At 40.0% G+C, this 564,327-nt stretch overlaps 46 protein-coding genes, 1 long non-coding RNA gene and 2 pseudogenes across 64 annotated transcripts; 24 read left to right on the forward strand and 25 right to left on the reverse strand.

Annotated features, from left to right (window-relative positions):
- Nucleotides 1-606: 606 nt before the first annotated feature.
- ccdc78 (coiled-coil domain containing 78) lies at nt 607-6,672 on the reverse strand. Its single transcript, XM_053341098.1, has 14 exons — nt 6,595-6,672; nt 6,346-6,477; nt 6,150-6,236; nt 4,866-5,222; nt 3,943-3,993; nt 3,716-3,804; nt 3,367-3,445; nt 3,096-3,221; nt 2,804-3,000; nt 1,918-2,092; nt 1,171-1,214; nt 1,003-1,084; nt 774-874; nt 607-691 (listed from the first exon to the last, which is right to left on the reverse strand). The coding sequence occupies exons 1-14, from the start codon at nt 6,670-6,672 to the stop codon at nt 607-609; spliced, it is 1,683 nt and encodes a 560-aa protein (XP_053197073.1).
- A 943-nt stretch (nt 6,673-7,615) lies between these two features.
- ift140 (intraflagellar transport 140 homolog (Chlamydomonas)) lies at nt 7,616-31,100 on the reverse strand. 3 transcript variants are annotated; one of them, XM_053341955.1, is made up of 30 exons: nt 30,954-31,100; nt 30,609-30,830; nt 30,250-30,371; nt 29,979-30,109; nt 29,306-29,481; nt 28,860-28,951; nt 28,673-28,779; nt 28,330-28,469; nt 28,039-28,242; nt 27,850-27,922; nt 27,654-27,745; nt 27,308-27,435; nt 27,067-27,184; nt 26,583-26,704; nt 26,382-26,489; nt 26,068-26,230; nt 25,829-25,864; nt 25,247-25,488; nt 12,441-12,618; nt 11,880-12,070; nt 11,679-11,774; nt 11,443-11,575; nt 11,050-11,193; nt 10,757-10,885; nt 10,333-10,515; nt 9,939-10,142; nt 9,536-9,748; nt 9,099-9,265; nt 8,807-8,948; nt 7,616-8,617 (listed from the first exon to the last, which is right to left on the reverse strand). In XM_053341955.1, the coding sequence occupies exons 1-30, from the start codon at nt 31,098-31,100 to the stop codon at nt 8,438-8,440; spliced, it is 4,383 nt and encodes a 1,460-aa protein (XP_053197930.1). In that variant the 3' UTR covers nt 7,616-8,437. The 3 variants fall into 3 exon arrangements, with proteins under 3 accessions (XP_053197930.1, XP_053197931.1, XP_053197929.1); XM_053341956.1 differs by having other exon boundaries at nt 26,068-26,199; nt 26,354-26,489; XM_053341954.1 differs by lacking the exon at nt 25,829-25,864 and having other exon boundaries at nt 26,068-26,199; nt 26,354-26,489.
- tmem204 (transmembrane protein 204) lies at nt 13,616-22,453 on the forward strand. The gene is made up of 3 exons (XM_053341965.1): nt 13,616-14,876; nt 15,824-15,979; nt 20,716-22,453. Exons 1-3 carry the CDS (start codon nt 14,597-14,599, stop codon nt 20,958-20,960), a joined length of 681 nt encoding a protein of 226 aa, XP_053197940.1. The 5' UTR covers nt 13,616-14,596; the 3' UTR covers nt 20,961-22,453.
- A 2,113-nt stretch (nt 31,101-33,213) lies between the features above and the next one.
- On the reverse strand, nt 33,214-41,004 carry telo2 (TEL2, telomere maintenance 2, homolog (S. cerevisiae)). 2 transcript variants are annotated; one of them, XM_053341958.1, is made up of 21 exons: nt 40,922-41,004; nt 40,115-40,489; nt 39,763-40,040; nt 39,584-39,652; nt 38,321-38,468; nt 38,104-38,206; nt 37,958-38,026; nt 37,735-37,876; nt 37,494-37,630; nt 37,280-37,365; nt 36,713-36,826; nt 36,515-36,603; nt 36,309-36,400; nt 35,875-35,991; nt 35,695-35,766; nt 35,428-35,598; nt 35,244-35,335; nt 35,041-35,140; nt 34,680-34,744; nt 34,286-34,401; nt 33,214-33,649 (listed from the first exon to the last, which is right to left on the reverse strand). In XM_053341958.1, exons 2-21 carry the CDS (start codon nt 40,453-40,455, stop codon nt 33,528-33,530), a joined length of 2,523 nt encoding a protein of 840 aa, XP_053197933.1. In that variant the 5' UTR covers nt 40,456-40,489; nt 40,922-41,004; the 3' UTR covers nt 33,214-33,527. The 2 variants fall into 2 exon arrangements, with proteins under 2 accessions (XP_053197933.1, XP_053197932.1); XM_053341957.1 differs by having other exon boundaries at nt 40,844-40,990.
- Nucleotides 41,005-42,774: 1,770 nt separating this feature from the next.
- On the reverse strand, nt 42,775-71,474 carry rab11fip3 (RAB11 family interacting protein 3 (class II)). 3 transcript variants are annotated; one of them, XM_053341959.1, is made up of 14 exons: nt 71,327-71,474; nt 64,654-64,747; nt 60,833-60,909; nt 57,762-57,934; nt 52,968-53,168; nt 49,401-49,436; nt 49,153-49,246; nt 48,738-48,982; nt 48,400-48,481; nt 48,146-48,283; nt 47,786-47,941; nt 47,506-47,646; nt 46,624-46,728; nt 42,775-44,741 (listed from the first exon to the last, which is right to left on the reverse strand). In XM_053341959.1, exons 1-14 carry the CDS (start codon nt 71,462-71,464, stop codon nt 44,706-44,708), a joined length of 1,716 nt encoding a protein of 571 aa, XP_053197934.1. In that variant the 5' UTR covers nt 71,465-71,474; the 3' UTR covers nt 42,775-44,705. The 3 variants fall into 3 exon arrangements, with proteins under 3 accessions (XP_053197934.1, XP_053197936.1, XP_053197935.1); XM_053341960.1 differs by lacking the exon at nt 42,775-44,741 and having other exon boundaries at nt 46,040-46,728; XM_053341961.1 differs by lacking the exons at nt 60,833-60,909; nt 64,654-64,747; nt 71,327-71,474 and adding an exon at nt 58,615-58,773.
- Nucleotides 71,475-75,262: 3,788 nt separating this feature from the next.
- On the reverse strand, nt 75,263-79,973 carry decr2 (2,4-dienoyl CoA reductase 2, peroxisomal). Of its 2 annotated transcripts, none has more exons than XM_053341962.1 (10): nt 79,828-79,973; nt 78,957-79,058; nt 78,799-78,867; nt 77,899-77,950; nt 77,669-77,804; nt 77,068-77,192; nt 76,363-76,456; nt 76,177-76,281; nt 75,867-76,055; nt 75,263-75,604 (listed from the first exon to the last, which is right to left on the reverse strand). In XM_053341962.1, the coding sequence occupies exons 2-10, from the start codon at nt 79,055-79,057 to the stop codon at nt 75,570-75,572; spliced, it is 906 nt and encodes a 301-aa protein (XP_053197937.1). In that variant the 5' UTR covers nt 79,058; nt 79,828-79,973; the 3' UTR covers nt 75,263-75,569. The 2 variants fall into 2 exon arrangements, with proteins under 2 accessions (XP_053197937.1, XP_053197938.1); XM_053341963.1 differs by having other exon boundaries at nt 75,806-76,055.
- Nucleotides 79,974-82,082: 2,109 nt separating this feature from the next.
- LOC128380963 (retinol dehydrogenase 13-like) lies at nt 82,083-86,924 on the reverse strand. The gene is made up of 7 exons (XM_053340864.1): nt 86,766-86,924; nt 84,744-84,862; nt 84,473-84,628; nt 84,252-84,353; nt 83,927-84,139; nt 83,576-83,677; nt 82,083-82,646 (listed from the first exon to the last, which is right to left on the reverse strand). Exons 1-7 carry the CDS (start codon nt 86,828-86,830, stop codon nt 82,354-82,356), a joined length of 1,050 nt encoding a protein of 349 aa, XP_053196839.1. The 5' UTR covers nt 86,831-86,924; the 3' UTR covers nt 82,083-82,353.
- A 3,347-nt stretch (nt 86,925-90,271) lies between these two features.
- On the forward strand, nt 90,272-100,623 carry sbk1 (SH3 domain binding kinase 1). Its single transcript, XM_053341601.1, has 4 exons — nt 90,272-90,309; nt 98,172-98,413; nt 99,092-99,294; nt 99,796-100,623. Exons 1-4 carry the CDS (start codon nt 90,272-90,274, stop codon nt 100,621-100,623), a joined length of 1,311 nt encoding a protein of 436 aa, XP_053197576.1.
- Nucleotides 100,624-149,120: 48,497 nt separating this feature from the next.
- Nucleotides 149,121-157,126, forward strand: si:ch211-183d21.1 (uncharacterized). Its single transcript, XM_053341520.1, has 7 exons — nt 149,121-149,252; nt 149,397-149,592; nt 151,627-151,811; nt 151,992-152,087; nt 152,583-152,747; nt 154,547-154,640; nt 155,637-157,126. The coding sequence occupies exons 1-7, from the start codon at nt 149,123-149,125 to the stop codon at nt 155,698-155,700; spliced, it is 930 nt and encodes a 309-aa protein (XP_053197495.1). The 5' UTR covers nt 149,121-149,122; the 3' UTR covers nt 155,701-157,126.
- Nucleotides 157,127-158,922: 1,796 nt separating this feature from the next.
- On the forward strand, nt 158,923-172,506 carry nlrc3 (NLR family, CARD domain containing 3). The gene is made up of 19 exons (XM_053340981.1): nt 158,923-159,131; nt 160,514-160,681; nt 163,578-163,841; nt 164,107-165,853; nt 165,942-166,028; nt 166,313-166,396; nt 166,706-166,789; nt 166,888-166,971; nt 167,084-167,167; nt 167,377-167,460; nt 167,627-167,710; nt 168,292-168,375; nt 168,704-168,787; nt 169,862-169,945; nt 170,119-170,202; nt 170,545-170,628; nt 171,334-171,417; nt 171,794-171,877; nt 171,993-172,506. Exons 2-19 carry the CDS (start codon nt 160,558-160,560, stop codon nt 172,081-172,083), a joined length of 3,405 nt encoding a protein of 1,134 aa, XP_053196956.1. The 5' UTR covers nt 158,923-159,131; nt 160,514-160,557; the 3' UTR covers nt 172,084-172,506.
- A 7,585-nt stretch (nt 172,507-180,091) lies between these two features.
- Nucleotides 180,092-186,054, forward strand: LOC128381149 (glucagon receptor-like). Its single transcript, XM_053341099.1, has 13 exons — nt 180,092-180,133; nt 180,685-180,787; nt 180,979-181,089; nt 181,308-181,429; nt 182,694-182,800; nt 183,533-183,689; nt 183,839-183,998; nt 184,611-184,671; nt 184,790-184,859; nt 184,945-185,036; nt 185,240-185,378; nt 185,500-185,541; nt 185,983-186,054. Exons 1-13 carry the CDS (start codon nt 180,092-180,094, stop codon nt 186,052-186,054), a joined length of 1,278 nt encoding a protein of 425 aa, XP_053197074.1.
- Nucleotides 186,055-186,820: 766 nt separating this feature from the next.
- Nucleotides 186,821-208,324, forward strand: wdr90 (WD repeat domain 90). Its single transcript, XM_053341101.1, has 43 exons — nt 186,821-187,099; nt 187,238-187,329; nt 187,652-187,828; nt 188,290-188,428; nt 188,597-188,767; nt 189,152-189,278; nt 189,711-189,778; nt 190,024-190,136; nt 190,234-190,473; nt 190,653-190,715; nt 190,803-190,871; nt 190,978-191,088; nt 191,284-191,429; nt 191,541-191,598; nt 191,893-192,011; nt 192,864-193,025; nt 193,131-193,261; nt 193,394-193,510; nt 193,768-194,003; nt 194,290-194,426; nt 194,952-195,082; nt 195,347-195,477; nt 195,788-195,949; nt 197,753-197,881; nt 198,152-198,294; nt 198,396-198,436; nt 198,550-198,675; nt 199,097-199,261; nt 199,363-199,445; nt 199,521-199,623; nt 199,993-200,114; nt 201,171-201,327; nt 201,535-201,725; nt 202,331-202,499; nt 202,644-202,767; nt 203,591-203,762; nt 205,082-205,204; nt 205,845-206,013; nt 206,140-206,270; nt 207,000-207,143; nt 207,700-207,816; nt 207,942-208,026; nt 208,166-208,324. Exons 1-43 carry the CDS (start codon nt 187,087-187,089, stop codon nt 208,321-208,323), a joined length of 5,565 nt encoding a protein of 1,854 aa, XP_053197076.1. The 5' UTR covers nt 186,821-187,086; the 3' UTR covers nt 208,324.
- A 2,356-nt stretch (nt 208,325-210,680) lies between these two features.
- On the forward strand, nt 210,681-220,569 carry rhot2 (ras homolog family member T2). Its single transcript, XM_053341324.1, has 19 exons — nt 210,681-210,825; nt 211,640-211,698; nt 212,453-212,534; nt 212,729-212,772; nt 213,296-213,349; nt 213,496-213,548; nt 213,875-213,983; nt 214,143-214,244; nt 214,369-214,467; nt 214,611-214,719; nt 214,817-214,937; nt 215,148-215,232; nt 215,470-215,615; nt 215,714-215,814; nt 217,089-217,219; nt 217,376-217,456; nt 217,548-217,670; nt 218,530-218,732; nt 218,918-220,569. Exons 1-19 carry the CDS (start codon nt 210,789-210,791, stop codon nt 219,033-219,035), a joined length of 1,857 nt encoding a protein of 618 aa, XP_053197299.1. The 5' UTR covers nt 210,681-210,788; the 3' UTR covers nt 219,036-220,569.
- A 1,099-nt stretch (nt 220,570-221,668) lies between these two features.
- LOC128381547 (histone H1.0-B) lies at nt 221,669-223,030 on the reverse strand. The gene has a single exon (XM_053341579.1). The coding sequence runs from the start codon at nt 222,771-222,773 to the stop codon at nt 222,186-222,188; it is 588 nt and encodes a 195-aa protein (XP_053197554.1). The 5' UTR covers nt 222,774-223,030; the 3' UTR covers nt 221,669-222,185.
- A 17,645-nt stretch (nt 223,031-240,675) lies between these two features.
- rhbdl1 (rhomboid, veinlet-like 1 (Drosophila)) lies at nt 240,676-274,412 on the forward strand. The gene is made up of 9 exons (XM_053341102.1): nt 240,676-240,738; nt 241,954-242,042; nt 243,191-243,365; nt 250,602-250,826; nt 251,756-251,904; nt 252,066-252,178; nt 267,609-267,709; nt 271,839-271,899; nt 274,141-274,412. The coding sequence occupies exons 1-9, from the start codon at nt 240,676-240,678 to the stop codon at nt 274,410-274,412; spliced, it is 1,248 nt and encodes a 415-aa protein (XP_053197077.1).
- A 5,771-nt stretch (nt 274,413-280,183) lies between these two features.
- zgc:112496 (uncharacterized protein LOC541336 homolog) lies at nt 280,184-283,033 on the reverse strand. Its single transcript, XM_053341715.1, has 6 exons — nt 282,931-283,033; nt 282,655-282,827; nt 281,738-281,831; nt 281,418-281,577; nt 280,516-280,668; nt 280,184-280,384 (listed from the first exon to the last, which is right to left on the reverse strand). The coding sequence occupies exons 2-6, from the start codon at nt 282,780-282,782 to the stop codon at nt 280,209-280,211; spliced, it is 711 nt and encodes a 236-aa protein (XP_053197690.1). The 5' UTR covers nt 282,783-282,827; nt 282,931-283,033; the 3' UTR covers nt 280,184-280,208.
- A 59-nt stretch (nt 283,034-283,092) lies between these two features.
- wdr24 (WD repeat domain 24) lies at nt 283,093-289,679 on the forward strand. Its single transcript, XM_053341274.1, has 11 exons — nt 283,093-283,118; nt 284,446-284,524; nt 284,866-285,350; nt 285,629-285,806; nt 285,986-286,658; nt 287,149-287,261; nt 287,337-287,464; nt 287,579-287,683; nt 287,802-288,139; nt 288,455-288,639; nt 289,005-289,679. The coding sequence occupies exons 3-11, from the start codon at nt 284,870-284,872 to the stop codon at nt 289,171-289,173; spliced, it is 2,370 nt and encodes a 789-aa protein (XP_053197249.1). The 5' UTR covers nt 283,093-283,118; nt 284,446-284,524; nt 284,866-284,869; the 3' UTR covers nt 289,174-289,679.
- A 1,867-nt stretch (nt 289,680-291,546) lies between these two features.
- anks3 (ankyrin repeat and sterile alpha motif domain containing 3) lies at nt 291,547-297,152 on the reverse strand. Of its 2 annotated transcripts, none has more exons than XM_053341193.1 (16): nt 297,100-297,152; nt 296,617-296,798; nt 295,824-296,022; nt 295,362-295,483; nt 295,197-295,278; nt 294,938-295,055; nt 294,693-294,842; nt 294,333-294,458; nt 294,041-294,156; nt 293,786-293,950; nt 293,515-293,639; nt 293,259-293,400; nt 292,879-293,152; nt 292,722-292,793; nt 292,522-292,613; nt 291,547-292,433 (listed from the first exon to the last, which is right to left on the reverse strand). In XM_053341193.1, the coding sequence occupies exons 2-15, from the start codon at nt 296,781-296,783 to the stop codon at nt 292,531-292,533; spliced, it is 1,941 nt and encodes a 646-aa protein (XP_053197168.1). In that variant the 5' UTR covers nt 296,784-296,798; nt 297,100-297,152; the 3' UTR covers nt 291,547-292,433; nt 292,522-292,530. The 2 variants fall into 2 exon arrangements, with proteins under 2 accessions (XP_053197168.1, XP_053197167.1); XM_053341192.1 differs by having other exon boundaries at nt 296,617-296,814.
- A 778-nt stretch (nt 297,153-297,930) lies between these two features.
- Nucleotides 297,931-299,903, reverse strand: c20h8orf33 (chromosome 20 C8orf33 homolog). The gene is made up of 5 exons (XM_053341576.1): nt 299,712-299,903; nt 299,035-299,474; nt 298,855-298,945; nt 298,439-298,585; nt 297,931-298,357 (listed from the first exon to the last, which is right to left on the reverse strand). Exons 1-5 carry the CDS (start codon nt 299,737-299,739, stop codon nt 298,149-298,151), a joined length of 915 nt encoding a protein of 304 aa, XP_053197551.1. The 5' UTR covers nt 299,740-299,903; the 3' UTR covers nt 297,931-298,148.
- Nucleotides 299,904-300,821: 918 nt separating this feature from the next.
- On the forward strand, nt 300,822-302,679 carry h3f3d (H3 histone, family 3D). The gene is made up of 4 exons (XM_053341336.1): nt 300,822-300,871; nt 301,656-301,798; nt 301,956-302,109; nt 302,221-302,679. The coding sequence occupies exons 2-4, from the start codon at nt 301,671-301,673 to the stop codon at nt 302,347-302,349; spliced, it is 411 nt and encodes a 136-aa protein (XP_053197311.1). The 5' UTR covers nt 300,822-300,871; nt 301,656-301,670; the 3' UTR covers nt 302,350-302,679.
- A 510-nt stretch (nt 302,680-303,189) lies between these two features.
- Nucleotides 303,190-305,144, reverse strand: LOC128381360 (protein CCSMST1). Of its 2 annotated transcripts, none has more exons than XM_053341363.1 (2): nt 304,944-305,144; nt 303,190-303,769 (listed from the first exon to the last, which is right to left on the reverse strand). In XM_053341363.1, exons 1-2 carry the CDS (start codon nt 305,030-305,032, stop codon nt 303,430-303,432), a joined length of 429 nt encoding a protein of 142 aa, XP_053197338.1. In that variant the 5' UTR covers nt 305,033-305,144; the 3' UTR covers nt 303,190-303,429. The 2 variants fall into 2 exon arrangements, with proteins under 2 accessions (XP_053197338.1, XP_053197339.1); XM_053341364.1 differs by having other exon boundaries at nt 303,190-303,766; nt 304,944-305,139.
- Nucleotides 305,145-306,868: 1,724 nt separating this feature from the next.
- Nucleotides 306,869-316,147, forward strand: LOC128381702 (uncharacterized protein C7orf50 homolog). The gene is made up of 6 exons (XM_053341744.1): nt 306,869-306,914; nt 307,229-307,375; nt 307,483-307,584; nt 313,831-314,051; nt 314,964-315,045; nt 315,447-316,147. Exons 2-6 carry the CDS (start codon nt 307,244-307,246, stop codon nt 315,624-315,626), a joined length of 717 nt encoding a protein of 238 aa, XP_053197719.1. The 5' UTR covers nt 306,869-306,914; nt 307,229-307,243; the 3' UTR covers nt 315,627-316,147.
- Nucleotides 307,979-309,061, reverse strand: LOC128381781 (G-protein coupled estrogen receptor 1-like; annotated as a pseudogene).
- Nucleotides 311,066-313,067, reverse strand: LOC128381696 (uncharacterized). The gene is made up of 2 exons (XM_053341737.1): nt 312,662-313,067; nt 311,066-312,321 (listed from the first exon to the last, which is right to left on the reverse strand). The coding sequence occupies exons 1-2, from the start codon at nt 312,827-312,829 to the stop codon at nt 311,242-311,244; spliced, it is 1,248 nt and encodes a 415-aa protein (XP_053197712.1). The 5' UTR covers nt 312,830-313,067; the 3' UTR covers nt 311,066-311,241.
- A 120-nt stretch (nt 316,148-316,267) lies between the features above and the next one.
- gnptg (N-acetylglucosamine-1-phosphate transferase subunit gamma) lies at nt 316,268-319,764 on the reverse strand. Its single transcript, XM_053341741.1, has 11 exons — nt 319,640-319,764; nt 319,464-319,518; nt 319,095-319,162; nt 318,886-318,940; nt 318,662-318,745; nt 318,462-318,555; nt 318,037-318,151; nt 317,864-317,946; nt 317,598-317,726; nt 317,415-317,496; nt 316,268-317,318 (listed from the first exon to the last, which is right to left on the reverse strand). Exons 1-11 carry the CDS (start codon nt 319,704-319,706, stop codon nt 317,239-317,241), a joined length of 912 nt encoding a protein of 303 aa, XP_053197716.1. The 5' UTR covers nt 319,707-319,764; the 3' UTR covers nt 316,268-317,238.
- A 67-nt stretch (nt 319,765-319,831) lies between these two features.
- Nucleotides 319,832-322,641, forward strand: tsr3 (TSR3 ribosome maturation factor). Of its 2 annotated transcripts, XM_053341742.1 has the most exons (6): nt 319,832-320,242; nt 320,619-320,829; nt 321,114-321,307; nt 321,402-321,569; nt 321,973-322,027; nt 322,344-322,636. In XM_053341742.1, the coding sequence occupies exons 1-6, from the start codon at nt 320,122-320,124 to the stop codon at nt 322,471-322,473; spliced, it is 879 nt and encodes a 292-aa protein (XP_053197717.1). In that variant the 5' UTR covers nt 319,832-320,121; the 3' UTR covers nt 322,474-322,636. The 2 variants fall into 2 exon arrangements, with proteins under 2 accessions (XP_053197717.1, XP_053197718.1); XM_053341743.1 differs by lacking the exon at nt 321,402-321,569 and having other exon boundaries at nt 322,344-322,641.
- A 1,781-nt stretch (nt 322,642-324,422) lies between these two features.
- pdpk1b (3-phosphoinositide dependent protein kinase 1b) lies at nt 324,423-332,633 on the forward strand. Its single transcript, XM_053341734.1, has 14 exons — nt 324,423-324,538; nt 326,476-326,757; nt 326,899-326,941; nt 327,067-327,204; nt 327,315-327,459; nt 327,575-327,672; nt 327,979-328,054; nt 328,176-328,244; nt 328,624-328,720; nt 328,867-329,040; nt 329,172-329,389; nt 329,611-329,668; nt 329,965-330,117; nt 330,269-332,633. Exons 1-14 carry the CDS (start codon nt 324,515-324,517, stop codon nt 330,380-330,382), a joined length of 1,689 nt encoding a protein of 562 aa, XP_053197709.1. The 5' UTR covers nt 324,423-324,514; the 3' UTR covers nt 330,383-332,633.
- Nucleotides 332,634-332,887: 254 nt separating this feature from the next.
- Nucleotides 332,888-351,006, forward strand: kctd5b (potassium channel tetramerization domain containing 5b). The gene is made up of 6 exons (XM_053341745.1): nt 332,888-333,224; nt 340,526-340,634; nt 340,918-341,009; nt 341,117-341,212; nt 343,940-344,065; nt 347,877-351,006. Exons 1-6 carry the CDS (start codon nt 333,003-333,005, stop codon nt 347,904-347,906), a joined length of 675 nt encoding a protein of 224 aa, XP_053197720.1. The 5' UTR covers nt 332,888-333,002; the 3' UTR covers nt 347,907-351,006.
- Nucleotides 351,007-351,854: 848 nt separating this feature from the next.
- On the forward strand, nt 351,855-357,924 carry ube2ib (ubiquitin-conjugating enzyme E2Ib). Its single transcript, XM_053341746.1, has 7 exons — nt 351,855-351,987; nt 353,462-353,540; nt 353,669-353,752; nt 354,096-354,168; nt 355,077-355,186; nt 355,548-355,627; nt 357,134-357,924. Exons 2-7 carry the CDS (start codon nt 353,475-353,477, stop codon nt 357,195-357,197), a joined length of 477 nt encoding a protein of 158 aa, XP_053197721.1. The 5' UTR covers nt 351,855-351,987; nt 353,462-353,474; the 3' UTR covers nt 357,198-357,924.
- Nucleotides 357,925-357,959: 35 nt separating this feature from the next.
- Nucleotides 357,960-363,533, reverse strand: LOC128381695 (interleukin-21 receptor). Of its 2 annotated transcripts, none has more exons than XM_053341736.1 (8): nt 363,430-363,533; nt 360,468-360,600; nt 360,157-360,371; nt 359,905-360,062; nt 359,158-359,332; nt 358,955-359,060; nt 358,775-358,853; nt 357,960-358,700 (listed from the first exon to the last, which is right to left on the reverse strand). In XM_053341736.1, the coding sequence occupies exons 1-8, from the start codon at nt 363,518-363,520 to the stop codon at nt 358,266-358,268; spliced, it is 1,392 nt and encodes a 463-aa protein (XP_053197711.1). In that variant the 5' UTR covers nt 363,521-363,533; the 3' UTR covers nt 357,960-358,265. The 2 variants fall into 2 exon arrangements, with proteins under 2 accessions (XP_053197711.1, XP_053197710.1); XM_053341735.1 differs by lacking the exons at nt 359,905-360,062; nt 360,157-360,371; nt 360,468-360,600 and adding exons at nt 361,584-361,741; nt 361,833-362,047; nt 362,144-362,276.
- A 3,767-nt stretch (nt 363,534-367,300) lies between these two features.
- Nucleotides 367,301-371,891, reverse strand: si:dkey-220f10.4 (tubby protein homolog). The gene is made up of 10 exons (XM_053341739.1): nt 371,850-371,891; nt 370,922-371,081; nt 370,600-370,827; nt 369,686-369,846; nt 368,992-369,153; nt 368,747-368,859; nt 367,984-368,098; nt 367,797-367,895; nt 367,526-367,697; nt 367,301-367,434 (listed from the first exon to the last, which is right to left on the reverse strand). Exons 1-10 carry the CDS (start codon nt 371,889-371,891, stop codon nt 367,301-367,303), a joined length of 1,386 nt encoding a protein of 461 aa, XP_053197714.1.
- Nucleotides 371,892-372,542: 651 nt separating this feature from the next.
- On the forward strand, nt 372,543-375,655 carry cfap119 (cilia and flagella associated protein 119). The gene is made up of 8 exons (XM_053341103.1): nt 372,543-372,593; nt 373,776-373,810; nt 373,908-373,973; nt 374,084-374,247; nt 374,429-374,499; nt 374,593-374,709; nt 374,834-374,903; nt 375,501-375,655. Exons 1-8 carry the CDS (start codon nt 372,543-372,545, stop codon nt 375,653-375,655), a joined length of 729 nt encoding a protein of 242 aa, XP_053197078.1.
- Nucleotides 375,656-375,699: 44 nt separating this feature from the next.
- Nucleotides 375,700-379,545, reverse strand: phkg2 (phosphorylase kinase, gamma 2 (testis)). Its single transcript, XM_053341740.1, has 10 exons — nt 379,353-379,545; nt 378,944-379,055; nt 378,683-378,858; nt 378,525-378,579; nt 378,338-378,403; nt 377,550-377,713; nt 377,370-377,460; nt 377,115-377,268; nt 376,821-376,946; nt 375,700-376,663 (listed from the first exon to the last, which is right to left on the reverse strand). The coding sequence occupies exons 2-10, from the start codon at nt 379,036-379,038 to the stop codon at nt 376,418-376,420; spliced, it is 1,173 nt and encodes a 390-aa protein (XP_053197715.1). The 5' UTR covers nt 379,039-379,055; nt 379,353-379,545; the 3' UTR covers nt 375,700-376,417.
- Nucleotides 379,546-379,963: 418 nt separating this feature from the next.
- rnf40 (ring finger protein 40) lies at nt 379,964-395,603 on the forward strand. 2 transcript variants are annotated; one of them, XM_053341732.1, is made up of 20 exons: nt 379,964-380,001; nt 380,470-380,618; nt 380,729-380,896; nt 381,238-381,550; nt 383,536-383,736; nt 383,892-384,013; nt 384,655-384,801; nt 385,154-385,228; nt 385,381-385,500; nt 385,644-385,823; nt 386,027-386,162; nt 386,441-386,562; nt 386,734-386,999; nt 388,780-388,897; nt 388,992-389,141; nt 391,547-391,759; nt 391,858-391,983; nt 393,423-393,563; nt 393,683-393,784; nt 394,181-395,603. In XM_053341732.1, exons 2-20 carry the CDS (start codon nt 380,481-380,483, stop codon nt 394,355-394,357), a joined length of 3,015 nt encoding a protein of 1,004 aa, XP_053197707.1. In that variant the 5' UTR covers nt 379,964-380,001; nt 380,470-380,480; the 3' UTR covers nt 394,358-395,603. The 2 variants fall into 2 exon arrangements, with proteins under 2 accessions (XP_053197707.1, XP_053197708.1); XM_053341733.1 differs by having other exon boundaries at nt 391,550-391,759.
- Nucleotides 395,604-396,096: 493 nt separating this feature from the next.
- On the forward strand, nt 396,097-403,988 carry LOC128381705 (tumor necrosis factor receptor superfamily member 12A). Its single transcript, XM_053341747.1, has 5 exons — nt 396,097-396,645; nt 400,554-400,652; nt 400,774-400,917; nt 401,407-401,455; nt 401,909-403,988. The coding sequence occupies exons 1-4, from the start codon at nt 396,564-396,566 to the stop codon at nt 401,445-401,447; spliced, it is 366 nt and encodes a 121-aa protein (XP_053197722.1). The 5' UTR covers nt 396,097-396,563; the 3' UTR covers nt 401,448-401,455; nt 401,909-403,988.
- A 1,306-nt stretch (nt 403,989-405,294) lies between these two features.
- Nucleotides 405,295-413,902, reverse strand: znf646 (zinc finger protein 646). The gene is made up of 3 exons (XM_053341545.1): nt 411,241-413,902; nt 409,962-411,041; nt 405,295-408,962 (listed from the first exon to the last, which is right to left on the reverse strand). The coding sequence occupies exons 1-3, from the start codon at nt 413,844-413,846 to the stop codon at nt 408,071-408,073; spliced, it is 4,578 nt and encodes a 1,525-aa protein (XP_053197520.1). The 5' UTR covers nt 413,847-413,902; the 3' UTR covers nt 405,295-408,070.
- Nucleotides 413,903-413,947: 45 nt separating this feature from the next.
- On the reverse strand, nt 413,948-414,998 carry LOC128381656 (uncharacterized). Its single transcript, XR_008323566.1, has 2 exons — nt 414,855-414,998; nt 413,948-414,052 (listed from the first exon to the last, which is right to left on the reverse strand). It is a non-coding gene; the product is annotated as an uncharacterized LOC128381656 (long non-coding RNA).
- Nucleotides 414,999-415,405: 407 nt separating this feature from the next.
- On the forward strand, nt 415,406-418,628 carry znf668 (zinc finger protein 668). The gene is made up of 2 exons (XM_053341699.1): nt 415,406-415,507; nt 416,077-418,628. The coding sequence occupies exon 2, from the start codon at nt 416,085-416,087 to the stop codon at nt 418,086-418,088; it is 2,004 nt and encodes a 667-aa protein (XP_053197674.1). The 5' UTR covers nt 415,406-415,507; nt 416,077-416,084; the 3' UTR covers nt 418,089-418,628.
- gjz1 (gap junction protein zeta 1) lies at nt 418,626-420,264 on the forward strand. The gene is given in 5 exon segments (XM_053341700.1): nt 418,626-419,510; nt 419,513-419,689; nt 419,692-419,749; nt 419,751-419,921; nt 419,923-420,264. Coding segments are annotated over 5 exon segments (666 nt in total). The 5' UTR covers nt 418,626-419,494; the 3' UTR covers nt 420,167-420,264.
- A 213-nt stretch (nt 420,265-420,477) lies between these two features.
- On the reverse strand, nt 420,478-431,876 carry LOC128381653 (circularly permutated Ras protein 1-like). 2 transcript variants are annotated; one of them, XM_053341697.1, is made up of 21 exons: nt 431,751-431,876; nt 431,377-431,482; nt 430,279-430,548; nt 428,538-428,768; nt 428,294-428,428; nt 428,091-428,165; nt 427,913-427,986; nt 427,456-427,641; nt 427,313-427,354; nt 427,055-427,144; nt 426,255-426,409; nt 426,078-426,159; nt 425,446-425,576; nt 425,192-425,276; nt 424,993-425,099; nt 424,786-424,898; nt 422,076-422,193; nt 421,377-421,517; nt 420,855-420,951; nt 420,740-420,766; nt 420,478-420,614 (listed from the first exon to the last, which is right to left on the reverse strand). In XM_053341697.1, exons 2-21 carry the CDS (start codon nt 431,465-431,467, stop codon nt 420,525-420,527), a joined length of 2,340 nt encoding a protein of 779 aa, XP_053197672.1. In that variant the 5' UTR covers nt 431,468-431,482; nt 431,751-431,876; the 3' UTR covers nt 420,478-420,524. The 2 variants fall into 2 exon arrangements, with proteins under 2 accessions (XP_053197672.1, XP_053197673.1); XM_053341698.1 differs by lacking the exons at nt 430,279-430,548; nt 431,377-431,482; nt 431,751-431,876 and adding an exon at nt 429,209-429,999.
- A 541-nt stretch (nt 431,877-432,417) lies between these two features.
- Nucleotides 432,418-441,760, reverse strand: LOC128381375 (protein kinase C and casein kinase substrate in neurons protein 2-like; annotated as a pseudogene).
- Nucleotides 441,761-445,828: 4,068 nt separating this feature from the next.
- LOC128381216 (SH3 and multiple ankyrin repeat domains protein 1-like) lies at nt 445,829-474,368 on the reverse strand. Its single transcript, XM_053341166.1, has 27 exons — nt 473,880-474,368; nt 469,529-469,732; nt 467,344-467,415; nt 467,141-467,249; nt 466,796-466,947; nt 466,407-466,574; nt 466,073-466,114; nt 465,256-465,372; nt 465,072-465,149; nt 464,830-464,896; nt 464,394-464,569; nt 464,148-464,278; nt 462,685-462,824; nt 460,949-461,053; nt 460,212-460,290; nt 454,272-454,354; nt 453,986-454,110; nt 452,790-452,925; nt 452,530-452,610; nt 452,105-452,113; nt 451,886-451,912; nt 451,737-451,793; nt 451,443-451,564; nt 450,719-450,845; nt 447,396-450,624; nt 446,399-447,295; nt 445,829-446,102 (listed from the first exon to the last, which is right to left on the reverse strand). The coding sequence occupies exons 1-27, from the start codon at nt 474,366-474,368 to the stop codon at nt 446,051-446,053; spliced, it is 7,074 nt and encodes a 2,357-aa protein (XP_053197141.1). The 3' UTR covers nt 445,829-446,050.
- Nucleotides 474,369-490,604: 16,236 nt separating this feature from the next.
- LOC128381153 (uncharacterized) lies at nt 490,605-496,377 on the forward strand. The gene is made up of 8 exons (XM_053341104.1): nt 490,605-490,707; nt 493,297-493,335; nt 493,555-493,776; nt 493,933-494,214; nt 494,411-494,692; nt 494,802-494,999; nt 495,521-495,646; nt 495,737-496,377. The coding sequence occupies exons 1-8, from the start codon at nt 490,674-490,676 to the stop codon at nt 496,375-496,377; spliced, it is 1,824 nt and encodes a 607-aa protein (XP_053197079.1). The 5' UTR covers nt 490,605-490,673.
- Nucleotides 496,378-505,412: 9,035 nt separating this feature from the next.
- LOC128381308 (vesicular glutamate transporter 1-like) lies at nt 505,413-515,422 on the reverse strand. The gene is made up of 13 exons (XM_053341295.1): nt 515,361-515,422; nt 509,931-510,183; nt 509,614-509,732; nt 509,407-509,521; nt 509,218-509,305; nt 509,024-509,110; nt 508,341-508,477; nt 507,689-507,838; nt 507,378-507,510; nt 506,764-506,874; nt 506,477-506,604; nt 505,986-506,055; nt 505,413-505,788 (listed from the first exon to the last, which is right to left on the reverse strand). The coding sequence occupies exons 1-13, from the start codon at nt 515,420-515,422 to the stop codon at nt 505,508-505,510; spliced, it is 1,734 nt and encodes a 577-aa protein (XP_053197270.1). The 3' UTR covers nt 505,413-505,507.
- Nucleotides 515,423-524,480: 9,058 nt separating this feature from the next.
- On the reverse strand, nt 524,481-534,617 carry LOC128381041 (sodium-dependent neutral amino acid transporter B(0)AT2-like). The gene is made up of 12 exons (XM_053340979.1): nt 534,559-534,617; nt 531,256-531,475; nt 530,477-530,634; nt 529,660-529,780; nt 529,381-529,556; nt 527,759-527,869; nt 527,431-527,672; nt 526,676-526,856; nt 526,384-526,585; nt 525,643-525,802; nt 525,377-525,539; nt 524,481-524,995 (listed from the first exon to the last, which is right to left on the reverse strand). The coding sequence occupies exons 2-12, from the start codon at nt 531,473-531,475 to the stop codon at nt 524,747-524,749; spliced, it is 1,983 nt and encodes a 660-aa protein (XP_053196954.1). The 5' UTR covers nt 534,559-534,617; the 3' UTR covers nt 524,481-524,746.
- Nucleotides 534,618-536,458: 1,841 nt separating this feature from the next.
- Nucleotides 536,459-545,178, forward strand: LOC128381523 (epidermal growth factor receptor kinase substrate 8-like protein 1). The gene is made up of 18 exons (XM_053341549.1): nt 536,459-536,488; nt 536,578-536,736; nt 536,864-537,013; nt 537,102-537,184; nt 538,401-538,513; nt 538,831-538,886; nt 538,996-539,125; nt 539,220-539,308; nt 539,396-539,470; nt 540,996-541,144; nt 541,653-541,797; nt 542,234-542,316; nt 542,403-542,511; nt 543,348-543,473; nt 543,596-543,740; nt 544,439-544,604; nt 544,856-544,988; nt 545,092-545,178. Exons 1-18 carry the CDS (start codon nt 536,459-536,461, stop codon nt 545,176-545,178), a joined length of 2,028 nt encoding a protein of 675 aa, XP_053197524.1.
- A 1,180-nt stretch (nt 545,179-546,358) lies between these two features.
- luc7l (LUC7-like (S. cerevisiae)) lies at nt 546,359-552,491 on the reverse strand. 6 transcript variants are annotated; one of them, XM_053341328.1, is made up of 11 exons: nt 552,302-552,439; nt 550,762-550,832; nt 549,604-550,400; nt 549,298-549,396; nt 548,774-548,884; nt 548,455-548,598; nt 548,149-548,325; nt 547,915-548,003; nt 547,764-547,793; nt 547,493-547,654; nt 546,359-546,884 (listed from the first exon to the last, which is right to left on the reverse strand). In XM_053341328.1, exons 3-11 carry the CDS (start codon nt 549,778-549,780, stop codon nt 546,758-546,760), a joined length of 1,116 nt encoding a protein of 371 aa, XP_053197303.1. In that variant the 5' UTR covers nt 549,781-550,400; nt 550,762-550,832; nt 552,302-552,439; the 3' UTR covers nt 546,359-546,757. The 6 variants fall into 6 exon arrangements, with proteins under 6 accessions (XP_053197303.1, XP_053197302.1, XP_053197304.1 ...); XM_053341327.1 differs by having other exon boundaries at nt 549,604-550,441; XM_053341329.1 differs by lacking the exon at nt 550,762-550,832 and having other exon boundaries at nt 549,604-549,698; nt 552,302-552,491.
- Nucleotides 552,492-553,443: 952 nt separating this feature from the next.
- fam234a (family with sequence similarity 234 member A) lies at nt 553,444-558,402 on the forward strand. Its single transcript, XM_053341181.1, has 12 exons — nt 553,444-553,885; nt 553,993-554,294; nt 554,371-554,481; nt 554,573-554,755; nt 554,867-554,991; nt 555,154-555,286; nt 556,018-556,144; nt 556,245-556,388; nt 556,857-556,938; nt 557,051-557,206; nt 557,331-557,433; nt 557,556-558,402. The coding sequence occupies exons 2-12, from the start codon at nt 554,024-554,026 to the stop codon at nt 557,759-557,761; spliced, it is 1,641 nt and encodes a 546-aa protein (XP_053197156.1). The 5' UTR covers nt 553,444-553,885; nt 553,993-554,023; the 3' UTR covers nt 557,762-558,402.
- Nucleotides 558,403-560,675: 2,273 nt separating this feature from the next.
- On the forward strand, nt 560,676-563,043 carry LOC128381301 (cytochrome c oxidase subunit 6B1). Its single transcript, XM_053341280.1, has 4 exons — nt 560,676-560,795; nt 561,580-561,693; nt 561,968-562,068; nt 562,776-563,043. The coding sequence occupies exons 2-4, from the start codon at nt 561,588-561,590 to the stop codon at nt 562,827-562,829; spliced, it is 261 nt and encodes an 86-aa protein (XP_053197255.1). The 5' UTR covers nt 560,676-560,795; nt 561,580-561,587; the 3' UTR covers nt 562,830-563,043.
- The last annotated feature ends 1,284 nt before the right edge of the window (nt 563,044-564,327 follow it).

Genomic DNA, 564,327 nt, shown 5'->3' on the forward strand with positions numbered 1-564,327 from the left:
TCAATTAATTAGACTTTTTAAATGATCATCCACTTTTAAAGTTGTGTCAGCTGTGAGCTATGGCATCCAATAGCCACCAAACACACCAGGGGGAAAAAATGCAGACTCTTTCACTGTTAAAGGGATTTAAAGGGAGTGGATACCTATTCACAGCAACATTGAGGTTATAAATATATAGAAACCCTCTCTCTGGAAAAGGCTGGCTTGTCTGCACCACAGTTCACAGCACAGCATTGAGGGGAAAGTATTCACGGGTTTGTACGTGTCTGGGTAACATGTAATGACATTATTCTCACCACGGTGACCCCTCATTGTCACCATGCTTTCTTCTCCCAGGCTCGTGAAATTGACATAAGCTTTACAAACATTCCAGGCATTTTTTTCTCAAGGCCAGATTTCTTTGGGGGCCTTTCATAGAGAAAAAAAACACTAGTATGAGCAGCACCACCTAGTGATGGGACAAAAGAATCCATTTAAAAACGATAAAAAGCTTACACTTACCATTTTGGTTTGTAAAAGTATGATTTTGCAGAAACAAATGTTTAAGAATATGTGTTTTCATTTTCAGTGTAAGGTTTTTATTTTACGACTATAGAGTTTTCTTTTTTAGAGTGATGGATGAGCACTCTGGGAGCGCTCAGCCTCCTCTATCCCATGCTGTCTGTGGAGATTTGTGATCTCTTGTTTATACCTGCAGGTAAGGGTAAAGCTCGATGTAACAACTCCTCTGAAAGTGAACATTATATGACTCACACATCAGGCGACTTCCTCACCTGCTCAAGTGGTTGTCAATATACTCCTGCAACTCCGACACCTGTGCCTCTGCAACTGTCGCTCTGGTGATGAGGAGAGCACGCTCCTTCTCAAAGCTCCCCTGTTGGAAACACAGGAAATCTTTAAACCACCTTTATGGAAGGAAACTGTCTAGTTCATCAAACAAAAGCCTTTTAATGTGAGGTTGTAAAATTGGAAGATTTTAAGGGGTGAGAGTGTTTTCTTTACCAGTGTAGAGTCTGTGATCTCCTTCAGCTGTTTCTGTATGTCCAGCCAGGATTCCTCGCTTATCTGCTCCAGTTTTGCGGGCCTGATGAAGACACATTTTTCATAAATTTCTATGTCAGCCACAGCTGACCACTTTTGTCAGTTATTAAAATAAAAAATGACACTCACTCCTGATGAACTGGAGTTTGAACTGGCATTTTGAAGACAGCCACCTGGAACAGAGGAGACAGAGTGAAGGTCTTGAATTACCATCAACACATCCATGTAAACCAATGTAGCAATAGAAGACTTTAAGTATGTGACATTTTGCCTCTAAAAATGTAAAAAGTTATCTCTTTTGTTTATTTTAAGTTCAGGATTTCACTGAAATTAAGTTGTCAGATTGTTTTCCTGTATGAACTTTATTAGTGGAGGCAATTTAACACACACACCTAAACAAAATACAATGATCCATATATACATATATGTGTAATAATCTCTTCTTTCATCCATCCTCTCCTAAGTCTTTGTAATGCTCATGCATGAATTTAAACAGCCAATTAGGAACCTAGTGTACCGGCATGCATAGCCAGGATATCATCCAGGGGAAATGTAACTGGTGAAATCATAAACTCACTGAGTGACAGCAAGTTAACATTTATAAGCAACAGATCTCACGTCCGTCAGTGTTGCTGTTACATGAACAGCTCTGCAGCAGGAATGCTTCTTTTTTTTTGGTCACTTTAGGACATAAACTTTGAAGTCATTTTTTCCCAGTTCAGCACTCACATTCACTCAAAACAAATGCTCCTATACTTCATAAGAGGGGAAGTATGGACACAAAGAAGCATCCCCGTAGACCAAATACAAGCATTCACGAGACAAAACAAAAGCAGATCAGTCCACTACAAAGCGACCATCTTTCTTTTGTGTTACCTGCTCCCAGGCTGCCTGCAGCTGACCCTCCAGTCTCGCCTTGTCCTGCCGAAGGTGCTGGAGCTCCTTCTCAGTTTCATCTTTCAGCTCACTGGAATTCAGGCTGAAGTGGGCTTCTGGAGGTCCAGAGTCCAGACCGCTCTCTGGTTTGGCCAAAATCTGTTCCCTCTGAACTCTAATATCATGATGTATACAGTGAGACATGGATGCAGATATATTGTTGTGTAGACTGTCCATCCCTTAGAATGAACAGTTTCTATTTGCAGTGTGAGTGGTTTTCAAAATGTTGATATCCTAGTTAGCAAAACTGATATACAGTACAGTTTTCTTTTATTTGTCAAAACAGCAGACACCCTTTTGTACACTAAAATTATAATAACAAAATCCTATCACATTTTTGAGTGGGTTTTTTTTATGATCAAGTGATTTTTAAATAGAACCTTTTTGTTTGTTCTATTCATCTGACAACTATTTCCTTGATTAATTGTTTAGTCTACAAAATGTAAGATAATCATGTCTGTTATAATTTCCCATAGCCCAAGGTGACTTCTGCAAATATCTTGTTTTGTACAAAAAACAGCTAAGAAAACAAAGATATTCCTTGTACAACTATATAAAACAAAGACAAGCAGCAAATCATCATATTTGAGAAACTTAAACAATGAATCGAGGATCAAAATGGATTAATCATTTGATGTCTTATATATGTGATTGAAGTTAACTTTAATTACACTGTGTCAATTAGGCGAGTCAGTGCAATTTGCAAAGATAGCTTAATATGTGTAGCAAGACATTTATGGCTTGGTGTATATAATCTGAAAATTAGGACAAGCAAACACATGTCCAAAGCAAATAATAGCAGAGCACTTCATGTACAAACTGTCACCTGTATGCAATAAGTAGGGCATGATGGGCCTTGGTGATCGTCTGTAGTCTCTTCTTATAGGAGCGAGCAGCAGAGGCGAGCTGTTCCTCCCTGACCCTGTAAGATGAACGAACATCTCGAAACATATCGTCCACAAACACCTTCATCTTACTTCCCTCTGAAGGGCTTTTAGTATCTCCCATTGCATCGATGTACTCCTAAATGAAAAACACATGCAGATGAATGTTACAGTGGGGGCGGATGTTGTGCTGAAGGACTTTATAGACATATGAGTGTTTGTTCAGCTACTCACAGCTAAGTCCTGTAAATAACACACAAGCCTTGTGCGGTATTCCTCATTAAGCTCTTTGACTTGCAGCTGCAGCTTTGAGTTCTCTCCTTCTAACTCCTTCACTTGGCTCTGAGAGCACATCAGGGCCTTGAAATGAACACAAATACAAAACATGCCCCCCATGTAAAATGTTCTTTAACATTCATTCAGGGGCTGCAAGACAGTGATGACATCTTTAATCATTTAAGGAATGTTATATAAAGTATCAGTGGCTGGGATGCTTCATGCTCACCGCACTCTGCTCTGATAGTTTCTGCTGGCCATCATGGATTGCTCTCTTGTTCTCCTGATGCTCTTTACCCATGGCCTCCCTGTTGACCAAACACAGGCTCAACCACAGGAGACTAGTGACGGAAATCCACAGAGACAGCCACATCACAGGAGGAGGCAAAGAGACCACATCACACACACAGCAAATAAAGCTGCAGCTTAGAACTAAAATCAAAGAGGGGACCACAGAGCAGATGTGATGAACAGCAGGACATACATCCTGAAATGAGTATGTTCAGTGATTGGAAATAGAAAGATAATGACACTCTGTCTTGTGCACGAGTAAATGACAAACATCCACAGGCCCTCACACTTTCTCTTCCAGTTTCTTCTGTTGTTCCTTGTAGCTGTTCTTCATTTTCTCCAGCATGTCTTTGATCTCATCTTGGTTTCCAAGTAGCTATGTGAGAAAAGATGACAGAAATGGCATACAAGAAGCTTTGTAAATGCCAGTTACATAGTTTTCTTACTGTAAAACACACGGGCGGGTCACTATTCCAACATGGAGATATAATGTATTATGTACAGAGATACTCACAGTTTTTTCCATAGTTTTTTGCTCCTTGTCCAAAGCTGCCAGATCCTCAGGCTGTCAATATAGTGTAAAAGTTGGGAGTGAAAGTGTAATATATGAAATTTAATATTTAGTTTACCATAAAATTAAAAAGCTTATTACAGTATATATACACACTATTTTACAATCCTAAAAAACATTTAATTTTGTGTAGACAAGGCTTTCTCAATGAGTAAAACACAAGATGGGGAAATATTAGTCTGTTGCACCCAGAGGACATCATTGACGCTCCAATACAAGCAGAACATGTTCCTCACATTTCAGCTCTGCTTATATTGGAGCGTCAATAAGAATTTTCTTTTGGATATCTGACGTGAGAACAACATGATTTGTGTCAGTTTATTTAAAAAATGATTCAATCTGTAAGTCCCCCTCCACATAAAAAATGTTTTTCTTCTCATTCTTACAGTTGGATGTTTGAACATCACTGTGCAGAGTTTTACATTAGGAGGCTGTTTGACACATTCATGCTTAAAGTGGAAAGCTTCTCTGTGCTCAATGAAAATCAGATTTTAAGGGAAGGGCCTACAAGCATGATTTGTGCCATCACAACTAGCTTGGAGCCCGTCTTGATCCAATATTCAACTTGCACAAGTGTGATGTGGAAACTTGAGGCCAGCGATGCACAAACACTGAAAATGGACTTGATAGTGAAGTAGAAGACATCTTGTGCCCAGCAATTAAACCTTGAAAATTAAATGTATTTGCATATTCATAGTATCTGGAATTTAAAATTTTTTAAAGATTTTAATATTGTATTTATGTATTTATACTTTTTTGTGACACACATTTTGGCTCCAGACAAAGTAATTTTAAATGCTTTGACACATCTGGAGGGCATATTTAAACCTCCTTTAAAGTACCACTATTACTACACACTGCCTCACCTTGACTCTGTTATGTGACATACGGCTGATCAAGGCCTGCACTCTGTCCAGTTCCCTGTGAAGGCCCTGGGCAGTATCCTTAACACTCTGCTGCTGCTCCCCCAGCTGTCTGCGGAGGGCGTCCTGAGCCTGGGCCAAGGCCAGTAACTCAGCACTCAGCTCCTCGCTTTGGGCCAACTCTTTGTCATGGGCCTTAACCAGAGCCAGGTAGTTCTTCTTGAGTGTGGTGTACTCCTCTGTCAGGTCTTGGCCGCTCTTCTCTCCCACTTTCAGCCGAGCCTCAGCTGACTGGAGTTCCCTAAGTAACTTGTCTCGTTGCATCTCGAGCTCTGTTATCACACCGTTTAGGTTCAGGATCTAAGCAGGGGAAATAAAGTGCAGCACAGATAGCCTCACTGTTTCAGGATTATACTTTGAGCAAGGATGAAGAGGAGGGCAAACTTTAACCCTCAGAATGTGAATGAATTCTCCGTCTAGCCAGCTGTCTGCCCTTCTCCGGGTCAGGCCAACTTCTCTTCATGGTCATTCTCATGGGAACTTGAGCTTTTGTAAATTATGTTATCACTCAAGTCAAGGCTGTCTGCTAAACCAACGATTCTCAAAGTAGGGTCCGAGGGAACCACAGGGGTCTTTGAAGGGGTTCCAAAGGGTCCTCAGCAAAAAAAGAGAATAATTCATTTTCACTATAATGCCATCCACAACTATAACATAATAACAGATTGTATGGGGTCATGGGTTTCATACACTTTTTGTAATAAAACATCTCAAAGCAGAAATCTAATCAGATGGAGGTCCATGGTCTAATTTGTGTCAGTTTAGGGAACCTTGACATGAAAAAGCTTGAGACCTCTGTGCTAAACTAATGCCTATGTGGACTTTAAGTTTTTCTCACATCTCTGCTTTCAGACTTTGGGTAGCAGCTCATGGAGTCAACTCTGTATACTAAGACTATATCCAAAAGCCTCCTTAATTGAATGAATGTCAATAAATTCTTTTGTTTAAGACATCCAAGGTTTCCTGGAACTTCCTGAAATACAGCCCCAAGTTTCCGTCACAGAGAATAGCTTTCTCAAACAGTTTTAGGCTGATTAAATCTTTATTGTCCTCAGATCCTTTTATTGTAAGACAAAGAAACTACAGATTAGTGATATACACAGGTTATTTTTTCTATTCTTGTGATTTCAGTGAAAGCACGCTCAGTTGAAATGAGTATCTGTGATAATCAGCAAATAAAGGAATGACTGCTTTTATTTATCACTTGAATCACTTCAGGTAAACTCTCACCCTGATTTTTAGCTCAAACATCTCTTCTTCAAACTGCTCTCTCATCTTGTTTGTCTGAATTTTCTCCTCCACAAGCTCCTTGGATATCTGAAAGATGACAAGAGAAAAAAAGAAATGTATCCAGCTATAGGGCTATATATAATGAACATATACAGTACATCATACTTATAGTTAATGTGTGCTTGGCATACTGTACCTTCAATCTCTCCTCTTCACTCTGGACCAGCCTGCAGGATAGATCTGTGTTGGAGCTGGCCAGATGACCCAGTCTACTCTCCAGGTAGCCCACTTTGGTAAAAAGTTGTTCATTTTTGTCACGTAGCTGTGACTAAAGTGAGGTGAAAAGAAACAGATTTATAGTCAGCCCAAATCACTGTGTTACAAATAAAAACAACAATACAATATTCATATGAAGGCTGATGAGCAAGATTAATCATTTACTTACATTTTGTCCTGTCAGAGCATGAAGTTGCTCCTGTAGGTCAACTGAAGACGGCTGGTGGTCCTGTGTGTCTATCTCCATCTTATTCAGAGTCTACGGCTTCGTGATTTGACCCTCACTGTATCTACCAACAGTATGTTGCCATGGCCCGATAGCACAAATATAACCGGTCTGAGCAGTTTTTCCATACTTCATTTTACGCAGACGATTACTGTGTATTCATGTGTTTAAAAGAACAGTACAAATGTTATTGTAAATGTAATTAAGTCAGAAAAAGACTCATCTCAACAGTCATGGATGTAGCTATTTATGGTGTCTTTGACTTTCACCACTAAGTTGAAACTGATTCTGTAAGGTTTTAAAGTATTTACAGGAAGTTTAATTTTTGTATTTTCTTTTTCTTTCTTAATTTTACTTTAATGTATGTATTCTACCTGGGTGTGTACCCTTATTATAAAATGTGACCTGTACCTGTTTGTGTTGTGTGGTTTTCTAATGGACTCTGAATTGTATGATAAAGTTGAATTGAACTGATAATACAAGAAAGAGACTGCATAGGAACCTCTGGGCTTAATTGTTGCTTAGAAATGATTTGGCCATTTATTTTCAGCTTGAAGAACCTCAGGCCTTGGTCAATTCAGTATTTAGGTTGGTAATGTCGTTGACAACAGCGCCCTCATGTGACTACAGTTGGGACAACTGCTGTCCTGTGACAATATGTTCTCTGATTTTTTTTTTTTTTTTTTTCTTTTGGAAATTGCCAACTTTATATCAGTATTCAGAAAAACATGTTATGGTCAATGAATGACCTGGTGTGTGTGTGAGTGATTGAGTGACAGGCTTTACGTGTTTGAAGAACACTTAACATTTGCATCAGTGTTTTACATCCATTAAAGTACAGCCTACCATTTCCAACACAGGTCATACATTGCAATTAAAAAAAAGGTTTTTTTTATAGGAAGTTTACAATATATAGCAACAGAAGAATGTAATGTCAAATACAATTCATAATCTCAGATGCTACGTAGAAATTGGCTCCCAGTTTATCAAAAATAGCTGGAAATATATGCTTTGACATTGAGAGGATATTTACAAATACAACAGTTGAATAAAAAATCAATTGTATCAAATTTATGAAATCCACATCACCACATCTGTGGATAAATCTCTAATAAACAGTGTATTCAGAACTCAAACTCAAAATAGAAATTTCAGTTTGTAGAAGGCATTAATATGTGTTCATCATTTGTCACGAGGTGATTATTTTGCTGTTATTGCCCTTTGGGAGCCACCTTTTTCCTGACATTGCTTTTGGGAAATACAAACCTGTGTTCATCAGTCTGTAGCGGTCTGCATAAATAAGCAGCTATAAAAATAATGAACCCAGAATTTAAGGTATTTAAGGAAAAGAAGACCTGCATGAGAGTATAAAATAATTATTTTGTGGATGATACAGGTTCAATATTTTTGGAAAACAGGGTGACAATTTAGTAGAATTGTATCTAATATAGACTTTGTGTATAACTGAATACACTACCCCTGCATTAGATTGAAAGACTGTTCAAAATCTCTCTTCATGTCTTTTCTCCACATTGCCTTTCCATTGTGTGATTATTAAGTGCCCTCTACTTACACATTACAACCAATTACTGTGCTGATTTTACCAATGTGACTTTAGTTGGTGTTTTCTTCACAAGCAATGGCACAGTCATTCCCGGTAAACAAAAAGTGCAGATTTGTGCATATTCATCCATGTGAAAATGCAGGGTCTTGGTGTGCATGAGTAAGGAAGCTAAATATTTATAAAAGAGTAGTGTCTAACAAGATTGAAATCAGAAGTGAGATGTTAAGTCATATTTATGTCCTCCTCCACTTCATCCTCCTCCTTCATGCTGAGTCTGCTGTCACCACGATCCATGGGCACACCCATCTCTTTTCGCAGGGCCTCTACGCTGGACTGGCTAATGTAGTACTGAGCATTCCGCGATGGCAGCAGCCTCTGGAGCTCCTCAAGCTTGCGGTAGGCCTGGAGAAGACAAATGGAAAAAGACAGAAAGATGAGTGTTTGATCAAGGACGAGGCTTTAAAGATGTAGATCTGGAGAAACAGATTTAAAATGATGATGCTTTTACATTCAACACTTTCTTTAACTTAATGAAGATGTTTTGTTTTGTCATTTAACTATTAATAATGAAAGGGGAAAAAAGACAATCACCACTTGGATATTGCCCTGCTGACAGTAATGATCAACCAGGAAGCCATATGCATCCCCAATCCTAACAGCAGGGTCCAACTCTGGCTCCTCCAGCAAGGCTTCACATAACCGGGCAGCCTCCCCAGCATCCTCCGCATACAACCTACAGACAGAAGACAAAAGCATAGTTTCAGATGAAGATCACAGCTACTGTAGATAGAAACAGAGCCCTCTACAGCACAAACAAGTAGTGAATACTGATGGTATGACAGAGAACTAGAGGGAGTAGTTAGGATGACAATCATACTCTGACCTGCGTGCGTGGACGAACTTCTTAATTAGGGTGATTTTATGCTGCAGGTCAGCCAGTCGTACTTCCTGCTGTCCAGCTGTAGAGTCCTTTGTTTTTGAGAGGCACTTCAAAGCCTCAGTCAAAGCATCTAGAGCCTTCTCATAGTTCTGGTAATCATCAATTTCCACCTTTATGATGATAACAAGAGAAAACGTTTTATTCAATATTTCAAATATTACCACAGTAAACATACAGTACATTGTTATTTAGAGAATGTATTTTGCCTAGTTTATCCAGAAGTTGCAACTATTACAAATTTTGTATCAGCACTTAAAATTTGTACTGTCCAAAAATTAACAAAACTTCTTCCAAAATGCTTATTGACACTTCATAACCACACAAGTATCAATCATGACTTCAATGAAACTGACTGATATTTCTATTATGTAATGCTCTACCTGAGCACAAGCCTCATAGAAGCCAGCAAGCAGGTTCGGTGCCCTCCCTTTAGTGTAGAAACCAATAATTGTCTTCAAGATCTCCGGATTCTTTCGCCAGTCTAGAGACTGAAGATAGTTGGCAGCCATGATGAAGAGCTCTTTCTGACGACAAACATTGGCAAAAAATACGATTTTCTCCGTGTCGCCCGACTTGAGGAGTGCTCTCATAGCCTGTTTTAAAAAAAGATGCAATAAAACATGGTTTAGGTATCACACACGTGTTTGCATGTGCATGTGTTAATGTCTATATATATGTTGCTCATACCACATAACATTATATCAGACTGAGTATTTAATGAAAAACAGATGGTTTTATCCCTTCTTATCGCACAGATGCATGTGAGATGTTTTGTATTATTACCTTGAGCTTATTTCCTGCCTGCGTGTATTTCTTGGTGGCCAGGTGGTAATTTCCCTGACGCATGCAGCAGTCAGCTATCCTCTCCAGCAGTTCCTTGCGAGCCTCCTCGGACAATTCTTTTAAATCTGTTACAGTCATTCTCTCTGCAAGTTCCTCTGTGATGGTCAAGTTCTGGGTCACACACAGCTCCAGGGCTTGATGGTACTGGGCACATGGACACACAAAAACAATAAATACACATAAGCAAACACATATGAACTCATTAGTTAATGTGTAAGTGCAGCATGTCTTCTCACACACACACACACACACACACACACAAACACACACACACACACACACACACACACACACACACACACACACACACACACACACACAAACACACAGATACCTTCTTGGCTGCTACCAGTAACTCCACAGACTTCTCAAACTGGGAATGTTTAATAAAGAAGTCAGAGCAGCGTGCCAGGATGGCGGGGTCCGAGGTCTCATTCAGATCCTCAGCAATCATCTGAAGTGCAGAGAACTGCTCGGTGCCAAAGGCCAACTCCAAAGCTTTGGAGACATAACCAGCCTGCAACAGAGAAAAGGAGAAAAAGACATTCTGGTTCATATTTGGTGGAAATAAAAACTGGAAAAACAGAACTCACATTCATTTGATGAAGTGAATGTATGTTCATTGTAAAATGTGCCTCTTGTCTACCATCAGTATGAATATCTGTTGCACTATTGCCCTCTAGTGGAAATATTTAGAATTTATTCTCAAAATGAATGTGGAGTGTTTCAGGAAAAAAAATCACACAGTTGTGACAGACCTTGTGATAGAGTGAGACAGCTCGGTCCATATGGCTGGCTTTCTCCTCATAGTAACAGGCAGCCTCCATCATGTCCTCTGGATTACTGAGCAGAGCCAGGTTCATCAGCTGGTCATCGAGACCATTCTCCTATTCAGACACAACACATACAAGTCAACAAACCACTAGAAAACAAAAGAAGTAAAGCACACCAAAAACAGGGAATGAAAAAAAGTATGTTTTAGTTTTCCTGCCAATAAATTACTGTATGTATATATACTAACTGTGCTGCTGGCACATTATAGAGGATTTACCTTACAAAGTCGTATGGCGTTGTTGTAGGCCTGAGCTCGAGTGTAGAAGTGAACAGCCTGTTTGATGTCATCATGAGCCTCATAGTGTCTAGCCAGGTGGTATGATGCCGCTCTGTCTCCTGTATCATTGGCTATCTCAGATGCCTGGTAAATAAATAAGTCCATTATCACATTTTTGGACTATATTTTGTGCTAATACTCATCTAACAAAGACCTTTTGGTTGTCAGTGGGGCAACTAAAAGGCCTTTTTATAGTTTGTACCAAATTGCTCCATCTTTTCTTTAAAAAACAGGAAATAACGATACATCCTAAAAGGACCTGTAAAATAAAGCATTACCTAATTATTTTCAGTAAAACCTTATAAATGATCCTCCAGATAGAAATTGAGGCACCTTCTGAATGTTCCCCATGTAGCAGTGAACGCGAACAAGAGAGAGGTAATCCTGAGCACATTCATAGAAACGTAGGGCTGAATCCATGTCGGACTGGCTCTCCAGGTACTGGGCCCACCACTTATAGATGTTCCTGGATTGATAAAATGATTGGACTTACATCAATACCCCCCGTGGGACTTAGATTACATAAACAGTATATGGGTGTTTTTGTGTAGACTTTAATCACAACTTACTTGTCTTTCATTTTGTTGACATAGTTCTCTAAAGATAATGTGTCGTCCTGGAGCATTCTGGGCACCTCTACTCGGTGGGTGTCTGAATTCTCATAACTGACACAAAAAGGGAGGCAGTCACAGTTTGTTTACAGAACAACACAATGAGTAAAACTCTGTCCACTTTATCATTAATAAAAAAGTGCACTGCATTTGTCTTACTATGAGAGGGCCAGGGTTTTATTGCCTGTGGACTCCAGGTATTTGGCATAATTGTAGTAGGTAGTGCGCAGATGGATGCGATCGTGGTGCTCTGCTGTCTCCAAAGCCTGCTGCCATTGGCCAGATGCCTGGTAGAAATTGTTCAGCAGGTCATAGCGTTGACAGGACTTGTACAACTTCTCTGCATCTTCCTGTTGGAAGACAGGAAAACATGATGGAAAGATAGATGCTTTTGGTCCGGAAAGTCCCGTGATCTGTGTGTGGTGAAATGCTTAGACCTAAAACAAGGACTTTGTAACTATTGGATGTGGTATTATACTGGACAGAAAAAAAAGATTAAACATTTTTGAATGGATTCTATGAATTGTAGTTTGGGGGCATCTTATGCTTTTGTTATATGTTGTGTTTTTCCCATGGCATTATCTATCTTGTATATTATTCTGCTTTTACCAGTATATTGTTTTTATCTTTATAAAAACAGACAGAAACAGAAAACAAAAAAATCACGGGTAATCAATCAAAATGGACACAAGACACTCTTCTAACACTTGAACATCTTACCAGCATGCCAAGCTGAATTGCCAACATCGCCACCTGGGCTTCTAGGTCAGGCTCAGCCTCCGCCTCCTTCAGTGCTTTTGCTGCCCTGGCATTTCCCATATTCCCAAGGCACACTCGTGCCACATCCAGCCGCCGAGTTTTCACACACATCCGTGCCATGTTTTCCCATACCGCTTTGCTACAGAGAAAAGAGACAGGGCTCGTTTGTAAGCGGAATGTTTAGTCACTGAATTGGTATTTTATTATTCAGCAGTGAAAACACTTTACTACTTTACGCACAGCTGATATGAAATTTCCTGTTTGAACAAAATACAATGCTGTTGTTATTTCATTTGTCCAGTTATTTACGGTTTAGTGCATATTTTAGACCCACATCCCTAGTATGCCTGTAACAAAACTGACCTAAATATGTAAATGCACTTGGGTCTCACTGGCCAGACCTCCAGTACTCTAATATTATTTCAACACTGATCATGATTACAAAAAATCCACCCAATAACATCCTGCACACTAACAGCACTACAAGCATAACCATGCAAGTATGTGTGCAGGACTCAGAGGGAGGGACCCAGTTCTCTCTCTCTGTCTTTCCTTTTTATCTTTTTTTTACTTGCTGACGTAAATCAACCCCTCAGCCTCCTTTTTCTGTTGCTTCATTTCCAAATTTAAGATTCCTCAGCCATCTGGTCTCTATTTGTGTCCCCTCCCTCCTCCTTGCTTTAGCTGATACAGATGTGGGCTGTTTATTAAAGTTAGGCAACAGGAAATACCCCAAATCTTTAGGGGCCCTGGTATAAAAGGGGCAATGGAATCTAAGTGAAGAAAAAATATAGAAAGAGCATGAGAACTAAAGAATCATAAGTTTATATAGTAACTGTTGCTCTATACGGTCAAAGAAAAGTAAGTGAGTAAGTAAGTGAGTCAGATACTTTAAAATGCTGAAAAAAGGATAGCACACAGAGCGGCAAGATCTAGGGAGCCAGAAAAGGAAAGACAAGAGAAGGAACAGGTCTACATTTGGCCCCTCTTCCCAGCCCTCTTTTCCTCTCAGGAAACACATCCTGTTGCTGGCTGACTGTGGTGGCCAATATGTTTGTTGCACACGAGAGAGAGGACTTTAGCGAACGCCCCCTGGGCTCCAGACAAAAGAATACACAACAGTGACGTCTAAGAGGGGCTCTTTGGACATTCTCACACAAACACGCTAGCATACACATACACATTTAAAGTGAACATGAAGGAGGGAGCTGCCTGTTTAAAACTTGCTGCAGTTGTGAACTGATGTCTCGGAGTATGACGAACAGTGACTCCTCCACATTTCAACTCTGACCTGAAGGATTTGCAGAGAAACCGCAAGTGAAAAAGAGAGAGGGAAAGACAAAAAGAAGAAGCAGAGGGAGGTGGGCTAGAGGACTTCTTGTTCCAGTCAGGCAGTGGGGGCTCTTGTAGTTGAGAGGCAGTCTTGGAAAGCCTCAGCACAGCCACCAACAAGTCAGCTCCTAGCAACACTGTCCAGAAAATCTACACTTCTTTCGCAATTGCACTCCTCCGAAGGCACCGTGGAGTGGCTTAAGAGAAGAGAAAAAGAAAGAAGAAAAAACACACTCCTGTCTACACAGAGAAGCCAGCTGCACAAACAGAAGTCAAAGCAGTGCAACAAGCAGAGCAGAAGAAAGGAAAAGTAGACGATAAAGCACATTGGGGAAAAATAGGGAGAAAACTAAGCAAGGGGCGAGTTCCAAGAGTCAAGCTGCAGCCAGTTGGAGCCAGTGGAATGGACCTCGGTGCCTGTTGGATTAATCCCTGCGTACCCACAGTGCTGTCAGAGGAGGAGGGCTGATGATCTGCTGCTACGACAACCAACACCTGAATGAGGATGAATGGAGATGTTCTTTAGCTAAGCCTCAAGACAACACTCTTGCCAATTCCACCTCCGCGTGAGCTGGGACAGCACGAGCTATCAGCTGGAGGAGGAGGTGGTGGTGGTGGTGGTGGAGGTGGCGGAGGAGGAGGTGGAGAGGAGCCACGGGGCCCAGGTTACTGCTGGTGCTACTGCCCTGGAGGAGAGGCCAGGGAGCGGGCAGGACAGAGAGGAAGAGCAGGGCTTGGAGGAGGGACACGAGGGAGGGGGAGAGGTGGCGGGCGTTGGGCATCGCATGGCCGTGCAGAGGCTAGTGGCGGCGGCGGTGGCGGTAGCCCTGCTGTCCCTGGTCCTAAACAATGTTGCAGCTTTCACCCCCAGCTGGGTCCTGCAGGCCTTGGAGGACGGACGCAAGAGGAGTGTGGGACTATGGAAGATGTGCCCTGTGGGAGGGGAACGGGTCCGTGATGACCTCCAGCCTGAGCGAAGGGGGCAGGGGACACAGAGGCAGTGTGAAGACCTTGGATGGGGCTCAGAGTATGCAGGCTACCAAGAATCCCGCAGCACTGTCAAATGTAAGTTTTTATGCAAGTTTTGATTTTGTGTAACATACCTAGAACACTGTATATTAATCAATAAGATGTCAAGTATATAATATCTTGGAACGATGACACTATCTGGAATAATGCAATCGCACTCAAGAGCACACTCAGGGTGTTTCTGTGTCATGCTATAGTATTTTTTTTGTTTGCATTTCTGAAATAAAACATACTGCAGAGGAATTTTAGTGCGAGTCAGTAAAGAAAAACAAACTTATTTACAGGGGCCTCCGACTGGGGGGCTAAAATGACTGACTGTAAATCAGAGCTCAAAACCAAAACATTCAAATCACTGGACTAACAAAAACACCTGGTCTGCCTGATATGTAGATCTGTAAATGAATTCTAAGTGCTTTATTTTTATGTGCGTTAATGGAAGTCTAATGTGATGGTGTAAACATCAGCAGATGGCAACTGGCCAAGAATGTACAGTATGTAGTGAATTTAAAAGCCAGAGTGCATCATTTTGTTGTTGACATGGTTTGAGAAAGAACTTTGTCTGGATAAGCTTTTAAATGTTGAGTGCTTTGCTAATTAAAAGTCCATTGACAAATTTCCATTCAAGAGCAAGTATAGGAAATGGTGAATGTCCACTGGCCAACTTATCTGGGCACAATGGGCAGCAGTGCCAGACAAAGACACTCCACACCATTCATGATAACTAGTAGTAACATAGTAACTGTGTCAGTTTTATATGTCATATTGCTACAAATACAGCACCAGTATGCTTTATTCCCCCCAAATTTCCAGTTGCATTACAGCATTCAAACATACAAGATAACTGTTGCTAAGCTATGCTAAGCTATTATTATCCTTCACTGATTTTCACTTTAGGCTTAACCAAACTTATAAAGTGTTGAAAAGAAATGTATTTAAATCACAGCGCGGGAAATTTAACACAACTCTTCTTCTGGTCCCTCAAGTGCAGTTTGACATGATGCGGGCCTGTAACCTGATGGCTACGGTGGCCCTGACTGTCGGTCAGCTAATCTTCCTCCTGGGCTTGATGGAGCTGCCCTTTATCACACAAGAATCACAGTGGTGGGAGGAGGCCATTGCTGCACTTTTCCAGCTAGCCAGTGAGTACTACTATTCCTGCAATTTGTTTGTTTAAGAGGCACCTTTCTGATGAGAATCCAACAAACTACACACACATTATATGAGTCTGGCACAGAAAGATAGATATCCAGATACAGCAGTGCAAAGTTCACCTACTATATGGAAGCGTGCCAGAAAAAGGGGGATACAATTACAGAAGTAGACAGACTGCCTGACTCTCAAAGTTAGGGGAATAATATAGCTGAAAGACACTGTGAGAATGTTCTAATACAAACAAAAGACAAAGACTATCTACTGTCATTTTTAAGGCAAAAATACTCCTATCATTCAGATCCAAAATCTGACAATACATAGTTTGAGCCTTTGCATACTTCACTTTTGTTCATTTTAAAATGGTGAGCTGAAACCACTTTGCTTTTGATAAAGTAACAGATCAACCAAACTGGCATGGAAGAAAATCAGGAAATCTACATTAAGAAACCAGTGAACAGAAAGAGGGCCTTCATTAGAGTTCATTAGTGTGTGATATGACTTAGAGCAGTCATGGTAACACAAAGCCCTTCTTCCACAACCAGCACCCATCCATCCCACTGTCCCCACTGTGCCGCATTTAATTGGCTGGCATGGCTTTTCCCAGTGCCCCTGCTGAGGAAGTCTGTTGTGTTATGTACAGTGGTCCCTCAGCTGCTTGGTCCTGTATCGCTATGGTAGAGCGGCATCATGGGGGTCTGTTCTGGGTTCTAAATTTAGTCCTAGCCCAGAATCCATGGGCCAGAGCTGCAGCGAGCGACTGTCAGGCGCCAGGATATCCCTGCTCAGGACGAGGAAATGTCTGTGACTACCTGTTATGCAAACCCCTGAGCTGAAGAAGGAAAAAGACGGAGGGGTGGTAGGGGGGGAGTGGGGGTGACAGGGACTGTGTGTCTGTGTGTGTGTGTGTACTGGCAGGAGGGATTATGTGCATGCATGTTTGGGTCTGCCAATGTGTGTGTTGATATTGTGTGTTTATAGTGTGTTTTGGTAAAGAAATGTCCTGTGGTACACACACACACACACACACACACACACACACACAGCAGCAGCAGGGTGGGAGTAGCTGCTGTCTAGATAAGCTGGCCCTAACTTTTATGTCTGTGTTTACAAAATTTACAAGAGCAGCAGCGAATCTCCTTTTTATCATTGGCGTCTTCGGCATGCATTGTAGCAAGGATGAAGTCTTTTATCTGAAGACCTTGATGGGAGGACTGAGACCCACCCAACATTACAGCATTTTCCAACATTATATAACACAATCAGCCAAACCTCAGTGACCATAAAATTGTCTCACTAAGGAATGATTAATAAAGACAATAGCAAAGTAAACTGATTCCAGATAAATTATCTCCAACAGGAGCTGAGGACATTTATAGCTCTTTTCATAATATGGTCAATGACAAATTAGGATGTTACTAATAATAGTGACAAACTTTAAAAAGAACTAAACAGTGCGCACCTATTTCCCTGACATCTAAACAGTGACGCCTTCAGGAAAAATGGCTTCTTCCAATTTTACTCTTTTACCATATATGGTCAACAAAGCCACTGAACAAGAAGATGAAATGTATCCTCGCAGATTAGATGTTTCCAACCAAAAACAGAACACCCAAGAGAATATTAATCAAAAGGACATGACAGACACCATTTATATTAGGTCTTATGGGGGAAATCTGAGTCCCATGAGAGAAATAAAATGTCCATTACAATTTCATGCTTGTTTGACTAATATCTTAAACTGTCCGTTCTATTGAGATATCAACCCAAGAATAGTTTCCACTTCAAGATCAACTTACTGGCATTTTTTCAGGGCTTTCACAAAGTCTATAAGTGCAAAAAACTTAAATGTCATGGACATAGTAGTTAGTAAGTAGTTAGTATAGTAATTATAGTAAAGTCAAATATTAGATCAATAGTATGATGCTTACCTGGACATGGTGTGTGAATTAAATCATAACAGCTAATGAACATGTATGTAAAGAGTTCCATTGCTATGACAACTGAGCAAACTCCATGGTCTCATATCAATCATGGGAAAGCTCCAGAAAAAGTTAGTTAGTGACTAGTTAGCTAGTTAAACTATGAATTGGGAATTATTTTGTCAAATGAATTTCCAAGTTTAAGAATGAACTTTCCACAAAAGATACAGGACTAACAAAATCTTGAGAGTAAAATCTAAGTATAGATAGTTTGTATAGGCCTCTACCACCTCTACCATTCAATAATCCATTCCCTATTGCTCCCCTGTTAGACCTTCCCCACTGAGTCAGTGAATGGGCTTCAGCTCTGAATGAATGGAGATATTTTTACCCTCTCCCACTCTTTCTCAGGAATGTTTTCATTTTTGGACGTGCCAAAATGCTATTGCTATTGCAAGCAGACCGTGGAATAACAATATCCAGTTCCATTCAGTGATATCTTAGTGGTGTTGGCGGGTCCAGGCTGAAAGAACAATATTGTCCATTTCATTCCTGAAGACAACTGTGGAATGTGTTTTTCTGAATGGACACTGCTCCAATGTGTCAAAAGTCAAGACTGCAGGTCATTTCTCCCCCACGTTATCACTCATTTAGACGTGAAATTCTTAAGATATTTGTTGTGTGCAGCTGCTATGTGCTCCTTGGGGGCCTTTGGTGTTTCTGTTCATAATAAGACCACCAGAAAAATGCAGGGAATGTGAAATTTAAGAATGGCTGTCAATCACTCCAAGTAAATTTATAGAATTGCAACTGCAGGACTGAATTCAGATCTGTGAAATTTGGCTCACCAAAGAGGGACATTTTTCCCAGATGTATGTGATTTCCTGGTAATAAAGGAGTGATAACATTTTGTGAAATCGAGGTAGACTGGTCATTCTAATCAATCCTGTATCTTTCAAGAATGAACCAAGACACCACTGACTGGAAGGAAAACAGACCAGCCAAATGAATTTCTAAGACCTAGCCTCAAGATAAGCTTTGTTTAGATTTTCCCTTCTGACAGATCATGTCAAAAGTCCAGCAAATATATTAACCTCGAAGCTTGGGGCGTGGAGAGGTGGGAAGGAAGGAAGGATGGAAAGAGGAAGAAGGGGAAGGAAGCTTGATAGATAAGTCTGTGCCAAAAAAGAGGTTCACACAGCCCACCCTGCCTGGAACCTGGGCAGGAGATTATTCATTTTCTTGGATAAGGAGCCAGGCAGATTAAACATGAGCCTATTGAGCAAACAGTTGCATTCTTATGCGTACACATAGTGGTAGACACGCAATGATATACAGACACAATTATTCACATCCTCACCTAAAACAATGAAAGCCATCTTACTGCAGAGGTAGGGAAAGAAATATAAATGTCTTCCCCCCCTTGGTGCCACTGACTGCTTCAGGAAACGGACTGATTCATATCCTAAAGCACCAACATCCCTATTTCCAGTGATTATTTTTGGTCTCTGTATTTATACCATTGTGGATGGGGTTTTCAGACATGAACTACTGAATGACTCCAGACCATACTTGAATGAGGGAATGACTAAGAATAAGTCTATGTTGGCTTTCATAGAGACTTCTTGAAGTAAAGAATGAGGAAAGGTGTGGGCTATGGAGACACTCAACAATTTTCTTCTGCTGATAATGTCAATAAAACAAAGATCAGAGAAACAGCGTGAAATTTAAGAACGCATGGCTTTCTACCTTCTTATGCAAACAGGAGTTCCTCGTTACGTGAGTTCAACGGTCGTGAATCAAAGAAATCAGGGAGGTAAAACATCTCAAAGGCTTTTCCCGAGCAGATATTCATGCTCTGATATTTTTACACTATCGAGAACTTTGATCTTGAGATCTCAGAAGCTCTTCCTAGGAGGAAACAGGTTTTCTGAATTCAAAGGCCCCACACAGAGTTCCCGCTGAACAGTGAAATACATGGGATGGAAATCTAAATCGGAACATGTGAGATTTTAAATTTAGTCATTTGGCAGATGTGTGACCAAAATGGCGTATAAATGAGGCCTTGTCAAAAACCCTCAAAGACATATTAGGTCCACCTGCCACACCTCTTTTTACATAACTGTACATTTAAACTGTGGTTTTCCAAATATCCAAGAAATGTTGAGCTGTACATGGACAGTTTTTCCATCATCAAGAGCACTTTAATGTTTTCTGGACTTAAATGAAACTAAGGCTGCAACTAATTATTATTTACATTACTGATTAATCTGTCGATTATTCATCTATTTGTTGTTTAGGATGAAAAATGTCCAACACAGTTTTCCAGAGTGCTACTTCAAATGTCTTGTTCACAACTCAAAGATATTCAGTTTACTATAATAGAAGAAACCAGAAAAAACATTTGAGAAGCTAGAACGAAAGAATTTTTCCGTTTTCCTCTTAAAAATGACCTTTTCAACAATTCATCAGTTATCTTTATAGTTAGCGAATAATTTTCTGTCTACTGACTAATGGATTAATTGACTTATCTTTGCAGCTCTACACTGTCTGAAACTGGCTGAGCACTTGGCTTCGGCATTATTTTTATGTACATACATCTTGTTATCACGTCAGTGGGACTGAAATGAGACCACATGAATATTTCTTCAATAGTCAACAGCAGCATGCTGTACTTGTACTTGGCATTCCCAGTAACTGTTGTAATATGAAACATGACACTGCCTATTTGTCTAAATGTGAAACATGAGGCTAACCATGCATTTTCACTGATTGAATCCTTTTGTCTCTTTGCTTCTGTGCAGGTTTTGTGCTGGTGATTGGACTTGTGACCTTCTACAGGATCGGGCCCTACACACACCTGTCCTACTCCTGCTACTTAAACATAGCTGCTTGCTTGCTGGCCACCATGGCCGCAGCCATGCTCATCTGGAACATTTTACACCGCCGCGACGACTGCCTCGCGCCCCGGGTTATAATCATCAGTCGCTCACTGGCGTCACCTTTCCACCCACGCTTGGACAATGACTATGTGGAGTCGCCATGTTGAATGATGGGAAAATAGGAGTAAAGACCCCACTGACAAGACTGTGCTCTAACTCTGTATTAATCCAGCTATAGGTTCCTCAAATGTGAATCTCATGAGAAGAGGACATTCCCATGGCTCTGCAATAGCTGGACTAACATGTACCTGCAATTGTTTAGTTCTATATTTCTCAACTCCTCCCATCATTAACAAAAATGTCAGAATTATATTGCTGCTTGGTCTACATAAGTCTCAAATTTAAAAGGTGCAGTGTGTAGAATTTGGTGGCGTTTAGTGTAATGTACTGAAAAGGAAAATAGTATTCATAAGTATGTTTCAGTTCTTGTACAATCGCCTGAAAATAAGAATTGTTGTGTAACCTTAGAATTAGCTCTTTACTTTTAGCGGGTTCCCTTCCATGGAGCCCACAATGTTTTTACAGTAGCCCAGACTGGACAAACCAAACACCGGTTTTAGAGTGGGTCTTTTGCATTTTTCACAGGTGTTACAGCCACCTTAGGTTCTCCTATACACTTGGAAAGGGAGGTTGAGGAGAGCAGTATTGAGTTGGTTGCGATCTGCAACCTCACTGCTTGATGCCACTAAATCCTACACACTGGTCCTTTAAGTAAAATTTAAGTATCAAGCAACTGCAACTACCAAACATATTCAAATTATGATGTTTCATTTATTCATGCTTAGGTGAGCTTATTGGTAGCTAAATATGGAATTTGGACTATGATGGTCTTATATGAAACAACCTGCTTTGGAAAAGATCAAGCTGGAACTTGACCTATAATGTTATATGTGCACTTATTAAATTTCCACCTGCATAATTATGAATTGGAAATTCTGAAAGATGTTGAAAATATAATACCAGAATACCTCATATTTGTTTTCATCCTTTTAAAGCTTATTAAAATGTTAAAATACCTTAATATCAATGATATATCTTACAAGTTAGTAGGTAAACTAATAAGGTGAAAATGTAATAGTCAGTTGACCTTGTTATTGATTGAGTTTACCCAAATTTGTAACAATATTTAATTGGAAAAAGGTGACATTTTGAGGGACAACTGTTGAGCTGTGTCATTACCACATGAATATGCTTCCTCTAGAATAAAAGAGGCAACAACCATCCAAAACATATGACCTATCAATTAATGTGTGTAAATTAATTTGAATTGTTTTAAAGCAATATATGTTAAATTAAAGGTAACAGCTGTTTTGGCGATGCACTGCATTTTGAAATGACACACACATTTCAATACTTACGTTAAGTTTTCATGATGCTTTCCGTATGAAACTCTGCTCGCTTGTGGTACATACTGTATACTTAAATTAATATTATATAGTTTTATAAAGAATAGTGCTATCATTAATAGAAGTATTAATTGGATCATATCCCACTTTTGCAAAGACCCCCAGACTCCATCTATAGGTCTTTCACATTGCCAGACATAAAGGCACATGAAAATATTAAAATATCATATAAATACAATAAATTTATTGAGAAATATTCAGTCACAGTTGTGTTTGTTATTGTTCTTGTTGTTGCTTTAAGGTCCACAGCATTGCACCTAGCAGGCGAACAATACAAAACTCCATTAAATAGTTTAAATTCTGAACTAGAAAAACAACTAGAAGGCATGGGGCAAAGTTTAACTCACAGCACTTACTACCTCTTCTGGGAGGATATCTGCTTAGAGACAGCCTGATGACTTTGATACTTTCCCTTTCGATGTTTGGACCAGTTTTGGTCTGTTGTTGGCAGACAAGTTATGCTGTCTGTTTCCAGCACTCTTAACTATGATCTCTCCACTATATATACCTGATATCATGTGATTGAAGTTCATAGATCTGCGCAAATTCCATTAGCTGAACAAGGCTATGGTCAAAACCTCAACAAAAAAAAGCAAAAACTGAAAAAAAAAACCCAGTAAAAACTGATGTTGGAATATTTGATCAAAAACGCACTCGAGAATGAACCTCCATGTTCAACCTTCAAGATTTGTTAAGAAACCAAATGGATTGTCATTTGACCTGCTAGTTTAGAGTTATAACGTCAGTAGCAGTTATGCAGTAAGAATGGGCTTTGAGAGACGGCAGCAAACATGTGATATATATCTCGACCTCAAATCACACAGGGATAGAAAACAAGAGTAAGAAAAACTGCCACACATATATTTGCTTTGGGTTATGTGTGCCTCAGCTATCGTACCCAAAGAAACAAGAAAAATGTTCAGTGTGATACATTTTAGAAGTTATATCTCAACATTGCACGGTAGCTATAACACAACAGACGCACTCTTACACTTATAATACCAAACATGTTATATAATGGTTAAAGATTATACAAATATTCTCAAGTATGTCCGGGAGATACATTTAAAAATCCACATTCTGTATGATCAAACTTTAATGTTTGAGACTGGGAGGAACTGTAATGGTTTCGTGTGAATATCATACTTTCCAGTGACAAATGGCATAAGCTGAGTGCACCCGGAGGGGTTCATATGAACTACAGCCAGTTATGATGACTACATCATACATCAGTCTCAGCTTCACCTCTGGACACTTCCTTGGGAGTTTTTGTTCCTAATGGAAAGAGGGGAGTTTTGCTTTTAAATAGCCACTGCAATGGCAAAAAGACAGTAAAGAGAAGGCTTGCATTCATACGCGTAGATAACCCAACAGCATGTCAAGGACGACATGAATGAGAGGAAGTTGCGAGGTCTAGACTGAATAAAGACATTCCAACCTGTATCTGACACGCTGCTTCAGGAGGCAGAGAGGGAGAGACATTCATATTTAGGACATTTGTTTTAAAGCACTGTGAAAGCGCAGTACGTGATGTATAACTTTCACAATTTTCTCAACCTGATTCTCAGCTGATAAAAGCCTTGTTTATACACACCAATAGGGCTCTAATACCTCATCAGATATAGAATTCCCAAAACTGAAATGTTAAATTATTAGACTGAGATAGTGGATTTTGTTTATCTGTGTCTGGGTGAAGTTAAATGTATGTATTATCTCTCGTGTTTCCTACTGATATTTTATTATATGACCTCTAATACATGTATTAGATGAACTACACTTTACCTTTGGATCGCCAGCCAGTCTCTGACTTAAGTATGAGAACCTTTGTCAATTCAAAGATCTGAATCATTGAGACAAGTCCCAGAAGATACAGGTTACTGCTGCAGGAAATGCACATTCCTGTGGGTGGAGATATGCGGGAATCGAACACAATACTGATCTTTTGAAAAAAAAGAAGCAGCAGTAAAAATAGCCATCAATGAGGAACTTAGTAAAGCTGTCATCAAACCTATTAAACTCTTTGGAATATCCGGGCCGGTGGGATATTTTTTTCTCTCATTTGTTTGTTTTAATGCTATTTTCCCATTTACGCAATGTTTGTACGTGCGAAAGTACAGCAGTCAGATTCAGACTGACTGAGTGCCCCGAATCACGTAGCTCTCCTCCTTAAAATCAGATCTTCGATGGAATCGCATATACGTTTCCCAAAGACACACAGGAACGGACACCCACATCCTTTTAGTGACCTGATTCAAAGTTCGCAAGAATGGAAAAGGGGCACTCCTTTTGCGGCAAACTGGCGGGGGGACCTGTGTATGTGTGTGTGTGTGTGTGTGTGTGTGTGTGTGTGTGTGTGTGTGTGTGAGTCACAGTGTGTTTAGAAAAGTACATCCCCTCTGAACACACCCGCACACTAACAGAAACATTCACATATACACACATTGAAGAGTTCCTTCCCACAGAGCAGACAGTAAAAGCCCTTAATCATGTTCTTGTATACATAAATCAAAGTTTTGCTTTTATATCTTAATTTTATGTATTTTTTTTCTTTCTAAAGATAAATACATTGGTGTACATTACACCATTACAATGACATTAGAAACACCTGCTTTAAAGTTATTTTATCTGAGAGATGAGACAAGACAGGCTATGTTCAATGTCTCCTCTACACTGACATTCAATGTAAAAGCTTCTGCATAAAATGAAGGATGAAGAAAAACAAGTGGCAACAATTCCCATTCCCATTCCCAACATCAGTCAAAAGCAATTTGCTACAGCTCTCCCACTGCAGACTATTGTGGAGATTTCTGAGAAGAGTCAAGGCTGCAGTAACAATGCAATCCCTGTGGCCTGTGCTTAGCCTTTGAACTAGAGCCCCCGTTGCAATGACTGGTGGGGAATGTGATGACAGCTTACCTGCCAACCTGCACGTCTCCTCTCTTTACAAACGTCACAGAGCAGACACATGAATATGATGGACATCTTACCTCTTGATGAGCTTGATAGACTTGAAGGCTTCGTCCATGTCACCGATGGTCAGGTAGAAGCTGAAGTTTAGCATGGCGTCACGAGTGGCCTTCTCACAGTTCTCCAGGCCCACAAAGTCTCTCAGAGCTCGCCTGGATACCATACGAGGGAACTGGGCCGTTGAACCTCTTGGCGGCTGGGTCTGGTTCGGAGGTGCTGACGCAGCTGAAACCTCTGCTAACCCTGGATCTCCCTCACCGGGCTGAGAGAGGGTGAAGCAAGGTATTGAGACATGATGTTAAGATGTGATTCCATGTGATTTACAGTCAGTAATGAATTAATGTTGTGAATTAAGATTATGTTAGACCTAAAATACAATATCCTGGGGAAAACATAGGCTTTGGGAATAGGTAGGAGTCAGAACAAACCAAACAACAACAAAGGATTACAGAACAAATCTATCCATCAAGACAAGGCGCATGGACACTGGACAAAGCATAGTGAGGTCTACATATTTCACTTCACCACATTCACAGATGCTGGAAGTTGGGAATGAAGAATACTGAAGCTTTCTGAGTTATCTGTAGGGGGCACACACTTACTTCCGGTTGAAAGACACCACCCCTCCGAAATAATAGCTGGGGTGTGTTTGACCAAACACATAAGTGATTGGTGGGAACAGTGATTGGTACGAACAAAAATACAACAAATATGTTAATGCAAACTCAAGATTTGTAATAGCCAACTTAAAGTTTTCCAGAGAGCAACCCTGCATGCTCTATGAGAAATCCCCAAATAAGGAGGCAACACACAAGCAGAACATGTGAGTGTCTGTCCTCACCTTGCAGCTGAAATAATAGTAGGGGACATCCAGAGCGAGGAGGGACTGCAAGCCTGCAGGTTTGGGGTAGCAGTCCTGCAGGAGGAGCCCATGTTCCTGGGTACAGAAGAAGGTCACCACTGACACTTCCACCTGGGCAGAAGGAAGGAAACAAAATGACAAGCTATGAGCATGAGTGGATAATTTCTTTTGCACATGCAGTCACAGTAGAGGTCATATTCCTCAGGAGTGATAATGTCATGCTTTCTCATAGAGCTGTATCTCAGTGTTAAACAGCAGTCTTTACCACATCCGAGTAACTCGTTGATGACGACTCAGAACTGACTGGCACTGTCTCACAAACTAAAAGACGAGGTTCACTCTCATCCCAGAAGTGAGACACGGGGCATCGTCCACTGAGCTCTGTCCCTTGAAACTGCTGCCTGAAATACAGAGCATGTACGCTATAAGACAAGCTGAGGAGAGAAACCCTACATGAACGGAAGACCAACACGAACCAAAGCAGCTCGGGTTACCTTTCGCTGTCTTCAGGCTGTGAGATACCACTGGACGGTCTGCCAATGAAGAAGTCAAAGTGTGTCACAGTGTCCATCTCGACATCATAAAAGTATACTTTGTGATCAGGTCGTCCGTTCAGCTGAGAGAGGAGAAAAACATTATTGCTTTTAGTTAAAAAGGTATTCCATTTCTGGTATGAAATAAGAGAAAGCAACAAAACATCACATTTGAAAAACAACAATTAATAAATAATAAAATCCATATTTATATTTCATAAATGACATTAAACAGCTAAAAGACTATCAAAAAAGACTATCAACCTATGAACAAATTTCATCAATATATAGGTTTTATTGGAGATAGAAAAGATTAATATGCTGAATATATGCAAGTGAATTGCACTGATTATATCTGTGTTGTTGTCCTTATCCTTGTCATATTTATATATTGGTACTGGTGCATTCAAAAACAAAAAAACTCTAATGAGTGTTGCCCATTCACCTGAGAGATTATGATGCTGATTTGACTGCCATTGGCGTTACACTTGACTGACCTCAGGGCTCCCAGATTGGCAATTTGGTCAGCCAGGTTCTTAGCACTGCAGTGAGCTTTGGCATCTCTACAAACACATACAGTAAAGACATGCACATGATGGACAAGAAATGTGTGAAATGTAGCTGCCATTCTTCTCAATATGTTTTAATAGAAGGAAATGAGAACAACTTCCACAATAACACTATACCTTCTACTGAGGTCAAAGACTCTAATGTGTGCTGTGTCTGTGCCCACAACCAGGTAAGACTGGCACACACTGAGTAGCACAGGGTTGCCCTCTGCCTTGGAAAAAGTCAATAGTTGCTTCACTGTGCCCTAAAGAGATGAAATGATTAAGCAATAAACCAAATTCATGATGACAAATAGCACTTTTCTGCAAGATCATACTAATCTATAAATCAATTCCATCTCAGCAGTGAAAAAACAGCAGTTTGCCTTTTGAGATGCCTTTTGAAAATGCTCATTCAAACATCTGTCACATTGCTGTGTTTAAGTGAACACAGAGTTATAGGTTTCAAGATGGGAGAACAGACCTGTGGTGTGCGGATCTGGACCCTGTTAGGTTCAACGGTGTAGAGGTTCTCGCCATGTACAGCTACTACATGGGAGTCACAAGCAAATGAGCCTGAGAAATTTGTGAAAAAATGGAAGTGGAGAAAAAAAAGAAAAGTTTAGTCTATGAAGTGCCACATCCTTGAAATCATGTTTTGACTGTTGGGTGAGTTGTACCTGTATTGCGTAGAACTGTCCCTGAAAGCTCATATACAGTGATCTGCTTGCCACTCCAGACTGTCACTGAATCCTGTTGGTATGGCAACACAGATACAGACCATATTAACTTTGTAGAGGCAATCATTATGCTTTAAAGTTCAAAGAAACACAAATTCTACACTTTCCCCTCTATAACTTTACAGTTACCTTGGTAACGCAGACTCCCTTGATGTGCATGTCAGACTGCAGGGCAAGGTGCACTCCTGTGTTATAGTGAGTGATGCTGAGCTGGGTCGGGGTAAGCTGCACTGCTGCCACCTGCTGGCTAAAGTCAGCTGACATCACATGCTCACACAGAATCAGTACTGTGTTAGAATTGTTGGCTGCCAACAGATTTAGGCTGGAGCCCCACTGAAATGAAAGAGTATGTGATGGATAATTCATTCATGAATAATAGAAGAGTGGTGTGCATTGACTAAATGTTGGTCCAGTCAGTACCTGTATCTGAGTGACATTTCCCTCTGTTTCAGTTGGTGTCTGTAGCTTCCACAGTGTTTTGTTGTCCCCTCTGTTGTTGTCTGGCTGCACCATCCTCCACATTGCTATGCGTCCATGGCTGGTGCCAGCTGCCAGGATTTCTGGAGACACCGCAATGTTACACAAAAATGATGAAACAGGTAGGTTTGAAGCAAATCTACTTGAGTTTGGGTGGGTTGAATGTGGTGGAATAAAATATCCAAAACCAGATGTACAGCAATGTGAATTCAAGCAATGTAGTTTGCTGTCAGATTTGCAATACTTTCTTTTTTGCACTATTGGGACAAATTCACTTCACACTTACCTTTCCCTGCACAGTATGAAACACAGTTGATCATCTCTCCTTTCTCAAACCCCACAGTCTCGTCAAGAGACAAAACGTAGTTGTCATCTCGCTCTAGATCCCACAGTCTACAAAACAAAAAGGACAGAACATTATTCAAGTTTCCAGTGGGTGTGTATGTCTGTACATTCGGTAGGTGTACACTGACCTGATGAGCTGTTCCCCTGTTGCAGTGATGAGGAGACTGTTCTCTGTCCACACAATGTCCGTGTTTTGTCCACTTTTGCTACTCAGCTTAACCTGTCATGAAAAAAACATCCACAAATCAAATTGTGTGTTAGTTCAGAATGACCTTTAGACCTTTAGATCTGTAACTTTACAAAATGGACAATGAGCAAAATTACATATGTAGTATGAATTAGAAATAAATGAATTAATAACACAGAGCTGATTTTATTGATTGATTTCTTCATAATCAACAGCAACAAATACATTTTAACAACAGTCCCTATGAATCTTCAATTAGCTTCCAATAGTGATTATGTTAATATTTATAAACAACACTTTACCTGCAGTGTATGATTCATTTCATTGGGATCTTTACTGTAATCTATTAAGAAAACAATCAACAGTAAATACCATGGTTTAGTATACCTTCATGAATTCCTGTGCTCCTCCCTCCGGTCCCAGAGTGTACTGCGACAGCATCAGGGTATCTGTGATCACAGCTAGTGCCTCTCTCTTCTCAAGGTAAAACAGTTTCTTGATGGCTCCCTCCACACTGAGAAGTGTGCTTGTTTTACCATGCTCATCCACACAGTGGACCTTACCTATACAGAAGGGTTAAAAATATATAAGATTAAAAAAATTGCCTCATGGCACAAAAGTATCATATTTTGCAGGCCTCTGAATGATACTCAGTAATGGATTTGTGCGTTTTTGGATAAAGGGAGGGGACAAAATCCCTTTTGATGTGTTTTAGATTTTTCTGACTAATAAAAATTATTGGAAAACTGCCAAAGTAGGGGTATATATTCCTCTTAAATTAAAAACTTTGACTTGAATGGTGAGCTAACATGGATTAATCATCTATATTTAAATGAGAATTACATCATTTTTTTCAAGTGATAATCTCAAGCCACAAAACATTTTGATATTATCACAAGTCATTATGAGCTCTCGCATAGCACATTGTCATTGCTGAAAATTGTCACTCATAAAGACATTGAGAAAGTAATGAGCACACAATGTGCTTTAAGAAAATATATCCAATACACTGAAAGACAGATGTATGTTTAAAATACTGAGCAAAATGACAAACTCTAACCATCTGCAGTGCTGACATAGAATGCAAGTCCCTCCTGTGGGCCCATCTTGAGAGGTGCTCCCTTCCAGCTGAACATGTCCAGAGCACTCTCATCTCCACTCACCGATGCCCGGGCTAGCATTGCCACATCACTGTAACAAGAGATAGGTCCTAACTATCAGCTATACAACATTCAGACCAAAAGAGCATAGTCACGTCACTAGGTTTTCAATATAATCTTACTGTTATGGAATTTTTTTTAAACTCTACACAGAGCATCACTTTTACTTACTCCCCAGGTGAGGCAGGTCTGAAGATGCAGCAGGTTAGGTGTGCATTGTATTCATGCTTCACCAGATGGTTTCCTTGAAGTCTCCCTCTGGCATCTACCTTCCATACTGTTAAAGCTCCCACCTATCAAAGAATAATCACACTTTGTTTATGTGGCTCAACAAGAACAAATGGGAAGTTTAACCTGTTTGCAACCACAGACACAATTAATCCGTTTCATGCCTATATTACTGCTATAATGACAATCCAGCCATGGTTTAAGCATTCCCAGAAAAAAACCCTCTTGTGTATCATGTGTAGTAACAAGGCCTATCATCATATAAAAACACTATGTGTATACAGTCATTGAAAAACACTCACCTGATCCCCAATTACCAAGCGGCCACCTGAGCTACTCCACTCCAGCAATGTGATGCAGGCTGTATGTGTACTAGGCAGAACTGTTTGATCTCCAGAGGGGTGTGTCAGCACCATTACCTCTCCATTCTCCCAGCCTAGTGCCAACACTGGCTTTGTGGGATGCCAGCGAAGCACTTTGGACTGGTAAGGACGCTCTATGTGGCAGCTCTCCACATACTCACCCTGCAAATGGATAGGAATGATTTTGAGTATACAGTGTATTACAGTGTGCTCTAATAGATATCATGTGTACACTGTGAATATAATAAAGGCTTCTTCTGTATCAGTGCAAAGCCCACTGTTTACCTGCTGTAGGTAGAGGTCTACATTGCCTCCAATGGTGGAGTTGCTTGAAGCCACAGCCAGTACAGGCAGAGCCGGGTGCCATGCCAGCTGGGTGGGCACATCACTGCTCTCAGGGGCCTCAATACGGTGGTCAAAATACACCGTCATGTCCCCAGTGTACTTCTCTAGGTATGAAAGAAGATACACAAGATATCTAATAGTAGTTTTTAAATCAGTGCATTCTTTGATTTATATTGTTTGTTTTTATTGTGCAGCTTTATGTCCCTATGCAAGCTACTTACTGTATCTACCTGACTAATTCATGCTGTTCACGCTCGTTAATCACTAGTCTACTCAAGACCGTACCCTAAAATAGCATCCAATGTCAATGATTCAAAATGTAAAATGTCCCTTTATACTGCATGTGGATCACTTGGTCTAACGCAAGTTCACTTACTGATACAAATAAACAATGTAGCCTTAGACATTAGAATCACCATAATAGTTCGCACTATCAACAAACATTAGTAGCGTTAGCTTATATGACAGATGGTTTAAGGTAAATTAGCTTTAGCTCTTAACATTAGCTAGGCTAGATAAGCTAGCCAAAGTTAGCATTCATTTGGTGGCCCTCGCAAGTGTAGAGCGAGGTTAACCCTTCTGATAAAGTATCTCAATGCCTACCTCACAGTCTCTTTTCTAAGGTTAACGCCAACTTAGCTGTTAAAACTCAAAACAGCTTAAAGCGTCGACCGTAACTTCAAGTGTTGATGTGTAGCCTCCTGTGTGAGCATAAGAGCGTCTCTGCTAGTTGCCCCTGACAACCCCGAGGACTGGACTGGGGGAGGAGTTACGGGAAAGAACGAACAACATCCGAGTTGCCGAAGGTAGTGAGAAGTTGATAACCTTACCATCAGAACACCATAATATTTTGCTAATGCATTAGCACACACAAGTTCTTTTTTAGTTGTTTATGTAGAATTAAATTACATTTAGACTGACATTATTTCCTACAGCAAAATTATTTTTGGCCTGTTTGATCATTGGGAAAAGGCTGCACATCAAAGTAATAGTAATAAAGTTACAGTCTCCCATAACTCAAAAATATGTTCTTGTTCCTATATAGCCTATGGTTGTTTGAGCTTCACAGTGCAGAGTGATAAATCTGCAGTTTGACAGTAGAAGGCTGTTTTCACATTCATCTTTTTAAGCCAGGAAGTTTCTCTGAGCTCATTGAAAATCCAATTTTAAGAAGTGGGTCCACCAGCATGATTTGTGACATCAGTTAGTTTGGAGCCCATCTTGGTCCAGTTATTCAGCTCACACAAGTGTGATGTGGAAACTTGAAGCCTCCACTGCACATACACTGAGAATGGACTTCAATGTAAAGATAAAGATAAAATATATTTACATATTTATAGAGTCTGGAATGTTTAAAAGGAAGAGGGAGTAGTTATAATTTCTGAAGAAAAAATACACATCAAAGTCTGTTTGTAGGTCTTGATAGATGTAGGGAATCTGGAGGGAATCTAAGTAAACTTGTAAAGGAAGTGCTTGAAAGATTTTGATTGAACATCATTTTCACATTTGTTCTATTTGTGTACATGTGCAGTTTTTAGTAAGAACATTGGATGCTGTAGATTGTGTATTTGATGTTGTGAAGTGGCTATATCTGATACAATTCAACTGTTAATTTCTCTGTGTAAATTTCAAAGTTTTAGATTAATTTGTTTTAACCTGAACTTTGTTCTCTGTTCAGTTAATTCATTTTGGAATACAATTGTTTGTATGTTTCTTGTGTTTTTGTGTGCCTGCTGAGAATAATCCTTTGAAAGATTTTCCTGTCCTAGTTACATCCTTACCTAGTCTTGACTTTATTCACTCCAAGACAAGAACCTCTGCCTGAAAACATGAACAAATCTTACTAAATAAACCAAAGTCATCCTCAAATAAAGACCATAACTGATGAGGAATCATATTTATTATATATATTATATTATAATATGTTATTGTTTTGGAACATACAGATGCACACATGTTCCATTTATGTCACCAGAGGAAGTAGTAGTAGTATTTTTGTTATTTTTGTATGCATGTACGCATGTGAATATTCACAGGATGTCCTTTGCAAACAAACGACCACAGCACCGAGAGATCTGCTTGTACAGGAAAGAGGATGAAAAGGATATCCTCATAACATTTTATTTGCAGAAAAAAGGTATCCCATTCTCCACTCTATCAATATTTTATCAGTTTTACAAATCACACACAATATGTTCAGTTATACAGAAAAGAAAAGCACAGGTGTGAGAAGATGTGTGCCTTCGTTTTCCTCAAACTGGCGGTGTGTTCCAGGATATGAGAAAAAATCTGCAGCACCTGCAGCAAACAGCCAAAAAGGACATTCGTCAGTATCCGGGATCATCCATCTCCTCCTGGCCAGCCCCTCTACCAGCAAATATCCGGAACATCATTTCCATCAGCCTCAATACTCAAGTCTCCAAGCTCTGCGAGGAGCAGGCGGTGATACAGTTAAGCACACCCCCAAATTTAGAGAAACATACAGTTTATCACTGTTTACAGTTGATGCTGTGATCAAGACTCCAGATTCAGTGCTTGTGAATCTTGTAGTTGTTTCTTTAGGCTCTTATCCAGCAGCACCAGACTCTGCACAGCCAGATTCCGGCAATCTGCATCCGGGTCCCCTTCAGCCACATCTGTAGACAGTAAACAACACAAACTGGATAATTAGTGTATATAACCACAAAAGGCAAAACTAAATTAAACTGTACATTTAATCCTAGCATTTTCTTTGCGCATGTTGCACATCTGACATTTGAGGAAAAAATGTGTCCTTTGCAGCTCTACATTTCTGCAATGTGAAACTACTTTTATCCTCAGAGGGATAAAAAAAATTCCAACTGTTGATGAGCCAGTCACGTCGTAGACAGTTTGTGTTGTACAGGACATCCTGGTTCCTCAGCCCCTTCCCAGAAATGCCCAGTCCAGCTGTGCATGTGTGTACTGAATGCATTTGTGTGTCCATGGATATGCTTCACTGCGGGGACATCCCTGACAGAATTACATTATACAGGTGCAGCTTCAGACTTGTATGTACTCTTCCATGAATCATGCATTTTTTGGTAAATCTTTTTTTGTAATGTTTACAAGATATATCGCTTCACTCTTGTGTTATTTCTGCCCAAAAAATGCCTGACTCTTGGAACATAAGAAAAGGGTTTCATCAAATGTGTTCATACCCCTTAAAATTGGAATATTTCTATCGTGTTTATATGATTAAGAGGACCAATTTCTCATTTCACCCTTATAACCAGCAGTTATTTTTTTTTTACCTGCAAGCCAAGTTCTGGTCTCAAACAGTTGATCACTGAGGTCCACCAGCAGGTTTTGGCTGGGCATGCTCAGAAACACAGAGCAGACAGCGAAGAGGACGCCTCGTCTCACCATCCTTCAACCAAACATATTTCAGGTTACAGTGCAGACTGAGATTAGATGATTAAGCATCCTGTCCAGACTATATGTAATTCATGCCTACTGTTATTTTTGTCTGACTATTTCAGGAGTAGTCAAGTGAAAAAAAAACTGTTGCTGGGAACAGGCTGCATGTTGATTATAAAACACTTGGTTAGTAGAGAGAATATTTCTACAGCACTAATTACATCCACAAATATCTGCACGGACATTTATTTACACCTAAAACACTAATATACAGTACATCATACTTACTGGTCAACATGGTAGCGCACTGCCCACACAAAGTCCAGCAGAGCACGACCCATCTGTGCTGCTACCTGCAAGAAAAAAAAACATGAGCGCCCCATAGGGGTAGAATTGGAAAATGCTATAATATTGTTATTTTGATATAAAGGTTAATTTCATTGCAATATTGTGATATACTATAGTGTCACTGTAATCTCTGACTGACCTTGAAGGCTACACGTTTTAGAGCCAGAGCTATTCTAGCAGAGGAAAATGAACAGTGGATGCCTCTAAATGATTGGCTATTGATTATACTGTATATCTTGTACAACTGCATGGAGGTCATTTTTATCAAGTTACACTAGCACAAACAGCTGGATAGAACTACCGGTGCGTTGACTGCCAGATGCATGAAGAGCCCAAGGGTGTGGATCAATCTGCCAAGAACCAGGTGGTCAGTGCCCAGCAGGTCAAAGGTCATTTGAGGCCTGGCAGACAAAGTTGTTGCATTTAATTTTGGAAACAGGGTGCTGTAAACTGGAGAATTAAAAAATGTTGAGCCATACATTTGCATGACAAAAACATACTCACTTGTCATAATTCCTGAGCAGAGGAAAAAAGAAGTGTCCGGCGACAGGTGCGTAACGGTTAGGGGTGGCCTTCGCTGGAGGTTGTGTGGGCCCCTGCAGCAACAAGAGACATCTCGTTAGATTTTAGGCGTAAACCTTCATTAACAGATCGTTCATTTACAGAAATGTATGTCAACTTTGAGTACCTTACTGAGACGCTTGGTCTTGCTTTGAATCCGCTTCTCAACGACTTGTCGCCAGTGGACAGGGTTGTCACCTGGGTATGGAGTCACATCAGTGGTGGCAGCTACACCCAGGGAAGAATCTCTATTGACAGTGATTGGCTTAGAGAGTTCCTGCGCTGCCAGAGCAAGGACCTAGCACATCAAAACAAGAACAATCTCATAACTGCCCCATCTGTGGTAATAATCAAATCAAGAAACTGGTGTGATTGGAAAAGCTGTTGATTTCACCTCTAAGATATCTAGCCGCTGTCGAAGACTGTAGTTCAAAGAGTAAAACTCGGTGGTCAAATAATGAGTCACCTGAAAAAAACAACATTAAGAGACTGATTTTAAAAAGACAGGCAATGTGTGATAAAGCTACATGGTTATTAACCTGAAATAAGTTGAAAGTGAAGTGTAAAATCATACAGGGATACAGTCGGTGACAGCGAGCGCAACCATGGTTGCCTGTCTCAAAGTCAGGAAGCCAGTTATGTTGTATTTATCCTCCATGTGAAGAAACACTTTGGTTAGCTGGATACTGATCTGTAAAAGGCATTTCAAACAAGCATGAAGTGGAATGTCAAGGGGAATCAGTCAGTATTCATTTTAAAGAACACAATCATGTACTGGCAGTGATGTGCAACGCCACTTAACAGCACTAGAACCAGTATCAAGAGGCAATATATTCTGGCCCTGTATCAGTTTGTACCAGTATGATTGTATGTTCTAAAAAAACAAAAGAATAGCTTTTGGTAAGTGAATCTGAAGCACTGGAAGAGTAATCCCCTGATAAAGAATAACTACATGTGTAATGCTTATTAAATAACAATGTATAGTTCTGCTGTGTGTTGCCGTCTTACCTCTCTAGTTGCAAAGACGTTCTTTCTCACCAAACCCTCAGCAACCCTCAAACTGAGCTCCACACGCACTGCGTCCTCAGAGGAAATTAAAGCTGGATGGTTTAACAGATAAGAAAATATCAAGCAGGAACAAATACGACAACACTGGAACAGAAATGCAACAGGTGATGAGTGAGGTCAAAGAGATTAGATCTGTTGAGCCATACCTTCCAGACAGTCTCGTAGGTAACGAGGAGGAGATGCTTCATTTATTTTCTGATCACCAGACATATCGTACGGTGTGAGTTCATCATCGCTGTATAAAAAGAAACACTTATATAATCTCCTTTAATACATACAACTCCCCCGAAAATACATTTAAAAGGTATTAGCAATAATGAATGCATGACAGAGTGAATACTCACCTATCCAGGTCAGAGTCTGGGTCAGTTTTTGATGATGGAGTTCCAGACTTATTTTGGGATGACGTATTCTGAGTAGATGGATTCACTCCACTGATGTCTTGAGGAGAGCTGACTCTGCAGATAACAAACGTAGTATTAAATAAAATTGATGCCCATAGGCTGCGTTCACACTGCAGGCAATCTAGATTGGCTTGCAGTGTGAACGCAGCCTTAGAAGTTCTATGGGAATTTTGACCCATCATTCAACATTTGTAAAAGGAATAGTTGAATTTAAATGGAATGTAGCAGATGTGACACATTTCTTTTTGGGACAATTTCAGGCAACAAAATAGTTGTAATAACATAGTTATTTTTAGCTATACACATTTTCCAGTAGTACATGACATTGTTATTTTATGTAAATCCTACACAAAGTCAAACTTAAGCATATCACTTAAGATTCCTCAGAATATAGAGATGATGCAATTACTAATTTTCCAAATTTAAAGACAATACCTTAATACTGTACAGATTAACAAATCTTCATCAAATCTTGAAGTAACAGTTACAGTGATGTTTAACTCTTACCCGTTTACAGATTCTGGCTCTGATTCATCACCAGTGAAAGGAGTCATCAGAGAAAGCAGCTCTTTGGTTTCCTCATCCTGCTCATACTGTAACACACAGAGCAGAACCATACAAACTCAGACACAAGTACCAAAATGGCATTTCAATTAGTCATGGGCAAAAACTGCGCTTGAAGCAACATCACTGTATCCTTTAAATTACACATCGACTCTACCTCAAATTTGAGTTTGGTTCCATTGATATCCATGCGGGAGCTAAGGCACTCTCCCACCACCATCCCCATATGCCTGATACGCACCACGCTGCTGTCCAGGTGGCTCTGCATGCCGCCCAGCATACACTGAAGCAGCTCTGAGAAAAGAGGCAACAGATGGATAAGAGCTGAAAGCAACTATCTATATTATTCAGTGTCTTTCATTGTGTGTCTACTGCTGCCACTGTTGTGAGAATCGTACCTGAGCGTAACTCCTGCAGCTCAGAGTCTTTCAGCAGACTCACACACAGCAGTAAAGCCTTGCTGACATACAGTTGCTGCTCTAGAGGTGTGTGTTTCACTGCGCTGGGATTAGCCCAGGCCTGGGACACTGACCGTAACACCTGAGAACACAAACACATACAGCACATGTCAAAATCACATAGTATGATATCATTAGACTGTAAAATATTCAATGCACTCACCTGGAGTAGCAGCGGCCTTCGTTCCCTGTCCGATGCGAGGTAGCCCAGGACAATTCTCAAGACTTGAGTCTAGGGGAAAAACATATGCTTCATGTGGTATTTATTAGAAATTTGATTTACTGTCTGGCTGAAAGTTACAGTCTTACCTCATACTTATACTGTAGTAAAAGCAGTTTATGAGTGAGGACAAACTGGGCCTTTTTATTTGTTAACACTAGATTCCCTATGATCCTGCCCAGAGCATCATGCCTGAAAAAGGAAACAGACTGGTGTCATTAAAGACAGGCAGAAATCTGACAGCAGGACACCAGATAAACTGCAAGCTGTTTAAGTGCATGTGACTGGAACTGTAATCATCCTTACCCACTGATAGCCTGTACCAGCCCAGTGAGCACGCTCTCCATCCATCGCTGTGGCACGTTCTCCAGCAACTTCCAACAAACCCTCTGCAACACCATGTCTGAGCGTGTGCAGACAGACAGCCGAGGAGCCATCACTGCCAGTACCAAACCTGCAGAGAGGGGAAGAAGGAGGATATAAGGGAGTCGATAAATGAACAGGAGTCCATTCATTTCCTGTGAAGTTTGGTGAACAGAGAAACATCAAGTATGATTGGCTGAAAATTTGTAAAGTAAAGACATGCTTGCATTTCACCATTATCAGCTGTCAACCAACCATTTACAGATTCTCAGTTCTCTGTATTTATTGAAATGTCAAAAATATTTGGACTTGCATTCATAATTTGTCCTGTTAGTAGAATTCAAAGTTATGTTTTTAAATGTATTTCATTTGTTTTTCTGATGTCTTATTACCACTGAAGTGCCTCAACAGTTGAAACCGCACTTAAGTGCTGAATTACTCTGTTCGCTGTGGATTCTCTCTGCACTTCTGTGCTCCTTACTTATTACTTGATTCATGTTCAGACTTGAATACTTTAATGCTTTTTTTCAGGCCTGCTGCATGCAAACACAGCAGGTCTTCTAACAGCTCAAATTACTGTAGTTAGAATTTTAAAACTCAAATAGAAAATTTGACCACATTACACCAATCTTAACTTGCCTTCATTGACTCCCTGTCACGTCAGAGTTGACATTAAGATGCCTCTGATGACTTATAAAACTCTAAATAGGCATTCTTCTTCATATCTGTCTCATCTCCTTCAATCTTAGGTTACATCCAAACTGTGTGCCTATCTCCATCTCTCTCCCCAGTCATTGGAATTCAAACTGCTCCCATCCGGACGTAGATTTTGTTTGCCCAGATGTTGGACAGGCAGATTCAAAAAGTCCTGGGTTCCAGCGGCCATTGGCCTTTTAAATAACGCATGATTCTTAGCCTTTTTAAAGGCATTTTAAGGTGGACTGCACGCACTGTGGTCACTTTAACTTTTTTGCTTTTACTAGTTGTTATTCTCTATTGTACTTTTGTGGATTGTTTATTTTTAATTGTAACTGTAATTGTTATTGTCATTTCTATTGTTTTGCTGCTGGCTGCACCACAAATTGCCCCTCGGGGACAATAAAGATATTTTGAACTTGAACTCCTATGGGAGGAGACACAATGTTGAAAAGACTATTTTCAGCTCAAAGATTTTTGTGCAGCTTCATAAAATGTAAATAAACTCACCACTATGCCCTTGGATACACAGTTTTCCAAGTGTCTGAGCCACAAACATTAAGGAACAGTCTGTGCCATCTGTTAAAAGACATCATGAGGAATAGAGCATAAAAAAAAAACTTTAAAATTAGCAACATGTATCTGAAAGACTGACATTATTATTAAAAGTCTAACTGATGATCAATCACCTTTGAGCGCCTTGCAGGTCCTCTCCAGGGCAGTGAGCATCTCTTTGGCCAGCAGAGGGTAGTATTGCTGAGGGAGAAACAGAGGCCTATTGTTGGGATGTAACCTGTTGGCAGTGAGGTCTGGCAACGCCACTATCCGTCCCAGCAGTGTCTCTCGGAGCTGCGGGGAGTCAGAGGCACCTGTCTCCAGACAGTAGGACCACAGCAGTTCAGCGAGTCGCCCACTCTGAAGGAACCTCTCAGTGATGCTCACCAGGTGGTTCAGATTCATGCTGGGTCTGTAGAGGACAGAGAAATTAGTGAACAAACACACGATGAACATGTTTCACACCCTTCTTCTGCCATCACCCACCTCAGCTCTCCTATTCCGTCCATCAGCACCAGCAGAGCCTGCTCCGGAGGGCCTCGGAGGAACAGTCCATCCCATAACTCTGTGCGTTGTGATGCGGTGAGGCTGTGCAGCCAGTCAGCTTGGATGTTGCTAACAAGAAATTGAAGGGTACGAGTGAAGTGAGCTCTCCTGAACTCTGCTCGCTGAACTGGAGTGGTTTTACTCTCTGGTCCTTCATCCAAGTGAGAGCTGAGTGTTTGAAGAGCGGCAATAACGTCTTTGTTATCCGTGGATGTAGAAAGAGTGTGGAAACACTGTGCCACTGTTTGACGAACCTCAATATTTGGGGCAAGGGACTCCATCTTTGGAATGGTGAGTATAAGCTAGTCATGCATCCTGCACAAGAACATTAAAGGAACATATCACTCAAAACAATCTATTGAGCACACCAACTTTTCACAACAAAGAGTGAACATATTTTCAAATGTTATTGTATTGGATTTGGCTACAACTGATATCACAACCAAACTATCTGGTACACTCATAATAAAAAGGTAAAAGTGTTTGTATAGTTTTTAAATAAACTCTCCTGGAGCTAACAGTAATTGAGCAAAGTAGCTTTAACGTTAGCTATTCGTATATCTAACTAATGTTTATAACATATATATATTATTTTCTAATACCACGTAAACACACATCTCTGTGAATTAGCTCTAATGCTAACTGTTAGCCTGTGAAGTTCATACGCACCTCTGTATCTTCTTTTAAGAAATTAACAGAGATGTACGAGGCCGCTATGGAAGTGTCTTTTATACAGATGGTATTTACAGTTTCCAGAGTAGCTTCATGTTTTGACAGAAGGAAACGTCCCGCCGTGTCGCCGTGTCGCCATGGTGCCGATTGGTGCTCCGTGTGCTCCATCAAAACAGGTTCGTGGTAGGTAAGGAAGACGAGAAAGGTTCCGGTGAACAGTCAACCCTGGCCAGTGCTGCATTCAAGAAACCAACGCGTCTTCAGTAACACTTGAACTCATTGTATCGATTAATAATAAGTTGATATTTGTATTAATGAATTAGCCAATTAACAAAATTACCTTAATAGGTGGATTAATCAGTTTGAGGTCCCAGAGGTAACAGGATTACCTCCTGAAGATACCAAATTAATTGTATATCTTTCTTTTTTTCATCATCTTCATACGGAGCCCACAAGGGGACAGAAACTTAAAATAGCCTGAAAAACGAAATGACCATAGCCCAACTTACCAGGTGGATTTATTTACTTTCTTAAAATGAATAACTATCTAAGCATAAATAAAAGTATAAAAGAAACATTAGATGCAAAATAATTAAGTTTAAAAAACTAAGCACTTTCAGCCCCACCTCTTGGAAAACAATAGAAAAATCAGTGTTTCATTATTTATTATTGCACATCTCTTGATTATTGATTTCCATTTGAATATGGATTAATCCTTTAAGGACCCCAAACGTTTTATGAAACAAGTTAAAGGTTGGGGGGAAAATCTCATTGCAAACCTGAATTGCTGGTGCACCAGTAGCTAGATCAGCTTCAGATCAGCTTCATCCCTTCCTTCAAAGGAAAGGTTTTACAATTGTTCCATGCCTGCTATGTAAGCAAACCTCTGCCATAAAGATTTAAATTATATCAGCAACTGAATACCACACACACACACACACACACACACATATTTATTTATTTATTTTTGTTGCACTGAAATATTTGACATATATTTGATATATATTTGTTGCACTGAAATATTTGACTTTGAAAACTATCTTTCTGAATTGATATGGTCCGAATTTCACTTTGTAGTTTTTCAATTTCAAAAACTTTATTTTCAGTACATATTTATTTTAGGGTTCTCAAAGTCAGTTAGAAAATGTATGTTCACAATATTCAAAAGCCATATTCAATTTGATCGATGTCAATAAGCGTTTCAAATCTAAAAAACAAAAAACAAACTGCTTAAATTCACTTGGTCAAATTCAGATGTTAAAATTCAGATCTGAACACAGACGAGTCAGGAAAATGAACAATAAAATCAGAAAGCCAAACATTTCAGTGCAATAAATCCTGAAATTAAATTAAAATTAAAAAGTAGTGATAAAAAGTCCAAATTTGGCATTTAGTTGCTGATATAATTCAATACGAGTGATTAACTTCCATAGTCCTTAAACAACAGCCTACTTTTAAATGTAAACCTATCCTGGGACTCAATATAATGTTGATGATTATCACCAGTTTAGTTGGAGACAGCAGACAGCAGGTTCCAGGTGTGCTTGAGGTCCCATGCAGTATGTGGCCACATCCTGCAGGTGGGGCTGGTAGGTTGGAATCAGCATCCAGTTTCTGGTGATGGACAGGTGTTCACCAACCAACACAGGCAACTATAGAAGAACACCTGCAGGTTCTATACCTGTCTGAAAATATCTCACTGGGCTTCATGCAACTGGATCTGCCTTGACACTGATGAATAATAACTATAACCATCACAGTGAGGGACATGTACCAGTTTTCTTGAACTGAACAGTACTAAGAGTAAAAACAGAAAGCTTGGAGAACCTCTTTCCAAATACATGTACAATAAATGTTAAACATATGCAACAATGTGAAAACTTGCAATAAATGAGGCAAACAAACACAGGGTCATTTTATTCCATTTATTTTCCTAATCTCACTGCTTACCTTTATATTTTCTCTTTTTACAATGACTGAAATTATATTTCCCCAGTAACAATTAGGATAAGATCATGTGGGGATCTTCAAAAATAATATACAGCTGTAACCAATACTGTTATAATTTATACATTTATCTTTGAAAATAGGCATAAATTTAAGTTTTACAATTTCTGTTTTCTACAATATTCTCTTTTTATCTTCCCATGTCACATAATGGCAAGCCATGCACTACACCGGTAGTGATGTTCGTGCCTTGAGCAAACTTTCTTTGGACACTGGAAGTGAGCGTGAGAGAGAAAAAGAAAAATCACAAAAAAAATGACAATTTATATTTACAGTTTTAGGTTTCATTGTTATAATTTAACAAACTGACAGTCATGTGGTCAGTGCTTTTCCCAAGGGCTCATCATCAGGTTAGTTTAGAGGCAAAGTTTGAGACACAGAGGCACAGTGTTTAGACTAGCAGGCCAGTTTTTCGTTTTCTTTCAGGACAAAACCGAGTCTTTTGATTTAGGATGAATTAGCTCAGGGAAAAAAAAACTAAATAAAACCCCCCAAAAAACAGAAGTGTTGTGGACCCTGATATATGATTAGTTGAAGCTCAAACATCTGTCTTTGGTCGTTTTGAAAAGTTAAAAATGGAGAAACTGGGTCTGGTTAAAGTGCGATCGCCTTCAGCTGTGCTAAAAGGGAATGTTTTGTCGGCTCTGTGGTCTCACCTGTTGTCTAGTTTCTGTTGCCTGTCAAGTTAAATCCTCTAACCGTCTGTCAGAACCAGACATAAAAAATGTGAAGCAGGGAGAGAGTTGAGTGTAGTCGAGCTTGCTGTGTTCAGGTGTCACAGGGTTTCCTCTCTGTGATGCATAACGTTGCTATAAGGGTGGGGGGGGTGGGGGGCTTCCAGTCACACTTAAAGGCAGGAAGCTGAACTCAGAAAGCCTGAAAATGAGCTCTAAGGTGGTGGCATGATGGATGTTATAGCATATGATATTTGTCAGTCAAAAACATAAGTATGAATCAGAGATATACAATAAAAATCAGTGTTTCCATGCAGTACCTGACTCCATCTGATCTGGGAAGACAACAGCAGAAACTGCAGACTCTGCCGTACAGTATATCTAAAATTACAACTCTGAAGAGGTCACAGCAACGTCAACATAATGGAAGACCGCAGTGACCTCGACAGGCGACCACTCTGAGCAAGGTGACATTCGAGCTTCTGCACCTCGATGGCGACTCATCCACAGACAACGCGACTTTTGCTTTAAAACATTTCTCTCATTTCAAGAAAATTCTCCCTCCTCAAGACTGTGAATTCGTCTTCCCCTTGTGAATTCATAAACATGCTCAGCGATCTGTTCTGCTGAGTCATCGTGTCAAACGATGAATAAATATATCTGCGTTTGATTTGAAACGAAAAAGAAAAAAAAAAAAAAATCCAACAAATACTGTACACGCTACATGCTAGAGAAGAATACAGGCAGCTGTTTCTCAGCATAAGACGAGAAAAAGAAACGTTCTCTCTCTTTTTTTTTTTTCTCCCCCTCGGACTATAAAAATACCTAGAATCTAGAATGAGTGTAGAAAAAACTTTACATGTACAAGTCATTTACATCCAAGGCCATTTTCCATGGGGTGGCAGGTGAAGAAGAGCAGTGAGATCGACTTAAACAGGTGAGCAGGGTGAAAAATAGGAATTCTCTTGAGCGCATTGTTTTTTTGTTTTTTTGTTGTTGTGTTGGTGCAGAATGCCAAGCTGTTTGGACAAAAAACAGGACGACTACCTTTCCACTATAAATCCGTCAAGACGTCTGGTGCAGTAGGTTAATCCGACACGAAAGTCCGGTTTCCGAGTCGGAAAGGTATGTTCCTCAAAGTGTTGACAGATGGCTGCACAGTACCCGTGAGCACAGCATCAGTCCTCCGTCTCTCCTTGCATCTTTTCGCGATACTAAAGTGAAAAAGCAGATGTTGCTTCAGCAGAGGAAATAAAGAGCAGCTTTGTTTAACCTGCTCTCCATCAATGTCCACTTCCTTTCCCAGCATTATTGCTACCAAAGTCTGCCAAGCCTCCTCTATTATTTATCTGCAGATCATGTCATCTTGAGACATGGCTGCAGAACTCTTTATAGTATTCTTGAATATTTCCAATTAAATATGGCATTACGGTTAGTGTGAAAAAAAAAAAAAAAAATCATGAGTAGGTGGTCTGCAGCTTGTTCCCACACCAGCTCCCACCTTTGCTGGTACAGTTAGTCTGCAGAAACAAATCCCACACACACACACACACACACACACATATACTTCTTATATTCATAAACAGGTTTCATAAACACCTTCGTTTATGATTTGATCCCTTCTAAATTAACTCTTTTTTTCTTCCTTTCAACAAAACAATATCAGAACAAAACTTAGTGCAAAGTACAACCATTTGATTCTTCACATATAACCTGTCATACGTCAGCAGTTTTCAGTCTTAGTAACATTTTTACTGACGATATTTCACTTGTGCGAAAAAAGAATAAAGTAACCTGGATCAGCTTGCTCCCTGTCACTTTCACTCAGCAAGAGAACACTGGGATCAGGTGGGCTGTTAAAAAAAAAAAAAAAAAAAAAACCCTCTACACTACAATTCCTAGGATCACTCGATAGTTTCCCTTCATGCTTAATGTTTAGAGAGCTTAAAGTGAACTTGTCAGTATGAGCAGGTTGTCAGTTACAGTACCAAATCTACATTTAAGAGATAAGTGTCAGTTATCTATCGTTTGTGCCAGAGGTGTTAAGGGAGTGATGGGAAATGTAGTGCTTTCCCATATGTGAGGTTTCCAGCCCACCTGAGCTCCGGGGACCCTGTTTCATTGTAAAAATAAATGAGATGAAGCAAATTACAAACCACTTCCTTTCGTGTGGGACACTGCAAGAATAACTGTGTCATTCTTGTTACTCATTCTAGTGTCACCAAACTTTCCGTTACAAAAACAACACATCATACACACACACACACACACACACAAAAAACACCCCCTCCAGGCATTTCTCATCCTCGATGATGCCCTGGAAATATCCCTCACTTGGGTTCACTGGAAAGACAGTGGAACTTGGTTAAAGGACACAACATGCTGATTTAGGTAGTGGTAGGCAGCGGGGCAACATATTAGAGACAAATCAATTCAAAAGAGAAACTGCTGCTCCTCATCTCCTGACCAGTGCTTCATGTCGCCTGTGATTTAAAAACACAATTCAGCTTGGTTCAGGAGTACACAGCCCACATACCACACATTCCAGTAATACTTTACTGACAGAACTGAGGCATGAATACTTAGATAACCTTTGATTTAAGGCTTTAAGGTATAATTGTCTGATCTTTTTTTTTTTTTTTTAAGCTCAATCAAATATTGACACTTTTTAAAAAGGAGAGGGATGGGAAGATTTCTAATCCTCACTGATCTCTTACACACATTGACACATTCATTCACTCAACAGGGGAGACTCAGGTCCCTCTAGCCAAATACATGGACGTCACCAGAACCCAAGTGTATCTAAGAGGGCTGACACAGACACTCACAAATAAGCACAGTCAAGGGAACTAAAAATAGCTTATTTTTCACTGACAGCCATGGACTTCTTCTTAAATTCCTCTTTTTGGGGTTCGGGGGTGGGAGGGTAGAGAGGGAGTTGGATGAGTTGAGTGCGTTGTTGTTTTTCTACCAAGATTACGTCAGAATATTTTTACATCTTCTCTTGGTAGTTTGCTTTAAGTAAAGTCTCCAATATTTTAACAGCATGTGGAGTCACTGTAAGTGGCCCTTTAGTCGAGGTGGTGTCTATTTTACCTCCAGAATGGAGGGGTTGGACTCCATGATGGCCACGATGATTTTGTCAATGTAGTCCTGGAGTCTGTAGTTGATCTCCTCCTGTTTGTGGATGGCCTCCATCAACTGCAAGCAGAAGACACACAAGTCAGTGAAGTAACACTAAAGGCCCTTTCACACCTTTCTGACTTTTCTGGTCTGAATAGCCGAACCTTGGTCTGACAGAAAGAGGTGGCCTTGGTCTGAATCACACTGAACCAATGTTTGGGTTTGTTTCCAGTGTGAAAACTTTCAGATGGTTTAGACTGTGAGCTATTGCAGAAAGTTCCAGTAGGCTATCACCACAACTGGAAAAAGGAAAAATTAGCTGTGGTAGCACATGGGGGGAGGGGGAGACCACATTTGTATTTGAAATATGCTCTGAGGGACATTATGAAAAGTCAACTGAGAAAAAAAACTAATAAAATGCCAACACTTCCCAGGTATTTGGTATTCCATGAGAAGATGACAGAGCAATGCTGCCCGAGGATAACAAAACTGCAGCAGTAGTATACAAAGGTGCTTGATGCCAATAGAAAAAGCAGTGCATCAGTCAATGACAAGGAAACATTTCATCTTTATGACATAAAAACATAATATTACAGTGGCAACAAATTGAATCTGTGAATTGACAGCACGCCTATGTCAGACAAACCAATCAATGTCAAGTATAGGGAGATGCAGCACACACAGGTCATGATGACAGGCGTAGTTATGCCATGTAAAGGTCTTTAGTGTGCTCTAATAATTTATCACGAACCTTTGTTCAGGCCTTGGATGAGACATTCAGGTGTGAAAAGCCCCTAAAAATAGAATCGCATAAAATTTGAACTGAGAATGTTTCCTCCTGCTCTCGAAACCTACCTCACCACGAGACACAGAGTTGATCTCAGCTGCCAGGGAGTCGGAAAAGGAAGCCGACATCAGGTTCTTTGCTCCCTGGATGCTCAGGTTGATGATCTGTCCGTTCAACTCGTCATTCTGCTCCTTCAGGCTGCGGTTGTCCTACAGAGAAGACGCATATAACATGTATGTCTGATCTGAAACCATGCCTCCATTTCAAAGCAGTGTAATTAGAGCGACACATGAGAAACAACAGCAAATAAAAACAGAGGTGAGGAAACTCTAAATATATGTGTGTTACCTGTTTGAGCCGTTTGATCTCTTGCTCCAGTTCTGCTTCACGGGTGCGTGTCTGATATTCCTGCAGCCCTGCTCCAGGTGAACGGCCTCTCTTTGCTTCAGCCTCCAACTTGTATAACTGTAGGTGCTCAAGCTGTTTGCGCAAGTCTTCAATAAGCTGTGGTACAAACAGAAAAAGGGAAATCGGTAAGTGAGATGCCTATAAAGTCAGCGGTAAAGTGCAGACAGTATATTTGGGGATCACACTTGATTCTTTGAGGCAATAGCATGTCATTTTATTTGACTGATAACAGACAATGTGTGTAGTGATATCATAAACACAGAGTACTGCTTGTGCTGCACATAAAGAAAGCAGTCGCACCTCTTGCGTACACTCCTTCTCTTTTTGGCCCTGGTGGCGCTCATGGCTCAGCTTATCACCCATCTTCCTGCGAGTCTCCGTCTCCTCTGTCAACCTGTCGGTCATGACTTCTGTCTCATCCTGCAGTTTCCTCTTCTCCTGGAAAATTAAAAAGACAAACGAACAATGAATACGAGGATGAAGAAGAGCTTTAAAACTGGTGAATGGTAAAAATTGAAGAATAGAGACAGGGAGAAAAACAGGTGATCTCTCACCTCCTCTAATCTCTCGATGTTGGCTCGTAAGCAGGGAACACAAGACCTCAGCTCACTGTTCTCCTCATCCAGCTGCTGCAGTCTGTGAAACAAACACAAATCTTTTTAGACACACACAGCAGCAACCACAGCACAAATAATATATACCACAGAGAAACAACTTTTGCTCGAGGTGGGTGAGTGCCAGATGGTGGCAGTATTGAGCCACTATTGCTCCAACAAATGTGTCAACGCTGGCATCAGAATCAACAAACCGGTCCCCTTTTTCTGGTTTGCCTTATGTGGTTTTTATGTATTAGTAAAATCTAATACGTCAAAAAAATTGGCATAAAACATACCTAGACTGTAGGTTTTCAAGCTCCAGCCCCCTCTCCCTTTCCAGCTTGTTCAGTGCCTCCTTGTGACGACGGGTGTCCTGCTGTAGTTGCTCGTCCGCCTGCAGCTCCTGCTCCTTCAGTTGCTCCTCGAAGGCGTTGGCCCGGTGTACCAGCTGAAGGTTTTCCTGGCGCAGCCGTGCGTGCTGCTCTCCCGATGCCTCCGATTCCTTCTCCAGCTCCGCCACTCGACGCTCAAGGAGGAGCACCTGCAGAGAGTTCAAGTGTTATGGTTAACAGAGCAGGATTTTCAATGAAGTGTGAAAAACTGTCAGCTTACAGGTTGTGAAAGTGTGTAACCAAGCAGGGTAAGGCAGGTGTTTATGAAAAAAGAAAAAAAGAAAATATCAATTAACTCCCTAGATCATTGAACGCTCACCTTATCTGTGATGTCGTTGTCAGCGAGCTCCAGGATGTCCCGCGTCAGGTCGCTCATTGTGTCCAGAGTCATTGAGCTGTTCTGGAGGAGATGTCTACATGTGGAGAGGGAACACTTCACTCAACAGCGTCTGGATCCACTTCACATTTTATACACAGTCGTTTCCTGATGCCAAGCTTAACTATCTATTACATTCAAAAACAAATGAACCATTACCTACTGACATAAGAGCAACTATCTTTGCTTACCTTGCTACTTTCTTGCTGGACAGCCTCTTGCCTGCGCTGGATGGGGAGATAAAACAACAGGAAAATGGTCAGGAAGAGAAAAAGGATAGAGGAAAGAGACACCATCTCCTGGTATTCCTCTTATCCAAACCCCAGCCCTCTCTGTGCTAGCAGAGGACCCCCACTGAAAAAAATGGGGGCATGATGAGATAGTCCTTTAAAAACAAATCACTAGATTTTTTGTTGAAAGCCCAACTGCAAATTATTCACAGCAAACAAACACAAACACAGCAGCATACTTTTATAGAGCAACTAACTAATGTTGATCTAGGATCTGTTTTCTTTACAGAAAATCAGAGTCGCCTGTAGCTGCACAACAAACACTTATAAACTTAAGTGTAAAATAGAATAGATTTCTAAATTTTTCTTAAATTATAAAAAGGTCTGAAGCCCCCAAATTTACAGATCAAATGGGATTTCAGGGTTACTAAGTTTCTGTAATACAGCTACTGGCCAGTAATCCTGGATCAGCAAGTCTGTTCTGATAAAAAAGCAAGTCCTTTGAAAAGCTTTACTCCACTACTACCAGTCATTCTGCAACAACACAAATAAAGCATGAATGCGATGACATGAAAAATTACAATAAAAACAAAAACAAATAGAAACCTCTTACCTGCGGTCATCGTTTTATATTCCTACAGCCTCTTTCAATTTAACGCAGTGATAAAACAACTACACAATGAAATGTAGCCATGGAAATGCTGTAAGTGAGGTTTTCCAAGTAAGAAGCTAAAAAATGCTCACACACAAAAAGAAGGTGCAGATGAAAAATAACTAAAGAACCACTTGAGGTAAAATAGACCCTGCAAATGTACCATAATGTATGAATGCATGTACAGTCCGTAACATAGCGCACACCATGTTGTTGCAAGTCCAACACAGCATGCACACTTGATGAGAACACACGTGATAGCTGTATCTAATCAACACTGCAAACACATTCACACAGCGTATGATCGGAGTGAGTTGTGAATGATGTGTTACCTAGTCATCTCAAGGAAATTGAGACGAGTGGAGAGGTCCTCGAGACGACTTATTTGTTTGTGACACTGGCTACAGAAAAAGTCCAGCGCCTCCTCCCTGAGGAAGCTCTGAAAGCAGTCAGGGAGAGGAGCAGGTGCACTGGAAAGAGGAAACAGGGAGGAAGAGGAGGAAGTGGTGAGTGACAGACAAGAAGGGGTGCACTGAGGTAGGACAGGGCACCTCTGTAGAGGGAGGGTTCAGGGGGGGGGTGTTAGTGAACTTCACAGAAGAGTTTGAAAGAATAAAAAGTGTGAGGGTTACAGTGGGAAGGAGACGTGAAACAGACCGTGTGGTGAGGCTGTGATTTATTCTTCGGGGGAAAGTGTCAGGAAACAAAACATTCTCAGGAGAAAGAATGTGTTGATCTTTCTTTGGAGCTGATAAAATTTTATTTTCTCTTCCCTGCGGCCAAACATTCTTGTCTTTTCAACCTTGGCATCTTTGTAGCGTGCTCAGACAACTTACAAAAAAAAAAAAACTACTATTAAGTTTACTAGATCAAAATAACATAGGCTCGGAAGTAAAGAAAAATAAGTATGGAAGCCTGTACCCTCTCCTCACATCACCTCTACCAGCTGATTGTTCATTCAGGGAGTCAGGTCTGCATTATGTAACAAACTGGCACAGGTTCCTGTTTATGTAGGCAGAAAGGCAGCGTGACATGACAAGACTGAGTGTCACTTGATGGTCATATGCGCTGCTGTGCTGAGCCGCTTTCTTCCGATGTTGTGAAGGATGACTTTGTTAAATAATGTTTGTTTTGTGTAGAACAGCAATGGCCAAACAGTGTGTGCGTGTAGTCAGGGTTCTGTAATATGTAAATAGATAACTGTGGGGGTGTGTGTGTGTAGGCTGTTACATGTGCCAACAGTGAGCATGATTGGCTCAAAACACAGTGACGCATTCACACTGAGTGGGTGAAGTTTGTGGGATGCATTGTGTGTGTGTGTGTGTGTGTGTGTGTGTGTGTGTGTGTGTGTGTGTGTTTCCAGCCTAAGCACTGAGCAGATTTCTGCACTTGCAATTGAAGTAATCTTTTACATATATCATATATTATATGTATATAATATATGATGTATATCATCAATATTGGTGATATTATGATATTATGATTCCCAACAATCACAAATTGTGTCCTTTTCACTACTTTCTCTTAAAATACCAAAATATACACACATATCATAAAGTTTATATCTAAACTTCATATTCAGTTATCTAACCTTCCTTTAACTTAGAGCTGCAACGATTGGATGATTAATTAAAGTCGATTGCCAGAAAATGAATATGCAACTTCTGATCGCCAATTACTCACTTTAGTCATTTTAAAGAAAAAAGTGAAAAATTGCTGGTTGTAGCTTCATGAATGAGTACTTAAAGTTTTTCTGTGTCATAAATGATAGTCAACTTATTGATCAGAAAAAAACAAGACATTTGATGTCACCATGAACTTCAAGAAATAGATAAAATGATCAACTGAATAATCAAGAAAATAACTTGCAGATTAATCAATGAAAATAATTATCAGCTCTCCTATAAATTGCAGCTCTACTTTTTAGAAAAATGACTGTGATTCCATGAAGCCCTAAATAGTGATAAATGTAACATTGCTATTAGTTACACCAGCTTATTTTACATATTGTCAATGTGTTATAAAAATAGCCTTCCTGGTGAGGCAAATGATGGAAATATCACCCAAGCGGGAATTATGCATTATCCGGTTTTGAGTCTCTGACAACAGCAGAGCAGGAGGGAGATAAAAGATGACTGGGAAAACACTACAGTAGGTGCCTCAACACAAATAAATGGTGCCAAAGAGAGGAATGTCCGTATGTCTTTGGTTGTATTTTGGTGTTTGTCAGATGTCTCACACTGCTAGAGTCGATCTGTATCTCTATCTGGCTGCCCAACAGAGAAGCTTGTTAAGATACTCTGTATGAACTCAATCCAAAAAAACATCCACCTTCTGTGTGTCCCAGAAGACCTGGCAACCGACGCCATCTTTCTGATTCAAAGTCAAAGAGTGTGAAACATTCGCTCTGGGTCATCTGACAGCAGCTAATGACAGTTTTGAAACAGAGTATAGCTCAGTATCCACATTTTCAATAACTTTGCAACAGTGAGAGTGAGACTGATAGGAAGGAACTTTGTATTCTCTGCATTATCTTGCCCTTTGCCAGAGAAAGGAGGCAGATAGGCATGGGAAGGACGTCTCCAGATAGCTCTTATCACTGTTTGACCTCAGTGTCTTTACTGAAAGAAAAAACATTCCCTCTGAAGAATGTAAATCAGAGCCAGAATAATACAGCTGACAATCTAACACCAGAGATGATAAAAAAGAAAGCTGTGATTTAACAGCCTGGCGCAACTTATATTTATTTTTCCCATCAATTAAATATCCTTCCCGGGTATCTACATTTCAAAATGGCTTTGTCCATATAAGAGATTAGACTAAATGGAATTAAAGGTTCTGGCACATTTAGTTGTGTAGGGAAGACAGGCTCGTACCTGGGAGAGAGGAGCGAGGAGCCATTGACCTGCTCCGGGGGTTGTGTGAGAGGAGAGTCACATTCCCCACACGTTCCCTCCACGCTGCTCTCCAGTAGCAGCTCTGATGTATTACTCTCCCCGAAATCTTCAAAGTGCTCCTCCTCTCCACCGATGACCGTCACCAGGGAGTGGTTATGGTGCTCTGAGTTCAAGGAAAACCTGGAGGGGCATACAAGAAAGGTTTACTCTGTTACTGTGTGTTCACTTGTGTATACAAACAACAGCGCAGTTAACTTTAGCTCCCAGACAAAAATAGAGGGAAATGTTTCAGGTTTAGACAGGATAAAAATGGACATCCGTTTATCTACGCTGGGTTCAAAAACAGTGACAAAACCGTCCACTTAAAAAAAAAAAGAGTCCAACCCAAAACAATGTCCGTGTTCTACCTCTTTTATTCAAAGAAAAACAATCATTCTCTAGTACTCTGCACACAGAAGCCTGAAAATGACCAACAGCTACTGTAAATCCCAAAGCACAATTAATCTTCCCCGAGGAAGAGCGGCAATCTGGACAAGTTCGACAATCACTTGTCTTCAAAGGTAATCTGTTAATTCACATTAATCCTGAAGGCTGCTTTGGCTGAAACAAAACGTCTTGTGACTTGCTGGTGCAAAACCATGATGGCAACACTTGAGACATGAGGAGCCATGGTGTGGGTCAAGCTTGAGAGAAGAACTAGGTCACATATGCAATAGAAATGTACAATTATTTTTGAAATTGGTGCCCTATGACTAAAGGAAACTGAGGAAAAGGCTGTAGATTCTCCACACTGCTCTTAAGGGGGAAACAACTAGAATGTATCGCACACACCCGTCCAATTAGACTTACTGATGCTGCCGACGTTGTGTTTATGGCCAACAAAGCGCCTATTTAGCAAACACTGAGCTGGGTCATATCTCTTTGCCGAGGTTTATTTTTATTTACAAAACGTTCTTCCTCATTCAGTCTGGATATATTTGTGCTGGAGTCAGTTACATTCATCATTGCAAACTTATCAAGAGCTGCTTGGCTGCACACATGCCAAAGCTACTGATGGACTGTTTAAACACCTTTGAGTCTGATGTCTCTATTAAAGCTTGAGATTGTGGATGAAGGGGTGCAAGACTGCGATAGAATACTGCTTCTTTTACCTATATTTACAACAACGATCCTCACCAGTCAAAGCTAACTTGGCTATAGCGCCTGTCTTTTGGCGGCCACTATAAGACAGTTCTGGTGGCCTCTTCAACACTGATATTCAACCTTGCATCATAAAACTAGTTTTCTTCCAAATATGCTGATACTTTAAAGTATTTAGTAGTATGATATTTTAGTGTCTGCTTTTCCCTATCGCTTGTGTAACATGGTAGGCGTGGTGTTTTGGGAGACCCATATTTGTCGGTCCTTGAAGGCACCACTTCATAAAATGAGGAAGCGTGTTTTGTAGTCCCAGGCAGGTCTCCAAGGTCCACAAGGTGATTCAAAACACTAGCAAATGAGTGGGAAGCTCTGGGTGCAGGCAACATGGAAGGAAGTTAAGCATTGTTCATTTGCATACACTACCCACGTTGTAATTAGACAATGCTGGTTGAAAATCTGTCAATAAAAAGTGACACAGCTATGACTTTGGCTTTCATAATTGGCCATTTCACACAACTCAACAGGAATCTATTTGTTGGATCTGAAGGTTTTTGCTGTGAGTTTCAGTTAATAAAACTCCTTGATCTTTATTTAACAGGAAGGCTGGAAAGTTGGCCTTTCCTGTAGTCAAACAGGATATGTTAGATGTCTTAAGCAAACACAGGACGAGGATGTCCAAATCAGCAGTAACGCTTGGTTTCTCAGCATACAATGACACAGACCATTTTACTTGTACGCCATTCAGCTCTCCATTTCAAGGCTATTATTTCAAGGATATTTAAAGTTGCCAAAATCATCTACTGTTACATAAAAAGCATTCAGACTTTCAAACAGTCTTTTAAACCATACAACAATGCAGTTTCAGCTGCAGTAATGCCCTGAACATTAGGCTCAACTGGTTAAATAGTAACAAGATCAATTTTGAAGTCACTTACCCTTTACTCAGGTTGTTGTTACTTGGCCCCATATTAAGGTCCCTCACATTGAGGGACGGTGAGGAAAGGGAACGCATCTTTATACGCCTCCCGCTGCCCTGGCGTGAAAGCCGAGGAGCAACTGGAGTTAAAACCCCAGACAACCAGAGTGGAATCCTGAAGTTTCACGGTTACACCAAATCAAAACAAAACCCCAACTCTCCAATGTGGACGACACAAAGGGTTGGGTGTTTGAAAGCAGCCAACTCTGTGGTCCTAATGGGTTACCAATCTACAGTGCCCGGTTACTGTTTGTGCATCATCTATGCCACCCAGTAGACTTGACGCTGTACCAGAAAGGGTTGACTGTGAGTGGGTTAATCAGATTTGAGACTAAGCAACGGTCAACAGACAGTCCTGCTGACTGTCCAAGGGCCAAATGTGTGTGGGGACACAGGGGTAGGACAGAGGAGGGTGGGGGAGGCTAATCCTGTTAGATTCTTAATCCTCAGTCCAGCGCATACACTCCTACATACGTCTTTGGCTGCACACTCTAGAGCTAGCTAGGCTAACCAGGCTGCATGGCACCACCTCAGTTTAGTTACTGATAGCCTCCCCCCATCTTCCATTAGTCAATGTTGAATCCCTTCAAGAAGCAGATTGTTTTTGATTTGGAAGCACCTTTAAAAATAGGGTTAGAAAGGCTTTGTTTTGTATGCACATGAGTTGGATATGACAAACCTGCCCACATTTTTAAACAGGAACCAGACTCGATGATGATGAAGTCACTGATGAATCAACAGGGAGCACTTTTTCATTCTGGCAAGCTCGTGAGCAATGAGTGGTAACTAGAGAACATAAAGGTCGTAGCGTATTACTGTAGTAGTGTTCCAGTCAGAAAAACACTTGACGCTTGTGACGGTGTAAGTGAGTGGGGGAGAGTCGGATTATTCCATGCCAAGGAAAGAAAAAAAGCTGGGAAAACAACAATAAAAGAGCTAACTCAACACTTCCTGGAATTCAGGGTCAATGATGGAATGGGAAGTCCAAACATATCCCTGTCAGGCAGACCACTCCAATCCGTCATCAAGCCGGACAGACAGGTCACACAGTCAGCAGTTAAGGCCTCAGCACTCTGCACTTCCTCCTCTGTCTTTGCCCTAAATACTATATCAACAAGAACTCATGTACAGACATATACCTACCCTGCAGAAGTTAACCCACAGCTTTTCTTAACATGCAAAAAAAAAATCAAATCAGGATAAAAGTAGCAGAATTATTCAACCAATCAAAATGAGAGAAATTGGGTCACACGCTCAAGTTTTGTTCTTATCTTTAAAACAGTGACACCATAAAAGATTTAACATGTCCTACGCATCCTACATGCAAATAATGGGTGACAGAGTTACAATCAGTTAATCACTCTCATTCTGGTTCAACATGACTCACTACTGTCCTCCTCGGTTTACTCTGGTGCTACTTTGTCTTGTAAAATGAAATTAACTTTCCCCAAAGACGACAAAGCTCATAATCAAAACCAATCCATTACCAAACCTACTGAAGGTTATTCAGTCTGATTGATGCCAGTGTTATTTGACTCAGTAAGAATTACATTTTGAACACTCTACCAGCTGTGTGTCATTAGTGTAACATTAGCCCATTTGCAAGAGATTGGAGATGCAGTTTATTAGCCCAGCAGTCAGTATAGAGGATGACCTTTTTTTTTCAAACAGGCAGTGCTGCCCCTGAAGGAGATATCTGGACATTTTCCAGCTGATCATATTAGCCTCCAGTGAACATTATAATAAGCAAAATAAAACAATCAAACTCCAATCCCAAGCAAATGTACACCAAAGGAGACAAAAGTAAAAGGGATAAAATTAAATATTTCACTTACTGTCATCACTAACATTCTACGCCATAATCAGACAATTTATAAAAGATGAGCAGATCTCAGTCTCTTTACAGCCAATAAAAACGATGATCCACTTAGACACACTGACTTGAGTAAAGCATGGTGGAAGGGCCTTGCTGTGTACAAGGTCCCTGGTGCTTACACTGTCCACATATCAAGTTATCTCTGGATGAGCTTTCCTGTTCAGCTGCACTGAGAAAACATCAACAGGCAACGTTTCAGCTGAATGTGTGAAATGCTGCTTGCAATGATACATGGTGCACAAGTGCATCAGGAGCTGCAATTCACTGGCATTTAGGGAAAAAGTTGCAGAACCCACATGGAGAACAATATTAAGATACGTTTGACTGATTTTCTACCCACTGATGTGTTCAGGGAGATTTAAGGCGTAAGGTCAATAAAGTGGTCGCTGTCTATTTATTACCTCTGTTTAATCTGCCTGTCTGGTGACCCAAATAGAACCTGAGCAGTCACTGATCCACCATTGGGCATGCAAAGACTCTTGAATCATGTGATCAGTGTAAAGGGTTAGTCCAGGGCTCCTCCAAGGCTAACCCTTAGCTGGAGATCTGACACACATTACATACAGCGACCTCTGCATTCGCCAGCTGCGATTATGCCCGGCATTATGATGACAACGTAGATCTGGTTCACTTGACAAATGGATTACGATAGGTGATGTATCACGGAAGTCATTCAGGGTCGAAGCTAGTGTTTCCCCACAGCTGAGGATGACCAGAAAATATAAGCAAAATAGCCAAAATTGACAGTGTGCATATGACTGAGGTTCCAGTCTATACTGACCTATTTCCTCCATCTTCGGGGTCGTGCAGCGTTGCCTCAATTCCGCTGTCTGTCTCCACATCTTCATGCATCTCAGGGGGTACGAGGGCTCCTGTGTCCTCATCGGTGAAGGTCTCGCACTCGCTGTAAGTGCTCTCCGAGCCCAGGTACGCGCTGTCCGTCACCTCATTTTGCTGCAGAAACAAAACCACAAACAACATCACAACATGCCAATCACACAGAAAACATACAACTTCACAATTAACCTAAATGATTTACAAAAATATCAACAGGGGTCATTTGTGGAATAAACTTCAATATCATAATTATAGCTTTCTATAGTATGATAATCAAAATAATAACATGGCTCAACAAGCTGTTACCACCATTACAGATATTAACAAGATGATGAACAATGTCATCAGGTGTATTTTAAATTAGGATGATTTTTGAATTTGTGTGAGGGAAAAGGTAGACAATAAACCTATAGGTTGATCAAAGAGTATGAAAAACACAGCTTTTTAAAGATAATCTATAATATAATATAATATAATCTATCTTCATGTCTAGCCAGTAAGTGCCGATGCCAATTACGCCAACGACCAAGCAAATCACACAGCATGAACAGACTTCAGAGGCATTCTGCTGCATGTCAGATGGCTGTTCCAAGAAAAACCTGCTGCATCAACACCTCTAAGCAAAAAAAAAAAAGAGCAAGTTTAAGGCTTTCCAAACAACAAATGCCAAATGCTCAACACTAAACTTGTAGACTGATATAACTGATGCATCAGCAACAAAAACAAACTAAATGGTATCAGAGCTGTAAAGAAAGTGAAGTCAAGACAGGTGAGTCAAGCTGGAACATGTAACATACCAGTATGTATGAAGCACCCGGAGGAGCTGGGCCAAGAGGGTTATTCACCATGCCCAAAACTATCCTCTGCCCTGTGTCACCAAGAGGAAAGCTGGCCTGCCATCAGAGCCTTCTAATCACTCCTACTAACGCTTCCTTACCTTCACTCTCAGAGAGAGAGAGAGTGTCTGAAAAAATGGGAAAGAAGGTAACACCTCATTCAACTCCACTGGGTGGCCAGAGGGGTGGAGACAGAGACAAAGTCCAAAGACTATCAGTAGTCAGCTGTAATGCTCAGACAGCCAGCTTTCTCCCTGTCAGCCCAGAGTTAAAACACCACACTGCCACTGTTTAATCTTTCCTAGATCCCAGGAGCTTCACTTCCTGGCTCAGAGTGACAGAATAAATCATTAAGCCATATTCTACAGGTCTGTGGCTGCACAGTGAATGAGGACTATACATCACAATAACCTGCCATAACTGTCTGCCTCTCAAGCTCTGCAGCATGGTAGTGTTTTGTTGGCACACAGTCAAATTGAGTGATTAGTTTTAGCAGCAAAAAAAAAGTCGTAGCACATTATAGGCCCCACCATTACTGTTGTTACAGATGAATTAAATATGAGATGGAAATGTAAAAGTTGGTGGAGAAAATTTAGTTAAAAAAAAGGAAAAAAACAGGGTGGATGGGGCGTTGCGTTTCTCTTATGCCAGGCCTCAGGCTCACCTTGACTGTTTTGAAAGCAAACAGGGCAAGAACAGCACGGCCATTGAGAGAGAGGAACCCTTTTCTGCCAGGAAACCCGAGGGAAAAACAAGGCCACGGACACAGGTGTGGCGTCTACTTTAAAACATGCACAAAACTCTGCTTACGGGTTCCAGTAAACAGTCGCCACAGCAACCCGACTATTTAATGCAGAAAATATTTTATAAATCCACAAACCCATTACACTAGTAGTTCAGAGTCTAATTTTCTGGTTTAGAACACATCCATCTTTGTTTGTGGCACTATTTTTTCATCCATTTATTTTTAGCTGCGCTGCATTTGAAACACCGAGTGTCCACTGCTAAATACACCTAATATTACAAGAAGAAATGTAAGAAATAATAACAATACCAACTAAAAAACAGTTTAGCAGTTAATAAAAATGATGTTAAGTAACCATAGATTCTGTCTCTATTCAAGACACCTAAAGCAACATAACTGGGTACATCAAGCATTTGAGCCACATCACAACTCATTCGGGTGCTATTATGAACCACACGAGAGGAGTTCAATCTATTCTTCATGAACCAATTAGGACACATGCTATTTGACATTACTTAATGTCTAATGCCAAAAATCTCCAATTCCCCATGGTCCACTCAGTGATACTTTATCAATTATAATATATGAAAGATCTCTACTTTTTTTGCAACATTTGTAGCAGGGCCTCCATTGTGTTGTGGAGCCTTGGAGCAATGAATGAATCCAATGGGACTCCACAATACATCAGACATTGTATTAGTGTCTCTTGTAATAGATATACTAGTCTTACCAAAATGGGATGCAATGTTTGTAAGTGGTTTTCTACCAAAGTGTTTCTGATGAATGCCTGATTCAATTATACTATTATACAATTATCAACTGAATTGGACTGAGAAGGAGATAATCAATTTGCACTCTTGACTTTAGTACACAGGCCTGCACTTCTAACCCTTACCAAGTGAGGGTGCTGATACTACATAGTGTTTTAGCCTCAAAAACAATCTGCAGTTATAGTTCCATGTTGCACAAAAGGCACACAATAGCAGAAAGAAACATTTCAATTTTGCAGAGGCCAGCAACCATGATGGTCAAATATACAAGTTTCATGCATAAGAGGAGAAAAGGAATTCCAGATATGCTGACCACAACTGTAAAAACATAAGTCCACACACACACACACACACACACACGCATGTAAAAACTCTGGCACATTCCACCTAATTCAATATTTGTCAAAGAATACTAAACAGCATAGCCTGCCAGATGCTATTTAGTGTCAGCCAAACCAGGGTGTTCAGTCTGTGGAATATTCACAGAGTGGTAATGATAGCTCTGCAAGCCACTCTGTGAATTACAGTGGGAAGAGCGAGAGTGCACAGGGAGTTCAGCCTGTGACCTTCACACTGAGCTGCTGTGTGCACCAATGGGGAACTGAAGGCAAAAACAACTGGACCACATACTAGAATGAGGCTAATCTCTTGTACGGCGCCTCACCTCATCGTATTCCTCTGGACAGCCCACAGCTCCATCCCCTGGACTGTAATTTACATTGTAGAGCTGCGGCTCTGGACCTGTAGATAAGAGAGGAACAAGACAGGTCTGATGTGTGCATAATAAACACAGAAAGTCAACAAGCAATGGAGGCTCAACAAACACATGACTGGTGTGTATAATAGCAATATCCATGTACAAACAGACATTATGAAGACAGAAGAGAAGGAAGGTGTCACAGCAGGTAACATGGAACAACAGCAGTGATTAGGGACATCCACAAATGTAAATATTTTTTTTAAAAAAAGGTAATAATTCACGTGTTGATAGGAAAAATTAAAATCCTCTCTTACGCTGATTAATTTTCTACTTCTTTATGCAATATGCAACTAATAATCAACAATGTCATGGATGGAAATTCATATGGATTCTCATTATATATGCATTTGCATTGTGTACATGTGTATAACATCGATAGATATTTACAGAAATCAGTGTCCATTTTCTCCTGAAACACTTAAAATGATAATGACATAGCAACCATAGATATTACATTATTTATTCTCACGCTTTCTGGCTCAAATTATTAAAACACTGATTCACAAATCTGACAGATTCTTAAAGATCTATGATGTGACAGAGATAACCTTATGTAAAAGCCTCTAAACCCTACCTTTAGTTGAGAACAAATGTAAAGTGGATTACGTAACAGGATTATTTCATTTAAAATTCAAATCTGGCTTAAATAAGGAAGTAAGTCGTTTGGGGGATTGTGTTTTTTTTTTCATTTTCTCAGACACAATGACGCCACATCACTTTTTAGGTTTTCTATTTCTCCTTATTTTGCAAAGGAATAAAAAGGTGACTCCACTGTTATTAGGATGTTAGACAAACTGACATTTCTGCCTCTGATTGTGTTTGCTCAAGTCTGCAATCAGCACATTCAAGAGTTTGTGCCCTAGCTGCCCTACTTTGGCATATTTACAGTCAGCAATCTAAACTTGATGTGACTGTAAAGGTTATGTAACTTTTACGCTCATATTTCAAGGGCTGTAGAACGTCATGTGATAAGTGTATGGGCAAAATAAAACAATAAAAAAAGGGGGAAAGGTGTAATCCATATCCAATTCAAATTTGTCAATACAGGCCTCTGTTGAAAACACCTGCAGACAAGCAGTGTAACCTGAGACGGAGTCCCATCAGCCACTCCTGTATCTAGTAAACAGAGCTGTGAATAGCCCTACTGACAGAATAAAACACAAACAGTGTTCTCAAACACAGCCAGCAGACCCACAGGTTTTTGTGCCCCCTGGTCTTATGTAACCCGTTGCTCTTTGAGACACATTGCAGGTCATTTAAGTGAAATCTGTCTGCAGTGAGAGGAGCTGTGTAAGAGAACCTGGCTCCTGTTTGAGCTCAACACCTGCAGTCTGATGGCTTACTGTCAAAATATCAGAGAACATGGATATTTCCATGACAAACTGCTTTTGTTTCAGACATGCCATAGCCACAACAAGCAGACGAGGTATTTCCGTAGCCTGTGGGTCTGTCTTTATTAAAAAGGTATCCCTGCCAGTAACAAGTGGTTCAGAAATGAAATAAATAAAGATAAAGATGGAGTGCATTGCAGTTTGTTTTGAGACTGGACAGCCGTTTGGGAGCTGAAAGAGCAGGTTTTTCTATCTGATTGGAGCAGAGGTTGTGACAACAATGGTAGAGAATACAATACGGACCTAAAAATCAATAGCTGAGCAAACAGGGGTCTAGAAAAAGTGTATGCTGCCTTTACAGGCCCGCTGGAATTTTGACAGCGGTGTGTTACTGACTTAGGAAGTTACAGTAAAGGTCCAATCCTCACACACTAATGAGAAAATGTCTTACAGCTGGAAATATATGATTCACATTGCTTACTGATTAGAAAATACTGAAAAAACAGGACAATATGTGACAGAATTATAAATTCTTTTTAGTACTGAGAGCGAAAGTAAACAAAAGCTAAACAAAAGCTGAATTGAATCACGGAAGTTGTGGTTATGCTGGGTCTTTACCAGCAGACTACAGCGGTGACTCAACACGTGACAATCATCCCCAGCTGGTTTCAGACCCATGAGAAATGATGTTCACAAGATATGTGTGAAAGCCACCAAAACACAGCAAATCAATGTTCACATTTAAGATACAACAGATATGTGTCCACTGTTCATCAAGCTTAGTATTTAAAATAGCTTATATGGTAAATAAAGCTTAAAAACGACCACCACCACCCCCGCCCCACCCCCAACCAATTTGATAACTGATTACCTGTTAGGAGTCATGCTTTATGAAAGAAAAAACCCAAAATAATCTCATTCCAGCTTCTCAAATGTTATTCAAATTGAATATCTGTACATTGTGGGTTGATGGTTATGATAATAGAAGATATTTGAGTCATCTTGGTTTTTCAGTGAAACCAAAAAATAATCAACAGATGAATCAATCAGTTGTAAAATAGCAAGCACACACAAAAGATGTTCTGACAAGTTTGCCAATACGGTCCTAGACAGTGTCCCCAATTGTCTGCGATTACTTTTAATTACTACTGTTTACTTGACCAACAGGAGAAAAAACAGAGGGAGAAACAGAGAGGACGGCACAGAGAGAACAGTAAATTATTTAGGTGAATAGGACTCTCTGCCCAAACCCCTTCTCTGTCCCGCTCGGGCTCTGAAACCTCGCCAATCAGCCCATGTGGCGGTGTATCTCATGCTTTCCAATGCATTACTTATTGATGTTCTGAGTAACCGGAGCTATGCAACCCAGAAAGCTTTGAGAAAGAATTCTACATTATCAAAAGGCCGAGCGAATTGTGGAAAGCAGCGCAACACTATTGCAGTGACGTCACCAAAGGGTGTGCGGCGTGTCAACAGAGACGCTGTGTCCTGCTGCAGAAACTCTTTACAATGATGTCACTTTGGGGTGTCTCGTAAAAATAAAATCCATTGCACATACTTCACTTGCTGGTGTGATCAGAAGTGATGTCAATGTATTAATGCCATTTGGTGTAGCAGGAGAAAAAGTCTCAAATGTCTTCTTAGTAGAAAATTCTTGTATTAAAGAGATGATGTGAAGCCTGAAAAATCTGGCGGAGGCATCAACCCAGCCTTACTATACACATTGTTCCCATTTAAAAGAGGAAATATTTGAGCCTTTACAACTTACAGCGGTTTTTAATAGCTTAAAAAAATGCACCAGGAGGGCAGCAAAAATGGTTAAAGGAAGAATAAGAGCATTTTGAGTCCAGTAACAAGGTATTTGGGTCAGTGTTCTGCTTTTCCTCTGAAAAAAAAAAATAAAAAATCTTCTCACCTCAGCTGAAAGATAGATGTGAACATACTGTGTTGACAACAATAATCTGGCGCCATGGGGAATGCAGAAAGATGGAGCCAGATGCTGGAGACTAAATGTAGGTGTGTGAATTTGCTGCTGAGACATTCTTTACACCAGAATTAGTTTAACGGCAGGTTAGCCAGAAAAAAAAAAAAAAAGTTGAGTTAAACTGAAAAGATGACATGTTCTTACAAAATGAATACAATAGTAAAAGCTGGTATTTAAACATGGATTCTTCACGCACTGCATTTATTACACATGGCACAAGCGAGACCTTTTTATGTCAGAATATTTTTAGTAGGTAGGTTTTATTAAAATGTGGAATCTCCAGAGTCGTAGACAACGGGCTGATTGATTCCACAAAAAGGGGACACTAGGTCAAACACAGAGAGGTTTACTGACTACAGGAGACACACCAGGTCTGGGGAAATATAAGACTATATGGCTATATGACTCACCTCCATTGCTAATAGCAGTGATTCCACGGTGGAAGTCTTCAAAGCTGATCACTCCGAGGCCACTGGGGTCCAAAAACTTAGTCAGATCCTTTACCTGAAAGATAAAAAATAACAAAACATTTCAAATTGATTTCATCATCATAACAGTAAAAGAAAAATTCATTCTCCTGAAACCTAGTCATTTGACTGCCTAGATGGTTTAAAATGATGTCATAAATGATGTAAGGGCAAGTTTTCTGCACAAGAGCCAATGCATGCTGATTTCAATGTAAAAACCATATGCCGAATCAGCCATGCGATATATATAAAAAAAAACCTGCAAAAACTCACATGACGGTTTTACTGCAGAGTCCAGATTATGTGAACTCCAATAATATTTTGATTACAATGGCAAAAAAAAAAAAACACTGATATAAAACTTCTGACCTCCAGAGACAGATCTACATTGCAGACGTCATGTATTTTTGGTTTTATTGGATTGAGGGCAATGTTGAGTTTACAGGGATTTTTAATGTGTACAAAGGGCACTGTCTTAAAAGAAAGAAATGAGGCCGACAAATGTTACTGAAGCTTTTACACGTGTTGAATCTTTCCTTGACATTAAATGATGTGTTACAAGGAGGTTACATAAGTGCTCCTACATACTGTATATTCCTACAGTCCGTAACCTGGCAACAAGGGGATGTGAGCTTCAGTAAGTAGAGAACTTCAAAGCATATAAAAAAACCTAGGATCAACATTTTTTTTTTAAGGTTAAAACTGACTCCAAGTGTATGAAATGAAATCTAAATCAGATCCGTGTTGAGAAATTCTGTCATCTGGTTATCTGACACAAAAAGATCTAACCTGGGAACAAGACTCTCTATCTGCAGAATAATCGGTGGCGCCGAGCAATCGAAATCTATTGACACAAATAATAGACTAAGCCAAATGCCATCCATCGCAAAAATTACACTAACCCTTTATTACAGTATAATTTCAGGCGTGTATCACTGACAAAATTAGCTGGGAGGGAGCCTGAGAGTATGTCGGGTGAGGTTTCTGTGGTTTTCGTCTTGGGAAAGTAGGCACACAATGTGAACGTGGTCATTTCACTAAGACTTTCATTCTACTGTGCGGCCTCTCTTGTAGTACACTTTTTTAAGATCGGTTACACATAAAAAACAAGCAAGAAGCTGATCTGCTTAGCTGAGCTGATCTCTGACTCAGGAGGCTGAGAAGGCTGATACTCCTAATAAACCCAATCCAACAAACCGTGTGGCTTATGATCTGGGTTTTTCTGAATTAAACCCAGCTGTATTTAGGGAGAGGAGAGGAGTGGTTGGTCTCTCACTGAATGGTGGAACGCTGCGATGTTAAGTTTAGCATGTTGAAATGGAGGCTCATCCGGCTCCATCTCTGCTATGATAAAACCTTTCCATACAGTAGACAGGTTTGCTATACGCCGGAGAGACGGTTGGTGGAGAAAGAGGGTCTTGAGAGGTTTAAACTCGTAAAAAAAAAAAGAAACCTGTGGCTGAGGTCAGCGGTAGGCGTTTGAACACAGCTTTTTCCTCATCCGTTTCACAATGAAGCATCACGGTTCACAGGAAATCATTTTGTTCCATGCGGCTATTCAGAAACACTTATGCAGGGCAAGGTGAAAGAACTGAGGTGTGATTACAGAATACTATGTTTTAGTTTTGTTTATACTAAACAGTGAACTAGTTTCCTTCACTGCAGTCTGCAGTAAGAGACCGGGGCAGCATAAGAAACCGCCACTAAAGCTATATAAACCACTGTGAAGCCAGAAGCAAACCACAGTAGTTTAAAGTTGCCATACTATGGAAGTTATCCATGGCCTACATCAGAGTTATTACATGTGTACAGTTGTGCCAGGCCCCTTAGGTCTTTTCACAGAGCCTATTGGCTATTTCTAGATCTAACCTATAAACTAAAAGGTAACTGTGATGTCAGTGTTGTGGCCTTAAGCCGCAGGAAAGACCTTTTCATAATTGCCAGGCTGGCCCTTTTAACAGTATGCTCAAGAGCTGATCCGGCTTAGCATTTTCTTTATGTCATGTTGTTGATAGCATAGCCTGTGTTATACAATTATAGAGTTTACCTGTAGTGCGACCTTTCAAATTTAAATTTTCATTTAATGCAAAATTTAACATTTTAAGCCTTTGTTGTTGATTATTTACTTCATAATATAACTATGATATAATATACAGTATACATAACTACACCTAACAAGAGATATTGATAAGTGATTTTTTTTTTAAAGTGAACTCCGAGGCAACTCTGTCAGTTACCCTGCTTTGCGGAGCAGTGAAGGCTCTGTGGTTTTTCTATTTCCTCTATTTGTGTCTAATCAGTGCTGGGGCACGCCTGACCGCCTCCACACAGACCGCTGTTGTGCATAACCCCGTGGAGAAGAATACCCTTTGGTGAGAGGCTTTCCTGGAGGGGGTTTTACAATAGTTCCTAAACAAAAGACTGATAACCATGATCGTTAGTGGAAAAAAAAAGAAAAGGAAAAATCAAATCTTGGTATATAAAACATCACTGCACAAAGTGAAATCAAGAGAGAGGACGTTTCAGGGCATGGGACATTCCATTGTGGATTAGTGGGGCAGTACATAAAAGCAGCGGGTGAGGGGAGGGAGGCTGGCTAAAGTAGGGTTGGGAGTGTCGACTGACAGAACGCTGCCACCACAATGCAGTTCAGTATGGCTTTTGTGCAGAATGAGGGTCAAAACCAGTGAGTGAAACCACTGAGTGGTGGTTAGAAAGATCTTTTCAATAGCTGAACTCTCGTGCCTGCAGAACATTTTTTTCTGTTGTTCCTCAAAATGTTCTCCAGCAGATCAGCTTTTACCAAACACAAGAGAGAAACAGCACTAAACTAAATCAGATGGTTGACTAACTGTGTAAACCAGTGGTGGGAGAAAACATATATCCTGTTTACAAAATGGTTGCCCTGGAGATGCCTCACACTGAGACTGGTAAGGACAGCACTTGCAAATCAAAATTATGAAAGAGCAAGTGATGGGTGTTCATTGGGGAATTCGCTGGATTCATCTCAAATGAGCGAGCACCAGTCTCGTTTCTCCAACAATGCAATATGTCCCACAGTAGACATATCATGGACTATAAATTTGGTTTTCTACTTTAAGATCATATGATGCTCATATTCAAACCACACACACAATGCAGTATGTGTGTGTATACACGTGGTCACTATCATATCCTGGAATAATTCTGGAGGAAACATTTGCATGCTTAGCACACAAGCCCTGACTGAACATGCATGCAAATACCTAATGAATACTTTCCTGCTGTCTCTGACATGTTGCTGGGATATTTGCAAAGAGACACAGGAGAAAACAAATGTGAGGCCTGTAGTACTCCCAGCTTGACTTTAACTGTATGATTAATAAGAATACATATTATGACTGATGACTTCTTGTTGTATAGGCTTAGTAAAAAAAAATACACCAAAAAAGGAAAATAGACTGATTGGCTGTACTGATGGTGTGAAGTAAAAAAAAAAAAAAACACTCACATACTCAAATAATTCCTGCTCATAAACCTCTCTATGGCACCCAGACCTAACCCAAACCACACCTCCACTTGGCATACATCCCTACTGGCAGTTCAAACTTTATATTTGTGTCCAAGTGTTATTTATGGAGGTCCTGAGGAATTAGTAAAAATTATAGCTCTGCGGCTTTTTCAACCGCAATGTTGAGAAATACTTGTGTTACCACCATGGTCAACAGTAAAATTTCACTAATCGGAGCTGCTCAGGCGTGGAGGTTATTCAAACCAATTTTTATCTCCAGGTGATTGAAAACACAAGGACATATCAGGGCAAAGCTTATTCAAATATGAAAAGCACATTCACATGCAGTATAAACTGATATGAACCATTTGCTAAGTCAGCAAAGAAACAATCAGCACTCGACTTCGGGGAGCTGCACGCAGGCCTTGTTAGATCAGACCCAACTTTCCCACTGATCCTTCAGTTCACCTAATGAATGCCAAATCCACTTGAAGGTTACGTGCATTATATAACATTCCACAAATTCTGAAGATAAGTCTGTCTCCTGCATGCTTACTTATTGTAAATGGAAAAGGCAAACACGCCAAAGGCTCTGTGTCTCACTGGTCACGAAAGGATAGAAATGTGAGAGGAGGACCAGATATCTGATAGCTAAACACAAAGAAAGACACACAAGTCATCAATCTGCACAATCTGGCCGGCAGTCCAAGGAAAACCTTTAACAAGATCCAAGGATCCAAAGGAATCAGCTGGAATCTGGATATTTGGGAGGTGCGGGAGGAAAAACTCCACCAGAAACCAAACAGTCTGGAATAACAGTAAAACAAACCACACCTACGAAATAAAGGGAACTTCCAGTGTCATGCAAATTTAGCAGCTTTAGCCTTCCCTGACATAACAACAGGTGGAATCAATATACATTTGACTAACATGACAAAAGCCCCTCAAATAAGGCAGAGGGGCAGTCGGTGGACAGCACCCAAACCATGAAGTCCCTCTGACTCAGGAAAATACATTTTACTCTTTAATCCTTCACAATTCCCTGCCTCTACCTACGACTAGACATGGGACAGATCAGGGGCAAAAGAGGCGCTTTGAACTGGGAGAGAAGGGATTAAAAAGCATTAGTGAGAGCCAGCATCACACTTTGTATGTGGGGTACTCTCCAAAAAGGCCTTGTTCAAAGTTCAGCCAAAAGTGTTCAACTGATACTGGTTATATTCCATTTCCTCAATCATACTCGTATCTAAACCAACATATTAAAACTAGGAAGGGGATTTTTTATAATAAACTATAAGCAGTGTCAGTGACAAGATTATTCTTATCACTTCATCAACAAGTAGGGACCATTGAACGAGTTAAAAAAACATTGTTATACGTGCTCATCGGGGCATAATAGTGTTTGTTTCTGTTACCAGGTAGACTACATCAACATTTGCATCCATCCTTTTACTGTTATTTGCAAATGGTGTGATCGCTTGCTAGAGATCGGTCTGATTCTTCTAAACATTTGGATAGGCATACGGAAAAGAGTGTCCGGAAAGAAACTGACCTCATTTTTACCCTGGAGCTTTGTGTGTGCCCCCTAGTTACATGTTAATACTCTGAATCAAAGTTACAGGTGAAGACAGGATTGACATCTCATTGTTGAAATTTAAAAGATGAATTCAGAGAGAGAGAGAGAGCAGCTGTCTTTATCGCAATAACCAGGATAACATTTGCAAACACGTCTCAGAGCTTGTCAGGCTGAGAGATAGCCGTAATGAACATCAGCTATCATACTTGTACATACTGTCTCATATGTCAATGAGCATTTCGTCACCCTCGGAGACCAACAGCTGTCTTTTAATTAATACACAGTTGTCCTTTTGTTCATTCATAACTCTGTCCGTTCCTTCCCTGGAGAGGGTGGGGAGAGGGGGGTTCTTCCTCTGCCTCTATCTGCTGAGAATTAAAAGTTAAAGGCCAAATCACACAGCTTTGCTTTTCATAACTTACCCACACCTGCTGCGAACTGGCAGTTGAACACTTTCTCACGCAAGGATTAAACAAAAGGAAAAAGTGCCACTCTGTGCACATATAGTATAAAATGAGACGGAACATAAAAAATTACTATACTTAAACCACCCATGTTCACAGCATCTAGCAAACTATTTAGTCAATGACTTTACACTGGGGACTGATGAAAAAGTGATCAGGATCCTCAGATATAGAAACACTGATGAAGCTAGACTGACACCTTTTAATTAGGCTTCATTTCTTATGAATTGTTATTTTTTTATCTCTTGACTCACTTGTAACTAAAACTTCATTTTTACAAAGTAATATAGAAAGCTTAGTACAAAGAGCGGGCAGGGGGGGGGGGTCATGGGTGGAGTGTGATGCATCAACCATTACACAGGAGATTATCCCCAAAGCACAGGCTATGCATATGGGAAGATGAGTGTTTGTCATTTGACATATGGAGGAGCGCCAAGCTTGACAGAATTCATTTCAGCCAATATGCTTTGACAGACTTATCTGGATGATAACCCAAATCCCGGCTCTTGAACACTCACCAAATACATGACAAACTAATCCAGGAATGGTTTTAATAATACGCGGCTGTATTAGACAAACCTATTACACTTAAGTTCGAGAGCTGCTTCAAAGGAGACACAGGAGAAGAATTGGAGAGGGTAAATATACAAACCTGACACAGTAAACAAATAAATAGGCTTGAAGTGTATTGCTTTCTCCTGCCTATTTAACACTAGTGGGGTCCATGTTAGCTCTAATTTATAATGTGTAAGGTCAACATGAGCATATTTAATGAATGCAAATGTATAATTCAAAATGATCAAACTTAATATACTCATTTTTCTTCCAACTGTATTAAGTTTCAAAATACATTAGGATCCTAAAGAAAAAAAAAACGGAGTACAAAGTGGCATCAGCCGGATGGATTTCAATCGATGTAGTTACGCTGGCTTTTTGCAGGAAGCCCTCTGAGGTTAAGCAGAAAATCAATGATAAATCATTTATGTATATGGAGCTTTATATGGTTTTACATGGAACTACACTCAGCGTGCATTACCCAATAAACTCCCGGCTCAAAAAGGAGAAAGCAACAGAAAAACGTCTCACCTGATCAGCTCCATAGGCGGCAGCAAACTCCATAAACTCCTCGATGCGGACGAAGCCATCTCCATCTTGGTCTAAAGCGTCGAACACAGCTTTTAGTGGGGAGACATCTTCCTCCCTCTTGTTCACAGCTGAAACCATTGGCAGTGAGTCATCTACCACCATCTTAGAGAGGGAGATTGTCTCCACAGTTTGCTCACTAGTCCATCCAGCCTGAGGAGAAGAGCTGCTCAACTCCTGGACTGAAAAATCGAAAGGAGCCACTTCATGACAGTCTGCTCCTTGGAGCTGGTTAATGTCCGTCAACCTCTTCTCTTCCCTCTGCTCAGCTGTCGAATCGGGAACGCTTTCATTCTGTACATGCTCCGGTGGTTTCAAGTCCCAAGTTTCCTCATCAGTGGCTAAACACAGATCCAAAGCCATTTCCTCATTCCCCTGATTTTTGGCTTCAGAGCTAATTTTATCTTCCATCAAATCCTCAGACTCATTCTCCACAGAGTTGCTCTCACTGGTGAAATCACCCTGGTTGCAGACATCTTCAGTCAGAGGCTCTGTCAGCACTGAAGGTTCAGCTGACAAACTGAGAGCAAGTGAGTCATTCTCACCTTGTTGCTCTGAAGTCAGATTTCTAATTACAGTGGCTCCTGCATGTTCCACCTCCGACTCCTCTGTTGATAAATCTATTGGCGCACTTGTGCAGATAACAGAGGCAGGACCAGCAGGACACAGGCTCAGACTGCTATCACAATCAGGAACCTCTAAATCCAACAAAGGCACAAATCCTTCAATACACTCCAGTGGCGTGCTGATGTGGTTATGTGGGAGGCAGCTCTCAGGTAAACCTTGCAGGGTAGAGCTACCGGTTAAAGGTAGAGCAGTCACTTGATCAGGGAATAAACCTTTGTCTCCAGTTTCAGGTGACAAAGTCTCCCTGCTCTGCGCGGGAGGGGGACCTGCCTGCTCCTCCTGTGACAGGTCTACCAGCTCCTCACTGACACCCTGTGGGTTCAACTCACATGATGACTCTGAGGTGGGACAAGATGGTTCACTTGAGAGGAGATCTACCAATAAAAATGGATCCCCAGGGTTTGTCTCTGAATTCCTCTCGGGGATCTTTGATGGAGAAGACGTTTCACTGAGGCTGATTAGCTCAGCCTCACCACTGAGGGCATTTGAGCCCTCAGGAGAGGCCTCTTGTGTCAGACTCAGTTCCTCAAAGGCAAAGTTTTTCCCAACCACATCAGTAAGGTTAGGAGAAAATAACCATGACAGAGTAAAGTCACTGATTTCATCAAGTCCCTCATTTTTTTCTGTGATAGACACGTCCTCTATATGTGTACTATGGAGAGAAGCTTGTGGATTAGTGGACTGATCTTCCTCAAACAGCACATCTCCACAAGAAAAATCACAGATATTTAAAAGGTTGTCCAACTCTACCGACTTGTCCTGGAAAACATCTCCCTCATCAGTATGTTGGGATGTGTGATCGCGGTCACTGTTTCTAAAATCCAAACCCGTCTGACCAGTTTTGTTTTGACACAGCACACCTCCATTGTCTGAATCCAGTGTGAGAAATCCCAGAGGAAATGGCTGTTCTGACTCCCACTGAGTGTGCCCCAAAGGGCCAGACAGTACCGTCGGCTCCATTTATATCGGCTATTCCCCTTTGCAAACTCGAAAGTCTTATCTCACTGCTGCTGTCAAGATCCAACTCTTCAATTTTAATGTCATGTTTTTAAATGACACTAAACATCTCTACTGAAATCTTGAAATGAATGTGTGTGACTCCTACAAGCATTGTCTATCTCTAAGATTTAAAAGATGCAGGCAGGCAAATTTTATGAATGTTAGGTTAAGTTGTAGAAGGGGTAGTTTTCAGAAGTTTAGAAACAACCTAGTGGTACAGCGGATGAAGAAACAGTGCGCAGTATACGTGTTGGTTGTTTTCACTTCAATTGTTGTCATCCACATCTCGACAAAAAAATGTTACCTAAATTCTAAATTCATATTAATTTCTTAGTCTCATTGAAAATCCTACTGATGTATATCGGGTTTTGACTCACTATGTCCCTTTCAGTCATGGCAGGTCCACTCCTGGTTGTTGCCAAACGTTTCAGCTTCAGCACATCCAGCGTCAACATGCTTTCACTCCGGCCTGAACGCTGGCCACCGAGCGACATAACATCTCAGGACTGAAGCGACAAACACGACCGACAGCATCTCTGCTCGGGGAGTCAGTTTGAAACGATACGAAATCTACGCGTTCGAGTCGCCAGTGTTTGTCAACATTAGCTTTCTTAGCCGATTAACTCATCCTGACCATCGTTAAGCTAATTTGCCGAGCTGCGAGGAAAAACAGCCGAGAGCAGCGGCGTCACACGAACCTCAGCTCTCCTAAAATTGTAACGCTGAACCTGTCATTAAAAGGAAGCTCATTACCTCAATATAACACACGGACTGTAACGGGTCTATCCTCAAATGAATTTATGCTAGCGACTAACATTAACTCCTCCTTCGAGCATCCCACTTCTTTCCTGCCATTGGCCAGGGAAGCTGCTAACCGACTAGCTAGCCAAATTAGCCTATTAGCTAGCTAACACGCCAAACAGTCCGCCGTTTGCCCTTTTCAATTAAATTAAACCCGGTGTTAGCGTCTATATTCCACGGCTTAAAAGGTCATTGCGGATATTTCTCGCCTCTGCAATAGTCAAGGTTTTATATCTGCATTTGCGGTTTTTCCAGCGGCAATCCACCTGTGTCAGTCACAAGACAGGCCAGACGAGTGACGAGACGAAAACCTTTTATTCCTCTTCAAAATCTTCACTTATTCTCTTCTCATAAAACACACACACACCAGCTGCCTCTGCGGCCCTCGTCGGGAGCCTCGCCGAAACGAAAAAAGGTGTTAAACGAGGCGAAAAAGTTCCATCATTTGGCAGTCACTCCACCGATGTTGATCACAGACACCGAAAGCTCTCGCATCAGCATCAGCAGTGTCCCATCCTCCTCCTCCCCCTGCTTCTCATCCTCCTCCTCCTCCTCCTTCCAGCCGCATACACACCACTGACGTTTCACGCAAGCGTACAAAACACCCCGCAGTATCATTGGCTTTATTACTGCTCTCAGTCGATATTTGTGCACAAAAAAACATAAAATGTGCTATTATAAGCAAAACTGATTTGCACTTATATGTTGGGGAATGACAGTATTATATATTTAAAGTTCATCACATCCACAGAGGTTAAAGTTCAGGGTGAGGTATAGAGACTCTGAGCTGACAGGTGGAGGTGTCTTGCTCAGTGACACTTCAGCAGGGTGGATGCTGAAATCCAACAAATGCAGGGCTCAACAGTTTGGTATAAAATAACTTAGCCAATAAAACAATAATAAACAACATGGTGTGACATTTATCATTTTGAGAAAATAGTAATTGTTTAAATGGATGTAGTTGAGATGTTTTGGCACCCACCCTCCTCAGTTTGATTTACAGTGATAGTGATCTTCATCATGTTTGCATGTTGCAAACTTTTTGGGATGTTACACTTCAGGATATATCATTGTCTATTGTAACCAGTGTGTGGCCTCTGTGTGGATGTGAGTTGCAATTTTTTCTTCACCAATTGTTTCATTTGTAGCATTTTCTGATGCCTGGAAATTTAATGTGTCCAATATTTCACAAGAAAAATGAAAAACAATTGAAGAAAAACAGAAAAATTACATTAAGAGTAATAATAAAAACATGGATACTTATAGATTTAATCCATCTGTTTTACATTCAAAACAGTCTTCTCCATTTTATAGGTGCAATCCAACCTTCAGCAATCAAGGAAATGCTGTTGTATCATTGCATATACCGTAGATCATTCTACCAGTCAAACAGCTGTTCAGGTAAAAGCAAATAACAAATCACTTTTGAAAGTAAAAAAAAAACAGTCACCATTAACTGTAATTATAAAAGTTTTATTAATAGGTAGGTAATGAAAAATCACACAAAATGACACATGAAATGCATGATGACAGTTAACAGCGCTGTAAGGGGTGAAAAGTCCCTGATTTCTTATATAATTTGATCCATTACTAAAATACATATAACATTTTAGATTTTTTGTACAGTAAGTATAAGGTGTTAGTGTTCAGATCCTCCACTCAGTCTTAAACATTAGGCAGCAGTGGTTGAGACAAACCACAAATACTGTGCATGCAGCATCAGTGCTACAGATGGCTTGTAAATTATTCTTTTCAGCGTTTACTTGTCTCTTTTCTTTTCTGATGACCAATAACCTGAAAGAAAATAAGAGAAAGTTAATTAATATGGATCATGCTGCTTTCCTGTCATGTAAACAATCTCTTTACCACTCTACTGAGGCACAGTTAATCAAGTATAATTCAGTCTCATTACAATATCAATAGGGATGACAAAACTTAATTTTCAGTCACACTTTGGTTCCACACGGCCCTCAAGCTGCACCTCCTCCTACACACCTGTGTCAGGAGGAGGACAGGAGAGCTCTTGTTCAGAGTTTAGCTGATTTAGAGGCTATACCCAACAGCATGGAGACGTCATTAGCTGATGTCAGCCATGCCCCGCCGTCCGCAACCAAGATAGCTCCAGTCACGTAGGAGGAGACCCGGCTTGCCAAGAAAAGAGTGCAGTGAGCCATCTCCGTCTTGTTGCCTGCTCGCTGCAAAGGAATGGACTGGAACGCACCAGCAGCCTCCCCTCTCGGGCCACCTGAGAGATTTAAAAAAGGGAAAACTCAATGCTGAGATACCCCAAACACTTTTATACTTTACCTATTTAAATCATCATCATTTTAAAGAGTGGCAATGTGTAAGAGTTCCGATATCTTTACCTAGTCTACGGTAGCCCTCTGTGCCAGAGATAGGACCTGGAGCCACAGTATTGACTCTCACCCCACTGGGCCCCCATTCCACAGCCAGGTGCTTGGTCATTGCATCTGGGAAAAGGACAGGGAGCATAGAGTCATAAGATTCCTGTGTTGTTAGCAAAAAAAAAAACACACTAAAAATGCTCTTACCATTTGCAGCCTTTGCAGACCCAGCATGCACCTGGAGGGCCTGTCCCTTGTATCCAAGTGTTGCAGAGATGTTCACAATGTTGCCACCATGATCCTTCGCACAAAAATGATACAAGACTCAAAATAAAGCCAATAAGTGAATGGTTAAATCAGCTTCAGACAGCAGTTTAAATATGTGATGTTTGCTGCCCTCTTTTGGTGACCAGAGTGTATTGCAAAGAGTAAAATGAGTGCTGGCGTTAAAGCAGAGATCCAAGAGGAGCTTCCTGTTGAGCTGTAATCCATCACAATACAAACCATTATATTATACTACATACTGTTATACTACTATCTTGATATTTGTTTTTTGTTTTTTGGGGGCATATGTGCATGTTATCTTTATTCCCTTGAAGGTCTTATACTGACCTTTAAAACCTCTATTAAGCCGATCAAAATACAAACAGAGACAGATGTAGTTTAATAGTGTCTGAAGTTATAATTCTAAGTGGTTTTGTTTGAAAATATAATAAGAGCAAAATAAGTCCGAATATTTGAACACCCAGTGAATCACCGAGTCATCAGTCGTGATTAATAACCTCATTATTTCCCAGCAGATTCACTATTCTCATTTTTTCAGCATGACGTAATAAACAATTTAATTATAGCTTTTTACCATGGATGTAAGGGCTATCCCATCAGAAAAGGCAGACAGAAAAGGAACTATACCTTGAACCACTTGTCATAAACCACTTTGCTGGTGTTGAATGTGCCCATAGTGTCAATCTCCATAACTGTCTTGAAGGCATTGAAGGAAAGTGCGCTAGCCGGGCAGAGGAAGTTTCCAGCAGCATCTATCAAACACAGTATAGTGAAAGTTCTGAGACACATACGCCAGAACAAAAAGGCAAAAGTGTTGGAATACTGATCATTAATGTTTTATAAATGCTTTAGTAAAGCTATGAATGCATTCATTATGCAGTGCATTGATGAAGTGCAAATCCCCTTACGTTGTTGATCTGTATCTGATATGATAAAACTAATAGGCCTGGGGACTTGGAGTGTAAAGATAGAAGATTAAGATAGATGCTGCACCAGAAAAGTTGATGATTAAGCCAAAACCTTTCACACTTGACCGTTGTTCAAAGTACATATGCACACATTCATCCTACAGAAAGCTTAAAATGTACTCTAGTATGACTTTTTCCTGGCAGGATATAATATATAATGGGAAAGACTGAGTGAGTGAGTGCATCGCTGCTCCCAACACAAACTCACTGAGCTTCAGCACATAATCTTTTTTCAGGCTTGTGCAGAAGAGGTCACATACTGTTAATAAGGATGTCTATGCGGCCAAACTCTTTCAGAGTCTCATCCACAGCAGCTGCGATGCTCTCAGGTTGCCTCACATCTAAACACAAAGGGAGACAGCGGCGTCCTGAAACAGCAGACAGCTTTTTAGCCACCTGGGGAGACACAAAATCATATTACATGAGAACCACAAATTGACATTCAGTTATCTTTAAAGACTATGGACACATTATGCAAAAGGAATATAACCTCTTTCAGCTTATCCAAGTTCCTGCTGGCAATCACTGTGTCGCAGCCATGCCTGAAGAAGAGAGAAAAGAAAGACATATAACAATGTGGAGAGTAAAATAAATAAACAGTAAGAGCAGGTGCTGCAATGGGTTGATAAGCGCATGAGTATGTAATTCCTGCATATGATGAGGCACATGCATTTATGATGCAAAAAGGTGAGAGACAGGAGGAACCTAATGCAAGGTCAAAAATGTGATGCATTTGGTGCATTTAATTAAAATGAATGCAAAGTCATTAAAGAGAAGGTAAAAGGTCACAGACACATAGTGAGAGAGATACAGTTACAAGGTGTGGCGCTGATTTTAATCAAAGTTGGACTAATTCTGTCACATGGGTAAATTATTGAACTATTTCAACTTTGTCACACAAACACAAGCAAATGATGTAAGTCTGACTGTCAGATAACACAACTACAAAGTTTAAAGTGCACCTGTATGCTAGCTCTGTCACACATGTTACCGATTTAGACAACAGAAGGCCAATAATATCACACCACTGTCACATCCTGAGACACCTGAACATGCCAAGTTGTGACAACGACATTGCATTTGCCAATCTTATCTGCAAGTACATGCTCCTCAGGCATTTTGCAAAAAGAATACATCCTTTGGTTAGGCATCCTTTTCTATGAAGGGAGCTAGCACAATGTGAATGTGCTGTCTACTGAACTCAAAACTGACCAAAATTGTCAATATTTAAAAGTAAATTCAGTCAGTCAATCAAGTGCCCATGTGTAAGGATGGAGAAAAGTTAGTTATGCATCTATGTCTGTGAAAGGAATGAAATGTAACTAGAAATTAAAACTTCTGCAACATCTGGATCTATTACGGAGAAACAAGAATGCAATCTCTCCCTCACCTCATGAAGATTTCAGCTATCCTGAGTCCAATTCCAGATCCACCACCTGTGATTAATGCAACCTGATCTCTGAAAAATAAAGTGCAAATCCTCATAGGTCACTTCATATAGTTGCTACATTGCATTTACAAAAAAAAAGAAAGAAAGAGTGCGCTTACTTGAGTAAATCTGGACTGTAGATGTGTGTGTATGAAGTCAAGCAGTCATCAGTACCGACGTCTTCGGGCATCAGCTCTCCCTTTCTCTGCGGCTCTGCCATGCTGATAAATAATGCATATAATCAAATACCAAAAAGGAGTTAGTGAGTGGCCTTTAAACGCAGGGTTTGCTGAATAATAACAGCACTGCAAGGAAAATACAACTGCCCTTTACAGCATTTAGATTTTATTAAGATGATGATTGTTCTTAGAGTTGCAAAGAGAAAAAAAAATATCAGTAACAATTTTGAAAACTGATCACTTAGCATATTTCAGACCCTAAAATGTGATTTCTTAGTTATAAATATTGGTAAACTCTTGAGATTTTTGAGTTGTGGACTATTGATCACATAAAACAAGACATCTCAGGAAGGTCACCCCTGACTCTGGCAACGTTTAACTTCTAGATAATGATCAGTAAAAGAAAATAATTATTCGATTTAGCCCATTATCAGATCTGTGTACACATGCTCTCATGATTTTTGACCTATCCTCTATCACATTAGAGTTAGCTGTTACAATATAACAGCAACAGTGTATCATCAAAGTGAATGTTAATTAGCACTAATTACATGTCAGCTGTATCAGATGTGGCTGAAAGAGACTCTGATTTAGATATTTGCTTGACAACACAGTAAATTACGGCCTTAAAACTTCAACACTTGTCAGGGCTTATGTGGGCTGTCTCCTTTTTTTATTTGGTCTATCCCAGTTAACACACTCAAAGTTTGTCTTCAGCAAATAGTCAGTAGCATTTAGCTGTCAGGACTATGCAGTGAAGTTCAGTTGACATGTAACCTTGTTAGTTAGCTAGTTGTTTCTGTCGAGTTACCTGTTGAAGAAAACACGTCCTACTCCTTTAATGGTGGAAAACGACCGGCAGACAAAGCACTCTACTAACACTAAACATGCAGTTTGACGTTTATTCCTCACTAGCTGCTTCTATCAGTAGGAACTATTTGTACCTTGGACGCTTGGTTTTCCTTCTTTTTAGTGGTGCATTGTGGGCAATGAAGTCCGTTCGGTGTGCGTTCAAGAGCACACAGGCTTGTCGTTTGTCTCTTAAATGTGTGCTCTCCTGAACACATTTATGGTTTGATGAAGACACAACACTACTACTACCTTTACTAGGCTACTACTAATGATGATAATAATAATAAGACAAGGACAAGAACACACAAGTAAAAAAGTTAGATTCAGAATATTGCACTAACTTTAGAGGTCAAGGTTTCTTCAAAGCATGCCAGAAAAACAAACCATATCAGACAATAGAAAGCTTTAGGGACTGTCAGGTCTTTGTTAGTCTTGGGAGCAAAGGAAAACCCAGTGATTATCATCTCCAATAACCTTTAGCTTCTAAGATGGCACCAGCAAGGCTCCCCCGCTCGTAAACCAACTCTGAATTAAACAATCCAGGGTGTTCCGTTTCAGGGTCGATGCTGATCAGTGTGCATTAGTGCACAGAGTGGTATTATTGATCTGTACTTGGGATTTACTGTTGGAAAAAAGCCCTGTGAAATGGATCCCTTCAAATACTTTTGGGATGGATCTTCTCCTCTGCACTTAGGCTGCATGTCTGCAGATACATGTCCCAGAAGAGCAGAAATGTAAAATGAGAGCTTTTGTAACTTAATTAGTTTTTCAAGAGGCATGAGTAGCCTAAACAAGGGCAAAAACAGAAGTGCACATGAAAAAAGCATTAAAATAACTGGTAATGGATGCTAATGGAAAACATTTTTGGCACAGTGTTGCTGAGTTTTTCAAAGCATAGTCTTCCTTTTAAACTTTGTTCAGTGTGTTTTTCCTACATTCTTTCAATTAATTTTTTATTACATTAGTATAACATTGTGTGGAAAAACATTTTAACCCTCCTGTTGTCCTTGAGTCAAGGAAGGAAGGGAGGGAGGAAGGAAAGGAGGGAAGGAGGAGGGAGGGAGGAAAGAAGGAGGGAAGGAAAGGAGGGAGGAAAGAAGAAAGGAGGGAGGAAGGAATGAAGGAAGGAAAGGAGGGAAGGAAAGGAGGGAGGAAGGAAAGGAGAGAGGAAAGAAGAAAGGAGGGAGGAAAGAAAGAGAGAAGGAGGGAATTAAGGAAAGGAGGGAAGGAGGAAGGAAGGAGGGAGGAAGGAAGGAGGGAATTAAGGAAAGGATGGAGGAAGGAAGTAGGGAGGAAGGAAAGAGAAGGAGGAAAGAAGGAAGGAAAGGAGGGAGGGAGGAAAGAAGGAAGGAGGGAGGAAAAAAGAGAGAAGGAGGGAAAGAGGAAGGAAGGGAGGAAAGAAGGAACAGTTAAAACGGACGGGGTCAATTTGACCCGGGAGGACAACACGAGGGTTAAGCATCTACTTTAATGTTTCTAAAATTATAATATCCACGATAAAGCACTTGTAAATTCAGATTGATATGCATTGCTCCATACAGTGAAGTGTGGTTTGCATCAGATTACCATGCAACACAGGTCTCTTAGAAAAAGATGATTCTTCTGGGATGGATGACCTAAATCCAGGAAGTTCTAAATTTCTACAAATCAATGTTCAGACCACGAAAACAAACAAAGGCAATGGGAAGATGGGAAAACACATAAAAAATGTAAAAAATAAATGCACATGCAGTTAAAAAGTGTGTGAAAGTGCAGTAAAAAGTGCAGTAATGTTTACACGATCTGTACGAAAAAATGCTTAACTATTGATGTTTTCATGCTTTGCTCCAATGTACCTTTAATGTAACTTTTAACTTCAGTTTGGCAGCCAGATGGCGCTATCTGCCTTTCATTAGATAAAACCACTTGCAGTAGTCTCAATGTGAACTAGCTGTACCTCATCTTCCTGCTGTTTCTGTGTGAGAGAAAGCAGACTAAATACTGTCTGTCTGTGCTTATGTGTAATGTAATTTTAGGGGTGAAAGCTTCCAGCAGGGATGATTACCAAAAGTTAGCAATACTGCATGGAAGAACATTTTGACTCCATAAGAAAAGGTTAAAATATTTGTGCAATGGTGGAGATTTTTTTTTTCAGCTGTTGTGATTTCAGTTTTTTCTACTTTCAGATAAGATGGTGCCACACACAGATTTTAATACATTTCAATCTTTGCCTGCACTTTATTTTTTCAGTTCATTCAAATTTTCATTTATGTTCGTGCCAGTGCACATAACTTAAAAAAAGACACCACTGTCAAAGGTGGCAGTTATCCTGATTCAGGAACATAAAGGCATGTACAAAAGACTGCTATTATACAGTAAACCAGAATCACAGACTCAGACAGTTGATTGTTCTTATGAGGCTGGCACAGTTCAAGCAATAAAGGTTTATCATCTCCTGCTGACCCAGAGGCCGGACCTACAGCCCTAAATCTCTGTCAGCTGCTCCTCAGCTCTGTCTGTGTGTCTGTGCAGATTGTGTCTGTGCAGCTTTGCTCTGGTCTTCTGCTGGTGGGTTTGACTTGCTGGACTGTGCCTCCTCCTCCAGACCCACCAGCCTGCTGCTAATGTCCCAGAGCCTGCGAGCCGCCTCGTCATCCAGAGCCTGGGGTGCTGGCTCCTTTTCTGTCAACACATCATAGTACCGTCCCGTCACCCCCTCCATCTCCTCAGCCACGGCCAGATAGACGATTGGCTGAGCCCCCAGCTCTGGGCTCTTCACCAACAGGGAGAAAAAGGGACCTGTAGTGGGGTGGTGGAGGCCACAGTAAGGTTTGATGGTTTTAAACTCAGCTGGGATACCACAGTTTGATCTATTTTATGAAGCCAATCAGAATGCCAAGTATTTCATTGAATAAATTAGAGGATGTCAACAAGCAATCCAAATATTAATGGGATTCATGCTGTTTTCTGTGGATTACAACAAAATGAAATGCTTACATGAATGAGTGCGTCAGTTACATTCATTCATATCCAAATCTGGCACAAGCTGCATTGTGGATTTCTATTATCTTCTTCATTGATTGTAAATTATCTCAATACCAAATACTTTTCTTCATAGAGGAAGTTGTTTATTACCCAAGAGTGCATGTAATTGAAAATATTCACTGCAGATTAAAAACAAAACAGAAACAAATTCATCAACTGATAGCAGCTGATAGCTGATAGCTGCTAGCACAGTACAGAGAGGCTGCATCAGCAGCATCACTGGAATCTGTGCTGTGATGTACTTTCAGTTCAGATTTCAGAGGTTTTATTTGAACTGTAATATATATTTTTAAAGGGGGGATTGAGGTGATGTGGAACCTTGTAACTCTGCAGGTAACCTTGTTACTTTGATTTTCTTTTAACCTCAGTTTAAATATTGCATGCTACCACTCTGGTGGACAAAAATCGCTGAGAATCTTTTAATTAAAGAAGCCTAAAACCAAGAGGCTTACCTAAGATCAGAAATTGGTTACAGAGCTAGATTCAATGCATTTTTCACTCAGTTGTAGAAGTAGAAAGCTGAAATATTTGTAGGGGTCATTTATATTTAATTCATGATATTTATACACTACAGAACAAGTAGATAAGTGTAGACAATTCACTTAGCAGACTTATGCCACATAACAGAGCTCATACAGAGGTAATTGCTGCATATGCACAGAGTAAGGAAGCAGGATACTCACTGAGCATAGTGCTTGAGAACCTTGATTGGTGCATACCAGTGTGCCTCCCAAGCTCCGTGGCAACAACACCTGGGTGCAATGCATTTGCTGTGACTCCTGTGCCTGTAACACACACACACACACACACACACACACAGACACACACAGACACACACAGACAGAGAGAGAGAGAGAGAGAGAGAGAGAGAGAGAGAGAGAGAGAGAGAGAGAGAGAGAGAGAGAGAGAGAGAGAGAGAGAGAGAGAGAGGCAGCATTGTTAAAAATATACATCCACTGGCCAGTTACAAAAAAGAACATAGGCCGTACTCCCTCCTACACATGCCCACATATGCAACAGCCACTAGGACTTGCCTTGTAATCGCTTGGCGAGCTCTCTGGTGAACAGAACATTGGCAAGCTTGCTCTGACAGTACGCCTGCTTGGTATCAAACTTCTTCTTCTCCCAGTTCAAGTCCTCGAAGTCAATCTTTCCAACGATGTGGGCGAGTGAGGCCAGGCTGATCACTCTGCTGGGGGCGGACTCTTTCAACTTATCCAGCAGAAGATTTGTCAACAAGAAGTGGCCTGGAGGTAGACAGAAACTGTTGAAATCAGGTAGTGATGGAACAAGGGAAAGTTCACTTAAATGTGAGAGTTTTGTTGTTTTTTTTCTTTCGCAGAGTTCAGGAAAAAATACCTAAGTGGTTAACTCCAAACTGCATGTCGAAGCCATCTTCTGTTTTCCATGCTGGACATCTCATGACCCCTGCATTGTTTATGAGTATGTCCACATGCTCCTCTGCAATAAGCACATAGCAAGCAATAAATAATATACAAGAAACTGTTGCAGAGCGTGCAAAACACAGGACTGTAGACGCAACATTAATGTCAGCAGGTGATATGTTTTCATTTTCTCACCTTGTTTGATTCTCTCTGCAAACTCTCGGATGGATTTCACAGAGGCCAGGTCCAGCTGGAGTGCATAAACGTGGGGGTTCAGGGTATTCCCACGGATTTCCTTTGCAGCCGCCTCACACTTCTCCATGTCCCGACATCCCATAATGATCCGACCCCCTGACGATGTGAGGAAGAGAAAAGCAGTGTGAAAAAAACACAACTGTTCTTATAAGATCTTATACATAATTACTTTTAGAGTATCTTCAAAGAGTGATGTCATTTCTTTTCACACCTCTCTTGGCCAGTTCTAGGGCTGTCCCTTTGCCGATGCCTGTGTTGGCTCCTGTTATAACCACAGTCTTCCCTTTAATGTTAGCCTTACTAGGACACCGACCTCCAGTTATATGGTTCCTGTGACAGGGAAAAGATTTGATTTAGTTTTCCTTTGCTGAAAGACCTGATAGCTTGCCTGATAGTTAGACTTTTTGGTTTATTTTCTACCGTACCTGGTATCTAAACACCAGTCCTCAAACCTCAATTGCCAATGCATCAGTAAATGCTTTTATTCTGGAAGATGTTACAGAGCTCCTGTTACACAACACTGTTTATCCTAAAGACACACACACACACACACACACACACACACACACACACACACACACACACACACACACACACACACACACACACACACACACACACACACACACACACACACACACACACACACACACACACACACACACACACACACACACACTTCTTGTCCAGGTTCTGAGTTCAAAACAATTGTACTGTGATCTCTGCTTCCAAAGGCTTAGCAACAATGTAAAAGTCTCACATTATTTCATTTATTTTTTATTTTTTTGGCTTGTTATTACATTGTGAAAAAGTTCAATGTTTAAAGACAAATGTGGCTCTTTATCAGGTACAGACGTTTCTCTCATTGAGAAGCAGCCATCAGATATTCCATCAAAGGAATACTGTACACGCATTGTACAAAGAGTGAAAGGAACGAGGGGTTAATAGACACTAAGCAGCACATTTTCTCAGGTTAATAGGAGGTTAACAGACCCTTTTCACAGAGGACATTTTGATTTGTCAAAGCAGGAAAAGATAATGATCCATTTAGGTGAGCTAATTCCAAGTTCTGGTAATGTGAATGCTCAATCGCTAACAAGGCTTACTAGGATAATTAGGCTAATGCAATGCAGCCATCATTAATGGTATTTTTTGCACCTGTGCTTTTTGCTGCTTTGACAAGTCAAATTGTCTGCTGTGAAAAGTGTCGATTCAGACAGACTCCAGTTTCATGAAAGAATTTTAAGAACATTTGCTCCTGTATAGTCTTGACTTGATCCCAATCTTTAGGACCTATTGTGCACCAAAGTACATTTGGTCCTGGACTTGACTTGAAGTTAACTCTCACACAAATCCCTCAAATTCACAGTCACTTTTGATACTTTTACTACTAGACATGTTTTATGTGTTTTATTATCATGCTTTTATATGCATTTCTTTTTGTTTAACATTATTATTATTATTATTATTATTATTAAGAAATATGGTGCATGAGAGGAAAAAACAATGTCAGTTTAACAATGAGAATCACTGTAAAAACATAATAATGCTATAATCAACGTGCTGTGAATCTCAATGGATCAAAGGAATAACAACAAATACTTTCTGCCATTTGAATGTATTTTTATACTTTTCAAAGTCCAGGAGCCCAAATAATAAGTCAATACATTAGTTTTATATGTGTTTTAAATGATGTTTGAATTTCTATCATGCTTTTTACATAGTTTTAATATTCAGTTTTACATGTTTTTAATTGATTTTAATTTGATTGTTTAATTGTTATTATCTTTACATTTTTGTTTTTATTTAATAACTTAATTTTCTTGCTGCATTGTTCTTTTCATTTCCTGTAAAACACTGGTCTGGTCTAGTCTGGCTCTGGTTTGGTGCCATGACTTCTTATGGAAGTATAATTTTTGAGGTGAGCAGTATGATACAATCCAGCACATGAATAGTAAAGTTTTGAACACTTGTTGGACACAATGTAATAAATAAATAAATAAATTGAACAGTGTGTGTGCAGGACCATTAGAGATAGTATAAATGACATAATGACACAGTACAGATACATTAGAGACATATTGTGTCCAAGTCTGAATTTCATAGAATAGGCTATTCATTCATTTATTACAGAATATTCAGCATAGGCATACACTGTAAACTATACAGTTATATCACCTGTACAGTTATATCACCATATCATATGTCACAATATATAAAGAGAGTGACTCACTTGAGTAAAACAGCGCCTCCAAAGACTGTTCCAAAAAAAGACACTGGTAAGATGTATCTACTCATTTCTGCAGAAAAACGCTGATGACAAAACAGATCATTTAAAATGTTTGAATACAGTCTGTACAGCTGAGATAGACTACACTCCAGCACAAGGTTACCGTCGCTCGTTGTTTTGCGTCATCAATGAGTTCTGACCTATCACGGTGAGCCAAACGTCAAATGGCATTGTGGGAAATGCAGTCCCTAATTGCTATTTCCCTCCAAACGATATCCCAACATAAATTAGATATGTGCTATAGTTATTAGAGTGAGTGTTGACTCTTCTACAAATCCCTGCATGAACTAGTTTAAGTGTTTTTCCTTTTCATTGATAACATTAGCTTTTGTTAATGATTTAGCTATATGGACGTGTTGTTGCAGTAGGCTAGTTCAGGGTATACCGTAGCCTATTATTACTTGTTACTTGTATTACATAATAGTTCTGGAACAGTCAGAGTAAACATTAAAATGCCAGGAGGAGAAAACAAAAAATTAGGATCCAAGGAGGAGATGGGGTTTTTTTTTTAAAGAGGGAATACAGAAAGAAAGGGCTGTAAAGAGTGATATGATTGTGAGTTACTTTATCTGTTTTGAGATGTTAAAAAAAGATGTGAAATTACTTCTGTTGTTATTGCAGTCGGAAATGCCATCAGGTAAGACTGGAGAAGTGAAAGCAGCAGAAAGAGAGAATTAAAGTAAGAGATAGACACATGGCTTGTGTACAGAGTCAGACTCAGAGCTTTATACACCTGCATGCAAGACAACACTTGTGTCATATCACAATATTATGATATTCAAAATCGAAGATGATGAGTCTCATATCAGGATGATATAATATCAATATATTGCAAAGTCCCAGCTAGAAGGTGAAGCAAGCACTGTTAAAACCACATTTTAGATTTTAAACCGTTTTGAAAAGAAAACAATGTTGACAGGGAAAGATTTTCAGGCTAGATAGTGTTAACATGAGACACTGCTGAGGATTCTGGGTCCCAGCTGCAAGATATGATTCTAATCCGCTCCACTTGTCTCGCTAGGTTAAAAAGAAACACTCACAAGTAAGACTGGGTGATATATACATTTTATATTAATACTGTGATATGAGAGTAGATATTGTCTGAGATTTTGGATATCCTGATATAGGTTAGGTGTTGTCTTTTCCTGGTTTAAAATGATGCATGACAGTAAAGCGATGTCATTTTCTGAAATTAGATTATTATTATTATTATTATTCACCTTTACCCATTTAGTCATTTAGTCTTGTTATATGTAACAAGTCCATTTGCTTTTGATTCAAAGAGAAAACTATGACCTGGATGAATGAGAACATTCACAGACAAATAACACATTAAACACCACATTTTCACAAGTCGCCATGAGAGGGAACATTGATTTTTGTATGCATAGGAAGGAAATGCTCCATGAAAATGTTCATTCTGTGTATTCCATTTATAATAATTGCAGTATCATATTTCTTGGTGGTGTTGTATTTTATCCATACTCTGTTCAAATACCAGAGCAGGGTGGTATAAAAGTGTAATCTAATTGTGGTCCATGAAGGGCATTTTAGTTAAAAAACTGGGCTCTGTGTGGATATTTCCCCACCATGACATTGCAGTATGTAGGGCAGCTAGGGCACACAGAGTAAACTCTGCAGGAAGATACAGTACGTTTGAGTACAGAGAGAAAAACAAGGCCACCCCTTTGCAACTCAGAGGTGGAAAACTTGAGGTGACACACAAAAAGTAAAAACTAGGACATGAGTCTGTTTCTGAAAAGGGAAGAGAGGAGGGTATGAGATGGGGCGGAGGAGCAGCCCTGCTCTATTTGTTCACAGCTCAGAGGTGTGTCCCCCTGGTGTGCTTGACCCCCAGCGCTCTCTGCTGTCAGCGCACAGTGCTTGACCTTCAGTATGATTTATGACAGCTACGTTCCCACGATAACCCTTGAGGAAACTCTTTGCCTCGCTGACTGTTGGCCTGACTCTGCGGTGTGAGACACCTGGGTGTGAAGATGGTGCTGAAGCTGCATCTACTTAATATGAACCAGTTTCCTCAACAAGGATAAAAGTCAGGGTGAAATGATTTTGTTTCAGGAAAACAGGAAGATGATATTCCCATGTGCAGACGTTTTCCCCTAGGCTTCATTCCTCCTCCCTTGCTGATACTGAACTGCTTTTAAAAAGATTATATTTCACTCTCTCAGCCCAGATATGAGCATGGCCTCCATCTCTTCAGTGGAAATATTTGCTGTGAGAAAAGAGAAAGTGTTTAAAGAAAAGATAAATACAGGAATGAAAAACACCAATTAATAGACAAAGAAGTTGGTCATTGATATTTTTATCGTGTGGCATTTGGGGTAGGATGACAGAAGGTAAGTACAAAAATATTTATAAAGGCACAAACCCATCAAGCCATCTTATTAGTGATCTTTGATGATGATGCACTAAGGTTATCCCCGTTATGTCAATGCTGTTTTCTCAGTCCAATCTGTTCAGGCTGGCAAACATGCCTGGCAGGAGGCCTGCTGTTAAACATGTACAGTAAAGGGGCGCTGCCAGGGCAGTGAATTAATTGAATGTCTTGCCTTGTTGTTACCTAATAAGGACAGTTGGCAAAGTCACCATGTGAAGTACTTGAGGCTATAAGCTGTTGAATTATGCAAGAGTGGGGCAGCTTGTTCCTTCAGAGGATGAATCAAAAACTAAAAGCTTTTATGGACGCATTGAGGTTGGATGGTTTTGGGTGGAGGAGCAAGCCAGGCGCTAGGACCCGGGACACGTGAGCGTATTGATTTGCCAGAGGGTGGAGACGGTGAACAATGAAGGAGCTGACTGGTAGGACCAGCAGAGGAGCAACATCTGAGACCAAACCCCCCCTCCCCCCATGAACCCACCCCCCTCCCCTCATCCCAGGAATCCCGCTGGACCGACGGACAAAACACACTGATCGCCCAGCAGTGACTGCAACACCGAGCTGCATGAGCTGAGAGGGAGGATTTGCCCATGCAGGCTGCAGAGAGTGGAGGTTTTCTCAAACCCCGAATTAATGAGTTCTCCTCAGTGTGTATGTGTGTGCCGTGCTGAAGTGGGTCATGCAGACCACTGGAGGAGCGAAAGATAAACACACATCCTCTCCTCCCGGTGCTCGGCAGGTTGAGATGGTGGGCGCACAGAGGAGGGATCCCAGCCCGTGTCCTCAGCTCAGCATCCAGCATCAGATGATGCTTTGATTTTAATCCGCCTCCAAAGAAGTCTCCAACTGAAGACCATCTCCAGAAACAGAGTCATCCTTTAGGCTTGCAGCGAGCGAAGCACAACGACGGACCTCATCCCTTTTCTTATCAGCTTTGAAACTGCGAGGTTTTTGAAGGACCAGATATTACGATCGAGAACTTCCTTCAGTTTCCTGCAGAGCCGAGCGGATCAGTGCTGAGCGGAGCGCAGCAGCTCTGCTCGCCGAGCGGATGCAGGACCATGGAGGAGATAGACAGGTCGCCAGCAGGTGAGTCAATAACAGCTAGATACACCCTAGGGTGCCTCAAACCTGGTGTCTACAGGATATAATTATATACAAAGAAAAAAGACGAAAGAAAACCAACACAAAAATAATAATTAGAAAACTCGTTTAATTAAAAGTCCTGCTTTTATTTTATTTTTTCATTTTGTCCAGTTGTTGGATTGTTTCTGATCCTTCCTGAGTAACTTTGTGTTGTCTGAACTTTGACCCACTTCTCATATAATACATTTGAGAGCAGTGTCAACAGTTAATGTACAGCAACATACTATTAAGCAGTGATTAACTCTAATAGTGTTAATGGTTTGGCTGCGACTTAATTCGTATTTTCACCCTCATTATCCCTGATACCCCGCTGCTGTTTGTTTCCCCCAATCTGCATTTGTGATTCAGTCTGTGCTAGATGGATGCGAGGGCATCCGGGGCACTTCACTTTTAATGGCCCTTTTATACTTAGTCCAGTGCAGACAGGTGATATCTCTTCGTTAATGCATGTCTAATGCATTTAAATGAGCAGCTGACTTGATAGACTGAACCCTGTAAAAAGCAAAGCCTGGAGGCTGGTAATGGACTCCAAATGAAACACACACACACACACACACACACACACACTCTCTCTCTCTCTCTCTCTCTCTCTCTCTCTCTCTCTCTCTCACACACACACACACACACACACACACACACACACACATGCACACAGCAGTAGCAGCAGCTGGTGGGGTTGGACAAAATTGTTCCTTTAAAGGAGGATTCATTCGAAAATAAAATAAAATAGAGTCAAGGTTGCTCTACCTGCAGCAGGTGATGTGCAGTATGTGACTGAACAGGGTAAAAACTTACAGACATTGCTGTCATTGTTTGATGCTATATGAACAGTAGTCATGATAAGCATTCAGTTGTATCCCGAGGAAACGTGGTGATCAACAACAAACAATCTACAAATTCTCCTTACTGACATATGCATACAAGAATGTGAGTTTTAATGAGGCCCTGCTTCTTAAATTCATAAACAAGACCACCTCTTACCTTGAATTCAGTACAAACATCATGGGTCCACAGAAATGTCCCCAAAATGCCCTGCAGAACTACAAAAATATCAAACTCATACTGCAAACACATACAAGATCTGCAATATAAAGATTTTGTATGAAGGCAACAGAATCCAGATGGCCCTGTCCAACAGCTGCCACACAAACACCAGCTAAACCAGTCTCAGCCGCTCACATCGTCATAAATTCCAAAGAAACTGACATCAAGAAATAAACACTTCTAGCATGAGAATGATAAGATTGAAACAAGAAATGGCAGTCTTACTAAACTTTGATCTTTTCAAGAAAAAGGAAAAACAGGCAGAAACACCATCTGGCTGCCCATAAGAACAGAAAGGATGCAAAACATTGTCAAAGATAGGACACACAGAGGACACTCTCCTGTCTCTTCAAAATCTGCATACATAACAGAGATGGTTTTAAAATGCTAATATGTCTGTGAATGACACTGTGGAGAGTGAGTCTGTGTCGTGTTGGGTGAAAATAAAGAAAATGCAGATTACATTACTAACCTGCTATCATCTCAGAGAGGAAAACAGCTAATGATAGCTCTGTCAATCAAATACACATAATAGACTAATGTGTGTGTATTGATACCATCAGTATGAGTGTAGACTGTATGTAAATTGCATTGATCTATTTAAACATTGTATGTGATTTATATATTTGACCGGTCACAGCTAATCAGTTTATTATTGATTAATTAATGTTTGGCTTACTTATTGTTTTTAAGTGTGTCCTATTTTAATTGTGTCCTATAGTTGCTATATAGGTGCTTTTTCAGCAATGGCTAATACCCTGTAGTACAATTGAAGCCAAGTCGAATTTGAATTTGAGAGAAAATGAGCAAGAGAGAGAGTGATAGAGAGAGAGAGAGGGGGGGGTGGGGGTGGGGGTGGGGGGTGTTGAATGCAGCTTCAGCAATCAACATTACTGCATCGATTGTACTTAGAGGTTATTGTGTATGAACAGATGAGCAGCATTACAAATCACCATATACTGTTAGTTTGCCTTGACGTGGAGGGCGAAATGGCCCAGAAAGAAGAAAAAAACAAAAACAGCAGTGTCCTCCTTAGCAGTACAGTTACATCATTTAGCCACACCCCCATTTAGACCCCATTTTCTGAGCTCTTACAAGAGTCACATGTCCCCTTGTATTTGACATCAGAGAGGTGCAGTCTACTGTATAGCATGTGGTACAAAAAGGGGATGCTTCAGTTCCATCTCATTGGATTTCCCCAATCCTACTCTCTCTCTCTCTCTCTCTCTCTCTCTCTCTCTCTCTCTCTCTCTCTCTCTCTCTCTCTCTCTCTCTCTCTCTCTCTCTCTCTCTCTCTCTCTCTCTCTCTCTCTCTCTCTCTCTCTCATACACACACACACACACGCAAAAAAGCTTCCCTATTGGAACTTGAGGCTACTGGATTGTGATAGAGTGGGGGGTTGGGTACAGTATGTACCCTGGGTATTGCAATGATGTTTCACTGCTGAATGATTTTTGCAGGACATGATTACAATGAGGTTGATGATGACATTGATTATGATTGCCATTTACAGCCAGATGCTCTGTAGGTTCTAATCCCATAACCTTAATCCCAAATCACAATGTTGATGGATTCTGCAGTGGCATGATTTGTGACACGTCATTGTCTTTGCTGATCATTGTTTTGTCTCTTTGATGGTAAACATACAGTACTTGAGCATAGTGTCCTGATCACATCATCACCCATTATTAATCTCCACTCTCAGTCATTGTTTGGATCCATTTAACCTTGGTTTTATCCCTCGCAGGTCTTGGGTCATAGCAGCAGGGGGGCGATGGCTACCAGCATTTCCGACAGGGCTTTTCAGCAGGCGGTATCTCCATGGGGTGTATGAGAGGGTTGTAGAGAGAGAGAGGGATGATGGGAAGTAGAGTCGAGGTGAGACAAGTCAGGGACGGGTTACGCAGCACTCAGTCCCAGCGGGGCTCCTCCATATGGGCAGCGAGGCACAGCTGAAAGTGAGTGATTTGTCAAAGTGTGTCCGTGGCCTGGGCTGCCGGCTCACCTATCACAGCACAGTGGGAGGTTTCTTCAGCAGTGTGTAGATGGAGGTGCCAACCCTACCAACTCACTGGCCCTGATATTCTGTGCTGCTAAAGAAGGCAATGCAGTTTTTATACACCTTAGTAGGGAACAAAGTGTCCTGACTGCAACTGGCTATCACAAGAAAGCCATTTAGCTTGTGATTGAGTGATAGATTTTTTTTTGTTGTGTTTTGTTTATATTCCTCCTGTCCACACTGAGACATATAGACAGATTGATAAAAATGCATACTGTCAAGATGTGTATGCATGCCTGCAACTGTTTTATTTTGACATGGACAGTGAGAGAAAGCACATCAGTCACATCGCATTTCAGCCGCTGTTTTCAGTCTGACCCGGAGGCAAGGCACGTTGGGCATTTTGACAGTAAATTGGACACAGGAGATCAGTCTTCACCCGTAATGACTCTTCTGCCAAGAGCAAAGCAACTAGTCCATTAGTAATGGAGAGAGGTAGAGACGCGAAGCAGGCTCTGCAGTCTATTTCTTTCATTATTCCCTTGTTTACATTTTCAGGAACAGACAAGAGGGAAAGAGGAGAGGAAACGTGAGGGATGGACTAAGAAAGGGCAAATACCGTGTGTAAAGCGGATCTTATCTCCTCTGCCACTTTAGATATGCTTTCTGAGCATTAAAGGTTTACAGTTTTAAAACAACTCAGCTGCCCAAAGTAGGTTCCTCTGGCCATAATCATTCCTCCTGTCCATACTGCATTATGAAGATCCCTTCATAATGCACTTACAATGCAAATGATGGGGGCCAAAATCACAAGTCTTAATCAGACTGCTGATGCCTCATATAAGTTTCAGAAAAATACATTTTTGCACAAAATGACTGTGTGGGCACACTGTGGATTTTGGCCCCCATCACTTACATTGAAAGCACATTTGAAGGGGATCTTTTAATAGCCAGTATGAACAGAAGGAATTATTACAGTGAGGAAAAACCTCTTTCAGTGCTCATACCTGACTGTTGTTTCAAGACATGGTTAAAAATTGTGAACCTATTCTTTAAATGTGTTTCACATGAAGGTGCAACAATAGCTATAATATGCAGTTTTTCATCTTTTCCACAATTACAATTGAACTAATTTGCTTTACTTTAAAACTGTATTCATGTTTGAATGTCTTCTCTGTAACGTCTTTATCAAGTTATCAGTGTCATGTCACAATTCATTCCAACTGTCCGACTCACATACGTAGTTTGTGCTCGGAGAAGGAATAGAATACATAATTATGAGAGTTAATTGACAATTTTGCCACCTGCCCACTGCCTTTTCTATGGTGATTAAATTTTGATGTTGTACAGTAAGTCTTTGGGGAGCAAATAACATTGTTATCGAAGCCAACCTTGAAATATTGTTGACAGCCATGCTAGTGTTTTAGTGTCAGCATGATAACGTGCTCATTTTTATATATAGGATGTTTACCATTGTCGTTTAGGATGTTAGCATTCTAGCATTTGCTAATTAGCATTAAACCTGACGTGCAGTTGAAGCTTTTGGGATTAATTCATTTAAAGTATTTAGTCAAAGTACCAGTGGAGAGACAGACATGTTGACCTGATGATGGTGCCAGAGAAGGGGGGGCACCACCACGAGTTTAGCTTGAAGGGAACATGAATATATGTTTCAAATTTTATGGCCATCCATTTAATAATTGTTGCGAGATTTCAGTCAAAACCACAAATTTGATCCTGTCCCCAGTCCACAGTGAGACGAACTCAAAAATGAGACCCTCATTTCGTCATTTTGGGGCTGTGAACACACTGAAGAGGACACATGTCAAGAGCACAACCTGAGGCTGCAAAGAGACAGTCTGTCTGTGACAAGGGTAACGCTTGCCAGTAGCATCACAGGGTTCATTTCTGTTTTCATCTCAGAGTGTTATAGAAGAAAAGGTCAACTGTTTCTGCTGTGTAATCTCACGTGAGAACATGTGGAGTCAACCACGGCAGGTTTCCTGGACCATCGCTGTGTTAAACAAAAGGAGGTAAAACTGGATGTTTTGCCTTTTATTCTGGGAGCAGACTAGTTTTTAACATGGTAACACTGCAAATGCACTTGTCTCTGAGTAAAGCTGAATGTAGCAAGATTGTCAGTTTATATTTGAAGGGAAATTAGTGGCTGAAAAAAACAATTGTTGCTGCTGAGTGGAAACCTCATATCTCCACTTTTCAGGAATTCGGAAATGGCCTTGTTTTTACACAGATGTCTTTGCTTTCAGTTGACTTGAGTTTATTTATTGAGATTCTCACTGGATTTCTGTGCAAGTTTCAGATACTCTGAGGGTTTTTCATCACAATAAAAAAATAAAAATCACCAATATTGAAGCTATGAGGTCCTCCCACGACAACAGTGAGAGGAACAATACAGTAATAAGCAGGCAGCACAGGATTCCTTTTTTTAAAAGAAAAGCTTACTGATGATTTCGAATGAGTGGGACTGGCTTAAAAACCCACAGACATTAAAATGTGTCTCAAGCCAAATCCTCATCTGCATGTGCAATGTGCTCCTGTTACCTTGTCTTTAGCCGCCTGAGAGGACAGGAAAGAAGCAGAGGGCAGCATGGGGGATCAGTGGGGCATGAGGCTGTGGTCGAGCACAAATGCTGAGACTCACAGCTGCTCCCTCTCAGAAGTAGGAACACAAAGGACCCCACCACCACCCTCCCATACACTCACACCCATTCATCTCAGAATCCACATAACTTCATCCCCACACCTCCATGGCACCACAATACACATTCTGGTTCATATTTACAGTGTCATTGCAGCAGTGGATAGAGTGCCGTCTCTCAACCACTCATCATATTTCAGGAGTCTTAATCCAGTTCTGCAAAGGAAATGAGCGCAAAGCATCCTGTGCTGTTGGATTGGGGCGGGGGGCTTTTGTCTTTGTGGGAGCTGAGTAATGTGATTAAGATCCATGCTGGAGTGCTGCACATTCTACCCGTGGAGCTGACTGGAAGGATTGCCAGTAAACAAGCGCTCCCTTTGCTCTGCTGGTGGAGGCTATGGGCCCATGCATGGTGGGCAATCAGAGGAAATGCTTCCAGTCTGTCTGTCCTGTTTAAATATTTAATCACCAAACCTGGACATACAGACTGGTCTGGATAGCGATCAACTTTTGTGTTGACTTGCTGAAGGCTATATACAGTGGGCACACTGAGTATGAGTAGGCTACAATATTCATAGTCTCTTATGTAACTACCTCCATGCTTATGATAAAAATCAAGAAACAAGTGTGATCTGCAGAAATACATATGGTACACTCTTTCTATTTGCAGTGCTGTTTTTTTTCTTGACAAAGAGTGATGAGCCAAGTACACAGGGCTGCAAATGGTTGCATCCTATTTTGGGTTTAGCTGTCTAATAGCTATATTTATCAAGCTCTTCCCACAAGATAGCTGAGGAACCTCGACACCTTCAGATTGTCTGAAGAAAAACAGAACAACACTTCCTGTGCCATGTTTGGAATTGTGCATGCATTTCTACCAAAATTAACCTTACAGCTGACAAAACATACATTTGTGATGATGATCTTCCATTGTTTTGAACCTGGTAGTGCTGAGAAATTGTCTTCAGGAAGAAAAGAACAAAGAGTGAAGTGGTTGGCTTTGAATGATGGATGAAAAAGGCCATTAGCAAGATTGTTTGTGCTGATTTGGTGTCTATTAGAGTGTATATATATATATGTGTGTGTGTGTGTGTGTGTGTTTGCCTGCTGTGCATGATTGGATGATTTAATTTGATTGTGTGTGTAGAGAGGTGGTTGAAGAGAGGCAGAGACAATGGATAAGATAATTATTGTGATACACTTCATTTCATCAGACGGCCCATTTTGAGTTGTTTATTACAGTTTTATTATTCTTCCATATTACTTACCGTTTGCTCAAACACTGTAACAGAACCTCACATGCACAGTCACTCATCTCTGATTTCACTTTGTTGTCAGTCAGTATGCCTGACTCCATCTGAGCTTGCAATTAAAACCGCTATATTTTTTTCCTCCCAGGATCAGTTTGACCTATTTCAAACTTGGCACTTCGGAAAATCAGCAATTACTTCTCTGTTGCAGTTTCCTTTTTTTTCAGCTTCAGCAGTTCGACTGAAATAATCAGAGCAACGGCTGTGCAAACCAAATGTGTTTTCCAAGTAAAATTTAGTAACCCATTTTCTTACAGCCATGCTATTGATTGTACTGCTGCAATACGCTGGTTGTGTGTGTATAGGAAATGCATATGCACATTACTTAGAGTGGTCACAGATAATGTGTGGCATGCCTCACCAGCATGTATACACCTTGAAACTATTAATGCTCTCCATATGTTTCCATTTGATAGTCCTTCTACCTGGCCATATTGATTTTCCCATATCTGTCTGCCAGTAAGTGCTGTCTGAGACCAGCCGTATCTGAAAGCTCGCCAAAGTGATCTAGAGGGATAGCAGGAAGTCCAATACATTTACTGAAAGCACTTCCCCTGTTGATGCCTTCCCTGAATTGATTGTATGGAAATTAATGTCTCTTAAAGCCTTCCTGATTTAACCATCCATGGGGACAAGCTGTACAGACAAGAATATATTGATATGTGCCAACAAACATAAAGATACTTACGAGCACTCAGTCATAAACACATGGATGCATAACATTTATACTGCCTGCCCATCATCACAGCAGAACAAAACCTGACTCTAAGATGTGTTTTCCTTTCCCCACAGTCTGCCTCACAGCGTCAAGGCGAGCCTGTCTCTTTCTCCATCTGGGCCGGGACGGGTGGGCAGTGGTGGGGGCTCCCCTACATCCAAGATGGGCTACTGTGGAGGGGTGCCTGTGGAGGACATGCAGGCCTTGGCTATCACCTCTTTGTCAGCAGCAGATGTAGCCAAACAGTATGAGCACATCCGCGAGCTGGGGAAGGGCACATACGGCAAGGTGGATCTGGTGGCACACAGAACCCAAGGTGAGCATGTCATCTTTGGGCTCCAAATGTGGATAGATCTATATTCTTTCACCCCGTTTTACAAGTATCTCTTGACTGATAATTAAAGCATCTAATAAGGTGCACATGCAGAGAAGAATGGTCATAGAGAGTAGTAAAATCAGATTGTTCTGCGTGCCTCACAGTTGAGGATAACCAGTTAAGGCTGATCAGCAAGTCTGAAGGCTCTGTGCTGAGAAATTAATTTTAGTACAGTTAAAAGGGTTTGTTAAGGATTAAACAGTAGACCAAGGTCTACTATTTAATCCCTGGTCGTAAGAGAATCAAGGTTAGAGAGCCGGCTCAGCATAACTGAGCATTGTAAAGTAGTACAGAGTGAGGCTGAGAGGGCATTGGAGATTAAAAGTGCTGTATGTGCACTCTAAAGAGCTTCTCCATGTTTGCAGCTGTGATTGCAAACAGCTGGTAGTGTGTGTTTAATAGGGAGTGGAGGTGAGATTCCTTCACTCATACATACTGTTCATGTTTATATTAATAAACGTAGCAGCTGTTACAAAGACAGGGTTGGTTACTCAATGATCTCCCCACTCCCCAGAGTATCATTTTCCTTCTAAATTTGTGCTATTTTAATAACAACTGCAATATTTGTAGGATCTATCGAATATACATGCTGTACATGTTTATATCTGATTTTTGTAGGTACCAAAATGGCACTGAAGTTTGTTACCAAGAACAAGACGAAACTCAAGAGTTTCCTGCGGGAGTACAGTCTAACAGGCTCACTTAGCTGCAGCCCTTTCATCATCAGAGTCCTGGATGTCCTTTTTGAGACAGAGGACAGCTATGTGTTTGGACAAGAATATGCCCCCGCCGGGGACCTTTTCGACATCATTCCCCCACAGGTAAAGCTATCATCCTTCTTTCCACCAATCACCATCTTCACTCAGCTAGAGCTGCTCCAATCATTCGCCATGTTCAGACACGGCGGTTTTAACAAGCTCTCCTGGGATTGGAGCCTTGTCTTCGTCCCGGTTTTCTCTCTGCGCAGAGCTCTCACTTTGCTTTAGTGCTATTCCAGTTGATGTGCTGAGAGCTCATGACTTCAAGGTTCTTCTAAAGACTCATTAAAAATGTTTGCAGCAGAACTTTTGTTTCAGTTTTTCTTTTTGGATCATATCACTTTTCAGCCTGTACTTGCATTCCTCCTCTCAATATAACCATCACCTATTCTTTTTAACAGTAAAGTAACCTACTCACCATGCAGCTCTTTTCTTGTTTCACCTCCCATAGTCTCACCTCCTACACAATGTACTATTCTTTCTGTTGGACTGAATTAATTCCAATCTTTTCTCTTTTTCTCTCTCCCAACACTTTCTGTTGCTTTCACTCTTTCTTCCTTGTAGGTGGGTCTGCCAGAGGAGATGGTAAAGCGCTGCATGCAACAACTGGGTTTGGCCCTGGACTTTATGCACAGTAAAAGTCTGGTACATCGGGATGTCAAACCAGAGAATGTGCTTCTTTTTGACCGTGAGTGCCGCCGCATCAAGCTGGCTGACTTTGGCATGACCCGACGAGTGGGCTGCCGTGTGAAACGGGTGAGTGGCACTATCCCCTACACAGCACCAGAGGTGTGCCGCGCCAGCCGTGCTGAGGGTTTCCTGGTGACCACCAGTCTGGATGTGTGGGCATTCGGCGTACTGGTCTTCTGTATGCTAACAGGCAATTTCCCCTGGGAGGCAGCGCTACCTGCTGATGCATTCTATGAGGAGTTTCGACGCTGGCAGAAAGCAGGGTGTCCTGTAGGAACATACCCATCCCAGTGGCGCCGCTTCACTGATGATGCCTTGCGCATGTTTCAGAGGCTGTTAGCTTCTGAGCCAGAAAAACGTTGTGGAGTCAAGGATGTCTTCTGCTTTGTCAAGTATGAGTTGGTCAGCGAGCTCAGGCGCAGAGCATCTTGCCGAGCCAAGAGAGGTGAGAGGTCAAGCTCAGGAGTGTGCACTGGCAGTTGCAATTCTTCCTCGTCATCATCATCATCACGTCCCTCCCACAGACACCCTGAGCCTTCCACTCCTCCAGGAACATCATGTCTTCGCCCCGCACCACTCAAACGTAGTGTCCTATCTGACCCATTGTCTCCCAGAGAGGAGTCTGGACAGCACCAGTCTCCAGGCCGAGACAAGAACAAAAGTCAGATGGTGATGGCAACTGCCATCGAAATCTGTGTGTGACCACACTAATGTTAGCAGTGGAAACTGGATGGCTTTTCACAGTTCTAACAAACTGTGAAGAGGTGTTCATGACCACCACAGAGACTCCACTGAAAAAGGAGAAATACTTAAACCATGAAATGGAAGCTCAGGATCAAATCCCCGGGTCTGGAAATGGACAACATTAATCAGCGGTACACATTTGGACAGCCGATCACTGACACATGCCTGTTAGGTTCTGATTTGTGACCAAAGACTGCTTCCCAAGCTGAGAGGCCACGTAGGCAGCGTCTAACAGTCCACTGATGTTGCTTCTCTCAGCAGCTCATTCTGCCATTTGTGTTTTCTGTCCATACACTGTGGTGGTGCTAATGATTCTATAATTAGAGACTCCATGAAAATAATTCTGTGTTTTCTCCCTCATCATTCTTCGTTTCTTTACTTTAGCGTCTCTTTATCTTAGAATAAGCTCCGGGGAGGCCAAATCTTCATCTGATCAGGTGATGCTGTTCAGTTGGAAGCCAGTGATCTGAGGGCAACCTACGTAACTACATTTGACTGCCATTTCTCAGACTTTCATTCAACTTCTGATGCATAACTTAAGTCATCGGCTTTTTTTTAAAGAGAACATGTTATAAAGGAAAAAAGAAAAAAGGAAACCTCAATGTAGCAGTTTGTCTGAAACATGCTTTCCTATGTGTCTAGACTGAGAGACAGATTCTCAGTAATAGGCATCACCTCAGGACACTTCAGAGGGTCATTCTTGTTTTATTATGAATGGAAATCCATGGACTGGCTGGAAGACACATCTTCTACAACTGCTTTCAATGAGTTTCATTTCCAGTGTAACACAGAAATACAGGGACTGTACATTTTCTGGGTGAAATGGTGGTGAACAAAGAGGAGAAGAAATGTCTTTTTATTGTTTCTTTTCTACCTGCTGTGTGTGTTTGGACGTGTATGTGGATGTTTCAAATGCTAAAGCACAAGATTTTTGTAAAGGAGGAGAAATCTTAGAGAAAACTATGACTCTGTATTGTATATAATTTGATATTTCTAGGAGTACACCGTAATATCAGGTAGTTCAACTATGTAGCTGTACTAATTTTCTACAACAGGGAAAGGGGTTTTGGGGTTTTACAGTTACTGTTGGGGCAATGCATTGTATGTAGCAACAAAATATGACAGAATGTACAGTATATTACAATGAAGAAATTATATAGAAATATGATCTAGAGCCTATCACAATGTACAACATGGTAGCAGCTGCTGTTCTCTTTTTTTCTTTTGGATTTCATCTGAACTTGACCCAGATATGACACACAAATTGGTGAATAGACATCGTTCATTCCTGCATTTTCTTGTCACCATTAACATGAGCAACATCCGTTTCCTGTGTACAATCATTGGTGCTTCCTGGTTGTCAATGAGTACAGCCCATTCTGTCTTCATTCAATCCATCATAACTACTGAAAGCTGCTTTGCAGGTCGAAACCTTACAAATGAGTTACCCAGCATCACAAAAGGTGTTCCAACATTTGATTATCAAGATGCTACATGCAATTCAATATGTTGTTTCTCACCCCCGTGCTCACTTTTAATTTGATCTTCCTGTCTCTCTCACTCTCCCTCCCTCTGGGAATTCATCCAAATGTACCTCTTGAATAGCAGAGCCCAGGTGTTTATAGTCTGAAGGGATGACCTCTGTGTCAGCCACTGCTGCTCTGCGAGCTGATGATAGATCTAGTATCAGCTAAGGCTTTGGCGTCCAAGGAGTTACAGCTAATTATGAAAGCATCTAAAAGTCTGAATTCTTCAGTGAGTGCTCATTATCTTCATTTTTTGCTTGAAATTTGTTAGTTATTTCAGTCAGGTGTGCATGTCAATGTTTGTTTGTGCAAATGGTGTGTGTGTGCTTGCCTTTCCTTTCCTTATTTCCTCCACCACTCCTATGACAGCCCATCAACTCAGTCGCTATAGTGACAGCGCCGGTGCTCCTCTTGGTTTAGCTTCTTCCCTCTTCTTTAACATCAAGTCTAATTGAGCCCAAATGAAACATCTGGTCACTAACTCCTCTTTCAGTCATCCACAGTCTCTAAAGACAGATGCCTAGTTTATTATAGTGGATGAGACATTTCTGCAGACATTTCATTACATTCTAGTATTTTCTGGGCCAGATCACAGACCCAAGGCTTCATCCAGTTTCATCAGGCATAATCAAAGCTCTTGATGGTCACAATCATTTTTCCTGTCTCTTTCCATCCTCACTCTTGACTCTGCATAGGTGGCCTGATTGAGACGGAATCCTTATCAGAGAGATGTACTGTATGCTGTGATGCTGTCCATCTCATTGGATCTCAGAAAATATAATCGTCAGAGGGTTATAGTGAATGTGAATTAGCTTTGCTATTCTACCTGCACGGTAATGCACAATCTACTTATAGAAAGAAAGGGTTAGACTAGATTGATCTTCAGTGATAGTCAGAGGGTGTTTGTAACTCAACATAATATAATATAACATCACATAACACAACATAAGACAACATAACACAACACAATGCAACATAACATTACATAGCATGACATGACAAGACATGACATAACACAAAGCAACATCACATAACAACGTAATGTAACATGACATAATGCAACATACTTAATATAAAGCAACATAATGCAATGCTACATAACATGACGTAACATGGCATGAAATAAATTATGTATACATGTAGCCCCAACTCCTCACTTTGTTATAAGTCATACCCATTAGCGTCATTTGACCGCTATCAGTTGTTGCAATGACCAATGTTGTTTCTCATGGACTCTTACGACAGGAATAGTCAAGTTGAATGATAAGGTGTCAAATTATATCAAGTTTTATTGAAGCTCTAGAGAGTAGCCTTTCACTTGCCCGGTTTAACCTAATCCAATAATCAAACAGTTTTTCTGCCAGCAAATGTTGTAGAATTTTCTGTAAATACGTATTGTGTCTTTAATAAAAAACAGAAAAAGAATAAACAAAATGTTAATATATGTTGAAATAAATTCATGCACCACATCTTATGGCTCCTGGGTGTTTCTGTGAGTATAAATACTGCAATGGTATTTTTTTTTTCTGCAAGTGTAGGCAAAGCTAATTCAGCCCAGCTTTGTATAGTCCCTAGACCGCACATTAGATGAAGGTCAACTTGAATCACATGTGATTTCCCGAGGCTTTGGTCTGGTATGCTGGCGATCCCCTAGACTACTTTAATATGCTGACTTCTTTCTGAAAGCCCAATTAACACATCTGTAGATAGGAGTTATCTGCTGCTCTCAAAGAGCAAATGAGTTCAAGGGCAGCTAGAATATAGCACTGAAGATGAAAACAGTTATCAGCCACCACCCCTTCATGCTGTGCCTCATCTGTTGTGTCAGAGTGGAAGAGTTTTCTCAAGTTGTTATCAGACTAGAGTTTAGACAGTGGCTGTAAGCTGTGGTGTATCTGCCACTGAGGAAAGCTAATCAGGTCAGACAGTGCAAAAGAAAGGAAAGGTCAACCATGACATGCAGGGCTTGTGTAGTGAGTCGAAGCTTGTCCTTTGTGATAGCCTGTTCTTTGCCCTTAAAGGGCTTCAGCAGCCCGGTGGCAGTGTAATAGTTCTAATTGTGTAAGGTCCTATGCACATCTGAGAAGATGGAAAATGCTGAACTCAGGAAGGAGCCAAAAAGTGGAGGCAATAATGTAGGGGTTTGGGTTTAAATGGTCAAATAATGCAAATCTCAATAAATAAACACACATTTGCCTATTTGTCTATATCGTTATCTACTATTTTCATTGCATTTGACATACTCAAAAGCAACTTGTCTTTGTAGAAACAATGTCAAGATAAACCACAGATATTTTGCTTCCTATTTCCACATCTGCTTGGCCAGGTACCACTGGGGCTGAGCAGAAAAATATGTCCTTTTGCGATTTGGGTGAAGAAAACTCTTTATAGGTTCAGAAATGCAGGATAATGCCTTAGCTGCAGCTTTTAAAAGCCCCACCGGTTATCCAAATTGATTCAGGGGACTGGAGGAAGCAGGATGTTAAGCCTTCAGTAGGTGATCCAGGAGCATGGACGAGTAGGAAAAGTGATCTCCCTAGATGCAGCTGTCTCCATGAGATCAAGTGTTAAATCCTCCTCACTTATGCTGTCTCAGCCAGGCAGCAGGGACTAATGTCGGTAACACGAGGTGACTGTGTGACTGACGAGGAGACTATTCACCGATTCTTGATTCATGTCACTATACCCCAACTGTCAATTATCAGTTTTTCACCATGATCTCTGCTATGTACCACTTGGACAAATATAACAAAATATCAAGTTTTCTTCAAGTGCCAGCAGAACAAAAAAATCTTTGATGTTATCACAGCATGAATTGTTTGGCAGAAAAAATAGGCTGTCAAATCCATTTTGCTTCACCAGGTTATATGAATGAAAGTGAACTGGAGTAAAAATGAATGTCTGTGCAGCACATACTGAGCCACACTGATTGTAGCCAAATAGCTGAATAATAAATATCATATAATTTTATCGTTTTTTTTGTTTTTTTTTAAATTGACATTTTCAGTTCAAACATTTGGTTTTACGTGAAGTTCACAGTCTCTAGATTTTGCATACCAGAAATACTCTCCAGATTTATTGCACCAATGAAGATGAGGACAAATTTGTGCAAACAGAGATCGAAGGCATGTAATTACTAAACATTTCTGTCTTTCTGGTGAGCAATAAAATGATGCAGCTGTTGTGTCTTTACAGAAACTACGTCCTGTGGTTTTCTTCAGTGAAAATTCAGCTGTGTAAGTGGGCAAACAATTATAGGCAAAGCGTTCTTCTGGAGGTTGAATGCATAGTAAACAAAGAAACAAGATTATAATGACTATTTTTAAGTTTTCTAAGTGACAGCCTGCAGAGTAATATTATTTTCTGCCCATTTTAACACCACAGGGAACATACTGTACAGTATTAAACCTCCTGCGTCATGTAAGCTTCCTGCCTCTGCACCTACAGATGAATCACACTCAAACCATCGGATGCACCATGAACTGTTCTTCTGTCCCTGATGTATTTTGCAAAACAGCTGCAGGCGTGATGCTGAGAATGCAGTCGAAGATTCAAAAGTCGGAAACTCGGGGAGTGATAGTGATCTCAGTAAGGGCTTACTGTTAGGGGATGTTCTCAACTCCCTCAAATCTACACTCAGACATCATGTGTGAAATAGTGTCTGATCACAGCTGGAGAACTGGGAAGAGAAAAGAAAAGAGAGAGGAAAAGAATGTCAGCGCAGAAAGAGAGAGAGAGAGCGAGAGAAAGAGAGAGTGGTACGAGCAGGAAGGGAGGTGTCAAGTGGGACTAATGTGTTTGTGTGTGTGTGTTGGAGACAGAGTCACACAAGGACAATGTTAAGCACCAAATAATGCAATTCAATGCAGCATAGTAATTACAAAATAACCTTGTTTATCCAAAACCGACTGTTTTTAGGTCACTGCAAACCTGTTCTCTACCACAAACCTATGTTGTTGCCTGAGGTATGCCACTAAATTTTGTCAGTGCCAGACATAAACTCTCAGACAGTGTGTGGTCGTCTGCCACCATTGCTATAGCAACTGAGACGATCCCAGTTTAGAAGAGCTCTGAAATTTTTGTCTCCTTTTAGAAACCAGCACCACATTCCTTGCCGTGGAGCTAATACTGTATAAGCACACTCTCTAAGTATTTGATTGTGCATTTTAGCTTATAATCCTGAGACATTTTGTTCTTTATGTTGATGAGTGTGTGTTCTGTCTCCGGCATGGATGGGTCATTAAGCTGGAGGATGTCTGTTTGTGCTGCATTTTACCATCTCTCTACCTTAACACATGACTGTCTATTTCTGTGCAGACAATCATCCAGTGCAGTCTGTGCTGCAGGCTGCAGTATACAGTCTGGGCATATTGTGTACTGTTAAGCCAATGTCTTGCAATTTTTATTTTATTTTATTTTTTTACTACTGAGCAGATTGCCACATGAAAGTTGCTCTCGCCCCAAGCTTGTGACACTTAATGAATGTGTTGACCCTTTAACCTTCCCTTGTGGTGGACATTCATGCTCCATATAGAGAATGAATCACAACCCTTTTGAAACCTCCTGGTCTTTCCCCAAGTGACACAATCAGGCCAAAAAACATAAAAACTAGTCCAAATCTAACAGGACAATTGCCATAGAATTTACTGATGTCCATGCTTTACCAAAGCTAAAAACTCATAGCAGTTATAACCTTCTATGAACTTTCCTCTTGAGCCACCCTCAGGCCAAAATCAAGTCATTTAAGCACACAAGATATCATAATTTAATTGGCAGATATCATATTGTGCATGTTAAATGGATTTTAGATGCACCATGGAAGCATACTGTAATGTGTGTCATTAAAGAGATCCTGTAAAGCACAACTAATTTCTTTTTAAATAAATCTGTGTACTGAAATCAGGACCCCAGATGTCCAGTGTGCACAAAAACTATGTCTGAATACTCTTTTACTGCTTCTATTCACATCTGAATCCTGCCAATCATGAAGGAGTCCTGTTGTTCACACTGTGGAGCTTGTTATGTATCAGAGTGAATCATGAGCCCAGGAAGCTTCACTTTTTCATTCATATTCATGGTATCACTGTCACCCGTCAGGGCAGAGATTCTCCCTTCATTATTCTGCAGGCTGCATGCACACTGCCAACTGCCACGAGACCTACGTGTGCCACCCACCAACATCTGTCATCTTTCATGCTTCAATGCTTCTAGATTACAGGACAAATCCAGCACCTTGTTGAGTTATATCACCAGTCTGTAATGTTCTGCTGCCACCATTTAGGAAGAAGGATGCTTTTTTAATATACCGTAATTGCAAAGGTTAAATTGCAACTAGAACAAAAAAATTAAAATGAACAAAGGTAATAGTGCGTATATGTGTAAAAACAACCTGTACATCTGTTATCTTCGCTGTATACTCTTTTTGCATCATCTTTCTCCTCTTGAAAGCCTCAAACCAACTTGAAATAGATTTGAATTAAGTGTTTTGTCAATAATAATAATCTCCCAACAATAATTCTAATCTTTGGCTGTCAGTTGGATGAAAATGAGCAAATTAAACTGGATTTGTTTGTACGACAAATCAGTAATGCAAAAAAGTAATCAGTAATTCAAAATAGGTAAAAAATAAGAAAATAGGGAGCGCAGGTGGTTGAGTTGTTAGAGCGCATGCCACATATGCAACTGACCCAGTTCCAATCCTGGCCAGAGGTCCTTTTTTGCATGTCACACCCCCCCCTCTCTCTCCCATGTTTCCTGTCTGTCTACTGCTTAATAAAGGCGTCTATGCCGGAAAATAGGGAGATTATTTGTATAATAATATGCATTAAGTACACTTTACTCATGTAATTAATAGGTAATACATGCACTGATGCAGATTTTCAGACAGAATAATTAAGATGTTGAGGGTGAGAGCTGTAGAAATCTCAGCACAGCTGTGCAAGAGTTGTGCTCCTTTCTCAAAATGTTGCTTGTTTTGGCAAACTTGTGTTATGATTCACTGAGGTGGAAGAAAAAGAAAAAAAAAAGAAATGCCAGCTTCTTGAACAACATTCTCACTGATTGTTGAACATTTGACTCTATAGTGAAACAATGCAGTTTGATTCTGAGGGTCTGACACCAATTCAAAAATAATAACAAAAAAATGTCCAGCCTTTTTGCTAAGCTAAACAAAGCAGCTGCCGGCCACAGCTGTAAATGATCGAGACACATCTGTGTGAGATGTGTCCCACTTCAGGCCCAATCTTGGTGGTCAGATTGGTGAAATTTGAACAGACATGTTGAGACAACATACTAATTAATCAGAATCCAAAACTGTTGTTTGGTTACTTTTGCCTGTAAACAGCAAAACTCCCTTTTGGGTTGTGGTAAACAATAGCATCGTCCACACATCATTGCCAACTTGTAAATTGCACAGACCCCTGGGATGCTGCTCAAGCTCTCCTCATAATCAGCGTTGTTACTTTCAATTATCTACTAATGAGTTTCGGTAACGAGTGGAAACAAGAGGTGCAGCTGTGACAGAAGAATTACTGCTAGCGGCTCGGCAGAGATGATTCATGTCCACCACAATTCCCTGATAGCAGATAGGCAGCATCATCTCCGGCTGGACATGGGAGATGATTTCCTGCATTGTCTTGACTGGATGATGTAAATGGCTTCATATTTGGCTGAGAGAAGCACAGATTTATCATTCGCCCTGATTCCCAACAGACCTGAGCAAGATTTACTGTCTTTAAGGAAGTCCATTCTTGAGCTGCCCACCTCAATAACTGTGACAACATTGGAAACACTTTCCTTACGCTGTCTTTCACAGTCTCATTCACTGACTGAGCTTCACTGTGCAGAGTCATTCATGTGCAGAGTCTGTCACTGGAAATCTAGTTTCACTTTTATCTGTTGAAAGGGGAAAGTTCTCTGTGCTCAACTTACATCTGAGCCTGAGGCATGTACCTACAAGCATGATTCGTGACATCTCAACTACTAAGGGGGCCAAATATGGTCCAGAATGCCAATTTTGATACATTCTTGATTTCTTAAAGAGAGAGAAGAAGCCATTTTAAGGATTTTTAAGATAATCGAATACATTTAACGCAGAGCATTTTTATATGTCTGATATGTTTATATATGTCTTCTGCCTTTTTTGGACAAATCAACTCATCAGCAAATGAGAATGGATAATCAAACCACAACCACATAAGAGGCTTTTAAAACAAAATAATACCATAGAATAAAAAACATGATCTCTACCATCAGACCTTCACACTACTGGGATAGCTTCTACTGTTGTCCATAGTTGTAAATGTACAAGGTGTGTTATATTCAACTCACTTTGCAAAAGCCTCAGTTTAAAAGTTTTTGTGTGCTTGCGTTTAACTCGTAGACTACTCACTAAAGCCAATTAGGTTAGGGCCAACTCACAAGAATGGATAAAATGACACACTTTGTATCACCGCATGAAACTACTAAGTGGTCAAAAACTACAGGGGACTGATGAATGACACATTGAGTTAAATATGGGAGCAGACATGATTATCTCACCATTAAAATACTTAGATACTGTGTCCAGTCAACTACTTATCTCCATTTGACTGTTCTCCCACTATGATCACACAATATGACTTCCTCATGAGTGCTCACAATTACTCATGTGCCCAAGTCATGTAATCACGTATGACCTTGAGGGCATATTAAATGTGTCTTATTTGATTCTGAGCCCTGTGAAATACACTCAAACATTACCTGACTTGATTTTTAAAGCTTTTGAAACACAACTTGTCCAATCTGCATCTCTGTGTTTGTTTGTGCAGGATTTTTATGAAGGCATCATATATGAAAATGTTCCTAGTTTCATATATGTGCAATGTATGAAATGCTCCTTAGACAAGCAGACAGTGTGGGACAGACAGCTGTCTTCTTCCCCTGGCTTTATGATTGTTGCCATAGAGACAGCATTGAAGTAAACAATCTTATAGCGATGTTGTGACAGGGGACAAGATGGCCTGGGTGCTGCCTGAATAACTGAGAGGTTCAGCTCTTTTCCTTCAGATTTGGCTGTGGCATTTCACTGGGTCTCCACCAGCACTTTGAATTGTAACTGCTATCTCCTTGGTCCATCAAATCGGTGTTTGTCAATATATCTTCTTGTATAACACATCCATTCCTCCGGAGTTTCTAAAGTGACAAGCTCAAACAGCATTTGTCAGGTAGTCAGTGCTCTCAATGTGAGTACTTTTTTTTCTGTCTGGCATCTTTTTCTTGCCCTGCATCAAATAACTGACTACTGCAGCATGTCCTCTCCCTGCAATTTTTTGAACATTAGTGGCTGGTTGATGAATCGCGGCTCCCTGCTGTACTGGCAGCCGATGAAGAAGCTTTGATGTCACACACTAGACTTACTCACCTTAGCACCCGTGGCACCATCATCAGCCATGGATGAAACACTGGAAATATACACTGTCTGTAACAGAAAATTCAACCAGTGGTGACCCAGCACAGCAAGCAAGTGAAAGAATTAACTATTTCAGTTACTGTGCGACAAACTTATACAAAGAGATGAGTGCCAGCAATGGCAATGGAATTTCATGAATTTGTCACACTCATATTGAGTGGTTGAATTTTCAAAAATGAATAGTTGAGATGAATTTTAACACTCACTTTATGAGGTCTAACTTGAAATTAGTATGCAAAGGCTTCAACTGAACGTTAAGCTGCAAGTTCAAACTCACATTTCCTCAAGTCCGTGCTCTTTCTGTACGTACACACATTCAGTAGTGGAACGCATATTATTCAAGTTATGTACAGCTGTGAGGAATTTCTACTTTACTTGAATATTTTGTCACTATTTTAATTATTTCCAAATAATTTCCCATGGCAAGTTTACTGGAGAGAAATATGCTGTTAAATACAGAGAAAATATAAACAGTGTTTAATTGATACTCCTCCAATTAATTTCTTCCAACTGATTGCTAGAGGCTTTTAGTCAATGCACAGTGGGTGATGTGAGCATGCTAAATGAGACAGTTTTCTACAAGCAAGCCTAGAATTAAACATATATGAAGAAGCTAAATATATTCTTGAATTATCAGTATAAACAAATGATTAACAAACTTTACTTTGGTGGAATTAGGTTATTTTAGAGAAACTCCTCTGGAAAATTCTTATAAAATATAGTGTATTGTTGTAGATGTAACACCAATGGTGTAATAAAGTAGATAAAATTAGCTCCACTGTCTGAGGTGCTTACACTTCCAGGCATCAGGAATGATGTCATACATGCAGTATTAATAAACTAACTATCACCTCTTCCACCATTGCACAGTTCTATGCAGATAGAGAGTCAATATACAGGCAGATTCAGACGCTCGTGGATAAAAATAGAAAAGAACAAGAAAAGTAAAACATATGTTTATGTGCTGAGAGTCGAAACCTGTGTGAGTCATACTGTACACCTCGGTGAATGAACTGAAGAAGTGAGTCACACCGGCTGATTTCACTACCGACAGCTTCACACTTCTCTTCATTGCTTGTCACAACCTGTGAGCTCGGTGTCATTTTCTGGGATGCGGGGACAAAGTTTGATTGGGGTGACAACAAACACTGCTGGCTTCCAAGTAGTGATTAAAACATGTCTCATGCAGTCTGAAGTGGTTGCTTTGCATCTGATGTAAACACGCCCGGATATGTTGCCAAGGTAATCTCAATTCATCGGCTATGACTGGATGCTTGTTGTTTGTCATTAAAATGGGTGAAGACAGAAAGGCTTATACGAACCAAACATAAATCTTACTGAGAGAGTCATTCATGCCCTGTAAAAGATAATACATCATAAAAAAAAGATGAGATGCTTTGGAGAACCAGCAGCCTACAGGATTGCTTTTGAGTGTTTTCTGTTAATAAGAGAAAAAAAAGACTTGGCAACTCACTCTTCTCACAGCAACAGAGGAAAGAAACAATAGCTCTATCTCATTAACTGCATTAACACTAAAAATACATGGCAACATAAAAAAACCTCATTAATTATCCCATTGTATATAAAGGCAATTCTGCTCCTCATTAAACTGAGGCGAGGGTCTTCTGGTGTACTGCAGGAGTGCTCAACTGATGAGGTCACCAAACAACTGAAGGTCAAGATCACAAGAAACTCGATTTCAGAGCAGGAACTTCATCAGAAACAAAATCATCTGTTGTGGCAAAGAAAGAAACTCACCACTGTCCACCAAGAGACAGATTGATTATGTGAGCTAGACAAATGTTCCTCATATCTGTGGTATTCAGACCAAAACAGAAGGAAATATCTTTTTCGTATGTTTGTCATCACATCGGCGCTCAATCTTGATTCGCACCTGATTCAGAAATACATAAATAATTCCAGTAGGTGTGAAGTGAGGCCTCTGTTCAAAAGAACCTGTGCTTCTAATAAGAAGGGAACATGGAGTTCAGCGAATGTGAGTAAATCTATATTCAAATAAATGTATTTTTTGGAGGCCTGATGCCAAATTTAAATTCATGGTACAACTTTACAATAAGAAGTAAATTTAAGGGGATTTGTCATTTGTTGCTGTATAATTAATGAATAATATATCAGTGCTTCACAGTAGTGAGGTCTTAGAATTACAATGCAGGTTGTAAGCCACTTTCATGTGAAGCTGCACTGCAGTGTTAAAAAGTCAGTTATACTTCCTGTCTTCCCTGTGTTTTTCCATTGTTTCCCCTTCTTAGTGTTTCATGTTTGTCCTCAGTGTGTCTCCCTGACCCTGTTCACACCTGGCATTAACATGCGTCTCGGTTGATCTGATCAGAAGTGGACAGCCGAGACACATTGCTGTTCACACCTGTCTCTATTATGCGTCTAGAGCTAGAGCTGACCGCTTGTATCCAGATTTTGTTGCTGCCTATGTCACTCCTGCTAGAGGGTCAAAGGGCCCCAATCACAATAATTATATCAGTCAGACAAGCGCCAGATTTGATTTTAGGATCGGCTTCAAAGCAAATTAAATGTTTCAAAAATGTATGTGCTATTCCAACCACATACATCTGTGCTCCTCTCCATTTTTTCAACCTTTGTTGTGCTTTTACCAAAACAACTACCACATCCTGCACTGATGACATATTTTCCTGTTACGTGCTTGCCAGGGACACATGAGGACATACTAGTGTTTACACAGGGAACCTCTGGCCATTCTTACTGTATAATAACCATCTAGATTTCTCCTCCCCTTCCTCTCTCGTATTCTGTGCCCCACCCCTACACCCCATTTTTCTCTTCCCTTTTCTTCCGCTCCTTCATAGGGTAGGGCAGACTTCCTACAAGCCTCCCCAAAACACAAATGTGTCCCATACCACCTCAGCAAGTGATTCGAATGATTGAATCACAATGTGTCTTGCTGATCGTTTACACTTGTATTTTGTGCTATCCACTTGTGATCCGACCAACCAAGACACATGTTAATGCTAGGTGTTAACAGGGTCTTTCTGTGTTTGTGTGTGTGTGTGCTGAGTTGGCCTCGTGGTTTTCTCCTTGCGCCTTTCAACTTGAGCACCTGCGGCTGATCTACTAATCAACTCCAAAGCTCCAGTTCATCTCTCAAGACTCTGCCAAATCGTTCAGTCATCTATTCGGTACAGATGCTGTAAGAGCCTAAATGTAATTTGAGTTAATATTTGGATAATAATTTAAGTTCATAGGTTTAATGGTGATTTATGTTTATGCTGATAAAAATAGCTATTTACAGTAAGTAATAAGTTAATAGGTTAATTCATTGCACTTAAAATATGTGTGTGGATAATTTTTGTGATATTTAAGAGTACATTGTGGCTTTCTAATCATTTGCATATTTCGTGGACTTTGTTTTTTACGTAAGTATCTGTGTGGGTGGGGTTACTTGTGGAGTCATTCAGTCAGGCAAGCATGAAGTGGAGCCACACAGTTTTTTGACCTCGCTACCTTCTTCTCTCTCTCTTTTTTTTATTTTCTTATCTTGGATCAATGTTTGTACCGCTGTTTCATTTTTGAAGTAAACAGTTGAACCGAATCAAGAGGATCTGTGGAGTTTTTATTATCGTTGGTGTGGATTACAAGGAGAGGATGATTAGAGCGTCAAGCTAAGGCTTCATTAATTAGGAACCTACAGATGCTATGGCCAAGTTCATTGAAACCTATTAAGTTTTTTGTCTGATCTCCTGAACTCTACTACTGTAACCTTGTTCTCTACTTTGCCTCAGGTTGATTATGTCTACCGACCTGCCACATCAGCATTGTCCTCGTCTGGTTTTTGCCAGTTTGGATCACTGACAACTTCCCAGCCCCCTTGTGTCATATCCTAACCCAAGAATTCAGCTAAGCCATCTTTACACAGTCCAAGCTACAATAAACTGCCCATAACTATCCCTTTGTCTCCTGGTCTGTATTTGCATTTGGGTCCTAAATTAAACTGGTACAACATGCAGAGCATTAGAGCCAGGGGCAAAAAAGTACATTCATGATTTACGGTACTAATAATTATAACTGCAGGCTTATTGTCTTGTCGTCAAGTGAGACGAAAAGGGAATAACTGATAAAGGATTTTTTTACTCACACATTGACTCTAGTACATACAGCAAATGTGGTTCCACTAAAAATGTAAACTGTCTGATCATGTGCTCAATTAGGACATACATCTTTCTTGTTCAACTTACTTTTTTCTACATAACTGTACGGTTTTCTTGCATGGCCCTTCCTTCCTATCTATGTATACTTATTTCTTTCTTTGTGGTCTTTAGATATTTTGTCTAAAAGGATGTAATGACATACAGTAATATTTCTGTGATATTTTGATGTTCCCCTTTCATTGTTTAAGACTTATTTATATATAATTGGATGTGGTAACCAGAAATGAACATTTAAATCAGTGTAAAGATGTTTCTTTAGAAGACAATGGAAGTGGATTTATTTTAGTTGACTCTAATTATCTACTGTATGTATTTGAAGGTTCATTTATCTGCTGCAAATTATTCTGTCACATAATTAGTGACAAGTTATTAACCCATAAAATGTGTCATTGTGCATAAATATTATATAATGTACTCTCTTCCCTTCAAAGTTGAAGAACAATGAAACTATAGTCTTCACCTATTGATTATGTAAGTTTCACCCACCTGAATTCACATGAGAATCTCTCTGTCTAAAGTCCTGACAGTTACATCAGAAACAATTCTGGAAAAAGATGCAGCTCCACCTACAGCAATCAGACCAGAGCTGTGGGATAATCAGAGCTCACGAAGAGACGAGTGAACCTGAGAATAAGCACAGTCATTACAATAAAAATAAAAGCATTAACATCACCTGATTAAGTGTCAAATGACCCATTATGTCCTCTGTAGCTGTATCAGGTCCCCCAGATATAATTACAGTATGGTCTGAGGTTCTGGTGTAAGCTTATTATGCAACACCCTCAGTGGTTGATTAAATTTTGTCATATTACGTAAGCTTTTCTTGAAAGCTGGGTTGCCGGGTTCTGTACAATGGTGTGCAACAGGAAAAGAGTTTAAAATTTAATCGTTCTTAGAGTAGTTTGGCTTGTCTGACTGAATTTGCCCCTAATTGAAACAGATGGAGCAATGCTGGAGAGCAACTTAGAAGTTAAGAGCAGGCTCAACTGTAAACATTTGTGGCATTCCTCATTTGAAAACTGTTTGGACGGATGGTGCTTTTGAGGCAATACGTAAGAGTGTGTTTGCACGTTATGAAACTCTAAGACAGGAAGGCTGACTTAAAGTGTAGTAAAAGGGATAAACACGCAGGCAACCACCATGCACCAATCAATGAGCTGAAAGTTGAAGTTGCCTAGCAGCAAATAAAAGGTAGCCTATAAGTGTCTTCTCTGTTCTTCACAGCAAACCTTCTGTGCTGCTACTGTGGGCATCATTCTTTTGGATAAATGAGTGTGATGAATGGAATCAAAAGTATTGTCCGCAATGAACGTTTTTCTTTTTTTGTCCCGCACAACATCTTTTCATTCCATTGTGGTGATAATAATCCATAGAGCAATTTTGACTCTGATTAAAAGGCTTTGATGATACCTCTCATCACAATCACAGAAGTACATCTTGGTATTACAGCTTTTATATAATAGTTTGCTTCACTAAAGTTTACTTTTCTAGCTTGTAAGGGAAAAGACGGTTATGTAACTTAGTATGGCGTTACCAAAAGGGTCTGCAAAAAACTCCTTTTTTGGCTTTTTGAATAATCTCTGTCTAATCTGATTCCTTTTTTGTGAGATACATTTGAGTTTTACTGTTTTGTTTGCAATCCTAAGACTCAGCCAATAAAATCATGCCCACAGTTACGAATCAGCACTGTTCTTACCCAGAGACTTTAATTTGCATTTTGCATTAGTCATTGTAATGAACTGCATTGTTCATGCATTATTTCACCATACAGCACCTGTGCCTTTAAATGAATAGATGCTGCTTTCTCTTTTGCCCTGAGTGGCTGAACTGTAGTTTCTTAGCTGGTTTTTAATTTTCTTCCTTTTTTTCCCAGACAAGTCAAGCAGTGAATACAGACACTAGAGAACTTAGTAGGAAGTATGCCAAAGCAGCAAGATCACAGTTAGTATCCTCTGTGTCCCCTTCTTCATGAATTTTTCCTTATCTCCTTCCTTTGCATGTATAAGGGTTTTTATCCCCAGTGGTCTCTCTAAAATGCCATAACATTAGTGAATAATGTGTGGCATGTAGGGTGCTTGTTCAAATCCTTTGTCATTTCATACTTGACTGATTAGCTCAGGACAGTCAGAACACTCCTGAAATACGATAATTGTGTTTTTATGCCGCCTTGGTGAGAGCCTGCCATACTCATGTTCAGGAGGGAGCGAAGCTCAGCCAAGCTTTGTACCGTTTTGCAATCATATTCCTCCTCATCAGCTAAATCATTACTTAGCGTTCCCGTCACCAAAGAGGAAAAACAACAGCTATGCAGACACAATGACTTTGTTCTAAGTATTCCAGACAGTAGCTCATATCTGGGTTTGGGTTATATTCTGGATGAGCTGCTTAAGCTTTATTCTCTGGTAAAGAACTTTTCAGATAGAGATCTGAGATGTTAATTCATCAAAGTGTGATGTTTATTTGGAAGTGCTTGGATTGAGAGCAGCAAGGTCACATAAATAGGTGAAGAGATGTATATGTGGGTAAACTACAAGGGATTAAACTTTTGCTACCCTCATCATAAATATTCAACTGCAGTATATATTAATTATAAATATCACTGTGCAAATGAACAGAATATTTTGAATATCATCACAAAAAAGCAGCTTCAAAAGACAAAAAGCAATGTATAAATAGCTATGTCAGTAGTTTAAGGTTATTATAGCACCATAAATACGCTACTTTACTCCTATTATATGATGATATTAAACATGAGGAAAATAGTGTATAAATGCATGTACTTCTTAGTATCCAATTTAACACTATACTAAGTTTGAAAAAGATTGTAAACGGTAATTTCCTCTACACTGTCTGACAGTATGACCATGTTATGTATGTTTGTTCCAGATCTTAAGTGCAGCTATATGATGTTTACAGTGAATAAAATTCAATTCAAGTAAAATTTAATTCAATTAAATTCAAATCCAAGAACCAGTGTTCAGCATTGTTATACCAAATGTAAATATCCCAGGACTTGTGCATCAACTTGATATATTTTGTATCTTTGGGTACTTGGAAAATCCACTGGAAATTTTAGCTAAAGTTAATATAGTTGAAAAATGTTAGTTTGGACAACCCTTGATTGGTGAGGTCAAATATTCTAAAATCTTATTTTGAGCTGTCCTGGATGTTTGGACATATGAACATATTGTCTAATGAAAACCAACAGTGTGGAGCCTTATGTGGGGCAGAATTTATCCATTCACGTACTTTACCATTAACTATAGAGACCAGCATGTTTACTGGTGTCTCTGAAGAGAAAATACTTTCTTTGCTGTGTGATTTAGGTGATTTTAGTCAAATAATGTTTTACCATGTTTTGTTCTTGTGTCTGTGTTTGAATAATGTTTCATCACTGCCACTGTATTTTAATGTCTTTTAAGTCCTAAAACAACCAATCAACCACCCACCCACCCACCCAACCAACCAACCAACCAACCAACCAACACACCAACCAACCAACCAACCAACCAACCAACCAACAAACCAACACACCAATCAACCAACCAACAAACCAACCAACACACCAACCAACCAACCAACCAACCAACCAACACACCAACCAACCAACCACCCACCCACCCAACCAACCAACCACCACACCAACCAACCAACACACCAATCAACCAACCAATCAACCAACAAACCAACAAACCAACCAACCAACCAACCAACCAATACCAAGCCTACAGCTTGCTGCTACGTCCTGATTCCATATTTCTGTCACTTCATATATAACTGAAATTGATTTACCATGAAAACATGCTGTACCTCCAGGATTTGTAATTAATCTATCTGGAGAATGACCTATCTTTCAGTTAGTTCTACAAATATGGCAAAAAAACCCCAAACAAAACATTTATAAGAGTGAAACCATGGATGTAGATCTCTATCTAATCACGTGTTATTTAGATCAAAGTGAATCTGTTTACCAGGTTTTATGGAAATCCAATTATATCCTTCTCTGATATCCTGCTGGCAGATAACAAACTGTACCTAGTTGAGGTAAAAATTAGGGCAAAAACACAGTATAACGCATATTCACACACACAAAACAACACTCAGAGAATCTGCATGATTACCATCAATCCAGGACCACAATCCTGTGGTATTTTTAAATAAGGGAATAATGCAGGTCTGTAATGCAATGTAGTGTCTTCCTTAATTTCTTCAAAGGGTTTGTGAGGTGAATCATCTGCGGAGACCTCAAGCGCCTGCAGCATGTATGAGATTCCTATTCATCTCCTGGAGTTGAGTTCTAGCCAAGTGTAAGTGTAACTCTGCTGATACATGAGCTTGTTAATATCATTTTTGATACAGTGCAATGCACAGCGCTTTGGCAATGTGCAAATAGTCACTCTCCGGTAATGGTTAAATAATTTGTTGGGTTTATTTTGGTGTCTCTCCATCTCAGGGGGGATTTGAAGATGAAAACAAGAGGGAGCTTTGAATGCTAGTGGATGCCCCTTCGGCCTCTTTTTCTACATCACTTCAATTTGACACACTTGATTGGTGTATTAAATTGGCATTTGCCTTGCCATGGCATGCACAAACATTCATTCATCAATTTGCCCACTCTCACATTCCCCCTCTTCATCTGTCTCCCTCAGTCGCCTCCCTTCAACTCCTATTTCCTTGTCTGCTTTAATTTCTCACTCTTCTCCCTGCCTTTCTTGCTCAGTCCCCTGTTTCCCTTTGCCACTTCCCCCCTCTTGTCGGTTTCTCTCCTGAGGACTACACCACCTACTCTCATGAATATATCTGCGTCATTCATCCTGTGCAACCACGTCAGACCTACTTTAGGATCCTGGGGGGGAAGAATGGTTTTTGTAATGCACCCCCCTTCATAAAGACAAGTATGTGAAGTATAGAGGGTAGAAATAGGGATGGATGAGGCTAAAGTGCTAGGAGAAATATAGAGAGAAGAGTTTATTGAGGGGAGAGATGGGCGACAGTGAGAAAGAGAGCAGGAAGGGAATGTAAAAGTAAAAATGGGTGGGCTCTCCTACTTGAACATGTCGCATGATACAAATGTGTGCACTCTGAAGATTTGATACACAGTATGATACAGTAGATGATTTGCTTGTATCTGTTTCCTAACCGTGACATCTGCTCATCTGTGCAACAGCACTAAAAAGAATTAAAGTTGTCCTGATCCCAGCCTGAATATTGCAAATACCAATCCAATATTTCCCTTAAAATCCTGAGAGGCACCAATTTTTAATAGAGCATACTGGGATGTTTTTTGATAGATTGTGCACTCAGAGCAAACAAAGAAAGGATCAGAACTATTTTGTATTGTTACACTCCATTATACAAATATAAGAGAGTAAAATTCTTGGACTTTGGCTCCTCAACATTGCAGCAACATAGCAATAAAATAAAAAAATAGCAGTAAGAAAAATACTAGATAAATAAATAAATAAATAATATATAATATAAATAATTTGTATGTATATCCATCCATCCATCCATCCATTTTCTCCCGCTTATGTGAATACATTTCTTTAGTGTGTGTGTGTGTGTGTGTGTGTGTGTGTGAGTGTGTGTGTGTGTGTGTGTGTGTGTGTGTGTGTGTGTGTGTGTGTGTGTGTGTGTGTGTGTGTGTGTGTGTGTGTGTGTGTGTGTGTGTGTGTGTGTGTGTGTGTGTTTTACAGACAGAAAGAGTGTTGATTATTCATCAGCCTGGTTGCTCGGTGGAAAAAACGTACCCTGAGCCTGAGCCTGCTGGTCCCAGCCTTGGGGCTGCAGTACCACTTGCCAGACGGTAGCAGCTGAAACAGTCCATGGTTGGGATGGCTGGGGTCTTTGATAATCCTGCGTGCTTTACTGACACATCATCCGTTATAAATGTTCTGGATGGAAGAAAGCTCACATCCACTGATGCTCTGAGCTGTCTACAAGACCTTCTGCAGTGCTTTGTGGTTGAAGGAAGTGCAGTCTCTATAGCAGGTAATGCATCCCACCAGGATGCTCTTGACACAAGCAAGGGCGCTTTCAGTAGAAAACTTTTTTAGCCATATGAAGTGGAAGAGGGAGTCCTGTGCCTTTTTCACCACATGGCCGGTGTGCTTGTCCCATGTGATATGAACATTAATGAACTTGAAGCTGCTGGTTCTCTCTACAGACGATTAGGTCCAGCCTTCCTCCTCTCCTCCTGTAGTCCACGATCAGCCCCTAGGTCTAATCGACGTTGAGCGTGAGACTTTTTCTCCTGACAACACTCTGTCAGATTATTGGCCTCTCCCCTGTCGGCCATCTCATCATAATCTGTTATCAGGCCTACCACTTTCATGTTGTTGGCAAACTTGATTACCAAGTTAGAGCTGTGTCGTGGGTTTAGGAATAGGGAATAGGGGAAGGACTTCAAGACACAGCCCTGAGGTGTTCCTGTGTTGAGGGTTAGGGTAGCAAAGGTGCTGGAGCCCATCTTCACTGCCTGGTGTCAACCTGACAGGAAGTCCAGCATGCAGCTGCACAGGTTGGATCCTCGGTCCCTGAATTTGGTGTAAAATCTGGAGGGGACTATGGTGTTCAGTGTTTAAGTATAGTCTACAAAGAACAGCATCCTCACATATGAATTCCTCTCCTCCAGGTGGGTGAGGGCAGTGTGGAGTGTTGTGGCTATGGCATCGTTCATGGGTCTGTTTTGTTGGTAAGCCAGTTGGTGGGGATTCAGGGTGGGTGGTAACAAGCTACAGATTAGGTCTTTAAGATGATTCTCAAAGCATTTGCTTTTCATAGGTGTGGAGGCAACAGGACACCAGTCATGTAAGCATGTTACGGTTTTTTTGTTTTTGTGTAAATTCTTGGATTGGGTGCATGTTGGCATGCATGCACATGAACATCTTTGTGCATTTGCACAAGACAAACAAAACAGATAAAACTGCTCCACGGAGCCTCTGGGAGGTCACAAACTCCACAGAGAACATTAAAGTCTGCAATGTAGCAAAGGCAAAGCCGTCTTTGTTGTTACTAGGGTTAAGGATGGACCAGGAATATACTATTTGTGTTTTGTTTATTTCCATTTCATTAGTTTTTTTTCTATCTCATGTCCAGGTCCCATGGTGGACTGAATCTCTGGTTTTCTGCTTTCCTTTGCTTGTTTTGTTATTACTTAAACTAAGTGTGTTATGTATATGTGTTGTACAGTCAAATCAGATTTCTAAATCTAGAGCTAAAGCAAAAGATGCTCTTTGACACGACATTCAGCATGACAGCCTATAATCAAAATTCCTTTTTCGAAAATATAATTCTTTCTTATAGCTCTTGCTACATCTTTATTATTCCATCCAAATCCTCTTCATGGGCCTTTAATGTGATTTGATCCAATAGGCTGCCAAACATTACAAAAATCCTGGATGTTGATGACATCCGAAGGACATCAAATAAGCAGCATTTTCGGTAGCAGCAGACTAGGGCAGATGGGAAGCTCCTGACTGACACCAGAGGCTGGTCTGACATTATTGCTCTGGGACTTATTGCTCATTAATCGCCTCTCTCTCTTATCTTCAAAGGACAACGAGCTTTCAGAAATAGATGTAGTGAAGAAAGCAGGGAAGCTGTAGCCACGAAATGTTGAGATATTTTAACATGATGCACATATCTAATGGAAGAGATACTGTTTAGATTTTTTGTAATTAAGAAGTTAATAATATAAGCGTTTCATAAGCGGATTTTCCTTCAAAAGAATGTAGACTCATGCAAAACTAATACCTCTCAGTCATCACTTATGGAATATATCCCTGGCATTGGTTTTTATCGGCAGACACTCTGCGCTCCGCCTGCATTTTCTTCTTTTCTTATTATTTTGCTGTGTTCAGGATGCTTTTGGGCTTCAGCATTTGGGCAGTGGGTGTGTAGCCCCCAGCCAATTACAGTTTATAGAGGTTGTGTGTAGAGGTCAAGACTCATAGCATAGCGACCCAGTTACAATGCTGTCTCCATTTCTCTCCTCTGCTCTGCTCTCTGTCTCTGTGTCATTGATGTATAAAGAGCAGCAGGTCTGTGTGCCTGTTTGACTGAGGTTGGGGCTGAGCTATAGACACACATAGAAGAGACGCCACAGAGGACAGGATGAAGTTCTGAAATCATTCTGCAGGGTTGAGAAGAGGTGTGGGCATGTTTATTTGTTGTTTAGAAAGGAACCACCATTAAACAGTTCATTTTATTTATCTGATTTATGGCTTTTTTCTCGCCAGTGCCGCTCTCTATTCACTCTCTAACTCTCTGAGCCAGGGAGGGAGGGGCCAACTTTGAATGCTGTGTATTTACAAACATCACCCAACAAATCCTACATAGTATACCTTTAAATAAAGTTTTGTACTTGCGTCCCTGTCTTGCAGAACTGCCAAAATGACGGGTCCCTTAGAGTCACAGCTCACTGAAGCTCTTACGTCACCATCAGCGTCAGAGATGCCTCAATCTGTGAAGCTAAAGATGGATCCCATCTAAACTGGTAGTTATTAAAAGATGACCAAAAATAATCTACCTTGCAAAATTGCCAGGAAATCTCAACACAGGACAGGAAATTCAGCTAATAGTGGTTAAAAAAGGACTCAGTGAGGTGAATTTGTCAGTAAATATGACCTTCAGAGCTTCAGATGACTCTACCCTCTGCAGAAATATTTTTTCCTCTTCAGCCTTACATTATTCTGATTTGTTTGATTCCATTTGCCGAATATATTCTCTTTATCTTGATCTTTTTTTTTCTCAGCTGCGTCTCTTTCTCTCAGTCTTAATGCCACACTTATTGAAAAGCTGTGGCTTATAGAGGAAGTGCCATCTGTTCTTGGCAGACTCAATCCTGGCGCCAATTCTGACGAGCTACTATAAATATAATCAGGACATATGTGATGGAAACACATACGTCTGTGAAGATTAAATAGGCTGACGGGATTGTGATATGTATCATTAATGTGATAATGTCAACAGCCTATTTACTGTATATTTGAGGCTCCATGTGCAGATGCAGCTGGTGTGCATTTTGAAAAACTGAATTAATGAATTTAATTGATTTTGTCAGTTTATGTGACAAAAGAGGCTGATGATTAAGAGATAATCCTAAAGGTGAGCAAGCAATAACAGACACGGCTTCTTGGCAAGATAGAGCTGTGTAAAAATTAAATGCATTGTCCCAACACAGCCCTCCTCCCTCAGGATCATCAGATCTTCATTGGCAGCTCAGCGTTATTCTTCTGGACGATTGATTTCCCTAATGCACTGAACTGCCTCCTCCCTCAGCACAGCAGTGCATCTGTGTGTGTCTGTATCTGCATGTTGGAGCAGCAAACAGCTGTGTGTTTCCAGGTCTGTCCCTCATCACTATCACTGCCCCATTTTCCTCAGCCAAGTGAGGCCGATGGGACAACAGAGAGACCACATGTGATGAGGTGGATATGATCATTCTCGATGAGGATGGAAAGGGAAACAGTTGACCACAAATGTACCTTAAAAATAATAATAGTAATAATAAATAATAAACAATGGGGGTGGGCTCAACCATCACCAAGGTGGATACTACACCTTGGTGATGGTTGAGCCCATTAGGGCTGGGCAATATATCGATATTATATCGATATGATATGAGACTAGATATCGTCTTAGAATTTGGAAATCCTAACATTGTGATATAGCATTGTAATATTGTTATGTGGCATAAGAGGTAATCTTCTGAATTTACCAGATTGTCCTAGCAGTTGTATTATTTGCCCTTTACCCACTTTGTCATTACACCCACATTACTGATTATTATTTATCAGAAATCACATTGTGTAAATATTTTGTGAAGGCACCGATATTCATCCCCACAATATCGTTGCAATATCGATTTCGAGGTATTCCGTCAAAAATATAGTGATATTTGATTTTATCCATATCGCCCAGTCCTATGATGCATAGTAGTCATTTTGTGCCAAATCGCCCACCATAGATCAGGTGAAAAGGGAGGGAATCATTGGGCCAATTACACTGGGGGATGATTAGGTGGCCAGATGGAGAGACCCAGGTTGGGACATTTGCCAGGACACCAGGGAACCCCTCTACTCTTTGCAATAAGTGCCAAGGGCTTTTTAATGACAACAGTGAGTCAGGCCCTCAGTTAAACGTCTCATCCAAAAGGCAGCAACTGTTACAGCACAGTGTGTCCATCATTGCAAAGGGGCATTGGGATTTATTAGGACCAGAGGGTAGACTTTTTTTTTTTAATCTCTGGCATCAGGGTACAGTAATGAGCCAATAAGATCTTGATGCACCAGAACACCACACTCAAATACTTGAGGTTTGATGATACTCTGATAGCTTGCCACCAATGAAGGTAATATTTACATGCTTTTTCTTTTCCATTATGAACCTGCCTCCTGACAGGACAGGACTACATTTCCCCATAACATCCTTCTCTGCAAACACACAGTTATGCATCTTTGGAGAACCAGCCTCAGGAGGGTATGGCAGGATATTGTCAAGGCTGTTTTTAGAAAGGGCCCAGTTACACCAGAAACTGGCAGAGCAGAATTTTCTCACAAGTTTTCAAAATTAGTAATGCTATACCAGTAGCTACCTATTAAACCGCAGTGGACCACCTTTTAGCTTTTATATCTTCTTTACTTTTTAAAGCACTAGACTCTGACAAGTGGCTCCTTCTACTGTTTGTGATAAGCAGGAAGGATATAAAAATGAAGCCCAGACCTGAGTGCCTTGTTTGACATTGGGATGGTATCTCTTTTATTCTTTGTTCTTTTTTTTCTATGGGACCATGGTGGTGAAGAGGGAGCATGAGCTACAAATAAACTTAATCTATGGGCACAATCTTGTAAAACTGAAAGTGATCTTTCTTTGAAAGCACTGGTGCAGACAGTTGGAAGGACAACTTGGCATAATTTAGGTTCTCCTAGGAGGAGCTTAATGGAATTTCTGGGGGAAAGGACATCAGATCAGTGGTGAGGGAATGGATGAATGTGCAAATGGATGGGTTAGTATAAGTGGAAAGTTTTAGTGTCCAAGACTTTTCCACCCAAACAAACCAATTCAGTGCTTGAGAAGAAAAAAATAATGCAACAAAATATTGACATTTGGTGAATTCAATGCAGAAAATATCAATTTCACTGCTGGCATTGGTATTCAAAAATGCATATTTGTCAAAGTACATTACCTCTTATAGGACACCAGCACTTACTCATGTAAGCACTTATGCAAACATGCGGACACATGCATAGCAAGAAGCCTGTACTCGCTGAGGAACTTTGTCTTTTTAGCAAGCCCTTAAATAAATAAACAGCCCAAACATGAAGCAAGATGTGTTAGAATAGACAAAACATGAACTGCATAAAAGCAATTAAGCAACCTAATGAAGATTACTGTGCTGAATTTATTTTAAGACACATATATAGTTAAAAAAAACTAATTATGCAGAAACAACTTATTCTGCAGGCAATGATATGAACTCATGCAGCTATGGTGTTAGTTCCTTTCTACAGCGCGTCTTGAAATAAACATCTGCATAGCAAAAAAACAACATAAAAGTGGTCGTCACAGTCACTAAAAGGGCTACACAGAGAACAATAAATTTGGTTAAAAGATAAGTGTGACTAACAATTTTTCAAACACAATTATCCAAAGCCTTTGTGTATCCAAGTGATTAACAACACCACATACACTGAGAACATGGAGAACACAAATCATTATCAGTTTTCGAAGTTGGGTTATGTAGTTTTGTGTCATGTGTCTTCATACAGACTTGTGCAGTTGACAGCGGAGAAATGAGCCCCTGTCGTTCTTGCACTCTAATGAGGACCTGGTGGCAAACTAAACAACCTTCTACATAATTAAATTTGTACAACTCATTAGGCAGCAATGATTGAATGTGCAGATGTTTAAACGGTGAGGCTTACAAGCCTGTGACCTTGCAGACTAGGAACAGACCGTGACTCCATGCACAGAAACACCTTTTAACATTCTTAAATCTGCTGTGATCATTCTCAGCATAGCCGGCGGCAGCCAATCCCAACTGCAGTGGCGAGCAATATTCCCAGGGCGGTGACCAATCAGGACTCCTGTCATCAGAGCAGCAGTTAGACTTAACAATCAATTCATTTCTGCTGACAGCCTGAGGCCTGGGGCAAGAGCCTCGTTAGAGCAACAGCGGTGTATGTAACCTTCAGGTTTCATGCATAAAAGATACTTTGTGGTCATGAGTGATTGAAAATACAAAAATAGAAATGTATCTTTGCAGCTTATGATCATTACGAGTCACATGTGAAATGCAGCTTGTCAGAGAACATTAAGAGACTGTTGTACTCTCTCCAACAGTAAATCAATGAATAATTACTTGATAATACTTAGTATTCTCCACAGCACTGAACACGTGAAGGTAGCATTCATAGGGGCAATAACATACAAAGGAAAGGACATGTATTATAAGAATGCCATAAGAATTTCATATCTTTACAAATGTTTTAAAAGGCAGGGGTGTGCAGGACTGTATGTGCTGTTGGTAAAAGGGTTGAGCTACTGTACAGTAGGTGCTGTGAAACAAAACTGGCGTCTTCCTTTTCATGAAGTAATTATGGCAGGAGGCAAGAGGAGTCCAACAGGATCATTCCATAACAAATGGTGGCATGCATAAAAGCTTGACTAAAAAGTACTATATATTCTTTCTGTAGCAGTCTACATGCAAATGCTTAAGTAATTATGTGTCTGTGCATTATGGTTATGTTTGCACTAAAATAAAATCCTCTATTTAGGCATGCAGAAACATAATCCAAGCCAATTATATCTATTGATCACATTGTACTTTCAAGTGAAATGGCATATCTGCTCGACTGTCAAGACATCTCTGGCTGAAAACAGTGACAACTGTGGGAAAAATAATGTCACAATGCATGGAGGAAAACCTATGGAAGGAGGCACTCCATTGTGATTAGTCTGGGTGCAAGTCAACCAGTTCACCCTCCACTCAAAGAAAAAACACTTAAGATTGAGAACAAAGAAGATCGTCTTCATTTGTTTTTCTTTCCCAAGGTATTCATCACTACTGAAGGAGTCAAAAATAGCTTGCTCATGTTGCACAATGGAGAGATGAAAGAGTGAAAAAAGGCACTTCTGGGAGAGAGAATGCTTTCCAGGCTAATTGTGGTAGCTTCTCATACATAGTGAATAAGCACACACAGTGTTGTGTCTTTAGACTTTGTGCCAGCAGGAACAGTCTCCTGTGTGCAGCTGTGAGGACATGAACTATTTCTAAAGTGAAAACATATTCTTGCACAAAACCATCCACAAACTCAAATGAAGATTGCCTGAAGGCAAAACATCCAACCAAACTGACCATGTGATCATCAGTGTCAAATGGCGAAGATCCCCTCAAAATACTCAAGTTTTTTGCAGTGTTGACATCTTCAGTGATCACCACCTAGTTTGAACAATCATCCAGCTGAAGCTGTGCAAGTTATCCAAGACCAGCTAGAAAGGTTACCCGGAATTAAGAAATAATTATTCAACCATGGCTGACTCACTAGAAAATGTGACATAAACACCCAGTGGAACCCACTTAAAACAGCTTATGTTGAGTCAGCAACCAAAGTGACAGAAAAGCAGAAACACCTAAAAGCCAAGATGATGAGTGCAAGAGTCTATAGCCAGATCCAAAAAGCCTACACGGACAAATACAAGAAGATAAAAAAGGAGTGCCAGAAGGGACAAACAAGCTCTCATGGATTAATTTGTGAAAGAGGTAGAAAATGTCTCAACAAGGGGAAATCTAAGTACCCTTTATATGATCACCGAGCTCCTGAGTGGAAACAACACCAATCCCTCAGCTCCTGTATTGAATAAGTCTGGCAGAGAAATAACAACAGAATACCAGGAAGCAGCATGCTGGGTCAAGCATTTCTGAGATGTGCTTAATCAGCCTGATGAATCGGGCAACCCCTCCCCTGCAGCTGATATCCTGAACATTGATGTTGATGCCCCAACTTCAGAGGATGTAAAAAAAAAAAAAGAAAAGAAAAAGACCATCAAAGCCATGAAAATTGACAAAGCTGCAGGTATAGACTCCATTCCTAACCTTTTAACATCTAAAAGGGCCTTGACTATCTCATTCAGGAACATCTGAAATGGACAAAATAGTGATTGTACCAAGGACCTAATTGACCTAAAAATAAACGTAAAGGATCTGCTATGGACAACAACTTCCATGAAGAAAAGGCTGGATTTCTGATGGGCAGATGTTGCATGGATCAAATGTTTGCTCTTCAAAACATCATAGAGCAACATACTGAGTAGAGTGTTTCCATCTCTGAGTGGTTCCCTATACAATCTAGAGTATGCAGAGACCGCATTCTCTCCCCCATTCTTTTCATGACCGTGATGAATTGCATTATGCGGAAAATAACTGCTGACAAACACTGAGGCATCCAGCAGTGGACCCTCTCTAGCCCACTTTGCTGATGATTTTGCTGTCCTTTCCACAAATGTAAAACATGTGCAAGAAAAAACTGATTGATTCACTGAGTATGCTCAACAAATAGGCCTCATCACCAACCACACCAAAACTTAAGTGATGTCCATTAACACCAACACACGTGTATCCATCACGATAACTATGACTAACTGTATATGAGTCCCTTTAAGTCGCTGATTGACTTTGTGTATCTGGGAAGTCTAATTAACCAGGACAATAACACCACCAAAGATAGGCAGTAAAGACTTGGGAGAATTTGCAGCACTTACAAAAGACTCCATAGCATTTGGAAGTCAACACCTACAGTCCCAAAACTAAGACCTGCTTCTATAACATCTTGGTCAAGCCAGTTCTACTATATGGGGATGAGTGCTAGTGCTATCGAAATACCAAATGTGATGTGAACAAAGTCAGCTGTGGAAAGTGGCTGTGAAAGACCTGCTTTTTGTTCTAACCCAATATGACAATAATGAATAATAAATAACTCTACTTAAAGACCACCACCATTGTCTAAGATGGCTGACAAGATAGATCCCCCAAATGGCCCTCAAATGGACACTGCCATGAAATAAGAAACAAGGCCATCCAAAGACATGGTGAAGAATGGTAGAGGCTGAGCTGCTGGAGATGGCTCTCTCATGGAGTGAGGCACAACTAGTTGCAAAATACTGTGACAGGTAGAGGAACATTATCAATGCCTTATGCCCTACAATGGGTAAAGAGCATAAGTAAGTAAGTGAAATTTACCTGCAAGTTATACGCCACTTGTGTATATGGAGCAAGATGTAAAAGTGGGCTCTCTGACAAAGCGACACCTAATATTGTTTGTGCTGTGTGACGTCTAAAGTGTGATGTATTATCTTACGTAATTTTCCCCATTCCCATTCTGGAAAACCATTAAAAATTAATGAACCCCCAGAAATGGTTGCTCTCCAGACTATAAATTCCATTTTCAATTATTATGATGCATTCAGGCAGAAAGATTCCCAGGACTGCATACAGCTGAACTGCACAAGATATGAAACCAGCTCCTGGAAGAAGACAGCAAAGGTGAAGATGAGAAAATTCAGCCAAGTAATGCTTGTTTATTGCTGCTCAAGCTAGGGAGAAAAAAAAAAGTACTGTACAGTTTTTCAGGATTTTAGATATCCATGTTTCGGTTACCAGCAAGAATGTCAGGGTTGAGAGAAATGTTATTTGACGGATGGTCTGAATTTGCAGGATAAATGACACAGTGTCCACCCAAAAAACGGTACTATGTTCATGCATATGCAAGACATTTAAGCCTCTATTCTGTAAACAAAATGCAGTTTCTGTGTAAAAAAAACACACCTTTTTGATATGACTTGCTGTGGAAATAGAAAACACGTTTCACCTGTCTTGTACACTTGGTTCTCCGTAGCATACTCCGCTTTTACATAACTGAATCTGACAAGACCATTTCCCTTTGCTGTCCCAAAGTGCACTTTCATCTCCACTCTGACTTTTCCGTCTCACAGCAACACATTTTGCACAGAACTAGGCAGCAGTTTTGCAATATATGATCATGTGACTGCTACACAAATGGCCTTGGTTTTCTCACAAATCTCTGACTAGACACAATCATTAGACAGGTTTATTCTCCTGGCCTAATTCTCAGCACAACAGCTGCTAATAGAAGATGATCTCAGTCCTGTATTTTCATGTATTTTATCCCCAGAGACATGAACTGAGCTTGCTCTTTCACACTTTTTAATGAATAGAAATGAGAGAGGAAAGAGGTCTCAGAAAACTTAAGATGATTATTGTGTCAGAGTGATAAAGTGTAGAGAACAGATTGTTTTCAAGGGAATGTGTCATACATTGCATATTCTAGTCACAACGTGGCCTTTAGCCCTATAATGACAAGGCTTTGACAAGGCACCTGGTATTACTGAAGCCCTTCTTTATTGATAAGTTCTATGAATAATTTTTGTCGGCTAGGAGGAATGTTGGATCAAGATATGAAAAACAGAGAAATGTATGTAAATCATGGATTGTGCTGCAATCTCTGCTTCATGCCAACATTCAAATTATTTTATTGTCTACTACAATATGTAATGTAAACAGTGAAATTGTAATCATCAAGTAATAGTTTGACTTTGAGAAATATGCTTATTAATTTACTTGCCGAGAGTTAGATGAGAAGATCAATTCCACTCTCATGTCCGCAGGGTGGTATTGATCTTCTCTTCTAACTTTAGGCAAGAAAGTGAATCAGCATATTTCCTTTTCCTTTAAATTGGTTTCACAGGAAGAAAAAAGTGTTACAATAAATATTTCAAATTAATCTTCTTTTATAAAATAAAATATTCTGTTTTTTTAATGTCATATGTGTTACTTATTCAACTAATTGTTCAACCTGTGTGCAGAAGTAAAAAAAAAGTCTTTGTAGTTTTACAATGAGGGACAGTATTTAAAACATTACTGACTTTGCTGTCAGAAAGTTCACTTGGTGGCACTGCTGTAATTGGGATAAAATCTCACTTTTAGCTAACACATTTCATTTAGGTGCACCTCTATGCTGCTTTTTTGACCCACTTTCCTCCATTTTGTGGATATATTCGTCTGGGTGAAAAGTGGGCCAGAACCTTCCCATGAGCCTCCACATGTAGACAGGAATTGGATTTATTACCCAGAATGCCCCACAGGGGAACACTGTCCCCTGACCTGTCTAGGCAGAATCGATGAAACATGGAGGGGAGAGGAGCGGTGTGGAAAAGAGCAAGATGAAGAGGAGAAGTAACAGCTATTTTGGATCCCAGTGCACCCAGGAGAGAGAGAGAACATCTTGTAAAGAAAAGGAAATGAGGAGAAAAAGAGAAAGGGGGGAAACAAGAAGGCAGGACATGAAGTACAGATAAGATTGGTGCAAGAGGTGTCATAGCAGTTGTTTTCAGCCTTTTTGACTTGTTGTTAGCACAGAAGTGATGCCAACTCATCCTCAACTCTTAAGATGCACATGCTGAGTGACAGCTCAACCAAAGAAGGACTGCTCTATTTAAAGTGGCTATATGATCAATATTTTTATACTAACAATGGATCAAGTGACTACTTCTGTCTTGCAATTGTACAGTTTTGGTTCACTCTCACCACTCTGGTTTTCAGCTCCAAAAGTCCTGTGTGCACTACTTGCCCAGCACCAAACAGCATACAAGCAAACTTAACATTAGCTGGTTAACCCTCCTGTTGTCCTCGAGTGAAGGAAGGAAGGAAGGGATGAAGAAGGAAGGGAGGGAGGAAGGAAGGAAGGAAGGAAGGAAGGAAGGAAAGGAGGAAGGAGGGAGGGAGAAAGGAGGAAAGAAGGAAGGAAGGAAGGAAAAAAGGAAGGAAGGAGGGAAGGAGGGAGGAGGGAAGGAAGGAAGAAGGAAGGAAAGAATTAAGGAAGGAAGGAGGGAAGGAAAGGAGGAAGGAGGGAGGGAGAAAGGAGGAAAGAAGGAAGGAAGGAAGGAAAAAAGGAAGGAAGGAGGGAAGGAGGGAGGGAGAAAGGAAAAGAGGAAGGGAGGAAGGAAGGAAAGAAGGACAGAGGAAAGAAGGAAGGAAGGAAGGAAGGGAGGAAAGAAGGAACAGTCAAAACAGACGGGGTCAATTTGACCCAGTAGGACGACAGGAAGGTTAAAATAGCATCTTAGAGTGGCTGTATCAACACCTTTCATAATATGATGTGATAATGTATCAAATAACAATGTGTAATGTCAGAGGTGTCGCTCATAGTGATTAATCAACAGAGAATTATGACCAGAAAACCACATGTTTGACATCCAAATGAATGTGAATGTTTCTGTGTTTGTTTTGGAAGTGTAAATAAACAATTATTTGGTAGAATAAGTAGTTTGCTATATCAATTTAAAGGACGAGAATATGTCTGCTGCCCCCAAGTGGCCAAAAACTCTTTTGAACTATTCAGTGTGTATGTAGTGCTTCACCATGTCTTGTTATTTATCTTTCCTTTTAAAGTGTATCCATCTTCCTTTCAAACACCTTTAAATCCTTTATCTAATTCTTATGTTATTTGGTAACACAGACCCATAGTATAAACATGTGAAGTGTCATATAAGATGGACAAGTACATTATAACATATGCTACATCACGATATATGTAGCTACTGTATGGATACTCAATTGTTGTCAACATATCATGTCTGCCGTATCACACAGCCCCATTCGGCCATGAAATCCTGACACTTAAACTTGTGCTCAGCTTCACTTTAAAGTCCGTCCTCTTATTCATCAGTTATTGATAACCTAACAGCAGACTCCACTTTGTAATTTACTGAACTGGATTCTGTGTAAGTGATGGATGGTGTCAGAAAAAACAATGTAGACTCAACAGATGCATCTTGTGACAAAAGACAAACACTATACATCTCTATTAAAGCATCAAAATAGGCTTAAAGGGTGCAGTAGACTATATGGATTTTTTTAAACAATATATTTCTGATCTACATTCAAGTTTACCAAGAATAAAAAGTTTGGGCAGTAAAAGTTATTCACAAAAAATAGGCTGTGTGAAATATAATGATATAGCAGTATAATAGGATAATGATGTTTATTTTGATACTAACCATTTGTGTCACTTTTAAATTGGAGGTATTGGCATCTCTCACAAATTATATGTCAACATATTCATAATGATATCCTCATTCGTTTACAGTGCCTATTGTAAACACAAAAGAGCTGCTTGTCTCAATGTGACTTGCAGCCATTGTTGACGCAACGCATTGACAGCTTCTCAAAAATGGTGAAAGCAGCTTCTGGCTTCTCTGTTTGTTCTAGTAATCTCTCATAGACTCATTTGACAGTCACTCAAAGTCCCCACGAGCCGATGGACAAAGCAACAGTAACAGATGGTTAGCGTGTGTTTGTGTACATACAGCACATATGTAGGTCAGGTACACCACAGTCGCCGGTTACCATGGGAACTGGGTATCAAACATGACTGCAATCTCTCAGAGAAATCGACTTGTGGCCAAGCTACTACTCTCGCACCCTCTCATCCCCTCTCAGCGGTTAACCCTTTCGGATTAACCCCTCAGATTATGTGGGAATATTCAATGGCGAAAGTTAAAACAAGCTCAGAGTGAATCTGCCAGGCTCTGCTGGTGATGAGAGGGAAGATGAAGCATCACTTGAGATCAATAATCCAAAAATCCAAGACACATGTGGTCAGCCAGAAGCACACTGGTGCTGCCATTAACCCAAATGTACTGTAAAAATAAATAAATAAATACATTTTTATATAAATAAATAAATAAAAAATCCTAATCCCTCACACTTGCTGCCTGTCTCAGATCTGATCACAACACTCTGTAGATGACCTTGGGGATTCACAGGGAACACAAAGGGATTCTCCCTGCCTGTCTCTGCTTGTCTCCCTCCATCAAACACACACACACACACACACACACACACACACACACACACACACACACACACACACGCACACACGCACATTCATTTAACACACACAAGCATGCACTCTGTATGGTAAGCGCACGTGATTGGATGCGGTGAGCTGGTGATGCACGTAGAATGCTGATGAGGGTCTTTGGGTGCCTTGGTGGAAAAAAAAGAGAAAGAAAAAGGAGAAGCAGTAGAAAGCTTCCTCTATGCCTGCAAGACAGAGAGGAAGGAAAGGAGAGAAATAGAGAGAGAGGGTCGGGGGAAAGAAAAAACAGACCTCCCCACATTATTCATCAATGTCAAACACTGCCTTCACCTCCTGGTTAGACCGTACACATGCACCCAATCACACACACACACACGCCAGTATCGACACACATAGGTGGAAATACTTTCACACATGCATGTGACTCTCTGTGATGTATTGCTGTCCTTTCTTATCACATAATTCATTGTCAGTTCAAATACTCCAGTTAGCATGGCTTCACTCTCTGCTGCATTGTTCCTTGCTCTCCTTCTCTGGATCTATACACAAACCTTCTTTGTGCTCGCAGCGTCCCAGTTTTTATGTCTGTCCAGGCTAATGAGGTGAAAAATTAGCTTGAGGCACACCAGGGAAGCTTTTAGGGTCAACAGCATGCAAGTGATTTTTGGTGTGAGATAGTTGCAGATAGAGTATTACGTATTTATCAACGACAGGCTTCTTGAAGATCGGTGGTGGTCATGTCAGGCCTGGTCGTCGAGGTCTAGGTCGTCCAAAGAGGACCAAAGACTAAAACCAACAATCAACTGATCCTACTACTAAATATTCCCTGTGTAGCCAAAGCCTGACATTATGTTAATCACTGACACTGTAGTCAATTCTGAGTTGATCCCACATACAACATCCTGCTGCTGGAGATACTCAATAGAGCAGTGAATATATTAATCTGTTGCTTAAAATAGTCCCTAACAAATGCGCTATTTGCTCATGTTTGAGGATAACAACTACATATCCCTGGGCTTACATTTTAAAAGGGTATTCTTGTAAAATGCTGGGAGTCTGGCATGTTTTGATATGCAGAAAAACAAATTCAAACAAATCAAATTCAAAGCAGCAGAGGCAGAGATATCGTGGCTTGTAGTTCTTCACCTGCATCATCTTCATAATAAGGTTGCAGGTCTACAAGTCCGTGCTGCAATAACCCTGATGACATCACTACGACATCATTAGAAGGACATAAAACAAGTGGTGCTCCCCATGAATGTAGGTGTAAAATCGATGTCCTCATTTAAACTAGCTGGTGTGGGAGTTATGAATTTGAACTTTGAACTTGAACTTGAGAGGTCTAAAAGGATTTCACGAGGAAAATACATTTCTCCTCAAAGAACCTCTATAAGAAATGTATGGCATCAGTGATTTGTATTCTTTATTTGTAGCACGGATATACTGTATGAAAAAGACAAAATTCCCTGGGGTCAGTCAATCTATATACCGCAAGATATTTCAGTGTGAGTGGAGACATTTTAACATTTAAATTTTCTCAGATTTTAGACTGTAGATGGTCTTCAATATGAACTCTGGAGTCAAGCTGTTCTGTGGTTTTATTTAACCATTCCTGCTCCAGTATTTGAGTTGGTACCATACTCCCCATGGGGGGGATATATATCCTCTCCTGCTGCTTCTGAAATCCATCTGATGATTCAGTCAGGGGACGATGCTGGCTGTCTTCTCTTCCAACAAAATGACTCAACACTTGCATCCAATAGCTGTCACACTCTCCGCTGCGATCAAATAAATGACATGACAGCACATTCGTCAGAAACAACGTGTATTCTGCTTTATTATGCTGAGTTGGGCCCCTTTTTGCATTGCTGGCGTGCAGAGCAGCTTTGTCTTTTCCTGAAATATGAGGAATAATAAGTGCAGGGTCTATAAAGGTGTTTAGCTGTTCATTTGTCATGAACTAGGTAACCAACTACTTTGAGATAGAATACTTAAGAGGCAAAAAACCTGACAGAATTCACTTAATTTGATGAATTACACTGAAATGCCATAATAAAGCTATGTCACTGTTGATTAATAGTCTGTCAGCTGAGGTTGGGGTCAATTCCCCTTCTCCTCAGTTACTTTTCCAAGTATTAAATGAAACTGCAATTCACTTACTAATGATTCTGGTGGACAGATGGGCCTATATTAAATCTTCAAGTTAATTAAGTTGACCTTACTCTGAGCGTTCCATTTTTCCATATTATCTGCAGGGGGGAGTATTTTCCACTATGGCAGTCTGGGACCAGTGATGAATCAGAAGCAACGACAGTGAAGTAGTGAGTCATCAAAATCAAACAAGCCAAACGAATTAGATGCACCTTGTCATCGAGTTGTTGACTCTTGAAAAGCAAGCAGCGTTCGGACAGGAATCCAATTGAAATGTTCAAATGCCCACTTGTGCCACAGTGCTAACGTCATAAACACACCATAAACAAAATGCGTACATCATTACCATTTCAGTTTGACCTTTTTTCTCAAAATATAACCAGCCCTATCCAATATAGCACCAAAAATAAGCAGCATACACCACACAGGATATCAGAGACAGGCCTTTTCTGCACAGACTTGCATCAGAATCTCCTACAGTACAAACAGTTCCACCTCAAGGACACTCACTTATTACATGCATCTTTGTTTATTTTCCCCAGTTTAATTTTGTCTCCAGGCCCACAATACATCAGCTCAAACACACTCCAATGCTTATAGAGCCATCTTGTGGTGCTAAGATGCATTGAAGGCTTTGTCACACAGCATTTGATAAAAGACCCTCTTTGTTTTATTACCAAGGTTAGAAAAACCCAACTAGATTCTATGAGTGGCAAAATAACAGAGATGCCTGTTTTCAGCTGCTGAAAGCTGAAATCTGATAAGCTTTCAAAAGTTGACTCATTCACACCCCAGCTTCCACTGTCTTCACTTCCCTTTATCAAGTACATATTGAAAGTTAAAGTTGTGAACTTTTTCTGACCATAAAAAAACGTTCCTGTGCTATAGAGAAGCTAATCTCATGTGAAGATCTGCATGATGACCTCAGTGTAAAAGGACTATAAATATGGGCTATTTTTAAATATATTCTCATCATCTACATGGCGGTATATAAAGTGGTGGTATTTAAAGACTGTAAATATGAATTGAAATATGAATCTGCATTTTATTTCAAGTCCTAAAATTAAAATAAATATCTAATATTCCTGTTCAGAGCATGTACTGTATGTAGTTAATCATCCAATCACTATAGAGCTCTTAAAGATTACTCCCACACTCCACTGTAAATAGGAGTAAGTTGCTTGATAAAGTTATCTTTTTCTTCAAATTCAGTAATGAACTGCTTCAGTCATAAATTATCTCTCTAGAGAATTCTTAATATGCGTTCGAGTTCTTATCTGAGATCAAAAACTCACAGAAATATCCAATTAGAAATCAATCTTGGACTTTTATGATTGAAAAAAAGTAAAAATCCATTTACAAAACCAACAGGTTATCCTTATAAAGATGCAATAGTGAACATGTACACTATGAAGTGTTCTAAATTATTTTACAGACTTTTCCCGTGTTTTATAAAACAATGAAATGCCTGCGAATTTACAGCTTTATTACAGTAATGTAAAGATTTACCTTTAAAATAGTATGTTTGTTTTATAATACCAATTTATTGTATTAGCATGGATTCAAATATAATTTTACATAATATGTGAGGTAATGTCTTATAGAATTTGACCTGTTCATGAGAATGAAGAAATGCATGTAAATTAGCACAAAGGCCAGTCTGTTTTCCAATGTTTTAATCCACATTTATCAACAACAATAATCATTTTCATGCATACCTGTTGACTGTAATTTGACTGAACTTGTCTAGAAACTTTGCTGCCAGAATTTTACTACCATAACCACAGACCTCTGACACTGACTAGAAAGCTCATTCATGTCAAGTACAACATTTTCAGTTCCTTTCATGTACTACGTCACATCTCTTTTTTCTGATGTATTCTAAACAATAGAGGAACTGTGTCTATCATACTTTTTCATTTTAGTTTCTATATATATTAATGTTGATATCTACATAACTTGCTAGATGCCACAAATGGACCATTGAACATATTTGCCTATACTTGATGTAAGGGCACAGACTCTGGACTTCAGAAAACGCTTTTAGTTGAATAGTTGTCATTGGTCACTTGCGATACATACTGTATACTATAAATAACAGTATATATAGTATGATCATGTATTTCTGTATGATGTTAGGATATGATATGTATGATGATATGGTCAAACTTTACTTTTATGCTAATGTTAATGTTTTTTTGTTTTTAAATTACAAAGCATTGAAACAAATACACAAATACTTTCATATTTCCTTCCTTAAATGTTAAATATAATGAAATCTGATTCATAAGTTCCACAGAGACCAGAAATGAAACTTAGGCATAGCAACTAAGCAATACTGTACAACATGTCCCTGAAACCGCCTTTGTTGTGGTCAATTTAATCCATGTTTTAATGTATTAAAGGATTCTACTATGTTTTCACTGGAAGTGTGAGTTATGTGGTATTTCTGAACAAAAGAAAAAGGTTTCGCAGTAACCTTTTTTAGGCTCATTCATGTCTGGCAACATATTGAAACGTTTGTTACACATTCTTCTCATTCTCCAGAGAGGCATAAATCCCTCCAGATAAGAGCCGTCTTCCAGGAAATGTGTAAGCGAATGAGGAAAAAGTAAATAAATTGTAATTAGTGAATGTATTGAGTTGATATACTTTTAAATACATTTTTGCACAGTGCTAGGATTTTGTCCCCCATCCAGTATGAAGGGGATTAATGATTATGACAAAGAAAAACTGTTTCAATGTTGATTTTTGTCCTTTACCCAATATTACTTTTATCTTGGTTATCATTGTATTAAATTATATAAACACTAAATGTGTAAAATAAAGGTGCTGTGGTTCTGGGGTGAGTTTCTAATCATTAACTTTTTGTTCATGGCATTTCACACAGTTATTCTTATAGGTAGTTTTGCTCTGAAAAGTACATAAAATACAGGAGTTTGGGGTAAATTTTAGGGCTATATTTATAGAAAGTCGGGTAAGAGGAACCTTGAAATATCTGTGGAAGAGGAAAAGTAACCTATCTGACCTGAAAGCTGCTATAAGACAGAAGCTGAACTGATGTTAAGTGCTCTCCCCTATTTTACAAAGTGGGGTCAGGGGCCCCCTTCAGGTCTTTGCGAGTCTTCTTGGAATGAATTAAACGACTAGCCACTATTTTCATGACCAAATAATTATCAATGAACGCATTTTAACAGTTAAAAAAAAATACATTTTCTGCAAAGTAGGATACGGTGACCACAGTTTTAAATGCATTACGCCTTTTAAGCATTACGTTTGCGTTGGATCTTCAGCTGTGGATGGCTGAATGGTTCACTAAGCCGTAGGAAGAAGAAAAAAAGAAAAGAAGAAGAAGAAAAAAAAAAAAAAAGGAAAAGCGCTTCCCTGGCAAGGCATCATCCCCCTCAGTCAGTCTGACCGCCCACAGTCCGGGGGGAGAAAGTGCTGCTTTGTGAATGAAGGGAGCGGCGGAGGGACAGAAAACAAACTTTACCGATATTATCTGCGACGCTTTTTAAAAAAAAAAAAAAAAAATCAACGGATAGCTTTCGGCGGTGCAACAAGCGACACCTGGCCGACAAGCAGCGAGAAAACACGGTAAGTCACGACGTGTTTTAGGACCTTGTGTGGCACTGAGAGAAACTAGATTGACAGGCTTTTTTTTTTTCTCGACGGAAAGATGCATGCATAGCAGTTCAACCGTGACTGGAATAACTGTCGTGAGATGGGAGATAATTTCAGGCCAGAGCTGAACTCTCTTTATCTTTTAAAAACGCCTTTTCTTTCCCCAACATGTTTTTCCCACAGTGTCGTGCAAACTAATGTAGCCTCTTTAAGAAACATTTTATAGCTGTCCTTTAAGCTATGAATAGAGTAGGATACTAGAAAAGAAAAGAATACAAAACCACATATCCAATTGCTCAATATAAGTGCATTCATTCCCATAGTAGCTATACCTATATATACAGCGTACCATAGCCTATTTAAGTTTATTGTTTGTTGTTTGTTGACCACATTAATTGCAATTGTGATAGAATGTGATTTAGGGATGAAATAGGAAAAGCAAATTGCATCATATGTTTAATGTAATTCCTTCGAGGGGGAAAAAAACTATATCTGACCTGTTTTAGATTATCTGTCCATTTCGTGAGAATTGGTTTCTTTTTGTCCACAGCTGAAGCATCTCACCGTTTTCATGCAAAGTTTCCGTCTGCTTGCCAGTGTGTTTCGCAATGTTACATGACTCATGCAGAAGACGTGCATTCCCAATGTCACCATGAACAAAAAATAGACTCATAGAAGACTCATTCATGATATTACGAGGTTTTGCCTCTAGGGAGTCTGGTCTGTAAGTGTAAGCATACGGTTTGATCAGAGTGCTGTGACACTGAACACACAGTAGTTTTCTGTGGTTTAGTCTCTAGATATTGTTCTTTTCAATGAAATCACTGTTTTTCCTCCTCCTTTGCTTACAGTGGCTGAGTTGAGTAAACAGGATTACTGTAGGCGGTTACTAATGAGAAATGCAACTGGTGGTCTTTTTTTCTTTTCTTTTTTTTACAGAAGCTGCACAGACATTTTGGAGAGGCTATAAATCATGGTGGTCAGTTTGGTCTATTTGGCGTGCCTCTGCCTGGTGGTGGTGGTAGTTAGCGGTGAACCCTGTCTCATCATCAGCGAGATCAATGCTGACAACCCCAGACTGGACACCACTGAGTTTGTGGAGCTGTATCACACCAGTGGACAACGGGCCTCGCTGGAAGGCTACACCCTCGTGTTCTACAATGGAAATGGAAATATAGCCTACAAGGTGTTGGACCTCAAAGGTCACAGCACAGATGACCGAGGTTTCTTCTTGGTGGGCTCGATGGACATGCTGCCCAAACCGGCTATCCTTCTGCCTCCAAACACAGTCCAAAACGGCCCAGATGCTGTTGTCCTCTACCACACATCTGCTGCCCGCTACAGCGAGAGAATGAACGTCACGGCTCTTGGGCTGGTGGACGCTGTCGTTTACATGACTCGCCGCACTGCGGGTGCAGAGTTCCTCGCTGAGACTTTGACACCTGGAGAGCCAGCCTTTCTCGAAGATGAAACTGCACATGAGGGGGATGAGTCAATTGAGAGGTGCTTGCTTTCCGAAGATCGCTGGGGCTTTCAGGTGTCCTCACCCTCTCCGGGCCAGAGGAACAACTGCACCACGCCTACTGCTCCAGCGACCATCCCTGTCATTACTGAGCTGAAGCTGGGAGGAGGGCAGGTGGACGGGTTTGTGGAGCTAACTGAAGCCCCAGCTGCAGGTCCGCTGGTGCTGGTGGTGCTGGATGGGAAAACAGACATGGTCAGTGTGAGTTTGGATGTGAATGCGGAGTCCAGGAATGGCTTGATCTCCATTAATGTTGAGAAGAGCTTTATGAAAGGTCAGTGTGATGTGGGTTGACATGGTCTTACCCAGACTACTCAAGTTAATATGATTCAGATTTTCAATTCTCCTTCGTTTTAATTGTGAATTCTTTGTTTTGATTTCTTTTCAGGAGATGAGTCAGGGGCAGTAGCCATTTACAGCGGCAGAACTACGGACTTTCCAGTGGGCAGTCAGCTGAGCCAGATACAACCTCTAGATGCGTTTGTGTTTGCTGGACCTGGAAACAAGCCTAGTGCCAACCTCACAGAGACTCTCATCCCGGGCAGACAGCCCTACCAACTTAGCAACAGGCAAGAAACTATCATAGTTTAAATTTGACTGCAGTATACTTAAGCGGTAAAAAGATTCAAAGCCAGTTCATCTTGTCCTGTTTTTTTTCAATGGTGTCAGTGACATTCTATGATTACAGTTTCAAGCATTGTGCAACACACTCAGTAAAGTGTGTTGCACTGGGTGGGGGAGACGGTCAACTTGTGACCATAGTTCCTCTTTGCTGAAGTGCTTTTTACTTTGCGTGTTGCATGTGTCATTTCAGTATTCACAAGTATGCTCTCAATCACACTGGCTCAAACACACTTTTTCGCAACAGCACTCAAAATTGACCTTAAGGTTGAATTAAAACCTCTCTGACAACAATTGAGCATTAACGACACAGCGGTCTCAAATGTAGTATGAATTTCAAGGAAATTCAACATAATTTTGTTTCTCCACTGTGCAAAATATGAGTGTGTCTCCGAACATTAACAAATTGTAATATTGTAACCCATCAAAAGTGTAAATTACTTTACACAGGTTTATTTCCTAATGCTGTCTCTAAATCTCTTTGTTCTGTCAGTTTGAGAGAGGGAGGCTTCTACCTCAGTCGTTGTGGCGTGGCCACCTGGACCAGAGATCCTGGTGTCTTCTGGGAGGCCCCACAAACTCCTTGGCAGCCCAACCAGTGTCCCTGGCCAAAGATTTGCCCTCACAGCATTGGTGAGTGTTCTAACAGTCTCCATGACTCTTGAGTTTATATGTGGTGTTCAGTTAGGGCTGGATGATTATGGCAAAAATCATAATCACGATTATTTTGATCAATATTGAAATCACGATTATAAAACACGATTATTCATAGATTTGTAAACATAAGCATTTATTGAACCACCAGAACTCAACTTGAAATATATTTGAACAGCACAACCAGAAATAAATAAAAATCAAGTAGAAAAAAAAAGATAAATGGAAATAATAATAGCAATATGTAAAAACAAGAAATAAAAATAGCCTACCAAAACAAAAATCCCCTGGCTGCCGAGCTTTTTTTGTTGTTGCTGGAAAAGACGGGGGTGTTGGATTTATGTCACAGGTGTGCCATGCCGGGGCGGAGCAATAATCATTTTAAGTCGATTATTACGTTTTTATAATCGTGGGGGGCCAAAATTGATATCGCGATTTAAAATTCAATTCATCATCCAGCTCTATGTTCAGTATTACTATAATCTGTATGTCTGACACAGTTTAGGAGATTCTGTCAAGACTGCACAACCTCGCCAGCTCAAGTCAGTTGTTACTAGCATGTGTTCTCTCTGGAGTTCACAGGTAGAATGGAAGAGTATTGGACATGCATGTGTGTTGGACAGATTTTTACTGGAAAGCAAACACTGCAATACACATGTTAAATGACTCATTTATGTTCAAGCCACATTATAAAACATGTCAATTTATACCTACAATTGCTTTAAGTTTGCACAAGCTGTCCAAACTTACATTATTCATGGCATATTTCACTTTTTAAAGATATTTTTAAAGGATAGTTACCCATTTTTACAAGTTTTTTTTTTACATGCTGCATGTACACTTACTGCTGCTTAACTAAGTACTGTACATTTTATATTTAATACAACAAGCGAGATTTCAAACAGCATGCACAACAAACAGTATGGAGATCCTGTGATGAAACAAAATGTATTTCTTGGCTATAATTTAACAATGTGCGGGAACAGGATCTTTAAATCTTAAGTGTGAGAGAGAGAGGTAATTTGTGGCTGTGGGTAAATAAGTAAGTCTGCACGTAGAAGCTGTTGTTTGTGTGTTAAATACTTGCCGCATGTGTCATAAGGAGCTACGTGTATATGCTTGCAAAAATGGAATAAGAATCAGCGACATGCTAAGGTCACTTGAGATAAACCATGGAATAAATGTCACTCTCAATTTGGCTGCCCAGAATGCACACAATTAAACACACCCAGTACAATGTCCTCGAAGGAAGTTATAGATTTCATCATTTACCAGCCAAGGAAGTTGGGAATGAATCTACGTCACTGGGAGGAAGCACTGCAAATAATACGAACTGAAAGTAGATGGTTTAAGAAGAAATAGTGCTTTTAAGAGAAACGAAAGATAAGGATCTGTTTGTTGGAGAAATCGCTCCATGCTTTCAGGATATTGAGCCGATGGCTTATCGAGATGACGTTTCTTTTTTTTTTAAAGATGATTTTATCAGTTTGAAAAGCCTGTTGAAACATGCCATGATGGGAAACAAACAGGTTTCTCCCTAACTATACACTTTTAGTTATCCATCAAATGTAATTATGAATGAGAGCAACAGAAGTGTTTAGGGTTTGCTTAGATTTGGAGGTGAAAAAATAAGCTGCATTTATGAGGTTACATGTTTTATTTATCCAGCAACAAAGTAAGATCCTTACTCAGATTAAAATTAATAATTCTTAGAAGATCATGTTGTTAAAAGCTCCAGTACATCTATAAAATGAACTTTGTGACAGTTTCGTTTTTTTATAACTGCTGTTTCTACAGTCAGTGATTAACTTTCAAGACTGATAGGACAACAACCGTCTAGGGGATTTCCTGATAGTCTTATGGCACCAGTCCCAATCCAATTCAAGTCCTTTAATAGTGCCTGCTGATACAATGTCTGATACTTTACTAACCTACTGTAAATATTGATTGAATATGTATCACTGACACACTGAAATAAAAGGCTGAATTTGACACACATTATTTCTCTTGAACCTGAAGTTTTTATCTTAAATTATGATATGATACAGATTAAACATTAACTAGGAGGACTCTTCAAGTTGACTATTGGCTGGATTGTTTAAGAAGTATCACTCTGCTGTTGTGGAAACAACAAAAAGACAGTGCTATAGGGTTACAGAGTGGAGGTTCTTACCTCACATATGATCTCTTTTTAAGTACAGAGCACATAAACCTCACAACAGCTCAGTTTCATTTTGTCCTTGTCATCAAGTTACTTTCAGTATTCACATGGATGTGACTCAGAGTCACTCGCACTGCTGCGCCCAAATAATCTTTCATATTCATTCACTGTAATTTCCCCTCACATTTGCAATAAAATGATTGCGCTGCAGGCTGTGGTAAAGGAGTGCTACTGCAGCACTAGAGCAGGCTGAGGTGGACAAAACTACAACGCAGTAAAGATAGGATCAGCAGTTATAAGACTTTCATTTATTTTAATTCTATTTTTTCTTCTATATATCTTACAGTGCAAGTTAGGCCTGCATTAAATGTAATGAAGAAGTTTAGATAGATTGCACAGCTGAATAGCTCTGCATGAAGAAAAAGCATTGTTGCCTATAATGAATTTTACAATGTCCATAGAAAGTAGCTGTCAATGAGGGTCTGAACAATGTTAAATAGGCACTCTTCAACCTCAGAATGAACAAAGTACTAAAGTTTACATCCTTTTAGTTTGATTTCAGGTTGCAGATCTTTTGACTATCTTTTGCTAACCCTACTGACTAGGGGAGACCAGGTACGGTTGTAACACTTTTAGCAATTTTCCCAATAAATCAGAAACTGTTTACACTGGAACAGCCAATTTGCTATATAAAAAACTTAAATGTGTCAACCACAGAAACAATGTATGAAAGTGCTTTTAAGAAATATATTCAGGTTGCAAAATGCATCTAAAGACAGTGACTCCAATGTTACAACCGTCCCAGTGTACAGAGACAGTTGTAACACATGCCAGGGACGGTTGTGACATGTCTACAAGGCTACATAATTAAGAAATAAATAATTAATCAACAATATCCAAAAGGGTAAATATTACTGGTATTGTTAATTAGTTAAAATTAAGATAATGGTTACCTCTTTCATATTACATTTAAAAAAAACTCAAATTGTAAAGCAAGAACTGTCTATATTTCATATAACATGCTTTCTCAAAAAAGTTCAAACATGCGAGGGGTGATCATTCCTTTTCATTTAATTTAACATGACTCAGAACAAGATCACATAGATAACGGCTTATGGAGCACAAACATAACATATAATTAGAACAGAATACCTGTAACAGCACACGGCATGGCTGAAATACAACAAACAACAAAAGGGTAAGGGGGATTGGGGTGGGGGGCTTGGTAGTCCACATTAGACCACATTTGCATTTCACTACACATTCTTTGTGTTTGACAAACATGAACAGAACATGTCCTGAAAAAATGTTAACCAGCCAACAGAACATGGGTGGGGAGACTTTGTGGTCTGTCTGTCTTCCTCTTTCTGATATTTGGCATGCTGTAAGCAAACAAGTGTTTACACTGACTATTATCATGCAACTTATTATCATCTCTATAATTAAAACAAGCATATAATCTAGTTTATATGGGCATTTAGGTTTTTAAAGATATATATTCAACTAAAAGAAATGTTTGACATTTCAAACATGGCTTGTGAGGGCATTCATACTACCGGCTGCAAGGCTGCAATTCATTGTCAAAGGAAGCCAGCAACATGGAGTTATGCTTCTGACATCTGACACTTGTCACTGCGTGTGTACAAATAAGCCAGCCTAAGCTAGTAATAATAAGTATTAAGACACAGTGAAGCATCAACCAATCACATTTCACCATTCCCGTTTGGCTAGCTGTGGTGATGTTATTTGGTTAGCTGATGTTATGCTAGTCAAGGTTAGCTTTTGTGCATCATAAAGTGAGAACACTGCATGACACAGGGACAGTTGTGACAAGGCGTTGTCCCTGTGTCACCGGTCATGTTTCTCCTTCATGCTATAGAGCTTGACTGCTGACTAGACACGTTAACCATTTCTATTTTTAGCTTACAAAACAGCGAATTCAGTAATTTAAGTAATTCTTAGATATTTGATCTCATGACAGTATCCAAAAAAAGATAGAAAAATCCAAATTTTTACCTCAAAAACACACTTTTGTAGATACATTTTCCTGAGTGCTGCAGATTTGGCTCCTTTTTTGAGGGCAAGAAGACAATCTAACTGAGCATGTGCACAGTGAGTGTCATCATTAGCACTACCCCAGGACTTGAGTTTAGAACACACCCGAGCACATAGCCTAATATCCCAGTTACAGTATGTGTTGTATCTATGTGTAGATCATATTATGATGGTTACATGTGATATATGTAATATTTGTATTCATTTATGATTCTTACGCACAAATGAACTGCAGGGTCCCAAAATATGTGTCAACCTCCCAATAGTTTTCCTCTACAGTCTGTCTGGTGTAATCCAGTGTCACTGGATAGCAGACAGACCTTTCAAAGTAGATTTGGGCATCTGAAATGAATGACAAAATATTTCTTCATCTTTGTTGATGACTCTCCACCAGGTGGCTCCCAAGGAGGATGACGTAAATTATTTTAAATTAGCATAAAGATTAGAGTCAAGGGGAACATCTATCTTAGGTCTGTTCAAAAGTAACAAAATCTGCCTATCAGTGCCTGCAAAGCTCACCAACAAGTTATATGTCATTTGTTAAATCCACAGAACATTTGAGGTGTACAAATGAAAAGTTGAACAAATCGTTTAACAACCCCTAATAAATATCTTCCTTTTATGTTTCAGTTAACCCAGGAGGTACAGATGCTCCGCCACATCTCCCACCCTGGGGGAACAGCGACTTCCTGATCAATGAGCTGAACACTGACACACCTGGCGCAGCTGAGGACGGTGAATACATTGAGCTGTGGCACCCATCAGGACGCCGTGTCTCCCTGCAGGGCATATGGATCTTGCTGTTCAGTGCACACAACAACAAACCCTACAGGGAGATCAGCCTTAGCGGACACTTCACCACTTCCAAAGGCTACTTTCTTCTGGGCAGTGATCGGTTGGTGCCAGCTCCGTCACTTCGCCTTCCTCCCAACACCATCCAGAATGGACCGGACGCTGTAGCTCTGTATCGCAGCCCCTTCGGTCCACCATCAGCTGCACAAAGAGGGATCCCCACTAGAGGCCTGCTGGATGCAGTCGTGTACCGTCAGAGAGGATCAGATAAGGAGGCGCAGGAGCTGAGTAAAGCTCTGACACCAGGACAGCTGCCTCTGCTGGAGGATCCAGAGGTTCTGCCGGGTGATGAGTCCCTCAGTCGCTGTAGAGGACTTTACCCACAGGACCTGTCTGCTTTCTCAGTGAGTACAAAGGGTTCAGGGGGCAAACAGAAATTCAACAGAAATGTATGGTTTATTAGCTCAGAAAAATGACAGAATTACACCATTGTGGAAAACAAAGGGCACAAATGCTGACCCAAACTTCAATGTATAATGAATACAAATAACTTTAATCAAATGTTCGGTAAGGTGCTTTGGTCAACCGATTAACCAAATGCAGCTTGTGATGTACTCCTATACCAAAGATCATTTTAAACATGCATCAATAACTACAGGTGTCTCCACCCACCCCTCTGAGGGAGAACAGCTGTCCCCGACCTCCTCCAGCCCCTGAGGGTGTGGTCATCAGTGAGGTGGCTAGTGCCCACTGGACCAATCACAGCCAGCAGAGGGCCTTTGTGGAGCTACAAGGACCCCCCATGACGGCTCTGCAGGGCCTGGTGCTCACTGTGTTTCAGCAGGAGCGCAGTGGAACCGTCATCGCGCTTCCTTTGACCGGATCTATTGATCAGGATGGATTTTACATCGTTGGAAATGTTACTGGAGCAGGTGAGGGCAGTGGGGGAACTTGTTGTCAGAGGGAGGACTACTGTTAACAATAAAACGAAAGATTTCCTATCATCTCTTTCATATTTTGTACCCACTCTCTCCATCTTCCTCTATGTTGCTTCACCTCTTCTCTCTACTGCATAGATCAGACTTTCCCCGAGGGCTCCACAGTGCCAGTACGAGGAGCAGTAGTTCTGTGCTATGACCTGTTCAGTGTCTGTAGAGCCGGCACTGCTCTGACCAACTCCAGTCTCAGAGACGTACTGGTGTTTAGTGACAACCAACAGCTGCTGTCCTCTCTGTCCACCACCAGAGGGAGACAAGTGATTCCAGCTCTCAGGTACACAACAGCATGAATCACAGAAAACTTTTATATGTTTGAATGTTGTTATCTAATGTTAACTGGGGCAAAGCTACAAACTAAGAACTTTTGTTTCATGCTCAGGTTTTTCATTTTTATCATACTTAGCTCACTTTAACACAATGTTTAGACAGAATTAGCAGCATGCTACGTTATAAGAGCCTCTAACAGTAGAGCAGGTAGTTGAAATGAACACAGTTATTGACAGTGTGTCACATGTTAAGAGGTCTTTTTCACAACTAAATGGAATACAGCTGAGCTTTCCCTGCAGTAATAAAGGCATATTACACTGGAATCTTTTCATAGGATTTTAGGATATCTCTCAGGTCAGCTGCCTCCATGGAAAACATAAGAAATCAACACTTGAATTACATAAGACTGTAGAAACCTTCATGAAAAAAATAGCAAGTTCACTCACCATATCTCACATATTTAATGAGTCAGGACCTATTAGACCCAACTCAGCAGATGACAGTGATTGATCAGGTTTACACATTGCATAATGTGTGCTTAGCGATAATGAATGAATGCAGCGTGAATCAGTGTCAAAACAGGTGTAGCCTATTTACAGCAGCTCATATTCCATCACTCTAGCTCGGGGCAGCACAAGGCAGTTTTCTGAACATGTATTTCTTTATAGAGTCAACAGGATGATGATTGCAGAAATTTAAATGAGCACATATATCAGAATATAGGTCTATAGCTGCATAGTGAGAAGTAGCACCTTGGAAATGATAGGTTCAGCAAGGTGTTCCTTCCCAGCTTCAGAAAATATCAGTTACAGGCCCAAATTATAGGTTTGTCTTGCTTTCATGGACTATCTATGGAACACCAATCACCTTACTACTGCAGTGTATAATGTAAAAGCCCCCTAACCAGTTCAGCAATGGAAATTTGATACCTCAATACTTGAAGATAAAGAATTGGAATCTAAAACGCGAGTGTAGATTTCAAATTATTTAAAGGAAAACAATGAGCCCACAAAAGCCACTGTAAGAGAATTCATTATTTAATTATTTTATTATATAATTTAAATCAACAAAGAAAGTGATGCAAAGACAAGAACTTGAGAGAGAAAAGTAGAAAGATGTGAATCATTTCAGGCTTGCTTTTATCCAGAGCAAAACTAAACGTTTCCAATTAAATCACGCAAAAATCGACCATATCAGACAATTTGGTAATAAACCTTATAAATGACACGTTTTCCCTAATTTAATCCTGTGTCCCTGTGTTCATTTATCTCTTGTTGAATTCCAAATATATGCCAAAAAATCAGTATGAGACTGTTTTTACATCAAAATCCCCGACTTCTCTTTTCCTCTAAACCGGTTTCAAATGTTCGATGATTCATCCTGCATTAGTGGTGTTTACCAAAATTCATCCAGGCACACCCGTCATATAAAACTGCACTTCATCATTGGTGAGTCATAGTAGCTAACAGAGTAATGTTGAGAGGAATAGGAAGAGATGTGTGTTTGGATATCAGTGTGCAAAAACTTTGTGTCTTGTCAAAACAATGTGTCTAGGGATTATTCATCTCTCCCTCTCCCTTCCCTTGATCTAACAGATGAGGGAGCCAACAGTCATTTGTAGCTGATTCAACTATTTAAGCCTCGCCCACTATTTTAGTGGTCCAATCAAATGTGAAGGATTTGATTTAAATCCCTCTTGCAAATATGCACTAGTCAAATATTCTGTTTCACTGGGATCTGTCACAGTACAGAAATTAAAGACACTCTAACTTCTGCTTCTTCAGACAGAGTTTATGATACAGGCCCCAAATGTTCTGTTTACATAAAGCATTGCAGCATTGAATAATGTGATAGAGTTACAAGACAGATATTTAAAGGAAATCAAGTAAATCACTTTTTACGAGAGCAAGACTTTAATCATAAACCAGTGATGTAATGTTACAACTAAACTATTGCAGTTAAACTGATTGGTAGATGTGTGTTTTTTTAAAACCATATCTTCCTTAGTACTACTGTATACCTGTAATTGTTAAATGTGCAGGTCGGTGGAAGATGGTCCTGTCTCACTCAGCCGTTGTTCATGCTGTGAAGTGAGGAGCCCCTCCTCCTGGACAAGCTCTTCCCCTACGCCCCACAGCACCAACGTCTGCCCGAGCTCCGCCTTCTCAAGTCAAATTGACCTGTGCCTCGGACCCCTATCCAATGACTGGCAGGAGGGGTCAGCAGGTAAGTCTAAAATGTACAGAGCTAAATTAATTTATGATGAAACTGAATAAAATGCGGCTCTTATACATAAAGCCACTATGTGTACAACAAAAACATTTCTAACTTTGCATGTCAATTCCTGTCAAGCTGTAGTGGTCATATTTTAGGGTCTGCTCATAGCTTCATCTCCCTTTGCTTCAGACTGCAGTGGTCTAATCCAGGGGAAAAGGGTCGCTGACGTGGCCAACTACCTGGAGCAGAAGTGTCACTGTGGTATATCTGCCTTATATCTCCAAGGTGAGATAGATTCACCCACTATGAACTGAACTCAGAGATGATTGCCTCATAGCTGAGCCTAGAAAAGAGTGTTTGTTCAGTCATAGTATTTCAGAGAAACAGTCAGAGGGTCTGGACTCCTGATAATCAATACAGCGACACAGGTCACTGTTACCATGGAGTTGTAGTGAGGTAGGGAAAAGGAACAGTGTTTCTGAGACACGCCATTACATCTAAGTGCAAGTTTATTGTTACTGGGAGTGTAGTGGTGTTGGAAGGTGTATCTTATTTATGAAAACAAACCTCATTATAGCAGGCTGATTATAGAGCAGCACTTCACTAGAGCAATAATGTAGTGATTCAGGAAGTGAGAAATACAGCACCTGCAACCATTTCCACCTGTTCACGTAAGGAAATCAGTAAGCGATAGACTCCTGTAAATAAACATAATTCATACAGCCAACTCCTATTTCCTGTTTTCAGCAATAGTCTAATTGAAATCTGTTCGTGTTCAAGGGGCTAACTTCTCTTGCGTGTCCGGGTGGCTGCGAGTGTGGGGGAACATCCAGGCACTGTCGGACCATCAGAAGGCCCTCATCATCCAGACATCCCACATGAACACTCCACCTGCTCAGGGAGACGTCTGCTCCGCTCCTACCACTGACCGTTACACCAGCACAGGTTAGCAAACAGTCCTTTGACTCTTAAAATGCAGCACCTGGCTGTCACAGCATATTTTTTTATCACTTTAAAGGGAAAATAGATTAAAAAAACCTTTGGTAATGAGTTTTCTCCAAGATGTGTCAAATGATGTCAGAGAGTATACAGCAGGTCTAAAAATTGTATCTAGATATGTTGTCTGGATAAATAGATAAGGAATTGGATTTTGATCAGAGTGGCATATTATCATCATTACCATCGTATCCCAAGTCTGTGTAGTTAGAACGTGTGTGCGCCCCAGGTAGAGACATCATCACTGTGTATCTCCAGGTATAGGTGATAAGATGCTTCAACAAGGTAGAGCAAACTACAGGTTGTACAATAACATCATTATACGTATATAATACAACATAATACAACAAAACATACACAATAGTCTCTCAAAATTTATTTGAATAGATTAATTTGTTCTTAAACAAGTATCCTATTTTGTTATCTGATTATTAGGCTTTAACTAATGTATTTTATAGTGTATAGTATTTTTTCATATTTACATGTATATGTATATGTACATTTTGCATATTTAACATGTATGCTAACATGTATTTGTAGCATTTATGTCAACTTCAAAACATTTTTAAGGGCAATCAAATAGGAACAAAATTATATTTCTATCAAATCTATTTTCAAAAATAGTAGTTATCACAAAGATGTCATTTCTTAGAGAAAAAAGTCTTTTTAGTCCTTTCATCAAAACATCAAAGAGCAGAAAAAATGTCAATATAAAAAAGAATTCCATAGTTCAAAGACCAGTGTCCTACGTTGAAACAGATTATTTTATGACTCCAGCCGTCATTCATCACATTGAAGCACTAAATAATAATGAATTATTTGAGAGCTGGTAGCTCTCGATTTGTCAGATATAATTACCATAAATAAAACCTCCAAAAATTCCACCTTAACTACTGAGCAGTGGCATGAAAAATGTTCAATGGGGAGAAAACAAAATGTACATGTAGACATGACTAAAAACTGAGCTGCTTTCTACTCACTGTTGTTAGTCTGCAACAGAGTGAAAATAACCTGGAAGGACTTGAGTCACAATCCATTCATTCTACATGAAATGTACTGACTTATTTATGGTGAATAGCCATTACATTCTGTAATGATCTCTATATGTAGTGTTTCTTAAGTATGGCACCTCTTGTATTAAACCACACGAGCTGTTACCATGGTAACCACTGGCTTTGCCCAATCAAACAGAACTGATTTCTCAAGGAGTAGTAGGTACTCCTGTGGCTTCAATGTATAAATAACAAGTATAGTTTTAAATAATGCATCTGGAATTATATCCTGAGTTAACAAGCTTAATTAAAATTGTTAAATGATTAACTGATTAGTTGGGTCTCAAAAGGCCAGCATGCACAATCACATGAGATGATAGTAGAATATTATTACTGTTTTGAGGTGAAACATGTAACAAATGAGTCAAAGTGAAAATGAAATGTGGCCATATTTTTGCACATGCATATCATTTGTAATTTAAGCCTTTAGATGAACAACTCAGAATTTTCCCTATATGCAAGTTATCTGTAGAGTCCCTCCTTTTCGTTGGAGTCCTGCATCCTGTCAAGATCATTTTTAAAAAACCTTTTTCAAACAACAAGGCTGTTAATGTAATGTCTATAAGGGCTTCAAGAATCCAAAGGACAAACAATCTGTTTCAATTTCAAACTTTCATCAGGGTGTTAGGGCTGCTGGGGTATTCTTCAACTGATTTACTTGTTCAATAAATGTAACTGAGATTTTATCTCTCCTAGCATCTGCCCTGGGGCTACAGATAGGTCTCATAGTAGCAGTGTTGCTGCTGCTGGGACTAGGAGCTGCTCTGTTCACATATTTCTACAGGAGGAGGTAAGGACTCTTGTTTTTATTTTCCCTTCATCTCTATTACGTGCTAGATGCTTGCACTGATATTTTAAACTCCCTCTTCACATAACAACAGAAAACCCTTACAAAGCCAGATCATTATCATTTGTTTAATCTTTTGACTTGTAATTCTTTTTTCTGATTACACAGTGACTGTGCAAATAGGATTTACATAAAAATAATGTTTGTAATTGAGAGTTGACAATGCTCATTTAGCTCCATTGTTAGGAATCTTGTTTCTTTGGTCATGAGATATTGACATGTCTAATCTCTAACCATGTCTAATTATATATGATGAGGTTGTTATCATACAGGCAGTGGATTTGCCTGTTTACTGTAGCTGAGACACTCCTAAGACTGCTTATTATTAATCTATGGTGGGAGAGCAAGAGAGTGTGTTGATAAGATAAGATTCGAACAGCTTCTACTTTTACTTCTAGTAAGAAGACTTTTGAACAATTTCATTTTTTACAACTTTAACCATGTTTAACATAAACATCTGACATTGTAACAGTATGTAAGTGACAGAAAATCATTAAAGAAAACAAAAATAATGGTTTAAATGGTCACACTGTACCCAGGAATCCATGATAAAACTGTGGAAACAGGCTTTCCAAGCAGGTCGGTGACAATACTCTACTGACCACTTATTGCCTGTATTCATGCTCATGTTGAGCAAATTACATTATTCCTCTTTTGCATCTGACAGTTTCCTTCCTTTTTTTTCACAGCGCTATTAAATAGCATTGAATATGACATATTATTTAATTGAGTGAAATTGACATTAGAGGCAGATTTGGAGGGAAACAGTCTCTGTTACTTGGTTTTACAGCAGAGGCCCAAGAACAGATTTGAAGCTGGACTCTTAATGGAAAAGCAATCATTCAGGAACACACCTGCTCTCCTTACATTAGGAGCGGTAGATTTCCAGGAAAAAAAACTGCTTGAGTGTTTAGTTAATGCTGTTGTTTCTATTCTTAGGCGTCCTCTGGACTATTACACCATGGAGCTGAGTGAACACGCGGAGGGACTGTCAGATCTATAATCCAGGCTTCAAATTACTATGTTTGCATCTGTAAGTGCTCGTGTGCGTGGGAGGACTTCAGCAGAGAGAGAGAAAGAGAGACGGGGGTAATCAGAGGTTAATTTGACCTGTACTTCACTGATTATGTGGTTGCTTTGAAATGAATGTCACCACAAGTGTCCTTCTTCGTGTCTTCAAAAGATCACTGATGAAAATGAGTCGTAGTTGTCTGTTAACAGTGCTGTTGCATCTGGCTTGTGAGATTACATGGCCCCAATGACACTTGAAGACATGAAATCAGGCAGCCTGTGAGGGGATGTGAAATTTCACATCCAGGTAAAATCATATTTTTCTAAAGGTCGTACAACCTTTGCCTGTGAACAGTGCTGGTTACTACTTTTTAAAGGAAAAGGAACATGAAAGGGACGATTTTTATAATACTTGACATAAAAGTAAAGTCCTAAACAGAATTTTTGTTGACTTGCTTATGTAACTGTGGGAAAAGCCTTTTTAAATTTGAAAAGAAAAATGTTTTTTTCATTTATGCAGGAATTTATCTCAATTTAATGACATTTGCTTCATCACATTCTCAACTGGCACTGCAGTGTTTTAATAACAGGCTTTATAATCAAGATAATATTTGTCAAGCTTACATTTATTCATCAAAATGGTCAACTTCCTGCTTTGTTTTCCTGCTACTTGCTGTAATAGTCAAGTTTAGACTCTAGTCACTCAAAGGGCTTGATTGATTTTTTTTTTTTTTTTTTTTTTTTTTTTAAATGTGAATGTCTTTAGCTAACTTGTGATGAGCGTCTGTAACCACTTTTGTATGCTTACTGTACGTAAAGCAAACTGTTTACATTTTCCTGATTGAAATGTAGAAAAAGATGTGAGAGACTGATGTTGAAGACAAAGTCATTCTTAAATGAAGAGTATTTGTTTCTAGAAATGAGAGGTCGCTTAATGTTGATACTGTTTTATGTTTCATTTGTGTTTTTTTTTAGTGGCTCTGAAACTTCTGCTGTGCCTTGACGTATGTGTGCGTGTTTTCTTGGTCAGCTGATTCCTCGTTTGTTAGAGGGAAAGTACAGCCATGTCCGCTGCAGCCATAAGTGTAAATACTATGAATATGATGTTGGTTTTCTCAGGGGAGGGGGCATTTATCACCAATCCGAAGTGATAACTTATTGTAGAAACACAGAAACTAGGTGGGTTCAAAGCAAAAATGAAGATAGTTTCTAAATTGAAGTGTAATTTAAAGTAAATCATGAATTTGCCAACACAAAAGTGCCATGAAATAAGCATATACGTATACTTGGATATGCTCCCTGTAATATAAGCTTACTCATCTAATGAGGTGCACAGAGTTCAGTTTGTTTGCTTTAATTACCTTGATAATCCTCTGATCTAATTTCACAGTAGCCTATTGCCATTTCTTAAGACATCATCTCTGTCATGCAAAATGAATTCCATGAAATCATATTTATTTTATAGCACATTACTGCTTTTATAGTTCAACTATTGAGTAAAGATGAAAAACAGACTCAATGAAAATCAAGGCTTTTTTAGCTTTCAAAGTGAGCAGATGTGATGTTTTTCCCCTTGAATTTATGTTATGTAATGTCCATGTACAGTATATCTGGATTTTCATTGTAAAGTTCTATATCTTTTTAGGGTTTTTTTGTAAAATGGTACGTTTTCTTCAAAAAAAAGAAGGAGAAGGCAATTGCAATATTGACAAGCACGAGTTCTATCTGCCCTGAAGAAGCAACACAATACTGAGCTCACATTATGAACAATTGTTTAGATGAGAAGTTCTTCAAGTTTTTCACAGACTTAAAACAACAGCCATATGAGCACTGAAACAGGTTTTGCTCATTATTTCTGTTGATACTCGTCATTAAAAGATGAAAACGCACTTACAATGGGAGACAAACTCTACAGTCCTCCATCTGTGCAAAAATGGATTTAAAAGGTTTCACTGGTCTGAGTCAAATCAAGTGAATATCTTCCAAACAGGATTATAACAGAAAGGGAAATTGAAAGATGTTCACTTGATTTCACTCATTTGGACAGCTGAAGCTTCATATTAGTTTCAAATCAACTGAGCACATCTTCACATCACATTCAAAGTGCATTATGAAGGGATCTTTTAATGGTTAGTATGAACAAGAGGAATGATTACAGCAAGGGAAAACAATCATAAAAAGAGGAAAATCATGATATGGCTAAATTTGAATTGGGAAGAACTTTTTTTCTTTTTCTCAGTTGTATACTTCACAGATTTAGAAATGGTGTTATGTTCTGTAAGAAAAAAACAGAAACTCACAAATCTTATTACTGGGGACTAAAAGTATGTACAATCAGTGAAATATTCATCTCGTCTACAGCTGAGTACTTACACACTGAACAACATGAAAACACTGGAAAGACAGCTCTCCATGTCTTCTGCATTCAAAGCAGGATTAAAGAGCTTTCTTTAAAGTGTTTGACTTCAAGTTTTCTTCCTTGTTTCCATTCCAATGTCATGCTCATGTAGCAGGTTTAAAATAAAAGAAAAACTTCCACAGATGTGCAAAGAAGTTTCACAGTTCTTTTTCAAATTGATGTGTGTCCCTCTGTCTCACCACTCTGTCTGATATCTTCCATTTTCATAGTCCATAAATGATCATAATCTTCTGTCAGTCACCCCCATAGTGTGCTTTTCTATTCATTTGACCGTGGCTGTATATGAAGAGGGCAGATTTGTGATTAATTTAGATATTTAAGAGTCAGAGTGATGTGCAGTATCTACAATCATATGTTCAGGGTGTGTACTTACAGTATTACAGCACGGCTTCCTGTCAGTGTCACCTTAGAGAATGTTTGCTCTTTTTCTCACCTGTCTGCAGTGTTCCTTACATTTATATGCAATGTGAGTCTCAGAGTGCTTTCCTTTTACAAGCAGTAACACCAGAGCAAGCAGTAACACCAGAACATCACGTAGTTTCTTTTATCTCAGCACTCGTGTGTGTGTGGTTCAACACCGGATAGTATAGTTGAATAGCTGTCTAAATGAGATTGAAGTGTGGTTTAAGTTTCAGGTCGTGGACAGCATTGAGTGCAAAGCATAAGCTTTTTTTTCTTCTTTCTTTGCACTGTTAAAACCTGCTAACCACAAGACAGGAAGTGAATTAGACAGGAAGGAGATGCAGCATGAGACGGTGTTTCCAGCAGCAGCAGTAGCAGCAGCACTGACTGGTGATGACTAGCTGCTGTGTGTTTGTGTCTCCTTTCATTTGCTCAGTGGTCTTCATCTAGATTTCAGTCCCACATAGAATCTTCAAATTCACTTCTGAAATTGTTCTACATCTGCATTCATGAGAATTGTGGCATTAGCATATGAAACAGATGTGTGGGCAGTATTTTCCATCCTTTGACAGCGACCAGCCACCAACTTCAACAAACACATGGTGAGTTTTGTGCGCTGCACGCCACATCTTATATCTTTTAAGCCTTGACAGCCATAGAAGCTTTCTTAAACTGATCCAGCCATACATTTTAACTTTCCAGTGTGGCCTTGACTCTGCTCTGCTCCATAATGATAAAAAATTTAATAAATTCAATGTGCAATATATACATACAGTATATATGTGTGTTTCTCACATATGCTGGCACCTTGTAATTTATAAAATGTTTAATTTGTAACTGGTCTGTCCTTGCACAGTATAAAGCGTGTCTACTTGTATCATGCAAAGTGTGGTTGTGGTATGTGTTTGTGTCTTTTTGTTGCTATGACATCGCTGTCATTTTACAGACTTGTGTTTGTGCACTTAATAAGTATTTGCAACTTTTAATGTAGTTGCAGCTGTCAGACACTCTCCCTTTCATACATCTACAGTAACATTAGTTTATTAAAAAGTGGTATTGATAATTAAACCTATCTGTAAATGTAACAGCAGAAGTCTGAATTGAGTACATTTGATGTCTGTGCTTCCTGTGTGAGATGTTACGTGATCTAGCAGCAAACCACACAGGAAAGCATTTGCCATTTCCCGTTTGAGTGAAGTCTCCAAGCGTTTAGATACATTTAAATGCAAATGTTTGCATTACTTTCACTGCAATTTTGCTGATGCACACTGGCATCAACCCATAATAATAAACTGTATGTATTCCACATTTCATAGAGATAGATGTGATACAATGCACTTTGCAAAAGATTTTTTTTAAAAACCAATAAAAAAACGAGAGGATGCAAAAAAGGTGTGAAGTGTGAGGAACTCAGCGGTTGAATTTTAAACAAAGCTGTGAAATAATTTGAAAACAATGAGAACTTAAACCTTAAAGTTGTCTCTATGGCTTGTGCCTTGTAGCCAATGAAGAGATTTTTTTTTTTTTAATTTACAGTTTTTAGGATGTAAACAGTGCATTACAGTCTGATGAAAGCCTGGCAAAAGACTGAAAACATATGTTTAAAGATCCTAATCATTAATGAAAATGTTCCCAGATTCCAAGCAACAGATCTAGTCTTTGAAAACAGGCTGTAAGACTCAAAATGAGGGTTGCTCTTCTGGCCTGTTTTTCAATTATAATATCACTTTTGAAGTCAGATTAAAAATAGATGGTAACATTTCAGTGAAAGAAATCTTTGGAACTAATTATTCTCTTCCCTGCCATCTAATTTTGAAGTATATTTGTTGCTTTTCAACATGTGTATACAGAATCAGCAATGCATGACTGTACAACAGGGGAAGGTTTTTGTTTAATATTAAGGCTTTAGTTAGTTTTCTTGACCCCTGTCGTGCTCAGTATGATGTTGCACATTGTGTGATTAATGTTGTTTCATATTGTACAGACACAAACAGGAGCATCTGGGGCCAGAAAATATCATACTTTCTCATGGAGAGGAAGACGCATTACGATTCGATCCTGGACCGAAGCAAACGCATTACGTGGCAGGACGACTGCTATGTGGATCTTCAGTCTATGTCGTGCTTGGCCTCTTCACAAGCAGAGATGGAGGGTAAGGGTTTTCTCTTCTGCAGAAAGATTCGTTACATCTCTCGCACACTGCTGCTGGTGTTGGTGTGGTCATAAAACTATAACTACTAAAAAAGTTACTCTGTTTCCCCAAACTCTCCTTCCCCTTTCAGTCTTTATTTTTTTATTAATTTTCAACAAGAAAAAACTCATATAACGATAATAATATGATGGCCATAAAAGCATCCATAAAGGGAATTTACATGCAGTAGAAAAGACAAGTATATTCATTTACAACAGAGCACAAGAACAATCTCCAGCTGTATTGTAGTGAAGTTCATCCCTCAGTAGTGGTTCAGGGATTCTGACCTTATCATTAATCTCACCCACATCAGATTCATACTTTCTTATCATGAGTGTTAAACCACATATGTAAGATTAGAACCACATAAATATTGTAACAGGAACTATCATTCTAATAAAATGAAAGGATGGCTGATATTCATAATTACCGGCATCCAAATGTTATGAATAAAAACTTTTGCCATTACAGCTAAGCATGGCTTTAGTGAGTTTATACACCACAGGAGAGAGAGAGAGAGGCTTTGAGATAGTGTTTGTTCACTGGTGATAGTGACTGGAATATTTTGGTGACACTGAGCCTTGTTGGGGATTTGAAAGCCTGTTTGGCTGGAGCAAAATGAAAATGGCCAGCTTAGTCAAAAGACCAAAAAAAACAGGGGTAGTGGAGATCATAAAATTAAAAACTGGAAACTGATATTGTTTGAATATCAAATCAGTTAGAATATATTTTACAACTTATAATTGTTCCCTGACAAGTTTAATTTAAACTTTACAGGGGATTTTTCATGCTGACGTAGGAGTTTTATTCAGAATGTTAAAATTAGTTTTAATACGTAAAGTTTCCTTGCGGTGGTCCACACCCCCGACTTCTCCTTCTCTTTCATCATTAGAAATGTATAGACTGTAATGAAACAAACTTTTAGGGTAAAACAAGGGGAAAGGGCAGTTTTACATTTAAACAGTAAAGCTGTTGTTTGGACCGTTACCTACTTATTAATAATCACAAACTATGACATGCTGCTCAGCACGTCCGCGCTTCAGTTTCCTGGGGGAAACCCTGAGCCTGCTAAGAAGAATATAGATGAAACATATGTAAACTTAAATTACTTCAATCTGCCTCAAGAAATAACAGAGGATGCCAGAAATGCATTTGAGATTGTTTCGGCAACACTTACTTGGACATTTGCCACACCACTAGATGTCAAGAAGTGCTTTTCAATTTAATCAGACAGGATGAGGAGTCTTGCTTTGCTGGATATCCCACGGAGATGTTAAAGATACTGGTGTCACCTTAGAGAAACAAATGTTCCTGGTGGATACTCATTTTTCAGGTTTGTATGTCTTTAAATTTAAGGATCTGAAGTGAAATATTTCATTTAGTTGGATTGTACTGTTAGTAAAACATTTATCACTTTTCTATTCTTTCTAAATAGTGTTAAATCCTCCTTCTCCATTTTTGAGGAATTATTGAAGATAAACAGCATGGTCTGAAATCATGATCAGTAAATTTGTACTTAAGTGAAGTCATTTGAAAAGCTGTGGAGGGACGTGAGTACTTTTTGGGGGGTTAATGCTCTCACCACACGTTTCACAAACACAATGATAATTACTGGTTGTGGTAATTGTTGCATAAAATGTAAAGCAAGCTGGAACTGATTAACTCTCTACCAGAGAATACATTGTGTCTAGACAATTGTTGTTAATTGTTTGAAAAAGGATTGTTGGAAAATTATACCTCTAAATAGTCTATTACACAATATGTTAACTGCTTTCACCCTGAATTTTTTGTTCAGTTCAGTTATAAATAACAAAAGTACCAACGTATACTAACTACCCACACATACAAAACATGAGGGTTGGATACCTACTGCACAGATTATAGATCATAATAGTGTTTGTGTGAATGTTTTTGATTGATTGTGAGGGTGTGTGTGCCAGTTTTAGTGGAATATGAGCACTGGCATAGATTATCTATCACAAATATATTGTCAATATATCAATATAACACCTCTATTCCCTGTGTTGTGGGATCAAGAGAAGACATTCTGAATCATTTTCTCCAACAAGGTCACTGCATCTTTTGTTTCTTAGAGGAATGTATTCTCTTAGTGCATCATCATGTTGAGGCTGTGGTGTGGTAATTGAAAATCAATTTAACAGATAAAAAAAGATGAGATGGGAATGAAACAGGATGATAGGTGATGATTGACATATGCACACAAGTAAACATGTTAAGGCTTACAGAACACATGAGCAAATGAAGAAGACTGGTCACACTACATGTGAAATTCACAGTAATTACTAAGGAAGGAAAAAAGGGAAATAAAATAAGAATACATTCAAAGTACAGGTGTTGTGCAACCTCATTGCCTAACTACCTAAAATATATACATTTTAAAATTGTCTTTGAATATTTATGGATTTGTGAAGCAGTGGGGAGCAGTGGGGAGCAGTGGGGAGCAGCAAAAGCCCTCATTTTTTATTAACAGTGTACATCTTATTGAAAAATGAGTTGTCCTCTGGTGCATATAATCAGAGTGACTAGCGTGTGGCCAGAGAAGCTTTCAGTGATCGACAAATTATTTTCTTCACCTCTCTTTCTGGAAAGAAGAAGAAGAAAGACAAAAACAGAAGCGATGAAAAGCTGGTTTACTTGCACAACATCATATTTCCTACGTCATAAAGTTTTGGTTTGGGGCACCACAGTAGTCTGCTGGTTAAGATGCATGCCACATATAACCACCACGGCCACATCTCTACCCGTTTCCTGTCTCTCTGCACTTTCCACGATAGCACCAAGGCAAAATTACCACACAAAATAAAATGATTTTTCTCTGCACTCTGCATTGGTTCAGATCTTAATTGGGTCCAAAAGCATCAAGACCAGCTGCAACGCTTCAGTACAGCCTCTTTCCTAGAGGGGATGTTAGGCCACCTGCGAAAGATGGATATGCTGAGTTCAGCGGAGGAGTCCAAGATCAAGGGAGTGGGCCGGTTGCAGGACCAGGTCAACATGCTCACAACTATTGTCACTGGCAAGGACACTCAAAGCTCTGATGCCCTGCGGGGCTTCATAGAGAGTTCAGATTCTCAGGTGGCCCAGCTCATCATAAACCACGGTAAGGGGCTTGGAATGAGTGGCAGTGGCAGTTTGATTCATGAATCCTCCTAATAGCATGTCAGTGTCCATGACCAAGACATGGAGCACCAAACTGCTCCTGATGAGTCATTTAATATTGTCTAGTGTGTGTGTGTGTGTGTGTGTGTGTGTGTGTGTGTGAATGTGAGATATTGTAAATCACTTTATATTTATAATTTTGGTGTATAAAAAATCGACACTTTTGTATGACTGTCAATGACTAATGTCAATTTCCTTTTCTGTAGATTCCATGGTGAAGGAGCACAAAGAGGTGCTTTTGCAGCGATATGAGCAGCTCAGAGACAGAGATTCATGCAGCTGTCCCAAACTGAACATATCATCCAGAAACTTACTTCTGGTCGATGGACTTTCTGACCTCCAGCAGAAGGAGCATGACTTGATGCAGGTGGGGGCAACTCGTGGAGGGAAAAGAAATCATCTCAGACAGCTGGGCCTGGCCAAACTCTTGGACCCGCTCACCCGGGTCAGTATGCCTCCCAGGGTCTCCCTCACAGTTGGGGTGGCTGGTATCGGCAAGACCACCTGGGTCCGACACTTCGTCAGACAGTGGAGCCAAGGGGCCATCTGTACAGATGTGAGCTTTGTCTTGCCTTTCACCTTTTGTGAGCTGAACTCGCTGGAGAAGCTTTCAGCTGAAAAGCTGGTGAAGATGGCTTTTCCTCATTTAAAAGACCCCAATCTGGTCCTGAACAGCTCCTGTCGGACACTGCTCATCCTTGATGGTTTGGATGAATTCCGCTGCACTTTAAATTTCTCAGATGCAGTATCTTGCAATGACCCAAAGAAAGAAGTGTCCGTTGATGACTTAATTACTAACATCATCCGAGGGAATCTTCTCCCTGACGTAGCAGTGTGGGTCACTTCCAGGCCAGGAGTGGCCTCACTCATACCTGGAGGATTGGTTGACAGGGTGACTGAGATCCCTGGATTCAGTCCGAAGGACATCCACATCTTCCTAAACCACCACTTCTCCGAGAGGGATTTTGCCACTAAAATATGGGCACACCTGGAATCCCATAAGATCTTAATGGTGATGTGTTACATACCATGTTTTTGCTGGATAGTGGCTGATACATTGATGTACATCATGCAGAGTGAAACCCAAGAGACCCTTCCCAGGACTAGTACTGAGCTCTATGCCCACTTTTGTTCCATGAAGGCAGAAGTAGGTGAACCAAGAGGCAGGGAGCCTGTAAAGATGGAGCAGCTCCATGGGAGCAATCGCAAACTACTGGGGAATCTTGGCCGGCTGGCGTTTTATGGACTCCTTAAAAACAAGTACACCTTCAGTGAGCAGGACCTCCGGGCCTATGGGATAGACCTACTGTTAACTCAAAGTAGTCTTGGTGCTGGACTTCTTATTCGGGAGGAGTCAGTCATATACCCAACATTCCGGTTCACTCATTTAACTCTGCAGGAGTTTCTCGCGGCCACCTTCTACCATGTGTCTTCCAAAAGGGCCATCTTTGACTTGTTCTCAGAGAGCACCATGTCCTGGCCCAAGATTGGTTTCCAGAACCACTTCAAAAGTGCCTTTCAGCACTCACAGCAAGCTGAAGATGGTCACCTGGATGTGTTTGTGCGCTTCCTGACAGGTCTGTTGAGCCCAGTGGTATTGAAAACTCTCGCTGGGCTTTTGGCCATTGGGAAAGATGATGGCAACCAGAAGGCATGGGCAGCAGGGTTTCTACAAAGCCTATTGGTCAGCGGGGGTGCTGTGGTATCCCTACGTACAGTCAACCTGGCTTATTGTCTACAGGAGCTGCAACACACAGATCTATTGCGGAGTGTAGAGGAGGATCTACGACTTGGTAGTCTGGGTGGGAAGTTAACACGAGCTCAATGCGTTGTGCTGGGCTACCTGCTGCATGTTTCTCCAGAGTGCAGTGAACAGATCAACCTATCAGCCTCTCTGAACTACACAACAGTAAAATGCTTGCTCCCACAGCTGCTGTACTGCGGCCATCTCAGGTCAGCTCTACCAAAAGTACTGTCCCCAAATAAAACAAAACCACAGGACAAATATTGAAAAGTAAAACACGTCTAATCTCTTCCACAGGTTAGAAAATAATCACTTCAAAGATGATGTAATGGAATTGCTGGGAAGCCTCCTGAGTGCCAAAGACTGCCATATCCAGAAGATGAGGTGAGATGATACCCATGCTTTTTTTTTTTTACCATAATCTACTGAGATTAAGCATAATGGTATACTCTAATGGCTCTGAACCACTGTATCAAATTAACTTGTGTGATTGCTGACATGAATTGTAAACATTTTTAATTACAATTTAGTCTCAGACTTGTTGATTACAATGGTGAAAGAGATACTGAGTGATTATTGTTTGGTTGTCTGATTGGTGCAGCGAAGATAATAAATGTGATTATCATCAACATTTATATGATTGTAACCTTTTTTATTCACACCCTCAGTTTAGCAGATAATACTATCAGCAACAAAGGTGCCAAGGCCTTGAGTCGAGCCCTTCTGGTGAACCGGACGCTAACTTCTCTCAAGTGAGATCTACAGTATTTGTTGCCTTTTAATAATACTAAATCCATGTCAGAGACGATGTCAGTAAATTTCATGTAAATAGTACCGGCAGATTATAGAAGATAGAGGTTTCAACTGTTGTGGTAAACTATGTTAAACATACATTTGGTGAGCATTTTGATACTTCTAGCACTTTCTAGTTCATACTGACAAAACAGTTGAAGTTGTTATGGTCTTTCTTTTTATAGTTCACTGGCATATACACTTGTGTCAGGGTTTCAGTTATGATTATATGTCACTCTATATGACTTAACCACCTATTTATAATTTAGTCTCAGGAACAACAACATTGGCTCAAAAGGTGCTAAGTTTCTGGCAGAAGCTCTAAAAATGAACCAAGTGCTGGTATCAATCAAGTGAGTATAATTTCTCTAGATTTTGTTTTATACGCATAAAATGCCAGCGCAAGACACTGATGTTGTATAATTGCTCAATTTCCTTAACCACCCCTCAGCTTCCAGAACAACGCCATTGAGGAGGAAGGTGCTCAGGCCCTCGCAGAAGTCCTGCAATGCAACCGCAAACTGGTGTCTCTGAAGTGAGTTTAACTTTTGTTTGTTGGATGCTTTATGGATAGCATATGCAGTATGTGTGTATTCTTATGATAAGAAGTAATCAGTGTATTTTTTTATATGCATGTAATAATATAGTATAAGGAAGAACACGATTGGAGCTGTCGGAGCCAAACGGATTGCAGATGCGCTGAAGACAAACCGGACTCTCACAAAACTGATGTAATCCTGAAATATCATATTGAATATTTTACTTAGTGTTATTGTTTTACATTTAGATGTTGGTAATTGCTACCGAATCTTACACAATGGTCATTTAAGATTTACAATACCTCTCTAATAGAGTTCATTGTTGCTTAATTTAATAGCACGTAATATGGGTCACATGCAGTACTGTTCACCACACAACTATTTTTCATTCTTGTCTACAGTCTTTGTAGTAACCAGCTCGGGGACAAAGGAACAGTCGCTCTGGCAGAGGCTTTGACCGTCAACCACACTTTGCTCTCACTTCAGTGAGTACCTTACTTGCACAAGTCCATTTTGGCCTCCACATTAATTACTTTCAAAAGCCATTTAACATTGTGCTTTATGACAATGTGATTCACATACTGTAAGTAGTTTGTTTTGCTAGTTGGCTAGTCAGTGATTGCAGCTGCATTTGACCTTTTCTTTATGCAGACTTCAGAGTAACTCAATCAGCAACAAGGGGATGACAGCCTTAACCAAAGCACTTAGACAGAACCGGGGCCTCATCTCTTTGAAGTGAGTATTAAACCGGAAGCTTCTCTTGCTTATTTGCTTTCTTGCAGACAGTTGGAGGAGAAGAGATACCACTCTCATATCTGTACAAAGGCTACAACCAGCAGCCAGTTACCTTAGCGTAGCATAAAGTCTGCATTGGGGAAACAGCCTGGGTCTGTTCAGAGGTCACCAGCACTTGTAAACAAACACTGAAGTCTTAGTGTCACCATGACGTTGCCAGAAAACCAGCAGAGACTCCAGGAAGTCACTGCTTCCAGCCAAGAAATAGTCTGGTTCAGCCCCACATTAAACAAATGACATATGATATAATAAATAATACATTTTAGTGGTGCTGGTAGGTGTATTATAGTACCTTTGGACAGAGCTAGCCTACCTGTTTTCCCCTGTTTTCATTGTTTTTGCTGAGATATGCTAAACAGCTGCTGGTGGGAGCTTCTAGCTAATTTATAGTGTACTCAACTCAACTGGTGCATACAACATGTCAATAAATACTAGTCAAATATAATATGACATATGAATATGGGAATTAATTAGTTGCTGTTGTTTTATTTGCATTTGTCTGTATTTTTCTATCCTGTCAGTTTAAGAGAGAACTCAATTGGGGTGGAGGGAGCAAAGAACATGGCAAAGGCCCTCCATGAGAACAACTCTCTCCAGGACCTTGAGTGAGTCAGCTCTTTAATAGCTGTGCATATCACAATACCCCACAGTGGCATGGAAATATCCAACTGTTCAGTAAATGTCATTCCTCCAGACTATGGTATGTCACTTAAGGCTATTGAAAAAAAACTGCAGACCCCATGAGATCACAGTAGGAAGTGTGAAGAAATATGGTGACATTCACATTGTAACATACATAGTAGTCATCAACACTCCTTCTGATGGTAATTGCTATATAGTGAAAGTCAAGTATTTTCTATGTTCTGTCTATATCTTACTCTGTTGTGCATTTGTATGTGTGTGTGTGTGTGTGTGTTTGTGTGTATATCCCAGTCTCACAGCCAACCTGTTGCACGATGAAGGGGTTCAAGCTATAGCGGGCGCAATCAAGTGTAATCAAGGCCTCACCTCTTTGCAGTAAGTGAGGCTTGTAATTCAAATGCAAATTGCACACATAGATACACGGGATCAGCTTCACTTGCTTTGAAATTGTTCCTGATAATGACAATAATGGCACAAGAGTAGAATAAAGATGGAAAATCCACCTCAATAATAATGATCAGGATCATCTTGATTCAAGATTCTACCTTTCAATGCAAACAGTTTTTGCAATTGTAAAGTATTATTATAGATGAAGCCATTTCAAAGTTCCCGTGTTTCCTTGATGGCTCCTTGACTGGTCCTTGACCGGTCCTTGGCTGGCCGATAATGGAAGCAGGGGGGAAATGCGATCCCCCCGCGATGATGTGGTCATTGAGGCCCCGACTGGAAACGCCCCTAAGCTGCCTGAGTGAAAACCAGCTGCAATGCCTCATTTATCCACGGGGAGGAGCAGTGTGTTTAGACCGGTTTAGACCCACTGCTCATAGAAAAGACTAGGCTGTCCAACAATTAAAAAAATTAACTGGATTTATCACATTACAACCCTGTGATTAAACCTGATTAAAATACGAGGCTAAATATTATATACACTAATATTACTTGTATTTACTTCTATTCTTCTGTATAAAGTTGCCTAATGAAGGGTACAATATAGTTAATCCATTAGAAAGTACGGATGCCTTACATCTGACAGGACACCGTCCGTCACAGGAAAGATTGTACACATTTGTAAGGAAAATATCACAAATATACTATAGGAACTAAGGCCATTACTATTACTACACAAGAATAGTTAAGTAGAATTTCACCTTGACTTGCTGAAGATTACAACCAGTAAATCTAGACCATACAATCACTAGTCTTTACTGTTTGTGATTGTGACATAAAAAACAGTGATGGAGGACGTATTGAGATATTTTATTTTAGTAAAAGATTCAGTACCTCAATGTAAAGATGTTCTATCAGTTTTAAAAAAGTGTAAAGTCTCCCAACAGTCAACAATGTGTTACAGAGGAAATTGTGGTCCACTATACAAACTACATAAAATGTGGAAAAAGATATGTCACTTTTTTTCTCTGTCCTTATGTGTCTCTCTGTCTCTTTTTTCAGTCTGCAGTGGAATTTCATCAAGACCTCTGCCACTAAAGCTCTGGCACACGCACTTGTCTCCAACACCACAATGCAGCTCCTGGAGTAAGGCCAATCCTTGTTTCACTCCTGCTCCCTCACACACTTTTCTTTGTAAATAAATTCATCTCCCAGTTATGGGATTGTATTGATTGATCATGGTTGTATTGTTTGTGTGTGTGTGTGTGTGTGTGTGTGTGTGTGTGTGTGTGTGTATGTGTGTGTGTCCCTCGCTGCAGTCTGCAGGAGAATGCTATTGGGAATGAAGGTGTCATTTTTCTCGCTGAAGCCCTGAAAACCAACACATGTCTTCGTACATTATGGTTAGTATTACATTTGTCCCCAATAATTGAATATTCTCTTTTTTGTCTTTAAGCTAAAATAGATCAAAGCTGACAGCAGAAATGCACCATGCTTACACAGAATGATGGATAAATGTCAAAAAGACATTTTAGCTATAGCTACTCTTATTATTTCCCTCCCAGAGTGCTAAAATTAGAAAATGAATTCTCAGTCAAGCCAGTGAATAGAAGTTGGTACATTCCACTCACTAGTTTACATGTGTAATCTCCTGATAGGTCAGACAATGTATGAGATATGTGAGACAATTTGTTGTTTTCTATTACTTTCCTGTGTATTCAGTATTTTGTGTGCTGTCTCTTCAGTCTCCAGGGGGTCTCAGCAGGAACAAGTGGTGCGGTTGCGATAGCAGGGGCTCTAATGACCAACCAATGCCTGCAAACATTAGAGTGAGTCTGAGCTCTTATTCTTCTGTGTCACCTTGCTCCTGTTATTTGACATTTCAGCCACATAAAATAAGCAAGCAATGTAAAACCAATGGAGTTCACTCCTGTTCCCCCATGGTGTTGCTATTTTTTTACTTAGTACGTTACAGCTGATTGTAGTTACTTTGGCTCACAGGATTGAAGTAGCTCCTCTTGAGGCTCATTTCCTTCTATTAATCTGTATGTCTTTAAATCATTTAGTCTTGCATTTGTCTGCTTTATTGATCCAGTAGACTTTGATTGTTGTCTGTTTTGGATATGAATTTGTTTGTTAGAGCTTTACAATGCCAGCACCCTGTCATGTAAATGAAGAGCAGGTGGACCCAAATGCAGACTGCAGGCTGACAGAGTCTAGACAATGCACTTTATTTTCTCAAAGTTAGATTTAATTGTCTGTAGGTAATTAGACAAAGTATAAAAGAAATAAAATGCAATGACTTCAGACAGAACAGCATTAAGAACTGCAAGCTGGTAGGACAGAATTGGAGCTTCAGCTCTTCATGAATCTCCTGGTAAAGAACTCATTTTAAGATTAAAGAAGTGAAATAAACTGAAGGGAAGAATCCTCTGTATTATTCACACTTTCATATTTATCACCTCTTGTATGTTGCCAGTGTTGCAACGCACTTCTTCATATACAGTATGTGCAACAACTGTGGTGTTTTTCAGTCTGCGTGGAAATGCTGTAGGTATGGAGGGAGCGAAGGCCCTGGCGAACGCCTTGAAAAGCAACAGAAGCCTCAAGTCTTTGAAGTAAGTTGTGATGAGAGTTTAAAAGAAGAAAAATAGTATTATTTTATTTCTCACACAATGAAAAAAAATTAAAACTGAATATATTTATTGAATTTGTAATGCTTGATTTTGTCGGTTTGAAATTAAATTACCCAATTAAGTTTTTAAAATATTAAAATATAAATATATATTCTTGCCGAAGACTTGTGAAATATACATGACAAGGAACTTTATCACAGACTATAAGTCAGCAGCTTGTTCTAAGGTTGCTAGCAATGAGCTAACATTGTGTCTCAACCAGTGATCAAGCCCTATTCTTCCTGTTTTGTTGTCAAATGACTGTTAGCCTAGTTAGTTGCTGTATAGCAGAAATAATTGTTTGTCTCTGTGTCATCAGTCTGCAGGAGAACTCTCTGGGTATGGATGGAGCCATATTCATTGCAACAGCCCTGCAAGGAAACCACCAGTTGACATACATAAAGTTAGTTTTGTTTTCTTCTTCTGCACCTTTCTCTTTTGTTTGATTTTGTGTGTGTTAGTATGAGCAGGATTTCAGGAAAGAGTACTGTTACATGTTTCTGTTTGTGTTTCTGTAGCTTGCAGGGAAACGGCATTGGACAATCTGGAGCAAAAGTCATATCTGATGCCATAAGAACCAACGCTCCAGGCTGTGTGGTGGATATGTGACCAAGGACAGAGCAGCAGCCTCATAGCACAGGGTCATAGCACAGAAATAACAGTATGCTTTGTTATCAAAAGTATGTGTATAGTCTGTAATATAGTTAAACTCTTATTGTATGATGGTACCTAATATCACTATGTAACTGTTAATTTACTTGATTACTGTATTGTTAAATATTTGTATATTTATTAAGACACATTTACATTTCTTTTGAGATAGCAGTTATTCGCTGTAAAGGAAAATAAGACTCAAGCTTAAAGATATTTTTTATATGTTTATGTACTGTAAAATACACTCAGCATCCTAACTCAGTGCTGTATCACTGCTTATTTGTTTTAAATAAGATGTCTGAGCAACCTAAGATTCTGAATATTTGCTCTGTTTGCACAAATGAATCTGGGTGCATGCAAATAAAGTGGATATCACCATAGGCATAGCAATTTCTCATGTTTACACGGGGAAAGAGACAGTAAGATTCATGAAGAAATGAAGACCTTGCACCAGCTGTTTAATTTACTGTATCTGCCTAACTGCAGTCATATACCAGAAATAAAACCTTTGAGTCTATAGAATATAACTTCACCTGCTGCACTGAATATTTCATCCAAATATGGAACAAATATCTGCTACACAACTGATTCAATTACTGACCCTTATTATTTGTTTTTCTATATTTTGTCATACTTTTGGCAAAATATTAGATACTAGAAGAATCTAAGAGGAATAGGAAGGTATATTTTGAAAGAATAAAGCAGATTAGGGTTTGTCCCTGCCAAGCTGCCACCTTTGTGGTCCATTATGGAAGTTCTTTCTTTAATCTGCACCCCAATGTCACGTAGCAATTGATGTGGAATCGATCATTATGTCAACTGTGTCTTTTTGAAAAGTTGTGTACGTCACACAGGGAGATATTGCACTTGCTGATGCTGAGCTACATATACTGTACATGTAGGTACTGTATGTTCATAGCTATCTGCTCATTTTCACTACACAGGCAACATAAATATAAACACAATGACACTTCTGCACTGAGTTGAGATTATGTTATTAAGTGGCTTAATGAGCAGCAGTTAAAGCTTCAATTGATAGCCATAACAACAAGCATAATTGAGTATCTTATCAATAGAATTATATATACTTTGTTTGGGTTTCAACTGTGACACTGTTAAGAAAACTACAGGCATTTCAAACTTTCACATTTTAAACTTTTACTGAGTAAATACCACATATTGAGCAAATGGAGACAAGACTTCATTTAATGGCCTTTACTGGGTAGAAATGTGTTTTCTTTCGCACATCAACCGCCTTGGCTCACAGTAGGATAAAAACTGCAGGTGTTGTTGAGAACCAGGCCAAAGGAGCAGCTCCATTGAGATTGGCGAAAAGAATGAAACACCACTTAATCACTCTACCCAGTAGACACAGGTGCTGATGTAACTACAATGCTACTTAAGTGTACTGAAAACTAACACAGACATTATGATGTTCTGAACTTTCACTTGAGGAATTTTTAACAAAGTGGACCTCAGTGTATTTTAATTGAATACCCCCTGCCCTAGAGAAAGCACAGGTGTTGCTAAATAACATTAGCAATAGCTCTGCTTTACTCAGGTGTCTCAGTAAGCCATGACAGTGTGACAGTGAGCCAGCATGAGCCCTGAACCTGAAGTAGCTACTGAATGCATCCATTACATGTGTACTTTTTCCTACTGTGACATATAAAGAGGCCTATTCTTGGCTTGATCAAATCCTAGTCCTCATGTAGATGCTCTTGATATAACAGTATCACATGTGACAGCTAAGGGAAACCTAGGACCCTGGACCAAAACAGAATAAACATCACACAGAGACAACATCAGATTTCCAAGCAGCAGCTCATTCAGTGAACTGCTGCTTCCTTCAGTGTCTTTCTATGGTTAAGGATCACATCATTTTCAACAGTCACATGACATCTAGGAAATCTGAACTGAGAAGTTGTGTAAAGACAATTCAACTCCAGACTCCTGTTTGTTTGTGCTAGCAGGAGTCATTTGGTCATGAAATTATTTGGTGTTGATAGTTTTGGAGAGAAAGAGATAACAACCCTTTTTTAACCTTTTTATGATTTGAATTTGAATCGTTCACTATTTCTGTCCCACATTCACACATGAATTTAAAGAGGTGATGGAGAAATGGCATTCCCACTCCCCCAAAAATGTTGATGAAATCCAAAAGTGGAAAGCCTGGCCCTTTTTCAGCTTTCCAATTCATAGACACAATAAATACATTTCAACTGAGGTCAGGCACAGAGAAATAACAACATAGAAATAGCCAGCAGAATGACAGCATCAAAACTAAAATGGAAAAATAAATACACAATCAGGTTGTGCTCAGGCCGTCTTCAGCAACATTAATCTCCACTGGTCTGGCAATGAAATCATCACAGAAGCAATAAACAAAGCTAGGAAAAAGCCTACCCTTGGATTAATTATCACAGTAGATTACCTGTTCTGCTTGTTTTCATCCACATTTACTGCACAATCTTATCAATTTAACAGGCCCTACATATAAAGCTAATACTTAAGGTTGAATTGCCATAGACAAGTTCGTATGAAGTGAGATGGTGATGGGCATTTCTTCTGCACTGTTTGTCAGATTTATTGTAAGGATAATGTTACAATGTATTTCAATATCTGTGCTTTCAATATGCCAAAAATATAGAAATATCAACATCTTCCAGTGTTCAGACTTTGATGTTGCTTTACAATGACTGTCATTGAAAGATACAACCATGACGACATAATACTGTTTTCTGTAGAGTGTGTATTTGAGCTCTATAGAAAGCCCTACCCAGGCTGAAGGACACATAGAAACACTATTGGACAGAAATACTCTTCACCATCCTCCTTCAGCTGTTTCATTTCTCTTTTTTTTCCCAAGTACCTATTGCTGCATTCAGTAACGAAAGTAGACAAAGAGGTAAAGGTTTTGACCATTTGTATGTTGAGCCAATTAGTACATGATGTTCATGTACACATTTTTGGATGTGCCAGATATCAGTGAGTAAAACAGGCTTCTGCTCTGTAACCTGCTCCATCAACGGAATCAGATTGACATTTTATATTTAACTGTTGTGATAAAGCATATAGTTCCAAAATACACAATTTTACACTCATTTCATGTGTATATTAATCATAAATTGAGGGGTTTCATTATTGCTTTTCTTATTTTTCCAGCAGGTGCATCACATGTAATCTTTATTTTTCTATTAATGAATTAATTGGTAAATGTATGCTATTTTAATTTAGTGGCTGGACAGACTTGATGTCTGCTGAGTTGATGTCAGCTTGGAATATGTGCTATTGTGTTTGTATAATAATATAATATAATATAATATAATATAATATAATATAATATAATATAATATAATATAATATAATATAATATAATATAATCAGTCAGTAATAGTCCAGCTTGTTTAAAATTATTTCTCAGACAAACATCAACCTGCTTACAAAGAATACATTTCCACCAGAAAAACAACAGTGTGTGTGTAAAGAGTGAGACAAAAGTTTATGTTGTGATGTACCCTCACATCCACATGCAGGGTGAATACATTTATTTCACAGTGGCCCCTTTTACATTTTCATTTTTTGAAAACCAAAAGTTACATTTACTTTAATTCTAATATTATGTTAAAACAAATATTCTTCATTATTTTCATTCAAGAAGTTAGTCTGTCAAGCATGCAGTATGTCACACCATCTTGGCTTAGTTTTGTGTTCATAGTGTTTTTAAGCTTTTCGGGCTGTAATTACTGGGTCTAAGACGAAGGAACATGGGCTTTTTCTTTTTATGCAAATCAGAGCAGTCACTGAATCTTGCAAATCACACAGAAGATATATACGTCTATGGCGTATGACTGACGGGAGGAAACAGCTTTCTTAATGCTTCTTCAATTACAGTGATGGTGAATGAAAGAAGAGTCTCTACACATACATCATTCTGCACAGTGAAGCTCAAACATCCAACTGAAGGGACAAGATGAAACACATTTTTGATGGTATCTCACCACCCAGTCATCCCTCACAGACATTTTTTTTAATATAATGTCAAAAGTTTACCCATTCAGCACAAAATGTCTCTTGATTTACTGAAAATCTCCATTATCAGTAGGCTATATGTACACTGTAGGTTTCAAGTTCTCACTTCACACTTATGATCCAGTTTTATGACATTTTCAATGTATGCTTTGGCAAACTGGCTAAACTAATCAAACTAACAAGGCCATTACAAGTTATCTAAAGTAGGCCTATTTAGTAACACTACCCAATCACATTGTGCGACAAATATGACAGTGCCTGATGTGACATAACAAAATTCTCCAGGTGTGCAACATGAGAGGAAAGAGTCGAGTAACCCTTTTTTTCTGTTGAAAGTGATTTCTATCAAGTGACATTTCTATCAAAAATGTCGAGCAACTTACTATAAAACACCCTCAAGTGAAATGAGAGTGTTCTGAGGTAGAAATTGTTAAGCTTATAAAAAACTAATCTAAAAACAAATATTCTGTTTCATTCCAATATATTTTTGTATTTGTGTATCAAAAGTAGTAGTGAATCAATTCTGTATTTCTTTCACCTGTTTGAAAAATGTAATTTTTCAGAGTGTCCCATTTTTCTTATTGTTAAAATGGGACACTGTTCATAATCATTTTGGTAATAAAATATGTTTTCAAGGATCACGTAGTTCATGCTCTCTTGAGAGAAATCAATTTGCTGGATCAATAAACTGTCATTTTTCTTTGTCAGCTAGTTTGCTGGAGCTAAGTTTTTTTTGTTGTTGTTTTTTTTTTACCTAGCCTTCTAAAAGCTATAGCTAGCTATTCTTGCTATTTTACTTCTTCTTCTCCTAACAGGTAACATTTTAAATAAATATTATATATTAATATTTTGAAATAAATACATTTCATTTATATTTCACATAAGTAGGCTATCTCAGTTGTGTTGTTGTATTCTCATTAAATGGTTATTTGAAGGCACTCATGACACTGTTGACATTGCTAATGTAACAGTATGCCTGTGTGCATTGTTTTCCTGTTAGCTTGGTGACTTTATTGTTTTGAAAGCCCTGTTCGATTTTTTTTTAAAGGAAGAGCAATTAAAAAGCTAAATGTTTCATGTAAGTATCTTAGTTGTGTTGTATTTTCATTATATTAGGCTATTTGAAGACATTCAAATGTTGACATTTATGTTCCTTAATTTCTTTTTGTTGTTTTTTTTTAAATGAAAAGGTGTTTCACTTTGCCAGTGCCTGTAAGTGGACTCAGAGATACTGTGTTTGAGATGAGTCATAGATTCTGTGTTTGATTAGTCTATTCTTTAATTAAATTTCATTTAAGTTTTTAATGTTTACATAATAAGTTGGGCGCTATATAGGCTACGATTCAGTAGATAGTTCCTGAATGCACATTTTCATAATGTCGCATTTTATCAATAGAGAGCTACTCACCACTTTTCGATTATTGTATCGAACTAAAGCGGACTATAAATCTGTAACGAGGAGTTGCTTGCTTGTTAATTTACTCAACATTCTAAAAATAGTCATATTTAATAGCAGTGGCGATATCTGTGCATCCAGGTGCTTAGTGCATGCTCTGTAGACCAGCTACTGCTTCAGTCTGTCAGTCACACAGCCAGACTCAGGACGGAGCTCACACACCGCACCTCCGAGAGCAGCTAAACACCTCTAATCTGTAAGTGACCGCTTTTATTCTTGATTTTCTGTCGTATCCTATACTACAGCTATTTTTATGGAGAAGATGCCCCAAATCGAAGGAGTTTGCCCTAAAATACTGATTAAAAGAAATGTCAGCATCATTTTGTAAGTGAAGGAGACAAAAAAGTAATTATTAGAGGCGTGGATGCTTTCATCATCGTGTCTGCTCATAAGTGTAATTTTATAACTCGTAATGGGCATTGCAACAATGTAAATAAAAGTGTGTGTGTCTGTGTGTGTGTGTGTGTGTGTGTGTGTGTGTGTGTGTGTGTGTGTGTGTGTGTGTGTGTTTGTTTGTTTGTTTGTTTTCATCTGAAATGATGAACTGATCTGAAACTGATCATGATTGTGGGATTAAGATCAGCAAGTTCTTACAATTGATATTCAAAAGTTCAATGAAGCTTAATGTTTGCGGGGTATTTAAAAGAGGGAATGCCTAGCCCATGCCTAGCACAATATTGATTTTTATGGATCACCCCAAGTAGATGAGGATAAACTTTATCTGAGTTAATAAACCCTGAGCTAAAAAGTGGGTCCACACTTGAAATGTTATGTGTGATGTGCTTGTTAGCCACAGGTTGCATAAAGTCATCAAATTGTTCATACCAAGTGGTTTTAGACTATTTAACCACACTTCTGGCTCTGAATAATGACATATTGAGTATTTTTACTAGAATAAATCAAATTTATGCTTCCTGCCATAATATATAACAGAGTGGGGAAAGAGGAAAAGATCCACATGGGGGAGGCAGCTGGCTCTCGGTCCTATAAGAAACTAAACCCACAAGCCATGATTTGTCAAATGCTACCTACCAAGAGAGAGAAATCAAATCAGTGTGTTGGCATCATATTGACACACAGTACACTGTGGCAGACTGTGTTAAGCCTGAGGTCGGACCCCCACAGATGGCAGTGGTGACATGGGGCCCTCTGAGTCTGCTTTGCTAATAAATGCAATTCCACTATAGCTGGGCCTTAGGTTAACCTGTAGGATGTTACACAGCTCTCTGTTTGTTGTTTATGTGACAAACCAAGAAAAATATTTTGCTAGTTTGACTGACAGAAATTTGAAAGAAACACAAGAAAAAACATTTTATAGGCAAGTCAAGGCAAGGCAGCTTTATTTATATAGCACATTTCATACAAAATGACACCTCAATGTGCTTTACATAAAACAAACATTTAACAAAAAACATAGAAACATGCAATTTAAGAAATAAAAATAAAAGCCAAACAATAAAACATACACTTTCCAGCCTGTTCAACAGTATACTGTGATCCAACAGGACCAGAACTGACACCATGCCTGAGTCAGTGTTCAACCTTATGTCATTTAACACAATCACAATGTCTTTAGTGAGATTAAGATCTCATCCAACATCAATAAGAAATAATTACAATTCATATGTTTTGAGCCCTGTAATGTGCTTATCTGAACTAAGTGTATTTCAATATTTGAACATTAACTTTCACCCCAGCTGGTCTTACACAGAGTTTTACAGTGTACCATTATCTGTCTCATGCAGACAGCTGCTGCAGGAGGGATGGGGTCACAATGACACACCACAGTTACATGAAAGTATAGAACTGTTGCTTTTACATGTAGGTTGTTGTCATTTCTTCTATTGTCCAATTTAAATGACAAATAATATACTTTCTTCTGTAGATTATTACCCTCTCCTAATTATTGACTTCAAAAATTCATGTTGCTCATTAAGAGTGGATAGGTTAAAAGGAACTGGCAAGACCCCTGCTAGAACACAATCACTAATGTTGTAAACAACACAGAGAACCATACATCTATGGTGGTACATATTTTTTAAAAGAAGCCCCCCACCACCTAATAATGTGGTTTGCTTTTTCTTCACTTGGATGTTTGTCTTTTAGCATGCTATGATGTGTGTGCAGAGTTTGACACTAGAAAGTTGTTTTAACATTCACCTGCTAAAGAGGGAAAGTTTCTCTGTGCATTAAAGGCATGTCCCTGCAAGCTTGATTTTGTGACATCACAATTAGTTTTAAAGCCAGTTCGGAAATGAAACGTATTTATATATTAATATATTGGGAAAGTGATTATAAAAAAACTTAAGGAAAGAACTTGGGGCGTGGAAAAACATTTGAGATACAAATTATTAGTATTTAGAGAAGTATTTAAAGCATTTCATGTGTTTAAAATTTATTTTATTTTTCTCAAAATCATAGAAACCAAACACATTTCCAGAGTATGTGTGAGAGAGTAACTGAGAGAAATCGGAAATGAAAGCCAGTAATGAGGCTCTATTGACTCAATCCATCAAAGTGTGATACAGGAAGAAAATGTCTGGTTATAATGTGTTATTTAATCCTCCTTGGTTTAAAAAGCTTGGTGCTTGTGACAGAAAGATTGTTGAAAATGGACAGTAATTCATTTGACCTGAAATTTTGATGGCAGCACAAAAGGCGCCATTTTCTCTTTCCTTGTGACAGTTGTACATTATTTATTGTTCAAATACAGTTTAAGGTTTTATTGGTTCAAGGGTTCAGTCACTTTGAAATCCTTGTAAAAGCTAATGCTTTTTTAGTTGCTGATGATCTCTCAAATATGAATATGGCTTGCAGTTACAGTCTAAATTGTTCTTTTTCTTTCCTTGACTCAGAGTTTCTGATAAGGAAGAATGAAATCTGCAGTGACAGACAGCTAACGTAACATTATGGCTTGCATCTGTCTGCTGTTTCTCAAAATGCCATTGGTTATTGTTGGTATTAAAGTTTGACAGTGAAGGATGACTTTTAAGTATTGGAGAGTGAAGGGACATATATGTGGGAATGAAGATGCTATCTCTAATGTATTTTTTGTAATATCTTTCCAGTTTGAGATGGCCAGTGGGAAAGTCTTAGAGGAGACTTACCGGAAGTGGGTCCAGTATAAAGAAGACTGTATTAAAATGATCGGGAATGTGCCAGTCACTCAAGGTATGGAGAAATGTCATGCATCTAGTATGAATCATCATGCAAAAGGGAATATTGGAAGAGGGGGAGATGGGGGATACAAAACAAGGGAAAAGTCCAAATTATACCATTTTAAATTGCATTAAAATGTTGATGTATGGCTTTTACATTGAGGAGCAGATTTACTTTCAGTTTCTCATTGTTTCCCTTTCTAGTGGGTGTGTTCTGTAACAGGTCATTTGACAGATATGCTTGCTGGCCAGATACTCCTGCTGGCTCTATGGTCAACATCTCCTGCCCTTTCTACCTGCCCTGGTATCACAAAGGTAGATTGCACTATTAATGAGTCTAACTTTTACAAGACAATATATGATTGACTGATTATATGTCTTTGTGTCTCTTTTCCATTTATGCTGCAATGATAACCTGTCTAAGCTAGTTTCCTGTCTTCTGCTCAAGGCATGTTGTGATTGGCTTTAACGCCCCATGGCCCTAATTAGAAATGAGGAGTTAATGACTAAAGCAGTGAATGTTTCTCATCCAGTGTCACAAGGTGTTGTGCGTAGGCGGTGTGACACTGATGGCCTTTGGGAGAGAGATGACAGCGGGCAGGTGTGGAGAGACATGACACAGTGTGAAGAGGAAAAAGAAGTCACATCTCAGGAGGTACTGTAACCAAATTGTCTCCAGCTTTGGGGTTAATTTGTTGTAACCAGAAACACTCAACATTTATATGGCTTATAGCGTACTGAGGATCATAGTTTTGTTTACGGTATCAGAAACTGTTCACTGGTGACACTGAGAGCATTTTTTGTCAGTGACACGTCACCATGTAAACCTCTAATTTAAAAAGAACAAACTCTTAAAAGGACAAACCTTTTATCCCCAGACCGCAGATGTAAAATCACAACAAATACTGTTATGTGTCATTCAATCTAACGTGAGCCACCTTTGTGTGCCATGCACAAATGTGTAGCACTGGACACGAGGCCTGTACTACGAAGCAGGGTTTGTAGTTAGCAAAGTAACTTCAAGTTTAACTTTGGGTTTTCAATCTTTTGATGGTGCTTTGTTCCTTACTGGGGTACATCAACATGGTAACTTATGCCAGCTAATCTGCGCTGGAGATGGTGAAATTCAGAGGGTCAGTCACAACTTGTCAACAGCACAACCACTGGTATCACCGTTTCATCTCATGTCTTATTCAGTACTTCATTCATGGTTTTGATGATAATTTCCTCTTTCACATGAACATGCTCGTAGCTGGATAGGAACACCCAGAGTTGACTGAGCTACTTGATAGCTAGGCTTTGTGATTCTGATTATTTGGATGGCCAATGTTAGGTTCAGTGAAGTCAGTTTATGAAAAAATATCCTGGATATGTTGAATTTTCTTCATAGAACAGGCCCTAGCTGTAATCTAGATAGCAATCTGGCTGGCTGGGAACAAACTCATGAATGAGTGTCCATGCAATCTGACGAGAGATCTGATCTGAGATTCCAGCCTTTGCTGAATGTAGTCCTATAAATTCCATAACTTTGGTTTTATCAGCGTTTAAAATCAGAAAACTGAGGAAAATGTGTGATTACATGAGGTAAGTGATAGGAGTAATAAGTAATATAGGAAAGCTCTGATGGATTTATGACTTCTGGCTCTCACCACTCTTATCTCTCTCTGTCATTACAACATTTTTCAGACAAGAATCAGATTCTTTATTCAAGCATGAAACTCAGACGTCTTAATGTTATATGGGTTAGACTTTACATGTAACAACACTGTTTCAATGATCCAAAAACACTTATTTGCATATATTACACACCTGCTGGTTTTGATGCTTTCACTCTTATTCTGTCTTCAGTGTCAATATTTGTGGTTATAGGAGATTCTTGAAAGTGAATGGTGTGGATTTGTCTTTATTTTTCTTTTTAGCTGTGGTTCAAACAATTGATGGTGAGCTTCAGGATGTTGTACACTGTTGGCTATTCCTTGTCCCTCTTGGCGCTCATCATAGCTCTTATCATTCTTCTGAGCTTTAGGTAAGATGTGCAATTGTTCCTGTTGTCATACTAATGATCAGTGTTCAACAACCTCATGACGCTTCTCAGTAGATAATATTAAGGACCGCAAGTACAATAACAAGTTCCGCATTTTATCTGACAAGTGCTGTAAGACACTGCAGCATTATATTTTATACAAATCAGATCCCATGCATTTGTCAGGATCCTCTGAATTCATAACAATCAGCTACAGAAAATTGTATTACGCAAGAAAAGATGGGACCAACAGCTCTTGATTTGCTGTTACATGGGGCAAATTTTGCTACTTGTAAAATGCATAGAGATCATATATGCATAGAGACCTTTTATCAGCCTGATAACGGTCAGAAAGACTGAAACATTGCAACTCAATAACCATATACTGTAGCAGTGAGCAAGACAGTGTGTGGGAGCATTTTTTCATTTTAAGATTGCACTTTCCATCTATGCCTCTGCCACTACTCAGGTGTGCAGAGACTTCTTTCATAAATAGAAGATGGAACTGAAAAGTGAAGGTATAAAAAGGGTTATGAAACAACAACATATTTTAAAAAATCAAAGACAAGACAGGAGGAGCAAATTGTGTGCTTTTAAATGTCAGTTAATATATAATCCAAGAAAAATATAAGTAAAGCAGAAAGAGAGACATAAAACAGCCACAACAACAAAATCAAAAACAAAGATCCTCAATAAAAAGACATTTTTAGATTATATTTGTATGTTCTCTAACAGGAAACTGCATTGCACAAGGAACTACATTCACGCTAACCTCTTCATGTCCTTCATACTACGAGCCATATCTGTCATCGTTAAGGACACCATGCTTGAACACCACTGGGGAAGGGAAATCATGAAACAGACCGATGTGAGTGACATGCTCAGTCACCAGGTGGGTCTAAAAATCCTGTTCTTCCTGTTGTTTATTATTAATCACCACCAATAATTCTTAGTGCATGTATCCTAGGTGAAGCTAACACATCCAGGTACTTTAATGAAGCAAGTGTGAACATTTTGCAATATGTGTGTCCATCTCTTCAGGCTGCTCTTGGCTGCAGGATAGCACAGGTGATAATGCAGTACTGTGTGCTGGCCAATCACTACTGGTTCTTTGGAGAAGCGATTTATTTGTACTCTGTGCTTATTGCCTCCGTGTTCATCGACAACAACAAAACCTTGTCTTACATCTGTTTTGGCTGGGGTAAGTTATATGTCTTTGTTTTCATTAACACACATGGAAGAGTTTTTTTTGGACTCATTACCTTTAGTTTTGGGAAGCGATCTCTTCCCACCCTCCTGAAATCCAATTACACTTGCACACATACTGTATATGTACACACACATATAATATATATACACATAAATATGTATTCATATATTATAGGTAGGATACATGAACACTGCATCTATCGTTGTTTAAACTCTTATCTTTTACTATTGCTTTTCCTTTTTTTTTTCTTGCTGCATTTTTTAGGAGCTGACACCTAAGATTTTTACTCTCTCAATGAAATGTAACAATAAAGAACTCAAAAGCTTGAAACCACATCAAATCAGGTGTATGTGACAGCACAGCATGCCCTATGACAGTGGCAAAGCTTTTATAGTAAGATGCTATGGAAACATTCACAAAGCAACCACCTGTTATTTAATTCTTTTTTTTTTTTTTTTTTAAGATTTTGTCTGGCATAGACATCTTTATTAAGCAGTAGACAGACAGGAAACAGAGAGAGAGGGGTGTGTGACATGCAGCAAAGGACATTATTTAATTCTGATGCTTAATTTTCAAATAATCTTTATTGTCTTTGTCCTGTAGGAGCCCCCCTTCTATTCGTGGTTCCCTGGGTAGTGATGAAGGTATTGAAAGAAAACAATGAGTAAGTGTGTGTGCATATGGTGCCGCCATTATGCTTTAATATTTCATGTGTAGACCTTTGTCCCCTTTGATTCAGGTTAGACAGTTTTGAAATAATAATATCTGCATTTTCTCCCCAGGTGTTGGGCTGTTAATACAAACATGACCTACTGGTGGATCATTCGTTTCCCAATTCTTTTTGCTTCACTAGTAAGGATAACTTAACTAATTAAAGTTACATTTGACCCCTTTGTGGAAGGTGCAAATTCTTATAATTTGATTTCCTAATCAACAGATCAACTTTCTAATTTTCATGAAGATCGTGAAGGTCATCCTTTCCAAATTGCGAGCCAGCAACCAAAGTGGATACCCTGATTATAAACTTCGGCAAGTTGTGTCAGCATGCTTTTAAAGATGATAAAAATCGATTTGTTCCACTCCCCCTCAAATGTTTTAAACCATGGCCACAAGTCTGGCATCCCCAGAAAAGAAAGAGAAACAAAGACATAGCCAGAAAAATGTATGTAGACAAAAATACAATGTATACGGTGTGGTGACCAATTGCTCTGCTGTTTGACTTGTGCTGTTAGGCTTGCCAAGGCAACCCTTACCCTCATTCCTCTGTTTGGGATTCATGAGATCATATTCATCTTTGCTACAGATGAGCAGACCACAGGGGTTCTGCGCTACTTTAAAGTCTTCTTCACCCTTTTTCTTAATTCATTTCAGGTAGGTTCCCACTGCTGATACGCCTAAGATGTCTAGACATTATGTGTTCCTGACTGTAGGCTATAGCAAAAACTGTGCACTTTGCTTGAACTAAACAGGACTAAATTTGGCCTCTCTGCAGGGCTTTCTGGTGGCTGTTCTCTACTGCTACGCCAACAAAGAGGTTTGTTATTTCATCTTATATTCTCATTTCATTTTTTTGCCCTTCTTAAAAGGTAGTGAATCTAGTTAGTGTCTGAGACAAACCATACATGAAAGCTGCATGAATGTCAAAGTTTAAAATGTGCCTTAAAGTAAATTACTACATGGTAAATAATCCTAACAATAAGATTATATATATTTGTCTTCCTAAAGAACTCATTAAGGGAAAGAACTTGCAGCAGGACAAACTAAAAAGACATGAATTGCAGAATTTGTTGTTTCATTCATCCATTTTTGTCTCAGTGGTCTCAGTGGAGTTGTATTTGCTGTTGATGTTTGGGCTTTAAAGAATGACTACTTGATCAGATCAATTCCACCGTGAATGACTTTTAAGTTTTCATTCAATTCTCAATCGTTAAATGGCAAATTAACGCTGAAATGGTCATCTCCACTCTGGGTACAGGTAAGGACAGAGCTGAGAAGGAAGTTGCGCAGCTGGAGGATAGAGGCAGAGGTTGTATGCTGTGGACAGTGACTAGCCGTGCTCAACTCTCGAGTAGACACTTTATCCATCGCCACAGTGCCAGAGTGCAACAGATCCTCCGCCACCACAATGAGAGCAGTACCTGATGGTTCGCCCACTCCTGACAGTTCTCAGATTTTCAGACGTCCAGTTCAACCAACTTACCCACCACCTGGGGCCTCTTTGCTGCACTGTCCGTCAGTGGTCAGTAGAGACAACACCTTGCTGTGTGTTGACCAAGATGAGGCAGGACAAACGTCTGTGGCAATGCAGGTGTCCATGCATCTTCAAGACCCGGTGGGGTTGCTCCCACATGTTGTAAACATAGATTCAGACTGAATGCACTTTTTCATTCGTTGTACATTATAAGATTTTACGTGTTTTGTTATAGCCTATGTTACGTAAAATTGGGAATAAGTAGCCTATATAAGTAAGATGTTAAATTGTGATGTTAATAAGCTATTGTGATCATTTAAGACTTAAGACAAATAAATAAATAAATAATACGGATATAATACTATATGGAATCTTTTAATGTGTTGTGGAAGCAGTGCATAAGATGTAGGATGGGTCACCAATTAATTAACAGCCTGTTTGCTCCCACGTCGTCCCAAAATGCTAGTTTCTCCCATAGACTGTATATAAGAAAGGTTTCTTCTCATTTTGCTCCATGAACTTCATTACCCAGAAGCGCTAGCGGAACGACTCCACGACGATCTGACGCACAGGCGCGTGCTGTTGTTGGCAACGGCGGACGCTGGAGCGGGAAGCACATAACTACCACAGAGGTACATGTCACATCTGATCACTCGGTACCCGGGCCAACTAGAAAAGCTCTCGCATCTTATTATGATGTGAAGCAAAATGTTATCATCGTTTTAATCACTAGGAAACGGAGAAGGAGCTTTCCCGGTTGTATAGTCGTCTGTTTGCAAGCTAATGTCTCTAAATGTGCACTAGTTAGCTGCTCGACTTGATGAAACTTGTTGAGTTTTGCTAAGTTGCAGCAACAGGTGGATTTCCCATTTGCGATATTCGCTATCAATGGCCTCCAAAGGTAAAACGAACTTTTAAGTTGTCAATTAAAGTTGCTAATACGGGATACACTAAACTTATACAACAACAAATAACTGAGATACAGGCCATATTGTTGCTATAATCATTACTACTGGACCCTTTTTTTTTGACCTCGCAGGTTGGCAGCATCCTTATGTCAACATATTCAAACATGTCCGAGTTGAAGACTGGAAAAGGTCGTCTAAAGAGGGGGATGTGTCAACATACACGGTAATTGGGGCGGTTAAAGGAACAGTCCACACCAAATCTATCTTTTCAGTATCAAACACTCAACTTTTGTTGGAGAATAGCTATCATATCCTCCATTTTTCTAAATATTCCTGCAGCATAATCCTCTACTCTGAATCTACCCTCCTTGAATAGACTGGATGTCCCCTAAAAGGACAAATGCTAAGCAAACATTCCTCAGTGTTCAAGCACAAAGGAAGTGAGAGCTTGATTCTGAAAAGACAGATTTTGGTTGTAGTATCCCTGTTTAGTGTTCAGACCTAAGTCAGTTAACTTTGTGCCCTCTCTCCATGAAACTCCTCAGGACAAGACTCTGAAGTGTGCAGTGTTTCGGATCAGGGGTACGGTTCCTGCCAACAGCTACATCCTGGTACCGAAACGCAGCCACCAGTCTCTGGGGCTGACAGGGAGATATTTCTACCTTCTCTTCAAGCCCACCCCTGACAAATACTTTGTGGTCCACCTGGATGTTGCTGCAGAGGTATTGATCTTGATATTGTTGGATGATTATGAGCATGTATGTGATTAAATCAATTGTATGAACATGTATTCATTATCCATCTACAGCACATGATTTATTTCAGGAAGTTCTTTCATTTTTGTGTTGATAGTTGAAGTGACAGGAGTATTTTAATATCTAATCCACAGCTTTGCTTTATTAGATTTATTATTTATACATAGACTTATTATTTTCCTGTCTTTACATTTCTGGGTCTCTTCTCTCTCTCCCTTTCACACTCTATCACACCTATGTGATAAGCTCAGAGATATGCACTGTAATGTTGGCATTTTGGAACTCTTCAACAGCAACTCACCTTACTGTGGAATATTCAACCTTTATCTATTATAAATGCCACTGACACTGTGCATGTGGAGATCTCATTAATTGAAAATAAAAAAGGAAGACATTTTCTCTGCCTCTCTCTGTGTTGTGCTGCTTAGGAGGGCCAGGTGGTCCGAATCTCCTTTTCTAACATGTTCAAAGAGTTCAAGTCTACACCTACATCGCTTCAGTTTCCTTTCCTGTGTGGAGCTGCAAAGGATTCAGTCTATGAAAGCACCGCTAAGACCGCAAGACATGGTAAAAGACACACACATACACTTCTACACATTAACCTCTGTTTGTATGTTATTTTTGAATCACTTAATACGCTTACTGAAAGTTATCTGCTGCTTATTTTGTGTATAAGTAAATAATCTTGCACGTATTGACACAAATTCTGACAGTATTTATGTTTATGTGGCTCAGGTTTGGTGGGTCCAGCCCCCACTACAGTGCGTTGGACCTGTCTGATGCTGGATCTGCAGTACACGCTCTCTTTCTACCTCAACCGCTGCTACAGTTACCTGAAGAGTATCAAGCTTTGTGCCAACATGACAGTGAAAAACATGTTTACTAGTGACCTCGTTTTAGATCCTGGTAAGACTCCCATCATCAAGTGACTGAGTTTACTGTCCCTCAGCACTATGGTTAGGAACACATATCATTTATATGTACATGCGCTGTCATGTGGATAGATGAAATGCAAAGATGTACCAGTGCTCATGTCTAAATTGCACTTCAGTGGATGAAAGAGGAATAGAGGTTGGAAGTTGTTCAGCATCACATAAAATAGCTATGTGGCTTCTTAATGGAACAGACAAGAGTATTTCCTTCACATATCCATCATTCGGTGTCATTAAGGCAGCATCATCCAGACTGCATCCTTAGATTTTTGAATAATAAGTTATGTTGTGTCCTCTTTGTGCATGCATGATGAGCTTTACCTTCCTCATCTCCTTGTCTAATCCTCTCTTGCACTAGGAGTTTCATTCAGTGAAGCCAAGCTGATGGGTCTAGCCTGTTCTCAGGGTACAGGTCCCATACCCAGAGACATGGCGTTTCCTGTACCCAAGGGAAAATCCTGGCATGACCTCTATGATTCCATCAGGTAAAGTAACCTTACCTGGGACTGGGAAGTGCATGTGTATAATTGGCATTGTGCTATATTTATCCTCAACTGCTTTTCTGCATTTCAGGGCCTGTTTTGTTTGGTGGTCTAACTATTGTAACACAAAGGACATTATATAAGTTATGATTCTATCAGTGCAGCTTCATTAGAGATCTGACAACCTAAATTGTTCATAAATCTGAGGTTGTGATGTGAACCAGTTAGGATCACCAAAATGGAAAACAGAACAATCAATGATATAGTGAATAAGGGTATGTTCTGCAGTGGATAACATGCAGTAGAAGAAAATCTTAGACAAAAAAAATTGTAGATACTACTGGCAGTTATTTATGACAAATTGTATTAATTTGCTGAGAGTAGCTGTTGTGTAAAGTAATATCTAAAGTCTCTCATCTTGTCTAAACCCAATAGGTTTCCCTCAGAGGGAACAAAGTTACCCTTTGACTCCATTCAGAAAGGTAATCCCAGACAAGAGGCCAGTAAGTTTGTATTTTTTTAATATTGTTGCATGCAATACAGTTTTGTATTAGTTCTGCACAAGGAACAGAGTATGCTTATATCTTTTTTTTTTCATCCCATCCGTTATATTATTTCTATTACTTATTTATTAACATAAATGAGCTTTTGGAGCTTTCGATTAAAATTTCAAAATCACTACCACAGAACAAATTTGTGGGATCAGTGCTGTTCTGACAATCCAGTTATAGTAACCTCTCATTCCCAGGACATGTCTCCACCCATAGAAGCCCCATTAGAAAAGAGTCCCGCTGTGTCAGTCTCAGCAAACCAGTCCAGGATCGTGTGTTCCTCATCCAGCAGATCACCAGCCCAAAATCAGTAAGATTGATAACAGTTGGTAGCTTTATGCATTATGATTCAGCTCAAATGTGTCTCTAAAGGTATGGCAGATGGTTGAGCCTTCTGTCTTCCTCAGCTCCCAAGAAATCAACCCCCCATGGTGACCAGCATACCTGAGCTTGGTCTGGTCTCCACGCAACAGACGGATGACTTGCTTTGTCATAATGATGACCAGCATCAGTGGGAGTCAATCTGCTCCATTTCAAAGCAACTTTCACCTAGACCACCACCCTATGATTCTGGTGACGGCGGCATTCACGTGTTTGTACATCCTGAAGACAGTCTCAACGAACCTGGGGAGGAAAGTGAAGAGGAGGTGAAGCTTCATACCAACAAGATTGTACACTCAACCAAATTTAAAAGCAAAAAAAAACCCATTATACCACATTCTTACTGTTTCTCTCTGTATGTCATGTTCTGTACATTGCATGTCCCTGACTCCAAGATACCCTTTACACTTCTGTATAAACACTGTTGATCTTGTTATATTCCCAGCTTGTTTGCACTCCTGCTACAAATCCTTTCCATCTGTCATCATCCAAACACACTAATCAGCAGGTAAGAGCTGAGAACCATGGTGAGTGGAATGAAAACAGCTGCTGCGACATTTTTAATAAGGTGTATTTTTTCCGCTGTCGTTGTTAGAAGCTGCTTCCAGACCCAATTCTCAGGCTCAGTCGAATCATCGGCTTTGGAGGGGCCACCACCAAATATGTACGCTCAATTAGAAAGAAACCTTTATCATTCTTGCTTCACATACATTTTGACTTTGAAGGCTACAAAGACTTACACAGGTTTGCTGTACTTAATTACACTCTAGGCACTGTGGACCAAATCAGGAGATGAAGTGGTGTATCCGTGTCACGCAATTATCGTCTCTATGAAGATATCCTCTAACCAGCAGAGATTCTTCATTGGCCACACTGACAAGGTAAATGAAGTGTGATGTGTAGTGATTCCTCTGCAGCAGAATCTCTTCTAGTGTGTAGGATGGCACAGGTGGCTTTGGCATCATTCTAAATAAGGCACTTAGGTGATTCAACTAATTCCTGGCCTTTGAATGCAGCACAATGTGTTTGTGCAATTAAATTCTTGCAACATCTGTCCACGTGTGTTTTCTCTGTAGGTGTCTGCACTAGCTTTCAATGGCAACACAACAGTGCTCGCCTCAGCCCAAACAGGCAATCATAGCGTAGTTCGAGTATGGAACTACCACAAAGGAAACTGTCTGGCCATGTTCAGGATTCATGCGCATTCATTATCCTCTCTTAGGTAACCAAGTGCATGTACACACACACACACACACACACACACACACAGTTATATCTATGCTGACATAGAACACCCTTTCTCTCACTTATTTTGTCTTCTTTCATCTCAAAGCTTCTCATACAGTGGCGGCATTCTCTGCGGAGTAGGTAAAGACAGCCACAGCAAAACGGTAAGCGCCATAAGTGCAAATTTTCCCATGTGTAAATTCAAAGGATTATTTTTACATTAGTGTTTAAAGGCAAAAGGTACGAGCTGCACTCAGTCTGTAGAGAGAGCCATGGGTATCATTAGATCCAGATTAAAAATTGCTAAGCAACACCTTACATTATTTATTACAATGAACTGACTCATCCAGTTATAATTTTAAATGACATTCTTTAAATTGCTCCCCTTATTAGAGTCTGTGACTCAGCAAAGCTCTGAGCTGACTGTCTGTTTGTTGTCCTGATTCAATGTTTCATAGATGGTGGTGGTGTGGAACACTCTCAATGTTAGCAAAAGTGGAGCGGTGACCATCTTAGCCAAAGCACACACAGATGTGGACATCCACACCATGAAGGTTGCCTTCTTTGATGATACAAGGTACCTTCTCTTTTCTGGTTTTCCAGTTCTGATAACATTTTTTTTAATCCATTTGCATATTCAGGAACATTTTACATGTGCCCCTCCATCTGTTGACCTATTAAGAGTAAATGTTGATCAAACTGGAGCATCTGCTCTCTTTTATTGAATAACGTTGACAGCCAATGACCCCCATTTTGTACCTTTTGCATAAATTATATCATTTCATTATATATATATATCATTTGTCTGTGATGGAGACTTACTTCCAGACAGTAAGCCACCACCACTCATGGAAATTTGAGACAGCAATATTAAATGATTAGCAGATAGACATTGACACACAGGCAACACATTATCTCACAGGCTTATAGATATTATTTAATTAAAAAAGTGTTTACAAACCACATACACATGGAGACATGAAAAAGACAGATATTCTCTATTGGCACTTGAAGGATTTGGATGTAAATCTCACAGGTATGATGATTATACTTTGTAAGACTCATTACTTATAACAAGTTGTTGGTGAGCAACTCAGTGATCAGTAACTCTACTGATCAATATCTAAAGAGCTAAGTATGTCATTATTTTGGGTATTAAGACCTTGGAAGACTGCATTACCAATGGCTGTTTGCTGTTACAGTGAGGCAGCTGTGTGGTCTGTTGCTAGACTCCCACAGTGCTGATTAATGTCCCACATGGTGGGACATTAATTAGTAGGAGATACTGTGTTGTGTCTCCAGATTTTGGTGCACTCACACAAGGTGTGGAAGTGGGAAAGGTGAAAAGGAAGCCTCATATCAGCTTGTCTGTATACCACATCTCTAAGAGTGTGGGTTGTTCTGTGTCTGTGCTTGGTTCTGGTTTTAGGATGGTGTCGTGTGGTCGTGACAGTATCCGTCTGTGGCGAGTGCGGAATGGGACAATCCGCTCATGTCCGGTCAACCTGGGTGAATACCACTCATTAGACTTCACTGATGTGGCGTTTGAGGAGGGGAACTCTTCCTATCAGCAAGTTGATGATCGAACACTGTGAGTGAGCAAATCAGTCTGAACAGAGGATTTGGAAGAAGTATAAATATGTTCTGCATCTGACTGGAAACTTAATGACCACAAGGTCTTTTTTTTAAACAATAGATTTGCTAGCAGCCGGAGTGGCCATATCTTCGAAATCGACTACAGCAGAGTTGTTATTAAAAACGTCAGGAGGTTGTTGCCTGCACAGCAGCAGCATGCGGACCGCAGGGAAAAATGGACTTTTAACACAGGTGGGTATGAAATCAGTTGGAGAAAATAAGTGTTTGCTACTCAATGGTTCAAAGCAGGGGGTTAGGCAGAGAGAAGGAACCTGCCTGGGAGGACAAGTTGTTGTCAGCTCTGTGTGTGTGTGTGTGTCCCAGGTCCAGGCATTGCCATCAACAGCATCAGTGTGTCCTCATCCTTCTGTGCCACGGGCTCTGAAGATGGCTTCCTGCGGCTCTGGCCCCTTGATTTTTCTTCTGTCTTCCTGGAGGCTGGTGAGCACAGTGTGACATGGCGTAACATTTAACTGCAGCAAACTAATATCATCAACATAATTTCATCCCTACATATGGCAGTGATGTTAGGAATCTTTAAACATTCAAAGCTGTAAAAATACTTTATATTTAAATTCCCCTGAAATTTCCCCTGAAAATGACTTTAAGGACCAGTATTGGATTCATCTGCTGTTTCACCAACATAGACCCAAGAATCTATTCAGAGAAATACTCTAATACATGTCATTGTTTTGCAGAGCATGAGGGACCTGTGAGCCTGGTGTCAGTCTCATCAGACAGCCTTCATGTGCTGGCAGCCACCTCTACTGGTAACCTGGGCTTCCTTGATGTGAGCAGCCGTGGTTACAACACACTGATGAGGTCGCATACAGACACTGTGCTCGGCTTCAGTGTGGATGGCATTCGCAGACATCTCACAACAGCTTCCTCTGATGGCACAGTACGCATTTGGAATATGGATTCCTTGCATCAGGTCATTCAAAATCCCCCTCTCATGTTTTTTTTATAACAACCACATCCTACTATTTGTGTACTTTATTCCTAAACAGTAATAAGTCCATTTCAGCAGGACTGAAGGGTAATCAATTGAATCTTTTTCTAACCCATTTAAGAGATTCTGTCTTTCAATTTATTGAGTCAAACAAATAGCTCAGGACTATTCACAAGAAGAAACTCACAATAAAGCTAGACACAGGACTTCAGACTGTAGATATGTTTGTGCTATAACTGATATCTGTCTTGTTGTTTCCTGTGCTTAGTTGTATGACTTTGTATCAGAAGACAGCCCCTGCTCAGTGGCCTTCCATCCCAGTGAGCACGTCTTCTCTTGTGGCTTCAGCTCCGGCATCGTCAGAGTCTTTGACATCTCTAGTGCCAAGCTGTTGGCTGAACACAAGTACGTGTGAAGAAACCCGCAAACAAAAGCTGCAGTTGTTGTTTTCGATGACAAAAACTTTGCACAGGCACGGTTTCTATTTGCCATAGCACAATATGACATAATAAGCTGTGTTTAGTTACTGGAAACTAGCTAGTAACTCAATGCTTGACCTTATTTCCTCAGCGTAGCCAGTCTCAGCTGTGAGCCAGCATACCAAATTATTATGATAATTAGGTATACTGATACTCATTTACAGTACAAGGCTCAGTATTATGATGAGAAGGCATCACATGTGCAATTTCCTTTTAACAAAAGCAACATATGCAAGTTTGACTGCTCTTTCAAATGATCTATTATATCTGTTTTGAAATACTAAACCTTGTATGCTTTGTGTGTGGCCAGTTTTGAAGTGTTTTAGTTTAAACAAATGGTACCATAGTTGCTGTTTAAGCCTTTAAAGCATAGCTTCCTCAAGACAGTAATGACTGCTGTCGTGTTTTTGTCTGTGTGTTTTCTTTCTTTTTACATACATATATATTACAGGCAGCACAGAGGCGAAGTGGTGGGTCTCGCCTTTTCTCCGGATGGAGACTTCATGTACAGCGCTGGCTCCGAGGGCTTTCTAGCACTCTACAACTCATCTGAGGAAGAACACAGTGTGATCAAAGTTGTGTGTATGTGTACACATGTGCTCAACAAACATGATTTGATGTTGCACTTCTTAGTCATGTTAACGTTAATCAGCTTCATCGTAGAGTAAAATATACTTTCTATAAAATCTTAAAGTTTGAAGTCTGAGTACCTTAATTCAGTTATTAAATTAACAAGAATTCATAGTAAGTGTTCTGCCAGTGCCAGTGTACTTTCAGAAGTTTAAATAACAGACATAATCTAGCATATCAGGCAGACAATTTCACTATTGTTTGATTCACTGCTAGGTAATTTGGTGGCCCAAGGCACTGAGCGTGCTCCAGACGCTCTTACGGTGAGCAGTGACAGCCGCTGTCTGGCTTTTGTCGGTCCCTCTGAGTACATCGTCACCATCGCTGATGCACGGTCTCTGGATGAGGTATCTTTCACACAGCAGCAGCATGCCATATGTCACATTGCTCAGCTAATTTGAGATGCAATTTAAGACTTGAATATGATTAATAAGTGGAGAGGCTGCATCATCCCATGGTTATGTGGAATTCTCTTTTGACGTTTTTTCACAGAGCTATATACAAATCTAAATCCTTGTGATATTCCCATTTTCACCAATTAAAATATTTTTATCATATCATGTGAGCTTATGAGATCATGTTATATGTGTTCTTATTATTCCTACAGTATGTCTTATTGTTTGTTCACCAAGTCCACGTTGTACCATCCCTGTGTAGTTGCTCCATGTAGATGTGAGTATTTTGGACGTAGAGAGCCCCCGCCTGGATTCTGCACTGAAAGTCCGCTTCTCCCCAGCCTCCACTGAACATTTGTTAGTTGCCACATCTGCAAACAAAATCCTCTGGGTTAGCACCAAGACGGGCCGTCTGCTGCGGGAGGTAACACTACTGAACTTGAACAAATTAGCTGACTGTGTTATGCCCTACAATAGACTTGTCAAGAAGACCCAAGAGAGCATTTACTTGAGAAGTAGAAAAAGACGTAAAGAAAGGCCTCATTATCATACTGCTTCTTTATACTGTCAATCCTGTTCTCTTTTTTTAGATTACACCCTTATACTAGAAAAATAATAATAGCTCTGTTTGCTTGACAGTGATCTTATAATGTAAGAGGCAGAATAGCAATGTAGATACTAGGGATGTCCCGATCCGATATTGATATCGGAAATCAGTCCGATATCAGCCAAAAAAGTGAATATCGGATTTTATCGGACTGAATCTAAAAACTCCGATATAAACGCTCCGATATAAGCTGTCCATTTACCGCTCCAGCACTTCTATAATAATAGGTGACTCTGGTTTGATCACTCTCCAACACAGTAGGTAGCGGTTATGCCCCTTAATTAACGTTGGTGCCGGCCGCGGAAGAAGAGCGTCTCTGATCCAGCATGCACAGCCCACGTGATCACAACGACAACGTGTGTGCCTGCAGCAAGGTGTAGTGATGTCGGCTGTGTGGAAGTATTTTACTGTAAACTCGGACAAAGACGTTGCAGCTAAATGCAACATTTGTCAGGCGCACGAGTGTGGAGAGTGAAAGACTCTTCAGCACAGCGTCAATTATCATTGAGGAGCACAGGAGCAGGCTGACAGCACAGCATGCTGAAATGCTTATCTTCTTAAAAAAAAATCTCCACATTATGCTCGGACTTCTGTAAGGGTAGTCAGCACTGACTGATTATTATTTGTTTTATGCTCTTGTTATTAGAGTGATATGTTTATTGTGTTTACACTCTATTCTTCAGTGAAGACTAAGAGTAATTACTACATTGTTTTGGGCACAGTCAGTCAGTGAAACTGGAGCTGTGTGAACTCTTAACTTAGAGCAGTTAGACAGTGGACAATATTGTGTTGTTGTTGTTGTTTTTGTCCCTGCCCACAGTTGTTTCCAACATATGCTGACAGTAAAAAAAAATAACTGGAGTGAACTTGAATTGTTTGCACTTTCAAATTTAATTTATTCTATTCAATTGTATAATGATGTTGGTAACCAGTGGTTATTTTGCACTTTAAATATAACATTTTGTTTTTATTGGATTTGTTGAGGTAATACTCTTTTATTTATGTTGAAGGTTAAAATTTATGTAACCAATTGGTTAATAATAAATGGGTCAGTTTTTCCTATACCTACTGTTGCTGACTATTGTTTTCTGTTATATCACTACAACATCAGTAACAGTAACAGTAACATCACTTTATCAAGCCTTTTCTAACATTCCACACAACAAAATAAGGAATAAATATATGTATGATTCGTGCCTATATCGTATCGTATTGATATCGGTATCGGCCAATACTCAAGGCTACAATATCGGTATCGTATCGGAAGTGAAAAAGTCATATCGGGACATCCCTAGTAGATACCTTAGTGAGACCATGTTGTAGTCTATTGTAAAAGGTTACATAGTGTGATATGTTGAATTTGGAAGAACAAGCATTTTCTTCTTCGAATACAGTCAGAAAATGGTGGAGAGTTTGGCTAAAATCAGGTGCCAACACAACTAGAATTTGGCACAGCTGGTGATAACATGAAGCTGATGGCGTAGAGGAAGGTGGAAAATAGAAACAAGAGAGTTGCAGTTGAGAGTCTTGATGTGTACAATTTGTTTCTGTATAATCATTTGATCAATTTTCAAATATATGTAGGATTGTTCATTTTTGACTGGATTTGTACCCTGACAGGTGTCCAAGGTGCACAAACACCAGTGCTCATCGCTGGCTGTGAGTGAGGACAGTCGATTCCTGCTGACAGCAGGACACAATGCTGTGAAAGTGTGGGATTATAACATGCAGTTTGGTATTAACTCACAGGTAGTCAAAAGTTAAAGAATATAAATATTTTAGAGTACTACTGAATGCAATATAAACTACTGATTCTGTACTGATTTATATTTGATAAAGTCATTGCTCCTCCTGTGTTTATTTTAGTATGGATGTTAATGTTAAAAGTTATTTTACTGTTCAGTTCAATGGTTAAAACATTACCTGTCTTCATTTAATTTAGCCTCAGTATTATCAATAGTTGATACTGCAGCTTATATATTGGGTCAATAGTAACTCAGATGTGATTTTGTGTACCAGATGTTTATAGGTCACAGTCAGCCCATCCACCAGGTGAGCTTCACTCCTGACCAGCTCGGCGTCATCTCAGTGGGCGATGCCATTTTCCTGTGGGACTTCCTGGCACACCCTGCTCACCCTGTTGACTCTTTAACTAACAGCCGGTAATAAACCCTGTTGAATGTTTGAGTCTTCTTATTGATAGGTGTGTAACACTGTTGCTAAAGTTTTATCAGTAAATGTTTGAAATACTCTTTACCTGCAGTTCACCTCTTAGAGAAAGCTACATCTTCGCTGCCAAATCAGGTAAATTCTTTTTGTTTTGTTTGTCTATAGCATATTATGGTTCTACCTGTTACACATTATTTCTATAATACCAATTTCAAATGATTAGTTGATATTTTGTTTTGACTAAACAGTTCAACCAGAGGCTGAGGTAAATGGAGTTCAGTTGTCCAATGGGATGCCTCGACAGACAGCGCCCCTCCCCACCTCACCTCCACCACGACTGGATGTCAGCACCATGGACCCAGTTGAGAACGGTGGTAAGAGCTTTGTGTTCCTGCACATCATATACCGGTTATATTGTTGTTGTTTTTATACTTTTTATTTAATTACTTTATGGACAGTATGAGCAATTTGTAGCTTATAGGTTGCTTTAGTCTGTATCCCCAGATGCAGCTCAATGATGCTTCCAGCTGAATTATTTCAGATTTGACTGCATATTGATCAGAAACCTATTTTCAGCATACAAAGATTCACACTGATGTGAATAGTTTGAATAACAAATATCTCAGGTCTTAGTAACAAATTAGATTTTCACTAGTTGCTTAGCAACACCAAGAATGATGTCCAACAATTGTGTATGTGGTTGTAATGGCCAAAACAGAGGTCTGAAGTGAATGCAAAGACTTGACTTTTAAATTTGATATTAGTCATATTTTCTCTCCTGTCTCCCTCTTTTAGCTTTGGGCTCCTTGTCTTTTTGTGATGACACTCCAACCATCACAACCACGCCTGTCCCTGCCACAGGTCCAGCTTCTTCTTCTAACCCCGAACCTGCCATGTCTTTCCTTAAAGTCACAGAGGTGGTCAATGCCTCTCCCCTGAACACCAGTCATTTGGATAATGGCAAGTCCCCTGCTGCACTACTAAAGAACAGCCCTATTGTTTTTTATGACAGAGTTGGAGTATTATAAATCATTTGCTTTATGTATTTTTCCGTCATTTAGTAGAAGTTAAAGAGAAGAGGCCAGTTCGTCCAGACTGTTACAGACACTTTTTACCCCGTTTTAAGACTTCCACTCTTGATCAGGTAAGGGACTTATAGACTGTATCCATGTTGCATATATTTGTGTCTTTGCTGTTGTTAATATTTTGTCCAATCCAGGCTGCTGTGGTTCCACAACCAGGAGAAGAGGGCATTAAGCTGAAAGCAGTGATTGGCTACAATGGCAATGGGCGTGGCAACATGGTGTGGAGCCCTGACCAAGGTCATCATTAATATACCACATACTAAGTAAAAGTAAAATAAAAACTGTGTGAACATACTGTTTTACACTTTAAGTATAAAATGTTGTGCTTAGAGAAGTATAGTATGAATGCATTCATTAGACCATTTTTCATAGGTTAAAAAGTGTGCACAAAACTTACAATGATTAGCAGGAAATAATGGTTTAAACATTAGACCTGATTTCATAACTTGAGGCTCTCTTGAGAATATATGTACATTTGATCTTTTAAATCTGAACTTTAGCTATGAACAAATGATATTAACCTTCAAACTCTGAAAACTGACTAAAGTTGCACAGAAAAGGGACTGACGATTATTTTACCTATTCTGCAATCAATTTCTGTTGCAGGTTTATTTGCGTACTCATGCGGCTGCGTGGTGGTAGTGGAACATCTTCATACAGGATGTCAGAGACACCTGCAGGGCCACAGCGAGGAGATCTCTTGTCTTGCAGTCACTCATGATGCACAGGTACCTCTCTCAGCTCTAACAACTAATTAAAACACAGTATGTGGGACAGTAATGACAAAGAGCTCATGTAACTCCCTACTCAGGTTTTGTCTTCCTGACATTGCTTTGAACTTTGCAATTATTTTTCTTAAACAGTAAAAGTGCAGCTGGCGATGTAGGTAACATAAAATATTAAACTGTTAGGCTAGACCTCTAAACCCCCTAAAACTCCTAATGGGCCTAGGACACATGGCCTTAGTATTTGTAAAATCCTGTCTACAACTCTAATTGTGAACATCTGGCACCACGGGGAAGTGTCACAGCAGATGGTGAGCAAATGTATCCATATCCAAAGGGCATTAATCAAAATAGACTGAACCGGCCTCAACCGGTCAGCTCAGCAGAGGAAGGACTCAGGTATTTCTGCTGGTTGCTCAGTCTCTGTGTGGCATCAGTACCCTGGTGAGAAAATGAATTTGCCCAAGTCCCTTAATTGGCTATGCAAGAGTCACAGAAGGACACTGACATCCTGAAGTCTGTTCTCACCAGGAGAGCAGAGAAGTGCATGTCTGATCAGACAGTAGATGCACTTTTACACTTGATTGTACTGCTGGATTGGTCATGGGAGGGTGACAGCAGTCGGTCTTCTTAGAACCAAAAATTCAAGTGAGAGTTTTCAAATGCTTTAAACAGTTATCAAACTCAGCACATATATATATATATATATATATAAAAGGCTAAATGAAATTCACAAGGCTGTTTATCAAATTATGATAATGTGTTAACAAGCTATTGGATCAAATATCTGTAAGTCATTTCTAGGATCAGTTCAGACTCCAGGATCATGAATCAGGCTTTTCTGTGTCCTGTTGATGATTTCATGTGATTCAAGAAGCTGCTTGAGCATGGCTGTTTTTGTTTTGTTTGTTTTACTATAGCAATAGGTATGGATCACACGTGGATGACAAAAATCATGATGCTGCTAGTATTGAGTTGTGATACTTGGTAACTGTCAGAAATCATTGCTTTATGAACATCGATGAACAGTGCTCTATGTCTGCATTACCTCTCATCCAGACAGTGGCATCAGCAGCAGGCGGCATTAATGGCACTAGAAGCCTCATTTGCATTTGGGATGTCCAGACCAGAGCTTGTCATAAGGCCATCTCCCACCACAGAGGGGCAGTGCAGTGTCTGGCTTTCTCCAGGGATGATCGCTTCTTTATCTCTGTTGGTCAGTAAAATATCAAAAACATGTTCCCGTGTGGTTCCTGTGATGTTGTAAGCATCAGTCATTGGAATATTTTTTATTATAAGTTAAACTTGATGGTTTGGGCCACTGAACATGATCGATTAAAAATAGCAAAAGCTTCTCCTGTGCTCAATGAAATCTGCCGCTGCTGACCACGGATTTTTTTTTTTTTCTCCCAACACCCTGTAGGAGACTTCTCTAACCCAGAGGTGGCGCTGTGGAGCAGCAAGACCTTCCAGATGCTGTCCAGTGTGAATTTTTCAGGGCCGATCCATGACGCAGCCTTCAGCCCTTCAGCAGCCAGCCAGCTGGCCTGTGTTGGTAGCCAAGGGGTTTACTTCTGCCTCATGGAAAGCCACGGTCTGAATGTAGACCTTAAGGTAAATGATCAGAGAAAAACAAACTTATTATATTAGGAAGAAAATGTACATGTTATTGACAAAACAGTGGACAGATTTATTGATAATGAAAATTATTTGCTGGTTTCATTCTGAGCACCTCTAGGACTTCTTGTTTATGTTGGCTTTAAATGTATGATGTGGTTGAATGCTTCAGAACTAGTGCAGACTAGTGGATGCAATTCAGATTTAGTTTTTGACCATGATTGCAGCACAGTTCCAGGGATGGCGACGGCGGTATATGAGACCGAATACTGTAATAACTATTTTCAATCCCATCATCCTCAACTGTATTTTGTGTTCATTGCTAATTAGCAAATGTTAACATGATAAACTATGATTGTGAGCATGGTAAATATTATTAGCATGTCAGGGTTGTCACTGTGGGCATGATAGCGTGCTGCTCGAAGTACTGCTGTGCCTAAGACAGCCTCACAGAGTTGCTAGTATGACTGTAGACTTTCAGTCCAGTTGCTTTCAAGATCAAAAACAAACTTTATTTAATATTAAAAAATATTATAACAAATACCTTTTTTAGTTGTGTTTTGTTTACTAATTAAGGACTACCCGCTGCTTCACTATTGCAGGTGCAGAGGGTGAGAGCACCAGCAGAGGTGGGTGATGTGGAGCTGACGGCTCTGTGCCACCACATGGATTCTTTTCTGTTCACTGCCACCAATCGAGGACATGTTTGTGTCTGGAACATTGAGACACAGCGGTGCTTCATGACCTGGGAAGCTGATGACGGGGAGATTGGTACAGATTTTGCTTCCTATATATACTTTTTAGTGCACTTAGTAAAATAACCAAAAATATTGTTATCATTTCAGATCATGTGACTTGCATATGTTTTGGTGCAATTACAAATGGTAATAGGATTGATGTGGTTTCTTGATGTAGGAGTGCTGCTGTGTCGAGGGAACCGTCTGTTGACAGGCAGCAACACCCGCTGGCTGCGACTGTGGGAGGTCGAAGCCGTGCAGGGTTTGAAGCCTCAGGGGAAGGTCTCCAGTGTAGAAGACAGGTTTGTGGCTCGTTTCCTAAAGATCTTTCCTCTGTCTCATCTAGACAGTAACTTCATTTAAAAATATTTTTTGTGATGTATACACATGGTACTCTTAATGATTGTACACATTATATTGCATATTTCAGAACCACCTGTATTTTATACCATAGTTATCATGGGTCTGCATTGTAAGTTACACTGTGATTCCCATTCATATATGACAGTGTCCATATTGTATATTAAAGAATTGTAATAAGTACACCTTGAATGAGTCTGTATTAATAGGGTTAGAAAAGCATAAAACTGAAAAATAATTAAAATGCAACATTAAAGCCAATATCTTAAAGTAAGTTTAAATAAGTGATGTCTCTTGATTGTTTCTCTATATATTTGAACAAGATTTATTTCTTCCGGTAAATAATAATAATGGTACATTTAAAAAGGACATATGCTCTGTATGATTTTCAGCTATTTTTTTCACTGTGATGATGATGGATGTCTATGTTAAACATTGTTGAAGATCCAAAACTTGAAGTGAATGTACATAAAAATGCTGCCAAAAATCGAAGTCAGGGCCACAGTCTGCTCTAAACGATTTGTTTGCAACGTTACCTCTACTTCCTCCCCCTCGGTCCACAGGGTGCTGGCATATTTCGGATCAGATTTGCGTTTTAAAATGTACATAAATAAGGAAGCTTTGAACTGTAAATCATACAAAGATATTCTGACAGAGTCCAAGAATATGAAGATAGTTGAATGTGGTACCCTCTCATCCTAAACTGTTTGTGTCGCTGTTTAATAATGGGCTTCTTGTCTTTGGTCACCTGTGTCTCTCCTTCAGTGGGACCATGGTGGTGTTGGAGCAGGAGATAATGTTGGACGGGACAACAGTCAGTGCAGTTTTTGATAACACAATGGACATGGGTATTGTTGGCACTACAGCGGGAACCCTCTGGTACATCAACTGGTCAGACAGCAGCAGCATCAGACTGGTCAGCGGGCACAAGACCAAGGTACCAATGTGAGATTCAGGAAATGAAAAGTAACCATATTCTGTGTTTTTATCAGCTGCAGTATCATTGAGCTTAATACTCTGTGATTAATACTGTATTCATTGATTATATCAAAATTGTAAGTCATTTTTTAAATTGGGGAAACTTTGAATACACATCCTGACTGTGCTTAGCTCCCGTGGTTCGATGGCAGGTTACGCATACACGGTATATTCTTTAACATTACTTTTTCAAGGTGAAACATCTAGCCAATTGGAGAGCTTTGTCGTAAAAGGCACTGTTCACTCCAAAGATTGGCAATTTCACCTTCCATTCAACTCGCTAATCGAACCTCCCTGTGGAGGACTTGTCAAATACAAGCTTGACATATAATATTAATGATTGCTGTGTTGCTTTCATTTCTACATCATCACCATCATCATTTCCATACTTGACAGCGCTCATTAAATACTGGATATGGCCTTAGCTGTAGTGATACACAGCACATATACTGTATTTCCCTCTTGTTCCCCTGAAAGTTAATGTCAGTTTTTGTCATTTTTTTGTGCTCATGTAAAATATGTGCAGTTTGAAGGTTTATGAATGGCCTGTCAATCACATATCAAAGGCGACACCCACAGAAGAGAAACATTTTTTAGAAGCTGTTTGCCGATGTTCAAGACTGAGCATTTGAACCATTTAAAATTAAAGTAAAGAAACAGCAGGAAAGCAATTAAGTTATTAATGGCAAGGTCATCAATATAATTAACACCTACAAATTTTGGGTTAGTTACATTTGATTCTGTGGCTACTTTAATACTCAAATCAGTTAAGTGTGTTTTTGACATCTGGGCTCATTGTTTATGATTCTTATTTGTTATTTTTATATTCATTAATGCATTTTATATGCATCTATTTGACTGGCTTTATATTACAATTGTTGATCTTTATAGTGTAAATTAATGTAAGAAATATATTTTTTTAAATATTTTTTTAACCTTTTACCTGTCGGTCGGTCAATCATCATATCGATTTAAATTGCATTGATTATTGATTGGGACAAGAGATCACAGTCAAAAAAGTAAAAGAAATAGTAGGTCTGGGTGCAGCAGGAGACTGTAACAACCCATAAAAAATGGCAGATGAAAAGAATCGAAATTATCTGATGTGCCCGAGAACTTCTCAGAAGCGAGTGAGGTGCCGCTCATACTAACATGATTATTCAGATTGACAAATTACAGAACTCGGACAAAACGTGAAAGGAGAAAAATGTTGCTGTGCAGCTCAATCACAGGTCTTCACTCACACATTCTCTGTGTGTACTCCTCTCCGTTGTCCAGGTTAATGATGTGGTGTTCAGCTCTGATGAGAGCCATTTTGCCACCTGCAGCGAGGATGGCAGTGTGCGGGTGTGGTCAGCCCCCAGCAACGAACTGGTGGTGCAGTTCCAGGTTCTCAACCAGGTGAGGAAACACATTATGAAATATTTTTAAAGGAGTACGCAGGTTAGATCAATTTTCGCTCGGATTTGATTTTAAGTACCAAGTCACAACTAAAATTGACTTCTCTATGAAACATAAAAATCAATTACAGAATGTACATTGAATTTTACAGATATAGTGGACCGTATCTTACAACTTAAGCCACATAAGCTATATTTTGCATTAAGTCTTTAAAACCAGAAAAAACAAGACTTCACATCACAATGCAACAATATCCAGACTCTAAGTCGATATCTAGTCTTATAGCACGATATAATATTATAATATTGCCCAGCTCTATTTCAGCCTCTGTGTTTCCTTGCAGGCACTGATTAACACACAGGGCAAACAGATGTAAGTGATAGTACTACCAATGAAAAAAAAAGGATTGTAGGTTTTCTATTCAATGCACAATGTTCTACAAAACTCCTCCTTGGTAAACATATTGGTTTACCGAGTTTAAAATAATATAAAATTGTTTTTAGAATTATTTAAACTGAGGATCATCAGCAATCCTATGAAAATAGGAATAATAGAATATTTTTTACATCTTGAACATGACTTCAGGCTGCCAGTGTAAACCCTGTATGACCTTCAAAGTCTGTGTGTCTCTGTTGATCAGTCCTGCAGCTGTGTGTGCTGGAGCCCTGCCTCAGGTAAGGAGAGTGCATGTGTGGCTGCAGGATACAGCGATGGCACCCTGCGGATCTTCCGGCTTTCTTCATCAGAGATGGAGATGAAGCTACATCCTCATCGTGTGGCTGTGACTGCTGTCCAGTACTCTGCTGGCGGTGAGGAAGATCGATGAACTGTCCACGAAAATCATCCATCTACTGTATTCACAGTAACGATACTACTTGCATTGATGAAATGTCGTAATGAACCTTTTTTTGGGCCCCACTTTGGACCCCCTGCAGGTCATGTGATCCTTTCAGCGGGGAAGAATGGTCTGGTAGCTGTCAGCAGCCCTGTGAATGGAGCTACTATCCGTGTCATCAGAGACCACAAAGGAGCACCCATTACCACCATCCAGTGTGTGAATGAACAGGTCAGCTCACCCAATCAGACCAAGGAGCAGAGCTTCAGCAGAGCTTAACCTGCCAGCACAATAGAAACATTGAGAGAGGTTCCTGTTGATTTTGATAAGCAGCATTTAGAATGATAGACTTCAAAATGTGATCCTAAGAACACACTACTGAGGTGTTTCTGAACTGTGCCACATTTATTTCTCTCTGGTTATTGATTCTCCCTGAAGGTTGAATTTCAGTAGCTGTTGTTCTTTTCTGTGTATGCTACTGCTTGAATTAACTCTAATGTTTATGCTGTTATGCTGCCACACAAACACTAAACATGTCACCAGTTTCCCAGAAGACTTACATTTCACTGAAAATGTACACTAGGTCAGGAACTAGCTGTATACAGTAGTGTGTAATCACTTTTATGTTACACAATATCAACCAGTAATAGAAAGTAACCGCTGAATGCATTTCAGGTCGTGTCTTTCTTCCTTCCTTTCCAAGCATTTTCATATATTCACTTCACATATGTACTTCATTTATGCAACGCCTCATCACCACATAATATTACTTGGAAAATGTAAAAAAAAAAGTTTCTCCAGCACAAGTGCTCTCGATAGGTATTGTTTTTTTTCCCCTCGTACAAATCAATTACACAAATTTCCTTATTGGCTCTCCACAGCTACCGCAAACAAGGTTATGATTCTTATGCAATGCTATTAAAGCTTTAATGTAAACTTTTATTATCCTCTAATCCCCAGTGTAAGAATTTTGGATTGGAGGGAAACGAGATGTGGTTGGCTGCCAGCGCTGACAGACGTGTCAGTGTGTGGGCGGCCGATTGGTTGAAGGAGAAGTGTGATCTGCTTGACTGGCTGACTTTTCCTGCTCCGGCCTATTTTGAGGTACCATCTACATTTTAAGTAGTAGTAGTACATGGTAATGACTTGAAATGTCACTCCAAATGTTTGTCCCACCGATACTGTGTCCCTTCAGTAAAGACTTAATAACTATTGGGCTGATACTTAAACCCTAACCTGTTACCCATAATATACACATGTTTCCAGTCATTTCACAGTATAACATGACTGTCCAGCTGATGTACAAAAATTCTCTTCAGGTATCAAATAACCCAAGTTAAATTCCACTTGGGTTGCAAATTTCCAAGAGCACATCTGCTAACTAAATTGATCAGTTCTTCACTTAGTAGGGGCCAGCTTGGATTCCTGTTTTTGAAGTTGTTTTGTTTGTTTTTTGTATACTACAGTGCTAATTTTCAGATTTACATATATTACTTTCCCTTAGCCAATTTTATCCCAAATTTAAACTATTTGTATCTTGGGTTTTTGTTGTTGTTTTTAAAGTTCCCAGCATATTGTTGGATTGTTTTGTAAGTTCTTAGAGGGAATCAAGCTCAGTCCATGTTTGATGTTATATTTTTGTCTACTTTCTGTCCTGCAGGACGACACCCCGCCTCCAACCCTGGCTGCCTTCTGCCCATCAGACCCCAGCCAGGTGGTCTACACTGGCTATGGAGTAGAGAAAGAGCTGTCTTTCTACAGCTTGACTAAAAAACAGGTGCCACAGCTCATTTCTTCTACCACTGTGTAGTGATTTCTCATTCCTGTACAGAGCAGATGTTGCCAACATTCTAGATGCTGCAAACATAATCTTATTTAATATGTTGTTCTCTTTAACTCCAGATAATAAAAAAGATTGCTCTGCCTCACTGGGCCACATGCTTTAGCATCTCCTCTAAGAGTCAGCTCATAGCTGTGGGATCCAAAGGTAAATTCTGATCTTGACATGAAATGCAAGCTTTTTTTTATTATGCATTTCCTTATGGTTCCAGTAAAGTAATTTGATTTCAGCTATGTAAATTTGGAACATGTTTCTAATTATTTTTCTACGTTTGATGTCTTATCAGAGCGAGTGTTGAAGTTGATCAAGTCGACTAGCGGCAGGTTCCAGGACTTCCTGCAGCACAGTGATTCCCTGCAGACGTGTCACTTCTCTCCCTCAGGGTCTCTTCTTTTCACTGTGGCTTATAATGAGATCCTGCTGTGGGAGGTGCAGGGCCTCTGAAGGCCTCTGAGGGCTTCAGCCCTGTTTTTGAACCTTGAACTTTCCATATGTGCCTAGTTTGTGTATTTGATTCAGTCATTTTAATGGTTACGGAAATGTTTTTTATATTTTATATTTTGATGGAAGTATCCATACTTTTTGCCACTTTTTCTAATTTTGTTTCTCATGTATGTTTTTAAAATACAGCCATTTTAATTGAATCTATTGGGTTTTTTTGTCTAGTCACTTCTGATATTTCACTATTTATTTTAGTAGTTCTTACTGCGAGTTAGACTGAGTATGACAATTGATCAGAGATGAGCTGCTGCCATTCCTCCTGTTTTTCAGTGGCAGATAAAAATCATGCTTTGTGGGCTCCTCTGCAGTTGGGACAGAGCTTAAATAAAAAGCAGCATGTGAAATTGAATGACTCCCTACAATGCTAGGCTGATATATACACACACACACGAAATGAGTCTTCACTTGCTCCTTCCACAAGAGCACTATAACCCACAACAGTTTACATGAATCTTCATGAGTTTCAGTTTTTGTTAAAAGAGACCCTGACAAAACTTTCTTTCTGTCAGAACGACTTTCAGTTTGAATGACAGTCTCGGGTCACTCTTCTGTCTGGGGTTTAGATCCACCTCAAATATTCAGAAATATTGCATACAAGCTTGACACAGCTCTTCCCTGTTGAGAAACAAAGACACCTGGAGCTTTATACGCAGCTGCCTTTTCTCGTTTAAATTATGCTTCAGAAATGTATCTGTGGTACCATGATAATCTTCACATATTTTAAATATTTTTTGTATTTTAAATACTCACATACTGGCCACCAAAAATAACACTACCAGTGTTTATGCCATCGTGTCTGCAAGTTAATTTCATTTAATAAATCAACTTGGAGTAAAAAAATAAGATTGCCAGATTAAAGGCAGATTAAATCACAGCAAAAAAGCCATTATTGAACATTATGGACTTGTTTAATACCGAAATATGTGAGAAGGTGATGAACGTGGGTCTGTAATAAACACCAGCAGATCCAATACCACATTGTTGAGAGCTCAAACTACCTTCATTTCTTCTCATTTTTTCTTAGAACATTGTCACACTTATATTACACATCACTCCTTTTGATCTTCCCATGTAATGGACTCAACATCAAAACTCCAATTTTGACTAACTGTTCTTAAGGCAGGAGTGAAGGTTTGAATGAATAAAGATGGTGATCCAGGTGTTGAAAACTACCTCAAACAATTCACAGTGATTTTCCAAATGATGCATTCATCATCCGTTCCCCTGTGCACCAGATAATGCAATTATCTCGGGCAAAAAATAATTTGTGTGTGTGTCTTTGTGTTTTTAGTGGCAGCCTCTGTCTTTCTGGCAGTATCAAGAGAATCTGAAAAATTAGTTTTACTGCAGTTTTGGGAAGATTAAATATGTACCTCTACATTTGTGCTAGATTCATCTTTGCACAAGTTTCAAATGGTTCATTTCTAGAAAACGTTTTCTTTTTACTCCATGTATGCTTAAATGGATTCAACAGGCTTCAATGAGGACTAAGATCTACACAGGGAAACATCATTTCGATCACTAAACAGCATATTACATGATGCTGCATGTATTGTCAGAGGACATTTTAGCCTGTGAGCAGTGGTGGAAGGTCACTGAGTACAGTTATGAAGTACTTTGTTTATTTTTAATGCTACTTTGTACTTATAGTCAGAGGCAAATATTGCACTTTTTACTCCACTACATTTATTTGACTGTAGTTTCTAATTGCTTTGCAAATAAATTAATGAAGACCTATGTTGTTGCATTGTTATAAATACACCTACTCAGCAATATATAACATAGTGACGCATGAATGTAATAGTAATAAAAAGATCACCTATATTTTATAGATATTCATAGATTTTGCTGATAATATTATTCATATTTACTGAAGTATCACCCTCTCACTGAGAATAAGCCATGTATCTCTCTTGTCTGCCTCTTCCTCCTAATTGGTTTTATTAGAATTAAAGTCATTTTTCTGTCAAACTGAACTAAAGATGTTACTGTTAATAGTTTAAGATGATTTTGGACAGAGTTGTAAAAAGTACACATTTAAGAAGAGAAAGTTTGATTCATGCACAGCTTTTGAGGTCATCACATTGCAACGCTGTTTTAATAGAAATTGTGGCACTGTATTTCAGAATGAAATATTTTTATCTTTTTACTCATAAGTGGCTGCTCTGTGATTTACAGGCAGAATTTGATGCAGTACAGTGTGCAGTAATATACATGTCCGACAGGTGGCGTGTTTTCACCGTCTCCTTTGTGTGAACCGGAACGATATGCTTTGCTTTCACCTTGGGTCCGTATCGCATTGGAGAGGCACACATTTGGTTGGAGCTGGAAATTTGACATTCAAATGAAAGATAAATGTCACTGTAGCATTGCGGCGCGTCTGACTGTTCTTCAAACAGAAAGGAAATATGAAGCAAGACGTGAGGATACTTTTATTGGGGGAACGTAAGTTAAGTCATTGGCACTGACAGCTAACAACAAGCTAGTTTACTAGCAACCATTAGCTGTTGCAGCCAACTTACTAATTGAATTTCCCCTCTGCTACTTCTGCTGACATGGCAGCGACAGTCTAGTTAATTGTATTAAAATGTATGGTCTCTACATCTACAATGTCATATACGATCAAAAATATATATTTTCTACCAAGGGGCCGCTTTCAAAATCAAATTTCCGCTATGCTAACTTAGTTAGCTTAGAGTAACTTTGCTGTTAACTTGTGAACGGTTATTTATTAGTTTGCTAGTTAGCTGCCGTGGAGTAGTTGATAAGCTTAACAGCTGCTGTACACTGAAAGCTACATTACACAGGTGTGTTTTAGTTGTCTGATATTTTAAAAGTTCTTAATTTGACAGAAGTTCATGCTAATGTTTGGCAGTTATGAGCTAAGGTTTGTAAACGTTAAAACTGTTCATGCTAACGGCCAACTGCTTAAATTAGCTAGAAAAGTAATCTGTCTAGAGATCCAAGTGGCATATTTGTCCTTATATGGTCTGTTTAAACCAGGAGCTAAAACCCTGGCGCACAACTGCAACACAGGGATAGAAATAGTGTGTGTCCATCATGTTGACTAACAGTGACAGTAGTTGACTTCAGTACATGTAAAATGTCCCCTTGCAACAAAGTGGTCTGCACTACACATGCCAACACCTGTAGTATAAGTGTAAAATAGATATTTAACTGAGTATCACAGATATTTGGTCACAGAATCTCTCTCTGTGTACAGCTTTTCTCATCTTCTTCTTATTGTCTTTTCTAACAGCCAAGGTGGGGAAGACGTCACTCATCATGTCCTTGGTTGGAGAAGAGTTTCCAGAAGAGGTAAGTGTCAGTGTAACTCTGCTTTACAACCCCTGAAAGCTGCTGGTGTTTACTGTTAATTATGGAAACAGTTAGTTAGTTAAAAGTAGTCATTACTCAGCCTCATACTTAGGTTGTGCACACTTAAGAAACCACAATGTAGCTCTTTGTTCAATCCGTCACTGCTTGTTGGAGTGTAAAGCAGAAGGTGATATCATTTTCCTTGGCAGTTTACTTTGCATATATATACACACACAACTCTTTCTGTTCTGCTGCTGCAAAAATGACTTTTCACAGGATGAGATCTGTAGTTTAACCTATTATTGTCTCAGTAATGGGTATTTTATGATAATATTGGGGGGAAAATGTTTCTTTTTATTTGACTGAAATTGAATTGTTTCATGCTGTTATAGCAGGTATGTAGGTAGGCTGATCTAGCGATTCAAGTACACAGTATGTTGGTTAAGGAACTAACAAGGTGTTCCTTGTGTGTAGACACTGCACACACTGCTCTGCCACAGTATATACAATTTTTTGTGCGTGTGTGTATTTTTTTTAATTACAGTAAAGCTTATTTTTCATTGTGGCCTATATTAGTTTCCATGCAATTGCTGGCAAATGTGCATGTACTGTATGTGGTCCATTGATACGACTGAAAATGCCTTAGAGAAATGTCTGTATTTTTTATATTATGCGAAATAGAAAACGTGGTTTGAGGCTGCAGTTTGATTAGGTGATGACTGAGGGTTGGTCTGTGACTTTCAATCTTTGACAGGTTCCATCTAGAGCTGAAGAGATCACCATCCCTGCTGATGTAACTCCAGAGAAGGTGCCCACACACATAGTGGACTACTCAGGTAACATGGCTTAACATATGACACATACCACAGTCATAATTCAATTCCCTCATTGGTCGCAATGCTTGTTGCACAATAACACACCCGCTGTAAAAGAATTTAGTGCATGTTGGCTGTTGAAGCCAGAGATGATGCATGTGGGTGTGAATGGTATTACTTTCAGGCTTGTTTATATTTGTCCCTAACCCCAACAGAAAAAGAGCAGAGTCATGAAGTCCTCAAAAATGAGATCATCAAGGTGAGTACACCATGCAACACAAATGGACATAATGAAAATCACAATTTTTAAGAGTTGAACATCTTTGTAAATGTGGTCAGAAATCAAATTTGGAATCATGAGAAAAACTGGGATTGGATGATTTTTGAATCACACACCCCTTTCATGAAAGTAAGACATTTTGAGCCATTTAATTCTGTAATTGTCAGAGGTCAGTCTGCAACCCATCAATGTTGCTACAATTTTCCTCAGACCAAAAGCACATTTTCTGAGATCCAGCAGTCGCCTCGATTACAATATACTTGACGAAGAAATTTCTATTCTTAGTATTTAGGCTAAACACCCAAAACAACAACTTCCTGGGCCTGATCTTTGTCATTTCTCTGGCTTCAGTTATTACTTTACATGCATAAATATGGACATGTAAATGGGTGCATGTGATTACTCTGTGCATCAGTGTTCAGTGTCATTGATAGAAAATATAGGGCACATCTTGGATTTATTTAAAAGTGGCTGAAATAACTGTTGACTCTGTTTTTGGCAGGCTAATGTGGTGTGTGTAGTGTATGATGTCACCAATGAGGACACGATAGAAAAGGTAATGACTTACTTACACATTGCTTTTCATTGTCTTACACATACATTTCACATACTATGGGATGTTAACCACATTTAGTTAATATATTTATAACATAATGTTACATACAATATACAACTTTCATTAAGCTGCCTCTTGTTTTTCAGATCAGAACTAAATGGATACCTTTAGTAAACGGAGACGCGGAGAAAGGGAACAAGTATGTATCAGTATGTAATGGGTGTGATACTGTACTGCAGCTGTGCAGTTGAACTTTGCATTCCTTTCTTCTGTTTGCTTGTAATGTTTGCAAACTTGGCAATCTTTGGAATAAAACTTGTGCTAGTGTAAGACTAGTCTAAAGTTACCCTGGATTTGACCTTAGAGCATAATTATAATTGCTTAAATGTGAGTGTGTGAGTGCAGCAGCATACAATATTTAAATCCCAAATGTGATATGCAATATATCTTGTATCACAGAATCACCAGTCTTACACAGTGAATGGTGTCATATTGTGAGATACACTCCTTCCTTATGTTTATCAGAATTCCCATCATCCTTGTGGGAAACAAGTCTGATCTGCGCTGTGGGAGCTCCATGGAAACAATTCTTCCCATCATGAATCAATTCTCTGAAATCGAAACATGTGTTGAGGTGAGGCTGAAATATACGCACCTGTTAACTTTGCCATTGCGACACACACACACACGTTTGCCAGGTTTCACACAAATATTTACTCTTTCACACACCTAATCTGGATTTTATTTTGCAAAGATAACTGTAATATTCTCTTTGCTGTTTTTCTCTATTAAGTGTTCTGCAAAGAACCTGAAGAACATTTCAGAGCTGTTCTACTATGCACAGAAGGCAGTTCTCCACCCCACAGCCCCTCTTTATGACCCTGAGGACAAACAGGTTAGATATTTTCAGAATGGGATACAAACTGTCTGCCTGTCAGTCTGTTCCAGCTAATTTATTTACATATATGTATACAAATGATGAGCTCAAAAATGTTTTGTCTTCCTCTGTTTTTCCCCAGCTAAAACCATTGTGTGTCAGAGCCCTTAGCAGAATATTCTACATTTCTGACCAGGACAACGACCGCATCCTCAGTGATGCTGAACTCAACTGCTTTCAGGTGCCTATCGAAAATGCTCAACATCATTTTGGGGACCTTTGTTTCTTGTCTGCTTCTCCACTATCAGCTGTCAATTAAAGGCAGAAATGAACATATCTTTAAAAAATATATATATATTTTTTTATATCGATGTTTTTCACTAGAAATCTTGTTTTGGAAATCCTCTGGCACCTCAAGCTTTAGAAGATGTAAAGACGGTAGTTTGGAAGAACACCAGTGATGGAGTACAGGACAACGGCTTGACTCTAAATGGTAAAAACAGTCATGAATGACAACATGAAATTTGAATCTGTGTTGTTGCAAGGGCACACTCAACTAATGGCCAAGCATTATGTTGCTTCTTTTCCAGGTTTCTTGTTCCTTAATACATTATTTATCCAGAGGGGCAGACATGAAACCACATGGACTATCCTCAGGAAGTTTGGTTATGATGACAACCTTGAGCTGACTGATGATTATCTTTACCCTGAGTATGTCTCATGTCTGTGTCTGTCAATTAATCTGTAAAAATGTTTACATTGCTGATATAATACAGTATTCCATCAGGGTATTTTTGGTAAACCACCATTATCCATTTTAAACTTGCTATACTCCTCCTGTGTGCTCGCTTGGCTTTGTCTGTGTTATGTTTGTTTTATAGAGAATAGTCAGGTATGTTGTTCTTGTGTCTCTGTTTTCAGACTACGGGTTCCCGCTGGCTGCACCACAGAACTCAACCATTTAGGTTACCAGTTCCTCCAGCGGCTGTTTGACAAATATGATGAAGTGAGTTTTGAACTTAACTTCCTTTGGTCACAGTGTCCCACTGGCCTGTTAAGTGGTGTAGAAAATATGATGAAGTCTTACATGTATTGGTGGAATGCCAATTGGTCATCTACCCAAGTATTTGTATTGCTTTGAATTTCCAATATTAGCTTTCGGGTTTTTTTTTTTTTTTTTAAAGGACTTGTTAAATAGTGGACTGTTTCCTGGTTTTAAGACGTGGCCTTATTTCCCTCTTAGGACAAGGACTCTGCCCTGTCACCTTCAGAACTGAGGAACCTATTTTGCGTTTGTCCTTACATGCCATGGGGTACAGAGGTCTACACGACTGTCCCAATCACGGATGAGGGCTACATCTCTCATCGTGGCTACCTTTGTCAGTGGACGTAAGTCATCTCAAGTCAGTTGTTTGCTTGGTTGTGAGCGTGCACTTTAAAAAAACACTTTCATGCACTTACTAGCAAGTTTTCTTATGCACACGCAGGCTTTCTGCATATCTCGACATCCACCGTTGCCTGGAGCACCTAGGATACCTAGGTTACCCTATCCTCACTGAGCAGGAGTCACAGACTGCCGCAGTTACAGGTGTGTGTGCACGCTTGAAATTAACTACTCCTTTAACGTAGGAAAAATGCACCAACAGCATGGAACATGGACACATCCTCCTTTAAATGTTTTAACTCAGTCTCATAGTTAAGTGCTCTTATGTAGGAGGACTATTCGTTTTAATCCTGCCTACTGTCACCTACATGTACATTTGTCCTTGAGGTGTAAATTAATAGTAGAGTTTGTTAATTGCATGTATGTAGACAGATTTACGCAGGCCTGTTTGGAAATACACTGCACTCTCCACAAAGTTTTGTTCTTCTGTTTCTTGCAAGCATTAACTAAATGAAACTTGATGAATGAATAATAATAAAAAGAATACATTTCATTTGAAGTACAACAGACATAATCCAATTATACTTTATATAAGTTAGTGAATCATGTCTTATTAAGAGATAATTGGAGGAGCAGGTACTTCAGTCAGTGAAATGCCTCAACAACTGTGATAGATTGCCACAGAATTTGGCTCAGATGTTCATTGCTTCCAGAGGATGATCTCCTGACTTTTTATCTTATGCTATAACCCCAGAGGCTGACAAAGTACGGTTTAGACTGATGAATAATTGAATCACATCTGACAATATGGAGCTAAGCCAGATATTCTTCATCCTAGATGTCCTTAAATGGCCACTGTACAGTGGATGGACCTTTTTTTGTTTTGATAACAACATGCCCTTCCCTCTGGCAGTACCCTCAAGCCAAACCTTACTATTTTTGTGCTGTTAGTAGTAAGAATCCAAGATTAGTTTTTTCAGCTTATCAATAAATTGTATAATTCAACCTGTGAAGTTAAACTGGATTGGTATACTCTGCACTAATCACACCTGCTTTCAAGACTGAACCTAGTTGCTATATCATGTGTCACCAAACTGCCACTTATTCTGAGGATTAAGTTAAGAAGAATTGACTTGTTTTAAAAGGAAATCATTTTGAAGCAACAGCTCATGTGGCTGGTTAAACTTTCTCAGCAGTCTTTTTAATGATGATGTTGATTTCGCTCTAAAGGGCAATAGTAATATTTACCTGACTGGAAAATACACAGCCTACAAAGAATGTTTATTGGTCTGTGTAGTACATGTGAGCTTTCTGACTTCCTGAGCAATTGGTGAATATTGAAAAAAATTAAAGTAAAAAATCAATTTTAATTTAATTTTATCAGATAAAAAGGGGTTCATCTGCATTGTTGCTGTGGCATTCCCATGTGTTTGCACATTGTGTTCATATTTTGTCTTTCTGCTTGTTTGTATGTGCAGTGACACGAGAGAAAGAGGTGGACCTGGAGAAGCGCCAGACACAGCGGTCAGTGTTTCTCTGCAAGGTGATCGGACCGCGGGGGACGGGCAAATCAGCCTTTCTCCAAGCCTTTGTGGGCTGCAACGTTGTGGTATGGCACCATCTGCTAGTCCGAAGCTGAAAATGTCAAATGTGCATTATTAAACTATTATACTCATGCAACAGACTCCATCATGTATGCCGATGTTCCTGTGGCGTAACTGCCTTTTCTTTTTCTTTTTCTTTTTTCACATTGTGTCTTCTACAGAATAAGGGAAACTCCAGCAGTGCCTTCTCCCCCTACGCCATAAACACTGTCCAAGTCAGCAACCAAGAGAAGTACCTTATTGTAAGTAGCTCCCGTCCTGGTCTTGATGCTGACCTGTAACGTTTGACCCCGACTAAAGCCTGATGACCACACTCTTCTCTTCCCCGTGCAGCTCAATGAGGTGGATGTGGAGGCGCAGTTCCTGAAGGCATCGGATGCTTCCTGTGATGTTGCTTGTCTCATGTATGACAGTAGTGACCCACATTCCTTCGACTATTGTGCCAGTATATACAAGGTTAGTCACAGTGAGAGTTATAAGAGATTCATTCAGTTATGCCACATTAAAGAACACTGTTGATTTGATCATATTTTTGTAGTTAGTGGTAATCACATAGGTAGTCCATCTTCTTTAGAATGTGCTGGTGTTTGTATAGACGGCTTATTGGGGTTGCAATATCCAAGCTCATTCCACTAGCTTTTGGGGATAACATTTTCATAATTACATAAAGCAAATTCCCCAGATATGAAAAAATGAAGACTTAATTTGTATCCTTTCTAAATATACATTTTTTTCATGGTGCTCAATTTCGTGGTGTTCAATTTCCATGGCTGTAAGCCAATTTCTTACAAATCTAATGAATTCGAATGACAGTGCCCCTGAAAGTAATTACATGAGCACTAAATATAATGATTAGTATCCCATCAGAAAGAACAACGTGCAATACACTGAATCCAGGCCACAATGGGCAAAGAGAGAGAAAGAAACACCTTCCTCCTATTTGTGTTCTTTCTGGTTAGGCAAGATTGATCTTAAAATACTACTGTGCTATTATAACAGGTAAAGGCAAACTACCTACATAACCTGCCATGCTTAATAATATAGATGAATCCTCTAGCAACTGCCAAAGTTCACTAGTGGAAGAGAGCAGTGTTGAGTTTTAGAAGATCTATACTCTTTGCTGAGTAAATCTCTGTGTTGTTTTGTTGCATTAGAAATGTTCATCTGTCAAATGATTATAAAGCTTTTAAACCAATTCTTCCTAAATGTCTTCCTTAATGTGGTGTCTGTTTTATATGAGGAAATTTAAATGCCAGATAGTCAGCACCCACAGGATGAAGTGTTGTTTTGCTCATTTATCTGTTTCTCTTCTTAGCAACATTACATGGAGAGCAACATCCCGTGTGTGCTGGTTGCCTCCAAGCTGGACCTTCCTGAGGTCAAGCAGTTCCACGGAATGACTCCTGCAGAGTTCTGTTATAAACACCGACTGCCTCCTCCACTGCCCTTTTCCAACGTGTTCCTCGACTCCACCAACAAAACCATATACACCAAACTTGCCTGGGCAGCAATGTACCCGTACGTTCTACTTATACAAACTACTAATCTAGATAATGTGATGATCAGTCATAGGGAAACATGGAATTATCAAAATGTGAATAGAGATGTGGGACTGCTAGACATTTGTTGTGCTTTTGGTAGTAACTGTACATTTTCTGTGTGACTCACCTTTTAGTGATTTTTTTTTTCTATCCAATCTTTAGACACCTGAATGGTTCAGACATGAGCAACTCTTCTTTCTGGCTGAGAGTTGCATTGGGCTCGGCTGTGGTTGCAGTTCTGGGATTTGCTATCTACAGAGCCGTCGCTAGACTGAAATGACATACAACCAGCTGAATTGTATTTTTTTCATCAAGACCAAACCTCTGAGACCAGATCCAGAACCACCGCTGTCTGAGCTATACGCAGTTCTTTTCACCATAAAAAGCCCCCAGGACACTGCACATCTCTGTCCTTCTCCATATTGGACTTCCTCAGTTTGTCCTACTGTCAGAGGCTATTTGAACCTGGTGATCATATTATTCCCCTCTCTGCCATACCTAGCTCTTTCTGCCTCGCTTTCTCAAACTCGACTAAACAGTCTGTGCTTGATGCATTGATACATGAAGAACTGCGACTGCTGATGTCCCAACAGGTGCTTTATCGAAATGCGGGAAAACATTGCCCCCACCCACCCCCAACACACACACACATACACACTCTTATCTCTTAAGTGTTAATGGAGAGATTGGAGAGTTTTTATATACATGCAGTGTTTCCTAAGCGTAATTTAAAAATGCCAAATTGACTCGGCTGAACAGCCAAAGGGCCGCACATGAAGCATTTTTAACAGAGAAGACATTGTAAGAGGCCATGCCTGAATCTCTCACAGGAATGCCTCAAATGAAAAACATGTTTCATTTTCACCAGGCCACCACAGATCCAAGATGTTCATATCTGATTTGCCAAATAACTCCAGCATTTAGCAGCAATGAGTAGTCGTAGCATGTTATTTTCCCCTTCAGGCAAAACCAGTTTTATCTGAGAATGAAACATTTTAATGAGCTTGAATCTTATTGTTAGAATGGTTTTAGCAGTAAGGCCTCCACTGATCTGCTGTGGCAAAGAGATTTCTTTGTGCATGAAGAAAATTGCTTTAATGTGGAAGATGGCTGTTAATGCATCTGCAAAAAAAGCAATAAATATTTTCTCCTGTAAAAGGAGGCCAGGCAAACCTTAGAAATGACAAAATGTTAAAGAAAAATCTGGTTATATTTATCTCTGCTTCCACTTCGTTTGTCTCTGTTCTAATTGAAATTGAATTAATTTTAACTGAGACTGAAATGGTTTGGAAATTAGATTTTTGTTTTTTCTATACATACATCTGACACTGTGCGCACACTTTACCATGTTATGTAATCAGCCATTGTATTGTTTTCCAACACGAGACATCCATGTTAATGTCTATTTTGTTGCTTAATTTAGCTGCGGACCTGCTGTTTCTGCAGGCCACACATATGTGACTTTGAAAATATTGCTGTTTTCTTACTGAAGGTGAACTGATTTTAGATGCTTAATAAAAGACCAGACCAGACTGGGTGGGGACTTTTGCCCAAAAAGACATTATGATTGTTGGGATGAAAGACGTGTCATGAATGCTGTGCTTTAATATGTTTGCCAGTGCTTTTTTAATTTCAATCTTCAACTTCAGCCTAATTTTTATTATTTTTTCATCGCTGATTAGTCCAGAGACGCCGAATTAATTTTGTTTTTGTCTTACATTTTTGACATGTACACGTTTTAATCTCTGGTACTTTGAGTGTAAATGATTTAACATGCATACTGTTTTAAAGTGTTGCAAACAAGATCATTTTTTAATGTCTTCCAAAGTGTGTTCTGCTGTGCTGTCAAAATTAATGCTGCATTTTGTGTTCAAGTACCACCAATTACTACCCTTTTGCAAAAAAGCGTCTTTATACTGCAAGAACAGCATGACTTGACTGGTGTGTGGATGACCTGCTTTGATCATTCATCCTGAAGCTGTTTAACAAGGTTCGTTTTACAGTCTTGCACCTGTTTAAAAACATAATAATGATAGCATGCTGAGGGTAATCTGTGTGTAATCTTGACTTTCATCAGTTTGACTCCAGTGTCAGCTGCTGGCATCTCTGTAACAACTGCTGTCAAGGAGAGACGCCTGTTCCTGCAAGACGTCACTAGATGGCAGTGTTGCACGTCAGGTGAGAGGCAGGACAGTAAAGCACTGGGTGTGTCTGTAGAGCCGCCCCTCTCCTCTGCATCCGCCCTGAGGGGAGTAGATGTTAGGATTGTAGTTTCAAGTGGTACAAAAGGGTGAAAAAGTAATTGATGTAAGTTAACTGCGGTACCCTGTTCAGTTTTTACTCAACACTTAGATTTTTTTTGTCCAATAATTCAGAGATTTTCATCAATTTCAGTGAATTTGTGTTGAACTCTGATCTATTCCCTCATGCATTTCTAAGCCACAGAGGTTTTACTGCAGAACTTTCAATAATCCTATAAAGCCTTTATCTGCCCCCAAATTAGCTGCAATAGCACTTGAAATGTAATTCAATCAAGAGTGAACGAATCCAGATGTTGTAACTTGATATTTAACTTGCGTATTTCATGTGACTAATGCAGTACCTTAATCATAACTTACCTTTTAAGAATGCGACTTCTGGACGTTGAAACATTATAACTTAGTCAGTAGATATTAATTATGGTAAAACTCCACCCTTGTTTATCAGCCTGCCTGCGACAATCATTCATTTCATTGGATCCCTTATGAGTGGGCTTTGTCTGCAACATCCTGGCTCAAGACGATAGTAGCTTAAGTTTATATGTGAAGCCTATGTGTGAATAAAAAAGTCAGTGTCTTAGTCTGTTTTATAGATTCACAATAGGTGTATTAATCATAGGTTCCTCCGTCCACTTGCAGTAAATCGACCAACACGTTTTGTAAAAGATGACAAAGTTTTATTGAATTACAGTATAAACAGTCTTCAAAAGTGACTGAACACAGTGGGATGTTTGTATGAGTCTTTTTGAACGTGAGAAAATATACAGAATGGCGCTTGAATGTCAACTATAGAGCCTTTAGGAAAATCTTGCTGACGTCCACTGCCCGTACATTGTAAAGGCTCAACAAAGCTCACCATTGAAACATTTGTATTTTCAGTATGACCCCGTGCACTAACAATAACTATTCAATAGTTAAACTGTAGGCCTATATACATGTTTTTCCTTTTCAGCGAGACCCTATATGTATCCAAGGATCAGACAGAAATCAACAATATTATTAACGCCAAATAAAAACGCTCACAATGATCTCTACAGCATCTTTAGGCTATATAGTGCAATGGAGAGGAAACTACTGGTTAAAAACACCATAAGTTTGCATGAGATTTTACAAAAATAATACATATACGAAAACATGTCCTTAAGTATTTACAGTCTTTCTCATATTGTCCTTTACTTCTTTTTTGCTGTTTTGGCTGCCTTTTTGGGTGTCTTTGCCTTGGGCTTTGCTGCCTTCTTTGCTGGTTTTGCCTTGGGTTTGGCTGGCTTGGCTTTCTTTGCTGGTGCCTTTTTGGCTTTAGTTGGTGTGGCCTTTTTCACAACCTTCTTCACTTTCTTTGCAGCTGCTTTCTTAGGTTTTTCCGGCGTCTTTGACACCTTCTTGGGCTTTGCAGCCTTCTTGGGTTTTGCGGGCTTCGCCGCCTTCTTTGGTTTGGCGGACGCCACAGCCTTGGTGGACTTTTTGGAGTCTTCAGGTTTGGTCAGTCTGAAGGATCCGGACGCGCCGATGCCTTTGGTGTGGCGCAGCATCCCGGATGCCACCAACCTCTTCAGGGCCATTTTAATCTGGACATCGGCGTTGTCGCCCACCTTGTAGTTCTTCCTAACGTACTTCTGGATGGACTGACGGGAAGCTCCACTTCGGCTGGCATCGTGAACGATGGCCGCTTTAATCATGTCAGAGTACTTGGGATGAGAAGCAGGTTTCTTGGGTTTGGCTGCCTTCTTGGCTTTGGCCGGAGCTGCCGACGTCTCTGCCATGGTGACTCTTTTTAGTAAGTTGACAGAAAAAGACAAACTCCTGGAGGTGTAATTTCACCCGGTTCAGCTGGCTCACCGGAGAGTCACAAACAGTGAAATAAACGCTCGGTCAGAAATAAAAGCTTCTCCTGAGAACGTCCGAGCTGGCAGAAATATGCCACAAGTCTCTCTTTCCAAGACAAAAAGATGAGTTTTTAATTGTCCACAGCAATAGTAGTGTCGGGATACAGGATCACTTAAGTGTCTTATTCCACAGGCGCTCCAGTGAGCCTATGAAGCCTGTCTGCGGACGTGATTGAGAACACCAACTGCCAGCAGCTGATCTAGCGGACTCCATGGAACTGGCGCCGTCCCGTTTGTGTTTCTTCATCCTCCAACTCCTGACAAATTTACAAACCACGACGGAGTACTGATCCACAAAACACTATGGGCTGATAGCAGAGACATTGGGCTTCACATGGACACACTTGTTCTCCTTCGTCCGCGCCGACCAACAACTTTTATTCCAGGAAAACCAGCTGGAAGTAATACGCGCTGTGAACAATTTTGCACAATTCGCATTAAATTGACCCAAACAGACGAAACCTGTGGACAAATCTTCTAATGCATATCGAAATTGAATCTATGCTTAAACGGATGCACGTGATTCGATCAGTGCAGGAATCCATTTTTGCTTTTAATACATCGATACATTTTCCCAACTAACACACTCCGGCCATTGACTTTAAGTGACGTGGTCGAGATTATTTACTGTTAAACCTCCTATAAATGAAATGTCACCGTATGTAAGTTATGGGTGACACTTGTGATGATAATGTGAGTTTATATGCGTTGTAACGTGGTGGATGGGTTCGCTGTGTTGGCTCTTTTTTGGACAGAATTGCTTATAACTGTCACTATGGCAGTCGCCACTCGAGCTCCATTGTCAGAAAAGTTGCCAACACATCCAAAGATCAGGGTTTGTGATACCGGGTCATAAAACGGATAACCAAATTTCTGACAGGGGTATATTTGACGGCTGTGTGACCAGATGTGAGTCCAGCTGCAAGGAGGGCTGCATCCGAAAGCAAAGTCCTTCAATATAGGGCGAAGTGATGTCTTTCTTTTGTTCAGGAACTGGCGCATCAGACCACAGTCAATAACAGGTTTGACATTTGGCTCTCCTCATTTTTATGAGGGTCTGTGGTGCCTGTCCAAAACAGCAATAGTCACACCAATCACAAACTTTACTTTGATTCACCTCTATTTTTTTCTTATTTTAATACCAGGTCTGATGTCCCTCCCTGCAACGCCATTTTGATTCCTATATAAAAGTCACAGCCACTGGAGGAGTGATTCTCTTCGACTTTTGTGTCATGGTTTTCTGAATAATTTGACACATTTAAATTAAAATACAATACATATACCAAATCTGTGCCTCAGTCACATAATATGCAGTTGTCCAAAACAACACCGGACAAAACAGGCTGCTTGTTAGAAAAGTGCCCCCCTACAGTAGGATAGTCTAGCACTGTCCATTTTGATCCACTGTTGCTCAAGTAACATTTTTGCTTAATTACCTTTATGCCTCACCTGATTGTTCTGTATATTGCAGATAAATCATCTTAATAATAAAAAAAATAGTAAGTTTCATTTAGTGAGGAAAATGTCAGTGGCTCTCTCCATCTTTCACCTGTGTCCTCCTAGTGAGTGCATGACTGTTTTGATGTGTGTGTGTGTGTCTGTCTGTGTCTGTCTGTGTGTGTGTGTATGTGTGTGTGTGTGTGTGTGTGTGGAGACAAGAAGAGGGTGGGTGAGTTAGTGGGTTAGTGAGCGGGGCGGTTTTGAATGAGTGAAAACGTGGGGCGAGGGAGGGGAGTGAATGAGTGAGTGAATGAATGAGTGAGTGAGTAAATGAGTGGATGAGTGAGTGTTTTTTCAGCTGCGGCACAGCTGGGCTGAAGAGGGAGGGAGAGAATGAAAGGGTGAGTTTGTGAAGGAGTGAGTAAGGAAAGAGGGATAGGGAGAGAAGAGCTTCATATCAACCAGCATTTACAAGTGCATAAAAGAGGGGAGGGGGATAAATAGATGAAAGGGTGAATGAGTGAGAGAGGAGGGTAAAGAGAACTGTTTTGAGTGAGTAATTAAAATATTTGCATGAGTGAGTAAATGAGGGAGGAGGATCATGATTGCACTATGCAGTGTGTTGCTTACAGTAGAAATACATAGTATAGCCTAATGATAATATGAGCAGCCTATTGTTTGCGACTCATTTTGCGTTTGCGTATCCAGAATAGCTCTCAGCATGTTTTGACATATTTGGGTATTTGCTGTTTGCCCGTTATTGTTTTTGGTGATGTGTTATTGTCTTTGGCCGCGTTTAGAAAGCGGTGCTGAAAAAGCAGCAGCAGTAGCCCAACATTGACTTCTCCCCCGGTTAGACCACTCCCTTCATCTGCCGACAGAGGGACGTGCTCCACGCTGCCTGGAGCACCCGAGCCGCGCTTAACGCACAATTTCCAAGTAATTATCAAGTAATTATCAATATAATGAGATGTAACGTGATGACCAGAGCATTTAATTACACTACTTGTGTTTTAAAAGCGACTGTATAATTTACATTGATCCAATGATTGGTCTTAAATGGCCCCAGCCAGAATTACAGCCCCCCCCCCCCCATGTTTGTTTTTTTAGGCTTTGTGTCTTTGTGGTGCGGCTCATGCAGATATGAATAGTCGATTAGTCAGTGACGAAATCTTATGCAACTATTTAGACAATTATTCATTTTTTATGCCATTTTTAAGAACTAATGGAAAACATTTGATGTCACTAGCTTCTTAAATATGAGGATTTTCTCCTTTTTTAACCACATTACAGTAAAATTAATAGTTATATTTGGGTAAAATAATCCAGATTCATTGTCAGTAAAAATCATAATGAGTTGCTGCCCATTGTTGTGGATAAAATATAGGTGATTTATTATCTGCTTTCTTTACAGCTGAAGTTTCCAGTTTATTAAAGATAAAGATAAGGAGATAAAGAAGCTTTATTGTCATTGCACACAAGATACAATGAAATTTCGTTTGGCAGCAATCCTTGTAGCAGCTACAATGTAGTATAAATATAAATAAATATGTATTAAAATAAATAACGTATCTAAAAATATGTATAAAAATCAAGTAAGAACAAGAAGAAGAACAAGTTAAAGTGCAGGTAAAATGGCAGTATGTTCATGGTTCCTGCAGCAGTCTCTTCACTGCCGTGGGGAAGAAGGTGCAAATACATTTAGCTTTCATAATGCTTAACCCCATGCTGGTTTATTTTTCAGAAGTTGTAAAGAGTTGACTGGGAGTTATATTACACACACATTTACAGAAGACAGCTACACCATTGTGTTGAGAGTCTTTAACAGTTGTGCCTTTAAATTTATCTGATGCCAGTTTGTAATTTTAGCTGCCTAAAACCGTCTCAAGTCATGTCCTGCCTCTAGCCCAAAGCATTCTGGGTAACATCACCCACCATTTCACTGCTGAAGGCCTCATTGAGCCCTGTATCAGCACTGTGGATCATTTGTCAAAGGGTCCAAACTATCCTAACACATGACCACAATATGGACTGTACAGTGGTTCACTCAGGTTTTAAAATTCAGATAAGGTTGAATTAAATCAGATCTTTTTTGTTTACTCAGGCGGAAAAGAAAACAGCGTTTCAGGGCAGGTTTTTGATTAAATCTTCTTTTCTTGCTATGAATTCATTTGGTGATTCTCTACTTTTATAATTACATCCAACAGACGTTTTTTTCTGATTCTTTACACAAGGTATCCAAACAGCATCAGTGTAATTGTTTGTATTCCACTTATACATTGTACATACATGTATTTCCTGAAATAGAGACCATCCTGCACCCCATACCTCAATTAGGTGTGAGCAAAAGCATTTTTTCAATAACACATTCATTAAATACCTTCACCATTAATATGAATTAGAAGCATGCAGAATATAAATGCTCAATACCAATCCTCAAATGTAATTGCTCACAAGGTATCTTGTGTTACACATTTTAGTCCCATACATATAATGCATAGAGATAAGTCTTTAACAAACTGTATACTTTGTGTGGATCCAAGACAAGTAAATGCTACACACCTCATCAGTGTGAGGTGTGTAGCATAGACAAATACATCTGATTGAAGAGCCGTGACTGTTAACACAGTAGTTGGTAAACACTTCAAGTAAAGGCGTGGACTGCACGGTCTATGAAATAATACAAATTAATATATTTTTAGTGGACTTAAACAAACATGTACAGGCATTATCATTCATGTTACCTACTGTACAGTTGTTTACTTTGCTCAGCCTCATGAGATCATTGAATATATCATTAATATATCGCAGTTTATAGCTTTAAAAATGCCATTTGTGCACTTGAGCTGGGCATTATTTAGTTCATCATCCCATTTTCCCGTCACGAATAAATCTGTTTATGTCTTGGTGATTAGACCTACACTAAACTAACAGCGTGCCATGTTGGGACAACAGAATGTGAGAACAAGGCATTGACACACTAGCGGTTTTAATACACTTGTCCTCGGGCCAGCTGGGGTGTAAGTGTGCGCTCTGTGGAGGTAGTGTGTGTGTGCGCGTTTGGGTTTTGACAGTTGTGACAACACTTGGATGTGTGAGCAGGTGTCAACGGCCAAGTGCTCCGCTGACTGCTGCACAACCGCCAACAGAGTCCCATCAGTTTGCCTCACACCAAGGCACTCTTTGGAAACGCTACCACAGCCACTCCAAAACTCACTCCCTCATCTCAGTACTGAGTGCAGGTAACTATTTCTACAATGTCAGCTGTCAAACCACCTCTCACATGACAGCCCTCTCATTGGACGCAGTGTGTCAGAGCACCTGTGGGCTGTCTGTCAAACCACCAGAAATGACTCTAATAGAAGCTATTGTAAACCATTGTCGTTCATGGCACAAGATGACACAGCATTTTTTAACAGTTGAAAGGTGATTTTTGAATAGAACAGCTCAGCTGAAAAAAAACAAGCAGTCAACAGGCATTCTTTAATTAAAAGTAGTTTTTACATTCTAATTGATAATAAAACTTATACAGAGCTGTGAAACTACATTTCTAATACTTTCTTTCTAAGTTGTATACACACAGTTAACATGTAACATGTTGGCCACGAGCAATCAATTAACACTGATATATTGCTCTTGAAGAATGCCACATTTAGCTCTAATCCTAACTTTAACCCTTGCCCCTTTAATACTAGAGGACTTAGAAAGCTAGAGTACACAAGTGACACAAACTGCTGCAGCAGGCTCCCATGACATTGACAAGTGTAGACTTAAGCGGAAATGTTTGTCTTTAGAATTATATGTATTCATAGAAATATATAAAATTATCCTTAGTCTTTTGAAAATGAGGGACGATCACTTCATGAACATGCTTTTCTTTCTTCTAATTTGTGTTCTTTTCTAAGGTTAAGACTTAATAACAATAATTAAAAGAGTTGTTTTACCTCCTGTGGTCTCTGTATACTTTTATATGCAGTTGCCACATTTTATTTTTTATTATATAAAATAAATAAGCATTTACATATATTTGTATTCCTCTCAGTGGTGACTTGTGGTGCTTGCTGATTTGGCCAACAGAGGGCAGTGGCAGCTTAAAGACAGTTAATTAATTGAAGTATTTGTAATCTATATAATCTTTGACTAGGCATAAATAAACTGAGGATGTAAAGTTATGTCCAACATTTAAATGTGAGCTGTAACAGATGTTTATAAATGTGGAGGCTGCACTGTAAATGCAGGCAATAAAGACACCAGTTTAGGTTGTGATATATATCTTATCCTTAACTAGATGTACAACACTAGAGAGAAGAGTTATGGTTTTTTCAGGTTAACTTAGCTGAGGATGTTGTCTCTGGTTTGTCAGATACACTTTGGTTAGTTTTTGTTGATTTGAGACAGCAAGGCTGCCCTCACTTTTGTGTGCAGCCTCATGTTTAAACACCAGGGGTCTCTGCACACTTCAACCTACAACTACTGTGACTCAAACCTTCCACAGTCAAGCAAATAATGTTCTGCTGCTCAACTCATCAAGAAGTGACATATTGACACTATAATGTCAAAACGTGCAATTGATGTTTGCTAGACTCATCCGTCTCCATATGAGATGTAATATTGCAAAGGTGGAGCTGAAGGAGTGGCTCCCCTTTGAATTCTTGGCAGAGTTTATAGAATTACCAATACACCCTTTGTGTTATTAATTACCCCCTTTGGTTTCCCCTTTCTCCTCTTAATTCTCTTCCCTTTCCACCTCCTTCCTCTAACTCCCCCCTTCCCCTTCCTATACTTCTTCCATTTTATGTCCTCAAGAGATCTTCTAAGTGGAGCAGTTTGGACTAAAACTATGTCATTCAGTGACCTGATTCATTTTCCAGTCGTTTTTCATCATGTGGGTGATTCCCTCTATTGCACAATCACCATTGCTTGACGTTCAGCAGCTCCATTGTGAAGCACCATCTTTTTTAATTTATATGATTAGTTGAGGCTGACAGGTTCCAGAAATCCCAAAGAGTAATTGGTCTCCTTACTGTAATTTGTAAAAGATTAGGTCAGCTAAGGAAACAATAGACCCTGCACCTTGACAACATCCTGAGGGTTAATTGTATTACATAGACTAGGACCAGTCTTTATTAGTATTATTAGTATCATCCCTTGAACTCACAATCTTGAAGTTTTATTCTCTGCTATCTTTTGCAGTCTTGAGCTTCAAGACTGCAGCTCTCCTCTGTGTGTTTCTCTTTTTTCTCAGTTCAGTTGGTACAACTTTAAGGATGTGCAGTAAAACTTTGGTACCTGCGCAATTGTTTTCAGGTTGGTAGATGGCCAAGATGTTTCCCAACACACTGGAAAAAACAGAGGGAGACATTGAAAGGCACCTTGTCTCACTTGGATGCCCAGGTGAGCATGCAAGCTACAGTATGCACATAAACCATCTGAGAAACCTCTGTGGGTGTTTACTGCCGGTCCAACTCAACAACCAGTTTAATTTAGTTTAATTAAGATTTTATAAGGTAATTTCTGGTTATTGGTTTCTGTATCACAATTTATAAGATTCTGGCCCCAGCAGGGAGAACCCAGTGACTCAGGGTAGTAAGTTGTAGTTTACTGAAAAAACAACAAAAAAGGGACGCAAAAGCTTAACATGCTTTATTATAGCAGTGCCATTTCAATTAATCTATAATTAAATGTGCTGCAAGTATAGACCATTACATAAAAAACTGCTTGCTGTGTAATAAAAATGAAATAATTTGTACAAATTTAGGTACAGAAAAGCTTTGATAAAGTATGATAATAGAGACCTGTTTTTATGTTTTTACCGGTTTGTTGCACATGTTTGCCTTTAATATTACCACCTTGTACTCTTGCAAACTTAAGTAGTGGCCAGATTGTATTATTAAAGCCTTTACTGTGAAGCAGACATGCAACAGCTCCCAACTTGATAACTCCCAGATGGTGTAATATTGTAGTCCTGTTTAATCCTCTGTTACTAAAGAAGTTTAGAACCACTGTCAAAAATGGGGGGAAACCCTTAGATCCTTATTAGGGCTACAACTAACTTTTATTTTAATTATTGATTAGTCTGCCTACTATGTCCTCGATAAATCCATATGTAGTTGGATCTAAAAAGCGTCAGTCACTGTTTCCCAAAGCCCAGGGGTGATGTCCTCAAATTTCTTCTTTTGTGCCTACCAACAGTTCACAACCCAAAGTTTACTAAGAAAACAGTAAATAAACTGTAAAATATTCCCACTTGAGAAGCTGAAATCTTAAAAAATTATTTGAATATCAAAATATTTAGCTATAAATAAAAAGAAAGTTTTCGTGCAGTAGAAATATGATAAACAGTGACTGTATCCTGGTTTTAAGTTAATCCTGGTTGGTTCAATGCATCCTTAAACTGTAAAGCTGGGGGGATATATCAAATCCCTACTCTTAGCACACATATACAGTCTGGTAAACATAAGGCACCAGCTACATACACTAACATACATGAACCCTTCATGTGTGCATAATTAAGACGCACACTAAATTAAGACCTTTTAAGGCGTGCATTTATAGCTCCCTCTCACTCTCCGGTTCACTGACAAAAACACAGCCATTTTCACACAGACACCGATAAATAAACACCTGCTTCATGGACCTTGGGGTCATTAAGCTGGTGAGGAAAGTGCAGACTTGCGGTCTAATTAATGCGCGTTTCCGTCTCCCTGAAAGGCCTTGTTATTCTCTCCGGGCTCTCATAGAGAGGCTCGACCGGCGTTTTGTCTGATGCTCTCAGGGCTTGTTAAAGAGGAGCGGGCTGCCTGGGTTTCGTCCTGCCGCCTGCATCCATCCACCAGGGGTGAATAGAACATTGAAGGGTTTAGTCAGGCTCAAGAGAGACCATTCAACTAGGGGATGCTTCAGGCAGCAGAAACAGTATTTCACTGGAGGCTTATCTCGCTCTGTCAGTCATCTGGATAATGTCACTTGGTGGCAGTGTAATGGAAACAATGATACTGGCATGGCTCTGGTGGGGCTGTGAGCCTAGTTGGCATCTTGTTTATGTATTTGGGAATTATGTTTACCTGCTTCTAGTGCCACTCTTACTACAGCAAGGACATTTGTGCATTTTCATGTAATCTTTATAGCAGATTGTATTGTACTGATGTTATCCATACATACAGAATGACTTCATCCTCTCGTTCAGTTTTATTACAAATGGCAGAGCCTCCACGCTAGGTGTTTTTTTCTTGAGAGGGATTTTATTTTCTTACTGCACTGGGTTTTTGTAGTTCGTGGTACTTGTCTGTCATTGTTTGATAGGAGTCCTTTGAGGTTACCAAGGCAACAGTTGAATCCAGCTTCATTTTGGCTGTTCTTTCAATCAGTCTCCCTTATTGCCGTTTGCGAATCCTCCAGCAGTGACCTTATAATTAGATTCGTCTTATTCAGGCTCACGACGACGGAGTATTGGAGACAAATTCATTCCTAACATTGATTAGTAGCTGAACAAAGAACATCGCGGAGTGACTTCAGTACCTCCACACAGACAGGGAAATCCTGTGGTTGCTATAGACTTGGACGGTCATTATAAAGGTTTTGTTTAAACAAGAAAGTGTCAGATGTGCATAATGGAAGGTGACAAAGAGAAAGTCTGGGAGCTCTGCCACGGTCAAGGTAGCCGAGGCCCAGTCCATTAGAACAAAATACAGCAGGTACCACTGCCTTCATATACCGAGAAGCCTCACTTTGAGCCAATGTGGAAGACACATCCAGATGCTTAAAATATATTAATTTATGTGTAGCATTCATTTAAGTCCTCTCATGTTTAAGAAAATGAAAGCCGCAAACATCTGGTGCAATCATGATAGTTAAACAGGCAGAGGCACTGTTTGTCACGCAGCCAGAAGCTGCTGTTGAAGCTGAGAGGTGGCTGTAAATCTCGTAGGAAAAGACACACCCCTGCTTCAACAATCTCTAAGCCGAAGTCGCCCCCGAGTCAACTGTCGGCGTCTTCAGCTACAATCATCTCCAGGGCGTTTAAGGCCGTTTTATTTTTCATGAGTTAGGATTTATGTTCTCCTCACTGCACCCCCCTCTCCATCACCATTGTCCTAAGGAGGAGGGGTCACTGCGGATTTGTGAAGAGAGAAAACGGGCCACCTTTTAAGCGGGGATTTCAATAAAATCAAGCACAGCCACTGCCTGCCGCCCACATGAACACTAACAGGTTCCATTTCATTGTTGGTATGTTCTGACCCTTGTGCTCTGCTCCCTGCACGACAGTCGCTTTATTATGCTTCAGATTAACATAAAAAGAGCCTTTGTTGTGGTATTACTTATAATAAACTATTGTGCACAGGAGGATTCTGGCTATTTTCGTGGTATTCATTTTGGCGCTTTGGAGGATCAGATTCGTTTTTATGTGCATGTGTGTTGGAGGTGGGCTTGATTGTGCAGCAGTGCATACAATTTGCTAATGTGCCAGTGCTTATAATTAGCACATAGATGGAAAAGGTTGGAAGCAGCCTACAGTTTTCTTTCATCAGTATCATATTGTCTGTGTGACAGTTGTTGCTATTTAAACCATTCATCTCCTTTTGTCTTGTGTAGCCCTAAAACTAACACAATCATCAGATGGCTAGGTTTTTTTTTACCATATGCCTGTGTGTTACTAGCTTTTGTCTTGTTTACAGTGTGTGGGTTTGTGTGTGTGCATGCCTGTCAGTAACAGACCAGACGTGTGTAGGGGGAGTCTGTGCCAGTAGTAAGCGCAAAGCCGCAGTGGAGCCCATCCCCTGCTTCCTCCCTGAGACGCCTTACTTGTAGCGAGGAGAGGAGCCGCAGCCCCTGGCCACTCCTTCTCCTTCTGCAATTGGAAGAGAGAAGCCACCTCCCTCCCCTGCCTCATTGGTATGCAGGCGGTGCAGTGTGTGTGAGGAGAGGGAAGAGAGAGAGAGAGAGGTAGCAGTCAGTGCAATGGGATAGAGGAGAGCGAGGAGGAGGAGGAGGAGAGTGAATGAGAACTGCTGGATCTGCCTTGCCTGCGTGCCTGCTTGTCGTCTGCTGAAGCTGGGGTTACTGCCGCGCCACGCTGCACTGGCACAGAGCAGAGTCACGGCCCATTTGCACACCGTCCGCACACTCAGCACCAACACGGAGCCACACAGCACCGGTCCTCACCCCAGCGAGCACCACCAGCAAGGAAAATCAGGGACCGAGCTCACCAGGCTTTCTCCATCATCAAGGGGGACGCAGCAGCTACGAGGGGGCCTGACGCTACAATTTAGGCACCAGCTGCTACCTCAACCAAATCCCCCTCCACCCTATCCCATCCTTACCAACACCACCACCACTCCTCTCTTGCTCCTCCCTATGCCCTTGTCCTCGGCGGCTCCACTCACCTCCCTGGCCAGTATATGGATAGAAGCTCCCTGTTTCAGCTCATACAAGAGCAGGTAAGCGAGTGAGCAGACAAGCAGCGGCAGAGGTTTCTATGGTTACGGGCTCCTGGCCACCTCACTGTCTATCCAGGGATTGAGACGTGGAGGCTGGGGTGAGACCTGATGTTAGGACTGATAGCAGTGGCTGTTTACACGGACGGAATGAGAGTGTGAGACAACACAAGGGATGCGAGCATCATGGAACCATGTGGGCCCCGAGATTGTGAGGTCAGATCATGAGCCCCAGCAGGAGGGGGGCCATCATGTCATGCTGTATGGATGGGAGAAATGGAGAGAGGGAGGCAGATGTATCCAAATGAATGGATGGATATTTGAATGGATGTATAGATGGACTGATTGTTGCTTTCTCTATTTGGAGAATGAAGTAAAAATCACAAGATAATGGTCAATTAACAAGGGGTTGTCATATAGCTGCTGCAGGGGCATCTGCAGCTATTGTACGTGCATGGATGAGTGTATCTGTACCTGTAAATGTTATTCTTTGTGATTTTCCTTGTCTTTTCTGCACCTAACACATTGCAATTGCAAATCTAATGGTCAGGTAGATGAGGCAGCTTATGTGAGGCCCATTTTTTCTTAAAAAATAGAAGCTGCCATTTGGCTTTAAACTTTTTCATTTTTTACAGCCCTGCTGTTGTTGATGATTGCTTCGGAAAAAAGCACAATATTGGTGGCCATATTTAGGCATGTTAAAAATGTTCCTCTTGCTGTTTTAAACCGTCCATTCAGATCTGTCTTTGAATTTAGCCTTGGTCTACCATGTCCAAAATTAACACAACAAAATGGATTTGAAGGCAGATTCTACCCAGAAAGCATGTATGTATTTGTTGTATGTGTCCTGAAGACATATGTGTGTATTCTTATCTGGTATTTAAGGTTTTTTCTAGGATGTCTAATGCGTCCTCTGTTTTTGATGATGAACTGGCCTATTGGGCTTCGGACTGATTGGCAGACAGATTTGGCAATCATTCTGTCCAAGAGGGAGGGATTGATTATCTGCTGCAGGGTTTGAGGGGGTGACAAGTAGCCCATCAGCAACACATTGATCAACAGACCCAAGAGCCTCAGGGGAGTCTGTGTGTCTGTGTGTGCAAGTTGCATTTTTATGAATGTGTGTGTGTTTTTATGACAAGTGGTGGAAGCCCGTGTGGGTTGAGTAAATTCCAGTGTGGTGAGAAGATGCTCCGTGGTCACACTGGTGAGTCATATACTGTATAAGCACTTCAGTGATAATAACTACTTAGTGATACCTCAACAATACATATTCCTTCATAGATACATTTTTAATGCAGAATCAAAGAGGCTGACTCATCTATGTCAATATCCATTTTCAACGTAGCAGCTCCTTGGGCTGGAGATGAAGCCAATATTTCCACACTGTAAACGGCTGGTTGTTTTATTGATCGTGAGGTTTACTCTGCTTGTGTCAGTATGTTCATATAGACAGTTTGCAAGGCCACAGTTGAGCAGACTGCAGTCCTATTAAGCTAGAGTCTAGACCAAATCACTCACACCGGCTGACGACTTGCTTTCTCTACCTTTGGGACTCCACGCGGTGGCCTTTGATTTGGAAAAGGTCTCTCTAATTAAATTAGAATGAAGTGAAATCTGCCAACACCTCTTGGACTGGGAATAGGCGAGCTTGTTTTCAAAAAAGTCTGCTGCCTGCCTAAACACTGGCCACTGTTTTTCATCTTTTTATCCAGGAAAATATTTTGCAGAGCATGCCTGATTTGTTTTTTTTCCAGCTCTGCCCTGCTTCAGATTTATATTGTCACATGCACGCAAGGCTTCCCACAACGACCACAGTGTCCCGCCGGCCTCTCAGCAAACCCACAAGAGCAGCTGGAGGTCAAGTGCTTTGCTTAAGGGCATCTCAGGGGCAGTGAAGGGAGAGGATTACTCACTCACTCTCAATGTTCCCCATCGTCTAGGGTTTTGAACCTGCAACCTTACATTTTTTTAACATTAAGATTTCAATTACCCCCAGCCAAGTAACCAGCATATCTACACTTGAATGCTTTTAGGGTTTACTGGAGTTCTATAAAATCATTATGAGGCATTTTGCCCCAGAAAAGACTGGGTATGCCTAGTGTGTGTGTGAGCACTGCAGGTCTAAAGGAGAGGGGATATTGCAGCCCAGTTACTCTGAACCACATGAAAATGCTGCAGGGGGAGAAAAAGGGAAAGCAACAGTGGCAACATGAGTGAGTTTATTAGTCTTTGTCTGCAGGAGGTTGCAATGCTGAGCTCAGGCTATTTCTAGCCCAGCTCACACATATGCTCATGATCAGAGCACACTCACTCACAGACGCAGTTTCTCTAATAGTCTTTCTGTTGCAGTGCCGCTGATAAGGCAACTTGATGGTCGGCAGCACCACTCAACCACTAAAGTATTCTATCATTAGGTGGTGAATATCTTCATGTGTGCCGTTCAGTTCTTATCTGGCTTATTTATATCCCTCCCATAAGGACCTGGGGTTCTGAATACTATTTTGACATACTTATGTCAAGCAGAAAGAATAAGGCTCTTACATTCTGTCCCCTTTCATCATTCTCTGATGCTAATTTGCATTGAACTGTATTTGAAAAATGCCTCTGGCTGTTTGTGCTGTGTTTAAACACCAGGAAATGTAGTTAGATGATTGTTTGTGTCAAAGAAAATTCCTTGGATGTCTCTCTTCAGCAGTCTCCACTTGAGGTGACTGGTTTAGATCTTAAGGCCATCATATCACAGTACCACCGTGGTCAAGTCTGAGCATAATGATGGTAACAGCAGGGCAGAACATGCATTGTGATAATTACATAGTCAGTGGCCCAATTGTTGGTGAACACCCATGAGTCCTGCAGGCACCAGAGACAATTCAAAGGGTTTTTATCTGATGCCATGCAAATATGTTCTGCCCTGTAAATGTCATTGCTCTCTGCAGATACACACAGTCCTGTTCAAGCTTGACAGTCTTGTTCACAGAGTCCAAAGTAGTGTCTGTAGTATAAGCTCTGTGCCACCGGGTTAACGCTGGGTCACTGAGACTGGGAACAGTACCAGTGCTGGTGCTGCGTTCCAACTTGCTGATTATGTGCAGTTTATTCAACTACTAGAATGTAACGTTAACTTCTATTGTTTTTACAACTAATAAGCTATAGCTTCAACCCACAAATGTTCAGTTTGTAGAAAATCTACAAATGTTGTCTTAGTGTATTGTATAGCTTTCTACTGCACTATAATAGTAACTACCTTTCATTTGATTTGCCAAATTGTTTATGAATGATTTATTTACCAAAATACTTGAGTTTTGATTTCATTATATATCTGATCAGGTGGTAATTATATTGAGGTACATACAGACTTGGATGCCTAAAGTCAGTTGGAGCCCTTCTAGCACTATTTGAAAAAAGTAATTTAATTTGAGTAATAAAAGGTAATAAGATTTATACTTCTTACAATTAATCTAGCGATAATGTTCTCAAATAGTAAGGTGCCATCAAGGGAAAGAAAAAAAGAAAATCTCCTCATTTAAAATGCTAGAACAAGTGCTTTATAGTGTTTTTTCTATCAACTGAGTTTCAGCTCTAATAAAATTACCTTAATTAGAGGAAATACAGGAACAGCCTGATAAAACAGTACATTTTGCCATCTGGATTTGACTGACAAAGTGAACGCATGAAAATTGTAACCATGGTCACCTTTATCATTGCTACTTTCTGCCCAATCTGCAGCATGAGCTACAATTGTCTTAGCGCTCCATCCAGAGGGCCTTGTCACTGTCTGTGATGACAAAACTGGCAATGCTTCAGCTCACTGACTCTACGTCTATCATGTCTGTGGTTTTGTGGTTTGCCCCTGGGAAGGAGGAATAGTTTTTGAGCCCCTGGGGAACAGACTGATAAGTCAGTCATGGGTTGGGGTCAGTCACAGCCGCTGTGCTGAATGTAATAGAGGTCTCAGGGGTTAACGCTGAGATCATTCCCCTGCAGTCAGCATTCCATTCGTCTTTGCCCTCCTTCTCCTCCTCACATCCATGTATACATTTCTGTCCCATGTATTATCCATCTCCTCCCACTTTCTCCTCAGCCAGCCTAGTTAGGTCACTCTCTCTGCCTCAACACCTTCACCTTCATCCGTTACCTCCCACCACGCCTCATTTTACATCTAAAGCTCTTATTACCAACTTATTATTTTTTCATTGGTGTCTTTCCATCTGTTTTCTCTTTTTCCTTTCCTTGTCTGGCACCTCTATCCTTCCCTTCCTTCATTGTGTCTTTTTCTCCCTCGTCTTGTGTCTTTCCTTTGCCTCTTGAACGCCAATATGTCGGGAAGAAAGGGGGGGAAATGCAAGAAAGGGATGACACACAGGCGACTGGTAACCATGGCAACGCATGCAGCTTGTCAAAGTGTCGCCCTCACCAGTGTTGGATCGCTTCGATAACTGCTTCCCTCTGTGCTTTTTCCCTCCTCCTTTCAACCCTTTCTTCTCTCTCTCCCTCTCTCTCTCCGTATCTCCCTCCCTGGTTCATGCGCGTCACCAGCCTACCCAAGGAAAGAAAAAAAAAAACAGGGTCTTCTTGCCAACACTCATTCATCTCAGTGTACCTCATCTCACTAATTGATAACCCTAATTGGCTACAAGAACCAATCTTCCACCTCCATGTATCCTCGACAGACAGACTCCCCTGTGTAACGGTCTTCCTGAATAAGGTCAGACTATGAAGGGAATAGTATCTGTGCTGTATGACAGCTCAGCATCAACACTTGGTTTGCGTAAATGTGCACAGCCATATACAGTGTGCTTCTGTGTCTGCGCTGTGACTGCTGCTGTATGTGTAGTGATGTGCTGACATATGGAGGCTGACAGTAATCAGACGTCCCCAGTGTGGCTCTCTGTTCCCCCTGTCAGCCCGGGCTGAGCCAGGAGCACATTAGAATCTGATCTATCTCCCCTCTGTGGCAAGTGCATGCAGAGCACTGGAGTGTGTCACAGCCCTCTTATAGAATAGAGAAGAAGAGGACTCACTGCCAGAAAGCTGGGCTCGGCAGACGCAAAGAATAACAGACAGTGGCATGGCATTTTTATTCTCTGTGTGTCTCTGTTTCATTTCTGGCTCCTCTCTGGTTTACTGGTTGTCTCTTTTCTTCTCACGTCTCTTCTTGTACTCGTCTCGTTCTTCCACAATTTCTTTAATTTCATAATTGTTCATCCTTTTGATTCCATCGACCACCAAACTTCTTCTGCCCTTCTCCACTTTCTGCTGTCTTTTTTGTGCTTCCTTTCTGTCCTCTGTTCCCCACATGTCATCTTGGTGCCATACACATAAACATAAACACTGGCCATGTCTGCACCATTTTGCTCATCGTGCCTCAAGGGAATAATGGGGCCGTGTTTCAGCAAACGTCCGTGGAACCCACAGTTAAGGGGATTATCTAAAAATAGACCTGGGCTCGTTTTCTTTCCTGTCTTGGCTCATTTTCGTTCATGAATTTGGTTTTACGCGTGCGTCAGGCTGCTTTGAGATTGCAGGCTGTCAGGCTGAACCAATCAAGAACTGAATGTTAAAATGTGTGTGGGACAGTGACCAAGAGGGAGATAGTCAAGTGTTCTATGGATGTTGCCCTTCATGTATAAACAGTCCTCACTCTAGCAATGTACATGAGGTCAAGATGTTTTACATAGGTATGTTTTTACTGCAGCTGAGATTTGTGTTACAAAATCTCTGCACTATATCAACTAGCAGTGAGAAAACACTCATCCTTCAACCACCAAGAGCAAAGGATGTATTTGAAATGGACACCACAATGCTTTAAGATCTTACCTCACCACTAGGTAATCCCATCACCAAAGTCACAAACATCTCAATATCCCAGGAAAAGTTTCCAGGTGCCTGGATGTCTGCTATTGTTACGCCAATTTTCAAATCTGGGGATTCCCCTTCTTACCTATGTTACAAGGCTTTTGAAGGTCTCTTACTTCAGTTGCTTACTCTGGTTGGAGTCCTTAAGGCTTGCATTGTACCACTGCCCAAAGATCTTGACTGGCATCTCTGACACCATTGGTATGGGTGTTCTGTCAGTGTGAAATCTCTGTGCTTTGAGTTTTCCTTTGATAATAAGGAGGTCCTGGACTTGCTGGGTTTAAACTTCATCCTTGCCCTTGTTATGGTTGGAGTGGCTAGAGTGGTTATGTCAACCATGTCATCTGGACAGCAGGCGTTCTCTTCGTACGATCCATTTGGATCCTCTGACAATCAGTTCCATGACCATTGTAAAAGCTAGTGGGAATTTGGTGCATCCTGCCGTGAGGCAAAACTGCAAATCTTGAAAATAATTTCTGACCAGTTTTGCTATGGTCATTGGAACATAGATAAACTCAATGGCCATAAGATAGTATGCAGGATAGATCCAAAAGCATTGGCTAGTTCAAGGAGGTTGATTCCCTCCCTCTTCTCCATTGAATCTTTCAAGTGCTTTCTCTCCTTGACTGGGCACTTGATTTCTTGTTGCTTGTTTTGGACTTGGGTGAGGTTGTCATTGTTTTCTTCTTTGAGTCTCTTATTCCAAACCTTTCGACCACATATTCATAAATCAGGTCACTTATCCTCTCCAGCTTCTTCTTTTCTGTTCCTTTAAGTCCTTCCCGGATCTTGATCAGATCTGCACTGGCCGTTTCCCACTCTTCTTTTCTACCATTTTACATGTAGCCTGTATCTTTGCATCTTTTCTCCATCGCATGTTGGGTCTGGATTGGTTCTCGGTTCTCAGATGTTGTGGATGCATTACTGCCCTCTACAACCAGGATATTGATGTGCTCTGTAGGTTGTGTCCTTCCGCTGAGCTTCGCTTGACACTTTTCTCAGGAGATACTGGTTGATACGTGGTCCTAGTCTCACCTGCTTAAGGCATGTCACTTGGCTGTGGGGTATTCTTTGGCCTTAAGAAAGATGTTACCTTTGACCAGCCACTGGTACATATTCAGAGCTTGTGTCCAGCAGCTGTTGTTTCTGTGCCAATAGCTGCTGGACACAGCACAAATATTTGCTTAATGCTGCTTAATGTTGTTCTGTGGTGTGCTCCATCTATTATAGTCTTTTGAAGGGTACTGCGTGCATGCTTCAACTAAAGACTCTATTATGGACATTCTTACTGATACATGCAGCTGCTTCTCGACCCACTAGCATTCCCTAACCCTTCCCTTGACTGTTTGATGCTTGCTGGTGTCCTCTGCATATTCTTGCTCTCTTACTGCTGCTGTTTTGCTTTGCCTGTTTTTCTAACTGCTTGTGTATGCAGTTGTTGTATAGCCTGATGCTGCTGTCTGCTAGCTACCTGCCTGATGCTTGTGTGCTAGACTGCATGTTGTCACATTTAATGATTAGTGGGTGTGTTGGAAATGTTGGCTCTGCGCTGCTGTCCTTTAAACTTTTGACATTTATTTTTAGCCTCTACTCGCTTCCATCAAGAGGCTTCACCTTTTGCCAGGCTGCCATATAAGAATTTGTTCTTAATGACATGTCTAGTTAAATTAAGGTTAAATTAATAAATAAACTAATATTTGCTTAATGCTGGTTAATGTTGTCCTGTTGCTCACATCATTTATAATATGCTTCTTTGGTTACTGCCTGCTTGCTTTGATGTTTTTACTTAATTTTAGCTGTATTAACATTAATGCTGACATTTTCTAATGTAACATAAATTATATCAATGTTTTATCGTGAGCTGCTGCTTGCACCCTATTTCAATAATTGTATTTTATCTTTAGCTTGTTTTGTTTTAGTTTTTTTTACATTTAGAGAGTCTAAAGTAACATATTGGCCAGAGACTAAAGATGAGAACTATCCTTTTGGCAAATTCTGGCATGTTTACAACAATGTTCATTAATATGCACTGTCCCTGTAAAAATCTTGAGTCAAGCATGATCAAAACTAGCTCATTACTTCCTGCTTCCACTGCGCTCTCCCAGGTGAATAAACACATGTTCATGGGAGAGAAAAAAGCAGATTAAATGGAATTAAAGGAATGCTTGTGTTCAGCTAAATGGCTGTAAAAACTCCTGGAAAAAGTGGCTGAGGGGAATCAAATCACATACAGTAAACCTGTTGAGGATAGGACACATGCACATGCACGTACACACACGCTCTCACACCAATGGATTCTCTGATTGATCTTCTTTACTCCTTAGTTGAGCAACAGAGCTTTAAGCTTTGAGCCTTCTGCAGTAGAGACCGACACGGCGCTGCAGAATTTAATGCTGCCGTTCTCATGCAGCTGGTGAAACGCTGTTGTCTAACCATGTCAGAGCAGCCTGAGTCCAGACTAAGGGGGCCTAGATGGGATTCTTCTCTTGGACTTATGACATGGGCAGCGATGATCCAGCACAAATGACTCCACACTGACGCAACATTTGAAAGCTCACTCCTCCCTGGGGCAACAAGAGGCTGTTGGTTTACTATCTGAAACCTAATGAGGCTGTGTTAGCATTCAGGAAACAGTAAAATGAGAAGCAGCAAGGGCTCTTCCCATGTGGTCTCTTTGTACTGCTCCGGTTTGTCCTCGGGCACATTTTCACAAACACAGTCAGATGCACTAAGGAGAGCTGGCATGAGAAATTAACGCTCCATTGGAGAGCAATTGAACTGCACTTAGGTAAGGGAAGAAAATCAAGTAATAAGTAAGTGAAGCTGCTGCCCAAAAAACCCACATTACATAAACCAAGCATAGATGCACACCCTATACTTTATAAGCCATCTCTAACCGGACCCTATTTTAGACAACTACAGCCATTTTTATGACACTCTCTTGCTTAAATCAATTACGAGGAGCAGTGCTGGCATACAGGCATCAGCAGTAATAACCCATGGGGTTGTGGGCCTCAGTGAGTGAGTGGTGATTATAAAAACCACACTGACTGGGAGCTGCAAATGTGACTGAGGACAGACGCGCATAGTCAAATGAAGCATCCACTCAGAAACAAAGGCTGAAAAGTCAATCTCATTTAATGCTGAGGGATTTTTTTCAAGGAAGCTGCAGGTCACTGCATATTTGAATGACATGCCTGCCTCTGTCTTCTCTTGCAGCTCCTGACAACAACAACCATCCTGCTGTTTTCTTTGACAGACTTGCTCCTTTAATGAGTTTGAATGGGGCTGTTTCTTAAGGCAGGTCTAATTCTTTCAAAGGTTTCATAGAGGCAACACTGCTTAATTTATACTGGTGTCACTATTTGAGCTTATACCTTCAGCCCCATGGCTCTTGTTTGTGTATCTTTTGTATGTCAGCTGTCTATAAACTTTTCGCCCTCAGAGCAAATTGATAATTTATCTCTGCAGCGCTGCTTATTATTATAAAACAGAAACATCATTATTACAATTATTACAACTGTTACTGTGCTGTTGTTTCATCCAATGGTCTGAGAGTAGTCTGTTGTTTTTCCAGCTGGACCCAGAAAACACCGGTTTCATCGCAGTGGAGAACTTCACCAGCTTGGTGGAGCACCATGAGCTGCAGCTGGACCCGTCCAAGCTGGACATGCTGTTAGCCCTGGTCCAGAGCAATGAAGACGGACAGGTGTGCTACCAGGAGCTCATCGAGCTGGTAAGTGGAGCCCAGATGCATGTACACAGATAGCAATGCAGAGGGAGTCTAATATGACATTTCATGTCCTGCAGCATAAACGCAAACGTTCACACATACACACACACTTTTGTTGGATTCCAGAAAGGTTACAGAATTGATTCAGACAGAGCCAGCAGGCTTGCCGTGGCAAAAATTGACTCAGCCATTCAGGTCGTTGTCCTGCAAAAGGAGGATCAATCTTTCCAGTTAATGTGTCGGTAAATCCAGACACTTAACCTCACAAACTGCTCACAGCAAGTACTAGAAAACACCCACACCAAGCTGACAACTTTGAACCAATACATTTTATTTATCATATGTGATACTATATGCAAACACAATCATATTTCATTGTGAAGAAATTTAAGTGGTATCGGTATTGCTGTATCAAGCTCTTTTTATAGTGTACAATGCACCTCACTGGTCTACTTTAATAAAATAATTATTTGTTAACAGTAATATTCTCTATACTGTTATATTGTCTTAACTACAGCTGCAGATGTCTCGTTTTGCTGCTGCTTTGAATATAAGGCCAGGCTCTTTTAATGTGTTGCCTGCCTCTTAACCTATCTGTGTTCACAAATGTATCCTATTAGAAATTCATGTAGAGATTCATATGTGAAAGGCTGATTCTCTCTGTGCACATAGATGAGCACCTGCCTTCTGCTCCTGGCACCGTGCGGTTATAAGCACTGTGATTAATTCAACGCAATGCAATTCCTGGCATATTTTCACTTCCTTATGCTCATTTCTCCTCTCTTGCTCTCTGTCGCGCTCTCCCTCTCTGTTTATCTGTGTCCCTTTCTTTCTATCTCTTCCTCTCCTCGTGTTGTGCCACCCATGATTTGTAATGAAGGCCACACGAGGCTACTCAATTTGGAGTAGGGCCCATTTCTGAGGTCTCTGCTGGTAGAGAGAGAGAAATCACTGTTGAGGTGCTGCTCCCACAGTGTACCCCTTCTTCTTGGAAGTACACGGCTCTCTTCCTCTGCCAATCTTGAAGTGTTGTTATTTTTTTAATGCATTCTCATCTCTAGCCCTCTCCCACGCAATCCATGTAATACCCCTCACCCCCTTATTTTGAACTTGCCTCCTTGAACCCTCATATCTCATTTCCTTCCCTCTCATTCGACACTCCTTGCAAGCATATGTTCGGCGGTGAAAAAAAAAACTCTGCCTCGGCTGCGATGGCATCAGGGAGACACTTTCAAAATTGCCCATCAGCCAAATGCAAATTGCCTTCGATTAGTCCGGCATTGGTAGTAGCAGTCAGTAACCTGAGGTAATTTGAGAACACCCAGCCTCACACAGATATCGACCCTCAGGTCTGATTTTAAAGCCTTGTCTGACACACACATGTGAATGCACACAGCATACCCATACCGTTCTGTACATGCATACAATTTGCATATACAAACACTTTCAAGTATTTTATTATTAATGAATGCAGCTAGTTCTTCTCTGTCTGTCTCACTGCTCCCTCTCTCTGCCCCTCACTCTGTTACACACACACACGGTTTCAAAAGCAGACAGACTCTTATTCATACAGATGAGCACTGCCAGTACAGATTTGCTGACTAATTTAGAGACGCATTGATGTGAATCTGGCCTACCGTTGTGAAGCATGTGACGCGTGAGCTCTGCAGGTCTCTTTTCTCCGGGACAAGCTCCAGGCTGCTACGGGGAAAAGTGCCGCATGTAGCATGACATTTCCAACCAGGTCATCAGTAGCTACCTCCGGCCTTCCTCTCGCTTCCTCTCCTTCCTTTCTGCTGCTCTCTGAATTTCATGAATTCTCCCCCAAGTCTTTCCTGCTTCCTCTTCTTTTGCAGTTCTCATGTAGTGCTTAGTCCCTGTTTTTACCCTCCCCTCCCCTCTCCATCATTCACATTTCTGTATCTCAGGCAGATTTATAAGTAGTACGCCCCAGTGTGACAGATGACAGTCATATTTTGATATTGAAAGTTCATCGCTGCCATTTGTTCTCTGGTGTCCGTGAAAAATGGAACACCTCCGGCACATAATTAAAATTGACATAGCAAGGTGCTGTGTGTGTGTGTATGTGTGCGTGTGCATGCCTACTCTATGCTCTCAGCCCATAAGCTGTTGAGATTTCACTCAGTTGCGGGAGTATCCAACATTCTTCCGATTTGTTGTTCTACATTCGTTCAGTTCGTTCAGGCAGCAGTGAATCCACGTTGCCTTTCCCGACCTCAGTGGGTGTAAATGTGTTTGAATCACACCGTTAGGCAACAGCTTCTCTGGTGTGAGCATTTGAGTGTGTGCGTGCGTGTGTGTAAGTACAAGACTGTCTCTGACATCGCTCATGTTCAACTCATCTTTCAAGCAGGGTGATCTTAGCCGGAGAACTCCATCAGCTCAGCCAGAGGGGTGAATAAGTAACGCTCTGCTAAAACCTCTCTTGGGGAACAGTGTGCACACACAAACTTGTTCATACGCTTCCTCAAACATACACACTGACAAGGAGTATACGTCCCCATCGAGTACATTTGCACAATAGTCGCACACAGCAAGACAACTAGCACGCATTTTTACACACAACAACACATTTCAGCACAATTATAAACAAATATCTTGTTGACTTAGGAGTCTGAGAGAAACCTGTGGTGTCAAAGTTCACACGTGGCAGGGCTTTTGGTGGTGAAGAATTTTGCAACAGATGAGCGTCTGATTATGAACTGAGGGTAAAATCAGGCCACGCTGAAGTCGGATATATTCCTACTTGTGTGCGTGTAATTGCACGTATTGATTTCTTTAAAGAGAGTCCTCTGATGCTATCATATACCAGCTGCGTAATTGAAGAAGTGTGTCATTGTTTTTCTCCGGGTGGTAATTTGGCTAATGTTTGTCGGAGATCCAAAATGGCTGCCACGGTTAATTACACGGATAGAGGGTGCATTTTGGAGATTATGGCTAGGACTCTCTTTGTTCAGGTTGGAGGGTTTTAAGACTGTTGCTGTGTGCCTCATTTTTACCCTTTTGCCCAAATGTTGCACTTACATTTTCTGTTCCCTCAGGAGGTATAGTTAGAGAAACGCTTATGTAATATCTATTCTAATTTTCTGCTTTAAACAGTCTTTTGCTGCATTTCAAGCAATATTGTGAGAAGGCGAGCACTTACAGAAAACAGAAATGAAGTTCAGTCACAGCGCAAGTGAAGAGAGCGTCTGCAGGTAGTTGATGTACAGTACTTTAATGTTCTTAAGTCATTTAGTCATTTTAAGTGCCCACAGTGCATTTGTCTCCAGGGACACACAGATGCTACATATCAGCATCACATCCCACACCAAACTCCTCTGTCAATGCGCTTTCTCTTTTAGATGCACCGCCAACTAAAAGTAATGCACTTTGGCTAAGTGTCCTTCCGTAAAGTCTCTTTTTTTTCCTGAGTTTTAGCACCACAATGATTAAACCATGAAGGAAGACTGTGGCCACGAACTGCTGAGGGAAAAAAGGTGGACTCTCATTTTAAAAGGATTTGGGCAAGAAAGAACTAGAGTATCTAGGTCAGGGTGGAATCAGCGCAACACAGGCCTGAGATCCGCAGCGATTTAGATTCTGCTCTGAGTGTATGTGTGAGAGAGAGTGGCAGAGAGGGAGAGAGGGTCCTCTGAATGACTCAGAAATTAGATAGTAAATGGGTATAGTGACACTTTTAGCCAGGTGGTGGTGAATCACTATGTAAGCTCTGTTAATTACCACAGTCAGTAATGCAAACAATTCATCTTATACTGTATGTGTATTTCAAAGAAAGTGATTGAAAGATGTCACCTCTCACATAAACTCTATTCTTTTTTATCTGTAGTGCTTGAATGGCATCTAAACTACATTTTTTTTGTTATTACTAATTAGTATTGAGCTGTGAAGTATTGACCATGTGGTGCAGCTAATTAATCCATCAAGGACAATTGACTAGAGCTGAGAGCAGCATGTACAGTGGGCGGCATGCAGCTACTAAGAGGAGGAGGATGGACCCTTGCTGTTTCACATGCACGCACGCACATACCCACACACACACACACGCTCACGCACACACACACTGTTGTCACTTCGGCCCATTCAGCTGTCCCTAAAGGGAAATACTATCTTTATCTTTGTGCTCCTAGCCTCAGCATCAATTATTCTCTGGCAGACGAGCCTCGTCAGGGAACTTCCACCGTTACCAAAGCCCAAGTCAGGTTTACCCCATCCAACGTTTTATGTGAAATCATGTGATTTTCAGCTCTCCCTCCTCTCTCTCCGCTCCCCTCTGTATGTGAACTGAAGTTCTGACTGCTCGTGTGTGTCTTATTGTCTGTTTCCTGTCTCTCTCCTGTTGTCACTTCAAAAGGCTGCTAATGCTCAGTTTAAAAGGCGGCAGTCCTGCATGTCAGAGAAGGCGACGCAGAATGACAGCTATGCTTAGCTGTGTCTCCGGGGGACACATTTTTTTTCAGAGAGACGGTGTGAATGGGAGACGATACAGCGCAAGGTGGAGAGAGGTGGCAGGTGTTGTCACTGAGCCAAATACGGATGAAACAAATTCAGAAACAGAGAATTTATTTAGAGAAGAAAGCCAGCAGAGGGAGAAAGCACAATTACATTTATATCCCTTAAACTCTACTTCTCTTCTTTCCATAAACACACTTCATATTTTTCACTGTCAGTTCAGGAATATAAAGATATTCAAAGTATGTAAGACGTGGCCTCACTTTCACTGTCCATTGGTGGCCTCCAGAATCTGTGAATTGAGCTCACTCAGGCAGGCATCTCATTTTCCCTTCTTATTTTCCCTGCTCTGCTCTTCTAATGCCCTTCTTTTCTTCTTCTGCTTTAACTCCCACCCTCAAGTATAGCATAATTACATTTTCCAGGCCTGATTTCCATACTAAATATGGATCCCTCCATCTGCGGGAGAGCCAGAAGCCCAGCTCAACATCGTTCTGGTTATCACAGTGCAACAGGCCCTCACACCCTCAATGTACAACCACCAAGTGTCATAATTACCCACAGTTAGGGTGGTTACCACGTCCTGCTCTGCTAACTTCCAAAAGGGATTACCACTTTTTTTTCTCCTTGTTTTTTTCTGAGTGATTTCTTGAAAAGGGAAAAGGGGGGCAGCTGCAGCATTCGCGGAGCAATCGGTTCATTACTTCTTCATTATTTGCTCATTTATTTACAGTCTTTGTCCTCCAGTATGTTTAGCTCATTAGCTTTTATAGATATTGACCCACAACTTCGTTCACTGTGCCCCCCGCTGTGTCCGCACATGAGTCTACAAGCAGCAGGACCTGGCTAATGAATGACAAACGGTGTACTTTAATGGTGGGTTGTACTTCCTACAGGCACACTCTGGAGGTTACACTTCACACGAAGCTGCCACATTGTCTAAGGTTATTATTATGAGACTCTCATCACACACACAAGGTCTACTGTTGAAGATTTATGCTGTTAACAGAGCAGCTGCTGCCCACATGCCCCTCTTTCTTTTCCTTCACTGCTTTCTTAGAAACTCATTTTCATAAAGTGTCACATCAAATCACAACATGTAGTTTGATTTCGAGATAATTGCTTAGTCAGCCGGTTGTCCTCAAAGGAGTTGTGTTGTTTTAGTTACACCGCAGACTTCAGGCATCTGGCATTGCCTTTGAGTATCAGCCATTAAGTCAATTTTACCACTGAAGATGTGCATGCTTGTTGTCTGTAAGGAAATGCAGATATTGACTATAAAGGATCCCTGCTGTGGTTAGCTGGTCAAACAGTATTATCAGCGTCGGAAAAGAACTCTCCATATTGTTATCCTAAAAGTTCTTTGCCTCAGCTGTCAAAATAGTGGCATTAGGATGGTTTTCATCCTAAGCCTCTATTAAAGAACTTATTAAGAGTTGGTCCCGTCGGCCTATAGGCTGCTGCAGGGCTCCTGCACACTAAGCAGACCTGGAGTCAGTGATAACATGAACACACACACACTCACGCTTTCTCCCTTTTCATGGAATATTTCTTCTCAACAAAGATTTTCTTTTTCAAGGGCAAAATCTTTTCAGCAGCCCATTTGTTAAGATGTCTCAGCTGCAATCAACCCTGCCAGCAGTCATGCCGGTTTTACATTTTGTCAAAATCAAAAACCACTTGTGCATTATTTTAGTTTCTTATCAGTCATAAATATTCAGCAGCAGGTGTGCCAGCGCTCTTATGGCAAGATGTGTTCACTTTTTTATACTTTTTTGCCATTTTTTTTATATCAGTCGTTACATGCTATGTGGCTTTGATATTACTGTAATACTGTAGTTGATTCTGAGATAAATAAAGAAAAGTATTAATTTATAACACCAGTTAAATAAAATTGATGCTCATTGCAGATTTAAATGTCAAGTCAATGTCTGTTTTTACCTAACAATTTCTGGAGTTATTAGAATACCATCTTCAACTAACACTCATAATGTATGGAGAGGTTGTTTTTTTTTTTACCAAACATCATGTTTTCAGTAGCAACATTTCCCTTTTATCTCTGCAGATGGGACTGTAGAGACTGTCGGGAACAGTTTTAAGATACAGAGAAGCTCGTGCTTAGATTCATTTCGTAAAGAACCATTTAGCCTTCAGAACAACAGAAAAGGTCCTAAAAGAAGATAAAGAGTATCCATAGACCATTTTACATAGACCGACATGTTGCCCCATGTGAAATCAGTACTTCATGAATGTTTGCTCGGCCAATCCAGGATGATTAGTCACACTGATGAGTGTCCCTCAGATTATATGAAAAAAAGCTGTCCTGCTTTACTGATGTTTGAGCCACTTAGTGTAAAGAAAGTTATGGATATAATTGCTAAGATGAGAAATTCAGCAGCGGGAGATGATGAGATGTATTCATCCTGGTTAGGTGTGTCCTCTAGCTGCCGACAGTTATACTCAGAACAGGACTCGAGACACATTTATTGCAAAATAGACATCAAGTTGGAGAGACAAACACAGCAAATGAATGCAGATCTGTCCTCTGATGCCTAGTAGTTGCAATTAACTGGGCTGTCAGCTGAGAAAAAGTCAACATCTATCTAGGTAAAGAGAAATTGTGTTGTAATATCAATAGAAAATCGAAGAAAGGTAAAGAGTTTATTGATTGTGTTTACATACACCTTAGTATACTGGTTATGATCTACTATTCCTTCTACCAGTGTGGATTTAAACATGCTCATTGCTTTTGCACCTTTTCCTCAGATGAGCAGTAAGCGCTCCAGCAGTTTCCGACGGGCCATTGCCAATGGCCGCCGCACGCTGCAGAGGGAGATCCTGCTGGACGAGACGGGGCTGGGTCTGTACAAACGTTTTGTTCGCTATGTGGCCTACGAGATCTTGCCCTGCGAGACGGACAGACGCTGGTACTTCCATCAGAACCGCCTTTGTCCCCCACCTGTCTTTATCGCCATCGTCACCATTGTGCAGGTGAGATTCAGAAGGTGACGTTATGAGCAGTATCGTAGAATTCAGTACATCATAGACAATTGTACTGGCTCAGATATTTCTAAAACATAGGTGGAATATTTTACTTGACACTCACGCAGTTTGTGCTACTAACCCATAACACAGACTTTACTGTTCTGTTGGCTCAGTCGTTCGCCTCAGACCCACTGAAAAGATTTCCTGCCTTTGATCACACGCTTTTACTGTGAGCTCGATATGAGCTGGTAACCCATTTGGGAATCAGGGGCTTAGTGAGTGCATTTAATGCCATTCCTCCAAGCTGAAACCCTCAGTCAGCCCACATGCAGGGATTTTTTTTCCCTTTTCAGGCGATTTTGGAACTAGGAAACCACATCAGTAAGCACGCAGGCCACCACAGTGGCATTAATTGACCTATTGTGTTCATTTGGAAAAAAATAAAACCTCTCGCACGGAAGCCCTCCCGTAGTTGAATGGTTAGGGATTAAGCAGTCAAAATAACCTACAGCTTCTTAACAAAACTTCATAATTTCCCCCGAAATCATCATAATTCTGAGTAAAGAAAGCCAAGTGCTCTTATAATATCTCCAAATGTCACTGAATGGACTGTAATGACAATGAGGATGTGATAATAACAGATTCACATTCATTTTAATTCACAGAGACAATGAGTCATTATTCTATGAAAAGAAATTAATGGAACTGAACCAGATGTGCCTTTTTTTTCTGTGGACACTAATTGTCTCCATGAGACAAGCATCAGCTGATGAATACAAAAAAAGAAGGTAATGTCATAAATCACAATGGGTTTTGTTTTGCAGAGCAATTTTTACCTTTTGTAGCAAAGCAGCCGTAGTAGTCTGCGGAGAGAGCGTGTAATAGGTATGTCAACAAGAACTGACAGTTTGGTGTCTCTTTCTGTGTCATTGCAGATTATTGTGTTCATGTGCTATGGCATCATGCTAAACAAGTGGGTGCTGCAAACCTATCAGCCTGACTTCATGAAGAGCCCCCTGGTCTACCATCCCGGCCACCGTGCACAAGTGTGGCGCTTCTTCAGCTACATGTTCATGCACGTCGGGTACGTTCATTAAGCTCCACTTGCCACATGTCGATTTCTGCACAGTTGATTCAATTAAAATCTCTATTTGGTTGTTGCGGATGATGCACAGTAGTAAGAGGAAAAAAAGATCCCATGCTGTCATGTGTGTCTCATTCTCTTTCTTTGCTTTTTCTCCTTAGTTTGGAGCAGCTGGGGTTCAATGCTTTACTGCAGCTGATGATTGGTGTTCCTTTGGAGATGGTCCATGGCATCTTACGAATAAGTCTCCTTTATATGGCAGGAGTGCTGGCTGGTGAGTGTCTTTTAAAAATATGTGTATCATCATTATATAAACCATTAACATTTAACCATCATAATAAGATATACTCTACTGATACACTAAATAAACTATATACTTAATTAGAACACTTCACTTTTAAGATGAATACTTACCTGCAAGTCTTAACCGAAACATAGCCTAAAATCATGATTAGGCCTATATTATTTAATGTGTCATTATTATTATTAGTAGTAGTAGTAGTAGTAGTAGTAGTAGTAGTAGTAGTAGTACTAGTAGTAGTAGTAGTAGTATAGGAGTTGTAGTGGGAGCATATGAGTTCATATGTCGCATATTTTCCATCAGTGCTTTTTGCTGCTTTGTTAGTTTGTTAAAATAACTTTTTATAACACATATCCACAGTATATTTTTTAGCTAAAATGTTTTGCATATGTATCTGTGCTGCATGGGTGGGCTTGGGGCGGGGGTGCCATGAAAAAAGAAATCACAGTGAAGCACTGCGGTGGATTAGAAATGTTTGGGAACACAGTGGTGTAAACTGTGCAGTGATGTAACACTTACATTGAATATGGTTAGGAAGTGTTCAGTTAGTTTTAAGTTAATCTGCAGTAAAGAGGGAAGAGCCTACTTTATTTTCTGTTAGGCCCTGTGTGTGTGTAAGTGTGTGGGTGTTTGCCAGTCTGTGGTGTATCTGTACTGACTTTGTTTGTTTTTTTATTATTTGTACAGTTTACTACTAAAAAAAAGAAGCTTAGATTTTTGTTTTGTTGGTTTCATATCCATTTATCAATTGTGTTTCAGTTCTGCTATATAAAAACATTTGCTTTTAGTACCAAAAGCCAGTGCAGCGGGCCTGAATCTGTTAGCATTTTGTTTTCAGGCTGACATCTGTGAGTTTGATAGTTTTGATACACCTGACCTGGCTGGTGGCCTGGGCACCAAGCTGAATGTGGTGTGGACCGGAGTGACTCACGGTGCCCAGAAGTCAGGCTGCAGCACTCAAGGCTTTGTTGACAAGAAGCCTCATTAACTTTCATCCTCCTTCAAGCCAGTTTGGAATTGGAAAATTTTAAATCTGCGCTGATTGTGGGATGTGGTTTCTCACTGCAGTTTTGCTGTCAATGCGTATTTGCGGAGGTCATATCAACACTACTGCATAAACCTCCACTCCCTTTCATCTTCACCGGGAATAATTTGCCTTGGATCTCATAAATCTCTAACAAACCATTATTTGATTACTGTCGAGAGCAATAACCTAATTCATATTGAGTTATATTCATTCATTTTCACTAACCTGATATTTGGGCTTTTCTTTCTATGTGATTAATACTGCAAATTCTTTTCCCACTTTTCCTGTCCTCTCTCTCTGTGCATAGTAAAATAGAGTTAATGCTGCTCCAAACTCCTTCTGCTCTGTAAAAATCAGACCCTCAGTCCTCTACACACACATTCCTAACACTCATGAATTATTGGAGCTTTGATTTATTTTAGCAATGATGACAGAGAAAGAGAGAGCAAGCAAGTTGAGCATGGGACTTAGAGGAGGAAAAGTGGGAGAGTAATGCAGGGTTTTTCTCCAGGGAATTAGCCTGAGTGCAGTTTGAGATGCTGTTTGGAGATTTAAGCTGCAGCCTGAATCGAAAAAGGAGGAGAAAGCAGGAGGAGAAAGCAGCAAGAGATCGCGCGTAGTAGACATCTGTAGCACCAGTATCCCCAGAGCCTTGAGCCCGAAGCACATTCATTTGAACTTCTGTGCTCGAGTTAAACCGTAGTGATCAAAAATTTAATTTAACAAGTGGAATCTAAATCTAAAAATAATTATTCGGAATTTGACTTTCATTGCATTTAACCTTCACTACTGTGTAATCAGCATCATTTCCATCATCATCTCAATCTCAAACTGACAAATGAGGAAAAAAGGAAGAAACCAGCAAAAAAGTGAGGAGTTGAAATTGAAGGTGGCCGGGTGCAAATGTTGCAATTTGGTGGAAAGTAGTCCTTTTGAAAGAAAGGTTGGGAGGTCCACTGAACCACTTTGAGTGTGCATTACTGTTTGTTTGGAGTTGACAGCAAGAGGTGAGGGCCCTCTCCATGGTTAGCAGAAAAATGGCACTTCTGCTTTCAGGTGAGAGGCCAGATGAAGGCCACCAGCCAGGTTTTGGACACAGCAGGAAGTTTTCACAACACACTCGGCCTCTTGTCGGTTGGTGTAGTGAGGCAGACTGATGGTGAGGATGGCACTGTTGCTTATAGACATTTTCTACTGAAACACAATGGACAGTCATGAGTTGCAATCCTTCAAATTGGCTTTTATGGCAAGTTTTATAGATGTTTCAAAATAACAAATGTGTCCAGTGTGTTATTAGAACAAAGGTGAAACTATCATTCAGGGTTTGACATATTCAATTTTTTGAATTTGAGTGAGGAAGGAATAATGGGTGTCTCTTTTTCCTGTTTATGGATGAACAGACAAGTGAGGCTCCTACCTGCATTTAACATTTAACCTGGTGAAGGATGACACCTGCTGACTTTTGATGTCATCTGACTTTTCCTCTAGTGCCACCATGAGGTTGTGGTTTTTGAAATGCAATGTAACAACTGAAGTAAGGGATTGCCTTGAAATTTGGTAGTTGTGCTTCATAGGTCATATTCTTGTGTGGATTCTATAAACTTACATTTTAAAGTTTGCACATGTTTGGTTTATATCAGTTTGTTGGTTAATATATATAATACTAAAGTTGGAACAAAAAATAAAGATATCATGGATACTTGGGTAGATAGAAGATCCTTCTATTTGTTCATGTACCAACCATCCATCCTTGCTTTTGCTGATATGCTTGTGTATGATGTGTGTGTGACTTTGTGAGTTCAGATTTTGGTTCTTGTTACTACATGTGTTTCACTGCCTCACACTTATCTATTTCAGCCGGTTTCCCCTCCGTCTTTGTAAACTTATGATTGCTTGTGGATGTTTGAAATTGCCCGATGCTTTAGATCACTCAGTGAAATTCTTGATTTTCCCTCCTTCCCCATTTTGTTGCCCATGGCTGTCTCATGTTTATTCATGCAGTCTTATTCTAGCTCATGAGTTCAATCATGTCGGCTGTTGCTATCAGCTCTCGCACGCATGTTGCTTGTTATTTTTGTAGGGCAGCGGAGCTTTCAGTTTATAGTTGCACTCAGTGCATGAGTTTATGGAGCAACGTGCTGCAGGTACCGCACCGTTATGTGTGTGCCTTAACACACAGCAAGTACTTCTGCACCCCAGGGCTTCCTTTCAAAGCCAAGAAGAAAGATTTTCTTTTGGAAGGAGCCTCAAATACTGTGAAAGTGTAAATCACTTCTCGCATGCATGAAAAAACAACTTTGCATAGAGAATGATTAACATTGCAATTTAAAAAAAGGAGAACCGGTTTCACAAAGATTGTTCACAAACTGAGTACATTAAATGGTGATATGTTCTGATTTTGACTCCATCACACTGGTGCAGTACTGTAGTGCACCCTCTGTAGATAAAGTATGACTTGTACTTTTTGTCCTTGGATGTGTGCTGACAAAAAGAATCATTCTGTAATTATTTTCTGACAGAGCTGCTCAGACCCCAGTCCTTGTCCCTGCTTATTTTGCATCCACTCAGTAATCTTTCATGGCTCTGCTGCATTCAGTGGATCAAGAGCTCCACTTCAAATTCATGCTTGGAAACAGGCACAGAATGTAAAATGTTGAGTCATGTTCAACTCCATATTCAAGACAAGCAGCAGGAATTCCTTTTTTCCCTCTATCTCCTTCGTTCAGGCCAACTCCTTCAGCCTCTTGTGTGCTTCAGGACATCGACAGATGCCAGATCACTGTGTTTTTCCTCCTAGCCCTGTGTGAGTCCAGGGTGTTTACCTCCTGTAAGACCTTACACTGAAGGCAATCCAAATCATCCAGCAGCCTTTCTTAACAGCAAGCTTGAGTCTACTGTCTCCCTGTGTCCCGCTCAACTTAGATATCAAGGTGTCAGTGAAGATCTATAGTGTCAACTTACTGTACCAGATTTTTTTACTGCTCTTTGGTCCCAGCCTCGATTCTGCAAGCTTCAGTGTAACAAAAAAAGACCTGGGGTAAAACTTTTCAATGAATCATCAAGAGGAAAACCTGTTGCTGTAGAAGGAAAGAGAGCTTATAGCATCACATTTAGTTGTAAAGAAAAAAATATGCCCCAGCATGAAAGAAACATGTGTTTAGAGGGAAAAAACGTGTTGCATGTCACCCTCCTAAAAACAATTATGCTATAAAATAATCTTTTAAAAAATATATATCTTACTTAAACATCTTCATTTATTTTTAATGAGTTCAGAGACTTGCACGTAGACTATTCAGTGAGCATATAATGCCACAAATCATAGCATTTAATTTGCAATACTCATCCCCAGATTGGCTTTTATGAAAAACAAATGTGTGTATAGTGGGATGAAAAATATAATAAACATGCAATAAAATCCATACTTTATGCAAATATGCAAAACAAATAGGAAGTAAGTATAACATAAGTACCATAAAATATGATACAATTCTTAGAAAAGATGCATCATCATCATTTACTATGTACCAGATAATTCTTCATAAATGTGGATTTAAAATCATTTCTGTTGTTATTTGTTTTGACGCTGTCTGTCCAAAGGAAGTTTTTTTTTTTTACAAACGGGCATTTTAAAAAACACCCCTTCCCCGTTAGCTCCATTGAGGTACCCTTGACGCAAGGCCCTTAACCCCCAGTGGCTCCAGTGGCCAACAGTAAGAGGACTGTGGTCATATTTTCCAGCTTGCAGATGTTAATGTGAATGTGACTGTGTGGGTGTGCGCAGGGCGATAATGAGAAAGCGAGCAGCACTCAGGGATATACTGTAAGATGCACAAGAGTAACTGAACCAGAAACCCTGAGTGGTTTCACTGTCACTGAGCATCTATGGAGCCTCACTATCAGGATTTTCTCCTCGTGCCCAGAAGCCTGTTAACAGAATATACTGTTCACTGTTAAACTGACCAGGCAGTGTCAGAAAGCTCTGTGCTCACAATGCTTATTAGCATCTGTAGTCAAGAAGAGGAAAAGACATGTGGCCTGATGTCATTTGTGGTCTGTTGGGATATTATAATGGAAATGTGATAAATGGCTGCATGTCAGTATAACCTCATTGTTATAAGCTAGTAGATGCTGTCATTACTTAAAAGCTCCACACCAAGTTAGATGTAATGTTTAATCCTTCAGTGGTTGATTAATGTTGTTCTGATATCAAGCAGAACCGCAGCAGTGTCAGTTTTCCGCTGTGGACGCCAGACTCGCCGTGTTGTCAGCCTTAATTTAGCCTGATGATTGTTTCTGCATTCTATCACGCTAATAAAAGCCTTTTCACTTCCCTAAATGACTGGAAGCCTTCAGACTTCTTTTTGTCTGTTCCACTACCATTTCTAAATTTTACATTACTTATACTATGAAATGGCTACACTACCATTTCATACTTTGAGTGATTGATGTTTTTAAAAGCATGCTGAACATATTTAGACATGGTAAATATGATTATATCTGCTGCCAGTGAATAGAGAGCCTTGGTGCCGGGCCAAGAGTGACTTTGTCCGTCATCCATTTTGCTGATGTTTGATGTTTGGTAGAAACACACTACTGTGAGTTATTCTACTCTACAGGAACAAAGGCCTGAAAACTGAGTTTTGGCACAGTCTCAAAGATTACAATCAATAAATGTCATTGAGTTATAAAAACAAAAAGCTTTACTACTTAGATGCAATATTTTCAATTTGATAAAGGGTCAAGTCTTCATTTATAGGTTTAATTCACTTTTTCTATTATGTGACCATTTGTTGGTGTGATAAAGACCTACTCGAAGATTTTCTCTAGTATAGTGTTTGAAGATACATTATGAGTCAAGAGTGAAATTTCATTCAAAATCTTGGCAGTGTTATTGCGACTATAAATAAATCCTAACTACAGGTCCACTTAATAGTGCTTTTTTCCAGAGCTTTCAACAATTCCACTCTATCTCTGTCATTCTCAGTGGAAGACTCCGCAAATGCTTGTAAGTGGATGATGAGCAAAAGTTTATTTTGTCAAACAACATTATGAGTGGTTGGAAAGGGTTTCATGAAACATTATGATCAACTCTTTACAATACAGCCTAAGGAGTATAGTGGAGTGTGGAGAATAGTTTGATCCTTTAATAAACACACAAAGAGTAATGTAATCAAATAATCACATCAGAAATACAATGCATCATATCTCTGAGATAGAAGGTGAACATACCACCTAGAAATACTTTTATCTCTCTGCTGAGTTGGCAATCAGCCAGTCTTTAAATACCCCTGTACATGATCAAGAATAAATAGAACTAATCCTATAGGTCAGTGAACAACCTTCAGATAGAAACAAGGGTCAAGAGTTCATCTTGTCAAAGAGTAAGACCTCTTCTCCAGAATGCCAGAATGACAGCACACAGGTATGGATCACAGCAGTATTTGGATGAAAAGGTGACATTGTAATCTCATTGAATTGCAGAACAAACAACACTGTCCTCCAAATGCTTGTCACATCAACACGTTAAAGAGACATAGAAATTGGCATAAATATGATTTCTTCTAGCACTCGCTCAGACAAAAGTACAACAACATAAACTAACTGTTAAACAAAGCAACAACTTTATATGCTATCAACTATCTCATTTTACACAGTTCTCACATGAACTCGGAACAGAACAAACAATATCAATACAAGGACTGTATAGATCATGATTTTTGACATTTGATTGACAGTTGATCCGCAGTGGTGCTCAGTAAACTAAGTGACTGCGTGTAGACCATGCATTGTATTTCTCTGGGGAGTTTTTCTCACGGCAAAGTTCAGTCAGATAAACTGACGCTGCCACACCTGCACAACACATCAGCAGCATCAGCAACTGGTAATGAGGGGGAGGTGCAGATGAAAAGACAAGCGAGGGCAGATGCAGTAGAGTGACAGACTCACTTCAATCGCTGCTGTAGAGATATTAAGCGACGCGTTGATTGGATTGGCTGGAGATGAATCCGGTAAGGGTTGTGAAAATCAGAAGGAATTTTCATGACTGTGGAATTGTCTTTGTGTCACCATTGCGTGCTGAATACCAATTATTTCTTGCCTGCTCTCACTTTGATGGCCCATTGGTGTGTATTATTGTAAATTTGCAAGGTCAGGTTTTGGTCTTTTTATCCGATCTCAGCCACAGAAACCTTGTGTGTTCAAACCCTGGTGGTGCTATAGCACTGAAGTGTCTTGTCCTGTGTTACTGATGTACTCCCCTGATGCGGGGCTGAACTGAGCACTGAGGAGGCAGGGTGACCTTGGCGTGATGCAGAGGCTGCCAGCATGATTATGGTAATTCCCAACCCCCCCAGTCCCACCCTACAGTCAACACTTCCCAGGTGATACCAAGCTCACTTCCTCTACAGCCACCCCCTGCAGCCTTGCTGATAACAACACCGAGGATGATGAATATTTCTACTGTAATGTCGCCTCTTTGAAGGTATCCCTTTCGTGTGGAGCGAGCCGACTGTGTTCATGAGCGTCTGTTTGCATCTATTGCATGAAGTCAATCCAGGACAGCCGTGTGTGTCAGGTGGAGTTCGGGAGGAAGCTATTTCCCTGCCAAGTTTATATTCTATTTGCCTTGCTGGTTAGTTTCAAGGTTCTCCAATGAAGAAACTGCAGTCATCGCTGCGGCTTTATAACCTTGAGCACAGGAAGTTCATCAATGCCCTTTTTCACTGGGATGTGAATATGTGTAATTTCCACCCAAGGCCATGTATTGTGCTTGTTAGCTGAAAAGCAGTCTTGAGTGATAAGAACCGTGGTCGTGACAGGAATTTATTTTTTTGTATTACAGCTCCTGAAGCACAGACAACTTCATGGGTGCAATTTGACAAACACTCACTAATTCCTAAGTTTTCTCTTTTCCTCTTCCATTATAGACATGCTCATATACCCGCACACATACACAAACAGCACTACAGATGTGATTATACTTTTCCACTGACAGTTATTGCCATTTTCCTCTCAGCAGCTGTGATGTTGTGACTTGTGGAGAATATTGATTTTTCCTGATGCCCCCTGGTCTCTGGGGTAGCATAAATATTATCATATTTCCCCCCATGTGGCAAATTTGGACAGGGCAGAAAAACAGTTCAGATAAACAAAATCAATCTCCAAGGAAGGGCAAGGTATGTTTACAGTGGCCATGTTGGCACAATGTGAAATTGATGAATCGTATCCGTTCCTCCAGGCCGGAGCTTGGCAACGACAGTGCTGGCATAGTGTTGTTTTCATGTTTCTCTTTTTTTTTGTATTAGTAGACAGAGAGTTCCTTATTTATGTTGTGTTCCAACTTTGGTTTTGTGTTTCTCTCACTGATGTTGTTCCTCTAATGATCGGCTTTGACTGCAGTTGCAGCAGCACAGGTGTGTAGTGTTTTGTCGCTTTGAGGATGCTGACAGTCTGGATGCTCCTCCGCAGCTCAACACTGAAGAGAAGTAAAAGTTCTCAGACTCTGTCTTTTCCCTTCACATCATCTGAGGGTTTGTATCCCTCCCACCCACGCTTCACCGGGGCACGAGGCGATGGATGAAGATGTTAGATGGGATGAAGACTGATTGCAAGTCATTCTGCTCCACTTGAAATAAACCAGGGGTGACAGAGATGGTATTTCCCTTATCACTTTCTGTCTGAATGACACAGGTGTCCATCTCCTTCCCAGGTGCAAAATATCTTTAATGGAGCTCCCAGAGTCTCACAGCACTATTATAGTTGAATTGAAGCTTTGAAATGGACGCCGCTCTATTAAATGACATTTGAAGCCATGTGTCTTTCAAATAGTCTGTAGAGTAGACAAAAGATCATGTGACTGAGGGCTCCCTCCAGTTGAGTCACCCTGACATTTACTCATTTTTTTCTCCACTCACCTCCAAACTGTACAGAGGAAAACTAAACTAAGTTGGCTTTCAAAGTCAAATATTGTGACTTCATGATACATAAAACTAGAACTAAAATGATTAATCGATCAGTCTATTGCTACAAAATGATTAGAGCGATTGTGATCATCAAATCTTTTATCTTGTAAAAATACTAAACATTTTCCATCTTCTCAAATGTGAAGAGTGGCTGTTTTTTACTCTTTTTTTATCACTCAGCTTTTGGTTTGAGAGTGTTGCTCAGAGATTAGTAAAAATGTAGTAATTTGAAGACATGACTTTGGGCTGTATGTAATTGCAATGGGCATTAGAGCTAAACTGTTAAATTGGCTCGATGTATCAGCCGATATTAGCTTACTGCAGATACAGTCTATTAGTATTGGTGTATATTTCAGCAAATTAGTAAATGCATTAAGTAAATCCTTAATTATGTTTGAGGTCATTCAAATAGTGTTAGTATTACATAGTTTGTACAAGTTTTTCAACTTCAAAATGACACAGTTCTATATGAAAGTAAATCTACTTAATCCTTATCAAAAAATGTTTAAATTATGCATTTAGTATTTTTGGCTGATGTATCATGATCAGGTTTTTTATATCATTAAAATATAAGTATAAGTATATCAGTATTGGTTTTGGCCTCCAGTAATAATGGACCTTTGTCACTATTTTATGACTTAATGACCAAATGATTAATCAGTTAATACAAAAATAATTTTAAAGTAACTGTTAGTAGCAGCCCTACATAGTGCAACATAATTAGGATGTTATGTGTGCTTTTTACAGAACTTCATAATCTTGGGGGTTATTTTTATAAAGCATGTTGAGTAAAGTTATGAACCCTTATGTGCTTGTTCCTCTAGTTTGTTACACTTACAAAACCCAAAGCATGCAGTATGGAGAAACATTCATATTCATCTTTCCTTAACTAGAAGAACAGGAACAGCACAAACATGTCTACCAAGTTTATCTAATTTAACCAACTAAAGCCCATGATATCTTATAATTGAGCCACAAAACATTAAAAAAGAAAGAAGAAGAAAGAAAATAATAACTCAGATTGCATCCTTAGTGTGTCCTCTGTGTCACCATTTCACATGGATGCACACGTTCTCCCACTCTTTCCATCAGTCTCCCTCTCTTCTTATTTGTGCTTAGTAAATAAATCTGATCAGGCATTTCCCCCGTTTATTAGCCAACAGAGGCAGAAACAGGACTGCTGACTACAGCAGATCTCTGTGCAGGGTCACAAGATTTAATGCATACAGGATAGATCTGTCTGAGGCAAGTGTGTACAAATAGAGCTACTCGAACCTGAAAATCAACGTTCCCACAGCATCAGCTAATGGAGGTCTACCATGCTGATACTGGCCTTTGAGCTGTGGCAGAGAGCTGGTTTCAAGCTCCTCTATAATTTACAACTGTCATTTCCAAAACTGAAATCTACTGAACAGCATAGAAATGAGGCTTACATAATCTCTCTTGTCTCATATTAAAACAAAGGCACAGTGCTTGGTTGCCAGATTTCCGTTTACCCAACACTGAATAAATAAAGACTCACTGTCCTTTAATTGTCCTCTCCAGAGTGATTTATTAGCTGACCAACCAAGAAATGCAGCTCAATGCATATTAATGTTCTCAGACATCTTTTAGGTTTCCACAAAACCAATTCAGGTGTATTAACAATGGGTCAGATGACTATATGTAATCTGAAAGACGTCACTCATAGGAACAAATCCACAGATGATTATTTCTCAACTCTGCAGTTTCTCTCAGCTCTATTCAGCTTTTTATGTTTTGTATGTTGTGTTTTTGTTTTATGACCGGCAACTTAAGTGTTTGTTTCAGTCTGACTGCTCTCATCTGTTTTGTTTCCCCGAGGCAGCAGGCAGCTGTTTTCCAAAAATACCTCAAAATTCTGTACACTACCTGCCAAGTACCAAGCAGCAGACATAGTTAGCAACTAGCTGGTGAACATAGGGGAGCATTTAGCAGCTAAGAAGCCAGGACTTAGTAGAGACCAAAAACAGAGTTTAAAGGGAACTTCATATTGGACTAATAAATTCTTCAAATGCACAGAAACACAACTCCAACTGAATGCTAATTTTGCTCTGTGTCTGCTGCAGTGTCAACAGGCAGATGTCTGCTAACACATGCACCATATTAACTTAATAAACTCGTAATATGCCAACATTTCACAGCTTCTCTCCACTGCCCCCAAGTGGCCAAAAAAAAAAGTAAATGCAGGTTTTACTTTAGGACTTCTCAATAAAGTTTTATATACCAAACTTTTCTACCAAGCTTTAAATACATTATTACATGACAAATTAGCAATATAAGAAACATGCCCCTGAGAATCCATACATCCACATGAATACATAGGTTTTGGCAGAAAGCAAAGGCATCCATGTATCCAGGTTTTAGCCAAAACATCTACATCTACACTTCGACAATGATTAAACATCTATTCAGCATAATATGCTCATTAAGAAACTACATCAGCTCCATTCCTCCAGGGTCTGTGTACTCTTGATAGATAGACTGTAAATAGCCGCAGTAATCACAGTCAATAGCTATCCGCATATGCAAACTTTGGAAACCAGTGCAAATGAGAGCAAATCATCAGGTTTGTAACTGTGCAGAGGCATTCGCCATATTTTTCCTAGGATTGGATGCTTTTTTTTTTAATTGCAGCATTTACTGTGCTCTGGCTCTGTTTCCACTGGAGCCGCTATAGAGAGCTGCTGCCTCAGGCAGTGTCAGACTCTGGCCTCGGGTCAGCTTACCATCCCTTGTCTGCACCTCATCCCAGAGAGACAGAAAAATACAAAGTTGACCCATAGCTTAAGGGCATCCTGGAGTAACAGTAATGGTGTAGGAAGTTTGGTTTGACAGAAAGGCTTGGTTCTCTGAGCTGCATTGGGGATTATACTGCAGTAGATAGAGTATAGCCCTGAGTGTGTAGTTAACCTATACTCCATACCAAGTACATCATTTTTACTGTCTACACTGCAATGCACTCATGGATGTTGCAAGCTCACAAAAAGATTTGAGGATGTTGGTGATGACTTGAGGATGGCAACAATAAATAATCTGTACATGAGATGGAATGTGTCAGCTCCCCACTGAAATAATCGCACACCTCACGTCTCAGCTCCTGCTGAGTGCGAGAATCCTAAATCTTAAATCCCCCTAAGCAGGAGAGCCCACATGACAGGCCTGTTTAATATTCATACTGTATTTGGGAGCCTCTCACCAAAGCAGAATGAGCAGGAGGAGAGAGCAGTTTCTATCCTCCCTGTGGAGCCCGTCTCTTCCTCTGAGCCGGAGGTCTCGGATTGTCTCTTCTTCCTCACCCACAGATGGTGGTATCAGATCCCTGACAAGTGTCTTCTACAGAGAGATGGTGTGGGCTGGTGTTAAATATCATACAGTCATACCTCAATACTCTTCAGTGAAATTGGTAGTTTTTGTCATTGACTCATGACATTAACATGACATTTGTCCAACTGCTTTTTTTAGCTACACTCTTCTGTCAGTCAGCTGGTCCACCAATTTCTCCTTGCCTGAAATATCTCAACAACCACTGGATGAAGGACCATAAAAAAATACTTACAAAAAAAACCTCTTCTTGACTTTTTTAGCTCCACTAGCAGGTTGACATTTGTGGTTTTGAGTGAAATGTCTCGATGAATCACTCAATTTGATAGAGACATTCTTTACCCCCTTGGGATAAGTTATGATAACTTTGGTGATCCCCCTTTAGCACCATCATCAGATCAAATTGCCCAATAATTTGGTTCATGACTAGGCTTAGAGCTAATTAGCAAATGTTGGCATGCTAACACACAAAACCTGGATGGTGAACCTGCTTAAACCTGCTCAACATCAGCATGTTTGCATCATTCTGAGCATGTCAGCATGTTCACAGTAGCATTTAGATCAAACCTTTGCTGTGCCTGAATACAGCTTGAAAAATGATTGATTTTAAAATGGAAAATATATGAAGAAAATACAATATTTGTTTCCACAGTCAGCTACAAACTAGGAGAAATTGACTCATTCACTCAGTACCACAATATTGACTGTAAGATATAAACTACAAATTCAATCCAGACTTGGGGAGAGATCTGGTGTATTGCTCATGTTCATGCCACTTTGCTAAAACAGTAAAATAAGCTCACAAAATTGTATCGCTTAATTGCACTGAATTTTAAAGACCAGTAAAAGACTACATTTACCCCAAATCACAAAATTACCATAACTAATATCCCCAGATATCTCTCATGTTACTCTATCAATATTGCATCAGTTTACAGTATCTACAAGCTCCACTGCGTTAGAGTAATAAATTAACTGCAAAAACGATGTGAAGCTTCAGAAAAGACCAAAAGAGAAACTCAGATGTTGTTGCTGAAGTTGCTTCAATTTAATTTTTCCTTTACTTTGAAGAGATCAGAGACCACATACTGTATGCTACACTGTGTAATTGCAATTTTGTGGAACTGCTAAAAATGGGGCACTGTGAACCTCCGCACATTTTTAGCTGAAGCTCCAACCTTCATATGCCCCATAAATCCACATAAAATAGCCCATAGGTGTTGGAGCAAGGAGAGATGAATGACTCAGGAACGCGCTCTGATTACCATCTGTTTTTCCATGATCATCACTGCCACCACGGGCTGACAAGGCGTTCTTTAAGACGATGTTTACTCTGTGTGGTCCCACGACGCACACACAGAATATGAATGTTACAACATGCATTATAGATCTGAGATCACAACTCCAGCAAACCCAAACTGTGATTAAAAAGAGGCTGTTTTGTTTTATCAGCCCTCTCCGCTTCCCTTATCAGCTCATTTGCATAATTAACAGTGGCTGACGCTGTCTTCCTGAGCTTCTGCCGCTGTGATTTCTGCTGCTTGTGATCCTGTCCTACTTCATAGTGTCACTGCAACCTTTTTTAACGTGCAGCGGCTGGTGCACTTTACTGTATTCAGGTTTATACCCCTGTATACTTATTAACACTTTCAGCGCAATAGCTGCTGGCTATGTTAAGTCTATTTCTGTCTATGTGGTTGTTTGGTGCAATTTAGTTGTTCTGAACACTTTAAATGAATAGTTTTACATTTTGGAATATTCATGTATCCACTTTCTTGTCAAGAGGTAAATGATTAGATTGATACCACCTCTCAACTCAAGGTATCAAACTCTAACTCTTGACAAGACAGCTAAAAAGTGTATTTCCAAAAATCTCAAACTACTCCTTTAACACATCAACAATGATTATATGTTTTGATGTCATTCCATCTAAATTTAAATAGGAAGCATTCAATTGAAGAGACAATTGTTCATGATATTCAATATTAATGCATGATGAAATTGATGGAGGTGAAGGAAAATGTCCTTGAGGTCTGTTATTAATATGGTTGATATGATTGATAGATGCTTTCTTTATAATTTCTGATTTCTAATAGAAAAGCTAATGGATTTCAAGAATCAAGACAAATGTGTTTTTGCATTTTAATGTGTTCCTCATTGTTGTTTTACTCTGCTACTAGAGTATAGCTTCAGTAGCTACCTACAGAAACTTAGGCCTGACACCACCATTATAAGACTCCATCACCAAATAACTGTTAAAGAACAAAACATTGTTGCTATATAACAGTATCAGAGCATTTGTTTTTATTTTTAACAACCCATCTGTATTGCATGTAGTCATAATGTAAGCATGCAATCACTGTACAGGCCACAGTGTTGTGTATTGATAACAATTGTATCTTTCATATTACAACTAGCCCTTTATACAGCATACTTGGCTTGTGTCCATATCTACATAACCCAGATTAGATTTTGCTCATGAATATAACACAAGTCATTTTTAGAGCACACAAATAAGAAATTTTCCTCTTCAGCAAGTTTCTCTCGTGTTCTCTTGGCTTCACTTTGATCAGAGATCATCCTGAGATGGATTCATTTTAATTACAACCTCTTAAAAGAAAATCTAATTAAGAAATATTCCTTTTCAGTTCTTTAACATTTTAATGCAATTAGTCAGCTGACATTTTGGCGGACTGCTTACACACAGGAAAGGCCTACATAGTGTGTGTGTGTGTGTTTGAGTGTGTGTCATCTGTGTCGGATGTAAAGTGAAAGGGCATGTGAAGGTCAGCTGGTGTAACACAGCCCCTCTGAACCGAATTTTAGAAAAATGCTCAGAGGAAGGTGACTTGTGCTGCTGCCTGATGAGTAATCTGACTCCTTTTGTTTTTCTCCTCTGCTCTAAAATGCTGTCCTTTGCTCTCTCTCTCTCTCTATCAACACACGCACACACAAACACACACACACACACACACACAACACACACACACATTTCTCCCGGCGTTGCGTGCTCTGCTCTCTGTCTCTATCGTCTGCACTCCTAATCTGTGTGTCTCTCTGTCTCTCTCTGCAGGCTCACTGACAGTGTCCATCACCGACATGCGTGCTCCAGTGGTCGGGGGCTCCGGCGGTGTGTACGCTCTGTGCTCAGCACATCTGGCCAACGTCGTCATGGTAACTGCCATCATCATCACCACCATCATTATCATTGTTACGTCTGAAAACGGTTTTCAATGGTGACAAAATGCCAGAGCCGCCTTCTGCATGGTGTTGAACGAGAAAGACAGAGACCACCCCACACTCCCACCAACATCACTGCTGCGTGTTCAGTGCACTGTTTTCTGTTTTTTGGTTGTTGTTGTTGCCGGGGGGGGTTTTTTGCAGCAAATGAAAGTCAGAGGTTTTCCCTGCTACAGTAGGATCACATTGGCGTGATGGATGGAGCAGGAAGAGTGTTAGTGCTCTCTCTAAATGTTTCTGATTTTGCTAAACCTTTCCTTTTTTTTCCCCTCCACTGCTCTCATCATCCATATCGATGAATCTCAAGTGAACTGGCATTCAGACTCTTCCATTAATTATTAAGAGTGTGTTTGTTTGTGTCCACTGAAAAGGCAAGCAGTGAAATTCCCCTGATGCTGCTTAAGAGCTTTTTTTTTTATCTGTGTGTGTTTTCAGTCACAAGGCTCACATGTGAAATTCCCTCCACATTCTCCTGGAGTCTCAAGGCCACGTTACATCTGACGAATCACTTTAACTAATGTCGCTGTTCACCGTGGGCAGCAGAGATGCCAGAGGGAATGAAAATCAAAGTGCAGTGACGGGCCCGAATCGAAGCCTCTGTAACTGTACCGTGTGCCCACATCAGTTAACAGACCGTTTATTTGGCCTGTTACGCCTGACGCCTGTTTGTTGTTGGGGAAATCCTTTAAGCCACATCTTAGTTCTGCTCTGACATGTTTCGTCTAGTTGGTTTCTTTGAGGGAAATCTTGAAACCTTGTCCAGTCTCGACCCAGCCGATACCCGGCCATCTGCCATCAAGCATCATCATCTGTTTCGCTCAAAAAGACATTTTCAGGTTCAGTGAGGGTTCCAAGCACTGCTGTGTACGTGACTCCTTAGAAGTCATGCAGCTCTGGTGAATTCGTCAGAACAACATCTTGGAACCATGTAAAGCACAAACCCAACGTTCAACTTTACACATGTACCTTTCCAACTTAATAGTTCTTGATGTTAAAAAAAAAGAGTAGGCCTATTCATGTTTTATGTTTGTGTTTTATATTTGTGTCTTCCAAACAGCTTTCATTTGAGGACCGATCCCCGCGCACTTCACACACACGTCAGATTCTTTCAGCAGCTCTCCATTACAGTGTGATAACAAGATCTGTAATAGACAACATGAACTGGCTGTCCTTTGCCTCTCCCCCTCCTGTGAGAGTCAGTGAAGGCACATCAACAAAAATTGCCTCCCAGTTTAGTCCTCCCCTCTCTGTGGTATTAAAGGGACCATACCCCTTTTTCCACAAGTTAACACAGTTACCTGGGGTCTTAATAGAATATATCTGACATGCTTTGGTCAAAATATCACAAGGATCAAGCACCACAGCAACCTTCTCATCCTCTCTATACAGCCCCTTTCAGAACAGCTACTTTGAGTGTCTGTCCCACCCACCTCATCCCCTTTTTCTGCGGGGTGTGCTGGCTACCATGGCAACTGTTGAGCATGAACCCCGGAGTAACATGGCTGCTGGAAAAAAAAATAGTAATACAGCACCAACACACCAAATGCCTCGTGTTTCTAGCATGAATCTGCCCCAAACAGCGAGCAACAGCAGGTATTAACCAGTTCCCAACCATGATGCTACTGAATCTCAGCCTGAATGAACTCAAAATAAACTGTTGCTGTGATTTAACCGAAAGAAACAAATGGATGCTGAAATAAGAAAATCACGATGCCAATTTGCAAAAAAGTCTGAATTCCTGCTCTGCAACATTGGTCCACAAGACGACAAGCAAACAACCTTTAAAATGCTTTTCTTCTGAATGGAGTTCAGATTGATGAGAACTTTGCTAATATTGTAGCCACTCCATCCACATGCCCACATCCTTCACATCATTTATGGATGGCAAATATGGCAGCAACGTTATTGTTTATACACATAGTATGTAATAATAATAATAATGATATAATGTAATTCTATGAATGTTCTATATTTAAGTTATATTTCCTGTCATGTAGACATTATTGTAGTTGTCAAGGAGTGGTTGCCGAGCTCCAATTATATAAAATGAGACATTTTGCTCAAAGTGACGAAAAGGTGACAGTATGGGCCCAGGCTTGAGAGAGATTCGGGTCTCTGATGAGCAACGGCAAAGACTTCCAAATATGGAACTCTGGATCTATGGCCTTATTACACATGTACAATAATGTCTCAAAGACCTTGCCCCAAAATGGTCTCATACTTGGGGAAGCCCAAAAAGAGCAAAAAATAGTTTCTAGGTCTCGGTTGCATCGCTGATTGGTTGGGTGGAAATCTGGATAGAATTGGACAAGCCTGCTCCCGGGCAGATGGAGTCTGTGAAATATTTTAAATTGGATCAGACTACGGCTGACACATATGGAGGCTGTGTGGATCATTGCAGTGGACGATTTCCAGGTTTCATCTCATATGCTCTCACGAAAGTTATCTACCCATTTTGATTTGAGATGACAGTAGAACATCATAAATCTGAGATATAGAGTTGTGCTCAGTCGGACCTTCATGAATGTAGTCCTCCAGCCAGCTGGTAGGAGTTTGCAAAGGGGATGTAGTTGTTTTTTTGTTTTTTTAACAAAGTGAGATTGTGGAACACCAAATCCTCTGACTATTTGAGTGAAAGACATGAAAATATTGTCTTGGCTCAGGCCACTTCTGGACCTCTGCTGGACTGTTGTGTCCAACATTGAGGGTGTTAATTGTGTGTTATTAGGGAATAACATGTAGGAGTATGGGTCCTCCACTGTGCCCAGATTTTTAAGCAGCCTTTTTAATAACTGGATTTCCTGCAACCTTCACATTGATATGTGGTGGAGCACAAACAAAGTATCCTAAGTTTGCAGGGTCATTAAAACTCCTTTCCATGTTTGCCCACAGCAGACCGCTCTCATCCTCCAGCAGTGAAATTCATTACGAGCATTTAAGATGTTTGTTATTATTGATGACAGTAGCTGGGATGGTGTGTGACTGCGGTGTTATCTTGTCTCCATCTAGGTTGAGAAGTGAGTTTGAAGATAAATCCACTATATCCACATAATCCCAAAAGTTTAGAAAATAAACTCCTCCTGCCTCTAAACTTCTCCAGATCACAGCAGAATCAGGTGTTTATTCCTCCAGAAGATGGGACAGCAATACAGGACTACCCAGCTCTGCTCTCCGACTCTCTCCTCCAGAGCTGGCGGGTGCTCAGCAGCTGTCTGTCCCCAAGGTCCATCCCCCAGTCCAGCCATGCGATATGCACACATTTTATGCCCTTACCTCTACTTGGCTTAGCTGGGTCCCGGCATGCACTTGCAAAAAAACCCAAAAAAAACATGGCACATCTAAGACAGATCTAAGAGTACAGAGCAACCTACACCAAACTGACTGGGTTGTCTTATTTCACAGTTTGCGTGTTAAGAGACACACCAGAGACCCAAATATATACACAAAAGCACTGAATAAGTGAGTTTTTCCATAAAATGGCCCCTTTAATAATTTATTTGTAGTAATATTTGACATCTTGAAAAGGTATGGACAATCTACTTTTATCCTCTGTCTTTAATTTTGCATGGCATCTCTTTTTCTGCTGTTAGGGAGGAGGAGGAGGAGGAGGAGGAGGAGGAGGAGGGAGAAACTGTCCCTGGGTCATATTCCCGCAGTCAGGAACTTAAGAGGAGACGTGATTGGTGCAATTATTCATCCTGGGGAGTCAATTTGTTATTCTAAATCAGGATGCCATTGTTCATTTTTTTCCCCCAGACAATCACGAAGGCTATTTATTGGCCCATTCTCCCCTTCTGTTAAATTATCTAAGCCCTAATTAATAGAGTGCCACTGGGTTAGAACCAGTAAGTGGAGAGCAGCCAGGTGTATAATCGCATCTCAGTCTAAATGCTGCTGCCTTTCTCATATGGATATGGATTGTCTTTCTTTCTGATCTAAATACGTCCAGTGGAGAGAAACCGAAGTGTTTCTTGCCAAGCTGTTAATATACACACACGCGTTATGGCCTGTTTGTGTCGTGATTTGTTTTGTGCTGACGAGACACTTTCACTCTGTGTTGCAGAACTGGGCCGGGATGCGCTGTCCGTACAAGCTGCTCCGCATGATCCTGGCGCTAGTTTGCAGTAAGTTCAGATTTTCTCTCAGCCCCCTGCGCTTCTGTTCCTGCTGCTGCTGCTTTTTATGCCCAATTCATAGTTTAATCATTTATTAGGAGCCTATAGTTTTTAACATATTTAACAAGCGCACACCTGTTCACAGTTCATCATAACACCAAAGTCTTTTTTTTTGTTTGAGTGCAGCTTAAAAAGCTCTTAAATCTGAACAACAGACATGCTGCTGAAGTTATCATGGCTAATGGCTCAGAGTGAGTGGCTCCCTGATTGGACATGTTGCTTTTGTTTTTCCAAGTGTTTGAGTCATACTACTTGTCCTTTTTCTCCACACGAGGGCCAATACACTGTGACTTTCATTAGTGGGCAATATGTTCCCTCCATCTGTCCCGAGCCTGCCGCCCCCAAACCGAAAGAGCTGCTATTCTCTGCTGGAACGTTAATGATGTGACACTTTGTGTGAGACACTACGCGATGGCTGAATTAATATTTGTCCTGGTTTTATACTGTCACCATTTAGTATTTGTTCAGTTTCAGAGGAGCAGGAACAGCAAGTAATATTGGAAAGGAATTTTAAAAAATAAAGATCTATTTAAATCCTCCTGTGACCTTTCTTTGGCTACAGAAGAACACTTTGATGAAAGACTTTAGCTCATATTTATACACCTATACAAATGACTCTTTCTTAGAAGACTGATGAAAAAGCCAAATAAACTCAACTAAATGTATTCAGACCAATTGAACGAGAGAACATTTAAACTATAACAATGTACTCAAGATTTTTCATTTGAACTCTAACCTCTATTAAATGTAGTTGCATCCTGAATACAGACTGTATATGTTAATACTGAAACTCTTGAATGAGAATGAAGAGATGACATGAAGGGTTCTCCACTATGATGAATCCAGGCAGAGAATAAATATCCACTTTATTAGTAGCACTAAGTGTATAATTGACACTGTGAAAACATATGTACTGGAGGCCGTTACTAATTCGAGCACAATGTAGAACACAATAAGACAAGTAACAAAACTGAAGCACAGATAAAATGAGACCTATGTTCATATGACGTTTCTCTCAACACCTACTTCATATAAATTCAAACTTATGATGAGCACTCGGCCAAACATTTCAGTGCTGATGAAGCTTTAACTCTCTACTCATGTTTCCTTTACAAAATAATTAGTTTAATTTAGTGTTGTAGTCAAGACCGCACCGACCGAGACCAAGACATTACCGAGACCACAGAGTACCGAGATCGAGACAAGACCAAGACTTTTAGAGGTCAAGATCGAGACAAGACCAAGACCATATATATCAAAGGAAAATCATAACAAAACATCAAAATGTGAGTTTTCTTCAGTATTGGGCACGTTACTTTGAAAAAGTAATTAATTATAGTTACTCATTACTTCTCCCAAAAAGTAACTGAGTTAGTAACTGAGTTACATCAATATCAAAATAATTAATTACCAGAAAAAGTAACTATTATGTTACTTTTTAAAAAATTCTTCAAATATGTCATATTACTTACCCAATCAACGACAACTGGCCCAAATCACGTTCAAATTTAAATTATGCTTAAGAAATGTACTAAAAAGAAGTAAATAATAAAATTGTACATGTAGCAGATGTGCAGCGATTGAATTGTATTCCTCAAAAAGCAACAACAATATAAACTTCTCTTAATATAACTCTGAAAAATTGTACAGGAAATGAATAAATACATAAAAAGGGGGTGTGATCGGTGTAATAAGCAGCAACACAGAGCTATCAGGACGCTTTGCTCTCACACGCACTGCATTGATATTCACACAAACACACACACATGCGTGCACTCTTATCAGTAAGGCATGGACAAAAAGCCTATCAGCGTTGGTTTTGACCAGTCTCGTTAAAAAAAACAGTGTCCCCCCAGTCCGAGACCGAGACAAGACCAAGTAAAAATGCCCTCGATTTCCTCGACAAGACCAAGAACCTCAAAAGGGTTAGAGTTAGGGTGGGGGTTAGGGAGACCGGTCTCGAGACCAAGACCGATCTCGAGTACTACAACACTAGTTTAATTACAGAACTGTAAATACTTTTCTGGATGAGATTTACTAGGATTATTTTAGCCTGATAACAAAATGTTAGTCTGGATTATTTAAACCACGGCTGATGAAGAGAACTGTTGTCTAGACTGATTTCAAGACACTAAAGAGATGCCTCCACACTAACTCTTCTGTCTTTCTCCTCTCCGTCACCCTCCACAGTGAGTTCGGAGGTGGGCCGTGCAGTGTGGCTCCGCTTCTCACCGCCTCTGCCATCCTCGGGGCCCCAGCCCAGCTTCATGGCACACCTCTCGGGGGCCGTGGTTGGCATCAGCATGGGGCTGCTGATTTTACGCAGCTATGAGGAGAGCCTGCAGAAACAATGCTCCTGGTGGGTCATCGTCTTCTCCTTCATCACCTTCCTCCTCTTCGCCATCTTCTGGAACATCTTTGCATATGAGCTTCTGGGGGTGCAGATACCTCCACCCCCCTGATGAAGCGCCCCCTCCCCTACCCCACCCTCTCTCTTCCAGGCCCTCCTCCACATACACACTGTCTTCAACCCGGCCCTAAAAAAAATTCCCTTCAATCATAGTTAACTTCACCATTTCCTCGCAAGTTAGATCCAAATGAAATGATCAAATCATTCAAAACTAAAGTCGACCAAGAATCCTTTTTTACAGATACTTTGCAAATCAAAGAAATACGTCTCTTTTATTAAAGAGGGATTACAGTAGCAACAAGTACAGGTGAAGTTCCTCAGATCCATTTTGAGGAGCATTATATCTTTTTATATACAACACGTTTGAAAGCTCATCCGCATTACCAGCTCAAATCCTTCAGTCTCGTGCTCTTTTTTCTTTCAGAGGCTTTATGAAAAGCAGTTTCTTTCAGTGCATCTGTCATACATGCAAAGACCTCAAGTAAGAAAAATCAGAGTTCATGACACGTGCCTCTCATGAAAAAGGAAATATGGGCAGGGATAGCGAGGAGAACAGTAGCAGTGTGTGCTGTGGCCGTCACAATGCTGGCAAAATGCTCAAAAGCACAGTCGTACTATGTGATACAAAGAGAAATGTTATTTCTTTCAGAAAGGTCAGAAATCAGGATTAGCAGCAGCAGCGCCTCCTGAGCTGATAGGATTCAGTGTTTAGCTCAAAGGCACTAGAGCAGAGTGTTGGGTTTGAACTAGAGCTGCTGGTTAGAAGATGTTGAGTGTTTATTTCTTGGGGCAGGAATAAAAAGAAAAACATTTTAAAAGCATCAATGAAATATGATTCTTGATATGCCTTTCTTGTTTTCACAGCCCTGCTGTAACTCACAGGGGTCACTGTGGTTTTTTGCAAAAATTGCTGGCTCTAAATGAAAGACAAAAAACAAGTAACCGAACGTTCACTTCAACACGAGCTGGCGATTAAGACCTCCAGCCTCAGTCACAATCCATTGCCCCTAAGTGCATATGGATTAATACACCCTTTCCCTGGGCGGTTACAGGAAGAACTGAGGGAAGTTTTAAATGCAAGATTTCAGGCAAATTTCATGTAGATTCTTTTAGCTTCTGTCATCTCTAAGGTTAGAAGCATCACTGTCATTTTTACTTCACGGGGTCTTTAAGAACAGGTTTTCTACATTATTTTCATGACATTATACCTACACTGTGGATACAGACAAGAACATAGTTCACACGACAAAGACATGCAGATGGGAAATGAAAACGACCGCATCACAGGAGACAAAAGAAAAAGAAGATGAAGAAGTTTGTGAGAAAATCAAAACTGAAGCTGTTGTTTCGTGGATCCTCATCACTTCAGCTAGTGAACTCCGCCTGTTACTGTGTCAAAACGTTAACCACTGACTTGCGAGGCGCACCGTGTAAAATATGCCATGTCATGCTCTGTGGCTCTCAGCGAGACGAGGACACACATACACACACACACACACACACACACCCAAACGCACACACATGCACACACTTCTCCCCTTCGTCTCTGAGAGCAGCCACTGCCTGATTCTGTAGGTCAACGTGGACAAACTATAGTAAAGAAGATCACAAACACAAACACACTGGCCTCTGCGTGTTCTCACGCTGACAGACTGAACTGGGGAGGGCGCGGATGTGTCATCACATGACCTCTGACCTTTGTGTCCCAGAGGGCATTGGGGTCTCTCAGTCAGGCCCGGTCTATACCTCAGTTTATCATTCTTAGGGACTGTATACTTTTGTAAAGGAATGTACCTATAAAGAAAAAAAAGAGTGTTATTAAGTTGTCCCCGTTTTTCATTTGATAGTGGATGTGTATATTGTATGTTCATAACCAAGAGTATATTTATTTGTAATTTTTTTCCTCTTTGAGGGAAAAAGAGAAAAGTTTCAAATGGTGCAAAATTAATGATTGTTGTTCTTCTGATGACTCCTGTATGACTTCGATCCTCGAAAAAATAGTCTATGAGGCAAAATCCCCTGGTTTGTTAGATGACCACCAACCACTCAAGCTCACTCGATTTTATAAATCTTTAGTGCTTTACAGAATAAGCCATAGAAAGAACTAATTGGAGAGGGTAAAAGCAGAAGGGAAAAAACAGTTGTAACCTGCTGATTGGTAGCATCATTTCATCGTGTGCAATCAAAAAGTGAAATTTGTTTCTTCATTGTGAATATACAACAAATGAGGTGAAAGAAGACAAACTGTGCAAGTACATGCCTGTGAAGCCCCTGGACTGTTTGAGATATATTAGATATTTTAATGTAGCTAGACTAATTTTTACAACTAGTCCTCCAACCTGTTTGTAGTCGGTTGAGCAAGTGCACCCCCCTACACCCCACCGCCTCCCTGCAGTGTACAGATGCCTTGCTGCTGCAGCTTCTTTTGCAAATAACAAATTACGAACAGAGCTACTGTCATATATTAGCTCCAGAGCGATTCAAACTGTTCGAAAGCTGAGGCGAGGATAGCAATTACATTTACTCATGCAATGTTCCATTTTTCAGTCTTTCAATCAATAATTCATTTGAATGTCCACTGGCTGTCTGGGGAAAAAAAAGATTTTATGTATTTGCCAATCTTGATAGTTGGGTCATAAATACAGTCCTCTGCGTTCAGCTTCCACACGAAAATGTCAGTAGTAACAGAAGACTTCGTGTTAAATTGAGGGAATGAGTAGGAAATAGCCAGAATCAGCCTTTTTCAGATATTAATTATATAAAAAAAAGAAACGGAACAGCCAGTGCGTGTTAGTAATGGATCCTTGATGGAAACACTCGTGTATACTAGGAAATATTATTGCTTGGGATAGCAAAGATACATAATGAATAATGCATACATACCTTGTTAGCCTATAATGAAGACAAAGCAGATGCCTGAGAGGAGGTTAATGTGCCTCTTTAACTTAAGATTCATAGGAACCCAGTAGGGTTGTAAAAAGGGCTAGTAAATGGCTATGTTTTTGTAGAACACATTAACTGTGAATATCACCCCTCCTGGAAGTGCACGAGCGACTAAAATCAAAGACTTGTGAATTCTTGTTCTCCCCAAACCTAAAAAATAAAAAAGATTCGACTGAGTTCAGTTCACACAGCGAAATAGTCACATCTGTTTAATTTGTTATTAATGCGAGTCTCATTTGAGCAAAGCAGAGAAGTGCATGGATTCTAAATAACCAGGTGGGGGGAAAGTTTATTACTTTTCTGTTAGCCAAATCTTTTGGCACTGAGCCTGAACACCAACACACCTTCCAAAAAAATCATCTCCTGTCTGATAAAGCCTCTCCTTCTCTCAGACAGCAACACATTTAAAAGGAGAGGCTTGATTTCATCCTCTGGCTTGGCGGTGTGTCACAGTTTTGCTTTACACAGGATGGAAGGACAGCAGAAACAACCTACAACAATCTCAGCAGTCCTCACAAAAAGTGAATGCTAGGTTGGATTAGCTGAGGGGACGAACTCTCGTGAGTGCGGTTAGGGTTAGGGGCACAATGAGGAAACACAACGCGTACAAATCTCGCAAGAATTTTTGCAAAAAGTCCCTCTGGCTGATCCAATCTGGCACCAGCCCTCATAAAACCTCAGCAGGGCTGTGAATCAGCAGCGTACATGCTCTCCTTTCCTGTCATCACAACAACCCCAGTGTCAGAATGATGCATGGCTGCCGAGAGGATGCACCAGAGCCAAAAGCTAGACCTCAAACAGGATATCTTCCTTTAATAAGTGGATCTGACAGGCTGCATGATGTTAATTTAATTGCTGTCTTTGAGTGACATATTTGTTTTCAACAGTATGAGGAAGGCATGGTGAGGAATGGCATGAGCTGAATAGGAGCAGCCCATCAGTAACGTGACCTGTCACTGTGGGTAATCCACGTCCCTCCCCTCATATGGTTCGGAGCTCACGTGTCTTTAGTCTAAAGAGGTCAACACAGTGAAGTGACACGGTCATTATTGTGGTGCGAGATGATTTTAAAACATTAGTGCCAACTCTGAGCAGAGCCTGAATCACTGATACACTAACCTTGTTGATTGTGACTGTGCCCAAAATACCATCCATTTGTTACTTGTCTGATTCCAAAATGCAGCATAACTTAATAATTACTGTTTCTTCTTTTCCTGTTCCTGTATCTCGTCATATGTGGGCTTTTTTTGCACTTATTATGATGTAGTTAACTGACATGTTGTCGTGTGCCATATTCTCTACTGCCATAAACATTCATTGATGCTTTTTTACCTCCCTATGCCAATCCATTGTGCTGTTATGCCCAATGCCTTGTTAATTATAGGAGCCCACGATTAAGCACCGGGCAAGAAGGCTGCTTTCCTGTTAGCCATACTCCACATGATCATGCACAGAGTCCATAAGAGAAAGAAGCCACAGTGCAAACACGCAAAAGTTGTTCATATATCCAGTAGATGCTCTGAATTGCTGCTTGCTAACAAGCCGGCCAGACTGCCTTTTCTTAGTGTTTTTGTGCTACTTGGATATGGGTAACTCAGTGCAGGACTGTGCAGGTAAAGCAAGCTGCTGTAGCTCCAGAGATGGATATTGAGCTATATTTACAACAAGAGTCATTGGATGATCACCAGTACATAGATTTACACTGTTTTAGTAAAGACGCTGAAGTCTAAAATGCTGGTGTAGGAGTTGTTGAACCTCTATGCCAAGAACCCCTTAAAATTACAAGACTTTAGATCCAAAATTATTCTGGATGATGAAACCATCAAATTTTTAAAATAGGGTCAGATTCATAATTGGTGCTTATTTAAAAGAACAAACTGGCTGGGATGTGACAAACAAAAACACCACAGTGCAGATAAAACATCCCTCTTTGAATCCCAACCATTGCAAATCATCAAATTTCCCTAATCTATGCCTAAATATCTGAATATCTACAGTGTTAAACTTTAAATGGGGGACGCTGCTGTATTTGTGAATACTGATTTGTGTCTCCCATAGTTAGAAACAACCAGAGCTCCACTGAGGACAAAGACTTAAACAAAAAGAATTCAGGGTTTCTTTCTGGAAGTAAAAGGTACATTTTCTGGTTTCTAGCTTTGGTATAAATTATTTTCATGTTCACAAATACTGCTGTCGTGCAAATACCAGAGGTGGTCTCTCTTGGAAGTATAGAGAATAGTTTCCCTCCGATGGTTTTTCGAACAAAGTCATATCTGTGCTGCTGTGGTCGTTTTTCATGAGCTGCTTACTTGTTATTGATAAAATGGTGCCAAGCTTACAGCGACCTCTCAAACCAGACAGGAGGTTGCACCAACACAGCGTTTACAAAAAGAAAAAGCAGAAGAAGCTATTTTTCTCTTGGTCATGAGGAAACTAAAGGAAAAACTAAATTTACATATGGATAATTTATATCAAAAGTCCTCATTAATTATTTCACAATCTATTGTACTTTTTAAATGTTCTGAACGGAACCATTTTATATTGTATATATATGAATATATTTTGTTTTATTTTTTACTGTTCATTGTACTTTGCTTTAATTTAGAAACAATATAAATAAAGAACAATACTGTGGCAACATCCCACTGCTTTTTTTCTCTCTCATCATTCTACTTAAATTTGAATTTCAAGTGAATAATTATTTTCAGTGCTTTAAGTTTACAGATATTAACTTACATGTCACTATTTCAGCACATATACTCCATACTTGATTATGATTATTTGCATGTAAAGCATATGATGACAACAATCACCCAATACTCAGTATATTCATATAAACTCTTTATTATTTTTGGGGAATATTTATAAAAAAAAACTGACAAACAATTTTACAGTGGTTGTAATTTTATCTGGCTTTGAGCTTCTTCGTTGGTCTCTGGTCCGTGTCTGAGCAGTTCTCCGCCACACTGCTGTCCTTCACATCCATATCCTTGAGAAGCGGGAGCTGCTGCTGAGTGGCGATGGTCGACGCCCACAAACACATCTCCAGTCTGTGGGGCGTCCAGTCCTGCTGGGGATCCGCTGAGGACGAGAGGGGAGGTCATCAGAATACAGAATACAGATTCAGCCTCAACACTCAAACAGCTCAGAATACAAAGCAGACACATGCAGAAGTATTTCTACAGTCTCTCGCCTCTCCATCGTTGCCTCACCTTTGTTTAGTGTTTTCGTCAGCTCCACCATCTTTCCCAGGTAGAGAGCGTAGTGCTTGGCTGTGTACTGGATGGGCTTCAATCCCGGCACACTCTCCATGGCTTCATCAGCCATGAATGCAGCCCGCTCTGGAGCTCCTGCTGCCAACACAGCTGGAACAAAACAGACAGTCAGCTACAAGCCAAGCTGAGGAGTAGCCATGAACTGCATATTTAACCCTTACATACTGTTTTCATCATATTTGACCCATTTTGACAGTCGAAAGCAATAAAATACACACTTTATTACATTCTTTAAGCCTGACTGGCCAAGAATATTTAAAACATTGCAAAAATTATTTATTTTTGTGCATCTGGTATACAATTTTGCACATAGAGGATTTTCTGGGTGGCTATTGGTTGATGGTTTTAATGATTACAATGTTGTTGCATCTACCACTTACAATAAATTCATAGAAATAGTTATGGCTGTTCTCTTGTTTTAGATAACATGAGATCCTAATAAAGTGTATATTTTCTCTGTGAACTAATAGCTGCAAATCTAAAGGAAATACCCTCCCTGCTTTCTGAAAACTGAATGAAGGATCAATCACCCATATATTAATGACTGATAAGATATCTATGCAAGCAAAAAACATTTGTGGTCCAGAATTTGGTACAGGCACTAATTATAAAGGAATACTTAAGCTGGGTCAGAATATGACTTGTATGTAAAGGTTAAACAGAGAGCAGAGAGTTGCAGCTGCTCAGTCGACCACAGTGAGCACTTAATGAGAAGGGAAATCACTTTGTCCTTTAACAGGATCACAGAGACATTTTATCAGGGTCAACTCTGAGCTTTTATCCATTTGCTGAAAGCCAGTTCAATACTGCGTACTCATAAATAGAGACTGTATGCTAACCTGAAGCGGTGGCTGGGCCGACTCCTTTCAGGGAACTGAGCTCTGCGATCGCTGCCTGCACATCAGGCAGGAGGCTGAAGGCCTTTCTGGAACATTTCTCCACAGTGTCCTCACTGTTGGAAGCCACCAGCTGCTGCAGCCGCGGCCTGAACTTCCCTCTCTGCCGAAAAGCAGACAGGGCCAGTCAAGGACACAGCTGATGCACTGGGTGCTGTTAGACTGTTGGTGCCCTTTCATATCTGTACTGTATGTAACTGAAGCAGCTGGGACAAAAATCTGTTGTGAGGATGAGTCTAATTTGGTGTTTAGATGCTACTTACAGTAAGCTTCCACTCCATTAGTTTCACCAGCTCTGACAGAGTGACATGTTTGTCAGGTCGACTGGAAATGACTGCGGACAGCTCCTCTTGGTACCTGATACACACAGTTACAGATCAGTTATCAGTAATCTTATACTCAAAGCAAGGCCAATTAAATCGATTCATATAACACATTTAAAAATAACCTTCTAAATCTTTTTTATAACTGTTAGGAAAGTGTGTACATCACAAGTTACACGAAAATCTATGGGCTGGGTGATTTGGACAAAATTAAATATCATGATATATTTGACCAAATACCTCGATATCATAAAAATATTATAGGGATGATTATTGTTGCTTCACAAAAATATTTACACAATGAGATATTTGATCATTAATCATCAGTAAATATGGATATAAAGGCAAACAAGTTCAGAAATTACCACATTTCACTGTAATGCAGCCTTTAAAACCAGAAAAAGACAACACTTATGTCATATCATGATATAGCCAAAATCTGAGACAATATCTAGTCTCATATCACAATATTATTACATTATACTGATATAGTGTCCAGCCCTACTAAAATCAATAAAAAGTAATGCAAACAAGATTTTAAAAAGAGACCATTTAAATGGATGGTAGAAAAATAAATTTGCCATTGGTTCTCAGGTCTTCTGCTAGTTTGTGATGATAATAAAAAAACACACACATTTGACAAATGTATGCATAAAATAATGTCTTCATGTCAGCAATGTCTTTCTTCAACTGTCATATCTTATATATATATAATCACATTATGATGTGAATCAACGATCAGAGAGTCCATAGCGTACAAACATGTGTGAAGTGTTATTGGAAGTCTGCATCCCTCACTTGAGCTCAGTTGAGCTGAGGTGTGATTGATTGGGGAGAGAATAAAAAAAGGAGATTACCACTTGTCAAGGCTCAGCAGCTTTCCAGGTTTCTTGCCTCTGGCCTCTTTGATCTTCACTACATCCCAGTACTTATTATACACACTCCTCCATGTGGATGGATCCTCACAGGCAAACAGAGCACTCATGGCAGCAGAGACACAGAGACAAAAAGAGAGACCTCACAGCATTACCTGCAAACACATCACAGGAAATCATTTTTCTCCTCTGTTGAACCATTCCTACAGAAATGTACCTCTGCATTAATATGGCCTTAAACGTGTATTATTTACTCACCTTCAAATGTGACCACTTTCGTTTAAGACACACGAAAACTACACACAAACCAACAAAGTGCAGTAAAATTCTGAATAAAGTGTAGCAGCATGTGTAGTAGTTGTGTTTCTTCTTCGATACGGAAATCCCGCGAGATTATACAGAACACTACTTCCGGTGCCGCTAGCAGTGAGCAACAGTTTCAGAAGGTTAGCTCCACCGCAAGTGTCTCTTTTTATTTACCTTGTATATATATCTTTTACCGAATTGAATACATGATTTTAATTTCTCTAATTGTGTGATGCAGCTGTAAAACTTAACAAGTGTCGTGCGTGTTTTCTTCGTTACAAAAGTGTCCGGTGTTTAGGTTAGCCAGCTAGCATTAGCATCACATTCCTGTCATGTATATGATACAAAGCACCGCGGAGGGGCGGACAGATAGTTACACCGCTATAAATGTGCTCTACTGAGTGCAGATAATCACCACCAAAGCACAAAATGAAGGTTGTGACATGGAGGTGGAGGTGTTAAAACGAGCACCTCACATTTAGCGCATATACACGTTACATAGGTGAGTTAGTTCCCGAGCTCCAGCTCGGCGGTGATTAAAACAAACGAACCCATGTCAGTGGTAGACAGGTAAACAAATACAATAGACACCTGACAGTATTTTCCATGAACTGTTTAAAATAATTATTTGAATAAAACATCATGTAGGATAAGATGCTGACAATCCTTTTGGGGGTTTTAGGTTTCTTACAGTTTAAAGGAAGTTATCAAGAAAAGTTGCATGCTTACATTTAGTTATTATAAAAACAAGCTCCTCAGTTGAAAGGTTCCGTTTAAAATCTATGCACCATAATTCTACTTTAGACCTTTATGTTCATGTTTTCTTCAGCAAAGACAGCATAACGGGATTTTTCATTTTGTCTTAAAGATGTTTCAAGGCCCCTCTCCACTCAGAAGTATGTTTATCTTCTTGTTCCTACAGTTTAATGTTTGCACTGTTTCAGAGTGATGTATGCATAGAGTTTGACACTAGAGGCCTTTTTTCACATTAATATGCAGAAAGTAGAACGTTTCTCTTTGCTCACTGAAAATCCAATTTTAAGGATTACAAGCCTAATTTGTAACATCACAACTAGTTTTGAAGCCAGTCCCAGTCTGATATCTAACTTACACAAGTCCAGTGTGGTCATTTGAAGCCTCCAGTGCACAAACACTAAAAATGGATTTTACAGTGAAGCAGGAGACGGCTTGTGTCCAACAGTTAATTATTTGAAATAAAAAATATTTGCATATTCATAGATTATTTCAATTATGGAGAAGGATTGGATGTAATTTTAAGGATTTTAATGCAATTATTAAACTTTTTTTATGGAAAAAACACAGTAGACACCAATTATTATTCAAAGGGAGAGTTTAAGAGTTGTTATACATATTTAAACATATCTAAAAGGGATCCTTAAGTATTTGTGCTAACTATTAACCCAGAGAGTAATGCTGTGTGTTGCTGACATGCCGATCTCTCACTAGAAAGTTGGCTCTCATGGGAGCACATGAAGAGGACTCTGTGCTGCTGCAGACATTGACGAGGTCAGCAGTTCTTCACCAGGTAAGTACTGCAGCCATTTCATTGCTTTAAATGTTCTAATAAATACAACTGTGTGGATTGATTTGTTTACCAAAATGTCATATGCATTCACAGTGGGCCTTAAAATGATGCAGTAAACACATTTATACAGGAAACATCTGTACACAGCCACCCCTGCTGCTCCTTACACCAGTAGTGCATACATATAACATTTTATTTTGCTTGACTGCCACCTTCTGGTGGATTTTTGGACAGACTTGTGGTCAGATGCCTTTTCACAGTAATTTTGTAAAATGTTCACTGATGCATCTAGTCACTATAATTGCTTCTGAAATCAAGAAAAACATTTTTGTCTGCTCTAGGAACATGGAGAAGATGTCACGGGTCACCACAGCTCTTGGCAGCAGTTCCATCAGTGGCCGAACTATGTTCTGCCACCTGGACGCTCCTGCCAATGCCATCAGCGTGTGCCGTGACGCCACGCAGGTGGTGGTGGCCGGCCGCAACATCTTCAAGATCTATGCATTGGAGGAGGAGCAGTTTGTGGAGAAGCTGAATCTCCGTGTTGGCCGTAAACCCTCTCTCAACTTCAGCTGCGCAGATGTCATGTGGCACCAGATGGAGGAGAACCTTCTGGCCACTGCTGCCACCAATGGGGCGGTGGTCACCTGGAACCTGGGGAAGCCCTCTCGTAACAAGCAGGACCAGCTGTTTACTGAGCACAAACGAACCGTCAACAAGGTGTGCTTCCACCCCACAGAGGTTTACATGCTGCTAAGTGGCTCACAGGATGGCTTCATGAAGTGCTTTGACCTGCGCAAGAAGGAGTCTGTCAGCACTTTTTCAGGTTGAATATTATGTGAATGCAGTTTTAATCATTAATTTTTTCACAAGTGTAGTGCAACTTCTGAGTGTTTTGCATGATATAAACTTAATTTTAATATATTAATATTTACAGTGTGAATTACTGAAAAATTTGAATGCACACTTTCACTTCATATATTTAACATTGTGTTCAAAAGTAGTGTTTCAACCTTTTAGAAATGAGGAATTAGGAAAAAAAACATAACTTCTCTGACTCTTATCACTTAATTTTGCTGTTTATTTTTGTTTCCATTGTTCTAGGTCAGTCAGAGAGTGTGAGGGACGTCCAGTTCAGTATGAAGGATTATTTCACATTTGCTGCATCCTTTGAGAATGGCAATGTCCAACTGTGGGACATCAGACGGCCAGACCGCTATGAGAGGATGTTCACTGCCCACACTGGGCCTGTATTCTGCTGCGACTGGCACCCTGATGACAGGTAAAACTAATTTGTGTCTCAGACTTGAAAGGTTCATACTGTATGTTACTTACAAGTGTGAAATGTTTATCCAACTAGTTGTAGTGTTTTATGTTTATGCAGTTAAACAGTCCAGTCTGTATTTCACTCTATTATTATGTCTGCTGGTAAATGGGTTGCCACTTTTGTCTCCATTGCAGAGGATGGTTAGCCACAGGAGGCCGGGATAAGATGGTGAAGGTGTGGGACATGACCACAAACCGAGCCAAGGAGATCTACTGTGTCCAGACCATCGCCTCAGTTGCACGAGTAAAGTGGCGTCCAGAGAGGAAGTTCCATTTGGCCACTTGCTCCATGATGGTGGATCACAACATCTACGTGTGGGACGTCCGAAGACCTTTCATTCCCTTCGCGACCTTTGAGGAACACAAAGATGTGACCACCGGTATTGTGTGGCGCCATCAGCACGACCCTCATTTTCTGCTTTCTGGTTCTAAGGACAGTACGCTCTACCAGCATATGTTCAAGGACGCCACTCGTCCCGTGGACAAGGCCAACCCCGAGGGTCTGTGCTTTGGACTGTTTGGCGACCTGGCCTTTGCAGCCAAGGAGAGTCTGATCAGCAGTGACGTTAACAGAAAGCCTTATCCCGGAGGCGACCGCCGCTACCCCATCTTTTTCTTCAAGAAGCCCGATCCGACAGAACAGTTTGCCCACGTGTCCAGTGCTCTCAGTGTCTTTGAAACAGACTTGGACAGTAACCGCATGGACTGGTTCGTCAAGACAGCACAACTCTACCTCCTCAGTGGGAAGCCGTTTGCTGAGCTGTGTGATCACAATGCCAAGGTGGCACGTGAGCTCAAAAGACCTCAGGTCAGACACACCACTGTACGAACAAACCTGTGCTTGGTGCTTCTATTTGAAATAATCAAGCTAAGTTTTCATATTGCCGTTTGAAATTTTGACAGATTTATTACTGATGTGAGCTAGTAATTCTTTTTGCATTGCACCCTAACATGACTGTGCTGTGATGGTACACATACATTACCAATAGTGGTGTGTGTGTTTGTCATTGCTTGAAATATTAGTGTGAGTAATAAAAAACTGCTTTGATCCCCTGATATTTCCAATATAATATATAGTAAAATATAATAGAAATAAAAAGACAAAACAAGCAGAAGTGTTAATAAAAATTTGATAAGAACTAATAAAAAGTAACACAATTTGTTACCCTAATCTAATACTGGAATTGTCGCTGTATTCCATTTCAGGGAAACCAAATGTGATCTCAGTAACCCATTTAATTTAAATATGTTTTGTATGTGCTCTGAATAACCAGATGTTTTTTTTCTTCAATAAAAAGGTTTCCACAACATGGACCATGCTGAGAATCATGTTCTCTGACCCAGCAAACCTCACAACACCCGGTCCTAACCACAACCTCAGTAAACTGGGTACTCTGCCTCTAATGAACAGGTAAATGGAGTTTTTTCATTACAAAACAAATAATGGTAATTTACGGACAAGTGTTGACGTACTTCATGTGTTCAGTTTCAGTATGAAGGAAATGGGCTCAGGGATGGGCACAGAAAGCAGACTGGAGCGCAGTAAAGGTGAAAGCAGGCAGGATAACATCCACCTGGAGCCTGGGAACTCACACATCAGCAATAATAATGAAGGTGAGTGTGATCTGAAAACTCTTAGAGTTCTGGACACTGACGTGATCTTGATTTCTCTATTTCATTGTCTAATAGACTTGTAGTAAAAACCTGTAACATTCAATTTCCCCTCAGAAAACGAGGAGACAGAGGGCAGTGAGGGACAGGCTGAGTATATGTTTGGCGATGCTGAGTTAGATGACGACGACCTCTACTCAATGGAACATGACAACCAAACAGGTCAGGCGTAGTCTTGTATTTGATGGAACAAAAGAGTTGCTTACATCAGTGCCTGCTATTTATAACTGCTCAGCGCTCTTTTGTGTAATATTATCTTGGCTCCTTTTTGTCATGACAGAAGAGCAAGAGTACACGCTGCCCCAGGAGGCCTTCCAGCTGCGCCACGAGATCATCGATAACCCATCTGCTCCTGAGCACCTTCAGCAGGACAAGGCCGACTCCCCGCATGTCAGCGGCAACGAGGCGGAAGTCACCTGCCTGACACCCATCGAGTCCTTCTCGCTCATCTCCATCTCCCAGCCGCTGTTCACCCCTCATCTCCCCGCCAGCTTCTTTTGCCCCATCGTGCGGGAGATGCTGAGCTACTACGCCGAGCAGGGAGACGTTCAGATGGCCGTGTCTGTGCTCATTGTCTTGGGGGACCGGATCCGTAAAGAGATTGATGACCTCACTCAGGTCAGCTGCTCTAAAATCCAGCAGCTTATGCCGCACTTGCACCATTTCTTTAGATTTTCTTTTTGTTGGCAGACGCATTAATCAAAAAGCTTGAGCTGTTTAGTTGAAAAAAAGCTTATATGATGCCCAAATTGCAATTGTGCATTAATTCAATGCAGTGAGGTTTGAGGATTGTGTAGGCATTACACAGTTACAAATAGATAACCTGTTCACTCTCAAAACATCCGCAGATTAAAATTCAACTACGACCTTGCCAGTTTAGAAAACTAAGCAGACAGAATAGGAAACCCTCACCGACTTGCGTTTCCATTTTAGGAGCACTGGTACATGTCCTACATAGACCTGCTGCAGCGATTTGAGCTGTGGAACGTGTCCAACGAGGTCATCAAGTTGAGTACGTGCAGCGCCATCACCGGCCTGAATCAGACGTCTACCACACTGCACATCAACTGCAGCAACTGTAAACGGCCAATGAACAACAGGGGCTGGATTTGTGACAGGTATGAACATTACATCACCAGTTAAGAGTGCTCTGTGTGTGTGTGTGTGGGGGGGGGTGTGTTCGTCTGGATATGTTGTAGTCAAATTACTTCTCTACATTTCACACAAACTTTGTTGCTTTCACTTGCAAGTGTGTTCAGTAGGGTAGGGTGTGTAGTGTTTTCTTTCTTGTTTACTTCTCTTAGTCATTTTAATTTTGTGGAAATTGCAAAAATGTTCAAAAAACATTCATTTTTTAAGAAGCTGGTATTTCAAGTGTCATTCCTCTGTTGTCTGTTCCCCACATTTTCCTGTATGCTACATCTGTGTACTTCACACTAATGATTTAGTTCTTACTGACAAGTGTCCTGTGTCTGTCCTCTAGGTGCCACCAGTGTGCCAGTGTGTGTGCGGTGTGCCACCACGTGGTAAAGGGACTGTTTGTTTGGTGTCAGGGCTGCAGCCACGGCGGACATCTGGAACACATAATGAACTGGCTCAAGAGCAGCGCCCACTGCCCTGCCGGCTGCGGTCACCTGTGTGAATACACCTGAGCCCATCACAACCACTGTTCACACAGCTGCTCCTCTGCAGGGGCGGGAATCAGTCCTCACGCCAGCCTGAACCTCACACATACAATAAATGAGATGTCTTGATCTCTCAGCTTGGGCTCGGAGGCTTTTGTCACAGTGGAAAGAAGAAGGAAACCTGTGTGTGTTTGTGCGTGCGCGCCAGATATGGGATCAGTTCAAGAGGAAGAGGTTTATATGTGCTCTCCTGGACAGCCATTCAAGAGCAAACACAATCACATATTGGTGAATTTGTACATAAGCAGATGATCTGAATTAAAAGTATATAACAATATTTTTTTGTGAAGTCACACTTGCTGCTTTTTACATGTTTTGAAAGCCCTCAGTGAAACCCTGAAGGTTGTACAGGAATAACCGCTCATCTTAAGTGGCTTGTTAATGTTTGTACATAACAAGAACTGTAGATAATGTTGAAATAATTTATATGGTTTGTAGCTCTCTATTGAAGCAAAATTAAAGCAATACACATTGAATCGACACAGCTGGACCTCTGAATTCTGTTTTGTCAAGAAAAGAAAAAAAAACTTTGTTGCAGTAATATAACCCTTATTAGCTTTTTGTTTATTAATCACAGTAAACACAGTGTGACTGAATCCAGGTCTTTTGAACTTGTGCTGAGCCTTACATTGATTCACCGGTACGTCCAGTCTACCGTCATCTTCTGAACAGTCCCAGAGGAGCAGCATGAGTAGAAAGTGAGAGGAAAGACCACTACTTGTTCATTTCCCTAAACACAGTTGACTCTAATTGGCCCAGAAATAGTAACAGGCAACCTGCCAACATGTCTAGCCTCTAGTTCAGCTGCCAGGCACAATGTGTGCTGATTGTAGTAACAGCTATTTGATTGTCATACTTTGTGGTGAGATAAACAGATAAATGTAGAAGCCAAAAGTCATCCTACTAAAAACAAATAAAGGAAACCTCAACAGAACAGCTCTGTGTTGGGATTTTATCAGTCCTCCATAGCCTGATGGCAACTGGATGGATCATTTTACAATCTGGTTATCAGTTTCACCAGCGGACTATTACATGAGATGTGTGAATTATCACTGAGAGGTGCAAAATGTTTAATTAGTCCAGTCTGACTGTGTTTATTTGGGCACATGTGCCACTCTCGCATCTCAAGTGTTTGTAAATGAGCAGCAGAGCATCACCACAGATGATACAGATAAAAGTCCTGAACATTAAAGTCCACTGAAATTCATCTGTGTTATGGTGCTCAAAGCTAGAAGGCTTTCAGATTTCAGAAATGATAACTCTAACTCACACAGCACTACAGTCATATGTTTCACATTTAAAGCACAAATGACTGATGAGTCCACAATTTTAACAAAGCACAATCTAAAATGCTAATTTAAAAGAAAAGTCACTTTGTCAGTTGTTTAATCATAATCTCTTTAGTCTGATTGATGTGAAATGACAACAGTAATCATCTCTAGTAGTGCAGTTAATAATATAATCATTAATACACTTACACTTGTCCTCTCAATCATAAGTAGAGCAGTGATGTAGGAGCTGGACAGAGTTTGTGCTCATTTAAAAACCTGCAGGCCTGAAGCTGGTTTATCTGGATCAGCTGCGATAGCTAATGTCAGCCAACGTTCGCATCATGCCAAGTCTGTTACTGAGCAGCAACTGTCATCACATCGATTTACCGCCAAGGCTGCAGGCATAATGGAGCTTTTTCGGAAGTACTCCACATTAGGACATCCCAAAAAGTAGGAGGGGAATCCCTGACCCCAGGCATAGTCTGCACTCTACTACCATATGGTGTTAGCAGATTACATATTGACCACACTGATGGAGCGAGAGTCATCTGAACCACATGATTAGATTAATTGTCAAGTAATGTAATTTAGAGCCCAATGGCCAAGTAAAAAAGAAAGCGTTTACAAACGTTTAACACAATTTAAGTGTACAATGTGAGTGAAGCTCACTGCTGCACATAAGCTCCAAAAATGCAAATTCATTTTGATGCAAGTTTTATGTTTTAATTCTATACTTTATTAATTATTTATTTTTTTACATCTCAAGCCTTCAAATATCACTTCAACTAAATAAACAGATTTCTGACTTCCCATTTAAAGTCCTGGAAATGGTTTCTGGTCAACTCTTTGATGTGCAGACAGACTAACACATATTTCAATCTAGTTTTTTGAACACTACTGAAACAGCTCTTCCCAATAAATGATCAATAAAGCAGTCCTGATTAATAGCAGTGAAGCTCATGTTGACATTTCATAAAATTATACTATAAAAATGTTTTTCTTTTTGTCACATGATCATCTATTTGTGGATAAAATATAAACCAAAATTGACTTTTTCATAACAATCTGGTGCTTTCACTGTAGTGTATGTATTTCAGACCTTTGTCCATTTAAAACAAATAGAAAATGTTGGTTTTGGTCATCGTTATCAACCACTGCATCTCAGGAAACAAGGTTTTACTTCAGGTAGGAATACAGCTGGAAATGCTTTGGCTGTGTTCTGAAATTGTGTCCAATAATCTGAGATTTGAATACTTTATATTTTTATTGATACTGTAACTCTGCATTTACATGCGCCAATGTCCACAGAGTTAGAGAGGATAAAGAAGACCATCGTGGTGGATTTAAATGTTTCGCTGTATAAAGTGAACTAAGAGGATTCACACATTTCTCTCATCTCTTCAAAATGCATTCAGCAGGACATTTCAAAACTATCAACAGCATACAAATGACAAGATTTCATTCAAATCACAAACTAGAGTTCAGCAGAATTACACGGACTACTACACTACTGTTAAGAAGCGTACCTCTCTATCTGGTGGTAAGAACATAATTTAAACCACATTTCATGTCAGAAGAGGGTACAGTTTTGTTGAAACTTCACAGTATTACAGCCTCTGATCCACAGTAGAGCGCTGCGCCAATTCATCCCTTCTCCTCTCCTCCTCCTCTCTGTGCATTTTTTCACAGCGCAGCTACAGGAGTCCAGTATACACCAGCACAAGCGTATGAGGGTCAGATGCCCTTCTTGCCTGCTTGTCGTTTCCCAGCAGCAGCTGCCGTTGCCACTGGCGAGCTCTGGTCCACCAGCCAATCCCCAAGGAGCAGCGGGTTCGGCCGCTTCACTCCCCGAGCCGTTCTGGTCCGGCAGGGCTGGCCTTGTCTTCGGCCTTCTCCCATTTCACTGAGATTGTTCAGGGTGGTAAGCTCACCCTCCGTCAATATTAGCAGAAGCCCCTTAAAAAAGCCAAAAACAGGAAGTTTAAGGAACACCTCTCCCAGGAGCTGCTGTGTCAATCTAATCAGAGTTTCTTATTGTGCTCACCTTGTAAAATTAAGGCCTTTCCCAGCTATCAGAGACTTTTTCGGGGGCACTCAGTCGCCTCAGACTCTGAAGCACAGTTTGCATGGTCGCCGCTGTGATGATGAAACAATCAGACACCAACGTTAGGAGACTCCCCTGATGACTGAATATGACTTTAGTGACTGAGTATTAAACAGTTATTTATTTTTAACAGTTATTACCCAGTTCCTCTTCATAGGAATCCAGCTTCTTCATCAGCTCTACAACACTGGAACGAGTCGGGACCCCTACAGCTAAAAGGAGATGTCACTTTTACTTTTACTTTTTTTTTTTTTAAACGGCAAAATGTAAAAAGGTGTGATCCAGCACTCAACTCACCATTAACACCAGTGTCAGCTTTAGTTTTATCTTCCACGGGTGTATAAAAGCTGCCATTCCCATCAGTAGTGAGACTGGAGAGCAGTTCAGAGCGGCAGGCTCTGGCATTTGCCATCGAGGCATTCATTTCCTGGGCCAGCCTGTGGTTCTCCACCAGCTCAGTGTGGACCCTCCTCCATGCCATCTTGTCCTCCATCAGACATCCCTCCATCACCGTACGCAGCTCTTTCTCCTGAGACACCTGGCTCTGCAGGCTCTCCGCCTCCTCACAGCGCTACACAGGTAGAGAGACTTACAGGTAAATTGTGGGTAAAACATTTTCACTTGAGTCTAGAAAACCAGGAAAGTGAAGTTACAGTGAGTGTTAGTCCTATAGTTACTTTGTGTAGCTGGATGGCCATCTCCTGCATCTCAGCCTCTAGCTGGTCAGCATACGCCTGTTCGAGAGCATCGCTGGGAGGTCGAGCACTACTGTGCCATCTTGCTATAGCTGAGGTCATCTTTCGCTTTGGTCCAAACAATCTGGAGAGTCAGCAACAATGAGTCAATGCTTCATGTGCTATGAAATGGATTTGCCAGGGTTTTCAAAATATATGTGTTGTGGTTAATGTGAAAGAAGGGCCTGAAGTCTCTTACGTGATCCCTATTTCTTTGAGATCATTCTCTGTCAGGGTGAGAAATATCCGCAGGTCAATGTCTTGCTCCTCGAGTAAGGGCAGATACTTAGAGAAGCCAATTTGCTCCAAGAACTCTGACAGATCCTATAGAAATGAAAGATTTTAGGTCTGGTCAAAAATCTAATAAAGTCCAGAATAAATTAATCCTCAGAGCACACAAACACATAGAGTTTGTGAAATGAGCACTAACTAACTAACTTTGTAGGGAACTACTATAAACAGAAACATGCCTTTGGACCAGAGTAGGAAGGTGGAGGACCAACATGCGAGCGTATACCACCATTCCCTGTACCACTAGTGTGAGCTGCATCGCTGCTTCCATGGCGACCCTTGCCTTTTGAGTGATGGGCCTTATTTACTCTGCGAGCGATGCTTTTTTTGCTCTGGTCAGAGTCCTGGTGGAGGAGGAAAAGGGTACACATGTCTGTCACTGCAATAGAAAAAAATGTGGGCTTTGTCTCCAAAACAGCAGCTTGTGTGCTCACCTCATTACTCTCCACAGAGCCTTCCCAATTGTGGCCAATCCCATGAGGCAGGCCTTCACTGCTGCTACTGCTGCTCCTCATGGTGGGCATATCATTGTCAAAGAATGGACTATCATCTGCAGCGGTATCACAACAAAAACTGAATTGCTTTGGCGCCCGGTACAACTGATGTCAGAGCATTTTTAATATCCTTCTGTGCTGCTTTATGTTAATCTATGATCAAACAATATACAGCGTTTCTGGTGGTTCCTTTCTTCCAAAGACACTACTGAAGATGTCACACAACACTCACCTCTGCTGCTGTTGCTCTGGCCATCCAGCTCGTTGATGGGTGAGGTCACGTCACGATAGCAGATACCTTCACTCTGTTCCCCGATATCACGGAACGTCATGTAGCCTGGTGGCACGGCAGGAGGCTCTGTGAGGAGTCATATTAACAAGCTGAGTGCTGTTTCAGAATTAAGATCTCTGCTTTACCACAAACAGTGTCTATCTATTTACTAAGACATTCTGTCAGTTGAGCTGCTTCACGCACTGACTTTATTTCCTTTTTCAGAAGCTGAATCTTTTGTGTAATTTGTCTTAACAATTAGAACCATCACACCAGTGTAGACAGAGGTAGACAGATCTGAGACATCTTATATGACACTACCACACAGTTTGCCGGGGCCTCCTACTCGGAACTTTGCGATTGCCTGGGGCCCATCATGGATGCTAGCGCCTTTAGCTCGGTTACGACTTGGCCTGATCCTTGGAGGTGCGCTGTCTGAGTCCTCAGAGGAGCTCAGGTCTTCAAACGGTCCTGATAAGTTGGGTCACACACGCAAAAATAAACATGAAAATAAAACAGACAAGAATTGTTAAAGAAAGAGAAATGTTAGGCTGTTAAATAAATACCTGCTTTGAACCTCGGAGAACGTGAGTCAATGTGGCTGACAATCTTGGTATAGCCGTACATCATGGCTAGGGCACGTGCAGTCTCTCCTTTAACATTGCGGTCATCGACTTTAACTTTCTGTAAGTGTATGAAACAAAGATGTGAGGACACAATGATTAGGTTTTTCTGCAATGTGCTTACAAATCATTTTGTGCACATTTCCTGGTGCTGCAGCTCAACAGCACCAACAGTAAAGTTTGTGGACAGTAATTTACTCACATGATCAAGCAGGTACTGAACAATGATTTCATGTCCAGAAGCAGCAGCTTCCATCAGGGGAGTAAAACCTGATCCCGGCTCCCTGCGGATGAGAGACATAATTATGAAAAGTTCAATATCTGAATGGACAATTGCAGTAGTGAGAGGATGAATGAAGACACTCACTTTACGTTGGCATCTGCGTTGTTATCCAGCAGGAACTTCAACATCTGCTGGTGACCTGTGCTCGTACAGTGGAACAGAGCGGTCCAGCCTCGAGAGTCCTTCAGCTCCAACTCAGCACCTTGCTTTTAGGGCAAAAATAAAAAAAGCCGTTCATACTATGAATAACAAAAGTGATAAACATAGAACTGGATCAAGAGGACATGAAAAATATATTATTATAAATATTATATTATAGTGCTGAAATTTCAGCCTGTACATTTATTACACGCAGACTTGTTTTTATCCTCCTCCTGTCATCCTCACGCATTTAAGAACGACACTGTCAGAGATTTTGCAAAGGACATGCCTAGAGATAATTAAGTTAATCCCACCACCACAGATATAATGTTGCCTTTTATTGTTAACATGATGCTGCCGTGAGGTAAGACATCTGAATATGAATATTTAAGAATCAACTTGTACCTGAAGCAGAAAGTATGCAATACTTTCATTCCCACAGCTTGCTGCCAGCATCAGTGGGGTCAGTCCTTTGGCAGTGGAGGCATTTACATTCACGCCAGCCTCAAGCAAGAGATTTGCGATGTTGTCATGGCCGATGTAGGATGCATACATTAACGGGGTCCATCCTCCAATATTTTTGCCATTCAGGTCCACCTCTCGTCTAGAAACAAACAAGATTATATTCATCTATAATCTGCGGAGGACGAGGCTGAAATTAGCTTCCTATTCAAGGTTAAGGGAACATTTGAGGGGGAAAGTTAAGAAAAACAAATATTTATATCTAGCAGCTGGTTCTGATTTTTTACCCCTTACATTTGTGAATAAATGTTAAACAATGCATCAAAAGCCTTAACATTGTTTAAACCCATTTTCAGATTTGCATACTCTTTATTCTGTTTGTAAGTGAAAAAAGGGCTATTTCAATGCTTTAACCCCCCCGCCCCCCTAGTTCCAGTAGGCTATCCATGATACTTACACTTTGGAGTCTCTTTGTTAATGTTCACCCGATTTGACTAGATCTGGTTAAATGCGGTCTGGATGGGGAAAAGCAGTGAAATCGCCCTTTTTGTGTGTGTTTAATGGGCAACGTAAAGGTTTCACAAATCTGAAAGTGGGTTCAAATCACTTTAAGGGCTTTTGCTACGATGTGTAACACTTTGAACACACTGCAATTGATGAAAAGCAAAAGCTGCAGAAGATACTGTGCAGGAAAAACAACAACTTTGCTAAAGTGACTTTTCATTTAGGCTCCCACTTTTTGATGCACTCCGCCACCACGTCGTATTGGCCGATGGAGCAGGCAGTGTGGAGGTCCAGAGGTACATCCAGCTCCTCGGGTCTCACCAGAGAGTCTCCCAGCCACAGGGAGAGGCTGGCACCCAGCTGCTCACACTCACTGGCCTCGTCGCTAAGCTCGGACATGTTTTCTTCTCTCACCTGAAAACAGTGAAGACTGAGCACCAGAGACAACACAACAAGAGTCGGTTCATTTTGTAGGGTTTAGTTTGTGATAAACAGCTAAAACCATGTCAAATAAAAGCAGTTTTTTAGCTACAGCTTCTTTAGATAAAATGTTGTTTTATTTGTTAACTGTAACTCCCAAACTAGCTCTTCTGGCTAGCTTTACGTTACCATAGCGGTGTAAACTTATCTTTTCAACTATGAATACAATTAATTCTTCAAACTGTCAATCTATTTTGTTCACATTGTGGGCAAATATGAGCAGTTGAACACTTACAGTCAACAGGTCCCGTTAGCTTGTTTTCTCTGAAGATAAAACTTTTTGTTTTGGGTGTCACACTCTAATGTGTTCGTGTTGAAACATGACCCGCCCTTTCCGGGTTACTATGTAACACAACATGTAACACTTTATGTTCCTGGGTAGTAAGTGGGATTTCCAAATTGTTTATACATATGAAGTGTAAAAAAAAGTGTTATTCCCTTTAAACTTTGCCATTGTGACCTGGACAGTGATACTTTAAATGTACCTGCGTACAAATATGTGCACATTTACACTTAACATAGTCAGAAAAAAACAATGTATGATTCAAAATGAAGATGTACTTACACTATAAATACTAAAATATTTCAAGATTCATGATTAAACTGTAATTCACTTTCACAAATAGTAGCCCATCATTGTATCAAGTGATTCATATGTTGTTTTTTCTGACTTGTGAATGAAATATAGCAAATTTTATAATTTTTCCAGTTTAGAAATGAGTCCATTTCAAAATGTCACTGTCCTGATCACAAAAGCAAAGTTTGAAGGGAATAATAGTTATTGTCTAACCTTTTTACGCATAAACAATTCAAGAAATAACATTTACTAGCCAGGAACAAAAAACAAAAAAAATGTTTCATGGTGTAATCAAAGGGATAAAAAAAGTCATTAGAAAATGTATCTGTGACACTAAATTGTCACCTAGATCATTCAAATGAAACAATACATGAGGGTAAAAACTCTTGTGAACTGCTCACATCTCCTGTTCACCTTCATTTTCACCTTCATTCAAAACTGCTTTATAATACAATGTTATAACCGTCCTTGTGACAGAACAATACAGACTAATATACAAAATGCTTTATTTAGAAATATGGTACAAGCAATTAAGAGTATTAGCATTGTAATAATTGTTTACTGGTTTGTCTCCCACTTTCTCCTGTACAGCTTCTGTTTTTGTGTGCTTTTTATTGTCTCCAACACAAAGCATGTCCTGCACACACAGTGAGTGGCACTTCTTTTCAACATACCGCACTCTAAAATGTTCGTCCTCGAGATACAAATCAGACAAAATTGAAGCGAAACTCTTCATTTGATGCAGTGAAGACAAAAGCTGGCGTCTCCTCCTGAGCTTTCTGCTCTGTATCCTGGGCTTCAGTTTGTTGCAGTTTTTCCTCTGAGGCTCCAGTCTCAGTGTTGACTTTGGCTCTACGGTGGAAAACAGACTTCTTTGGGGATTCCGGCAACACTTTGACCTGAGCTGATGCCAGTTCTGTTGGAAACGGAGAAATCAAGTCATTTAATGACACGCACATCGTACGAGTAACTTCTCTCCGCTGTCCCGACTACTCACCGCTCTGAATGAGTTTGAACTGCTTGCTCTTCTCTTCTTCCATTTTTTTCCTGTAATCTCCAGTCATGGCCCTCATCACCTGCCTCTTCTTGACCAGAGGAGCTTTGGAACTGCGTAGGGTCTTGAGGGCACGAGACGCCTCCTCCTCTGCAGAGAAAACAGATTGAAAGACTTCACATCAGACCACACACTCACACATTTTCTGGATCTGTACATCTTATTTGTATAATAACATTTGATCATGTGCCTTTGCAGTCACACCTCATATCAAAAGGCATAGGTAAGTGATGCTGTGGTAATTGTCTGTAACCTTTTTCCAATCACACTGTGAGTCAGACCAGATCTGATTTGCCTTCAATGTATAAACAATATAAACAAGTCTTATGCTGCGTGTGTAACATGAGCATCGCACTAACTCTGCTTTGGCGTGCCCTTCTGAGACGTCATTCCCAATTCCAGCTGCTCGATGCACCAATCCAGCTCTCTTTTTAGCTGCTCTTCAGCACTCTGAAAGAAACAGTCACATTTGGATGTCAAATTAACAGATCAAACTGAACCCACCCCGATTACTTTAAAGGAAAACGTTTCATACTGACCAGCTCTGCGTCCTCGCCTCCTTGACTCCTCTCAGCTGAACTTGGCTCCTGCTTTGCCTCAGTGTTATCTGAGCCTTTCTTCTTTCCAGATTTCTTCTTCTTCTTCTTTGTTTTTGATGCTTCGGGTGGGGAGCTAACATCCTCTAGAACTGAGGTATCGTCCTCATGGACACAGTGTGCGACGTCTGAAGCTTCTGTCGTCATCATGTCCTCTTCAGGGACAACAGGAGGGATTTGGAAGTTAAAGGCAAAAGCAGAGTCCTCTCCGGTAAAGGATATCGGGCTCTCCACTGCTTCGAGCCTGGCTGATGAAGATGATTGTTCCTCAAGTGCTGGTGAGTCTCCAGATAAGAAGTTGAATCTGAAGGTGTTGTCGCTGAGACTCCAGAGGGGATTCTCAGCTCTGCCCTCCACAGAAGAGGTGCTATTTGTTTTAATATCTGTTTAAAAATGAACACATGTATGCATATAAATATCAATACAGGACAAAACACACACTATGAAGCTTACTCTGTCCTTATTATAACAGAAACTGTGAGACATCAATGAAGAGAGAAACCATTTCTTCTAATTAAACAACTTAAATTCACAATCTTTCCCTAAAATGCAGTGAATCAAAGACCAACACTGCCGTGCAATAGCCTACCTATAATTAAGTGCTTTAAGTAATAATGTACCTATAAACATCAGCCTCTGCTCGGCCATGCTGACTCCTCTGTGATGCACGTTTTGTTTCTTAGCTGAAAGACGACTGAACTATTTATAAAAGCCTCATTCTTCTCAGATAAATGTCCGCGAAATACGAACCGATATTTTTCAAATACGTTTTCATTTCTCGGTTTCCATGAAAATCATGTTGTTCAGAAACTTACCACCGGAGTCACATGAGAAAAAAGTCCGTCTGGTAACATTTCCCCCAAACTGTTCGTTCCGCTTGGTGGTTTAAAAACCCAATTTGAAATATGAAATGAAATAGGACATAATAATGGAATTAAAAAAAGGTGGTGAATTCAAAGTGATGACACCAAACCGTAAACAAGGTAAACACAATTCCATTGATTAGAAAAAGGCTGTTATTAATATTAAAAGAATAAACTAGCAACACGCGCCTTAAATACAATGTCATTAGATGATAAGTCAGAAATTTAACAAATGTAACTTGTGGTGACGTCATCATTTAGTCGTGTGTTACTTGGGACATGTCTAGACAGAGAAATCAGCTGATTTAGTTACAGACAGTTGTTATAGGGGCTATAGGGGATCTTTATAAATGGTCAGATTCACGCCACATATTGTTTTCATGAACTTAAACTTAATTTCCCACTTAGGTTTGTGTAGTATTTGTGCAACTGCATTTCCAGGATGGTTATGGCGCCAATATATACTCCATTCATCAGCCCATGTGTCCATATATTGTTCCATAGGAAATCTGCTGTTATCAAACTGGAAAGGGATGTGATCACGAAGAAAAAAACATATCTTAATAGACAGTCATGTGGAAAAATTCCCAGGATTTAGAGCCATAAACTGGCGCCATTCTTTGTCCAGAAATGGGTTCAGTTTCATGAATGAAAGAAAACACATCTCCAAATTCTGGAGCCAAAAAGTAGAGTAGACGCTCTCATTCTTTTTTCAAACGGAGAGGCATAGATCCCACCTTTTTTCTTCGACCAATAAGATTCCACCAGGGTTTGCGTATGGACCAATCCTGAAGGCTCATAGGCGGGACTTCATGCGCCTCTCCTCTCATGCTATAAATACCTCCGCCTGCCGCTTTCGGTCATAATAGTCTACACACGGAGAAGGTTATTAGTGTCCCGGGAAAGAAGCATAAAAGGTAATGTGAGAGCGCTAACGGTTATTATGAATATAATACTTTTATTACAAAGTTTGTCATTTGCTACATTGTTAATACATCTTGGTTTTCGGGTCTTTAAAAACGGCTTAAATCTGATTTATAACGTTAACCGGCGGTCAGTTGACAACAACACGGTGTGAACGCGCCATAGCCAGTTAGCTATCAGCTATATTTCAGGCAGGTACCCGGAAAAAACAGTTTATGACAATCACGTGTGAACAGAGAGTTAGCTTGACATATGTGGTCGGATTAAGAATCGGTTTGGAGGTAAAATGTATCTTTAAAAATATTGTAAACCTCTTGTGGCGGCTAGCTGGCGCCATTTTGCAACCGTCCATGCTAGCTTCAAATTAGCTCGCTAACAACGAGCCAGGAAACGTGTGTGTCCTCTGTAGCTTAATGGTGGCGGTGCTACGGGGAGATTTGTACTCGATATGTCGTTTAAACTAAAACTACCCTTGTTACGATAGAGGAAATATTTTTTTTATACCTCCCTGACGTGTAACCTCCCCTGTATAAAATGAGTTCCGCTCATGTTACCGCGTTTTCTACACGGGGCATCAGTAACTTGCATTTAAAGCATTTCAAATATAAACATTTATTGAGAATGTGACTGATCTGCGTGCCGTCAACAGAACTGATACCGTGTGTACTTCTCTTAAGCGATCAGTCAGCCCTGGAAAAATGCTATACTGAGGGTAGTTTGGTAATGAAAAGTAATTTGTTGTTGACCTAGTCTCTTTGTTTGTTTGTTTTTTTTCAGAGCAGTAAGTGAAATATGGCTCGTACCAAGCAGACCGCTCGTAAATCCACCGGAGGAAAGGCGCCGAGGAAGCAGCTGGCCACCAAAGCTGCCAGGAAAAGCGCGCCCTCCACAGGGGGAGTGAAGAAGCCCCACAGATACAGGTACATATGGTCACAAGTTATCACAATTCTCTTTTAGTGGTGCAGGGATGTAAAGTTTTGGTGTGGATTGTTCCACTTGATATCTCTAATCCTACACTGACAACAGTGCACATTTATGTGGTTCGGGGGTCCTAACAAGGCTATCTGTTGTTTTTAGGCCTGGTACTGTTGCTCTGCGTGAGATCCGTCGGTACCAGAAGTCCACTGAGCTGCTGATCAGGAAGCTGCCTTTCCAGCGTCTTGTCAGGGAAATCGCTCAGGATTTCAAGACAGATCTGCGTTTCCAGAGTGCAGCTATTGGTGCTCTGCAGGTGAGATATCACTTTTTTTCTTACTTGGTTGGTTTACGGAGTTAAAGGTTGTTCTGCTCTGGGTTTGTTTGTTTTAGAAGTAAAATTGTTTTCCTTATCCACCAAATGTAGGAAGCCAGTGAGGCATACTTGGTCGGACTGTTTGAGGACACCAACCTGTGCGCTATCCATGCAAAGCGGGTCACCATCATGCCTAAGGACATTCAACTGGCCAGGCGAATTAGAGGAGAGCGTGCATAAATGATTGGATTTTCTTTTTAGTGGGGGGGTGGGAGGGGTTGGGACTGACAGGGGTTTGTTTTGTAAATCTTGAACTATTACCAGCATGTGTACCACCTAATTTGCCATTTGTTTTAGGCAATTTTTTTACTTAATTTCAATTCATTTCACTCTTCACTTCCTCAACTGTCCTCTCACTGTAGAATAGAGCTTCATATCTGTGTAAATGCTGAAACAAATGTTCCACTGCCTTTCTCAGGTTTGCAAATCTATTTTAGAGTCTGTACCTTTTTAATCCTGTGTGCATGTCATAGGGTTTCTTGTGCTGTAAATAAACTATCCGCTACCTCATACTGTAATTCCTGTTATTTATTTTTATTTTTTTTGGGGGGGTGTTTAAGTGTTTGTTTTTACACCAAGATAATACTGAAGGCAGTCATTCAAGTAACTGACTGTACTTGATTGAAGTTTAGCAGTTTCTCAATGTTCATCTTTTTATTAATCATGCTTTCAGTTCAGTATTTTTCCACAAACCACATTAACAGGCCAGTTACAAACTATACCTGTGATTTCATGACACCTCAAACTTGGATTAGTCAAGTTGACAGTTGCAAATTGATCTTGTGCTCTGCATTACAAAAGTAAAGTCCCAAACAGTGCAACAACTACTGCAACTTGTATGAGTCAGGTTGTCAGTTCCTCAATGTACACATTGCAAACAGCACTTTTCACAACACTGATCACGTCATGTAAGCCAGGTTGAATAAAATGTACTGATTTAATACTGTACTGGGTCTCATGTAAATTGTATTATAATATATTTACTACATACTGTATGAAGGCAAAATAAAACCAAGCTGCTCCATCAAAGGCATTTTAATTCACAATTTCTGATCAAACTTGAAGGCAAAGCATGGCCAAACAATCTAACTCATATTTTTGACTGGCAAAAAAGTTTCTGTAGCACTGGACGGCATCAGTACTGCACCTTCAGTGCTATTCAAGATAATGTTTTGATGCAAAAACATATGCTGCACACTACTGAAAACACATTTGACAATAAATATAACCTAGAAAATATACATCTGAGACCCGCGTCCGTTAGCTCGGCTTATCTTCATCTTGCTCCTTCTCTTCATCTGGAAGCAGTCCAGGTAAATGTTCATACAACTTCTTTTCCAGCTGTCCATCAACATCAGACTCCCCTCTCAGCACGCACCACAGGAGGAAGCAGACACCTATCAGGCTGAGGGGGAGCACGTTGAACCCCTGTCGCTTATGGTGGCTCCCCATGGTACGGTCTACTTTCCATGTCCTGTGGCTGGCTTTACTGGTGGAGAACTTGATGGGTTCATTATTCACCTCCCCATTATCCGTGGAGTTTTTGGACCGGGCCGGCCTCTGACAGCTCAACGTTAGGGGCCGCACACTGTTCAGTCTGCTGGTGAAGAACAATCACTTTTATTCACTAAAGTATTTTCATTTTGGAGTCTTTACAGTGAGAAAAAAAGATATACAAATGAATAAAATGATCAGAAAAAAGGAAGTACATTCTATATTCCATTCAATAAAAGGACCACATTTTTTGGGGAAAAGATTGATTTTCTTTCAGTGATAATCCACATGAAGGAGCAGTTTGTTGTATTAAAAAAACATCTTAGCTAATTACTGGACAATGGTAGTTCAGTCCAGGGGCGATTCCAGGATCAGACCTTTAGTGGGGCTCAGCTCCTAATGAGAATATGACATACAACGCCCTGCTATATAATTCATTTAACTAAATAACATAAATTACATCAATCCATAGTAAAGTGGTCTACTATAGTGTATAATAATAATGGCTCGCAAAATAATTTAAGTTGTATAAAATAATTTTTAGGGTAAAAAAATACAAAAATAATTCATTTTTAGGGGTGCTGAGACCAAATTTAGGGATAAAAAGGGTCTAAAATCGCCACTGGTTCAGTGTATGATGTCCTCAGTATGGTACACACATCAGCCTGTCATCACACAGGTTTACCTTCATTACTGCTAATATCATACAGGTGGATAACAGTCAGGAAATCAAATAAAGTTAAACAGATCCAAGTAGTAAAAGATAGATTCATAAATAAAAAAAGCTCAAATGAAAGCCAGATTAAAAAGGTATGTCTTAAATTTGCTTTTAAAACCATCAACACTCTCTGCTACCCTCTGGTATCAGGAAGGTGGTTCCAGAGACAGTAATACAATGATGCCTCTCTGTGGGTTTTTGTGTCCAGTGAAGTGAAAAGTGTGGAAAGTGTTTCTGAGCTCAATGAAAATCTGACTTTAACGCCTACGAGCTGGATTTGTGATATCACGACTGGTCTGGAGCCAACCCTGGTTTAATATTCAACTTATTATACAATTGTGAAACATCCAGTGGACTTACACTGAGTATTGACTTAACAGTGAGGAGGGGGACATATCGTGTCCCTTAGTTCAACTTTAAGATGAAATATGTTTGAATAGTCATAGATTCTAGGATTTGTATTGAGGGAGGAGTTTTACCATTTACTGTTGGGAGTAGAGTAAAACACTGTCATTGAGCCACATGCTAACAACCAGCTCATCACACATTTATACACACTCACCTCAAGGCTGTGCTGATGTCATTAATGAAAACCCCCCGACTGAAAGCGACCCGGTTCAGACTCTTGAAAACTCGTCCTGCTGCAGACATGTCGGACCTCTTCTCATCTTAGGACACCCGACTTTAGGTCAAAGCTGAGGCTGAAGTTTGCTTATCCAACGCTGTCTCTCGTTAGGTCATGTAATATCTTTGTGTAACCGCGAATTCCCCCCGATGCACCGCATCTACTCAACAATGGTTCCGACCTTGTCACTAAAATAGACTGTGCCTGACTTATTTTGGTATTTATAGCAGGGGCTGACCAGGGGGGTGGCTTTTGGTGCTGCATCCTGAATGTTTTGTCAAAAAAAAAAATAATAATAATAATTAAAAAAAAATCTGATTAAAGTCACTTTTTATGAACAGTGACTTTAACCAGCTGCTGACTGGATCTAAGTGAGTTTATAACAATTGTGATTAAGAGTGAAACTTCTGAAGGCAATTAATTTGAGGCAGTGTTACAGAGTGTAATGCAATTAAAATGAGTGTCATTTGTTTTTCTTTTGATCTAATCTCTTATTGTTATTTATTTATTTCTATGTGCATTGTTTTTGTAAAATTATTAATAATGACCAAAATAAATCACTACTACTAATGTTTGCAGTAGTCATACAATTCAGTAAAATTCAATTCTGTGCATGTCAAAAATTGGCCCTGGCTCTGACCCCCAATCCTGATTGATACTATACGATAGCGATGGTTTCAAGAGGTTTCTGTGTTTATTAAAGTTACATTTATGGCTGTTTTTGCTTTATTGTACAAACATGTTCTGTTTGTTTATTTGTTTTTTAAGTACAACAGGATGAATGAGATCATATTATATTCTATGTGTTGGTAAATTGTCTTTCTTGTTACACTTGTAACGCCATAGTTTTTAAAAATGTTTTTGTATAGCTTTTGTATGTATTTGTCTGTATTTGTTTACTCTAGTTGAGACTAGAGACTAGTTTTTATGTTGTATGTCTCACCATAGGAGGGTCACACGACAAGCCCTTATTGGTTTTATTGGCTCCTTCTGCACATTTCTCTTTTGTTAGTTATTGTTTTCTTTTCTTAATCTAAAGAAAATATGCATGTATAACTTGTTTGTATTATGTATTTTTTCTTTATGTGCAATGAATAAACATAAATATAATGAGAAACAAGTTTACATCACCAATCTTATTATTTTAGCTAAGTGTCATATTCATAAATGTAGGTTTGCCAACAAACAGTTTTTGTTAAATAATGTGAACAGCATTTACAGACTATTACATTTTGTAGAAGCCTATAAAACTGTCATTTGATCGAAACATTTAGTAGCTGTTCTGGAGCTTTTGATCATATCGCATGATCCTCATTACAGAAAGAGTTTCCATAGTTTTCAAACAAATGGAAAGTAGATGTTCAAATTTCTTTTTTTCCCTATGCTTCTAAACGCACCTTAACGTAAAATAGTTGATTTCAAGGTCAAGAATACATTTTGAACCTCAATGTCATATCAATTTTAATTTTTGTTTTCATTTTTTCATTAAAAAACACATTGGACTCTGTTATTGCAGATCTCATCACCCTGATTTATTTGTGTATTCCTTTACACTGTGACAAAATCCATACCATAACCTAATACCATTAGGTTCCAAAGATAAACATTACTTATCTGCATGTTATGATATTCATCTGTTAAATAAACTAATAAATTAATGTAAAAGCAGTTAAAACTGCGACAGTAATAACTGAATAAGTGAATCATTTGACAGTGTTTCTCTACCAGAGATGCTGAAGGCGTCAGTAGTTTTCTCACCGAGGTTCTTTGAATCACTCACCTCCTTCATTGACCAATCAGAAAATAGGAAAAGAAATTTGTCCAATGACGCTTCGCTAGGGCGACGTTACTTCCTGGTTGAGATCCCATGCTTGTTGATGTGTGCTTCAGTACACGTTCCTCTCTCATGTAAGTTTATTGAACATTTTAAACATTAAGAACATTAGGGAAAACAAAGGAATAGATAAAAGTAAAGTAAAGTCGGTGATGAAGGCTTAGAGGTTAAGATATTTTATATGTGGCGAGTGGGATTTAGTTTAAGGTTGCCTGAGAATCTCAACAGTCCCCTCTCCCGGGAATAAAGTCAAAATTCAAGCAAATTTAAGTGTTTACCATCAAATATTGAATTGTAGTGGTGGTCAAGGTCTTAAGAAATACCCCCCTGTGTGTGTATATCTGTCTATCTATCTCTTATTAACATGCTCACTTGGTTTGGTTTGTAGCACTTCAGTTACATCATGGCCAAAGACAAATCCTTGAAATCAGAAACTCCTAAAAGGAAAAAGTTGTGCTCAAATGACAGTGAAGCTCATGTGGAGGAAATGAAGGAGAGCAAAGAGAAAAAGAAGAGAAAACGGATGGATGTAGAGGTGAGTAGAACAATAAATCTCCTCTTTACTCTTACCACCATTTTTTGTCACAACATAACCAAAAATCACTCATCAAAAAATGAATCTGTTTGTTTTATCTCACCTAGGAGGCTCCAGCTCAGATCCCTCAAGGAACTATTGATGTGGATGTTAAAAAAACGAAAAAGGACAAGAAACGCAAAAAGAAACAAATGACAGAGCAAACTGAGGTAAGGATGCTGATATTTACTAAAAAGCACACTGCATTTCATGTTTGTAGTCTCTGTGAGCAGCCAGCTGAAATCAGACTATTGATATCTGTCGCTCCACACAGAAAACTCTTTGGTGATAGTCTAGTCTCTTACATCACATGTTTTATTGTGCCTTATAAACAAGGTGTTTAAAGGTCCTGACAAACACAGTCTGTTATTCAAGCCATAAAAATTCCAGACCATGAGAGCTGACACTGCATTCCTACAACTAAGATTTTTATGCTCACTTAAATGACATCAGTTGGTCTGATGTTATAATCCAGATGGCATTTGTTGTCATATGTACCTGAAATGTAATTGATCACTTGAGATAATCCTGCAAAAGTAATTGATCCCACATTTCCAATAAGCTCTATGCATGAAGCTTGAATAAATGATTCACCCGAAGAGTTTTCACAACAGTAGGAGTGCTGCAGCTCGTAGGTTTTACACTGATAATAACAGTCTTTACACTCCTGGCACAGATATAATGTTATCTAATATCTGTGTGACCTACTAAATGGGGTTGGTTTTTATTTGAGGGGGACATAACAGTATTAGGGAGGATGTCAGAGCTTGAATGTTTGGCCCAGATTGCTGCTCCACATGTTGCATGTCTGCATGAGTTTGCAGCAGGCTGATAGATGAGGTTTTCTGAGGCTGACTGTTTAATTTTGGTCCATCTGGTCCTCTGCTGGAGAAAAATCTTCAGTTTCTCCTGAAAGTTCTCTCCAAGGAAACTGTTGATGAGCGGGGTCAGGCAGCTGTTGGAGAAGGCTGCCAGCCTGACCTGTCAGTGGGTAGTCCTGCCGCAGCGAAACACTTTCAAACACATTTTCTGGGAGCCAGCATAGGAAGAAGATGTACACCAGTGCAGAGATCATCCACAGGGCGTTCTGCCTGCGAGGCCTCTGCTGCTGATCCCTCTGGCTGTGCTTGAACACCCGTGTTATACTTTAGTGTAGTGGAGCTCCCCAATGTGCTGTGCTTGAGCGATCGCAAAGGGGAGCACGGTGAGTAAAGACGAGGACACCCAGATGAGGCAGCAGCTGAGTCGTGCACGCGGCATGCTGCGACCCATGCAGCCAGTCAGCCAGATGAACCTGTCGAAGCTCATCCAGGTTAAGAAGAAGACGCTGCTGTACATGTTGACCTGCTGGAAAAGGACCATGAAGGTGCAGAGGCTGGCCCTCTCATAGTAGCCCTGCTTCAGGTTGAACACCTCGATCAGAGAGTCGGCCACAAGGGCGAGGTTAGCTGAAGCCAGGCTCACATAGCACAGGTCCGGGGCTGTCAGGTGGCCCCTGTGGTCCAGGTTGACAACAAGTATGAGGATGTTCCCAAAGAAGCCATCAGGGAACAGGAATATTGTGTAGAGGCTGGAAAGGAAGAGGCTGATGGTGTACAGCTTGTGACTCTCTGAAGCTGCCTGCAGGAAATCTGAAACAACTGTCATTCAGTGTGACAGAGAACTTATTCTCAGTTATGACTTTATTGTCCACATACATTATCATGACTATGTCACACTTTTGTGATGAGCTGGTAGTAGCAGTACCATAGTTCTTATTTTTCCAAGGGTTTTTAGACTGTGAGAAGATGACAGTGCCATCTGTTTCCTCTTTCTGAGCGGTGGTCCTCTTAGATGGAGAGAAAAGTTGATGCCCACTCTTTCTCTGGACAGTTACTCCAGAAACTGTGTCCAGCTTCTTAAGAGCTGAATGTAGTGTTTAAGAATACACTTCCTGTATGCAGAGGTTTTGTTCACAATTTAAATTGATGACATTTATTTGGAGCTCAAATCAAACCAAGGACCTTTTGTTGCATATTGGTCCCAATTTCTCTCTTTCTCTCCTTGTTTCCTCTCATTTGTCTGTTTGATTAGATTTTTTAGTTTTTATCTCTTGAATCCTTTATTTGATGTACTTATCCTTAATTGATCGATGTCTTTTGTCCTGTATCTCTATTATTTAGTTATTCTTAGCATCACTGTAAATTAGGGCCAGCCTTCAAAGATTGAGTTTAAATAAAGTTAATATAAATATATTTCTTCACTCTCAACTATCTAATGAAGGCAAAATATGCAACAAAAAAAGTGGCAGTAGTTACGTTGTAGCTTTCTACTACTAGCTATAAGACACAACTACACATTTAGTTTCATAATGAGCTGTGATTAGCACTGAAAACTTGAACATAAAACACTTACTTTTGTTGCACAGCCATCCGTCTAATCCCTTTGGTAGTGACTATGAAAGCTGATGTCCTAGTAAAGGAAGTGGTGGTGACACCCACCTCTTACATCAAGGAACACACACATACACACACATACACACACACACACACACACACACACACACACACACACACACACACACACACACACACACACACACAATGCAGGTGCACACACATAAACGAGATCTTTTAACCAAATATTAAGTTTTCTTCATGATCCCTTCACTACAGTTTATTAATGGTATGGTAAGAAGACATATTGAACAGCCTCTGTACATTTTCATATGACTTTAGGTCATGAATAATTATATCAGGGCATGGAGCTAAACTGTCAACACTTGCATGAAGTGTGTCAGCACAATCATGACTGTCAATGTTAAAATACATAAATATGGGAGTCTCTTGGTTTTTGGCAACAGCAGACTAACAGTATGTTTACAATAAACAAGATGAAGGACAGTCATTGATAGAGGCTGAACAGACTAAACGTTGATTTCTTTTACAGCATCTTTGCTTTTTATTTTAGTTGGCTGTTAGAGACTGTAGATGAATCTTGTGTTAGTGTTGTGCATCGCTTTTTGAATCATTTTGTGACTTTTGGATTTTATTAAATGGAGTAACACATATGAAAGTTAAACTATTGCAGCTGTGATTTTACACAGTGTGAATCAGGTCTGATATTTCTCATGATGCCAAACTCTTATGTAACCCAGCTCCCGTCCTAGTTTTCCTTCTGGTCCCTGATGTAGGGCCAGTCCATGCTGGCAGTTATTCCTAGAAAAAGGTGCTCATCACTTTCTTGAAAGGAGCTGGGGAGTTCAGAGTATCTCTCCTCTGGTTTGATTTGATTATTTAACAGCTTTTATAAAATAACACTTTGACACATTTTGACACTTTTGGCATTTGAACAGCTGGACTGATATTAGATTCTGACTCCTATGTTCCTACAATTAATGTTTCCTATGTGGCATTCCGGGAGTTGCAGATATTTTTCCAGGCAATTTGTCTAAATGGGCTTTTATGTAAGTCATGTTTGTGAGTGTGATTCTGAGAAGAGAGGTGTGACTAAGAGCAGGTTCACATGATGTATAAAATCTCACACACTATTATTCATAGCTGTTCATGTAAATAAATATAACGTCACAGTAACGACTTCATCAACATTTTTTGCGAAATTCTGCACTTTTATTTTTTTTGTTAAATAATATACAAAAAATACATTTGGGGAAAAATAGCTTATAGCTTGTGCATTTTCAGTTACTGGCGATGCTAGACAAAACAATACATTTATGTTTTAAGAAAAAATGATATAGGCATTTGTAGGTGATGAACAGCAAAAGCATTTTAGAAGTTGATGAGATGCATCATCAAGAGTTTTGTCCTCGCAGAGAGAGTTTGTTTCCTCTATGACTCAATATCCTGTAGAGTGTCTGTGATTTCAATTTGGGGAGTTATGATGTTCCTGTTGGGCTGCGTGCGCCCTGGGCTTCGACAGCACTCCTTCAGTTGCCTAAACACTCTGTGGAGACTCTCTCGACATGGCCTATGCATGAACAGCACGAGCAGTAGGCTGGCGCTGCTTCCTGAGAAGAATACAAACTCTGCCACTCTCAGAAACACCCGCTTATTGACGCCCACTGACTGTAGCTGGGCTTCTCTTACCAGCACCACTCGGTAGAAGAGCTGGCAGAAAAACATCACTGCAGTGACTGTCAGGAAGACGGGACCTGCCTCAGACCCGGAGAGGAAGCGTCCTTTAGATTTCCACTGCCGGATGCATCCACATATGAGAAGACCCAGCTGGAGAGTGTAGGGAATCAGAAGACCCAGAAACATCTTAGCTGCTGCATACGCAGCACCAGGATGGACCCCATCCATGAAACACTCGCCATGAACTTTCAACCCATTGTTCGGTCCTCGAATCCCGGCCAGCACCAGAGCGATCACAACAGAGATCAGGATCACCAGAGCAGCACAGACCCCAGGCTTCCTCAGCAGGGCATGGGACGGTGGATCAAGCGTTAGGACGTAAGCCATGAGCACTAAGACAAACAGGCCACATAGACAAGCTGTGTTGATCGTGAAGGAGAGCGCGGCACAGCCCAAAGCTGTGGTACAAAGGTATTTAGGTCGGTGGGCCACGGCGTAGAGAGAGAGAAGAAGGAGCAGCAGCTGGATGCCACAGAAGGCCCAGAGCAGGCAGTCGAGCCAGGCCAGCTCTCTGTGAGCTCTGTAGGACTGGATGAAGCTGTAGAGCAGGAAGCAGCCGGCGATGAAACCCAGAGCTGCAAAGATGCCGTAGACATAGTTTGCTCTGGAGATGATGTCATTGGCTGCTATTACTTCTAATGCAGAGGTGGAGGTGGCTGTTGAAGTGAGGTTGGAGGAGAGTGTTGAAGTGAAGTTGACCATAGTGCTGGAAATGTTGAATGACGTTGGTGTGGTGCTCATCTCAGTGGGGGACGAATTTTCGGTTTGATTCGCCTGGAAAACAAAAGAGAATACACCCACTGGTGAAATCCTGCCCTTCTCAGCAAACATCACTCCTTCAGGGATAAACAGCAGTCTAGTCAACTCATCAGAAAGGTTCAGTAAGTACGGGTAGCTTGCATAACCTGCTGATCCTTCTTGAATGAACTCATTATAACAGAAATGCTGGAGGTTATTGCTCCGGATCAGAAAAGTTCATGCACAGAAGAAGTAAAAGAAAGTTAGTTCTTTTTTTTCTTTTTTCTTTTTTTACAGCCACATGTCCCTGTTGGCCTCTTTGTCTGCACCCCTTTGAGGAACTGCCTGCTCAGTGAAAACACATGTTTCCACTTACCATTTTTTTTTTGCTTTCGTCACCCTCTCGTCTCTTGTTTGTATCTACCAGCCCGACGCTGCCGACTGACTCAAAGCCAAAAGCTCTGAAAAGTGATGGATGTCGCGTGGACACAACTGCTCGCTCTGAAGGGCGTTTATGCTTCTGTGGGCTATACCCTACCAGCATACTTTCAGAATGACTTCGTGGCCATGTGATCAAAATCTCTTCCCTCCCTCTTTATTCATCACCGTGCAGGGTGAGGTCCGTTATACCAGAGAGCATACTATGTCCTTTGTTTAACTTCCCCCTAGAGTCAAATGCAACCTATATAAGTTGCGCCCACAGCTAAAAACATTGCTTTAATATGATTAGGCAATTCTCTTCAATGTTGGCCTTTTGCCAAGCATCAATTTTTCTACAGATTCATGTGGAGATAAATACTCAATTTCCCTTACAAAGTGAAAATATCACATTTTATCTTTATATCTCTAAGTGTCTGCCAGCAAAGTGTCCCAATCATAAGTTTTGCTGTCATAATCCATCTTATTTAAAACTTCACCCACAGGACACCTGCTTATTAATGCTTTATGTATGAATTGCCCCCATCCACCCACTCCCCCCAAAAAAAACAGAGTGAACAGATGGTTATTTTTAAACAGTGAAACACACGCTGTGGACAGCAGTGCTTCGAATGCAGCATTAGAAGGGATGTTGTGCACCACAGAAAACTTCACCGCACATCAACAAGGTTTGCAACGCTGATCTTATAATGTTTTAGATACAGGAAACGTCCTCTTTCACAGCAGTGCAACAGGAAGTGATCCAAACGCAAAGTGCACTCATCTTTCACTTGTCTTTAACACTGCAACACAAAAAAACAACAAACACATCAGTTTTGCTGTCAGTAGAAATCCAACTTCATCTTAAGAAGCTTATAAAAAAGAAACCTTAAATAAGTGAGGCAGGAAACTGTAAAAAAAGGATTGGCAGGAAGTAGCAGTCAATGTACACAAATATGAAATAATTGTTCTAACTCTGTCTTATAGTTCAATCACAATCAGTGTGAGTTATTTATAGATGTTTAGTAAAGATTTAACATGAACACTGTAGATGATAAGAGTCTACAGAGGAAGGTCTGCTACTGTAGATAACTCACACAAGCTTTTTGTTATGTGTTGGTGCGACAGATTTCAGATCCACCCAGTCTCCATGCAGGGAAACAGGAGACGGAGGGAGTGGAGGGAGAGGAGGACTTGAGCCCCGAGGAGCGGCGGGTCATGGAGAGGAAGATGAAGAAGATCCTGAAAAAGGAGGAGAAGAAGAGGCTTAAAGATGAGGGGAAGACTGAGGCAAAAGCTGAGACGCCTGTATCCACTGCATCTCAGCAGGCCTTAGATTACCTCACCTGGTAAGCACCACGCTCATTCTAGATAGAACAGGTGGATCGGCATGTCGGTTTCCTGCACATCACGTCATCACTATTCATACACAGGTCCAAAGCAGCTTCATTTCGGTGTCCACACATAAATGTAGATAAAAGATTAATGCTGGTTCACAAGAAGATATAAAATAAACCAATGCACACATGAGCAGTGTAATGTAATCACCCTTAAAATAAATACTATTTTGAGAATGTGTCCGAAAGGTGTTGATTCAGCTCTGTGGTCATTTTGTGGTGATTGATTTAAATGATATTGTAAAGGGGAAGTCCACTGAAACAACACGTAAAGTTCAGCTTAGTCATAAGGAGCAGTCAGTGGAAACAGCCTCTGATTACTGTCTAAAGGCTGAAAAAAAGGGACAATGTTATCAGGGGCGTTTTGTCTTATCTCCATTTCAAACAAAAACTTCATCACAAAGACTGTGTTGGGTCTCTGAGTCTTAAAGATGTTTGTGTTTACCAGTAATCAGGATCTATAGTTACATTATGGGAAGCGTCTGTACTTTTGTCTGTACTTTTTCTAATCTGCCTGTTGTGACTTACAAAACTTTATAAAAGTGTGTGTGTGTGGGAGGGGTTGGTTATTGTTTCCTCCTCTTTACAATGTCCAAACTTTTGACTATTACTGTATAGGAGGAAAAAGCACCATGAACAATACAAAACAAACCACGATGAGATCATTGAGTGGAATCAACACCTTTTATGACAATTTCTTAAGAGAGGTCCAGCATTAGAAGCTTCAGAAATTTATTTGTTGCAGGATATTGTTCTGGGTGGTCTCTTCCTCTCTCAACCATGCTACGTGTGTGTTGTGGGTGGTTAACGTCATATTGTAGCCCATTCCTCCAACTTCTGTTTGATCTGTGTCTGTCTATGCAGCTGGGCTACAAATCGCACAGAGTGGAAGTTCCAGAAGACCAGGCAGACGTGGTTACTGCAGCACATGTTTGACTCTGAAACAGTAAGTTCAACCTGCGTGGCCATTTCATGGGGGGGGATTTTTCCTCAGCTGAGGTTTAGAGGAGAAGAGGTGTTAACCTCAGTGCTATAGTTCATCTTTCTGTATGTTTGGTTAGTTTACGTTACGCCCACTCCCTAATTACCATGCAAAAAGGCTCCCTGACACGTTTAACTTTTTTTCTGAAGTAAGGCTTAACTAAGGTAAATCCACAAAGTCATCGTCAGTAGTTCTTATTTCGTTCATGTATTATTTGTCATTTTGACACAACCAATATTTATGAAGTACCCTAAAAATACATTGATGTGTCCTTTTAGAATGACCATATCTTTGATTTACAGGATATATTCGTTACTACCCATTACTATTTATGTATTTACTTACTTTACTTAATACATTTTCAGGTTCCAGATGAGAAGTTCTCCATATTGCTTGAGTACCTGGAGGGGCTCCGTGGAGCAGCGAAGGACACCACAGTGCAGAAGGCCTTAGCCCTAGTCCAAGAGTCAGGACAAGCCCCAGAGGACAAAATTGTCCAGCAGAGGGCGCACAGAGCCAGAGAAGTTATCCAGCTGCTCTCCTGATCTTCCACTACGCATCCAGCAGAAAAAGACTGAACCATCAGTGGACTTAAAGTTTGTCCTGATCTCAGCCTTGGACTTAAATAGTTGTCTTATATGTTTTATTTCGGATCAGTCCATTAGGGATAGGAGGGGTTTTGATGATATCACCAGAGTTGGACATGTATTTTGTATGTACATGTCTCTGTAGCTAAACAATTATTGTGTGTACTGTTGCAGTCTTGCCCCCCCCCCCCCAAAAAAAACCTCCCAAAACATATAAAGTATTACATTTTACAAGTTGCAATTCTTTGACAAGTTACACCTGCAGCACAGGGGTGTTTATGAAGCACAATATTTGACTTTCTTTACTTTCTCTGACTCCAAATATTAAGTAATCAGAAGACATTGTCCAGTTTCACCAGTATGGAGAGGAGAGATATAACTCCCCACAGATGAAACAGAAAGGAGAGAGACTGTTGGAGTTAAAAGTCTCAGGAATGTTTGTACTCTAGACATGTTTGTGCACGTCAAGGCCCATCACCTGTGAAGTCACTCATGAGAGTAACTTTTCTCATACACTCAAGATATAATAATGATAAAAAATACCAAAAGATTATTTCCAACTGAGTAGGTTATATTCTCTTTGTGTGTGTTAGATGTGTTTATCTATTATGTGGATGTATTCTTGGTTTAGTTATATAATTTGATTACAACTTTCACATACCGCACTATTACATATAACAAAGCTGCCTCGTGCCTATAATCACTTTGTGGCCAAAACAGGTATAGATGTAGGTCACAAAGAGCAGCTGCAGGGTCAGGTGCTTCCTACACTACTACATGGTTTCATACTTTAACTTTTGGGGTCACAGGGAGGAAACTGAGGTGTAGATGAAGGCTGTTGTGTCACATTTTATTTACATAACTTTTTTCCTTTTGTTCTGACAATAATAGACATGAAACATAACAGTAATTTAATAAAATGCTCTTTATTTAGTCCAACGGGAGAGATTTTTTTGATTTTAATCCAATATTCTTGTAGATATGCCCTTGTAGTTGTATTTCCTCAAAGTGTCTCCAGTCTGACATAAGACATTCAGTTTTTAGTGCATTTGAAAAGCCTGGGAAATAAATAAGGTATTAGTATAATTCTTCAACCATAACAGATTTTTTCCTCCTTTTTATGATATGTGTAAAACACCTGAAGACATTTAAGTGTTGAGACATAAATACAGTAAGCTGCTTTTTTTTTTTTACTCTTTAAACTTTCCTTTTTTCTCTTAAATCCCTTTTAATATTTCTCAATCTGCTGCATGTTTACACAATGTCAACATGAAACAAGAGCTTCCTTTCTGTTGAAACGAGAGAAAAAAAAAGCCTGAGTGTCATTGTGTAGTTCCTCTGAAAGGTTTTACTCCTGCTGTAGAGTCTGGAACAATGTCATAATCCTCAAATGAGTTCAGTTTGTGTCTTTCACCCTTGTCAGGTAATATTTGATTTGCGGTCCTGTCTCCTCAGCGTCCAGCCAGTGTCTCTGCCGCTCGCACTGACCAACAAAATCTTCAAACCCAGTCAAGTGATAAAAGATATGAATGAAGAGTGGCGATGGTGATGCTGTCGCTGTGGGTGATTTTCAATGTAGATCAATAAGGCCATTATCTCCTCTTAAGTGTTGATCCCTACCCGTCTCACTCACTGTGGCCGTTGCTTCATCTGTGACATATGACAGAAGATATTACACACAAAACTGTTTTACTACATACTGAGTAAGATTGTCTTGATTGAGTGAAGATTGCGTAATTGACTTACCTGGCTTTGAATCAAAAGGAATATTGTGTTGACTGAGGAGAGCTTGCAGTCTTTCAATCTCTTCTCTCTGTTTTTGAAGGTCCTGTACAAAAATATATTAAGTAGAACATGTGAAGCAGTACTGTAATATTTGTATGTCTTTATTAGGAAAAGTACTTAAATCTTTGTAGTAAATATACACACCTCAGTACATTTTTGTAAAGAGTTGTCGGTCTGTGGATCGGCTATAACCTCTGGCGGCTTCACCTTTACCTTTTGGCTCTTCAGGAAACCAGCATCCTCAAAAATATCCCTCAGAAGATTATTATATCCCTGCAGTAAATATACACAGGATAATTTACATGAAAATGACAGTTGAGATGTGAAGAAGTGAAACTGAATGTAAATTGAATATGAACTATTCAGGAACCAGGATAGCATGAGTCATGTTGTTTCAAACTGCTTCTTACCTGCTCAGTAATAAGGCCTTCATAGCGAGCCTGCTCAGCTTCATCCCATTCCTTTTGTAGATTATCAGTCAGGCTCGGGTACACTTAAAAAAAGAGCGTACGAATGATAAATCACAATTATCACTGACTTAGCCTGCTTACTTGTGTGATGAGATGGTTCTTTAGTCTCTTACCTAAAAGAGAATGTGGATGGCAAACGAGTGGCGTCTCAAAGGTTAGTGAGTACACACAAGTGCTGGGCTCTGAGACTGCGGAAAGTTTGCTGTTCCCACTGCAGATAAGAATCACCTTCCGAAAAAATGACAAAGCACAACTTAAACAAGCTTTCCACTGTTCACATAATCAGTGACAGTGATTTTAGGTTGATCTATTGATTGGATATTTGATTCAAAACTGTCATGGCTCTGAGGTGACTACTTAAAAAAAAGTTAAATTAACTGTCATGGGCCTAGATTTACAGTTTTATACGAACTGATGAATTTGCAACTTAATCTGTCTTCTATTTGAGAATCAGAGACACTGACAGAGGAAACTTGTAGCCTGTCAATCTAGTTAAATAACTACCAGAATGAGTTTAAACATTTAAAACCCTACTAACCTTTGTTTCTCTGTTTCTGGTTCCGCAAGTATCCCCGTCTCTCATCCACATGCCTGTGAAAGTGTTGTTTGCTATTTCCCACTCCTGCCAGATCCTGTAATAGAAGAGGCTGCTTTTACAACACAACTCCAATTTACTGCCTACATTCCAATTATTCACATTTACATTAATGGTAAGAGGTTGTTTCTACTGCTTCTTACCCCAGTATCCCACTGTAGGCGTTCCATCTAAATGACTGCTCGTGTTGAGTGATGTTGTGAAATGGGCAGAATTCATATTTATACCTGAAAAGTAGGCAGTCACACAAATATCATGATGTTGGTTTTTCTAGATTATCTGATATAACATAACATCAACTAATCCACATTCAAAACAAAAGAATAAAAATGTAATGCTGACATGATATGTAAAGTTAAGTACTTACGTTGACTCTGATAGACTGAAGCACTTTCCAGCCAACCGATGAAGGTGAGCAGGGCCTTGAGAGAGACATGAGTGCTGACATGATTAGTGAATCCATTGATTAGATGATCAAAAGGTACATTTTTAACAGCTTGAAGTAATTATACAAATAATTTGCTTTCACAACACAAAGAGACAAGAGTAAATAACTGTCAAACTATTTTCTTTTACCAGACACTGGATTTGGTGTAACTTTAGGCTGTAGTCTGTTTCCTTGAGCCAGAAAAGGATTGTTCAACCTGAACAGAGAAAACAATCTGTCAGAACATAAAGGGGGCTAAGAAGAAATAGAAGAAGAAAGAGAAGGGTGGGAGCACACTGACAGACATCATTTTTGCTTTATCAGAATCAGGGTCATCTTTATTAGCACATACTAGGAATGTGACTAACACACAATAACAATAATCTTCAAAAATATACACAAGGAATGACTTTATACAGGTGAAACAGTTTCTGTGGACTGCAAACAGGACACAAATAGTGCAAAGAAGTTAAGACTTGCTGAGATCAATATTAAATGGTAATACATATATAACGAACCCAAATGTGTTTGGCTCCTCGACTATCTTCATTTTACCGGCGATTCCATGTTTTACTGTGTAAAAAAAAACAATAAAACAGCACAACTCAATTGAATTACCACACAAGAGGCGCATCTGGTTTGGCATTACTATCATAATATCAGAGTACACTGAGCGGAGTGTACAAGTACTTACTGAAAAGAGACGCACAGACCATCCACAGCCTTAATAAGTCATATACTCCACTATAAAAACAGTGCATGGCTGTTTTTGAAAGACTAATAAAATGTGTTTCCGGTTTTCGTTTTTTAGCTACTTGATGGTCGTTTGTCAGGTGACAGATCACGTGAGGTAAAATAAGATGTACGCATGCGCTCTCTGCTTCGTCAACTGCGACGTGAAGTCCACGATACAAAGTGGAGAAAACCAACTAAACTGTATTTTGAATTATTTACAAAGCACGACTGATGCGAGTTTTTATTGTGATGATATCTGTGGGTTTGTAAAGAGTGTACGCGACGATAAAATACGAAACATTTGTTTCTTTCAATTATCTTTTTCAAACATGCTCGTGGTAGCTGGCTGGCTAATAGCGTGCAACATGTAAACAGCTACGGTTTAGTTTGAACAGCGACAGTAATCAGACAATACATAACTAGCTGTCCACTAGGTGCAACATGGGACGAAAGAAACAGGGCAAAATGGTGCGCTCTGACAACAAGGGCAAAGACAGAGCGCACAAAATGAAAGGGAAAACCTTAGAGGCCTTTACAGAAGAAATGCACTCTGCATTTGAAGGTAAAGATGCATTTAATATTGAGTAGAGTTTACAAAGTACAGTGGTTATCCAGCATAAAATTGTAAAAGTAAACCTTTGTTAACAAAGTAGATGTACATCATTTAAAATATGACTTTAAATGAGTTTAGACCCATCAGGCATTGACATGTTGGTTTATTAATGTTATGATTTCATAGTTGTAACAAGTTGACAATTCATGTTATTTTAAAATTGTCTGATTTGATATATGACAGCACACCATCATTGTCAACCAAATATGTGATGAATAAATTGGTTGAAGAGCAATGTATTTGAGGAAAGAGTGTGTTCCTGAGTGTGTTGACACTGACAACATAATGTGTCTTCTATTGACTGTCACTTGGTTGTTTTTTTCAGCGAGTCTTCACCTGGAGGAGGGAGCAGAGGCTCCTCAGGTCAAACTGCCATGTCCACTTGCCATGTGGGAACTTGGTCACTGTGATCCCAAACGTTGCACTGGCAGAAAGTTGGTACGCAAGGGATTTGTGCGCAACCTGCGCCTCAGTCAGAGATTTAACGGACTCATACTGAGTCCAATGGGCACAAAGTATGTGACGCCAGCTGACAGGTGTGTTGAGTTCCATCCTCCATGCTGCACTATTTACAATCTCTGCCAGCCTGCAAAGAGTACATCTGTATTTTTTTCCCTTTATTATAGCTCAGGCTGATGATACACAAGACAAGTTATAAAGTGCTACAGAAAACAGTTAAATGTAAAAATCAAATAAAAATTGTGCACTTTATTAATCTGTCCATTGGTTTTTGCGTGCAAGTGCTCTCAATTAGTGTCATTAATGAATTTGAATGAAACAGTTTGTGGTAAAAGAATATTGTGTGGGTCTTCATTCACAGAGAGATTGTGGCCCACAGTGGATTAGCAGTGATTGATTGCTCCTGGGCCAAACTGGAGGAAACTCCCTTCAGTAAGATGATTGGAAGTCATCCCAGGTTACTGCCGTATCTCGTAGCTGCGAACCCCGTCAACTATGGCAAGCCTTGCAAGTTATCTTGTGTTGAGGCGTTTGCTGCCACATTCTGTATCGTAGGTAAGATTTGAGCTGGTGGGTTTTGTTTGTAGTTACTCTGAAATGGTTGCTGACACATTGGCGAAATTCTGACACACTGTATTTGACTGTTCAGGTTTTGAAGAACTAGCAATGCTTTTGTTGAAGAAATTCAAGTGGGGGACAGTGTTCCTGGACCTGAATAAAGACCTGCTGCAACGCTACGCTGCATGCCAGTCAGAGGAAGAGCTGCTCGCTGTAGAACAGGATTATCTTACAGCTAAACCAGAGGAGGAGGAGTTTGGTAAAATGGGGGATAAATATGTCGGGGTCTCATTCAGTGTGTGTGTGTTTTCCCAATATTTTCTTGTAACAGTGGTGATGGTCATTGTGTTTATTCTCACACATCAAGTTTAATTGATTTTGCTTCATGCTTAAAATCATACAACACCATTCTTAAAGATTTTAAGCTTCATAAATTATGTAAAAGTAATATAACTAAGCAAAATTGGGGACAATGATACTCGGGCATGGTACAAGGCAAACAGGTCTAGTGTGAGTACGGCCTTAAAGGTCTGGAACCAGGCTCATTGTTTTCTGCATCTGTTGAAAGTTGCCCCATACATTGAGAGATGCTATTTGTGTCTGACTTTGTTGTTGAAATAATGATCTTCTCAACATAAGCTAAGAATGTATCTTGTTCACAGATCCATTTGATGTTGACTCAGGAATGGAGTGTATGAATCTCAACAGACGTCAGTGGTAAGTGTTTTGTATTGCACACGAGGGCATTAAATAACTTCTACTAGAATGAGGTGACGCATTCATTGATGAATGCAGTATCAGAATTGATCCCATAGTTTTGCTGCCAACTATGTTCAATTGTATCATCTGCATTCTCAGGGTTTTTTTCCCCTGAGGTTATGTCACTTCATACAACTGTAAAATTTGCAACTGTGTGACCTGTTGTGACTTACAGTAGACTTAAATTAGAAATTAAAACTTTTTGTATACTCTTACAAAATAAATCTGTGTATCCCTTATGAGTTTAAGATGCATGTGTCATTTCTCTGTTTAGTGTCCCAGAAGACGATTCTAGTGAGGATACTGATGCATCAGAGGACGAGGACGATGAAGATGAAAAAGCAGAAAAAAATGATGAGTCAACGACAGTCTCACATAATGAAGAAGAAGAGACAGAATCATGATAAAGCACATTTAAACTGAATCCATTTAATACAAGGATTAGTGAATGTTTTTCAACATTACTTCTACATAAGTTGAAAGCTCTTTTGAGCTATCCAGTTTTGTACAAATAACCAAAACAATATGAAAACTCAATAAATGTATGTTTTTTTGTATTTAAATGCAGATGAAATAAATTAAAATTTGTATCCTTCATTCAGTTTAAGTTTCATATTGGGATGTTGTCAGAGTTTAAATTGGATGGTTTGGTTTGGATCAATAGTGACATAATCACATCTTGTTATTATGATGCACTTATTTATATATTACTTATTTATAATATACTTATGTGCAATGCAATATATATTTGTATATATTTAAATTTCTTTCTGTTATTAAATATTCTAATAAGAACTAGAACACAAAAAGGCCAAATTTCACTGCCTTCAGTGTTGCCGACTGCTGTATTGTTCATGTGACAGTAAAACCTCTTGAATGGTTTGATCAGTTAAAGCAGAGTTGGGAGCTGTGTGAATTCACACTGTTTACATAAAAGTTATAACTGCAGATAAGACTTGTAGATGCACCCTGGAGTATTAAGGTCACATGTAGGAAAAAAAGAGAGTCAATATTTTGAGAAAAAAGTTGTGTCATTATATTCAAATGGTAATATGAGGCCTACAATAAAAAAGTTGTCATTTTATGAGAATAAATTTAAGCTATGAGAAAAATTAATAACATGGAGAGTGCAAGTGAAAATATCAGGGAAGTCTGCTACCTGTGATGAAATGAGGAATGGGGAGAAAGTTGTGAAGAATACTTGTAGGCTAGTACTACTGGTATATGTTTCATAAATAAAGAAATACTTAATCGTTTGACATATCTGCTCTGTTATTATAAGTATTGGGATTTTTAAATGATTGGAAGAAATTCCCTCTTTCTATATCTGATATAAGGACTTTATTTTCGTTATGACCTTTTTCTTGTAGAATTACAACTTGTTTTGCTTTTAGAATAAGATAACTTATTCTTGTATTTCAAGTTTTTATTACTATTTTCCTCATAAAATTGTGACTTTGTTCTTGTATTATTGCTTTTTCCTTGTAGAATCATAATTATAATATGACTTTCTTTAAATTGACAACTTAATTCTTATGACTTTTCTTGTAGAATTAAGACTTTGTTTTTGTAGTATGACTTTTTTCAAATAGAATTATGACTTCTTTTGAATTATAACTTTATACAATTTCTTATAATATGAGGATTAGGACTTTATTCATGTAATTTTGCAGCTATTTTCTCATATAATACATAATGTATATACTTTATTGTAACTTTGTAATGACTTTTGTAGTTACGACTGTTTTTGTAATATTTTGACTTTTTTCTTGTAATATATCTTTTTATTGTAGAATTATGATTGCTCTTGCAATATTATGACTTTATTATTGTAGAATCACTTTATTTGTTTAATGTTATGACTTTTTTGTAGGATTATAACTTCATTCTTCTAATTTTATAACTTTTTCTTAGAGAATTAGCCTTATTCTTGTATTGACTTTTTTCTTGTACAATTACAATGTTATTGTTGTAATTGTATGACTCTTCGTAGATTTACGATCATATCCTTGTAATATTATATATTTTTTAGTATAATTACCACTTAATTATTTTTTTAAAAAATTCAGGAATTACGACTTTATTCTCGTTATGTTATGACTCGTCACCTCAAAGAAATATTTTCTGCCAGTGTGAACCTGATACTCCGTAGTGTAAATGAACCTCGCTGCAAAGCATTACTAATCAAACTACACCAGAGCGGCACAGAGAGTTTCTACATGTCACTGTGTGTATTTTTAATGATCAACTGCATCAGTGAGATGAAGCAGAGTATGTTGTAAATGTGGCGGAGGGGGGGCGGACACAGCGGGACTCTCCTCTGCTGTCCTGCGGTAACATTGTTGTGGAACGACGTCACAGCTCGAAAATGAAGGCGCAGAGGCAGCCATTACTGGAGCTTCTCTAATTATTTTTATTCCAAATAAATACTCGCGGAAAACTCTCATGGCAAGAGCTACAAGTCAGCTGGTAAGTGTTGCAGCTTTAACTTGAATATCAGCTCGAAGCCGGTGCTCTAAATGTGCAGTGTGGGGGCTGTTTTGACAACAAATAGTTACCTCGGGCCTTCATGTTGAAGAGCGCTGCTAGCCGCAAAAGACCGTTTAACGTTAGCTCCAAGCTAATGTTGGCTAACACAACACTTAACATTTGCTACGTTGTACTCGGCTTTCGTGCGATGTTTTTAGCTTCTTCGACTGATTTGGCGCCGACGTAGCACTTACTGTTAGTTTTATAGGATGTATGGGCAGTTTCTCTTTGCTATGTATCTGTTGGCTAATATGAGCTAAACAGCTTCGCGCTTTCCCGAGCGATGCCACCACTGGCTAAGCTAACAGTAGCTAGCCGTATTACGTCCCACCTTCTCGGTTAGAAAGCTTTATTAAAGTTAACGTTGTGCAGTTCACTTGTCAACCTTTTACCTGTCACATTCGACACTAATGACGGCACTATAACTTTGTGTATGATAAAGTAACGTCGCTGTGAAAGTGGTGTTACGGGTTTTGAAGTTAGTTGTTACCTGGCTTGCTAACGTGAACGCTGGCTAATTTGCAGGCTGTAAGTTTATAACTCGCTGTCAGAGATGGCCGGCATTATTTGACAAGGCAGCAGGAGCTAACGCTAGCCTCCTAGCAGAGAAAGTTCGCACAGGCCTGATGCTGCCCGAGTACTCAGGGTTATGTTAATGTTAGCTGGCGTTTTTCTATCAAACACTACACGGATGATTAATAGTAAATGGCCAGGAGATAGTTATATGGCCAGTAGGCAACCATATAGTCAAGTCCGGATAAAGGCAGCTAAATGGCCACACCTTGGTTTTGAATGAGAAAAAGCTAGGCCAACTCAACTAACGTTGACTTGAGTTGTAACCCGAACAGCAGTGTGTTATAGTAGTTCAGTAAGTTAAAAATAACTAAAGTTGGGACAAGCACAAAACGAGTAATCGGAAAGCACAACCTGTCGCTGTTTATCTTTACAGTGTTCAGCTATCATTTGGTGTATTCCTCACCACTATTGTGTTAGCTGCCATGACAATTTTGATCATGTACATACAATCATTATGTACGTGATCAAAGTTCAGTGGAGTTTGAGGTAGTAAGAACAGTTGTCACATGAAAGCAGGATCATTGACATAGTTAGTCAAGTGGAGGGTGGGACCACCAGGCTCAGAAGCGGCTTCTTCAATAGTTGTTACATGTCCTTATCATTTTTGACTATGGTCCTTAAGTGGTCTCACTTTAGAATGCATGTCAAGCTTTTTTAGCTACAGTAGATTTAATATGGCGACTTTGGAAAGTGTGTGTGTACACTATATGGTCCAGATTCTCTAAGACCCATCTCATCTAGTGTCAAGTACACATTTTCAGCTAGAGGCTGGGTAATAACTTGTTTTGTAGGACATTATATTGTTTGAATTTTACAGTTTGCTGCACCAATAAATGTAACAAATTCTATATATTATTTTGACTGGGCAATATATCAGTATCTTCTGTTTAATTCCTGTCACTAATGTGCCATCTTATTTATTAGTGGTGAAAATACATTGACATGACAGCTCAAACTGCTGAACACCAACTAGACATTGTGACATTTTCCATAAACAGATGTTATATAAATGGATATTGGAAGCAGTTGTCATAGTTGTTGTTATATTCCAAGATTTAAGATTCAAGGTTGTCGGACATTATTGAGCCTAACTTGCCCGGCACACCTGTTGTTAAAAATGATGAAGGGGACAAATAATGCAATTACAGTGTTAGTGTTTGACTGCATTAGATGGTGCCCTTTGACAGTTTGAAGCAAGGATGCACTGTGCCTAATATTCTTCAAGTGATGATGTACTATTTAAACCACATCACCCTGCTAATATATTCTGAATGCTCCCTCTCTCTCTCTCTCTCTTCCAGTATGATGTTGTGCCCATTCAGCCCAGCGTTGTCATTTGTTCCTGCTCGCATCCATCAATGGTAAGAAACCACCCTGACTCCTGCTCGCCACTTGCTATCCCAGGCGCAAGCAGTAGCCACTGTCCCAGCATGGAGGGCTCGGCCTCAGGGGCCCGTGCTGTAGGAGCGTCTGCCAGCAGCCAGGGCTCAGACCTCCGCACACAGCCGGCTGCTCAGCCACGCAAGAAGAAACCAGAAGACTTCAGATTTGGCAAGATACTGGGAGAGGGCTCCTTCTCAACGGTATGCAAATACATCCCACTGAGCTTTTGAATTATACTGGAGTAAATGTTACGTGATTCATTTGAGGTAAATTTTCTCTTACGTCTGTCATGAAAGTAATATACCATGTTGTTGTTTTTTGTTTGTTTGATTTTTCTCAAGGTTGTCCTGGCAAGAGAGCAGTTAACGGCAAAAGAATATGCAAGTAAGTAGTAATCCACCAACTTTTGGTTAATTTAGGGAATTACATTTATTTATTAAAATAGAAAAGTTGTTGAGTGTATTTTACTACTTTGCTTACTGTTTTCTTTCCTTTTTCCTCTTTTCCAGTTAAGATTTTAGAGAAGCGGCATATTATGAAGGAGAACAAAGCCCAGTACGTGAAAAGAGAAAGGGATTTGATGTCAAATCTAGATCACCCATTCTTCGTCAAGCTCTACTTCACATTTCAAGATGATGAGAAGTTGTGTATCCTCAAACAAATTGAATTTGTCATGAAATATTGTATGTTAAAGACTTACCAGTTGTTTTGTGTAGATGTCTTGTAATCACAGTGATCCTTAACTAGCTTTTTTTAGATTTTGGTCTCAGCTACGCTAAGAATGGAGAGCTCCTGAAATACATTCGCAAAATTGGTTCATTTGATGAGACCTGCACTAGATTCTACTCCGCTGAAATAGTTTGTGCTCTAGAATACTTACACAATAAGGGGATAATACATAGGTAAGACTTTCTTACTATTTATAATGCATTGTCTGTTCTTTTTGCATTTTCTTAGCATCATCAAACCGTGTGAAGTGTTGTCCACTTAATTTATATCTTGCTCTGTTCATTTCAGAGATCTGAAACCAGAGAATATTCTTCTGAGTGAAGAGATGCACGTCCAGATAACAGATTTTGGAACAGCAAAACAGTTATCATCGGACAGTAAGCAAGGTACAACAACAATCAGAACGTCAGTGGTTTGATCCCTGACTCCTCCTGTCCGCATGTTGAAGTGTGGTCAATATTCTGAATCCCAATTTGCTCCTGATGGTTGTGCTACCACCTTACAAGGTAGCTTTCTACCATCGGTGTATGAGTGTGAATCAGTGAATGAGCAGCAGAAACATTGTAAAGCGCGTTGGATAAAAGTGTGCAGCCAATTACCATTAGCATAATGAATATGGCATTTAACATTCTGTGAGCACTATAAACGCAATCCTGTCTCTTTTTTTACCATCTATTTTCATGTTTTGGCAGCGAGAGCGAACTCCTTTGTTGGAACAGCACAGTATGTGTCTCCAGAGCTGCTAACGGAGAAATCAGCCTGCAAGAGGTAATCAGGTTTAGTCATCATGCAGCTCGTACATTTGCTAATCATTGTTTTCATTTTTTGACAGATAAGCCTGGCATCACATCACTAAGTTTATTACTCTGTGTTCATTTTTTTCTCTTAGCTCTGACCTCTGGGCCTTGGGATGTATTATCTATCAGCTGGTGGCTGGTTTACCACCGTTCAGAGCTGGGTAAGTATAATGGGAGTGTTTTTGTTGCAACTCAGTTAATTGTCAATAGTTCATGCTTGTATAATGGCCAATCAGGGGTGCTTTGGTAGTCAAAGTGTTAGGGCACATACCACATAACCGTTTGATTCCAGCACGGGGACCATTGTTGCATGTCATACCTCATATACTGACTCTCTACAATGTGACTGTCTAAGATAGGCAAAAACACCCAACAATATGTGTGGGTAACAAGTTTACTATTCAGTGTTATTTCAAGTGCAACAATTACTGGGCTTGAGAGTAAGTAGTTTCACACTAGCAAACAACATTTCACTTTATACACTCTTTTAACAGTTTTTTTTTTCTCCATTTCCCTTGTGTGTTTCATACATTAATGTAGAAACGAGTACCTAATATTCCAGAAGATCATAAAGTTGGAGTATGAATTCCCAGAGAAATTCTTCCCAAGAGCCAAGGATCTTGTCAAACAGCTTTTGGTAAGTCATCTTAGGGAATAATTCATACATGTTAAATGCAATTAAATGTAACTTTGGAAACAAATTTGTCTGTGCCAGTGTTATTTAAGTGTTATTTAAGTGCTTGTACACTGAATGAAAACGCATCATATCTGTTTTTCCTTCAGTCACTGGACCCCTCAAAGCGGATTGGGTGTGAAGAGATGGGAGGGTATGACCCTTTGAGGCAGCACCCCTTCTTTGACACCATCTCCTGGAGTGACCTACACCTACAGACACCCCCCAAGCTGACACCATACCTGCCAGCCATGTCTGAGGATGATGAGGACTGCTATGGGAACGTAAGATGTTTTAATTCTCTCTTATTTTTTATTTTTTGATTGCATCAATTGTATTCAAATGCAGGCTTAAGTTACAATGTTTTACAAACAGATCCTCAGCCAAACATCTCTTGTCTTATTTCCAACCACAGTACGACGACCTCCTGAGCCAGTTCAGCAACATGCAGGTGGCCCAATCCAGCTCATCACACTCCCTGTCACCACACGAATCCACGCCCCCACAGAGGTCCAGCAGCAACATTGAGCAGTACATCCACGACCTGGACAACAACTCCTTTGAGCTGGACCTGCAGTTCACTGAAGAGGAGAAGCTGCTATTGCTGGACAAACAAACCACTGGAAACCCCTGGTAAACACCTGACGATTGACAATCTGTTTGTGTCCGTTTAAATCTGAGTCATTCTTGAATTGAAATCTTATGCATGTCCAAAAAACAAAAAGTGAAACTAAGTTAACTGCAATTATAATGTTGTAGATGAGTATTTATGTTGCTGTCAATGCACATTTGTTATTGATGAAGGAGTATAATGGAGGGTGTTGTTGTTAATCTGCTTTTGCTTGATCACATAGGCACCAGTTTGTTGAGAATAACCTGATCCTGAAAATGGGCCCAGTGGACAAACGAAAGGTGGGTGAATTCTTGTCCATATCATTTATTTTTTCATATTTATTGTATATTTAAAAATATGACAAGTTTGACAAGTTTTCTGACAGTTAGATTACACTGTAGCTGTGTTTTTTTGATAGCTTCTAAGTACAGTTTGAACAGGTTTTCCAGTTGGCTCAGTATCTGAAGTATTGCTCTGACTGCTGACTTATAGAAAGTAAAGGGGAATTCCCTGCTGTGGCGAGGAAAGTGTTGTGGCCTAGTAGCCCCCTCTGTTGGTGAACTAATGTCTCGAGACGTGTGGCATTCCATTGCAGGGTCTGTTTGCTCGACGGAGACAGCTGCTTCTCACTGAAGGACCACACCTGTACTACGTGGATCCTGTCAACAAGGTCCTGAAAGGGGAGATTCCTTGGTCCTTAGAGCTACGTCCTGAGGCCAAGAACTTCAAAACCTTCTTTGTTCACACGGTACATGACTTTCCGATGTCTGTCCAGCATATTTTCCTCCAGCAACATGTTGATACTTGTCCACTGTTTAGAATCTCTCCTCATATGTGGTTTACTTTTTTTAATAGTGTTTTTTTTTGTTTTGTTTTTTCCTTTCTTGTGATGTTTGTAGCCTAACCGAACATACTATTTGATGGACCCCAGCGGAAATGCTGACAGATGGTGCAAGAAGATCCAGGAAGTGTGGAGAAAGATCTATCAAAGGCACCAAAACCCTGGCCTATAGGGGCACAGTTCCTCCTGTGGCCACTCCTCTTAGCTCTGAGGCCAATCACTGAGCAGAGTAACACCCTCTTTAGTGCCCTTCATCACCGCAATGTAAACAAACTCTTAGAGACGCTGGCATCTAGACCTTGTTTGTTTTCCTGAGTAGAACATGGGAAAAATACAACTTTGGATTCAGGGTTGCTTTGCTTGTTCTTTGTGCTCTCTGTGAGGCTTCTATTGCATTTTTCCATGTATGGATGATAAGACTACCACCATGCACATCTGCTTTTTGTACATTCTGCAGGGGGAAGGAGAAGGGCAAGCTTGTGTGTAGAGGGACGCAAGCTTGGGTACCGCTAGGACTATCTCAAATGCAAGGACTGGTTTCCTGCTTCAATGATACCATAACATAAAATCTAGCTTTTGTGAACCAGAGCCTATCCTGATATCTTAATTAAACCATATCCTAATCCTACATCATATGTGCAAGCTGTAGTCAGCCCCACTTCTACTGCATATACTCCATAGTTGTAACAGATACTGTAAGCTGATTCAGTCTCACACGTTTACCAAACTCAAATCCTATATATATTTTTGTCAGAGCCCAAATATTCCCACGGTATTTGAGTTGTTTTTTTTTTTTTTGTTTTTTTGTTTTTTTAGTCTCCTGGTACTTGCTTATTGCAGTCCAATTAAGGTCTCGATGTAACAAAGCAGAGTGCCGGTCTGCAGTGAGACATGGGTCTGAATCAGTCTCTGTATAAGTGTGAGCCTTCCATAGCCGTTACTGAGGATGTATTGCTAACAGGGGGCGGGTAAACATGCCACTAGCTTGTACTTCCTAATCATAACTTGCTTATCTTTCCTGCATGGCCAGTTTTGTAGCTCAGCCTTGTCCGCTTCTCTCTCCTAGGGCACTGGAGATATAGTTTATTCAAGTTTAAAGGTGGGTATTTTTGACTGCATTGGCAACCATAGCGAATATTATTGGATGATTTGGCTGTTCTGTACCATTCACTGGCTATTTCTTTGTGGTGTGAATTCTTCAATTATTTTTTTTTTTCATTATTTTAATTTTTATTGGTGGGATAGTCTGCTCATCTTCAGTACGTCCTATTGAAAAGAAAATCTTATGTGCTGACCACCCCATGCTGAACAGAAAACCTTCATCAACAGAGATACATACACATACTATCATTCTCGGAAGCAATCACAGTAAAGCTTTTGTCCCTGGACAAGATGGCAGAACTGCCTCATCGGGCTCACTGGTCGTCGTCTTTTTTTTCTTTTCTTTTTTTTTCCATTCTGATGTTTGGCCCAATAGAAATTAAAGCGATTGATTTACCTTGTGCTCTTGTTTTAGCAATATGTATTATCATAATGCTTTTAATTTTTGACATATTACCTTAAGGTCCTATCCAAAGGTCCTCTTCCTTCAGCTGAGTCTGTGTGTGCAGTGTGTGACTGGAGTATAGGTGAATAGGACCCTCTGGCCCTGGGGCCCAGGGCTCGATGTGGTTGGATGTCAGTTAAAGGATATCTATCTGATCCAAATAACCGAGGAAATTGCTGTATCTGTCTATAAAGTTGAGGAAACACTCATGAGAAGTGTTTGCCTCTAGTTAGAAAAATTGTATGAATCAAGTTGATGGCAGTCGGTTACATTGTGTATGGAAACTCTACCTGACTTGTAACTGACTAGAACTGTGATGTACAGATGATGTATTATTAAAATCTGAAGCAAGTAATGCAATGATATTAGGATACAGTTTTTGTATTTTTATTCTTGTATAAGGTTATTTGATGGCTATTGTTTAGCCTCTAGTTCATTCTGTGTTATTTAAATTCTAATATATGAATCATATTTGGATTGAAGTCATGTTCAGGGGCCATGTTGTGTATGTATTGAGATGTAAAGCCTTTGAATGTGAATAATTATTGTAAACTATAATATTTTACAGCTTTTTTCTTACTATATCATACATTTTCTATTTGCTCAGTGATTTAATCATATTCTGATAATTTAATGAACTTGTTCATTCTCTCTCTGATTATTTGTGCGCTAGGTCAGTAGATGTTGAATGATGAATTTTCCACTTAATGCTTGGTAGTCCAGTAATTAAAGCATGTAGGGATTTAGGCATACAAATAAAGCCACGTGTCCTGTCTTCTGTTGACAAACCACAGTCATGACACAGTAAAAGCAGCAGCATTCAGTGGCAATGGCATCTCACATTTTTGCAGCATGTAAATAAAGTACCGGCCCATTATCAATGTTTTGTGTCGTGGAAATTACTACTCCCTCAATACACACTTCGAACGCCTAAAATTTGTTCGGTCTCTCTAAAACGGCTTTCATGACGTTCACAGGCTTTCACTATCAAAATATATCGCATCTCCGTATCGAAAAGCGTCTGCAGATGAAGCCGAGGAGGACGTCTTCTCTCTGAAATAATTTATGCAAGTGTCTGCCAGCGCTGCTGGAGCGGGTCAGTTAGTAGGAGTGGCTGAGGAGCTGGCAGCCTGCTTTGCATGAATCGTGGACTCCCAAGTTTAGTGGCTGCGGCTTTAGATATTTCCTGTCAGCCGCACAGACAGGCAGACAGCCGAGGCGAGGGCGGAGGAGACGAGGAGAGGAGATGGCAGAGAACAGCTCCGAGACGAGCGGCTCCGTTCACCGGAGATGTTTCACCCATTCTCCGGTGGAGAAAAACACTTCAGCCGGTGTCGGCGCATCGAAATGGATCCGACTAAATGTTGGGGGGACGTATTTTCTAACAACGAGACAGACGCTGTGTCGAGATCCAAAATCATTTCTGTACAGACTGAGCCAAGCTGACCCCGAGCTCGACTCCGATAAGGTAAATGCTAAGCTAGTCCAGCTAGTTAGCAGTAGCACTGTAGTTTGGAGCGCAGTTGGTTAACAAAGAAATATTTTTGCGCTAAAGTGGGTTAAATTTGTTCGCGGTGTTTTTATCAGTTAGGCGGACTGATGGCTTCGCTCACCCGCTTTTTTATTCTTATCCCCAGCTTTGCGAAAATTTGTGTTTATTCAGATCATTGAGGCTAACTCGTTTTTTGTGGCTAGCTAGTATTAGCACGCTAAGCTAGCTAGATTCCGACAGTCACCACATGACATACGATCTTGCTACTAGGTTATGTGTGTGTATGTTAGATACGGGCTTGTTTTTGCCTTAATGTTATTGAAAGTGTTGACTCTTTACAAAATTAGCGCAGTGTTTAGACTTGTTTTTTGCAGCTTTCACAGTAGTTGGAAACTTTCCCCAAACCGAGGCCGTTGCATTGCGCTGCACTCATCCAGGTGTCAGATGTCAAGTAGTGACAGAAACCAAGTGTGTCTCCTAAGTGCTCATCATTAAATCATGTTAAATGTTATATCTAAAGCTAATTCTGGGATGACTATATACACATTGTGATATTTATTCTAAAGTTTGGGGATTGAATGGTGGGTTATTTTTTTCAGTTTTTATTTCAGCTCAAAGAAGTCAGTTTCAATTGTAATATAACAGCAGAATGACATGAGAATAATCAATATCCCATATGCATTTGCGTTTTATAACATATTGGCATGCTGTGGAGCAGACCATCGATCTGTAGCTCTATTCTCACCCTTACAGGTGATGACAATATCTTAAGGCATTAAGGCTATAATTAACTAAACAAATGACCTACACATCTAAGATTTTATTGCTTGATCAATTTGTGTTTTTTCTCTCTTCCTCTCTCTTGGGAGTAGTCTGTTACTTGGCTCTGTTTGCTCTGCAGTAATCAGCCTCTGTGCTGGTGGTGAGGCTCCCTTAATGAGTACACAAGTCATTGCCAAGTGGGGTGAGGTGCTGCTGACAAACCAAGAGCTTGGGATGAAGTCACTCATCTCCCTGAATGGCCTCAATGCTCCAGAAAGCAGGCTTCTCTCTTGTTTGTCCATCTGCCAGTTTTAACAGCAATGTGTGTGCTTAAAGGCCCCCGGCACTGCCAAACACAATGTATTAGTGTCTGTATGCATAGTGTAATGTGCTCTGTTTTTCATTGTGCATTTTACTGCCCCATTATTCATTGTTTTCATCTACTTGCACATTTTAATCTTCACCCCTGCCCCCTTTGCGCTAAGCTGAGCCCATGGCTCATCTCGTATTTTCATGCAAATATCTTAATCTCTGAATAATCAGCTTGCTATTTTGTCAGTTTATCCTCCCATGAGCATCGGCTCAGTCCATCTCAATCCCTTGTCTTAAGTGCGTATCAGAATCTCAAGCCATTACCGTACCTCTCTCCTGCAGGCTGTCTGGTTTCAGATAGCTCTCCCTAAAGAACAGGTTATTATTAGATATTATTTCACTTGCCACTACTTCTCAAACTATATATTTTGACATTATTTAATATTTTCACAACTGAGCCAAGAAGACTGCTTTTGTGTTTGATGGGTGTTTGATGTTTTTTCGCATCACACAACACTGCATGTGAATAGGAAGCAAGTCACTTGCAGTTACAGATCAGTGAAGGGCTCTGTTTTTGGGCAAACGCAGTATTGTTTCACAGCTAAGGAAATGAGTGGTTCAGTTCTCCGTCACGCAGGCTGACGTGCTTCAGCAGGACTCTTGAGGAGAACTGCATTATTCATGTTGTTGACTGGAGCCTGTTTTGCACATTGGGGCAGACCAGGGAGAAAGTGGAGGAAGTGCTGTCACGTGCACGGCCATAACAGCTGACAGTCTTTTATTCATAACACTCTCTCTCTCACTCTCTCACTCTCACTCTCTCTCTTCTTTTAAGTGTTTATCCCTGTATTGACAAATGCCTTTCATCGCTGTCATGTCAGCTTGATATTGTTGTAGTTTCGTTAGGCTTAAGAGACTAATTCGCACTGCGAGATCCTAAGCAGATGTTGCTCTCAAAACGATCAACGGTCCTATGGGCATCTATCCCTTTGGCAGACTCCTCTCAAACTACTCAGCTCAGGACCACTCAAGTAGAGACCCAGCTTTTTAGCTTTGAGAGCTGCATCAATTTTTCAAGCACCCCCATCACAAAGGATTCTTGTTCCTTCAACATCTTATTCTTTTCTTATTCATATCCATTTACTGGCCCAAAGAAATTCTCTCTGCGGCATGTGCAAGAGAAATATGGCCACATTTAATGCTGGATTCAGGTTGTATGTCATGCCTGAGCACACTGTGGGAGGCAACGTAAATATTTAACGTTGATATCGTCTCCTCTTACTCCATCTTCACGCAGTAAGTGCTCAACAGGACACTGCAGAGTGCTACTGGAAAATCAGGTGTGACTCTAGACTGATCTTATCGCCTTTATCAGCCTAGTGCAACTTTGTCCACAGCATCCTGGCACCTAAAATAGATCATAGCCTTGTATCACAGTAAATTACAATGATTTCAGCTGGAACACTATTTTAGACCATCTACATCATTTCACTCCTCGCTTCCTTTTCTACCGTATGTCACATTTCTACTTTTGCCTGGCCAGCAGTGAATTCCTGGCTTGCCAGCTTAGCCATCATAACTACCTCTCATCATGAAAGCAAAGCTTTTAGGGGACTTTTAAAAGGAGCTGTTCATTTAGTGCCTGAACTACTCCTGTCATAAATTGTCCTACAAAATGCACTGATTTTATCGCCGTTAAAGAGCTGAAAATGATACAAAGGCGAAGTTTCAAGCAAAGATCAAGCTCTCCTTCAGATGACGGTGTTTAATATTTTGAAATGTGAGATAGTTTCACATAATGCAGCCTGGTTTTGATGTGTGTATTATTTAAAAGATGACAGCCTATTTGACTATGCCATTACTGCTTGTACTCCAGAGGGACTCTGGCTCCCACTCTACAAGGATCAGACTTCCACTTGGCTAAGTAGCTACAGTCATGTGACTCAGAAGCTCCACTGCAACATCTTTAAGCGCTGTTTGTGCAGGGGGCTTGTCCGCCTGCATTCAGGGCCGAGCAGCACGCCATCATGCTTTCATTCTTTTTATTCTCAGCTTCCTGTGTTGGTGTTAATTGTTTTTGACTCATGTGTTGTCGTAGTTTCTTTCAATAATTACTTTTAAACTATCTGTAGTATTATTAGTATTAGAAAGGTTGTATTAGTTTTTCCAGTGATTATCTCTCCACACACACACCACTGTGTAGTTTTAAAATTGTGAATAGTTTCATGCAAATTTTTTGGTGTACACTCATTGTGATACTCCACTCGGAAGCAGACGTGCAGTGACTTTATTAATTTGGTTGAATTAAGGATTGAGTTTGACCGTTAGTGTGGTCTGCTGAAATCTGTATTTTGTCATCATGTGCTTGAAGGGTGGGTCACCTTGGTATTTCCTGTGGGAGGATATGTATTGTGTATTGTGTGTACCAGAAGAACGATAAGGTTAATACGTTACACTTCCCTTGTGTAGCCCACCCTTCTAATTGGCGTTTGATTGTAAATTGCCTTCAGTTAGAGTGTAGTCACGATGAGGCCTACTTTGACTCACCAGTAGCCGTATGTATTTATGTCTTTGCAGTTTCAGTGTTTTTGTTAAGACCTGACCACGAACACATGTAGAATGCCTGACCTACACTGAACTGACCTAATTCTGGTGCTTATTGCAGGCGGTTGTTTTGTATTATCTGGTCTCTTCGATGGTCTACTATTTCTATTTCATTAACAGTCATCTGTAAGGTGAATAAATAAAGATTTAGTATTATTAACCTGCAGGTAAATACATAGTTAGGTGCGGGAGGTCCAATTATTTTTAGATTGTGATCGATCTTGAAAGTGTCTCAATCTACTTCTCAGGCCAATTGTAGAGATTGTCATATTTAAAGTTGTATTTAAAGTCCTCCTTAAAACTCATGTACTAGCAGATGTGCACCATGTGAACAAACCAACAGAGATATATAGCTAACTAGATAATACAGCATTAATAGTATTTTCACTCCCTTGAAATTCATGTGTTTAAAAAGCTACAATTGCTCACTCATTGTAGTACTACTTACAGATGGTGAACTTTCTTAGGGATATTTAGCTCTGCATTTTAACTCTCTTAATTCAATAACCCTTTTTCTCAAAGTTCTCCCAGCTTACTATCTCTCATCAGTACTGTCCCCACCCCTCTGTTTGTTGCCCAGTGCTCCCCAGCCTGGGCCCCAAGAGACACAGCCTTTTGTTTTTAATTAAAAACACCGTCCCCTTTTGTGTGCATGGGTCCACGCCAGAGTCCCTATAATCATCTTTCTCTGAACTGGGTCACTGTCACCTCAAGTCCCCTGTAGATGCACCCAGAGGAGCAGCTCCAGCAAGCTTCTAGAGGGGTCTTTAGCATCAGGCTCGGTAGTGCGGGGCAGGTTAGCAAGCATCAAATTTACAGAAGTGTTTGATCAAGTGGGGTTTTTCGAAGCTGTAGACGACGCTAATATTTTTCTCGTGTGTGTAAAGTTTCTTCTCATGGGGGAGTGGACTTAGCAAACATTTTGATTTGTCATAGTAGGATGAGCACAGGTGTTGCTATTATTAACGATTGCTCTGTTCTGTTCAGATGTCCCAGTGTGACTGTGGGCCAGAATGTAGAATACCAGGAACCCTGAAACCAAAGCAGCTAAATGGAAATCCAGCAATAATTAATATTGTTAACACACACGCTTTTCCAACTGTGACAAGTCAAAATGTCATCAGTGAACAAAGCTTCTCATATGTATTTCTTCATAGAGCTTTACTGGTCCGTGTCAACCTCGAGGAAACATTTGTAGTGAAACTTGAAGTTGTAATCCTATAACATTATCAGACAGTTTAAAAACTTCTCCACGCATTCTTCTTCCTTTCCAAAACCTGCCACATACATAACCAACAATGCAACTTGACCTCTGTAGCCGACCTTGGCTCAAGTGACATCACGTAAGAGGACGTATAAGATTTCAAGCAGCTCCCACAAAAGCTACTTTTTTTCACATATGCAGTAATACCCTACACAGACTTACATGTGTAAAATGAGTGGAGTTCAATGAAATACATTGAGAGGCTTAGCTTGTTATTACTTCTACCTGTGCTTTTTCTGCTATGAGTGTATCTGGTTCCAGTCTGCAAAATACAAATGCTTTTTATTTTTTTATCAAACCCTTTATCTGTCTTTATTCTTCTTTTATTAGCATGAGAAATTGAGAACATATAGGTAGCAGTCTCATCACTTTTAACCTACTTAACATGAACGTAATGGCTAAAAATGAAAAGTTAACTGGTTCTCTGCTTACTATGCTTTCTCCAACAGGCGTTCCTAACTTTGAAAAACACAATGTTACTAATTAATACACATATATAAATGTACAGAATTGTTATCCAATACCAGATCAGCCCATTGTCACTGATACCTGATCCAGCTAATATGAGTCAGAACGATACCTGATGTCAGTTCCAGTACGTCTCTGATTTTTAGGATTTGTAACAAGAAGCTCTTGTGATGGAATACTAAATTGGTGACCCTAATCTTGGGTGCCCACCTTGAAACTGGTGATTATGATATCATTCTTTCAAAATCTTCACTACAAATATGAGTGTGGACAGATATAACTGCAACAAAGTTAGGTTGTACTTAATAATCTGGCATGGTGGCTTTTCACAATATGTTAGGGATCCTTTTTCCCTGTTTCCATGTTTAGAGGACGATAGTTACTGTGTGACAACCTTTGTGTTCATGTGTTCATCTATGTAAAGTTAATGAATGACTGGAAAGAAGTTGCACTGAAACCGTAATACACTTTTGTGCGTTTCACTAGCTTGGACACATTAAAGAGGTCAACGGTAGATTAACCCTCTGTCTGGAAATGAACAGAGTGGTTTGAACATGGCGAGTTGTGTAGCTTCAACCTTGTCTGTTTCCTCCATGCAGGCGCACCTGTACTTGTGCTTAAACTTCAGTGACTATGGAAGTGTAATGAACTGACGCAGGGCAACAAGACCAGAATAGAACTCCATTGGGCTCCGGTGGGATATTTTTGCCATGGAAAGGAGGTCAACCAGCCAGGAGGGTTCAGAGATTCATTACAAAAGAAAATGCACTGGGACGTTTCCTCATTATTGGAAAGATTAATGGGTTTTGAGCTGAATCCATCTCTGTACTTGCGAAGAGGAGCTATGAATGTACGTCGGAGTTTGGCTGTGTGTTTGATTTTGGTCATGGCCTGGAGGGTATGAAAATGTTGTTCTTGGGTAAATAACGAGAAGTTGCACCGACCGGAGATGCTGTTAATTTAGTCAGGGTTGCACCTGAAGCCATTAACTGATGCAAAGTCAAACATCCTGCTGCATGTGAGGATTAGCACGAAATTTGCTTGAGGCCTACCCTCCATGCTGAATATTTTACTAAATCTCAGGCACATTTGACTCTCTAAATAACACATCATGTTAAAGTTTTTCTTTTTTTTCTCCCCCTTTGTGTTTTAATAAACGAGTGTCAGCCACAGTAGTTGGAGCCGTTGAAACTGACTTTCATAATATGTGTTAGGCCAACTATGTAACAGACCAGACTGGGCTAATTGTTGTAAGCCAAGGTGCTTTCTCCTGGTCCCCTTGGTGGATTCGGCCTGCTGTTCCACATCTTTCTCTGCTCTGCTCTGCTCTAATTGTTTTAGGCCCCCCCTCGAGACAAAGACCATCTAATCACAGTACTTAAAGAAATAGGGGAATACCCAGCGGTTGTGAATCAGGATCAAACCCACTGCCTGTGGGAATAGTGAAGTGATATCCCAAAGCTTTTGCATGTGTGTGCGGGGCTCTTTGTGCGCATGTCCTCTCAACCCCTATAGAGATTATCAGCACAGGAGCAGACCTCGTAATTCTCATCCCTAGAGTTTTACTCGCTGATGCAGAGTGAGAGTATTATTTTTTCCCCCAAAGATTTGTTTCAGTTATACACTTGCTTATTGACTGACTGATTTTAATAGACAAGGATATTTCTGTCGGATAAGAATATTTAATATTGTCATCTCTGTGCTGGACGCATACAAATAAAATAATCAGCGCTCTCTCTAAGTATGTCTTTTTAAACACAAACAAGCATACTTCCCAAAATGTTGCTCTGTGTCTTTAAATTGCAAACTCTACCAGCAAATGCAGGGATATTGTATTAATCTCATCATCCTCTTTTCTGCTTTTCAGGATGAAACTGGTGCCTATCTCATAGACAGAGACCCCACGTACTTTGGGCCAGTGCTTAACTACTTGAGGCATGGCAAACTGGTGCTCAACAGGGATTTGGCAGAGGAAGGTAACGTCCCTGTGGAATATGTTCCTGCTAAAATCCAGTCATCTGTAAAGCATAATAAAAGCATCGTAAACAAATGAGTTAATATGTTACTTTTGTGAACATTTCACTTTAGTATTGTTATTATTAATTGTTGTAAAATGCTCTGCTTTAATATCTTAACAATGTGATTCTTGTGATTGCAAGAAATTAAGGGCAAGTAGATTTTTTATAGCTAAACCTGATCTTTAGTAGTTGTAGCAGGACATGTCTGCTTGGAAAAAAATATTCTTATGCTTTGTCTTAGGTGTGCTAGAAGAAGCCGAATTCTACAACATCACATCGTTAATAAAACTCATCAAGGACAAGATCAGGGAACGGGACTGCAAAACATCACAGGTGTGTTACCTTTCTTTAAGGAGATTTCTAATTGAGTTCTAACATGTATATGCAATTTGAGATCGTTTCCCTCACTTTTAACATCCCATTTGTGTCTTTCCTCTCAGGTCCCTGTGAAGCATGTTTACCGGGTGCTGCAGTGCCAGGAAGAGGAGTTGACACAGATGGTGTCGACCATGTCTGACGGCTGGAAGTTTGAACAGGTAAAGCTCCTCCTGCAGGCTCCCAGTGGCAATCCTCCTTTCATGTGCTTCACCCACCCCGCTATGCTCACATTGACCCAGAAAGTCCAATCCTCAATATTGGAAATGGATTTTTTTTTTTTTTTTTTTTTTTTTAAAAAGCCAAACAGCAAAAATCACATCTTTCTGTCCGCATACATGATCCGGGCATCCCTTCTGTGCTCTGATTGGTTGTTGCAGCTTGTCAGTATAGGTTACGGGCGGGCCCACCAGTCAGAGTTTCTGCTGATTGTGTCAAGGGAGGTGAAGGGAGAGGAGTCTGCTTTGCCAAACAACAGCGGAGAGGTGTGTCTCACAAATTTCTGTCCACGGGCTGGTCACTGCATGGTCCCAATGTTGTCCATACACACCCCGTCAGCCATTGTTTGTCCCAAGTAGACACATAGATGTCGGCCATTTTTTGAGTTGATTCTTTTCAGTGTTCATCTGTACTGCTTGCTCACCAGTGAAGCTAAGAGAACGTGACACCTTTTTTTTTTTTTTTCTTGTCTGTGATTTTATTTCATTTATTTATTTTTATTCATACTGCACTCACAGTTTGCAAGCTTGTCAACAGTCTCCTGTGCTTCGCTTCAACGTAGCCATCTGGCTGTATTGGGGTCTGTGTAGTGTTGGCGTTTAAGTGTACAGAGATGTTTTTTTTTCTGCCCGGCAGGTATTTTACTTCAAAAATGGATCCAAACATTTAGAGAGAATGGTGAAGTTTATACAAGAGTTTGTGTTTGGCTGCAACTGCCAATTCTTCTAATGAGAAATCACATTTATTTAGGCATCGTAGTGTGAATTATGTGTGAATGAATCTCTGAGCTGAAGCCTTGCTAATCTCCTTATACAGGTCAGATGGGAAACACCTAGAAACACTAACCTAGAGCTCGGTCGGCAGCCCAGGAGAGTCTCTTGTGGAGATGAGCTTTAATGACCTACTGCCACCCTTAAGACTCTGTATATGTAGATCATTTGTTGTTTAAGTGCATTTTTTTTACAGCAACAGATGCTGAGAGACTTACATATTGGTGCTCGTTGAGTCTTCCATGAATCCATGCTGCCTAGCTTAGATTATTTCATTTTTGGGAGGTTTTCTGTTTTTTTGCTGCATTGATGTCTAATGTGAGAGCGACTGCTTAACAACAACAAGTCTCCGGCAGCAGAGGCTAATGAGGCGATGCATGTCTGAACATGCACACCTGGGTACAGACGGTATACAAGTAGCCTGCAGTATACACACATTTAACATTCAGAGGTAGAAGCAGTTATTCTGCAACGGGAATTGCTCCATTTATTTTAAGGTGTGCATGCAGATCTGAAGTGTCTATTTCCTTTTTTTTTTTTAATTTGTCCTCTTGTGTCCTTTGGTGTTTTTATTTAGACTGACATATTTGGGGTAGGAACACTAGAAGTTGCTATGATTCATGTAAAATTGGTATTTATATTAAGATGCCATGTGTAGGATTGACATCATTTACATGCTTGAGAAAAAAGTATCTCGCTGTTACAAGCAGCAGCTTCAGTGGTGTCTTTGTTTGGTAGAATTGAAGTTGCCCTCAGTTCCCTGTAAGATCTAAAGTAAACTCTTGTGGTAGACTGGTGAGTCACGTAGCTAAAGCAAGCATTAGCAGACATAAAGAAATACAGTGATAGAAGATTATTGAATGCACCTGATGTACTGATCTTTCGATTTGAGCGTCACGGTACTCCTCCACATGGAGTCTACATCATGATGCTCTAAACGGTGAAATCAGAGTTAAACGATAGCCGTGATGTTGATGGATGGGAGTGTGCTACTTTGTGGCTTGCTCCTTTTTTTTATATTTGCTTTGTAAGAGATGATGTTTTAAACACTTCAATTTCAACTGTTCACATTAAACAAGCCTGGTCCTATCAAGCCACATCCACCATTCCCCATTGATTTTGATCCAGCATGTTTGCTTCCTGTGATCGACACCCTGGCCTGCACTTCTTCTCTGTCAGTGACTTTCTGCAGATTATTTTCTGTCTTTTGGTTTTCTTACATTACTTTAATTGCACTTTGAGTTTTGAATATTTTTTTTCCTGATCTTCATAAATGATCTACATTTATTTAAAATTTTCTTTGTGGTGTGTCTGCAGGTCGTGAAAATAGCATTTGGATTGAATATTATAAATGTAAAATAAACAATGGAATATTAACTATTTACATTGGGTTTTTGAGCTACCTAGCCCCACCCTGAACACCTAGTTGTCTTTTTGGGTGTGCCATCTATTTCTGCAACTATGAGTTCAAATCTGACCACAGACTTTTGTCAAGTGTCAGTTCCTCTCTAGTGTCATTGTCCATGTATCTAATAACGCCCAAAAAAAGCATGGTAAATAATTCTAAAAGAAAATTTCATATTGAGATTGATATGTATGAACTATTTTGAACTTAATGAAATTGGTGAAATATATCCAAAACTCCTTTCATATTATATCTGGAAGCCTTAGGTTTAAATTGCAGGAACTTGTAGACACTGTGAGCTCCTTATGTGGTTGTCAACCTCTTCTTCTTTATTATTATTTTGTTTTTTCTGTTGTTGTGTTTTTTTTTTGTTTTTTTTTTAAAAATCTTTCTCCTATTTCTGTTTTCCCACCATGGACAGCTCAGTTTATTGCCTCTGCTTAATCATGTTAAGGCTAACCCTCTCTGTGTGCTCTGCTCTCGTTTCTCTCTAGCTGGTCAGCATAGGCTCCTCTTACAACTACGGAAACGAAGACCAAGCCGAGTTCCTGTGTGTAGTCTCCAAGGAGCTGCACAATCAATCATACGGGACAAACAGTGAGCCCAGTGAGAAGGCTAAGGTAAGTGTGTGTGTGTGTGTGTGTGTGTGTGTGTGTGTGAGAGAGAGAGTGGAAAGGCCGGTTAAAAATCCATCCACAGCAAACATCGTCTGTGAATGATGGCCTGTGCTGGATGTTTTAAATGCAGTGCATTTAAGAACATGCCACCATGGGACTGAAAGCACCTCTAGTTTATTGATGAGAAACCTCTATGAAGGAGTACATTGTGAATATCCAGTGCTTCAGTTTAAAAAACAGACTGCCTGTTTAACCAACAAATAAAGACAACAAACAAATAAGTTCTAATAAAGATTATAGAAAAGCAAATATAAAATGTGACCTGTTAATTCCCCAAAAATCCTCTCTGCTTTGGATTCAGCCTTGAACATAACAACTTTCATTGTTAATGTAGATTATAAACAGACCAAGCAGGGTCACAGATGACACCATCGCTTTGGTGACACACACTGTGCTGACTCACCTGGAGAAAGGGAATACATGTGCGAGAATGCCCTTCATTGATCACGGCTCAGCATTCAATACGGTCTTCCCCTCAACTCGTCTCTAAGCTTGTTGATCTTGGGCTGGAGACCTCCATCCACAGCTGGACATTCGACTTCCTGACGCAGGCCCCAGGTGGTGAAAATTGGCAGCTTCACTTTCACCTCGTTGATCCTCAACCCAGGCTCACCACAGGGCTGTGTGCACAGCCCCCTCCTGTAGTCCCTGTTCACTTACGACTGTGCTGCCAAGCACAGCTCCACTGCCATCTGGGCCTCATCATGGACAATGATGAGATGGCCTACAGAGACACTAACCAGCTGGTGCCAGGACAACAAACTCTCCTTCAACGTCAGTAAAACTAAAGAGATGATCGTGGACTATAGGAGACAGAAGAGGGGGGGGGGGGGGGGGTGAAGGGGTCAGCAGCTTCAAGTTCCTCGCTGTGCACATCACTGAGGACCTCTCCTGGTCACTACAAACAGACACCACTGTAAAGAAAGATTGCTAGAGGACCTATTTCTTGAAAAGACTGAGGGAGTTTGGTATGAACACAAGTATCCTCTCAAACTTCTACAGATGTGCCATTGAGAGCTCTGTGACAGGCTGCATCATGGTCTGGTAGCAGAACTGCTCGGCCCACAGCCGCAAATCACTACAGAGTGAGGTGGAGGCAGAATGACACATCACTGGTAACAGAGTCCTGGTCATTCAGGATATGGCACCACAGCCACCCAGCACGCAGACTGTTCTCCTTGTAACTGTCTGGCAGACGATACAGGAGCATGGCCGCACGTACCGGCAGACTTAAGGACAGGTTTTACCACCAGGCCATCAGTCTTCTCAACTCATACATCTAAATATTCAACATCACATATTTACTTACCTGCCTGTCTGCACTGTCTACAGTTTACTGCACTGCTTACATAAACATGCAGCATCGACTATGACTGCCGCCATTGAACCAGGGCTGCTGCGTATTATTTATTTATTTATTTCTCATCCCATATTTTCAATTTTTTTTATGACTAGTGCTCTTATTGCTGAGCCAGCAGATTTCATGATACCATTGACCCTGTGGTAGGCTACATATGACTAATGGAACTGAGCGGAAATACACCAGTGTCTATCAAACAGAATTAGCCCTGCTTTAAGGTTTTTGGTTTTTTTTTCTTGTTAGATTTGACCTGAAATGAGAGAGTCTAAACAGTGTAATCCTCACTATAGGCATTAAGAGATCTGAGTTCTGAATGTTAGTGAAGCTATTGGCAAGGTCGGTCTTTTTTTTTTTTTTTTTTTTTTAAACCTCAAGGGCTTAGAGAGCGAAGCAGGGGGCATGCCCAGAGGAATTAAAACTCCCATCAGTTTGTCCCTGTGGAGACCGACTCCTAGAAGGCAGCTAGCTACAGTAAAGAAGCTCAACATTTACACCATATTCATGCTGCTGTTTATTTTGCTGATTAATTGGAAGATTTAACATAACCTGGAGATGTTTCAGGCAAATGTAGGAGCTGTTGAGATTGTTTCCAGAGGCACCTTATCAAGTAATTCCTGCACATAACTATACTATAGTATACTATACTAGAGTAGACTATACTAGACTATACTATATTTGTGATAAACAGCCCAATTTGCAAATGTGTGACAAATGAATTGAGCTTGGTAGAAAGGCCCTTGCATAACATTTTTACTTTTTTGTTGTTTTTGTGCCATTTGAATTACACTCTAATAGAGAGATTAAATGTAACCCCCCCGCCCCCCAAGGTTCTACCGCCATTCATCCATTCATTTCCATCATTTTACAACATGCTTTTCTTGTCTCCCTCTGTGCTGTCTGCATGCTGCATGTCGCTCAGAGCGAGGACGAAGAGACGGATTATGAAATGAATGACTCTGATTAGCATTGAGCACTTATGACTCATTGGTGAGCGCTTAACTGCTCGTAGTCTCCTCCACCACGCCTCCCCTAATTTGCAGCGCTCTTCCTCTCCCATGCCTGCTCGATGCCGTTTACACTACCGTAAACAGTTCGCATGTCTTTTCAATGATGACTTGAGCCGATAATATGCTTAAACCACCCAGGTTGGAAATCAGCTTTGGCCTGCCACCTTCAGACTCTATAAGCCAAAGCTAGATCAAAAACCAGATGGTCCCTGAGGAGATCGGTCAAATACTTTTTCTTTTCTCCTCCTTTCTTTTTTTTCTTATTTTTGCAGGTGAAGCGCCCTTTTGAAATCAAATGGGAAGAGCTTCATTGGTTGCAGTAGTGTCAATAAGACCCTTGTAATTATTGTCATGTTTGCAGCCTTGGTTAATGGAGGGCATGCTGAATCATCAGCTTCTGCATTTTGACTCATTGTGTGCTTTACAATGCCATTGAAAGGGAAGGGTGCGGTGCTACGCTCCCCTCTGTCCATTTCATTGTCAGAAGTAGTGGTTGTGCTGTTAGGGTTGGCATCACAACACATCTTTGGCTCTCCAGCACTTTTTGAATAACAAATTAGCCAAATGGGGAAAGACTTCATAACACCAACATATATATTTTTGTTTTTTTGTTTTTTCTAATGAGGGATTTGGATGAGGCAAATTCAACTTTTTGATGTTTTAAAAGAAATTCCGATTGCCTTTTGGGATGCTATGGTTAATAGTAATTCAACATAATCACATTGAAATGGAATAATAACTCAACAGCGTCTAATAAAAATAATCTAGCCAGTCTTTGCCCCCAAAATACAAGTAAACTGACACCTGAGAAGAAATTAAACTAAATTAAAAGCAGATTTCAGCTTCTGTCTTCATAACGTGCTAAAGATGGACTGCATTTAAGCACCTGAGATAAGCTGAGTAACTGTGCACATTTAAAGAAGCACCTTAAGATTTAATTTAAAGGTTTAGTTGTGTTGAATAACAATAAGAAGTAACTTTGGCACAAGTATGTAGTCCTCTTTACTTCTCATCCATCCCCATGCCATTCTTAACGTTTTTAATACAACAATGTAGAAAGTTGATACTGTAAAAAAAAACACAATTAATCAAAGGAGAATGATGTGCTCCTTCCTATTGAATTGTACTTATTAATGCCTTTTGTTCATTCACATGTATAGAAATCCCATGTTAAACCATCCATTATGTTAGAATGCACCAAGATTCCCTGCTTTATGCACTCACCCAAAACTGTGTGTGTGTGTGTGTGTGTGTGAGTGAGTGAATATGAGTGTGTGAGCTTCTGCATTAAACTTAAAGAAACTAGTGAAATGCAGGTGACTGTACAAAGTGACTTTCAGAGCTGTGTTTTTATTAATGATTTTTTTTGTTTTTGTTGTCTCTGCAGATTCTTCAGGAAAGGGGTTCCCGGATGTGAAGAGGACTCAGTATTATGAGCTCCAGGTGTTATGATGCAAACATATCATCTTTGTGGAAGAACGTTTGGCACAATGGAGATTTAAAGGGGGGTGTGCATTTATTCTTTTTTGTGTTTTCCCTCCATTTTTGTTTTTATTTCTTGATGTAAATAAGTCTGTTTACTGACAATTTGTGCCTGTACGTTTAAACTGGACCTTTTTTGAATTAGCGGCAAGTTTTTGTTTTTGTTTTGTTTTTTTCTAATAGAAAAAAAAGTAAGGAATTGTAATGTCTATGCTATAGAAACATGGCCATCATCATATAAGGCCAATGATTCACTCAGGGTCATCTATTGAGTTAATTCCTATATCCTCCAACTCAAGGGTCTGGTAAGGGATCAGTATGGTCTTTATAATTCAGAAGTATCAAACTCAAAATCATTGTTTAGAGATGTTAAGAAGGGAATTTGTGCATTTACTCAGCACATGCTAAAGAGTTAGGCTATTAAATGTGAAATTCATCCCAAAAAGAATTTGTTTTCCGAAGATTTCAAACAGTTATACTGAGATTTGTGATCATGAGAATCTCAGCCACAAAACACTTTCTATCAGATTAACCAGAGGAAACATTTTACTGTTGATTAGGATATTGTTTTTCAGTAACATCACATTCATATTTTTAGACTAGAAAGAAAACTTTGATCAAAAATGTTAGATTTGACAGTGTAGGTTAAGGGGCATTAGGTAATTTATGACTTGTAAGGCTTTTATTGGTGATGAGGGAATGACCTGTAATGAACAGAAATATAAAAATCCCATTTCCTCATAGACTAAGTTAGCAAACTTTTAACACATAGCAGAACTATCTGCCTCATGTGGCAACGTTGCGATGCAAGATCCTTCATTATCATTAACTTGGCTTGAGAAGTAAATGTGTTGCTCCGTGCTCTGTATCTTCCAACCCAGCAAAGTAATTGTTGTGCGGTTTTGGTATTGATTAATAATCCCGTTATCGCTCAGATACAGAACTGTGCAAAGAACTGAAGTTGTCCTCAAAATGATTTAAAAGTGCGAGTAAACGTGAAGCTTCACAAACATATTTCTGAGCGTATAGCTCATTCGGAGACCTCATGTTCATAAATCTTCAGTTAACTGCCAAAAAGCTCTTTAAGGTCACTCAAATGTGAATTCTGTTTTTTATGGTAATATTTTTTTTAAAAACTCAACGATGTCCTGTTTCCCGCCAGGAAAAACATCCTCAAGACAGTTTTTAAAAAAAATTCCCACATACGTCTGAGTTTTCCTTGATTAGTTAATTTTGTACGTTTGAGGGAACATCTTATTTGATTAAGATCTTTTTTGTTCAGAGAAAGTATTTTTGGTGTGGGAGGTTCGGGGACTGGAACTGTTTGAAGGCAGTGAAGGAATTTCTGTTCATATCCAGAGGATTTTTGTTTTGATGTAAATAATCAAAATTCAATATTAATATTTAACTCTTAAAAACTGCACGTTTTGTACACTGTATAGAAACACAGCTTCGAAATAGAAGTTGTTTATACTGGATCTTTAAAAAATCTTGACAATGCTAACTCCTGTTGTTCGTTGTTTGTACAGGACTCTAGAGATTTCTGAGTTAGGTTTGAAACAGCAGATGCTGTAAAATGAGGTGTCTTTCACTGAGAACATGCCTGGATCATGTTTTGATAACCAATAACAAAGCTATACTTGGCTGGCTATGAAGTTGACTGTTACATTTAAAAAAAGAAAAACAAAACAACAAAATGTATTTTTTCCTGCAGTGTGATTCTTCTAAGCATTTTGAATTGTGTAGATTTCGTACACACCATTACAAGCACTACAGTGGAAAACAACACTGTGCACATTGCTTACAGCCTGTAATGTTGTTAATGTAAATACTGCGTTTTAGAAGACTTTTTTTTATAGAAAGTTGTTTTCAGGTTTGATGTGTGGTTTTGATAGGTTGGATATTTCATTCACAAATAATCATTTAGTGTTGCCTTTCTCCCAATGACCAAAATCCAATGTCTTATGTGTATTGCACACATTAATCTTAGTGTCAGGGATGAGTAAACTTTTCTTAATGCCGGCACACTTTGTACATATAGACTTGTTAACAATACACAAACCTCCATTTACTCACATGTACACGTATACACTTGACTAAAACAATTTTTATATTGTCTGGGATACAAGTATGGATGCATGTTTTTGATATAGATATACATATATATACACAAACACACACACACACACACAAGGGCTTTTAAAGTGCAAAATTTGAAATCTGCAAAGAGGTTCAATCAAAGTAGACTGGATTTCCTGCCAGAGCTAGGCTATGTTTACATTCGCCATAGTATTCTGAAAGCCTTCCAATTATGTACTGTCTTGCACTCCCTCACACATGTTGGCATAACTTGTGTGACCACACCAATGGCAACTAGCACTCCCCACTCCACATGAACTGATCACACAGACTGATGCTAAAATATTCCCATCCATTTCCTGACAGCCTATGCTTGAGCGTTGCAGACAATCTTGCTATCTTTTTGAAACTTAACCTGCGTTGGCTCAGAGCAGAGGTTTATTTGGGTATTTCTTTGGAGACTTTTTTTTTTGCAATGAGATTTAAACTGTTTTGTGTGTTATGCTTGGTTCAGTTGTAAACTCATCAGTTATATTCTGGTCTAGAGGTGTTTAACCCCTCTCTACTTTTGCAGCTACATTATCTCTTAATGCCCTTCACAAACAGGTTGTGCGGTTGAGCGTCTGGCATTGATAATCATTTCATGTGATGGACAAACTTATCAAATCTGTAGCCTAATACTTTTAAGTGCCCAGTTTGTTTTGCATTCAAGTCATAAACCACAGACCACTGTAATGCATGATTGAAGATGATCACACTTGTAATCAGAGGGAATGAATGTGTCATTTTTCCTCAATCTTAAGTTACATCAATGAATAAGGTTCTCATATCACTACATAGATCACTTCTATATGATCTTATGCAATGTTTAAAATGTACAAACTTAAGTATGAGGTTAAGGGGATGGATCTTTATGGTCTTGCATAAAGTAAAAACAATAAAAACGTTGTCATTCATATCTGTGTGTGTGTATATTTATTTTTCAAAAATATTGTTGCGCTACCTATACATAAGATTGTTAATCTAATGTGATACTGTTTTTCTGTAAGTCACGATACTAGTAATCATTGATAAACAGTGACATCTTCTGTCGTTTGCTCGGAGCTACTTGCTCGGACATAGTTGCCTGAAGAATTGCCTGTCTAAAAGTGGATGTTACACTTTTAATTCGTTTAATTTAGACGGTTTTTTAAAAAACAGGATAGTGCTCCAAAATGTTTTACAACCTCCTAAAACAGCTTGAGGGTTAATTGAAACTCGTTGAAGTAAAATATACACAGAATATTTGATTTGTTAAATATCTGGGTTAACGGTCTTGAGCCTGATCAAAGAGTACATGTGAGAGAAGATAGAAATCCGCCAGTTAGGAAATCTTTCGCCTACACGTTTCTGGTGTAGAATACAATGAGATACTACACTTTTATGTCACATACCTATTGACTGACCAAATTAACTGCATATAACAGCAACTAAAGTGTAATGTACATTTGCAACGTGTGACCTTCACTTATTTTCTTTTTCTGGACGAGTAACGTTAGTGAGTCTCACTGCGCATGCGCGAGAATCAGCAACCCTAAGATGATCTTCACCAACTGAAATGTGATCGTGTGATGTACTAAGCGCTATCAGCAGGGGCTATGCTTCTTGAATGTAATGGAAACTTATAAACAAGTGACCAGATAAAATCTGTTGGCTGAATACCTGGCGGTAAAAAAGACACAAACTGTCTACATATAAACGCGCAGTGTGATCTTCCTAGGGGTACTTAAGCAAAGACGGAAGTAATTCACGGATGACTGTTTCGCTCCGCTGTCTCTGTGTCTGGCTTGAGTCGGAGCGGGTGGTTTTTCAGGAGGGAAACTTTATAAGGTTTAACGGGATTTGATCACGATTAATTCATTTCGCTTAATTACCAGACCCAGCAGCCACACTGAAAGGTAGGAGGACACCTTCATTACGTAACGTGTTAATTTTGTCGTGTATTATGTCATTTTAGCCGCTTCATTTTGCGCCATTTTCGCTAGTTAGGTAGAGCACAAATGTGCGCCTTTTTAGCTCTGGCGTTCTTTGTCTCTATTCTTTAATGGACTATGATATGGTTTATTCCTGCAGATTATTTCCCATCCACGTTTGCTATTTTCAGATTAGATATTATTTGGTGTTAGAAGAAAAAGGCAGCTTTCACTTTCCTCTCATCCGAAATGTGTTCAAATCAAGTGCATTTGCGCATTTGTGTGCTGCATCAGGCCGTGTTCTTCGCTAACAGCGCCTGTTGGTATACAGCGTTAGCACGGTTCTGGCGCACATGAGTTAGCTCGTCTAGCTAACCGGCTAGCCTTGCTTATCAAATAGCTTTTATAGCGTCAGTTTGTCAACGTTTGCGTCTAGACCAACTTCACACCAAAACATTAAACAAATTAAATGTTAAGCCCATTTAGTTGCACAACGTTTGTAAAGCGTTTTGTGTGGACATGACACCACCGGCTAACTTGGCTAGCCCCCTAAACGTGCCAGACGTGTCGGTCTAAATTGTTACTTTTAACCACATTAATGTCCGTTTAAACCAGTTAATGGTGGCCTCATGTTGTAATATAACGTTATAGTTCAACTCTGCTGCTGTGAAGTTGGTAAGTGCTGTGTGGACAGTTACTACTTGATGTTAACATTTTGTTGCTTTGCCTCGTTGCTATAGAGATTATTAGATATGCTAATGAAGAGCCTTAATTACAACCCCAAGTTTAACGGTATGCATCGAAACGGTCTGGCAACAGTGGTGTGAAGTCAGCTTTTGTTATAAGTTGGGTCACAATCACACAACCCCTCCACCCCCCCATGATGAGCCATGGAGGGGGAGGAGATTAAAGCAGCATAATTGAAACCAGGTGATTTACTGATTCATAACACCTTAATTAAGGGGCTCACTACAAGGATATTGTCATGTTTTCATCTTCTAATGCAGTGATATTACTGCTGTTTATATTCACGTCTAGAGTCCGAAAATCATATAGAAAGAGCCAAACGTAGGGTTTTTTTTAAACGAATATGCACATATCAGAAGTTATAGGTACTTATATGTAGAGATGCAACTAACACATTTTAACATTTTAATAGATTACTTGTTTGGTCCATAAAATGTTGAAGAGTCACGTTTTCCCCCAGCCCAAGGTGACATCCCCAAAGATAATCATTTTAATATCATAGACTTAAAAAAAAACTCAAAATATTTACATTTGAGAAGCTGGAATCATTTTTTTTTCTTAATATTACTCAAAACAATTAAATAATAATAATAAGAGTAGTTGATGGTTAATTGAAGTTGGTCTTGGAGTTGGGGTGATTCCATGTTGCCGAGTCAGACTTGATGTTGTGCGTGGTTTATTGTAATTGACCTGACATTGTCTTTCATTGCAGGAGTCCACAAATCATGTCTGGCATTGCATTGAGCCGGCTTGCCCAGGAGCGCAAGGCATGGCGGAAGGACCATCCTTTTGTAAGTTCTTCATGATGCACCTGTTCTGGCTTCACTATGCTCATCTACTCGCGCTTTTGTTAGATAGTGCATTGTCCTCTTGTAAACATTGATATCTTTACTGTTTGCACTCTTATTCATTTTCTCAGGGATTTGTTGCTGTACCAACAAAAAATCCAGATGGAACCATGAATCTCATGAATTGGGAATGTGCTATTCCTGGCAAGAAAGGGGTAATATGATTTTCTAGTCTGTTTCCTCACATTATGAGAGTTGACATATCTTTCAAAATTGGGGGGTGTTAGGGTTCTATTGCATATTAAAAACTATACAGGTATGTTTTACATGTTGTAGTCGATGCATACAAGAGTTGTGTGCTTTAAAAGTTGATAAACAGAAATATGTGTGAAACTTGATCATTCATTCGACAGCTTTGACTTGACCTGAACATTGAGTCTGCCTTTTCTTTTGAAATTATACAGGTAATAATACGGTTTTAAGAGTCGTTTTGATGTAAGTTTGTGTGAATGTGATGTTCTGTTTAGCAGATGATCAAATAATTGTGTGTCTCCTCAGACTCCATGGGAAGGAGGCCTTTTCAAACTGCGCATGTTGTTCAAGGATGACTATCCTTCTTCACCTCCAAAATGTGAGTTACTGTGTCTGGCCCGTCTTATTGTTTAAACAAAAGTGTTATTGTGATAACTGTGATACTAGCTGTACTTTTTGTAGAAATCTATCAGCATTTTTTTGTAATTGGATAGTCACTACGGCAATTACGAGGCAGAAAAGGGCCTCATCTGGAATGTAAAGCTTCAAGGGTATCTTTCATGATCAGGTGTAATTTCTGCTGGCCAGAGTTACTGTCTGGCTTGTTTGATGGCTCGCTGACGCCCACATTAAATGAACAAAAACTTGGAAGTTTGAGTTCCCCCCCAGACAGGGGCCATCAAGCTTTTATAATATCCCTGTGGATGTATTCATTTAAGAAAACAGGACTGTGATGAGTCTGTCATGTTGTCAGTATTAATGCTATGGTAACTAAGTTTACTATAACCTGCATGCACGCACTCACACTAAAGTTGAAGCAGTGTGGGACTTTGGTTGTAATGGGTTAATTAAGCTGTGTTGACTCTTTCATAGTAGTAGCTGTTAATGTGTTGTTGAGCTCATGGTTGTTTAGTCTGTGTTATGATTCATAAGATCTGATACAGATTTAAGTTTGTTGCCTTCACACATGCCATGCATTTAACGTTAATTTGATTGATTTTGAACGTCATTTTCGACAGCTTGACTGCTCAAGATTTCAAAACCTCGTATACAGTACTGGCCAGCTGTGTGATCCACTAATTGGTGGCAAAACACCAGGACATTCTTATGTATGATGCGTCTAATGTCCAGCAACAGGAATCTTAGTCAGTTTTGTGTCTATAAAATAACATCAAGGTTTTGCTTGTCTGAACTACAGAAACTGACACCTTTTTTAGTGCTTTCCTTGTCAAATGTCTTGTAATGGATCCCAAACATAAGTGCAGTAAACATTTTGTTGTGTTTCAGGTAAATTTGAGCCTCCACTCTTCCATCCAAATGTGTATCCATCAGGCACAGTATGCCTATCTATTCTAGAGGAGGACAAGGACTGGAGACCGGCCATCACAATAAAGCAGGTTTGGATTCCCGAATTATGAATAAACACTTCCTCATCTACACTCAAGTTAATTATGAAATATAAGTGAACTTGAATTCAACTTCACTTTAACTTTACTATTGAAAGCATGGGGGGGCGGTTAAAACTTGGAAGAAAATATTGGATTGATGTCTAGCAGAGTGTAGCAAGTGCTTTGATTCTAAATTTAATGTTTTAATCTGTCATTAAGATTTGACCCAAATAAAAATGTTTAGTACATGCAAATGACCCAGATGTTTTGCAGCCCAAAGATATTATTAAAAAAAAAGTGAAAACACTCACAACAGCTTAATTGCTCATCTATAATAATAACGTTGTCTCATTCATTAATTTTCCGACAGATCTTATTAGGTATCCAGGAACTCCTAAATGAGCCAAATATCCAGGATCCAGCCCAAGCAGAGGCTTACACAATCTACTGGTAAGTGATGTTGGATTTCTTTTTTTTTTCATCTCGTCTTTTTTCAAATAAACTGACATGTAAAGTTTTAGATTTACATAAAGAGATGCAACGATCAATTGGTCAGCGGACAATTTGTCTCATATATCCAATTATTTGCCAGTCAAATTCATGCACGATGGTTCACGTCTCACACACGGCGGCTTGGACAGCAACGTCACTGCCACACACGCACACACTAAAACGGAAAAATATGAACTGCAACCAAGGTTTGCACACGACTGGTAATGTTACAGCACACCTGCTGTAGTTTTATAACATTAATTTACCCGTTTTTTTATTTTATTTACCTGCAACATGTCGCACTTTGTCATTGTGAGTACCTGCTGGCAGGGCTCAGACAACAGCCTGAACATGAGAAAAACACCAGGACCACCCCAAGTCTGTAGCATGTAATAACTTTAGATCAGTTTCTGGTTCAAGAGGGCCTCCATCTGGTTTCACCGAAAATGGGTCATTCATTCAGCTCATAACCAACTGAGTGATCGTCAAGAGAAAGCTGAATGAGACCTGTACCCAAAGCAACAGTGCAAAATCTAGAAGCAGATATTGTATTGGTTCCTGTTTTACATCGCTATTTTTGCTGATGTAACATTTAACACCATCACAGCTGTTAGAGTTGACATTGATCAGCTATTCTTATCATATCCATATATTTCTGATTACATTATTCCACTATGATTTTATTATACTGAGGCTAAAGCAGGTTTATGTTGCCCAAAACTTCCAAATTACAAGTAAGCAAGTTATTTATAAAAAAATGTTTTCTTTTGAAAACTGGGAGATATTAATTCATCAGTAGTGCAGCCATTAAAATGGACTGATGTGTTGCCAACCAGTCGTTAGCAACTGGTATAAACATACTGCTTATCTTAACTACCAGACATGGATGATTAGGGGTGAAAAGGTCAGGCTCCTTAAAATATTGAAGTGTAGACTTGAAGAAATGGTCCTGAAGATTAATGATTGAGGTGTGTGTGCGTGTGCAAGAGAAGTGGAGGTCAGGATGTGTTTTAGTCATGCTACACCAGGTTTCACCGTTAATTTTTCATCTGCAGCATGACAATGAAGTGTTTGTCTAACATTGATGTATAAAAGCTATACATTCTCCAGCCTTACTTTACCTTGCATCTAAAAGCCACAGAACCCTTGACGGCAATGCATATCTTGTGCAAGCTGGAAAAAAACTAGTGTTAAAAAAATGATCTAAAGAGCTCTGTAGCATACTTTTCTAAAATGTGTCCAGCTTTACAAGCTGAAAAACAAACGTTACATAAGATCTTTTAGTGAGGATTTATGCATTTTGTTCTGTGTGCAAAGCTATTCAGCCCATCTTATTAGTCAAAATATGGGTCGTGTGTCTGGGTTTTTTCTTTTTTCTTAATGTTTTAGAAATGTATCTTTCCTGAATTGAATCAAGGATCAGAGGACCATGATAACCTTTGTATTTTTTAACCCCTTTTCCAGCCAAAACAGAGTAGAATATGAAAAAAGAGTTCGAGCACAAGCCAAAAAATTCTCCCCCTCATAAGGGCGAAGACTTGCTCCGCTGCGGCAGAAGGAATGGGTTTAACAAGAATCACCTCCCCACTCAGTCTCAATGAATGTGCTCCTCTCACATCGGGACTTGCTTAAAGACTTCTATTTAAACTCCACACATTCTGTGCCATCCGCTCTCCTCTGACCTATCAATTTTTGTTCTTAATCGCCAGCTGGCGCATAATGCTGGGAGGGGAGGGGTGCTTCAGCACCCTCGTCATTTCTTTGTAAACATTAATTGTCTTATGTGGTGCAAGGGACACAGCTCGGTACCAGTTTCATCAACTCCATGCAAGCTGGCTGTCATCAATGTCCAAGGAAGAAAAATGTCTTTTTTGTTTTATTTTTCTCTTTCACAGGGTCTATTCCTTTTATGTTTTCCCCTTTTTATTTTCCATACATTTAATGTAAAATTAGCTTATTTCATTGTCAGTATTTCAACTGCTGTATAATGAATGGCACTTTTATACTGTTGTATCTCACTAGTGTCTCTAGATGGCTCTGTCTAATTCTCTTTCCCAGGTTTTCTATTCAGCATGCTGTAATATATGATAGAATCTGCTGCCTTGGCTGTGTTTTTGTTATTCAGAGTGTTTGCTATGGAATAAATAAAAATGGCCACAATGACTGAGGCAGGTAGGCTTACTTCTGTATCAGACTTTAAGGTTATATGGTGCTTTGTTCATGTATGTGTTGGCATAAATAAAACTTTCTACAAATATTTTGCATTTGATTTATTAAAGTACACATCAAGATTTACAAAAAAGTAAAGTTAATTTGTATAATCAAGGCAAGTTATAAAATTCAGTGATAGACATTTTAGTAAGGACATTTATAGTTGAAATGCTTTTTCCTCAGAAATATTTACAGTTTTTATACACAATATAAGCAGAGTATGCAAGTTTTCAATATTATCTACAATATGCACAGTGGTGTTTAAGATTTTTATAAATGCATGCTCATGGTATTTAGTGAATACTATTTGGATTAAAGAGAAGCATTTGATCATTCATAGCTCGAATTACATCTTCACGCTGTCTTTACATAGAAACATATCAGCTTATGCTTCTGCGATGGCATCCACTCTGATCATCTCTGTTGAGCAGGATTTCATTGGGGGCTTCCCACTGTACTCTACTGGGACTGAACAGGAGTGCTGGAAGGCGCTCAAGGTGCAGTACTCACTGCAGAGCCAGCAGCCAGAGTCTCCTTCGGCAGGGCTCCCGGACTGAAGGCTGAGAGTGCAGCTCGTCAGCGGGCTCCCTGAAGCTGACATTGGAGCCATGGTGCTCACTGCGTACGGGATGCCCAATAGAGAAGAATCGCAGTCTGAGTTAATTATATTTTCATATGTGCTGCCCTTCATCACATTCTGTTGAAAATCGGATGGACTGTCTTCCTCCTGCACATATGCATACTTGGTGAGGGTGTCAATGGGGAGCGTTTGCTCAGCATTCAGCGTGTCTGTCGTGTTTTCGTGTGTAACCACCCAGCTCTGTAATCACAGTCATATTTAGGAACACTCCCTGGACATAATTGTTAGTATTTCATGTGCCAAGCCAAACTTACCTTGAAATCACCGTGGCAGTCACTGTATAATGTCTGGAAATAAGGTGCTGGAGTTGGGATAAAGTTACCTTGCCTCCATCTGTAAGTGTGAGGAATACAAAGATGACCTGGTTTTAGGAAATAGCTTTTGTTATCATGTGTTTGAGATTCGCTGAGGTGGAAGCTGGAGGAGGATCTTACTTCTTAATTGGAGCATAGCACAAAAGTACGATGAGTGGAACTATCACAAATAAGGGGATGATCATCTTCATACCCAGTCCATGAACAAATGGAAGAGGTGTGATATCTGTGTGGAGGAACAAAGAAAGAGCATACTTGTGGGGGAAATTCTTAAAATTGGGAATATAGTTAAATGATCTTTAAGACTTTCTTGTGAGACTCACTACTTGAGACTGAGTCCGTCGTCCAGTGAACCTCAGAGGACCAGCTGCTCCACTCTCCACGGTAATAATTCCCATTAGGGCTGGACCGCACTCTTGCAGCGTACTCAGTGTTTGGCATAAAGTTATTATCATCAGTAGAGAACCACACACTTTCTGTGTGGATATCATGAAACGCCTGGAAGGAAAGGATCCAATAAAACCCATTTGTGCCACTTAATAAATGACAATTAAATCAGACAATTACAATTTATGATGCATAAAACAATAAATGAAAACGTAATCTCTTTTTAATCTATTGGTATTTTTATCTCGTCATGGACTTTTTTTAACAGCCAATATTATGACATATCATATATTAGGTTATAGCAAGAAAACCACAGTCCACTCCGGTAATTTGCCTGAAATCTGCTTTGAAGAGCTTTATTTGCATTAATTAGAGCCCCAACAGCAATTTTACAAGATTAAAAAACAAGATAATTCAGCCATGTTTATTGGGACACCAAAGTGAAACAGAGCCATTATTTCCTTCAACACATCCTTCTCTTGCTATGACAACTCAAAATGTCTGTGGTGGGGAAAACCTGTAGGTCAAAGAAAGTCAGAGTTTCTCATCAACCACAGACCATCGTCAGAGAAGCCGACATGATAGTTTTTCATCTAGGCTTCCAACAGACCAGAACTGTATCCTAAAGGATTTATTTTATTCCTATTCTTGCCTGTAAAAAAAAACAAAAAAAGGAATCTTACTTTCTGCTTGTCTCGTCTTTTGTAGTAGTTGAGCTGATATATCAGGTTTTTGTTCATGTTGGAGGAAGAACTGAATTCCTCATAGGTACTTTTCCAGGTGAAGTGGTGTTCACTTGCATTTTGACTAACTGCTAGACAGCACGGTGCGTTTGGTGTAACTGATGAAAGGACACAGTAAAGGGGAAAGTTCAGAGGCAGCTTTTAAAAAGGCAGACATGTTGTATTTTATATGTGTTTGAATGTGTTGCTTACTGTTGTCCACAGGCTCATACATCTCATGCAGCACAATGCAGCTTTTAGAGCCATCACTTTGGTTGTGACAGAGAGAGATGGTAATGCTATCCATATCCACAAAAATATGTGGACATAACATGTGTTCAGCCCTTCCATCTGCGGTGTTAACGGCACAGAAATCATCCTCATTGGTGTTTGTTAGCATGCACACAGCCCCCTCTATGCCCTCTTCCCTGTACAATGAGGAGAGGAGAAGTGGTAAAGGAACACAAAGTCATCATCACATTTAAGGTCATCATTCATTATTTACAGTTAAAAAAAAGTCTCACTTTTCACATTCTTTTTGGAGATAGAGCCAGTACGAGCTGTTGGTGTCTGAAGGGATTTCTGAGGAAATGATGCCCAGGGAGCAGTTTATGGTGGACAGGTAATCATTCGTACAGTGAAAACTGCGGTCCACATCTGGAAAACACAAGCAATGTGTCATTTGTACTGTTCAGAGTTGCTACACAACTATCCAGACACAAATTGTGAATTTTACTTGTGTCGCTTTGTATTGTTAATTTTAAGATGAACCCAGACACGACTTTGATTAGACTACTTATCTTCCAGTTGTTACTTGCATACTTGTGGGGGAAATTCTTAAAATTGGGAATACAGTTAAATGATCTTTAAGCCTTTTTCTTGTGAGACTCACTACTTGAGACTGAGTCCGTCGTCCAGTGAACCTCAGAGGACCAGCTGCTCCACTCTCCACGGTAATAATTCCCATTAGGGCTGGACCGCACTCTTGCAGCGTACTCAGTGTTTGGCATAAAGTTATTATCATCAGTAGAGAACCACACATGGTCTGTCTTGATATCATGAAATGCCTGGAAGGAAAGGATCCAATAAAACCCATTTGTGCCACTTAATAAATGACAATTAAATCAGACAATTACAATTTATGATGCATAAAACAATAAATGAAAAAGTAATCTCTTTTTAATCTATTGGTATTTTTATCTTGTCATGGACTTTTTTTAACAGCCAATATTATGACATATCATATATTAGGTTATAGCAAGAAAACCACAGTCCACTCCGGTAATGTGCCTGAAATCTGCTTTGAAGAGCTTTATTTGCATTAATTAGAGCCCCAACAGCAATTTTACAAGATTAAAAAACAAGATAATTCAGCCATGTTTATTGGGACACCAAAGTGAAACAGAGCCATTATTTCCTTCAACACATCCTTCTCTTGCTATGACAACTCAAAATGTCTGTGGTGGGGAAAACCTGTAGGTCAAAGAAAGTCAGAGTTTCTAATCAACCACAGACCATCGTCAGAGAAGCCGACATGATAGTTTTTCATCTAGGCTTCCAACAGACCAGAACTGTATCCTAAAGGATTTATTTTATTCCTATTCTTGCCTGTAAGAAAAAAACAAAAAATGGAATCTTACTTTCTGTTTGTCTTGTCTTTTGTAGTAGTTGAGCTGATACATCAGGTTTTTGTTCAGGTTGGAGGAAGAACTGAATTCCTCATAGGTGCTTTTCCAGGTAAAGTGGTGTTGGCTTGCATTTTGACTAACTGCTAGACAGCACGGTGCGTTTGGTGTAACTGATGAAAGGACACAGTAAAGGGGAAAGTTCAGAGGCAGCTTTTAAAAAGGCAGACATGTATTTTATATGTGTTTGAATGTGTTGCTTACTGTTTTTCACAGGCTCATACATCTCATCCAGCACAATGCAGCTTTTAGAGCCATCACTTTGGTTGTGACAAAGAGAGATGGTAATGCTATCCATATCCATAAAAATATGTGGACAGAACATATGTTCAGCCCTTCCATCTGCGGTGTTAACGGCACAGAAATCATCCCCATTGGTGTTTGTTAGCATGCACACAGCCCCCTCTATGCCCTCTTCCCTGTACAATGAGGAGAGGAGAAGTGGTAAAGGAACACAAAGTCATCATCACATTTAAGGTCATCATTCATTATTTACAGTTAAAAAAAAGTCTCACTTTTCACATTCTTTTTGGAGATAGAGCCAGTACGAGCTGTTGGTGTCTGAAGGGATTTCTGAGGAAGTGATGCCCAGGGAGCAGTTTATGGTGGACAGGTAATCATTCGTACAGTGAAAATTGCGGTCCACATCTGGAAAACACAAGCAATGTGTCATTTGTACTGTTCAGAGTTGCTACACAACTATCCAGACACAAATTGTGAATTTTACCCTTGTCACTTTGTATTGTTAATTAAGACCCTAACCCTAACCCAGACACGACTTTTATTAGACTACTTATCATCCAGTTGTTACTTGCAACTTTGTTTGTGGTTAACAAATGATCCATTAATGTGTGAGAGATCATTCACAAACCATAAACTTAAGCAATTTTAAACTGCAGTTTCATAAAAATGGAGAACTTGTGAGACAGAGTCAATGCAGTGGAGGCAGAGAAAGCCTGCATTTTGACTTCAAATACCTGCATCCTACAATTTCCAGTAAAGTCTACAGCATAACAATGTAGACTACACTGTTAAAAGACAATTTCCATGGACTCTGACTTCCATTCAGTCCATAAAACATTGCAGATGACTAACTTCTAACATCTAAAACAGCAGGCTTCATGAGTTATTGTGGGGGTAAAAAAGACAATCTCACCTACAAACTTGTAAAACTGTACACATGTCTTAGAACAATAATAACACACAGACATGTACATTGAAAACATTTTGCTTGTTCACAAAGAGATCCCCTTTTAAAGCAATTTCAATGAATGTAATGGAGAGAATATCCACCGTCTTTGTTCTACGCAAAAATTAAGCTGGAGTTAATACGTGGCGTCAGAGTTAAACGAATCTAGTGGGTATCCTCTGAAGGTGCAGTGTTTTTTGTACAAAATACCCTCCTTGTGCTTCCATGGACTGCATTTTCTTGCTGATGCACAGCCACAAAGCCTGAATTTGGTACTACTAAGGACTACTTGGATGAAAAAAGTGTGTAACCCAGACTGCTTAAGCCTCATATGAACTGCAGTCATTTCTACACAGAAGAAAAACTGTGGATTTGGTCCGCCATCTCACTCTCTGAAATTGCTTTATATCTATGCAGCAACATGTTTAGTCATATTAATAGATTCTTTTTTCGTTTTTACACATCATAATAACTTCTATTACAACTTTTTTTCCCTTAATAATGCATGTCAGCTTTCTCTGAGAAGGTTGAAATTCCATACCATACCATAGCTGAGGTCCTTTCCAAACAATTAAAGTCAATAAGGCAACAAAGCAGTAGTAGAGATATAACCTGTAGGAGAGTATCCATGCAGACAGATGATGTTGGGAGACACGAACAGAAACAGAAACAGCATCAGCCTCAGTGGAGAGCTTGGATCCATCACAGCCGCTGACCCGGACATCACCTCAGCACTGAGAGGTATCAATGAAGTCATGTTGCTCTGAAGTTCTAATAAGAACCTCCTGTAACGAAGACTAGAGGTGGGAGGATTCACACTGATAACTATCACTCACATGTCTCTTGTGGGAGAGGATGTGTTTTTTTTAAGAGAGCAGTTGTAAATGGAAAGTGTGCAAAAGGGCCACAGCTTCTCACCTCACAACCACACACACAAACGTTCATACTGTGCACTGAGTTTATGTCTTAACATAAAATTTGATAAGCAAGTTCATTTTCAGTGTTTTACTTTATTTTAATTGCTTTAGACAGCAAATAATCATTTCTAACAATAAATTGCTTTCTAAAATGTCTAAATCTAAAATGTTTAGAGTCCATTAATTTCAACTCTTAAGCACTTTTATGCATCTAAATATACTTTTTCACTGGTCTGAAGGAACTTTCCCTGCAAAACATTTATGACATTACAAGGACTGTGGTCAGATTGATTGTGACATGTGTTGATAACACAGATACACACGAAATGGTGAAAGAACCGCTGCACAAAATCCCCTCAAGTTCTAATGACAAGAAATTGCACAAGAATACACATTTATGTCCTTCATAATCACTAATGAAGTCTGCAAAGTGGGGAGAGAGTCTATCAATGTCTGCTAAACATTACATTCCTTCAATCTCACTGATTTAAAATGTACTCCATCCTCATGAAATCCCTCTTAAAATACCACTAAACCTAGTCTTTTCTACAGAGCTTGATTATGTACCTGAATGTAATTAAGCACACAGGAATCTTTGATTTCTGCTTAGATTCTGTTTATCCCACCCAAGACTTGTACATCTTTCAAATCTTTACTCTTAGTCTTTCTACGCACATACAGTCTTGTAGTTTGCATATGTGTGCAAGAGGCATTTATTGATTTCAATGACTTCTGCAGCTGTCCTTGGTTAAGTGAGGTCTACAAGGCCTGAAAAGTTACTGTGAAAGAAAAGAATCGCTCCAAAGTTTGATTCAAGTTTGTAGCTGATCGCATGGACGAGCAAAACAACCTTATGGATGAGTGTTTTGGGGTTTTGATGAAGCAAGACTGTTACTATTTGGTCACATTGACCACATGCATGTTCAGAGGAAGACAGTGAAGCATTCAACCCCAAGAATGAACCTGCTGTAAAGCATGTGGACGGCTGTGTCATGCTTTGGGGCCACAGGTTGAACTGGTGAATTGCATAAACTGAACGGAATAATGAGGAAGGAAGATTAGCTCTGAATTCAAATGTGGCAGTCCATGCATGGACACCTATTTGGTTGAACTATACAAATTTGTCCAAGCAGTGTGAGCAAAATCCAACCAGAGTTCTGACGGAAGCATGTTCACGGCTAACTAAAATGGCTGATTAAGATGACATGGCATGCAACCAAGTACTAGCTGACCTCTGTTTTATGGTCACAGGATTCACAGTCAGAAAATAAACAACTGCAGAAATACTTATCCAATCCCAAAACTGCCAGTATGTGTCTCACAAGTGTATGCGACTTTTTTAACTACAATTGTACATAAGCAACAATATATACAAGATATATTTTACCTCACAAGCACAGAGGTGTCTATTTAAAATGTCTCTTGTGGCATTATTACTGCACTGAACTGACAAAACCCACATGGTGGGTATACATGAAACAAGTTTTAATGTTTATAAAAATGCCTAAAAAAAATCAATTGAAATACAATAGGACATAACCTATTGGTGGTTCTAAGTAGCTAACCTGAAATTGGAATATATTCATTATTGTGCAACATACAAGGGTGTTGTGCAACGGGTAGAGTAAGTGACAAGATCAGCTGAATGTTGGTTGTGTGTATTGGTGATTCAGTGAAAGATAAGAGCCGAAAGTGAAGGTTGGGTTCACGCCTTTGACTCAGAGCTTTGTGGATGCATGTCATTTTATTGATTCCAAAGATTGTAAATGTACCATCTTATCCTCTAGACTGCTTTTCATCAAAATAGGTTGTATAAAGTAGGCAAAGTTAATCTCATCATGTTGTCGATATCATTACCAGCAAGCTGACACCGCAGTTTTAGCCTACTGATTAAGCTTTGTAAATGTGATTAGGAGAAAAAAAATTGTGTGTTTTTATATGCATTTTGCATAGACTGTTCTCTTGTCTTTGGAGGGCCTGAGATGTACGTGTGCATGTGTTTGAAATGTGCTCTAAGAAGCTACTAGCAAAGGTTAAAAGTTAAAAAGACAATACTCACAAGGTAAGTTGTTTAGACTTCAATAGCATTTGAACAGGAAGCAAGTAAACACAGCACATTACCCAGCAGACAGTCATGTCATGTTAACAGAGGTTTCAGTTTAATATAGGTTTTTGCTATTAAAAACATGTGTGCGCTTGTGATCATCTTACTTTACCACAGAGCAAAACAGAGGCCTATTAATATTGGCTGCTTAACCTGAATGACTTTCTGTCCACCCTGTGTGAGGCAGTGAATACGTGCCTGTGCAGTTCTCGTGAGATGGAAATATTTTCGTGTCAATATTGTGCAAGAGCAGAAACACTGATATGAGTGACTCTATCTGCAACTTGTCAGATGCAGTTCCTCCTCATCTGATACGCATAGTTTTTTTTTAGTATTTTGATAAAAAAAATGTTTCCTTCTTTGTGATAAAGACTCTAAAGACGTTTTAAAGTACAGATTAGTGGTGAAGATGAATTTGTCTCATTTTAGCAATTCTGCTAAATGAAGAAGGAGAAGAGCAAACTAATCCATATAACAAAATACAATATGATAATAAAGGACATGTTCACAATGTTTCCAAATGCATTGCAAGATGTTTTGGTTTCTGAAATCCTTCTCCTGTTTACACTGGATACCAGAAGATCATCTGCAACAGTTCAAAGTTCTTCTGAGCAAAAGTTTTTCTGAAGATAATATGAGGCTGCAGCTGTCTGACTTCCAAACATAGTCTTTTTAGTACAAAATTCCCTCTTTGTGTCTTGATGGACAGTGTTTTCCTGTTAAGCTGTGGTGGAAGTAGAGTAACAAAAAGAGGAAATTTGTCATTAAAAAGACTGAAAGTGAAAGATATCTACATGACTTGACTAATATGGGCGGCTGAAGCTTCATATTAGCTTTGTAGGGGGTTGTGGATTTTGTCCATTATCACACACATTGAAAGTGCATTATGAAGGGTTCTTCATTATGAACAGGAGGAATGGTTAACACAGGAAACCCTGTTTTAAAGTTCTTTTGGGTACCTGAATGTTGTTTTAGGACAGACTTGAAAAATTGTGAAAGTATCCTTTAAAATCCCCAAGCAGACTCTGAAGCAGTACATGTAGTGTTTAAAAGAAATAACAATCCCCAGACCTGCAAACATTACAGTGTTTTCATTTAATATTTCAGGGGTAGTGTTTATACTGTTGTCTTCAATATTTTAATTGCACGAATCCTTTATTTATCTGGCAAATATAAAAAAGAAAGATAATTAGATTAACTTTTACTAACTTAGTTTACTTTCTTCCACTTGAATATAAAAGCAGTGGTAAAATATTACTGAACCTATAAAACAAGTCTCTACTGAAGACTTAGTCTGTACAAACATTGTTTCCCCTTATTGAGTATATACAAAGTAATATGATGCACCATTATACAAAACATTCAAAATGTTCCTGTTGAAAATGGGTATAGTAACATGTAAATTTTTTGTATCTATCTTCATCAGGATTCTAGTTAAGCACTTCAGGCACACCAGCATGGGTCACTCACAGGCCAGTTTGCCATCAAAGGAAGACAAGGTGATGGCAAAGGCTTGAAGAGCACACAGGGGGAAACTGTAATCCATGGAGAAGACGTTCTCCGCAACACGTCCAAACTGCATCACTATGTAGTCATCTGGAAAAGAGATCAGCAGCAAAGACATCAGCATGAGATGGATAGCAGTGAGGTCATGATGAGAGAAGAAGATAAGTCAGTCTTGTCTTACCGTTGTCAGGGTGGATGATCTGGAAGTTTTTGACAGAGGCCTGGGTGACACGCCCATGGAAATTAAGCACATAGGACTGAGTCTGTTCATTCCAGCTCGGGGATTTGTTCACCAGGGTGATCAATTTGTCAGTGTTGCTGTTAGCATGGCAGACCAGCAGGGTCTCAAGATCCTGGAGTAATATAAACAAAATTCAGTTCATCTAAAGTATTTCAAACCTAACTTACATCATCAGAGATTTTAGAATCTGGATATTAGTTTTCAAACATACATTTTTGGGACGAATGGACACTCTTTCACCACTTTCCAGCATGCCTGGGATGATCACTGTCATTTTCCTGGGACCTTTAAATCCCAGAACATTTGTCTCCTGGAACATGACAAAAGATTGTGTTACAGTTTTTATTTGTTGATATTCTGTGATTGTATGTGAGTAGATATGATGAGCTCAGACTCACATAGCAAATGGCTGCCAGCTCTTGCCTTACTGATTCACATTCTTTGACAAAAGGCTTCTTCTCAGGGTTTTCTCCACCATCATAAACTGTGAACTTTGTACCCAGGACATTGGACCTGAAATATATAAGTTTGTTCTCATAAATTGTGCAGTGATGACTCATGTAAAAGCTAAATGTTGTTAAATTGTATGATTTCAATTATGACAACAGCTTCCTTTAATAGATTGTCTCCACAACTGACACTTTTATAGTATGAAAAGCAGGAGGAAATAATCAAAGTTTTGGCAGTTCCATTCAATTTTGGCACATTAACAGGAAGTGGAACTGGCTCTAGGCCTGATATCACTCCCAATAAACTACGTAGCGCACTATATTTACTATATTATTATATCTGTTGACCATTTTCTGTCCGAATTATTATTCTGTATGTAACCAAGTGTATCCCCAAAAAAAATCAAATTCAACAAAAAAAGTGTGGCATAAATTAATCAATGTTATTGGTTACTGTGATGAGTCAAAATACATATGACTGAGCTATCTAAAGGGATTTAGAAAGGTTTCATAATCTAAAGATTTTGGAATTTTTTGTCACAACAAAAAGAAGCCATGTAATCTTTCAACTGCGGTGGCAGTGTGTAGGTTACCAAAATCTGGAGTTTCAGAGTTTATTTATACCTTGAATACAAAAATAACAAAAAAATTGGGTCACATATTGAACCAGTCGAGTGTTCTTTTGCAAGGTAGAAACAAAACAGAAGTATACCTTAGTTTTCCTATGTAGCAGTTGGTATCCCTGGACAGGTTTGTCAGGTCAGTGGAGATGAGATAGTTGGATGTTTTGCACTTCTTCCTTTTTCTGCCTGCCATTAGAAACACCTTGATGGTGGCACAAAGGAAAACAAATTGCAGAACAGATCGAAACAACAAAAAGAACTTTGATAGAAACCTGACAGCTCAAGACAATCAACATGCACATTGACTTGTTTCTGGTTTAGAGAAAGTACCAACCCTCTTGCCATCCTCCTTCTCCATGTGGAGGTAGTAAGTTGGGTAAATGCCCTTCTCTACGCCGCTCCTGTCCCTGGTGACCCGGCACTGGAGCGTCATGTTTTTGGGGGCAGGGCGCAACGCAAACTTCTCAAGATCCTCCACTGATATTGGAGATATTGACTGAAATGACAAAGACTATGATTTTACCTCTAATCATTTTAACTACTGAGCTGGAAAAAGATGCATACTGGCCTCATTTATTTTGACAATACTCTAGAGGTTTTCAAAGTGAGAGGTGGGCTTCCCTAGGGGGGCCCCAAACCGTTTCAGGGGAGACACAGTAAATGAAATGAAAAAAAACGACATTAGCTCTCAAAGAACATCATGCAGTATAGCCTAAATGTGTGTGGTTTGGTTACAGAGATAGTTCAGAGATACGGTAGTTTTGTTCTTTTTTTCAAACTTTCAGTTGTCAAAAACTAAAAATAGTTTTCAAATTCCTTCAGACAGACCTTTTTTGTGTGTTTTATGTGTTATCATGGCACAACTGCTGAGTGTTACTGGGGTCAAATAACATAATCATAAACCCATCCAGGAATTGAGCAAAACTAAGGAACTAAACGAAAGAGTACAGGGAGCCTTTTTCCAAGTTTTGTCTGAGGGGAGGCCCAACTCCTGCTCTAAATAGGATGTTTTACTTGTGATGCCTCACTCTTTCAATCGAGTCACTGCTTGTGGATGAATTCTCCCTGTAGTTGGAGTTAAGGGAAGCTAGACTTGGTGTAGTTTTCTCTCCTTTGGCTGTCTTTCTTTCTTTTTTCTCCTTCTCCTGGATTTCCTCGTCTTTGAGCTCATCGCTTATTTGGCACCTTGCTGTAGAGATAACACACATAATGTTATACTCTCTTTTTTTTAACAGCATCACAATCATACAGTGTCTTGGCATTTACAGTGTCTCACATGTGTCAAGTTGTTTTTTCTTCTTAGTAGATTGAGCAACAGGCCTCTGAGACTCGTCTTCCTCTTCATCGTCACTTTCATCACCTTTATTCTTCTTTGCCGCCTCCGCCGCCGAGTCTATGTCGGGGGTCGAATCCTCCTGTAAGTGCTTCTCTGAGAAAGAAGAGACAGAGTTGTGTATCTATATGGTTACAAACTCAAGCGTGCAGTCCTTTAACTAACAGCCAGATTCATGTGAGATATTGTGAGGAAACATGTCTATACATCCTGATATGCAGAGTGCTGATTTGTTAATAATGAATTCACAAACACTGCCATTACTTTTACGCTCTTGTTTTGTTGTCTTGTTTGTCTTCTGCGTGTCTTCAGATTCCTTCGTTTTGTCCTTCTTTTTTGTTTTTTTCTCTTTTTTCTCCTTGTCTTTGTCCTTCTCTTTCTCCTTTTCATCATTCTGCTCCACCTCTGAAAAAAAAGCAGTTGAGTTGCTGATGAATAATTTATTAAAGCAAAGTGCCTCCTAATTTTACATATTGTATGCATGAAAACACAGAACATGCACACACACACAAACACTTGAGCAGACTAATTGCTGCTGTTCATGTAGGGGTCCCAGACTACCAAGGCCCCAAAATCTGCATGGATGTATTCTGCTTTTCATCTTCTTACGTTTGGCTTGTTCCTTTTTCTCTTTCTTCTTTGTCTTTTTCCCCTCCACCTGTGCTTCAATCTCCACTTCACATTGCACCTCAGGCTCTTTGTCAATCTCCATGTTCATTGTTTTTGGAATAACAGGCTTCTCTGCAGGCATCTCATCTAACGTAAAGGCTGCTGTCATGTCACATTCACCCAGCGTGATCTCATCCAGCGGGTTATCATGAGCGTATTCAACTTGATCTGCAGGAACCAGAATTAAAACAATTTAATCAAATGTTAGAATTGCACCATAATGTGGGATCTGATCCTGAGATTACTTTAATAGCCTACTTACCACTCAAGGAGGTGTTGCTCAGGGATTGGCTGATCAGAAGAGGAGTCTCATCTGATTTGACAACTTTGTGTTTTCCTTTCTTTTGGCGAGCATCCCGATTGGCTACCACCATTTGAGCATCTGCCCGCTTCTTTTGCTGCTTCTTCATCAACAGGGTTCTCTGTGAGAGGATATTGATGGTTACGTGATAATGTACCTGGGGCATTACATTGCTTTTAATTTTTGAAATGCCAATGGTTAAAAACCGATAAGGTACATATACTACAGGTTTTAAGAGCCACATTCTGAACATAAGATTTTTTATTATTTTTTTAAATGGACCAGACTAGTAGATAATTCTTTATGTTATGTTAAGTTATAAGTTATATTGTTTGCAGTAATTTATGAAATTCTAAATTGCAATTTCATGAGAATTGCATCATTATTACTGTTTACTACTACTACCACCATTACCATTCATTTAGGGTTAATACTATTAGTACTGGTAAGATGCTGCATACTTTTCTGGTATAAGGTGTTAATAAAGTGCTCCACCTGAAGGTTATAGCCCACACAGTGTATATTACCCACTGTACTGTAACAAGATTGTCACCTAAAATTAAAGTGACTCCAAACAGCAGGTGGCTCTGACACAGGTAGCCATGACCTCATCATGAGACTATAGAGAGCTTGTTTCTTTACAGAGCTCAGCCTCATTTTTAAAATTAAAACACAGTGCCTGCTCCACTGTTAGCATGGTACATGATGAGTAAATCTTATTCATCTTTTAAACGATGAAAACATACAGTAAACCATCACTATATCAGTTTCTATTAAAAAAAAGATGACTGTGACTCATTTTAAATGTATTCTTTCACCGTTTTGAAATAAACATATCTGTGATAGCCTATTATATATGTAAATGACAGTTATAATTGTAGTTCTTTACCTGATTGTCCAGCTTCTGTTGTCGTATATCGGGGTCCTCCATGCTTTGAGTTAAGAGCAAACACTCACTGCTAATTACAAAGTAATCAATAAATAATGAAGGATGGTCAAAAAAATAACAGATGAAATACAAGGTAAAAGTGTTCAGAGTGAGAAAAGATTCAAGTGTCCGAATAGAAAAGAGCACTTAGAACAATTAAACATGGAAACGGGTGTTTGATTGTGCCACCCTGCTCCATCTGACAGTCTGTTCACCTGCATGCAGCAGAAGGCAAAGTGGATTAAAAGGGGATAATGTTCTTAAACTGCACTGCACAGCTCAGTCAGTATGGACAAGCAGTCTCGGGGACAAGGCAAGCTTTGCATGGCTGCTTTATGGAGATGTCAGGTCTATACTAATGTTACAGCTGAGAAACTGGAAGGTGATGCACTGCTCTTGTAGGTCTATTTACTACAAGTCAGTAGTCTGCATCATTTATAGCCAGGCGTAAACAGCCAGACACGGAAGCCGCAGTTATCACCACAAAGTACCCCAAAAGCTTCCGAGAAAACCGACTCTTACCCAAACTGCATCACTGAACCTCATGGCATTACAACGTATCTCAAGAAGAGCCAGTGAAGTCCCTAAAAAAGCATCTCTGTAACATAAACAAAGACAGACGGCGACACACTCAGTCAGGTTTAACTCGTTGCCATGGATATAGCTGCCACGCAGCGGCGGCCAAAGAGCCGAGAAATGCACCAGGTCGGCGATTGTTATGGCCAAATGATGAATGTAATAATTGTTGATGTTTTGTATGTTTATACATCTGTGACAGAGATATTGTATTGGTTCACTTTTGAAGCGTTGGCACAAGTTTTCGTCCCGATCTGGTGCACAAATGCTGATTATCAGCCAGGACTGATATTCAACCTTATTTTCTCACACAATTAATGAACACGCTCTAAATATATGTTAGAAACTTTCTGAGCTGCATTTGCCACTTTGCCAATTTTATTTTTGCACATACATTTGTTTTTCTATGGGCCTACTTTAGCCTAGCTATATGAATTAGTCAGGCTGCATTGTTAAGTGTAGGCTAGACTTTTGTGACGCACTACAAATGATTATATTTACCTTGTCTTCTGTATATGCCTATGCCTAATAATAAGCCTTCAAAGTATGCCTGAGCGTAGTAGATGATAAAAGCCTAGTTGTTGTTTTAGAGGTAGTGTAATTTAGATCATAGCCTAAAAACGGTGGTCTGGCCATATATGTCAGTGGTTCTTTTTCACTACAAGGGCCACTTAACTGAGACCACATGCCCCATTTGATATTTTGTCCCTCATCTGAAAATATTTTTGGTTTTAGATGTTTTGTTACATTGTATGAAACTCATGAACAAAATAGGCATACGCAGTGACAGTGATAAAAAGATTTTAAACCGACAATAAACAAGCTTAAAGTGAAATAAAACAAATAGGTTATTATATAAAGTAATGGTTATCAATCATATCTGGTGTATTATTATTATCGTTGTTATTATTATTATTATTGTTATTATTGGTAGTAGTAGTAGAAGTTGTATCATTATTATTAGTGTTATTAGTATTATTCTTCACGTGTGGCTGTAAACCGGAAAAAGGAAAGCGAAAAAAAGGAATGTTGTTGCTAGGATACCACGAGGGAGCCAAACAGGAAGTCGATTAGGTCACCGTTTCTTTGCACATCCAAAAACTTCTACTACATAAACAAAGCCGCTTATGAGTTTCACACCGCTGTCTGTCAAATCAACTGTGCCACCTTCAGTTTGTTCAGTTAATGAAACAAAAAATGGATGCAAAAATACAGGTATTTCCTTCACATATTTTTGTGTTTTAACTATTAATTACAATTTAACTCTAAGTTAAAATGCATGTACTGTAAAGCAAACATTTTATCCTACAGGTACCACGGGCCCTAAAAGCTAAAGTCATGCTATGGTGAGAACTGCCCACAGTCCACATTATGTTTGTTTCAATTTACTTACATTATTGAATGTCCTGTTCAACCCTGAAATCATTCCCCTGGTGTTTTCAGGACAGACGTAAGCTACCATGACATGGAGGAGATTGACAAAAAGCAGTCCATTCCTGATCTGGAGAGGTTGCTGACCCGATTTATTAGCAGAAAAACATACACACACACACACACACACACACACACACACATCACTGACATGCTTTTTCTCAGACATTTCTTCTCTTCTGTGACAGCATTTTATGCAGTGTTTTCGGAGTTGACCTTCCTGAACCCAGAAGAGGAGTTCTGCTTGAGTTGTATGTCCAGACTGTGCTTTTTTGCAGAGAGTGTAGCTTCAAAAAAGAACAAACCTCTGCTCTCCTGTCCATCATCAACTCCATTCATGGGACTAATGTAGGTGAGTTAAACTTTGTTATCACTGCAGTGAGGTTCGCAGGGTAAGATGGGAAAAGGGTTTGTGCATGGATGAAATCAAACAATGGCTACCTCTCCAGTTTACACTTATTTGAAAGCTGGACATCCTATATTTACATAATCATACAAGTAAATCTCATGTGTTTGAAACTCCTCTCTTGCAGAAACACCACTCAACAACCTAGAACAGTGTTTTGAATACTGCAAGGAGCTTCTGCTCTGTCACTCAGTCAGGGTGTGTAATGCATTTAACTCCCATATATCTCCATCTCTGCATTTTAAATTTCTGTTTTTCAACCAAATGTTTCCCCGTCTCTCCTCACTACAGCGACCTCCTTTTAGTATCAATCTCTTCAGCTCTGAGGAGGTGAACTGCATCTTTAACTACATCCACAACAGCTACATGAGACACTATAAACTCTACAAATATATTTTCACTCCACAGGTAAGAGTGGGAAATTACAACTACTTGACAGAAAGTTTTTCAAGCAAGTTTTGCCAGCATACATTTTTGTTGTTATACTATTTTTGAGGGAGTATCATCTTTTTTTTCCTCAATTTGATTATAGGTCAAACTTGATCTGTCGTTGTCTTACTCTGGGATTCCAATTCAGCATATGAATGATTCTTCTGCTCCAGGTATTAAATACAGGTTGTTTTGAAGATATTTAAGGTAGCGTGGAAAAAGGTTAAGACATTTCGAGTGAAAAAGAGCATTTAATAATTAAAGAAAGCCGACAGCCTGTTCCCAACTCAACACAGTGAGTGAAAGCTTTGAAACTGTACACTGGCAGATGAAAAGACAGCACATTAAATGTTAATAGACATTTAACCTCTTATTTCGTGATATATAAAAAAAAGATTTAAAAAAAAAAAGACATTTGACCTCATTACACTGTAAGCACTTTAAACCCACAAATATAAAAATTACTTCCACCTCCTTGCACTTGAAATATCAGATCTACTTTTTTATTTGCATAAACAGTATATATATATATATATAAACCAGATTTATTAATAATTTTAAATATGGTTTTTGCACTAGATGCTGAAAATGTGATAGGAAAAGAAGCAGAAGCAGTATCAAAGTGTGCTGAAACGTCTATCACAGAGCCGGAGGGAGCCACGCACGGTAGGATCATGATTCAGGACTTTGCTGTGCAGAAATAACTGTATATGTCAAATGCAAATATCACAGTGTACAACACAGTAACTGCTTCATTTTCTGATTTCCAGATTCCAAATATGAACTGAAGGCGCTGATAGAACAAGAAGTCAGAGAGCAGATGATGCTTGTGTCTGGACAACTAGATCAGCGAGTGAAAGAAATTGCAGATCAACACAACAGCGCCTTACATCCTGTGCAGCCCAACCACAAGGCCAAAAAATAATGATTTTTCATTAAAAAAAAAAACACTCAAACTAAATAAGATGATTCAAACTTAAATATTTGTTTTATTGTCAATAGACTTTTTCTTAATGTACAATATATATCTGCATCTGTATTGTACATTTCTCAGACAGGAAAAGGAGAATGAGTAGGGGATGCTGTTGGTTAGTTTGAACAGGAAAATAAAGTAACAGTGTAAGTGTAAGTTGGTTTTCATGTAAAGAATGTCTACACGCATGACAGCTATGGGACTTTTCTACTAAAAACACTCCAAAAAACACACTTGAATGTCTTGCACATCTACTCTGATACTGAATTGTAACAATGGAATATTTATAATCAGAGCTTTAATACAGTACAATAAGTATTAGTAGCAGTATAAGAGTTAATATAATTATCTATTAAATAACCAATCACAGTGCTTGATGATGGTCAACTGTTAATACATATAAATGTGCGTATAGTTGATGTGTTTTTATTAAACAACTGTGCAATGTTCCCTCTACTGCAAACATGACGACATGACATGAGGACTTTAAAAACAGCCACAAACTTGACTTAAAAGGCAGACGAGGAATATGAAGTTGTGCATGCTTTTGTTGGAATTTCAGAGCCACAGTGCATATTAAGGCAAACAAACATCTCAGTCCCTGAATTTCTCAGCTTGGAGATTAAACACAGTAACTTGACAAAACAAACACTGACACGACAGCACATGCACAATGAATAAAAACCGATGTGGTTAGGAATGAGGTTGACCTTTTTAGGTTTCAAAGTCCTCCAGGCCCAGCAGCATGATCTTAGCCGTGTTCTGGAAGAGCGCGGCTCGGTTCTGCTGCTCCCCTTTTTTCACCCAGTGGCCATAGATGCGGAAGGCGCAGCCGTCGATGAGTTTGCGGACGCCACGGAGCGAGTAAGGATCTCTGGCCAACACCTCCCGAGTCAGTGGACGAACCCTGCGGTAACGGCTGTATATCCTGATGCACGCCAACACAGTAACTATCAACACCTGAGGAGGCAAAACAGGAAATCTGAACAGACTGTAGAGGATATAGTATATTTGCATCCCTACATTCTGCTGAACAGCTGGTCTGTCTTGAAACTTTAAAAATTCTAAAATCAGATGTACTAAAAAAAAAAAAAAAACAGCCAACATGGAGGCTCACCCTAAATGTTTTTCTGGGGCTGAAGAGCCGCACATCTTCCTTCTGGTACTGTCTGAAGAAAGAATGTGCCAAGGCTTGCTCAGCAGTGAGACGGGCAGCTGGCTCCACCACCAGGAGCCTAGATATCTGAGCATCACAAGCATTTGAAGATTAGGTAAAATAGCAGTGCATGATTTTGTCTAAAAATGGCATACTATGTTTCAGCTGAAGTCATTGTTTATCCCACTTTAAAGCTCACTAAAGTTAAGTAAACTCTGAGGTTTATCAAGAATCAGTCGACAGACATCAGCTCACCAGATCTTTCACTGTATCAGATCTATCGTCCCACTCTGGGGAGCTGAACTGATAGCGGCCTTCCATAATCATCCTCAGCATCAGCATTTGCTTGCGATGCCAGAACGGCGGTGAGCCAGCCAGCAAGGTGAACAGAATCACGCCACATGCCCAGCTGTCCAACACATACATCAGAGCAAGAATGAGAAAAGCAGTTTTAAACAGTGACATACACATTGCTTCAGTTTAATGTCACTGACAAAAGCAATGACTTACAGATCGACCTCTCTGCCGTAGCCTGGGTGCGTTTCATCCATCGAGCATTTCAGTATTTCAGGGGCCAAATAACCCGGGGTCCCACAGAGCTCTAATTATAAAAGCAGACAAAACAGGTCATTATAACGACTATATGATTCAACATAAATGAACTGGTAACACTGATCTCCAGTTGAGTACCCCGAAGCTTCTCCCCAGGCTGTAGCTGCACTGAGAAACCGAAGTCCGACAGCTTGATGTGTCCCTGATCATCCAGGAGAATGTTCTCCGGTTTCAGATCCCGGTGGACAATGTTGAAAGAGTGGAGGTACTGCACCGCCTCCAGCAGGGCTCGCATCATGCTCCTGTTGTGCAAAACACACATATTTTAAATTAAGACTGACCATTGTACCATTAATTTATGTGTTCTTGCTTATTGGTAGCTATGTTCAGTTGCAGTGTCTTTGTGTAGTCGATCACAGCAAGCAGTGGGGTGCCTTCAGTTTTTTTTTAAATTTAAGTTAAATTTATGTACTGCAATACACATCAAAGTGGACTGATTTGACACAATGTGTGTGTTCACATGCTTGTTGTCACCTTTGATGTGAGACTCAAGTGCATGCTGCATGCTGCAAATGCAAGCAGCTGGATTAACAAGGTTTGCTCACTGTTAATCTTATGCATTTGATCTTTGGCAACACCACTTAGCTCATGAATGCAGAGCTTTAGGTCTTTATTATCGTGTGCGTACCATGTTTAAAGACTCTACAAGTTTACTTCACCAAAGTAAGATCAGCTTGGAAGAAATGGAAAAATATATCCATCAAACTATAAAATTAACGTTTGTTTAGGAAAATCTACATAGGGACACAAAGAAGAATGCATCACTTGGTGTACAACTGACTGAAAAACACCACAAATAAATGTCTTGAAATGTGTTAAAATTAAGCCAAATTAAATGCTTATAGTGTGTTGATGTTGGAGCTCACCTGGTTTCCTTCTCACTGAGAGTAACTTTTTCTGTGAGGTAGTCAAACAGCTCCCCTCGCCTCATGCTGAAAGGCAAAACGAGAGTCATACTATCTGGCAATGCATGGAAGTACAGTATATTATTATTCATATATTTGGGCAGAAATGAGACAGATCATTTCACATCTCATTTGTTTTAATACTCACAGGTCAAACACCAAAAATATGAAGGTTGTGGACTCATAGGAATCAATGAGAGTAACTAAAAGGGAATAAAAGACATAACATGATTGTGTAACTTTGAGCCTTTTGCAAGAGACAATTAAAAGATCAAGGTGACCTAAAAGAGCCAAACAGCGACGTACTGATGGAGGAATGTCCCTTCACCATGTTGAGGACTTGGATCTCCTTCAGCGTGGAGGTTTTCACCTCATCCAGCTGCTGGGCTGTCATCTTCTCGGCTGTGATCTCGATTATCTTCACTGCCAGCTCCTGGGCCGTGTGTCTGTGCACACACCTGCGTACCACACTGCTCACACCCCTGAAACACCAGAGACACACCATACAGCATGGCTCCATCACATATATTATGACAGATGATTGTATGAGCAAGACTATGGACTCACCTTCCTATCACCTCTTTGGGGTCATATTTCTGGTAAAACTCCTTGGCCCCCACCCAGTCTGGTAATTCATCTCCAACAACAATGTCTTTGGTCATGGTCACAGCATATGAATCTATAAAGACAAGAAGCTGTCAGTCACATTTCTCACTTTGTGCCAATCATGCATGGTTTGGTTAATAAGAGGAACTGCTGAGCTAACTCCTAACAAGGAAGTGTATTGTTTTGGATTAGTTTAATTCTGACTAGCAGCGCATTGTTAGGATTTGCTTGGTTCAAATTCATCTCTCCTGTCTCCTGTCATTTAGAAATAATGCCCTTGATCCATCATGAGAGAAGCTAGTTAGCTATGTATTTGCTTTGGCCTTGCTGCAGCGACAGGTTCACTGACCGTACAGGAAGTTTTACTCACCGTGTGTGCACTCAAACGACAAAAGACGGTCCAAAATGGATCAATATAAAAACGCCATGTTAGTGCTCAGGAAGCTAATGCAAAGCCATAACTATGCGTTTTACAGCAGCGACAATAAAAGCCAGCAAGCCAGCATCTAAACAGTGTTTACATTCCTGGAAACAAAGTCTGTAAGCTGTCACTGCAGAGTGCGTCGGTGCTGCCGCCAAGAGGTCGGAGGGAGTGCTGCAGTATTTACTCCAGGATTTATTTATTTAATGGTAAGATTATTTTTCTTTTTTTTTTAAGTCCAAATTTACAGAGTATTATGACTATACTGGGATAAATATTGTTTTAAGATTGCGAGAATAATGTTGTTGATGTATTTTTAAAAAAGTATCATTCTGATTTCTTTTTGATTGTGTTTTTATTTTTGTGTTCTTCGTCTGTGTGACGCATTTTGGATCAACTATGTTGTTTAAAGTGCTATATAAATAAGTGCTATATAAATAAGTTAAATTAGATACATTTTAAGGCAAATTATAGCCCAGATAGATAGCTGAGTTTAAAAAAAAAAAAACTCGTAAAAAACAAACACGGAAGTATATTATCGTCACTTCCTTAGCTTCTCTGATGTCATGAGTTACATTTTAATTCGCTCCTTGTGAAGGTTTGTAACGTTAATATTCGCCAGAAAACCGGTTTATACACTTCCATGCGTGTACATATTTTGTCTTTTATATGTTATAACGTGAATATCGGTGGGAAACGAGTGAGAGTGATGACCAGAAGTGATTAAATACGCTGAACAAAGAGCTTAGCCGTTTAGCTTAGCTGGGAGCATTAACGTTAGCATTAGCTTAGCTCGCCAATGTACGTTGCGCTAAGCAAAAATTGTGAATTAAAAATGTTTTTTCGGGCAGTATTTAGCAGAATACCCGTAAAGGAACACATATGTTCTTACAAGCACCAGTAGAGCATTGTAATCAGCTAAAATGAACAGTCCTGCGCTAGTAATGCAAAGCTAGGCTAATGTCGTTGCTCAGTGACATCAAATGAATGAATTGAACTTGTTATGACTTAAAATGTGAACGTCACCAACAAGATTTTACGCCCTGTAATGTTTGATCTCTCATAGGGGAAGGAACGATGTCAGGTGCTGGGGGAGGAAAACGTCCCTCAGGAGGGGACAGCCCCCCTGGCCCCCCTGAGAAGAAGAGCAAAAAAGAAGAGAAGACCACCACCACACTCATTGAGCCCATACGCATCGCTGGAGTGTCTTCTACTGTGAGTTATTAAGTGCCTCTACCCTCACAATTCATCCACTTAACTACCACCCCCACTCAAATGACTTGTAGAGCTAATTTTGTAATTCCCTTCATATTTGTCCTGTACAGGAGGAAATGGACATGAAGGTGCTCCAGTTCAAGAATAAGAAGCTGTGTGAGCGCTTGGAGCAAAGACAGACGATGGAGGATGAGTTGCGAGAGAAAATTGAAAAGCTGGAGAAGAGGCAGGCCACTGACGACACCACCCTACTGATTGTCAACCGCTACTGGTCGCAGGTATGACTGTCCATTTGATTTTAACCCAATTAAACTCAAATGTCATGTCAAAGCCGTGTGTAAACCAGGTGGTCAGATTACCTGTGCATAATGTAACACAAGTTAACCCACTATTTTGTTTTTGTGCATGTAAACATAGCCAATAAGATTGTTGTACACTATACAAAGTCTGTCTGTGGAGGAACCACTGTAATTGTAGTCGAGATATTACAAATTGCTTGACTCAGCTTTGCAAATGGCACTTTTTCTGATTGTTTCTGCACAAAAACAGTAAGTCCATGATCATGCTTTGTTCAGAGAGGATTAACACTTCCTCCAATCCTTGTGTTTCTGATTTTCAGTTGGAAGAGGATGTGCACGTTCTTCGAAAACGTATTGAGCCCGAGACTCCGGTGGCATCCACCCCTGTCCCGCCCCCTGCTCCTCTCCCTGACCCTACACCAATGGAGGAAGATGATGTCAGTCTGGCCTCACCAGCCTCTGTCGTGCCTCCACCTCCTCTCCCAGAGACACCGAATGAGGGCGAGCAGCCAGAGCAGCAGCAGCAGCAGGAGGAGCGTCAGGAAGAAGGTCAGGAGCAGCAGCAGCCTCCTCCTCCTGATGGGTCAGAAGAGTTGTTGACGCCCACAGAGCCACCACAAAACTCCACAACAGGTAGGCGGATGTTTTGTGCAGCCCTCCATCACTGACTGTGTTAAGGACTGTTATAATCTGAGTGTTGACCTTGCTCATTCATTCTTTATAAACAGTATTGTAAGTGGGTGTATCACCTTATTAGGTCACGCAGTGTTTCCCATAGGATCTTTTTCAGCAGCCGTGCTGTTGTGCACTTGGACAGCCAGGATGCCTATTGCGCACATTGGCAGTGGATTAAATTAAAACTACCTTAGAATTGTTCCAGATAGGTCTATTCCTGTTAATCAAGTCATGTGTGTGGTAATTTAAAGGAGCTTTTGACACAGAAAGCCCAGATATTTGTAGTTGTAAAAAATGTCAATTAATGAAGTGCCTCGACACAGTCAAGGGTTTTTATTTGACTAAAAAATGTGCATTTTCACATAATTTAGGACTGTTAGCATTACTATATTTATTAAAATCAACACAGGTTGTGTTGAGTGTACTTGTTGACACAGTACACTCAGACATTAGCAACAAGAAAAGGGAAACAAAAATACAGCAGGGGCTGTCCTGAAGGAATCCTTCACATTGTCATGGTTGATCACCCTTACCGACATGGTCACAGAATAACACTGGTGTTCTCAGATTTTTATCTTAATTTTGTCAGTACTATCTCATCAATATTTACATACTAACTCTTCTATCAAAATACTGAGGAAAGAATAAAGAACACTAGAATCAGTCTGTCCCTGTGTTGTCCTTTGCCCACCCTCTACAGCTGATGTCATTCACTGCCTGTTGGTTCAATCAATATTTTTTCAGCTGTTTTTCATTAAAGATGAGGATTCAAATTAGTTTATATTTTATATATAACAAAGCATTGTTTCTAAAGCAGCAACAGCAAAGTCATTCTACAAGCCCAGTAATGTGAGGTTTACAAAGCATGAACACAGGAATCAGTCTGTATCAGTCTTGTCCTCTGTCCACCCTCTGCTGCTGATGTGATTCACTGCCTGCAGGTGCCGTTGGTAGACAAGAGAAGAAGTGGGGGGGTCAGCATGTTACTAAGTTTATAACAATTTGCCTAGTTTAAAGATAAGTGGCACACTAAGATAAATCTGCGTGTTGCATACAGACAGCTTTTGTTTTAGCCTGTTCTCAACAATTTTCTATTATCTTAACCAGTGAACCGTGGTTGTGTAAAACATACATGTAGCAGTGGTGGATGAGAGACTGCAGACAGTTTAAATATCACTTTTCTACATGTTTATGCTCATTGAACTGGCTTTACACAATAACATCACTGGATAGTCATGGGGCACTGCAATAACTGTCTCACATCGTAATCTTTCCTAAAAGTTTTTAGGTTAGATTTAATCTAATCTGCTCTTAAATTCATTTTGAACTCTTTTAAGTCTTAGTACGTTTTTATTTATTTATGTATGTGTCTGTATGAGCTGCTGGTACCTGAATTTGCCCTATGAGGATGAATAAAGTAGTATCCATCTATCTATGGTACTCTTATTGGCTTTTTTACCTGTGAAGGTCAAACACCCACACAGAGAGGCTGGTGCGCACGATATCAAACGCGATATATCATACCAGTTCCGATTCTCTCCTCACTAGTTGCTGTTAGATACTTGATGTGGAGAAAATATATATATGTGGTTCATTTTATTATGTACAATATGAAATTTCAGCAGTGGCATTCATCATTTAGCAGTGACGCTGCACAGCATGTAGAAGAAAAAGTCTGATGAATCTTTTTGTTATTTTGCAGGTGTTGTTTACTCATATGGCTAACTTTGTGGAAATTTTGCAACAAGACTGAGTCATCTTAATGCTGTACGCAAGAATATATGTAAACGAAAGAGCTGCCAGTTTAACCAATTCAAATTGTCTTTGCAGAATTCAAAACTTTTTGGGAGACATTTGGGGGCAGTGTTTTTTCTAGAAAAAATATGAATGATCTAATAATACATAGAAAATCCTAACCAACTTTTTACTCTGAATGTGTGCAGATGCATCGCCACCCCCTCCTCCCTTAAGTGAGAATGCCAAGGGTTTCCTGGCCACGCTGGAGCACAGCAGCGAGGAGGAGCTCAGCCTGCACCTCCAGGACCGCATGCAGTTCAGCAAGGAAGCCATTGCCTGCCTTGTGTGCGTCTATGACAGGCTGCACAGCCGCATCAATGACATGTGCAAGCAGGTCCAGGCAGCAGGTAAATCATATTGAATAACCTAATAACACACATTTTATATCCTATATCAAAACTAGTGTTGTTTTTGAGTTGATGGTGTAGAGGTGAGCAGCGAGCGGGACGTTTCTAACACTCAACATCTCCTCTTTATTTTCTAACTTAATGTTCATTGGCAGCATGTGACGACGAGAGCCAGTCTGAGATCATCAATGTGAACCACACTCTGCTGGATGAGAACAGTCGACTGAGAGACCTGGCCACTCTCCTGCAGGGCCGACACCACAAGATGTCCATGGAGGTATGATGTCATCGGGACTGTAAACCGGTGTGGCAGAAATATCTGTATTATGTGAATGAGAAAACTGCACAGATGTCTACTTGTGGTGTATACCACTGATGAAACATGAACTGTTTTCAAATATGAACTCAGGGCAGTGTTTTGGAGAATCAGGTCTGAACATCAGGTCCGCAGTTGTCTTTTCACACATGTAGTACACAACAGGTATCTGTGTCAGACGAGTTCTTACCTGCTGGAAATACTCAGTAGAGTATATGGGTAGAGCACAGCAGGCAGGACATGATACTAAAGTTCTGCTGCTGAAATGTTTTGCTTACAGCATATTGAAGATGGATAGGGCTTCTTCAACAGAAGAGAGTTTGTATTCTTCTAGTTTTTCACCAGTCACATAATAGAAACGTCATCAGTACGCCCACCCACTCAGTGTGAGTTCCCTCGATAATGACTTGCTCTATTCACACAATTGTGAATGGGCTCAATTGGACAACACAAAATTTACACTGGGGAGCCAGCAGGGGAAAGTTTGTCTAATGTCCAGTACAACTGGTTCAGACATTTGTGTACCTCCTCCAGGTAATACCTACATAAGTTCAGGGTTGCAGTGCAAGTGTTAAAGGGATGATGCTTCGCCTTTTTTGCAGTACAATGAGTTGGTGGACAAAGTGACCAGCTCAGAGACTAAGGTATCCGAGATGGAGACGACGGTGGAGGACCTGCAGTGGGACATTGAAAAACTTCGCAACAGGGAACAAAAGCTCAACAAACATCTAGCAGAGGCCATGGAGCAGGTGTGTTTAGTATGATGTCTGTGTATAACTTGTTTATGTGTGCTTCTTTTTGTTTCAGTGTGAGTATGCTTTATCTCTCCATGAGGCTCATGATGTTGTTCCTCTCTTGTGAGGTGACCTTAATAAGGTTCAGAGTATCAACATGTGTCAACCTACCCTCTCTTATCAATGTACATCCTGCTGTCAGTGAGGCATGGATGGGCTAGTATTGTTTGTTTATATGTACATGAAGAAAATAAGCATTGAATGATGTCATACAGTATTTGTAGGTGTTTTGTGTGTTTTTGTGTTGCTTTCCTGTTTTCCATACTTTCTTTTTTTTTACCTACGTTCATCTGTTTGCTGTCTGCAGCTGAAGTCTGGATACAGCAGCACTGGCAGCTCAGGTGGGCTTCCTGGAGGCCAGATAACATTGAACATTCAAAAGGTGAGCATTCCTAGGAAGTTATTAACATTTTTATTAACCCTTTGTCCAGTTTCATATCACAGATGCAAGCGTTGGCTGTGCTGGCAAAACATTGTTGTTATACCTCACACATTTCTTCTATGTATAGCTTGTGGTCTTTGTTTTCATCCTAGTTTGAGAGTCTTAATGCAGAGTTGGAGCACAACCAGGAGTTGGCTAATAGCCGCATGGCCGAGTTGGAGAAACTGCAGGTGGAGCTCCAGGAGGCTGTGAGGGAGAGCGAGAAGCTCAAGGTAAAGATTAAATCTCTCTACACCTCATTGTCAAGAACCCAATTCATATTCTTGAGACAGGTGGTTTTTGTAAAAATCTACAGCTGACATTATGGTATGAGCCAGTGTAGAGTGGTAACAGACTTTGAATGCTCTTTATTTAGATGGACTTGCGGAATATTCCAGAGGAGGTTGTGAAGGAGACCCTGGAGTACAAATGTCTGCAGTCCCAATTCTCCCTGCTGTACAATGAGTCTTTAGGGGTGAAAACCCAGCTGGATGAGGCACGAGCTCTCCTGCTCACTGCCAAGAACGCCCATCTCCGACAGATTGAGCACATGGAGGTAAATTTATACATCAAAGTTGATCTCATAAGGAAAAATAAGTGTCAATCATCAGAGAAAATGAAGACCTCTGATATTTTTCTTGTGCCTTGGCTGTAACATTGTGTTGCTGTTCCAATGCAACAACTTCAATCTGTACTTGTGTATTATTACCACTGCCTGGCAACATGGTCAACAATGCTGTACTGTTTTTAACCATTTAGAGTGATGAGCTGTCCCTTCAGAAGAAGCTGCGGACTGAGGTCATCCAGCTGGAGGACACCCTGGCCCAGGTGCGCAAAGAGTACGAGATGCTGCGCATTGAGTTTGAGCAAAACCTGGCAGCCAACGAGCAAGCAGGTATCTGTCAAACACATCCTCACATCTGTCAAGAAGTCTTTAGTAAATTACAGTAATTTTAGAATGATACACAGGTGGATATTATTATAGCAACACACTGATCAGCAGATAAATATGGTTTCTTCATCTGTTAGCACAGGTCGTTTCTGTGGGAACGGTATATATTATGTCATTTGTATCATGTTGTCATAGCTGCACACCATACCGCTGAATGACTCAAAACCAAACCACATAGTGACGGTTCTCTGGCTGTGTCTGTCTTTCATCTTTTGTCACAGGACCAATCAACAGGGAAATGCGACATTTAATCAGCAGTCTTCAGAACCACAACCTGCAGTTGAAAGGTGATGTGCAGCGCTATAAAAGGAAGTTGCGGGAAACACAGATGGAGATCAATAAGGTAGATCATGTAATTCATAGGTAAACAGTTGCATTGTTTCATAGATATTCAGAGTTAAGCAAAAATGAAACATCACTTGTGATACAGTTCCTCTGAATCATAAACAATCAAGTTGGTTCTCAGTAAAACAATGATGGTAATTCTTAATTATGCATTTTGTTTTATCGACAGTTACGCTGTCAGAGCGGTGACACAGGTGTTCTGATATTAGAGGAGACAACGAGCGACAGCATCGACGTGAAGAAGGAGGAGGATGAGGACCAGGAGGAGGAAGAGGAGAGAAGGAAGGAACTGGAGAGACAGCGGGCCCGGGAGAGAGAGAGGGAGAGGGAGGCCGAGCGAGAACGAGAGCGGGAGCGGGAGAGAGAGAGGCAGCGCAGTGATGAGCTGAAGAGGAAGGACTCGGATACACTGAAGATGCTCAGAGTAGAACTCAAGTAAATCCCCTTTGACTCATCTCCACTTAAATTTTTTAGTCATATGTACACGTTCGCTCCAAAATTTGTTCAAAAGCATCTGACAGCAGTACCAACAAAGTTTTGCCAGTAATCATGTCATTAGGCAAATGTAAGTAAGTAAACAAGTAAATGTAATATTTGTACAGCAAGTAAAAACCACAGCAACAGCAAACAAATAAGCGCAGAGACACATAAACAAAGTACAAAATACCAAAACGCAGCCAAGGACATGAGCAAAAAATAAAATAAAATAAATTAAATTCAAGCACTATTCAAACAGGCTAACAGGCTTGTTCAAATCGCTTCTTCATGGAAATGTCACAGGCTTTGAGGGATTGCAGCAATAAGGGGAGAGCGTTCCATAACTTCAGTGCAACAGCTTATAAACCTCAAGTTTTGTAGCAGGTTTGAGGGACAGGCAGTAATTTTTGTTCAGCAGACCTAAGAGCCTGATTGGACTTCTGGGGTTCTGGGGTGTTTGACCATGCAAGGCACCAGTACTTTAAAGTGCATGAATAATCATATCTAAACCTTGGTCACCATTGATGTCACCACAAGGTGGCTGATTATCCAAGGACATAGATTGGTCAACGAAAACACCTACATTTCGAAGGTTATGCTTAATGAACCCATATTATTATAACAATAATAATAATAATAATAATAATAATAATAATAATAATAATAATGCATTTTATTTAAAAGGCGCCTTTCAAAGCACTCAAGAACACCTTACAAGGCACATATAACACAACAACAGTACATCAAACAATATAAATCAGGTGACATTTAGTGCAAAGATAAAGAATAAATATGAATGTGACTACAAAGTGCATTAGTACAATAAATAAACAACAATGTGATTGCATAGTCAGTGTGAGACAGAGTATGGCATTCTGAATAGGTGCGTTTTCAGGCGGGATTTAAAGGTGGAGACAGAGTCAGAAGTGCGAATGTCTGTCTGGTGGGAGAGAGTTCCAAAGGCAGGGGGCAGATCGGCTGAAGGCTCTTGATTATATATATATACTGGTTTATGTTTGGAATAACATTATAACATGTTTGGAATAACATTATTTGGAGTAATTATAAGTGCTTCTGTCTTAATAGCATTGAACTGAAGGCAGTTGTCTGCCATCCAAATCTTGATGGCTGCCAAACACTCATTTAAAATGCACAATTGGTTTAAAAGAAAAAAATCAGCTGAATATCATCAGCATAAAAATGATGAGAGATGCCACTAAAATAGCTCATCTCTGCAAGAGGTAGCTGTGTGAATGTGGTTGTAGAAGCACTGAGCTAGTGTTATGGCTCCACTCTTAGACCACAGCAAATAAAAGGAGTACATGTGAAGGTCTAACTAGAAGAAAGAGATTTTATTCAACAAAAGAACAAATGAAACTGTCTAGACATGCTGCCAGGTTAACTAAGATAATACCAAATAAACTATACAAGGAACCAAACAAGTCCAATGTAACATGACGTGGTGCTGGGTAAGAAGGAGTCACCACACCACCAGGATGGGGCAGGTTTTATGCAACCTAAAGACAGTGACCAGCTGCCTCCAATTCCTTCATGACCTCCAGCTCCAACCAATCAGGAACCAACAACACTGAAAAACAGCACAGCAACCCACACACACACACGCATACACACACGCAAGCCCTGGCAGAAACCCTGGGGCCGTCACACTAGTCACACTGATGTAATTGCTAATATTAATGTAATCTCTTTGTCTCTTCTAATCCCTCCTGCTCCCCAGGAAAGCCCAGGAGTCCCAGAAAGAGATGAAGCTCCTATTGGACATGTACAAGTCAGCTCCAAAGGAGCAGAGGGACAAAGTGCAACTCATGGCAGCTGAACGCAAATCTAAAGCCGAGGTTTGTCCTTAAAGTGTCTTGCCTGTCAGTCATAGTTTTGCACATTTTTTTGTTTTGCATGCTACAAATCGCTTGTCTCTTAATATCAAACCAGGTGGATGAGTTGCGGATGCGAGTGCGAGAGCTGGAGGAGAGGGAGAGGAAGGAAAGCAAGAAGCTGGCCGATGAAGATGCCCTCAGGAAGATCCGAGTGGCAGAAGAGACCATCGAGCATCTACAGAAGAAACTCGCTGCCACTAAACAGGTTGGTGTGTTCTGCATTTGTAAACCTGTATTTGTTTGTTATTTTCCAGCAGTGTGTGTGTGTTTTTTAAAAATATAACATATATATGTATCATTTTTTCTCAACAACTTGACCTATAAGAAATTAGATATAATCGATCAGCGAAACCGTCAAGACCGTCTGCACCACATATATATATATTCAAAAGGAAACAGCTGTGTTAATAATGAAAGTAGAGCAATGAGTATCACATTTGCTTAAGAGAGAAGTTCTCCTAATCTTAGACGGCCAAAGGGGAATTGAAACTTTACATTTTGGCCTTTAATTTGAATTTCATCAGCTGGTTATCTTCACACTAGTCTGGTGGTAGCATTTCATTTTGTTGCAGCAATTTTTAAATTGCAATGACTTTTTATTTCCATAGATTGTTTTTCTTCCGGTTTCTGTCTGTAATTGTGTTGTACTTAATTTATTTTCATTCAAAAGAGGATCATGGTAGCAACTTCGTTGAAAAGAGTTTTAAAAAAGAGAAGAAAACCTGCTGTGAAACCACTGTGATCTGTCTCTCACAAAAAAAATACAGCTTTATAAAAAAATCTCTGCTTGTTTAAAATTATTCGTAAGATAGTAACATCATTGTAAGAACACTTATTTTCCTAAACTTTTTAATACAAGAAGCTCTTTAACAAACTCCATGCCTGTTCATTGTTTTTGCACAGCACATCCTTGAGTTTTTTTATTTTTATTGTTTTTCTAATTCCATTCAAATTGTTACAGGTCTTGCAGCAAAGACACGGAGAATTCAAAAATCATTTGTATGTAAAAACGACAACTGTAACTCGCTTTAATGACACATTAGGGAAATTAGCAAATTCTGTATTTGTCTGACATTTTATGGGGGAAAAAAAACTCTTTCTGGGTGGGGGCACATCATCTTTTTGGGTGAGTCACAGACTCTAAGTAAAACACTGTCAGATCTGAGCTCACTCGCTGAACTGTGCTGTTGTAAATTTTGATTCACTGGTGTGGAATTTCCTCAGTAAATCAGAAAACTCGGGCAGTAAGAGATCAGGCTATCATGAGATGAAAGATATAAAACCATTTTCTGACCTGGGTCAAATGCTGATTAAGTAATGTCATTGTGATTGTAAAACTGGAGCTGCGTGGATCGTGGATACACCCAGATTAGATAATGTAATACTTTTGTCACGATAATATTCACTCAGCTGTTGACCCCAACGTGTTATTAAATAAGATAATTGTCGGGCTTAGAGGCTTATTAGTTAATGCAAATCATATTGTCCTCACCCAAATAGTCTTGAACATTTGCTGTTTTAATTTGGTGTCTGTTGACTCTGGTACAAAGCAAATAATTGCTCTAAGATGACCTAAAAATGCATGCATCTGTTCATTAGCACTGAGAACGCAATTAAACCAAATACAAGGAATGCCACCAATATGCAAAAGTGTTATGAGTGTGTTAAGTTGTTACACTCTTGTTCCATACCATTTTTATGGGCAAAAAGGAGACAGATGTTAAGATGTGATAGCCTACAGCTCCTCATGCATGGGAGGTCTAGCAGAACATGATTAACAGAAGGCAAAACACAGTCAGCACTGATACTGATTTATTCAGCTTTTTAATTATGACTTCTAACCTGGTACAAAGTAAAAGCTCAACAACTAGACTGTTTTGGACTTGGATGTTTTCGATTTGTTCCCGGCAGTTCCCGGCTGCCAAAAATTCAACTTTGCTGGACGACAGATTGCCAAAACGATTCCAATAAACAAGCTAGTTGAGAGTTCATATGACTTTGGTTTATAGGCCCTTGTTGGCTTACAAGTGGGCATCGTGAACCAAAATGAAGCAAAGTCAAATTTGTAGCACAGAAAACAGACCAGGTGCGATCATCTCTCGAGATGCAAAGTCATAAATAGTCCTATGAAGGTGCGATGTAATTAATCCCACCAGGTTTACAGTATGATAATTGCACACTCAAATGTAACTACTTGGCAAGTTGGAGATCCTGCAAACTAAAGTATAATTAGGAGACATGAAACTATTTTCATTTTATCCGTTTTCATTTTAACGTTTCTGTTTTGTATTTAAAAGTAGTAAAGAAGACTAAATGCAGGCGATAACATTTTGAATGTGTAATGAGGGAAATAAATGGTCTTAATTTACCACAAACATGGCTTTTCACACTAGGATTGGTTTTAGGACATTGCACTGTTGGGAGAATATAGTTTGCAACTGACACTTCCTGCAGCTACCTTGCATACCTCCAACAGGAACAGTGTTTTATGTGACTGCAAATGCTGGTGAAATCAGCCCCCACCTGTTTTTGAATTTGGAGTCCAAAAGCAGATATGTCTGTCTCTGGTTTACACTGTCTGTGATCATTGACACCCATGCATCTTTTGAGGAGGAGGAAGCCCTGCTGAGCGAGATGGATGTGACAGGCCAGGCTTTTGAGGACATGCAGGAACAGAACAGCCGACTGCTGCAGCAGTTACGAGAGAAGGACGATGCCAATTTCAAGCTGATGAGTGAGAGAATTAAATCGAACCAGATCTACAAGCTGCTGAAAGAGGAGAAGGAGGAGTTGGCAGACCAAGTTCTCACATTCAAAACCCAGGTAAAGTGTGTCTTTTTAACGTGGGAATGTGGCGTTGATAGATGATAATGTGTCAACACGCCGAAGTGCTAACTGCTTACTGTTGCTGCCGTTGATAGGTGGATGCCCAGCTGCTGGTCGTGCAGAAGCTAGAAGAAAAAGAGGGCGTTCTCCAGAGCACACTGGCCGCACTTGAAAAAGAGCTGGCCGTCCGGACACAAGCACTAGAACTCAACAAGAGGAAGGTGAGAAGTGATGCCATCAGTCGTGGTCTGTTGCACTCGTGACCCGTTAATCACTGGCTGATTTCATTGCTGCCAGATGTCTGTGATTTCTTGCTGGCCCTAAATAGAAACACTGAGCAGAACTGTAAGTGGATCTGGAAAATAGCATGCACTAAGAGCCCAACATCATCCCTTTGTATTGGTGTGTTCAGATGCTTGTGGGAAATACTGACTGACATATTAGATTTGGGGCCTGGCTGCCACATAACATTGCATTAATGAACTACATTGTTAGCAAATTAAACCCAGTTCTGTCTTGAAGCAGTCACACGAGCAGTCATATGTCTATTGTGATATGTTTCTGCTAACTGCCAACATTGCAAGTACAGTGGAAACTGCTTATAGTGATTAGGTCTGTCTGGGTCAAATGGATGATTATTAGAACCTTTTTTTCTCATGCGGATTACCATCTAATTGGCATTAGTATATTTATTATATGAATTTAAAGTAATGGAATGGACGGCTTTGCTATTTACTGAATTTTATTGACTGTGTGAAAACACAATGCAGCTGTTACAAATGCTTGTTGGCTCATTTTTGGCAGTTTGTCATGAGCTTCAAGGAGACTATGTTTTTCATTGAGAGAAAATGACTTCCTTTTTCCTGTCATGATTTCAATCTGCACGCAGCACCAGCCTCAGGTAACCAGCCAGAAGGTGACGGGTTACTGCCAGGCAGTAATGGTGCGTCAGCCACTGAGTACAAATGATACGTGTATCATGGGAATAAAGTAAAAAAATAAAATAAAAAAAATAGAATTACCGTAGATTCAAACTTTTTTCCAGTTGTTGAGACCCGAAAATGAACACTATAAACAGACTACTTGATTGCTGCAAACAAATTATTTAAACAGCATTTGTAAAAGAGTGATTATGACCCGAGCTTTTTTATGCATTGCAGTGATCACAGTAACACTGTAACTGTGATGACTATAATCGGTTTCCACGGCACCTGCATGTGTGAAGCAGCACATTGAGGCACAGTGAACAAGATCAACTTGACGCTTACATAGATGTTAGGCTTGAACTATTTTTACATTTGATTTCATTTTCACAAGTCGGAACAACCACTCAGCATTACAAATTCAGTCTGCTAACAATAAAATTAAAGCATAACAGAAAAAACACATAAAAGGGGTTTCTTACTTTAACCGAAAGCCTGAACGCTTTGAAGAGGATGTAAAATCTTACAGTATGCTGTGGAAAATGGTTGTCAGAGATGGAAAGTATAGCAAAAAATGCCATCCTGTAAGTGAGTACATGACCAAATCTTTGAGGTTGAAGCACAAAGAACAGCTTCATCTCATCCACACTTACTGTACCACCACTACATTACAGCTCTGGAATCTCACCATTACAGTTTTTTTTTATTGAGTGTGTCCGGTTCCTTCCATGCTGCAGGCGGTGGAGGCTGCCCAGCTGGCAGAGGACCTGAAGGTGCAGCTAGAGCACACGCAGGCCAAGCTTAAGGAGATCCAGGTCTCTGTGGCTGAGAACCGCACCGCCCGGGAAAGAGAAAGCAGCAATCTTAAAAGAGCACAGGTATGTTGTATTTTAGAATATCAATCCAAGCCATCTCTCTCTCTTTCTTTTTAAAGTTTAAATTCTGATCATAAGGTCACATCAGTTGTTCTAACGAGCCTTCCCCTGGTGTCTTTTAGGAGGATCTGTCCAGGCTGAGGCGGAAGCTGGAGAAACAGAAGAAGGTGGAGGTTTACTCTGACGCTGATGAGATCCTGCAGGAGGAAATCAACCAGTACAAGGTGAGACAGAGAGAACTGAATTTATGTGCAGAGAAATTTATGACTTTAATTAACCTCTGTTAGTGACAAGGGACTTAGAAAAAAAACCCAAGAGCTCTCTGGAACAATCTGCAACAGACTCAACCGCCTAGTGAAAGAGTCATACGCTGTAATGCAAAATACTACAACCTTTTAATGTGCTTCATTGGCTGCAAATGCAGTTTTGCATTTGTGCCCTATTATCCAGTATGGGGCAGAAAGTGAGCTCAAACCTTTCCAGAAATATGATGGTCTCTGCGTTTCTGGGAAGAATCTTATTTTGTTACACCTTTTAAGTGTTAGATGTGTTAGCATACAACAAATAAAGGTAATAACAGTGTTGGCAAGTCAGTATACGATGTGTTTATCTGTCTCCAGGCCAAGCTGCGCTGCCCCTGCTGCAACACACGAGACAAGGAGACCGTGCTCACCAAGTGTTTCCACGTTTTCTGCTACGAATGTCTGAAGATGCGTTACGATACGCGACAGAGGAAGTGCCCCAAGTGCAACTGTGCCTTCGGAGCCAACGACTTTCACCGCATCTACATTACCTAGAACGCACAGAGACGGAGGAGAAAACGGAAGAAGAGAAAACTGTAGAGAGAACCAAAGGAGAGGGAAAAGTAGAGAAACTGAAAAGGAACTGAAGATTTATTTGAAGACATTTTGGGGATATAAGATGAGTGTATTTCCCCATTTTAGTCTCTCTTTGGAAAGACTTGTTTTACTGCATCATTGACATCAGTTGGTGATTAATTTGGTGACCAAACAGTGACTGAGAGTGTTGTGCTGTAGTTAATAAACACAGTTGTTTGTGCACACAGTGATATTCTTACATGTCGAGCTGCTCTGCATTGTTTTCCAGTTTTGTTTTGTTTTTTGTTTTGTTGCTGTTTTTGCCAATGTCAAACATCCTTTTCTTTAAAGAAACTGGGCCCATTTTTACATATTTCTTTTTTTATGTATTGAAAATCATGGAACTGCAGTGATAACATGGTCCTGAAGTGTTTCTTTCATTTGTTTTGTCCTGCTGGTTTTGGAAATCCCATAAAGTCAGTGAAGCTGAGATTTAAACATCAGAATTAAAAGAATCCATCCTTTTCACATCTGAAGACTGCACGTGTAAAACTAAATATGTTTCTAATATATGAAGTACAACAGCCAGATTTGTCAAACGTCTTTGGTTAGGCTATAGCATTAACAATGCCTGAGAGACGTCAGCTAGTTTGGCACTCAGTCAGCACATACAGGAGTGTTTGGATCACCTTGGGCAAGGACCTCAGTGTGTGTTCATCCTGTTGCCATGGTTCCTATTGGAGAGTTTGACACAAACATCTGCAGCTTATAGTGCCTCATTACTGATGAAATCACTCCAGTGGAAAGTCAGCTCATATGGGTGTCCTTAGTGGGATTTGCTGCTCCAGGTCCTCTTAGACCGCTTTCCTAAAGGTTAGTCGTGACAGTCGAGTACAAAAACATCTGTTTAACAACACGCTTCTAACCTAATTGAGCCAATGAAACTCCCTTTCCTCTGTTCTGATGATGTGAACTATTTACTGGGAGGTTGGTTAAGCGTCTGTTTGACGTTAGCTCTTGTGGGAAAGTCAGTTTACACTTTATGTTGAGTGCACTAAAAGTTCCAGGCTACAGAGAAAGAAAAAAAAGTGAATATGTGAAGAAAAAAAAAGTTTATCAGGCATTTGGGAACAGTTAACTTAATCCTCCACAGGAATTTGCTAAAATGTTGGCAAAAATAAGAATCATTTTATTGGTAATAATAACTGGGCAGTGGTTGTTTACTTATATGAATGTGCAGAACCTGTCATAAATAAATAAGTAGTTTTCACTTTGTGTTTATAGTTATCATTTGTAGGCTCACAGCACAGATGTTGTAGTAAATGATGGTCTTCATTAATATATGAGACAATACTGTGACAGGGGCCAACCTGATAGCACTCCAGGCATGAGTCCACTGGCTTTGTTATTGCATATTTGCGCTGCTGCAGCGGGTTACACCCAACTCCAGACATTAATAACACCACCCTGCGTCAGGGACACTCACTATTCAAATGTCAGTTTCCAAAAGCAGGACCATCACAGCTTTTTTTTTTTTTAAGTGTGTATGTGCAGAGGGCATTCAAGTGGAGAAAAAAAAGATAAAGGCTTATCTAACTTTCCCAAAGGCTTTAAAGCACAGATAGTTTTTCAAGTGAATGTCATCTGTTTTTGCCTCAGTTGCTGTTTCTCTCTTACTGTGTATGGGACCCACACTCATGCCAGAGACTTGTGTTTTTTGGCAGACAGGCTGGAATGACGTCGACAGGCGTGGTAATAACAATGAGAACACTATTAAGTCCAGACTACACAGACTCTCAGGCAAAGTGTGGAGACATTAAAAAAAAAACCTGGAGGGTGTTTTTAAAGTATAAAACCTATGCATTTAAAGTCCTCTGCCTGTGGTCACTTCACTGAAACTTTCACTTGAGCCGAAACAAATGAAACCACATACTATGGTAGTGGAGTTTCCTGTGAGTCGGGGAGTGCGCACAGAGAATCCGAGCAGTACAGTACATAGGAAATGACTCATAGGAGTTGAACTGTTAGCGTGGGTGTGTGCGCTATTAAAACAAGGCGCAGACTCCTCCGGGTGACTCACTCTGATGCTCGCTTTTCCATGCTGAAAACCAGCACGGATTGTTAATCAGATGAACTTTCGGGAATTGTGTAGCCGACAGCAAGCAGCCTTTCACCCACAGACATCATGGCTTCAAACGCTCTCTGCGCACTCTGCGGACTTATTATAGCGGCGGTGACCAGTTTCCATGGTGTTTGCGCACAAAAAAGTAAGTAAATAAGCGTTTTTCTTTCACCCCCATCGTACAATTTCATTTTTTTATACAAGAAGCTTAATTATTCAACATGCATTCCTGAGTTGGATCTGAAGTCAAATGATTGTTATCCGAGTTTCTGGGAATATGGTTGACACTGATGGTCTGGTGGTCTGTATATAATGGAGTCAGATAATGGGGGTCTGCTTACAGAGCCGCTTCCTTTACCAGCTGCATTTCTCACCGGTTCCGCATTCCGATCGCCTTATTTCACCCCATCCATCCGCGCCTCTGGGGGAGAAAGGACAGGCCACATGGAAGGGTGCACAGCCTATGTCCATTTCCCCACAAATTCTCACCGTTTCACAAAAGCTGGACAGAGAGAGGGATAGAGAGAGGGAGAGAGAGGGAGAGAAAAGAAGGGGTGCTTTTTTGTGTGTGTGGATGTAACACCAAACGCAGGTCGCACTAAGAAGATGAAATAGTGAATAATTACATGGGTTAGGGTCATTTCCTCAGGCGTTAAAAAGTGAGCAAATGTTTTTTTTTTCTTAAGTCAAAGTAAACTCAAAACATGTTTGATGTAGATTCTGCCAGTGTGAAGCCATCTCTACATCTGGACATCAGCTGTCGGTCCACCCACCCCCATCCCTATTTATGACAAAATGCTGCACCCCCACACCCAAAAACACCCTTTGTCAGGCTAGGTGCTGAGACTTGCCAAGGTCTTTTTTTGTCAGGAACATTTAAAGTGGCTCCAGACTTTTTCTTGTTTCCCAAATTTAACATTCAGAGCCATAAGAAACTCCTGTGATAGTCACATGGTTGTTTTTGTTAGAATCTACTGCAATGCTGTTTGGTTTGAAGTGTTCACTTTGAAATGTGTGATAAGGTGTTGGAATAAAGCCTGAAAAGTCCCAAATAAAAACCTCCAGAGTCATTTTCTTCCTTGCTGTGAAAGCGTTGCTCAAGATCAGAAATATAGATGAAAAACAAAATGCAATAAATTTAATCAGCAGTTTAAGTTTGTCTGGGAAAAAAAGCTCCACTTCTCAGATGTGGTTTGGGTTTGGACAGAGGTCAACCAACAGTTGAGGTTCAGTTCCTCTTTGTGACTTTTTGAACTCTCAAGCGTGAGTCCAGCTGGATGATGTAGGGCTGAACTCATCGGGAGAAATGCTTACAAGTACTGTGACACATTTTTACTGTGACCACGGCTATAAAATGAGTCAGTCCAGCTCTGCAGGCGGGCTGGCTGGCTGTGCGGAGGACAGAGAGTCTCTGAGGGTCTGAACATGTGGCAGTATAACAGAACCGAATAGTTCCACCGTTAGAGGTCAACATACCTTAAACATGACTCTGTCAGCAGGTGCCTTTTGGCTGCAGCTGGTTTTTGTGAGTCCTGTTGAAATGTGACTAGCTAAACAGCCAGACATCTTTTATAATGTGGGATCTGGATCTCATGCTTGTTAACTGTTGCATTTCTATAAAGTTAAAGATGTTATGGATTTAAAAGGAAAGGTCATAATTGAAATAGCAGTGGTTGAGATCTCTTGATTTTTAGTCTGATATAAATCAATCTCCAAAAACACTGGATCCTACATTTCCCATGATGTAAGTCATTAACATTTTTCATTACACCCCTCATGCCTTCTTAATCCATACCTTCAAGCAGACTTTGTGTTCTGTGATTTTCTGCTCTGCAACACGGAGATAACCCTGATGACATCACTATGGCATCATCAGGATTATTTTTTTCATACCGTGGAGGTTTCCCTCTGGAGCCACAGAACACATTATATAACAATTTTCACTTTACTCGTCTTGACAAATAAACTGAACTTGGTCTGTAACTACTCTGACAATGAATTCATAATTTAAGTACAGTTTCAATAAAAAATACCAAACTTTGTCCTAGTTTTAACTTCTCAAAGGTGGAGATTTGCTGGTTGAATTGAGTATCCTGAAGGTTTTGGACTATTTGTCAGACAAAACAGGCAATTACAAGACATGACGCTGAGCTTTAGAGTATTTTTATGACATTTTAAAATCATTTTCTGACATTTTACAGCCAAAATCATCTGCAGATTAATAGATAATGAAAATGATCATTAGATGTAGTCCTAACTGTTACTGATTGTACAAGTTCTGCCCATTTCCGAGGTACTCTATGCTCCTACTCCTACTTACACATCAGATATTGTTTTCTTTTCTTTACATTTTTTAAGCTACAAGTTATTTTTAAGTTGCCATATTATCCTCTGTGGCTTTGGATGGAAGAGGTCACAGTAAAAGCATCCAGGATGGATATTCTGCATATCACGGGCCATTGTCTTATTGGGAACTGATAACGACAGAAATCACACTGTAAAGTTCATGTGGGTGTCAGTGTTCAGACAAACTTTACACACCACTATATTTGATTTAAGAGATCACTGAAATGTGACACACTCATATAGATTAGAGATATTCTGTATCTCTATTGAATAATGGTGTGAGATAACGTTGAAGCCAGTTCTGTTTTACAGTGCACAGAGAATGAGGATCCTCGTTTTATCAGTCAGACATCTACAGATTATTTCCTCGTCTCATTTATCCGTCTCCCTGTCACGTCTGCTATTGTTTCACTCGTCTTGTCAGCATGACTTTGTGCTGTAAAACTGTTTTCGGCTCCTCAGCTCAATGTCACAATATTCATCACCAGGTGTTATTATCAATGGGGCAACCGCAGTTTCCTAAAACATTCATGTAACTACTCTTGCTTTACGTCAAACTCGCCTTCTGTTGTAGTTTTGGTATTGCTTTCTGTGATGATAAAAGCTTGTTTGAACATGAGTGTTACCACAAATGATGACTCAATTTAGGCTCCGGGTGGTTCCTTGTTATAATGGTGACTAAAAAAGGATTTCTCATGCAAATACATGTGTGACACGGAGGAGGAAGAATGATTGTTATCATTTTTATCGATCAAATATCTGCAGACTGTTTCCTTGTTACATTATCTGTCAGCCTGTCATGTCTGTTATTGTTTCATTAATCTTATTAAGTTGACTCTGTGCTGTAATACTGTTTTGCAGAGAATGTTTTTCAGCTTCATGTCACAATATGTTCACTATCACATTCATGACCTTGGGGTATTAATGCATGCGTGCCAGGATGTTAAACCTGCAGAGAACACCAGAAGCTATTATATTAAAGAAAAAAAGCCCAGAGAACAGTCTCTCCATTCAGAGAGTGGTGGTAACTGTGTCACATCTTCAGGCTTTATTCCTTCCTTATCATCTGGGGAAGTGCACAGCTTTAATTGTTCAGCTGCCTGGCTGCCATACAAAAAAATGAGATGGTGTTCTCTTGTGTCCACAGAGGTAGACATTTTCTCTCAACAGCTCCACCGTCATCTTTTCTCTCACGCCGACACATTTCGTTTATTCTCTAGAAGTCTCACACGTACACAGACAAAAACAATTCAACGGAAGCACCCTGTGAAAACACATCCTGCTCTTCACACGCTGCCTGCCCCTTCATGCAACCAAAGTTACTGAGTAATTCTCTCTCATGCAATTTGTTACATCAGCAGTGAAACCAGAAGGAATTTCCCAGCTTAATTTTTATAAGAAGAAGAAAGCCGCAGGGTTCATCACGTGTTCTCTTCGAGTCTACTGTTACACCAGAGGGAGGGCATTTGGGTTGGCTTCTAAGAAGACTTGCAAATACTACCACTCCATTATGATATAACATATAGTATCATCTCATAGGCTTAAGCAGGGTTAAATATTTTATAAATCTTGAAAAATGTTTTGCTGAGGGAGTAGTAATAAATCTTCATGGGTCTGGTTTGACAGATTGTGTTGCAGTGAATGACTCAGAAAACATGAAATGTCAAAATATTTAAGATCTGATCTCGGATGTTTTTCTGTGTGCAGGTCAGTGCGGCATTTCGGAGTTTTGGAACTCAGATTTGGATGTTTGTGTGGCATGTTCGTCATGCAAGCAATACCCAAAGACCCCATCGTGCAACACATGTAAGACACTGATTCAGATGCTCAAAATGTAAAATTGCTGTCAGTCATTCAAACAGTGGTATGCTTTCTTTCAGGGTTGCATTTTAAGTTTGTATTTGTACTTTAATGTATTCTTTAACAGGTAAATCTGTGGAGGTCACCTCTGATGTGTGGAAACTGGCAGCCATCACCAGTTTCTCAGTGCTGGCTGTTGTGCTGGTTGGTGCTGCACTGATTATCGGGGTCATGGTACATCGACGCAAGTCCCACAAACGGCCACTACGTGGTGAGAGTTCTTCTTTCAACTTGAAATCTGAGTCACTTTGATGTAAAAACACACATTCAGGATAAATACAGTTGTAAAGAGTGTTCATATTTCCAAACTGGTACTTATAATCTCATAATCCACATTCATTTGGTTGCAACTTCACTACTAGAGGTCACTAAATCTTACATGTTGCTCCTTTAAAAATAATTTCTTCATGTATCAAAGTTGGCAACAACATTTGTAGTCTATGAAGTCTTTGAAGGTGTGGAGTAAAATCCTTATTTTTGTGACATTTGGGTTATATAATCGTGTCATCCTTGGTGCATTACTTCATGTGCATGTGCAGTTCACTGATGTCATCCTCCCCTGGTATGAAGTCTTGGCAGTTGTGACGTCATAGGAAATAACTCCTATTTCCTGTTTACGTTCTTTGATAAACAAGTGGTACATTAAGATTTGCAATCACTTCACAGGAAAAATGACTGTCTCTTTTTTTTTGTTTTACAGAACCGATTGAAGAAACTGCAGGGCCACTTTATCAAGCTTAAACATTTCAGTAGGTATACTTTTCACTGTCATATAGAGTATACATTAACATATTAAAGGCAGATATTGACCTTTTGAATGACAATGTGATCGGACAATCAATACTGCTTTTGTCTGTTGGACAGAGGTGGAGTGGATATGATTTCATTTAGCCAGACTGTAAAAAAGGCTAAATTTGCAACACATTTAATTTAAAGTAATTTTGCAGTTTTCATGGTCTTCAAATGTATTAGAAACTTTTCAGCTCAATCCATGTAGTTTTTTATTTGTTAATTGGAATTGTTTTTAATTAAATATCAGAAACAACTCTCAGATCAGCAGCTTTTAGAGTTTGAGTTTTAATTTGGAGCCTTGAAAAGTCTAGACTGTAGTTGTGACGTTTCTAGTTGTAAATCAAATTTTAACTGTTTAAAATGTGAATGCAAAGTAAGGAGAACTTAATCATGTGTCATGGCCTCCACAGCCTCATCTTCCTCTGGAAACAGATGTGACAGAACCAAGGAGTGACTGGTTCAGAGCCGGATGGAGGAACTTCTGGACTATGAACTGTATACTCTGATTGCAGGGTATCTCTTGACCAGAATCGGACCATTTAATTTATTAGACTGTTCAGTGAAGAGATGTTCAGTTCTCATGCTCAGTGTAGGTCCAACAGTGTCCGCAGGACTAAAGAGCAACTCTCTCACCTCAGTAGGAATAGCAACAACATTATGCTAGATTTTCATTTTGTGTGCCTTTATACTACACTTTTAGAGACTTTTATCGAGAAGACCTTTGTGGGTTTACATACTCAGAAATAAGATAAAACTACAGTCTTTCATTGTGCTGTTGTCCAGCAGGACTCCGATGAATGTAACACAGCTCCTGCTTCCTGCTGGGCTGCAGTTTGATACCCTGCTATTCAGCAGGGTTAGATGGGGTCTATCTCCTGGTCATTTACCACGACAGCCTCTTAAAGATAAGTTAGCAAGACATACTGTCAGGCTTATTAAGGCCATATGAATGTAGCTACTTTTTAGGTGAAATGTATTCTTGCCTTTGTCCCTGCTAGTACCTCCATGTATCTGTTCTTTTAAGAGTCTGCTACAGTGATTGTTTGAAGCTGTTGTTTAAAGGAGCAAACTGTACTCATGCACTGTTATTGGGTCTCCTGAGACCGAAACGGACCCCTCATCCCAGGTCCTTACAATATTGTCTCGTTTTGTTTTCATGTCTCTAAGTTGTAGGAGATTTTCGCTGGATTTTTCTCCATCACGACGAATATCAGTGCTTGTAGGACAGGATGTTCGAAATACTAGACAAACGATCCCAAACTGTTAACATGTGGGAATGTTGCGAGGAATGTACTGTAGCATAGCAAAATGACACCTATAGTGTTTTAGGTGGAGCTACACAATCACAACGCTTACTAACTCTCACCTGTCGAATTGTTTCATAAAAGAGACTTGTCATGTCTGGATGTCTGTTTTCAGTTTTGTGGAAATTGTGAGAAAACCAGTGATGGGCAGGGTTGTTTCTTTTTCCTTTTTTTTAATAGTACAGAGTGTTTTTTTGAAGTACAAACCATCATGCAATCCATGATTATTGAGAATTTTTGAGATATGATGACAATGTTTCAGGTCAGATTTTGGATCTGTCTGCTTGTGGGTGAACTGTCTGCCCCCTGGAAGCAAAATTGGAAAATTCCATAAAGGTGCAGTATCTAGAATTAAGTGGCATCTAGTAACTAACAGACCTGACAGAAATGAAACAACATTCATAAGTATGCTTTAATTAGTGTGTAATCACCTGAAAATTAGAATTGTTGTGTTTTCATTACCACAGAATGAGCCTTTTATATATACATAGGGAGCAGGTCCTCATCCATTGAGGCCGTCATGTTTCTACAGTAGCCCAGAACGGCCAAACCTAACACTGACTTTAGAGGGGCCCATCACCTTTTTTGGTTGTTTCATGAACACTGTAGGTTTTCCAACATGCTTGTAAGAGGAGTCAAATTGTTTTCCTAGGATGGCAAAGTCATGACCCAGCTTTCTCTGCCTATGACTCGCTAGTTACTGTTGCCTTTGTTTTTAAGTATGAGGAATGAGATTGGTTGGGCTTAAGTAGTGCAGATCATGACTTCACCATCCAAGAGAAAAAATACTGAAATATGATGGGATATTATTCAGTTGGCTTCAATCTGTACCCTCACTGTTCGATGCCACTAAATCCCACACACTGCACCTTTAAACTTCAGATACTTCCATTGTTTCTTTTTTGTTTTTGTTGTTTTTAGATTTTTCTATTATTTATTTTTTAAGTATCTTGCGACGTTGTGTGAGGTACAAGCACATTTTTAAAGGGACTCCAGTGAAGATTTTTGTTAAACTTCCGCCAGGCCAGCCAACGATGTTACTGAGCAATAACTAACATTTTCTGCATATGTTTTCCTTTGCTTTCTATTTCTAATTGTATATAATGTACATGCACTGGCTTATTTTACTTAATGCAATCTTATAAACTGCTTTGTGTACCAAATGTATTTTCACAATAAAACTGACAACCTCCAGTAACAGTACTTCCGGTAAGTCTTATTGATCTGTGGCTCCATTTTCCATGTAACTGAACTAAGGCAACAACTTCTACTGACGCTTCTAAAAGGAAACATTCACAGTTTTTCAAGTCTGTCTTAAAACAACAATCAGGTGCCCAAATGAAGTTTGAGCAACTGTTCATAATAACCATAGTATTTCCTCCAAATGAGATTACAGTGTAGGTGACATGGGACAAAATCCACAAGGGAAAAAAAAGGCCAATATATAACATTTCAATAGCCTATCAAAATGTCTAAAAATGACTCAACTAATATATATTTTGTTGTATTGTATTATAATTACATCATCCCAAATGTTTCCATGAATGTGCAAACTCAGAGAAATCCATAATTTTAATCATTTGGTCACGTCAACGGCATCATACCGCCTTTGCACATGCGTCAGTGTTGTGTTTGTCTGCCAAAATCTGTTATAAATGTACTTTTTATCCAGTTTTAAATCAAATGTTGACAATACACTTTTCAGATCTTGGTTGTTTTTGACTATTTAACTGGATGAAAAAATGTAGTCATTGGACATCTGGATCTTAAGTTATTCTAGAAACAAGCTGAGCAAATGTTAGCAGCAGCTTGGCTCACAGCCTCTCTGGACATCCTGTGTTTTGCTGGACAGCGAGAGAGAAACACAGATTTTTAACGTTAAACTGCTTCATTCAGTGTTTTTACTGGTTTTAAATCCCTGGGTCTGTTTGTTTTGGAAACCTTTGCAGATAATTTGGCTCCTGGTAAAAAACTTCCTAAACGATGAATGCTGAAGAAATTAAAACTGGAAGAAGCTGACTGCTATGACAATAATGTTCAACTCCAGGATTGCATGCTACTTTATGACGTCATCAAATGTCAGCAGAAAATTACATATTGTGCATTTAGAGGTTCATCTGACGGTAATATGAGGCTTCAGTCATCTGCATTAGTAAAATAAAGTGGATATCTTCAGTTAGTCTTTTTAGTAATAAATTCTTACAGTTCAGATGTCGTGGAAGGATCGTGATAAAAGGAAGGTGTTTAACAACTGTAAGACTGCAACTATACATGATTTTGACTTGACTGAAGCTTCATATTAGCATCAAACACATTTTGAATACATTTTTGCACAGGACAGACTTGAAATAGTTGTGAACTAATCCTTCAAAAAGCTTCATATGTATGTACTGTATATATTAGTCATTGTCACTTAGAAGAATGTGGACAAGAAACAAACACATTGTATTTTCCAAGTCTTTTAATTGCAACTAGTTGTATTTTTTATAATTTGCTTATATTCTAAACTAAGTTCTAACAAAGAAGTAAAAATCTACGCTTCAGAGTGACAAAATAGTTATATAAATATGAATTAAATACTGAGCAGACATTTTTGAGCACTGAAAATCCAATAAATGGGAACATGTGGTATATGCTTTTTATTACACAATAGCTAATCTAGTAGTTTTCTCCTGCAGAGGAAAATCTTTCCATAAATGTACAGAACCGATATTTCATCCTAATATTTACAGAGCTCTGAGATTAACACACGTCACGAATACCAGGCTGTGATTGTGATCAATGACAGAGGAGTGAACGTGTTAAGTGCCGCAGGGGACGAGAATGTGAGCATTGTAAAACAAAATAGGTCAGTTTACAGTTTTAACTGTAATGTGCATGTGTTGTTTTACATGTAGGCTACCCATGGCATACGAAAATATGTTACAGTCTGATTATTGAAATCATCACAATTCATACAAACAAGGTTTTAAATAATGTAAGAAACATGGCAGATGTGAAGGTGTGCAGATGTGAAAGACTTGTGTTTTTTCAAGGCTACTGTCAGTATACTGAATCTGATGAAGACAAAACACGAGATGGACTCAGTTCATGCACTGAAACAAGACTTTCAGCATATTGCTTAAATATTACGACCCACAAACTAGCTGAGGTGATATCGAGCGGCCGACTCATTGACTGAGCTGGAGACGATCGACCTACCAGCAAACAACAAACAGGTTGGCTGCGTTATTAGAAATTTCCTGTCCTCCTTAGGCTACAAGTGTTTCTACTACACGTGCAAATATAACTCTGAAAACTGCAGAGAAACAATCATGTCATGGTGAATACTAGCATTTGCAAACTACAAAGTAAAACTCTTGAAAATGATGATTCATCCATTATCAGTCTATATGTCTTACAATTGAGTTTGTATAATTACAGTGTATTCTCTACAATTAAGCTGCATGAGGCATTTAAGTAGCGGTTGCTAGGTAGGCAGAGCTTTCCATGAGGTATTTAATACTTCTGACCAGTGCCAAACATACTCATACATGAAATGTGATATATAAGGCATAAACAAAATCTAATTTTAGATTGTTTAAAAGCAAAGGCCGTGTGTTCACTTTTGCTAGATTTCTTACATGTGAAAAGAAACCGGTTACGGAACAACAGGCACAGACAACTTGGCTAAAAAAAAACAAAAGACAAACAAAACCCAGAGAATTAATAATTGCACATTTTTCACAAAGTGGTTCACGTATTCAGACAGAAAAGGTGAAGGTGGTTCATCCTTATAGATCCATAAAGCTCTGGTACGTTTGTAGTAATACTTGTGCTTAGTAGAAATGAGGCCACATATATGTTTGACTCATATACAGCATCTGTGGGGAGGGGGGTGCAGGGAGATGGAAACAAAAAGGAATCACGTTCACCTTACTGTCACAATACTTCTGTTTCCTCAAACGACATTTTAACTGACTGTGGGATGAACAAATTCACAAATCAGATACATCATTTAAAATAAAAGAGGAAAACATGAAATAAACAATGTGTTTTACAGTATTACAAGTACAGTGAGAGGAGGTCTGTTCACATTTAACTGCTACAGTCAACTTACATTTCAGGCACTGGCACTTCATAACTTGATGCTTCTCTAAGGTTGGATTTACAGCATGTGGAGCTGCAGCTAAAAGTTGGGATGGGTATGTCATGGTCAAAAAAAAAAAAACAACAAAAAAAAAAAAATCAGGTTGAAATGGCACAATAGGGGAAAAAATGCTATCTATGACCAGTTGAGAAACTGATGATGTACAATGTTTTACACATCAGGTACGCTCCTTTTGAAGGTTTACCCTGAGTGCTGCCGATAACACACCGTCCTTGGCTCATTCATTCCTGCCTCTTTTTGTAACTGAGAGCTAATGAATTACAAATCGATTGATGAAGTTTTCCTTAAAGGCTACATGAGTTTTAGAAGACAGTTTTTCTTTTTTTTCTTTTTTTTTTTCTACAACATTCATAAAAAGTTTTTCTATTAAAATATGCACATAAAATAACAGGAATAAATTAATAAATACATCCATTTTTAGCATACAATGTCACTTAATGTGAATATTATTAGCAGTACGACTATTTACTTGATAATATGATTTTTAGTAAATCACTTTGCCACTGACCTTTGGACACACCCAGAGGTATTTGACTTAATAATAACAGGCTTGTCCTATGTGAAATCCCAAAGGAAAAGTGACCAGTCCTTCAACACTGACGCCTAACAAAAGGATTCAGAGATAAATATAGTTTGTTTATTTTGTTTCCTAAGGAACTTACAGAGGCACTGAACACAATTATACGTAGCGAGAGGAGAAATTCACCGTTAGAACAGTACTGTCTTACAAAAAACATGTTATCAGTCTCAATGTTCTTACACCTGGGCTGCACTTTACAGTTCATTTTGGTTGGTTTGTCAGTGAGGAATGAGTGGCGATGTTTTTAATCACTCGCTCCGTGTTCTGGGATCCTGTGTGTTCATTGAAAACATTCAGGCTTTATTAAAAGCTGACCAATAAACCCTCTGGAGACTTTCCACTGATGTCGCCATCTGTTATGGAGGTAAGACTGGAAGCCAGTCATGAAATGTGCATCCCTTCAAAAAGGAGCTTCTGTCAGGACAAAGGAGCACTTTCTGAAAAAAATACTGTTTTACAATTATTGATAAAAGGAATAAATTAGAGATAGATAAGACGACCGCCTGTTCTCTTCTTTTGTAGACTCGGCAATCCCACTTCACAGGAAAGACCCCATGTCTAAGTCCATGAAAGTATTAGCATCCATGCTGAAAGAGGAGTCGTAGGACTGGGTGTTCTGGTGCATCTTCTGATGGTGCCTCAGATTGGACTTGCTGGAAAAGCTCTTGTCGCACAGCAGGCAGGCGAAGGGCTTCTCTTTGGTGTGGATTCTTCGGTGACATATGAGCTGAGTGGACACGCGGAACGCCTTCCCACACTCCAGGCATTGGTAGCGCTTGGGCTCTGTGTGAATGCGTCGGTGGTTCTTGAGGGCCATCAGGTTGGTGAACTCTTTCTGGCAGACGGAACAGAAGAAGGAGCCCGTCTTGTGGCTGTTCTTGTGGTTGAGGAGGGAGCCGGCATGGCGGTAAGTGCGGCCGCAGTGCTCGCAGACGTGGCTCTTCTCCTCTGCGCCGGCCGAGTCGTTATCCTGTGAATCAGCAATGCTTCCTGGAATGTGGGACAAAGGTGGCGGAACCTGCTTGGGAATCCTGTCAATCCCTATGGTCTGATTTATTCCTGAGTCCCAGCAGAAGTCGTTATCTGCAGTTTCATCCATGCTTTGTGGATAGGGGCCCTGAGCCCTGTGGTGCATGTCATGGTGCTGCTGGTAGCTGGCTGCGCTGGGAAAGCTCTGCTGGCAGAAGCTGCACACCACAGAGCGGTCCTTCGAGTGCACCTCCATGTGGCTCTGAAGGTGTGCGACCAGGCAGAAGGTCTTTCCACATTCTGGACAGCAGTGACGTCTCATCTGTGTGTGTATCTGCAGGGTGAGAGGATCAGGAAATGTCTGGAGACACAATGTACAGTGGTGGAGGTTTTCGGAGTGGGTCTTTTTATGGTTGAGGAGGGAGCCAGCATGGCGGTAGGAGCGCCCGCAAAGGTCACACCTGCAGCAGGGATATATTCATATTCAATCCCTCACAACAAACTGCTATAAAGATCATAGAAACCAACAATAAACTACTCATCAAACTGCAAATTACTGATTATATTCGTCACTCTACAGTCAAAATAAACACCTGATCAAAACTGGATTTTTGAGGTGGATAATTATACTTGAAAAATCCAATAATGATCTATCAGCTTTTTAAGATAACTAGATAATTTTAACAATTAAGAATACCTTAATTACTTTTTAAAGGTCTCATACAAAGATATGTCCTGAATGGGAGATTTTACAGTTAAATTATTAACTTGTCCGTTGAACAAATTATGTAATGGTGACACTCAGGGTTTGTTTTTTTTCCACTCGCCTGGTCTGGGAAGTGGGTCAGATATCTACTTGCATAATTTTTACTCGCTCCTATACAAACTATTAGTGAATATTTAGAAACGATCAAATCAAATAACAGAGACTAAAAACATTCTTATATTTAAAGCTGTGAAAAATGACCTGCTCCACTGATTCCTCTGTTTGACAGAGCTCACATAATCCTGAGGGATGTTTGCTTTTGGTATCACACGACTAGCCTGCTCAGTTCTTGATTGCCAAATGGCACCTGCCAATATCCTCCAACACATACAAGCAGAGGGGGCTCTGCTGTGCGCTGGAGAACTAGAATATAATTTATAATATGTCGATGGAAAAAAAGGACTGAAACTTTTTCTTTTTTTTTAACCACATGCCCAACGTGGCCTTTTACTTTCCCTGGCAATCAGGCCTGATTGTTGAACCATACTGTTTCTAATGTAACTCAAACGTATCTATTTTTTTATACACCGATTCCAATCTGTGGAGCTACTCTTGGCTGATATATCTGTCGGGCCAATTTCAAAATTAGACTAATCCAACTACATTAAAAATAAAAGTCAGGACAGCTTTGTTAAAGAAACAAAAAATAAATAAAAACCAGCCTAATACAGTTCACAATAAGACAGTGACTCACATGAAGCACTTGTCTCCCTTCTCTGACTGCAAGACTCCAGCTCTCATGGAGTTCTCCTGACCTCTCCGACAGCGATGTCGCTTCAGGCCAGACCTGCCCTGGAAGCTCTTTCCACATGACGGACAGCTGAAGTGACTCGTCGCCCGGTTGTGGACCTTCTGGTGGTTGTGTAGGATGCTGGCGAGGCGAAAGGCCTTCCCACACGTGAGACACACGTACTTCTTCTTCTGCGTGTGGATACGAGTGTGATTGCGTAGAGCCATGGGGTTCGAGAAGGGCTTGGAGCAGATGGTGCAACTGAAGTGTCCGGTCTTATGGGTATTTTTGTGGTTCAGGAGGCTGCCTGCATGGCGGTAGCTGCGATTACATATGTTGCACCTGAAAGGGCGCTCTTCTTTATTTGGAGACATGTTTGTATGTGCGTCACTGCTGCCTGAAGGTCTATCACAAGTATGAGCTGCCAGTTGGTCAACAGACGGAAAGGCCTGCTTACATTGCTTACACTTTAAGGCTCTAGACCTAAAGCCTCTCCTGCCTGCTATCCCGTCCTTTCTGAGGTCGGTACAGACATGGGCTAACAGCTGCTTCTTTCCCCTAAATCCTTTCCCACATTTTTGGCAAAAGTGCTTTTTATATGCAAAGTGGGTGCGCAAGTGGTTCTTCAATGCCAGTTGATTGGAATAAGTGTTGTTACAAACAGAGCAGTAATATTCACCTGTTTTATGAGAGTTTTTGTGGTTGACCAGACTTCCTGCGTGGCGGTACGTACGCCCACACTGGTCACAAGCGAAAGGTCGTTGGTCATCAGTGTCCTCTGATTTGACTGAAGTCTCAGATTTTGTTTGCGCCTCCTTCTCTACAGGCAACTGCCTACAGCGCCGGGGTGAGGTAAAAGCCTGACTGGGATTTTCAGTGGAGGACTGCATTCCTTCATCTGACTTGTTCCCATTCATCTGCATGAGGGCCTGGATCTGGTTGTTGAGTTCCTGGATTTTTGCTTGGTTCTCTTTGTGCCTTCTCAGGTGGTTCAATAGCTGCTTCTGAATTTTGAAGGCTTTCCCACACTCATGGCAAGTATGTCTGGGGGAGGAGATGAGGGCATGTGGTTAATTTTGAGCAAAACAAGGACTACACAAGGATTAGAGCCAACATAACAAAGCACATCTGCAACACAAAAAAAAGCTTTTTTGTTTCATAATAACAACAAATCATTTCCAACAAGCTAGACAACTGGCCACATAAAAGACTTTTAGTTTCATGTACTCTTGTTAGAACTAACCTCTTAATATCAAAGTGGGACCTCTGATGGTTTTTAAGGGCCAACAGGTTGTAGAAGCGTTTCTGGCAGACGAGGCATCTGAATACACCCGTTTTGTGGGATTTTTTGTGGTTAAGGAGGGAGCCAGCGTGTCTGTATGACCGCCCACACTGATCACACTTGTACTGACGATCTTCAGTATCCACAGTGTCTCTGACTTGACTCGTGTCTTCATGCTGGGCAACGTCATTTACTTTCATTTCCATTTTACAGTTTGTTATCTCCTCTTTCCTCCCAGCTGTGCAGCCGTGGTTTTCAAGGTGATGGTAGCTGGTGCAAAAGATGCCACAGCTGCCACAGATGATACTCTGTGCTTCCTCCTTGCTTCCAGAGCCGGTGCTGTCGTTCATATGTAAATGACTATCGTTCTCTACCTGCTCCAAGTTGTGTAGAAGCTGATGAGGAATCAAATCCTGCCTATTGGCAAAACTTTCCCCACATGTACTACAGATAATCATCTCCCCCGGCTCATCGTCTTTCACCTCTTCATGGGAGGACATGGAAGAAGGCCCTGAGCTTGCAGGAGTGCCGTGGGACTGTGTGTGTCCTCGGAGATGGCTCCTGAGAGCCCTCATGCTGGTGTAGCTGTTTCCACATATAGAGCACTGATAAAGATCACCATCATCATCCTCCTCATCAGCATTATCAGCTTCTCCGCCACCGTTCAGCTGATCATTGCTAATATTTTCATGAAAACTCTGTTCAAAGAAACTTTGGTCATGGCTACCGTTCAGACCATGAAACTCTACATTACTCGCTGGATTTCCAATGGCACAGTGGCCATTGCTGTCCTGGAAGTTAATACTACTATCATAGTCACTGCTGGTAGTGTCATGCTGCTGCTGTAGCAGTGGACAACTGTGAGACTTAATACCGGCAATATCTGCAAATGTCTCACCACAGTCTGCACACATGTGCCTCTGCATCAGGTGTTCGTTGTGAGGTAGATGCACAGTCATGTCTTGGGAAAAGTCCTGATTAAACTGCTCATGATACAATGCTCCATTGCTGTGGTCAACACCATTCTCCTGATCGATACCAAGTGCAAGGTGAGTGCCGTCCTCCTCTTCCTCCTCCTCCTCCATTTGGGAGGAGAAGCAGGCCTGCTGGTTATCCAGAGTCAGAGGCTCTGAGGAGAGCCAGTCTCCCTCATTTGTGAGGCTGAAAGATGACGACGGAGCTTTGTGGAGGCGGAGATGACTTTTGAGGGCTGCCAGGTGAGGATAACTCTTTCTGCAGATGGAACACTGGTAAATCCCGACCTGATGTGACCTTTTGTGGTTGATGAGGCTTCCAGAGTGGCGGTAGCTTTTACCGCAGATCTGACACTTGAAGGGACGCTCATCAGAATCTACAGTTGTAGTCTCTTCAGTTTTGTTTGCATCGTCAGTGTTTTGTGTGTGCGTCAGATTGGGATTGAGGATGTTCATGTCTATGATTGGAGGTTCTCCCTGAGTGCTGTTGGAAGATGGTGTCTGATTATTGGAGCAGTCTGAGTACACATGACCGTTACTTCTTATCTGCTCCTGTGGCTGATCGAACCCTCCATGATTATCTACTGATGACACCGAAGGAACATTATTTATAGGAGATGCATAAAAATTTGATTCAGGCGAAGCAATGCTGTTGTCGTATGAAATATTATGGTTCTCTGACAAGCTGTCTTGAAGCCCAAATGGCACAGATGAGGAGTTGTGCATTTGGATGTGTTCCTGGAACTCTTCATCATTAGGGAATAGTACCTGACACAAATGGCAAAAATTTACTGGAGCATCCTGGCTCTGAGGTGAAAACTGGTCCAGTGATGGGGCTGTGTATGACCCACCCACTGAATTGGGATCTGCCCCGCTTCTTGACTTATGAGTTCTCTGGTGGCTGTAGAGGGCAGCCATGTTATTGAACAGTTTGAAACACACTGTGCACTCAAACATCCCAACTTGGTGAGTCTTTTTATGATTGGTCAGGCTTCGATGGTGTATGTATGATTTGTCACACAAATCACATCTGAAAGGTCGATTTGCAGTATCTTCAGAGGTCTCAGATTGTGCCTCAGCTAGGCCATCCTCTGTCGAAATCCCAACACTGGCCGACTCATCGTTCAGGTGATGCGGGTGATTATTTTCAATATCAATATCATGTATATTTTCGTGTGTGTCATTCTCCATATCTACTTTCCTGTAAGACTGCTCCTTTACTCGCCTTGTGAGATGAACCCTCTCATGTGTAGCAAGTTGTGTTGCCAGACGAAAAGCCTTCCCACATTCTGCACAGGAATACTTTTTCTGCGAGGTGTGACTCCGTAGATGACTCTTCAGGGCCAAAGCATTAGAGTTTTCTTTACCACAAATGTCACACTCAAAGGAACCCACATCGTGTGTCTTTTTGTGGTTAGCTAGGCTACCGGCATGCCTGTAACCACGTCCACATTCATCACATTTAAACTTGCGTTCTTCCTCTAGTTCAAGGTGGGAATCCATGTGTTCAAGCAGACTGGGCATATTGGGACATACGAAGCCACACTGTTTGCAAGGAAACCCTGTTGTCCTGCCAGGGTCTTGCACAGCCATGACAATATAATGACTGAAATGAGTGCACCAGACACAGAGTGTATGAATATGCAAGAGGGAAATGCATTAGATGCCTTTCTTGTCCTTATAAAAAGAAGACGGTTCTTAACAAAAAAAGGTCCAAGGAGCATTCAGGGAGGGGACACCAGAAGATGTTGATGATTGAATCGGCTGGACTTGCATTTAGGGAAGGCAGGAGAATCAAGCTGTTGGGGACAGAAGAGATAAGTTTGAGATGCAAGCATTTATATTGTTGTGTCCTTCTTTTAAATTGTTGTTTATGTGTACTGTAAGGTGACCTTGAGTGGCCTGAAAGGTGCCTTAAATAAAATGTATTATTATTATTATTATTATTAAGGAATACATTAATAACTCATGTAACTTATTCTCAAGTGCTCTGTATTCAATCTGTCTTATACAATACTTAAGTTACAACAAAAAAGTGAAATATTTAAATATTATTAAATGAAAATGTATAAATATTGTGTCTTCATGCAATAACTCCTCAATACAAACTGATAACCAATACAACACACTCGTATCACAGTCTCATTATGTGGATTAAATAAAAACTATATTATACTATATTTACCTCTCTTACTACAGTTATCATTAAAACAAGCCATGCAGTTTTAATTTGAATGCGTGTTTAGCAGCGTGTAAGCAGCATTATGGACAGGCTACATCTCTGCATGAGCAGGCTAACTGGGACTAGCTGTGTCAATAAACCGGGACACCAACGCCTCTCTCTGCAAATTTATCGTCACAACAAATGCCCCCAAATCTCAGACTTTATAAAAATGATTCATATTGAAGGCGCTTACCCTCGTCTTACTGAAACGACGACGAGCAACTAAATGAGTCATAGCTGAATTCGTACAACAGGAGCAATGAGCTAACGTTAGCGCCCTACCTGCTAGCTAAACAAACATTGCACCAAAAAGCCAAGAAGTCGTTTTTTTCTGAACTGCGGAATCACAGCGGCAACAAATGCGTCAAATTAAATACCTGCAACAGCACTCGTTCAATGCACGTCCCTGAAGATATATATTCATTCATTATTTTACAGACATCATTTTTTATCTAAAAGGCAACCCCCTCTTTTAAACAATTGTCTTTTTTCTTCCATCCATATTTCCACATTGCTCTTGTTGCTAGGGAACAGGAAATGTGCAGCAGCGAAACTCTTCCCCGTCTAAAGTCGCGAAAAGTTGACACAAAACGACACCTAGCTCCGAGTTAAAGTTATCATACGGGAAAAAAATCTAACACAATTAAAAGTTCAGATATTAATTTCACTATACTGCGCTTGGTTTTAGCACACATATCTGGAATACTGACTGACTGGGGCTAACTTTTTTTGTACAGTGATAATTTTAGCTTCAGCTTGGCAAGCCTGTATTGTCACAAAACATGTTAACTCCATTTAGGGTTTTAGTAGGTGTTCCTAGTACTCGTTTCTATATAAATGTTTTTACATAATACGTCTTAATTTGTTGCTCACTTGGCCTGCCGGGAGCTGTCGTCATCATGGTCCTAAAGCCGTCCTCCTCCGTTTTGCTGCCAGTCAATACGGATCATCGTGTCTTCACAAGAAATGCTGTCGACTACCGAGGCGCTTCTCCGGGGATTATCGACCAACTATTAATGTCCTGATTCAGGTAAGAAAAACCCCTATTGACTCTAAAAATATAGACACGATGTAAAGACACAGCTGATGATGCCACTATCGAGCGAGTTGGTGCCGCTGGTCCTAAAGCCAGCCATTTTGAGTTTGTGCAAAAAAACAAATTAGCAAGCGAGCTAACGAGGATGAGTACGTACGTTGTCACCGGTTGTTAACGCCGTCACACCGACTCATGATCGATCGACCCGTGAGTCCGACCGGACACATATCAGCCATTCACACACAGAGTGAGCTCATGTCATTGCATCGCCAACTTCCTCTGGCATCAAAGCGGTTAGCTTATTGTCCCTGAGGTCCTAATGCCAGCCATTTTGTGACTAAATGCACACCCACATATTTCTGTTATTATGTTATTACACAGATTTTTCCTGGTGCAGCATCAGTCAGTGTCACTGATTATTAGCTTTGGTAACTCATATGTGACAGGCCTTTGTTTGTCAATGGAACAAACTCATCTCACAGTCTCCTAGTGCTATTAATAATCTGTTTATTTACAGAATTATTGCACTGAAGTTTTTTTTCTTTTATATTATCCCTTTGCAGATATAGAGATGACATCTCCCCAGCCTGGCAGCCCACCTCTTGCAGAGCAGTACACGCCTGCTGTACAGGATGAGGAGAGCCAACAAGAAGATGAGGGGGTGAGAGATCAGCCTGCTAAAAAACGAGGCAGAGGTCGGCCTCCAAAAGCCAAACTGTCATTCAAATGCACTTTGTGCACGGAGGCTTTCAGAAGTCTTTCAGCACTGCGGAGTCACAAGCTTTCAGCACATGCAAAAGACCGTCAGCAGCAACACTCATGTACTCAGTGTACTAAAACGTTCTCCAGCAAGGCTCAACTCTCCAAACATGAGCGCACGCACTCAGCCCAGCGCCCCTTTCAGTGTCCTGACTGTCACAAAGCTTACAAGACGCCAACAGAGCTACGCAACCATAGCCGCTCTCACACTGGGGAGAAACCTTTTGTGTGCACAGAGTGTGGAAAGGCCTTCATGCAGGCTATATGCCTGAGGATCCATATGACGCAGCATAGTGGAGAGCGTCCGTACTCTTGTCGTCAGTGCTCCAAGAGCTACCCCACGCTGTCTAAACTGAAGGTGCACATGCGCTCTCACACTGGAGAAAAGCCGTACTTCTGTGCTGAGTGTGGTAAGAGTTTTGCTGACCCTTCTGTGTTCAGAAAACACAGAAGGAACCACCAGGGCCATCGTCCGTACGCCTGCGATGAATGTGGGAAAACGTACACAGAGCTAAAAGACCTGAAAAACCACGAGCGCTCCCACACTGGAGAGAAACCATACTTGTGCTCAGACTGCGGCAAGGCCTTCTCCCGCTCCTCTTCTCTGGCCTGCCATCAGCGCATTCACTCACAGAATAAACCCTACCAGTGCGAGCAGTGTGGTAAAGGTTTCACCCAGCTGTCCTCCTACCAGTCTCATCTCCGCACTCACTCCGGTGAGAAGCCGTTCCTCTGTCCGCAGTGTGGCAAGATGTTTTCTGATCCTTCCAGTTTCCGTCGCCACCAGCGAGCTCACCTGGGTTTCAAGCCCTACCCTTGCGATAAGTGCTCCAAGAGGTTCCGGCAGCCGGCTGATCTGGCCGTGCACGAACGTGTTCACTCTGGAGAGCGGCCTTACAAATGTCAGAGCTGCGACAAGGCTTTCGTAGCATCCTGGGATCTGCGGCGCCACATGCTTGTCCACACGGGTCTTCGGCCCTTTTCGTGCACCGAGTGCGACAAATCATTCGCAGAGCGCTCCAGCCTCAACAAGCACCGTCGTGTGCACTCTGGAGAGCGGCCATTCAAATGTGAGGAGTGTTTGAAGTCATTCGTTGTATCGTCAAGCCTGCGCAAACACGAGAGAACTCACCTGGCTGAACAATCTGAGCAGCAGCAGCAACAACAACAACAACAACAACAACAGCAACAACAACAACAACAACAGCAGACAGAGGCTGGGTCAGCTTCAGGCTTTACTGGCCACACAACTCTGCCTCAGTTCTCCTGTACTCAATGTGATGCTACATTTGGAACCTGGGATGAAGTTCAGGCCCATGAAAATCTTCACTCCATTGACTCCACTCCTCCAACTGTTACAAAAATTGTGCCCCTGGGCTCGCATGTATGTGAAACCTGCCAGGCAGAGTTTGCACAGCTGGCAGAGTTACAGGAGCACGAGAAGCAGCATCCCAAGCCGAGGCCCCACGTCTGCAACAGCTGCGGTAAAGGCTTCCTCAACAAATCTGGACTGCGTAAACACCAGAAGATCCACTCCACCAGCAAACCTCACAGCTGCCCCCACTGTGGCAAAGCTTTTCTGTTTGCTGCCTATCTTCGCAAGCACTTACGGACTCATGCAGACGTTACCCCGGCCCCTCCACTCACTGACATGAACATCATTCATACTGACCCGCTCCCCTCTCCTCAACCCCCCAGTGAGGTTACCCCCACCACTGTTGAACCCAGCAGCATATCCCTGACGGTTCCAGTAACTGTACCTGTGACTGCTTTTCAGACTCTGCCGGAGTATTTGGTCAAGGAAGAAGGACTTTAAGCTTTTGTTTTCACTGCTGTGGGATTTTTATCTTGCAGATATTTACCCAGTGGCCTTAAATCTTTTCAGATAATGGCTCTGATTTGACAAAAAAAAGTGTTATTTTTCAAAGTAACTCCCTTAAAAAAAAAAATTAAAAATGGACCTCCCTTCATGTTGTTAGAGCTTTGTCATTGTTTTGTATTGCCATGATATTTGAAAGGTGTATTACTCTATGATATTGATATTGCTAAAATATCTACTGTGCTATAAGTCACCTATTATGAAATTGTTTTATTTGTTGTAATCTCTTCATAAATATGTGGTGTTGCATACATATATGCTGATCAGTGTAAAATCTCACTTAAAAATGTTGTGATGTCAGGTAAATGTTTTTTAATGCATTTTAATTACAGCTTAAATCTTAAATCTATTGCATTCATTCAATTTACATTTCATTAGAAAAAAAATACAATTTGTAAATGTCTTACTGTAAAATTACTAGTTATAACTGTCATCTAATAATTAAAAAAAAGAGTTGAAAACCATTCAGTGGCATTCCAAAATGTTCAGTAAGAGAAATTAAATCTTTTATATAAACAAAACATGTTTGTTTGTTTCTTCATGTTCAAGACCAGCTTGTGCTCATGTTGAACCAATTCCAGTGTTGGTGCAGTTTTTCCAAAGCATGAAGATCTTAAATGTTGAAGGGAGAGATTCAAAAAGCAAACTGAGGTCAAGTCAGCACATCACTCTCCATTATGGTAGGAAACTGTATCGCATCTGGTGATGACAGTGACATTTCTCGAACCCACAGAGGAGTGAACACAGAGCGAGGGTGATAGTATTCCATTAGCAGGCTGCTATTTAAAGGTAAGCTCTCTTATCTGCTATGCTTCATTGCCATTAATGACAGTTTTACCTTGAAGTACAGCACGTACCACTTACATCCAGATGTGCAAACAGAGCCGTGTGTATATTTTGTATGACATTTGAAAATGCTTAAATGAACAGTTTTCATGCTTCCTTAAATTGAGTTGTGAGCTGCTAGAGCTTTGTTGGTTATACAAATGATAACACATGCAGTGGTAGGGCTTTTTTTGTGTGTTTGCATTGCAACCTATAGGTGCATTACATTTAAAGATGGACATGTTTTACTGTGTTGTACACATGAAAACACAAAGGGATAGACTTCTGAGCCAAATATCTAAAAATCAAGTATTTTTAAAATACTATGATCCTGAAGAAACAACATTTGACTGTAACTTAATTTCTTAGGGTTGAAATGACAAACATAAATCTGAAACCTGAAATTATATTTTTCCATCCATTGATTTCTCATGATAAATAAACAGAATTAAAAGTGAAATAATCTCTCACATATAACTTCCTCACTGTTAGCTACCCAACAAAAGCCAGGAGTGACAATGGCAGCCATAGTAACAGTCTCATACCCATCCAGTGGATGGCAGTGGATGCCACCACCACCTACAAGTGCCTCTCCCTGTAGTTTGGCCTCCTGCGTGTCTGCCTGGTGATGCCATTTACCAAAGTGGAAATGGAATTTTCCTGCAATGGCACCAGGAACAGCACCTGCACCCCAGCCTGTTTTAACAAATATTTCCACAGCCTATGATGCTGGCCTGGAACTTCATCTATGTCCTGCTTACCCTCCCTGCCCTGTTCCCTGGCCCCGAAGGGGGGCTTCCAAATGGAGATTGATGGTGAGCTGGAGGCTCAGGCTGTGTGCACAGACACCAGGTGCAAGACAGTCATAGATCTCCACAGAGATAGAGTCACAGTGGGCTTCTACCTGCTGAGCATCACTCTGTGTATTCTGGTTGAAGCCTGGTTTGTATGTTCTGCTTCCATGGAACCTACCCGTATTTAACAATGGTCTATATAAATGCTCAACAGACATCTGCTCTGAGTTACATATTTGCGTTGTCAGGGCCGCACCAGTGAAAGGCATGTCTAATTATGCTCTGGCTTCCATCTCTTGCATGATTATTGTTTGTTCAGTCTCATTTTGCTCAATACATTTGCAACTTTTAAACACTGACACTTTTCTTCTCTGCAATATTCCAATGTGGTCTTAATGGATATGAACATATTTTGCTAAACATAATTATATCAACTGTTGGAGGTTCACACATGTTGTTGTGAGATGTATTACATAGTAGAATCTAAGTGTTTCAGAGTCAGGTTTTCTTGCATGTTTTGGTCAGTGCAAAAACACAAACTGCCACATGGATAGTGTGAAATACACACCCATGTACACTGCATACTGCCTCTGCAGTTTTAATATGCTTAGACGTCTTGAAACATGTTTTTTTATGAAAGGCAAAATGTTTAACGCTAATATAATTTACATTGTGAACATTTTCAACAGAATTTATTCACCCAGATAGCAGTATGTATCATCCAGTGAGGTAAAAGGTGGCAGCTGACAGTGGGCTAGAGTTCATGTTTCTTCTTCAAAGAGATTGACTTCCTGTTGCTGTGCTTCATATTGTAGAGCAGCGCTGCACCGGCATCTGTTAGAGACTGGGGGGTGGAAAAATGAAGAAAAAATATCAGACAGGTGAAATGATGGGGACAAATTATAAAAAGGCTTCTAGTGCGCAGTTATATCATATGTAAGGTGAAGGACGTGGCATGACATTTATTACCTGTGAGTCTGAAACGACAGATTTTCTCTGGAAAAACAGAAGAAATAAGTGTTAAAGCAAGGTGATTCTAACCAATGTCAGGTACCTGAACCTGATTACAAGAAGAAAAACTCACCCGTGTGAAGTTATGTATGTTGTTGTTGTATATTGGCTCCATGGTTTTAACCCATTCTTGGTATGTCTGTTTGTCCTCTGCACTGCGGTTATGCTCTCTGTAAACAGAGGCAGGCACACTTTATAGAGTATCTGCCAAGCCTAAGAAATGCCCTACATCTAATAAACAGCATGCACTCTACCAATAATATCAAGGTTATTGTAAGGAACAGAAAAGAAAAAATGCTAGACAAACAAAATATATTAGCATTTTTATGACATTCTATTTCTATTGAGGAACATGTCCAGTTGATCTGATCTTCAATTCCCCTTTTTTTTAGCATATAGTTGAGTTTTACTCTCAGTTTCTGTCACCAGTGCAGTCATCTGATGTCATGTGGTTCTGTGTGTTGAATATGTACAGGAAGGTATCAGCCCTCATTTAAACCAATTTGTCAGACTGCAGCATAAGTTAGCTCTCAGTGTACAGGTTGCCCACACATAAATGTCAGTCAGAGTTCCCCCCATCTCTGCAGTTACCCACATTGCTCTCTCGATCAGCTCCCTCTGCAGCTCGCCTTCCTTCCTGGCGTCGAGGAAGCGGCCCCTGACAGCAAGAGCAGCGCTGGCCTGCGACGAGTTGAGCTGGATGATGGACAGAGACAGGGAGGACAGGGCCACCGAGCTGAAAAGGAGGGCCACACTTTTATCAGGAGAGTGCTTCTTAACATTTACAGCTTCAGCATTGCCATTATATTACTGTGCTATAAACACAGGGGCCACTTAGCAACCGCTCAGACAATGAATTGCATGACCTTCATTCAGTATATGAAACAGGCAGATTGGGTTGAGAGGTTCAGCTGCTGTGTGTGACTAAACGTTAGAAAGGAGGAGAAATGTGATTTACATGGTGCGATAATTTCTGCATGATGTGAAGGCTCCTGTATCTGAGCAACAGCCAGTCTCCTTGCATTTTCAAATATGCTTTGCCTAAAGGTTTACTGAAAATGGTGTAAAATAATACATCTAATCAGTCCTGAGGGTGAGAATGCCTCGTTGATGAGAGACGTAAGAGGATAATGACTTGTTTAAGCTTACAAGGAGGACACAAGGATGCAAATAGCTCAGCGCAACGGTGTGTGTGCTTGTGTCAAGTGTGTGTGTGTGTGTGTGTGTGTGTGTGTGTGTGTGTGTGTATGCGTGTGTGTGAGCTAATCTCTGATTATGGAAACAACATCATTACCTGTCATCAGTAACATCTCTTTCTATAGTGAACACTCTGAGCATAGTCAGTCCATTCCTCTGTCTGTAGCAGATCTGCAGCTGGATGGACACGCGGCTGCCAGAAGCTGGTGCTGGCACTAAAGAGAAACACAAATTTAACTTACAATAAAACAATTTAACTTTAGAGCAGAGGGGAATTGAATGGACGTACAACTAAAATAACACACTGGCCTGTATGAGTAGTCAGAGGTCATACAGGAAATACCACCATTGATTGATCTGATGCCCAACACTCACTCTGCTGCTAAGCGAGTGTTCAGTGATCCACAGTCAGGCACCCATATAAACATAGAAAGAGGTGTTGCTTGCTGTGATCATTCCTCCTGTTCATACTGTTCATACTGTTCATACTGCACTAATAATGCAAATTTCCCCACTGTAGGACTGATAGGGAGGAATATTTTATCTTATCTGTCCATTAGAAGATCAAGATTCATAATATAAGGAAACAACACCTCTGTATTAAATAGGATTTACTTTTTTTAAAAACATTTTTTAGCAACCATCTCTGGAATGAAATACAGGGAGTGGTTAATTCAAATGTTTATTTCTAAAACACATCTCTCGTAAGATCATGGAACACTTTGAGCATTAGCTGTTTGGAGCAGTCGTGTCAGGGAAGCGAGAAGTGTTGTGGAAGCAAAAATCAAAGGGAGAATTCTTTTGGCCATGAGTTTGTAAATGTTAACGGCCGCGTTATAGTCAGTTGGGATGTTTCTCTCAATGGACAACAGCAGAAGATCTGAGAGCCTTCCTTCTCCACATCTGTTTCAGTTTCAGTGACGAAGGATCGCTCAACTGATGCTGTTGTCCCTGGCAGCTTAGACTGCACACACCCAAAGATAACAGAACAATCTGAAGTGATGTGACTGAGCAAACTAGCGAGAAGTACTGTGTCAAAATCAACTGAATGGAATAATGTCAGCTATATATAGGGGTCCTATATTTTCCTAATGGTCAGCTTACATAAAGCATACATTATTTCTACATTAATGGTGAGTTTACTGTATTGAAAGGTCATCTTATAGAGCACAGTATCTCATGTTTTTCACTGGAGGAGAATTTCACAATGTTTTTTCTCTCATACATTGCACCATGTTTTGTTCATCAAAAGGGCGTTCATCATGGCATCATTTTTTTTTTTACATATGGGCTTACCCTGGAGGGCATTTAATCCCCTTTTTAAAGGCCACCCAATTCTGTACTTTAGTTTGTGAGACTTGGGGGAACCCTAATGGCACTTTTAGGGTCCATTTTTACCACTAGAAGAGCACCCCTACAGACTCTTCAATGCAACCTATTACAATGGCAACTCATAGGGCACTGCATTACATCTTGTGCAGGTACTTTAGAGGGCACTTTCACATTTTCTTCCACTGACAGAACACCAGTGAGGTGAGTCATTCCAAGTTGTCATATATAGAGGCATTTACCCATAACTCTGACTGAGCTATGAGTTTTTATCACAAAGGTCAAGACAGTATTATTTTCTTCCCTGGACTTCTTAATGCTTTCTGTCCCAAATGCCCGTACAGATATTAGAACAAAAGGGCATCTGTGTATTCTGGACCCTTGGCATGGAATGAGTTGCAGAAGGACTTAAACACATTTAAAACAATTAAAATGAACAAATTACTGACAGATTCCCTTGGATGTACATGTTTTTAGTTTACCTGGTTAGGAAACTGATTCCAAGAAAAAATTGAAACCTGAGTTTACTTATGGTTCTTTAAAAAAAAAAATCTTTTAAAATCTCATTTTGCATTTTCCATCTGTAACTGTGTGTTTTTATTTGTGCTGCTGCCTGTCTCAGCCAGGTCTGCCATGAAAAAGAGATTCTTAATCTCAATGGGACTCTCATGGTTAAATAATAATAATAAAAAAACACACCAAACAAACAAACAAAAACCAAAAAAACTAAGACAGCTATTACATAACTTTGGTATGTTTTCTTCTTTGTGTGGACAACTTAGAGGTCATTTTATGTTGCACTACTGTGAGGCCACACCTTCACTGTATTTCTTTGTCCTTGGGGGCACCTTGAGCTCACCAGTGCTTACACTGAAAGGACATTAAGAATGGCTATTATAATGGCTAGTATGAACAGGAGGAATGATTACAGCAAGCTAAGTTAATATGGGCTCCTGGCTATTATTTTGAGACAGACTTGAAAAACTGTGAATCATTTAAACTATTAAAATAAACGTATTGACAGTTCTAGTCAATAGTTCTAGTTCAGTTACAGTTCTTTGTTTACCCCAACAGTTTAACTATCAGCCTTTCTCAGATACATAACAGGCAGCATCCATCCAGAAACACATATTCTTGTCTTACCAGAGGTGACAAAATGTTGTTGCCCAGCAGCTTTTTACTAGGCCTATTTTCTTATTTTTACTCTGTCCAGTACTGTTAGTTATTGTTTTCATATTATAATGATTCTGGCTCCTTTCATAATGTTGTCTCTCTTGCTGTGAACTCAGATTAAGACTTTTCTTGGCTGGCAACAATAGAAATAACAATCTTGCATGTTCAGCAAGAACTGGCAGCACATATCACACCACCACCTGTGATATTCATGAGAAAGGCAGAACGGCAACTGGAACTAGGAAGGTAAATAAACAAACAGCGTCAGTCTGTCAGTGATGACGTGCCAGTTTTTTTTTTCTCACCTTCTGCATCATGATCATAGGCTCCAAACTGGAAGGTGATCTCTGTATTTGGGTCCACATTCCCCACCTCTCTGCTCACTTTGTGTCCTGCCTCCCTCTCTCCTTTAACACGCCTGGAGCAAAAGAGAACATCAGGAAACCAGTCCAGAAAGCATATAAAAATACTAGTAGGTACACATGTTAATAATAATATAGATATATTCTTACAGTGCTTTGGGCAACAGTAGTGTGACAGTACAGTGTGTAGCTATCGTCCTGTTCTCAATGATCTGTTCAAACTCCTGATGCAACATATTGGGGCTTGTTATTACCACCTAGGGGACAAGAGACAACATATATGGACAACATGAGAAATACAAGATTTGATATGTTACGTATATAATAAAAAATAATGGCACTCTCTTACTGTCCCTCCAGTGCGATCAGCAAGTCTTCCGAGCTCATCCAGTCTGCAGTCTGTTCCCTCTATAGACAGCACAGACACTGTCACACTAATGAAAGAAGGATATTTCAGTATAAGCTTCATCACAACACATCTGGACCAGTTTAGTCAAAAAAGGATACTCCCACCCTCATTAGTGCTAGTATTAGTCTTTGTACTATATGATATATTTCAACACAGTTCCCATTCTTGACATGGATTTGCAGATGTGTACCAACCCCTGATTAGCAGCATATTCCCCCAAGTCCTGGTAGAAGATGGTGGATGAGAGGAGGGTGCAAGCATCGTCATCCTCCACCTCTAGATTACCTAAATCTGTGTTCGCCTTCCCATCTGTACAGATAATCACCTTCAAAATCAGCAGGGATAGATTGGACTGTTTAGAGCGCAGCAAAATTAAAAACTAAAATATGATTTCTAAACAACCACACCGAGCATGTTTTTGCCTCTTTACTTCACACCTGTATTCTTCACATTACAGGGAACATTTATCCATCCAAAGTGTAGACTTATATGTGACTTTCATGAAAAAAAAACAGCTGACATGAAGTTTCATCTGTTTTAAATTTAAGCTGTTCTTAAATGAAGCGACATTAATACAAGCCTGGAATGCATGAAAATTACTTTAAAGCATCTATTCAAATGTGGTGACTGAAAATAAGCCAAAAGGCATTAAAAGCATTCTACCAGACAAAACCTCAATTTTAAATCAAATAAGTATAAGTGACCAACAATCTGCTTTCTTCTCAGCAAACAGATTTTTTTCCCCTTGTCACATGTTATATGCTGTGCATGAGATTTGACATATTACGTACACAAGGCGTGCAAATGGATGAAGAGTTAAACCTACCTTGGACCCTGGCTCTTTGGAGGCCACTGCAATGGCCAGGAGAGCAGCTGGACCCAGAGCAGTGGTCCCACGTTCAAATAATCTTAAAAAAAAATAATAATAATAATAATCTGTCATTTAATATAACATTACTATAATGTGATCAAAGACAAAAGTAATTGTTGTTTTTCCTATTACCCCATAACTTGTCTCTGTAAGAAGTCTTTGGTCTGTGACAGTGGAGGTGGACTGGGGAAATTGGCAGCAGCCGCTTTCAGATAGTCGCTGTCAGCCAGCTCTGCACCGCTCAGGAGATGTGAATGTGTGAAATTGTCGTATCCGTGCATTGTCACCTGGTAATATAAACATCAGGATGAAGAAAAGCTACAGTAATAACCTACATTTTATTTCTACATGATAAAGTTATGGTAACACTTTACAGGTCCTTTAATTTTATGTTAATTTCCTGAGTCATTTCCAGATGTGGTTTTTGGACATTTTACAGAGAGGGTGCTGCAAATTGGTAGAAATTATTATTATAATTATTTAAAAAACAAAACAAAATGGGGGCGGCGGGGAAGGTGGTTGGTTTGCTTGATAAGTGCCAATTCATTATGTCTGGGCATGTGTTTTTTATATCTGCAAAAAATCTGAATAAATTAAATAATAAATTACACTGTTACATACATTTTTTTTTTTTTTTTTTTTTTTTACAGAAAATACATTGTTTTCAGTTGTGTAGTTAGTATATCAGTTTCTTTCTTAAAACTCTATATTGAGGACATTTCCATATACAAAATCATGTAACACTGTCAAAAGAAATTTCCGGCAGAAAATTACTGAAACAACCTAATATGCTTATATGTACAGTAATTTGACATACAAAAACTATTCATTTCTTTAAAAAAAATGAAGTAAATTAACAGCTACATATTAACCCATATTAACCAAACTGCACCACCCTCTCTGTAAAATGTCCTAAACATTACATAATGTACCTGATGGTTAAAGGTGATGAGTCCCACTCGTATGTCAGGTTGTTGTTCACTTAGGCTCTGAAAGCACTGTAACACGGCTTCCTGGACAAACTGGTTGGAATACATTCATTTTTAAAAATAACCAACAACATCTTGATAGCATCTCTGGACAATTATTACTATTGTGATTCACCTTATTGTCCATATACATGCATGCAGAACATTTCCAGCAGTTTCCAGTGAATTTTACAATGTTGTGTCACTCGAGAAGGGACTCACCTGAAGACGAGACCTGTGGTAAACATTCGCACCATCTGACACCTTAAAACAAAAGAGACTGATCACAAGCTGTATTTGAAACAACACAAGCTGTATTTGTGAATGTCCACAGTCATAAACATCCAGCAATCACGTTCTTTTACCTGGCAGGTGAGACTCATGGATCCTGAGATGTCAATGCAGAAGAGCAGCATTCCGTCAGCAGTACCCAGGGGCTTTTCATCTGGATTGGGCATGAAGAGACCATCCTGGTAACCATTTGAGGGACTCTGTGGTATGCTGGGCAGACTGGTCAAGTCACAGGACTGACAGAAGTAACACACTTTAACCTGCAGTTAAGCATAAGTAGAGAACCTTATTTAAAATACTACAAACATCACCAACAGTGGACCCACTGAGACAAACACTTCTGTCTGAATCAATTAAACCAATCATACATTGTTTCATTAAGTCATAATCAATAATAATAATGCTTGAATGTCATGTTTCATATTCCCCAGTAATGATTGGAAGGTTATTATTCACGTTTTAAATCTATAATCCTTAATCATGTTACCACATATAGTATATATATTTTAGGTCAAATAAAAGATGAATTACCATGTTGTCGTAGGCAGAGTCAGGCACAGAGCCGCACTGGGAGCAGGAGGTGGGTTTACCTTGTATGGGCTGCACTGAAAGTCACACAAACACCATCATAAGCTATTAAGAATAAAAATCCAACTACAGTAGATGACCAATAGTCAATATTTTATGGTGATGATAAAAGTTTACTGACCTCTTTCATCTGAGACTAATTTTCCTAAACTGACAAGCACCACATTAGGATTACCTGGCAGAGGGCCTTTATCTGCTGATCACAAGTCGCACATGTTGTGTTACATTGGTGGGTAGGGTTTGTAAAATAATCACAATAGGTTGGATGAAATAATCTTCCCTTTAAGTCATTTGATAGCAGACACACATTATGTTCATCTTTACCAGTAGTTGATGTGGAAATTGGCGGGGTCATGGGTGATTTCTGAGAGGATGAGGAAGCCGAGTGGGACGAAGGTAACAGCACCACATACTCTGGTATTGACCTCATGAATGAAGGTCTTGATGGGAGAGGAGGTGCTGTAGATTGGGATGAGAGCAGAAGAAAGTGATATGATGTGCATAGTGCACTATGTTGTATTGAGTTATAACTGAGTGCAAAGCAGGACAATGTGTCCTCTTTGTTTACCTGTTGGGGCTGGCACGCTGCTAGTATCAGCTGGTAGGTTCACCTCACCTCCATTGCATTCTGGGATACTGTATGAGTAGTTTGGGTCCCAAGGATGGGCATTTAAATCTGGCTCAGCTTTAGGGAGATCATAGGTAAATATCTGGTTGTTGGTGTTGGTTGAAGGGAGTGGTTGACTGTAAGGAGGGGACTGGCTGTTTGCTGCAGGTCTCATGTGTGGCGGAAGAAGAGCTGTGTGAAATAGATAGAGGCAAAGTGTTAAAGGAATAATTCACCCCCAAATTTTAAATCGTCACTAATCTCTTGCATGATATTTGTATGCATATACATGTGCATATATCAACACCTGTAACTTTTTATACATTTCAAACTATAACCAAGGGCTTGTTCACCCAGTGATCTCTGTCAAAGGGTGCATCAACTACAACGTACATCAACGGATTAGTGTCATCAATACTAACCTTATTAAGCAGTGTCTACCACGAAGTAACTGAACCACAGTAACACAGATTTAGTTTCTTAAAATGCACTGTTTTCTCTATCAGTTACATTCAATCTGTCCTTGGCCTCATGTTACCTTACATCAAAACGATCCCATTGAGTTTCATGTGATGAGGTTTACAGATTTTAAAGTGGGGGAAAGGGATATTGGATGAGTACAGAATAGATACCTTGAGTTCAGTTATCAGGAGAGGAAAAGTTGGATCAGTGCTTCTGACCTCTGACCTCTCGTGGATTCCAATCATGCAGATGTAGATTCAATTTTCAGAGCTCTGCCTCTGTGATTTCTGCATCCACCCCAAATGAAATGCACCAAGCCCAGATCAGACAGATCGCTTTTTAGCAGCCTGGGGCAGCATTTTGTAATAATTTTCAATCAGAATGAAGCTTCCTGCTTGCTGCTTTTGCATTGCTGAACACCACATATTTTTCAGCTCCATGCACCTCGCCTCATATTTTTGCAGGAGCACCCTGAACGCCCCAAGTTTAAAAAACAGAGAAGAAATTCATTGTATTTTTCTCCATTATCCAAGCAGGTGTGTCAAGAAGGTCTTCAGTGGTGATGACAACAACAAATGGGGACAACAATCATTGATGACAAACCAGACCAGTCTAGGACAAACTAGTAGTGGCTGTTACTGGATAACTGGAGCTATATGACTTTACCAACTGTAGTTACCATCATCTGAACAGAAAACAGCAGGTTGTTTACTTCACAGCAAAATTGTGGTAGGGCAAAGGATGGGTGATTCGGTGGTTGCCTAGCAACAACTAAAGAAAGAAAGATGCAGCAAGGTGCTCTTTTTTCAAAATTGCAGGCTTCAACAAAAAAAGGCAGTACAGTGCGCCTCGAAGTTTTTCAACTTACAAAAAACGCTCAGTCTGATTGGGGGCAGTATCTTAACCAGGACAAAAAAAAATCCAGAACTATCTGCATGATTAGATACCACTAGCAGTAGTTACATGTTTATATGTCATATGTAATTTGACTGAAGAAACCCTTTAGAAACCCCAACAAAATAAAAAACATCCCTCTATTTTCTGCACACAGCATGCATGGACAACTAAAGACAACATCTCTAAAAGTTTTTACTAAATTTGTGTTTGCAAGCCCTGTTGAAGTTTGGGGTGAATTTATCCTTGAACATATCAATTACATATATTGTATCTGAGTTAATACTATAGCACAAAATCTGAACTCGCTCAAACTTTCATTCATGGTCACTCAGATTCACATTACCTGTTTTTTTTCGAGGAGGTGTTGTAGTTTGTGTCTGTTGAGGAGTCGTACTGGTGAAGGAAGCTGTCCCTGATTTACGGTGAAATTCAGCATTCTCATAGTAGGAAGTGGACTTCACAACTGTCCTCACTTCCTTACTCTTCTCCAACTGTTCAATGATTTTGGGGGGAGAAGGGGGAGATTTTGATGGTTTCACTTCTTCAGAGTTTGTTGTTGGTGGAGGAGGAGGAGGAAAGCGAGGGCGACATTTGTTAACAGGAGGTAGAAGTGCTAAAAGGAATGGAAATGAAAGATTACATACAAAGCTGCTAACTTGTAAACTATTTCTTGCAAGAGAAATATAAGCACAGACAACACAACTGGTGCAGTGTTGACCTTTGTGCTGTGAAGAAAATGAGGTAACAGATGGCTTTTACTGAAAGAAATATTTCCTCTAAGATAGAGGAGACATTGTGTGAGTCACTGATTGCATAACACTTAATGATGCTTAACCAGTCAGTCACTTGGACACTTTTAGAGTTATGTGTAATCTGCGATTGAAGTAGAGCTGCAACGATTAGCAGATTAGGAAATAAATCATCTATTTTGATGATTGAATTATTAGTATTTAGTTAGTATTGTTTAAAGCAAACATTCAGACAGTCACAGCTTATTAAATTAACTTTTACTATTTCCAGCATTTTATAGACCAAATTAATTGGTTGGTGAGAAAATGATAATGAAAATAATTGTTGCAGCTGTAGTTCAAAGCAATTTCTCTTTTGTGTTATTTTCTTTGATTCGCTTTCTTTCCTTTAACATGTGTTCATTTAGTGACTTAATTTCCCAGAGATTCTTTGGAAATCTGTGAGCAGCAGGTGATACACAGTGTCAGTGACAGCCGAGTGAATGCTTTGTGCTTCTATAAAAGATTTCTTCAAACTGGTGAGTTGCAACACTCCAATTTGATGCTTCTGGCTTCCTGATGTTTAAGTTTTTCTAGTGTCAGATTCCACAGGGGCTGCACAGACAATTCATTAGCAAAGTGTCTTTTTAAATGAGTTTCAGTATAAGTTTGTGTTTCATGTCCTGCTTAGACATGTTTGAGAGAAGTCACACCTGAGCGTTTAAAGGCATTGGCATTGGGTCGTTGGCCGCTCTTCTGACTCAGCGTTGGCAGCACGTAAACAAACCCACAAGCAAATTCCATTGTGATTCTACCTGCCTGCGAGAGAAAGGACAATATTTAACAGAGTGAGAGGTTTTAACAGAGTTTTCAACACACTTCTTCAACACACAACACATAATTACAGCCCAGTCCAAACTAACCAAAGTAATTGCAGTTTCAGTATGTGGACATTCAGTTTGTAAGATGTTGACATACCTGAAAAATGCTCTAATTATAGAAAAGATCCAGACATTACAGCCAACACCGCTCCTCAATATAAAATGGACACATTTTTAAAAAATAAGCAAAGTTGGGACGTACTTACGCACACAGATCCCTTTGAATTCTGACGATACTGTAAAACCCTCCCATGTCACAGATTGTCACTCATTATTTGTGAGTCAGACATCTTGTCCAACAGGTTTCTTTGCTTGTTGCAGTTAAGTGTGTGTGTGTGTGTGTGTGTGTGTGTGTGTGTGCGTGTGTGTGTTTGTGGGCAATCCTTAAAGTTGACTGGTTGGTCACAGATTTGTTGCATAACGCGTTACTCGGGTTAATCATTTGGTATATGTAAGTAAAAAGGGTTGTATGAAGGACAGCTCATTTGAGGGAATAAAGAAAGGTAAAGATATTCATTTAGCTAGCTCATGACTTTCAAAATGTCATAATAATTAACTATCTTGTAACATCCTTTGATGTATTTTGCTATTGAAATATATGTTATTAAAATATATGTTAATATGTTTCCACACATATGTGTGTATGCATGGGAAAAAACACAGTATGTATATAGAAATATGTATATAGAAGTAGAAAACGTAACAGCATTTTTTAACATAAACTTTTAAAAAGAAAACATTATTTCTTTTTTGTTCTTGTTGTTTTTGTTCATTGTTTTTCAGTATTTCTGCACATTTCCACATGCTGTATGTTTGTGATTATTGTGGTTTGTCTAAAAATGTGAAAACTGAAGAAAAAGTCAACAAAATCAATTAGAGGCAAAACAATCATACTTTTATTATTTGAAAATCCACTCTCTCAGGCAGAATAACCTCTGTGTGCTTCTACATGATGCTTATTAAGTAAACATTAACCTTGTGGATATGCACACATTATTGTAAACCTGTGCCTGGACAAACTTAAACTTGGACAGATGACAGTAAATAAATATCCTCTCTTGTTCTCTTCTGTTTCGTCTTGACGTGCACACATGCATGCAAACACACACATACATACTCACACATACAGCTCTTGCACAAATAGTACACTCTCATCTTTGATAAATTAATTCATATTGCAGATGTACTCAAACCAGGAGGTTAGAATATTAACAAAAATGATTGAGGACAAATTATATTTTACAGGAACTCAGAATAAGTGTGACAACATCTTAGACGTTAAATGATAAATGTTATTTTTTGAAGATTTAAAAAGTAACTCTAGAGGTTTAGAACATAATATTTTGGACACTGTGATGTCACTCGACAACTTCAACATAGTTAGCGGGGTAGAAACCCTCCTTCCCACTGCTCAGGACTCCTCGGCACCAACCCTGGTCATCCTCCTCCTCGACCTTCAGGAACACTTCACCTGGGATCAAAAAGAAAAAAAGTCATAATTATAGAAAATTAAAATGTGTTAAAACCTCGCATCTTGCTTCAGTGATTCAAAACTGAAATAAAAAGTAAGTTACACCGTGAAAAATTGCCTTAAAGGGAAATTCTTTTTCTTTTTCAAACTGGACCCTTTTTCCCATAATTTGGGGTCCAGAGCACTTCAGCCAGAAGCGATGGAACAGGCTGCATGTAATCTATGAGGGCAATTGCACCCATCAAAGTACGTCCACTAAAAGTACTTGTTTTTGCCACTGACAGACTCAGAAAGTAAACAGGAATTAACTGCATAGGAATCTATATCCAGGGCAACTTGCAGCTTAACTGAATCACTCACATATTCATCTGGTGTGGTTAGTTTACATGTATTAGGCTGACTTTCACCATATTTGGATTTGACTAAAAAAAAAAACTAAGTGCAGAGACAGATTATCACATGCACTATTATGAGGACAGTTTTGAGTCATTTCACTTTGACTGGCCAACTGTATTTATTTAAGCTGGAGATTACAAAGAGGAAATAAAACAAATGGAAAATGAATAATGTGGGCAGTAGGCAAGAGGACTGCCAGGAAAGACAACATAGAATAAGCAATTTTTTCCCCCTAGGATGGCAAAGTCATGACTCGCCCTACTCTGCCTCTGATTGGCTTACCCTGATATTCTTACCCTGACCCTAACCAATCTTATTCCTTATACCTAAACCTAACCAGCCCAACCAACAAAGGCAATCAGAGATAGAGTAGGGCAGGTCATGACTTCACCATCCCAGGGAGAAAAAAAAGACATGCAATAACGGTTACGTAATAGAAACTGCTGGTATTCCTGCAGTCAGTGCTCTCCTCTCCTGCAGAGTAAAGAGGAAAACTTTTTTCTGCAGTTGGATCTTTTGTTGCCAGACTTGGAAAATCTAGAAGTGTTCATGGATGAGAGTAATCCCAGCTGTGTAAGTACTACACGTTTACAGCGTTTATCAACATTGTCGTCCTGGAGACTGTTTCACCCCCACAGAATCAGCTGGATGAGGAGAGCGAGGCTGGCTGTACTAAATGTTCAGCAGTCACAGTCAGAAAGATGTGATTTCAACACGTAACTGTGTGAGGAATTACAGTATGTAAATCTCTATCATCCAACAGTAATCCCTGAAAACTGCAAAGTGTGGATCTGGTAACTTTATCCTTGCGATTTGGAAACTTGCATGAACCATTTGATTTCATTTAGTAAGTTACCACAGCTGAGAGGTAAACAAACGGCTGTGCATACTGCTTGCCCACTAACCAAACCACCCACATATTCATCCACACAGCTGGTCTGTTAAATATATGAGGCTGACTTTCATCGCAGTTGGAGGAGGAAACTAAAAAGTTAGCCATAATGCTACTACAGGTGGCTACTTCTTTTACTGTCAAACACTTATAATAACAATGTGAGCCTGTCAGGTGTGAAACCAAGCACACACAGCGGATGTACTTTGATGGGTGAAATTGCCCCACAAGGACTACATTGCAGCCCATTCCATGCCTGGCAGCTGAAGTGCTCTTGTTTAATACTGGACCAGTATCAAATATTTGGTCTCTATTAGTCACTTAGACCAACAATGATGATCCAAGTTTTAAAAAATTGCTGGAATTACCCTTTAAAATTCTTTTCCTCTTAAGGCTTCTAGAAGCTGGCATTTGTGGAATATAACTGCATACATTACTGAAGCACTACCATTCTGAGGTACTTGTACTTTACTGGTACTGTGTACTTCTATTCCACTGTACTGTTTTTCATTCCACTACATTGAAGCCAGCTTTAGTAACTAATTACTTTGCAGATTTCGATTATTAATACAAAATATAATCAATTAATAAATGATGAAGTATTATTTTAGGTTATGGTACCTGGCAGTATGAAAAGTACACAAAGTTAGCCTCACTTTTATTAGTTGCAACAGTAGTGATGCTTAAACAATCATTATAATTATGTAATAATAATAATGATAATATAAAATCTATAATTCTGAAATGCACCTTTCTGCATAATTAGTACTTATACTTTTGGTACTTTAAATATATTTAGTTGCGAATAGTTTAACTTGTAGCAGTACTTCTAAACACTGAATTTGCTACTTTTACTTATGCTGAAAGTGATGCAATGCCTGTGCAGTCTTTCATCTTCTTTACATTTTTGTTTGAGTTTGGATCTCCATAGTTATCGCTTTGTAGGATATTAAAAAAACAGATCAGAGGGAAAAATAGTGGCCTTAAGTGATTAATGGTTTCATGGGCATCCAGTTGCTCAGTTTTTGGGTTTTCTGGCACCAAAAATACTTATGAGATGGCCATGAGAGGTAAACCAAACTCCAAATGCTACCTCTCTGTTTGTATAAAATCTGTTTAGGTTCCAATGCTCCTTCATAAAGAATGATAATAGAAGAATAATTACTCTTTGACTGAAAAATATCACAACTACTACTACCAATAATAAAAATATAATTGTTGTATTTCTGTGTATAAATCTTGCCTTCTGTAGCTTTAACATTAACAATAACACTTCTGTCCAATACACTCCAGTATATTCAAGTGTCATTACGTCACACTTTATGTGTCACCTCCTCTAAAGGACAGCTCATCACCCTCCTCTCCCACGTAGTCGTACAGAGCTCGCACCTTCACTCCCCCGATCATCACACTAACAGGAGAAGAAGACATTCAATCATAAATCTGTGGTAATCTCTGAGTTATTTTTTAATACGCTTTTTATATGCAAAGCACTATGGTGGATAACTTACGGTTGGCCTTCTTTCCCTTTCTGGTCTCTCTTCTTTCTTTTTAGCTTTTTCACTGGTGGGACCCATTCCTGATGGAAGAGATAAAAGTTTAGATCTCAAACACTATCTATATATGAACAATATTTTCAAGCACTGACAACAGTTTGGTCCAGGTGGACAGCTATAAAAATGCACTGCAATATCTAGCAATGCATTATTTTGAGGCTGAGGGCAAATCTATATACCACAGATCTATAATTGTTACTATCTGGTTAAAACTCATATCTAAATGATTGACAACTTGTAAAAAAAACTTAATTTATTTGTATTAAGAAGTAAAAAAAGTTGTGTTCAAGTCCACATTTCTAACTGTATATGCATGCATTGGACTCATTACTTTGTAGGCTTGACCCTTGACCTTTGCAGTGTGTCATTCATCTCTCTATTTTATATTGAGTGTTGAGACAGGAACTCATCACTATAATTTATACATGTTTACTGGATGAACCTCACTAAAACTATGGCTCCTATGTAACTTTTTATTCTTAAAGTCATTTTTTACATATATAATATGCTTCCAGACCAGAGCCTTGTTCTTTACATGTGGCTCAACTAATACAGGCTAACATGCTCCTCAGGCTAAAGTAATCCTGTTAGTTCTCATGCAGCTAATTTGATTATTTGAAGGCAGTTTTAGTTTTATTGATTTGTTGATCCTGGACAAAGTCATATTGAACAACAAAAGCAAAATGAGAAGGAAGATGAAACCATGATCAACATTCATATGATTGGCTGAGTGTTGATCATGTGATTGCTGTTAAATGTTGCATGTTAAAGGAACCCTCCTAGCATGCATTGGAGCAATAGATTAATGGACATAAGTCCTACATTGTTAAAGCTGCGTTCTACATTGAGCTCCATAATGTTTCTTCTGTTTCCACACTTTCATCACAGTTAAATTACTAGATGTTAGCAGTGACTGTAGTCTGACTATCAGTGATGCTGCTATGAAAATACAACCTTATGACATGAAACAAAGTGGGTTATTCATTTCATAAATTCAGTGTTTCAAATGTCAAATGAAATGATGTTCATCTTAGCTCTACTGTCTTCTGAAAGGCTTTTAGGTACATTTATGTCTTTATGTTCAGAGTATCCCACACTAAATTTGTTTGTGTATATTTTATTATGTATGAGTAACAGTAACCCTTCATTACAAAAAATGTGATAAATCATGATCATTATGATTTATCAATAATCGCCACTTATCTAAAACCAAAATTATCTCACTAGCATTAGCACTATAAGTGTAAGAAAGTGAGACATTTGTATCTGAAAATTACTTCATGTTTGGGATTCACCCAGCTAACTGCACTTCAGCAGTTTTTGTGTTCAAAGACCTGTTGCTATGACAACAGTTCCAGATGAATTTTAATACTGCATTGAAAAAAAATCCAGATTCATGTCAAATCATCAACATACGCTGGATAACTTGGTTATTCATGTATGAACATGTAAGAATGGGGCCCACATCATGTATAGGGTTTGATACTAAACTAAACACTGACTGAGCTATGTCACATATTTTCCCTGGTTGAATAAAGGTGAAATGAAGTAACAAAAAATGTACCTCAATCTTTGGCCAGTTAGTAGGCATCCCGGGGCCACGGTTGTTCTTCCACCATTTGAGATCTTCCTGCTCATCGATGGACATCAGAGTGTGGTGGAGTTCACTGTACACTGCCTTCACACTGACACCGGGACACAGAGTTTATAATGACACAAAAGGCACTTAGAAACACTTTATATGGTATTAACCCAGTCATCCATACACACTGTGCGCACACTGGCTTGCACATCCTGGCATCTCACCTCTCATTGTTGGTGATGTCAAGATGTCTGTGGATGGAGAGGAAGGCCTGCTTCAGAAAGCTGATCCTCTTCCTCTCCTCCTCTTGTGACTGTTCAAAAATGGCTTCCATTTCCTCCATGTAGCGAGGTGTGTAGGAAGTTACATCCTCCAGCATTTTCTCATAGCGGTCTCGAGCCTGTAGGCAGACAAAAAAAAAAAGTTTTAATGATGAAAAGTTGCAGCACGCTCCCATCAGGAAGAACCACCGCTGTGTTTCTTTAATGGAGGAGGATCTTAAATGAATAAATCATCTGGTACTCTTCACTGTTCCCATGCTGGGCTGCATAAACATTGAGCAGTGTAACAATAACACATCTCCCTACATGGAAAATGCTTTGAAAAGAAATCTAAGGCTGTTTAGAGTCGATCATTCCTCAAAAAGATAAATATCACCACATGTATCAAGCCAGCAAACTTCTTTGGAATACAAAATGTCTAACTCCACATGTTGTGAGTCAGGAAATGTGAATTTAAATACCTTATTCAGCATGCATGAGAATGAAGTGATGCAGTGTGTTAACATCTCTCCTCACCTTTTCTTTCTCCTCTGTGGCCTTCTCTCTTGCATCTGTAATCTTCTGCTTTTTCTCTGGACTCATCTCAGAGTTATCGTTTGCTTGCTTCTCTTTGTCGATGGCTGTTTGTTCCCTCTGACAGGATTTGTGATACGCAACTCGGATCTTCTCCAGCTGTTTAATACATATTCAAGCACAGATGTTATCAGATATTATCAACTTGAATCATATATGTGTCAAATACATGTTGATTATACATATGTTCTAGATAAATTAGATTTAAAGTTAAGTTTTCAGGGGCTTTAAATGGCATTGTGGACTTTCTTTTAGGCAACTGTTCTTCATATTGAACTGTTTTAAGCATTTTGTCATTCTTTATTCATTCTTTCTGATTAAATGTTTTCCAATATTGATTGCTAACATGTTGCTAACACATTTTGTTCAATTTTCTTCATGACTACTTTTAGCATCTTACATTTGTTTTATAGATTAGATAGAAAAATACGTAGGACATGAATAACTAAATAAATTGCCCAAAATATTGAGGTATTCCATTAAAGCATAGTGTAACAACTAACATTGCTAAGCTATAAAGTTCATTCATGACCTTGGACCTTAGTTTGACAAAAAAATCTTCCGAAATTTTAACTCAAAGACCCCTTACTAGCCTCAATCCATCCACTTATGGAGACCTTGATATGCGGTTGAAAGGTAAGAAAAAGATCTTGAGATAAGATTTTTTTGTCAAGCTACAATTGCTGTTTACAACTAACATTACAAGCACACACACAGATCAATTTAAATGACATATGTGTTGTGGACCTTCATCAGCTTTTTCGACCAGGGTTTCTGCGCACGTGAAAAATTTGTGTTGTTGTCGTGGCTCTCTTTGAACCCGCAGAAGAGTTTTTTCGGAAAGGTCTCCTTCTGCCAGGTCTTCACCCGGTCACCTTCCTCTGCGACAAGGGACTGGGAGATTGAGGAGTGGAGGGCCGACAGACGCTCGGTGGAGGTAAAGAAGCACTGCCAAGCCATCATGAGGGAGCCATAAAGTGGCCCTGGGAAAGGAGAAAAAAAGACAGACGGAGGAATGAAATAACTCTGGACGAAGAGGTGAGTCATAGAACCAATAAAGAAATAATGACCTCCATTTGTCCACTGGAAAATTTCAAACAAGCACAGATGAACCCATTTAATACGAATCAAGAGGTATTTTTAACTTGATGAGAGCTGAGATGATCAAAAAGGCCTGGGAATGCATGTTCTATGTTTTTACATCACCATGGCTCCCCATCACGCTGACTCAAATACTTACGAGACTCCACTATAGACTTCCATTTGCTGCTCCACTGGTTGAGCTGCTGGGCGTACTGCTTTTCCACCTTGGCCCTCTCAGTGAAACAGGCCAAAATATCGTTGCAGGCCTGGTATGACTGATCAGTCCGGTGCACGGTGTGTGCATAATTCCTCGGCTGGGAGGAGAGAAGATGATGATGATATGTAAGTATAATAGGCCTGCAGCGCTCCAGCACACAAGGATGAGTTGCACATTTACAAACACACACACACACACACACACACACACACACACACACACACACACACACACACACACACACACACACACACACACACACACACACTTTTGGATTAAGTGGCTATTTGTGGGGTGATAGTTTCTTAAATTTCATCATAAAAATAATCCTCACCATCCAGAAGCTCTGTTTCACGACATCCTCAGGCGGCTCTTTGGGAAGGCTCGCCATTATTGAGAACGTGTCTATTTTAGAAAGATAGAAAAAACAAGATAGCTGTTGATGTTATATAAGATAGCTAGACTGGTTCACATGCATAACAATCAAGGAAAGGCTGTTTTACTGACAGATGACAGGTGACACTGATTATCATGCAACAGGTTGGACCTCCACACTGTAATGTGCAGATACTGTGGGCTGACTTACTCATAAGCAGAACCGTTCCCCCATGTACTGTACTGTATGGCAAGCAAGTCTGATAGGAAACAACTGGCGACTGAAATCTAGAAGTGTGTGTTGCTTTGCTTATTGCCAACAACTTCGACAAGCTGTTATTTACACTGTACAGTGCTTGGATACATCCGAGCCCCCCCTGCGTGAGTAAGGGGAGTGTCGTTCCAGTGGCAGACTGGAATTCACAGGGGTGGGATCTGCCAGCAGGATTAGAACAGCTGCTCTGGCATTCTTCCTGTTGCCTTCCCAAAATAAACAGCAGGGAAAGGTCATCTTTCCCTTTGCTCCAACTAATACAAGGCCTATTAGAACCAACTGTCTCCCACTCTCTCTCTCCTCCTGCCATTTGATTCAGAGATCATGACTGCAAAAGCGCAACAGGAGCAGAGTTCTTATCTGGCAAACAAACAAGGCTTCACTATTAAAAAGGAATGAACTGTCCAGATAGAAATATTCTGCAACTGCATGTAAAGCGAAGCGAATGTGGCAGATACAATCAAGGGAAAAAGCAGATTGAACAAAAGGAGTGAGATGCATGCACAAACACGCAAAGGACGCAGTCACATTCAAGCCTATTTCTGTCTGGGTAGCACGTTGACACATTGTTGGCTGAGTAATATGAAAATGACTAACCACACCTCATCACAAGACTGAGCATGACGAAGAGTCAGGCTCATTTACGATGTTCTTCCCCTCCGCTAGCACGTCTTCATCGTCATATTATGTTTATTTGTCATTTTTCTCACTTGTTATTGAACTCCTGCAAATGGAAACAGTGTAGAAAGCCCCTGAAGACTAATGTTTTTGAAATAATCCTGATTCTGTTCTTGTCAGTGCAGAGGCATGGGAGAGAAGGGATGGTGAACAGGTTTGAAGAAACAGGACTCAACAGTTCACTTTACCACAAAGAAGCATTCATAAGAAAGTATTTTAATGCTACATAACTCCATCCCCACAAGCCAAAAAAGCAAAAATGGCAGCAGAGCAGTCATGCCTGGGAGAAACCAGCACTTACATTTCTCTCTCTGAATCACCAGTGATTACTCAAGTGACCTGTTACTGTAGTTCAAGGGCTGCTGAGGGGTTCTCTCAATTTCTCTGTCCGTCTCCCCCTCTCCCAGTGTGCCTTACCTCCTCTAACACATGCTTCTCTCCCTCTCTCCTCTCTCGCTGACCTAATTTTCCCTTGGCACTTAAAGTTACACACACACGTTGTTGATCTGAAAATGGGCGTGAGTCACAGAGACAATGTAAGCAAGCAGGGGTGGGAAAAAAGTTGAACAAATCAGAGCATTTGCATGGTAATCACTCTGCAACTAATTGGCTTCAGGCTTCAGGGCAAACAAACAAGGAGGACGAAACTTACCTTTCTTGCTCTCCTCCCCTATCAGCTGTAATATTTTAGTTCACAGTCATCCCAGGGTGAACTCTTCTTCCTCTTTCTCTTCTCTTCCCCTTACTTTAACTCCATCTCTTGCTTATTTAACCCACTGGCTTCCTCCCTATCAGGCAGTTTAGCTCCTCTGCCCCTCTTTGACTATCACCCTCTCACTTTCGCTCTAGTCCGCTATTAGAAAAAACAGCTGGAAGAATCCCCCTCCTTCTCTCTCCCTGCCCGTCCCTCCCTCTGTCTTTCTCAATATGGTGCTAATGAGATGCCAAACCTTCATTTTGACCGTTTGCTTGTCACAGAATCATGTCAGTGTGGCACAGAGTCATGTGAGCTTATTAGTGAGTGTGTGTGACAGCAGGGAGGAGAGGGGTGGGGGGTGTCCCATGAACTGCCTCATTATTAGCCCCATGCTCCTATGTAACCTGCCTTTCTCTCTGGTCAGGCCTAGAAAGAGAGCATGTCAAAGAGAAGGGGGGCAGTATGCAACATGTCCACTCACACACTGTTTACGTATTCTGGTCTGTACTTTTCTGGATATTAGCCAGAAGTTAAAGGAGAGCACCAGTGTCATCCAGAGTTGATGCCTTAATGTGGTAAAAATCTTTTTTGCAATACATGCTGTATGTAATTTGACATTTTACATATCTGCTATTATTTGTTTATTACAGTGCCAAACTTACCGTGAATTTAACAGCTGCCCATAAATGTACCACTTTTGTACATTTGGGGTAACTCATTCCCACCAGACTAGCTTCAGTACCAACATGGATACTGGGTCTTTTATGTTATGTTGGAAAAATTAAACTGGCTACCACCACAATTTTTAATGGTGACATTATGGCTTATGTGAAACAAGCAAACAAAATTGCAAGCTTATAATTCTACTTATGAACGTGTAAATCATTTTGAAATGAGTTTTCAAGTAGTTTTTATTGAGAATAACACAATTATAGTATGACGTATAGTAATCTCCAGGACTCATGAATATTTACAATGGAAATAATTCTTGTGGCGTCAGCCTTTACAGTTTGTAGTTATGTGTTTATTACAGTGATGTCTTCCATCACACAGTGCCAAAAACTGAACTAAACTAAACTGAATGTCACATTGTTTTGAGCATTTAAATATCTCCCGGCAGAGATTTTAATTTCTTCCACTGTTTTTTTCACATATCACGAGTAGTATCTGGTAATGCAAATGGCTTGCTTAGGTTTTCAGACTTTGGCCTCCACTTCAGTACATGAGAGGTAAATGGAATTGCATTTGTGGTGCTCACAGTGCTGGAAAATTACATTTTAAAATTTCAAGAGTGACCTTGGCTTCCAGAATTAGTGCCCCTGTTTGTGTTGCATATTCCACAGACCCCACTGTGAACATCTTCCACTAAAAATACAGATGACAAGTTAATGGAGAACCCTGATTGAATGAATAAAGAAACAGATGCCTCCATACAGGACAGGAGGGGGTCACTGAATGGTTTCATGAGCAAGAAACCATTTAAATCACCTCAATTGAACACCTATGGGTGATTTTGGACAAAAATGTTGAACAGTGTCGAACTCTATACCACATCAAAATGCCAAATGAAGGAATATCTTTTGGAAGAATTGTCTTCATCCCCAGTTCAGAGACTAGGAATATCTATCTTGAGTCTGTTTTAGCAGCTTGTGGTGGCCATTCACCAGTTTCTCCTTCAATTAGTCATCCAATTATAGTTTCTACCAATGGAACAAAAATCACAAGAAGTAAACATAAATTAGAGAAGCTTTGACAAGGTACAGTGTAGTGAAAAGTACTTTTATCTATAGAAGACAAATGTCTGCTAGTGGCTTCATCTACATGGGAAAAAACAAGACTTGACATCTGGAGTTCTTTCTAACTACAAGCAGATCTCAGCTAGAGAAATACAAGTGGGCAACATGGAGCAAACTTTAAAAGCTACCATTATTATATTTACAATTTTCTACCGTGAACCTTAAAGCGACCACCATGCTAGCAAACAATCTCATTCATCTACTTCCAAGTTTTTTTCATTGTTTTTCGTGCCTCACAGGCGTCTTGGGTTTGCTGCATGAATGCAGCCACTGCTTGCTTTGAATTAAGACATCTCATCTTCTCCCTCCCAGTGAGCTCTACTCTTTTGTCCTATTAGCTCACCGAGCCTGATGGGAAAATAATCCTGGACCTGAAAACAATGTTGTGTTCAACCACCGCGGGGCTGAGTCGAGCTGCTGCCAAATGGCTCAATTCAAACACAGCACTTTAAATTGGATCATTATGTGAATCTGTCAGAGGAGGGAATCCAAGAAGAAATGACAATCAAGACAGGGCCATAGTTTATTTTAGCATTTATTTCAACACCTTAGTTGTACCTCTATCATATTGTTTATCAGTATATACTGTATTTTATTTAAAACAAAACTTTATATATATATATATATTTATATATATATTTATATATATACCTTTTATCTCTGCATACTTATGCTCATACTGTATGTAGTCATGTTCATTATGCATTTCACTAGACCTAAAATACTTTTAAAACCATAGTATGTAATGCTTTCTACACTACCGCTCTGTCCTTTCACTTCTCAGGATAGCATCCATCTTGAGATATCATTGAGACAACTCAGCATGAAAATACAGAGTCATAATTTTATACTCACAAAGAGAGAATATGCATTAACTAACGTGTGTCAGCTTCACTGGGGTCACCATAGGGCGAGCAGTATAGAAAGCATGTACAGTAAATTGGAAATGAAACATAAACAAACAAAGCTTTAAAGAATTTGTCCACACTATTTGGAAGACGGAGATTCTTATAAATGTTTACATACTTAATATTATCTTTATTATACTTTATGTTATCGTTGTTGTCATCATCATTACATATAGATCTATAAATGATGGGTTTTTGCCTTACAGTAGAATTCACTGCAGGGAATGGCAAACTGGCATGTTAAAAAAATCCAGGGCACTCACGTTCACCTCTATGTAACATATACAGTATTTACTTTAAGTTAATCACTCTGAAAATACCTTTTGGACAGAGTTTTTCCTTTCAAGGGTTAATGTGTAGAACAGGGAAACATTAGGATTGTCAATTGATGAGAAAAAAATGTTTTCTGACCATTATAAATACGTTTTTTGGAAAAGGCATTACAAAGAGAAGGGTGTAGGTCAGGGAAAGCATTTGGCCACCAAGGCAGGCTGACGAACACACACGCACAAAATCAGACACACAGACTCACAGAGGCTGAAGGTTGAGGGAATCAGGCAAACAGAGAAGCAGTAAAAAGCCCTTTTTGATCACTGCACCTGCTGTGTGAGAGAGAGCGGTCAACATTATGGCATCAAAGAGGATGAATCCATCCCCTGACCTGTGCTATGGCCACGAATGAACACCGTTTAGTCTGAGAAAAATGATTTGCAGTTAGAAATGAAATGCAAACCCTTCTCTGTTCCTCTCCAAAATGTCCTCTGCTTTCTATATAATAATCAGGAAAATAATAAAAGGTCATTTCACAACAATATTTTCTCAATATTTGTATATCCTCATTATGCACAACTTTAATTCAACGATTATAAATACCCTGACCAGTTTGAAATGAATGATTGCGATCAGCACTTAGTACAAAACAAATGGTTCTACTAATAGTGAATCTGGTTTAACATGTAAGATATATTTAGTGCTCGCCAAGTACATACATACAAAGCTTATTGGGGCATCCTTTGGGGGAATATGGCAAATATATAAAAAGAATACTATTGTTCTCTATCATTTTCTTCTATCATCATTTACAAATAAAATCTTTTCTCTCATATTCTGACTTTGGCTCCATTACTCACAGCCATTAGATACTCTGATCTGCTTAAAGCTACAAAATGATGTCAGGATGTGTACCTTATGTTTCTGTTTTCACCAGAGTTTCTGGCTCAGCCACAATCATGAACATTTTATTGGGGTTTACCCTTTAAGCAGCAACTTTTCAACTTTTCTGTGAACTCAGACTGAAGTTTTCTCAGTGCTGCTAAGCAGCAGATGGTGTGAGAATCCATCTGTCAGTGTGTGTGTGAGAATATGAGTGTTTATGTGTGTGTATGTGTTTGTCTTTTACGGCAGAAAACGGTGTGTTAATTAAATGCCTGTCCAAAAAGTTTCAAAGTACATTTTCAGTTGAACAGTGTCATTTTCATGATATTCCCAGTTTCTTCGTGCCCTTTCTCTGTTTCTTCACCAGTAGTCATTTCACAAATTTCAACAATATTCTCTACATTTACAAATTTTCAAGACAACTATTTTCCCACATGTCCAGCCCTTAGTCTTAGTTCAACACAACCTGTTGATGTCCACTGTTCTTCTCTTCCACATCTTCTGTTATTGTTCATCTTTGTCAATTTGTTTCTCTCCCCTTTCTTTCATCTTTGAATCACCCCATCACTCTCTCAGTCTGTGTCTCGGGGAGAAGTAGTGACATGCAAAGGAGAGGAGAGCGGCCTGGGGAGAGAAGGAGGGCAAATCAAAGAATAAGAATGGGCGGAAATTAAAATAAAGACGGAGAAAACTAAATAGGATTAATAAAACACAGATTAATGAGGAGAAAGAGGAAGGGATGAAGGGAAGATGAGATAACTTATCAAACTCTACGCATTTAATGACGAAAGGGGATGGTCCAGCTAACTTGTATGGAAGGAATGAGACACTTTGACTTTCCTTCACCATCCGATGCTTCTTTTTTGACCTTGCGACTTCGCTGCTTTTAAGTCTTCCAGAGTCTATTAGTCCTCCCTCACCTGTCAGTGAGTTTCTTCAGCGCCCTCTCGATGTTCATTCGATGTCCCACACGTGTCACTCCCAGGTCCAAGAAGTCATCCTTGGTAAGTGAAGGCAGATGAGATCCATCTATTTCATTGTCTATAAAACGCTCTCTGTGTTCACCCAGATTTAAGTAAGCCAGCCAGTCAGCCACGTCGTACTTGGTCCAATAGGGTAGAGGCTTGACGGCAAAGGGTTTGGCTGGCGGAGGAGGGGTGAGTTGGGGATAGTTGAGGCAGGATGGGCTAGGGGGCAAGTGCATGGGGGAGGTGGCTCCAGAGAGAAAATGGGTGGGGGAGAGAGAGCGGGACACGAGTAGAGGGTTTGGACCTGGCACACCAGATGGAGAGAACAGTGGAGGTGTTGAAGTCTTGTAGGTGTCTCCTAGAGGGAGGCCAGGAGAAGGAGGAGTGAGGGGCCCAGGGAACTCAAAGGGGTTATTGTATACAGGTGTACTAGGAAGGATTGGGAGGGAGGAGGGTCTGGGAGGGGTGGGGTTTGGTTGTTCAGTTTTATAGATAAGAGGGCTGGGAGCACGGCGCCGGGAGACTGAAGACCGCATCTCTTTAGTGGGGCTGCACTGGAAATCAAAAGTCTGTCTGCGCATCTTTGACCGATGCTTTGGTGATGTGGGGTATGGACAGTAGGTTGGTGAATGGGGAGGGTGTGAGTGAACCGGGGAGGTAGGCATCTGTGGAGAAGGGGAGCGGGTCCAATTGCGCTGAACTGGAACTTGAGGGGAAGGGGAGACCGAAGGGGTGGCTGTCAGATTGGGTGTGAGGATCTGACGGTGCTGCGGGGAGGAGGTGGGTAAGGGCGAGGTGGAGCGGCCACTGGGGGGGCTGTGAAAAGCATCGGTAAAATCTGCTGAGCACCTGAAAGACACACAAAATGAACTTTAATTCCAACAACAAACTTTGGGTAAAATAAGCTCATGAGCAAACATTAATTTAATATCAAGGACAACAAACAAACCTGTGCATGGTGGGTGATTGGGGCGTGTGGCTCCAGTCGTCCATGCTCTTCATGCTACCCATCTGTTGCAGCTTGGAGCTTAACTCATTGATGATGCTGGCCTTCACACCAGAAAGGGGTGAATTAAGCCTACGCCCATCCAAAGCAATACTACCTCTCTGGACTGCGTCCCCGCCTTCCTCATGCTCCAGAACCTCACTCCAGCCCACCGACCGGGTGTCCATGGGCCTTTCTAAGCAGGCAGCTAGGGTGGAGCTAAAGTTGTCCTCCATTTTGGATCGGCTCAGTTTACGCTTCCGTTCATCTACAAAAGCTCCGTCTAACATTGAATCTTCTGGGTTGCTTTGTCTCTGCAACTGCAATGGAGCAGGGTTGGTGCTGTTCTGCCTACGTAGTGCTACAGGCTGGACTCTCCCTCCCCCCTCCTTGTAATGAGTCATCTTTGGAAACACAGGGTTGGCCAGTTTAGCGCTGTGCACCTCAAATGTTTGCCCACCTGAGTAGGTTGTGCAAGGATCCTGATGCTCATCTCCTTTCTCTCCCTCTCCTCCTCGTCCGTCTCCTCCAATCCCTCCCCTCTCTCCTCTCAGCCCTGTCAATCCCAGCATTTCTAAATGGTGGTCGCTACTGCTGTGACTGTCCAGCTCCTCAATCCCAGAATCCACCACAGTATCTTGCCAGTCTCCGCTCTTGGGTATAATAGTAGTGTGATGGGTGTAGTCAGCAGCTTTGCTCCCTGTACTGAAGCCAGCCTTGGGCCCAGCCATGGTCATGTTGTAGTCAGACGATGCTGGAGAGGTTGTGGTGGTGGAGGCGGCGGCGGTGGCCGTCATGGTAGTGGTAGCATATGACATGGTGGTGGTGAGGGCAGCTGTGCCTCTGTCCTGGGTCATGATGTGACCACCCACCATTGGTTCGTTAGTGCTGCTGTAATAGGAGTGAGAATGGGACATGGGTTGGGGTCTGTGTAGTGACGTAGCAGGCACGGCAGCGGCAGAGGTCATGGTGGTGGTGGATGAAGGGGGAAATATCTGTGGGGACTGAAAAGATGGAGAGAAAGCTGACTGTGTGAGGTTAGCTACCTCACTGTCATAGGAGGTAAGGCTGGAAGCAGCAGAGTCACCACCTTGCGAAGATTGTTGGGGGGCGTTTGAGGGCTTGGGAGATGGAAGAGGGGGTGGAGGAGGTGGTGCAACAGCAGCAGATTGTTGACTTGGGTGTTGATGCTGCTGGTGAAACTCCTTGCCTATCTCGTTCTTACCATTGGCAAACTGTAAAGGAGGTGGCAAAGGATCCGCGAAGACAAACTCATCATCTGCGTCTATTGAGGGAGCTGGTGGAGGGAGAACCATCAATCCTAGACCTCCGCCACCCCCGACTCTTGCCTCTGCCATAGCTTCATGTGCCTGCACTGGTGCCGTGGGGACAGTGTACTGAGGGATGTAGCTGCTGTTGGGGGTGCTATCCATCTGCAGAAAGGAAGGTCTGCGGGGTGCAGGCTGAGCTGGTGGTGGAGGAGGCTGTATGGGTGGAGCGGATCTGCTGTCGTACGTCTCCTTTTCTCTATCTCTCTCTCTGGGGCTTTGTGGGTAATACTGGGCTGAATACTGACTGTTTCTATCCTCTGAGAAACGAACTCGAAGACCCTCCCTGGGTCCTCCCTCCTTTTCTCTCTCCATCCTCTCCCCGCCTCCTCCCAAACGTAATATCCTAGGTGACTGTGGCCGGCTCATAGGTGCAGGCGAGGTGGTGGCAGTGGGGGAGCTTAGGTGGAGGGGGACTGGGGAAGTGTAGGCTGATTGTGTGGGGGTTGCAAAAAGGGAAGGAGTTGGAGTTTGAACAGGAGTGGGGAACGCTCCTACTGTGGACAGCTGACGACCAAAGTGTCTCTCCTCTCGGCGTGTTCTGCGATCATCCTTTAAGGCCCTCTCTCTGGCAGCTAGGGCCAGGCCAAGTGGGGATGAGGGATCTAGAACCTTCCCTGTAAGTGGGTGGATGAAGGTAGTAGCTGGCTGGGAGCCGAACATTGATGGAGCTGACTTGGGTTGGCCATCTTGGCCAAGGACAGGGGAAGAATACTCAGGCAGGCCAAAGGCTGGTGGCATGCTGCTGGAATAGTTGACATAGTTGTCTCCAGAAAACATGCCCTCATCTATAGACTTGGAGGGTCTGAGTCGAGGGGTAGGTACTTCCATTTGTGAACCCTGTAAAGGCTGAATTCTTGTACTTAGAGCTCCCCCTGCCTCCCCTGCTCCTCCGCCTGCCTCACCTTGGATGTCCTCCTCAGATGAGAGGTAGAAAGAAGCACTCTTTCTTCTCATATCTCGGAAACGTTCCCTTTCCCTGCGTGCCCCTCCTCCTCCTAAGGCTGTACCGAATGTCGAAGTGTAGTCAAAGTTTTCCAGGTTCTGCTGTGAGGAAACCGAAGTGGCAACAGTTGATGAAGGCAAGGAGGTGGAGGTGGGTGGCTGAGGTGGCAAGGGAGTGAGTGGTGAAGGTAGACTGGCATTGGAGCTGTCTTGGGTTGCATCTGCAGAGGTTTGGTCCTCTGCATCTTGCGGAGGCTCAGCCTCCATGCTGCTACCCTGACTGCTTCGCCCACTGCTGCTGGTGGAGGGCGCTTTGACAATGATGGTGGGGATGGGGATGGAGCTCTTGTCTTTGGCTGCACCCCCCTTTCCTCTGTGCTGTCGCAACCCATCTTCTACTTTAGACTGTTTCATTAGAGCTCCCCGACCGCCCCTCTTGGTTGCCCCCCTGCCAACCCCACCTCCCTGCTCCCGCGTGGCCATATGTGGATGATGCGGCGGCGCCGGTTGGGCCTTAGGCTTAGCACTTGTAGGTGGCGTAGCGCTGCTGTAACCTCTCCTTAACGCTCCCATTTTACCACCACCTCTCCTGGGTGTCTCTGTCTCCCTGATGCAAAGTCCATCCGATTGTCTGCGGAGGGTGGGGACCATGACCTGCTGGTTCATCCCACCAGGTCCGCCCCTCTCCCAGCCTGCTTGAGTAGGATGCCCTGGTTGGGAGTGAAGCTGGTAATGGGCTTGAGTTACAGGGGGTATGGGCATAGCAGGCCCTCTTCCAGGATGAGGACCCGCAGATAAAGGCGGTTCTGGGGCGGATGTGTTAGGGGGTGGGGGGATTTCTTCTGGTCCTGGCACTGACAGGCTACGAGCCAGCTTCATAGCAGGTGGGTGAAGGTACTGCCTCTCCTCCTCTGTTACACCTGAGGACAAGGACACAGGCAGTTACAAGCAGACACTTGAAAACAAACTCATATATTGAGCAGGCAGAAATCCTTTCATGACAATTAGCGTTACCAATAGATTTTTGACGCATCATGACTGCATGCTGAGGACCGTGGCCTGGTTGAAAATGAGCTTGGTTGTAGGTAAAACCTGGTCCGGGCTGCACCATATTCACTGATGTTTGTTGCTCATAGGTTGGCTTCAGGTGTTGCAACACAATAAAAAAGAAGAAAAGGGAGAATTTGAAGTAGATTTTGAAAAGAAAGGGGGAGTAAAGAGAAGAGAGGAAACATTTACTCATACAGTATATAATCAACTAAAATAAACGTTGGCTGATCTGATATGCATTATGATGCAATACAGAGGGACCAGTCCGAGTATTAGTGTATCAGTCAACAGAGCTTACATGAATGGACACAAACTGACTCACACTTAAAAAAAAAATTCAGTGTGGGTGGTCCATTGTCAATCATTTTCTGTAAAGTGCAGTGAAGGTACATACAGCTACAAAAACAAAACAAAAAACACAGAGCTGTTATAGATAGGAATGATTTTTTTTGTGTGCATTAGTCACTTCCATGACTAAAAATGTGCTGCGTCCTAAAGCAGTGTAAAAACCCTTTGGTATATGTGAATCTGGTATTGCAGGGCTGAGAGAGTGGTCCACAGCTGTTCAGTATTTGTCAATGTTAATATTTTGTTGATAATAGGAAAATTGAGTCTAAAAAGCCAGCAGGCCTCCAATTTATGGTAACGAAGATAACTAGAACCATTTCCTTTCAATTCCCAACAGTACCTCATTGGAGACACTGGGAACAATACTCTTGCTCCGGTCCCTCTTGCCTCCATGACCTCTCTGGCCCTGGTTGTCTGATGTAATAGTGTGTTGGGCAGCAGCCAAGATTTCATCCAGTTTATCTAAAAACAAAGGCAGAGCAGGGGCAGGGCAGAAAAGAAAGGTAGAGTGAGAGGGAGCATGAAATAAAAGCAGAAACATGAAAAGGGAGAGTTTCAGTGAGCCCTCTACTGTTTCCCCAAGGTTTGAAAACACCCTCTTACAGTATAACAAGAGCGTTGAGTGATTTCTTACTTAGTGCCATCTGATAGACTGTCCTTTTCTTATCAGGACCCTGAGAGGACTCATATTCTGAAAAAGGAAGAGAAAAAGAGCATCAAACAGGCTGACTTTTAATTAAAGCTCAGGGGCTGATAGGGGTAATGATAAACGCTGATATTCACCTGCTTTCTTTTTCCATGGAGAGGCAGCTGTAGCATACATAATTCGGGAAACAGAAATTAGGTGTGACTAGAACTGCTGTGTAGTCATGTGTGTAACGCAGATGAAAGGATGAAATACATACTCAGACACATGTGATGGTGTGAATGCAGAAGTGATGAGAGGGATGATGATGGGGACGGAAATGATAATGAGAGCACAGAAATCCATGATTCTCCCACCTTTGTCCACTGTGTGCAGCACATAGAGATCAGAAAAGAAAGAAAGCAAGCAGAAGAAAGTTTGTTAGCATTTCATAACACGTAACTGCTTTTGTATCTCTTAGCGTTGCTGTTTAATTATTACATTTTTTCTTCATGGGTAATATGAAAGGCACAAAAAATTAATTAATTATTAAAACTTTGCTACTGTAAAAATAAATTAAATTGCACCTATAGAGGCACATTTGCTCAGCTGTCTGTGTTACTTTGGTTAATATTTAATGCTGTTTTCTTAATACTACTATGATATTATACCACCTCCCTGCAGAGATGGTTGCAACCCACCTAAAATAAGCTACTTTAATGTAACCCCCCTACTTGTTCTTTCCAGGCCTCCCTCCCCTTTATCCTTTGCATTCAGTCCTTTGTCCCCTCCATCAGCTTACCCATGTCTTCCAGCTCTGATGTCATTGACTTGGATCGCAGGGCAATGGCAGGAGGAGTCAGTCTTTTAGTCTGCTGCGGTGCTGCCAAGGGAAGCCAGCCAAATGCAGACTTAATGTTTAGTATTCTCGTATAAACATGCAGTCACCAATGACAACCACATTGCTACAGGCTTTTAGGGTGAAGTAAACATGCAATCAGCTTTATCATCACATCATAAACACAGGATGAAAATGACATACAAGGAAAACTTGATGCTTACCTTTCTTCCGAGCAGTGTCCTCCAGTTCAGGGTTTCGAGCAACCATCACAACTTTCACCATGAGACTGTTGCCACCCTGTCGGATCATGTTGACCACCTGCCGGTGGCCAACCTTCACTACATTCTGGCCGTTCACCTGACAGAGACACAGGAGGTCTGAATGTAGAATCAGCTTTTTTTGCTTTAATTTCTTTTAAATGATCAACTTTTGTTACATGGGCTGGACGCAAGAGTTAGTGAAGGTTATGACCACAGGCTGATGTATCTTTCTTGTGTATGACATGCTTTATGTTTTTTAAGACTTAGCTTCCAGCTAAGCACCATTCAGGCAACAGCTACAGTAAATCTCAGTAACAAAGGCTTGGGTTGCTACATAAGTGAGTCATATTAGGTTGAATACCAATTAGCTGTATGTGTCAGCTTTAATAGAGGCTTGACACTCACCATTTTTAGAAGTGAGTTCTCAAGGCAACAAAAGTTGCATAACATACCTTTTAAAGATACAAGGTCATTGAGAATCAGCAAGTAAAGCAGACCTTAACCAACTCTGACAAAAATAAACTGGGTATACAGTACAGTACCAGGCAAAAATGGACACACCTTTGTGTCCAGACTTGTTCTTATTATTTGCTTAACAACACTATAAAAACTATGGCCTGAAAAATGCATTTGTTGGATTTAGTGCATGACAATGAAGAAAGCACCTGTTATAGTACGTTTCTTTAGTCTATAAAAAGTTAAACCCCTCGCTCAATGTCATGTAGCTTGTTATGCTTGTTGCCTGGTAGTCATTTGATGATATTATCAGCAGGAGATTTCTGCCTGTTTACTGTGGAGTTGCATTTGTATTACTGTTTAATCTCCCCTGAGTCTTGAAGGAAAACCTGGATGTGTGATTCTGAAGGACTGACACCAAAACCTAGCATAGCATAATGTTAGGTTGGTTAGGTAATGTTATAATATTCATGTTTCAGTCGTCTGGGGACTCTGCTGCTATCTAACTCATTTGTAGGAACATGGTGAACACTCTGAAACATCAACACTGACCCAGAAAAGCAAGATGCATTTGCAAAAGTAGATTTTAACATTTTATATATCTAATGTAGCTTCAGTGCATTTTTGATAAACAGAACCTCTGAATAAGTTCCATGATGGGTTCAGTCGGTGTGTTAGTCCACATTGCAGCTTGTCCATACCTCGATGAGGAAATCCCCCATCCTCAGGCCCGCCCTCCACGCCACACCCCCCTCATCAACAGACTCCAGGTACTGCAAAGCGGGGAAGGCTGGCGTCGGAGTGAACTCCTCTATGGGAGTTTGAGCTGCAAAGGATAAAACAAAAAACGGATGAGCATGAATGGACACAGATAACAGGAACATGGGTTTGAAAATGAGGAAGGGATAGAGAGATTAGAAAGGGAGAAAAAAAAGCACATGAGACTATGAAATCTATAGAGGCTGAATTTTTGGAGATGAGGCTCACCTTTGGCTCCCCTAAGCACAAAGCCAAAGCCCTCATTGTCTTTCTTCTGTAGGAGCACTGTCTTCTCCTTAATGATGTAGTCACTTAGAGGGAGTAAAGATGGGGCAGAGAAAAAGAGGAAAGGAGGATGGAGAGAGACAGGGAGAAAAGGAGAGAGAATTGGAGAGGAGGAGAGCTATATGACTTCTATAGCAACAGTAAAGTCTTATTGTCATGCAAATAAAGCATTTTCTGAATGTGGAAAACAGCTATACTGCATCACATTATGAAATCACACTGCAGCAAAAGATAGGATGGCTTGAGAATGTCATACAAAAAACGCTGGTGAACAAAAGGATTGATGGCAGGGATACAGTAAATATCACAATGGGGAGGAAGTGTACATGAGATGACATTCTATACTATGGACTAATCCAGACAGAGCTGACAAGCACTGGGCCGCGGGAATGGCACATTAGAAAAATGTGCACATACACTTCACTAGTAATGGAAACTTCCAAATGCACCTAAATCGCTGCACTAGCTTTCACTGCCTCTGGCAGCTTTTGCAAGGATACTGCTTTACTGACTCCAGCGCACCAATACCGGTCATACATGACACTTCAAATTATGTACAAGAAGAAGTTGGACAGGCCTCTAATCTGCTTCCACAAACAGCTCCTCAAGCTCAAAGACTTTAGCTTGGGAGGACAGAAACAAGGATCACAGTGATGCAATCTTATTACAGTACGAGATGGAGCAGTGTAACGGCTGGCCCAGGATGCTGCTTCATTATTCTATTACCATGTCTGGGACTTTTGGCCAAGTTGCTTTACAACCCTTTCCCTAATATAGGACTGGTTAAATGGACTCGACACTGCCACACAAAGCCACATCTCATGACTCATTTCTGGACTTGACTTTCTAACAATGTCAATACATCCTGGTTCTGTTAGAAAGCCTGGGGCTTGAGCAGGGCTGTATGATTTAAGAGGAATTCCAGATATTTCTTTTCCGAGACAGCTCATTTCTGCGTTAGTTTGTGCTCCTCAACTTAACTCAAACTGACAAGCTAACTGAAATCAAATCAAGGATTTGATTTCCTAGAAGAACTGTGAGTGAATAACACAAGTAGCCTAGTCAAAGAGCTGTCTTTATTTATAGTGATAGTTTAGCTGCCAAAACATTGCAGTAACAGTGCCCTGGGAATACCCAAGAGCATAATTTCCAATATGGATCAACTTTTTCTCCCAACTTTTTAAAAAAATGAGAAGTTTGGGTGAATTGTGTGTGTGTGTGCGTGTGTGTGTGTATGTGTGTGGTGTGTGTGTGTGTGTGTGTGTGTGTGTGTGTGTGTGTGCGTGTGTGTGTAAGAGAGTGTGTGTGTTCACACCAGGACCTTCATGAGAAGAAGCAACGGTAGTTTTTGGCTCTATAATTATAGCTCAAGCAGTGCTTCTTCTCAAACTGCACAGAAATTCGATCAGCAGACCCAAAACCCAACTGTGGCTCTTAACTATCTGTAATCTAAAACTAAACCCAGCCATCTGATTAGCTGCCTGGCAATAAGGCCTGCAGCCAGGCATTCACTGGATAAATTGGCTGTTTAACCACTTAGAAAAAAAGCAATGCATAATTTACAAATGCTGTCATTTTGATACACTTGTAGGTTTTAGGGAGTGGACTTAAATTTTTGTTTATGCCTGGCAGAGGACGTTGTCACTGTCACTGTCCGTGCCACTTCTGAAACCATATATGCACCCATGTGTATACTGGTATTAAAATAATAATCACAGTATAATATTATCTTCCACATTGTCTCTTACATCACATATCCAGCTAGTTTGTGTGTATTTAATCTGGCAGAGCACTGAAGAAATGAAATTTGGCTGTTGAATCACAGAGGTACAGAAGAGTCATAAGCGTTGGCCTACAGGGTTGAAGATCCAGACTTCAACACCTAGCTGTAACTTTAGCACTGAGCAGACTGTTGCTAGTTTCTCCTACTGAGGTCCATCCCTTGTGTGTTCTCCATCAATGTTACTGTTTCGCCAACGCACAGCCGCCTTCCAGCCATCTGCTCCTCACACCTCATTCCTTTTTCTCTCACCCTGTCCTCCAACATGCTTTCCCTCTCTGAGGATCAAAGTAACATGGAGTGGGTGGACACATCTATTGGGTTCTTCATCTATCCATTTCTACAAGGGGGAAACATGGCCAGTGTTGGTCCTCCAGTTAGTTCTAACTTGTGTTCCAGGCTTACAGTAACACACCTGGTCTCCTGTACATGCATCGCCATAATAGCCATCCTGTCCTGGACAATTAGGGCCATAAAAAGCACAAACGTCCTTGGTTAATCTCTGTTGGCTAGTAGGACACTCTGAACTGGCTCCAATAGAGCTGTAAGCCTACTGGAGACCTGAGTTATTTTGTACCCTCCTGAGTCATCCTCTCCTCTATTCACAATTACTGAGAAAAAAAGGCAGCTTTTTAACCATTCACCTGCTGAATGTACATGCAGATAGACTGGCTATGTGGGGACAATACCCACAAACCACAAGTGAAGCACTTGACGGATGTTAGTGACACACACTGTGGATGGAGACGTGGTAAATGCATAAGATGTTAAGTACATATGCATAGATATATGTACATGTTGTAGGAGATACTCCCACAGCAGTCAAGCACCATGACGTATACACTCATATGTGAAAGCCTCATATATTTTATTCAGTGTATATAGTCGCATGCACACACACATAAACACCAATGCATGCACACACAGACACACAGAGAAATGACTGGTATCTCAAATTAAAGCTCGAAAGGAACTGACACACCGCACTCTTGCTACTTATTGACTCGCTCACTTTCATTCTTTTGTACAGTCAAAATAACACACGCTTCTCATGACATAATGGGATGAATAAGAAAAAAAATGGGATGTGACAGTAGCATTTTTGTAGGATCAGGAATAAATGGGAAGTCCCAGTGAATGAAAAATATCTGCTTAAAGAAATCATGACTCAAAGAGAATGAAATACACCCACACTGTCTGACTGAAATGCATCAATATGTGCTCCCTTTCACGCACTAACACACACGCACACGGCGTTCAGAGACACACGAGAGGAAGACACAGAAATAAACATGCTGCAGAGTCTCCATTCAATATCCACTTCTGTCCCACAGATATTCACATGCATAGGAAAAAACAAAAACACATTTAAGACACATACACACACACGCACACTCGGAGACATACACACACACACACACACACACACACACACACACACACACACACATACAGAATACATAGCTTATTAGTCTGTCTTTGAAAAGGCACGGCCTCTCAATAGCATCATCTACCTCTCCCCTCTCTCCATTGTCCTCTCCTCACATCCATAGCCAGCCAATGAATGAGGAAACAGCCGCTACCTGTAAATGAACCACACGCTCCTGTTTCTGGGGCCCAGTGACGGCCACGAAGAAGAGAGGGAGAGAGAGAAATCTCTCTCTCCGCATCCCCCCATTGCCATGTCCCCCCCTCCTCTCTCTTGCGCGCACTCTCCACCACCACCACCACCTCCTCCTCCCTCTTCCCTCCTCCCTCCTCCTCCCGGTCTTCCAGCGAGAGCACAGGCTGAGAGAGCCGCGAGAGTGGAGGAGAGAGAGCGAGATAGGTGGGGAATGAGGACAGGAGAGAGAGCATGCTGGTCTGCACCCCGCATACTTCAGACAAGAGGAAGACAATGTGAAAGCAAGAGAGAGAGAGAGAGAATACCAGAGATTATCACAAAAGAGCGTGTGTGTATGTGTGTGTGTGTGTGTGTGTGTGTGTATGTGTGTGTGTGTGTGTAGTGTGTGTGTGTGGTGGATGAGATGAGATGAGAGGAAGAGGGGTTTGGTTGCAAAATAGGGGAGATGGAGAGCTGAATTTGCGGGGTGGGGATGCGGGGGATGGGTATAGATGTGTGGCGACAGAGAGAGAGACGGCGCTCACATTTGCACATCCAACGACTGGTGTATCACAGATTCACTAACAGCTGATTCCCACCCTGGATTTACTCATACACACACATTTGCCAACTTTCCTCTCGCTCCCTCCTCTCCTCTTAACGTAACGCAGAGCTGTCATCACCACACAGGCTAACAAACACTCTCCCTCTCTCTATCGCTCTATCAAGAATAGTAATTGACATTCTCCCAAATGCCTAGCTGCGGTGTAGGAGCATGCACCGGATCACCTTGCTCTTAATTGAGCACCACTTCACCATGGAGTTGCCATTACATTTAACCAACTTAACACGGGTAATTTAACCCCGGTGGCTGCTATTTCCATTTAGAACACAACCACAGCTGCATTAAAGTGAATGCCTTTTTGAATGACAGTAAGACCTGCTAAGCACAAGGCTAATGTCAGCCATAATGTGTAAGAGGCTGTAAAACCCTGAGGTGGCGACTGGTAAGTCCTTCTCACTAGCCCAGGGACCTAACCAACGCTTGGTGCTTCAGCCTCCCCATGACTCATCAGCAGCATGAGGTACGTGCATGCAAAGACACTGGCATATTCATACACACATTAACTCTCAAACAAACATGCACAGCCTCATAGTACACAACCACAGCTGCCTAGGGCTGGGATGCAGCTTCAGACAGATGCCATGGAGGAGGAGAAGAACCCCAACCCCTCCCCTCTACCATTCATTATGGCATTATTATGTTCAGTGTAAACAAGCACCAGAGAGGAGAGAGAGCGAGGCGTGTGGATGGAAGTATCAAACAGACAAGTGCGTTTGTCTGGTGGAGCCAAAAGGGGCAGAGCTGAAAATGACATGGCTGCTCTTTGTGCTTTCAGCGCTGACGTGTTCACACGGCAAAACAATGGAGAACAAGCGCTGTTCAGGATCAGCAGAAAACAGACGCATGCAGCACGTAGGAAGACATGAAGGCACAGCAGGTCAAACAAGTGGGCCCACACACACACACACACACACACAAACGCATGCCCGTACGCATGTATGCAATATACACACACACACACGTGCCCAACAAGAATGACCAGAACACCAGTGTGTCAACTATTTAAATCACCTTCACTGCCCTCACCATCTTTCCTTACAGCAATAAACCAGAGAGCAGACAGTTCAGTTGCTGCCCACACTCATGTGATGAACTACAGTTAGAACTTTATCAGGGGCTGTAGCCAATCAGGGTTCACCTAGTTTTTAGTAGTCCATCTATTCTCTAAACTACTATGCTGTTAAGGATCATGAGGCGCTGGAGTCTGTCCCAGCGTGCATTGGGTGAGAGGTTGGCGTGCACTTAGAAACATGTCATCAGATAAAAGGGCAGAGACAAGTCAAATACAACTGACACCTACACCTCTCCAGCAATTTAGACTTCATAGTATGGCTGAAAATTATTTTCATTACTGATTATCATCTGATATTTTATAGACTAAGCAATTCATTGTTTTGAAAACATTTTTCACTAATATGCTGATTAGTGAAAAATGTTGTCCTTTCCCACTGCACAGCATGATGACTGTAAATTACTTGTTTTGTCTGTCCAACAGTCATAAAACCACATATATTCAGTGTACAATTATCTAAAACTGAGAAGAGCAGCAAATATTCACATTTGAGAAGCTGGAACCAGCAAATGTTTGGAATTGTATTTAAAAAGAAAAGTGACCAAAACAATTAATTGATTATCAAAATAGTTGGCGATTAATGTTAAGTTGATCGAATAATCGATTAATTGACAAATCATTGCAGCTCTACTTGCTGTTTTTTTTATTCCTTAACTGTCTCAAGTTAAAGCCAGCATTCTGACATCACTGTTGGATTAAAGCTGACATATTGTTACTGCCCAAGCTCACTTGTTGATTACTGCTCTTTCTTTTGATAGCTGACTGATTGAAAGGGACACAGCATCTTGTCAGCGGACTCTTACCTTGGGCCATCAGTACCATCGTAGGCTCCCACAGTGACGTTACGGAAAAGCTTCCTCTTGGCTTTCTCACTGCGCGTCTCTGTAAGGCACATGATCACAAAGCATATGCTCAATTTAAACTTCCAGTTTCCGTCATGACACCTTCTCTGTCTTTTCATGGAAGTGTTGAGTCCTCGAAACGCAAATGAATCAAATATATTTACACCCTGTTTTTTGGGGGATTTTTTTTGCCCTGTATGTGGCATATGGTTTTCTCACTGCGTGAGCAGTGCAGCTGTGAAAATAGCAGCAAACTGAATGCCTTTTGTGTACATGTACAGTACATGCAAAAGGGCCTGCTGGTAAACATGAGTGTGACATGTGCTGAACATTACAGTGACTCAAAGGATAATTCTAGCCCGAGGGGACATGCAACCCATTTTCTAGCATGCCCTCTCTCCAATCTATGTGTGATTATGATAGTAATGTATATTGTATATGTTTTGTTAACCCGTCTCTGGATACTTTATTATTACTCTCCAAACAATCAAATTTCTCTCAATTTTCACATACGACTAATTAAACAATTAAAAAAAAGCACAAGACCTATTTTGAAATCTGTAAAAAATAACATATGTAATCCCTCTGGGTTACCACAAAATCCAAAGGCACTACAAACCAGACTAAATATTTTGTATGGCCTGAATAATATTTTAAAATACAACAGTGAGGTGAAGCTCCAGCTAGTTTTGTCTCACCTGCTCGATTGGGAGCTGCCACCTCCTCCACACATTCTGAAGGAAACCAGCCAGTGCGACCTTTTACTGTTCCCTCCCAGTATCCCCCCTCTCCTACACTTAACACTGAGAAAGACAGGCAGAGAAAGACAGAGACAAAGATAGATATTGAACAAGACACATATAGAGCGATATATCAGATATATATAAAGAAATTGATGAACAGTAAATGTAGTTTACCTTAAACAAAATTTTCTACAATAACATTGGAGGATCCACTGAGAATGACTAGGAACATGTATTGCTTTGTGATGACTGGATGTGGCTGCAGGTACTTTTCATTTCTCTTGTTTACAATCCTCTCATCCCTAGTGCGCATCTCTTCCTTGCCACTGATGTTTTAGGAAGCTTAATTTTGTCCGTATCAAACCTTATTGCAGCTGCACTGTAAGTAACCTTACAGAAAATCAAGTGTTTGGCTGGGCTTGTGATCGATGATCAGTGTATCAAGAAAAATGCACAACTTAACAACAAAATGATTCCCAGGGTTGGGGGGGTTACTTTAAAAATGTATTCCAATACAGTTACTAGTTACCTGTTGAAACAATGTAGTCAGTAACATAATCATAGTACCACAATATTAAAGTAATGTAACTTGATTACTTTTTGTTACTTTAGGATTACTGCAATATCAAATATGCAAAGTTGTCCCTTTTTTGTTGCAAAAACCAGTGCAAATTGCCACAAGCAGTTAGGGAGGCGAAGATATTAGTGTGTTTTGAGAGCTGGTGTTTATCCCTCCCTCTCTCTCTTTCAAGGCTTGAATGAGATCCAATTGATATTTAATGATATCAAGTGCGAAATCTTCAAATAAATTTCAGCTACTTAAAATTAAAAATGTCCTGATAGCTCGGATGTTGTGACATAAAGCCAGCTGTGTGTTGCTCTCAGCTGTGTGTTGCTCTCAGCTGTGTGTTGCTCTCAGCTGTTCAGAATGGGTAGAAAATAAATGGAGCAGATTGCAGGTGGAAATACTGCGCAATTCACAATGTTGTAACATTCTCAGGAAATCCTTTGATGAAACTTTGTCAGGCCCGCCCGCTGTGTGACGTCTTTCTCAGAGTTTTATCTGACATTTTCAGTACCGAACTTGTTCAGCGACCAGTGACCCACTGTCAGCTCTGAACACATTACTGTACGCACACACTGTTATATCGGTGGGGAGCAGTAATGTGCACTACAAGCTGTCGTAAACTCAAGCTCTCAACTCATTTGTAAGAGTCTTTGGGACTGCCACAGTGCATAACAAAAGTCACTACCAATATTTAAGTTCAATGTGTGCATGAAGTGTGTGTACATGCACCTGCTGTGCACACCTGCATGCATCATGCGGTATCATCCTCTAAGTTAATTTGCCATCTCGTTTGTGCTCTGCTTACTTTGGGACTTGTACAGTGCATGATAGTATATCTTTCTTTATTGTTAAATGTGTTTCAAAATTGTTATCCTGCTAAATTATGCCCATTTTTACTTAATGTACCTGTAATGATTATGTCTTTTTTTCTGTAACTGTAACAGAATACAGACTTCACCTTTTTTGTATCCTTATTACCGCCATTACATGTATTCCTTTACTCACCAAGCCTGATGATTCCAGTGCTGATTCCAGTATCTTTGATAACAATGTTTAAATCTTTTAGGGTAGATGTTTCTTATATTCAAGGATATACTGTTTGAACATTTTGGCTCTATCTCACCTTTAACTTTGTCCCCTTTGTTGAGTGAGAGCTCTCTGTCTCCCATAGCAGAATGGGCACGTGTGGCTATATACACCCGACCTGGCACTGCACTGTACATACGCTTCATCTGACCTCCCCCGCTGCCTGCTGAGGTCGCACTACAGTGTAAGAAAAAATGAGGGAGACAGAGAGAGAGAGAGAGAGAGAGAGAGACAGAGATAGAGTATGTTACAATAGAGTCAGATAAGACTGTGTTGCACACCGTGTGAAAACAAGTGAGACAAAGTGAGACAACATACAGCTTGTTAGGCATCAGAGGCACTCTGTAGTTGAGTCGTAATCCATCATACCAACAAGAAGAATGTATGCTGCATTCACTAACTGGGTATAGCATTTATGTCAGGTATAAAGAAAGTACTGATAATTCTAATACAATTAGTGTGCTAAATTCTTTAACTATTATATGACATAATAATGATATTCAATGAAATTAATGTTTTTTAGCACACAGGGAATTAATGTAATGTGTAATGTACAAACAATAAACAATGTGAGGCATGTGGACATGGATGTAAATCAAGCTGCAACTTCCTATCACATAATTTATTCATTTTTAAGAATTGAATAATTTATAATTAGCAGAAGTGGCTCTAGGGATGGCAATATCTCAGCAACTATTGGATGGATTGCGATGAAATATGGCAATCCTCTAACTTTTACTCTTTACCACCACCAGCAGGTCAGAATGTTCACTTATCTGGTGAAATAGCTTCAGATCTACTTGATGGATTGGGATAAAATTTTGTGTAGACATTCATTGTTCCCTGAGGATGAATATTAATGACTTTAGGGATCACCTGACCTTCACTGAAGCACCATCATGAGGTTCACATCTGCGGTTGTAAGTAAAATGTCTATCAGATGGATTGTCATGGAATTTGATACATTCACATTCATCCCCCTCAGGATGATTTGTAAGTAAGGTGACCCATTCACTTTTCACCTTTGTGACATCATCTGGTTGAAATTTGAATTAGTCCAATGTCTGTACTTTGGGCTGAACTCAAATGACAAATGGCTGCAATTATATAGTGTTTTTATCCAAAATGCTTAATAGTGTTTCTGCTGCTCATTTTTCCAATCACACTCACATTTAAGCACACACTCACACATTGATGACACAACTATGGAATGTATCAACCATCGGGAGCATCTCTGGGTTCAGTATCTTGCCCAAGGATACATTGAAGATCAAACCACTGACCTTCTGATCAGTGGACAAAGCCGCTCCAGATGGTAACTATATTTAAAACATTTTACCATGACTAACTCCAGCTCAATTTCTGTGGTTTTGGATGATAATAATATCCATCAACACTAGCTAATGGAAACTGGAGGCGTCTGTTAAGAGATGACCCGGAAGTACCTGGTAAGAGTAAGAACACACTACTCTTTCTCTCTTCATGTGTATGGTGTCTTACCCCTGTCTGCCTCGTGGCTGCCGGTGCCTCTCCTCTGTGTCACTCTGACCTCCTCTCCCTCTTGATGGGGAACGAGTACGAGTTCTGGGGCTGCTGGAGCTTCTCATGCCAATGGAGGCTCTGCGCTGGCCCTGCAGAAACACACCAAGTCCCATCATGCTGTAACTTATTATCAGTACAAAATGGAGAAAGTGATGTAAAACAGAGACATCAGCTGATCAGCATCTATCTAACGGTCTTCAGTACCTGTCCCGGGTTGGGATTGGTTGCAGCCTTGTTGGGCATAGCCAGAGGGTCAGACTGTGTCATGGTGTTATCACTGTTAGCGCGCAGTAGGGGGTGGGAATGGAGCGAGGGGAGAGGCAGGGTGTGGGAGCTCTCTTTTCGCTTGGGAACATACTTTGGTGATTCCAAAAAGGGCACTGAGGATAGAGGCGTGAGGTGTGAAGATGAGGTGCACAATTAAGGGTCAAGAGGTGAGGAGTGAGGAAGGGCCGCAGGGTTTAATGTGACAGGATGAGATGGAGGGAGAAATGAAGCAGATTGTTAGGTAAAAAGAAGGGAAATTGTAAGAGGAAATACATGATAGATTCAGGAAAATGCAAAGTGCAAAGAAAGGAAGGTGTTGGGATTTAACACTTGACAGCTCCTTCAGAAGAGACAGTTAGGCATGAAAACTTACCTATGTCAGTATCTTTGTGGTTTTTGATGATTTCTCCAAGTTCAAAGTTACCAGATAATACAGCTAGCTGCAAACACAGGAAACAAAATGATGTATAATTGCTCTCATAATTGTTTTGTAATTGTTGCTTTTCTTGTTTTAGCATGTTGTTTTTTCTTTTTAGAATACAGTTGGCAAACACCATAAACATTTCTAAATATGTTTCTCAATTAACAAAAGTATTTAACGGTGGTACCATTTACCTGAAAAGGGGTCTGACCATGCTTGTTCTTCGCCTCCTTATTTGCTCCCCTGTACAGAAGAACACGGACACAGCTTTCCTGATAGATCAGAAAGGGATAGTGATTAGTTAACAACTTCAGACAAACCACCAATAATAATTGTAGCAACAATAGTTTCATATAAGATATCTGTTCCTATACTTGCTTTGTTGTACAGCGCAGAAATGTGAAGTGCAGTGTTCCCTGAGGCATTTTGAGAAGCGGTGTCTGCCCCATAAAAGAGAAGATGCTCCAAGTGCTGGGCAAAGCCATTCTGGCAAGCCTTTCAATGTCAAGCATGTGATAGAAAGATTGACAAATTGTCAATGAGTGAGAGTCAATGTTATGAAGCATACGAGAGGACAAGTTAAAGGGAAGGTGTATGACTTTACATATGGGACTGTTTCAATGCTTTAGAATTACATAGAAAATGAGAGAAAAGGAAAGAAAGAAAGAACAAAGAAAAGGAAATATGTTTTACATCTACATTCAGAACCATAAATACTCTAAAAACAGGTCAGTACCAATTACATTACACCATGGTGGAAAAGAAAGGAAACAAAAAAACATTAAAACAACATAAATGAGCCTTCAGCAGCCTGAGAGAGAGGTTTCCTCATATTTTTCTGCAGGGACTAAAATATCACAAGATACGTACGAAGTAAAGAAAGAAAACACAGAGCACGGCAAAACCAAAATAAAATACCATGACAACCAGCTTGCAGCACAAACGCAAATTTACCAGAATGTCACAGAGATATAATGTAGGCAATGCACCCGCATCTACAGTAAGAAAACATAATGCTCTTTTTGAACTGGACTCAGTTTGAGATGACTCACATTTGAACAGGTTTAAGGGAACCACTGCATGTCGTGACTTTTTTCACTTCAGTTTTTTCAGTATTTCTATCATATCATAATAGTCAGTGCCTTTGCCTCTGAAAGGCTGATGGGGATGATGGAGATGGTAGGATGAAGGGTACCTTATGTATCTCTTCCATTCCAAACTCCTCTTCATCCCTGTGCTATGGAAAGAGAGAAGAAGGGGAGGAAGGAGAGAGAATGGAGAGAGGAGTGAATGAAGGCTGAGAGAGGAGGGGTGTGAAAAAATGTTGAGAGAGACGGAGGACGATGTTACATCAAACACAGAGATAAGACAGGGAAATGTTGGTGCACTGGCTTCATTTCACACGTGAGGAGAGACAGACACCATATTTGTAAATCAAAATATGAAAGGAAACCATGTGGGAATGGACGGCCAGATCAACAGACAAGTGGGGTAGTTATAAATCTATATCAGGAACTGTCCATTTGTACCTGATGAGACTCGTCCCAGCCATTCTCGTCCCTTGTGCCCAGCCTTGCCCTGTAGTACAGCAAGGTCTCGCAGCAGGAAGTGTCGCCCCCTGCCAGTACAGTATGGTACAGCGGGGTCAGAGCACAGCGGTCTTTGTAGTCTGGAGACGCTCCCAGTGACAACAGAGCCTAGCAACAGCAGACATAAGATAAGAGTATATGAGAATAGAGTACATATTGTATATCTATATATATAGTTGTAATGGTAATTCATTTACTTACTTACTATACTTTCTCTGTAAGGTTTTTACATGATTCATAGAATAAAATGTAATTCAGTCTAAACCCTGTAAATTGTTATAATAATTCATTACTTGAGCATGCATGCAACTTTTATTTAAAGTCCTTACCAACAGCCCAGTGTGATTGTGAACCCTGACAGCTTTGTGCACCGCTGTCAGGCCATCTCTGCTTCTGAAGTCCAAATGAGCGCCGCCCTGAACCAGCACCCTGATGCCCTCCACCGCCAGGCCTGACTGCGCAGCCACAGTGAGGGGGCTCTCTGACCCACAGAGGGAGGTGGTCAGGAAGAATGACAGATAAAAAGATGAAAGTGAAAACCCACCTTCAGATACTCTGCACCACTTGATCATCATTTGCAAAATGATTTATTTGAAAGCAAAAGATCTATAGAGTCAAAAACAGGATTTCAGGAGACAGGAGAGCAAGAACACATGGGACTGTGACAAACTCACCTCCGGTGTCAGGGTCATGAAAATTTGGATCAAGACCTTTATCGAGGACTTTTACCATTTTCTCTACTGCTCCAGTCTGAATGTAATCCAGGAACTTCTTCAGACTGGCCTGAGAGGGGTAGAGGAGAAAGGAAAATGATGTCAGTGAGAGGAAATGAACACTGTCCGACAGCAACTGTCAATAGACAAGAAAAGAAAAATACCTTTGTGCTGAGTTTGGCGAGAGCCTTCTCGTCGAGATTTGTCTGTTTATAAACTCTGGTTTTGTACCTAAACTGAGGACCAGAAACAGATATGTGTGAAAAGAGTGATTCATCTTTCACAGTTCAGTGTATGACTGACTGGGTACACAGAAAAAGGAACAAAAGATTACTACAGTATTTGTGGTGCAACTCTGTAGTTTAGGTTATGTTTTACAGTGAAAGTGTTTTTAAAGTGAAATTTATACAGTTTTTTGGGGGGATTTGTGGATGTTAGCTTGCACTTTTTCAGCAAATAATTGAATTTAGTATATTTCAATATTGCAGCTTTAATCCATAAAAAGCACCACTAACAGCTTTCACTGTTTCTGCTCATTCACTCTCCCACTCAATGTCAGTGGAACAGCTCTGTGTTTTATTTCTTCAGGATATTACGTCAGATTTGGCTCTCTGTTCTTTGGGGGAAGCGTGATTGTTCTGTGTTTTTAGGTTTTTAGGTTGATGTCTGGTTTTAATAATGTTTGTTGTTTTATTCTGTTTTATTCTCTGTAAGGTGACCTTGGGTTACTTGAAAGGCGCCATCAAATAAAATGTATCATTATTATTATTATTATTATTATTATTATTATTATCACATGTAAGGCTCAATTAGTAAAACCATGCACTCAGATTTTGATGGTTAGTGGAGTGCTTCAACATGAACAGGAAAAGAGGAGGAGAAGAAGAATATGTTGTCTTGTGTTTGGTTTAGTAATGCCAGACCAGATACTACAGATATTACTTTCAGATATGAAATACTATTTTTTTAAATAATTATATGGCATTATTTGTTATTATTTCACTGATCAGAGAGTATATCTAGAGCTTTATTTTAAGGATTTTCTTTCAACCACAGGAAAAACTACACATCCATATACACAACAGGATCTGACATATAGATTCCTCCTTGACCAGACACTAAAAACTAAATATTTGTAAGCAAGTATGTCCCAAAGTGTTCTCATCTGGTGATCTAAATGTTTCAAAGACCTCTACGTTGTGCCAGGAATAGATTTCAGAAGTGGATATATAAAAACATGGAGAACAGTCTAGAAAACCACACTTCAAAAACCCCATGAGTCATAAACATAACATGCTTCAAAAGATGAGTAAACTGAGCTCAGGTAAAAGGGAGACCTAGTCAATGAAAACCACCTGACTGGATGTGCTGTCTCTATCAGCACTGTGCTGTGATGACAACCTATTTCCTGGCTGGGGAGCTTGGTAGGTGAAAGGAAAAGTCTAAGCTTCAATCTAGCAGCTGACAGCTAAATGGAACCACATGCAGCATTTTTCAAACAGAGGTGTGTTTGGCCTGGATAAAGCAGAATATATCTTGATAATTGCAATATGATAACTATATGCCATGTATATTAGTGAAAGACAGTGTTCAGTGTCCCAAAAATCTACTCTACCATTGAATACAGGTCCAGTTCAAGTCCTGTATTGATTCAAAATGGCACCACTCATGTTATAAATACATGCACTCACAGTGCTGAGAGATACATTCTGCTGTGGAGCAGGATTTAGGTAAAAGCCTCATCAGTCCTCAGACATGTACTCATCTGGAAAATAGTCAAGAATGTAAACACTCTGGTTTGAAGCCAAACACTCAGTGCAAGATGGATCCTCTTTCAGCCCCACCCAGCTCATCAACATTTACATCAGCTGCACCACCAGAGGGCACTGTGAGATAATTGTATCAAAGCATGGAAACTTGATATTGATGTCATCTCACAACCCACTTCCCAAATAGAGGAGCAATAATAGAATTTGTAGGTTACATAATATGCAGAAAGCAATTAAAGTCGTGATGTTAATATTGTTCTTGTCAAGATTTGGTTACAATTCATTTACTGTGTTGAACATGGGAATCCTAGTTTTTAAGTGTAACTTTTTTGAGTTGTTTGTCTGCAATTGTATAATATTTCCTATGATTTTTACTTAGTTATGGTGAGTAATAAAGCTACAGAGGCCGTAAAGTTTACAGAAAAGATACAACATGAAAAATATAAACAGTCTAATTAAATTTTAATTTCAGAGTCTATTTTTAGGATCTGGCTAACATTGTTTAGTGGGTGAGGGTGCTGGGGACTGATGACTCATAGTTATGGCTCTTTTCACTTTTCTACAGTTTCTGTCTCCATACCTCCAGGTAAGGCACCCCTTTCTCAAAGGACTGTGAGTAGTCTCGCAGGGCCCGCTCCTCCTCCAGGAACTTGGCATCCCGTCCATCTCCAGCCGGCTGGAAGAGGCCATAGTTAAAGACATCCCACAACGACTCGCTGAGGGAGCAGATGATCTGTTGCTTCGCGTTCCAGACCGTGCAGTCCGGGTCAAACTGGACACACCTCTGACAAACAGAGAGCATAAAGGAGGGTGGAGGTCAGAGGATCAACAACTGCTCTGGAGATAGAAATAAAAATAAGTTCAGTTAAGAATTACAGACTTTGAGAGTGATACACTGACATGTTGCAGTATTAAAGGGTTGGTTCACCCAAAAAGGGGGGAAAAAAAGAAAAAACATAAACATGTAGTGTCCAAGGTTCATGGTACACTGTCTGCTGGAAGAGATGTGGCTGTTGAACTTTTTTATTATATTTTCCATGTTTTAAGCACCGCAAACTAATTTGCATTCATCTCCATATTTGGGGTTTTGTGAGGAGCTCTCAGAGCTGGAACCACCTGCAGGTAATGTATCATGTTACAGGCAAATGGGCATGTTAAATATACTGTAGGCTAGTTGGGTGACCAACCTTACAAAGTAAAAGGACAGAATGGTCAAGGTCACAGGTGCTGGATGGAGCCCACCGCAGCAAGCACTTTTATGACTGTGATTTCTGCCTGACCAGACCAATACCCAGAAGCATAACAACTAACAGCTACAGTATATTGGAGTTTCAACTTGGCTGGTCAGTTAGCTAATCTTAAATAACTGTAAACTGACCTACAATAGAGCCTTTATTGCATTTCAGCCTGAAATAGAAGGTTGTAAAGTATATTTACATAAGTACTGTACCTGAGTACAATTTTGACCTACTTTCAGGTGAGTTGTCCAATCATAGATGATAATACAACTTTGATAGGTCATTCATGTCTTCATAATGAATGCTATTACTTCTAGAAAAACCTCAAATGTTATTTTTTACATTGTGGTGTTGTTAATTTTACTTACATAAAGAGTCTGAATACTTCAACCACTGTAAGACGAAGGAGTGCCAGCACCCATAATAATAATCTCTTAGCCCTTGCTTTTAGCATTGTGTTTTTGGTCTTAGCCAATTTAAGTTCTCCCAAGAAATAAGATGATTTCTGCCTCGAGCAGCTCTGCCTTTGAAAATTGTTTGCGTCATTAAAGAAGTAATTAATTGAATTCATTCAGTAGTATCTGTCTAGTTTTGCATGTTGCCCATGAATGTTTGTGTGTGTTAATATGGGCATACACATACGTATAAGTATGCTCTCATTAAATTATATTATACACAATTGTAGTCATATTTAGTAACCTAAATTAATATTTTTAGTGAATAGCATTTTACTATTATGGATTAATAACACAGCACGATAGTTATAACATCAAATGGTGAATGAGAAATTCATGAGAAATGTGATGTGTTCAGAATATGAATGCATCACTTTTAAATAATTAATCATCTGCCACACTCATGGAAATAAGATGACTTATCCTATCCTTACAGCCTGTGTTATCAGGATATTCCAGTCTTTCACGCCACTTTTTTTCTCCACACCCCAAATGAAGAAGTAAAGATTCTATATTGAGATAATTATTTCCCTTTGGTTATTTTCTTCTTTGATCTCTGCATGCCTAATATCAGATTTGCACAACAATCCAAAAGAGAAAGAACACATTTGTCTGGAGAGAAAAGCTCCTACTGTATGTTCATATGCGTTACTCCAGAGACCCACTGGCCACAATGAAGAAACACCTTGGATGTATTATGTGTATGGATGTAGTATGCATAACTAGATTTTATGGTGATTTGTGCACTGCCCATTTTTTTCCACTGGAAGACCATCTTTTAGTCCTTTTCTTATTAAAGCCTGGAGCCGCATGATATAGCTGACCGCATATAGGGCTTAAACAACATGGCAGAGAGGTCTGAATGAGATGCATGCATCCATGCTATTGTTCTATTTCAGAGAACTGTAAGTAAAATTGCACAGCTCAGCACACTTTCATGTACCCCCACCCCTTGAGCCCCCACCCTTTACAGCACCCCCTCCCTAGGTTGCACTATTTGATAGTGTAGCCAACTCTATTGGCATGGCAACCAGTTCATTAGTGGAGGCAGGCACCCGTTGCCGTAGCAATGTCTTGGTGGTCCCTGGGAGGTAAGCCACATGATAAGGATGTGAGTGTGTGTGTGTGCACGCATATAAGCAAGTTGTGAAGTATGTGTGTGTGTGTTCTTATGGGATTATAATTGTGCAAAGTAGTTTATAAATGTGTACATGCTGTGTGTGTGTGTGTGTGTGTGTGTGTGTGTGTGTGTGTGTGTGTGTATGTGTGTGTGTGTGTGTGTGTGTGTGTGTGTGTGTGTGTGTGTGTGTGCTTGCACATCTTTCTATCTTTGGGAGAACTCATTTCAGTTGAAAACCAGCGTTGTGAGGACATTTCTGCATTGGGAGAACATTTTGGTTGATCCTCATGACTTTAAAGGTTAGAATTTAGTTAAGGTTCAATTTAGGGTAAGGGTTGGGTTTTGGCAATTAGCTGTGATGATTATGGTTAGAGTAGGGGTTAGGCAATGCATTGTCAATGAGTGTCCTCAAAAGGATAAAAAGGACAAACGTGTGTGTGAAAGAGAGGAAATCAAGTGGCTAATCCCTGGGAGAGGAGACTAATGTAATGTATACTGTGTATTACTGTGGCATTTCTCTCCACAATCATTCTGTTTTATACAATCAAGGATTTTCTAAGATCTCTCTGGCAGTACATGTGCCCGCTCAGGTGACCTTCACTGAGCTGTATTATGTTTTTTTTAATGCATACATCTTCCTCTTTGCCTATTTATTCCTCACATCTCTCCTCATAACATCCATTTCCTTCTTCACTCTATTTAAATAGCTTCTAATACTCTCTCTCTCGTCACTCATCACTCTTTAATTCAGTTCAATAATATCTCAGCTGCGGGGTTTGGGGTGCTCAGTGTTTGTCAGTGGTGTGCAGAGCTGAATATGATGCCTGTGGCCGATGGAGACCTAAGAGCCACATAGATGCCTTCATATATTCCTTCCTTTCTAGCGTCACTCACTTCCCCAGCTCTCCCCAAACTCATTAAAAATCTATTAGATAATTAGCAATTACTGTTACATTGAGGGCAGATTAGCTGACATGTAGAACAGTCGGCATGTTCAGGGAGTTGAAAATGGAGAAAGGATGATGGGGGAGGGGTTCCAGGGGCCTCCATTCTCACCTGGATATGGTGTGTGTGGGCTGGACAATTCTCACCTGCCACCACCATACAGCTGAGACATGCTGTAAGTGTGAATTAGTACTAACTTCAGTTTTTGAAACTACCATAATTATGTCCAAACCTGACCCAAGGCACACATATAAATGGTGTTGTTGACTAAATATGTCTGCCCTTGCAGGTCACTCAACACAACTCAAGCTCTGCATTTCTTCGTATTTCCTTTCGGGACCCATCCTGGGGCTTGTGGGACAACTGGAATGAAAATGTGCTGAATTTAGATGTGCTGCAATAGATGTGTCTAATCTGAAACAGATGTAAGTCAATAGTGCAGCAAAACTACTGAAAATGCTGCAATTTACAGATGCAGAACAGCTGAGCTTAGAGGGCAGGTTTGAATCCTATCAGCATCAACTTGTAAAATCACAGCAGGCTTGAAAACAAAGACAGGGTAGAAAATAAAGTAGAAGAGTTGTCACAAAACCATATACAAGCATATAGTACTGTTATATCAGGGATTTTAGGATATTCATAGCAAGGAATTACAAACGAAATCCCTCACCATTAGAAAGTTACTGTAACAGGTTACGTTTTACTCACACAAAATCTGAAACAGTACAGGTTGACTTAAATGCTATACTGTTTTCATTTTGTAATACCTTTTGCAAGTTACTAATTACTAATTACTAAAATTCATTCAGTGGAATTCAAGCTGTCTCTCTCTGAGGTAGCAATACCAGAGAGACTTGGCTTGAACTACTTCCTCTTTTGGAAAGACCTACAGTCACTGCCCTGTTTGCAGAAGATGTTTTATTACACACGTTGGTACATTTAAATATCTGATTTTAATTCATCTTGGCAGTTTACAGATGTTACATTTTACAAATTTTCCTTACCAGTTTTGAATATTAGGAACTGCCCTGAGCTGTATTATTCATGTGTCTGCTTTGACCTTTTTGAATCTTAGGTGTCAAGAAGAAACAGGGATAGCTTTATATGAGGGTGTCTGCATGTCATGAATTTCAAATATACTGTATGGTGTTTTTGATGAAAACATGCACCTACTGTTTGTTTGATGTCAGGGATCCCAATGCGGAACACCATCATGCTCAGGTAAGTGTCCTCCAGTGGAGCCACTGTGGTCATGCTGCGTTCCATGAGAGCTCGTCTCTTCTGCAGCGCATTCAGGCCTGTGTAATGAGTCTGCTGATTGGCCCCAATAAGATGCTTATTGGCTGCTTGATGATGTAGTTGGGCTTGATTAGACATGGTAGCAATACCCCGGTTGCCAAGGTTGCCCGGCCTCAGTGGCCGGTCTGCTCTCTGTCTACCGACCACAATGGCTGCTGGTTTCACCACCTCACCGCCTTTCCCTTCCCATGACTGTCGTCCTCCCGTCATTTCCCTCTCCTCCAGACCTTCTAACCCTCCATTCTCCATGTCAGGTCCATCTTCCCCTTTTCTGTTTTCTCTGCCCTGCTCCTCTTCCTCCTCTTCATCCTCCCCATCTTTGTCATCCTGACCGGGATAAAAGTGCTCGTTATTTCCCAGCATCCTTTGCTGTGCAGGGGTCACTGCAGAGAGGGCTGAGTGACATAGCTGTCATGGAGACAAAACATGGCTATCCCATGAGACTTGCTTCATCCTTAGAAACATGCTGTGGGAAACAGGCAGAAAAACGAGTAAGTTTTGATCATTTAACTCTTTATTTCATTGTTTGAGTAAAGTTAGCAAAATTTGAATGTGTTTGTTAAAGTCTATTAAAGACACGTGCAATAATAGAAGAAGCCACCGGCAATGCTAATAAGACCACATGTGTGAATGAGCACAGAGCTGGTCCACATTTTCCATTTAGCCACTGGGAATGCATCGGGGAATAGCAGGCTGATGAAAGACAGGCTATATATAAATTCTGTGAATTTGCATCACAGGTTCTTTGCAGAAGAGAGTGAGTTGGATATGCAATTTAGCTTCACATGAGGTCAAGATCATTTGTGATAATGGTGCCGACCTATGTCTGAGGCACAACCCAGGGCTAACAGTTTAATGTGAGCTCCTTAAAGGAAAATTCCACCCTCAGATACGTCTACACACTCATACATCCTCAGTCTTTGATGTTCATTGTGATGCAGGTTTAATTTTGAGATGAATTAAAATTTACATCTCAGTGTACTCAATGTCCCTCAACCTGCCATGAACATGTCTATATGGTTCAGTTACGTGATACATTTCCCGCAATACCTTGTTATAACTCCCTGAAATATACCTTAACCATGGATGTATTAGGAGGGCCGAATACAGAGTTGCTGCTCAGCCTGTGTGGGCCAAAAAGCATTTTCCACATATATCACTATTATTTAAAAAATCACCTTTGACAAGACACCTCCGACTACAGGGTCAATTACTACCCTTAGTATCATGAGTTTTTAATCCATGAAGGTTTCATATTAGTACAGCTTTCCAACAGCCTTGAAAAGCAATTATAAGTGTGTAATGTCATCCCACTTTAAAGTCTATGGGTATAGCGGGATTGTCAAGTGCCATATTTGTCATCATCCAATGATGAACTATGACAAGCATAAGGGTAGACAATATAGCTGGACATACTCCGGACTAAATTAAATTTAGTCAAGGTCGATTTCAACCAAAAACCTGTCTTTTTGGTGTGTGGCATTTGCTCCAACACATTTTGAAAATATGCCAAAATTTTGTTTAAAACATGTGCAGGAGTTTTCTTACTGAAAAAAGAAACAGTCATGGCCCTTAATTAAAAACAACAAGTGTTATGGTTACATGGCACTCCCTTGCATTATGCACAATTGATTTCTCCCTTTATGAATGTCGGCACAAAGTATAGTACATTGCTCTTTGATTGTGAGGGACTGACATCAAAACATAATCTTTACAGTTGATATTTTAGAAAAAATTCCAGTTTCCTGCTGGGAGCAGAAAGCACCATCAAACAATAAAATTGACCCCAAAATGCAAGTTGCATTGTCAACAGCAGTTTTCAAAGGGTGGATTTTTGCTTTAAGATTGTTTCATTGCTTCACTGTGCTTCAGATTTGGCATACTGGCGCCTCCATATGTTCTGTCCTGGTTTTTCTGTGGTGAAGTCTGGCTACAGGGGCTTTGCCATCATGCAGATCTGGACTATTGCCAACAGCCGCCTAATGATGGTGAATGACGCAGGGAATCTCCCACTGTCTCATTGGCAGTTTGGTGCTCTGAATATCATGTGAGTTGGGACTCTGCAATAGATACTCAGATGGACAGATGGAACTCAATAAAATATCACATGAGGCTATGGAGACACAACTCAAATTGGGACACCCATTCAGTCACAGATTAGCAACATGCAGTTACTTAAAGGGTCAATTAGTTATTAATAAAATAATGTAGAAAACATGGTGTTGATGGCAGTTAAAGGGGCAGTAGGTGATTTATGTCTTTTGACTTATCAACCTCTATTGGTGACCAAGGACATCAACAGGTGTCTGGCACAGCTTACAGTGTCCTGTAATTGACATAAATAATAATGTAGAGATGAATTAGCTAGCCAATAGTGCAAAGATACAAGAGAGACACTTGATGAGGAGTTGTATAGTACATCACTATGCCAAAAACTGCTTCCAGATTAAAATGCGCTTGCTGATTTTCTAGTGTTAGTTGAAAAAGTTTGTATCAGTGTAATGTAAAAAGCAAACTGGTGCAAGAGCACTGGGCTTTGAAGCCAATTTGACATAGTGGCCAAACCGTGTAATTACAATGTCGTGATGCTATTGGGCATCATAACCCACACGAAATGACTTGTTTCAGTATCAGAATTTGATCCATTCAGTCCAATCACATCTGAAAGTCTAGATGAGCAACATGATTTATACATCCATGGTTCAGAGGCTGGAGGTTAGTTGGGGTTGGAGACTTAGTTCTAGTATCAAGTAAGGTAAGGCATTAGAATAAGCCTCAGTGTTTTAGTTATTGATTATAGCAGTGATTTCCAAGCCGTTTGGTTTATAACTACTTAAAACACAGCAATGTCTAATTGCAATCCCTTGTCTTTGGTTGCATGACTGGCTTCGACTTATAGTCCTCCAGTAATTCATGAAAAAAAAGCAAAGATTAGAGGAAAGTCTGTTGAATTGAAGGTTCAATGTTCGATATGTCTGTATTTTTTCTCCTCCTCTAAAATCCTGGCTTCAGGTTGGGAAGTGGTTAAACAAAATTTTATCAAATCTTGCATATGTTTGTTTCATGCTTTGGAGCCAAGCATGTCACACATGTCACTGCTGATTTCAATTGAATCATTATAAAGCCAGCAGTGAAGAATGATTGACCGGAAGCTTGCAAACAAGCTTGGTCTGTTTATGTCTCACTGCCAAAAAGGAAGTATGCAAGTTGAGCATTTCTAGGCACAAGAGGGAAGAGGACTGACTGTGGTCGATTCCCCAGGAAGCTCTGAGAGTGACAGGGTGGGCCACTTTAACACAAACAAAATGTCTGTCAGAGGCGGTGAAGCAAAGTGTACAGAAAGAGGAGAAAACTGGAGGTAAAACACTTCAGAAAAAATGTAACCTCACTGGATAGATAAGGGAAAAGAATTGGACAATTTACTGTAATGAGCATGGAATGCTGTGGAATAACCACAGGAGTGTTTTGTAGAAAGCACTAAAATATATAAAGCTTTTTTCATTAAGGTTTCAGACTGCCAGCAGTAAACGTAAGGGTCTCATTACCTATCAACAGCCATAAGAGACCTCAGTTGCTCAATTACCAATGGCTAGAAGTACATACTGTATTCAGCATACATTTAGCCTGCATTCAAAGAGAACAGCACACTAGGCCGGTGTCGTAAATATGATATGCAGATTCAAAATGTGAAAATCACATTTCAGACTGAGAGCTTCTCTGATCAAAAGCTGACAAGTAGCTGCATGTTAACACTCACAAGGTTTTGGAGATTAACACTATCATTTAAGATACACCAAGATGGAATAGAAAAGGTCGATTTATGAACAAAGTCCCATCAAATACTGAGCATTGGGTCTGCGCTAAGTAAGATAAGGAACTAGAAGGACAGATTGAGAGTAGACAAGAACCAACTAATTGGGATGTGAAAGTGATAGGGGGAATTCACAAGAGAGAAAGACAGTGAGAGTTGTAGTTTGCATAACGCAGAGTAATCAGATTGGAAGAAAAGTGGGGGTGGGGTGGGGTGGGGCGAGAGGACAACTGTGGAAGAGGGATGAGAACAAGATAAGAACTAAGCAAAAATCAACAGTGAGAGTAAAGACAGGGTGAGAAGCAGAGTAAATAGATGCATAGAAGGAAATGCTGTTTAATATTCTAACTGGCAATGCTTTCTTCAGCCTGTGCATCTCATCCTGGATGTCACAACTTGTCTTGTATTTCGCCTCTCCGTCATGTCACTCAACTCCTACGCTCTGCCACAACAAAAGCTCAGACTTAGTCGGTTTTTCTTTCGCCAGCTGTTTGGCTCTCTTGTCCCTGTGCTGGCCGTCAATGCTCTGACTAGTCTTGATTTTCTCACTCCTGACAGAAAAGTCTTTTCACATTGTCTGTCAGAGGCTGAAAACTCATCTTTTCAGTGTCTTGTGCTTCTTTTCTTTTTTCTTTTTTTTACCAACATCAATTCTTTGTCCTCAAGGCTTATTTGATTATTGTCCCTCCTCTTCCTCTTCCATGGTTGTTTTCTGGTCAAAGGAATATGGTCAGAGTGCACTGCACCTCCAAAGCTTCTGCAGAAATGTATGCTTATTCTTACTCAGGTCAGGAACACACAGCATGATTAACAAACTGATTATGTTCCTTATTTTTCATTGATAGATTGATGGTTTAAGATTATAAAGAGTCTACCCTGACCTAAATACAAGCTACCATCAACAGACAGCTGATAATAAAGTGATTATTATCTTGTAGGTTTATGGTTTATGACTCAAATGTTTCAATATCAGTCTTACGTTACGACGACAAAATCTATGACTATAATTAGTTTATAGTCTGTTAGGATATTAAATGTCTTATGTTGATGAAAGCAATATACAAATGCAAATTTGTGTGATTTATAGGGGTTAAGGCACATTTTAACATGCCATTTTTAAAATGTTGATCAAATTAAATATTTTTTGTTACATAACACAATTTAGAGATATTATGTATTTTGTCAGATCTTATCAGCGCCTAACTCAGATGATGGATATACATTTTAACAGTTGTGCAATGTAAGGGTAGAAAAAAAGGACGTGAAGATTTGAGAAGCTGGCGAGTTGGTCTGCCCATGTGATGCCAATCCGGCAGCTTGACTTCTTATGATTAGAAACCATGTGGAAACTCAAAAGAAGAGAGGCTTTCAAAAGATCTGAGCAGTCGTGTGTCCACAGACAGTAAGGAAATGGAGTGAAATGAGGATGAAGAATCAGGAACTGATTAATCATGATAACGAGGACAGAGATAGATACCCTCCTTGGGCACCTGGAAAGCAAAGATGGATGGACGGAGAAATTTGCAGAGAAGGGTCACTGATATTGCTCTTCTTCATCCATCTCTGCTTTTTCCGAGACATTTTCCACACACCTTGTTTTTTTGCAAAGTGTGACAAAGATGCCATAATGACTTTATTATGTTATACGTTATTGCAATGTAAATTATGGACAATGACAATTAATATTGGCTCTTGACAGAATTGTTTATGATCATCTGTCATCTCCATTTGTATATTTCTATTTTAAATTATATCATATATCTTCTATTAAAATATCTCACAGTCACAGCATAAATTATGTCTCTATCCTCTGCAGAGCTTGCTGGGATACTGTAACTGGCGGGTTGGATGTGTGCTGCAGGGGTATCTCTTCTCCTTTTGGTCAGTCTCAAGGGAATATTCAGTACAGCACAATCTACTGTAACGGCCTTACGGACAATCACTTCAACTTGTACGCATATTTCCTCTTTTTGTCAATCTCTTTCTCTCTCACTCACTCTCTTCCTATGTAGGACAGACCATGTGTATAGATATATTTTCAGTGTATCGGTCCCCGGAAAGTAGAATTGGAGATCATCCAAGGAACAGATTGTCCCACTTTTACGTCCTGCAAAAGTGGAGCGGCCAAGTTCTGTCCTCTATATCCCTCTCTTTCACTGGGTCTCCACCCTTCAGCCTCTTTCACACCACCAGTGACAATGACCCATCAAGAACATTAATGGCCTACTCCGACACAGAATAGATAGGATGAGTCACTAAACTTGAGGGGAGAGGGTGCTTGGTTAGTTTTATATGAATAGTGCTTCACTAGCCATTAGGACTCTGGGTGGTGCTCTGACGTAGGAGTTTAAGGGGGAAGGGCTAAGCTGGGGTATGTATCCTCTATATTATAGCACCAGCACTCTTTGAAATCAACAGCTGAGAAGTGGATAAATATGTCAACCCTTTTATTGAGGAATTTTATATATTATTTGTGCGTTTTTCAATTGTGACAACAAGGCTTTGGCATTTCTAAGCAGTAATTAAATCTGTGCTTGATAAAATCAGCTGAAATGCAAGTGCTTAATTGACAATCATGGCATCCTTGATTAATTTTAGAGGCAGATAACAATACCAACAAGAGATTCATCCTCTATGTACCCAAAGATTCTGGCATTTCCCTCAGCAGGGGGAGAAAGTCTCTTATCCAACACAAACAGATGCCTTTTAATCAATTTCATATCTGATGCGAAAAAATGATAACCCCTGCTAATCAGTAATTAAGTGGATGATTAAAATAATTACCCCCAGTTCTCCATTTCATAATAAATATTCTGTTCCTTTGATCTGCATTCTAGCTCAGTCCTCCTCATCGCCGCCTCACCAAGGTCGATCTTTTTTTTAGGAAAAAGGGGCCACAGCTTACTTCGTAGGTTACGCACCACTCGCCTGATGTTCCAAGCACGTGTGCATGCGTACAGTATACACACATACTGCATGATCTCTCACACACACTAAGTTTTGACTCTTTAAACAGCACTCAAACACATCTGTCCTGGAAAAATATCTAGCAGAAAGCATCCTTAAGTGCCAGACCAGTCAGCCTGAGCTTGGCTGGTGGTCTCGTGCAGATCAAAGTGGGCTATCTTTCCCTTCAGACTGGATATAATTGGGTCAGATGGAGCGTGCGCTGAGGGCCTGGCTTGGGCTATACTTGGCTGGATGGACTAAGAGACCTCAATGCAGCAGATTTAGTAGTGACCACCCCCTTATGCTATTTTTGAGACTTCCCCCTTCCCATAAACAATGTTTGATATAGTAGCTAAAGCTCCTCTGTCATACTACACAACAGAAATCCATGAATTAGGGTTTTTACACTTTTTTTTCTGGTCTTTGATCCTGTTTTCAGCTCCAAAACTTTTCATGATGACCAGTTATGTGAATCTGAGTATAGTATATTTCAACTTCCAAATTCCAAATCTACTCTTTTATTAAAAATATATCAAACTAATATTACTGTATCAAATATCCCTCAACAGCATCTGCTAATCAAGCTACTCCAAGATTGAGGATCCCTGCATGAAATTATGTTTCAAGCCCCCAGTCTTAATATAATAATTATGGAGTACTTTTAATGTCTTCCTGGTTATTATTATTGCAGGTTAATGAGCTAATCCATGTGGGCCAATATATTGTATGAGACAATGTTTCTGTTATTGCTTGCCTAGTAATAAAATGTTCCCTTCAGCAATGCATTAAATGACTCTAGCTTCGAGGCATGTCTGCAGCAGCACGGAAATCAAACATAAGTGCAAAAGAAACACTTTATGCTGGTGAATCGCGCCCCATCTCTAATAACTTTATTATTATTACCAAATGTGAAATACATAAAAATTATGCAACGGTTCATTTCTCAATAACAGAACTTTTTTTCCTCTGCTTCATTCTATGAACTTCCCTTTCCCAACATGTACTTCCCTTTCAGTCTCCACAAATGTTATGACAGAAAGTGCATTAAAATGTCATGAAAACAGAGACTTCAAAGGCAGCTGTGCAGCAGGTTGCCTTCTGTCTCACAACAACAAACGAAGGAGGAAAGCATGGATGCAGTGTCAAAACATTTCCAATAAGACTGACCATCAACGGAATTCCTATGATCAAGTGACTATTACACGTATTACTTTTTATATGTGTCCCAGAGCTCTCGATTGAAGACCTCAGGCCTCAAATGCAATGAAAGCAGGGCACAGACAAACTAATCAGACACATGGAGATGAGCGCAGGTTTAAGGCTTCAGGGTGGATTTTATCGCAGATAAACAGCCACAAATAGACTGTCCAGCAGTGACAGATTCACTTACCTTGCACATCCATTGACTTAAAGGTAACACTGAGAGACAAAAGTCAACAGGATACTAATAAATGCTGTTAGACATGGCTGACAAAGTGAGGACCATGTCGAAGCCTGTCAGGCCCCATTACAGTTCATCCACCTATCATGTAATGGGGTGTAATTGACTCTACAGACAGCAGGACCCTTCATTCATCACTTTGCACTTTAACTTTATAATATACTTAGACTGCAACTGCAACTGTATGATTCATTCATTTAAGTATATCTTATCCTAAAGCATTTGTAACCTTGAACCAAGAGGGCAAGAAGAAGGAAAATGTGAGGAAACTTCCTATGTTACTACAAAGGCGCATACAGTAACGTTCATCACCTGAGAAGCAATGAAGGTATTGAATGTGCACTACCTATCCAAGATATCAGGAAAAATTGTTCTTTACACCTGCTCTCAAGATTAATCAGATATACGCTACCCTGTTACGGGGCTAAACTGAGCCAAAAAATTGCCGGCTAAAGAGCCTTCTGGCTCTGCTGGCTTGAAACAGGCTGTTCAGTTTAAAAACTGGATTTCATCTGCAAACAAGTTAACGAGGTGAGAGAATTATACTAAAACCTAAAAAAAGGTATATCACCACTTTTTTGTGCTGCTACACCTTTGTCATCATATGATCTATTACTCCTGTTTCTATGTCAAAAGCAGATGCCCATATTTTGGACTTGAATATGTAGTGCTTTAAATGCTGCCAAGTACACAGAAGCGTTTCCTTATGAAGTGTGTCTAAAATCCAGTTGTTGCTTTTTGAGCCATCTGTGCAAGAAGAACGCCTCTATATGTAGATAGTTCAGTCATTAACTCGAAGTTGTGTTCAGAAATTGCAAAGTTGGTGCTTTTTGAATACGTTCTAATGGTGGATGTGTGTTTGCAGTTTGCTGGCTTCTGTTTTTCGTGGCTTACGGCAATCCTCCAGATCTTTCCCTGGGGGAAATCTCCCTGTATGTAATAATGAAAAGGCTGCAGAGTCAGGGGAAACAGCTCTTCTCTCGTTCTGTCTTAATGAGCACAACAATGAGACTTTCGGTTCCACAAATAACAATTAGAAGTTCATTAAAAATCATATCAGATGATCATTTTATTTAAACATGAAATTACTTCTCAAGGTTATTTGATGATGGCATTTTAAATGTCAAGCTCTGAATGATCTTTGGCTTCTTTTTCTTCTTCTTTCTTTACTATGACACAGCTATTGTGTTTTGCTTTGAACTGAAAGCCAATGTGTATGTGTGAATGTGTGTGTCTTGTTTATTTATTGGATTTTCATGGTTCCATACAGCTGTAGCCCACTTTAATACACCCATGGGGCTGATTGAAAGAACATTTTGTTGCAGATTTTGCATTTCTGCTTTATAGATACAGTGGCAGCTTAGAGCTAATAGAGCCTAGCTTTATTCTTCCTCAGTCATTGGAAATATTATCTCAGCATGTGTGTCTTGTGTCCTACACTCTCCTTCTTCCAAACCCTGGAGAATTACTGGACCATATAGCACTGTCACATCTGCTACACTGACCAGCTCGTTTATCGACTCCTGCTCTCTCTGCAGAGAGATCGGAGAGGACAGAACAGGACTGGGCAGGAAAGAACAGCATGAGACAGGACAGGCTGGAGTGGAAATTAGCAGGTAGTGGTGGTGGAAATGTTCTGAATCAGAAAGACACACGTTTCCACTGACACTTCAAGCCCAACTCAGTGTATTTCAAGTCTTTCATCTTCCAATCAATTGTTTCTTAATCATTCTCTTTTGACATTACACACACATCACATATAATCATTAGTGCCTGTCTGGCACAGATAACGTCACCCAGTTTTCTTTGTTCCATTATGGTCAATTGTTCTGTGTTTGAGAGGTAGCCATTAATCTTGCCCACTCTGCTTTAAATTGCCCAGTTTGTTTATTTTCTTCTCTCTCTGAGTGAATTCCCCTAAGGTACACTTCTTCAATAGAGAAATATGCTTTTAAAGTTGGTTTTGCTTGCTGTGCAGTATAGCATGCATAGAAGGTCTTAGGAGACCATGCAAAGTCAATTAAGTTGTATCTATACAGGAACAAACCACCAGTGTACAGCGCAAACACTCTGCTAATGCAATAACACCCTGTTTCAACCAGGCCCTGAATAAATTAGGTGTGTGTGTGTGTGTGTGTGTGTCTGCAAGTGTGTGTGAGTCAGTTCTCTGGGGTGCCTAGAGGGTTTCCACCTTTCCACCAGCTGACACCATAAACACTGAGAGCAGATAACAATTTCGACATATCGCAGTTAAAGAGGTGTGTGAAATGTAGGTGTGGATGAGCTCTCGTTTGATTTGGCTCACCTTTCCATTTCAACAGATTTGCTCAGTGAACTCACCCGGTAAAATGTAATACAATGCTATGAGTGTCTAGGCGGTATTAATATTGATATTACATAAATGTAAGTTTTACATAAGCTGAAGTATTATTTTTACTTCTCCCCAAACTGAAGACTGAAGAGTCTCTAGCTCATACAATAATAATTCCCTGACTTTTCCTGTGCATGTATCATTTTATTACAACAGGTCTTAACCTACTTTGTTAACTGCGGGGGAGCAGTTGTAAATTACTGCAATGTGCAATTACAATTCATAAAGAACATGGAATAATCTACATGAAACAGGGTCTTAACTAGTCACAAGGGATTTAATTATGGCCATAAAGTTGGATTCAGCATGAAAGCCTCATTTAAAGGAATGAACTTTTCCACCATCACTGCCCACTGTTCCTTTGAGTCTAACAGAAATCTGTGAGCAATCTTTTTAGAAGACACAATCTCACCTGAAGTATCTTTTTCTAATTTCACACTCACGATACGTACTGACCAGAAACAAAGACATCTAGATTTCTAGCTGCCTAGTGCTGCATACTACAGCTAATAAAGCTTATATCGGCTACATCAGAGCAACTGGCGCTCACACATAAGTCTTAAAGTTGTGAAGTGATATGAGCAATTAATGAAGAGTTTCGTTTGAAGGCTCTGTGATCTTCGTAAATTATTTTCTGTCCCACTTTGCTCTCCCTCCCCACCTACATAAAACATGTGAATCAGACCTCAAAGGACATGTACTCCCCCCCTTCACCCCCCCTTGCTTGCTCTGCCACAATTTCAGCAGCACCCACTTTGATTTGTGACTTTCAGCCTCACACACCTTGCTGCTAAAGATAATGTCCTCTTTCTCAGCACAACTTCTGCTTCTAATTGGATTTCATCATATTCAGTCTGCAGTTTATACACACTCATTCTATATTTTTTTTTACACTGCTCTCTATTGTGTTATGGACACTTTACATCACTTTCATCATAAGTCACAGATTGAATTTCTTCCTATTCAGATTAAGTAAGAGTTTAAAACTAAATGATGTATCAATGAACATTAAAAAAAGTAAATACCTTTTAGTCTGCAGTTCAGGTTGTGTTGCTCCTCGTTGTATCCACAGTGACCTCCTTGATAAACCACAGACAGAGTAAAAAAAAGGGACCGGAATTAGAAAATGAGAGAAATATCCAATTGATAAAATATAGATGAGAAAAAAATAGCAAAAAGTGCTTTGCTTTTTCTCTTTCAAAATCACATTTTCATGCCTTCTAGTCTTTAAATGTGCATCGGTGTGAGCCACAGCCCGAGCCACTGTATTGTGCAGCCTCTCTTTCTCTTTTTCATTCACACACACACACACACACGCACACACACACTTTCACCTACTCTATGCCCCAGTATAGCCGTCTCTCTTTCTCTCTTTCCTTCTTTTTTCTCACTCTGCTACACACACATCCATGCTCTCTCTCTCTCTCTCTCTCTCTCTCTGCCTCTCTCTCCAGTGTGAGGTTCTCTCTCTCTCTTTCTCTTTAGCTGCTACATTGATCTCTTTCCTTCATTCTCCTTCCTCTCGTTTCAGTTCCACTGTGTACTGACACTTCACCATCTGTCTTTTTTTTCACACCCAAGTGCTCTTCTATTCAATTATACCCAATTTTCTTCATTACTCTCTCTCTCTCTCTCTCTTTCTGTCTTTTGTCTCCACCATGCACTCCAGCCCCCCAAGCCCAAGCCCAACCCCCCTCCCACCTCTCTCTCTCTTATTTCAGTCATTCTATCAATCAAACACACTCACACTCGTCCCATGATATCCTTTTATCTGCCCCCTTCTCACACTTACAGTGATTCAGTGCACCTCACTAATCCCCTTATCTCATCGATGCTGATAGGTCGTCATAAAAATATAAGAAAATTGCACTTTTTCGACTGATAAAATTTGGCTTACCAACTATGCGATAAAAATAAAAGACAATAAGAGGGACTGACATACATTGATGTTTGTGCAGTGTTCATTTTTATGTCAAGAGTATTGCTTTGTAGGTGACCAATCACTCATCTGATGTTGAGCAAACTTGGAGTAATGCTGCATATTTGTCTTGTTTCCCCTTTTCTCTTATAAAAAGAAGACATTTTCTCAGTTAGCCCTCGGGGTAGCTCACCATATACAGTGTATTTGGCAAGGTACACCATATCTGCTGCTGTGCCCAAATCCCAGTGCAGTAGACCCGAATAGAATTTTGTTTGTTATGCTGATTTCATTGAAAAATTGCATTTGAAATACTGAACAGCAAAAGAAACAATATTTGTCTAGATAATCTCCTGACCTCATTTGGCTTTTTTAGGGATTTGATTTGATTGAACTGACCCTTTAAAAACCACACAATGATGGGAGCACTGCAACCAAAAAACAAACAAAATTCATTTATTTTAAAGGTTGTACTGTAACTACAACACTGTACATTACATTGATGCAACTTCCTATTTATATAACCTGTTTCACACAAAGAAAACCCAGTGAGCTTTAAAAAAAACACAAATTATACAACTGAAAATGAAAGATTGAAATGGACTAACAGGGTAGCAATACAATATGTATTTAATATGTATATTTAATCATCATCTAAGAACACAAGAGTAGACCTCTACATAACCCAAAGGGTCATATAGGGAGAAATGTCTTCATGTGGCCTTACTTGAACTAACTCCAAAAAGTTACCTAACACTGCATTGATCTGATGATGCTTTGTGTAGGGTAGTGTCAAAAAGACTCTAATTGAACAAATGGTGGTGCTGTATTTTAACACTGAAATGCCCTAAAATGCTGCCAGTCCAGTTGGTAAATCCTGGACAGGTGATGCTTGTTGTGTGTGACTGAGTCAAGGGCTGACTGCATCATTATGTGTCCTAGTGGGTGCAGGCTTGGGTTTAAATCTAAATCTCCCACATGTTGTTTTCCCAAAGTAAAAATTACACCTGCTGCAAGCACAATTTGCTGGTGGAGGAAAGATGAAACTAAACAGTTGGGGCATCAGTAGGATATACAAAGGTTTGGTTCTTGCCTGAGACCTTTGTTGCTTTGTTGTCATATTCCTTTTATCCCACAACCCATATGTCATGTCTATAGCTACACTGTAAGCTGTCCAGTTAAGGCAAAATGCCAAAAAATCTAAAAAGAAAAAAACCATAACAGTGAAAGTTGTAAAACCAACATATTAACATAGAATTAATAAACAATTGACTTAGAAGGTGATACTGTGTATTCAGCACCCTAATGTTGAATATGTGTGTTGATACCAAGTAAGTTTATCATTCTGTATCAGTGAATCGTATTTATGCATTTGGAGTGGAGTGTTTGAATGAAAACTGCCCTTATGCTTGCTTCATAGCTGCTTTTAGAGCCCATCAACGAGAAGGATAGAGGACAGAGGAAGGGGAGGTTGGTAGAAATATATTAATGCACACAATAGTGCACTCTGTAAAGAGGAGATGTAGATGAATCCTGCCATATCCGGCCTCTTAAGGACGGCATGACCCCTGCATCGTAAACCTTGATAAGAGCTCTCGTGGGTGCTCTCTTTTAATGGTGCTACACTTCATGGTGCATATTCACCACGCTTTCGTCCTACTGCGGTACTTCCGCTGCCTTTGCTGCCTAATGTCCTTATTCTGAGAAACTAGCTTTCTTCTTGCTTTCTGTGTTAACCCCTCTCATGCCAAAGGCAAGGAGAGGAAAGTGGGTCATGGGCAGATGGAACATACAGTCGTATTGGCAAGATTTTATTTATTGTTTTTCTTCCAGTTTGTTTTAGTGAGTGGAGGTGTGCTTCGGGTGAAGTAGAATCAGAATGAAAAGGGAAAAAAGCCAAAAAAGGAGCAGGGGGCAGAATGAGAGAGAAGTTATTGATTTATGAAATCAAGGTTGTGAAGCACAAAGTATTGCATTCAATCACAGCCTTAAAACATGAAATGTCTGCACATTTGCTGTGCTGTAACCTTTAAAAGATATTAACTATAATTTCAGTATATTAAATGATAACTGAGGGAGATAAAATCACAAGTGGGGAATAATACAGCCCTAAAAACAGTTGCTCTCTCTTGAAGTGAAACACCATATGATATAGAGTCAAATATAATCTTACTATTCAAGCACATTGAGGAAAATATAGGCTTCAAACCAGCTGTAAGGCCTTGTTCAAGCATTATTTTCTCAAGGAAAACCGATGCAGTGCTGGACTCTGGTGGCCAGTTCAAGTAACTGAAGCAGAGGCATTGAAACAATTTCTAAAACGAAAGCAATAACACACAGTTCTAAGAATACTGTTCTTGTAACTCCATTTCTGTTAATATTGCAATATCAACATCAACCGTTCTCCTAGAAAATACTTGCTAAATAGGCTTTTCAACATTCATTGGTTGACCTTTTCTTTTTATCTTCCCTCTTCCAAAATGAAAGTCTGAGAATCATGGAAATGGAAGTGTAATAAAGGGAAGTCAAGCAAACCATCAGATACAAGCCTCTTAGAAAAATGCTCAGGCTCATTTAAATTTGTATGCAATGTTCTTACTTAGTATTATTATGTAAAACTTCCTGAACAAAATTAAACTGTCCCATTTTGCATTCTGAGAAAAGAAGACAGTTTTGTCATGGGTCACACCATGAGAGTCTCTTCATGCCTTTTAATTAGATCAGCTTTGAGACACAGACATTTGCTCACATGCAACATTCTGCAAGTGCAGTGTAGGAGAGGACACCATAAGTTATAAGTTTGTTTACAAATGCATACAAGCTGCATTTAATTTCAAATGCACCTTGAACACTGTTTCACGGAAACTACACGTTTGGTTTAGGTTAGGTTTGATTTCAGTCCTTTTTTAAATGACGTACCATATGTTTCCTCAAATGACCTCCATGCAAACTACTGACCTCAGAGTGATATTGAAAAAATAGAGCATAGAGCAAAGCAGAACAAACATATGCATAACATCACACCCTATATACTGACAAACTGGTATGCTCACGTTCTTTTAAACCAAAACAATGTTCTATTTTTCATGTGGTTTATTTATTTGTCTGCTTGTTTCACACTCCTTTTTCACAGCGTGGAACCAACACAGCCCTTCTGCTTTTTGCTTTCAGTCTTAGAGGCTTAGCCATCTTGATCTCTGATAAAAAAGCTGAGTCAGTTTCCCCTTTATTTCTCGGAAATATCTCAAACATATAATAAGCAGAGGGGCCAATTTTAATACTCTATTACAACTGTACTCGACAGTCAAATACCATTACCTAATAGAGTAACAAGGCTGGGAAAGGCTTACACTGTGCAGCCCTGTGTAAGTCATTACATGCCAGTCAGTTGTTGAAATGATGCGATCAGGTGGTCCTCCTCAGTTCATACACATATATCACACTTTCAGGTAATTATGCATGCATTTCCAGGTATTTGCATTGAGTGGGGAATTAATCACTTAGAAATTTGTCACAAGAGCTTCACCAATAAATAACACAGATTTTATGAAATATTGTTGAAATGTTTGCTTTTGCAGCAGATTTATCATGGTTTTCTGGTTTGTTCATGAGGTTTCTTGGTTTGTGTGTAGAATTTTGCAGAAATAGCCTATAGGTTCAAAGATGGTGCCTAAACAATCAGAAAAAACTGCAATAAGCAAAAAGCTTGACTTTTTTCCCCTCCTTCATTTGTCCTCTACAATAATTTCATTAAATTATATATGACTATCTGTTATTGCAGTGTGCCTTAATAACCAAAATGTGTCCCTTGTATTGTAAGTTTTGTCCAAGGCTCCTTAAGATTGCATACTGCATTGTCAGTTCTCTAGTTGATCAGTCATCCGTTTCTGATTCTCAGTTTGAAACATGCAACTTTAGTTCTGTTCAAATGGTTTTTTGGTATCTTCTTCGAAAAACACAAAAAGGATAAATGTTAATGAAGAGGGGAAGTATACTTTGACACTTCACCAAACTAACAATCTATTCTCATGTCTCTTAACCACAGACCCCCCCCCCCACTCCCAACAGCAACTTCCTCAACCATGACAGACTACCAAAACAGTTGGTAATAGTGTGGTCACTTCTCACCTCTTCAGTTACTGTGCCGTGTCTCTGGTCTGTGTAACTTCGGCAAGGCAATGGGTGGAGGAAAGCATCTGCTGCTTCTAGCAGGTAAGAAGATCTCTATAAATCATGAGCCTGAATCTGCTGGGGTTAAAGGTTTTTTTGTGATTGTCATTGTTTTCCTAATCATTATATTCCTAATCCTATCCTAATCAAATATTATATATGACTTTTAAATAGGTGTTTTATGCAATTATGCAACATAACATTACATTTTACATTTTGTAGTGTAAAAATGTGTACAGAGGCCAAGAGCATAGCCTTAGGTGGAGGGGCAATCTATGGACTTGCTATTCAAACAAACAATCTATTCACATGTTTGTCTCTTATCATCTTTCTGTCTAACTAGGTAAAATAGGATATAACATGATGGACAAATACAAGAGAAAAATACTAACTAATTTTGATTTATACAAATACCAAGATACCGTAAAAACCGGTGTATAAATCGCACCAGTGTATAAGACACAGTCTATTTTAGGGGGGTCCCATGCTTGGAAAAAAGCTATGAGTTTCAATTAAACATTTTAAATGAACACCGTAACTTTACATATTTAATATAGTGTGTAGCTGTATACTCACTGAAGTCCTCAAATCTCTTTATCAGAGATGTCACTGTGCGCAAATATTGCACCCGAGTCGCTGAGAGGCTCACCAAGCTCACTGTCCCCGGACTCTGTGTCAAACAAAGCATCGTCTACTTTTCCAACCAGTGGAAAAACAACGAAGTTAGTGAATCTTTGAGCCATCAGATCTGTGCTCATACTGTGTGTGTGTGTGTGTGTGTGTGTGTGTGTGTGTGCCACACCTCAATAAAAGCTGCTCATCTGTGCGCATACATAGCGCTTCAACATCAGTTTGGTCGGTAATACTGAAACGTCACAGCAACTAATGTACCGAAATACTTCTGAACACGCTGAATCAGCACCCGCCTGTGATCCTGACTGGTTTTCTTTTTACTTTTTCCGTACAACATACAGCTGTAACGAGTCATCAATAGCCTATTTTCATCAGCTGCAGACACAGCTGGAGCGCGGAGCGCGCAGCCCGTGCGGGACACCGCTGTTTACAGGACGTTACAGTTCATAAGTGTGGATGCTCACATCACATCGTTATGTTTATAGTTATAGTTATTGTTCTTATTGTGGACGGCCTTTTACATACCTATAATCATATACAGATCCAACTGCTCCCTGTAACTTAATGGTGTATATAAGACGCACCCCACTTTTCAAAGAAAAAAAAATCGCATTAAAGGTTTTTTTTTTTACGGTACTTTTATTGATCCCGCAATGGAAACGGTTGCGTTTCTGTAGCAACTATAGTCAAGAAAAAAATGACAATAACATATAAAAAGTGACACAAAACTGGCAAATTACAATAAATTAGAATGCAGAATTGCAGGTCTTCATAATAATAAGTACTGAATAGCTGTGATATGAGATAATATGGAAATATTTATCTGAAATATTAAAATTTGTATGATTTTTTGGCACTCTGTAATTTAACATTTTTAAATGTGATGACTTTATGGTTTTTCTGCAGTCATCATGCAAACTCATGACCAATAAAAACTTTTACCAGATGTTTTCACTAATCTGTAGAAAGTAGACTGCCATTGATTCGCTGGAGGCTTACACAGCGCCTGCAGATTATGAATCATATTGAGGTGAATTCAAAATGTTAACAACATGCATTGCATCAGTATAATATTAAGTATAACAAATATACTGTGTAAAACATCCAAACTAAATTGTAGAAAGCGACAAAAGACATTTACAAAAAAGACAAAAGATGTGGCGTATGATAGATATTTTTAATGGTTATGTAAATCATACTGAAGATTTTGTGCAATTATCATCATAATGATAATGAACCCAAAAACAACAAATCTGATGCAGGTGTAACGGCATGGCATGTCAGACGTTATACCTGCAGAGCAATGGTTTGAGTAAAGCTAGATAAAGTACCATATATATATATATATATATATATATATATATATATATATATATATATATATATATTGTGAATTGACAGTTGTAAAATTAAGATTACACTGCTAAATTTATATTTATTAAATGTATATTATATGCTGTTTACATGATAATTATTAAAGAAAATAAGTGGGAAGAATGTTTGAATGACAAAAGACAAGAACGATGAGAGAGGAGGAACAAGCAGATCAGATCATACAGTATATGCCGCTGTTGTTCACTTATTAACTTGTAGGTCACATCTGAAAAAATGATTATAATGTAATGAAATAATCCTGTCAATACATTAAAGAGTTAACCCATTCTTATACCAACACTCCATCCTGTAGCCCTGTCACAGCAGTTGTGTCTGAAGAGAGAAAATCATAGACACCAACAGAAACTTACATTTCTGGACTGGAAATTCAAGACAAAAAAAGTTACAGTTCTGGGCACAGTGTTTGAGTCACAAGTCACTGAGTCACAAGTCCAAGGTTACCCCACTAAAATGACTATAGCAGAGCTAGTAAATGACTGTTCATTTGTTTCACTTAATGTTCAAGAAGCCCCTTAGGGGAGAGTCTGATGTATCATGCAGTGTTATATGGTGAAAGAATTAGTGCATATTTAAAAATTAATGCTGTTTAATTATTTTTTACAGTCTTCCTGCACTTGGCACGATGTCAGGGCCAGCCACAAGGTAATCATAGTGTTCACACATGTGCAAAAGGTGTCAGAGCTGAAATGCTTTCCATCTATCACTTCTCAGCAATGTGATATGTCAATAGGTAGTAGAAATGTACAACATCTCTTTGTGGTTTCTTACACTGTAGCAATGACACAAACTGTCAGCTCTTAGAATACATACACAAATACTTAACTGTATCTCTTCTCTTTCTTTGTCTCTCTCCCTCCTTAGCGTTTATAACACCTCCGCACACGCATATCTTTGTTGGGGATTTATTGTATTTGCACTGTAATGTATCAAGTGGGACCACAGTGAAATGGTACAAGAACAACGTAGAAGAAAAGCAGACAAACAATACCTGGAAGATTGCAGTTGCAACCCCTGCACACTCAGGCTCTTACCAATGTGAGAGCAATGGGCAAAAGAGCGACAAATTACCCATCAATGTCCTGAGTAAATACACCACACAAACTATTTAATCCTAAAGATTTAAAGTCATACATAATATATGTACATATAACTTACACCTCTTTATATGAGAGTGATTTTCCTCTTGTTAATCTTTCCTCTCACTTCTTCTTGTACGCTCCCTTGTGGCTTACCATCTAGACTACGAGCCCAGGGCTTCCCTCACCGTCAAGACAGGCCATCCAGTGATGCGGACTGGAAGTTCAGTTGTCCTCCAGCTGGACCATGAGGATGGTCTGGAAGGATGGTTATGCTGGGTCAGCAGGGGTCAGAAGGTGAAGAAGAGGATTAAGCTGAAGCTAAAGGACGGCGATAAGACCATATCCTTTCAACCCAACAGACTTGACGTGCCTGAGACCATTTTCTGGTGTACTGATAAAAGTCAACAAAGCAGGAGTAACCAACAAGTAATAAGGACTACAGGTAGGCCTATTGTTAATTTAATGCTCTGTATTTGTATTTACTTTCACATGCATCACTGGTTGCACTCATTAGAAATAACCATTGAGTAAGAGTTATAACTCCACTGTATCTTAGCCTTACAAATGTCACTAGTTGTTATTAGTTGTTTAAATTGAAAAAGTTAAAATCTAATCCAGTCAGCATGTGTTTCTTCCAGGGAAGGCGATATCGCTGGAAATGTATCCCCACCCTGCTATAACTGGGGAGAATCTGAGGCTGAAGTGCCTTGTCTGGGGCACAGATAGAATTGAGCAAGTTACTTTCTACAAGGAAAGCGTTGAAATTGAAAACAAAAAGGGGGGTTCTCCCCTTGACTACAGCCCTGCGACACAATCAACAGAGGGGAAATATAAGTGTGATGCCACCTTCACATATGTGGGGAACACTGGCGGGCCACAAGACCATGTAGTCTCTGACATGCAAGATGTATTTGTACATGGTATGCACACCTAACCAACACTGTCCAGAATTCGGATATGCCTTTGAGGAGGCAGAGCAAAGACAATGGATATGTTTCAAAGTCTGTCTCTTCATTTATTCTATTTCAGAACCTCCTATCAGGGCAGTTATGGTCGGCGACTCATGTTCTTGCCCGGATTGTGACAGTGACTCGACCATGTCCTATCGCTATTACAAGAAGACAGGTCAGACATGGGAACGTATGGAATCCATGGAAGGGAGCGGTTCTTATGCATGTAGAGCTGTAATGGAGTACATGAGGACTGCACACAGTAAAACCTACATCTGTGAGTTCCTGCTTCTGTTATTGCTGTTGAACTTTTGACATTGTTTTGACACCAAGATCAGTGAACTCACCATGAGGCTTATTGTATAATATCTTTTGTGAAACTAGGAGGAGCTTTCACAGTCTGAAAAAGTAACCCTGATGTTGCTCTATCTCATGTTGAATTATGAGAATTGTAGGATTCAGTGTTTTTGGATCATCACCCACACTAGGGACTAAAAATCAAGATGGCTCTGTATCTGCTGCATTTTTTACTGCTTGTTTTATGCTCTTGTGAACCCCCCCCCCACACAACTTTTTGGAAGTACAATACTAAATCTCTGGAGTACCCCTTTAAGTATGTTTCTATCATCAATGCGACACAGATTATTGATCTGGTAGTTCTCTGTTAGTTGTAACCATACACCAAAATTGCCAGATCTCTTTTACACCAACAAATGCTGTTAACGGGAATTTATTTCATATGACTTGGGGGAATTGACACAGTCCTGGTATTTGATGTATGCACTGTCTCAATTTCAGATACGCCTGAGGGGTCCTCCATGAGTGGGACTTTGATTGTGATTTTGATTGTGGTTGGGATTGCCATGGCCCTGATTGGAGTTGTGATGTGGCGCTGTAACAAACGTAGGATGAGAAATATTGATGGTGAGTAACTACTTGTTGTTTTCTGCTTTTTTTATCCTCCAAAGGCCACTTTTTACACAGTGCATCACATATTACCTATATTTCTTTTAGGAGCAATTTACGAGGATGTGCAGATGAAGCAACGAGGCGAAGGTGATGACAAATATGAAGAGCTAAAGCGGGCTGGTGCTAAGGAGGGCGAGTATGACACCCTTAACACAGAAGCACAGGGCGGAAAGAAAAAAGAGGGCGAATATGATGTACTGAATAAGGAGCAAATGAAAGATGGGGTATACCACACATTGGGGGCAGAGGGGTCATCAGGAGGAGGAGAAGGGGGGTACGAAGCATTGAATAAAGCTGGAAAGCAAGAGGGTGTATATCACACTCTGGGGGCAGAAGGGCCATCAGGAGGAGGAGAAGGGGGGTATGAAGCGTTGAAGAAAGCTGGAAAGCAAGAGGGTGTATACCACACTCTGGGGGCAGAAGGGCCATCAGGAGGAGGAGAAGGGGGGTACGAAGCGTTGAAGAAAGCTGGAAAGCAAGAGGGTGTATACCACACTCTGGGGGCAGAAGGGCCATCAGGAGGAGGAGAAGGGGGGTACGAAGCGTTGAAGAAAGCTGGAAAGCAAGAGGGTGTATACCACACTCTGGGGAAGGAGGGGGCAGCAGGAGAAGGAGAAGCATTGAAGAAAGAGGGAATGAAAGGGGATGACCAGACTATAGGGGGCGCTGCTGGAGGAGAGGGGTAATATGAACAACAGGAAAAGATACAGATAATGAGATAGTGAAGGAAAAGAACAAGATAGAGGCAGAGGAGCAAAACAACCTAAGCTATGAAAGTACAGATGAGTCTTAAAAGCTTAAATATTTGGGGGGAAAATCATTTCCAGTAAACCAGCAAAATCAAATGATGTCTTGGTCTCGATCCAAAAATTCAAACTATATAATTAAACAAAACTGTAACATACATGTTAGTGCTGGGTTGGAAATGTATGTAACTTTTGGTGACAAATTCATGAATACAGATCTAAAAGAGGAACTATGTCAGACTAAAACGAGAATTTAAGTGAGGTTGTGAAATGAGTCATGTAAATAAAAGGGAGAAAGTTTTGACCTAACCAAAACTCAGGAAAAGCATTCTACTTATTAATTACATCCTGTCAAATGTCAATAATGGCCAATATTGATCACAAATTACGAGAACATTTTGTGGGACCAAAAGTTTTTTAAAAAATTGTAAATGTAGCCAATGTGGAAAGTAAGCATGTACACTTACACAGCATCTTCAAACTGAACCACCTTTGTCACTGACTGAATCCATACCACAGCTGTTAGCAGTGGAGTTCCCCTCAGTTATCAGTTCAGCCATCATATACAGTACAGCACTTCCAGGTTTAAACCTTATTAAAATACGGACAAAATGTACAGATACACTCATAATGTGATTACAAACTAAATGTAGCCTACTACTGAACTGAATACAGTCAGAATCTGCACAGAACAAACAACAGGTGGTGAGGCATTCACTCACTGATGTCCAAAATTGAGTGTATTTGAAAAGTGGTGCATTCACTTACTGTTGTACATACTGCTATGAATTTAAATGGTGTTGCAATTGCTTAGCTTTGAAAAAAAAAATGAACTGCAGAATAACTTTGAACAATGATTTGAATGGTTTGAATCAACTCAGGGTGATTTGTATTTGATAACTGTATAAGAACAAACTAATCTTCTTAGCACCAATGCTGTAAACTCATTTTCTTCATAAAATACATACATCATGCATATATATTCAAACTATACAATCAGATTGAGTGTTTTTTATGATAATTACTTATGTTTTCTTTCTTTTTCCAATGTGTAGCGTAGATTGAGTGCTTGATCAAACTATTATTATTACTATTTTTTCCAGCAAAAATAAAATGTTTTTTGTTAAGTCAGCTCACTGAGTTGTATAGTATAATTATGCACAGAAGGTGAATAGTCTCATGGTTTAATTTTTGTGTATTAAAACATACTGCCTTATAAACATTTTTTGTTTTATTTTGATGTTTCATGCTCCATTATGGTTTATACATGAAATTATGTGATAATGTATTGTATGTATTGTATTTTTGCACTTGCATGTAGAAGCACTTTGTATTTCAGTGTGTATGCTAATAATAAGAGATGAATATATAGACACACTGTTTAATTTGCAGCACAAATGTGCTACTTAAAAACAGAGGCTGATGTCATTCTTGATTTATCTGCTGAAATAAAGCTATTTTAAATTTGTTTCCTGTGTTTGTATTAGTGCCATCACTTGATCACAAAATATATACTATGTTACACCGCAGGGACACATTTCTATATTCAACTAAATAATGACATTTAAAGTTTGAGGATAATTATTCATTACAGAAATGTTAGCTCTCTTAATGCTTTGTGGAGTTGCTAAAACTGATTGTGGAAAATATTTCATCTGTTCATATATTATCAATATAGTATTTATGAAGTGTCATCTCATTATTTACTATGAAAATTACTTTACATTTTCTGTAAAAACATTATTCTCCTATTTTAGTCTTGAATAAGAGAGTGAAAGTGGACAAACAGTCAAGGTTGAGCATTAACTTTTTGTACCTTTAGATGTGTTTCAAAATATAATGGTGTGTGAAACTAAATGATATAGGCAGATGTTTACTATGTGTTACACTATGCTTTAGCTTAAGAATGTGCACATACCTAATGAAGGGATATATGTGCAACATTTTAGTGTACAGCTTTTGTGTATGTGGACCTGTGTGTGTGAGTGGTTTGATTGTACATTGTATTGGACAATTGTGCATCTATTTGTGTGCTGTGGCCCCACCTGTGCTTTCCTTAAATACACAAGACAAGTTTCTCATAAGGGATATAATAAAGGCTAATTTTACTCCTAGGATAACTGAGGAATGCAGAACATCAAGAGTTTGAGGTTAACATTTTGTTTAGTTTTGTGGTGTCTTGACAGAAACCAGCCAAAAAACTGTGGAAAGTATTCGAGGACACAAGATAAGTCAAGAAAGATAGAGCGATGGGTGTGGGTAATTGTTTTGGTGCTTTTCCACTACACAGTTCCAGCACGACTCGACACGCCTCGGCTGTTGCAGGTATTTAAAAATGCTGGGTTTGATTCTTGTGTGGGACGGCTCATGACTCTTCCAGCGACAACTCCTCTGACCAATCAGTGGCCGGCAGTCTGTCGACATCACATTTAGTATCGGCTCGGCTTGCTTGGAACCTCAGCAGAGCAGGTACTAAAAAAGTACCAGGTACCAGGTACTATCCAGGCACGGACTGGTAATCTGGCATACCGGGCAAATGCCCGGTGGGCCGACGTACTATTTGGGCCGGTGCAGGGACGGACTGGGCGGTCTGGCAATTAGGCAGATGCCAGAACGGCCACGCAGAGGTCTAGACCGGCCGAGCACGCTAAATAGATCACAGCGGCCCCTAGTGGCACTGACGCGGCCCACTCTCTCTTGTATGCTGAACAACTTCCCAACGCGCTTCCAGGTTTCATATCTCTTATGATTTTGCATGCAGTAGTTGACACTGTTGACATGATTGGTATTTATACCACACATACCTGTATACATCATAGTCATGGTGTATTTCAAGTTTTACATCAGCCTGCTTTACTTTTGAAGGGAAATTTCTTGTTATGATTTTAAAAAATGTTCATGGTTTGAAATAAAACAAATCTACTGGTATTTTGTATTTGATTGTTTGAGAAAATTAAAATGAAGCAATGCCTTCTGGGAATTCCATGGCAGTGTAGTAAATCGCGTAAAAAAGTAAAAAAAGTGTAGTAAATCGCGTCTGCGCATTTGTGTGTTGGAAGTTGGACTAATGGTGGTCAAGTCATTCAGTAGATTGGTTGTGGTGGTGATTATACGATTAACTGGTTAGAAAAAATGAATAGAGGCACTAAGCGACAGAAAGGGAGAGCGGAGAAAAAGAGAGACAAGATCAAGAAAGCGCTGCTGTTTGAGGGTGAAAAATGCGCCAAATTGGATTAATTTTTTTGTTGCGGAAAAGAGCAGGCTCCTTCCCATTTGTTAACTGCATGACGGTAAGACAAATGTTTTTATTATGGAGCGGCTGGCTCTAACAATCTATTCATAATGGTTTATTTGTGCATTGATATGACAATTTTCTTATGCAGTTGTTGAAAGTATAGGAGTTTATCTGCACCATCATTGGGGCTATCAAAAATGCTTCTCTTTCCGTGCGTTGGGTCTGCATCTGCGAGTTGGGCCGCTTGTGGGTGCAAATGCCAGGGCCGTTTTTTTATCCCAGTCCGTCACTGGTACTATCCCTAGTGGAAACGCAAAAAAAAACAGAGCCGAGGCGAGGCGAGTCGTGCTGGAACTGTGTAGTGGGAAAGCACCATTTGTCAACACAGTAGGAGGGGTATGAAGTATAAATGAATGTTCTTCATGAAGTCTGTTTTTATTTGCTCAATGGACCAGCTTGGTTTACTTGTATTCTGTTTTTGAATATACAGTAAAACTATGCCTATATCAAACTATTTCAAATTTCTATAGAGTTGAGCATTGTGGTGAAGACCTGAGGACATCTGGAAGGGTTTTCTCCCACATGATCTCATGACAACTTTTCAAAAGGTGGTGTAAAGTCAATACAACACCGAGTGTGAGTGAAGCATCGAAGTCAAATTCAGCTGTGTGTCTATTCAGAATCTAGAGCAGACAGTTCAACCTGTAGGGCATAGCTGACATGAACAGGAACTTGCCCATTGCTTCTCTTCCATCTCTTCATCTCTTCCATCCCTCAAAGATACTTCCTGTCCTTTGAAACTCTGAAATGAGACATAGTTTAGTAGAAAAAACCCCCATCAAGGGTAACATATTCATCAGCATGCAAAGCAGTGTTCACTGCTGTGGTTTGCACTGATTTAAAGTTTATGGTTTGGAAAATGGCCCTTTACTAAGGTACTTACATATGATCCCTCCCCAAGCACCTGTACATGCCAATATTTTACTTGAAATTGTTGATGATCAGTATTTAAAATTTAGAGGAATCTAATGGCAGAGATTGGATAATATTCATAACTATGTTTTAATTAGTATATAATCACCTGAAAATATGAATCTTTGTGTTTTTGTTATCTTAAAATACAATCGAAGTGAATATTGTCTCGCGAAGCTAAAATTAATCATTTGCACTTCATGCCTTCTTTTTATAATGTCACGTGTGGATCATTAACCTTGTTGCAGCTTTTACCTGCTGAGAAGATCTGAAGTAGGAGGGGAGAAGAGGAACAGGAGCAGGATAACTGCAGGTCTCTACACTGAGAACCTGAAGTAGGAGGAGCGGAGGAATCTAGTGCAGCTATGGAAGCCTTGATGCAAAAAGTAAAATGAGTCACACTACCAAATTATAACACAATTTATATTTTGTTCTACTTGTGTATTTATGTGATACAGGATTTGTACAATTAACTTCTATTTCTGTGTTTTTTATTAGCAATATGTTATAATTTGTGATAATTAGATTATTTATTTAATTTATATTTATATATTATAATTGTTTCTACTCTTTATAATTAACTTTTTGTATTTGTGATTGTATCTAACTTTTGTATTCATGGTTATTATTTCCATAATTACCAAAATCTATAAAATACCTATATGGGGAAACCTTTTACAGTGCTGCGTACTGCATATGATCATTATATATTTAGAAAGTAGAACTGAAGTGATTCATTACAAGATGATTAGTTAAAACATTTCAATTCAATTTCCATTTTGTGAATTTTTGTCATTTATTTCCTCATTTAAGTTTTCTTAAAAATATAGTTAAAATCTTGTCTTGTCTCGATCTCGTGAACCCAGAATTAGAGTGTGAAACAGTATGGTTTGGGTGAGGCACCCTGAGACAGGAAACCAGCCATTGGTTATGGCAGACTTGATATCCAAGAAGGAAGAGATCGTTTGTGAAAGATAGGCCAAGGCTTACAATGTCAGGAAATGTTTGTGTTCTGGCTGATAGGTTTGATATTTGGATTTTTTGGTTTCTCTTGAGTAACTCACACTAGGAAGGGGAAGGTGATGAGGGGCGCCAATTTTTTTGCTAGGATGGTGAAGTCACAATCTGCAACTTTGATTCTACTAAACCTTACACACTGGTCCTTTCAACTACAAGAAAAAGCAGAAACCTCCAATTATGCACACATAATTTGTACTGAGTGAGTCAAAGTAGGTATGTAATTTAAAGAGTAGTTTATTAAGAAGGGGTTTGTTTGAGGCCTTGTTTGCGAGCTAGCATTTCAACTTACCTGTCAGTCCATAACTCCACATTACACTGTCCAACAACATCTCTAGTTAGTAACAGAGAGAAGACATTTCTAACAAGAGAAGTGCCAGTGTTGATACATTAACCACAGGAATGTAACTGAAAGCGGTCATAAAATGGACCATGATTAATAGCGTCACGTAATTAAACGTTACAAAATGGCAACCCTAAATTTAGCTAACACTTTCAGCTTACGGCTAGTGTTAATGAACATAGTGACTGAAAAACAGGAGAGAGGCTACCGAACAGTCTCATAGAATAGTATATCTGGACAAGCCACACAGAGGTGGGCTTTATGCTTCAATGGAGTATGTTGAAAGCATAATTTTCACTTTTACAAGAGAATATGTTTCAGGTATGAAGAACTGACAAGCTAACAGGGCTAAGTTAGCATTTCACCTTCAGAAATAGTATTTTGTAGGTGCTGCAAGAAGTGGTCAGTCTTAAATGGAGTATTACTGTTTAACTTAATGAGATATGTGTGAACATTGGCCAAGTTTAGCATATTTGATGAAGTCTGGCGGGCAGCTCCTCAGCTTTGGCTTGTCCTCATTAACAGCAATTTTGTAACTGATATCAATGACAAAACTGTTGGTGTGAATAGCACTATGAAGGCCATGATTTTGGGAAAAATAGTAGTAATAGTAGAAGAATAAAAAAGTGTTTATGAACTCAACTTAGGGATATCAGATAATTTATTATATTATTCTGTATTTTTACTCTTCATTTTTGAGCTAAAGCTAAATTTACATCTATTTTCTGTGGTGATCCAATTCCCTGGACTAGCTTTTACCGTAGCGTAGACCATCATGGGACACCAAAACACCTTACTGAAACCCTGAATAATAAAACTCAGCTCCTACTCTATTCAAAGATACAGTATATTTACACTGTTACATGAAAAATATGTCTAGAAAAATAAATGCATAATTGAATAAGGAAAATATCCAGAAGGTACATTTTCATTGCAGCATTTGTAAAAGGTTTTTATGCAAATGTAGTCAAGGAGACAGTCTGATAAGTGGTTGATGTGAACTGCCAGATATATTTTCTTTTCATAGAAAGCTAATATTGGCCCATTACTGTTTTTACTAGTTTCACTGGCGCCACACTTCTTCTTTATGTCGTCGGTCATTTCTCTGTGTCCTTTGCCTCTGCGTTTCTTGTAACTTTACATGCATACAAAGGTAAAAACATATTGCAAGGAAGGAAGTACTACAGTATTATTAGGCTTTGGCAATTAATATCTTTCTACTCCTCACTTCCTCTCTCTCTCTCTTGCTCTCACTGGCAGATGGATGCAGGATAATCTCATTGATTTTAGAGGCCAGAGCAGGACAGTGAGGATGAATCCCTGAGCCTCAGTGCTTCTTACTGGCTGAGGAAAACTGAGTCCCTCAGTCTAATGCCACCAAAATCTATTTTTCCTCTTCATTTCCAAGCTCTCATACTTCAACTCAGTGATCGATATGCTGTCTGGGGAGTACAGCATTATGGGTAACATGAAACCACTGAATCTAAAGATCTACAGCACTAGCACCCGAGTCAAGCATGAAGCAGAGGAATTTTGTTTCGAACGAGAGAAAACAGGCACTGTAATAGAAAAAACAAGTTAAAAAATGTAACACCCAACTGTAAACACCGATTTATAGCAAGATAGTGTATGAACCAACTAATACAAAACATAAAAAATAAAAATAGGACTAATAGTATGACTGTACAGGAATGATCACCTCTAGATTTTATTATACAACAATATTTTTCACATGTAAATGATTTTTACATATACAGTTTTAGTTTGCAACCCAGAACAAACAGTTAACAGTGAGGGAAAAGCAACAGAGACTGTAGATCACTTTGAAAAACAAACAAAAATGACAAAAACAGTAAAAACCCTAACATTTAATATTTAACCTATCAATATAATCCACTCAATGAAACAGTATCAGTCAAAGAGATACTACCCCATGACCTAACAGGGTTATTTGTTTAATCTTAAATCTTTATTTTGGGATAAGCTAGATACCTTACAACATCTAATAAAAATAAAGCAAATTGCTCATGTACAGTGTTTGTTGTCCTTTATCAGCTTTGTAATGTGCTGATCAGTTAACATATCTTCAGCTTGCTGCATTATAAAAGAAAGCAAAGGGTAATGTCATTCCACCTTTAAACAAGACTGGCTGAGATCTACACTGTGTGCTCTGCAGGACTGACGGTCTCATATCATTTGCATGTTTATTTTTTGTTTCGTTTTTATAAAAACCCTGCTGTTGCCAAGTAATTGTCAGCACACAACAGCCTCGGCTCAGTGTTCCCTGTACTGTTTTGTGCTTTGCTGCTATGACAGAGAGGTGAGACTGGCATGCAATGGGTTTTTTTTTGTTTAGGTTGGTGTGATGACAGCAAAGTGCTTTTCTTGAAATAGAATATGTTAACACTTGAAGAGCATGAATTGCCTGAACCAAACAGTAACATAATAGCATATAATATTAATGAAGCATATATTGCATGTAGAGCGTAAAGAACATACAGATGGTGTATTTTGAAGAAAACAAATTCAAAGAGACCTTATAGAAATGGTTTTAAACTAAGAAACTAATTTGATGGGGGATTTTTATTCTCCTTGTTTTCCTTTGTGAGGCATTTTTACTCCCCAGTATGTCAGTAGGCAGACAGTTTAGAGGCCTAGTACATAAATACTTGCACAAGGAAATGAAAATGCTGTGTCTAAAAATGTCAGAGTGGGCTATTTAGACTTCACAGAAATCTGTGTGAATCATATTTGCAGGTGTTCAATTAATATCTCAGTGGATGAGCAAACCAATACTACAGAGCAAAATATTTTTGCTGTATTGGCACAAGTAACATACTTTTTCTTAAAAGTTAAGGACAAAAGAAAACATTGTTATTAAGAAACAAGCTTTTTTTTAACATTGTGTGTTACATGATTTCCTGTTGGCGTACACTCTCCTCCACAGGTTGTGAAAAATCCTTTTTATGAAACTTCTTTGAAACAAATTGGAGAAAACTCGTCACCCAACAGCAGAGATTCCTTGTGACCAATGTGTGGCTGTATATTTAAAATGTTGAATGATTTCCATATAAATGAGAGGCATACAAAATTAAATCCAAATCCTGTCAGTTAACATAGAAATGTCTACAATAATACAGTGAATAAACATTAAAGAAAGCCACACCAGGCCTAGACACCACCCCTCTCCAGCAGAGATTACAGACAGGCTGATGAGTCCTAAAACACTCTGACTTAGACTGTCAGTCACACACGGTACACAATTGCAATCACACACAAACACACATTTTAGATTGACTAATCTTCTCACCTCCACTGGGCAGTTTCTTTTAATGCAGTTCAGTTATTATAATACAGTCAGACTTGCTGAAAATGGTTCCTTTCCCCATTTGATTTTAAATCCACACTTCCAGCCCATTTTAGAGTTCCTCGTGCCATCAGATCCACACTGTGATGTACTGTTTCTGCCCCGCTAAAGGCAACATGCAGAGGATCCGCTGGTTTTATGTCAACTCTCGGTCCTCTTCTCCTCCGTAAAGGTAATTATTGGTTCCAGCTGGTTGTACGTACTCCTCAGTTTTGTCCCAGTCTGAGACCCAGCCTCCTCCTCCACCTCCGTTGGGATCTGCTCCCTGGTTCATGGCTCCATACCCTCCCCCACCGCTTGTACGATACAGCTCCTCCGTCTCATTTGCAAGTTCATCCTCATCCATAATGCCACATTTCTCATCGCTCAGCTGCTCCGGCTCAGCCCAGGCTTGCTTCTCTCCAGATGCAAAGAGGCCTGCAAGCATTAAAAACAGCACAATGTCAAGTTTTTTCATTTTATTCAGACGTATGGCAGAGCTGAAAACAAATCTACAGAACTTAAGATGCTTTTCTATTGTTTTTCAGTTTGACTGCATTAAGGGCAACACACAGATTGCTGCACACATGAACATCTTAATTTGAAGCAGATAATTAAGAGAGGAATATACACACCATAGAATATGACACCTCCATAATGAACGAGAGATGCGATCAGAAACACACCCTGCCACTCTTCTCGTGTCTGTCAAAGAGGAAGAGGTGAACAATATGGACAAATAGTGTTTTATTTTCCATTTGCACCAATAATCTTTTTTCCGTTATGAAGATATGCTCACATTAAATCAAATCAATTATAGAGAAGTTTGCACATGTTATGTTTTCTATATACATGCTTAAAAACTGGATAGTTTTGCTCTTGTCAGTAACACTTGAGGCTCAAACACCTTAAGGTTCAACATGTCTTGTGGCTGCATGTGTTGACTTCCTGTCAACACATTACGCTAAGTCAAAAATTAATATCTGTACCTCTTACATGTTAAGTGTCTCCCTTTATAAATACCCTTATATACTGCAAGTAGATGTGTCAGTATAAGTCTTTTTACATTATGAATTAACGTGTAATGGCTTCACACACACAAGCACACAACAGAATCAGTTCTCACCTTATGCTTTGTCATAGCACCAACTATAAGTGGACAAACCATCCCAGACAAAGTGCCCACACCATTGGAGATACCCATGAGGATACTAGCATAGCGTGGTGCAATGTCCAGGTGGTTAACATTGAAACCTTATGAAGGATACAAATACTTTTTTTAGCACACAAATCATAAGACATAATTATATATCCACAGGCCTTAAACATTGTACTTTAATATTTTGGCCAAAAGTTAAAAGTTAAAGGGGATTAAAGAATGAAACAATAATTATACCAAACTTATGGTTTCACCTGAAATTGCAAAGCCAGAGAAACCCACAGCCAGGACCAGGAATGTAATGGCAACACCCTTCGTATGTGAGAAGCCCACCACCAGCAGTAAGGTTGCCTCCATACCAAACCCTGACACACAAAAGCAAAATGCAAATGCAATGGTTTTAAATGTGTTGATCTATTAGATCTTCATGCATGGTGCATGTTGAAATCAACTAGAGATCATTTAAGGTTAATTATTTTCTTCCTTTTTTATAAAATGCTGTTGACTGAGCAGTGTCATAAACAGTCTCTGTCACTGACTCAGCTTTCCAGGAACTGATATGTACTCTGCATGCTTCTCCATTTTGCTCAGTTATTGATCTCTGTCTGTAGTTCAAAAATAGCCAGGCAGAGACAGTGCTTCTGCCTTACAGTGAGTCATCATCTCACCACAGCTGACTAAACACTGAAGTTAATCTCTGAATTAACAAGTACGTTTCTAAAACAAAGTTAGTACTTCAAAAAAAAAACAAAAAAAAAACCCAAATCATATTAAGAAAAGTCTGCAAACCCCTATTTTGTATCATAGTACATACTATTCCTTTTGGTTATTCTAAGTTTGCCTTGCTTCTTTTCACTTTCTGTCTTACCTCCGCAGTTCATAAGTTTCCTGACATTAGTGGTTGACATTATGTGGTTGGTGCGCAGATAGTCAGCAAGTTGTCCTCCGATGGGCACAATAATGGTCATGACAAGGTGGGGAAGTGCAGAAACTATTCCAACCTAGATAAGAGAGAGACAAAAAGTATTTTATGCCACAGATTTGAGACCTTTGTTTATGGATGATGGCCATTACAATACATTTGAAAAAGCAGTCTTTCTGTAGCTATGACTTTTCTTTGCAGCAATATACACTGCATCCCCCATCCCCCATAATCCATTACAGCCCACACCCAGTTACCTTGCTTATCTCGAAACCAAACACCTCTTCAAAGTATGCAGGCTGGCTGATCAGAAGCAAGTAGAAAGTCCAGCTTCTGCAGAAGTTAGCCACGATAATGGCGTACACAGGCATGGAGGTAAAGAAGGCCCTCCACGGTGTGTTGAATTTCTGTAACAGTAAAAGATTGTGCACATCACACCAAATTAATAATGAATTTTGTAGTTGTTTATGTAACTTTTTCAAGTCTTCTTTTTTTAAAAGCATCACATTATGATAACTAAGAAGAAATTATTGGGTGGAGTAAATTCATTTGTTTTGCATGAATGCTCGAATGCTTGAATGGATGAATGGATGAATGCATGACTGCGGACATGAGTGAGTGGAGGTTACCACTGATATTGAGTTTCAGAATCTATTTGTGGTGCTTGTATTTTGTAAAGTCATGATTGGCATTTCAGATTCAGCTCATGATAAAGACTGACGCCCAGGCCAACCTCCTGCTTGCTAACATTTTGCCGAATAAGCACCTACACTGTGATATTGCAAACTTTTCACATTTGCTTGAGGAAGTGTAAGTGAGAGGGCAGTATTCATTTTCTACATTAGCACTGTTAACTTGAGCCAGTGTTGTTTTCAACTGTGTCTGAGTCATACTGAAAACTGTACTAACCGTTACTGTAAACTGGGCCGTTTCGCCAATGCTTTCCTCAATATATTTCCTCTCCTCATCAGTGATGGTAGGGTGGGCTGCCGGACTTTCATAAGACACCAGGATCCAAAAGCAGTACCACATGATTCCAAAAGTTCCTTGTGGACAGGCGGAGAGCAGAAAAAGAGCAATGTAAGTGTCAAATCTGTGAGAAAGGTCAAAAAGAACAAGCTGCAAAGGAGATACCCTGACTGTACCTGCTATCTCAATACAGACAGTTTAAATATTAAATTCATAAATAAAGGGTGATAGGTCTATTTTTTTCTCTGTATATTTATAGTGTTGGCCTTTTCCGTTCTTGCCCTTGCAGTTTCAGTATGCATCAGCATCTAGTAAACCACTGTATGTTGAGCATAGTGATGGGTGTGAACACACAAATATTGAAATTAGTCAGTATTCTGGTGTATTTAAAGTTTATTAAACCACGTTAGTACTGTTTATAAAGGGAACAATCACATTACATTCACTACAAAGACTATGTGCAGTTTTCCTGTGTTATAGTTATGTCTGAAAATCATGCTTGAACTTTTTAAAACATACTAAGATGGAAATTTAGTCCACAGTTCAATTTGAAGGCAGGCCCAGTGAAAAGGCTTCATATTTGATTTGGTTCATCACCAGCCATAAGGTCAAAGGTCACTTACCGTAGACATAGAAGACAGATGACCATCCTGAGTACTGGACTAGGATTCCAGCTAAAGGCATGGCAATCACAGCACCTGCATAAGAGCCTAGAAAAGACAAAAAAAGTTGTAGGTTTATTAAACAAGCAGCAAAATATATAAGTGACAACAAATATTTACTATTTAAAGATAGTGGACAGTGATAACAGACACACCGCAAAAGGCTGTCGTAGCCAGGCGACTTCTTTCAAGAGGGGGTGCCCATTTTGCCCAAATACCATGACATGCTGGGTATGAAACTCCCTGAAGGGTTAAAGGAGGAAATTACCATAAATACACATAGAAAACTTTCTTATTCCCCATTTCTTGTTTTTAAGAGGAAGCAATAGAAAATGGTCACGCACTTCCACAAGTCCTTGAAATATCCTGACAATGATAACACAACCAAAATGCATCCGCGCTGCTGAAGGGATCAGCATATTCAGGCAGGACGTGGCCACTATAGCGAAGCCAAACACTCTGGAAGAGGAATTGAGAAAGAAAGAGACATCAGTGTGCATAAAAGAAGCTGTAATTATAACTAGCATACAATAAATAGGGGAGGAACAAACCTGTTCGCTGCAAACTTTTGACAGATGAACCCTCCTGGGATTTGAGTTACAATGTATCCCCAGAAGAAGGAGCCGTGGATCATTCCCACTGTCTCCGGATCCCAGTCAAACTGAGCTTTCTGTAAGGACACACAGGGAGACAAGTGACTGAAAAACTGATCAACTCATCAAGATTGGTAAAATAGTAAAGATTTGACACTTCAAACATGGAAAAACATTTTTTACAGACCATGCTTTGCAACAGGAAAAGACCTTTCACTAAAGTAAAGGTAATACAAACTTAGACCACTGTTGCCCCACCATCTACCTCTACTCACCACTATAACCTCCTTGTTGTCTCTGTAGATGGTGTGGCTGTTGACCATGCTGACGATGGCCACGCCGAGGTTACATCGGATGCCAAAGGAGATGCAGAAGCCAATGCCAGAGAGGATGGCGATGATGTAGCGTCTGGGCAGGCCGAAGCATGTACAGTCCACCACAGGCATCTCCTTCTCCTCCACCATCTCCGGCCGGCCCTCTGCCGACAGCTCGATGGTCTCGCCATTCTCCTGCTTCTTTTCAAGAGCTCTGTGAAGAAAGGAATGCAAAACCCAAAGATGAAGAAATTAAAATGTAATACTGTTTAGATCCCAGTCAGTCACTTGGTTGGTCATGTACCAAAAATATACAAACACAAAGCTGCCAGTGAATGCTTTTTTAATTACCAGTGTGTGATATTTAGTGGCATCTGGTGGTGAGGTTGCAGATTGCAACCAAATGAATATTTCTCCCTTCACTCACCTTCTAAGCATACAGGAGAATGTACAGTGGCTGTGAAACTTGCAAAAAATGCAAAGGAACCGTTCTAGAGCTGATGTTTGGTTTGTCTGTTATGGGCTACTGTAGAAAATTTGGGATGCAACATTACAGCCTTTGTGGATGAGGACCTGCTCCCTATGTAGGTATAGCTCTGTAGTCTTGTGATGGTGTGACATGGTCGTATGGGGGACCAATCTGTTGAAACAATAGCAAAACTTTACCAATCCAGACAGTTGGCCACAGAAACAACCTTTGCAATTAAACTGAAAATAAACCAAATATAAATGCAGTATTAGCAGGTATACTGCAGGTTTCCTGTAAAAACAAGTCAGTCAGTGATCTGCCATTGCCAAAGTGAAAACAGATCCTGTTCTGAATGGCTCATAGACTGACAGCTCGGCTTAAACAAAATGCATGGATCTAAATGTTCAACGATCTTCTCACAGTGAATTTCATTGGTAAATACTGCAGCACCTTAACAAGAGACAGTCTGCTGAGTCAACTGTCAGCCTACCTCCAGTAGAGCCTGCTGACATAACCTTGACTTCCTGTCTGCTCAGGGGTTTTATTTATGGTATATTTTCATATTGCAGCATTCATCTCCTAACATAACAGGTTGACATGGAGAAATACAGTTTGAATAAAAGACAACAGTGTTAACAGAAACTTTTCTCACTGTGGCGCATCTATGCTCCTCTTTTCATCCCAACAAAGGTTAAACCTCCTGTTCTCATTCTGTCTTTAACAAACAGTATGTTCTTATGGCTTGCTGAGAAACCATGACCTCTACCAGCCTCCAGTCTAACAGGCATCAAATATGTATCTGAATGCAGTGGATCATGTATTAAATATGACTTGTGCAATGCTGATTCTCAGACCAGACTTGAGAGCACTGCAGGTCCAGATGATGTAGCACAGATCACCTTTTATATTACAGCTTTATTTATTGCAAGTACTAACATTTACACATCTACAGTATATGTAAAAATTCAGTCAGTCAGAATCAGTAAAATCAGTTTTTAGCCAAAATATAGCACCTGACAGTGCAGTGCCCGAATACAGCTCAGACTGGGGGATGGGAGTGCATATTTTAAGATACATTTTTTGACCACTGGTTGTACTGGACAGGGAGCTGAGAAATCTGCCCGAGCTGAGAAGTCCATCCGGTCTTTGCTGACCATGCAGACCAAAACATCCATCATGGATAGGATGAAAATCTGTACCTAGATGAGCAAGTATAGACTGGAAGTCACACTGCTGTGTACGCCTACTCACATTTACATTGAATACAATACATACAACAAATTGAATCCTCATGAAAAACACTATCAAATAAATGTTGTCTCTGCCATAAGCCAGTGTTTTAAGGTGGGTCAAGGACAGAGCAGTTTGGCAATTGTGGTGTAGTTGTAGCCAAAGTCAAACTTGCAGGTCACTTGACACAAGAAAGACTCCATTACAAACAGAATTGCTATACAAGTATGAAAAAATGTATGGGACACCCCAGTAGCCAAATACATAGTTACTATGCCATGTCCTCTGGTTCAATTCCAGCCAGGGACATTTATTGTATGTATGTATCTTTCGCTCCCCATGTTTCCTGCCCATTGTCCAGTTAAGGCAAAAAAATCTTTAAAATAATTTACTGGGTGTCAGTTTTATGGCCATTTGTAGATATTGTTTCCATGACATTAAATGTGTGCCAGGTGCATAGAAGTAGGAAGCAGTAGGTCTCATTTTTTGTTATATGTGCTGAGTTCGCAGTTTTTATGAGTTTGGATGGTTCACACACTTTATATTTCAGAATCTGTTCCCAGTGCAAACTAATGGACTCTGTAAAATGTGATGTTTTGACAGGAGGCTGAGTGTGTGAGCCTGTCACAGACAAGACAAAACTGCTCACTGACTGTTTTTAGAAGACTTGGTAGATGTGACACAAGCCTTATTCACTTTGTTCTTCCTGTGCACATATCTACTAAGGAGAATCTTCTTACGATTATTGCAGCTCACTATTTTGAAAAGATGTACTGATGTGGATGAAGAAGATGAAGAAATAACATTATGTATCATGTGACTGTAGACATACTCAAGCAAACCTGTCCAGAGCAGATAGCTGCTGTAAATACTCCAACAGTGAGCAGACTGGGAAATAACAGTTATGCAAATATATTAGTTACTGTAAGCAGGGATTCCAACAGCCATCGACACTGATCAAGTATTAATGATTCTCAATGTTGAATTATTAATATCTCTGGCTCCCTTGGACTATTTTTGTCTGGGTGAGTCTCTCTTCTTATTCTTCCTGTCTCCTCTTCATCTCTTAACCCAAGTCTTTTACTGTCAACTCCCCCGACTCACGCATAGTCTCACACACAATTCACAACATTTCCTTCCTCTGTAACACCAATTTATTTCCCGGTGTCCAGAGGATGTCCATGTGAAGTTTTCTTTCATTTCAGGTCAACGGTGTCAAATGTCTAACATTCTTTTTCTACCATATACTGTATCTGCTGCAGTGACTTTTCATGACTGACCCTGAATTAAGGAAAATCCGTTGTAATCCTTTACAAGCTACCTGACCTTCTTCCTGTCGATCTTGACACACCAGTAAGGTAAGGTCTGGGTGCATCTGTGAAGTTATTTAACCCAATTAGAAAACATCTTAGTGTTGAATCTCAATCATATGCTAGAAAGATGAACTCACGTCCACGTTGCTCTGTCTCTCCAAGTTCATCTTTAATTCATACATCAAGGACAATTGTCGGGGCAGTTCAACAGCTCAAAGGTATTGATGGGATAAGAGAGTCAGATAACTGTTGTAATTGTTTGCAAGGGTGAAAAGCTCCTGATGATACCATTGAGCAGGACCTAGTGAACTCAGTGTACTAACACAAAATGTATCAGCTGTAGAGTGTCACAAACACTGCCGCCACACTATCTGTGTACAATTTGGAGGTCATGGGCATCAGTAGATGCATCAATACAGTGAAATGAGTTGGAGGGATGTTGTTCTGGAGAAACACTGCTGAGAGAGACAAAACTCAGTAACAAAAGTTCAATATTTTTGCTCTATTGCTCATGTGTCAATCATTTATTCTGTCTCTGATATGTTAGATGAAAAAAATAGTTAATTCAGGTGAAGGATGCAAATAAACAGAGAAATGTACAATATTGTATTTGATATTCAGTGGCTGAATGACAGAGAGCTGTCAGTTGGTTTTACATAAATGAAATTGTTTCAGTTTTATTCATGTTAGTGTACAATGTTCATTGTATGATCACTTAATTTAAATAAATATATCAGAATCAAGTTTAAAATAGATAATATTATAATAAGAATAATTGTAACAAGATAATATAATAGAAGGAGAATATTGTGTCAACGATGTGGAAAAGAGACACCTCCATACAAAGTACAGCACATAACGATGCGGTTTGTCTGCTTTTCTCTCTTTGCGCCCGGTAAGCAGCGTTGCGTGCGGAGAGGAGCGGCCCGGTGCGCGTTACGCACGACAGCAAGGCACCAAGGGAGCACCTGAGAGCACGTGCGGTTAACGGAAATGAAAGCTTATAGGCCACTGTTGGCTCTCTGTCGTAGGTCGGGTGACCTAATCCTGACTGTGAGGAGACCCGATGGGGGAAGGGACACGATGACGAGCTATCGGGCTACTTATGAAGGGAGGGAGAGAGAGAGAGAGAGAGAGCGAGAGAGAGAGAGAGAGAGAGAGAGAGAGAGCGATAGGTGGCCAAGGTGTACGGACTGCAGGGATTTACGTGGGCCGACAGCTTGGACAAGGAGAGGCTATTTCTGGAGAGGATTTAAGTGTTTAGACGCTACATCAAATCCCGAGGGAAAGAAAGGGAGTCCATCAATACCTTGTTGCGCTTAGATATGCATCACTGGCCAGACTCCTGACTACTTCACACTCTTTTTCTCAGCGGGGAGGTTGCCTCGTGCAGTTTTTCTGCAGTTCATCACCGATAGGAGCTTTGAAATGTCATAAGGATTCACACAAGAATTCTTTGCAAAAGTGTCATATGGGTCAAAAGCGACCCCGATCCATGTTCAATCATTACACACGTGCTGCTGCTCTGCTTATCCAACATTGGAAAGTCGTTTCTTACTTTGGACAAAGTTGGAGCATTTACTAAAGTGAGGGTTGATGAGAGTCTTTCTAAGCTTACTGGCCCATAATAACAGGTGTGACAGTAACAGGCCCCTGAGAGCGACCTCACAGGCCATTTTTCTGTTAAACACACACTTACTCTCAGTGAGATTGGCAGAATAAATATACTGCGTGCGTAAAACAACATTCTTTGTGTGTGGCATAAAGTAGGCTAAAACATGCAGCCTGATTGCTCTGATGTACACCTCCAGCAGCTATGAAACTAACAAGGCCTCTGTAGTTTGACAGTGTGTCGACGCTGCAGAAAAGCCTGGGAGAAATGAATCCAGCCATCGATCCAGCGCTTCATTTTACACTGATAGAACAGTTTGTGCCTCTAATTAAAGCTGTTTATTTTTTCATCAGAAGCAGGGTGGACAGTTCACATTCACATCAATGACTTTATGTAAAAGAGACTTTGGTGACCATATTTAAGGTTTCAGAGCACTTTAACGCCCCGAGAAAGTATATCCATCTTTATAATTAGCTGACTGTAATGCTATGTTAAGTGATACATTAGGTATGCCAGTTTCTTATGTGAGACAGATGTGCCAGGCCATCCACCCCCACACTAATCCAGGCCACTAGACGTCTTAAATAGAATCATTTGTTTGTTTTTTTAAAAAAGTAGATAAATGCTTATATTAAACTTATGTTTCAGTAACTATAACGACTGACCTCCCGTAAACTGCACATAAAGTTTCTTTGATGGCATGAGAGGGCAATTACACTGCGTCTTGACATTTTCTGGTTGTGTGCTACAGAGAGGACGTTACATACCCGTATATTTTCCCGAGAGTCTTGGCTGCAACGGCCTTAAACCTGTCCGGCCGGATCTCCATCCTCACGACTCCACGATCCGACCAATGTGCAGTCTTTGCGCGCCCCCGATTGAGCGCACAGCTTTCTCCTCTGCACCCTGCGCCTCGTGTCTCTCACTCACACATTAAAAGAAAAACAATTTAATTTTACTTGATCAGCAGACTCCTTAACCCGAAATGTCCTGTCCAGAGGAATCTGTGAGGAGCGGCACTGATTGTCCACCGATTTGTTACCTCAACTGCCTTTATGTAAGATCAACCGAACAAACATTGTCAGTCCCACTTTGTTACGAGTCCTTAATGTCCAACAACTTCTTTACACTCTTTGGTGTCCGGTAAGGTTGACAGCCCGCTGGAGGCAACTTTCGACAGGATTCATGGCCAAACCGAGTCTCTGGCCGTGGTCCTGAAACCAGATTAATGCTGCCTGCGCGCTAATCTCTCCAAGTGTGTGTAGTGAGTGGAAGGTAGCATGTCACTTCCTTCCCTGCAGCCCGATGTTTTAAACACCGACTATTCTTGGAGCGCACAAGCCTTGAATGGAGGGAGTTAGTGTAAACACTGTCCGATCGAAGCATATTAACAGACTTCTCAAGTAATTGGAAGGCGGGAGGGGCAGGTTGCTCCAGGACGCTGTGATGAGTCAGGGTGGGGCAGCAATTATTTATGTGTTACGGCCAGTTTTCTTTCATAAAGGGAATATAGATCCACATGAAACGGTTGTGTAAGGAAACGAACAATCTGATATATAAAACTATAGGGCAGGTTCAAGAATGTGTCGCTTTACTTTTGGCTGCGCGCAAGTCTTAGCGTTTCCAATGCGTTCTGTGCGTTATATCAGGTGTGGCAGAGCAGCCAAAACACATAATAACATTATCATTTGGGACATGTGGACCTAATAAATACTTTATGTTAATGTGGAGATGCTATCTAGACAACGTGACTCAAATGACATGGTGTTCCTTTGGGGTATATTGATTTGAAGCATACTTTACCATATATACTGCATTATAACATTTTCCTTTATATTAGTGATGTGCCATCTGTGACGAGCGTAACATTTGAAAATAAGAGTTGTTTGAACTGTATGTATGGCTCAAAGTCCTGATAGAAACCGATGCACAGGCATGTTTTATTGCTCCTGTGATGGAGCTAAGTCTAGAAAAGTCAAATAAAAAACTGCTGATTTGATGAAAAAGAACTCAGATTACCTTTATATTTCTTCATCAACTGTGCTTCGCTGTCAATGCATCTAACATCCAAACTGATGAAAGGGAAACAAATGTTTTGATCAATTATAAATCAGTGTATGAACTTTATTGGAAAACTGGGTGCACAAAACCTGCATTTTAAAAAGGTACTTCTGACAACGTGCACCTGCTTGAAGAGACACAAACATGGATCAAAGACTCTTAAAATGAGTCTATTTCTATCTGTGCTATTGTTGTAGTCCACCTATGTGATGCTATTATTGAGCATGAAAAGCAGAAATGAGCAAAATATATTTTTTCATTGGACAGTTTATTTTTGGATGTTATACTGGATCACTATGTTTGGATACAGATAAGGTGCATCTAGTTTATTGTTATTGTGTAAACATACAATTGCACAGCACAAATGACTACAGTTCATACATACGGTTGTGATACACAGGGACATTTTTAGGGCAAAATTGGGCCTCTGTGTACTGAGGAATTCTACATTAAAGGTTCTGATGGTCATCATGTTCTTAACCTGTGTTTAGATAAGGTAAAGGTTTGGGGTCTTGGAAAGGGTATGTTTAAGTGAGCATAGACATTTATGGTTGAAGGTCCCATTTCCTCTGTCCAGGGGATGTGTTACCGTTGTGTGACATGACTTTGGGTAATAAGTATGCATATATACAAATGTATTTGTTCGTGGCTATTTGCCATGGGCTGTGGGTGATAGGTTTGACCAATCATAGAATGTTTGTCTTAAAACATTATGACAGAGGTTAGTTTGACTTTGTATAGTGAGACAAAAAGATGCTTTGCTTTGTGTGAGCTCTGTCTCCTTATTGATCAATAATAATTTCATGTACTCTTCAGACCAATCAGTGTCAGTTATTTCTTTCTTGTGCCTGCGTCTAGTGTTTTAGTTAGCTATAGGCAGTGAGAGTTAGAGGTTAGAAGGTCACGAGCAACGATGGCAGCTGACATTTTGGCTGTTGCAGCAAGTGGATGAGATACTTCTGTGACCACAGGAGCTAATTAAAGGAACATTCTATCAAATGTTGCTGCCCCCTCCTTCATTTTTCTGCATTTACTTACAAAATTGAGTAAGAAAGCAGGTAAAATCTGTTCTTTGGGGTTTAAATTGATTGCATTTTGATGCATTTTCATACTGAAATATTTAAAGCCAGATTTGTCTGCAAAAATACTTCCCAAAATGGTGCAGATAATGAAAAAAAACATGCACATTCAAATATCAATTACTTCTCAAAAGTCTCCCGCTGCAAAGCATTCAATATCAGATACAACTCTTCTCCAGATCTTGAGCTGATATGGTTCTCAGGGAGTGTGAGGAGAGGAAGAGAGGAGGAAAGGGCATGGCAGAGGGTGGAGGGGATAAGCTGGGGGGGACAGAGATGATGGATGGAGTGTCCGAGAGTGAGCCGTACCCAGCTCTCCGTACATCTATAGCACTGGAGCCAGCAGAGGCATGGAAGAACACAGGGGGGTCCATTGGGTCTGAGGTTAAATCTGCAGGTGAAGATGTCAGAAACTTAACTTGAAGCTTGTAGATGAGACTTTTTTTCATATTAGCTCAAAGGATATATCAAAATGCACAACTAAGACAGTTACATTGCATTTTAAAATCTTTACTTCACATCTGTATGAACACATTTCCTGTTGTATTTCTAGATATAAAGCTACATCATGCAGCATCATTTATTGGCAACACCAAATGGCAGTGAACAGGAAGTAAAATAACACTTCAATACCAAGAAGTCATTGTGAGTTCCACGCTGACACATTATACGTGATAGCAAGCTTGTGTTTAATGACCCAGCACAACTGTGTTGTCTTACAACACCAGCAAAAAATTCTCAGAGGATGAGAGAGACAAAAAGATCAGATTTTGATGAGTTCAGTTTTCTCTGAATGAAAAATTCACTTTATTTGCATTTCAATAATGCAGTTTGTCACTTTGAAGTGTAGGCAGATAAGATTAGTGTATTTTTGCATGTTTAAAATAGAACTTCTCTATGGCCACTTTATACACAGGCAAATGACAAAAGTGACTGTCTTTACAGCTTCCTGTCGTTCCCTGCATACAGTACAGCAATTATTCACATGGATGTTGCAAGTTCCTCAAATTTATAACTCAATAACAACCTTTAACTTCCTTTTGAAGATGAATTTAACCATCTCCACCCTTGTAAAACACATGCTCATAATTCTATGGTACAGTCTCCAAATAAAAAGTGTTTTTGTGTTATTGCACACTACCTGGGTCTTCATTAAGCTGGGTGTGCAGGTACTGGTGTTTGGTGTAGAACTTGTTGTAGATACAGTACACCGCAGCCATCAAGGCAAAGGTCCCCATGGCTGCAGCGATGAACAGACCCACTTTGCCATTGTCTTTGTCCACATGGGCATCTGTTGTGAAAGAAAAAATCCTACTGTAAGTGAGGGGCTTAAACTATAAAATGATTGTGCCAAAACCTAATATATAATACCTAACCCTGCATCATTTATTCTTGCAATTGTGCTGAACATTTATTTGAATAACACTTACATGTCAGCTTCGCATTCAAATGAGTGGTTTCCTGTTTCCTAAGAAGATCGCGTATGTGCGGAGGAGGTGCTGCTGGGGCCTGATGGACGCGCATCTCCTGCTCAGACTGCAGGGTGCTCTGGGAACTGCTCAATGGAAACACCAGCAGCAGGCAGAGAGCTGCAAGGCCTGCCATGTGGGTCAGCCTCCGGTACACTTACAAATAAGGATTAAGTTACTTGCACAAAAATCAATGAAAACAAGTTATTTTTATCTCAAAGGTTTTCTGCTGAGGTTTACTTATTTTGAAAGTTAAGTATTTGCATTGCATTCTCTCCAAACTGCTAATAGGGCTGGTTAGGGGACTGCAATACCCACCCACCATCAGTAGCTGTATAAAGCAGTAATATTGCGTAATTTCACACTCTACAGCTTCATATATACAGCTATAATTTCCTACTTGTATGTGGTAAACTCCACCCAGTCCAGCTCTAGAAAAAGGCCTCTGAAACTATTTAACAATGTCAATATTGCACTCATACATTTACTGTTATACAATGTTATGCAAGGGAAACATTTTAAATACATCTTGTCAATACCTTGTTTACCTGAGGTCGAAGTGAGGATGTCGTGTTACTCTCTGCCGGGTGTTGGTCCTTGTCCTCTCTGCCTCTCTGGCTGACTGAAGTGAGATTGCATCCAAGACAACTGAACTCCCTAGATATGTAATATTTCCAAAGGGACACCTGAGAGTAGTCTTCCACACAAGCATACACATAAAGAAAAAGGCTTACCCAAGCCAGACAAAAGAAAAAGGAAGTCATTTAACGAGTGTGGCTCTGGCACAACATTTTATGAGTGTTACGATTTCTTTCTTTCAACCTTGACTTTGCAGATAGAACAGGCATTTTAAAAATAAGGGAGAGGATAGTGGTTTGAAACATATTTTTACATTAAAAAAACATAAAAATTGTGATATCTAATGTGAAAATGACAAATTACATAGAAGCTTAAATAGTTTGAGGTCAACATGACTTGCTGATTTGAATTTTGTATATCTTAAAAACTAACACAATGATGTCAAGCTGAAAAGTGCACTGACACAAGAGCAACAGAGCTCTCTACTGACACATATATGTACTGCTTAGTTTCTCATTTTCAGTCCTGATAATATGGCAACTATCATGTCAAACTAAATTAATCCAGAAGAGAAGATCCAGAACTATTTCTGTTAGTAAACATTTATATATTTTGTTTAAATATGGGAAATACCTTTATATACCCTGAAGGATTCTAGAGGTAGATTTCAAATCTGTCAAAACAAACTTGACATAAAGGATGGTCCATGTTTGTAGCAGGGTCATTTTCACACTTCAATATAAAGTCAGATTTATACTGCTTAGTCTTCTTTATAGTCTGATATTTGATCCTCTGAGCTGGTTGGTTTAAAACACCTTTTTTACAAGAACAGTATGTGTGTTCACTCCCACAGTCAGCACAGCACTGCAAGGACACTCAAACTGTTCAAGGACTAACAGATATGAATGAAAAACAAAGACTGTTCACCAGTCAAAACAATACAATAGAACAGCTGCTTTAGCAGAGATCTTGATAGTCTTGAACGTCATGTTTCAGTCCACCTGCAACTATTATGTAAGTATGAGCTGTCAGACTTTCACAGACACAGCGAGACAAACTAAAAGTCTCCTTCAGTCCATCAGAGCTGAGATGAAACATTTCCAACCAGGCAGATTTTCTGATGCAACCTGTGTTATGCAAGGTCACCAAGAATAACAAATCTTCATGTTGCTCTTATTCAAATGTGCAGTTGCCACAGCTGCTCAGATGATATGTGTCAACCATCTGTCCCAGTAGATAATGATGCAGATAGACAACACATAGAAGGTGACTGAAATGTTTTGCTGGAGAACATGATTAGAGATATGCTCTTAACTCCAGTAACTGTAGCATCTCTAGACCTTTAGGTGGGTGACATCATCAAATGCTTCAATGGAAAAGCCCAGTAATAACTAAAGTGTGCGGTGAGTACTTAAACATCGATTTATATAGCACTTAAAAAGTTACTAAATAATTTACATACATAAATTAAAGTAACTTAAGTCATGGGAAAAAGACAGTGTCAGTTAACAAAGCAAGTATTTGAGGGGCAATTACAAATATGAATGTAAAACCAATAAAAATAAAAACAGATATAAAAGTTTTGCAATCAGGAATTAAAAGCAGCTTAATACAAGTGTGTTTTGGGGGGTGAGGGGGGATTTCCTGAGGCAAGGCAGTCCAAAGTCTGGGGGCTCTAACATCAAATATCACCTTTAGTTTTTAGCTGTGACTTTGGAACGGACAACAGTTTGCCTGAGGATCTCAAGCAGCACGTTTAGTCATAAGGAGAGAGACGCTTGGAGATATAGGAAGGTGCCAAACCAGACAAGGCCTTAAAAAAAAAAGTAAAAAAGTAGAAACATATTTTAAAATAATACGATCACATTTTTTAAGAACCAACTTTTAATGTCCATTAAGCTGTTGGTGCTAAGCAGAAGGTTTTGTAGGCTAGTTTTGTCATTCATCAGCTGGTAAAGTGGTGAGTTGTCAGTTTAGAAATGGAACTACATGTTATGGTTGTGTATGTTGTCACCCGGAGGGGGCATGTAAAGAGAAACAAGGATGGGACCTAAAATTGAGCCATGAGGGACTGTAGTGGGTAGGAGCTGGGCTTGACACTGAATCACCTATACTAAAAGAGAAGTGTCTACCAGTTAAATATGAGGGAACCATGATAACAGTAGCAGTCATATTTTAACATGGTCAGTGACGAGTCTGAGCTCAGAAATATAGGAGCTGTTCCATTTAGGAGGACTGTAAACTAAAATAAACAAAGCGGGTTAACGCTTATAATGATGAAAGGCAAGTTATTAAAAAACAATTCACCACAAGGTACAGTACTGGAGATTAAGTTATCCCTATAAATTACAGCCACCCTTAACTGCAGCCAGAAAGCCTAGGGGTAAGTAATTAAGAGAAATTGGGAGGGGAAGCCTCATTTAATGATGTAATAAATCAGTATATTTCAACCAAGTTTTGGTGAGCAGGAGATAGTCAATATTAATTGAGATGATACAGTTGTTATTATTAAGTGACCTCACATTTAATAAAGCAGTTTTAATGTGGGTGGGAGTCAAATGTGCCAAGTTGGACTTAAAGGGAGAACCTTCAGTATTAGTTATTAGCATTTACTCCATGCCAGGTAGATGTTCTAGGGATCATTTTACCAGGCTAGGTAGGTAACACAGACAAGAATAACACTATGATCATTCCACAAGAGGCAATATAACTTCAATAGTACATGTTCAGCCAGCCTGGAACAGATATTCAAAAAACATTGTTTATAGTGATATACAGCTGTCTGAGCCAATTTCTCAAAATAATCTGAATGACACTCACTCAGTACCTGACTGCTGATAATTTACTGCTTCTTAACAGCCCGACTCTAGCATCTTGCATCCATTACCAAAGCACACGCAGCTCAGTTTCCTGTCTCTCACCTCTTAAATAACATTTTTCTTTTTAGTACCTGCTAAATGTGTTGCTTTGGAGCTGGTGTCTGTTAGCTAATCATGACATTTTGGCATAACCTGCATGCATTCAAAACACTAAACTAAAAGTACAATCACCAACCAGCAATACTCTGTATGTCAACTAATGTTTCATGAAATATCTATAGATTTGATATGTGACAGAATAAAGCAATATATTGACATATGACATATTGTATCCAACAAATGTATAGTATGAGTGTTACCTAGAACACTCCTCTTATTAGCTGTGGTATTATAACTGTAACAGTAACAGGAAAAAATGTTTCAATATAGTGCTGAAAGAAATATTTTAATAAAAAGAATGGCAACAATATATTACATAGCAATGGCATTATATTACATTTCCTCCTTTTATACAGACTACAAATAACACTATTAAAAGGGAATCTACAAAAAGAAATGTTTTTCAAACTATACATATGCTGGAATGCTTTTAACATTTTGTTCAATCAGCCTGGTTAGATCTGAAGGCACTTTGTACACGTACATTCAACAGCATTCAAGTTCATTAAAGTCAATTCATATTTCAGAGTAACCTGCTGAAAATGTTAAAAAAATGACATCTTTATTCTCAGCAAACTGGCTATGAAAATACAAAAGAAATGTGAAATCTTATCAAAAATGTGCCAAGCAGTTCAATCTAAAAAAATATTTTTTGCAAGATCAATACCTTAATTGGATCATATACTGCAGTTAAATCAGAACAGATGTCAAATGTTATCTGGTCAGTGGCTTTGTATAGCTTTATAAAATTAAGCTTGTTTCCTCCTAAACCCATGCTGAAAAAAGCGCTTCATGCAAACTTCTGATTTCCAAATAAAAAATGACAGACAATCCCTGACATGTTCAATTACAATTGTTCTTGGTGCATTTTTACACATATTATATACATATTTACATTCAAATGTAATCTCCATGGTAGCTGTACCATGCTACCAAAAAACTGGCAGCCTACAGTCCTTGTACCTGTGTGCTCTACAACGCTAATGCTAACTAACTGTTTTTTCTACACACTTACTGTTGTGTGCCTAACATTGCCTAACATTACAATTATAAAATCAGGGTGATGGGAACTTTGATTTTTTTCCATGTCTGACATGATATCACAAAACAACACATTAGTGATTGTACGATAATCCCTGTAAACCCAAGCAAGAAAAAAATAAATAAATAAAATGTGTGATACCTCATGTATCAGCTATTTCAGGTTGGTTTGAACGGAAAATGTTAACATGATTGTGCAGCTACATGATAAATGTGTATGCATGCCACATCACATACTGGTGACACAGTACTTCATATTTTGAGCTTTAAACATGGTTTTATGGCTTGGGTGTAGTGAACAGCATCAATACTGTAGCTGTATTTAACGTCACCTCTCTTGGTGTAACAGTCTTGCAAAACATGTACAGTTATTTGCTCAACTCATCCTGACTATTTCTGGACTTAAGTAACACCAACTGCAACAAGAGATGAGCAATCGACAAGAACTGTGTAGTGTTATGTGCACTGTATATGTACTCAGATACAGTGAAGTCATGATTTTGCTGTCATAATTCAGCCTCAGTGTTTGTATTGTAACTCACCTCAAATCATGACCAACAAGTAACACAGCATGAAACAGTTTTTAAAAAAAACCTGTAATTTACTGTGCAATAAAAAAAAGAATGTAAATTATAAAAGGGTTAAAAAATATATTTACAACATACTGTAAGTCTGTCCATAAGAAAATGTAAGGAAAGAATTGATGATTTATTATTATTATTTAAAATCATCATTTTTAGGATATTAATTGAAATGATGAAGTACATCATGATGTGATGTCTATGGCTTATACTGCAAACTAAAATATTGTTTTCACTGATTTGAACAATTGTAAAATGTAGAGTTGTTTGGAATTCATTTTTTCCACATTAAATAAATATGGGACTAAAATTGTATCTGCATACTGAAGGTCATTTCTCACTGTGTAACATCAAAAGTCCAAAGTTTAAGATAAGGAACTAGCTGCCCCGTTTCTCTGTTCTAGTTCTGACATGTCAGTCATGGGAGTTTCACACTTGTCATCAGTACTAACAATGCTGTACCGACCGATCTCTGCATCTCTGGATGCTTTTTTCATCCTGTCCTGCATGATAGAGTGGATGAAGCCCAGTGGGGTGGGCATCATTGCAAATATGATCAGTAAAGCCAGAACAGCCAGAGCCCAGCCTGGGTACTGCAGTTCCTCTTCAGCAGCCTGAAGAAAAAAAAAGAAGTCAATTGCATCACTAAACAACCTGAACTTCAAAAGTTCTATGAACATGCTATGTGAAATGAGAGAAATCCACCATGAATTATTCCCCTTGAGTAGGAAATAGAAGTAACAGTGAAGCCAGAGACAGCTTGCTTTACCATTTGCTAGTTTTTAAGTGCAGACAAAAACAACATCTGTTGACTCTAGATGCAACAAGTCTTTAGGCAGCACTGCCTGAAGCTGCTCATCATTTTGTTAACTGAGAAAATGGTTTCTTCAGACTGCAAAAGCAAAAACATAAATGCAGCAGCACAATACAACATTGAACTCTGATAGCTATGTTTTCAGAGGTGCATTTTTCTCTTTGATATAAATTCTCCATACCTTGGCTTCGTTCCATGCCTTGTAAACTGGTCGTGTGATGATCATGCGAACAGTCGTGGCTGCAAGCAGCCCCATCATAGCTAGCGGGCAAATGTATTTCCACAGGTACTTGTAAATGACATGGGGACGCCAGCCCAGCATGACCTCAATGTCGTCAAGGAATCTTCAAAGACAGAAGAAATTCCATATTTTTTATGACCAACATTCAAACTAAGAATAACATTAAATTCAGGATTTCAAGAAGTCAGTCTGAAAATAGATCTCACCTATCAGCTCCGTACAGCCAAGACACACTGAAGGTCTCAAAAACCACCACAATGATGAGCGGCAGGGTGGCAGAGTAATCATCGAACATCATAACAAAGTAGTTACCACAGCGCTGGGTGAAGAGTAGGCCAATCACAAAGCCGATGATGCAGCTGAAAACTGGAAAAATCATAACAGACACATTAGGATAAACCACATCGTCTTCTACTAAAGAGAGCATGTGGAATCATATACTGATGGTCAGTGGTTTGTGGCTTCTCCTGGAAAACTACATCCATTGATTTGTACTGAATTTGCCCTCTCTCTGCTTAAAAAGGTGTCTGTAAAATACACTGATGATGTGATGAGAAAACACTGATGTAGTGGCTGCAACTTGGCAACATGACAGAGTGAAGAACCTAAAAACGTGATGCCAAAAGTGAAATATTTTGGTGTTGGCATTTCAGTTGTGACAATGTTGTCTGAGGCACGACAAAAAAAACTGTATCCTTTTGTATCTCCTCTTAATAAAATACCTGAACTCTCACAATCTTAACTGTTCAAATACCAACAATAAACCAAATCTATTCAGTGAATCTGCATGTATGTTTTTACTGGATGTGTCTAATAACTGAATTGCAGAATCAAGGTTTTCATAAAGTAGCTACATGTGCTATCTTATGACAGTGTCCTGGGTCTCTCTATCTGGAGTGTATTCAGTAATGACTTAAAACAATGGTAGAGGTCAAAGAGTTGTTTACTTGTGAATTTGGTCTTGTTGTTGGCCAGAGTCTTGAAGCGGTCTGTGAGTGGGGCAAGGATGCCTTCCATAGTGCCAAACATGGTGCTGAGTCCTAAGTTGAGCAGCATGAGGAAGAAGAGCGCCGACCAAAAAGGGCTGCCAGGCAGGAGTGACATGGCTTCTGTGAACGCAATAAAGGCTAGACCTGTCCCCTCCACACCCTGAAGACAAACACAAGAGTTAATGTCCCTCAATCTGATCAGTCACATTTTTGTTTTTGAAAATGACAATATTTTAAAATCTATATTTACCGTCTGCATCTCTTTTTCCATGTCGCAGTCTGTGATGCCGGCTGTGAAGTTCCCATGTTCTTTAAACCAGTCCCTGTAGTCCCCCAGGGCCACAGAGCTGGGATCAGAGTAGTTAAAGCGTGGTATCCTAATAGTGTCCACTGAACCGCTGTTAATCAGCTCTGACAGCTGTTTTACATTCCTAAGAAAAAGACAAAAGAATATACAACCATGAAAATATGCTGTATATCAGATATTATATGTCAATATGAAATCAGTTTCACAATTATTACACTTTATTAAATTAATTTCACAATACTATGGATGGATAAAAATCACAAGGAAGGAAGGAAAGAAGAAGGGAAAGGAAGAAAAGAAGGAGGGAAGGAGGAAGGAAGGACAGAAGGAAGGAAGAAAAGGGGATGGAGAGAGGAAAGAAAGAGAAGGAAGGAAGGGGGGAAGGAAAGAGGAAGGAAGGACAGAAGGTAGGAAGAAAGGGGATGGAAGGAGGAAAGAAGGAAGAGTAAAAACAGATGGGGTCAATTTGACCCGGAAGGACGACACAAAGGTTAATTTTTCCTCACACTACAATCGCTGCTCATAGAAAAATAACCGTAATGTCCTTTTTTTTTAAAGTGAGAACAGAAACACTTGGTGTGACTGAGCCTTTAAAAAGGTTAAAAATGGTGACATTTTAAAGTGCAGTTAATAGTGAAATGGATTAATCACTGCACCCCTATAGTCCAGATACAGATCAATGTGATATTTAAACATACCTGACTATACATTTCATGGCCATATTTTTGGCGCGGAAGCCGAGCACAGCAAACACCACCAGGGTGGCCAGCACGGATGTGAGGAAGTTTATAGAGGAGACGGTGAAGGCATCACGGTGGCAGTTGTTGTTCTTGGGATTGTAGGAGGAATAAGCGATGATGGACCCGAAGCCGAGGCCCAGGGCGAAGAAGACCTGCGTGGCTGCCTGCCGCCACACCTGTATGTCTGCCCAGATTTTTAGCTGAAAATGTATGAACAGATGTATCATGAAAATATCCACATCTGTCTTCCTTTTCTAGATTCAGACTGCTTTTAATCTGCAAATACCTTGGGGTAAAACATGTATTTGATTCCATCTAGGGCCCCATCAAGCATGAGTCCACGCACAAGGAAGCAGAACAGCACCAAGTAAGGGAAGATGGAGGAGAAATACATCACCTAGGAAGTGACAAAACATGACATATTAACATGTAAATTAATCTGCCCACTTTAAACACAACATTCAATTCTGAATCTATATGTGTGTGCAATCTTTCATCTTGTTCTTATATAAATCCTACTCATTTTGCCACTCTAACCACATTTTCCCCACAACATTGACTGAAGTTTCTTCCAGTCTGAAGTGTAATTCCTACTGCTCATTACACACTGAACATATGGTCCTTGTAATCAAGATGCCAGGTGCTTAAGTCAGTAATAGTGTGAAACACCTGATGTCAGCCTGTGCAGGATTAAACTACCCCTTCAGATGAAAGCAACAACATAAATTACAGTAAATAATATGTTGTTACACCCCTCCTCCTGATAGATTTGTTCCAGGCAGGATTAAACTGTTGAAACAACTACTGGACCACTAATGCCATCTAGAGAAAACTGTTGGAAGCTTTACGTGAAAAAATATTGGTTGACACTCATTTGCAAAACAAACCAAAAAAAAAACTAATTAAAAAAACTCTACTTATAATTAAAAAGACACAATATGTGGATATTGCTATTTAAAGTGGGTCGACACAGGCAAACATTCCTGAGATTCCATCACGCAAAGGAACCATGAAATCTAAAGCAAACACTTGACGAGGATTTGACCCAACAGTGTAGCTCACCATACAACTCACTAACAGTAGTTTTCAGTAAGGTGAATGAAGATCTTGTCACATTTAACTAACTCAATTTAACCACATTCTTATTTTGCTAAATGATGCTAACTTTCAAAAAAGGGTATTTTTAGCAACCCGACTATTTAACATTTATCACAGAAAATCACTGTACCATTTTCAATGCATATCAGAGTTTATATTATCATAATCATATATTAAGTCTTGCTTCATTATAATGCAGGTAAAATAAAGCCAGTCATTTCAATTGGTGAAGTAGTAACTCATCTAGTAACTGGTAGTTTGTGTTTAACCACTCCTGTTGTCCTCAGGTCAAGAAAGGACAGAAGGGAGGACAGGAGGAAGGAAGGAAAGGAGTAAGGAGGAAAAGAGGAGGGAAGGAAGGAAGGAAGGAAGGAAGGAAGGAAGGAAAGCAGTAAGGAAAGGAGTAAGGAAAGGAGTAAGGAGTAAGGAGTAAGGAGGGAGGGAGGAAGGAAAAGAGTAAGGAGGAAAAGAGGAGGGAAGGAAGAAGGAAGGAAGGAAGGAAGGAAAGGAGTAAGGCGGGAGGAAGAAAGGAAGGATGGAAGGAAGGAGGATGGAGCAAAGAAAGAAGGGTGGAGGTGAAGGAAGGAAGGAAACATTAAAGAAAGAAGGAAGGAAAGAAGGAATAGTCAAAAGAGATGGGGTCAATTTGACCCGGGAGGACGACACAAGGGTTAAAGCCTCTGACCATCACAACTCCAGAAGTACATGAGAGAGCAGCTAAAACAACCACACTTTTTTCAATTGGCACAGTTCCCTTAATAGTAAAAATGAGCACTCTGACATCAAGGCGCCACAACAGATCAGACTTACCTTGACAGACGTCTTGATGCCCTTGAACATTCCCAGGCACACAATGGTCCAGGCCACCAGCAGACAGCAGACGATGTAGGGGTTGAATGAGCCCGTCTCATCAATTGAGTCTGTGATATCCAGAGCTTTACGGTACCAGAAATATGAGGTAGGGGAGCTTTTTTCACATTCCTGCACTAATGTGGAAAAAGAAAGAAAAAAGAAAAAAGTTGAGCTAATGTGTTTAACTGTTCTTTACTGCTGCTTGTCAGTTTTCAAACTTTTAAGCTGTGCATTTACCCGTTAAATTCCCCTGTTGAGGACACTGTTCCCATGGTAAAGGGGACTGAAACGAGTTCCCAAGGTAGAAGAGACTCCATGCGAGGATCACATTGTAATAGAGAGCCACAAAGAAACATACCTGAGGACATATGAGAACAAGACGATCAGGTTAATTAAATTATATCATGTTTAAAAAGGACAACTGTGCAAATACAATTTACCATACACAATCTAATATAACAGCTTTGCCATGAACTCTACTTTTACAACCATAACTCAACTTTGAGTTTATCATTGATCATAGTAGGTTACCATTTTTGCCCCTTTGTATATGTCAATGGTGCGGACAAAATATTAGCAACAATTCTTACACCATCACCATGGACTACCACCTCAATAATTAACATAAAGTAGAATTATCTCCTTTCTGACGATGTCAACAATAACTGAAAATGTTTAAGCTTTGTAGAATTTATGGCAGGGCTGTTAAAATATATACATATGGTTTGGGTGTCAGTCCCACAGAATCAAAGAGTGAGTGCTCCTCTCTGTACGACTGCAGTTGCTTACTAATATTGAAGAGGGGAAAAAAAGGAAAAAGGATATTTGCCATCAATGATAGCCTTGATAGAAAATAACCCAAAGAAAGCCACAGTCTCCCTCCTTGTAGCTATTACACCATCATATTTGTTATTTGAACAACTACTTCATTGTTCTTTTGTGACCTTGTTGGCAAAAGTCAATCTGGAAATCAGAATATTACTACAAAATTACTCCTACTGACACCTGGAATGCATTAAAAAAATCAAGAACTGAGTAATAAGTAATAAATTACCACACAGCTGGAGTAGCCGATCCCTGCGAGCTTGGGGGAGATGTACTTCCATACTCCGATGCTGCCCTGACGAATAGCCTGACCGGCTGCCAGCTCCAGGAAGAACAGGGGAATACCCACGACCAGCATCAGCAGCACATACAGGAGGAGAAAAGCACCTGAGGAGACAAGGTGACTGGCAGTCAGAAAGTACTTCACTCCATTTGAAACTGAACAAAAATAGAAAAAGTAGCAGGAGTGTTGCAATACTACGTTCTATTGGAAATATGTCTTCCCCCCAATCCTACTAAAAATATACTTCATGCAGATTTCTCTCTTCATCTACAAAAAATGCAAAGCTGGTAACTCAACTGTTTCATAAGTATCCATTCGTAGACAAACTGACAGCAAGCCTTATTAAAGCTGAACAATAACTTCAACTTGATGCAGTAGGAAACCAAAAATGTGATAAATTGTGATAAATGATTCCACAGTTACAGTTTACATTGTTGCCTCTGACAACAGATAGAAACCAGATGCTGTAACATCAAACCTTGGGGCAGCAGTGCTTAGTGTTGTTTACAGAGTTTCTACATCTCTACACAATATGCTAAATAGTGTGTTGTTCATATTTGGAGGAAAATAGTTTGTAGTTAATGGATTTACATGCTTTTATAAATACACATACATAAGTCTAGTATTAATAGTCTCTGTTTAATCACATGCTCATCCTGTGATGACGACTCTGCTGACGTGTATGCTGAACTCCAGCAAGCTCAGATGACATGAATAGATCTTACCTCCTCCATTCTGATGACACAAATATGGAAACCTCCAGACGTTGCCGAGCCCAACACTGAAACCCACTTGAGCCAAAAAATACTCTATTTTACTGTTCCATCCAGCTCGAGCGGGGGGCTCAGACGAGCTCTGCTGGCTCTCTTCACCGGCGTAGCCATCGACTTCTGACTCAGTGGTTCCTGTCTTGTCATCGTCAGTGGGCAAGGGCTGCTTCTCCATCTATCACAAGAGGAGGCAAAAGAAAATAATAAAGACACTCGAGTCAAAACAAATGAATAAAGAGCCACTGCTGGTTTTTATGGATTTATGAGGATTTTTCCACAACTGATAAACTGTTCAACAGATGCTGATCAGTCCACTGTGGCCTTAGTCAGACTCCAACACATTTAATTATACTGTTAATTGATCCACTCTGGTGGTGGCAATGGTGGGTGTGGATATGTTAACACCCAGTGGCATATTTAGATAAGAGCTTCAACGATTAATAATGGATTAATTGCCAACTAAGTCGGTAATAGATTCATTGTTTTGAGTCATTTTTTGAGAAGAAAAATTTTAAAATTCTGATTCCAGCCTCTCAAATGTGAGTGTTTCTGGTTTCTTTAGTCCTCTGAGAAGATAAACTTAACATCTTTGGGTTATGGACTGTGGATTCAGACAAAACATTCAACCATGTCACCTTGGGCTGTGGGAAACTGACATCTTTTACCATTTCGTGACATTTTATAGACCAAACTAATGGATCCACAGATTAATTTAATCAACACATTCATCGGTAATGACAATAATTGTTAGTTGCAGCCCTAGTTTAGATACACCTGCAAAAACTAATGACAACAGTCCTGCATTACATGTTACAATCAGGTTATATTAAAGTTTGGTTTTCAATTAATTTATGATATACAGAGAGGAGTTTCTAATATTTTGTCCAACCCTTTTATACCTATGAGGCTAACCTGGCATATTATTGTACATATGAGCAGTCCTCTATCCAATCAGCTGGTTAATTACACTAATTGCATTTACCGGGAAACGCAGGTGTAAAATAATCCCTGATTAGTCTGGACGAGTCCTGCAAACATCTATGTCCTCATAAACTTCACAATACATTCAACTTCTTTGTCATTGAACAAGTAGCTACACAATGAGACAGATCCTTTCAAATGTTCATATCACCATTATCTTCATAAATAACTATAGCAGGTTGAGTCTTGGCGCGGCATCTAAACCATGTAGGAGTCAGTTCAGCATCCAAATGCGGATGTTTAAACCAAACACAGACCAAACTGACCTGACCACCAACAAATGTTTGAAGAATGCAGAATTAGAAAGACCGATAAGTTAGTGTCGATGATCATCCTTTTTCTCTTTTATCCTCCTGTACGTCCGCTCACAGGAGGAAATGAGCACGTGTTGACTGTCACTGTACTAATATCTTCTTCCGTTTCTGTCCCTCACATTAACACTAACATAAATGATACAATTATGCAGATGTTCAAATTTATAAAGAGACATATAAGACCAATAATATATGATGCGTTGAATGTGTTTATTCTCTTACCGCCTCCACAGCGTGTATTATCGCGGTCTAGTGTAGTAGTCGTGGCTTTGTTTCTTCCGCGTGATGCAACACAATGGCCCACCCCTATGCTGCGTTCACGGGCTGTAAAAAATATTGTTATTTACCTTATCGATTTTTTACAATTCATCGATTAATCGTCAACGAAATTCCCACTTTAAATTGCTTGTTTTGTTCTGCTTACTGCCCCAAACCAACAAAAACGTATATAAAATCATCATGTGTAAAATAAAATGTAGTGGCGTTATGCAATTTAATTACAAAATAAATGTAACTGTAATAATTACAATGTTGATGATTACAAAGGGGGCTACATCTGAAGTCAGACCTTTAGCTCAGGAAGAGAGTTTTTTCCTAATTTTTTAATACTTAACATGTTACTGAATTCAATATTGCTGTTTTTAATGATTTGAAATAATTTTTTATATTGTGTTAATAAATCATGACAGGGACCTTATTTTGAACACACATGGGCTTAAATTGTGTCACAGTACCAATTAAGCCCATGCCATACTTTTGGCTTTTTCCATCAAATATCTTTATTTTATATTCCAAAATCTACATGAACTAATGAATACATTTTCAAATAGAGATACATCTTGCTGTATAAGAAATGATCTCCCTTATAAATCATGCCAGTGTCCATAAAAAAACAAACTGAAAACATTCGTTAGAAAAGTAATCAAATATAATAAGTTACATTACTTTGATTAGGGAAGTGAAATAGTTACATTATTTATCACATTTTAAATAAATAAATTTGTCTTATATATTTGTAGTACACAATATCTTGAACTTTAAACTAAGTAATATTAGCATTAATATAGCTCTCATGAATAAAAAAGTACAATGTTTCCTTTTGAATTGTAAATAGTGAAGAAGAATACCGTGCAGAGAATGGATACATTGAAGTAAAAAAATGAAAGTTCAGGAGTCGAGTTACTTTTCACCACTGTTGTAATGAAAAGGGACTGTTGAACATTTAAATGAAGACCCAACTCGACAGATATTTGCAACCATTTGTGCCCACATACACGAAGGGCCTTGAACGTAGCATAAACTTTCTTAAAGTCCCTGTTCGTTATAGGACATGCGAGGCTGTGTGATGCCAGGTAAGGATTCAGTCCAACAGTAAAAACTGGACCACAGCAACTTATTGTAGAAAAAAAAGTTGAAACCACATCACTTTAAATGGTAAGGTTGACAATGTTGAAGAAAAGCTGAATCAGTTGACGCCTCCCTGAATGTCAAACATAACACGTGGCAAATATTTACTTTCTCTATTTTAATTTGTGACAGTTTTTCTTTCTTTATTCACGGTTTCGTTTTCACATTTTAGTTAATAGGGGAAAAAGACATGAAAGCTGATGCAATAGTAGACTCCTATCATCAAACACTTTTCAAGTCAACTTGAATTAAGTCACTTCCTCCAATGGAGACCCACTCTACCCGCATTCATGATTATAATGTACAAAACTATTAAACTACTTATTTTCATCAAAGTCCCAGAGGTGTCACCAAAGTCACACTGACCTGGAAGAGTGACATTTATCTACACTGCACTGACCAGTCACACACACACACACACACACACATACACTGTCTGCCACGTATGCCAGTTATGGAGGTAAACAAAACACACCATTACCAACCCCATAGCGCTACAGTGTAATCTAGTCACTCACATATACTAGCATGCATGTATTAAAAAGGTAATAAATACCTCGTGGTGTCAAACAGTAGAGATTACTGAAAAGTTATCCAGATGTCCTCAAACCAAAGTCAAGCACTAACCCTCCTTACTGTCACTCCACCTGGCTCCTCCTATCTCCTCTATTGGTGCATCAACTGGAGGCTTGTCGACCTCCAGTTAAGGACTGTTATGAAATGTGACACCCCACTTTCCAATTTTTTTCAATCCCAACTCCACACCCCCCACCCCCACCTTGGCAAATCCCCCCAAAATCCCATAAGAAATACAGTAAAGGACATAACCACTGTTTGCTGCACCTCTGCACACCACAGTTGCCCCAAAGTGTGTCAAAAAAATGTAAATTATGCACACTTGTCAGTATGTGGGTGTACAGTAGAACGAATGAGTAAATATTTTTATCTCTAAGGTGGGGTGGTAGACTGGGCGGAACTGTGCAAGGTGACACACCTCTGTGAAAGCTTTCAATGCCAAAGAGAGGAGGGTGGGGAGTGAGACACCTGCAGTCACACTGAGACACAGGACAGATTTTATTCTCAGTTTTAAAAATACACCCATACACAGCTGTTGACATCAGGAATAAAGTGCTGGATCAACCTTGGTAAGTTGATTAAACATCTGTTTTCATTCACCAGTCTCTGTGGCTGGTATTTGGGACTGATGTACTGAATGATAAGAGATAAGATTTGAAAGTACTTGATTTGAACATGAACAGTAACCTTTAACTTAAGTGTGGAATTTCATCACGTTTGATTTTTTTGTGTGTGTGTGTGTGTGTGTGTGTGTGTGTGTGTGTGTGTGTGTGGTGCTATTGACTGATTATTTGTAGTGTTTTGGCAAGCTGCTTGAAAAACATCTTGCCACTGTTAATTCAATGGTTTCTGAGAGTTTACTGACATTGATTTCAATATGAAAAACATCCTCTACACTTAACTGTATGTGGGCTATGTTCCTATCACAACACCTTTATCATTTTGTAAAATAATGACCAAAACATTTTCCTTACAAATTGGGTTGAAAAACAGATGGGACTAAATGTGTGCGCATCCAGGTAAATTATTCAGGTGTAAGATAGATAGATACATTTTCATTGCAGGGTACAAAGGTGTGTGTTCTTCACACTTACAAGCTCCCAATAAACATTATGATCTGTGAGAATGTCCTCAGGCAAACACAAACAGGCCTTTCTTGCCTGTTTGTCTCCAGATATCATGTCTAATCATGTGTTGTGTGGTTGTTATTAACAGGGTGATATGCTTATTGTACAGAGACAATCATTCTCAGGCATGCTGGTGTATAAATTTAAACTTTTTTTAACTTAAGAATAGTGTGTATAAATTGCTGGCGTATCTCTATAACCTCATTTGTTTGGTACTGAATGTATGAACAGACATAATGTATTTTTCAAGTATTTTTGATGAAAGCAGTCTTAAGGAAATGTAAGTGATACTGTACGTTTCCTCTCTTGATACCCGTGAATCCAGTATTGATGGTTACAGAGGAACACAGAGATTGAATGGTGAGATACAGTGTATTGTCGTCAGACTGGTTGGATGGCTTGCTCACACAGCTTAAGCCCATGTTATTGAATCAGATATAGGCGCAGGCTGACGTAGACTGAAGTAGGGTGAAGGGAAAATTTGAATGAGGATGTTTCTTTTGCAGGTACCAGTTAAGAGTTAATAGTTCAGGTTATAGAAATAAATAGCTGAGCTGAAAACTGATGCCTGCTTTAAAGGCACAAATCCATCAGTGTCAGAGTGGATCAAAGGTCCTTTGACAACACCCTTTGTAACTCCACCTAAAATGTTTTCTGTATGGGACCAATAATCTGTTCTCCCTTTCTAAAGCTACCTATATAGACTTCTCTCCATTTTGTCACCACCAGAGCAGCTGATACATTGGACAAAGGATGACAAACATCTCACGATATGTTGTTAACGTGAGTCTCGTCTGCCACACATACACAAACCCATTTCTCAACCTGAGATCCTACTTCCCCATCCTTTACTTTTGCTTCCTTGTTTGCAGCACCTGCTGACGTTTTCGCTCCAGGATGGCGACGTACATAGCGTGGAGGAGGCCCAGTCACGCTTCTCCATCCTGGCTCACAACAAAAAGCTGTGGAGTCAAACGATGTTCCTGGATATTGGAGCACAGGCCATTCTTCTCCGAGACACACAGAGCCAGGTAGGGGACAGATGCATGATAGTGAAGGGGAAGAGGTGTGGGCGGGGAATGTTGTGAGTGATTAAACAGGATGAATGTAGGTGACATCAGCATGCATAATGACCTCCAGTATCATCTTCTCACTCAGGACGAGCTGGAGCACTACCCTTTTAAATCCATCTACCGCTGCGAGGCCATCGACACTGAAAAACTCTTCCCGTCCCTGCTTCTCCTTGTCTGCCAAAGCGCAGACCAGAAAAAGCCAGACATCCACTTCTTCAGCTGCGAGACCGTGAAGGTGAGTGATGACGCCTGAGAGACTCCTCTGTATGACTCAGTGTGGTTCAAGTTTTACAAGTGATGCCACTTTTCTCACTGCGTCACAGGCGGAGAAAATCTGCGACGTCATCGCACGCTCAGTTTCAGGTTCCACCAGCAACAGGACTAAGAAGCCTCCTGATGCCCTCAGGTACAGTGGACATCATGGTCATGGTGATGGTCTTTAAAGCAATAAAAATGACACAAACACATAAGAAAAAACATCAATAATGGTTCTGATTAAGCTTTTAACATTGAAACTTATAGGTCTGATGATTTATTGTGTGTTTCACAAAAGAGAAAAAAAGTAAAGAGAGGCAGTTAATGGACAGCCAAACAAAAGAGAGATACAACACAATAGTTAGTTAGACATATCTCACATTAAATTATTTACTTTTCTCTCTTGTTGCATGTTGTCATATTTTCCATTGAATCAACGCAGACTGGTGTCACCATCCACCTGTCTGAGCAAGAGAGAGAGACAGAAAGAGGCAGAGGACAGTGTAAACAGAGAGAGAGAGAGAGGAGAGAGAGAGAGAGAGAGAGAGAGAGAGAGAGAGAGAGAGAGAGAGAGAGACACAGACTTGTTGTACCGGTTTTCACATAACTTAGGAAGGTGTGACAGAGATAACAAGACCATTGTGACAGAAAGCAAAGAGAACAGAGGACGTATGACAGCAGCGGTGTGCAGGCTCGGGCCCTGAACGGATTTACCTGCTTTGAAAATTGTCTCTTTTAAAGGACTTGTGAAGGACGGACATATGTGGTAAGGAGAGACGGGTGGGGTTCAGATGTGATTCAGGAAAGCGTCAGAACGATTTCAATCAGCTATCTGAGTGTATTTGCATATAGCTGAGAGTGAGGCAAACATCAAAGTTTTGGGCTGAACGGATCCCTCCTTTTTATTCAAAGCTGGCTTCTTGCTAATTTGTTTTAAAGGAGAGTTTAGATTAAAGCTAGGTGTTGCTTGTAATAAAGAGTATAGTCATGAGTAAGCATAGTCAGGGTGTTTATGGTACTTTCATAGTGGAATAAGGGCTGTGGGATTACATTTCAGAAACACTATATTATATCTGTTGATAGAAGATTACGTCGTCTGACTGGATTCACCCATCAAAGACGTCCTTCTGTAAAAGGTTGCAACCATTTCAGGCTCTCAGAATGAAGATGAGCCTGTCTGACAATCAAATGTGTAGCTTGACTTCTTTAAGCTCTCACTGAAGGGTGTTTCCTGTGATGGTGCTGAGTGAGCAACAGCCACCATCATCATCAGCAAGAAGTTTATCACCAATAAACCTGTAGTGAGATGTTGTGAGAGTGTAGCAATGTTCAAATGGGGATCAATCTCTTCTCTTGTTCCTTTTCAGGCTTCCTCAGAGTGGGGGTGAGATGATCGACCCCTTTGACATCCCAAGCCCCCCTATCCCACATGCTCCAAATCCCCCACCAGCAAACCCTCCACCTTACCCTGGACCAAGAGGTGAGAAAAATAACTTCTTCTTTTTTTTTTTTTTTTTTTTTTTTTAAATGAATGCTTGTGTGTGACAGTATAATCCTTTGCTGGTGTAAAACTGTTTAGGAAAAGGAAAAGGAGGGATTTAAAGGTAAGAAGAAGGAAAGGACACAGTGAGAGGTATTTAAGGTAAAAGGATCTCAGGAGCACAGGGAATGCATTGTGTGTTTGTGTGTGTAAGGGGATGGGTTTCAGGAGTAAAAGGGGGGCAGGAATTCCAATTGCAGGACCAAGGCCGTGAATGAAAATGGATGAACTGAATCCTCTCCTCTCTCTCACAACAGCAAACGGTGTGAACGGTGGACCTGATATATCTTTCCTGCGAGCGGAGAGAGAAGTGGTAAGCCTCCTCTTCATCATCTTCACAGATAGTTTTTGGCTTTTCCATTCACCTCTTGGTTGCCATTTATCTCCGAGCAGCTCAAACAACAAGTTCTCTCTTCTTTCAGGGGATCCTCAATCACTGTTTCGACGACATCGAGACCTTCATGGCCAAGCTGCAGCAGACTGCAGAGGCTGCAACAGTGCTGAACCAGAGGAAGAAGAAAAAGAAGAAAAGCAAAAAGCAGAGTGCTGAAGGTGAAGATATTATTCACATAAATACCATTTAAGGCTGAAATAACACAGATTTGGGTACTGATAACTGTGCTTTCTTGTGTTTTTTGTATCACAGAGGATTTACTCACTGCAAAGGCCCGCCCCCCACCAGAGGAGGAATTCATTGATATCTTCCAGAAATTCAAATATTGCTTTAGCCTGCTGGTGTGTATTCAGTCAGGTCATATTACATTATTCTGATTATCTTGCTGTGCTACTTTGTATTAAGCATCTCTGTTTATTTCTTCAAAGGCCCGCCTGAAATCAACCATCTCCAACCCTTCATCGGAGGAGCTCGTTCATTATGTATTCAAACCTCTGGATATGGTGAGTGAGTCTATCCTGACCTTTATGTCGTCAACAACACCTGTTGCTCCAAACACGAGGCCTTGACTTTTATAGCAGTACATATTAAAAGGAAAGCCTAAGGGGGGGATGACAAAGCTCTTAAAATATATCTCACTTCTATAATCATCACTGTGTCCCCTGATGTCATATTATTTACTACATGGGTGCAGTGGAGGAAAAAGGTGTAGATATCAGTTACATGATAGATGTTATTTTAATTACTGACCTAACAATTCACAATGAGGATATAATGGTACGTTCCAGGACAGCCTGTAAGCATGTGTCATGTGATAATTATAGAAAGTTGTCAGTGTTGTTAGCAATGTTGTCAGAAAGTACCAGTTCTATGCAGTATTTACAGAGGGCAGTTCCCTGTGCCATAGTCTGATACACTTGATAAATACAGCGTTTGTTTGATCTTGTTTGCATGACCGTATTTGTGTGCAGTAAAGCCCAACCGATAATGGATTTTTGGGAACAACGCCGATATATGCTTAGATATACATGAACACACATATTTTGCAATGATCCCTCAAATATCAAACACTTGTGACAAAGATATGTAATGGACAGAGGATGTTTTACAGTTTAACAATTAACTTTATTGTCCAAAATTACATTGGTGTATTGGAACACTAAACTTCACTGGGAATTGAATCATTGCAAATGCTTATACATTTTAAAAACTGCACAAATTGAACAACAATAATACATATATGGTTAATCTTGAGTTAAGTCAATAGATCAAAGATATATAAAATGCTGTCTATACAACTTTTAAATAAAAGAAATAAAAATCAGTCAATCAGCCCAGGATTTTTCAGTATCAGCCAATACTGATATATCTCTGATAGGCAAATATTGAAATATCTTTTGGGGCTGTAGTTAAAGTCAAGCTTTCTTGATATGTACTACTAAAACATTTGACCCAGACTTCAGCTTGTGCTCTCTTATTGCTAGAAAAGCAAAAAATATTTGTAATATGCTGACATCTACTTATTTATTTGATGACTTGTTGGCCTTTTATCTCTTGATGCCACAACAAATTTGCAAATTGCAAAACACGCATCACCTGACACTGAATTTCAGGTGTGTTTCAGTTTATGTTTGATACAGTGTGAAAGGCCCTTTGCCTGAATTTTTCCATTCAGGTGTGAATCAGTCCACAAGAGAATCAAAGGTGGAATGGGTGTGTGTTTGATTTGTGTATGCTGGCACACCTGAATGGAAACAGGCAGGCATTATGTCATATTTGACTGACCTCATATTTCTGGGACTGCGGGTGACTCTGCATGTATCTGATAGGCTTTTGTGTGGATTTGTGTTCTTATTGTCAGCGCTCCAGTAAAAGAAAATTCATCACTTTAATGTGCCAATGAATCAAACAAGTTCCATCTGTGTGTAAAGTTTAAACACACCAGCTGTTCTTAAACTCTCATTAAAAGGCCTGTCTTTGCAGAGTGGGAGTGTTAACTTTAGTTCTGTTGTTTCTGGGCGTGTACAGATGGTGAAAACGACAGGGGGGCCAGCTCTCGGAGCCTCGGTGATCAGCCCCGCCCTGACCAGCTCTGCTGTGTCCCTGCTACAAGACAACCTTAATGAAGAAGAGCGGCAGCTGTGGACATCTCTGGGCCACAACTGGACACTCCCTCGGTCAGTACTAGCAATCGCTGCCGTCCGAGACCTCGTTAATCACAGTTATATGGGGCCACCACATGGAAAATGTTTTTGGTGATAACAATAATATTGCCTTGGTTATTCTGATTTAATTCTTTTTTAATTAATGCTAATAAATCAAGCTGATAGAAGCTTATCAGATGTTGTTTGTATAAGATATTGTCTGTTTGGCAACCTCAATCTTTTATTTGATGATGATACTGTGAAACTTTATTTTGAAAATCTTCTCAACCAATAATTTTTTGGAGAATTATAGTGTAATATATATTTCTACCCATCCACCAATAATTGATGATAAGACACATATTTGAGGGGGATTTCTTAGGTATGAAAATGTTGTGGCACCAAGCAGAAACAAAACTGGTATTAAGTTCAACAAAAGTGATCAGAATTAGTGAAGAAAGAATTAGTGATCAGTGAGATTTTTTTTTTGGTGGAACTGTGAAGTAAAACTCATGTGCGATAATATTTTCTGCTCCCTCAGCTCTCAGCTCAGAGGGCCTGTACCTCCATACACCCCTGTGTTCTGGGACGGATGGAAACCAGAAGCCTCAAGGGCAGACGGGCAGGTTTGGGAGGATCCAGTCGAGTCACAACACAAACATGAAGCCCTCCGAGTAAAACAAGAGGTACGAAATACCTGTGTATGACAATTGTTACGTTGTGTGTCAAAAGAGAGGAATGCTCAAAATGTGTAAAAGTGCAACACAGGTAGTTGAACATAACAACAGGCACACAATAATGAATAAATATCAAGTGCAATGAGAACCAGAGCTCCACTTTTCATATTGTTTATAATAAATAAGCAGGACTCACCAAAGGGTTTCATAAAAGTTGCCTGTTATATACAGTACTACATATTTTTGTGTTGATTGATAATGAACTAAAGCTTCTTTTAAGGAGGATATTTTGACTCATCTTTACTCTCTTGGCTAGTTGCCTGAAAGTTTACCCATGGGAAAGGAAACTGTCAAAGTTCAACCCCTTATTTATTTCTCCCTACCTGTTTATGCCCATATGTATACTGTTCATGACTGTCCACCTCGATTTCACCCGCAGCAGCAGCCACAATCACAGCCTCAGCCTCAGCCACAGCCACAGCCACCCCAGCCAGTCGGGCCTCCTGAAACCCACGTCGGCGATGAAACGTAAGTCACTTTTTTTTAGAAGCAATCAGCTGTTTAATTGAACCTCCCTCTTCATGATAACAGCATCTACCTGCTTTCCCCAATAGAGACAGCAGCCAACTCTCACCAGAGCCTGAGAGACTCTACACCTGCAGTTACGACTTCATCGCCAGGAACAGCAGCGAGCTTTCAGTGCAACAGGGCGAGACACTAGAGGTAATGAAGTCACCATTACATGTGCTCGTTGTGATGTAACAAGTAGGGGAAGATGTGGGAAGTTGCCCCCTGGAGCAGTGTGTCAGTAAAGTTGATGTCTGTGTTGCCAACATTTAGTATACTACACCTCGATTAGTAAATGTCAGTCTTCTGCAACATATTTGAAGGAAATTTAATCTAATTATTCCTCTTGGTTTTTAATTATCTGTGTTTTAACAAAGATGAACTCAGAATAACACTTCAGCAGTCCAGTTAGAAGATTCATGTGAGGATGCATTCATTAGTTTAGTCAAAATTTAAACTGATTTTTATGATAATTCTAAAAATGTAAAAAAAAGAAAAAGAAATTAACTTCTCAGGTACCCCTATATTTATATTTTACATATTTTGTGTACAAATTGATAAAAGACACATTTACCAAGATCACTGGAAGACATTACATCATTTTAATGAAGGATATACAATCAACTCGTCTTCTGATAACAATGCTTATTTTTTATAATTAGCATTCAGATAAACAAAAATGATAGTGAAGTATATAACTACAATCTACAATAATTTAGTCATTAACCTGTCTTCAAAAAATGTTATTTTGCAACTAAACCTCATAAAAACTGGCAATTTAAATAAACTTGGCCTTTAAAAGTAGATGTGATTTTGCTCAGTGTTAGAGAGAAATCAATAAAAGCACAAAGTAATAATATGAATGATGTTAATTACTGTAGATACATCAAATCTAAATTACTAGAGTGAATTGAATAAAGTAGTATGGTGTATGGTGTTGATACATCTCACTGACAGCAACCTCTGTGTGTGTGTGTGTGTGTGTGTAACAGGTGATTGAGTCATCCAAGCGCTGGTGGAAGTGTCGTAATCGGTTCAACCAGATCGGCTTTGTTCCCTTCAACATCCTGGAACCCATGGCTCACATAGACAGCCCTGTCACCAACAGACCCCCCAGCGTAAGACACAAGCGTTCACATGGGTCGCACTATTTTTTCAACTGCCTGGCTTTCCATATTGCATAAGTGCTCTCACATGTACATACCTGAGTGAATTCCAGTGTCTCTCTCCATTCCCGCAGGCTCCAGCTCCGCCTCCCCTCGCCAAGACTTTCTCTGTAGTTCCACCCAGCCCTCCTGCTGTGCCTCAGGCCCCGTCACCTCAGCGCCCACGCAGTTTACCGCCTTACAGCCAACATATAGCAGCAGCAGAGGACACAGATAAAGGTGCCAAGCTACAGTATGAGTGTGTAGGAGGTGTAAATGTGTCACATTTAAATGCTGTGATAAGGTGGTTTGACTATACAGAGCTATAATGCCCTGGAGTCCTGCAAAGCTGCTGTTTAAGTGTGAGTCAGAGATTAGAAACACAAATTAAGATATGGGATGGACAGTGGTGGATCATTTAGTATCATTTGAATTGTAGTTGAATTGTTTTTTGTAGCTCAAACAGAATGAGAGTCCTTTAATTGGAAACAAAACTTTAAAATGAGGGTCTCAAAAAAATCTCTCAAGGTCCATTGAGTGGCTGTTCTGAATCTTTTGAATTTATAGCACAGTCTTCGTCAGCAGATGAGTTTGCCAAGTTCTCACAGACTTGTCGATGTTCAAAATGGAATTTTCTGAGCACATTAAAGACTTCTTGTAAATAGAGACAGATTAGTTATGTTGTCTGTCACCACAGCTGGCCGATTTAGGATGGGTAAAGATGCCAAAAATATTTCAAAACTAACTTAAAAACTTGAATTATACTCATACAATAACACACAAAAACACTAGCTCATAATTAGGATGTTTTCTATGATGATTGCCTTCAATGGTGTGATGCCTGACTCTTCTGCTCTATTGAGTTATGTAGTCACATTATTATTTGGCCATAGAAATCAAGGCTTTAATATTATTTCTTTCTTCTCCCATCTTCTCAGTCATGTTGGTGAATGACGAGCTGCTCCAGAGGCTGACCAATGGAAAGGCCCATCTGAACAAACCCCTGGTCATCCCCCGTTCCTCGGACACCTCTGTTCCCCTGGACTATCACTCCCCTCCAGAAGAAGTGGCCGAGTGGCTCAGGGGGAAGGGCTTCAGTGAACCGTAAGTAACGTCACAACTGGTGACCGCAGATCAGATTAACCGCAATGGTTTACATACTGGGAGTGATAAAAGTTCCATTAACACTGATTTATAGCTCTGAATGGAAATAAAAAAGATAGAAAATGTAATTAACTACTGTACATAAGAGGGTGGGGTGTGTGCATCTCGTGTCAGTGTTATCATGATGTAGATTCTTGTTGGATTGTTTGGAGTCTGTTGTTAAGAGTCATTTGTGTTTTGTGTCCCTGCAGGACGGTGACGTGTTTGGGAGTGTTGACAGGCGCCCAGCTCTTCTCCCTCAACAAAGAAGAGCTACGAGCCGTCATTCCAGATGAGGGCGCCAGAGTGTACAGCCAGCTCACTGTGCAGAAGTCCATGCTAGAGGTAAATGAGTTCATCAGCCCATTTATCACCACTCTGCATAGCTGACAGTAACACGCACACTGTTTCACTTTCATCTGCTGTAACTTGTTTTTATCGTCTGCAGGATGCCAGGAGGGCCACAGAGTTGGAGGCAGTCATGGAGAAGCAGAAAATGAAGGTTGATCTGAAACTAGAGAGCAGCACATTGTGAGGAGCAGATGTCTACGTCATGAGGAGTGTCAGATGAGGGGATTGTGTTCTTCTGGTGGCGCTGTCACTTACGAATGGACTCTTGAATTATTAAATATATTTACCAGTGAAGACACACGCGACAGTGACTGCAGACATGTTGATGAGGAGCATCGTAATGGCCATTATGACAGAATTGTTTCATCTTAGGACCAAAGTATTTGGCAGTGATATCAGCTTTTAATACAAGCAGGCACTGTGCTAATTAAATAATTTAACATTAAAATTCATTTATTTGTAAAGTATGGTAGTTTTAATGTTACGTTTTCTTCACATCTTCTTTCTGCTTATTAGTAAGTAAGAACTAACTTAATGAGCAAGATGTATCTTTTGTATGTACTATATTACTATCCATTAAGCATGCCCTGACCATGACAAACAAACTCTAGTTTCAAAGGTGATTTTCTTTTAATTGAACTAAAAGATTTCCAGCAAAACATAAACAGATATGACTTCACACATTAGGTAAAGCAATGCATCCTTTAAAATCTGCTTTACATTTAATTATACATCTGTTCATGACGGAATTTGTCAAATTTGGGTCAAAATTTCAATTTATGACTCGACTAATAATAATAAAGGTGTGTACAGTTTCAGCATAATTTCCATTGTATCATTTCTGAATCTACTGCTTCACATGTGAACACTAGCTCTGCAGTTATCATTTATTTTCAATATGTTAAATAACAGAAATTATTGTAGAAACAAATTATAAAATAGACTTGCCACCAATTTAAACAAGCATTTAGTCATACAAGCCATCTGACCAGTTTCCCTTCACTACTGGCAGCATAACATAAAACAGTTAAAAGAAAATAAAAAACAAAATTAAACATGTTGAGAGACATTCGGGAGAAACTAATACTAAGTTTTAAAACCTCTTCCTTTTGTATTTGTGTGCCTAAAACTTTAACAGGGCTTTTATCAAACTAAGTAGACAAAATGTGAAGAGACATTTGACATCAGTTTACCAGGAGCTGGTGAAAAATCTTCAGAGGGAGATAAAACTTGATAGGACAAGGCTTTTCAGACTATGACAATCAGCAGGCCCCAAAAAAACATATTTACAGACATATTCTGTATCAAAAAAACTTCAGCTAATAATAATAATAATAATAATAATAATAATAATAAGTTGAATATGATTCAGTTACATTTTATACTCAAGTCCAGCAGACCATCTGTTTAATGCTTGCTTTTTCTATTGGAATCATTGTAGGGTAGTTTATAACAACACATGAGATGTATTGGATACAGACAGACTATCAAATTACAGATTTGGGTATTGCAATACACTCCACTACTGATCAATAACTAACCCGCCCCCAGTCCAAACGCATTCTGATATATGTGGATGCTAGAAAGGTGACTTCATACAATATTTCAGGTGTAACTGGAAAATCAAACAAAAAGGAGCCAGGCGGGGTAACGAAGGGGGTCAAGGCAAGGACTATGTGTGTAACGTCTGGTTGTTACATGGAAAGGACAGCTGAGAGAGACACAGGAGGAGGTTGTGTGTTGTGGTGGATGGAGTTTGGTCTTCAGAGGTCCCCCATGTCCCTGTCGTCTGCCCGGCGGGAGTCTGACCTGCCGTTTACGCCGTCCCTCCTGTCGCGCTCTCGCTCCCGTGACCGATCTCTGGACGAGCGCTCTCGGTCTCTGGATGACCTGGTTCACAAGATCATACGAGACATTTAATGAAGTGACACAAATACAAGCGTCTGAAGAAAGAAGTGTATTGGTAAATAGTCAAATTATAAACTGTGCCATGTTGAGCTTTATTTAGAGTTAATGATCACCAGGCGTCTGTAAAATCCAGCTTTATTAAAAGCTAAGAACATAAGACGCTAATACACTTGGAAGCTTCTGCCAAAAAATAATTACAATACTAAGAGTTGAGTCCAAGGACTCGCGTTAACCATTTAATTTGCTGCCGTGTGTTGCGATACACCATCAAACAGCAGTTTGTTAAATGAAGGTGTGATTTGTTTAATAACCAGTGTTTGCACTGCATTATTCTGTATCTTTTAGCTTTTCAATACAAAGTCCCACAAACAAACTTTTAGGAATAAGAACAGTTAAAAGCAAAAAGTGAAAACTACAGACATTCTGAGACAAAGCTATGAAACTATTATTATTATTATAGATATCTTATTTTCTGATAAAAAGCATCTATCTTGATGAGACTAAAAGAAATGAATGCTGGAGCAGTGGCCAAAGATAGCTGGCTAACCAGCTACAAGCCCTGGGCTGTGAACTGTGTGAGCTTTGTTTACTTGTGTCTGGAGCTCTGCTCGTGGCTGTGACGGTGGCCTCTGCTGCGGGAGCGGGATCGGCTGCGATGCCGCCTCCTCCTCTCCCTGGAGCGTGAACGTGAGCGACGCCTGTCTCGTGACGTGGAGCGCGAGCGCCTCCTTCTGCGGTCACGAGAACGGGACCTGATAAAAAGAACAAACAACACATTAGTATTTATCTCTGTGTGTTTTGAGCAGAATTGGAAAAATGAGATGAACACAGCTCAGTGTAGACAGACAGCAACTTTCTTACCTTCTATGCTCTCTGCTCCGTGATCTGGTCCTATGAAATACAGATGAACAAAACAAAAAGTTTAAAAACAGTAAAACTTTATTATATAAACACTTCATTCAAAAAATGAACTGCCACAGTTGTCATCAGGTTTTGAAATGTCTGCACTCACCTCTTCCTCATCCTCTCCTCTTTCTCCCTCTCTTCTCGTCTCTTTAAGCGCTCCTGGTTCCTTTTCTCCTGCTTGTCGACCACTGTTTTCTGATCACATGAAAACAAAGGATCCAATTAGAGGTCAAACATACTTAACTCAGATCATGAGACAGTTTTCTAATAAGTGTGTATATGAGGTACTTAAATAATTTTTCTGTAGTAATGGCTTTACACTGCAGATTGTTAAACATACTTTTAGTTGGTCCAGTTTCTCTCTGATCTGGATGAAGCCCAGGTGAAGCTTCCCACCGAAATGGTCTGCCAGACGACGATCGTTGTCATGGAGTCCAAGGTAAGCAGAGCACACCTCACACACCCGCAACTTCTGCTGCTGGAAACTGGAGGCAGGCATGGAGTTTCTGTATTCTTCCTGAGAGGACAAAGAGAGAGAAGACAGGCATTGAATAATCAATAGCTGGTATCTAAGAGGGGTGGGGGGGTGGCTGGGCGAATACCAATATAAATACATAAATTCTAAGTACTTTACAAGCACTCTCACCTCTGCATCCTTCTTCCTAGTGCGGACCTTCTCTACTTCCTGCAGGACCTTTTGGGCTTCATCCACATTTCCCTCAGCTCCGAGCTGCTCAGCCTTGGCCAGGAGCTTCCCGATTTCTTCATTCAGCTCGTGGACTTTCTCTGCCTACAACACAGCCCCAAACAAAGTTTTATTGTGATTATGTCTAGCCCAAAACACACTGTTATAGAAAACTGGATGTTCCATAATAAGTGAAACACTTGGTTTATAAAAGTCAAAACCGTGCATGGGATACTTGAGTTTTACAATCCGTGAACAAAAGCTTTTTTTTCCCCCTCACCTTTGCTGCCACCTCAGCACTGATCTCCTCTTGAGTCTCAGCCAGGCGCTTCTTGGCTAGTTCTGTCCTCCGGTCACAGTCAGCAATGAATGACTCGAGGTGATCCACCGCCTTTAGGATAGAAAAAAAAATTAATAAAACTGAAGAAAGGCTCAAACATCTGTCCCTGATTTTTTTTTTTTAAGATTACTTTGGTTATTTTCTTTAATTCACTACTACATTATCTAAAAGTAGTTAGTGCAAAACTATGGTCACTTTGTTGCTGCAACTTAGTGACATAAGTGAAAAACACCATTACAGTAATCATGTTTACATAGCAAACAGTGCTGTTATTGTGGGCTTGCCACAGAGGTAGTGCTTAATGTTGATCTGAAACTGCTTTTGTTAGCTGCTTACAGATTAACTTTAGGTTTAGGGTTATATAGCTATTGCAAAGCCAGCCACCCACTCAGCCCACACCAGCAGTTATATGTGTTGTTATGACTGCAGCTCATTTGTATTATTTATGGTTGGACATCACTTACATCAAGCTCAAAGAAGAGATCTCGCTCCTTGGAGGCAATTTCATAATCTGCCCGAAGTGCCAGGTCATGGATCTTTGTGCACTCTCCCAAGTCCATACGCTATCACAAAAAACAAGCAGACATGACTCAAGCATTAGAAACTCAAACATGAATGAATGATATCAAATGAGTTATTATTTATAGAACATATTGTTTCAACATTTTACTGTTAAGAGTACTGATATCTTGTGAATGCACTGATACAGATACCAGAATCCTTACTTAAGTTATTATTAAGTGCAAAGAGAAACTTTGTAGGCCACTTACAGTTCCAGACAGGATGTCATGTGGACAGCAGTTGAGAAGATGACTTTTGCAGACTCGCTCGTCAGTGAACTTGACCCTCTGCCTTGTCTCATCCCCTGAAACAGTCCAAAGAAAACAACCAATGAGAAAGACCTCACATACTTGGTAACAGGGGCGAGGTATCCAGTGCTTAAACATATTTTACTGTGATTGCACTACATTAATGGATCAGACATATGACATTAACTGCATTCAATGATTCTGTGCCCAAATCAATTACTATATTTCTCAATGTCTCTATTATTTACCAGTAACAGAGTAACTGTGCCTCTGTCGGTGTGTCAACATAACAAAAATAAAAGTTACATGTGGCTCTGCGTGTACTCTATGTTGCACTTTCTGCTATTCTTGGTGCTTACCTTACCCAAACCTCAGTGAAACTGTGAAATTTATCAGAGCCTCAACCCAGTTTAGCTTGTGATAAGGCTCAATGTCCACTCTATAAATGTGGAGCATTATTAGTCAGGGCACATTACAGGTAAATGGCTTTAAAATTGTTTGACAAAGCTACCTTACATTACAAGTCAACACATCAGTTAAAAATGTGACTATCAAAAAATACTGCAATAAGAAATGTAATAATTCCAGACAATTGTTCCAGCCAAGCCTTTTACAGATATGAACACTGAAAAGAAACTCAAAAACAAAAACACAAATGAAATCCAAGGAAAAAAATTTGGTTTATACACACTGCGATCCGCACCACATACTGTACCCTTCTGCATCTTCAAGACCTCAGCTGCAGAATTTTAAACCCGCTGTAGAAAAGTATAAATTGGAACAGTTTTCTTGCCCATACCTGTAGTAAGAAGTTGGGAGTCATACACAAGTCAGATTGTAAATGATGTGTGCAAAGTTTTTTGTCTCGACTGCAAATTGCCTTCTGTAAAACAGACGTCTAATGGAAAACTGCTCGTTTGGATTCAGCGCGACCAGACGTCTTAGCTCAAGCTGCATAACACTACTCCAAATTGTAATTCTAGTGCCATTGAAGAATTACCCATTTGTGTTATTTAAAAAAAAAAAAAAAAAAAAAAAAAAAACTACAATAACTTCCGGAAGGCAAACATATTGTTTGGATATTAATCATAACAGCTTTAAAAATTATGTGTGACTCACGGCTCGATGAACATGAGGCTTTTCTGCAACTCCTTTGCAGATTGATGTAGGCTGGCAAAGATACACTGAACCTTAATGAATAAAATAAAGGGGCCACAATTGTTCAGTTTGTATGCAACATATGTATGGGAAGAATTTGATATTAATCTCATCACACATACACCCACAAACTCACATCACAATGTCACTCGCACTGGACAGATCGAATTATCAACTTGTTTAAAAGGATAATCCACAGGGCTTTAGTTCAAGTCAATTAAGTGTCAGGAAGAACCTGATTTATAAGATGGCAGAGGAGCAATGGGCTGTCATTTTCTGCCCATGATAACACTAGACAGCTCATTCACATTTTAATGTTTGTATCCAAATGGCTGAAAACTGCTGCTAAAATTATACTTTTGAATGTCAGGCTTTAATATAACAGAAATTATATTATTCAGATAATAGTGTCCATTTATTCTGAACAGCCATTACTTGTAAAGTTACACAGTTTATGTATTTACTCATCATTAACACAGACTCATGAATAACCAATTAAAACAAAATGATCTATATTCACATTTTGAGTACTGTAATAAGGTGAAATTTAGAGGCACTTTATTTTCATTTAATGCTGCTTTAAACCTCCATTCCAGGGAGCAAATGTTGTATATTTTACTCCTTTCAAACAGTTTTTCATTGATATTAGACAAGATCCAGATCAAAACCAGATTCCTTGTTAATCTAGTGTCTAGTGTTGTCTGGATGGAAACAAAACAGCATTTTCTACCCTCACAAACAGAGTAAAGGTTTCACAAGTTTTAAAGTGGATTTAAATAGCGTTATGGTCATTGTTCCACTAAAAAAAAACATGTTTTTCCTGATTCCTACAGTTGAATGTTTACTGAGGGAGAAGTAGGTTTACTTTCAATGATTTAATAAAGATAATTTAAGTTTAAATGGAAAACCCATATCAGACAAACATTATTATTGAAAGTAGAGTATTTTACATACATCGAAAGGGTCCTTAACTTTCCTCGTTAACCCAAAATAGGAAGTGTCAGTTTCTCGGTTAGTTAACACCAATCATTAATTCAACAACAACTTGTAGGCCTGACCTGACGTCCTGCGTACGTAACATTATCCATTTACGGATGCATCACGAATACTGGGTAAACACAGTAGTTAGCGTAATGTTATATACTAAACTAACTAATAGTAGATTACTACCAGAGTATAGATACATTGTTGGTAGTGAAGGGCCTAACGTGTCGGTACTTGGGACACTAACGTTAACGCTAGCAAAGAATACGGTGAAAACGTAACTAATAACGTGACAAATTGTTCAATTTAAAATATCCACAATGGATACAAACATTAAATCCTAACGTTAAATCCCAACAAGGCTCCTTGAATCTAGCGTTTCTGTTTTTTAAAAAGCCCTCTGTAGTACATCCATTCATGCAGGCCTGTCCATCACACGCCAACACCAGCCAGCCTCAGCGGCGGCTCCATCTTGGCTAGCTAACCTTAGCTCAGTTAGCATGCTACAGCAACTCACCATCCCTCGCTGTTCCCATCAGCTGGTCGAGCAAAGCTCGCATTTGAGCTTGGGCGGACATTGTTGTGGGCCTTCCGTCGATAACGCTATAAAAAATTAAGCAACTGAATAACAGTTCCTTAGTGTTTTGTTATGTTGTTTGATTATTTACTCGTCCGAGCATCGCCTCTCGTAGATTTTCTCTATTTCGTGGTAGACGCGTCAGTTTCCTTTTTATAGTAGGGAAGTGACGTCACGTTCGGCCGTTGAAAGTTCCGTTTAAAGACAGACCGTAAAGGGCGGGCCATCGGTCTGAAACGGACCAATTGTAACGTTTAATAAAGGCGAATGAACCAATCAGAGCGGCTAATGGGTACACTAGTCAATGTATATATGCCCTGAGTTCAGACTCTCAGGCAGCAGCGCCTGTCGTCACCTGATATAACCATAACACACACACACACACACACACACACACACACACACACACACACAAATAAAATAAAAACATAATACATTCAGAAAATCGCTTTTTTTTTGCATTAGCTTATCAAGTTTTTGTTTGACCTACACACATTTGAAATTTTCATGATTGAAATGATAAAGTATTTGGGGTTTTATAAAATGTGTAAACAATAATATATGTGCACATCCAGTTAGTTTTTTTAAGAGAAACTTGATTTTCTGTATGTTATTTTTCTATCTACTCACTTTGTGTCCTGTTATCATGTCGCCTATATATATCAAACATGAAAGTAAAGTCATGCCCTTAATGTTAATCAAGTGTTGCGTTAGTTTCTGAAGAAGGTGTGTCTTTAGGCTCTCTCATAAGAGAATTTATATTAGACGTAATGGATACGAAGGGGCTATTATCTTATTCAGCCAGTGGATATTATGGCTTAAATCCTCTAGGTGGCGGTAATGACAAGATTTGGACGATAACCGCCGCTAAAACCAACGAGTAGAAGGAGAGTATGTTTACGCAGCTGCGGTTGACAGGCCTACCAGTGACCACCAAAGACGACAGGAGAGTAAAGTAAGAAACTTTTTTGTCAACTCATTGTATGACTAATTCACCCTCAAATGGTGGAACTTTTCCATTACCTCTAATTCATGCTTTTGCTGCTCAACAAGTTTGCGGTTAACTTTTCAAACCTCGGACCGAACATACTTAATGAGCTACCTAGCTAAAATTTTGCGGCAAATAATTGCGTTGTAGGTGACTTTGTTAGCAGGCGTGCTTGCTACATATAGGTAATCATAAGTTTATAGCACACAGCAGTATTTCCTCCCCTTTTCTATGCAGGACAAACAACAGGGTGTGCTGCGGTTTGTTGTTGTGCTGAGAAATCTCTGGAGGCAGTGCTGGCACGTCTGAATAGGCTTAGACCCACAAAGGTTGATGCAGCAGAAATAGCTGGACTCACAGACATTGCTGCCTTCAGTATTTTTTTGATGTACTATATCTGTGAATGCCAGCTAGTTTTGTCTGTTTTTTTTATTGCTGCCTACTTTGACACATGCTGGTTTGTAGCTCACTCGAAGCTGGGGCATATAGAGAGGCAGGCTGTCATCCTAGGTCTGTCCACTCACTGTGATGTAGAAGTAAACAGGTTTTGTAATTAGCATTGTTTACTTAAAACCAGCATTATATTGAGATGAGGTTTGACTGTTAGCTACTTTCAATATTTGCCTTTTTTTTTGTCAAACAGACCTGTGAGTTGGTAATGCAGTGAGGAAGCAATGGAGACCACAGATCGAGCCACTGAGGGAGACCCTCTGAAGAGTGGAGAGGACGGCGTGGAGACAATAACAGTACCTCCAGCAACAGAGCTGAAGGGGAAGAGTTGCAAGGAGGTCTTGGGTTTTTCTAAACTGACCCACTGGCGAACCGCAGTATTCTTCCTCTCCTTGTTTCTCTGCCTCACCATTGTGTTTGCCTTCTCCTTCGTCATCCCTTGTCCCGTCAGACCACAGTATCTGACATCCTGGAACAGGACTTTCTTTGAAGCAGGTATTTACCAGTATGTGTTTCTTATTGTCTGCTAATGATGCACATGTGGGACTAACTTCTCTTTTTTCTGCTACAGCAACTTATGACTTTGTAGCTATTGAAGACACGGGCAAAGACAAGGTGATGGATGTCCTGTTTATCTTGAAGAATGCAGATGGCAGTGAGAACAAAACATGTGATAGTGCAGGTATGAAAAAAAAAAATTAAATCACGAGGTATCAGGATTTCTGTATCATGGTTGTTTTGTGTAATTTAGATGCACTGTGCATGTGTTCCAGGTCTGCCCTCGCCATGTGTGTTTGTCGTAGCAGTGGATGGGACAGATGGACACACTCTGTGGGAGCGTGCGCTGCAGCCTGAGTTCCACTGGGCCCAGTGTGGTCTGGATGAACAGACAGACAGGGGATGGGACTGCCTGCTGTCCCACTCTGACCAGCTGTCAGCAATTGACAAACACTCTGGTTAGTGACTCATTACACGTCTGTTATGTATGCTATCACTGTATTACATGGAGAAAATTCAGTAAGTGGACTCCAAGTTTAATCATACTCTGTTCCTGTGTGTTTTGTCAGGTGAAGTCAAGTGGAATCAGTCTCAGCCTACTGGTCTGCGCAGCACTGTGCCTGTGCTCAGTGTTCCAGATCTGGATGGGGACCAGGTCAGCGATGTGGCTCTAGTGGCTTCTGACGACACACAGGTAAACAGTCATATCATTCATAACTGCTTCATTCATATGCTTTCTTTGTATCTGACAGCGTAATGATGGAGTTATAGTGTGCCTGAGTTTTTAAGCTTTTTATGTGTAAATCATCTGATAACATATTTACCAAATCAAATATGTCTCCTGTCATGTCTGCAGACTCAGCTGGTATTCCTCTCAGGGAAGACGGGCGTCCAGATTGGCTCTACGGTGGTTGTAGACTCCACAGATACAACCAATCATCTCCTCTATCGCACTACCGATGGCTCTCACTATGTGCTACTTCAAAAAGGTGAGTTAAGTTGGGAGAGTCACCACAAGTTAGTGCATGTTACTGTATATTACTGCATAGATAGTTTAGAAGTAAATAACTAAAAATGCCTTTATTGTATATTTGTATTTGAAAGACCTTCCTATTGTCTTTTGTTTTGTTTTATAAATATGACTTTGCTGTTACAATAAAAGACTGGCAGATCCATTCTATATTTGTGTAGATAGCTTTACAATACATTGATTTATTATGTCAGCCTTGGATTTGGTTTCCCAGTGTTGATACTGGGGCAAAAAGGGTTATCTGATATCACGTTCCTGTACAGAGGAGTATTCACTTGGATGTATGATACACTTGATTAGCCTGGCTAACACCAGACCCTACCACAATTGAGGTAGGATCTGGCGAGGAGCCGTTGATTTCCTTGTATTTGAGGCGGGATCAATGAATGTCGATCAAATGCTTCTGTACGCTACTGGATAAACTTAAAGCCAATCATATCAACAATACATGATGACGTATTCAGAGCCTGTAGGGAGCAGCGCAAACACATCTGAACTTGCCTTCCAATTTATTTAGCACACAATCTACTGCTGCTTTGAACGGTTGCTGCACCTCCGTAGCCTCTATGCTGGATGTAAACAGACTCGCTCTATGGTCGTCCTCTCTTTGAGCCTGCCTCCCTGTTCTGTGATTGGTACCCAGGCTATCACTTGTTGGCAGTAGTGAGTGAACTTTTTCTTCTTTCACAGACACTGGCTTGTATGGATTGGCCCTGTGGAAGATCGCTGCTAAAGCAGGGTTCGAGGTGGGCCTCACGAAGGATGAACACTGGGAGAAAAATGCCCATGCTACAACTGGTCTTATACCAATCTTCATGTAAGAAGCAACCAAACACGTGGATCAACCTATTCATAATCACTTCTATTTTTGTGACTTTAACCCAAAGCTTTTGCCAATGTTAATTTCCTCTTTGTAGGTCTGAGTCATTGAAACAAGTGCAGAAAATAGGAGAAACTGAGAAATCCCCTAACCTGCTGCTTGTGACTGGGAATGAGGTGGCTTTACTTGATGGAAAAAAATTGCAGCAACTGTGGAGTTTCAATGCCAGCTCAGTCCTCGGGTAACACTTTTTATACTCCACATACTATACAATTAAAAAGAGGTGAAACAAGGATTGTTGATACTAGATTAATGATCTACAGTTCCAAGTAATCATATTTAAAGAACAAATATCAGATATGTACACGTGTTATCTTCCCAAATGTGAGTATTTGCTCATCTTCTGTGAGAACAAAATATGCTAACTAAGAAATCTATCACATTATAATTTATAAATTCATATTTTAGGAAGCTCAGTTTGCATTGTGAGATCAGGCACTGACTATTACTACAGTCAAAATCTCATCACTAAATGAAGTAATTATTGAGTTATAAATGTACATCTCTATAAAACCACTATAAATACATTATGGTCATGATTGTTTTGTGAGAGTAAAAATGTACACTTTGAATATCAAAGTGAATCATAAAGTGTTATATCCAGGCTTTTTGAGTCAAATCCATGTTCTCCTTTATTCTCATCATTCAGTGAGCCCTCCTTCGGTCACTTTAACAAAGATGGTGTACTCGATGTTGTGGTTGAGGAGTATATCGGCAACTATTCAAAGAGGGTGAGACAGTGTAATATGTTTGAGCTCTGCTGCGAACAATTCCTATGAATAGCTTCTCTCACCTGGTGACTATGTTGAATGATATGTTTCTCACTGTCTGTCTTGTGTTCAGATAATAATCCTGGATGGGAAGTCTGGTGGTGTACTGTGGGAAGTCGACCTTTTGGCCAGTCCTAACTCACCCCGACCCGTCTCAATACACACCGCCAACAGTTACTCCATCTTTATGTTTTGGGGCATGATGCCCTCAACAGAGACCAACTCTTCTGTAAGTTGTGTTCTGCCTTTATGAAAAGATGCATGTTAACATCTTTCTCATAGATAAAACTCATCCAGCAGGTTATGTTACAAGATTCTCAAAATGCTAATCTGATTGAAATGTTTCTCTACAGTCACATGTAAAGGGGGAACGACGCTCTTACATGATGCATCCTCTGTATTCCAAAGTTCTTCTTGAGTCAACCAATATCTTGGACCACATTGTATCATTTAAAGGTACTTTTTGTTCTTAATTCAGTTTATATTTTTATTTGACTACAGCGTGTGAATTACTTGGGCGACTGGGGAAACACAGGTGCCAGAACTTGTGTGTGACTGTATTTGTGTTTTTATCTCAGCTACACTGTTGGAGCGTGGGCGTCACGCTGCCTACATCCTGCTGACAGGCCCTGGGACGCAGGGAGCAGAAGGCACTGTGGTCCTCAGCAAGCGAAAGCTGAAGCAGGATGTCCCTTTAAGCAAGGTTCTCCGTATCGGCACCAGTGGACCAGAGACCAATGAGGACATCAAAGAGGCCTTCAACCGACTCCGCTTCAGTGATTAGTGAGAGGTGCATGCAGCACGCACCATTTTAGATCCAGTTTGTGCCTCTTATATATTTCCTAACATCCGAGTCACAAAGGTGATTAGGATACTTCTCCATCCAGACGGTCAGAAGAGTGTTTAGAGATTGTGGGAAACCCTCAGAACAGCACGAAGTATTTTTAAATGACCTTCTGGGTTTTTCAAACATTGCTGGTTGATTAAATATCTTCATTTAATGGAAACATTTGTTACCTGAGTGTATCTAACACATGAGAGGCACAAACTGGGGCAAGACCAGTATGTCCTCAGTGTTGGACACATTTTGGCACAGCTGACTGTAAGGTGGCTCGGCTTTACTTTAAAAACCAAAATGTGTACACTAGGTTTGACTTTCCATCTGCAAGCAACCAAAGAAATTCTTGTGTGTTTAGAGGATTTGGGCTCACTTGGTTTGACAGGGTTCTTCCATATATCCCCACTGGGCTATCTGGGCATTATCTGGCCTCTTGACTTGACTACATTTGTACTATCATGAGTTTGATCTCATTTAGCGTCCAAAGAAGTTATTGTTCCTTGACAATCACTGTTCTCCTGCTGACAAATCATTGCCTTGCTGTATTGTTTCTAGCACTTTCATGCATCAATGCAATGCTCTTTTTTGTAAAGAAATGCCAAGGCTGGATTTTTAAAATCTGGGTTATTTTGTAGACCTATGCAACTGTATGTCGCACTGTGTTTTAAAGGTAGCAAATGCTGTTACTAGAGTTTGTTGCCACTACAGGTGGTAGTTACTGTGTGTTTCAAATAACATTACTAGGGCTAGTTTCCTTGGGGTACTTTTTCCTGAAACTGTAACTTGAAGAAAAACAAAAACCACACCAATCTACAAGTATGTTGCTCTCCAAAATATTGACAAAGCAGTCTTGTAATCAATGGTTCTGCTAATAATCAAGATATTGGTCTTTTGCTCACTGAATCCAAGATGCTGTAACTATTAATGCTCATAAACGCACACCTACTTAACTTCAGGCCTCTTTTGGGGGCACACAATGCTAAGTCTAAAAAGCTGACCATAATATTGAGTTATTGCTGTGGGTATACAACTCAATATGACACAGTTTTTCTTACTTTTATATTAGTTAAATAAATGAAAGAGGTTTTTATCTTCGCTGTACACTAATATATTGAACCTGTGGGGCAGGCCTTTCATGGTAGCTGACTTTTCTTTCTGATTTGACATGTTTTCATTTGAGGAATATTAAACCATTTTAAAATAACAGCTTTTGTTTCACATCTGAGGTGGGTCTTTTCATGGGTGCAAATACACTACGGTTGTTCATGTTTTTATTTAAACGTACATAGTTTATTGTCTCAATGTACAAACAATCGGAGATTAAAAATTGAAATCATGGATTCTTTTTAACAAAAGATTTTGACTCATTAAAGTAGACACAGTAGACTGGAGATTTCCTTCAATAGAAATAAAATACCTGGAAAGTTCTTCCCAACATTGTTACACGCAATTGTGTTGCACTTGCAGGTTGCTTTGCTTTCATCCTTCTGTCCAGTTCATCCTAAACCAGATCAAAGACTGTCCTGGTTCCTTTATTTGAAGTGAAGCCCTTTTGGTCCAGATGGCCAATCACTGTGCAATTCACCAACTCTGGATCCAGCAGGAGAGCACTTCCTAGTCCATGCCTTTATATAGGCGGAGCGTTCACCCCCAACTGACTGTATTTGGGGCATTTGTTATAATTTTCTACAATACAAATGATAACAAATTAGTTATTAAATGAATTTAGAATCCTATTTTGTTGACAGATACAGATGGTCATTTCAATATGTTAACACGTCCGCTGCACATTCAGAAATCAGTTTGTTCTTATCAATAACATTAGAGCAGATCTTTTGCTGCCCTCTTGTGTTGCAACACTTGTACATTTACTCATAGCATATACTTCAGCCTGTAGCTGTCATGCGCAGTTGATCGCAGACGGATCGTCCCGGTTGGCTTGCAGTCCATGAGTGTATACTAGCCAGTCACGTATCTTCGGGCAGTGCAGTGCCTACACTTTGTGGCAGGCGTCATTAAATCATCATGACGCACGACATGTTGACAGACTCCTGCCCCCTAAATTCATCTGGGGAATGGAAAGTCGCGCCATGTAGGGAAATAACGGGATCATGAAAATAGTAAACTCGTCCTACCCAGCTTTTTTTTTGTCATTTTTGGGGGGGAGAACTGGGACAAAGTTTTGGATGATGGAGCTGAGCGATACATGAGACGGAGGGGTGCTCAGATGGCAAGCTGTGATCATGATGAGGATGCTGTACGGACGCACCATCCCATCAATTAAGCGGGATTAATTCATGAATGAATTGGAGCAATACAGCCCTCCATCCATCATTTTAAGAGCTTTTCGGAACTCTGAGCTATCTTTTTAACAGTTTTAGCCACATCCACTAGGACTATTCTACTATCTATCTATAACACACTTTGTATGGCTTACAATATCAGTGCTGCTGCGCCCACCACATGATCTAACAGCTGCAGTTCCTAGACAGTGAGTTCAGACTGATCTCCCGCCTGCTGCTTCTTCAATGATTTCTCCATCTGATAACAGCCAAGTCCACTGAGGGAGGTGCTGCCTTTTCCTCAAACAACCCCCTAACAAAAACCTCATCAAAATACCTTTAAATACAAAGTGCAGGCATATGTTGATTAATGATTAACAGTATTATTGAAGAGCAAAAAAACTTCCGCCTTAAAACTAAAGTTCACAGCTGTGTGCATCATGAATGAAACGTTATTATTATCAGCTCTCTCATTACCCGCACATCACCTGAAACACATTAACACAGGTAGTAGTGTGATCTTAGTGTGGATGTGTTTGTGTGTGTTTCTGTCATTTCAATGTGACCCACGTCCGCCATACCGTTATGATGAGAGCGCACGGCTACAACGAACCGGCGCTGCTTGCTTATCAGAGCAACGTGACACTTACGTCCGGTATAAAAGTCACTTTGAGCTCAAGCCAGCGACTGCCACGAAGGTAACGTTTACCTGCATGTCTTCGTTTCTTCTTTTACTATTTATCCCGTGAAGCATACCACAGGTGTTTTTTTTAAAAAATGGGTTATGTGTCTGTTATATTATCTGAAAGTATCCTATTTCTAAAGAAAGGCTCACCCCGCATGGTCTCACAATAATAAGACTAATGACTTTCGTTGATACTTTTATACCTTTTGAAAAACACACTATCACAAGATGGATTTCACATTTTTAATAATGAATCATCTTAGTGAAATAAAACAAGAATGCAAACTGTTATGGTATGAGAGAGAAAGTGAAAGTGGATTATGAGAGGAAATGTTTTTTAAGGCTATTAATGAGCAACAACACCTATTATTGTTGCGCATTTTAGAGTAAAGCACCAGTTATTAAGAGCTTTTTTTTCTTTTCTTTTTTTTTTATAGCCTACTGTATTTATATCCGCATGTTATATTATAGGAGTTGTGGTCTGTAGAAAGGGTTAAGGTAGAGTATTTTGATTGAAAGACCTACATTTCTAGAAACGTCTCTGAGGTGCCGCATGCAGCACCCCAAATCCTCCCAAAATAATCCTCTGCAGAGTCTGTTGTGTTCTCATCTTCACCAATAACGCCTTTTATTCTGATAGTCTATTCTAACACCGTACGAAGCAACTACGCACCTGTGTTTATGTCGCTCTGGCTGCTAGGAAACTTGCATTTGATACATATACGTAGTGTTTGTTTGCAGTGATCCTTTGCTTGATGACATATCGCTGAATAATGATGACGGTAATCTATCCACAGAGGTCAAAATGGCTGAGGACATTAAAGCCAAACTTAAGAACTATCGCACTGCTCCCTTTGATGCCAGATTCCCTAACACCAACCAGACCAGGAACTGCTGGGCCAACTATATGGGTAAGTGTGTCAGTCAAGGTCACATTTCTAAATCAAGTTCAATTGTTTATTTTACAACCCTTAAACATTAAAATAGAGTCAAATGTAATTAATAGATCTTAAGTTAAGAAACTAAGAGAGTTCACCTAAGGTCTTAGGCAGTGTTGACATCTGACCTCTGCACTGGATGTAATCCAATTTGAGATTTCATGCAGGGCACTGACATGACACTGAAACCTAGACCGAGGCCATGGACTTTTTTAAATATTCATTGTTGTTGTCTCTCTAATTATAGACTACCACCGCTGCCAGAAAGCTCTGGATGCTAAAGGAGTAGACACCGCCCCCTGTGAATGGTACAGGAGGGTCTTCAAATCACTCTGCCCCATGTCCTGGGTAAATAATTTCCCTCAAATCTCTACTTTCTCCCCCAACACTTTTCCTAACAGGGCTGAAGTTGAAAAGTAAAAGCAGAGTATCATGTCTGTGTGTCTGTGTGTGTGTGTGTGTGTGGGGGGGGGGGCTGAGTTTGTTTAACAAGGGTCAAACAACTTTATCGTTCCTCACATTCCTGCATGTCTCTGCTCAGTCCTGAGAATCAAAACATGAAGAATTTTAGTCCAAAATTAGAGTTTGGAGATTCCCCCCATTAAATTAATCCCAGCTCAGTACAAACACAGGAAGGTGCAGCCTGTTTGAATGTATGTTTTAAGTCAAGTTTGATAAGCTTCCATCTTTTATTGAAATATTGACTGTTAGACATCAGAAATCATCACCACCTTTCCCCAAAATGCTGTCTATGATTTTGATTCATTTTTCAAACATTAGAGGATGTTGCTTGTTGTGTCATTATCCCTTTATACAGAGTATTTAAATAATTCGTAAGTCTCAAATGCCGCCAATCCCACCGCACTCAGTGATATTACAGTGGATGTTTTGCTTATGACAGCTGATGGGAAACATTAGATTTACTCTAACATCATTAATAAAAAATGGTTTTAACGTCAAATGCTTAAATTATAATAACAATTTCACACCAACATTTTTTCCCCCATAAATATGTCACAAAATTAAGTTCCACTCTGAAATTGTGTCCCCTTTAGGTCCAGAAGTGGGATGACCAGAGGGCAGAGGGGAACTTTGCAGGAAAAATCTAAAACTGCCATCTTCAAAGCTGTCAGTCTGCAAAGATGTAATCCTTCCAGCTAAGTGTTTGAATCTGTGGTTGGAGAGCCACGTAGCTCCAGCACCACCTTTCCAATATCGATGCTCTGTCATAGAAGCCATCTATAACTGAATGTTCATTCCTCACAAATACCATGAGATGTACAGCACAGTCTGCATTAAAATATCTCAGGATATATTTATGGAGCTCCATTGTCTCATGTTTTTTTTCTTTAATGTGAGCCCTCAGACAGTATTAATAGACTCTTTGTGTTGGCAGGATTGAGAACAGTGTCAGGTTAAGTGAGGACAAACAGGCCTATCGCACAAAGACAGTAAAGAATGATAAGAAGATACTTGTATATATATATTTGAAACTTTTATTCTTTCAAATAAACCTACATCAAATATACATATTTAATCAAGATTAGAAAAATAATTAAATATTTCAAAACACTAAATGTCACACATACAATAATAGCCACTGTCCCACAGAGCAGGACTGACATACAGAGTAATGACTATTGTTGCTGCTGGACATACTGAAATTAAATACATAAAACTGCATTTCATATACGATTACTCCCATCATGTAGGAGTATTAAATAGTTTATATCAGGGCTCAATGAAGCAGTAAAAACTCCTCCAAATAAAAGTATCTAACATTTTAAGATGATAACCACAGCTAATGCTGAAGAGACGTTTCCATGCAATGAGATAGTACAGTAAATATTGAATGAATGAATAATACAACACCAACTACAGAGTATTATAGTGAAGGTAGAACCATATTTATCCCTTTTTAAAGACCATTCTTCTCCATTTGAGGTAAGATTACAGTATTTGCATATTAGAAGTTGCCTGTCTACTCAAAATCTAAACTTTCAAATGTAGATTTTTTTTTCCTACTCTGATCAAATTACTGAAATTGCTTCACAGGCTCAAGAGATGTTTGTCTCCAAAAAACAAATCTACCCTTTTCTTACCTAAAATCTTGCCTTAGAGCAACTTCAATAAAAGGCCACTTGGATGTCAAAGTGTGTTTTACCTGATGCTAAGCAGAAAAGTTATATTTTGGAAAGAAAAGAATACACTGACCTAATTTTGTGGAGCCAAATCTCTTTTTTTTGATTCAGTGTGGACTTTTGTCAACATTCTCTAAAGCTTGAGTTTTTATTTTATTCAAATTGAAATGTACAAAATCTGACCGCTGTACTTTCAAGCACAAGTATTCCACTTTAGCCATCAGTATAAATCTTCCAAAGCTGAAACCCTCTCTGGAAGAACTTCCCCAAGTAAAAGCATTTGGCTATGAAATATACTATATTAGCCAACAGATATAAAGTACTGATATATATAAATTAGTGTCTGCATAGCATTACGATTTGTTGGTGCACTGGCGGGTGTGTTAGTCAGCTCTCATACCCATTAGGCAAAGAGCTGAGCGGTTAGGCTCATCAGTGGATAAAATTCTTTAATAAATGTAGCGTT

Source organism: Scomber japonicus, chromosome 20, assembly GCF_027409825.1.
Source record: "Scomber japonicus isolate fScoJap1 chromosome 20, fScoJap1.pri, whole genome shotgun sequence".
NCBI lineage: Eukaryota > Metazoa > Chordata > Actinopteri > Scombriformes > Scombridae > Scomber > Scomber japonicus.

Coding starts and splice junctions, on each gene's coding strand:
- zgc:112496 (XM_053341715.1), bottom strand. CDS start 282,782: ATGAGTGCTCTGTTTGCCTGTGAGGATCCATCCACATGGAGGAGTGTG. Junction 281,832..282,654: donor CTGCTGAGCCTTGACAAGTG/GTAATCTCCTTT, acceptor TGTGTGTATCAG/GTACCAAGAGGAGCTGTCCG. Junction 280,385..280,515: donor GACGAAAACACTAAACAAAG/GTGAGGCAACGA, acceptor TCTCGTCCTCAG/CGGATCCCCAGCAGGACTGG.
- wdr24 (XM_053341274.1), top strand. CDS start 284,870: ATGGAGAAGATGTCACGGGTCACCACAGCTCTTGGCAGCAGTTCCATC. Junction 285,351..285,628: donor GTCTGTCAGCACTTTTTCAG/GTTGAATATTAT, acceptor CCATTGTTCTAG/GTCAGTCAGAGAGTGTGAGG. Junction 287,684..287,801: donor GGAACATGACAACCAAACAG/GTCAGGCGTAGT, acceptor TTGTCATGACAG/AAGAGCAAGAGTACACGCTG.
- LOC128381360 (XM_053341363.1), bottom strand. CDS start 305,032: ATGTCTGCAGCAGGACGAGTTTTCAAGAGTCTGAACCGGGTCGCTTTC. Junction 303,770..304,943: donor GACATCAGCACAGCCTTGAG/GTGAGTGTGTAT, acceptor GTTCTTCACCAG/CAGACTGAACAGTGTGCGGC.
- ccdc78 (XM_053341098.1), bottom strand. CDS start 6,672: ATGGAGATAGACACACAGGACCACCAGCCGTCTTCAGTTGACCTACAG. Junction 6,478..6,594: donor ATGCTCTGACAGGACAAAAT/GTAAGTAAATGA, acceptor ACCTCACTTTAG/TCACAGCTACGTGACAAAAA. Junction 1,085..1,170: donor CAAACTCCAGTTCATCAGGA/GTGAGTGTCATT, acceptor TGTCTTCATCAG/GCCCGCAAAACTGGAGCAGA.
- LOC128381041 (XM_053340979.1), bottom strand. CDS start 531,475: ATGGAGAAGCAGCCCTTGCCCACTGACGATGACAAGACAGGAACCACT. Junction 527,870..529,380: donor GCATCAAGACGTCTGTCAAG/GTAAGTCTGATC, acceptor GTCACTTCCTAG/GTGATGTATTTCTCCTCCAT. Junction 527,673..527,758: donor AATACATGTTTTACCCCAAG/GTATTTGCAGAT, acceptor ATACATTTTCAG/CTAAAAATCTGGGCAGACAT.
- LOC128381695 (XM_053341736.1), bottom strand. CDS start 363,520: ATGGATCCAAGCTCTCCACTGAGGCTGATGCTGTTTCTGTTTCTGTTC. Junction 359,333..359,904: donor AAAGACGAGACAAGCAGAAA/GTAAGATTCCTT, acceptor CTTTCCTTCCAG/GCGTTTCATGATATCCACAC. Junction 359,061..359,157: donor GACGGACTCAGTCTCAAGTA/GTGAGTCTCACA, acceptor TCCTCCACACAG/ATATCACACCTCTTCCATTT.
- kctd5b (XM_053341745.1), top strand. CDS start 333,003: ATGGCAGAGAACAGCTCCGAGACGAGCGGCTCCGTTCACCGGAGATGT. Junction 340,635..340,917: donor CAGGGATTTGGCAGAGGAAG/GTAACGTCCCTG, acceptor GCTTTGTCTTAG/GTGTGCTAGAAGAAGCCGAA. Junction 344,066..347,876: donor AGCCCAGTGAGAAGGCTAAG/GTAAGTGTGTGT, acceptor TTGTCTCTGCAG/ATTCTTCAGGAAAGGGGTTC.
- LOC128381523 (XM_053341549.1), top strand. CDS start 536,459: ATGACAAACATCTCACGATATGTTGTTAAC. Junction 542,317..542,402: donor ACCCACGTCGGCGATGAAAC/GTAAGTCACTTT, acceptor TTTCCCCAATAG/AGACAGCAGCCAACTCTCAC. Junction 542,512..543,347: donor AACAGGGCGAGACACTAGAG/GTAATGAAGTCA, acceptor TGTGTGTAACAG/GTGATTGAGTCATCCAAGCG.
- pdpk1b (XM_053341734.1), top strand. CDS start 324,515: ATGGCAAGAGCTACAAGTCAGCTG. Junction 324,539..326,475: donor CAAGAGCTACAAGTCAGCTG/GTAAGTGTTGCA, acceptor TCTCTCTTCCAG/TATGATGTTGTGCCCATTCA. Junction 329,669..329,964: donor GCCCAGTGGACAAACGAAAG/GTGGGTGAATTC, acceptor ATTCCATTGCAG/GGTCTGTTTGCTCGACGGAG.
- znf646 (XM_053341545.1), bottom strand. CDS start 413,846: ATGGCTGTGCAAGACCCTGGCAGGACAACAGGGTTTCCTTGCAAACAG. Junction 411,042..411,240: donor TCCCACTTTGATATTAAGAG/GTTAGTTCTAAC, acceptor CTCCTCCCCCAG/ACATACTTGCCATGAGTGTG. Junction 408,963..409,961: donor AAGGGAGACAAGTGCTTCAT/GTGAGTCACTGT, acceptor TCCCTGCTGCAG/GTGTGACCTTTGCGGGCGCT.
- rnf40 (XM_053341732.1), top strand. CDS start 380,481: ATGTCAGGTGCTGGGGGAGGAAAACGTCCCTCAGGAGGGGACAGCCCC. Junction 380,897..381,237: donor TCAACCGCTACTGGTCGCAG/GTATGACTGTCC, acceptor TCTGATTTTCAG/TTGGAAGAGGATGTGCACGT. Junction 391,760..391,857: donor TTCTCACATTCAAAACCCAG/GTAAAGTGTGTC, acceptor TGCCGTTGATAG/GTGGATGCCCAGCTGCTGGT.
- luc7l (XM_053341328.1), bottom strand. CDS start 549,780: ATGTTTAAGCACTGGATACCTCGCCCCTGTTACCAAGTATGTGAGGTC. Junction 549,397..549,603: donor ATGACATCCTGTCTGGAACT/GTAAGTGGCCTA, acceptor TTTTTGTGATAG/CGTATGGACTTGGGAGAGTG. Junction 548,599..548,773: donor GTGCTGAGGTGGCAGCAAAG/GTGAGGGGGAAA, acceptor GCTGTGTTGTAG/GCAGAGAAAGTCCACGAGCT.
- LOC128381216 (XM_053341166.1), bottom strand. CDS start 474,368: ATGCTGGGAAATAACGAGCACTTTTATCCCGGTCAGGATGACAAAGAT. Junction 469,733..473,879: donor TCCCTGACATCAAACAAACA/GTAGGTGCATGT, acceptor TCTGTTTGTCAG/AGGTGTGTCCAGTTTGACCC. Junction 467,250..467,343: donor TCGCCAAACTCAGCACAAAG/GTATTTTTCTTT, acceptor TACCCCTCTCAG/GCCAGTCTGAAGAAGTTCCT.
- tmem204 (XM_053341965.1), top strand. CDS start 14,597: ATGGCCGTGCAGAGGCTAGTGGCGGCGGCGGTGGCGGTAGCCCTGCTG. Junction 14,877..15,823: donor ATCCCGCAGCACTGTCAAAT/GTAAGTTTTTAT, acceptor TGGTCCCTCAAG/TGCAGTTTGACATGATGCGG. Junction 15,980..20,715: donor TGCACTTTTCCAGCTAGCCA/GTGAGTACTACT, acceptor GCTTCTGTGCAG/GTTTTGTGCTGGTGATTGGA.
- ube2ib (XM_053341746.1), top strand. CDS start 353,475: ATGTCTGGCATTGCATTGAGCCGGCTTGCCCAGGAGCGCAAGGCATGG. Junction 353,753..354,095: donor CTATTCCTGGCAAGAAAGGG/GTAATATGATTT, acceptor GTGTCTCCTCAG/ACTCCATGGGAAGGAGGCCT. Junction 354,169..355,076: donor TCCTTCTTCACCTCCAAAAT/GTGAGTTACTGT, acceptor GTTGTGTTTCAG/GTAAATTTGAGCCTCCACTC.
- gnptg (XM_053341741.1), bottom strand. CDS start 319,706: ATGCACTGTTTTTATAGTGGAGTATATGACTTATTAAGGCTGTGGATG. Junction 319,519..319,639: donor GGTCTGTGCGTCTCTTTTCA/GTAAGTACTTGT, acceptor TTTTTTACACAG/TAAAACATGGAATCGCCGGT. Junction 318,152..318,461: donor CCAGAAACAGAGAAACAAAG/GTTAGTAGGGTT, acceptor TTTTTTCGGAAG/GTGATTCTTATCTGCAGTGG.
- LOC128381301 (XM_053341280.1), top strand. CDS start 561,588: ATGGCTGAGGACATTAAAGCCAAACTTAAGAACTATCGCACTGCTCCC. Junction 561,694..561,967: donor CTGCTGGGCCAACTATATGG/GTAAGTGTGTCA, acceptor CTCTAATTATAG/ACTACCACCGCTGCCAGAAA. Junction 562,069..562,775: donor CACTCTGCCCCATGTCCTGG/GTAAATAATTTC, acceptor TGTCCCCTTTAG/GTCCAGAAGTGGGATGACCA.
- LOC128381149 (XM_053341099.1), top strand. CDS start 180,092: ATGAAAGCCAGTAATGAGGCTCTATTGACTCAATCCATCAAA. Junction 181,430..182,693: donor AAGAAGTCACATCTCAGGAG/GTACTGTAACCA, acceptor TTTTCTTTTTAG/CTGTGGTTCAAACAATTGAT. Junction 185,379..185,499: donor TTTTTCTTAATTCATTTCAG/GTAGGTTCCCAC, acceptor GCCTCTCTGCAG/GGCTTTCTGGTGGCTGTTCT.
- LOC128380963 (XM_053340864.1), bottom strand. CDS start 86,830: ATGAGTAGATACATCTTACCAGTGTCTTTTTTTGGAACAGTCTTTGGA. Junction 84,863..86,765: donor GGAGGCGCTGTTTTACTCAA/GTGAGTCACTCT, acceptor TCCCTGTCACAG/GAACCATATAACTGGAGGTC. Junction 83,678..83,926: donor GCTCGCCAAGCGATTACAAG/GCAAGTCCTAGT, acceptor TGTGTGTTACAG/GCACAGGAGTCACAGCAAAT.
- wdr90 (XM_053341101.1), top strand. Junction 189,779..190,023: donor TAATCCCAGACAAGAGGCCA/GTAAGTTTGTAT, acceptor TCTCATTCCCAG/GACATGTCTCCACCCATAGA. Junction 200,115..201,170: donor CAGTCACTCATGATGCACAG/GTACCTCTCTCA, acceptor CCTCTCATCCAG/ACAGTGGCATCAGCAGCAGG.
- LOC128381705 (XM_053341747.1), top strand. CDS start 396,564: ATGGCTTCAAACGCTCTCTGCGCACTCTGCGGACTTATTATAGCGGCG. Junction 400,653..400,773: donor GACCCCATCGTGCAACACAT/GTAAGACACTGA, acceptor ATTCTTTAACAG/GTAAATCTGTGGAGGTCACC. Junction 400,918..401,406: donor CCACAAACGGCCACTACGTG/GTGAGAGTTCTT, acceptor TTTGTTTTACAG/AACCGATTGAAGAAACTGCA.
- h3f3d (XM_053341336.1), top strand. CDS start 301,671: ATGGCTCGTACCAAGCAGACCGCTCGTAAATCCACCGGAGGAAAGGCG. Junction 301,799..301,955: donor AAGAAGCCCCACAGATACAG/GTACATATGGTC, acceptor TGTTGTTTTTAG/GCCTGGTACTGTTGCTCTGC. Junction 302,110..302,220: donor CAGCTATTGGTGCTCTGCAG/GTGAGATATCAC, acceptor CACCAAATGTAG/GAAGCCAGTGAGGCATACTT.
- telo2 (XM_053341958.1), bottom strand. CDS start 40,455: ATGGAGTCCCTTGCCCCAAATATTGAGGTTCGTCAAACAGTGGCACAG. Junction 38,207..38,320: donor CTGGTACAGGCTATCAGTGG/GTAAGGATGATT, acceptor TTCCTTTTTCAG/GCATGATGCTCTGGGCAGGA. Junction 37,877..37,957: donor GAAGGCCGCTGCTACTCCAG/GTGAGTGCATTG, acceptor TTGTGTTCTCAG/GTGTTACGGTCAGTGTCCCA.
- LOC128381547 (XM_053341579.1), bottom strand. CDS start 222,773: ATGGCAGAGACGTCGGCAGCTCCGGCCAAAGCCAAGAAGGCAGCCAAA.
- sbk1 (XM_053341601.1), top strand. CDS start 90,272: ATGCAGGACCATGGAGGAGATAGACAGGTCGCCAGCAG. Junction 98,414..99,091: donor GGTGGCACACAGAACCCAAG/GTGAGCATGTCA, acceptor TGATTTTTGTAG/GTACCAAAATGGCACTGAAG. Junction 99,295..99,795: donor TCGACATCATTCCCCCACAG/GTAAAGCTATCA, acceptor TCTTCCTTGTAG/GTGGGTCTGCCAGAGGAGAT.
- cfap119 (XM_053341103.1), top strand. CDS start 372,543: ATGGATATAGCTGCCACGCAGCGGCGGCCAAAGAGCCGAGAAATGCAC. Junction 372,594..373,775: donor AGAGCCGAGAAATGCACCAG/GTCGGCGATTGT, acceptor TTTATCCTACAG/GTACCACGGGCCCTAAAAGC. Junction 373,811..373,907: donor AAAGCTAAAGTCATGCTATG/GTGAGAACTGCC, acceptor TGGTGTTTTCAG/GACAGACGTAAGCTACCATG.
- tsr3 (XM_053341742.1), top strand. CDS start 320,122: ATGGGACGAAAGAAACAGGGCAAAATGGTGCGCTCTGACAACAAGGGC. Junction 320,243..320,618: donor AATGCACTCTGCATTTGAAG/GTAAAGATGCAT, acceptor TGTTTTTTTCAG/CGAGTCTTCACCTGGAGGAG. Junction 321,308..321,401: donor TGCCACATTCTGTATCGTAG/GTAAGATTTGAG, acceptor TTGACTGTTCAG/GTTTTGAAGAACTAGCAATG.
- LOC128381308 (XM_053341295.1), bottom strand. CDS start 515,422: ATGGAGATCCGGCCGGACAGGTTTAAGGCCGTTGCAGCCAAGACTCTC. Junction 508,478..509,023: donor ATCTGTCTTCTATGTCTACG/GTAAGTGACCTT, acceptor CCTGTCCACAAG/GAACTTTTGGAATCATGTGG. Junction 506,056..506,476: donor GTGCTATGACAAAGCATAAG/GTGAGAACTGAT, acceptor CCTCTTTGACAG/ACACGAGAAGAGTGGCAGGG.
- LOC128381702 (XM_053341744.1), top strand. CDS start 307,244: ATGGCCAAAGACAAATCCTTGAAATCAGAAACTCCTAAAAGGAAAAAG. Junction 307,376..307,482: donor GAAAACGGATGGATGTAGAG/GTGAGTAGAACA, acceptor TATCTCACCTAG/GAGGCTCCAGCTCAGATCCC. Junction 315,046..315,446: donor ACATGTTTGACTCTGAAACA/GTAAGTTCAACC, acceptor ATACATTTTCAG/GTTCCAGATGAGAAGTTCTC.
- rhot2 (XM_053341324.1), top strand. CDS start 210,789: ATGAAGCAAGACGTGAGGATACTTTTATTGGGGGAAC. Junction 214,245..214,368: donor ATGACCCTGAGGACAAACAG/GTTAGATATTTT, acceptor GTTTTTCCCCAG/CTAAAACCATTGTGTGTCAG. Junction 215,815..217,088: donor ACAGACTGCCGCAGTTACAG/GTGTGTGTGCAC, acceptor TTGTATGTGCAG/TGACACGAGAGAAAGAGGTG.
- phkg2 (XM_053341740.1), bottom strand. CDS start 379,038: ATGACCAAAGACATTGTTGTTGGAGATGAATTACCAGACTGGGTGGGG. Junction 378,580..378,682: donor GAAGGGACATTCCTCCATCA/GTACGTCGCTGT, acceptor ATTCCCTTTTAG/TTACTCTCATTGATTCCTAT. Junction 376,664..376,820: donor GCCCCAGAAAAACATTTAGG/GTGAGCCTCCAT, acceptor TTGCCTCCTCAG/GTGTTGATAGTTACTGTGTT.
- rab11fip3 (XM_053341959.1), bottom strand. CDS start 71,464: ATGGTTTCAGCTGTGAACAAGAGGGAGGAAGATGTCTCCCCACTAAAA. Junction 48,482..48,737: donor CTTGAAAACCTACAGTCTAG/GTATGTTTTATG, acceptor TTTGTTTCACAG/ACTGCAGCAGCTGGATGAGG. Junction 44,742..46,623: donor CCAACCCCTCCATTCTGGAG/GTAAAATAGACA, acceptor TTTTCACTTTAG/TATCGCGAAAAGATGCAAGG.
- LOC128381653 (XM_053341697.1), bottom strand. CDS start 431,467: ATGGAATTTGCTTGTGGGTTTGTTTACGTGCTGCCAACGCTGAGTCAG. Junction 428,166..428,293: donor AATTTCCACATCAACTACTG/GTAAAGATGAAC, acceptor ACTTGTGATCAG/CAGATAAAGGCCCTCTGCCA. Junction 427,355..427,455: donor CCATGAGTCTCACCTGCCAG/GTAAAAGAACGT, acceptor TTTTGTTTTAAG/GTGTCAGATGGTGCGAATGT.
- si:ch211-183d21.1 (XM_053341520.1), top strand. CDS start 149,123: ATGACGGCTCTGCAGGGCCTGGTGCTCACTGTGTTTCAGCAGGAGCGC. Junction 149,253..149,396: donor TGGAAATGTTACTGGAGCAG/GTGAGGGCAGTG, acceptor TCTACTGCATAG/ATCAGACTTTCCCCGAGGGC. Junction 151,812..151,991: donor CTGGCAGGAGGGGTCAGCAG/GTAAGTCTAAAA, acceptor CCTTTGCTTCAG/ACTGCAGTGGTCTAATCCAG.
- decr2 (XM_053341962.1), bottom strand. CDS start 79,057: ATGGCAGAGCCGCAGAGAAAGGGAGAGCTGATGCCCGAAGACGTCGGT. Junction 77,805..77,898: donor ACTTGGATAAGCTGAAAGAG/GTTATATTCCTT, acceptor GTGTCTCCCCAG/GTGGCTAAAAAGCTGTCTGC. Junction 75,605..75,866: donor TGACGTCTCCATGCTGTTGG/GTATAGCCTCTA, acceptor ATTTTCTTTCAG/GTTATTGGTCATCAGAAAAG.
- anks3 (XM_053341193.1), bottom strand. CDS start 296,783: ATGTCCGAGCTTAGCGACGAGGCCAGTGAGTGTGAGCAGCTGGGTGCC. Junction 296,023..296,616: donor GTGGCGGAGTGCATCAAAAA/GTGGGAGCCTAA, acceptor GTTTGTTTCTAG/ACGAGAGGTGGACCTGAATG. Junction 294,459..294,692: donor AGGCCCCGGCAAACTGTGTG/GTAGTGTCATAT, acceptor GACTCCTCACAG/AGCCTCCTGCCGTGCCACCA.
- LOC128381696 (XM_053341737.1), bottom strand. CDS start 312,829: ATGCTGGTAGGGTATAGCCCACAGAAGCATAAACGCCCTTCAGAGCGA. Junction 312,322..312,661: donor ACGAAAGCAAAAAAAAAATG/GTAAGTGGAAAC, acceptor TTTGTTTTCCAG/GCGAATCAAACCGAAAATTC.
- fam234a (XM_053341181.1), top strand. CDS start 554,024: ATGGAGACCACAGATCGAGCCACTGAGGGAGACCCTCTGAAGAGTGGA. Junction 554,295..554,370: donor CAGGACTTTCTTTGAAGCAG/GTATTTACCAGT, acceptor TTTCTGCTACAG/CAACTTATGACTTTGTAGCT. Junction 556,389..556,856: donor AATGCCAGCTCAGTCCTCGG/GTAACACTTTTT, acceptor CTCATCATTCAG/TGAGCCCTCCTTCGGTCACT.
- rhbdl1 (XM_053341102.1), top strand. CDS start 240,676: ATGTCACTTGGCTGTGGGGTATTCTTTGGCCTTAAGAAAGATGTTACC. Junction 250,827..251,755: donor CCATCGTCACCATTGTGCAG/GTGAGATTCAGA, acceptor GTGTCATTGCAG/ATTATTGTGTTCATGTGCTA. Junction 271,900..274,140: donor GATCCTGGCGCTAGTTTGCA/GTAAGTTCAGAT, acceptor CACCCTCCACAG/TGAGTTCGGAGGTGGGCCGT.
- LOC128381153 (XM_053341104.1), top strand. CDS start 490,674: ATGGGTGGAGGAAAGCATCTGCTGCTTCTAGCAG. Junction 494,693..494,801: donor GCAAGATGTATTTGTACATG/GTATGCACACCT, acceptor ATTCTATTTCAG/AACCTCCTATCAGGGCAGTT. Junction 495,000..495,520: donor ACACAGTAAAACCTACATCT/GTGAGTTCCTGC, acceptor TCTCAATTTCAG/ATACGCCTGAGGGGTCCTCC.
- c20h8orf33 (XM_053341576.1), bottom strand. CDS start 299,739: ATGGCCGAGCAGAGGCTGATGTTTATAG. Junction 299,475..299,711: donor GCAGAGGCTGATGTTTATAG/GTACATTATTAC, acceptor ATTTTTAAACAG/ATATTAAAACAAATAGCACC. Junction 298,946..299,034: donor GAGGCGAGGACGCAGAGCTG/GTCAGTATGAAA, acceptor TGTTTCTTTCAG/AGTGCTGAAGAGCAGCTAAA.
- ift140 (XM_053341955.1), bottom strand. CDS start 31,100: ATGACGGTGTATTTTGACCACCGTATTGAGGCCCCTGAGAGCAGTGAT. Junction 12,619..25,246: donor TCTATCAAGCTCATCAAGAG/GTAAGATGTCCA, acceptor TTTTCTCTGTAG/CAAAGCGGTATGGGAAAACA. Junction 9,749..9,938: donor AGGCAGGAAATAAGCTCAAG/GTAATAATACAA, acceptor TTTTTAAAACAG/GCTATGAGAGCACTCCTCAA.
- nlrc3 (XM_053340981.1), top strand. CDS start 160,558: ATGGAGAGGAAGACGCATTACGATTCGATCCTGGACCGAAGCAAACGC. Junction 166,397..166,705: donor CGGACGCTAACTTCTCTCAA/GTGAGATCTACA, acceptor TTTATAATTTAG/TCTCAGGAACAACAACATTG. Junction 171,878..171,992: donor CACCAGTTGACATACATAAA/GTTAGTTTTGTT, acceptor GTGTTTCTGTAG/CTTGCAGGGAAACGGCATTG.
- znf668 (XM_053341699.1), top strand. CDS start 416,085: ATGACATCTCCCCAGCCTGGCAGCCCACCTCTTGCAGAGCAGTACACG.
- si:dkey-220f10.4 (XM_053341739.1), bottom strand. CDS start 371,891: ATGGAGGACCCCGATATACGACAACAGAAGCTGGACAATCAG. Junction 368,099..368,746: donor TGCTACATAGGAAAACTAAG/GTATACTTCTGT, acceptor TATATATTTCAG/GTCCAATGTCCTGGGTACAA. Junction 367,896..367,983: donor AGCTGGCAGCCATTTGCTAT/GTGAGTCTGAGC, acceptor GTCATGTTCCAG/GAGACAAATGTTCTGGGATT.